The 487587-nt window shown below is 32.1% G+C and overlaps 14 protein-coding genes across 25 annotated transcripts; 9 read left to right on the top strand and 5 right to left on the bottom strand.

The window, feature by feature from the left end:
* The first annotated feature begins 875 nt into the window (after positions 1-875).
* Positions 876-160581, top strand: LOC124532289. The gene is made up of 7 exons (XM_047107115.1): positions 876-1109; positions 25216-25386; positions 133530-133607; positions 134030-134211; positions 155376-155574; positions 157889-157995; positions 159086-160581. The coding sequence occupies exons 2-7, from the start codon at positions 25341-25343 to the stop codon at positions 159206-159208; spliced, it is 735 nt and encodes a 244-aa protein (XP_046963071.1). The 5' UTR covers positions 876-1109; positions 25216-25340; the 3' UTR covers positions 159209-160581.
* LOC124532290 lies at positions 40755-46356 on the bottom strand. Of its 2 annotated transcripts, XM_047107117.1 has the most exons (4): positions 46101-46356; positions 45636-45857; positions 45381-45596; positions 40755-41089 (listed from the first exon to the last, which is right to left on the bottom strand). In XM_047107117.1, exons 2-4 carry the CDS (start codon positions 45855-45857, stop codon positions 41054-41056), a joined length of 474 nt encoding a protein of 157 aa, XP_046963073.1. In that variant the 5' UTR covers positions 46101-46356; the 3' UTR covers positions 40755-41053. The 2 variants fall into 2 exon arrangements, with proteins under 2 accessions (XP_046963073.1, XP_046963072.1); XM_047107116.1 differs by having other exon boundaries at positions 45381-45857; positions 46101-46349.
* Positions 49843-63512, bottom strand: LOC124532287. The gene is made up of 2 exons (XM_047107112.1): positions 63283-63512; positions 49843-51594 (listed from the first exon to the last, which is right to left on the bottom strand). The coding sequence occupies exon 2, from the start codon at positions 51592-51594 to the stop codon at positions 50605-50607; it is 990 nt and encodes a 329-aa protein (XP_046963068.1). The 5' UTR covers positions 63283-63512; the 3' UTR covers positions 49843-50604.
* Positions 83667-89177, bottom strand: LOC124532288. 2 transcript variants are annotated; one of them, XM_047107113.1, is made up of 3 exons: positions 88940-89177; positions 87155-87727; positions 83667-86385 (listed from the first exon to the last, which is right to left on the bottom strand). In XM_047107113.1, exons 2-3 carry the CDS (start codon positions 87725-87727, stop codon positions 86167-86169), a joined length of 792 nt encoding a protein of 263 aa, XP_046963069.1. In that variant the 5' UTR covers positions 88940-89177; the 3' UTR covers positions 83667-86166. The 2 variants fall into 2 exon arrangements, with proteins under 2 accessions (XP_046963069.1, XP_046963070.1); XM_047107114.1 differs by lacking the exon at positions 83667-86385 and adding an exon at positions 86546-86812.
* A 6055-nt stretch (positions 160582-166636) lies between the features above and the next one.
* Positions 166637-216347, top strand: LOC124532236. The gene is made up of 7 exons (XM_047107014.1): positions 166637-167273; positions 207635-207725; positions 207870-208047; positions 208256-208458; positions 208609-208812; positions 209260-211826; positions 214502-216347. Exons 1-7 carry the CDS (start codon positions 166985-166987, stop codon positions 215986-215988), a joined length of 5019 nt encoding a protein of 1672 aa, XP_046962970.1. The 5' UTR covers positions 166637-166984; the 3' UTR covers positions 215989-216347.
* A 3627-nt stretch (positions 216348-219974) lies between these two features.
* On the bottom strand, positions 219975-220767 carry LOC124532310 (U1 small nuclear ribonucleoprotein C). The gene has a single exon (XM_047107159.1). The coding sequence runs from the start codon at positions 220587-220589 to the stop codon at positions 220095-220097; it is 495 nt and encodes a 164-aa protein (XP_046963115.1). The 5' UTR covers positions 220590-220767; the 3' UTR covers positions 219975-220094.
* Positions 220768-222200: 1433 nt separating this feature from the next.
* LOC124532318 (CTP synthase) lies at positions 222201-228823 on the top strand. The gene is made up of 10 exons (XM_047107172.1): positions 222201-222558; positions 222645-222815; positions 223169-223386; positions 223831-223995; positions 224394-224515; positions 225347-225601; positions 226164-226456; positions 227736-227964; positions 228299-228387; positions 228642-228823. The coding sequence occupies exons 1-10, from the start codon at positions 222384-222386 to the stop codon at positions 228737-228739; spliced, it is 1815 nt and encodes a 604-aa protein (XP_046963128.1). The 5' UTR covers positions 222201-222383; the 3' UTR covers positions 228740-228823.
* A 9972-nt stretch (positions 228824-238795) lies between these two features.
* On the top strand, positions 238796-275083 carry LOC124532315 (vacuolar protein sorting-associated protein 13). Of its 2 annotated transcripts, XM_047107170.1 has the most exons (61): positions 238796-239140; positions 239221-239307; positions 240385-240582; positions 240662-240885; positions 241153-241291; positions 241378-241576; positions 242045-242330; positions 243194-243308; positions 243389-243623; positions 246113-246246; positions 246325-246448; positions 246536-246688; positions 247506-247680; positions 248047-248240; positions 248311-248380; positions 248881-249031; positions 249157-249431; positions 249689-249826; positions 249909-250011; positions 250274-250506; positions 250919-251074; positions 251589-251828; positions 252988-253203; positions 253510-253779; positions 254309-254478; positions 254646-254785; positions 255104-255267; positions 255722-255871; positions 256465-256684; positions 257095-257241; positions 257440-257633; positions 257745-257882; positions 258336-258488; positions 259029-259115; positions 259202-259335; positions 259428-259536; positions 260203-260406; positions 260788-260944; positions 261102-261220; positions 261532-261756; positions 262067-262282; positions 263182-263223; positions 264827-265030; positions 265271-265408; positions 265491-265637; positions 265721-265869; positions 266088-266219; positions 266599-266814; positions 267307-267472; positions 268108-268330; positions 268943-269118; positions 269216-269335; positions 269451-269560; positions 269640-269835; positions 270267-270416; positions 270567-270656; positions 270919-271088; positions 272399-272525; positions 272733-272858; positions 273141-273263; positions 273660-275083. In XM_047107170.1, the coding sequence occupies exons 1-61, from the start codon at positions 239041-239043 to the stop codon at positions 273732-273734; spliced, it is 9822 nt and encodes a 3273-aa protein (XP_046963126.1). In that variant the 5' UTR covers positions 238796-239040; the 3' UTR covers positions 273735-275083. The 2 variants fall into 2 exon arrangements, with proteins under 2 accessions (XP_046963126.1, XP_046963127.1); XM_047107171.1 differs by lacking the exon at positions 263182-263223 and having other exon boundaries at positions 238797-239140.
* Positions 275084-305637: 30554 nt separating this feature from the next.
* Positions 305638-338154, top strand: LOC124532410 (short neuropeptide F). Its single transcript, XM_047107312.1, has 6 exons — positions 305638-305718; positions 331799-331902; positions 334721-334899; positions 336603-336713; positions 337209-337295; positions 337617-338154. Exons 2-6 carry the CDS (start codon positions 331806-331808, stop codon positions 337674-337676), a joined length of 534 nt encoding a protein of 177 aa, XP_046963268.1. The 5' UTR covers positions 305638-305718; positions 331799-331805; the 3' UTR covers positions 337677-338154.
* A 6202-nt stretch (positions 338155-344356) lies between these two features.
* On the top strand, positions 344357-362096 carry LOC124532294 (extensin). Of its 7 annotated transcripts, XR_006966635.1 has the most exons (11): positions 344357-344485; positions 344800-344903; positions 347189-347329; positions 352114-352217; positions 352442-352606; positions 355905-355963; positions 356784-357146; positions 358803-358998; positions 360024-360142; positions 360594-360702; positions 361246-362096. XR_006966635.1 is itself a non-coding variant. In XM_047107127.1 (10 exons), the coding sequence occupies exons 3-10, from the start codon at positions 347208-347210 to the stop codon at positions 360639-360641; spliced, it is 1176 nt and encodes a 391-aa protein (XP_046963083.1). In that variant the 5' UTR covers positions 344357-344485; positions 344800-344903; positions 347189-347207; the 3' UTR covers positions 360642-360704. The 7 variants fall into 7 exon arrangements, 6 of the variants coding, with proteins under 6 accessions (XP_046963083.1, XP_046963088.1, XP_046963082.1 ...); XM_047107127.1 differs by lacking the exon at positions 361246-362096 and having other exon boundaries at positions 360594-360704; XM_047107126.1 differs by lacking the exon at positions 360594-360702 and having other exon boundaries at positions 344359-344485.
* A 666-nt stretch (positions 362097-362762) lies between these two features.
* On the bottom strand, positions 362763-380262 carry LOC124532293 (probable E3 ubiquitin-protein ligase HERC4). 3 transcript variants are annotated; one of them, XM_047107123.1, is made up of 21 exons: positions 379866-380262; positions 379597-379682; positions 379310-379481; positions 378268-378504; positions 377984-378140; positions 377369-377477; positions 377161-377292; positions 375958-376140; positions 374231-374305; positions 373107-373298; positions 372570-372749; positions 372360-372494; positions 371487-371648; positions 371016-371192; positions 370387-370653; positions 369607-369784; positions 368761-368939; positions 367800-367991; positions 367038-367180; positions 366688-366796; positions 362763-366271 (listed from the first exon to the last, which is right to left on the bottom strand). In XM_047107123.1, exons 2-21 carry the CDS (start codon positions 379660-379662, stop codon positions 366119-366121), a joined length of 3198 nt encoding a protein of 1065 aa, XP_046963079.1. In that variant the 5' UTR covers positions 379663-379682; positions 379866-380262; the 3' UTR covers positions 362763-366118. The 3 variants fall into 3 exon arrangements, with proteins under 3 accessions (XP_046963079.1, XP_046963080.1, XP_046963081.1); XM_047107124.1 differs by having other exon boundaries at positions 380078-380262; XM_047107125.1 differs by lacking the exon at positions 374231-374305 and having other exon boundaries at positions 379597-380261.
* Positions 380263-381476: 1214 nt separating this feature from the next.
* Positions 381477-405006, top strand: LOC124532460 (zinc finger SWIM domain-containing protein 8 homolog; the record flags this gene model as incomplete). The annotated part of the gene is made up of 28 exons (XM_047107364.1): positions 381477-381780; positions 382390-382638; positions 382996-383159; positions 383717-384027; positions 384115-384310; positions 384402-384518; positions 387020-387127; positions 387559-387819; positions 387898-388047; positions 388702-388789; positions 389105-389316; positions 389971-390145; positions 390799-390986; positions 391605-391822; positions 391888-391981; positions 392233-392424; positions 392552-392713; positions 393314-393453; positions 393831-393998; positions 394198-394310; positions 394404-394501; positions 394695-394872; positions 395435-395655; positions 395903-396067; positions 396480-396802; positions 397258-397491; positions 397911-398060; positions 398485-405006. Coding segments are annotated over 28 exons (5046 nt in total), but the record flags the coding sequence as incomplete, so codon positions are not given.
* Positions 405007-418493: 13487 nt separating this feature from the next.
* LOC124532379 (alanine--glyoxylate aminotransferase 2-like) lies at positions 418494-423130 on the top strand. Its single transcript, XM_047107275.1, has 10 exons — positions 418494-418617; positions 418787-418864; positions 419080-419198; positions 419487-419721; positions 420090-420183; positions 420766-420980; positions 421132-421351; positions 421971-422215; positions 422529-422700; positions 422911-423130. The coding sequence occupies exons 2-10, from the start codon at positions 418803-418805 to the stop codon at positions 422992-422994; spliced, it is 1446 nt and encodes a 481-aa protein (XP_046963231.1). The 5' UTR covers positions 418494-418617; positions 418787-418802; the 3' UTR covers positions 422995-423130.
* Positions 423131-458314: 35184 nt separating this feature from the next.
* Positions 458315-461574, top strand: LOC124532361 (retinol dehydrogenase 14-like). The gene has a single exon (XM_047107251.1). It carries the CDS (start codon positions 458608-458610, stop codon positions 459550-459552), a length of 945 nt encoding a protein of 314 aa, XP_046963207.1. The 5' UTR covers positions 458315-458607; the 3' UTR covers positions 459553-461574.
* The last annotated feature ends 26013 nt before the right edge of the window (positions 461575-487587 follow it).

Genomic DNA, 487587 nt, shown 5'->3' with positions numbered 1-487587 from the left:
TAATTTCGAAGATATTTATATATTATAATTAATTATAATTACTTGGTGGTAGGGCTTTGTGCAAGCCCGCCTGGGTAGGTACCACCCACTCATCAGTTATTCTACCGCCAAATAACAGTACTCAGTATTATTGTGTTCCGGTTTGAAGGGTGAGTGAGCCAGTGTAACTACAGGCACAAGGGACATAGCATCTTAGTTCCCAAGGTTGGTGGCGCATTGACAATGTAAGGAATAGTCAACATCTCTTACAGCGTCATTGTCTATGGGTGATAGTGACCACTTACCATCAGGTGGCCCATATGCTCGCCTCCCAACCTATAAAAAAAAATATAACAAATAACGTATTTAAACGTGTGAGAGGAATTGTTGATTCTTCAGGGCACCCTCAGGATGGTAGCTCAAGGTACGTTCTCGGGTGCCCCGTGTGCATGGTAAAGAGGGTAATGAGAGTGGTGCTCATCCTTAAATATGTTTCAGTGTGTGAGACAACTAATACCTCAGTACCTAAAGACAATAAAACATACAAATTAGTTTATATTTGTTAAGGTTGTGTTATTAATCAATCTAAAGAACGCCTTAGATAGAACTATTCACCCTGCACCTTGGATGGATGTTCTATAGTCATCTTTTGATAATAAGAGGAACTCTTTAGTTATTGACTAAAATTAATGTTTTAAAGTTACTGTTACTGCCATCTATACATAAGATCAACCATAACAACGCAATACTGAGCGTACTATTAACTACCACACTAAAAGTACAGATGGCGTTGAAAGATAATATAAAATTTCCACTGCAAGGGGTATGTAAATGCCCTATAGTTGGACGAAAATGAGAAAATCCACCCCGGATAAGGTTCAGTCGTTTCGGGACACTCACGGGGTGAACTTCCTTCGAAACTTAGCCAATTTCCCTTCTCCCTTTGTCTAACGCCTGATAAACAAGACATATCTAAGTACATGAATCCACATTAATAATTTTATTCATCGATTATTTGATTATTTATTTGAAATAACGATTAAATTTTTATTTGAATGTAAGTGAGCAAACTTTTCAAACTATTATATAACTGGTGATTTTACGAAGTCATTTGGCGGATAGAATGATTGGTAAGTAAAAACTTATGTTATATACCCAAGGTGAAGTATAAATTTTATATTTTGCTATTAATTTTTTTACGGCGGATTCAAATTTATTCATTTTATTTCGCTATGTTTACATTTACCTGCCGTGTCCGCTCCAATATTTACATATCGGACGCAAATATTTTATTGCTGTGAAAGCATTATGATTATTGTTTCAAAACATGAAATTCGTTAGAGTTACGACTCATACATTTCGAGTACCATGTAAAAACAATTCTCTATGAGATAATAGAATAATATTATGGCGCTAGAGTGGGAAATTTAAATATATATTTCACACGAATTTTTCGAACGGTCATCATATAATTTCCCGTAAATAGACTAACGATAAATTTGCTGATGCTTAAATTATTAATGGACAAGCCCGATTTGATTCCGGATCTCTTTTATTTGTCACAAATTAAATTCATATTACATATTATTAATATTTTATATTTAAATTATCTTTTATAAAAATACGTCTATTAAGTTGCATTCAGTTAATTAAATGGCACAAATAAATTAGGCGTCGAATTATTATAATTAAAAGCATTAATACTTTTTAATGATAATTATTGGCGTTGAATATCACGATCAATTTTTTGTAATATTTTAATTTTTTAATGTTTGATCTGGTATTGAATTACATTAATAACTTTTCTATCAACTTTATTATCTTTTAAGGAGTCCCCTAATTAGTGACGGTATGTTCGCAATTTTTCAATTCATCTCCCAAGAATTTGTTTTTCTTTTTAATATTTTTGTATGAGTAATCGTTTTTGTCACTTAACGAGCTTGATAACGTTTACGTTTTGCGTTAATAAGGGAAAAAAACTAATTCGTAAAATGATTATTTAATATAGAAGATTACATAAATTTGTTCTGTATAAAGATAATGTATTCTTTCCCTTTTGGGAATTGTGTTTTACCATACTTTGTAAAATAACTTTTTACATTTCAGAGAAGGATAGAGAAAACTTAAGAAAATAGCTTACTTGCAAAATTCAAATTACATTGGATTCAATGTAATTACCGTTTTTCTGGGCAGTTTCAGTCGATTATGGAGAAACTAAGAGTAATCTAAACTAAAATTATGAAGCGGATATTGTTTGTTTCAAATTGATGAACTTTGAAACTATTGAACCGATTTTAATTTCATAAAATCAAAGTTAATTTATCCTTTACATTTTATTTTAAGTAAAAATAATTAATCAAACTAAAATAAATAATACTCAAATATTCAAATGACCCGACGATAGATTTTAAAGGATCCGTGTCAATCTGAAAGCCGAAGCTTTTGTTAGTATCTCATATATCATAATCTTATCTCGTTCTATTTATAAATTGAAGCTCATTTAATATTTAACTCATTTGAGGTTCCTAATTGAATGTGTAAATAAATTATGAACTTTATTACGTATCTTTGAAACCATATAAAAGTTCGTATTGAATTTTCTGATCAGTCGAATCGTAAACAAGAGATTCAGTTGGTGCTACATTGAATGAATGATAATATGAATATTTCATGATTACTTTTTTTGTAAATCATCAGAAAGAACAAAAGCAATTTCTAAGGTTAAATTGTGAAGGGATGCGTTCATCAAAACGTACATAGCTGTACATTTACTTTGCAACCTGTAATTAAAGCTGGTACCTTTTTACGGGTAAATGTTATGGAATTACATTTACTTCTGTTTAGATAATATGAATTAAGGTCTGAAGGTCGCGCTCCCCAAGTTGAGATACGACGTTTGTTAGTCTTTTAATTATTAGACGAGTTGCTTTTGTTTTAAGTACTTAGCTAACGAGTTAATGTTTTAATGTATCATATTGGGAAGTTTTTTTGATTGTAAGTGGTTATGGAGTCCAAATACGAATACAGTCAGGGAAAATAAACTGCACTGAAGACCTTCGCCAAGCCGCCATGCCGGCACAAAAGGTTCTTCTGAAGCTTGGTTTGAAGGAACCCATGGTATAAGAGGAGGGCAACACGGTTGCTTGTAGAAAATTCCATTTTGTGGAGGAGTGACAAAGAAAGAGTTTCTAAATTCCTTCGTCTATCCTCAGTTTTTGCTCGTCCGGCTGCTGTGCATCTCTCGTGGTACTCCCATGCACTGTATATCATCTGTATAGCAATGTAAGTTACCAAGGGAGAGCATATCATTGGTATACAAAATCAAGCACACCATAGGAACCACAGCATTCACTGAATGGAATTTTGAATCAACTAAAACGCGTGGTCTTCCACCAACCCGCATTGGAACAGCGTGGTGTAATATGTTCCAAACATTCTCCTCAAAGAGAGAGGAGGCCTTTAGCCCAGCAGTGGGAATTTACAGGCTGTTGTTGTTGTTGTTGCGTGGTCCACGCTTAAGTAGGAAGCTGAAGTTAGAGCCAAGCTGATACACGATATGTCAACAGCTTGGAGAGATGATTTCTGTACCAGACTCAGTCGAAAGCCTTGGAGATATTGGAGCTGGCAGCTGACAATTTCCCAAGCTTGTCTAGTTGTGGTTGCATCCCGGAAGTGTGTTACGCAAATTAGAATATATCTAATCAGTAGACCGTTTTGGTCGAAACTCAAAGGTGAAGGTGTCTGCTTTTCCAATTAATAAACTTCAATCATATGTTTGGGATTAGAATACTATGTTTAATAAGGCATATTACCAGATAATTTATTATATACGTGATAAAAAAGGGCGGAGTTGTTATTTGTTGATTTCGGATTTAGGTGATTGTCGGAAAATAATAATGATTGAAATTCTTGGCGGATCTTTTTGGATGAAATTCGGTAGAACCGATAACTTTGTATCTAATTTAATCATGTAAATTCCAGATTCAAAATTCCTCGCAAGAGCCTACTCGAATAAAGTCTATATTGATTTGATTGATTTATTTTAATTCACTTTCGTATTTTATTTTACTTTTTTTTCTAATCAAACGTAAAATCATAAGTAAGTATAAATTTGCATTCTCATTTAGTCAAAAAAAAATTTACGTTTTATTTCGTTATGCCAACTAAGTGATACAAATGACAAATACATGTAAAATCCCAACTCTCTTCGCTATAAATTTCACTTTGCTGTAACCATCCTTATACGAGCAGGCTTAACGCGTGCCCGAGCTTAAAAGTTTAAATGACACATGCAATAAAGGAGAATCTCTTTAAAAGAATACCTTTGTAAATCCTTATTTTATCGTAACAGAAAAAGGACAGTTTTGTACCATAATCAAGTGTATGTGGTTCATTACTTAAGTTGTAAAACGGAGCTGATGTAACTTGTTGTTTTCTGTTTATTTGTTAGTATAAGATTAACAAGGTTTGTTACAGTTTAAGAATGTTTTTTGACTTTTAAAATTTTTAAGAGTTTAGCAACAAAACGAGTCTTATTATTAAACCATAATGAAATGAGGTCTAAATCAAACACAGTTTAATGTTTTTTTTTTTCTATTTTTGCGACCATGCATAAAAATATGTTATGGATCATGAGAAATTTTATTCGGACTTCATTGGCTTTTCGGTATTAAATGATTGGTTGAAAGAAAGAATGAGTGCAAGCGCTTGTCACAATGAATACGTTATATATTGAGGATTATTTACTTATTATTAATATAATTATATATATTAATAAAATTTAATATATTTAGAGTGACGATGTCCATATAAATTTATGCATAATAATGCTGAACTACTTGGTCATCTATATGTCTAGTTATATAGATGTCTGAGAACGTGTTCTAAAAAATATTGAACAATAGTTTGGCACTATTTACACGCAAACTAGTAAAGGAGTATGATGTTTGGCGAGTGTCAACCATTGCTATCACGCACACCAATATATTAAAGTGGGCTCGTTTGTTTTAGTTCTTTTGTTGTGCGAAACTCTATCTTATATTAAACATCAAATTGATTTATCGTACAATAAGTGAAAAAAGAATATAGAAACAATTTCTGGAAGATCCCATGAAAATTTTGCAATACATGAACGATTTTGTATGAAGTGTTTTTACTCTGATATAATATTCTCTGAATGCCTAGTAGATTTTGCTACTAGGTGTTTGAGCCAATTTATACATTCTACATATATTTTCAAGTCTTTAAAATAATTCCACCAAAAAATGAAGGATATCAACATTAGCTTCGTACATACGTTACGCCGTCGTAGGGGCAAAAGGGTTTTTCATGCCGTGTAGTTTTAACCATAAACATTTGCTAACAGATTGAATTCGCCCGTCTTGTGTCGGTCGATGACGAGGATCTAAAGGCCCTATGATTTTTTCACGCGTTTAATAATATTTCTTGTAATATATCTACCACAAATAGTAACTGTAAATATTAATTTACATAAAACGTGTAGAAGCATTGCCAGAAATTTTATTTTTTCAGTATATTTTTTTATGCAACAAAAGAACAACGGATTAATGTAATTTTTTTACTTAGATTTAGTTATATCCAGAGCGAAATTCAGATCTTGTACATTATGATATCTACAAAACACTCCAATGATTATACTTCTTCTTTTTTGAAAACGAGCAACTAAAGAGTTTCTTGTTGGTTTTTCTTGGTAGAATCTACATTCCGGACCGGTGGTAGCTCCACTTAAAATACTTATTAAATGACGATTCAAGTGTGCTTGTAAACGCCTACTTGAATAAAGTAGATTTATTTTGATTTTTATTGTACTACACACATGCGGTACCTCTTCTGAGTAAATAAATTGATACTTTTTTTAAACGAAGAAAGTTCAACTAATGATATTTATTTAAATACATCCATTACTAGAACTTTCGCCATTAAAAAACAATATAATGATAAACATATTTAATCATCATATATTACAAAAACAAAGAATGAGTTACGTTTGTAATACACATTTAGGGTCTTTTAAGAAGACTGACTTGTCTGTAGGACTTTGTAATTATACCTCAGGACATTTTTTGGGCAATAACTGTACTCAATATTGTTATGTGGGTGAGGGTGTGTGACCCAGTGTAACTACAAGCGCAAGAGATTTAACACTTTGTTGCGATAAATGTCCTCACATTTTACGCATTTAAGATCTTATCTTATTGAAGGTCTTAGCCAATTTGCCATCAGGCTCCCATATAACAGTACATATAACAACTAATATTAAAAAATATATAATAATAAATAAATAAATGTACAAGTAAATGTTTGATAGATGTTGAGGTATTCCACAATAGTACAATAACAAAAGCTTTTATATAAACCGAGATCGATTTCGCGTGCGTGTTAAAGCTAAAGGAAGCGCATGACAGGACAGGCAATTTGTGAAGTGATTGGGTTAATTGCCCTTCAACTTCAACGGCGCGACGTAACGTCGGATGTTAAGTATGGATTAAAGTAAATGAACGTTCGTTCTTATGTTTGAATATAAATTCATTTATTTTTTAAATATATTTCCACAAAGGTGTAATATTAAATGATAAGCTAAAAAGGCTTCAACCGTGAGTTTCCCTAAGATTACTTTGACTAAGAACGATGATGACCTGGTGGATAAAAGTAAATTAAAGTAACATTAGGATATGGCCTCCTCTTCTATTAAGGAGAGGGTTTGGAACAAATTCCACCCCACTGTTCCAATGCGATTTGGTGGAATGCACATGTGGCAGAATTTCGATGGAATTAGACACATGCAGGATTCCTCACGATGTTTTCCTTCACTGCCGAGCACGAAATGAATTATAACCACAAGTTAAGCACAAATATATAGTGGTGCTTGCCTGAATTTGAACCCGCAATCATCTCACTGGGCCATCTCAGCTGGTGGATAAATATTTAAAAAAGAATCACAGGATCTAAACTATGCTAGGTTTTTTCAAGACAGTTTCTGGAAATTAATTTCTGTCCGCGGTTGAAAGGAAAAAAAATACATATGTAGATTGTATAAAATTCGTAACATTTGACGGTGCTGAACTTTTGACTACACCGATTAAATGATTCCCACAAATTAGTACATCAAGAAACGTGCATATAATATTTATAATACTCTGATAATAATGAGAGATGATATAAGAGATTGATTGATGATGAGATGATTTAAATGTTTCAACATTTAAAATCTTGTTCATTGCATTTTTAATTTAAATGATTTTTATTACGAACATAGCTCTTGAATAAATAAATATTAAGTACTGTTATTCCAAAATTATAATCCATTATAAATTTATTACATAATAATAATATTACTCTTATAATCTATTCATAATTGTTGTATTGCTGTGAGGCTTAACTGCAATGGCTGCTCATGTTAAATTCTGGCTTTACAGTTTATTCCACTACTTTGAATCTGTATTATAATTTGCTGTAGAACATAATGTTAACAGTTTGTTTGGTTAGCAGATAATTCATAGCTATAGCGTTTCGTTATTTGGATTTATAAAACATACTAGTTTTCGCCCGCGGAATGGCTCGGGTGTCAGGTTTTAGGTATAAAAAATAACCTAGGAGTTAGGAGGAGGAGCTTACTTCATATCGAAATTTCATCAGATTCACCAAATCCACTTCACTAGTTTAGAGCAACAGATGTTTCATTTTGTTTTTATAATATTAGTAAATGAGTAATATTAACAGTAACAAATTTTAGATGTCATCTGGAAAAAAAACTACCTAGAAAACATAGAGGTTATTCCACGACGGTACTGCAATACGGGTTATTGCTCTATGTGAAGGAATTTCATACAAAATCAGCAGACTTACACAGGATGTTATTTTTCATCGCCGAATGTGAGAAGAATTTTAAATGAGTCCTATCCTTTGAAGCCATCTAGGCCCATCTGTAATATATATTCAGTTATCATACGGTAGGTAAGTAAATAAATGACATATGTAACATAGAAATTTCTACCATGGCCTAAATAAATGAAATTTTTATAGTGTATTTCAACTTTCATCAATTATATTACAACTTGTATCGCACCAATTATTTCTTTGAATCGTAATTGCTCACGCTACACATACGTAATGTACTGCGTCAGGTTCCAGCTAAGACTTTCAGATCCGTTTCTTATCATACATTTAAGCATGCATAAGCACTCACGAAAGTTTCATGCGGCTGATAATCGTATTACTGTAGTAATGTATTCAGCCAACTTATGAATATAATTAATAAATATGCATTTGTTTTGTATGAAAAATGTTCTATATTGCTATTTAGCCGCCTAATAGATTTCTATTTTATTTATTTAATCGTCTATTTTCGCTAGTTTTATTCTTCAGTGATTTTCTTTACAGTCGCCAAAAATAGAAAAGGGTATATTTGTTAGAATATTTTAATAATAAAAATCAGATTCAATAACGTTTTTGGTTTTTTGTTTTTTAAAGATTATCAGTTAACGCTCAAAACCCAAGCAACTTATGTACCTCACCTCGGTTAATCCTTTGTAAAAAATATATTCGAGGAAATCTATGCTTCGTTTTTTTTTTATTTTGAATAAATTTGGCTTTAAAATATTAATTAATTTTTAAATTACTATGTCCACATTAAAAATAGCGATAGTCTGTTCTAACAGTTTCCCGCAAACTCTAATAGAGACCGTGTCTGGCTCGTAATTGCACATTGCGAAACTGTCACAACAGTTTACCGCGTCGCTCTTTGTTTCTGCTCTACAGGCGTTGCTAGTCCTAGTTTCGTACACGGGTATGCCTACATAATACAACAGCTCATAGATAAGCACTACGCTAACAGAATTCGATTTAAATGCGAATGACATTCGTTTTTACAATTTGTTTTATGATATTGCCGAAAACGATATCTGAGTTTTAAGTTTTGCATCAATTATTCAAAGGTCTAAGAACTTGGTCTTATAGACATTTTATAATAGTTCAATTGCAGATTAATAATTTTATTGTACAATACGTAATACGCTCTGTTGATTGATGACTGTTTTTTGTATGGATTAAAGTTGTCTTATCGACTTTACCATAATAACATGAATTAAGCTAAAATATTCTAAATATCTCGAGCTTGATAAGTAAGTCATACATTATAGCATAATTTTTTTTTATTTAATATAACTGAAGCACATTCTCTTTTTAGGACCCACCATTGACTTTATTTCCACTAACACATAAAACGTACACATACCTATAAAACTAACTTTTTTCTATCCAACAATTTGGAAAGCGCTTCGTGCAGAAACTGAAAATGTTCCGTAAAACTGCTTGGTGTAACGAGCAGTAGGTATCTAAATGTTGATTGGAAATATAGAAACCTTGTGTCTCAACGATTCCCTAGAATAAAGTCGAATGCAGCTTCAGTTAAATATAAAATGCATCTACTGAGTGGAAAATGAGTCGTTTGCATTTTAATAACCCTAAATGCAATTTGCAGTCATTACCATTTGCAGCTGCTTTAACTTGTATTTTCTACGTAGTGTGGAATGTTTGCTTCATCGTTAAAAGAAGATGGGTAACTTTCACCCTTTCGCGAGTTAAAAATAACTTCCAATAAAATTTTCTTCTGACAATTTTCATCAAAATCGGTTCATACTTTAAACTTTTAGTGTCCAAGTATGACATATTTATTTAAGAAGCTAATAAGGTAGTATTCAAAGGTATGCTAATACTATGAAGAGGTGGTCCCTGAGACGGTTTAATTCTTTCTATGTACGTCTTTTCAATACCTCATTAAATAATTGTGTAAATTGTTATGCCATATAACATGCGCTGATTTTTTTTAATATTCTCGTATATTTCGTCCGTTCGTTCGTATCATTGAAGGGACAATTCGTCTCGAGTAGGTGATAGTTACAAAGTAGACAGTCCAAAAACATCTTTCAAATCCCATCTATTATCCATATTATCTATCATTTCAAGTCCAAAATCATCTTTTCTTCATAACAAATTCCATATGGATAGTATGGGCACAGATTATAAGGTGATCGTTCAAATAGTGTCAAAGTTCATTAACCTCACATAGATACCTACAAAGACTTTTACATAGTTGTTTAAAAGTTAATATAACTATGCTTAAATGTGACGTCATTAATCACACCTTCCTATTTTTATAAATAAACTGAATATTGAATTTCCAAAGTAAGCAGACTCGTAGATTACAGACTGCTTTGAGTCATATTATGAAAGACGTCTTAAAATAAAATATAAGACCTAAGAAAGGTCCTTTATCTTCAGATAATGGAAAAACCATTTATAAACTAAATAACTTTAAAGATACCTAATTAAATTATTCTCTCTCATGAAATTTGTCAATCATTTAGTATGAATAGATATATGATATGATGTTATTTTAGAGTAAGTAAATTGTTATTGTAGGATATGATACTCGAGAATTGTTGTCATGCAATTAATGGTTTGTATTATTACATTGCGTTATAATATCTGTTCCAAGCGGATACCATAAACAATTCTATTTTTTATTTTATAATCTGACTACGATAGACATTAAATCTAGTCGTTGCACACTCAACATTAATTTGATTAAATATTTAATGCTTTTTGTATTACATATTAAATTGGACTACCTCGTTGGTTGTAGTTTGATATAAAGCTGCAATCTTGAAGTCATGGATTCAAAACTTAAGTCAGCCGTTATAAGATGGTAGTGGTTCTAGTAAAAAGTTTTAATAACAGCCGGAGTCAGTCAGTTGAAAGTGTTTACTATGCCGTGCCTCGGAAATTATGGAAAACCGTTGGTCCTGCGCCTGAATTCTTGCCGATCGTACTAGATTTGCGGTTCCCTAGGATTATGAAAGTGAAGTAGTAGAGAGTGCATCTGTGTTTGTGCACATACTTATATGTATGAGTAAGTGTGTGCACTATAATATATATGAGATTAAACACCGTGGCCGAAATTCGTCAGGGCGATAACATTGCAATATTCAATATGTAGAAGCATTTTTAAATACGCTGCACATAATACATCACGCTTCAATAAATTTAGTGTCTCATAGTTCGTAGCGGATTAGTTTTGCTTAATTAACTTTATCATTAAATTACCTTATTTTCCCACTTTACAATAAAAGACCACCCTTATCATTATACTATTGTGGGAGGAAGTATTTTACCTTTTAAAATGTTTGTACCTGGATGGTGAAAATTGTATTATAATTTATTGTTTACTTTAAGAGTTAGTGAGCAGCCGGTCAAACTAGAAAAACATTGTGAAACTGAATAAATAAATTTAATCCTATTACTTTGGTTGCAGCAGTCCACAAATAACATGGAATACGTCAGTTGTGTATTTAGTAGAATTAGAAACTGGCATTATCAAGAGGTACATTGTTTGTAGTGCAAGCGAATGTAATCTACACGATCCAAGTAGAATACACTTAGCTAATACACGAATAGGTTCATACTTTATATCATTACTTATCTGTAGTTTAATCTTAGAGTAAAAATATGTAGTGATAAATTTAAGTCCTGGTACTGGATAATCATCGCTCGAAGAGAGAGTTATTATAAGTACTATTTCTAGTTTTTGGTTACATGACGTCACATGTGTCGGTTTCAATTGTTTTTTTTTCTCGCTTTGCATAAGATATAGATTATAAACAAAAATTTAGCACAGTCATCACGTATATAATCTTTATGACCTGAAACTAAACGGTAGAAAAATAGGATAAGTGAGGCAACGAATGTTTTAATCAAATTTTATGTTATCTTTTTATATAAGTTTAGTGACAGAATATAAGTTTAGTAAGATTTATATATATTACTTGGCACAACAAAGTGCGGATTTTTACTATACGAACATTAGCCCAAGTGGATTTATTACTTTGCGGAGTAGGAAACATGGTGTTAAGTTATTTACCCTCGTGTTTATTCAATTCTTGTAAGAAAAATTATTTAAGTAATCACATATTGACAATTTTCTTTGAAGTAAGAAAATATTTTTATAGATATATTGTGAAGCAACTGCAAGTTATTACACCGTTAAAAGCATCTCGAAGGGACATTTGTGCTTCACGATTATAAATAGCCCGGAAAGCTTTCGTTTAATTTGGAAACTGGTCGGAGTATGGGTAATTGCAGTAACAATTAAATTGTAACGAGGGTATGTTTACCTAGGCTTTCATTTGTTTTAATAATGAATCGTTACTTTTATTACTACTACATATTATGTGATTATTAAGATTGATTAGTTTTAAAGGTAATGTTTTTTTTTCCTACTTAATGAATATAATGACAATATGACAGGTGTATTTTATTTTGTTCGTGACTTGTGATATTTTTAGTTCCAAATTTATTATTTTTATTGTAAACTTATAGTAAACTATAAAGTGATATAACACTACATACTATAAAAAAGTCGCTTACCACTGTCTGTCCTTATGTAGGCTTATGTCTTTAAAATTGTCCAACTGATTTTGAGACGGTTGTTTTTTAATGGATAGAGTGATTCGTGAGGAAGGTTTTTGTATATAATACATAAATATAGTAAAGAAAAGCTAACCTTTTAGTAATTTCTAATGTGATTTCGTAAATAAAAAAAATCTGTAGTATTTTTAGTATCAGCAACGCACCGGTGCGAAGCCGGACGGACGGGTCGCTAGTATTTATTAAGACAGATGATGTAATTTTTAACAAACATATAATAAATACGTAATTATATTCTGTAACCAATTTGATAACATTTTATTCAAAGTAAAATAGTAACTTCCTTCGATTACATGATTTTGGTCATTCGAGTAAATTTTTTTAAAGTAAATTTGTTATAAAATATTTCAAATATATACGTATTTATAAATACAAAGTAATCAAAATGTGATTATTAATATAATTAAAATTTATAAATATAATATTCGCTACATCATATTATACCGACTAATGGTTACTATTTAATTTTATGCAACAGCGAATACAAACGTTAAAATTAAATATACATGAAACCTATTTCAAACGTCTAATGTAATTGAAATATAGTGCTGCAGGAAGCTCAGTTTATACTAATGACTATATTATATTACGTATTTCCAGATCATATGCGATTTGATTAAATTAACCAATAATTCGTATACCGCAGAGAAGTCTCGCTTATTACGTGTGAGTGTGAACACGCATAACATATACACATACGTATATACATAGGCATACGGTGATACGCACTCTATTTAATACGTATATAACTTATGACAAATAGATTCTGGTTTCCCGTTTATTATGTTTTCTTGTTTTAAATATAAAAGAGATTGTTATTATATAAGTTGGACATTCGTTGTTATAAGATTTTCTTGGATATTTTAAAGACAAATTTTGTATATATATATCTGAGTACAAAGCATGACAAGAATATTATGCTTTAATAAAAATTTACCTTGTTCAATAACAATGCTAAAGAGACTACATGTTGGTCTAGTTAATATTTGGAACCTCGTTTTCGAAGTTCGAATCCAGCTTAAAAAAAAGCAGCCACTTTGTATAGTCTTATGGTCTTATGGTGGCCTTCTAATATAACTATTGCTTTAATATTATTCGCTCAAGACAACTTAATTTTGCCATTTAATATATATATAGGTTAACAACCCCTCCTCAAATAAACATAATAAGCGATTTTACGCAATAAAAAAAAAGTTCATGCTTTTGCAAGTTTAATAATAGCTTAGGATTAATATACATACGTAAATATAAATAACTTAAATTTTGGCTCAAGGACAGATTGTAGAACAAACATCCTTTGTATCTGTTACTAAATGACTGAGGTCCTTAGCGGAGTATAACGTTATACGAACATTTGCTATGCGGCTTAAAATATGAAGTATTTATTTTATGTGAAGCGTTTAACTAAGCTTCGTGTATATTATGAAGACTACGTCTGCTAGAAAATGTGTTGATGTCAATTCACAAACCAATTTACAATTGTTAAAAGTATAATTTTATAAATATTTTAATAGTTCATAGACGTTCTATTTTAGTATTAGCTTATATACTTCGAATAAACAGGGGCAAACAGTTGACCACTAAGTGCGCCATACGTAAGTATGGCGTTTCGCGAAATTCAAGGGTAGCCAACTTTGTTATCTATGTGTGTGTGACTACAAACACATAGATAACAAAGTTGGCTCGTTTGTTTCATTTCTTTGTTTCCGACACTCCTAGTAATATAAACAATCTCAGCTTACATGTATATAATATTATTCTTATTATAACTATAAATCAAACTGGAATAAACAGAATATGGAGAAGAAAATATATTCTTGTCTTTCGCACGTGTATGAAATCCTGGCAAAGTGAGTTTGTGTGATAAGTCTGCCTAAAGAATCTTTAATGAGTAATTTTTTTGGATATACAACATTAAACTAACTAAATTATTACTTGTATTTTCTTCCAATCAATCCAATAGTGATCATAAAATGTCAAGTCCAAAAAAATGATGACAAAAAGAATATGAACTGACTTACTTAACCCTAGCATAGCCCTTTAATAAAGAAATACTGTTTTTTGGTATTTCATACTCAATGTTAGATTAAAACTAATCATAATTAAATGAATGGAATGAAATATATAAATGTAAAAAATAATAACAATTATAATTTATTTTTTGTTATAAATTTAGCTAAATAATTAATAAAGAGGGAAAACTTGTGACTTTAAAAATAATATCTTGTGATCATTTTCCACTATGGATATAAGAATAATTCAGTTATATTTGTATCGTGCATTGCGAAAAGCAAAGCGGGTAAGTTTTTAAATCTTCATGAATATAATCATCATTTAGTATGTATAAAAATAATCTTTTAAACTTTGCCTTGCATTCAGATTTAAATCAAAAGCTTTAAATTGAAAAACAATATTTTAATAATAAAACAGCCGACTCACTTGTTTTCAAAATCATCATTGATTCATTCAGTTAAAGAGATTTATTTGCTTTACGCTGACTGGGGCTTACATCACCTAGATATAATAACTATATTTAATAAAAAAGGAAAGTAAATTATTAGAATAAAAAAGTATTATCAACGTCAAAGTTCATCAACGTTAAGAAAAATAATAAATAGTATGGTATGGTCAAAACACAGAACCGAATTTGATAAAATTCAATAAGAACTAAGCTTGACCACTAAAACTTGACCAACCCCTAAAACACGAGCAAAGCCGCGTTCGCAGACTAGTTTGTAATAATTAAAATTCCGTTTTCTTAAAAGTTGTTGGAGTTAATTTGTCAACTTATAATAACGTCCTTATCTCGTTAGCGTGTAATTACCTCGCGAAGATTCAGTTAAATTAAATTTCTCGATTGCGGCCCATCTGCACAAGCTCGCTCCTTTCGCCTCCCTCGTTTCGGCAGTTCTCAACACTTGCAAATTATTTATTACTCACTTAAGATGTATTGCGAGAAAAGACCGTTGTTTGAGGAAGTAAAAAGAGTTGTCTGCTACAAGTGTTTACATTTACCCTTAACACCGTAGTATTAAAACCCGCCATTATATATCTTTGCTTTAATCTTTTCGTTGAATATATCGATTTTGATTATTTAATTGTATCATTACAAAGTATAAAAAAAATCGCTTACTACTTGCTGTCCCTATGTACGCTAAGATCTTTAAAATTACGCAAAGGATTTTGATGCGATTTATTATAAGAGTAGATAGAGTGATTAGAGAGGGAGGTTTTTGTATTTAATGCATGGTCATTATAGTAAAGAAACACTGAGCATTTTAGAAGTTTCTAATGTGAATTCCGTAGAAGATTGAGGGTCAGTGTTGGACCCGTGTGAAGCCGGGACGGGTCGCTAGTTTAAATATAAACCAAGAAATAGTACGATGTGTCTATATAGAACATACTCTCCAAATTTTAATATTCTTGAAGTTAATACAATTGTTATGTCTCAAAACAAAACAGCAATAAACAATTACATATTTGATAAAGAAAACAAGTCACTAACGAGGACTACGTGATGTTATTTATCATTCACCAAGACCTACGGACCGCGGTCACTGCCTTGACCGCGGTCATTTCGTTTAGTACTGCAGTATAAAATACACATCCAAAGTTAATTAATTTTACCTGCGAAATTACATACACCCTTTGTTTCACCCGAAATTAAGCAGAATTACATTTGAAAGATCGTGAGGAGGGTATTCTATTAACTATTGTAAACTAATGTTGTCTACTCATCTAAAACATTATTAGAATATAACACTTAAGTTTACTGTCGGTTTCCTCGTTCAAAATATCTTACATCGCCGGAAGACCTTTCTTTTAACCTTTTCATAGCTAAAGTAGTGACCTCTTTCCACAATAAAGCCGTTTTATAAGCGCACTAGTGACCCACCTCATCTTTATCGGACAAAACGTGATGCTGCTTAAACTTTAGACAACCATATATTTAAATATTAAGTGTACCAAACATGTAGAATTATATTATAAAACATTTAAATAGATATTCATATTTAAAGAAAATAAATAGGTATGATGGTACTCTTCAATTGATACTTTTTGGTTAGTTGTTATATACGTTTACTACAATATAATCAATACACACTGATTTATGATATTATGAAAGATTATAAGAGAGCCTGTCGCTTTATAAAGTCATAGAGAATTTGAAGTAATTTTAATATAATCAATTAATTATATGTAAGGGTAATGTATAAAAATGGCATTTTTTTATTGATAATAATTTTTTTTACATTCAATACGAATGTTTAATGTCGAGAGAGTCACTTTTTATTTGTAAAAAGCCATATTTCAAATTCTATAAGTCATAATTCGATTAAATAGAATAGCTTCACCTAACATGGTTAATTAAATGACGAACTAAACTTGTTTGTAACAGCCTTTGAATTAAAAATATTTTGATTATAATTATAAATGAAGCCAAAATCAGCATTCACAAAAAATTATAAATTTAATACATCACCACTGCCAAGAATCCGTGTTGTATCGATATATATGACGTTTATGTTTACAATAAATCCTGTTCCCCTCCCCATGAAACATGAAAACTGATAAAGAGCTGGCCACAATAAATGTCTCCCGTGAATATAGATAAAGCGATCGCTGTTCAATGAAGTTTGTTGCTATTTATTGCGACGGAAGTTTAACGTTTTAAAAAGAGCAACGATTTAATATTTTATTTTATTGAAGTAAAATAGCCTCCAAATGTCTCAACTGGGCTTTGAAGACTTTTCCTTTAAAGGAGTCATCGTGGAGCCCTTTCTACCAGACTTCACGTGCTAAATTATAAAGAGATATCGTCCAAATATTTTCTAATGTTTCCACATGTTATGAATTATACGATTGAGCCTAAGTTGGAACCCGCAATCTTAATATAAAAGTCATGTGTTCCACTGGGTTTTCTTGGCTCTCCGGATCATCTCAACTTTATTACTAGGCATTTAGTGTTTTAACTAAACGCCGAGGAATTTGTAGGAGTGTTTTGATATGTACCGCAGTTTGATATACGTATGAAAAAAAAAGAAGCCTGTCGGTCGATAACTGGCTTATAACATTCATGTATTTAATATGAACTAATTTTTCAATTAAATTAAAATATGAAAATACACTTAATTAAATAAATAATTTTTAATTAAAATTAAAAATAATAATTGTATAATGCATGACCGCGTGGAGTGGTAAGAAGCCTAACAGCATTTCCATGTTGAATCATAATTCCGATTTCTGAGCGAAAAATGAACAAAATATATTTCATTTAACAACTGAATTCTCCGTTGAATAATTTCTGAAATAATTAATTCATAAAAATAACAGGAAAGTATAATATTCAAGAGTATTAATGTAAATTCAATGGTACATTTATTAGTTTTATTAATCTATAGATTGTTTTTAGTATTAATCGAAATTATTAGGGTAAAGTCTGGTAAATGGTTGTAAAGTCGTTAGCAACGCCCATACACATTGCTCCAATAGGAAATATATAGCAAATCTTACATTGCTAAAGCGCCACTAACCTTAGGAACTAAAATATATCTCAGTCAGTAGTAAAATTAGGCGAAACAATGCTAAATATAGCTGTATGACGATAGAATATATTATGATGAATTAATGGTTTGAAGTGAGACGGGCTAACAATCATGATGTCAGAATAACTGCCAAATTCCTTTGCATGCATTATACATAAATTATAGTGTATAACCAGACAATTATAAAATATTAAGTACAAAATAATTGCCATTTTGTCATTGCCCGCAATTGTTATAAACGTTATTTATAATTAAACCAAATCTTTTATTGGTTGTTCTGAATTAAATACGTTTAATTAATACCTGTTATATGGTCTGAATTGCACTTTAATGATAATGTAATAGCCAGCAGCTGTTATTTGAAATTGAGGCTTAAGAGAGAAATGGCTCCAATTATATCGCTAAATCGAGTGTCATAGCGCACTAGACATTTAATTAATAACATCTTATCCCTTATAATGACGGTCAGTGACCCGATAACGCTTATCGTGGTCAAAATTCCCCTTATTGAAAATTCATTTATATTATCATTTAGTCGTATATATAACGGAAAAGTAATGTAATCAAAACTTCCTTTATGAAAGTGTGTAATAGATTTTAGATTAGACTGGGGTGTGTATAATCTACGCAACGATTATTTTTCATCGAAAGGTTTCTTTTGTTTATGTTCTGCTCAGTTAGTTTCAATATAAAGGGTGAATAAGAGTAACAAGGGTCTTAACAATGGCAACTTCACGGCTGGCAGCGCATTGGCAAAGCCTCTAATATAGCCACTATTAATTTCAATGTCTATGAGTCTTCTACTTTATTTAAACAATGATATGTGCAGTCGTAATAATTGCTGGCTTAAGATCCTTGATAAAAATGAAAGTTGAAAGAACTTATAACATTTTAAGAAAAATGTCTTCATTTCTAACTAAATTATTAATTGTTTTGGTAGCGTCTGTAGTATTTCTATGCTTACTGTTTTCTCTTAATATTGTATTCTTTCGTATTTCTTTCAAACATTTAATATTTTATTCAAAGATAACATTATTTTATATCTGAATCTTGATCACATCGCATGAATGTTAAACATAGACAGCGATGCGGTAGACATAGCAAATATTGTCATCTTTAAAGTTCATCTTCACGCGAGGCCTTTGTTTACTGTTAATAATCACAATTTGTTGGGTAGAGTGGCTTGGCCGGAGCTCCTGTCTGGATAAGATAACAATGATCGATGCTCAGCACTAAAGCTCTTGCAAACAATTTACTAGTAATGATTTTAGGAAAAGAAGAAATCTATACTTATAATAAATCTGTAGGGAGGTCAATTCTGTACATGAAATATTTTTCCAAAATAACTATCAGGGGGTGATCAGGGGTCGATACTGATGGCAAAAATGCAATCAGTAAAATTTTTGTCTGTCTGTCCATATAACCGTTATAGAAACAAAAACTACTCGACGGATTTTAACGAAACTTGGTACAATTATTTTTCATACTCCTGAGCTGGTTATAGTATACTTTTCATCATGCTACAGTCAAAAGGAGCAGAGCAGTGAAGGGAAATGTCGAAGAAGCGGGCGAAGTTATACCATATTTTAAGCTTCCGTCGCGTGTACAACCTTAATGGTTAAAGCTACATAGAAATTGTGTATTACGGAAATATTCTCCTTAAAATTATATAAAAAATATCCCTTGACAGCCTTTGTCTATCTTTTATGGTTGACTCACAATAACACGTGTCACTCCCAATAGCTTAGTAGTTCGAAGCTTTCTGATTATATTTGTCTATTCCGTTTATATATATATTACACTCTCAATCATCCCAAATTAAAAAAGTTAACAGTATTAACTATTCTATAAAAAGAAGCATAGAAATCGGTATAGAAACACCAAATTTGTACATGAAATACGCTAATAATAAAGCTATCGCACGTGAATACTAAATCTATACTACTATATAAATCTCTAGAGTCTGTCTGAACACTTATTTTTGTCGTAATTCGTCATAAGTATTCTTTTTATGATTGACTGATATAATTTTTACCATTTTTGACAATTTTATCTATCTGTATGTTCTGCTATAACTCGAGAACAGATGCACAGATCTTTATAACAAATCGTATAAAGGAAGAACATGTGCTTGCGCAAATGTGTTTCATGTGTTTGTATATGTGACATCGATAAACTCAGAAACTATTTGATCGATCATTAAGATTAAATGAATAAAGATTATGCTGTCCCCATAGATGTAACTCGCCACCAGGTAGCGCTGCGATATAAATATATCTCCAACGTTCAACCGATTGTCATGAAAATTAGTACGTACAAGTATTATTTCACGGACAAAGTGATTATTCCGTATCATTAAAAATGACCAACAGATACAACAGCCCTTACGAGTATTACGATGCATTTCTATGACGATGAACCGATTAGTATAAAATATGAAAGAAAAATGAAATTCGTTGATCATCATTGAATCAAATAATTTATATAAATAGAAACCACCATGCCATTGAAGGAAAAAGAAATCGGAACATCAGCAATAAATATAATAATATAAATAAATGCACAGCGTCATCCAAAAGAGCTACGGAAACAACACACCAAAAAGAAATACGTTTAGAAAAAACAAATAGAATCCGAATTTTACCTTGAGAGTTGCCAAAACAGTTAGTCAACCTAATGATCAAGTTCCAGATCTTCGAACAAGCATCTTCATCAAGAGATACTGAAAAACCTGACGACAACAACGACTGGATGATCAATGATTAAAATAGGCTAAGTCAAGAACTAGAACCAATCTCAATAAATCCCGATGTGATCATTGGTTCAATGAATATAGTATGCACATATTGTCACGCTATGATGTTTAAAATAAACTGCTGGTTTAATGCTACTCCACTGGCAAAATGTATTTACCACAACTGGTTGAACCACCAGAACCTCTTCTTATATACGTTACGGGAACTACTGAGGAGTCTGAATATTTCCTTAAGCATATTAGAAATTACAATTCTTGCTTTGAAATGACATCATTTGGAGCAACAAATATTGTACAATACAATAATTTCCCGTCTACGTTTAAAATGTATCATATGATTGGTTCAATTCTTTCAGTATCTAAATAAAATCTCCAGTTTCTGGACATTTATTCCATGGACAACGTAGTATTGATCTTCGATACATGTTCAGTACCACAACTAATCGAGGAATGATCGCTAAAATTAGGACTAAAATAAATGTTTAGTTCATTATTTTAACAGTTTTAAAAGGTGAAACTAGGTGCTTCAGAAGGTGAAACAACAAATGATTCAAAGTCACATGAAAGGCGTTTTAATGCTGCCATAGCTCCTGAAGTCACAGCTGTAGTTGTCGGTACAGAAATTACAAAACGAGGTATTGTTATCACCAAGCGACACAAAAACAATCAAGGTGTCGCTGAAACACATCAATCGTATGACAATTATTACGATTACCCAATTATATTTATTCGAGAAGAAGATGGATATAATCTCGGACTGTATCAAAATATTCTCACGTTTCATGATATTCATTGTTGACATGTACGCTATGGTCGAGAGCGAACGATTAAACTACATTCGATACAACCAATCAAAACTCTGGCTGCAAAATGTAGCTGCTGATATTAGACAAATATCTTCGTACAGTGGAAGTCCAAGACATATGCACGAATATGCTCAGGATGCTTTGACGTACGTTTGCAAGTATTGACAAGGTTATAGATGTGATAACATCGATATTCAATAGATCCGGATAAAAGAGGACGTGTTGGTTTGATGCAAACTTTTACAGACTATAGAAATTTAATTAAAAATTTCATGGTACTTATATATAACATCGTATAAGTTGATGGGTGTTATGACCAATCAGCAGCCTATCGAGAACATCATTGAAGAAGATGAAATAGATGACGAATATTAATTTTTTTTAAGAATTTGATTAGATCTGGCATGTTTTTTTTTTTTTATTTGTTTCTTTATTATTTGTACATTGTTGATGATCAGTAATTAAATACAAAAGGAAAAATTAAAAAAAGAAAAAACCTGCGACTAATGCCCAGCGAAGCGGGCGGGTATAGCTAGTCTTATAATAAGTTTATAGATTGCTTTTTTTGGAGAGAAGTCTGTGGTTTCATCTTTCGTCCATGAAACAGATACTAAAAAAATGTAGTCTAGTCTAGTAGATTATTTTTACTACTAGTAGTACCTAACTAGTATTATCATCTGTGGTATATCTAAGTATTATGATATATCTATATAATAGACACAATGCTCAAATGCTTGCACGGGTTGACTTGAATAATATATTATGTAGGTATAAATTATTCACGTAGAATATTTCCATTTTGAAACGCCGCGCAATATGTGTCATGTATCCCTCGAATGTCAAGGTTAAGGTATTGAGTATGGTATGAATCTATGCTTTCGAAGAAATGCAATGTCAAAATGTTCTTCGGTAACGTAATTATTTTTTTAAACATTTGATTCTTAATATATTAAGATATCACACAAAATATATAAGTTTGCAATTTACTCGTTCATCATTCGTTAAAGTACTTGCAATATATCAAGAGTTTCCAAGTTTTAAGTTTGTCTAGGTTCTGATTTAAAATATATGTGGATGCGCTCACCTTAAATGATCGTTACAAAGTTGAGATTTCTTGAATAATATGTGAAGCTAATGTTCAACGCTAATGATTAATAGCTAATCTCTAGGCATATGATTTTGCAATCCCAACATGATTTATTTTTATTAAAAAAGGCAGTATACATTATTAAAAAATATTCAAAATATAATATTTTATAAAATATATTAGAATTACGAATAATACTAGTTTAAAATAAATAAATGTTTGCATGACGTTAGATTTATGAAGAATTTTAGATTACCAAGAATTTATTTATTAATTTGACTTTATTTTTAGTGTACCTAAAACAATACAAGTTTTTTGCAAGACTAGATTAAGGGGGCTATGCAAACTCAAAGACTATCGATTTTAAAGTAATCCTCAGAATCCCTGTCTCCTGGATCAAAGCCAAGCTACCGTGGCAAGTTGCCTTTAAATGTCTACAAACCCTTTGGGATTTTAAGCAATAATATACTGACTTCACTTGCACTATTTGATTTTTAAAGATTAAAATAAATTAATATAAAATATCGAACCGTTTGTAATGTGTAAAATGTATGTTTTAAAATATTTATACGAGATGGAATTTAAAACAAAAACAACAACAGCAGCCTGTAAATTTCCCACTGCTGGGCTAAGACCTCCTCTCTCTCCCTTTGAGTAAAAGTTTGGAACGTATACCACTACGCTGTTCCAATGCGGGTTGGTTTAATACACATGTGGCAGAATTTCTATGAAATTAGACACATCTAGGTTTCTTCACGATGTTTTCTTTCAACGTCGAGCTCGAGATGAATTATAAAAACAAATGAAAGTTAATTGAAATAAAATCTTAGTATTTTGATAAAAGAATTTCGTTTGTACTGTCACGATTAATTTGTAATTTGGATAAGCTGGTGATATGGGAGCGCTGTACGTTTATCTCAATTCGGCAACAGCATCAGCGATTAGTCGGCCCTCGGCACAGCGACATCAACGTAATGGATTCTAAATTGCTTTGATCGTTTTTCCGGAAGGTTAATGAATTTTCTCGCTCCAATAAACATTCCGGTTCAACGATGTGACAAACTCTGCAACTTTTATGATTTAAGGTTACATTTTATAAGTGATGATGATTATTAATTTATTTTAATTTATTTAGTGAAAAGGGAACATAGATGTAAGGCTTTCGAGGGGATTCTTACGGTAATATAATCAACGAAGTAAAAGTCTTATCACACTCTCATCGCATTAAGTGTTTGTTTTCAAGTTAAAGTATAAAAGCTTTAGTAAAAGCTCATTTTACTTTCGTAGGTATATTAAGCAAATGGGTATACACATGCTTCATTGCCTTTTCGTACGTAAGCCCACGTGTGTGGGTATAAGGGATTAAATGAAACATGTTTATGGGATCCTTTTTTGTTTTCGCAAATAATAATACATTACGTATTAATTAAAGTAAACAGCTTTTTGGATTATGTAGTATACATGATATCGATCTTTACACTCACGAAGGCGTTCACTAAAAATAGAATCTAATTTGTGTTTTCATAACATAATAATAAAATTTTTTAGTAATTTTAAGGCATTAAGTAGTAAAATGAGTTGAAATTGTACTTAAACAAATACATTTACACTTTTGATTTTTCAAATGATGGCAGAACTTTTTGCAGAAAAAGTTATTCTACAGTCAAGAAGAAATACTTATTGTTCTGGCTAAAAGTGTGATGGAACTAGCGTAATTATAGGTCGAAAGGACATGACATACATATATGTAAGGTCCATACCTTATTAGTTTTTATAGCGCCAATTAATATTACGCGGTGATGACCGCTTAACATCAGGTTTATTTGCTCATCCACTTACTAGTATAATATTTAAAAAAAAGTTTTTCAGTTATTTAAATGATATGGTTACATAATTTTTAGGAAAATTTTTACTAGAGATGTAATTTGTTAAATAGTATTTATTTAAATTCGTTGAATTTTAAGTCACTTCAAATCACAGAAATATTTAGATTTCCTTTTGTAAAAACACGTCAGAAATAATGGAAATATCAATTACGATAATTACAATTCAATTAAATGCTTAGTTTTGTAAAGTAATCAAAAGAAAATTGATATTATAATAGTAATTTATCAACATTTTATTTTAAAGTACTTTAGTATTATACCTCCTAGGATAAGCTATCGGGATTACACCGTATTACAGCCCGATTACTTTTTTATTAGGAAGTTATCAAACTATAGTAATATTGAAATCCGCTTTTTATTATTAAAACTGGTCACTTTATTATAACGCTAAATTAATATTTTAATTTACGTTTATATTGTATATATATTAGATGGCTTAGTGAAGGCAAACATCGTGAGGTAGTCCGCATGTGTCTTATTGTGCCACATTTTAATCCACCAACCCGAGTTGAAGAAGCTTGGTGGTATTTTATGCCCCTAACCTTCTCCTCTAAGGGAGAAGAGACCTTAGCCCAGAAATGGGAAATTTACAGGCTGTACATATCATGTGTGTGTATAGTTTTGAAATAAGATTACTTTTCGATTTTTCTAGGTATCTGGCATAATCACGAGAACACAGTGGCAATGAGCGGAGGCTCTCGCCGTGGCCGATAGTACAGCGCTAGCCCGCGCCGGCTCCCGTCCCCGCACGCGCGTCCACACAATCCTTCATCAACCATGGTGCGCGACAAGAAATCTCCGCACAAGACTGACTCCCAAAAATGTAAGTTTACATAAAGAACATTATCATGATAAAATAATTATTATATTGTTAATAGAATATTTGAAAAAAAAATGTTAGTATATGTATTTAGACAAATAAATGTTACTGCATAATCAAAGTTAAACAATGTGATTGTACAGGGTGTCGCTCAACAAAAATATTTTTATGGATGAAAGGAGTCGTACGGTGATTTTAGTAGACTTTGTGTCATCTAAGAATTTCTTTATTGAGCAAACGGATTCACAGGGCCTATATATGACACTACATCTCTCGGGGTTCCGAGAAAGTATGAGGGTACCGTGAGCTTGTATTTTTGGCACATTTTTCTTTACTTATAAATACATATATTTTGGATGTTGACAAGCAGAAGATTGTCTTGTTTACTAAAAGAAGATATCAATATCCGACAGTGCGTGTAATACTCTCTATAATATACGACTCCTTATACAGACTTCTAATTACATTACATGATAATACTTTATATATATCTATGAACTTTTACTTAAATTCAAACTTTAAATAAATATAAATTGTTGACTTTCGCATTTAACATATACTATGATATTAATACAAGTGTAGCGTTAAGAACGTTAAAAAGTAGAGTTTGCTTTGCTTTTATTATGTAGGACAATGTAAATGTTTTACTGTACCCTGAAGGGCGCGTTTTTAAAATATTTCCTGTTGTATTACCGAACATTGAACTATAAAAAATATTTATACATACAAAAACAGAATATACGAAGAGATAAGCCCAATAAAATATATGGAATAATGTATGGGATAGCAAAACCGTAAGAAATAGAAAACACATCGAATTAGGCGATTGGGATGGATTGTGATCTGAAAGAAGGCTTCAAGGATATTTTGTTTAAGCGAAATCGAATAAAAAGGATTTTTTTCGTGCCCGTATATTGTGTGAAAATGTTTCTCATTTATGTTGTATCGAGGAATTTCCATAATAAAATGTAGCCGTCCAAAATAGTGTTATTTGTCACATTTCCTAAGAAATATATCAAAATATTTGTATATAAGTATTTTGAAACATAACAGCCCCGAACACCGGAGTAACGATGGGACATAATTCGTCCACCTACACGAATACTGGTATAAGTATGGTAGATTTTCATTGGATTCATAAGTATTATTTTCGTACGTAAGGTATTCTTACATTATTTTCTTTCACTTCCAAGGACGTGATGAATTATAAACACAAACTAAGTAAATTCAGACGTACTTGGCCGAGGTTGAATCCATGATCACGCATTTCAACCACTGGGCCATTTCAGCATCCAAAGTCGTTATCATAAAGTTATTTATATTATTTTAAATACTTATCCATGTAGTTTAATTTGTGAATGATTTTTCTATCCTTACGAATTGGTGTGGTTATATGTAAATATCAATTTTTGTTTTCAACATACCATAGTTCATAATTTTATACATTCTTATCAATATAGTGGCAATTACAAATAAAATAACTGTGTCATATGGACAGATGTAAAAATTAAACACAGACTGAAAGATGGTACGAAATTATAGGGATTTGATTTTAACCATTTGGTTACGGAACGTAAATATAATTATGTCTTTGTTTGTGTTAAGCGATTTTATGCAATTCAGGTGATTAAGTTAAAACTTTAACAGTTGTTGTAGACAATCTCATTTGAAGGGATTCTATTATGTATTAATGTACAATAATGGTTGGCACGCAATTCGTATCGCTTATCTGTTTGGAAAAACCTTTCAAGATATATTGCAACGTAACGGCTGGAGATTGCTGTTAAATTAAATTATTTTATATGGCTCTCTATATTTAATAAACATACAAGATGCGACGTTTCTAAAAATTCGTATCCATTGTTGAAAAATTTATGAAGGTGCCTAAAAGTATAAATTTATACTGAAGCAAAGCACTTGAGTATAAATTTACCGAAGTTCGTTCAATACAGTCTCAGTATCTTGATGGTATTTCATCAACGTCCTCATAGCTTTTGTAAAAGTCAACGAAGTCGTTTGAAAGCCGATAAGTTTTTCACATTGAAATCTTCGATATTTCCTGTATTGGCTTTCGGATAGAATGAAATAGTTTTAATACAAAAGACTATTTATAACCTGTATTCAGAGAACACTAATATCAATGTTTTATGTCGTGTGTACTTTTTTTAAATTAAAAATAATAGTATTATTACGCAACAGAAGAAAAACATATATATTTAAAAGACTTATTTTAAAAATTTGATTTAAATAAATCTGTATTTGTTATCCTTTAAAATAGTGTTCTTCACAAGTCTTCAAGGTATAAAAATTTCAAAATATTTAACAAAATGCTAGTTTATTTAATTATACTTACAGATTATTCCACAACATACAATTTATTAATGCCACTTTAAGATAGTGTATTTCTTCAGTTTCATATATCTTCTTAATATCGGTATATGATATTCTATTGATATACTTTAAAATTATATAGGTTTAATAGTAACACTGAAGAATATTAATTTCATAGAAATACACACATAAATGAAATATTGGTTCAATACACATTTCTATTTCAGAAATTTCCGTACTGTTTTGCGCGTTAGTAATTACGTGTTAGTAATTCCCACTTACGCCCGAATCCTCTAAGTTTGTTGAAATTGAGATGTCAGTCGATACAATTGACGCAATTTGGCTGGAGTAGCGTTGGGAATTGAGTCCGGTCGCCAAGTGCTGCAAGCAATATGCTTCAATATATCTTCCAAATGACACGTGTCCAGCTATATGTATATAAAACGAATTGTCGGATTCCTTTTCGAAGCATTTCTTTATAACACAAACAGATTACGTGTTTAATTTTTTTCGTTTCAGTATTCTGCAGCCATTATTTGTGTGGTTTATGATTATTTTGGGAGATTTATCATACTTGTTATTGTTTGTTAGCGACAAACTTCCCAAGTCCAATAAACTGTGATTTCTCGTCGACGCAAAATCTCATAACTTTGGAGTTTGGACTAACTTACCTCCGTCACGATTTACTGTTCAGATAAAGCAACAATTTACTTATATTTATACAAATAAATATTTTATTACTTACTTTTATTTGTGTTAATAAAATGTATTCAACTTCTGCAGGTCTGTTCTAAGTCTCTATCATAATTGATTTAATTTTAATAAGGTTTTTTGGCATGACTAATGAAATATGAAGTTTCTACTTTTTCGGTTAGTACATTTTATTGAGAAGGCAATGAACTGAATACTGAAAACTATTGTTAATGATTCATTTATTTAGACGAACAAAATAAAAACGTTACTTGTTATTTTCGATCTTGTTTAGTTTTAATTTGCTTTAAACTTAATTAACTGATGTCATATTGTTTTCCTTTAAAGATGGTGATTGTTCTTTTATTTAATAAAATTTTACTGGGGGGTTTTTATTCAACTAAAATAAAAGCTTAAGTTAAAACATTAATAAAATTCCGATATCGTCACGTTTGATGAAACTTTGAAACTGGCGTTAAAAGAGCAATAATTGACATACTTTATCTTGTAAACTGCAAGCGAACAGGAACATCAAAGCGGAGTTAATGGCGAGAAATACTCCATCACCGACTACAGATTGAACGCTTTCGCTGCCAGAGGTTTGGAGAATTGTTGAATATTGTTATTTCTACTTGGCTCCGTATAACGTATTCACGAAATTAATTTTATACGTACGCGGAGTATGTAACACTATATTCTGCTTTTTATCGTTTTGTTCAAGTGAACATATACAATAAAAAATCTATTTGACACTTGTACAAAATACAAATCAATCCCATTATTTAATGTGAATTTGCGCTTAACAGATAACAAAGTATTAATTATTTCTGACTTAATTACTTGAGTAGAAACCAGATTTACATTGCCTTGTAGAGGTCAATCGATACGTGACATATTATCATAGCTATATATACGTACGGAAACATATACGTATGTTCATATTTACGCTGCGCAAACAATTAAAGCGATACGATTGATGTTCGGTTTGCATTATATGATCGAGTGACATGACTAGACTTGTCTGTTTAGTGTTTATTACTAATGTCGTATATATGATGGTATGTTCGTAAATGGGTAAGGATTTTTCATAGAGATAGAGTATACTAGTGAATTTTGTCTTCAGGTTCAGAATAGAATAGGAAGTCTGGACCTACAATCGATCGTATTCCACAATTTATTACTTGTCATCGTTGTAGTTCCAGTGGGCGAGGTCGAGACTTATATGTAAACCTGTGACTGCGGGTAAACCTGCATTCTCTAAATTGCGTTCCAGAGGAAGTGTCTGAGCGTAGTCTACTTAAACTACCTACAAAACATAGAATTCAACATGAAGAATTCACCCTCCATTTATTCCCTCTTGTTACAAATTTGCTTAATTGGACTTTTTGGGCGTCATACGCAGCAGTGGAAGTTGAACAGTTGCGCTTCAATGGGCTACTCGTGTCCTATATGATACTGTTTACTGAAAATAATAGACAAAACCTCTGTTAGTATTGTAAATTATCCATCCTGTGCAAAATCAGAAATAATAAAAAATGCCAACTTATCACTTAGGTAACGATAGGGCTTGGCAACGTTAAATGTCATCATATCGAGGAAACTATTGGAGGGTCAGGTTATACTTATTACCTTCTCTCTTCTTCTTTATTTTGTTTGTTATGGAGATAAGACTTTTTTAAGATAAGCCTAATAGGCTTATAGGCATATTTTTTGGGTAAGTGCAAATGGTGACATTTGTATAGCTTTTACTACACAAATCGATTTTCTCTCATTCACGCACACTAGGACCAATGCTCGCAAGATCGTTCGTTTCGTTTTATCATCAAATATTGTTTTTATCAGACTACAAAAACCATTTGTAGTAAACAAAAAATGCCGCTTAAAGCTTTTTGTTATTTTTTTTAGTCCATATTAATGCTACTTTACAAGCCAATTATCTAATATAATTATGTAAGATTAGATATAGATTAACAATTTAAAGGAATATATCAGTGATGTTGATACCCTTTACGAAGTTTTTTAGTTAGTTATAAAAAGTTTTTATATTTAAAAAAATGATACTGCTAACAAGGTCAAATGAAAAGCATTACATGTATATATTCTTAAGAACGCGGTCTGTCAGGATACTTCTGACAAACATTGGTAGTGGTTAGAACATCTTAACCGATGTTTTTCAGAAATTATGTGGTGCTTTTCTGAGCTGGAACTCAGAAAAGCACTACTGTATTTTTATCTGTAGGAAAACATTGTGAGGAAACCTGTCACATTTGAATCCACCAACCAGTATTGGAGCAGCATGGTAAAATATGGTCTTAATCTTATCCTCAAAGGGAGAGGAGACCTTAGCCCAGATGTGTAACATTTACAAACTGTACATATGGTATCTTGTTTTGTGCTAGAGAGGGACACGGTAAACTAAAGCCTATTCCAAAGCAGGAGTAAAAATAAAAGAAATATATTTCACCGGTAATATCATATATCGTTTTTTTTTTGTATGAGTTGGCGGTCGAGCATATGGGCCACCTGATGGTAAATGGTCGCCATCACCCATAGACAATGACGCTGTAAGAAATATTAACTATTCCTTAATTTATATTACATCGTCAATGTGCTAAAAACCTTGGGAACAAAATATAATATAATATAATTGATCGAGTAAATAATCTATTGCATATTTTATTGAATGATGAAAAAAATATTAATCACGAAATTAGCGGTTTGAAGCTTCTAATGGTCAAGTTGTTATCTTAACCTTTAAAGACGATATAAGCAATGGAGTGGAATACTTCTGTATTAAAAATAAAAATACATTTACAAAATAAATATACCACATAAATGCCGTGCCATATTAGCACTAAACAATCACGATTTGTCGAAGCTTTATTGAAACATTCTCTGAATATTTTCTCAAGAATAGGTTTTTGCGCAGCAAGAAAATTAATGTAATGTTTCTTGTTCAGTTTTTATTACACGTTCATATTTTTATCGATAAAATTTTCATATGACATTTTATATGTTCTATAAAACCAAACCTTTGAAAAATAATAACAGAAAGTCAACATAAATGTATTATAGATATATTACCTCTATTTATTAACTTTTTGAACAACTTTAATTTTATATAACATTATAAAAATAATAAAATCCATAATATCCTCCTCCTTATTCTAATGCAAATAAACTGTATATAAAAAAAAAATTAACGCTGTGAACATAACAATTATAACATAATCATTAATAATAAGATATACCAATAATAATTCTAAGTCCCCCTTATTTTTACCAATTAAGTTGTTGGGCAGATTAGCTACACAATTATATACATAAACTAATTTGGACAGTAAATTAATCGTAGCCTGTAACGGTACGTCAGTAATTATTCTGGCGTGCTGTTAGGAAGTCTAGTTAGATAACAACCTATGTTCGTATCTATAACGAATTTGTCTCGTACCCACGTAGCCGTTGCGAACTGTATATTATCTTTGAAGCGCTTTGAACGTCTAGTTAGTAGCTCGGCACAGGATGTTGCGAGTTTCATTTCCGTGAATGTATTGTTAATCTGTAAGGAAACTATTTCTCCGTGAAAAAAATACTTGTTATGTTTTATCTATTATTAATGGTAGAGAATTCGCTATTTTGTCAAGGCATACGAAGAGCAAGCCCATGAAAATGTATATGTAATCATTTGTTTAAAAAATTATAATTGTAACGAGCATTTGAGATTTATCAACATGTCAAATATCACCATTAAGGTTAGCTCATGAAACGTTATTATACATAGAAATATATTTATTCATTATGTAGGTTATTATACGAGCCACTTTGACGAATCTAGCCGCTAGATGGCATCGTGGCACATAAACATTAAAGGGAACGCGATGATTATTATAATAATTATTGGTATAATTGTATTGGTATACTATTATACATATGGAACTATTGGTTTTTCCTATTAGTATGTGGTTATTTATGTTCGTGATCTATGTTTTCACATACCGTTCATTCAATAGTGTGAAAATATTTAAAGAGTAGGTACGAATTGTGTTGTAAAGATTTCTGATATACTCAGCCAGATTATCCATTAGGTAGTACATTTGCCTAGGGATTTATAAATGTAGAAAGATGTTTTTTTAAAGTTCATTGTTAATTAAATTGTTGTAGCTAAAAAAGATTTAATGTTAAAAGGGTAAATTAAAAATACACACATTTTGCCCTAAAAAAGAAAAACATTAATTTCGTAACATTTACATATTTATAGATATCAATAAAAAAAGTTAACAACATTTACCAACTTTTAACATGTAAATTAACTGTGAAACGTTGTAACATTGTTATACATAAGCGCCAATAGCGTAATGATTTACGGGTCGCCTAGCGATGTAAATAATCACAAGATCGATCCTGACCCCTTGGGCTATTGTTGTATCTCCTAACACAAGTGATAAGCTTAACAGGTAAATAGGAATATAAATAATTCCTTAATTAATTTGGGGCATTGCTTTTATTCTTTTTTTGAAATGTATAATTATTTTATACTGGAAAATCTACTATTTACAACGTTTATGATTATTTGCTGCTATAATCTTTATTTTTGTGCTTTAGTATTTTAGTAATAATGTATGTCGTCCTGACCAATTTCCGTCACGGAGAACTTTTGGTTACGAATTTCAAGTGCGCCAAATCTAACACGACCGAAAATAGTTTAGTCCCTGGACTTGAAAGGTTTTACGTGCTATTCGAGACACATAAAGTAGTGTTCATACTTTCAACTTCCAGACTAGTTTTCCAGATGTAGAACGCCATTTCTATATACCGTAATGCTTTGTAATTCGTAATTCAAGATTTGCCGCAAGAGATTTACCTATTTATTTTCTGACTATCAATCTGCATGTAACTTATGGAAGGGATAGAAAACTAATTCTGAATTTTCTGTAATTAATTTTAAATTCAGAATTTCCTTAGGTTCATCTTGTGACTGAAGTAGAAACCTAAGAAATTTCGAAACGATTTTAAGTCTTTTTTCAAATTAAATTATGTGTATTATGCAATATGCAAACAAGTAGATTGTTGGTTTATACTCAAACTGCAAGTGTGAAGTGGTTTATAATGACAAAAGGCTGGAGAGGGAGCCGCACTCATTAATGCAACGCCATTCCTGTACTCATTCGCTTACGTAACGACATATTAACATGTTCTGGATTTAAATCAAATTTATGATAAGTTTTTGAAAGATTTTAAATGACATTTTTTTTAAAATGTTACCTGCACTAAAATCATGTTTAATTTGAGTCGACTTTAATAGATAGCTCGGCTGATTGTAAATTTGATTTTAATGATATTTTTACTGCAGATAATTTCGAGGCATACTCATTACCAACTTTGTTATTTTATCTGAAACCCTTTAAGAAAAAGCGAGTCATATTAAACTAAATATATGTATTTACACGCAGATTGCAGGCCATGTGTTTAAATAGCTAATAAATGGATGCTTAAGGATGAGTTGACAACAAACGCGCAGTTGTAATAAAAAATATAAGTATATTAGAGACTACAAAATAACCCATTCTAGCAAGCACGACTTATCACGAGGTCCCGAATAAAAGTTACTGGGATATTCTGTCAATAAATTTTCACTAACAGCCCGCTGATAGAAAGTTGGCAATGATACACTCCTGAGTCTCGAAAAGCACGTACATCCGTTAGTCTTACGTTTAAACTCCCTCTGTTTCCAACAGAATCGCCTTCTCACAGGACTAGACCAGAATTAGAATATACAGAGTTCGCAACTTTGTGCATACATTTGTGTACTGTTTTATACATCCTACATATATTGTATCGAATGAATTTGAACTAAAATCTTTTATTAAAAATAGGATAAAATTAACTAGTAACTAGTATGTTGCAATGGCATACCATGATTGACTTTTATAAATTCGTATAGTGATCGATTTGATGAAATTGCCTATTTCATGAAATGTTAAAAACCGAATCTTAAAAACCACAAAAATTAATGGTATATATAATAATAATAAGGGTATTCATATATAATAATATATAAACAAATAACTTGTGTTTGGTTTATAACTAAATAAATATTAATAACCGCTCATAATGGTAGGTGTGGGTTACTTTTGTCTTTAATTTAATAATAATTAAATAAAATTTGTTTGAAAAACTGTGACATCAGAAAGAAAACAAAAGCTACAGATGTAAAAATTAAAGTCAAAATACTTGAACGGACATGGGCTGGACACTTGATAAGAGGACACGACAAATGGAGCAAAAAAGTGACATGGTGGTACCCCAGATGAGGCAAAAGGAAGGGAGGTAGACTGCAGAAAAGGTGGGATGACGACATCAGACAAGTGGCAGGAATCATGTGGAACAGAGCGGCTGACGAAAGGGAGGAGTGGAAAAGGTTGAAGGAGGCCTTTGCCGACTGGCAAACAGATCTAAAAATGATAAACAAGAAACAGATGTTAGTTTAACTACCTTATTTAATTCGGAGTTAGTGTTAGTTTTTTTAAGTTCAAATTTATTGTAACATATCAAGAGATCTGAATAAAAGGCTCTTGTTAAATTAAATAAAAAAATGCATTAATTCGTTTAAGATTAGGTCCACGACTTTTTTATTTATGAGTGGTTTTGTTATTATTACTTTGTTCTTTGTTAATGTTTCAATGCATGAGCAATTTCTTTCATATAGGTAGTTTATGATTCGTTTAATAACGATAAATGCATGTGAGCGGAGGCGCAAACAATAAGTTAGTTATAGTGATAAAATTGTGTTAGAAATCTGACAGTTTTGATTGATACGCTTTAATATTAAATAAGTTTAATTTCGTGTGGAACAAACGCCGGTCATGATGTAACAAAAGGCCCGCGGCGGCATCGTAATTGCTTTCTGTAAATATGGGTTAGCGAGTGAACATTGCATGGTGAATTTTTTATTAATAATTTAATTAAATTTTATTTTTCAACTATTTGATCGATTTTTAACATAATTCAAGAAATACGTATCCTATTTTGAGATTACACTTTGGTTATAAATAAGTATATAATGTCTTCTTTCATTAACAAGAAAAATACAAGGTAAATTAAAATGCAATACACATAAATAAAATCTAACATTTAGATTCTTAACTATAAAACAAAATAAAAAAAAAATCGTGTTTATTTCTGATTTGGACGATATAGCCGCCATTGTTTGGCAATGGCGTTACCAAAGCCGAAAATGGCGACGAATACACGCATTACATCTAGTTGGTCACACATTGTTTTGATAATCGATTTCAATGGACCTATAATTCTATTCACTCAAGGAGTCTTCTCACGCACACTAACACATCTTGTAAGCACGAGCGTCTCTTATACTAATGCACCCCGATAATTTAACTTGGAGGGACTTCGTGAATGAATAATACTATAAAGATATTCTTGAGCATCTTATCGCGAATAATTTAATTATTCTTGCCGACTGCCGTGTGCAAAATTTAAAAATTTCGTTGGATTAAATAAGAGACAACATCACATACATTACTCTGATCCCAATGTAAGTAGCCAAAGCACTTGTGTTATGGGAAATTAGATTGCGGTACATATTCGTATACTTATCAGTATACACTTCTTGATCACACTACATCCGAAGTCATGTTGTAATTTAGACAAAGCCCTTGGAATGAAAGGCCTACATAGTTAAAAAAGAAGGAGACATTGCAGCCCGTTTGCATTCCATTCAGCAGTTGTCTCCGTGGTCGTCCATTAAAATGTGATGAGAATTTTGTATGCCGTATAGGTTATCTGGTGGTAAGTAAAATGTAAATCATTTCTTATATAACCAAAACACTATCTTCAGAAATTATATCTTATTCATTATTTAGTTCCTCATTTCACCATTTCATAATTTCATTTTATTTTTCACTGTCATAACTTGTTCATATTTTTCTGTATAATTTTTTCTTTTCATTTATTGTAAACGTTTTTTTGTAATGTATATAATGTATTCTTAAGTGCTGATGTTATTTGATTTTTATAAGTGAAATATTTCGTATACAATCTGTATATTTCGTATACATAGTTGTTGGGTTATAACTTAGCTTGCTTATAATGTTTACTTATATATTAAATGTGTCTTTAGTTATAATCTGTTTTGTGGATCATAAACAAATAAATAAATAAGATACTGTATCCCTTGTGCTTGTAAACTACACTGACTCACTTATTCTTTAAACTGGAACAAAATCAAGAACTGCTTTTGATGGTAGATTAAGTTTAAGTCCAAATCCAAAAATATTTTTCAAAAATGTTTTTATTTCATACCTACACCTTCCATTAGGACTTAGTAAAACAGTGTTACAATAAAATATATAAACTTAAATAAAAGACTATTTACATTAATGCTAGAAACGTTTAACTATTTGTAAGGTTTTGGTAGATAATATAGGTAGGTCATATGAATTCCGAATTAATCCTGTAGGTTGGTACTCCTCCTACTAATTCCTATTAGATTTCCTTCACATTCTGAAGGAATAATTTATTGGTTGAATTACCCGAAAACCGAAGACTTTATTGGAGCTCCACGGTATTTGGTCATAAATTAATCAGGGGTTGTTCGTATATTTATATTGTAACGTCTGGCGGATATATTATTATTTATTTAGTACAGTTTACTCCCTTTTTAAAAATTAATGTTGTTGTTTAAATTATGTGAAAAATAGTAATAAACTATTTCAACATTTTCTTTGTTTGTCAACATAAAAAATATTAACATTAAGTCCTTAAATGTATACAAATATGAATCAAAAACTGTTACTGAATAATTATTTTAGTTAATAAGTACTTTTGTAAGCTTTAAGTACTTTTGTAGTATCAATTAAGAAAGAACATCGAATAAAATAAAATTGTTGCCGATTGATAATAATAAAAGTCTTTGTTATCAAAACCATCAGTCTACATAATATATCAGGAGGTTCCAAAGTAGGACTTCCGTATCGTTTAAGTTACATACATAGGTCTTTTCATAAAATCCAATGTAACTATTGGATATGAATAATCTATGATCACGTAACATCCCTTATTTATTAATGTTTTTAATTAATGACTTATTACTTTGATTAATAAATTTGACAATGTCATTTTTTCAATTTTAATTTTAGGACGGACATATTAAAAAAATATTACATATATTTTCTTTTTTCCGTTACTTAAAAATACTACAACAAGAGTTTAGTATCTGGACCTCCGTAAACTGTTAAGGTTTGAATATTTTGTAATTTAGGTATTGTGCGAAAACGTCAATAATATTTTGCGACTCAATTTAAACAAGGCGAATTGTTATAAGGCAATTTCTATGCGGGCAATATCGAGTATATTTCCTCGCCAATGAAAAACCCAAATGTAACGATGAACTTAAAAAAAAGCAATGAGTGTAGTACTTAAAAAAATTGCATAGTCTTTTTTATCTAAACACCCTCATCATTTATTTTAATAACAAAAAGAAGGAGAACCAAGTAATTAATATTCTTCGTGTATCCGTGTCTAAAAATATATATATACTTAAGTTAAGTTTTTTAAATTTTACTTTTTGTATGAAGTAGATTCGTGTATTGGCCACATGGGAAACTCGATGATAAGCTGTTACCAGGCTGTATTGCTATTTGGCAATATTATGATGTGGGACCTACGCAGGCAGTTTTGTACAAAGGCACATTCTAAGTAAATTTTCAGGGTTAAGCAAAATGAGGTTTTTCTTATGCACTAGTACTGAGGATACGAATGGGTGTTATATAATATTCTTAAAAATAAAAACATATCGCGCAAATATTTTAACACACGAACAAGCTACACAAAGATTATCTGGCGACCCCGACAATGTCTCATACGGCCGTTATTTAAAACAGCCATGAAGTCGCATTGCGAGCAGCCATGACCTATCAGGTAGCAGCCCTGCATATGCAATATTTCAAAACTTGTAGTGTATGTACATATAATACTTCTTATTTAACAGTTTTCTATTGGAATATCTAAAATCTGCTACAATAACCATCTCCTAATTTTTATGGACTCAAAAAATAAAGTATTGCATTGTTTTTAAGGGTATAGACATGTTTACTATTATATTTTTTTAAGAGGAGTACCTACCTATTGCAATTTCAATTCTCAGAAGCTGTTTACCATTATTATATGTAATTTTATATTTTTATTCTGTCACTTTGTATCTGTTTTATTATATTTTTGAATAGTATGAAAATAACTCAGATTTGAGTCACTTTTGGCTCTTTAAAAGGATATTACTTTCTTTCTAATTATTCTGCGAGTACCACAAAGAAAATTGTCATTTTTTCTATAAAAAAATCTTTCTTCTTAAATTTATTGTTAAATATTTTATAATAGGGTTATTATTCTAGAGATAACAAGAAAAATACATCTGGCAGCAAAAGGCCAAATAAGATCTCTTGATAATTTTGCTAAAAGGCAATGTCCGTATAAAGTGAACTTTGTTTTAAGTACTAATATTTGTTCACTTGTTGCCATGATCTGGCACTGAGCCAGATAGGCTTTCGCATTATTAACTCAAACTACACAGTATTACAGCTTCTCCTTCTTAAGAGTTATTATTTGTATTTATTTCTCTTATTCTATTGTATATAATGACGTTCCCTTCTCGTAGAAAAACAGCTTTTTAAATTTTAACTCATACAAAGGAGTGTTTTAAAAACAATAGTTGCGGTTGTAAATAAAAATAGATATCTATACTTAAAATACTTTATTGCTAACACTTATCATGTATTGCACGTGTGTACGACATTTAATATCACAAAAATTTAAGTTATATCGTCGAAAATACCCCTCAATTACCGTCGATGCTTTTCTTCATATTCAATATTTTCCTCGTTCGCTTTTATGAGGCTTTGGTAGTAAATATTCAAGCGTATTATTTGATATTTGTTAAGTAATTTATTTTTATTTGGACCGATTTAAAATCGTCATTCCTTTGAATTATTATCATGGCTTTTTATAAAGTGCTCAAAACATGAATGTTTTGAGCACTTTATAAAAAGGTCATGCAATATTTGAACTTATATTATAATTAATTACGTAATTAATTATAAGGGAACACAATTCATTTTTATCATTACTACATTATCTACAGCGAAAATGTATGGCTTGCAGTTTAGGGAGAAATATATAATAAGGACTGCCTAAACCGAATGCATTTCAAGATAACTCTGAGTACAATATCGAACTGAGACGTCACCCACAGTTTTAGCATACAATAAAAATACAGCTAATGTGACTTCTAAGTACGCACACATTAAAATTTCAAACATCACCTTAAATATATCAAATCTAAGCCATTACTCATATATAGTCTATCTCACTAAAAATAGCTCATATTTATACCTTATTCATTCGGTATATTTTCTTACAAAAACAATAAATTAGTTAAGAATTCCGATTTATACAAAGATGAATTTAAATAACGTGATCGATATATATTTTTACAAGAAAATGGTCGTTAAGTAATTATAGAATGATATAATAACACAGTGTATAAGTAAATAAATACAGTTAGGTATTCTAATATTATAAATACGAAAGTAACTTTGATGACTCTTTACGCTTAAACTGCTGAACTGATTAAGATCAAATTTGGTATGAACATAGTTTGAGTCCTCGAGAAAGACGGTAAGGTTTTATAAATTGCGCATGGGTAAAGCTAAAGGATCAGCTGATATGTATTTCTTACATTGACAATAATGAGATCGAGTGATTTATCGTCATTGTAATAAATTATAATAATATTTAACTTTTATACTGACAACGTGCTCTGGTATTAAATTAGCTAATAAACCAATGTTATTAAGAAAAAATGTCATGAGAGGAACCGGCCAAAGAAAATAAATTGTAATTAGATAGCTAAATCATAGAGTTGTTTAGAAAAGATGCTATTATCGAGGTGATTTTTTAATGAAATGTAACAACCGTCAGCAAAACCTGGTTCTTAAATTCAAATCTGTACTTTTATTCATCGCTTTGTTCACTGTTCGTAGTCTTCTTTAGTATGAATGTATATCCCTCCTTTCCTTCTGTCGTACATTGTTAGATCATTTCTTTGATTGAATCCTGGCATAATGTAGGATTGTATTTCTCTTTTCTTTCATTCCGCGTATTGTTCATGAACAGTTCCAATTAATATCCTGTCAGATGTTTACCTCGTAACTCCTTGAGGTTAGCCTCGGCAGATTTTCCCTGTTACCTTTCATTTTTTAACGATATTTCATTTTGAACCTTATTTATGCTGCTATACTGTTGAATTGTTCATAGAAAACTCGCGCTGCTTCCAAAGCTTCTATAATAAATTTGTCTTCGCAGGGATTGTCGTCAAAGAAATAGGATCCACACTTTAAGGATTCAGAGCAATATTCGTTCATTGTCTTGTTATTACAACATCCCAAAATCGCTCGAGCGCAAGGTGTTAAATGCTTCGGTCTTGCATTTTCCTCACCATGTCTGAATTTGAGGATGTACAGCAATTCCTCGTAGGTCATGTACGGTGTAGACTTGTTGTTGTTGTCTCCGACCTTGACAAGAGCCGATCCGATGTTTCGGGCGTCATTCACTTGCAAAGCAATCATCATCAAAGCTATCAAAACAAAATACCTCGCATAACATCTCGCCATTTCTGTAAAGAAAAAAATAACTAAGTTAATTACACAACCATTTGGGTTTTCCTTACTGGCGTTATTGCTTTTTAACCGACTTCTTAAAAAAGTAGGTTATGAGTTCGATATGTATGTATGTAACAATGATAGAATTTGATTATTTTCAAGTATGATGATACATTTAGGCTTCCAAGAACGTGTGCTTAGTTTTGTAAGTGTATGTTTGTATGTTTGTCCACGAATTTCTCGGAAACTAAAAGTCGTGTTGAGATTAATTTTAATCTAATTTAGGTACACTTTAACTTAGGGAACAGTGTAAGTTTCACTAAAATCGCTCTATTAGTAGTAAATTGCTCATGTTTAATTTCTTAAAATAAAATGATAAGGAGTATTCGCAACTTAATTTTTTTTTCATTAATTCAAGGTCAATTGCCCACTGAACTGAAATCGCCGGATAAATGTATGGGTCGTTAGTAGTAGTGTCATTATTGAATTTTAACCATTAGTTTTTAAAGAAAAATAATAACAAGTAGTTTATCTCTACTCTTTACTTTTTTTACATCCGAAGTGACCCAATGAATAGAATACGTAGATTTTAGGACATTACTGACAGTTCATGTGTTTAATTTAATTCGTGTTTAGTTGCAAGGACCGCATCGTGAGGAAACCTGCATGTATCGGATATATTCTGTCACATGCATTCGGGTTATTAAACCTATATATTCTCTAGAGCAGAGTAAAGCTTTGGTATATTTCCACAACATTACATATAGACTTAAGAACTAAATCGAAATATCATACACATTAAATAATTAACATACAAACGAACCTACTATTTTTTCATAGCTATAGTTAGACACTATAATTGTAGTACAATTTTAAGCTTTGAGATTATTAATTTTTTGCAACTAAGTTTTTGCTGTATCTAATTTTTGTAGTGGATTGGATGATTTAAAATAATCTTTGTCATATAACAATAAGTTATTCAAAATTATGCTGTGCCACATAGCTTTTAAAATTAATTTAACCTCTGCATGTTCTTTGCCACTCTGGTCAATCTAAATTTATTTTCCCCGTCGCCCTCGTATGTTCTCGTTAATCCCTTAATTTATAATAGGCCTATATCTTTAGAGAGTCCCAGGGTACCAATACGTCAAATTTTATTACGATTGGTCCAACGGCTTACTCATGATGAAGTAACAAAGTTTATTATATTAGTTTCATTAAGGAAGTTTTACGTCATTAAGACGAGGTCTCAGAAGTACTTGTAAATTTTGTAGTGTTATATTTATTTAGATTATTATATAATGCTCTCATATAACTATTTACTTATTGACAAAGGGTGTACGTTCATACTGACAATGCGTAGACGTATGAATATAAATTGTAACAGTGTACAAATACGAAGGCCATCAAGTCAACTTTGATCGAAGATTTTTTTGCTTGTTATGATATTGTAACTGAGTTAAATATATTACTTATCAAAATTACATGGTACAATATTGTATTTACTAATACTTTACTTATCAATTATATAGAATGGTTAAGACACGTTTTTCAAATAAAGCAATATCAACACTGACGGCTAAAGTCTGAGTCAGGGGTTATGTGATGTTGGGTTTTCCCAGATTGGATAAATTACACTAATATTTTGCATTGAATGACGCAAAGAGGACATTTTAAAATAAGTAAAAAATACAGTTATGTTATTTTAAGACTTATTTTAGTAGGTTTTAAATAAGTGTAAACACATAAATGCAGCATGTAACGGGCTCACCTACATAGTTAGTCGATTATATTATAAATTAAGAATTGACCTCAATTTGACGTCCGAAACAAAAATAATCTTCATTGCCACTAAATATATTAAACTACACTATCACCTGTACGATCTTCGTGTGTATTTGTATAATGGAAATTCACTACTCACTTTAATTCCTGTTCCGTAACGTAAATATTTATAAATTCAACAGAAATCTTGTTTACTCAAACGTCCGTTCTCTTATAAGTGCTAATAGTATCTGGTTGTTCTCGAGACTAAACGCCAATATAATAATAGCTTATCGTGGAATAAAACGCGTTCGGGTTTTTTTTATATCCCAATGTTTGTTACGCAGATGTTGATGTTATCACGTTATAGTAAGGACGCAGAATACGAAATGCAGAATATTAATGATTTAATTTAATTTAATTTATTACGTCGTTTTTAACTAAATAGAAAGTAATTTTCTCTTTTCATTGAGATTTTTTTTTCATAGTTACTACTTTTTAAAGTACGTTATACTTTTTATTTAGTCTAAATAATTTATTAACATAAGAATTAACAACATTAAATGCTTAAATACATATATACAAATATGAACTAAAACTAGTTACTGTATAAATCTTGACCGCGTGGAATGGTGGCAAGAATGCTAGCAGCATTTCCCCGTTGAATCGCAATTCCGATCCTCTGGGCAAAAAACGAACCAGCCCTCTTGTAACCAGTGGAGGCAATGAGGCGAGGTGTTATACTTTTGATGAAGCTTTTTGCACCACTACTCCAAGGGCCAAGCGTTTCAACAGCAAATGGAACAAAAAAGTAATTAGATATAATACACGAATATTTAGTTATTTTTTTGGCTTCAGCTTTTTCCGCAGCGGCACCGGCTCTTAACATTGTTTCCCGGATATGAGATGGGGCCAACGTGTCAACACATGTAGCGTCCCACACAAGGGCCCGACCTCGTTCCCAGGGAACCAATGTTAATCCATCAGGTCTCTTACCATCATCACGACTAATTCCACGAGGCTCAGTAAGAGCAGGAACGTCGATGGTGGCAAGAGCCCTTTTTATTATGTCATTAAGAGAACCGTGGCGGAAAAGCCTACCTGAACTCCTTGGGCAAGAGAGACCATGTAAACCGAAAGAGTCTACCTCCTTTCCACACGGGCTTTTTATTAGAATTATCATATAAGATGATTTATTTCCCAAAAAGTTTATGAGTGTTAATCTTTTTTAATACATAATTACAGACTCAGGTTTAATACCTATAGGTATTATTTAAATACTTTTGTTTGAGTTGAATCGATCTCTGCCGCCTCCTTTGTTGAGTATATTTTGGTAACGTCCCATATCAATTCTATAAATTTTGGTATTTTTTACCGTTGATGCACTGGTCTAGGCTTATTGGTATAGCTGATCTCAGCACTATACTTTTATGACTAACTTATATTATAAAAGAACAATAACAATGGAAGGCTTTTAGTGGTTTGACTGTTATATCCTTATATTAAATTTAAGCATTTAAAATACGTTAAGGATGAAAATCGAATCGTACAAAAGCACCTACTAAGGTCAGTAGTCGCTCAATTTTGTATAGAACGACAAATAAAGTTTCAAAGATTTAATTACTAATAAAATGTATACAATCGTTGAATGATTTGTTGTTAATTTATTCTAAAGTCAAGACGTCAGTAATTGTTGTATAATTGCTATATTTTTTTATCGTTATTTAAGGAATGAAAATGCTGAGTCGGTATCCTGTTCAAACAATCGAAGTGGAATGTAATTGTTGTCATTCGCAACACCATTCACAGTTTTTATTATACAGAGATGATAATTATGTTGATATAATTACATAACAATCATGCTTATTAAAAAATATCTGTACTTAAATTTGTAAATTTTAAAATTGAATAAAGCTCTATTTTTAGCGATAAGTTGATTTTATTTTATGCGACTCACGGTGACTCTTTAAGAATAAAAATAACTGTAAAATTATTAAGTATTTTATATTTTCCAACTAGTAATGAAAAATGGCAAGTGTCAATAAGGGTAAGAGTTTATTAATAATTCAATAAGTGTAAAGTTTTTTTTAATATAAATTAGTCAACACATGTTTTTTATATTAAACGTATTTATATTCTGTTACTGACTCGATGTATTCTTAATTATATGTATGACTAACTACAATAAATAATTATAGCGTAGAGTTAAATTACTTATTTTTAATTAAAGCTTAATATTTGTCAAATAATACTACATTCGAATAATTCGCAAAGACATTGCATAAGAGAAATTATAAGATTTAATTTTTCTCATTATCTAACATAACTGTCCTTAATTTTTCTTAAAAACGTCTGTATTTCTTTTATGTCGCAAATAGTTTCTGGTACGATTTTCTTATGACAGTTATTTGAAGTAAAACACTGTTCTAAATTATTATTTCCCATACAGCAAACAATACGTGCAACATCGCAGGGCGAAAGCTTAACTTGTTTTTTCTTTTTCAATTCCGATGTTAAGTTTAATTGAGATTTTTCACTTACTTCTGAATTGGAAGACGTTTGTGCTTCTGAAAATGGCGTTGCCTTTGATTCCACGTGCGCTGAGTCAATGGGTCGTTTCATAGGATTGTCTGTAGCTGGCATCGGTATGTTGATTGGTCTGCTGTATAGTTCTTCAGCTTCATCTTCAAAAGTCGATCCGTTTACTAATATTCCCCAATTTTGTCTCGCATCATCCATATGTGGAAACCTATTAAATAGCTTAACATTTTTGTTCGCAGTAAAAGCTTGAGTAATCTTGTTGTTTTCTTGCGTTCGTGGTTGTTGGTTATTTTTTGGTATTATGTTTGTCAGTTTTTGAACATCTTGCATTGGGTCCAGATTGCGAGGATTACTATCATCGGAAAATACAATATTCGAGTGACCAATTTCAAAAACATTCAATTTTCTTGGAGCGGTCCGTACACTCATTATACAAAATAAGAAGAATACAAAGTTAATACATTTGTACGACTCCATCTGAAACAAAATAGTTTTTTTTTGTTTATTAATGACCTTTAAAATATAATTACATATAGTTCAAATAATTTGGGGAATAGTGTGAGATAATCCAGGTATAGCACTCATTATAGCTTTATAGCCCACGATTAAACAAAATAAAACTTAAGAAGTCTTCTTAAGTATTCATTTTTAACATTTAATATGAGACTTCAATGAAAGCTCATAAAAAACTTTTTCATAAATAGTTAAGTTAAAACTTACGTCTTTCGTTTTTGTCCGTATAAGAATATATTCAGTTCACAATACTGTAAATAAGATTTCCAATTGAGCGCGACGTCCGATCAAAGCAAAGGTTTTTATATATATGAGTGACTACTCATGGTTGTATTACTGAAATAGGTAGATAGACTGTGCGTCATTATATGTACTTATACATATATTTATTGCCAGTGCCGATTAGTCGAACGAGTTGCTGGAAAAATATATTTCCCACTTCATATCACTTTAGCAGATACTGAGTTTGACACACCCACTAGTAGGTTTATATTAGGACAAACATCATTAATACATTGGGATAACGTTCCGATATTTACTGACGTCCTAATCGTGACGGAAATCGGTCAAGATTATTCGATATTGACTAATATTGACGTAAGAAGATAACTTCGAGGAATTGCGTATACGTGTTCCTTGAGATTTCGTTTCCATATTTATTTAATATTGTATATGACGTCATTACAAATAAAATATATGAAGTCAGAGTTTAATCAGTTAAATATTAAACTGTTTAATCATAATTGTAAAAAATATAAATAATATTAAATATGCCATTTAAAAGAAAAATAAATAATTGATATATTGCGTTATCTTTAAAAAATAATAATACTTGTTTTGTATGCATTCTGAAGTCTTAAGTTTTCATAAAATCAAACGTTACAAATCTAAGTTTAAAATAACAACCGTTTGCATATCGTCCTTGTCGAATATTCTGTTTTGGAATGCATGTTTTATTATATTAGTACAGTTTTGCCAAAATATACACCGGGATCCAAAAATGATTTGTATACTTTAAATGAAGTATTAACTTTAAAGTAAGTAATGAAGTAAGTCAGTACAATGACAGGCACAAGTGACAATTCTTCCCTCGCAAGGTTTATTAAGAAATTCCAAGGATAATTCTATATATATATTAGTGTCAATGTAAACAGGCGGTTACCACTTGTCGGGTCATTCATACTAAAAATTTTCCCGCTATGTTATTCTTACAAAACTTCGAATTTTACTTATTTTTTTCAACTGTATCGATTGATTGATTTATTTGTTTTTATTGGTGTATTCCAGATAACCAGCGTAGTTACTCGATGTCTTAAATTGTAATAATACGCTCTCTCTAAATGCTCACGTAACACATTATAGATGTACTCACATAAACAAAATCTTTCGCAATCTAAAATTCACTGTTCCAACCCTAAAACGTCTGAATTCGTTCGGAAATATGACTTAACAGTAACTTGAACTAAATTCATTAAAATTAAACAATTTGGAAGATACAATGTCTGCAATTCATAACTGTTATTAGTCATGTATTAAATTTATTGTTGTTCTGCATTATCATTTGTTTCAAATATTTATACACTGTGTATTCGTGATGTATACTTAGCGTACAGAAGTTCTTATCTAAGCTTTTGACTTAAATATGACCACGGACCGTCGTCTCGTCGTACTTGATGTACCGACTTAAGACTTATTTGGCTTCATTTGTCTTCCAATGTATGTAACTCATCCGAATTCCTCTGTTTAGTATCTGATAAAAATCGAATCCTGAGAGGTCGTGATCTGCAGTCGTAGTTACAACTACCAGCTAGTCATTTAACCCACAAAGGCAGTTAAATGCTATAATTATCTAGTAGTTCATCAGCACACGAGTGCTTTAAATGAAAACTATTCATTCTAGAATTTTAGATTTTACTTGGTGTTAGGGCTTTGTGAAAGCCCGTCTGGGTAGGTACCCCCCACTCATCAGTTATTCTACCGCCAAACAACAGTACTCGGTATTGTTGTGTTCCGGTTTGAAGAGTGAGTGAGCCAGTGTAACTACAGGCACAAGGGACATAATATCTTAGTTCCCAAGGTTGGTGGCGCATTGTCGATTTAAGGAATACTTAAAATTTCTTACAGCGTCATTGTCTATGGGTAATGGTGACCACTTACCATCAGGTGGCCCATATGCTCGTCCGTCAACCTATACCATAAAAAAGATATTGATAATTAAATAAATAATTACTAGATTTTAGTATCTTTTCATCGTTTTTTTCTAGACTGAGTCATTGAATAAAAGATTTTAAAATTCGTTGATTTAATCTATTTCGAAAATAGATTTATTTTTAAATTGCGAGATATTTATAATTATCGCTAATGCTGGCTTGAAAGAACGGATCAATAAAAATCAAAACAATATTCATTGAAGTAGGCTTTAGGTGGTAGCTTTACTTAATTGTAAAATGACGAGATAAAAGTGCTTTTAAAAGCCTACTTGAATAAAGTTTATTTTGATTTCATTTAATTTCATTTAACAAGTAAATGATTGAATTAAATCTAAAGTTTACATCTATTCGAAATTAAGATATCTCCGAAAAAAAAAGTAAACGTAACTTAAGAAACTTAGCCGTTACTCTTTTCCGTAATTTGAAATATAAAATCAAATGCAATTAAATTTATCATGTCTTAATCTCAATTAGTACTAAATCCATGCTTTTTATCTCAACTAATGTCCCATATTAATGATTAAAATTTTTAACTTGGAATAGTCCAAAATATTTGCGGAATTAAGTATTAAAGAAGCGAATAGATTGCTCTACGAAGAATTTAGTGACTACGGAATCGTAATCTTAGCGTGACAAGCTTAGCCTTGCTTCTCATGTTTTTATAACGATTATTTTAAACAATTACATGAAACAATCACCGTTAGTGTGATGCAATTACAAATATTCCTACTTTTTAAATACATCCTGAATGTACTGTAGGTCCAAAATTATAAATAGACCGAGCTCTCATTTTTATTAACAAAAGTTACTTCACTATCATGTGCAGTTCTGACGACGCAGTTCGTAAATTGCCTCAAATCATTTTGGCAGCCTTTGCGAACCATCCACGTGCCAGACGCCTATTCTTCTCGGGAATAATTTTGTTGGTATATTGCTCTCTGTCACTAAACGATTGGTGACGTATTAACAGTTTTTTTATTTGATGGTCACTTTGCAAACTCAAGGATCTCAATTGAAACGGACTTCGTTTTTCGTATATATATGCGAAAGTAAAAATGTTTGTTCATAAAATATAGATGGATATGGACAAAATGAAATATGTACATAACATAATACGAAATATGTACAGGCATGGCTGCATGCATGTTTTAAAATTGAAACGAATAGATACAAGTTTCTAGTCAATCTGGAAAACAGTTTATGTGCAAGTAAATAGTGCACATGGTAGTTTTGTAATACATTTACTGAACTGAAATGTAGTGGACTAAAATAATATAACGAAAAAATAATTTAATTTTTTATTTGTAATACAGTTTTTTACAAAATATGAAATAAACACTTATTGACATAACTATATTTTTTTACAACAGATCTGTCACAGGATTCGTTGTTTCGTTTAAACCTTAATATTAACATTATCATACAAATAAATAAATTAGAATATATTCAAATGAGTATTTAATAGCATTACTTGAGGTTAAGGGAGAACAAACATTAAAGGATACAGACGTTTTAAATAATCGAAAATAATACCTTTTCTTTTGTAAGATGTTTAAGTGAATTTTCACCTGAATACACAAAATATATATTGTTCAAGATAAAACTGGCGACAAAATTTGCTCGAGCTTAAAAATGATGTTATTTATAACGTTAAGGAAGAGTTACATAATATTATTATATGCCAAGGTATCCATCCCTACATTGGTATTTAAATGACAATAACTTTAATACATTATCTATGAAGAAAATATATTAAGATATTAATACATCATGTACACGTCTCGGTAGTAATATTATTTGTAGGTTTTTCTTTATTTTTGAAGCGGTCATTACTTTTATAAATGAAATTCTTTATTCAAAATTTAGGGTATCTGTTCCTGTATGAAAGTGTTAAAATTTTAATGTCAAGTATAGGTAAGTCTCCTAATCGCGCCAGTAGAATGAGGTAGCGTCGTTTAAAAGGCTTTGCTCATACGTGGCATTAATTTTATAAAATTACTTAATTATATAAAGTAACATGATATTATTAAATTGCTATAACATAATCGTGGCGGCGGAATTCGTAAAAATATAGGAACATATATGTATCACACCTATGTAGACATATCATTTTTTTTTTATTTATAGCTGCCTTGAAAGAATTTTTTTTATTTAGTTGAATAGTGTCACGTAGTTCGATTCGAAACTGTTATTTTCCAAGAAAATAAATATAAATTTAATTAACTAGTTAATTTGTTACTTGAGGTTTCGATAATCTTGTGTTTTTTTTAGACCGGACAACTAGATAACATTCATAGTAAACAATATAACGCAGTACTACCTCAAAGTATTTATTTATAAATTTTTCATCTTCATTTGAATAATACTTATTAAAGATAAGAATTACAGTATTCACATATAGTGTGGTATACTAATGCAACTAAAATACCTATATCATAATTGTATTATACAATTACATGTAATTAATATTAAACAGTTTAAAGAAATATTTAACATTTCCATTAACTGTTTTTTTGCTTCAGAAAATGTTCCAATTTTCTAACCACATTCAATACTACCTCAGGATCACACGGGTTACCATATCGAGAAGGATCTGGGCAGCCTTGAAGGGCAAAGCAACTAGGCGTAATCGGAGATCGTAAGCAGCAACTTATTACTGCTCCGTCACAAATGGTAGGGGTATTGTACGGTGTCCTGCTACTACCTTTAGCAGGTAAACTCGCAATCGGTCTAAAAGTGGTCGTCGGAATTTGTTGAGGCTCGGCTCCTGCTTGCACACTACCGTGTTCTACGGGAGGAACTGGTATATCGATCGGCGCTTGAGGAACTATAGGATCAAAGGAAATCGGCCTGTTTCCGTCCCCCTCAACGTTAACATTCGATTCATTACCGCTTACTATTCCCCAATTTTGTTGCGTATCTTCCAAATCGGGGAATCTATTAGGTAAAGCCGGTGTTGTCGTTTCTTGATTCGGTTGAGTATGATCATTTCCATTTACAGGGCGAGATGGAACTTGACCGTTAGTATCTTGACTGTTAGTGGTACAGCCACAACTGGGTTGCGGTATAAAAAGAACAGGAATAAATGCGGGAATACTCGCTTGCTGAGGCGGACGCTGTGTATGTTGTCTGACATCGCTAAGTATTCCTTGTAAACGATTAAAGATCAGCTGCAAGGCAGCTTCTGTACCGTAAACGCCTGTATTTTGACTTTCATCTCGTTTTGAGTATTGCGATTGTCCCAGATAAGGAAAATTTGGAGGTAATCCGAAGGGTGGATATCCAAATCCCGGATAATCATAAAATCTCTTTTGTCGTTGATTATTTTCACTTTCGTTTTCAACTGAACTTTGATCAGCGACTTCATTAGGCACGCCATCAAGTTTCGGGGCTTCTTCTGTATGTTCAGGAATTACTAAATTAACTTCACTCGGAGCAGCTTTGCAAGATATTTGAAGTGCAAAGAAGCAGAGCAGCAGAGTGTTCACCATCTGTAATTATAAAAGATGAGATGAGATACTGATTATACACAATAAAAAACAATGCATGAAAATTCAACTTTAAATTTGGATTTTCTATGTTTATTTACATTTTACAAGGTATCTATGTATAGAATATTTCTCTAATTTTCAGCCACAGGTACAGGTTGTACATACGTTTTGGTACATATTCAAATCACAACCAAAAGTGAAATAAAAACACCGGTAACAGTACATATCGAAGTTTTTAGTTTTTCTAGGCTTTCAGTGTCGCTTTTGTCTCCATACAATCGGAACAACAGAATCGCGGTGAAACTACTGTTTGGAATTCTAAAGAACTTTTAGATGATTAACTTAAATCTCAGTCGCGTAAAATATTTGTTTCATTGTAATTTGAAATTTTGTAATGTTAAGTAACGTATTTTCCTTTTATTCGGTTTTCTTAATATTTAGTATTGATTAAAGGGAAGAAAAACGAGAGACAAAAATACATTTATTTATGTAAGAATTATTGAAAATGAAGATTAATAGAAGCAAAAACAAATAAAAATAGCTAAATAAATAAATAGCTGATGATGCTAGTAGTATTTTAACTTTTTTCCAAGTCTAATTCCGATTCTCTAGGCGAAAAGATATTAAGAACATTATTGCACTATAACTCGAAGGGGCAAGCGAAATAAATATATACACATATATAATGTCTACATCATTTATCGCATTAGAGGCAAATATTTGTTTGTTTGTTGTTAGTTTTCAATTTATTTATAGAAATGCAGTGGGCATTTCTTGCTAAATCTTAATCTAATAAGAAAGAATTTGGCTAAGTATGGGGTATATCTCGTTAGGGCCCGTCCCAGGATGACAAGATCCTTTGGGGGAAAATGAATACAACAAATATGTAGGTAGTGCCAATATATTTTAATCATTATAAAAATACCTAATGTCAGGTCTAGTTTACTTGTAAATATAAATAATATTCAGTTCTTCCATCTCATAACCTTTAGCAAAACAAGGGTAAATATCAATGAACATGTAAAAATCGGAGGACTTCTATCAGTTTTTCAATTGAAACAATAATTTGCTTATATATTTTATTAATGTTTGAATATAGTCAGTCCAAAGGTCAAACATGTTTTTTATTTCTTTATATATTGATATATATTGATCATAATATAATTTTATATCTAGATGATTTGTTGATACGATAAAGTTCAAGGTAATAAATTTTACATTTTAATTAAGTTGACTGCCAACTCGACTTGGAATACCATTGCCCTCAATTTTATTGTAGATTTTTAAATCTATACATTACTATGGAGGAGGAAATGCCTCATTAATATTTTGAAAAATATAGGTCGAATGTGTATGTAAGATTAAGGAACTAAAAAGTCATACTGAATCAATGGGTTGATTCTCCATGCAGAGATCTGTAGTTATTGAAATTACATCAATTTATTTAACTTAGAAATAAGCTAAGGTTTATTCAGATCTATTTGAATTGGTGTTACGTACTTCAGCAACTAAACGAACAATCGTTTTTCTAATGTCTGAAGAATTTTCATAAGTTTACGACTAAATAATTATAAAAACTTGCAAGGAAATTTAATAGAAAATTTGAATTTAATAATTTTAGAGAAATAAATTATGACAAAACGAACTAAAAATAATAAGAAATGAGTATATAGCAATAACTTTTAAAAGAATATTTAATATCATATATCATACACAACATTTTAACTCTATGTGGTGCTCCGACGAGTAGTCATTACATTTTTGTGAAGCACAAAGTTTTATCCGTTTATTTATAAATATAAGCTTAAGATTTTCCTTTAGATTTTTCTGTCAACGTTAAGTGAAGATCGTATAAAAAAATATAACTGTTAAATCGACGTCACTCCTTTACTGTTTCGATTAAAAAGAAAATAATGATGTACTTAAACTTGAGCAAGTCGGTGACTGGTCATTCAACTCAAACTGGAATATCTGATACATCACTATCTATAGTCACAGCAATTACGCCTACGATTGGATGCATCATAAAAGTTTTGTTTAATTTATATATTAATGAGAATATCGTTCGAATTTGTTCATAAAACTGTAATGGGGAACTCCATTTAAGATTTGAATTGAGAATCACGTAAGTTATCGTCAAGGATAATTTCAAAGACACGCAGGGATAAAATATCTTGAAGAATTTTCAGTAGTATATAAATAAATTAATTTGAATATTTATAGTGTCATTTACGGAAAACAAAGGGGTATCGTCATGGATGGATATAGAAATCTCTATGAAATTCATGAAATTTATTTATATTTATATTTTAAACAGGAAAGAAGAACTAATATGACTAGTACCATAACACAGTATTTTTTCACTTTAGTCAAAACATTTGATATGCAAGGTATAAATAGTACTCAATTATCAAAAACGCCAGTTATGCAAAACGACAAAACTTTATTGTATTTATAAGAAGTCCATTCTCAGATTTCCTTCATTCGTGGCATACATTCCAAATTTAAACCATTCCTAACCATACGCCAAATGAAAAATTAATGGCATTTATATCAAAATAATAAATTTTAGTTATCACTTCTAAATAATTAAGTTTAGTATTGAATCAGCAAAAAATTTAATTGCACGTTTTGCACATTATGTGTGTTTTATTTTGCTATAAAAACGTTTACGTGTTAGTGCACTGGAATACCCACTAAAAACCAGCGGTATCCACTCCGCCTCTACGGGGAGTATCACGGCATCGCTTGAGCACGCTACCAAGACTTGTCGACGGATGTCCCAAATATGCAGCCTTTTAATAACTATGGGGATCCCCTGTTATGGAGAATCCTAGCCTATGTGACGTTTATAGCGCGGGCTTAAAGAAGCACATAGCCGACGCCTTCTCCTCAGTCTTTTTTGCTAAAGCAGATAAGCGGAGAAATTTCTCTCATGCTCTTACTCCGCGGTAAATATATCCTGAAATTTGTGAGGTACGTTTGTTTGTCATACTACCAATCAGGTTAAATTTGAAAGTGCAGAATAATTATAACGGCGTATACAACGGGCCGTTTCCAGGTAAATTATAAAAACACTAACCTAACCTTAAAAATTATAGGGTACATATTTATCGATTGTAAATTATGCGTTATATCTTACGAATTGATCGCTCCGTTCTCCGTTTATTTAGTTATAACACTAAACAGTTATTTCTTTTGTTATTGAAGGGCGATTGAGTTGTTATTTAAGGCACAAGTTTTTCATAGTTGTTGTATTATATATTTCTTATGTATATCTAATATTAGTATTTCTTATAGCGAATATTTATACACGGCACTGATTCCCCTACCCCTTACAATCAAGCTATTATTATTTTTCGTCAATTTACAGTGTCACAAAATTATATATAATGTCTCAACCATAATTATCTAAGTTTAAATTGATCCCTATAATTAGAATTGTAATGACTAAATGGCTTAATCATGTTTGGAGCATCTTAATCTAAGAGTAACAAGTTGTGCATTGTTGTTGTATGCAAATCATTAATTATTATGTATAAGTCCTAGCTGTCTGTTCCATCTCTGTCTAAATTAGTTTCCTCGAAATTACTATGGTTATTATTTCATTCGTAACATTTTTACAATGTGACTGAGTTCTAGGCAATGTCAACGGGAAAGGTGACACCCACTCGTAAGTCATTACTACCAAAATTTTTTCGTTTGAAAGGCGAGCGAGCCAGTTTAATTACAGGCAAAAAAAACATCTCAGATAACTTCTTTTGTTCGGGTATTAATGAAACCTTAATGTCGTTTAAACCTTAAATAAGAAATGTCTTTATTTCGTACTTTTATAATGTTTATGTTTGATGTAACTTCCCATCGTCGGGTGGTCTGTAAGCATAGTCCCTTCCTATTATAATAAAAAATAGCCCTCAATTTTCCACGCCTTGAAATATAGGTATTATTTAAGGAATAATATTTTCATTGGTCGTGTAAAATTTTTATATTAACTACAATTAATCCATATTGCCTGTTAGTTAACAAAATATGCGCTTAACACATTTGATTGTCCTTCTATATAACATGTAGAAGGCCGCTCCACAAACAGACGGTTATATTTTATTAATAAAAAAGTTCTTAATCTATAAAATCCAAAAAAAGCGCCATTGATTGAAACAATTATATCGAAGCATTAAAAATATCTCATTAACAAAAACAAATATACTTTTTTTAAATATATATTTACCTATAAATATATATCATGAAGTACATTTAGTTTTTTCTTTTAATATGAAAGTGCATTTATTTCTCTCTATAAATAAATGTTTTTGCTAAAAGTGGTTGTCCCGGTTTATTTTTTCTTAATTTTTGTTAACTTTAAACAGTAAATATGAAAATAAATTATTTCTTATACGATTTCTCTTTTTTTAAATATTATTTTTATACGTCGCATATAAAAACTTGAAATCTTAAACTTACCTTATTTTTAATTAACTTTACTGAAATATAATCTGAGTAAGACAAAAAAGGGGAAAAAGACAAGCACAACATAAAATTCCTGCTCCAGAAAAAAGCGAAAACCTAAATAACGTATCTAGCACAGTCGTTTTAAGAAATTAGTAATTAATTCAATTACATAAAAGTATTTCCTAATTAATATTATGATTAATTATTATGAATGTATATCTCAGTATAAGAAACGTATGCGCTTAGCGGTTATTAATAAACTATTTAAAGATTCGATCGTTTCACGATTATTATCTGAGAATTAAATCTACGCTTAATTTGTTCTAATTTGAAGTTTAATGCAGTTCTGAACCAACGTAATGACTGGCTCAATTATAAGAGTAATTTATCATACTGCTCCGTCATAAAAAAAACTGATATCCTTTCTATTATTCTTTAGTCCTTTATCTAAAAGAGTTGATATAAAAAATCGTTTTAAGATTGTTTTTGTAATGCGTTTTAGTCTTGGTAATTTTCGCTGTAAAATATTTAAAAAAATAAAGTAAGTTGAATAGTAGGTTTACATTATTTTAGTAGTTTTAGATATGTCATATATGTATATGTCAAAACTAGCTAACTACTAGTAAACTAGTGCTAATAGCAACTAATTGTTATTTACTCATACAATGTAGAATCAGTCGTTACCGTGTTCAAGGAAGATAATTTTTTGTGTAAATATTAAACCAAGAAAAATCCACTCGGTTTGTTTATTGTAATCAGGCTTGCCAGGCGTCCGGATAAAGCCGGACATAGTTAGGCTTTTTGATTGAGTGTCCGGCCGAATAAACGGTGCTCGGCTTGTCCGGCTTTTGTTAGGCGTTTTACATTTTATTTATTTATTGGCAAACTACATACATTCGATTTTATCTATATTTTATTGCAATTTAACAATAGTTACCGTAATAATTAGAAAAGCTTTATTTTACATACAAATTTTCTATCATGTCTATTAATATTGAAACAAAATATTCAATAATGTACCCGACATCATTTCCCTCCGGCCTTTATACTCAAATGTCCAGGCAAACTAACTGGCAGTCTGTCCAGTCTGTTAGGTTTGACGATTAATCCTAATTGTAATATTCTAGACCTTCATCCTAGCTTCGCAGGGATAGAGCAAGACATGATTATTACATAAAACGCTTTATCTTCACTATCGGCATGTTTCAGCCTATTTAATCAAATATATTATATATTTGAGTTAATAGACAGAAACTCGAACTGAAATAAGAATTAGTCACCCAAAAGTTTCTCAAAAATTACTTCGTCGACTGATGTATACTGTATGAAAATCCATGGTTATTTTTCGAGTTTGACAGATAGACACTGCATGCTGCATGCATGTATACTTTGATTGACTGCATATACCGATACCATTTTTTTTACATATAGATAAAATGCCTGTACTTTGTCGGTTTAATAATTTTGTCAACCTTTATTGATTGTTTTTCTTAAATCGCATATCATTTGATTGACACTCAAAAGCTTTTTGAGGCTTACTGTATCTTCAGTGCGCGTTAAAGACTAAGCTGTGAATACGAAGGGCATTGTAATTTTGAAAGTCATAAAATAACAGCCAGACCTTTTAGATTAAAAATGCCAGAATCGTGATTGTTTGAATTTTGTTTTATTTTTGATTGCTTTTAAAAATACATCTTTTTTAGGGTCCTACGGATATGGCTTTACGAAAAAAAAATTAAAAAGATACTCACTTATTTTAAGCTATTCCAATTTACATCAAGACTCATAAAGTTAAGCAATTAATGTAAATCTGCCTACTTATATTATACGGACTTATAGTAAATTAGTATTACTAAAACAAATTTTATAATGTTGGAATCATAAACGTACATCTATATTATTTTACAAACACACAAATTTTGCGTAAATAACATACATAAGTATAGTTATTTAACTCCTACATTGTTACTAATGACTTCTGCAAATATTAATAAATAACGGTATTATAGTACATTAATTTTTATTCATAATTTATACATATAGTAAAATTAGATTGTCTGTCTGTAACATTAAAATAACCGCTTTTTATTTAATTCAAATGTATCGTATAAACATATATGTATTTGTAGTACAACAACAACAAAACAACAACAGCCTGTAAATTCCCACTGCTGGGCTAAAGGCCTCCTCTCCCTTTGAGGTGAAGGTTTGGAACATATTCCACCACGCTGTTCCAATGCGGGTTGGTGGAATGCACATGTGGCAGAATTTCTATGAAATTTGTCAAATTTGAAAATGCAGTTTTCCTCACGATATTTTCCTTCACCGCCGAGCACGAGATGAATTATAAAGACAAATTAAGCATATGAAACAGCGGTGCTTGAATGGGTTTGACCCGCAATCATCGGTTGAGATGCGCGCGTTCTAACCACTGGGCCATCTATGGTACATATGGGTCATCTGTAGTACATATTATACCAAAATAATATATTATGTTGTCTTAAATTTTCGCGATTATTACACATTTAAATAAAACTAATTATAACGGATGAATCGCGTATATTAATTATTTTTAAAACATCCCGACGTTTCGAGCACTTTGCAGTCTACCCGTGACCACGAACACTGCAAAGTGCTCGAAACGTCGGGATGTTTTAAAAATAATTAATATACGCGATTCATCCGTTATAATTAGTTTTATTTAAAAATAATATATTTTTTAATTTTATATGTCTGTCTGTTTGTACCCGCAAATCTCTGGAACGCCTGGCCCGATTTCGCCGGGACTTTCACTGGTAGATAGCTGATGTAATAAGGAGTAACTTAGGTTACTAACAATAACTTTTCTCTAAATTTCAACTACACCTACGACTTCGTGGCCATATCTAGTGCTTATAATGAATATTTCCCGATCTATAATTGAACTATCCAATTGTTTGTCACTTATATAAAATTTGAAATCAATAATACATTTTCAGAATAATCTCTTATCTGATACAGGATATTAAGTGATACCAAGGACGTCGAGTCGTTTAGGTAAATAACCTTTATGACCGGTAAAATATAATTGGTTTTACCCACGATTTAACACGTTTTTTTTTCTATCAATATATATGTCCATAAATTCTTGTCTACATTACAATTCTAGTCTTGACTTGTATACAATGAATACAATTCCTTATTGCGTTTAATTATACCCAAATCTAAGACTATCTAATCACGATTTCGTATAAATATTCAATAAATGTAACTAAGATATAGTGTATTGTTATTGTAATTTAATTTTAACGTCAAAAGATTCGACACTGATTTTAGCTTAATTTGTGAATTGGAATATTGATAACTTTTTAAATAAGGTAATAGCTAGAAAGCTAAAAAAAGCAACTTCATAGCATACATTTTATTCAAACCTACTCTGTGGCATTGCAAGATTTTATCAGAGATGACAGACGTTTATTTCGAAACGCAGATACTACCGACTAACAAACTAATCTACCCACATGCAGTGTTTGATACGGTTAATGTATTTACAGAAACAATGGACGACTAGCAAGGTTATTGGCTTTGTCACTGGCAATATAGCTAATGTAATTGACTACGTTCACAGTTTTGATTAACAAATGTCATACGTACATACATGCTTATTATCTTTTCAATACAGTAACAAAAAATATACAACTTTTTTTATAAAGACAGATTTTTTAAACAAAAAAATTTATACGACAAGCATTAAGTAATAATAATTTTAGCACAGCAGTTCCTTATTCCTCTATAATGTATGTATGTATATAAAACTTGTTAGCAAATTCTTAAATCTTAAACTGCCAGTCGTCTTTATAAACAACTCGTACGCAAACCAGGAATCTCACGAATCTTGTTCTTCTTAATAAAATAAAGAAAATAAACGTTTTAGACTTTTTAGAAAGCCAGTTCATCCAGTTTTATTAATATGTATATTCGCTAAAAGTGCAATGAGCGAACATATATTAAAATACAAACTAAATAAATTTTATGTATATCTTTTGGAAGCTGTGTTTCTTCGCACACACGTCAAAATATTTTAACGTAACGGTGGGAGATGTTAGCCAATTATTTCTTTTTGTTAACAACATTCAAGGCGACTATGATTGGCAAATTTTTGTAAAATAGTATTTTGTAACACAAAGCAGATGAATGTCATTAGAACTAATTTACTATTCATCGGTTCTATAAATTATGCCTAATGAATTTAGTAAATCTTGACACAAATGCTTTAAACTTCTATGGGAATAGCGCTAATAAAAGATTACTTTTCGCTAATAAAAACTTTGAAAAACACGAGTTTTTTTTGCTAATATAAATATCCATAACACCTTAATTTATCCAGCGCGATAATTTTTTTGAACGAAGTTATTTTACGCGGCTTACATTAGAGTGAACTGGTAGCAATTACCACGTAAGAATAGTATTCCAGGAGAAATTACCCCCTCTCTTTCTCTTCCGATTGTATATGACTTTATAAAATCATTATCATTATATAGCATAAAAAAGTCGCTTACCGCTGTTTGTCCCTATGTATTTAAAAATAGGCAATGGATTTTGATGCGTTTTTTTATAGATAGAGTTATACCAGAGGAAGGTTTTTGTAAATAATACATGGACAATGTAGTAAAGAAACAAGAAAAAAGTCTGTAATATACTTAATATAAGCAATGCACCCGTGCGAAGCCGAGGCGGGTCGCTAGTTTTATTTAAACTATTTTTAGTATAATTTTAATTCATACGGAGTTTTCAATAACTATTAATTTTCTTATAATTGATTTATTCTTAAACGTTTTTAAGTTTTTTTCAACGTTATTGTCATTTAATGCGGTCCACTAAAGCCTAATCCCACCGAAAAAGGAATTAAGTTGAACAAGAGTAAAGTATTTCATGAGATTTGCTATACTATTCATATATCATATTTTAATCCAAATGTCATGAGTATTTATAATTAAAAATATATGCAATCGATATAATTACTTCCTTAGTCATAGCACTATAACTATCAAATTAGAACTGTCATTAAGAAAATAAAGAAATGGAAAAACCCTATTATGAGAATGAATTGGCTGACGTCAATCAGGCTGCTGTTTGAACGGTGCTCTCAAATGGAATGGCTGAACCGTTAATAAAAAAGTCTAATTGAGCTAATTGCCTGCGATAAATGCGGCATATGTATTTTAAAAATGTTTCGTAGTATAATTGAAACCTTATTTTAGGATTACATCTTAAGCTAAGACTTTTTGCCTTTTACCAGTAAGACATAAGGTAAAAGTACCATATACTGGCATTTTAAGAAATCTCAATTAAATATTTCTTATTATTTTTTTAAAGATTTTTTGAGTTTTATGTTTAATTAATAAAGTAATCAATTTTGTGGAACATTGCATACACCACGTAATTCTTTATACTCCGAGAATATTATACTTAAGCGAAAAATCGTAATAATGAATATTGAAATAAAAAATAATAATTATTTTAACTAAAAAAAAATTATTTTAACTTCAAAACGTATGGATTATCTATCTTCATCACGATAACGATCTAAAGCGATTCCTAATTCTTATCTATATTTCTTACTAAAAAAAACCTTTTAACATTTTAAACTTTTATATTTAAAACAAACGTTTCTATCACGCTTTTATCTATATATAACAAGTTAAGTCCGATAGAATTTAGAGAGTAAGGGATTGATAGTGCACTTGACCTGGCCTGACCGGAAATCGGTCAGTAGTACGAGTGTTATATTTATTGTATTTATTCGCATGTAAATGTTGCTCACTGTTAGGATCGAGTCTTCCCCTTTTTGAGGATAATATTTGGAACTGGGAATTCCACTAGGCAGCTCCAATTCAATATTTCTTTGAACTCGACTAAGTTTCCTAACAAAGTTTTCTTTCATCGCCGAGATGAATAAACACAAATTAGGGATATGAAAATTATGTTGTTTGGTAAGAATATTTGGTCGCCGTGGGTCTTGACTTGGAAATATAAAAAAATTATATATATACACTATAAAAATAAAAAAGATTAACATACACATATATATATATATATCTAATAAAATTAGAGTGTCTGTTTGTAATAATAAAATAACCACTATTTACTAAATGCATATGTATGTATACACGTTACATACACCAAAATATCATTTTTTACTATTGTTATCTGTCTGTCCGTCTGTTTATTCCGGTCAATCTGTGAAACGGCTGGACCGATTTTGACGTGACTTCGTCATAAGGAGTATACTTAGTCTACACCAGTAACTTTTTTGTTAAATTCAAACACGCACGAAATCGCGGGCTTAGTTAGTATGAAGTACGATTGAAGAATTGCCTCGAATGAAATTAGAGATGTTATATTATTTGCTAGTGTTTTTCTGTTTATGATTGACATCTAGTTTGTTATTAATTTATTTTTAAATAAAAAAAATATATTTTCTTTCTTTAGTATTTTATGATTAAATTTAAAAACTTCTGTCGTAGTATTAGTATGTTTCGAAGTGAATATTTTCCGGCACATTTCGGATTCATTTACCTTATTTGCTAATGTTTAGGATAAATACGTTACATATACGAGTATGTATGCGCAAATATGCCAACAGGTTTAATTCTTTTAATAATGTGTGATCTCCATATATTACTTTAGAACATGTCAATATGTATCTTAAGCTAAATCCTTTTCAAAGTACTTTAGTTATCATTTTATAAGTCGTGTTTTAATTTGATAATTAAAACTGAGAATGTTACTCTATTCAATTAAGAGTATGAGGAAATTGTTTATTTAAACTATGTGGCGATAAATATAACCTTAGTAAACCTTGATTATAAATGTTATATTTTAATCTTGCCGTGTTAATTAATAATCTCATATACATGTTACATGTAGCGAGTAAGTTAGATTTTAATTTATGTGAAATTGATGAATTTTATATTTTATTTCTGTACGTAAATATGTCAAAAATAATAGTCATAGTGATATCTCGATGACATTAGTCCTTATGATGTCTATTAACGTTATTAAATTGCAATCAAAATACCCAATAACGCCATTAGATGCGATTGATCATTACGCTTTTTCCTCATAATACACGTACGATAACATTTTACTAATTACGTACGATGATATCGAATCATCATAATCTTCATAAACAAAGCGCTACTATTGTAAATATTCCTAAAATATAAAAATATTTATCAAAATACTTTTAAGTATTACCTTGATTATTTGCGTGTAACCTCCAATGATACTAAATTTATAAAAATTTTAAACACGTTCACTCAATCTAACACTTTTTATTCTTGAAGTTGTTGTTATGTATTCGTCATGTTTATGTAAGGAAGAAGGCAGTACAAAACATTCGTTCGAACCAAGATTAGATACACAACTGACTGCGCGAGGCCGCGTGCATATCCAAACCAACCGACAACCGTTTATACGTATACTGATGATTTTCTTAGTGTTCATAGCACCACAGATATTACAACACACATTGATATGAGTGAATGTTCGTTCAAAAACATTCAACTTTAAAACATTTTGCCTATTGTTCAACTATTTATATATTTTAATTCATTATATTTAGCTAAATTAAAATACAATGTCGCTAATATAAATTGATTAAGAAAGTTATAAATTAATCAACAAAATTGTCGTTAATATTACTTTTGATCGATATGTTGCTTATATAATAGTTAAGGTAATAAATGATTTAAAAAATATATAATGAAAATTATAAAAAATACCTCGATAATTATTTTACTTGAAAACACTACACTGGATACTATCAACTGTAGAAAATTTGTGATTTATTCCTAAAGTCTACGTTTTCTTTTATCTTTTGTTCATAAAATTTTTAGAAAAATGATGTCACAAAATAATTTCGCCAATAGTATTCATATGCCTAACCTCATTTCGAACCATGTCATCGCGGCTTCACAAAGAACTGCATGAAGACGAGAAGTCCGCGTTCGCTCAAACTTTCGCCGATACCAGTTTCCCGTTAAAACTTTCTTTAGCCAAATTGCTTTAAGTTCGAGGATTTCTACAATTCTTATGCAAATGTAGAGCATTTAATTTTATTGACTAACAAAGTTCATTTACTTTCAATTAAAACATATTTTTTGTTCACATTAAGTCGCCGCCGAAGAAAGGAATTAATATAAAATGCAAATAATTAAAAAAAATCTACTTAATATTGAAAAAATATTATACATCGGTTTTCTTCTTAAGTCAATGTAAGTGGTAATAAGTATTACAATCATTATAAAATTGACTTTAAAATGTATCTTGTCTGTTAAGATAATTGCGTGAATTAGATCTAATTTAAACTGCCAATAACAACCGTACCTATTTGTTCTTAAAAATAACAACCCATAGAAATAAATTTAAATGACAGACATGTCTGAGTCTCGACTTTGAATTTTGAATATTTTCAATAAATAATATTTTTCGCAAATACTTGCACGTTATTGTACTGATATATAGTATTATGGTATGAAACTATTGAACCTATTCTAATAACTAATAATGGATAAGTACCATCCACTCATCCGATATTCTACCACCAAATAGCAATACTTAGTATTGCTGTGTTTATAGGACGAGTGAGCCATTGAGGACATCACATCTTAGCTCCTAAGGTTGGTGGCGCGTGGGCGTGATGTAACGAATTGTTATTATTTTTTAAAGTGTCAAAGTTTTTCGGCAGTGGTGGCCACTTAACATCTATTCACCCATTCATAACCCGTGACCAATCTTTATCATGAAACAGAATCTTATATAGATCGTTAATAGTAAAAAACACGCAACATCGAAACGTATTCTTATAGATCACATTGACCTGTGTTACCGTACCGGCCTTCGTTGTATTACATATTAGCAAATTTTTTTTTCAAACTCAATTTTAATGGCCATAAAGGCCATATTAAGAATATGTTAAACGATCTATGTAAATGATACTATGATAATAACTACGTTGAAGTTGTTGGTTAACAAAAAACAGTAGGTTAATTGGTGTGTCGAAATAAGAATCTTGCCATTTTTATGTACCAAACTTCCTGCTACCTTCTGTTAGATAAAGTATGTTATTTAAAAGAAAAAAGTTTTTATAAATTTTGAGAATCTAGATTAGGTAAACAAATTTAAACAGTGGTTCTGTATGGTTGAGTAATATCAACTCGTCAATTCTCTACCGCTTAAGAGGGATACTTGGATTTGTTGTTTTCCTGTTTGATTGGTAGTGAGTAAGGGAATTTACAGAGATAAGGGCCATAAACATTTTACCAGTAGCGACAACTATATATGGTTGAAGGCGATCACTTACGATCAGTTTAGCCGGTCTTTCTAAAATAAATACAGTAATCAAGTAAAGAATACAATACATTAAATTAAGCATTGAAAATCAGGTCTTATCGGAAGTCGTGATTTTTTTTTATATGGATGCTTCTCAGGATGATGTAAAGACTCTAAAGGTATACTAATATTAGTATACACATACATCCAAATCTGTTCTAGCATTTTAATTTTCAAGTATGTTCAAGATAGAATAAAACATTTCCGAAATGTGGTCCCGTAAATATAAACGTTTTTGGGCAATATAGTAAAAATGTTAAATAGTTACAATGTACAGAGAATTTGAAATACATACATATGTGAACTAGCGTCCCGACCTAACTTCGCACGGGTGCAATTTATTAATAAATATAAATAATGACGATTTGATTTGCACCAACGGATACATTACACACAAATGAACACTTTATAATATAAGTATCGACTTCGCTTAATTAATAAAACTACCACCCGCTCCGCAATATATAAGAAAAGTGATATATGCTATATGATATATTTTCCCATTAATTGAAATAACTACTAATATATGTATATGTATTAACCAAAGGATTTTCTTTTTTTCAGGTAAGTATATCTGTATAATAGGAAACAGCCATAAAAGTAAAAACGGATTCGCAAAGGTAAGGTAATAAAAATGATCTTCGTTTCTGTCTTGTACTTTATGTGTGGAATTTATTTAACAATGGTTTTCAAAGAGCCTCATAAATCTTTTGAGCCAAGATTTTAGAATGTAAAAAAACTCATTATTTTTCAATTTTGTTTTTTTTTTCATTAGTTAAGGCTTTGTGCAAACCCGTCCGGGTAGGTACCACCCACTCATCATATATTCTATCGCCGAGCAGAAATACTTAGTATTGTTGTTTTCCAGTTTAAAGGGCGAGTGAGTCGTGTAATTACGGATACAAGGGCCACAATAGCTTATTTTTTTTTATTTTATTTTATTTAGGTTCACCAACAGTTGTTTACACTGAATATAACACATAAAACATTTAAAATATATACATAGAATAGCGTAACAACTAATTATAGGTAAACACCGCTTGTACCAACACATAAAAAGTAAAAAGTAGCTACAGCAAATTCATTTAACACAAAATATAGATAAACTAAAACTTAATTACAAAAATAGACATGAAGAAGAAAAAAAAATGTTTAACAAAAATATGTATACATAAAAGTGTCTTATAAAAGTAGTTATTTTATTAATTAATGTAAGATAAGCCAGTACAAGTTGCTTTCAACTTAGGGATTCATAATGTAGGTCGATTTGATCACTGCAAGCATTTATCACTTTACATAATCTAGAACAGGGAGAGTTGGCACCTAACACAGTCTTTCTAAGAGGTGGACAGAGTGGTGTGATCGAGCTGCGAGGGAGCCTAGAGGGTACACGCAGCTTGAATAGGCCAAGAAGCTGGGGACAGTCAATTTTGTGGCAAAAAAATTTACCCGCAAACATTGCATCCAGTATATGCCTACGATTGGCTAGGGACTTCATGTCGAAGTGTTTAAGGCGACATTTATAAGCTTAGTTCTCATGATTTGAGCATTAAGAACAAAATAAGAACGGTTAAAATAATATGGAATGGTTAAAACTCTTTTGCCTGACTACAGACAAAATAAACAAACTTATAAGAGGTTCATTTTTAGTATCAACTATAAATGAACTAAAAATAATAGGCATCGTATAAGGAATACTTGAAAATATATAAGAAAAAATATTAGTTTTCGTTTATATATGTATGTGGGCGCAACAACCACCAGCGGCAATGTAAGTAAATCGAAAACTCTTGTATTAGCAGTACAGGAAGTAGATCGATAGTTTTTAACGAACATGAATAAGTTTCATACTTAGTGATAAACTTTATTTATTTAAATTATTCAGTAAGGAACTCCAACAGAAAACATATAAAAATATAAAAATATGATCTGCAAAATAAACCGCATGTAAAATGTTTAAATGTGCGGTTATTTTCGCACCAGAATAGTATCGAACACATAAATTAAAATTATTTAATAAAACTACATGATGTATACATTATCAAGAGCCGAGATTATGTTGTTACGGTTATCTTAGCGATTGACTCAGGTTTAAATCCTGAATTGAACCCTAAAAATACATATGCTGAATTTGTGTTTATAATTCATCTCATGCTCGGAAACGTCGTCGGAGTTTAATTTAAATTAAATTCTGCCACGTATGTATCCACCAACCCGCATTGGAGCAGCGTGGTGGAATTAGCTCAATTAATTTGCCCTCAAAGGGAGAGAAAGCCTTAGCACAGCAATGAGATAAATCTATACTAATTTTTTACTTTTTAACTCATTTTTATTTTTTGGTTTGATATCGAAATTATCAAAATTTTTTAATTGTTAAATATCTGAATGTATTTGACCAAAGTAGAATACGATAAATGGTGCATCATGTTTTAACTTAATACAAAGACTACGGTAAGATCTTGTGTGACAGATTAGATATTACGATCACAAAATTTGAGAGTATATAGATTAAGTGCTCATTTATGGGGTTTAAATTGAAACAAAATCACGTCACTTTATACTATTCATTCTAAAAATAAATAATTAAGCTTATACAATTTGTAGATTACCACAGATGCTCACAATAAGTAAAGGGTGTCTCGTAATAAATCAAGCACATTATTATACGGCAAAAATCACGCCTTTTCATTTTGTAATTCTCTCATGCACCAAACAATATAATAAAACGTAATTCCGTTAGTTACAGTTATTACCGTTGCTCGAGATGATGGTACGATGATTCTGATTTATCGAACACCACGATTATTGACAAATACTGTTGATACTCTTGCGAGTTGCTTAATCCTTGTAAGCAATTCTTGTAAATTACGAGAAATTGGTGTCATTGTTTTAGTAATACACTTGGTCAGCTTCTTAAAATAATTTGATAATGTATATGTTAATCTTTATTGCTTGCTAATTCTTTTGAAAGTTAAATGTAATTAATGCAAACTACACGACTAATGAAATTACATATATATTAATAAATTTGCTTGTAAAAAATAGATTGCGCACAAATTTCTTTTTTTATTATCTTTGGTTTAATTTCTTGGCATTAATATTCTCGTAAAAATCGTACAAAATAATAATAATGAAGCATAAAGTAAAAGTAAAGTTCCTTTAATATTTTTGTTTGTTCCGGCGCGTCAGGCCATGTATAAATTCCCTCAATGCCTACTCAGTAACGAAAGAAATATAATATATATTCATTATTTTCATACCATATATCTAGGTTTAAATCAGTGTAATGAAATAAAGCCTGTATTATCTATATGATAGCAAAAGCATTTATAATAATAAATAACAAATACGAGAAAAATATTAAAATGATATTGAAAAATCGACTTTGTCGTTTGCGCTCATATCGAAACTAGTAAATGATTTGTGTAACAAAGTTAGTAGATAAGTATGGCATTATCATGACATGAATGATTCATTTATTAATGTAAACTCCCATTACTTGTAAGTTTTACGACTTTTCTAAGCAATCATTGTAACATTTCGAAATAGTGACGTATTGTTTTTGAATGACTTAGAGTACGCGTAGAGCATATAATTAAAATTTATTTACTGTATAATATTCGTTACTGATTGTTTTTGAAATACGAGGAGTTACAGTTGCTTGTATATGTGACTAACGAGCCGCTACTATGCTGATACCAAATATACTGCAGAATTTTTTACAATGTTCACAGTTTTTCAGTCATTCTCTACTATATTATTAGTATTATACATATAAACTTTCCTCCGTTGTGTAATTTTAAATATATAAACATACATACATAGCTGTAAGCAACTTTGTTTTATACTTTGTATAAATACATAACTAATAATATAATGATGAAGTACACTTTGAAACTACAGACGATTTTTTAAATACTACCTACACAATACTTACTCAAAACACATTTTTTAAATTTGAATTCGTGAGAGCAATAGTAAATACGGTTTCCAAGCATTATATTCAAAGCACAAAGTATGTCATTGTTATTCATTTTCAATTCTTGGTACTTCATATTGCTCAATGTGTCAGTTGTCTGATATTGAAATGTAAATGTGATAACAAAAGTAAAAACGTCTCGATGATTTTACATTAAGTCGTTACATGTCATGGTTTAAAATTAGCAATATTGCATTTAGTATAATATTTACGCTTGTAAATATACGGTTGAATCTTTGATTAATCAAAGCAAAAATCCACATAATTATGGGTCAAACTACGAACCTCCTTTTTTTTCGTTTAAAGCACTAAAACCTCTTCCTGAATGTAACAAATACTATTCTGAAAACCGTATCCAAATAGCTTTAGCCAAACGCGAGATAAGCGGACAAACATAAATACATACAAACAATCGAACCGAGAACCTCCTTTTTTGAAGTCGGTTAAAAATAACTTCAATAGTTATTGAACATGAAACTCGATGTTCACAGTTGGCCGGCATCTGATGACGGTTACGTATTTCAAATTAATTAAAAATTAACACTCGAAGAACTGTCAAAATTGACTACTTTTGAGGAACAGAATTTTTGTGAAGAAAAGTCATAAAAAAGAGATAAAGTAACAGCCTGTATATTTCCCACTGCTAGGCTAAGGCCTCTTTTCCTATTAAGGAAAGGGTTTAAAAAATATTCCACCACGCTATTCCAATGTGGGTTGGTGGAATGCACATGTGGCAGAATTTCAATGAAATTAAACACATGCAGGTTTCATCACGATGTTTTCTTTCACCGCCGAGCACGAGATGAATTATAAACACAAATTAAGCACTTATATATAGTTCTTGCCTGGGTTTGAACCCGAAATCATCGGTTAAAGTGCACCCGTTCTAACCACTGGGCCATCTCTGCTAAAAATAAAGAGATAAGGAGATAAATTAGCTCACTTTTTAATAATGCGTAAATTTACTTGAAAAAAGGTTACTAGTTTAACATCTATACACTCTATAAAGAAATCCAAATGAAACATCATTAACTTTTAGTGTTGGTTAAAAAACTATACGACAATATGTAGAATAAGTCATCAATAATAAAAAGAAGCAATTGCTTTTTTTTTTTGAAGAGAAAATAATTCCACCTTCAAACATGTCTAAATTATTTATCTAAATTGCTGATGAACTATGACCCTATGTAATGTATAAATATATGAATGTATCTTCAGCTACATCTTCATAATGTGCCGAGGGCAGCGCATACGGCCTTCAGGGAGAACTTGTCAGATTATTTTAGAATAGAATATGCAAACTCAAATACATTATAGAAATATGGTATCCATATTAATTATAAAACGAATCTGCCCTGGAAAATTTGCATAATTTACCCACCTCTAGCTATCTCCTCCTGTCTTCGGATTTCTGATGATTCTACAAGTTTCCGGTCTCGTCTCTCATAATTGCTGCAGCTTCATCAAGTGTTTATTTTACTTGACCAAAAATTTATGTATGTAAGAACTATCCTTAACATATATTTTACCATCATACACCTATATTTAGTTCCGATCTGGTTTGAACGATCAGTGGTCTACAGATACAAAAGACATAACATCTTTGTTCCCAAGGCACATTGGTAATATAAGGGATTGTTAATATTTCGTAAGATTCAGCAACGATTTTCCCGTCTGCCTATTTAATGTAAAAAATATATAATTCAAGTTCATGTTGGTCGTTTGTGGTTTCCTTAGGTAATATTTTTTTAAGAGCGATCTTCCCATTGATCAGCTTCATTGAGCATGACGTCAGTAGCACTAGTAATGGCTTTTAAAAGGGTTAATTGTTTTCAAAATGAGTCAGACGTGTATCAGATACTTCGTGCACTCCTACATAGTGCTTGTCACGCACTAAAGGTTTTCCCGACATAGTAAGCTTCCTGATGTCACGCTTAGTAATATGCAATTTATAACAAAGTTGCGTTTATTTATTTTTAAATAGAATTATTTTATTGCCGAATTAAAATTGCGATTGCTAACTACATTCACTATTATTAAATTCATAAAACGGATTTAAATATCGTAGGATGTTATACGAAGATTTTACTTTAAGTCTCTATAAAACTTAAACTAGCCAAGATAAATCAAAATATAAATATTGAACAAATTAAATAAATGTATTTTACCTTAAAGAAATTTAACCAATCGCTAGATTGAAATATATCCTAGAAAACGTATCATATGTGATAATTGTTATTAAAATGCAAGAAGCCTTAGATTTAATATTTTGTATAGCGTCGCAGCCACACCGGCACCAGACCGCAAGTTTATATTACACTAGCAGGTCCGCACGGCTTCACTCGCGTTAAAAGTTATTTCTCCGCTTCCATGGGTTCTAGCGTAATGTTATCTATCATATAATCTTTCTGAATAAACAGGAAAATTTATAAATATGAAGATGCTAAGGTTTGCTTTATATTTAAAAAGTTTATTTATCAACAAATCTTATTATTCATATTTTTTTTAGAGTTTAAATATTGGCGAATCAGCAAAACGTTTTTGTAAAGATTGCTTGTATAAAATATATTTGATCTATTTAACAGAATGGACGACTAAAATCATTAAATTTCAAATTGACGGATTTGATGTTCGTTGACTATCAGACAGGATAATAAAATATTGGAAAAGAGCCATGAGTATGTTTCTCGCTGTTTCTTCTCAGTACAATCTATATCTCGTTCTATATTTACATTAACTAGTTTTGTAAAATGGAAACGTTTCAAAAATGCTTGTATAAGCCTACTACTTAAAGTATATTTTGATTTTGATCAAAATAAGATATTCTAAACTACTGTAATGGATTTTGGATCTCGTCCTTTAGCCATTTCTTTTAATTTTTTATTTATAAAAAATAGACTTCGACGCGTCAGGTGTGATTATACGTTAATGCACTGCGATCTCTGGGTTATACTTTTCCAGCTGGAATTTGCGATATGCAAGCGGCCAAGGTGCGGTTTTTATATGTACGAGTATATACAGTATTGCGGTTCGGCGTCAATGCGGGTGCGGCGCCATGGATACGAAGCCCTAATGTGTAAATTTAACATTCGTGGTATCAGTACAACGCTTTAAAATGTAAATAAATGACTATAGAAATAAACACCTCCGTTACTTTAAATATTCAGAGTCAAGTGATAAGAAATATATTGATTACAAATGAAGTCAAATGCTTCCTGTGTAAGTGCCTCTCTATAATAATATTATTGTAAATATGTTATGGTAGTTAAATCATCAATTGCATTATTACTTTATATATATATTATTTACCAATCAAGCCAAAACTATAATGCCCTAATTGTTCATGAAATATATCACGAACAAAGATTTTATATGTAAAAATTAATAAAAACTCTTTTTGTTTTTTAATAAATTAACGCTACTTCTGAAAAAAAGTAAAAACAAAACTGATTTATGTAAACAATCATCATATTAGGGAGTACGACATATGTCGATATAATTTTCGACGTTTGATTAAATAATCATTATTATTGTTATGATTAAACTCGGTCAAAAAGTATTGAAATGCATATTATTTTGAACGGTATGACGTAAAAAATTATAGTATAAAATGATATAATTATACAGACAAACTGACCAGTAAAGACATATTTATATAGGTATTACATTAAATTAAAATAATTTATTTTCTATTGAACAGGTGTTTTCTCATTCTTTAACATAACCGCAGAATACCATTTGCGTAATAACATCGTCATTAGGGGTGTGACTAAATAATGCGCTCGAATAGATTTTCAAGTGACTTCCATATTACTATGCCATTTTTTTATGTAACAAGGTTATCAAACTGTATTTTCGTCGTTGTTTATATTTTCTTTGATTGATTTTTTACTGTATGCTTTTAATATATATTATATTATGAAACCTTTTTAAATATGTGTTTATCCACAGTTTAATCCATGATTTTTTTAAATTAGAATACGTCTTTTATAAATTGTATGGCTTTTATGATAAAATAAGTGTGACCTTTATATATTGCGTCAGGGAATTGTTAATAAATTCGATTGTGTTATGGGATTAAGAGCAGGTTATTAGATGACATTTTTTCCTTTTATCTGTCTGTCAAAAGTAGGAGCATATTGTCATAAAACCACTTGACCTTTGAAATGATTAAGATTGTCCTTTTGATTTAAAAATCGTATATTGTAGATTAATGTAAGTTAAAGTCAAGGTTAAATTTAAATAAAATCAATTAAAAATGTCAAAAATAAAGCAATGCTTAATGGAATGGAACTCTGTAGTATTCTTTTAAAAATATTCGATAACAAATTTTATTACATTTAATTGTAGTTTGACGTTTCCTATCGTAAGCGGTTATTTTTAATCAGCTACTAACTGTCTCAGACTACTTGATGATTGCAGTTTGTTACTCAGACATCAATTAATTCAATACTATTAATTTATTATGCTAAGAATTGTTATATTTTTAATCATCACGTTTAACTCATATTTAATCACTTGGTTGGCATATTAATATGGAATATTGGAATACGAATCCTAACAGTCCATAATTTTTGTATTTAACAGCAACAGCAATAGTCTAAATTTTCCACTGCTGGGTTAAGGCCTCGTCTCCCTTTGAGAAAAGGTTTGAAACATATTCCACCACGCTGTTCCGTTCTGTTGGGTTGGTTGAATACACAAGTGGCGGAATTTCTATGAAATTAGACACATGCAGGCTTCCTCAAGTTGTTTTCCTTCACCGAGCAAGAAATGAATTATAAACACAAATTAAGTACATGTATATTCAGTGCTTGTCTGGGTTTGAACCTTCAATTATCGGTTAAGATGCACGCGTTCTAACCGCTGGGTCGCCTTGGCTCTTTAGTATCCGACTCACATTAAAAATTAAAATTAACATTTAGGTATTTTGGTATGAGAGTGTATTATTTCATATATGTGTGAAGTCACCGTATACGATTAACATTTGCTCTTTTATTTAACTAACAAATATTAATATCTGAGGGATTAAAGATAATCTTTAATAGAACTATAATGTGAATGTTCTTTTATTAATGTCATGGCCTGTAAAGCAACTATGCTATCTAATAAGAATTTTTATCACTAACTTTTTTTTTTAATATTCAATTAATTTAAAATTGGTTAAGTGTGTTTTGATCTTAGAGGCGAGTGGTACTCACTGTTGAAAAAGGTTAACCATAAAGCTTTGTGAATTATTTTCATATTAGGTCTCAGAAAGCTTCTTAAAGTACATTACAAAATACTAGATTAATTCTACCAACCTAGATTTATATTCTAAGCCAATCATTGCAAAACTCTGTCATTACTGTCTTAACAATAGTGATGTCTGCTAATTCGTGACTGAATCCACGTTGGCTGGTTTACAAAGCGCAAAGTGGCCTTCGTATTTGAAAGAAACTAAACGAAATATAGTCACTTTTGATTCTACTGATATTTTTAAAAATTAAGTCAGAGCTATATAAAACGATTTCGTTCGATTAACCAACGTGAGCTTAAAGCATATTAAAAAAATAATGTAATAACAATAACACATTAAAGCTTTAAATGGTTTAAATGTTCGCGGTATTTAAAATTAATTAGCATTATATCCGTGTAGGGATCACGATTACTTGACTTTATGTTGTAATTAGGCAAGAAAAAACTTTGGTGTTCTTAATAAGAATAACATTTTCGATACGTGAGATAAATCGAATGGAATGTCAATACACTTTTTTCACTGTGATTGACAGGCTTACAAAAGAAAGTAATGGGATGCGGTCTACTCTTTAGTTGTAAAACTCAGACCATGTAACCATAGTCACGTGTTTCGGAATTAAAATTAGTTGCCTGTTAGTACCTTTTAAACTTTATCTACTAAAGTTTTATTATTTTAATAATATAATGTATAATTTTAATAAATGCGAACTTTAATTTGAAAGATCCGTTAAACATTCGAAGATAATAACAGTTAACTGTTATTTTTAATACATGATATTCCTTTTATAGTGTTTATTAACGAGGAAATCACGTATTTCGAAAGGTCATTATATATATTTGTATATTTTTTAACAAAATATAATTTGTTTGACTTTTCATTGAATCAGCATTGAGAACTGTAAAAGAGCTAAAAAATAATTAAAGAATAGACATAACAAACATCGTTAAAGTCTGATTTATTAGTCTTAGTTTTCATAATTTAAGACATTTTTAAAATCTTACGTATCCAAAAATAAAAAAATATAAGTTTTTAAGTGGAGGTTGCAGTTTGATTCTTACGCTTCGGGCTATCGTGTTCCAACTCCTTTTTATTTATTTATTTAATTGAGCACGCTAACAATATATATATATTCAAAACACTTACATAATTTCAGTAGTAGACAATCATGTTCTTAATATATACATCAAAAACTAGCGTACATGACTTTCACAAAACAACTCGACACGGAACAATTATACATATACATATATTAAATTTATTGAATATAAAATTAGAAAAATTAAAACCTAATAGAAAATACCTAAATAGAAGTTTAACAAGCTAAAACTATTTAAATAAAATTTATGCTTAAGTGAAGGAAGAAAGGTTTATTGGTATCTGTCATATAGAGTGTTATAAATAACATTAAATACAAATATGCCATAAAACTAGTTACTGTATAAATCTTGACCGCGTGGAATGGTGGCAAGAATGCTAGCAGCACTTCCTCGTCGAATCGCAATTCCGATCCTCTGGGCAAAAAAAGTGGAGGCAACGATTCAATCGTACTACGCTTCAAGCTTCACTATATCATATTTAATAGCAATAACTGCCAAACGCAAAAAGCTAACTATCTGTTTAACTGACATGAATCAAGAAGAAAAAAGAAGGTGTCGTGTAAAACATTTTTGGTATATTTATAGGTATCGATTCAATAGTCGTTCTAAATTTATATTCACACTTAATAGATGGTAATCATGCTGAATTGACATAATTTTAGTTTATCAGATAATAATATAGCATATAATACTTGAAAAACACCTATTGTGTTTGTAATGGCAAAACTAAAAATCATCACCATCACTAACCATACCTTATTATATTATGTTTTAGTTCTACTACAACAACAACAACAGCCTGTAAATTCCCACTGCTGGGCTAAAGGCCTCCTCTCCGTTTGAGGAGAAGGTTTGGAACATATTCCACCACGCTGTTCCAATGCGGGTTGGTGGAATACACATGTGGCATAATTTCTATGAAATTTGTCACATGCAGGTTTCCTCACAATGTTTTCCTTCACCGATGAGCACGAGATGAATTATAAAGATAAATTAAGCTCATGAATCAGCGGTGCCTGCCTGGGTTTGAACCCGCAATCATCGGTTAAGATGCACGCGTTCTAACCACTGGGCCATCTCGACTCCCACTGGGCCATCTCGACTCGACTTTAGTACTACTAAAGATTATTTTATAACTAGTTATAGTATGTGTAGTTATAAAATCAAATATAAGTTCAAAATACGCTTACACACTTTTGACCATTATTTATGAGTAAATAACGAAATAACAAATACTAAACATGGAAAGCAACACAAACTTCAAGACAATACAATGAAAAAGCAGAAAGGGCACTAAATAAGGAATAAAACTGAATATATATAATATATAATGCCGCTATTTGAAGATAGTACTATCATTTTTACTTTTATATAAAAAGAAAATGGATTTAACTGATATTTAAATCTCTTAATTTTTATTTATTCCGTTGATGTTTAGGTAATCAAGTTGCGTTAGGGACAATGTAATTAATAATTATTGTTATTGAAATATTTTACATAATATACAAGGGGATTTCCCTTAGAAAAATATTTTTTATACTGGTTCGATTTAGATTTGAATCATACTGTTACGGCAAAATATCCCTATATAACCAATACCGCTGTGATGGACTTTTTGTGTAATACAAAAGTATACTGTAACTGTACGTAGCTTACCGCACTGTTGCCTTCCTGTTATGCCTGTTATGTAGATAGTAACGAGTTCGTTAACCTATTTTGTATAAAATTAAAGATTAACATTTTAATTATTACGTTTTCATTATAACAATTGACCTACATTTGTTTGGTAGTCTTATTAAAATTAGAATTTATTAATTTATGTGGAATTTAATTATGTGAGCCATTATACTGACTAGTGTTACCCTTAGTGTATGATAAAGCATATTTATAAAAAGTCCAGCGTAATTATGTACATTTCTCTTGCATTTATTCAGTGCTATCAACCCGCCCCGGCTTCGTATGGGTATAGTACGACATATAGGTACTACAGAATGTCATATTGTACAAAGTTCATAACTTTTGCATTAGACATTAACACACCGCTTTGTCTCTGCTTTTTAAATCTGTAATATCTTTGAACATATTCATTTAAACTACATGATTTAAATAGATTAATGCAGTATTGCTTAAAATCGCTTCCAAATTAGGCCATTCTTTGAGGTAAAAACTAAAGAATAAAAAATGGGTATTGTGAGTTATCCCTATAAGATAGACTTATATACTATCGTGGATTTTTAGATAATCTTTTTAAAATGTACAATTTTGATCTATCTCGTTAATTTCTGTTACATATTGAATTGCACGTACTCTACTTATTACCGTAAGCTGTACACATACACAATTTTTTATTTATATATCTTTCTCAATGACGTTTGAATTCTTGGTAGTAATTTGCCAATTTATATTGAGTACAGTTCTCATCTTCTTCATCTTTAGGCTGGTACCCCACAATACCAGCTCTCTCCTCTTGTCGCCGTCTATTTCTGTGCAGTTTGAATTATCGAAAACGACGATATAAGCTTTCGGACGTTGCCTCTCTTTGAATTCTATCGTGTTTACAACGATGGCAAGGAACTACTTGATATGATGCCACAGTCACATTTCCGCCGTTATACAGTAATTTTTTCAAAAATAAATGCTATTATTGATATTAAATAAAATAATTCTTTAGGTTTTTCGTTAAAGATTACCTACTAACGAAGGAGGTTTTAATGCAATTTACTTATAACCCTGAATTCTTCTGTTAAAGTCCTTTTCAAACTGGTTGTTCATACAAATATTGTTTTAATAATAAAAAAGAATATATTTTGATTCTGATCCCAAAAACGAGTTGACAATAAAGTTTTCAAACTGCGGAAGCAGTAACGAATTTGTCATCAACTGACTGTGACGGCAATAACAATAGCATACTTTAACTAATTTCGTTTTCCAAATTATGGCGAGTGGTAGGAATAAAAAATTAATTAGCAACATTTAAATTTTTTATGCAATATGTCAGTGCATTGTTTAATATTGCAAATTGAGGACCGCCTGCAAGTCGACCTAAAATGAATCAAATTATGAAAGTAGTGCATTCAATCATGCAATTAGTGATGACTCAAAGACAAAGGATGTGACCGAAACCTAAATGCATTTTGACTTTAGGTATTACAAGAGATTTATTTAATAATATAAATTAAGATAAATAAATATGAGACAACATCACAGACATTAGTCTGATCCCAGTGTTAGAAGCTAAAGCACTTGTGTTATGGAAAATCAGAAGTAACGACGCCACAAACACACTGATCCAAGACAACATAGGAAACTAATGTTAATCTTCATCGTCTCAGCTGGGAATCGATCTCGGGACCTCGGAGTGGCGTACCCATGAAAACCGGTAACACAACACTCGACGGAAGTCGTCGAAGTATTTTAATTTATATTTTTGGGTTGTTCTTAGCAAAAATAAGTATTGAAATAAATTTTGATTTATATTTTATATGCTTAATTCATGGTCCTTTGTCACGGTAACAATTTAACCATATAAGATCCGTTCAATATGTCAGAAACCATTAAAATTTTCATAAATAATAATAATTATTAATTTTTTTTTTGTTTTCATAACATAATATAGCCGGTATTTTTTTTCTTACTTTATGCAAACTCGACTAAGTAGGTACCATCCATTCACTAAACGTTCAGGTTTAAAGAATGAATGGGCTAGTGCAACTATAGGCACAAGGGAAATCAGATATCAGTTCCCGGTTCCCAAGGATGGTGGTTCAGGACATCAGAGGTGGTTTAATGTCTGGGAAGTGGTAACCACTTAACATGAGGTGGCCCTTTTGACGGCCCACTTACCAACAGTATAAAAAAGATAATTTTAATTTAGCATTTGACAGTTCGAGTTGTAACGATCTCTTGTCTACAATTTTCAACCAGAGACAAACTTTGTTTGTTTTAAATATGAAATCATATAACAATGTTTGTACGTCTTTCGTTAATACTACATATATAACGTTTATTTTATGATTAATGACAATAACAAATATAAATTAATTATAAATTATGACACATATTTGAATCGAATCGCTAATATCGATTGGTCTCTGGTTCAATGGTTAAAGTCCTAATGACTAATATTCATCATTTAAATGTTAAAAGCTAATGACTAGGCTATTTAATATAATTAAACTATTTATAATGATGATTCAAATAATATTAAAAAATACAATAGTCTTATCTCGTGGGCAATTTATGCATTTAATTGTGAAATTGTGGTTAATGCATATTGTGTCAATGTTAGCGATAGATTCGCTTTGTAAACAAGTAATTTGTATAAACATAATTATATTGTTATTTACATTAAGCCCTTAATTATAAACAAATAAAAAAAAAATTACTGTATAATTTATGTCCTCGTGGAATTATAAGTAAAATGCTAGTAGTATTTCATCACAAGTACACATCCGATCCTCAGGGCAAAAATGAACCAGCCCAGTGCAATTAGACCCTAAAAATTGATAAAGGTTTTGCGTAAACTATTTTTATTATCGTTTGATGTATTAAGATATTTCTAATAATAAAACATATATTTTACAAAAGTTGAATTAAGTTTAAGTAATTATTAATTTAAAGGATTTTACAAGGATTTATTGAAATAAATTATAAATATTAGTGAGATCTACGTGTAATAACGACTTTATTGGTTTAACCAAGGGCGTTGATGTACACAACAGACCTTCGATTATCATCGCTAAAATCTGATGGTAATTGCTGACATATAAAACTATGAATAATATAGTATGACGTGTTAGTACTTTGTTCTTGGCGGGTTATAGAGATCAAACAATAAATACTTTAAAAGGAAACTGATATAATCATCACTATATTATAAAAAAATAAAGACAGGCTTAATTTTCATTGATGTCTCGTGAACCGGCTCATGTTTTCTTCTTGAACGTAACAAGTATGCAGGAAAGCAAATGGCATACAGTTTAATTAGAAAATATGTCCACAGTGCGTCAGTTACTTGCTTATACCGTTACACTACACAAGCTACTGCTCCGTTTTACAAGCCTTTAGGACCGCCTATTTATTTACGTGAAGCTAGTAAAGTTCTCAGTCGGCATGATTTCTTCCAATATCACGAACATTCGTCATATTTCAGGTAATTTATACAAATCCTTCATCAATTATACTTGCCTAAATTTCTATGTAAATAAATATATCAAAAAATAACTTATTCACCTAGATGGGTTAGATGATTGAATTCGGCGTGACGGCGATTTGAAACCGTCATGGGCGCAGGCGATGACGATGTTTTCCCTGTCATAACACAGGAGGGGGAATGGATTTGTGCTTAAATGGCTATCGCAGCGGTTATGGGTAAAATTTTCTTATGTTTTAGGAAATACAACAGACTAATAATAAAAGTACAGTAACATAGATTATATAGAATATTATGTATTACTGTAAGTAAGTAACAGCCATTAAGGGGGTTTGGAACATATTCCACCGCGCTGTTCCAATGCGGGTTGGCGGAATGCACATGTGGCAGAATGCAGGTTTGCATGTATCTAATTTCATCGAAACGATGTTTTCCTTCAGCGCCGAGCACGAGATGAAATATAAACACAAATTAAGCACATATATATAGCGGTGCTTGCCTGGGTTTGAACCCGCAATCATCGGTTAAGATGCACGCATTCTAACCACTGGGCCATCTCAGCTCTTTATATAGCTATTACTGCAGTGTTATAGGTTAAAAAATTTAAACCAACTTTTTTATCGTCTTGTAAAAGATCCGAAGAAAGAATCTTCGGAGTCTGAATTGAAAGGAAAAAAATCAAAGCAGATTGCAACGAAACCTTATTTGTTTTTTTTTATTGTTTTGTTCGTTATGTCTAGATTAACGGCTCTGTCAATGTTGGAAATGCGAATTCCAGTTTAATTACAAGCCTTTATTTTCACAACGCTTGCTGCTTTACATAAGTCTTTTGATCTCGTTTAATGGCAGAATTTGTTGCGTTTTATCTCACTTTTTTCAACGTTTATTTATTTGAAAGTGAATTTAATAAATTAATTGATTTATTGATTATTACTTCCAATAAATATTACAGATATCGCTTCCGTAAAAAAATTTCATCTAGGTATTAGAGATATTAAGGCATTTCTAGTTCTCAATGATTCCAACAAGAAAAATAAATACTATTAGGGGAAAAGTAATCTCTGTGAAGTTGAATAAATAAAATTATAATACATTACACCCTTATTATATATTAACATCCTAGTCTGCGGTACAAATAAATATTCTAAATGGTCTAAGCGAAAAAATATTATTAAGGTTCCTCTTAAACATTTGCAAGCATACGATCCATAGGATAGCATTTGCTGACGGTACCCTGATCCTAGTGTAAAAAAACAAATTCTGCACAACTATTGTGTTTTCGGTGGAAGGGAGGTTAAAACCACGATACGTTCATCTTCCGTAACAAATGAGGTATATTTGCTATACACAACCTGTCGGCTAATTCAGCTACTACTCAAAGGTTTGTCTAGTCGATTATAAAATCATACTCGTATTATAAGTAAATCTGAAGTTACGTGTGAAAAAGATTTATAATTAAAATTAAAATACTTTTATATATTACTAAAAAGAAAACCACAATATCTTGGTCCAAAACGTCAATTTTGGTAATTTTTTAATATTCTTACATTTTTCAAGGCGAGGCTATGACATGGATTGCTTGCATTTTGTCCAGATAAGATAGGTACGATGTTTTTATTGACATTGTGTTTGACGCAAAAAGTTGTAGGAAATGACTATACTCAATTCGAAAAGATTACAATCAAATGTATTTACTTAACAAATTATCAATTATCAACGCTAAGATTCCTCCTCCTGCATCAACCGTGTGTGACGAACGGTTTGTGGGAAACTTGTTACCTTATACCCCTGATAACGCATATGTTAACTTAAATTGTACCTTTATGACAAATATTACATAATAATGTATTTTTATTACATAACATTCACAGAATATAAATTTCCTACTGCTGGACTAAGGCCTCCTCTCCCTTTGAGGAAAAAATTTGGAACATATTCCACCACGCTGTTCCATGCGCATGTAGGTTTCCTCATGATGTTTTCCTTCACCACTGACCACGGTGCATTATAAAAACAAATAAGCACATGAATATTCAGTGGTGCTTGCCTGGGTTAGAACTCGTAATTATCGGTTAAGATGCACGCACTCTAACCACTGGGCCACCTCGACCCTTTTAATTTTTCACAATAATTTTAATATTGCAGTTTGATAAGAGTTATTCGTTTTTTAATATTTCTGCATGATAGTGAAAACATCTTAAAGTAACGTATGTTTGTTTTTCTGGTATCTGACTAATGTTATAAATACGAAAGTTTAGATGGATGTTTTTTATGCAATCACATCAGAATCCTGAGTGGATTTGAATTTTGGCACTTATAAGTGCACATAGGCTACTTTTCATCCCAGCTAAGTATACCAAGCATCGGCATACTCTGCTAGACAAACAATGACACTTTCGCATTTACAGTGTTTATATTGAACTGTCAGTATTAGTATTTAAGTACATTTAGGTCTTATAAAATGCATTGCAATATTATTTTTATGACATAAAATAAATAATAAGTTACAAATTTTAGTAGAAATTGTGATTTAAAATGAAAAAAAAAATTAGCTTCTAGTCATTTATTATTTAATAAATTTTATAACGATGACATTCATTTGACTTCATGAATTATATGACCAAAATAATAATTTTCAATTGTTTGAATTGAACTAAACGTAAATTCAAACAATTGAAAATTATCGACACATAAAATTATACAATAGCAAAATTCTATAGACTAGAAACGTTAATAGCTGCCATTATGTATTTAATGTTAGGATTCTATTTAATTAAAACAAATTAAATGCTTTTTATGCGCTTTATAGTGGCCTCACTTGTACATAACTAACATTAAAAACAAAGCTAGAATGATATTATCCTTATCATATTTATCTGAAACTTTTACTTGTGTTAGTAGTTCCATCCGCAAACATCGAGCTGATCTGATGACGCCAGACATGGAAGGTGGATATCGGAAATCTTCTTAGTTGCTAGTTAATCCTCCAGCGTAGGTTTATTTAGATTATTTTGACAAGTTATATAAATGTATATTTCTAACAACAAAAAAACATACTCATCTCTTTACCAATTAACTTATTAATAAAATTCATTTTATTAATTTTCATTTTGACAAAGTTGTATTCTCAATATATTAAGTAAATAAAAATGACCAGACATGAAATGGTACCAACAGATTAATTTGAACAAATATAATTAAAACCTTGCCGTTATAAGATAAAAAGTTGTATAACATAACGGTTTATCCGGAGTAAACTAACATACATGATAAAGGATAATAAAAGATGATGTAGGTGCCAAGAATTAGTTCAAAAACTTAGATATAATTTAGTGATTATATAGTTTAACATTAATCTATAACTACATTTTTGTAAACAGAAATAAAATAAGGAACATTCATTTCAGGTATGGCATAAAATTCATGACTACGATGACAATAGACTCAATTTGATTTAAGTATTATAGTAAGGGTCTTATCGGATAGCCTTAATAGTACTAAAATGATAAACTAAATCATGTAAATTACTAATCTTACGAATTCCTTTATGTTCAAAAACAGAACGCAATTAATTAGTGTATACTAGTATAGTCATGAAATTCATCAACTTACAGTCCTAGCATAAATGAATCAAATATTTTTAATCTCTGCTTTAATTGATAAGAAGATTAAAAGTATAATAGATTCTTTTCCAGCGTTAAAAAACGTTAAAATCAGGTTTATTAATCTAAAATCTAAAGTGTTATCTAAATTACTTCCCTCTTTATATATGTTTAATATAAAATAGGACTAAATACTAATCGAAAAAATACTGATAAGTTACCTATTAGCTACTTTTTTTAATTTACGACTCAGTTACGCCATTTGCAAATAGCTAATATTGTAAGTGCCGCGTTGTATCTAGTAACTATGATTATATGAGTTAACGTTTTAATAATTCAAATTAGCTGCCATTTTTAAAGCATTACTCTTTTGTTTTGCTACCAGCGCGGCTAGTAGCTGTGATAAAAAAATATTTGGTTTCAACTGTCTATGAAAACACTGAAGCCTGAGTAAATCTGTCCAAAAATCAGCAACCTGTCTATTGGTTTTCAAAGTGTTAGCGTTTAAAACAACCTTGAGCCAATATTATAATTTTCAAAGCATGCCATTATCTATGAACTCACCGTTTGCATGCAGTCATATCGTTATGAATTTTTAAATATTTCATAAAGTTTTGTAATAAAGCGTATCCAATGTCCCCAAATGTTTATAACTCTATTTAGTTGAGTAACGAGTGTACAATAGGCGTAACAAATTTGTTTGTTCCTGGCATTAATTATGGTAGGTATCCATCTTAAATTTATAAGGAAATTTATATTTATTTCTATTACGGAAACACATGATGAAGCAGAAAATATCGTTAGGTCTTTGTTTTAATTCCCTAATGAAACTTGGGGAATTAGTAATAAATCTAAAATGTTTAAATAATACAACACTTAGTTTTTGACGAATTGAAATAATGTTAAACAAGTTAAGTAAAAAGGGATTTGCGATATTCAAATTACTAGCTGCCCGCTCTGACTCTGAAGGAATTAAATAAAAAAAAATTGTTAATAAAACTTGCAATCCGATCGCAGCGCCACTTACCGGTTGCAATCTGAGCCACCCAGAGACACACTCAAACACGCTCAAAATATTCATCTGTCCAATCATTTGGAAGGAGTAGAGTGACATACAAATTTTTGAACAACTTTTTGTATAAATATGTTATGGAGTAATGATTATTATTTATTTAACTATTAGTGTAGCTTTGACGTATGGGATTTTATCTCTACTTCGATGTAGGTATATAACACGATTTAATAACGATTAAATAAAAATTTAAGATGACTTTTTACCCGAATTATTGTCTCTTTCGGCTTGTATTTTCACCAACTTTAATATTAGCCAACTTGTTATTATAAGAACACATACTTTAACAAATTCTATGGATATTCTAACTATGTTAGATGAAATTTTCTACGGTTTATCTTTTCGTTCATATCTGTTTTATTGTTATTGCATGTTGTTTAAACGTATAATAATGTAAGGTTGTCTTAAACGTTAACGTAAACTATGTATATGGTTGCTATCGTGAGTAGGCATTACTTTAGTTGCATTTGCGAGTTACTATATAATTGTTTTTTTTTATTGTAAATCGTTTTCTACTTCCTAGTGTCACAATGTTACTTCTGTACGTTCTAAGGTTTTGTTTTATTATACTTACTAGCTGCGTGAAGAGATAAACCTCGGATTATAATCAACGACTCGTATTAGGTGCATATGCTTTTGCGAATTCTTCTAAAACTTGTTTTACTATTTTCGGTTTACATGAAAGCCCAGTCGAAAATGTCTTAGGGCAGCCATATTTCGTGAAGCAACTCTGTTGAATTTGTTTGGTTCCCGTATTGCAGCATATAATAATGGCAGCCTGGCAAATGCCGGGCCTAGCTATTGGTGCTTCAGTTGACGGTTCCATCTGTAACAAAAACGTTCTGATTGTAAATGAATGCGTACTGTACAAAAGCAATTTATAAAAGAAGCGAATACATCCTTATTATCAGGATAATTATTTTATTATTTTGTAAAACATATTCAAAGTTAAATAGCAGCTAATTTAAAAAATATATACTACCACATACTGTCCTAAAGAGAACAAACACTATCATTTTATCGTATTAAGTAGATTATCACTTCGATCTAATAAAACAGAGTACTTTACGATGCATATGTAGTAATAAAAATACGATTTCGGTAAAAGTTATTTATTAAATAACATTCATCCAAAAATAAATTCAAGATTCTGATTATTTATTGGTTTCATTTTCATACAATTTCTAGTGGAATATTCTTGATTGTATTTTACTTCTGCTTGATTTTTTATTCTTGCAAGTAGAGTTATTACACTGTTAAAATAATTATATACATATGTACATCAGACAGGCAAAGTATTTCCTAATCTATACTATTCCTTCTATTGTAATATAACTATTTTTCATTTTAACGGAGAATAATGTGGGTTTCAAAAGAGTTTTCATTTATTATATTACTTATTAAAATTCAACTTTATGTATTCCAATAAAATAAATATTATATATTTGCACAATGTACATACCCGATACACTTAATACTTTGTTTTTTTTTTTTTTTTTATTTTGTTTCATTGAAATGGTAACAAGATGCGAGCAAAAGATAAACAAAAGCGAATCGTCTTTTTAGAGAAAAATAAATTACATAAATTTTCTTACCCCTGCTTGCGAGCTACCGTGCTCAACAGGTGGTGGAACTGGTACAGACTCATTCGTTTCCATGGGTACAAACGACACAGGTCTAGCACCATCATTACCGTCATCTATATCTTCTACTTCATCAGGCACTAAACCCCAATTCATGTTAGCGTCATCCATATCTGGCCATCTATCGGTTAAATTTACTTTGTTTGGTTTTTCAGTGCAAGGTCGCGTGTGTGGCACCGGGTAAGGAACAGGGTACGGTACGTAAATAACTTGTGGTGGAGGTGGAGGTGTTGGCGGTCGCTTTACGTATAAGGAAATTTCATCCAACAGCCTCACTATCCGGTTCAGCATCTCATCTTGATGACGACCGTACTCTCGTCTATTATCGTAATAATAAGGAGAAAAGTCGTAATATGACTGTCTCGACTTCCGGCGATGTCTCATTTGATTACTATTCGAATCTCTAATGTTCTTTATTAAGTCGATGCTGTCGCTGATATCGGTGTCGCGATCCTCGTTGAAGTCGTGCAGGTTTCGTCCATTGGCAAAACATAACATCGGGATTAATAATATTAAGCACCTCATCTAAAAAAGAATAACAAATTATATGTATTACTTATCACGAAGTAAACGTAAATAATGAGAAAATATTTTATCGTTACGTTTTGATAAAAAGTAGTAATACTCATATACCTACCTAATAATTTATGTATTATGTCAGTCAGAAAATTAGTATATTATAAATATTTTTATTGGCATATTACAAAGTTTGAGTAATTATTAAATTATAACAAAAATAAAAGAAAATATTTATTAAATTTTCATTTCATAGAATACATCTAAAGATTCTTTCTAATTCCATAGATCTAATTGCATTTTTGATGGATCGATGAGATTCGGTGCCATAATTCTAATAGGCCTCTTTTTATGTACACTCCTATTCCCATTTTTAATATATCAATTTTATGTTAAAAATGAGTATCGGATGCAACCGGAAAAAGAAAGCGCCACATACAGGTTACTTTGACGTTTGCCGTTCGATTCTCTAAAACATGGAACGAGCGTATTATTTATTTGCAAAATAGCAACTTTTTTGTTTAAGTCAATATAAAGTGAAATCATTAAAACCGTGAAATGGCATACATTAGCAATGTATAATTTTACTAGCTAATAAATAGCTATTGTATAAAAAAAACATGTAAGTATAAACATATACAGTTCCATTTTGACCGATCTTTCAATACTGGTGAAATCGATAGAGAGTGTCAATAAAATATTGCCTCTCGGGTGTTACTACTAGTTTTTTTTTATATACTTGTCAAAGGGAAAATAAAAAACTATACTAATATTTTCCAATTCATCTTCTCGCAATGTTTACTCAGCTATAATTGGGTAAATAGTACTATTAGCTATATCTGGCCGACTTCGCCCGTAACATAAATACTGAACTTCATGTTAGATGAACTAAATTCCATTTAATACTTATCGGAACAGATGAGTAAGCGACGATAAACATTACTAATAACTATAGTACTAAATAATGTAGGTCATGATATTACTGACACTTTGTTTACAAACAAATAATTAAGGTAAATTAAGGTATTCACAGATATATTTTCTGACTGACATACGATAAGACAAAAATAATATATTTAAAAAATCTATATGTCTACCATATACAGCAACATATTATATCTTGAAATAAGATTGTCGCTTTTTAGCATATTTAAAATACAAGCTTGACTTCTTACAAATGTCATACATAATTAACCTTCAAATATGTATAATTATAGATACCTTGAAATGCTGCCTCAAACAAATGAAGGATAAATGTTCTCTATAACAGTAACTATGTTTAACTTAGTTTTTATTATTATCTGTTATTCGTTCGAATACACTTTAAATCGAGTAAAAATGAACGCGCACGAGTTTATGCTGTTACGTTGAACGACTGACTAAAAGGGGGAATCGGCACGCGTGCTAGCACAATCGTTCAACTACTCACTAAATCAGTCTGAGTCATTCGCTCACTCATTATATTATAATGTGCTACTCGATCTCTGGCGAGTCTCGTGTAAGAGGGCGCCAGTTATCTGTGACATGTCAGTGTGTTGCATCTGTGAAAAATGTGTATATATAGTGTGATATAATTTGTGATCGTGAGACTGTTTCGCATGCATTAGCATGTGTGACATAATATGAGGAACTAAAGGAACGAAAGATTACGATTTAGGTTGAATGCGTATATCGTAATTATTCGATCCTCAAATTCATTCAACTGCATTATTTATGTAATATATTTTTTGATTGTACTAAGTTACCGGTAGTTAATAATGAACTGATAACGTCTTTATTATGTTAAAGTATCATCTATAACAGAATAAGATTAAATTAAAATATTGTTAAAATCAAATCATCAGGCCATAAGTTACAATTCACAGTAATAACCTTGCTATAAGTTGTGCCTCCACAACGATAAAGGCTCAAAAAAATTAGCTGATTTTTTGTTTCAAAGGTGAATAAAGCAGTGTAAAGTCAGGTACAAGAGAAGTGACGTCTTCAAAGGCTCCTTCATATGATTTGGCATTGAGAAGCATGATCCTTTTTTCCGGCTATTCAAAAGTCATCTGTAGATAGTGCACTTCAAATTCATCATCACTATAATTTCAGCTGAAAACGTTCACTGCTCGAATGTGCCCTCTGAGGATATACAAGATGGCTGGTCTTGCGCTACCCGCATCCAACGACTTCACAGTTGAGTTCGGCAATTCTTCGGTCTATTGCTTTGGTTCGCCTGTGCATTTCGCTATTTCTGTACGTTAGTCTCTGTTTCATCATTTGATCTCGCAAGCAAACTCTGAACATAGCTCCTTGTGTGACCTTGAACTTTCTTGTGAGATTCACGATAGATCTCTATTCAGTAAGTGATGTTTTGGGACGAGAGGGAGTTACGTGGCTTCACGAATGCTGCCTAGCCGAGTTGGATTCGAATAGTTGGAAAATCAATCCTATTTCATTCTAAGAATTTTCAGTGCAATGATTTTTCTACCCATACCTTTGACTTTACGAACCTTGCCGCTAGATGAGATTCATTGTCATGACAATTGGAGATTATACTTACACTTCTGTCCGTCTGTCAACTTCTGGGTTTTGCTAGTATAATATTCATCTTCTTATAAACAGCGTTGTTTGTATAATGTTAACATCGGTCTTCTTGTTTTTGTTTAGTATAGAGACCGTATATTGAAACTGGTCGTAGTCATTGATTATGTGGTGTACCTGCTTAATGTAAAGTTTGTTACGTCACTATTAACGCGTCAGTATTTTATGTTTCCTTATTGGATACGTAGTTGTAACAATAAAACTAAATATATCACTATGTTCAAAACTTATAGATAAGCAACTGAGGTATTCAATGACGTAGTAACAAATCTTTGGATTTGGTCTTTAAAAAAACTATGTTATTGAAAATACCGATTACAGGTATGCCTGAAAGATACATTTTATTTCAAAATCATACATGTTTCATACATTCATTCACAAAGACTTGCCTCCACGTTAAATTAATTTACCTTATATACTATACTATATACTAACTGTTGTAATACCTTAATTTATTTGTTGAGGAAAAACATCACCAGTATGCAAAATATGCTATATGGGACATAATGAAGGCCTTTTGTCGTGTAATGCACAATACGATTCTTTCGAAGCTTCCTTCCTATTGCTTTTCCAGGAAATTATGTTCCTCAATAATCAAATTTTGGAAAATCAGAGCACGAAATTCGTCGTGACTCTGACAATACGATAACATCGGTATTCCATCACCTATTCTGTTTCTACATATCAATCACATGTTGCAAATCGCTTTATTTTGCTGATATGCAGTCGACCATCATAATGAGTTGCCAATTAGGTGCCACATATAAATGTTTTCTTGAGTATCCCAATACACTTCATAAACAATTTAATTGTAATGATTATTATTTAATAGTAGTGGGTGTCATTGCATATTTGTCGCATCGCTTGACCTACCACTGGACGAATTTATATAAAGTTGATGATAATATGAAAAAATACAATTACTTCATTATTATTTTATAAATTATATGAAAAATAAAATGTATAAATGATTACTCAGGCACAATTTACGTCCATTGAAGAGGCGGGTATTATTCTTATTTGCTTTTACAATTATTAATTACTTAAACATAATAATTTATTGGATTTATCCTCTTAAAATATAAGAGGAAATAATGTTGGAAAACATCTTCACGGGGACAATAGAATTATTTATGTTCCAAATTTTATATACCTAGTATATTATTGTTATGGAAAGTAACTCAACAAAAATGATATTTATAAGGATCCAAAGTGGTTTGGCCTTTGCCGTTTAGTGACATTTTCATTCTTGTTTATCATCATTTCGAATTCATTATCAAATTCTAAAAACGTCGAATAATAGTATCGAAATTTAATACTTAATTAATATGCTAAAGTATTATATAACATATTAATTGATTATCAGTTAGGTTACTGTTGAAATGCATGGTTTACTAGCTAATATCGTATTACAAGGAGCTTCCATGGATGACTTACTAACGACCTAGTAATATTAAAAAATATATTAAGGATGCTATTGTAAAATAAAAAAGTAACAAGTAATTATTCCATCCATCCATTCCATCTCAACTTAGAGCGTATACATTAAATAATTAAGATCCACTTCATTATTTATTTACCGTAACCAAAATCAATAATAACAAGCGTCAAATGAGCAAGAGAATTTGTACTGCAAAAATTACAAGCTCAAGAACAAAGGACTTAGGTATTTCCTCGAGACAATTGCAAGAGATTTGACGTACTTTTAAAGTCATACAAGAATAATAATATATTTTTATAATGCAACTATTGGCCAATATTTTTCTAATCTAAATGAATACAGAAACTCAAGATTAAGCCTTATAAATTAATAACTACGCCAACATGATACAAACAACTTGAAATGTAAATATTTATGTAGTTATAAATTATTTGTACACACACACAAAGCGGCTGACGAGAGTCCCGTTACTAAGAAGAATTATTGTAATGCTTTATACCTACACTTCATTCGGAGACAACAAAATAACAAAGAAAAACATTTATTCAAAATATTATTAAATTATTATTCTGCTGCTGGTTTTTCATTTCTTGATATAAACTCCCTACTGTACTGATCTACAACATCCTTGACTTGCCCACTATTACAGCGCAAATATAATATTATAGAATATTTCCAGCCATTCGAACGAGTACGTTATCTTACGGATATTTACATAACAGCATTAATAGTATTTGTAATAGTATCCAGACGACTGTTATTTATGAATAATAACGGCTAGAATTTACCGTACATCAAAACTTTATTAATGGATCTAGAATTAACTAGAAGCATCTACACATACGAGATGATTAATACAGGTGTTATTCTCAGAGCAACCAACCAGTGCTAGTCATTAATCTTTCGCTTGGACCACCCGAATGTAATGATTATAAGTAAATAATACATAATACACATATAATAGTACCTACAAATAATTTTGCCGTATTATATTGGTTTTGCTTTATTTCACTTTATTTAATAATATAGTTTTAGAAAAGGGTAACCCATAGAAATTTGCACCTTAAGAAATATTAACCATTCCTTACAACACCAAATTTATTTGTGGTATAAACCTTGAAACCCTGTGTTTATACTGGAACTCAACAATATCTTTGGCAGCAGAATGTGTGGTGAGTGGGTGACACCTACTCAGATGGATACAAAGCCATACTATCAAGTAAAATCACTACTATGCTAGGCTAACTTCCTTTACAGAAGAGAGTTTGAACCTTCATTCACACGCTACAATGCTTCAATACGGTAGAGAGATATATTGCCGATTCATCATTACATGCAAATTTCCCTAGCAATGTTTTTATTTAAGGCGAAGTATATGAATTTTAAGCTCATGAAAATTTAGTGCTACAATCTTCTTTTGAGATTCATGCTTTATTACTATTGGACTTCTCGGCTCAACGAGATCTGCTAAGACTAAATAAAAAAGGCTTATGTTGTTAAAACACCACCATAATACGTTTTCAATAATAGTTATAAATGAGTTTAATTGGGCTACTCGACAAGGGACATTCTTTTCAAGTCAAAGAAGGTTTAATGAACTGACACACCCACTTCTGTATTTCGAATTGAGAGATGTACAAGTCTCTCAACTTCCTCTGATACATGAAGATAATTTGTCGACATCCTCTTAACTAGCAGTCACAGTATTGAATTATAAACACAATAAATTACTAAGACAATTGCAATTTAAAGCTATGCCCGTCTACTCAATTTTATATGAACTCATAAATCTTTATCAAAACAAATTACGTATTTAAATAAAAAAATGGCGCCTTTCCATATTCATATCGTGTTCCGGGAACGATTAATTTGCGATGTTTTGATGATGTTATTCTACATGAAATTTCAGACACAAGGACAACACCTCTACGTGCTTTTAAATTTATGGGAGTATAACATAAGATTACAAGTTCATAACAGGTATTGAGTAAATCTTGGAAGCTCAGTATTTATTTTATATTTTTTAATGTCTTGTAGACTGAAGCTAAGGACTTACGATCTGCAGCCTTATAAACTTTTTACTAGACCAACAATATCAATTTACGATAATAAAAACATACGTGATTTGACAAATTGTATGTAAAATGTGTATTTTTTTTTACAAGAGAAGAAATAAGAACTGAAGTATCACTTAGCAAAGCAAATGAATTACCGTACCCTTTTCATGAAATTGAACGACTCTTTTCTGTGCTTACAAATTGCCGTGAATGTTTATAAAAAATATAAACAAGAAATTCTCCAGTCCTATTTCGCACTTTTAAATAGCCCCCATGGCTGGATGTTTAAGAGGGATTAATAGAGACTCCCACTCGTAAAACAATGGTACCGTTATAAAAAATATTGCGTCAGTGTGTGCTCGCATTTGCCTCGATAACTTGGCGTTTATTCACGATTGCTGGAACGCAAAACAATATGGAAAAAGCAACGCTTACATTTAAATAAGTATAATAAGCTATTATAATATTAAATGAAATCAGAAAAGTAGTGATTCGAAACGAGTATTTCCTATGCATATGGAGAAAAGATTCTATTCGTATAGAGGCCCATAAACTGATTGTGGTTTGAGCATAAATGTTTGATTTTCCGTTTAAGACGTGAAATTCGCGAGTTCGATCCTGTGTATCCCCTTAGATACTGTGGTATCCAAAAATATCAAAAACATGATCTTGACTTAAACATAAGCTTAAGGGAAATAGGAATTTATGAGTGATTCTTCATCAATTATAATTATTTAAAAACAACCGTAATTTCTATAATTTTAGAGTAAATTGCGGCACTATAAAAAGGACACTGAAAGTTGATATAAATAAAGCCTTTATTATCAACCAAGTGATTTTAAACATTATGCAGCTGTTACTGCTACTGATGGCAATCATTCTGATAAATAACATGCGACAGAAGTGAAAATGCTATCGTTACATTTGCGGTAAAACTAGTGCAGTAAGAGAGACAGCAAGTCAAAAGTCTGTCACCCTCTTTATTAACTACCTGTCGCCCGAGTTTAGTGTTTTGATCGTAACGTGTTCCGTAAAAAAAGTAAATGTCTTTCCTAAAGTTTAAGCTTACTTCATATGACATATCGACATTGAAATTGTTAAAGAGCAATAGATAGAAATAAATATTTATTTTCGCTTATTAGTTGGTATATTATTAAAATACTTAACAAAAAAACGCGTCATTCGTAATTGGTTTAGATTCTATTCGATTTCGTTACTACGCTAACATCTTTGACTCACCCCATCACCTTTTGTTTATAATCTAAGCAGTAAGCCAGTATTACAAGACACGAGGGTCATAACATAAGTCCTCAAGTTAAAAGTGTTTTGGAGATGTATGGCATGGATAATATTACTTACAAGGCGCATGTCTATACTCACTGGTCCCAACTTACCTTTACTTGGCCTATTTCTGGATCAAGTATTAAAATCAGTAAAAAATAAAAATTAACCGTAAACATTATATCTCATAATATGCTCTTTTATATCGGTTCGTTTATTGCTCTATTTAATATCATTTCTTTTCATATTCAATTACTTTACCGCGTTTAAGCAATCTTTAGGCATTATGATGTTTAATCTTCAATTTATCTACATTTACAGATAGTTTGAAACAGTTGCGTTTAATCATAATCGCTCAAAAACAGCATAAGACGTGCAGTCGGAGCACGACAACTTCTTACTTATCACTTAAGACTAAGTACTGAAATACACGAAGCAATCAATACTTGTATTTCTTAGCATTCAACGCAGTCACTGTAATTTTAATTAAATTATACATATAATAAAATTGGTGTGTATGTTTGTAATATTAAATAACTACTTTGCATGTTACTGAATGCAAATCTATGTATACACGCTACATGTACCAAAATATATTTTTTTTACAATTTTTGTGTATCTGCCTGTCAGTCTCTTGATTCCAGTAAATCTCTGGAACAATTAGATCGATTTTGACGGGACTTTCACTGGCAGATAGATGCTGAACAGAGATAACTAAGGGTCTTATATTTTAGAATTATACCGAGAGCAGCCTTCGCAAATGTCATCATTCCTGCGTGAAATCGATTGCCTCCCACCAACAACCTAAAGAAACTATAACTAGAACTAATAAGCAATAGTAAAATCTACGAATTAGGCAATAATTTAAAGTTGCGGGCATAGCTAGTTGTTAAATAAATTGTTAATATCTAGTACTTATAAAAGAATAATTTACAGTAAAGTATGATTTCAAAGTCACATTTGATTCGGTAATTTATTACACTAATAGATCATTTAAAACAGTTTCACGTAACATTTGTCCGTTTGTAAATTAAAACGGCGCCACACTATCGTAAATATGAATATTACTCGAAATATAATCATGCATACAGACATGTCATAAAAATTTACAACTTGAAAACATTTGCTCCAATTTTGTTATTTTGGTTCATCATGTATCATCTTGGTTAATAATATTACAAATAGTTAAGCAGTTTATGAGTATTAATTCTTAATTCTATAGTGCAATCCAAAACATACCTAAAAATTGGAACAGCGAACAAATAATATGAAATTCGTGTATATGCTTGCTTACACAGCGCTTTTCTTAAAAATAACCATAAGTAGGTTAATTGTAATATTTTCGATAATTCCATTAATGATTTTTTTAAAAACAATAACAAAAACCTATAAATATAAAAAATATATATATAATTTTCTACCAATTAACTTGAAATTTTTAACACTGCATCTTATGAAATAAAACCCACTCGGCTTTCTGTCTGTCTATCTGAAAGCATTAAAAAATGAGTACTAACATAAAAACCTTCGGAGAAACACAGCATTATAAAATATTACATTACCTCCTTGATCGATAAAACATAAATTAAACCTTTAAGTTTATTCAAACAGCGATACTCCTTCGTATTTTTTTTTTACGACGCAGGTTCTTTATTTAACTCAGAAACATTGGAAGACATGTGTTCTTATTATGGTTAGTCTGAGACTTATGAGTCAATGACATCATAGTCTCGACAAATTTAGGGTCATGCTTTAAAATTAAAAGGAACATCTGATTCCTTTACGTTTCTTTTAAAATTCTATTTTTTTTATTTGTCGTAGACACATGTGTTGGTATTATGGTACTCTGATTTTATTAGATTTAGTACAAGGACAACACAGTCGCGACATGATTAAGATCATCCTTTAAATATCAAAATAACTTTACAATTTTTAAAATAATTGTTTGTTTTATTTATTTAAAGGGTCCCATATACATAAATTCCTTACTACAATCCCTTAACTCAATTCTTAGTACCAGTCCAATTTCACACAAGCGCAATTTGCAAAATGTGCAATAAAACTGCATGAAAATATAATTGATATAGTAATAGTATAGACGTCAAAGATTGGATATAAAACCCAATCCCATAACCATTAAAATATCTAGCGGCTCTGAGAATTGTCAATAAAAAAGGGTACTAGCTAAGTACCTCTTTACGTGATGGTGTAATTTGTACCTGAACTTGTAACGAAGACTATAAGGAAGCCCTCAAAAAAATGTCTCATGTTAGACTTACACAACAATAATAAGTAAATTAGTGGCTATTGAAATCTCTTAATTCCGTAGGTACAGAAAACAATAGAACTACTGGATCATATTATAAATGCATTTCTCGAAACCCTTATAAGAATAAAAGAAACCAATAAGATCAGTCGTTCAAATCAACAACCGTTTGCTGACTAAGGTTGAGTTGTATCTAATTTATATGTATGAGCATATAACTACGATTGATGAATTTACGTTTTACGTTTGAATAATATTTGCCAAGAAGAACGTTTTAGCTATGAAATGAAAAACCGGCACTTCGGTTGCATAAAAACAAACCAACGCAACCTTTCGCTAAACCTAACGCAACAGCTCGCAACCTCGACAATAGATAAGATATAATCTAATGATATTTAGAATGTTATGGTAGGTCCACACGACACAGACTTGGCTCAGATTTCTATTGAATTTAGTCTGTGCAACTTAGGAGTGCAGACAAAAGTCGCCGAAATGGAAGTCTGAGTTTGGCATAAAAAAGTCGGAGCTATTCATTAAAGCTGGAAGTCTGTAGTCTGTGTGTATCTATCTCCGCATTATTTGGAACAAAATAATTGACCAGTCAATAATCATTAATTGATATCATTTTTTGTCAAAATAATTGAAAGAAGATACTTCTAAGAAAAATGTTTGAAAAGCTTTGCATACTCAAAACTAAAAGCCCATACAGACATTTTGTCGATATACTTTTTTATTCTGACTTACAGTAAGTCTTTTTTTTTTTTTTTTTTCTCGCTGGAAAAACGCGTTACGCGCTTCCCCCATGTGATGGAAAGTGGGGGGGTGTGTGGGACTCCCCGGAGCCCTGGAGGCCGAGTGCGCCCAAGTACGCCGGGTTTACCCACTAAAAACCAGCGGTACCCTCTCCGTCTTTCGATGGACGCCACGGGATCGCTTACGCATGCTACCGTGACGCTCTGACGGTCGGCCCACCTATGCGGGCCTCTAACACCTAGGGGTGATTCCCGGGGTACTGGGACCCCCCTAGTCCCTGCGGCGCCTATTGAGGCGGTGGGAGAAGGTGCGCGTAGCGCCTTTTCCTCCTCCCCGGTCGTCTTCTGCGGAGCGAGTCAGCGGCGGCACTCTCTTCCCGCTCCCGCTCCGCGGCTTCCTTCTGCGACATGACACTTTCGCAGAAGGAGCGCATCTCTGACCAGCACATCTCGCTACCGAGCATGGCGTTGATGATGCTCGGCAGCGAAAGGTCTCCGCCCATAGTCGCCGCAAGGGTGTGCCTCTGGGGCCCCCACGCAGCACACTCGTACAGGGTGTGGTACGCCGAATCCACTGGCGCACCACACTCGTGGCAGCAGGGTGACTCCTCCCGCCGCGCTATCCCGTGCAGGTACTTACCGAAGCATCCGTGTCCAGTAAGTACCTGCGTCATTCTGTACGACAGTGTGCCGTACTTCCTCTCGACCCAGCGACTCAAGTGGGGACGGATCGCCTCCACTGTCGCTAAGCCCGCCGTGGGTGACCCCAGATCTTCCTGCCATCGGACGATCAGGGCTCGCTGGGCTAGAGCCCTGATCCGCCCGATCGCCGACCCTGGACGTTCGCCGCGGTCCCTCGCCTCGACTCGGAACCGGTACACCTCCGCGAGCACCTCCGCCTGGAGCTCCCAGGGCGGATCGCCCGCGGGAAGTGTCGCCGCAGTCCACGACACCGTACGGTACCCTCTGATGCCTCTCACCGCCATGACCCTCTGCGGCTTGCGCAGCAGGGCCCGATTTTTAGTGGTGAGGACATCTATCCAGATCGGGGCACCGTAAAGCGCCATCGACCTCACTACGCCGGAATAGAGACGCCGGCATAGTGACCCCGGCCCCCCCACATTCGGAAGGAGGCGACCAAGAGCGGCGGCGGCGTTGATGAGCCTCGGGCCGAGTTGGATAAAATGCTGCCCGAAGCTCCATCGACCGTCCAGGATCAGGCCCAGATACTTCATCTGGGCCTGCACCTTGATCACCGTCCCGTGGACGGTGATACTCGCACCTCGTGGTGGAAAGGACCCCTTTCCGTGGACCGTGGAAGAGGAGGGCCTCCGTTTTGGATATGGAGACCCTCAAGCCCAGCATTTCCATGCGGTCCACGGTGAGAGCCGTTCCGACTTCGGCGAGGCGAGCCGCCTCCCGGAAGTCCCGCCCAATCGCCGTGACGAGGGTGTCGTCAGCTGACTTACAGTAAGTCTGTGCAGACGTATGTACGATAAAATTCTTGGCCAAGTCAGTGTCGTGTGAACCTACCATTACGGTGACATATAAGAAACAAATAGCGCTCCAGCACATTTTACCCCTATATGTATAAAGCGGTCACACGGAATCACAGATACACGACGAGTACTAAATTTATCATTACGTACTAAAACGATGCGCCCACATACCGGCAATTACATTGGCTTTATTCGCAGTAGCTTTCAAAAGAAATACTTATTACATGTCCCAAACTTAAAATGCAAATGTGAAAATATATGACTAAAACCTTACATCATCACAATATAGGAAACGCCCGTGACGGCAAATTATGTATCTGAAGTAAGACTAGTTAACTCTTATTCACTCGCAGGAGATATTATAATATTGTAATGTATCGGCACAGTCATGGATTATTTTACATAGCGATACTAATGCTTATTTTATAATAATATGAATAGCTATACATCTTTTGAATAAATTCTAGTAATACGCTATATGACGCTATTCGCTATTATTTCAACCTATCACAAATAAATGAGTAAAAGAAGAACATGACAATAATTGTATTCTGAGATAATACTCTTCGTGTAACTCCTATATTATATATATAATCTTGGGCGAAAACTGTACAAGACTGTTAATTTTGTCTTCATGGTATCAGCATTGTCTTCTGTGAGGTCACCTTATTCGTGATGGTGTTACGAAACCGATATCTTTCCCACTGTGGTACCCAGCTTAAACCAAAACGCACTCGATAGATTTTTTTGTAACAACGGATCGACGTGACTTTATTATAGAGATTATCTGATTTTATGCAATAAAAATGGACCGCGGAGCAAAAAATGCCTTACAACCTCTAATTTAAAGTTACATAAATTGAATCAGCTGGTAGGTTATTCCTATATGACTAGTAACAGCCTGTAAATTTTCCACAGCTGGGATAAGGCCTCCTCTTCATTAAGAAGGGTTTGGAACTTGAAATTTTAACCCGCAATCATCGGTTAAAATGGACACGTTCTAACCACTGGACCATCTTATCATATATGGCTATCACGTATAAAACTAAAATACGCAAGCAAAAATAAAACATTTATTCCAATCTATAAAACTATATGAATAACGGCAAAAGTATATAGTTTTGAATTGTGATTTCAAATTATGTGACAGTGAGATAGCAGATATTAATTAAGTTTCAGTCGTCGTTTGAACTAAACATTAATTGTTTAAACAATTATTTGCTTAGCGAATAGCTTGACAGCAGCTAGACGAAGGCCAAGAGGGCCGACAGATTTTTGCCAGTCATTAAAAGATCTTAATTTTCCTCAAATTTCGACTGAAATAAAAATCTATTTCTCTCCCTAATTTTCACAAATTAATAAATAAGAATACTGTGTTCCTTAGCAAGCAAGCCGGTTTATCAAAAGGTCCTTCGTCAAATGATTTGAATGTTGAATTGAATGCACTTCTTAGTCATGGGTATAATGCATTTCGAATCACGAAACAGTCTGAATGAGTAACATCGAATGTCCTTCGTGTATATGTAATATTGGAATATTTTTTTAATTCAAAGAAAATACTTCAATTCTGGATCTCGTCTAACAATGAGTCTTCCACGAGTTTACGTTTTAAGACCTTTTTTAATTTTGATGCACTCGATCTTCCTTTCCATGTTCAAGCGATTTATTATATAGTATGGTATAATAATGGTTTATCATATTTTTAAGTTAATTTTAAAAAAACAAGGTAATGAAGACGATAAGCCTTATTAGCTGATCTATTCATCTACGAACGACAAATTGAAAATAATTTACAATTGTGATTTCAAGTTAACTGATACTACAGTATTTTTGGGAATCATATTATTCTCGAAACAATAGTGGAATCGTTATTCGTCCTCACATCTCGTTGCGGGGACATTTCATGTGAAGCTCTTCACGTGGAATCCACACATCAAAAGGACTGGTCGGACTATTTATAATAGTGGAACTCGAAAATTCCTTCGGGATACTTATGGAAATAAGGTAAAATTACATATGCATATTTTTTTAAACATGTACACTACATACTTATTACATATATTTATTTGAATATCAGAGAGAATTATTTCAAATATAAGTATATGTATATTTCCGAATTCTCAATGAACACTCGGATATATAAGAATTTGAATATATCTATCATAATAATTTGAAGATATTGTTAACGTTTTCAATTAATAAACTTATATTGAATTTTAAAAAAATCATGAAAAAAAAGTAGAAATATTTACTTTTTTTGCTATAAAGTCCTATAGACTAAAGCTTTTATAACTTTAGCACTTACTTATATATATGATTATAGTTTTTAATTTATTTTATAGTTTATTTCAGTCAAATTATTCAGAAAAAGTGGGGAATTACAAATGCATATCCGGTGATAGGAAATCAGATATATGATTTGCTACGAGGAATATTAATACCCACAATTATTATCACACGTGCAACAATCCTACTTATCAGTTTTGCTGAATCATATATCTATTATAATATTTCGCAACGTATTTTCAAAGTGACGTATTGGTTTATTTTCTGACGTTACCAATTCAATAAACATCATAAATACATATTCAACCTATTATTATATACTAAGTCGTTACTGCAATATAGGATTATGTTTTCAATTTTGTATATTACAGAAACGAATTTTAGTATTTTTTATAATTTAAAGACAATTTAACAGTAGAATATGTTCCAAAATCTTCTCCTTAAAGGGAGAGGAAGCCTTTAGCCCAGCAGTGGGAATTTACAGGCTGTTGTTGTTGTTGTAACATTAGATGTGACATTCCACAATAAAGTTTTTTATTTTTTTAGTAATTGTATTTTTTCTTTACATTTGGAATATGTGTTATTATAATAAATAACAGTTCGATGGTATGCTATCTAGGACTAATGATATATTTAATAGGGCTTTCTCTGAGTGAGAACTCATACTTTCTGTATGAGAAATAAGCGAGGTTGTAAAGCCAGGATACATACAAAGCGCCCCGTGTTTCCTAGGCTTGCGATTACGGAGAATGAATTCCAATAAAAATTCCATTTACATTAGAGTATATTGCAATTTAAAATTTAACGAAAAAACTTTTTATTGAAATTGAAATATTCAACAGGTTTCTTTGAAAAACACTTTTATATACATATGAAAAAAATATTTTATTTTTTGCTCCAATGCTATTTTTTTCCATTTTAGATCAATACATGTTTTAAAACTGTTTTTTACACACTTTTAACTAATTATTGTTGTTTGGTCGCATTCTACACCAGTCACCAAGTCGTGCTTTTCATACAAGGGTTTTGTCCATACATGTAAAATCTCCTGAACAATATGTAAAATTACAGATTTGTAGGAAAAGCGAAAGTGGTTCTAATTCAGCTTGTAAGATTTAATCTAAAAAAATAAACAAACAAACAAAAATTGAAAGTTAAATAAGAGTTTTTAAAAATGCACTCAAAATTTACTCGCTATATCGCTGAGGTTTGTTAGAGGCCTTAATTAAAATCGCTGGTGCAGTTCACAGTTGTTTGACAAAATTGATGAAACATTTATAACTTCAAGCGACGTTAAAGAATTTTAATCAACAAATGCTTTCAAGCTAATATATAAGGATTTTTTAACGTGTATTCAACACTTTTTCAGTTTTTCCAAAACACACAAATGAAACCAAACAACAGACATTTAAATACTACATTATATACTATTTAAATACATATAAAATTTTCATTTTATAGTCTATGTTGAAAATCTTTGAATTTAATTCTTTAAAAATACTAAATACAGGGAATTGAACACTTGTCGCTGAAAGTAAATCAACTATCAGATCAACGACTGTTCGAGCCGAATAAAACTTCATTGCAGTGTACATTAATTACGGCAAGACGGCGTTTAGAAGAAAAAGAAGATTGCGCTTAGAGACTTGAACGTCAAATAATTATATAAATTATTATACATAAAATATTATATTAAACTGATTAAATTCATTACTCAAGAGCAAAATACTCTTCTCATTTCTCCGACTTCATACATTGGCGCGATCATCGACTTTGAAACAAATAGCGAGAACTTTCAAATCGTATACAGATAAAGTTCATTTAATGTTATACAAAAAAATTAACAGGCACTTAGAAAGGATGTAACAAATTAAAGTTATTAATAACAGATCTAATGGAAAATTAATTAAACTAATCCCGTAAATTAATGTGACCATGACGTAAATTTCCGCAGAATCCATTGCTAGCCTATAGAACGCATGACGCGTTACTCAGAACTTCCGTTGATTGCATTTAAATAGTTTAAATGCTGCTAAGAGCTCTGATCGGCAAGTATCTTGTTGTAGAACATTTATTGGAATTCGGTTTAACACTTTCCAACTCATGTAGAAGAGCATAATGCGCTTTTTGTGCTGAATACTAATATTGCCGGTTTTGAAAGTGATTACTTGAAACATATATAAATAAATATGTAATAATATAAATAAAACTAAGATTACATCCCCTAAAATATAAGCGTAAACTTGTTTTAAAAATAGTTGCTATAATAGGACTTGCGGTCAGGTTTAAACCTGCGATTATCACTTCCCTACATTATTATTCCGTTGAGCTATTGATATTTGACAATCTATTCATAGTATTATGAAGAAATTTAATATTAATAAATTAACTTCCAATATTAAAATAGAATTTTAATATCAATAAATATACAATCTAACTAGTACCTTTTTTAATTTCCACATTATTTTTTATAAAACAATATTCAGCTACAGCGCAACCGTTTAGAGATCCGGAAAATATTACGTCTCTTAATATTTCAATTTATTTATAAATTATTATTGTTTCCATTATACGAAAAGTAGCCTATGTCTCATGAAATCATGGGCTACTTTTCGTAAGTATACTTACCTGATACTTTATAGGAAAACAAAAAAGGGATTTTAAAATAATAACTTCTTATGGAAAGGGTGAACCGCTTCGTTACGTAACGCGTTACGGCGTCGGTCTGTCTGGCTTTCCGTCCTCGTACGCATTTGGCAGCGATTGATAGGCGCCTTCTGTCTCACTCTAACTCAAAGCGCTTTTAAAGACAGATGTTTTTTTAAAGTCATCACCTCTGTCAGGCGTCTCTGAATTAGTTTTTGAGTAGTGTGTAGCATGGACATTATGTGAAAAAATAATTTTATATTCAACGAAGGACAATAGTGACATTTCGACTGTCATTATTTTTAAGCGATTATATCATAAAATATGAACGTAACCTTTCTCTATTCCCGTACATTTCAAATCCCGACAAACAATTTCGTTCACCCAAAATATTCGCTGCGGCCTCAAATAATGACATCATTGAACCTTGAGAAAATTCTATTCAGTTAGTGTCAATCACCTTGCTATTGGTATGTTTACCAAACGACGTCGGTGTACCGACTGTCGTCTTATACTAACGAACTATATTAAGCAAATAACATTTTTATGACCATCTATAACGTACATCATAAATAGGTACTTGTGGTAAAACTGAGCATATTTATGTACGTTTTCTTGCAAGATTTAAATGTGAAGAAATTAACGGAAATAAATGAAGAGAAATGTAAAAAACCGCCTGAATAATAATTAATATGTCTCATTTTAAACTCCGTATGTATAAACACAAAACTGCAAACAAGATCGTGAAATGTCAAAAGAAGATATGTGACATTGACTGTTATAATTATATATTCAAAGGAAACACGTCTCAAAGTAGCGTGACGCCGTAGGTCGATTTTCAACATATCACGAGTCAGGAGCGAGTTCTCACAGAATTGCAGTATTGGTCCTCAATATCAATGTACGAGTATGCATTTCAAAAAGAAACATCTTAAAAGATTTTTACTTCTGATATTCTTTTGTTTTTTCCACAGCTATTTGTTAATTGAAATTATTTGTATTGCATAAAGGCGCTCTGAATTTTGGGACATTTTTTTTTGTTGATTCCATTTAAATGTTAAAGTTTTCTTAAAAAAACATATCTTGGCAAATTACGTAAACATCACTTTATAAAGCATACTTTTAAAATGCCACATATTTAAAAGATCTGATGAAAGAAAATGGTCACACTTACGCACTTTGTTAACCCTAATTCAGAGATTTTTAGCTTTATAAATTATGAATATATATAAAACGTTATGTGAGACTGTTTTATATGGACAGATTTACTGTGCCATGACCTACCATACCTCTGTGTTAATGACGTGCATTCGAATTTGACAAGCTTTATCAGCTTGTACTTGTAGGAACCTAAGCTCCAGGAATTTCTACAAGTGAGCGTAGGTCATTTTTATCTCGCGACTCACTCGATTTTTCCTCAATTATAAAGAAATAAGGTGATTAATATTGTGTAGAATGTCTTATCATAGGGTTATTGTAGCTTTATCATGTAACATACAATTAAAAAAAGTTTACAGAACAGAAAGAAAATGTGAGTATGTCTTGAACAATTGGGATTAATTCAGAATAACCAAACCAAACCAAATATTCACATACATTTTGAATATTGCAAATTAATGAATAAAACGAAAGTATGTAGACTATTTGTTTTAATATTTTAGTAGTAATAAAATTGTATGGATATATTTAATCATCTGTTTTGCAGGTGACGATTTACGACGACAATATAGGCAATATCATTTACACAAATCGTCGTATTCATTCCACATGACCCATTTTCAAGCGGCTGTTTTATTAAATCAGGACGTAACAGTATAGGAAAGACAATAACTCTATTTCCAAACACATTATTTTTATGCAGCCGAGCATTTGTGATGTACTTTTATCCTTCAACTTCATTTTTTAAACATAGTTTATATTTCACTAAGAAATTAAAGTAATTTAAAGTATTTTGAATTATATGTTCCACACTAAGAAGCTTATAAGTAATATTACGATCTAAAATGTTCAATATTGGGTAACAAACGGCATGTATTTTATACGATATGTTTTTGGTAAAATCGTGATTAATTTAACGCAAACTGATGTTAGGTTGTTAAGAATAATATATTATAAAAAAAAACATGCACTAAAAAGTAATAAAAATAATTGCGTGTTACACATATTTTTTAGAGTCCTCCTAAGTAAAATGAAATGAAAAATATTAGACTACTTAAGTCGATCTACGATTATATACTGTAGTTATAATTATTGCTATATTTGGAGCCGGTGTCAGCCATGGGCACGCGCCTCAACAATCAAAAGAAAGAAACTATACTTGCCCCTTGATTGAGCCCCAGTATACTATCCTATAAAAGGTAATTTGTAAAAAAACACATGTCTTAAAGTATATCGTATTGTTTTTTTGATAGATATACTATGAGGTTTTCTTGGCTGACACCGACTACAAATATAGCAAAAATTATAACTACATTATATAAATTGCTAATCATTGTTTAAATTATTCTAGGAATTTTATTACTGTTAAGTATCTTTACATTGATTTGACACGACAAACGGGTTTGTTCGACAAACAAAAATTTTTGTTTGTCGAACAAACCAAGTCGAACAAAACAAATCATGTCGGAGTGAAGAATATTTTGTTTTTGTTTTGTTTCTGATTTCTATTTTTAAATTTTCGCTAACCTACGCGCGACACATGATGGATATGTCACAGTAAAATTGTAAATACCGTTAAATTATAATGTATCTCGCGAGATTGTGAGTTGAAAAGAAAGATTAGGAACCATAACATACTGCCTACAAATAATGCATTATTTTTCAATAGATTTTAGTCTAATCGAAGCAAATTTCAGTTAAATTATAATAGTTCTAACCTGACCTGACCGGATCATCAAGTATCGAAAATGTGAGTGTGGTTTATGTTACATAGGCCAAACAAAGATAGGTATCGGTACTAAGGTCAAGGAACATATAGGAGATGTCAAAAATAGGCGTTCTTCAAAGTCTGCACTCTGTGAACATGCTCTGGATGAACCTAACCATTTTATTCGATTTGATAAACCACAGATCCTCGCTAGAGAACACAGATTAATTCCGAGAATGATACGCAAGGCTATTGAAATTCAAAAACATCCGACTTCAATAGAGAAGATGGTTGGAGACTTTCTAACACCTGGGATCCATTTATTAAAAAATTAAAATCCCAAATCCAACAGACTGCAAGACCTAAAGATACAGTTAGTGCTTTCTGCGTACAACCGAAACGTTACTCAAGATACCAATTAATAAATCGTTGGCGGTAGTTGTAAATAATATTCTTTTGTACTTCAAATAGACAAATGTCACCTCAGTCTACCCGTGACCACGAACGCTGCAAAATGCTCGAAACGTCGGGATGATAAAAATAAAAATAATTAATTTACGTGATTTAAATCTGTTAAAACTAGTTTTATTACAAATATTATATTTTTAAAATGTGGGTAGATGTATTTTACATTGAAGTACTAGCTTAACAAATTAAGAACCAACACAATGAGCGATGAGATGCGTCATATTGGACAGTTAATTTATTGATGTTTAGTTAATGGTTATGTCTTGTAAGGTATGATTATGTTTCATTGACATTGAGTGAGAATATTTTATTATAGTTGTTGGTTTAAATGTTTTAGTTATTAAGGCTATAATACATAAAAATGAATTCAAAGTATCGTCTGAATACGCGCATCTAACTTGCAAACGACTATAGATAATTCAACTAAACTAGGATTGATAGTTTGATTGTTTATTAAGAAACAAATATAAAACTTTAAGTAAGATGGTATATTGTCTTATCAAAATCGACGTCTACACAGATTTAACGGTCGTAATCGATATCACTTGTAAACCATAGTCCATATGTATGTCCGAAATTGTGTAGAAATTTAAAATTGGTCAAATTTATCTTTGGTCACGGAGGGAAAATTTCAGTAGGATGAAAAATATTTATGAAAAGATTTCGTGTGAGATTTTATGAACACAACTGATAACTTAGATTTTGAAGCACTTATAATTCAATTTGATGACAAAGCGGTTGTAGATTTTTTTTGTTACTTTCATTTGTTTCTCCTTTAATACTCAACCTGTGTGAAAAACACCATTTACATTATGCCGTATATCACGGCTTCAAGTAACAAAGGTTACAAGAATTTAATCATTATAAATATAGGAAAAATTAATTTAAAAAAAAAGACATTTCAAATAAGTAAGTCTTCAGACTGAATGACTCTAAAAAACTGTATGCTGAAAAATTTCTTCCTTAATAACGAAATCCTAATAAATAATGACGATAATTTTTAAAGGCAATTTATTTAAACGCATACTTTTAAATTTAGTATCTGACATATGAAAATGCTTCAAATTATTTTAAGCGATTACATCATGGCAGCAATACAGTTTTGTAAGTCGTTGTTTCACTGAAAGACACGATATTATCGAACTGAGCTCGTACACATATTTTATAATCCAATATTATACTTTTTACTTAAATATTTTAAGTGGATTTCGTATTATATAAAATAATGACAGACTGTCTACTTAGCACGGTTCATTCTCGTCAAACACATCTTTTCTGTACCTTACTCAATAAATAGGCTTTATAACGCAAAATGACTTCTTCGTCGTACTGATCCCGTAATAAGTGCATTTAAACCATTACATACACACTCTTCATGATTGTACAATAATAATGCTAACACCGGTCTAGTTTATAGTTAAAAAGTATTTTATTCATTTTAATCGTATCGGATACTGTAAAAATAATCTAGCGGACTACATCTATTGAACATCCATAAACTGCTATGAGCAACAATGTACAATTGAGACTGACATTTCATATACAGTTGATTTAACTGAATTGAAATCTGTACTGGTAATTCAGATATATTATAGAAATATTAAGAAGTTAATGACTTATGAAATCTCTAATTAAAATTGATGATGATAATTTGTAGAAGATTATTTATGTGAATTAACTGACAATGATTTTTCTATTTGTTTCTCTATCATAAATATATGAAAAATAGATCTCACATTACATTGATGTGATCAAGCCTGGACTTTAACGCCTACCACTCCCACTTGACACTCGTATTCACAGCATTCATCACCTTTATAAGACATTATTAAGACATTTTATTAAAATATAATCAAATGGTGAATCGACTACTAAGTGCTACAAGTATATTAGTATTTTATTTACTGTATGAAACAATATATTATAGTTATTATGTATGTATGTACCCGAACTTTAGTAATAACATTAATCTGTTGAACATTTCACACGGATACTTATAATCGAACAATGACGCGAACTCTAGGAACCTGAAAACTTAAAATTTTCTGACAATACACAGACAACTTTTCCGTAAAACGATAACAGCTGTAGATATAAATTATTATTTTTTTAGCTGTTTTTATGAAAGATAAATATAATACTATCGATTTAATATAATTCTTAATGTCTGACTGACATACAACTCGCATCTTACCAGTGGAGCTAACAAGACGAATTTTCCAAAGGAATTCCTTATGGAATTTATTTACGCAAGATAGGATTTTTTAAAATTCAACTCCTGAAAATGGTTATAGATAGAACAGTTTAGTTGTGTAATTGTTATGAATTACAGTATCTCTGATATTCGAATAAAAATGATTTTTTGAAAACTAATAAAAATACAAATACCATATCTGATGTCACTTGTTACAAATTACGTTTGTTTGTTTCGTCAAGCGAAATTATGATACAAAGGCTTATATTGTCAGTCATTATTAATCAATTAAGTTAACCTTTATTTAAAGGAAAATAACATTCCATTGTGTTCCTCGAAAACGCACTTTCAAAAGATATTAAGCCGATGTCGTTAACATATAGATAAACCGACGATAAGAGTTCAAACGTCAAAAAGCATACAAACGTAAAATAAACGAAGTATTTCGGTTGTAATTAATTTAGCTAATAAAACACTATTGCTTCATTAATAAAGTTAGCTTCTGTAGAATTGTGTGGCGACAATCAAATAAATTAATTAGAGAAGAGGGTCGGAACAACATTGTCTGCCCTTAATTTACGCAATTCAGTGACATTTAAGCATTATATTAAACATTCCATATTAAACTTTCAGAAAAGTCATTAATACAGAAATGATATGATATGATAGAAATATAATTTGAAAATGAAAGAACAATTTTTTAGAAAGAATAAGTAGAAAAATTACAACAACTGTTTAACGTACTGGCAATTGTACGTTTAATCCTATTAATATTATGTTTATTTTCTGAAAAAAATGTGCTTATATTTACAAAAAAAGATATGATATGTAAGCGGATGAGCCTGTAATAAAATATTAATATATTACGTGTTATAACTGGAATCTTATATTGTCGTGTGTTTCTTTACGATATTGGTGTACTCTCTAATATGATGGAAGATTCAACTAAAGAAGACGCGGTTTTCTAGTATAGATGATTAAAAAAATTACTTAAGAAAATAAATGGATCTAAATAAGTACAAAACAAATAATAAATATTTCTAAGTTAATCACCACTGTTTCTAAGTAGCTGAAATTAATTAATTAAATTAAAATTACCTAATTTAATTTAGTTAGTTCAGGAAAACTTAATATGTCTAGTGATATATTAAGTTTTCCTTGCAAAGATTAATACCCCGTTGAACCCCAAATGTGCGTGGGTTTGATGGAGGCCTATTCTTTATTTCTCTACAATTTAATAGAACCCTTCAGTTTTTCAGTACTTCATAACTTTAAGGAATAGAGTTTTCCTTACAATTCATACATTATTTATTCTATACAATTTTTGATCCGTTTTAGGGTGGAATGCAAAATAATATGACATACGAGTTTTTATATCGTAATAGATAACCAAAACGTCACTTTCCATGACCTTAATGTAAAACCAACAGTACTTGTATACAATAAACGGTTTGTATTAATGTAAGGGTTGAATTACAAAAACTGTCAATCTATGTGATTCTTTTTTTAAATAAGGAACCAAAACCAAATTGTCACGGCTCTTAACATCGTTACTAAGAGCACTGTGTAAACTTTGAAGTCCCATTTACAGTCCGAATATAAAATTCCGCAAACCTAACGGTAACGGTAATTTACTACGGTTTTTCCGTACTAACTTTCATTACTTTAGGTATTCCAATAATATATAGAGTATCTACTACAGTATATTTATTGTATACATTAATGTTTTTTCCTATCTCGCTATGAACGTGCAGACATTCAATTGTATTAAAACTTTGTACAGTCATCATTGGCTTTCACGTCAAAGTTTTTATCATAATTAGTATATTATATTCATGATTTATAGAATTTAATTTAACTGAATTGATTGCCTCATTGCCTCCACTGGAGTGACAGGAGGGCTGGTTCGTTTTTTGCCCAGAGAATCGGAATTGCGTGCGATTCAACGGGGAAATGCTGCTAGAATTCTTGCCACCATTCCACTCGGTCAAGATTTATACAGTAACTAGTTTTAGTTCATATTTGTTAATTCTTGTAAAGAATAAGATCAAATAAATTAAATTTATTAATAACATTTATAGAAGCAATAATAAATACATATATTGAGTATAGTCTGTTAAAAGGTTTTCAAGGCAAACAAAGGAACTTAGTAATAATTATATTCATGTAATGTATTATTAGTTATCATTGTAATACCCAATCGTATGCAAACCAATGTAACACACTAACAAGTTATTTAAATTTTAAGAGCGCTTTATGCAGTATCTGTTAAATAATAAATGAACTATGTATATATTTGAACTTATAACTCGCTGCAAAATATGATTAAATTTGTTTAACTAAATTTTATAATATTGAATGTGCATGTATTGTGCGTATATGTTCATTAATATTTTTATTAATTATCCCTTTAATAATTAATATTGATAAATAAAAACGTAAAACGTTCAAAGTGAGAAAATCTTTTTTATTCATTCGTAAGAACGATTTGTCATCGAGAGACCGGAGTCACGAATCTACAACGCGAGTCTTTTAGGGAAATGTGGACTGAATTTCATGAATTTTTCATAGTTAGTTGACAGTATTTCCATTTCGCTACGAGCCTACCCTTCATAGATGTTAATGTGTACTTTACACCAAAAAGTATCAATTGAAAAATATTAATACTTTGTATGGTATTATTAGCGTTATAAAGATGCGTATTTATTTCCGTTTCATGGATACCAAAAAAAATAACAACAATTCCAATTATTTGTCTTGAATATCGCATTTCTTAGAATTGGACCAGAATATTCAGAAATATTTGAATAACTGTATGAGAAAAAGATTCAAGGTATGAGGTAATATGCTAGCGTCGCCGCGCTGGGTAAATTTCCTAGCATTGCCGTCACACAACGCATGTTACAGTTAATAGTATCCACTATTTATTCCAAAAAATATTTAATATTAGTTATTCATGATTTCGGTCATTTAACATTAAACGGTACCAAAAAAATATTTTTTTATCATCTAAAGATGTCTGAAAATTCAACTTAAAAAAAAATCGAATATTATATTTGTAGATGCAGAACTCTATAACTACAAAATTGAATTCGTTGCTTTTAAAGTTTACAAGGAAAATTTCAAACAACCTTTTGTACGGAGAAATACAAAACTACATTTAAAACGTACACTTTTTCCAAATTGAACCATACGAAGTTTGGAGAGTAGATAGTCCTATATCCTGTATATATATAAACAAATAAACAAATAAACAAATCCATGGGAATACTGACTTCATACAGTCTTCTGAAAACTTCGATTAGAATTATAGTTAACTTTAAAAATCAATGAGTAATTTGTTACATATAAAAAAAATACTTAATTTTAACAACAGCCTAAACGTTCAGTCTTAAATGTCAAGCTTGCAATTTAACGAACCCTTAAGGGATAAAGTTATTGCTTTAATAATTCCGCCCTTCTTCAAGAGATAAATTATTTAGCAATTCTTTAGAAAATACTAGCCACTTTAATTATTTTAATGGGAACCTATGTGTCAAGGCTAAACAACGAATATTAGTTGTGTATTGTGTCCGATGAAATTGGATATATCTGATCAATTTAAGAAGCGTTCATAATAGAGGGACGTGTCTTATAATTTATGAAACAAGATTTTGTAGTTTTCAAAATGAAAATATATTTATGTATACATACTTAATAGGTATATAACTATAAGATGTTTTTAAGACAAATGAAGCTGCATATATACATTAATATTATATACAGTTTATTTGAACTAAAATTACCTTAAAAACATTTACTTCATAATAATGAAACTGCCAGGGCTATACATGAATAATTCACAGTACTTATGTCCTCATTAAGGTTTTTATTTAAGGTGATTATTTAATAACGATTATCTTAAAAACATATTTCATATAAATAAACAACCTAAAAAAGAATTCTGCGTAATTTAACGATATGAAATTCATTGAGTTACGATTATGAGAGAAATAGTCCATTAAAAAACATCAATCAAAATTGTCACGACCGCGCCTTTTACGGCCCTTCTCTATATGGTCGCATAAATTACTTTTTCAATACAAATAAATTGGAATTTTAATATAAATTATACGATAATACTAAAAATAATATATTTTATTTTAAATTAACTGTTAAAAGTTAAATAAGACTATATAAGGTACATTTTAACGATATTTTTTTAAAACTAAAAGAACTTTAAACAGTTATGAGATATTATACTAAAAAATTCTAGAAAACAAGATGTTTATTGACGGCAATATTGCAAAAAAGGTCTTACTTCTTCCCTAATTTCTATACAAGGTCCTTAAATCAAACTCTCGAGAAAATATTCTTGTGAAGTACTTAAATAAACGCTTCTGTATTGCTTAGCTTTGAATGTTTGAAATTGCAATATTACGATTTTCCTTAAATTAACCATAGTTAAGCATACATCTGACAAATGTCGCATATCGAAAAAGTAGGAAAGCAATTCAAGAAATTATTGTAGATAATTTGAAATCTTCGTCAGACAAAAAAGGAGCATTTGAATAAAAGCAGTGATGAAGTAACTTCCAACAGAAAAAAGGAAGCCCAACTATATGGGTCAACTGTATTCGATTACTGATGATAAACTTTATCTAAGAGTGGAATGATGTTGAAGATGATGAAGAACTGCTCTTCAATCGATGACAAAAATATTATTATCGGTATCCTTAATGCAGCTATTCTACGATCATAGAAAGGTCTTTCTGTATTAATCATTGGTCCAAAAAAATCTTGAAATATTATAGGACCAATTTAGAATCTTATAACTGTGTTTTTCGTTATCAGCAATTACTCCGTAATCTTGGACTTATTCTTGTTATCTACGTAATTTGATAAATCATTTGTACAAAATGTCACAAAAGTTTCATGAAGCTCACATTCGCTGATGCGACTTAAAATTTATATCAAATTAGGCTCGCTAAAACTGTTCCCTGCCTGTAATTCATCATCGTATTCAATTTTACTATTATTTTACATCTTATGTTCGACTGTTATAGAGTTAAGAAATAACATCGATGTTTTGTGCGTTTTTTTCATCATTTTTGTATTGACTTTATCTACTGCATAGAAAACACACAATACCTAGTAAATCTAAACGGGAAAACGCGGATGTAAATCTTTGCAAGCGCCAAGCACCACTGAGTTTTTATGTGCTTAACATTTTATGTATTAAACCCACTTTATGTATTAAATCTATCGGATGCTAATAAAATAAACTCTAGGAGTGAAACGAGGAGAACATTGTGCAACATTTACAGATTTTTGTTTTAAAGTTTAAAGGTTTTTTTAGTAAATCAGTAAAACATATAATTTGGAATTCATTTAGGAAAGTTTGACTTTTTTTAAATTATCTAGACTATATTATTTGGAATATTCACATAGAGTATAAAACAACGTAATTATTTTATTGGTCGTGCTTCATCTTCATCATGTATTGACATTTATATGTTTTAATAATCACTTTTATGAATTGTAACATAAAATAAACTCATAAAATTTACAAAATTGTGGCATGGCTGCAGCTCCCTAAGCGCCGACGTGGCTTAAACCCATATAATATAATAGTATATACCCGAACTGGTTCAGCTGCGGCGTCATGTAAACGATGTCTTTCTTTTTCGTTAAATGTAGATACTTGCTATTTTTAAAAATCTGAAAACTTGAAATCGAATTTTTAAATGATTATATCTTTAAAATTTCCATTAAGCAGGTTTGTAATAGGTGCGCAAAAGTTAGTTATCAAAGTACATAATTCAATAATAACCTTGTAGAATTTTATAATTAAGTGCTAAAACTCTTTTAACACGATTTAATATCACGAGTTTTTAAAATAATATATACCTAGTATCTGTGAATCTCTAGTACCGTATCTAATTCTTAGTATTTAATAAATATTGGAACTACTGGTTTTGGTAATCTAGTCCACACTATAAACATTTTCAATATTCTTTTTTTTGTATTATATTTCGTATTCTCATAAGAGCCTTCTTATTTTATAATGATTACTCGACCCTTATCAATGTCTTTCATTCTCATCTCATCATATTTACTTGTATCATTAAATTTTATAAAAAAAATCATTGCAAAAGGTATATTATACTCAAAATCACGTTATATTTTATATAAATCTGTACGAAAACCCTTCAATTGACCATAACTGTTCGCATAACATGCAGAAATCGCAATTGAATTTCGAGTACATTTAATAATTCTTCCATGCTTCCATCATGCAAGGCATGCAAAATGTCTACCCTTTTTCTCATTAAATAATAAACAATATTCAAGCTAAAATAGTAACTTCCATGTCTCTTGTTTGATAATTACGCTAACAATTCCTACTTGTTAGATGAAACCTATGTGAGATAGAATTATTTATTTGACTTTTTTCGTTTAATATTATTATTTTGAATTACGGTTGCCTGTCATTTATAATTAACATTATAATGAGCATTTGTATTTTTTTTCTCTATGTCATAAAAGGAACAAGCATGCTCTGCTCTGAGAGGGGACGACTACAGCCTAAGGAGTCAGGATCACACTTGGATGTATCACATCACGTAGCATTGCGACCCGTTCAGCGTTAAGTTAGCCTTACTTAACGATGATCGTATTTAAATTCTAATTTGTGATTCTATCCTCAATTGTAAAAATTGTAAAATAATATTCAATTGATTAAATGTAAAATAATATTCAAGGCGTAGGCAATAATGAAGTTAACACATTTTATTTTTAAAAAATATCATGGGCATACTACACTACTAAAGTACTACACTTATGTATTAAATTTGTTTATGTAGTTTCTATAAAATAGTAATCTAAACGTCATAATAAACATTAAAAAAGTCGAGTTATCTATTGGTAAGCTTTGGACTTCAAATAATATTCATATATTGGATTGGACTCTATAATCAAATCTGCAGACGATTTTATTTATATTTTATTAATGAATACAAATATATACTCATTTTGAGTATATATTATCTAAACGATATATATTTTTTTGAGAGCTGAGATGGCCCAGTGCTTAGAACGCGTGCATCTTAACCGATGATTGCGGGTTCAAACCCAGACAAGTACCACTGTACATAAATAGATATATGTGCTTAATTTGTGTTTATAAATCATCTCGTGCTCGGCGATGAAGGAAAACATACAAACAACGTAAGGAAACCTGCATGTGTCTTATTTAATCGCAATTATGCCACATGTGTATTCCACCAACTCGCATTGGAACAGCGTGGTGGAATATGTTCCATACCCTCTCCTTAATGGAAGAGGAGGCCTTATCTCAGCAGTGGGAAATTTACAGGCTTGTTACTTACTATATAGTTTTAATTAAATGTCCTAAAAAAATATTTTTATCAAAAATTATAATATACTATGTATGTATATATATGTATAAATATGTGTATATATATGTATATGTGTGTATGTGTATATGGTATGTATATAAATAAAAAAATATATATAATTAAATGAGACATTTGGGAACAGCCTGTATTGTTTAGTTTTAATAAATAGTATATGCGAATACTTTTCTTAGCCAATACAAACCAGAAAATGGTTTAATGGCTTGTAAAATATATTAATGTGTATGTTTTATTATAAAAAGAAATAAATAATAAAAAAAAAAAAATTATAATTTAATTCCTGTTATATATATGCTTCTAGTTACAAATGTAATTAATAGGTCTAGCATTTACTAATGCCGCGGTGGAACGTCGACATTTCCGTGTTAGAAATTCGACGCCGGCTCGCCGTAAAATAGTCGAAAATGGCTTTCTCAAACATACAAATCTTTTCCTCGACGGAGTAAGACGACCCTAACCAGTCTCCCTACGGAGTAAGTACTATTTAATTGTACGGAACGTTTAATTTAGAATATTCCCGACTCTTTATTATATTGTGAAAAGTTTAAAGCTAAGATTTTGATTTTTTCTAAGAATTGAAGAATCATGCAAATTTATTTTAAATTTATAAAATATTCAAATCGAAACTATATTCATAAAAGCAATGTTTGAATCATCTTTTCAGAAGATAGACATATTTATTTTAAAGCTATCACCGTTTCGGAATTTAGATTTTACCGACAGGGAATGGGAAAAACACTATAATTACTCTCTTTAATTGATCATACACAATATATACATGTAATAATCATATACCATTGAGTGGATACAATATAATTAAAAAACTACACCTCGTAATGAAATTAATCTCTAATGTAACCACTGTAAATATATTTTATACATCGTGTACTACTTGTATTACTTGGTGGTTGAACTTTGTGTAAGCCCGCTTGGAGTATATCCTATTATCATTCACTCATCATATATTGCACCACCAAACAGCAATGCCTTGTAGGTATTTTGTGTTCCGGTTTGAAGGATGAGTGAACCGGTGTAAATAGTACACTATACGGTTTATTATAATCAAAACAGTTTAGTTATTGAGTTTGGTAGCACATTGGCAATTTAAAAAGTGATTGAAATTTCGAGTCATTTACGAGTCAGTCTACATATTACATAATAAAAAAAGAAACATATATACTGATTTTTAGTAACGAATTTAAATACGATAAAATCTGGTAGAGTAGCTTTTGATACCAATGTTTCTTTTTTTGTAGTAGATGAAGCTTCAAATTCCTTAGATAGGTACAGATGCTTTGTCAAATATCCGTTACAATAAAGTAGGCTTCACATAAAACCGACTTACATTGCATATTTTCACCGGTAGAAATTACAATAATGAATGATTTTTTTTTTAAATATTAATGATAAAATATCGCAATCATTGAATGATAAATATTATATCAATTATCATTTAAGGCCGATTAAATCAGGAATATTTCGGTTGTAGTTTTTATTTCTTCATATTTATAACCATAGCAATAGGACCAAGCTCCTTAAATTAAAGAGAAAAAAAAACCATAGAAATAGAAATTAATTTAATACGAACGTTATCTCTTGATCTTATAAAGTTCATACCGAGTACATTTTGTGTAAGGGAAGAAACACGGAAGTAGTATTTCAACCGCGTAACAATTGCTGCAAAGGAATGAATAACAATGCATTTAAACTCGATGGCTATTTATGAACTTGCTTCAATGTTGCAGTTGATCGAAATATTTGCATTATAAAAGGATACATCCTTGATAGAATTGATAGAACCTGTAAATCTAATTGGAGATAAATTAATAAACCACAACTAATTTGTACTAATTATTTTTCCACTTTATTTCCCGTCATTAAACATTTAAATATTCTAAAAAGGTCTTTATCTAAGAAATAGCGTTTTATCGTGAAATGATAGGTAGGCACACAGAAATCCGTGTTTCAAAGAATTTAACGGTTTCCTTTTAAAGATTGATTAACAGTATTTTCCGTTTGAAGGCGGAGGTTTTTTAATTGAATCATAACTCAAACAGGAAGCAGATAGACAACAGCTTTTTAACACGCGGTATAAACCTATGAGGAATATTATAGTGACCGACGTATGTACAGATTTCTGGTAACCTACAACGAATGTCATTGTCATTTCTTTTTTCAACATTGCCATCAAATTGATACATAAAACAAAGTATATGTAAGCAGAGAAACACAACAAAACAATCTGGTGGATTATCAATCTTAAATCTTATTACAGCAATATAAAATATATTTTGACAGAACAAGAGTTGTCCGAATATGCAAGAACGCGGTTCCTATCGTAATTAACAAGATAGTTCATCTTCTCTAAGTTAAATGTTAAATTTGCCACGGACGTGAATAAGGTCTAGAGCTTCTTGATATTGATTATTCTAATAGATACAATCGAAAACGAACAATGTTATAAAGAAAAACATTTTCTTAGTGCGCGTATTACTATACTTTTTTGTGATTTTATTTGGAAGGTAATAGCCGTCGGTAGACCATCGTTGGCATGCAAATTAATGCAAATTCAAATCCTAATTTTCAGGAGTTGTTTGAACAATTCGCTATCCCGTTTGCATTCGCTCAGCTTAACTAGGAAACCAATTTTTGGTTTAATTTGTTTTATCAAATTTGTTCACGTTAAATATATTTAGTTCCTACGCAAATAAATTTAAAACGATTTCACTACTATATAGTTTTCACATCGTATGAGACTACACAACAGTTGAAATTTGGTCAAAAGTCAAATAAATTTCAGTTTTTATTCATATTTTAGAATTAAACATTTGTTAAAAACTAACACTGTGTTAAAATCACGATATGATGGTGACTAAATAATTGAAAGTCGAATACTTTGTAATAATATATTTAATTGTAAACTATAAATAGCGTATCTATTACTCTATAGTGTTACAAACATAATAGCAGTTCGACCAAAGTAATAATAAATCTTATGAAGCAGTGACTACGACGAAGCTGTCAATATTGCGGACCGCGATCCCGGCAAAACCAATTACGCGCTCCAACTCAAAGCAATTCGTTCAGTTCAGTTATCACAATTATACAAATGTCTTCGTTATACTTGAAACGAATGCTAAAGTAAAATACTCTCATTAAACCAAAGAACTATTCCAGATATTGGTGTATAAAATAAAACAAAGCACCATCTAGTCATCCACCTACCTAGACTGGCGTTCTGTGTAGCAACTGTTAGTCTTGTGGTCGGTGACGCCTTTGAAATGACATCAAAGAATATTTTATTCATTAATTTACATAGATACCTGATCTGAAGACAATACACAAGAGGCTGTTCTTAATAATTTATTTATTCATATTGTAATTTTAGTACTGACATTTACGTAGCTTTCATATAGTGAATATACGTTTTGCAAAAATTTTACCTTTAGAATATGAATCTCAATAATATTTTTAACATCTGTACATTGCAATGCATGATACCTATATATATTTTCAGCAACTAAAATGATATGAGATAAAGTTTTAGGTTTACGTTGCAGCAAAATTCAATATGCAGACGGCGTATTGATTCTATTGAGCACTCTTGACTGTGATATACAAGATCCGTATAGGACGGGCTTTCTCGCTGCGAGCCGCTTAACCTTTAAAACTACTATTTACATTTGTAGTTGCGACGACATTTTATTATGTGTTTGATACGTTTGCTGTTTTCATCTCCTTCTTATTATATAAAAATTCAATTTTGTTATTATATAATGTAATATCATTTGTATGTTTGTCCTCTATGCGTTCCTGAACAAGTCATCCGATTGTGATGAAACTTTAGTAAGGTGTTTGTTGAGATCAAATCTTGCAAGCTGAATTATAACCACTTTCTCTCATATAAATTATATCATGCAATGCATTTTTATGTAATCATGACCATATTCGACACCCGGGATTGGCACCAAACGAAGGAACTCTTTTACATTCAAAAGCATGAATAGAAAATTTTGTATGAACATGCTTACTTAAAAATATGTCTTTTAGTATTTTTTTTTTTCATTTAATTTTTGTCCTTCAATATTTAGTGTTTGTAAACGCGACCAATTTTATTTAAATTCCAACAGGTGGCCAGTTCTTAAAAAATACTGCATTCTTCATGTTTCTCCTTGTCCGTAGAATAAATCATCTCAGTTAAACGACTGTCATTCGCAAATAAATTATATAAATATAAATAAATATAAAAGTTTCAAAGTGTAATTAACATTTATCCTAAGTAAACCCGAACAAACATTTCTTAGGTAATTTGTGAAACAACAAACACTAATCAGGGGTGCGCTAAATGTAATTACAGCTAAGGTCACGTTTCGGTTCCGTAACTTTTAAGGCTAACTGCAAGATGTATCCCTAATAGAAACTCTATTTAACAGAACTCCGTTCGAACATTACGTGTATAGGTTTCGATTAAACCTTTGAATTACTCTCTGAATAATTATTTAATTTATAATGTAATTTATTTAGGTAAGCTATTCTTGCAAGCATTTTTGAACAGTGATTTTAAAAGTATGTTTCACTTAAAAGTGTATTTTTTTCTGAATATTCCGTATCAATTACAATACAAGCAATGTTTTGTTTGTACAGTATATCTGTATTTATTATCAGTGAAAAATGTATGAATCAGACGCCTATTTCGTCAATGGAATACATAGTCTGTGTAGAACAGAATATGTTTATCTTCATACATATCAAATTTTCTTCATTGAAATTCAGAACAGAGTGACACGTACATTTAGCATATGTTTTCAATGACTTTTTTGTATTATTTCGAAACAAAAGCGACATTTTTAGAGGTTATTACATTATACAAAATATTTTGAATGGTCATCTAGCTAATAACGTTGCTGAAATAATTATTTTCATCTATTCCTTTTGAATAAAATAATAACCTTTACAAGGTAAAGATAATTTTAAAAATATTCTAAATTTAAAAGAGGATACATTAAATGCAACAAAAACCTTTTTTCAGTATTTCACAACGAAAACTTTCACAAAGAAAGTCAAGTGTTCTCTTTAAATAGAAGTGAATTGTAAAAGAGTCTCGATCGCGAATGGCTCTCGCAGTATTCAACAGTGCGGGAACAGAACCGGTCATACAACATACCAGGCTACAATACTTTCTCATACCTAATACTTAATATGTGGAAGAAATAAACGACTCCTTAGCTTGGTTCGAATTGCCTCCTCTTCTTCGATACACTTACTACACATCCTAAAAACAATTATCTGTGAGATATTACTATTAAACAATATATTGTGTTAAAGTTACTAATCTGTACTTATTGCATCAAATGAAGGTCATTATTTCAAAGAGTTTATTCATAAAGTTTAGTCTCACGGATAAAGCGGATACAACTCGCAATAACATTTAGACCTTTGTTAGCCATTACAGAATAGAGATTAGATTTCGAGGTTAATGTTCATTGTCTCAACCCCATTCGCGTGAGACGGCCGAGATCGAAATAGACCTTGTTTGAGGCAATCGAGATCGACCGATGATACCTTTACATCATCTAGATGATCGTGGAAAGCGAATGGCAGGTAGGACAATAATCGAAAATATAAGATTACTATTAAGCTATGATTGAATTGATTGATTGAATTGTGAAAGAAAAAACTGTTCCCTAACATACAGTAACTCGGCTTCTATTTTATTCAGGTTTAAAAAAAGTCTGGTATTTTACGTAATTTCATCGCTCGCTCGACAAGCGTCCCCAAACGGATCAGGTAATTCGATTTTTGTGAATATATAAATAAAAGAAGATTATTTGTAAGTATTCCACGGGGAATCTAAAAACAAAATTGCTAACGAAAAGGATCCGTTCAACGTTGTGAAGTAGTATAAAAAAGCCAACTTTTAATGTAAATAAAATTCAATCAGAACAAAAAAAATTTCAAGTAACTTCATAAAAGCTACAATATTGAAATAAATATAAAGCTACCCACGGTGCACAAACTCAGTAGTGACAAGAAACTCGGTAACTCTTTTCCACCAATTTTAATTATACAGATTAACTGTCAATAAAACACAATTAAGTTTATTTATATTTAACCTCTGAATGAAAAAAAGAATAATTTCACGCTTCTTCTAAAACAATATACTTATATTTTTGACATGGGAGTTAAATTTATTAATAGTCCAATTTTAAAAAACTGTGTAAACTCATTATTAAAAACAAATATCGTGCACCAAAAAGGATTTACTAATTTTGTGAAGTCCGAAAGTAGATGTTTCTACAAGAAGATGTTTTTGTAAACATATTGTAAGTATACCCACTTTATTAACAGTATAAGGGGATCTCGGACTCCCAAGACTAAAAATAGATCGGACAGCTCTTTTTTGCAGAATTGTATTTTCATTGACCTTCACTGACATAACAAACAAGTTTTTGTGTACAAGTGGTAAAAAACGAGGAAGGTCTTATATGGAAAACAATAGCTGTTTATTCCATATATAGAGGATGCATTATTATCAAAAAATACTTACTATACTTTGTAGTTGTTCGCAACTTCTTTTTTATCTTTTAATTTACTCTTAAAGCTTTTGTACTTGCATTAAAAATTGCAGACTTATATTAAAACCAATGTTTTATGTAATCTATGCTTTACTACGTATATTAATATTGTCTATACTTAAATATAATTAACAGCAGAATATTAATTGTATCAAAATTAAAAAAAAAGTGGAGGTTTTTTGAAGAAGAAACTATTTTGTTGATTTCCGGACGGTGATGTCGACGAAATATGCAATTCTGACGCTATGTCTGATGGTAAAATTTTGCAGTCGGGATTCATCTAAACAACCACAAATGCAGATTGATTGAATATCTATGCAGAGCTAAAGCATCGGCTGGACGGAAAGATTGATCTTTATTGATCGCCATCGCTTTACCGGGATGAACTTTAACCTAAGCCTATATTATAATCTAAGATCTATTGTAAAATAATATTCAATTCAAATAAGCAAAAATATATCAGAGCTTGACAAATAAATATGACGTAACGAATCATCACAGAATTTGATATAAGATTTTATATTTGGTTGCGATATATGGTATTTGATACATTAATTTTTTTTCCTATATTTTTTGTCAAAATACAAATATTTTAAAAATAAAGCCAATTTCAATGTTACAACCATAACACTTATGATCTAGGAACGTCTAGATACTGTGGAAGCATGTTATTTCAGCACTTTACGCTCGCTCAGCAGACATGCAATTTCTTGCCTTTAGTGTTACGGCTTCGTCGTCCGAACACGTAGAAGGTTTTTTTTTTAATTTAAAATATCAATAAAATGCATCCAATTTTTTATTAAACGCCTATTATAAAGAGAGAAGAACTTACTCTTGTTATTATTTCTCACTTCCCGTATTACAAAACAGATTTAAAATTACGTACGTAGTCGAAGATACATAAATTGTTGGTCCAAAAGATAAATCTATTGTAAAATAGTATGAGTGGAATACAAATACCCCTTCTAAATATGGATGGTAATCTTGTCGCATAATATATACATATATTTCACTAAAACAAATAACTTACAGTTATAACATTGGAGCTGAGATGGCCCAGTGGTTAGAACGCGTGCATCTTAACCGATGATTGCGGGTTCAAACCCAGGCAAGCACCACTGTATATATGTGCTTAATTCGTATTTATAATTCATCTCGTGCTCGGCGGTGAAGGAAAACATCGTGAGGAAACCTCCATGTGTCTAATTTCTCGAAATTCTGCCACATGTGCATTCCACCGACCCGCATTGGAACAGCGTGGTGGAATATGTTCCTTAATGGAAGAGGAGGCCTTATCTCAGCAGTGGGAAATGTACAGGCTGTTTCAACAGAATTAAATCCTCAATTAAGCTGCGGGTTCATTCGGTCCCTAATATATTTAAATAAACGTTAATATTATACACTTTTTTTAATTGTTACCACAAAAAATATTTTTCCAGTTACCTAATCTTACAGGAACTGAACACTACCTAATAATCACAGGTACTCTTCACATTAGAAAAATAATGCTATCGATCGCTGCTATGAAATGTTTGATATACGCCCGACGCAACTCAATAAATAAACTCAATAAATAATCTATGAAATATATAATTAAACAGGAATACTTTCAGAATCTATTTTGTATTACAGACAGCGCACTAAGAGGCTCTTTGAGAGAATTTATTTAACTAGTTAAGTAACCGTCACAATGTTGAACAATGGGTTCTTCGTCTCTTAAAGAGAAAGTTTGAGGATTATCCCACCAACGTACTGTGGGTTGGCGGATTTACAAGTAGCAGAATTTTTGGCGGCAGATGCACACAACGATATCTCAACCTCAATTTATAAAAAAAAATAAGCATTGAAATAATAGCGCTTACTTCCATTATTGGCTTTGACTAACACCTAGTTTTAATATATTTTATAAGTAACAACACGAATTTCAGCAAATTTTGTGATCAATACAAAGCTGTGTTTACACGCTCCAACCGAAACTGCTTTTGTAGCCGCTCCAAATTTGCATAGAACTGGTGCATCGAGATCTTGAGGGAAAACATTTTGATAGATCTATAGGTGCGTCCCCAGTGTACCAATTATGCAAGATAAACTTTATTAGTAGCAGATAGAATAATTATTATTACATAATTGGTATACTATTCGTTGTAGACGTTAGTGTCAACATTAATTCATTGGTTTTTGTCGACATCTATTTAACACGATAGGATACTTTTATGAACATAATTCAAATGTTTATAGGTTATATTTTCAATAATTTTTAATTAAACAACATGTTTTTATTACTCCTTATATGTATTCAATACTAGTCGAACCGGCTTACCTACAATTTATATTTATATAGTGTCCTTCAACTGCTCCTTGCTGCCGAAGTTGAAACGATTTCAGCCTACAACATATACCGTGCTTCCTTCAGTACAACCCGTACTTTGTTTCGCTTCTACTGCTACTGAAAAATATACAGATTGTCTTCCAAATAGTACTGTAGGATATCTTCCATTGCATTGCAAATGAAAATAGATATGTGACATAGCGTCAGATCAGAAATATTTTGTACTTTGCATTTTTATAGCGGAAAGGACCATACTGTCGATCAAGTACATATTAGGATATACATACAACATTAAAGTGAGATTCAGAAACTTTATAGGCTAAAGTGTAATAATCCAATAATTGTCAAAAGGCGTACCATATCCATGCCATCTTTTATGGCATGTAAATAGACATTTAAAGCATAACAGATTTTAATAAACTACACGAATATAAACGTCACTTTCGTACTTTTAGTAACTGTAAACGCTATTAAGAGTGTGCTATAATAGTAAATGATGATTTATATATCATAAAAAATATTTTTACAATTTCTAATGTTCTTTTGAATCATGGCTTTTTTATATTAAACCACACAGTATATAAAAGCGAACACAAGAAATCTGTCAAGCCTTTGAATTTTTCAGCTTTGGTGGGACGAACGAAGAGCATTTGATTTTTGTATATATAGAGATACTACTTGATCTAGGTAACATTAATTGATGGCAGTATCTATTACTATCGACACATGACATACGCAACTGCAAATAGAAATTACCGCTACTTCATGTACCTTTCCCCCTGGGTAACTAGCCTTTTTATAGAAAAAAATGGAGCATGTGTGCTGTTATTGGACACACTCTATCAAAATTACCAACAATGGTTCCCAAAATAATAAACCGGTGATAAAAATTCCAATACCAACATCCATACAAAGAGTTGGATAGAGCTTGTTAATTAATTTAAGAAAAACCTTTTGCTCGAACAAGCCTAAAACATGCTACTTTTCTAACTACTCATACAAAAAATTTAACACTAGATAAGGTTATTTTTTTATTTTACTTAAAACATATCATTACTAATAATAATAAAAAGATCTAGTAGCTCATCATTGTAAGTGAGTAAAACGATTACACATTCTTAAACGTAACTTAATTATAAATTATTAATATGACGAACAAGATTTTCACAAAATTATTTTCACGACCTACGCTCAAATGATTCACGGTCGGTTACACACTAAAATAACTTAATGGTAACGTCAGTATGTCTGGCAGCTAAGTCATCTTTATCGCTATTCTTCGAAAAGTCAGCATGTCACATTTCTGAAACTTTATGCTCAAGTAGGTGAATATATTAGCACAGAATATAGAGTACGACACAATGACACAATGTAGCATCGGAAAATGCAATGGAATGAAAATAAAACCGATTACTGTCGATTTACACAACCAATAGAAAAAGCTCCCTATCGCGCCATTCGACGCTATTCGTCGCTATAGATTGAAAGCAAGTGCATGTAAATCGACGTGTCAAATTGACGAATATATTAGATCATATGATATTACAAGTTATTACATTTGTGCAAAGACCATATTCGCATGAGAAATAAATATTGATAATTTGGGATAGCGTACTTAATTCGGAGGTGATCGGTTTTACGAATTTTGCCGATGCCACATCTAAGTAGTGTCGTACGATACGTAAACACGGGTTTTTTACGGAGTATTCATAGATTGTTTTAAAATTTTTACAAATAATGTCTCAAAGGTCGAGAAAAAATGCATAAGTATGAAAGTGAGGACAAGTACTATCAGTGGGCCAGCGACAAATAAAATTGACATTTTGAAACCGCATTTTTCGGAGTAAGTTACAGTGTTTTAATTTTTTTAAAACTTGTGGTCTAATCTATATGGAGTCCATTAGGATAAACACAAAAATAAAAATATTGCATATTCTTTAAATTAAACATGTATTTACTGATAAGCACAAATTTTATTTGTAACACTTAAAAAACGTTAAAATACGCGTATGCACACGTTAACTCACCTAAAAAACAATATTAACTTAACCTTGAGATAATAATATTAATATTTAGTAGTACACACCCTTACGAAGTCATCGCCAATATAAATATCACTACATAAGTTTCCCGCTGCGTCTATCTGTTTATTTGAAATCTAAAACTCTAAAACTTCATCAATTTTCATACAATTTTCACCTCAATAGCTCATTAAGGTTTTGTAAATTGGCTGGATGTGAGTACCTATAATTGTTCAAGATACCAATGAAATTACGTATTGATGTTATGTAGAAAATGTAATATATTAAATTAATATACATACAACTTGACAGTTTATCTTATATATTTTTTAAATATTATAAAAGCAATGTAGTCTCGATAATCTATAATGTTTTAATACTTCACCGCATATCTTGCATTTCTGGCTACATATAAATTATATTATGACATAAAATAATATTATTTACAAGTCATATCAGAAAAACAGCAAATAATAATGTCAAAATAATACTAAAAATAACCACCATTTTTAACATTTCATTTCTATTTTAAAATCAATATACCAAAAAATTGTACTTAATACTTGTTTGTGATACAGATCTTTAAAAAACAGGGCCCTGGACAGAAACCCTGAATACCGAACCCTGTGATTATCATCCACGAAAGGGATCGGAAGGTCGCGAAATCGTTTTACAAAACACATCTGTTGCCCTTTCCGTGTCGTGCATCACCTGTCCTCTGTGGAGTGAATGGATTATTTGTTTTTTTTTAAAGTTGCAGGCTAAAATAAATTTAACTTGCATATGTATCTATTAATTGAGATAAAAATAATTTTCTTCATCCAGCTCTTCTACATGAGGAGCCATAGCTAGAGCACTCCACGGGAAGGCCATAGAAGCATTAGAAGGCAAGTCAGGGGTAAAATCAGTGGTTAAGATTCCCATATAATCCTTTATCCCCTCGTAAGGATTACCGTTCTGAAGGTTTCCCTTAAATGATAAATGTTATCCTATTGAACCCGTCAAAAACTCAATTTAACGACTAAAATCCCTATATATGATGGCGCCAAACTTTTTATTCCAATTTATTGGGATATTCTCAGTGTTGACAAATTGAGCAAGTCCACTTCAGGATTTTTAAAAAATATAATTAATTCTGATAACTGTTTTATCTCGAGGTTCCAATATACCAACTTTGAAATAATTTGTATTGTTCCTTTTTAAACATCGAACTTCAAGAGTACATTTCCATGCCAAGTCGGGCAGACATCCGAAAGTTCCCATAGGTCGAAGATAAGTGATAGAGAACACTTCCCAATAGGTAATTGATAAAGCGAAAAAATAATTGTAAATGTAACATAAAATGGATTTTAGAGACAAAAAAAAAATAAAAAAACCTTTTTAACAAAATAGGGACAAATTTCGAACATTCAGAGATTTCGAAGAAAACATTATATAGAGTGACTCAATTAATTTTCATTAGACTCTACTGCGACACCGTTGATGTTAGGACAAGGGTAATATTTCAACAAAATTTCTAACGAGAAGAAGTATTTTGTAACTTTATAGTCATATAATATTTGTTTAACTTTGAATACTTCTAACGATACGCGTTGTTAATAATAAATAATTAACTATTTTCGTAATAAATGAATTTATTTCATTACCAAATTACCCATGATACTTTATGTGATTGGAAGCTACAAAAGAAAAGGAAAAAATATTTTCAAAAATAATATAAATATAAATCAAATAATGATTCGATTCCATTTTTTAACCTCGCACGACTTTGCTTTGATGAATCGCTGATAGAAAAAAATCGTTGCTAAAAAATAAAAATATATACTTAACGAATAAAAGTCGTGTAAAATATTGGTCTAATAAATAATTAATATACTTATTGTTAAATGCGTGTCTGATGTTTAGTCACGACGATATTCACGTACCGATGCATAAGATAAGGGACCCCACGATTTAAAGTCATGGTCAAATGTCGATATATGATCAAATAAAAAGAATAACATACTATCAAGATATTTTTCTTTACTTGGACACATCTTATTTATTTTTTTTAATTTCATACAACATTGATGAGTTTTACAAACAGCGGACAATCTTTATAATGTTTTTTTTTTTTTTAATTACAATTATTTTCAAATTTTGTGTTCTAGAACTAGGTTTTGAGGTTCAGTCACACTGTAAAATGCGTTTATAAATATTAATATATCTCAAATGACTCACTGGCATTAACAAAAAAAAACAGCTTAAAACCTTTTTCTTTGGCTGTTTCATTTTTTATGTGATTAGTAAGCTTCATGTTCCGGGTACTACGAACGTTCTTTATACGTATATAAATAAACTGTTGATATATTTAAATCTTTATATTTTTAGTTTTCCCGTTTATATTAAAATCTTGAATCTTCGAAATCTTATATCGGCTATCTAAGTATGAAGTAACGACTATTTAAACTACTTAAAAAAATACATTTAAATACTATGTAAAGTACAGTAAAAAATATTTTATATATTTATTAAAGCAAAGTAAGCGAAATCAATGTTCAAATTTTTATTTGATCGAATAATTCGGATTCGTAAATGCCTAAATGGAAGTTGTTTCAACTTCATCTAATGGAAAAAGTTTGACGGCCTGTTCATTTCACATGGTTCGTTAGGCTTATGAAAATAATTGTTCATTTACAAGTGACGAGTTTCTTTAATGGATTCAATGGCTTTTTATGTATGATAAATTCAATTTGGAAATTTAATTCTGTGAATGTCTGGTGTCATTACAATGTTTGACACGATCAAAATCTACTCTTTCTTTTATTCACTTACTAGAGACCCGCCCCTGCATAACCGACACTAAATATACTACAGAATTTGTTTATTTACGACATCACATTAGAAACTTCAAAAATTATCAGTGTTTCTTATTAATATAATCGCCATATATGATATACAAAAACCTTCCTCTCGAATCACTCTATCTATTTAAAAAAAAGGCATCAAAATCCGTTGTGTAATTTAAAGGACCTAAGCATACATAGATGACAGAATAAAGTCGCTTACCGCAAACGACTTTATTTTACTCTATGTAATGATTTGAAAATTCTTGCTGAATACAGCGACGCCATAAAAATAATTGTTCTACAAAATTATGTAGTATTCACGAAAAAAAGATTATTAACCGCCATAACGTTAATGTGCTAAACAAGCTAATTAAATTATACAAAGTCAAAGTCTTTCATTATAGTACGTTATAAATTTCTCTAAGATGTCGGATAATAAATTCTATCATAAAATGCGAGCGTTGTTAAAAATATTAATTAAAATTACATATTTATAGCCTTTATAAAATATTATATGAGTAAGTTGCAAGTTACATAGTGGTCATAAAATAATATAAATATGAATCTTTTCTTTAAAATCGACCTTCGAACGTTAAAACTTAATATAAATGTAACATGTTTTTAAGAACTTGCTTAATTTTTAATTAAAGATTATTAGGATTGGTAGGTGAAGGAAAACATTGTAAGTACACGTACGTTTCAGATGTAACAAGTAACAATATTTAATGAGAATTTTAAAATAGACACTCACTAGTATGATACATACGAGTACCTTACATTCGATGGAGCCTTGTGGTAGAATACGCTTCAAGCCTTCTCTTAAGCAGAGACTGTCTTTATAGCCCAATAACGGAGCGTTAACAGGCTATTACTTTACTATATTTATCTATTTAATAACAGAAGCTATTCATATTATATGCCTATAAATTAAAAATTAAGGAACGATTGAATTCACCTGCTATACATATAAAAAGGAACTTCATTTAAAACTTGATTAAATTTTGCTTTTACCTGTGATGTGACTTAAAATAGCATGTTGTTGTTGTCCTCGAGGCAACAGTAAATCAGTAACGACATACTCAAATTAAATGACACCATTTGGAGCATTAATAACTCAACATAAAATCTATAATTACGTTTTGGACGTTAAAACATTGGTGCCGATCCGATTTATCGACGTCGAGCCGTCTCTTACTGTCACTTCCAAAATAAATTTGGTATATTCAATTATTGTGTTTAATGTTTTACTGGGAGTTTATTCTTTGTAGAAGTAACAATTGTCGTTAAGGAATCGTCGAATAATGAAAATTTTAAACGAGTTTTGTTATGTTATATGGAAATATTTTATCAAATACACTATATACACTGCCAATGGGGTGTTTTTAGTTTCCCCATAACAAACGCAAAATAAATCATATAAACTTTTTACACTTCATCGAATCCTTGATCTTTTTTATGATTCGAGATACGAATTAATATAAAAATAAAAATAAAAAAAAAAAACAAAAATATACTTATATCCTCTGGTTGGAGTGATCAAAATAATTGGTAAATATTTATTTGTAGTTTTCCAACATTCAATCCCAACCATCATGCAATCTTATTTTATCACCAAAAATATGTAAACTATCTGGTATTAATAGTATTTATATTCTTAAAATGAAAACATGGTTGAATATAAATTTTACACCCATTAAAAACATGTAATTACCGAAGTTTCACAAAATTTTCGATCTTGTGAAAGTTGCTGTTTTAAAAATTAATTGAAGCGAGACTTAGCGCATGTAGTATTAATAAAACTTACTCAGTGCTTTTTTATTACAAACTGGACATAGCCGGTATAATATTTTCATGCTCAGAGTTAAGCCTAATTTATTGGAAGGAGATCTTATCCAACTTTATACATTGAAAGCATGTAAAAAGGTAACTAAAATATTTATTAAATCGTTCTCTTTTAAACATTGAAATAATTTATGAATACAACATGCATATAACAGATATTCAATATAATGGAACAATGTTAAGCAAATTGCTCGATGAATGAGATCTAAGTCTCTTCATTCAACGCGCAATCGTTCTCAAATGACCGGCTTAGCCGAGCGTCTGAGTGCACATCCGTGTTGCAAACTTACAAGATGCCCAACAAACTTCGTTTTAACTATGTATGAGACGATATTCTTAAGCCCTAGCAAGAAACATACTTACTTAAAATGTTAAGCAATGCAAATAAAAGGACATAATCACTATATTATTGGAAGCTGTTACTGTTTAATACAGGACATTTTTTCTTTGTTACAGCCAGCACCAATTTAGTCGGTAAATTTACACAAAGCGTACGCCGGATCGTGCAAGATGTCAAAGACGAGGGCACTTCCAGTAAGTCAAAATCTATTATTAATTAACATTTTATTTATTCATATACACAAGCTAATAATTTATACTTTATTCTTGCCACTGTTTTCATATAAATGAATAATTAACTGAAAACAAAGTTAGACGAATGAAAACGGACGGACTATATATTTATCAGTTAATGAAAAATATATGTTTGTATTTCCGTCTGTACGTGAAAACTATTTTAAAATGTTAACGTTATTTTTAAAAAACAATGCGTATGCGAGGTAAATCTTTGATATTTTCTTTGAAGTAAAATTATCCGATTAAAATAAACACATAAGTAAAAACGTTCATAGTCTGTCATAATCTAAGATATTGCTTAAAACTTCGAGTAATAAAACCACATACTTTTTTTATAGTACACTTTTTAATTTTAATATATTTTATTTGTACGTGACTAGGCGGGCAGACTAAGGAAGAGGTAATCGAGACCAATGAAAGGCTCCGTGTAGTTCGCGTCCGTCTCGATGAAAACTACGACACTGCGAAGAAAGCTCTGATAACACTTATGACGCGCTACAATGAGTCCAAGGCTGAAAGGAACGTCTTCACGCGGTACGCTCTACTCAAGGCAATGATCAAGGTTGGTTTAAATTTATAAGTAAAATAATCAATTTTTATTTTAACGTGCATGTTTTTCAGTTCTATTTAAGATGTAAACGATTTTTGAAGGCTGTTTCACGATTAACCAGATGTTAAGTGTTAGTTAAAGAGTAGTCTATATAAAAATCGTGTATTTTTATATTAGGTATTTGTAAAAAGATAAAGATAAATTAATATTAACCTTTATTTAATGGCAGGCCTTGATAAAGTTATTACTATTATGGGATTTCCATGAAATACAAATTTTTATTTGCATGTCATTACTAATGTCATTAAATTAATATGTTAATGTATAAAATTACCTGTTTTATTGACGTGAGGTAAGGATAATAGATAAAAGTTAATACTTAACTACGTAACTATACGCAATCATGATAGTGTAAAATCATATTTAAATAGCTTATTTAAACAATATCTAACATTATCTTATATACGTATGATTCCTTATATCTAAAGATTTTGAACAATTAATTTGTAGATTGACAACATATATTGACTTAATAAATTAAAACTGTCTGAAAAAAAAAGTCTGACACGATAAAGATTCTGTAACGTGTAACAGAAACACGAGTTGTGTATAGATATCATTTAAAATCTCCTATCTTAAGTCCTCTAATATTATTATTTATTATTAGTGATAAGGTGGGTAAGGTTAGGTTAGGCATGCCAGTCTCTAATATTTTTTTCCGGGTGAGGATAGGAGCTTTAGCTACCAATGATACTGAACATTGGAAGCTAAACATAAAAAGAGAAAAAAAGATAGCTCAGGATAAATACGCGCTTGGGTGTTGCAGCGTTGACGTGCTCTTCCTTTGATAGCGAAATTTGTCTAAATAAGTTGAAGCTCGGCGTGCAAGTTGCGCAAACGCAAACGAACGCAGCTTGCGGTTGTAGTGGGGGGTATGACGAGCTAACAGTAAAGCGTAGTAAGAGCGGCAACGCCCGCCCAATATGAAAACCTGGTTCTTCACTTTATATATGCCATTGAAAAATGTTATTAGAATTTTCTCTGCTTTATATTTTAATTTTTCTCAAAAATCAATATTAAAGCCTAAAGGATGTATTTTTAAAATTTATCTCACCTTATTTGTTAGATAAAACAAATAAACTTTTTCCACTTTAACACTGAAACGAAATGGCGCGTTTTGAATTTTCAATGAAATATTTGTCGTATAAAATAAGGCGACGAACCGTATGCCACCGAATGGAGCCATATGAATTCATTGAAAATTTCTGACGACAAAGACTGTCGTGCTATGAATATGCCGAATGTATTCCCAAAAATCTATTGAGCTCCTTCCTAATCCGCCAACGGAGAAACCTTACGATCTTAAGATCACTATTTCTATATTCTATTTTATATGATCCAGGAGCCACGGGACACCTTAAATGTAAATTTAGCTTCTGGCGTGATCCCCTTAACGGCCACTGCTGTTATTTCATGTTCCACTTTATCGAACTGATTTGCTTTCTAAATCCTTTCACGCTAAGGCTATAATGCTCTGCTACCCACTTCGTACTGATGCAAGAAAAGCGATCATATTTAAGTACAATAGTAAAAGGCTTTTCTGTCATTGCAACGTTGTATGTAATCATATCTGTACGAGTCATAGTCATTTTCTTCCCTCGTGTAGTTTGACCCTTGAGGTGAATCATTTTTTTTTCTTTCTTTACGCTTATTATAATGAATATGAGTGTGCAACAATATTTGTTAAATTTGTATTTTTATTCATAATTTTATCGTTATTATTGCGTATTATATACATAGCTCTGGTAGTAATACTCCAAAAAATGTGCACTCGCTTACCTTTAAACAACTGTAGTCCACAGCAAGAAAATAATATTTATATTGTTATTTTAAACAATACAAGTATCTCGACTGAGGTGAATAATTGCATAAAAATTAAGAAAATCTAGTACAAAAATGAGTCACAATTGAAATACGTAACTCAGAGGAGGAATTAACACCAATTACTAAAAGGAACCACTAGTATCCAATAATGGAAACTTCCGTAAATTATACCATTCATTAACAGAAATGCAAAACAACAAGGCCGGGTAATGTGAAAATCGTGAATAAACAACTAGGTCGTGCATTTGCGTATTTTGCAAATGTGAAACCAAAAATTCGGGTATTCTAAGCTCGTTTAATTATTATTGCGTATGAATAATTAACGCTTTTAGGACATTAAATACCTTTAGAGTTTGAAATATTTAGGATGCACTTAAAAACGTCCACTATTTAGTTTCAAAGCCATAAATTACGAGGTAACCTGTTGCTACTTTAAGCTTACTATTTTATTCCTTTAATTATTTTATTTATTTAAGTCACGACTATTCCTTTTTTATTTCATATAATAAATTATTCCTGATATCATTATTGCTATCAAGATATTCTAAGTTTTTAATTCTGAGACCTCTTTAATATTCACGAAGAGTTTCTTCTTGCTGTTTTAATTAAAATAGACGAGTCTAGTGATTCTAATTTCAACATTAAATCGGAAAACGGAAGTGTTAAAGGTTAAATGCAAGCACTTATTATATATATAAGATATATATAATAAGTGCTTGCATTAAAAATATACCTGGTACAAAAGTAGCGACAGGCGGAGAGAAATTAACAAGAAACGGTAAAATTTGCTAGTTGGAAAAGAATACGCGCAGCTGTAGCTTTCGATATTTTCCGCCCTTGGGGACACATTTTCGTAGTGGAAGACTAAGTTTGGACTATTGTGCTAGTTCTATAAATATAGGCAGGATTTTTTTTTTCAAATTTAATTCCCATAGCGAATGTATGCAGTAATTAACGTGTTGCATTTCAAATTACTCTTCTTGAATTTCATCAAGCGTGTCAGAAATGCTAATGACGTTGATGGTGTTGATCAGTTTCGGAATACTTATATCGTCGCAGGGAAATAACTGCTCAATCAATTTATAAGATTTGTAAATGAATGTAATATTATTTTATTTAAAGATCTAACCGATCAAAGAGCGGTCTTTTGTCTCCGATTACTCTATTTAATACTTGGAACGAGTTAAGAAATCACTAATAAATATTAGGACAGTTGCTTTGCACTGTTCATTTTAAGTTCAAATTTCATAAAATTTATATGTAGCCTCTGAAGTATTTCGTATTCAAAAGATCTTATGTTATATAAACAAAAGAATATTTACCCGATTTCATAAACCCTCCTTCTTGTTAAAGATGGCTAAATCGTCTCTGAGAAGTGGATGCTCAACAATTTTTTATTTACATTTACAGTTACAATTATATTTTCTTATATTTATCCTTTTTTGCGCAATAGTCGTTTAAAAAAGCATTTAAATTGATGATTGCTGACTTTAATTTAACTATAATAAGAAGGCAATTTTTTGCACTCATGAAGACGATAATAAAGTGCGTATGAATAGTATATACCAGTATGTATTTTTTTACAACTCATGGTAGATATGAGCTTTGAACGATCGACCTCAACCGCAAAATAATTGATTAACCTTTTTTAAGCAAGAATGGATGGGAACGAGCCGTGGCATGTGCATAATAGGATGGCTTGAAAGGGGCCGAAATAAAATTAATTGTTTTAATTCATACCTGCTCCAATATCGATATAATAATGACTGTTATACACACATTCAAAATTTATGTGTTGAAATGACCTTGTGACGTACATGACATTTAGAATTTGATAGGGTTTTAAAAAAAGTTTGCCCACAGAGATTCTTTCTAGATACTAGCCAAATGCGTGAGAGATGTACTATCTCTTTGCAGATTGCACATTTGTATGTGCACACAAAGGCATGAGAATTAGTGAGTAGGTAATTCACTAATTCTCATCATCCAACCATTAAGAGTGCATTAACTTCTAAAGCGTTTCGTATGCTAGGATTTGTGCTGAGGATTTCCAGAGAGTTTAAGCGTGTTTCAACTTTTGCTCTTTTATATAAATCATTTGTGAGACCTATTCTAGAATACGCTTGCACTGTCTGGAATCCACAGTATAGTAAATATATAGAATTAATCGAAAATATTCAGGAAAAGTTTTTAAAATATTTAAAATTTTCGTCTATAAATAATTTGAATCAAATAGAAAAGATACCGACAACTGAACAGAGACGACTTGAACGTGATATGGTGTTTTTATATAAATTGATCCACAACATATTTGATTCCCCTTATCTCCTTTCTAAAATAAATATCAAGTGTCCTCGCCCTGGCAGTCGGAACAAATCTATTTTTGATTTTCCATTGACAAAAACTAAATATGCAGCAAATGCATTTGTTAATAGATCATCTAAACAGTACAATAAAACATTTACTGAATGTGATATTTTTCATCTCTCCCTTAAAAAATTCAAACTACAAGTAAAAGAAATATTATACTCTGAAGAGCCTTAATTTACTCATGCTTTTTTAATTAATTAATTATAATTTGATTATTTATTATTAAAATATGTTTTCTTGATTTAAAAATTAAATTTATATTAAATTAAATTATGTAAATGAATTATATAATTTCATGCACCTATTAAATATAAAAAATGTCTTGTTTTGTACTTACTTATGATTAATTTATAAATGGAAACTGTTTTGGTTTAAGAATTGTCTTATATTTTTTTTATTTTATTGTAATTATTTCACTGTTTGTTTCCTGTACACTAAATAAATAAATAAATAAATAAATATTAAGAACTGAGATGGCCCAGTGGTGCGCATGCATCTGATGATTTCGGGTTCGAACACAGGCAAGCACCACTATATATATATATATATATATATATATATATATATATATATATATATATATATATATATATATATTACTATATATATAATAATATATACTATATATATATAATATATTTGCTTAATTTGAGTTTATAATTCATCTCGTGCTCGGCAGTGAAAACATCGTGAGGAAACCTGCGTGTGTTTAATTTCATCGAAATTCTGCATTTCACCAACCCGCATTGGAACAGCGTGGCGGAATATGTTCAAAACCCTCTTCTTAATGGGAGAGGAGGCCTTAGCCCTTATTTTTACTACATCATCCGACACGACCAGAGAGACTTCGGGCACCAAACCAACGACTTTACTTATTTTCCCAGTCATTTCCGTAAACGCTTGCCACTGAACTACGGTTTTTTAAGTAATTTTACAAGTTTGATTTTGTATAAAATGTGTTGAAATACCATATTATAATCATTAAATAGGTTCGCAATTAACTTAATGATAGTCGTTTGTACCAAGACGAAAGGGCAAGAAACTCAGTACTTACCTATGTACCATAGAATAGATTATTGGAATTTTATTAAAGAATCGAATACCCGTATACTCAGGAAGGGTGAACTCCTTGAAGTCGTGAAGTTTGATTAGTACCAACTCCTAAATAGAAGTAAAGATAATTATTTACTTCTATTTAGAAGTTTTATAATTTTAGTTACAATTTTTTATCAAAGTCATTTAATTTATATAATCAATTTTATTATATAATACCTATATCCATATATATGATATTGTATCATGCAAAAACAGCAGCAGCAGTGTCTATTTTTAGGCTCACAAATAATCCGAAAAGCTCGTTTTTGACCAGTGAATATGGTTTTATTTGGAAAGCGTTACAAAATAATCTCTTTATATTCTATACGATTAGATCTTTAAAAGTCGAGTTCTCTGACCGGAAAAATCATCTTTTATGATTGCTCTTCAATTTAAACTTAGTGTAATTACAGGTCAAAGAGACATAGCATTTTATTGGCAGTGGTATTTCAATGTGAATATTAGCTTTTGGTGAACTATTGCATTATCACGCGTACTTCAAGGTCTAACTTCGAATGCCACTGTTACATTGTACAGTCAGAGTAAGGAAACCTTCGCCAGTTATCAAAATAATTCCTTTATCCAGTCTTAAACACTTAGTACCTTTCGAATCTAAACATCAAATGATTGCGATGAAATATGTCATTCTCAATCGGTAAAGCAGATTATCGCTCATACTCAGCACACGAAAATAGATCTTAAGGTGACGAACCTTATCTTACCCCGAATGTACTTAAGATTTATGGACAAATATTTCCTTTATCTGTTCAAGTTCAATGTAGCCAACACAAGCGGTGTGAGTTCACCAGGTATTTTGCCGGCGTCATAACTAACTTCAATTTTACATTGCAATGAAATTAGAATATAAATGGATCCAATAAAGCCTCACCATATCGAGTTTCATTTTAAATTCAAGTAATAAAAGCGTGAAAAATGTGCAGATAAAATACCAAAAAGCCTTTGTAAATGAATATTAGTAGACCAGTATTCATCTAACAAAGATTTTAGTATACGAATAGACAGCATATTTTCAAACTGATATGCAGGATCAGAATATTTATCTTAATGTTCTGAATAAAAAAAATGCACTTAAAGTATATTTATTTCTTATAATTAATAAAACAATGCAAATAAATAATTAAAGCTAACATACATTTAAACGATACAAGTATCATAAAGATGAAGCATCGCTAAGCTATGGACAACATTTCACGAGTAATATACAAATTAATTCTGACAGAATCACATGGCTGATATTCAATATTTAAAGGCTTTTCTCAACTACTGCGAAAAGGCTTTCTTAATTAGCGTTAATACACTCAGTCGCACCATGACATGTTAAATAAGTACTCTTTGTTATACTATTGTTATAATTAAAATATAAAGAAGTTTTTGAGAAGAGCGGAGAGATAACGTTCGATATCATTCTAGTTATAATATGCACTTGAACGGCTTGATCGGCTATTGAAGAGCTGATTTGTTAATTACGATAAAGCTTTTGACTCTATTGCCCACAAGAGTTTAGGGAAATCTTTAGAATCTTTAAGAGAATCTGTATTTAAACTAAGGTATATGCAAATTTATTATCACCCTCGCTCTACTTCACGTTTATATTCATAATAACCTTTTATATATTACGTGTAATTTGTATATATTATCAATTAATTAACAGTAAATATTAAAACGTAATAAGGGATAAAACGATTTATTTATTTGAGTAAATTTAATTGTAATATAATTAAAAGTGAATCAAAAAAACATATCATCGTACTCATTTCAAAGTCTGATAGAAAGTAGGAAAAGAGTATGAATCAATTTAATTTATACATGCATATATGTAACTTGGGGATATAACAAGTCAAGAGCAAATAATGTACATTATAGCTTATTGTGTTCAAAGTTTATCGAAACCTATTAAATTTTAATCAACTCAAATTACTTATAGTTAGCGTATTTGATTAAGATTCAAGTGCGGTAATTCATGCATGAATAAGCAATAAATATATTATATTATTAATAAACAATGTAGAATCTATATAAATTAAGTAACAAGCCACTTACTTACTAATCATATGAATTCAGACTTCATAAATAATCCATCGTAAATGTATAATATATAGGTATACCTATTTAGATCATCCTCAAGAATTGTAAAATATGTAAAATGTATTTATTTCATTTATGTACTATAATATGCGTAGACTTTTTATGGTGTCCTTACAATCTTTTAATTATTGTGAGATATAATTTATCTTTAGATCATCCTTACGATTAGCGAAGCCGACATTTAAGCAGCTCCACGAATACAATGGTTTGGCTATTATTAAAATAAATATTCAAGGTCACAATTCAAATTTTGAACAGTCTATCAATTGAGCAGGCAGTAATCAAAGACATTTTTCTACTAAATTTTCTTTTCCTTTTTTCGAAATATTACATCAACTGCTTTACCACTAATGTACTTATAAGTTCCTGGGCTTCGTGTACCTCTTGTACGTTCTAGTTCTTGGCCGGAGTATGCAAGAAGTATAATTAGCTATCTTCATGTTGTCTTAGATTTTCGCGATTATCACACATTGAAATAAAACTAGTTTTATCGAATTTAAATCGCGTATATTATTTTTATCATCCCGACGTTTTGAGCACTTTACAGCGTTCGTGGTCACGGGTAGACTACTACCCATTATCTTATTCTTAGGATAATTAATTATTACAAGTGCAATTTTAGCTTGTACTCCTATAATATATACCGTATCTATATTTATTATTTCTATTTTCTTTCCATCATTTAAATCCACTTATTTTTATGACAGATCGTAAATGTTTTTCTACGATTCCATAAGCAAACTTTTAATAGCTTGAATTAATTTAATTTCCTTATTAGTTTTACACGAAGCCGCCATCTGTGTCTGTCTACAGCAGGGCTGCTTAGAACTATAATAATTATCTAGTCAAAGATTTCACAGAATACGTATAACTATGGCTGATATGATAATCTCAAATAAAAGACAAAATCGAAGAGAAACCAGTGCACAACTCTGTCTCAAGTCGACTTAAGATGTTTATTTTAATTAATATATAAGTATTCTTTTTCTATGCATTTATTGACATTTTTACGCTAGTCTAGTGAATATAATAAGTATATGACATCAGGGGAAATATGACAACATTTCTGCAAAAGAACAACTGCCTCCCTCACCTTTTTTATATTCTTTCCATTCTAGACGGGAATTTATTTATGAAGTCAAACGCTAAAAGGTGTATACGAAAAAAATAAAACGAAGAGCTTCCTCCCGTCTTCCATTTCAATCGATCTCTGCCATTGAATATGAAGACGTGACTTGGCTTATTTTATTCAACTCTTTAACATGAAATTGAAGTATTATGTCACTTGCGTTTTCGATTTACCAAGGAAATAAGAATATGTATACTTTATTATTGATGCACGGAAAGCGTGCCATAAACAGATTTGAATATGGAATCAAATCCTTTTTACTCACATTCTGTCTGCTATCGTAAAATATGATACATATCTATCTATTAGGACTAACGAACAAATTAATTCACGCTCAGTTCAAAATGGGCCAAGAAATCAAAAATTATAGAAGCGTGTTTTATATTTGTTATCTATCACTCAGAAAAATCCTGACCACTTTGAACCGCGTCTATAATTTCCAACGGAAATTAGCCAATTATGTAAGACAAGAGCACGGCAAACACAGGTGCACTTACTCTTCCCTCAGTCTTCATATCCAATTGGAAGCACCAATGGACTTGCATAAGGGGAGTTTAGGAATTCAGATTCGAAGACTTTACGAGCTATTCGTGGGTATGGTATGGAAGTGTTTTCCAAGTTCCAAACTTCTAATGTCAATTCCTTAGCAGTAAAACCCTTATAAGCAAATCTTGCCCATACTGGGTTCTGCAGTCTTATAAGATAGCATCCATAGCAAAAAATCAATCATTAATAAAATTCCACCTCTAAAGGAAGAAAAATCTCTAAAATATGTTATAGAATTACTATTCATTTTATACTTAGTCTCAGTTATTAAATTTTGTGCTCAACGTTCTACATAAAGATACAGTCTTTCCAGGTTTTTGTAAATTAAATCCCCAAAGAGATAAAATGGAAGGGTTTGTTTAGTACATCATTAGTTTTAAAATTGGAGTCACGAAAATGGATATGTAGCCTCTTACAAGAAACAAGACTTTTTCAGAGTTTCCTAATTTCAATCCGGTCCAATCGCTCCAATTGGCTTAATGATACGTACCGTGACTTAATAAACTACCTTTCACTAATTTTCACCGAGGGAAAATCTTGTAATTTATAAATGTTTTTTGTGCTATCTTTTCTTCCAGACCTTAAGCCACGTTTTCAAAAGTTCATTACTTCTATAAAAACCGATGTTCTTCTATATGCTTTAAAACAGATGGGCAGTAAATAAAAGACACAAAACAATCACCATGACATAATAATTAATGAAAAACATGATAAATATAGATGCCATTCAAATTATAAATAAGACATTTTTCTATGAAACTGTGCCAACGCAACAAACACCGTGTCATGTAAACTTGGGAAAGCCATTTCTCTAAACCTATTTATAAATCAAACGTATTATCCTACATTGAGAATACAAAGTGTTTCAATGCTAAACGTAAGCCTTGAAAATGAATCAACATATGCAATTTACAACAAATAACTCAATTATGTTTAAACTGATCGAGTACCACCAGCTGAGGAATTGAATCCGATAAAGATCAATTTCTGCAAGGAAGACAATTCAACAAAGTCACGTTCCACATCAATGAAGAAATATTCGTCATAGAGTCTGAAAGTGTTGCCGTCTAAAATAACAAAAAAATATATAAATAAGATATAACAATGGCACGGAAAGCACAACACTAGAGAATAGGACTAATAATATTTTTATTTGTATATATCATTATTTAGGCGTCTTTTTGGTAAATAATACTTCTCACTGTCATGTAAAGATGTGACGATGATGAAAAATATCCGATAAAAACATTTAATTGTTAAAACATTTATGCAAATCAATCTTTAATCATTGTAACGATTAGAACGCAAGGTATTTAACTTTTTGATAAAGATAACGTCCAAACAAAACATATATATGATTAAATTAATTAATACTGAGTCGTGAAAGCGCAGTTTTCTTTTTCTAGATTATTCATAGAAAATAAAGTTCTAAAACCAAACAAGTAATTTCCCGAAGGAACGCAATTGTATTTTATCTGCTTACATAGTAGAGAGTTCTCAGTTCATAGCTACTTCGTTTAGTTGTGGAAATCTATTTTTTTATATTTTAAAAAAGCCATTGAAATGATTGTATTATTATTGTGCTTTGTTTGATTGTCACCGGTTTTCATGGGTACGCCACTCCGAGGTCCCGGGTTCGATTCCCGACCGAATCAATGTAGATTATCATTAGTTTATATCTTGGGTCTGGGTGTTTGTGGTGCCTTAGTTACTTCTGATTTTCCATAACACAAGTGCTTTAGCTACTTACATTGGGATCAGAGTAATGTATGTGATGTTGACTCATATATATATACTTTTTTTTTAATAAGAGATTATAGGAGAGGAGATAGGGTTTATTTTATTGTAATTAAACGACTTGACTTGAAATGATAGAACTGTGTATTTTTTCTGACTTTCTTGGAATCCTAATTCAGGGACATCCTGATGAATAAAGATTATTTTTACAACAAATAATGTAGAAAATTACTTTCATTTTAAGTACATAATATTTTTTTATGTATAGAGGTTCTACAAATTTCAATTTATTTTAGTTAAATTGTTCATGTACGTATGTAAGCTTAGGATAAATGTTTGTTTTTCACACCTTGATAACAGAAGACGAAACCAACTTCAAACATACTCCACCTGACGCGTAATAGCGTGATATTGAACACATGACTTATTTTAGTTAAATTATATCCAAATATGTAATATAGACTGATGAGATAAAAAAAAATAGCTTCAACGTCAACAATTATATAAAAATAAAGGTGTTAACAGAATGGCCCAATGCATATAATATTTGCGTTGGAATTGGCCCAAAACCACATCTTTAAAGGGAAAAGACGCCTAAACCAGTAGTGGAATATATACAGAATATTATTTTACTTAACTTTACTTCTGGCATAGATAGAGCTCCTCTTAAATTACTTAAGCTGAATATGAAAAAAATCGATCAAGTTGTAAATTTTACTAAAGCTAAGACTACTACAAATCAGCCCCTTGAAATGGTATTTCCTTCACGAGAGAAAATGACTAATCAGATCTAACAACTCAATTGGAGTAATAAAAGTGAAGTAATCTCTTCACCAAACAATGTTGTCATGACTTAATGGAATCAATTGATTCTCATTTTGAAAATTTTTTGGTCAGAGGATAATAACATATATACACTCTTGGGAAATTTAAAAATTTCAATTATCTTAGCGAACTGTTGAAGTTAGCTATTGGGAATTGCAATATCAATTTTGAATTTCACTCAAAAGTCGAGAAGTGCTCACTGGCCTAGACAACGCTACCACTTGATTGCTTACTGGATGTTTGTCCGACTTCTATCATACAAGACCTTTGCGATAAATAAAGTGATTTCACAGTACACGCAACGAAAGCACTCAAAAGAAATAATTTTCCCATGGTTTTGCAACGTTTTTCATTGACACTCCTATTGGTCGTAGCATTCGCCTATGGCCTTCCTTCAAAAAGGGCTATCAAAAATCCAATTATGATGTATGAGTTGTAAACAAACTTTATAGTTTTGGATTTGAACATTAACTCTTAAAAAAGTTTTATAGTGCTTCATAGAAATTGAGTATATCAAAATAAAATTATAATAATAATAATAAATAACTTTATTGCACACATAATACAATCAAAGAAAATCACACAGATACAGCAAGAAGCAAACTTAACACTAACATACAAAGCGTGCAAAGGGCGGTCTTATCACTGAACAGTGATCTCTACCAGACGACCCTAAAGAAAGAAGCTTGCAAACTCAACGGGCTAGTGCAAAATAATTCACAACAAAGCAATATAAATACACAATAAATATACATACATACATACATAACAACTATATATACATACACATATAAGATACATACATATATAAAATAAATAAATAAAGTAAATGATATTGATAATAATTATGATTAACAAGATATTACACACATAGTACCTACAATTAATCACATAATTCATGTACCTAATACCTCCAAAAATAAAATAAAAGTTATGTTAAGGACAAGTAGAAGTTTTTAACGCGAGTTTTAAAAATACATATTGATTGAGATTGTCTAATTTCAAATGGAAGAGAATTCCACAATCTAACTGCTTTTATTGTAAATGAATTGGAATACGATTGTGTTTTGCATAATGGCATGCTCAATTTATTATCATCTTGTGAACGTAGATTTATATTTGAGGAAAGATCAGCACGGATGGAGAAACGTTCTTTTAAATAAAGAGGAGAGTAAGGGTTGAATAGGGTAGAGTATAGGAGAGAAACAGTATGTAGGTTGCGACGAAGCCCTACTGGGAGCCATCCGAGTTCAGAACGGAACTGCGAGACATGGTCGAATTTCCTAAGTCCAAATATAAATCTAATGCACAGATTTTGAAGACGATCCAACTTACCAACTAATTCCTCCGACAAGTCTGGATAGCAAGCATCAGCGTGGTCCAAAACCGGCAGTAACAGACTATTGGCTAGTAGAATCTTTGTCTTAGTCGGCAGAAGGTTTTTAAATCTTTTAAGGAAATTTATACTAGCAAAGATTCTCCGACTAATTTCCGCTACATGAGACCGCCAGGATAGAGAGCTATCTACGATGATCCCCAAATTTTTAACAGTATTCGAAAAATTCAAAGTGGATCCGTTAAAAATAACTTTTGGAAGGTTGTTGGAATCGATTTTGGTAAGCTGTTTCGTCGTTCCTATAAGTATAAGCTGCGATTTGCTAGCATTGACCGACAATCCAAATGACTGACTCCAGTCGGTAATTATCTTGAGGTTACTATTCAGTTTATCGATAGCCGCTGTAATGTCTTGTACTGGAGTCGTCACATAGATTTGTAGGTCGTCCGCGTAAAGATGGAAGGGAAGAGTTAGAAGTTCAGTGACAGTATTGATATAAATGGAAAACAGAAGAGGGGAAAGGACACTTCCCTGAGGAACTCCAGCACTAAGACAGCAATACGAGGAATGACGGTCCCCAGCTCGAATACACTGTTGTCGACCAAACAAGTAAGAACGGAACCATTCTACAACATTTGGCGACAAGTTTATGGATTCTAATACGGCCAACAGGATGTCATGGTCAACCGTATTAAAAGCGTTACTAAAGTCCAATAAGGCTAATATAGTAACATGCTTTTGATCCATTGCGAACCGGACATCGTCAAAAACCTTCGCAAGTGCCGTCACAGTGCTGTGGCCAGGTCGGAAGCCGGATTGGAACGGACTTAGGATGCTGTGTCGTGTTAGAAAAAGGTTAAGTTGGGAATGAACAATACGTTCAAGGATTTTAGACAAGAAAGAGAGGATAGAGATAGGACGATAATGTGAAGGTAAAGTCGGGTGAGGAAGTTTGGAAATAGGGATAACGTGAGCAAAGCGCCAAACATTAGGAAAAGACATACAGGAAAGAGAGTAATTAAAAATGTGACAGATAATAGGTGCTATTTCGTCGAGGACAAGTATAATCATTTTGCGACTAATCCCATCGCTACCAGTGGCATCCGATGAGATAGAAGCTACATTCTTATAAATGTCATCGGTGGTTATAGGTTCAAAAGTGAAATTGGGATAGTTGGATTTGATCCGTGACTTAAGGAGGGAAATGGTTGACGCTTTATTGTAGTTTTGTGAGGCAATATTGGCAAAATGATTATTGAGGGAATTTAGATCAATGTCAGGAGAAATGGTTACCCTGGATCGACCAATACCCAATAAAATTAATACAGAAATAACAATAAATACGCCAAAAATATTTTTTTTAAAAGTAGTATCTTTCTGGGAATACGTAATTGTTTAAGAAAATTTTAACAATGTATTGTAATAACTTATTCATAGCTTGAACTGTACTACATAAGATTTTGTCTCCGAATTTAATATCTAAACTCATTCTTGTTCTAGAGCTTAACTCGCGTGAAGCCTCTAGCCCGTAAACGGAATTGTGATCTATAACGACAGCTGTAGTATGCCTAGCTTGCAAACTTAGACTATGTATTTTACCTAGTCAGCATCCATACATTATACAAACGATCGCCTCCCAGCTATTTCATTTCATTTAAATTGTTTATATAATACATGAGACAAAAAAAAAACCCGCTGAGTTTCTTTCGCCGGTTCTTCTCTACAACAACAACAACAACAACAACAGCCTGTAAATTCCCACTGCTGGGCTAAAGGCCTCTTTTCCCTTTTGAGGAGAAGATTTGGAACATATTCCACCACGCTGTTCCAATGCGGGCCGGTGGACTACATATGTGGCAGAATTTCTACGAAATTTGACACATGCAGGTTTCCTCGCTATGTTTTCCTTCACCGCTGAGCATGAAATGAATTATAGCGGTGCTTGCCTGGGTTTGAACCCGCAATCATCGGTTAAGACGCACCACTGGGCCATCTCGACTCTTCTCAGGTCAGGGTATTTTCTTTTCCGAACCGGTGGTACTGTTTCAATTGACCATCAATAAGAAAGTGTAATACTGAATAAAGCAATTTGAGTTTGAGTATGAGTTTGGCTAAACGAACGAACGAAACAACTAATACGTTTTAATCATAGTGACGCGTAGTTTTTGCCTAAAAATAAATATATCGACCATGAAACAAAACTTTGACGTGAAACACGTGTATGGATTTACATTCTTCGGATGAATGTTCACACATCTAGATAGTTTTTATTCTGGGTCCACATAATGTAGTATTATTTTATAACTTCACCAAAATAATGTTTATTATTTCTTAAATGTTTTCATATCAAATCAAATCAAATCAAAATAAACTTTATTCAAGTAGACTTTTACAAGCACTTTTGAATCGTCATTTTACAACCAAGTGAAGTGAAGCTACCACCGGTTCGGAAAGTAGATTCTACCGAGAAGAACCGACAAGAAACTCAGTAGTTACTCTTTTTTAAAATTTATAAATGCAATGTCGTGTTAGTTAAATACATTTTTTTAAATTAATATATCCTGCGTGGAAGTCAACAGGTATTAGCTCCACGCTTTTTTATCATCTATAAAATCTTGTATTGAATAATATGCTTTTTCTACCAATGTATTTTTTACAAACGATTTGAATTTACTAAACGGCAAAGTTAAAAATATCTGCGGAATTTTATTATAGAAGCGGATACCCTGCCCCAAGAAGGACTTATTGCCTTTGCGGAGTCGGAAACTTGGCGTTATAAGCTTATCCTTACTCCTAGTGCACATACAATGTTTATCGCTGATTTTAGCAAAGTGATCAATGTTATTGTGAATACACATGATATTGTTGTAAATATATTGCGTAAGAGGGTTCACGTACATTCAAAGTAATAAGCTATGATTAAATAAAGTCATATGAAGCAAATAATCCGAATATCAACACGAGTTACCTTCGCCTCAATCACAAGTGCCTCTTGTATTCGTTTAATTGATCTCATCCTGCTTATATTTGCGTGTTTAATATTCATACTGAAGTATGTGTTGACAATATTTTTGATTTTAATTTAAGGATACATAAATATATTCATTTAATTATCTTTCTTTATATCATATGGTTGCTACTATACTACGTACTATTATTTTATTACAAAAATTTGTAATACTATTTTATTACAAAAATCTCAACGAACTCATATCTGAAATAACAAGCTTAATTATTTATAACTAATATAATATTAGTTAAAAATTATTAAGTATACTTATATACTAGTATATACTAGAATCACTAGGCGATTTCAAGCGCCTACACCATAAATATAAGTATGACCTCAATCGATCAAGTCGTTCAGACGTTACACGATCACTAACAGAACAAACAATATTGTTATGAAATATAATAAGACTCGCAATTGAATGAATACTACTTGAAAAAGAAAAATTGGATGAGCCTAATAACTTATAAATATTGTTCATAAAACATTTAATATCTGGTCGCCCTAACTGCAAAGCATTTACGTACGTCTCGTATCCTTAAATAATAACGTTATAAATATATTTCTGTTCCATATTTAAGTACGGTAAAATATAAACTGGCTCTGTTGATAATACTAAAGTCATTTCAAACTGAATGAAATGACTAATACGAATAATGTATTTTATTGTATTCTGAGAGGGATGTGAGTCAGAGAATAACAGGCGGAAGGTTCAAACTTTACACACTGTCAGTAGGTATATGCAAAGGTGTTTGTCACTATCACTAGACGCTTAGGCTCGTCATCTTTTGAGAAATAAATAATAAAATGTATAACTTAAGAAAGGCGAGATGGCCCAGTCGCTAGAACGCGTGCATCTTAACCGATGATTGAGGGCTCAAACCCAGGCAAACACCACTGAGTACTCATGTGGTTAATTTGTGTTTATAATTCATCTCATTATTGGCGATGAAGGAAAGCATCGTGAGGTACCCCGCATGTATCAAATTTCTTAGAAATTCTGCCACATGACTATTCCAACCAACCCACATTGGAAGAGCGTAGTGGAATATTTTCCAAACCTTATCTTCAAAGGGAGGGTTAAGGCCTTTACAGACTTGATTTTTTGTATAACTTTAGTAGTTTACTTAATACTAGAAAATTGGTACAATATTATTTTACATGATGATAGCCGCTCGTTAACGTGTAAACACGTAAATACGAAACTGTAGTAATGATGCAAAAAGCATCCGATATCTCAAACAACATGAGTTCGTTGAAATGAATCCTGAACGTGTAGCTAAATAGGAACGAACCATCGATTTGTAGTTACAATTTAATCTACTTCATCATATTTTAAAAATTATAAAATACTTTTCATTCACACACACATTCTAACAAATTATATGCACTACGTATAAATTATTTAAAGGTGGTTAAAATATACGTAGGTATACGATTTTATCTTGAAATTCTGATTAAAATGTATATTCTTTAAATTATGCATACAGGTTCTAAAACAAATAATATTAATGCACACGACGTAGATAACATTAAAGCGCTTCCATAAATCAGTAAATATCAGTATGCTTACAACGAGAGTCGGTTAAGAATTCAATCGTGAGTACAATAGAATTCCTTTCGGAGCGGTTTATTTGTTCGTAGTTGGAAGCTGTCGCGAGCGGTAGGAAATTAAAATTCATTACGTTTCATTTATTCCAACGATAATTGCTATAGACGACGAACAGCAAACTTCCTAAGCCAAGTTTCACAATACTTACACGAACCCTTGCTTTGTTAGGTGGTTTGGTTCACTATTTTTTAATTAGTTGTTGATTGGATGTGAAATATGAATTATCGAAAAATAATATTTTCATAATAATTGAAATAAGAAGAACAATATTTTTAAAAGGGAAATAAACATATTTTTACTACATCATAATAAGCTATTTGACAATGCAAAAAATAAATTGTGAATTATTGTAATAAGTGTATATTTTGAGTTTAAAAATGGTTATTTACTAACGAAAGTTGAAAATAATACTTAATTTATTCAAAAATAAAAATGCATTTTTTCAAACGTTTGTCACGTGACACAAAACGCTCCTGATTGGCCGGGCTTATGATGAAGTCACTTTCTTGTTAACCTTGCTTTTCTACAATATGTACTACAGATTAAAATACAAGAAAGTGACGTCACCAACCCCTTTGCGTCGTCTAAGTAGCGTTTTTGAGCGCTATTTAAATATGGAATTTTTAATATCATATTTTTCGGTAAATATGTACTAGATATAAAAAACAACATTTACTGGGTTCCTTAACTTCTACTAAATAATATAAAATGGATTTTAAAAACCAATCAAATAGCCTATTCACGCGTTGTAATCGTATTCATATGTAAAAACAGTATTATTCAAAAAGGTATTATTAAAAATAATATAAGTTTCCGTTCAGTGTGAACGCCACAATTTTCAAACAGTTAATGTTGTGGTTACAAAGCAAGATTGTCTTTATCGGCTGAAGCTGGAAACGTTCCAGTGCAAACTTATCCACTTTAAGCCCTGATTGCACTCAGTCCAGTAATAGCCGTTCTTTTACAGTTACAAGGAAAATTCGCAAGATTTCTATCTTACAACTTTGAAACTATTGCACTTTTAGATTGTTCTTAAACAATTCCACGTTATTTCAACATTCTCGAACTATGTTATGGAATTGTATTTCAAGTTCAAAGGCTTTCACGCTCAGGTAAGTCAATTCAATTGATAATTCAGAAAAAAAAAGGATTAATTCAACATAAATAAAACAGTTATAGAACGGATAGCAGTTCTCACCACAAGCTCACCTTTAAACAACAAATAACAAGCAAGTTGGGACATGATGTCGCGTTCCCGACGAATTAACAATTGTTTGAAAGTTATCTTGTTAGTGAAGTGCTATTTATTATTATTATGAATTTTCCGAAAAAAAATTCTAAACAGCAATAACTTTGTCACTAGCCTGGTAACAAAAATTACGATGATACAAAGAGAGTACTTATCAAGAAAATGTTGCGGAAAAAATACTAAGTTACTCTGTACAGACTTAAGGTAAAACAGCACAGAGAGCTATAGTACCTGTATCCGGTGACCGCCTTTAAAGATTGCATGTTACTTGAATGACTTTTTACATTCATAAAACTATTTAGCATAAAATTAAATTACATTTATTTTATATTCCAATTACCTTTCTGTAAATTTATAAAAAAATATAAAACAATCCAATTAACAATTTTATTATACCTGCCTCTGTCGTTCACGTTACGGAAGCAAATTGAGGTTTACAAGAGATACAGGTATCTTACAACAGGATATTCGACGCTTCGTCGAAAAGTTGAATATTCGGTATCCAAACCATACAATCATTTATATATATATTTTTTCAATGTTTCTCGTTTTATAAACGAAGACTGGCATACTATAAATCGAAATTTAAAATAGGAATCATACTCATTATATCAGCGTTTGTTCTCCTGAAAATCTTCTGGTACAATAGAAAATATTTAGATCATTTTGTTTTAATATGAAATTTTATATTTAAAAAAACATAATTAATTCTTTCCTATGTAAACTTGGCTTGCGCACTGCGGTGTATCATAATTCTCTTGTAGCGTGGAAAATTGTATCGTATTCTTAATTAAAAGAAGCGCGTTAAATATTGTTCGTAATTATTACTTTCATAAAAAAAGAAAATTAATTATATGTATTTGTATAAGTTCCGTAATCGAATATTTATCACTTCATTGCGGTTTTACGGTTCGGATACACGGTGAGATCAGTGATTGGTACACGTGAATCTTAGCACAGAAATACACCTCCACGAAAATTGATCTTTTGCACGGCGGTAAAGGAAAATATCGTGGGGAAACTTGCATGTGTCGGATGAATGTCTGCCACATGTGTTATGATACCAACCCGCATTAGAGCAGTGTCGTGGAATAAACCTCGAATCTTTTGAGGAAAAGGCGATTTATCATATAATAATAAGCTTTATTGAACTTAATATGAAAATGGATTTAAAAAAATATTTACCAACGTTTATATATAATACGTAACTTTAATCGATTACATGAGCTGTTGATGTCATATTATTAAAAATATTAATTCATTCTTAAAGCATATTTTAGATAGAAGATAAAATTGGACTAAGTAACAATAAAGTTTATATAATAAGTGCAGTAAATTTCCTGCAAACAGCCTGTAAATTTCCCACAGCTAGACTAAGGCCTCCTCTCCTACTAAGGAGAGGGTTTTGGAATATATTCCACCATGATGTTCCAATGCGGGATGGTTGGCACATGTGGCAGAATTTCGATGAAATTAAACACATGCAGTTTTCATCACGATGTTTGCCTTCACTGTTGAGCATGAGATGAATTATAAACACAATGAAGCACATATATACACTGGTACTTGCCTGGGCTTGAACCCGCAATCATCGGTTAAGATGCACGCGTTCTAATCACTGGATCATCTTAGCTCTTGAAGTTACTATATAAATCAATTATTAAATTTAACTAATATTAATAGTTGTATAAGAGAGTCTTGTGAGGATCTGAAAATGCCGAGAGTGTGGGAAAGACGCTGCATGCTTTAAAAGTGCTCTAATTACACGTTTTAAATGAAGCATAAAGTATTCTTTCTTTGAGATTGCCATTTCCCGTTTGAGAAGGAATTTAAAATAAACAGTAAAAGTTCAAACGTATGTGCAATTTTTCTACTACCTTGACTATAGTAAAAACAAATGTGACAATTAAACGTATTTCTCATTATTGTTATAAGTCTATAACGCATAGTTTGTAAAAATTGTACAAATAATACCATCAAAATAAAAACAATATTACAACCTGTTTATTTTTATTTAAAGTTATATTTTATACTCATATAATCTTTCAATCGGTCAAAAGTACTGAGGGTAAAAAACTGAAATTTGGTATATCGCTTTATTTTATAGCGGAAGCATCCGCTATGAAGGGGCTTTTGAGAGTTTCAGCTTTAATTGGGGAAACGGAGTAACTTGATATGAATTTTTCATTACTAAAATAGAATAATCAACAAAGAATGGTCAATGAATACTTAAAAAACTTTTCAGGTCAATCGTAAACCCTGTTTTAAATATTTCAGGATGTAATTCGTCTAGAGACTCAGTACTGGTCTCTTGTTGAAATTCCGAAGCAAGAAAAGGCGGAAACTGTGCCAGCGTTCGTACTGCGAGCGTGCGCTATCATGGAAAAGACACAGAAGTCTGGGGAGGGTGTCAAGACGTCTTCCAAGCTAGCTGAAGAAGCTGCCGATAGAAGGGAGCGGATAGAACGACTGAATGGTAATATTATTTATACCTCTCAATTATTTATATCAAGTAATAAATAGGCAATGACAATAGTTCACATTTTCTCCCCTATTTGCTAACCGAATTTAGTTCTTTCTTTGTTTTGTAGATAATAATAAGGTTAATGATTAAAAATTTGGCAATAATAGTAGAAAAATATTCGAACATAGATAACGAATTCATATATATATATATATATACATAGTAATGACCATTTTGCCAATCTATTGTGCAACCACTGTGCGAACATTACTTTTTATTAATACGAATAAATTATATACAAAAAATACAATGTAACGATAAAATGAAATACTTTATTTACCTACAAAGCTTTTCAGCGGCTTTTTCTTTTAGTATGTAAACTAGAAAGAAGTCACATATATAAACAAATCCGTTATACCGGTTCGGTTTAAAGCGAACTGAGAGTAGCGACCATATCTATTTCCAATTTCCGACTGTTTGATAGTTTATTCTGCTTTTTCTAGTCGGAACCTATACACGAGAAAATAAAAACCTCTATATTATATGTATATTTTGAAAAAAAATTAAGTAATCTTGTAAATTTTTAATCTCAAAACATATTGGATTATTTATAAACTATTATAAGCAAAATATGCTTAATTGTTTTTTTTTTTTGCCATCAGCCAATAATTTATATTTCAATCCATTTTCATTCATCTAAACGTATGTGATCATCATTCAATTTTCCCAAGAACAGATCTTGTGAAAATTGAATGATGGTAATTTAAAAAGCCATTTATAAATTTAGCTGGCTGTTATCCAACTCATCCAGACGTATATTGACATAGGAATTCCCCAATCGCGCCTTGAATTAGCCGACAGATGTCTTTCTAATTATATTCCAAACTCGGCGAAACAATTCAAGGTTCTTTTATCCCTTGAGTGACAACCCTCCGAAGGCATTTTATGATTTAAAGACAAACCTTAAATAAGTTAGGTTAAACGCTTTATTAAAATAAAGAAGTTTAGCGATGGCGAGAGAGGGTGCGTCCAACAGTTGATGTCTTCTAAGAGGGAGATCCCATTTTAAGAAATACTTGGTGCTTAATCTGAAGATCCTCAAGACTTAAATTTATTTGAATAAATGCCAACAATCTGAGATCACGGTTGCTATGCTTAATATTATATGCTTTTGTGGCGCCACGTCTGTATCTGTTATGATGTCATTGCATACCGGTTAAAAATAAAATTAAAATTAAATCTTCAAACGTAATACTAGTACTCCTTGTCTGACTTGTGGCTAACTTATAAGGCCGCAAATCCTAACGTTCTAAATTCAAACCCTGAGTCAAGATAATAAAACAGTTATTGTTTTTTTTTCCTTTTCGTGAACTTGAAACTAGAATTGAAGGAGATTGTATACATTCTAGAAAAATGAAGCCTTCATCATAATCATCTTGGCCATTTTTATCCCTGTTTTTAGATGTTATTGGGTACTTTTGCAACCACTCAAAAATAGACGTACCATACGATAATTTACGTGAAAGAATGCCAATATTATTCCATTAATATATATAATTATGTAAATCAATAGGGCAAATCTTTACTTGATTAATAAATACGAGTTAGTACTTATTAGTACGAAACCTGTAAGTGTAAAATTCTAATAAGACTTCTTTACTCTAATAATAATCTAATATCTACTTTTAGCTCTAATACCTCTTCGGTCTAGTTGAATTGATTATAGATAAATCTAGACGGGTATAGACCTGGCCTAGATTTGTCAATTACTTGTTATAGAATAAGTAACCGAGCTTTCCATCGAACGTATAAATTGCAAGTGCAGATGTATTTTCCCACACATATTTACACTGTAGTTTTGCCAATTGTGACAAAAAACATTAGTTTCACAATATGTTTACGCTCAATATTATACATTAATGTGAAATTTATAATTATTACCGCTAGCACGGCAACAAAACATCAGATCAAACAACGTATGTTACAAAATTTATCGTTTTATGAGAGCTTATACAGCATTTTATTTTACAAACTATTATGTATAATAAATACATATTAACATTTTATTTTCAAAGAGAATATAAATCTTTTTGAATGTTTTTGTAATTTCTGTGCAAAATTTTATTCTACGTTCCTGGGATTTTAGCGGTCGAATATCATTCCTCACGCACTTGGCTCGAGCCTTGTTAAAGCTGACATAATAACTAAATTTCCCCTTCAGACGACGACAAAGCCGTGACCTGTGATTGAGAAGAGTCTCTAAATGTAAATGAATAGTTTTATTATGCCTATTGTCAATTAATTCGTATTTGGTGATCATTTTCAGACATGACGACATCTCAAATAGAGACTGAGAACACTCAAATGACAAATGATTTATATCGTTTGCTTAAGAAGTACACAGGCTTGAGGAATCTTATCAGAGAGCTTAAGGTAATATTTAAAACAGTAATATTAAATAGGAAGAACTAATACATGTTTTTTTTTTAATAGTCACATAAACATTTGTAATTTTAATTACTTGTATATACTTTACGTTATGATTAAACGACGTAAGCTTTATATACGATAATCAACTTTTTATTATACACCTATCATGTGTGTTCCTATATGTATATATAATATTTAATTGTGTGTAAAAAAAAATTACGAAAATTGATCCAATTATTTTGTACTGTAAAATATTTGAGCTAATATTAAAGAAGTCAATTTACTCTGATAAAACCTTTTAAGGAATAATAAAACTGAACAATGAATAAATTTAAATATTCTCTTCACATTGAATACGAATTAAAGAAGCTCATCTACATCATGTACTTATTTGCTTACACTTTGAACTCTTAACTTAATTACCTACCTAATTAAAAATTGCCTTACCGTTGATCTTGATATAAAATTCACAATTAACTTAAATTAGACTATTTATTTTAATATAACTTAAAAGTCTACTTCAAATGATACTTTGTTCATTGAATGCGTGCAGCTATAAGCTCTAAGCTAGTAAAATAGTATAATAAAATTTTCTAACAAATAAAGCCGACGACAAAAGCATGATTTAGCCGCAATTGCTGTTGAATCGCTGTCATTTATTAAAGAATTCCGTTGTCTGTCTCCGAAACTCATTATCAGATCTTTACAAAATTTAAATAAGATAATTTCAGCACAAACCGTTAGCAAACCTCTTAGAATATTGCAATCCAAATGTCTATAAAAAAAATGTAAATACATCGAAATTGAGAATATTTTTGTTGAGTTGTTGTTGGTTTCAGTGATTTAATTTGAACAATTTAATTAAATCGATGAACATACATGAATGATGTTGTCTTAAATTTTCACGATTATTACACATTTAAATAAAAGACTACCCGTAGTCTACCCGTGACCACAAACACTGCAAAGTGCTCAAAACGTCGGGATGTTTAAAAAATAAAAAATAATTAGTATACGCGATTCAAATCCGTTATAATTAGTTTTATTTAAATATACATGACATGAATTTCGTGAACGTATTTTAATATTTCAGTCGGAGTACGTCAGCTCGAAGATTTATCCGATGTTTCCGCGGTACACAATGCTGAAGGACATGATAAAGGACATAATGCACGACCCCGACTACATGGAGGTATGCCACGAGGTGGACCCTTAGCGCGGGGTGCGCAAATAAATGAGGGCCTCCTTCACCGACCGCTCGCGGTCGAGACGTCGCTAGCTGAGTTATCCTCGGAATCCCTCTGAGGATACAGGTTGAAATTCCTTTGCCACTTTCGGATTAAGCGGGCTATGTGTTTGTCAGCTTTATTACGGAATATTTCGTCATGTCTTTTTTTTCTCGTTAAATTTCAATATTTTAAAGTCTAAGCCCATTTTTACGTTTCGCAAACTTAATTTGCACAGCTTTTAAGAATTCGCCGAAACATAGCATCACGTTTATCTTGTTAATATATGGATATGTGGTTGATTTTGCATTACTTAACCTTTAACGCAAAATTGATATCCCAATTTGTCCATAATGGAATATATCAAACATCCATTTGTTTAAGTGACAGCAACAAGATTTGCGATACTTGTTATCAATATGAAGACGGAGTAATCCATTGTAACATTTCTGAGTTCAATATACGATTTATATTTTTTTTCTTTAATCCATTCCTTTCTGAACTTTCCTCTGCTCAAGCTGACTGTTTTGGATGACCATCGGATGAGGAAAAGTGGTGAAAGTTGGAAAATATTGTGTTGCTAGCGTCGTGTAGTGTGACGAGTACTCGTTTGTTTTGCGCTACTTTATTCATTGGACATTATTCGTTAATTATGTGATTAATGTAAGTTAGATAAAGTGTAGTATGTAAGTACTCGTCCTTCTTTTTGTTCCTTTTTTGTTTATGTACCTTCAAAATTTATTTGATTATAAAATGTCCAACTTCATAAGACAAGTATTTTAAAACAAGACACATATCCGACTGGGACAAACATAATTTAATTTTAGATTAAGCGTGAGCTAAGTGTTTACATGCTGTAGTGTAATTGTTTTAATACCATCCATTTATAAGATAAACACATACATATACTGAATAATTGTGTTCGGAATATTTATATCGCACATTCGTTTTACGTAACATGTACCGTAAGTAATACATATATAGTATTTTTTTAAAAGGAATCAGTAAGGAGTATGTATAAAATCATTCAAAGATTGTATTTCTTCTTCCTTTTTCGTTTCGTCAAAGTGTTACATTTAAAATTTTATTAATTAAAGAACAATAATACTTTTAAAACAATATCAGAATTTATTATATCAATACCATTCTTCTTATTACCTACATAACATATCATACTCAATACATGCAAAATAAGTCCATGGTTGCAGTTTTATATAATCGTTATTAGTAGGCGTTTTAATACCATTATTAATAAAGTAAACATAACATATACATTTCGTGTGGGCATATCGTAGTCGTAGTTTTTTTGATAAGTGTTTAGATCATTTAACTATTGAATAGTATAATGATACAATCATGATGACGGACAAAAAGAGACAAAAAGAGACATACACAAAAACTTAAATACCCTGTTCACCTTCAAGATTGGATATATCAACAATACGATTCGGAGAAAGAATGTCTTATCAATAAAAAACTTAAGTTTTCTTTTTTTGACAAAGTTATCCTAATAAATTATTGTTATGATAGTCTAAGTCATAACAATGTTTGTTTTTTTAGTATGAAAGAACATATCGTATTATAATATCTAATTATATTATTTTTAAAACTTTATTATCATTATTGTTATTTAGGTAAAATGTTTATTGTGAACAGTTGTTTAATAAATATTTACTAAATAACTGTAGACACATTAAATATTTTATTAAAAATCAGTAAAAGGTATTGTGATATATAAAATAAATTACATAAAATTATCGCTTATTATTTTACAAATAATATGAGTAAAAAAAAACTAATATATATAGTACCTATTATTGTCTTTATAGGCTTAGAATTATTAAATTTCTTTTTTTAATTAATTGGTTATTTAATCTTTAAAATATTGCGTCTTTCTTTTATTTAATAAATATTTATATTATATTTTGATAGTGAACACGGTATAGACGTTTCCTTGTAATTGTGAAAATGTTTATAATATTATTCCTCTTAGTGTTACTAGTCGTTAGATACATATCCTTAGACCATCCTATATCTCTATACCAATAATACCAGATTTTTCCAAACAGGCTTTCGCTTTGTCAGTGTCTTGTCAACGTGGGCCATGGTAGTTGCATTTTTAATATTCCTTAGACCAAAATGTACGTTATATGTGTATGTAAGGTGTAAGCTGCAATAATCGTACATGGATGATAACGCCATTATATATGTGTTCAATGTTTGAATAGTATGTAAAATAACATAAACCTATAATAATATTGTAACATTAACGCAGGTTTTAATAAAAAATACTGAATCTCACCTTGTACTTTTTTTAGTAGTTTTGCTTTAATATTATTATGTAGATGTATGTTTCAGAACTAATAGTTTTTGACTTTATACTTGTAGTATGTCGACATAAACATATGTTTTCGACTAATTAAGGTAAGTGTACCTTACTATAGGAGTTTTTGAAATTGTGAAATAAGTTACATAAAATATATGATGAACGAATATGGGCCACCAAACAAATATAAGTTTTTTGAAAGTCGTGTTAACTTCTGAAGATCGATTGGCGAACTTTGCCGATTTTTCTTCAATCACATGACTACGTGACCTACGTGAGCGATAGTGGTTTTCAATTTAAAATCTTATAATTAGGAAATACTGCGTTGTAAAATCTAGCGTAATTTAATTTTACTCTGTAACAATATTAAACAATTAATCATTCTCTGTTAACGGTATGCCATGTTTATAGTTCCCGGAATAAACTACATGGATTTTTATTTATGTTTCTAATTCGGCGAAGTGAAGTAAATTTTAGATGAAGAATTGCTTACTGTATTCAGAATTAAGAAAGGATATTTGTGGTATTAAAAAGAAATTATAAATAACGAAATCCGACGAGACCTTTAAAAATAATTGTTTATGAGAGGCTATATTATTTTAACTGTCATTTATTTTGATTATCCAGATAATGTATTAAATAAAAATATTACATATGTGACAATTGATTCTTATTTTAAAGCATATATCTCAGGAATTTGGCTTGGAATCATAGACTAATTTAAGATAATTAAGTTGAAATGAATATTATAGAAAATCTTAATTATTTATAGAATCAACTCTCCATAAGGTTTCTTAATTATTTTTAAATCAAACGGACATGCTAATTTGCCATTCCATCCTGTAATAAGGTACATTTACTTTTTTATTAATGTCTTTCTCTACTTTTATTATTATAGTCATATAAAACCAGTAATGTTTAATGGGCGTTAGTTTTAAGACTGTTTTAAATAAATATATCATAAGATTAAAAAATATGAAAGCAAATAGTGAGGCTAAAAATTAGTTGAGTGAATATTCTCAATAGTTGAATTTATTGTATTGAAATCAATACATAATTAATTCATACGCTATTTACAAACATGAAACATTTTTAAAACTATTATTAAACATATGTATCTTACTTAGAATATATACTTATATATTATTTTTTAGAAAAATATTCTAGTAATTCTAGTTGTAAGTCATGTAACTGCCACTAATTAAGACAAATTGTAATCCTATAAATAGCCCCGTTTGGAATTAGCTATAAGTTTTTTTTTTTTTTTTAAATAAATACTTTTTTAATACGCGTCGTTGTAACGTGTATTATAAATTGAAATAAATCATAATAATGTAATTGTAGGTAATTGTGCTAAAGATGTTCGATGTTATTATTCTCGAATCATCATCACTGACATCGGCTTCAACCTTTTATCACTTACCTTAACATTTGATTTTTTACAGTCGTGTGAAGTCTTGTGACCTTGTCATTAAACTTTGATTGTCTGTGTGTAGGTCATTTTGTGGTTAGATCGTATCGAAAATTTTGACTTTATACATTCAATTCACGTAAGATGTCCAAGTAGTGTCAGTTTCATGTCATGTCACTAACATATACCTATATTTCATACATTAAGTAACACAAAAAAAAAGAGAAATATCTCGCTGTATCTACTATTACATATCTTAGTAACCTCTAATACACAATACAAAACACCTTGTATATTTCAATTGTATTTTCATTCGAGCTATGAAAAGCCAATTAAATAAAATTAAACACTACATTAAATAAACTCAATAATTTTCTGTGCTTCGTGCCATTCATATCTCAACATAATACTACTCTAAGCGCAGCTTACTCTTTAAATCTCTGCATGCTGACTGCATCAAAGTTTTCTGATAAAAAATATATAGAAGAAATAGACAAATAAATAACAACATTTAATTTTAAATTTTACAGCATGATTTATAGATTGTAACGAGTATTTATTTATTAGTATTATTATTCATTTATTTTGTTAACCTACTCGTATAGATTAGTCGATAATTGTTAACCATGTCCTACTGCAATCGTACGCATTCCAATGCACTCTGTCTCACATAAATTATATCAATTCTCAACCATAACTTATTGATGTTATAGAAAATAATATGTAAGTGACTATAAATCATTAAAGTAGTTAATTTATTAGTAAATATTTAAAATATTTGTTGCTAATGAATGTTATACGCTAGACTATTGTTAGTAACAATAGAAAATTTAATAATTATGTAGCAATATTATAATTATATACGTAGTATGTTATCTATATATTGTGAAAAACGCTTTGTTATAAAATAAAATACATTATTTTTTGTGCTAAAGTATTTTTTTATTATTTCATAGTGTAGACAATAATTACAATGTTTACGTGTCTCGCATCCTGTGAGATATACAATTAGAAATAGCTCACCGAATTTTCTTAACTGTTAACGATTATTGGTAACCTGCATAACAGACAACCTAGCACAGTAGCTTATCTGTGCACCCGGCTAAAAAATAATTCCATTCAATGTCTGTAATATTCCATAAAACCTCTTTTGAGAACAAAACAAAATTAAAATAGAGGTATATATATATACGTACATATACTCTACCTGCCTACTTGAGAATCAGGCTATACCAGCTGTACCAAAGATCTTGTCTGCGTGAGTGCGAAACATACATTAATTAATAGCTACCATATTTAATGCTTGGTAATATTAACATTTCAAAATAATGTAGCAAATTAAATTAATCGGTTTCTAAAAATAAATAATATTTTTTAACTTACATCACTATTTTAAATAGAATAGCTTTAGAATTTACCTGTCTGAAAATAACTACACATTAATCTATTTAATTGACAGGTAATAAAATATTCAATAAAACGAATTTTCTCATTTCCTAAATGACGGACATCTATACAAAAGTTCGAACTCATGAAACCCTTTTATATAAGATTTTTTTTTAATATTGTATTTAATATACTTCACCTTAAACATAATTAACGCCGATTAATATTCATAACTTTTAAAGATGAACTTTTATACAAACTTGGTTGGTTTTTATTAGACGATGAAATTTCAAAAATCATCTCTTAATAGTCAATTACTTTAATTACTAAGTAATTCCTGGGCACATTTTATAATGTGAGACCCACCAATTTAGGCTTTGAGTTCATTTTATGACATTAAGTAAATACTCAGATTTTCACGTGACATTTGCAAATCATATGCGCCCTGTCGGTACAAATAAAAGCCATACGATCAATAGTAGGTGACTCTAATACCTACTTTAATCTCTACCCCTACAACTACTAACTAGCAAAAAACGATAACATACTCGGTTTGTTTTAGCTGATTAACCTTTCAATTAGAATTAATAGTAACTAAAAAAACTGAAGTCGTTATAAAGAGTCTTGTTTGTTTTTTTACGATTCACGCAAAACTTTGATAAATATGCATAATATATGACTTTATTTATAGCCTCAAGACGGAACTGGACTACATAATGTTTCAAAGAAATTATAATCTGAAAAATATAAAATTATTAACAAATATTTATTCAACGTGGTCCAATTTTCCAATACATCTACAACACAATTTATCAGATGATTAAAGTGTGTATTCTTATAAATAATAACTGCTGTTTATTTTTGCATTTTGAACCCAGAACTGAATTAATTCGGTACAATGTAAAAGTAAACACTTGAAAAAAGCTCATGAGTGGTAGCACTAGTAGAGTATTGTATTAAAAATATACTTATAGTTAATTATTTTAGAAAATTATGCAATCAGGTTCAATTTATGCAGCTACGTAAAATTGATACAGGTATATACTATTAGCTTATGGTACGTTATAAGAATTATATACCCTCATTTTTAATTGATGATAACAAAGATTATATTTTTACATTGGAAATAGGTAATAATTTCCCCATCCAAAACAGTGCTTAATATTGTTGAATAATATCAATTTAAATTGACTTTTAAGACAACGCATTACGCAGGGAATATTTGCTATTGATAAATAATAAGGAAATTGTTATTGATTAAAATCGAGTACGAGACTCAAAAAAATATAACTTGTGGAATTAGAAAAATGCAAGTATGAACAAGCAAACAGGTGTTATTAAAATTTATACGTAAAAAAGAGTGGGGTTTCTCTTTTAATAAAATTTTTACTCAGTATCGCATACTATATGTGTTACGTACTCCACTAATGATATAAAAAAACACATTGGAAATTACGTAGTCAATATTATACTTGTTAATAGTGACTTATAAATATATATCTTTATATTCAAAAACATCGTCGTAGTTAATTTTTAAAATGAAATATGATTTATCAAAGTATAATCTTAGCCTATACATTCGTATAATTCCTGATATTTAATTTTTTTTTTCAATACTAAGTAATTGTAGTTAATTAACATAGCAGTTGCATATGTTTTGTTTATTTTGTGCCATCTATTAGAAAATGACGAAACTTTTTAGTTATCTACAGTAGTGCCATCTGTTGTTTACCTTATAAACTATTTCTACAAAAAGTGTTTATTTATTTTGATCATGACTTAATTAATTAATATTTTTAAGACGTTTTATTCCCAAAAAAAACACCAAATTAAATAAAAATGTTGTTTTTTTTTTCATATAAATAATTATTGTCTAATAATGCCATCTAGTGGTGTCATGTACATAATGTGGTAAAATAATATTTTTCAACTTTTTCGCTAGATGGCACTTCTAGCAATTATAAATGTTACCATTATTTTACAAATTACCCAAAATGTGTAAAATCTATATAGATTAGATTTTATTAATTCTTTAATTACCTCAAAATAAAAAATGAAGTCCATTAATAATAAGATACTTTATCATGTAACTAGTACATTGTTTTGGGAAAATGTAAATCGTTATATTTAATAATTGTATAAATAGATATAAATACATTTCAATAATTTATTTCAAGATTTTGTATTCTCTTTCTAACGTAAAATATGTTTTCTTATTTTATTTTGAGTATTAAATGAATAAAAACAGTCGTCAGTTGCAAGAACGGAAACGATAGCAACACTCGCCTCCTTCATTCACTTATATTCATTGGACCGGCAGCTTCGGTCATAGCTTGATGTTATCGTGTGTTTATAAAAATGGCGGGATATCGTCGATATGAAAAGTTTGCAACAAACTTTTTTTATTTACTTTTATGAACAAAGTACTTTCTTTAATGACTACTTCTGCTAATAAAGTAATTTTAATCAACACAATAAAATAAAGTTAGTGAAAGTTTGTCGGTTAGGATGTCGGTTGATTCAAAGTGGCAGTTACCTGACATTTTTTGTGTGGTGTATTGAATGGATGACGGAATTACGTTGAATTCGCGGCGCGGGAATGGATAAGTAAGCTGTTTAAGTGTTTTGGGAACTTCTTTTGAGATGCCTTTCGTGCAACGCGTGGTAGAGCCGAAGTTTCTCTCACGAACGAGTTTGCGAGATGAGGACGGAAAGCCGAGGGTCACGGATGAGGAACTTCAAGCAGTGACCAACTGCACTTTGAGTAATGCGCTACGTCAACTTGCCTCTCTAGTTCTTCTGGCTGAAGATATCTTCAGTGAACTCACGTCACAGCTTGAAGGAATAACTGAGAGGTCGAAGGTTGCGCGAACGAAGATCGAAAAAATTCACGAGATTGTTGAAAAGTATGACCCCAAGATAGTACCAGTTCGTAAGTAATTTATAAATATACTTAATTGACTAGTATTAAACACTTACCGAAAATTGTAGATATTATTTAATAATATAATAATTCATTTAAATAGTTTAAAGCGACATCAACTTTATCATTAATAAACAAAATGATGTTTCTGAAACTTTTTTTAAATAGATTATTTTACACCGTTATTAACAAAACAATCGTTATTTAATCGTCTATTTATTGACTCCGGTTGTTTTCATATAAATTATTTATAATTAATAAATATATATAATTAAACTATAGTTCATATAAACGAAAAAAAAAAACTATAACTAAATCAAGATTGACATAGCGCTCGAAATATAATTGGAAGTCGAATTAAGTACAATAGCAGATATGTTCAGGCAATAATTGCGATGCGATATCAAATACCTATAATTTTTTGCGATTACATTTAAGTTGACTTTTACCTTTATTTATAAATGAAATAAAATGAACATTTGGAAATCTCATTACATCGCACTCCTTAAGCACGCCGCCTTTACAAAAAGTTCCAGCTTGATGCATTACTGAGCGCTATCTAAAAACCTGTTTGGGCGTTCGAGCGGCCCGCAATGGGAAAAAACATCCAGATTCCAATGCAGACCATAAAAACTTTTGAGATAATTTCAAGACCATTCAATGATGAAGCCGGCACCGCACACGATCTTAACCGCTCAACTATTTATACTATACTTCAAAGCAATGATTTGTGTGGATGATCGTGTCCGAGTTCATATCTGAACTTTTTTGCCTACTGCTGTATTACCAGACTGTATTTAATGAACAGGTAACCCTTTAGGCATACTTTGTTATTCTAAAACAGTATATTTATGCAGCGTAACGTTATATTAACTGTCACTATTTATAAATGCGTAGAGACAGGCAACATTGAACTTGAAAAAGAACAGATGAGGGAGCTCTTTATGAAAGATAAACAATATTCCTGAACACTTGAGACACGTACATAAATCCTCCAAATATTCATAAGTAATCCCATATATTATCTCAAAGCCCATGTGGAAATGATACACATCGAAAAATCTCAAAATGCTGACTTCACTGAAGCACGATGTGCTGTGAGATCAAAATTCTTTAATTGAGTTTCATAATAATCAGTAATCGTTTTTGCGAATCATAAAAATTTAAATAATCGTGCAGCCGAAATTATCATTAAGTAGGTAATTAAAATATTACAAACAAGGTAGAATAATATTAACTTTGTTAACGCATGAGTTCAATGTACGATAAAGCCTTTATCAACTTTCTTTGTAACTAGGAAACGAGTTCATAGCGTAAGAATTAATTAAGCGCTTGCGAAATCAGATATGCATAAATGGAATTTGAACAAAAAGTAAAAACACTGCAACCGACAAGATAATGTTATAGTCAGTATTTTAGTTTGCTTTAACATCATTCTCATTTTTTTTTCTTTATTATTTATTTCTTGTGCCGAAGTTATTCAAACATAAGAAATAGTGCGGGTTTACTTTGGATTTGCCGTTGTTGATCTATGTATCTTTGGTTCAATTAGGTCCATTCGCCTCAGAATGTTTGCATTTAATAAAATTAATAAAATTCTTATTTGGTAAAAATGACTTTTTAACAAATAATCTTAATACTATCGAACATCAAAGGAAGAAGTTAAATAAGGAAAAGGTAACAAATATTTTTAAATTTAACAATTAGATAACGTTACATGAGAGGATGTGACCGTGTCATATAAATTGTACATGTCTGTGATACTTTGCTTGTTGTAAATTATAGTTCCCGTGACCCGCATTTGAGATGTCATAAGACATAATCTTATAAATCGTATAAATAAAAATAAAATTTTATGTGAGACTATAAATTTTCTGAATTTGTCATTGTAATACAATAATTGTCTTCAGTAAATACTCCTCACGGCTATCGCGTCCCGAAGGGTAATTAAAAAAAAAAAAAATTTCATAAAATAAATTTAATTATGATTCAACCAATCGTTCAATCTAAGCTATCAACATCATCATTCTATGTCCTTATTCGATTAAAGTTTGGTGCAGTGTGTAAACTGCAGGGAAAGGCAAACTTTAGTCTCAGTGGGTTGGTTACCGGGCCTTATATTGATGGTTGATACGCTTACGTGGTCGATTGATGGATGCACTTAACAAATATTCCCATAGTTGGGTCTAACTACACCCACGGGTGAGATTTGATGCAGGTATCTATGCTACTCAGTCGGAACCACCTAGCAACCAAAATTGAAACTTCCGCTTTTATAAAATTAGTAGGTTTTTTTTAACAAAAAAGGAAAAATAATTAAACTATGATAAAAATTCTACTAAAATGTAAAGTGCAGTCATGCAATCCTTAATTAATATTAGAAATATCATAATGAGGACTTCGGTTATATTTAAGTTCCGAAATAGAACAAACTGTATAGTAATAAAATTTTATACTAGTTTGTTGAACAAAATTACTTCAAGATCTTTAAATCACATTTAATGTGACGTGACCTTAATTTTTATTATAATTTAATCTCAAAAACAGCATATATATATTCATGGAATTTTATTTTATAATACGTTCTGATTTTTATGCATAGCTATTCATTAAGATTCTTAGTCCATTTCAAGGTTGAAAATTTTAATTACTATTGCGTTATTATAATATGACCTTTCTTGAAGTAGGTACATATTTAATTGCAAGAATTAAACAATAATGAAACTTAATATAACATGATCATATTTTATATTTAAAGTCGACTCGGGTGACTTGAATTTATACTTCCACGTATCATTTCCAAAGTTAATTAGTTATTTTATTATGTTTGCGATCGAAACCAAATGACTGATCACCTAATGCCACAGTCAACGGTGTCACCTTACGCCCCCAATAGTACCTTTCCTCGTAGCGGTATAGTTTTGCAAGCTATTGAATGACTGCTGTCACTCCGTATTGAGCAAGTCTTCGTCGTGTAATCTGAACCCCAGCTTAAGTCTAACGGCTTTATACGTACCTAAAGACTTACATACCCAAGTAAGTTAAGTTTATTATTCCATCAGAAAAGCTCCGTAATTATTAAAGACACGAAAATTATATTATTGAAGAATAATTCATAGTATATCCAAATGTTTAATAATATAATTTAAAGGATTATAAATTTATATATGTATATATTTAACCTTTCATTTTACCATTGTTTTTAATCTTTAAATGTTTATAGAAATCGCCTGTAAAGTTACAACAAAAGGCCAAAAATCAACATGCTTATAGTACTCGCTCGTATCGATCGGAACAATTAAAAAAATCCTACCGAAAATTGTCGTAGCGAGCGATAAGATGTGTATTAGCAACGGGTCATAGATTGTCTGAGTACGTGAAAAAATCGCAATGCAAAATGTTTAGTATAATAATTATATTTTGCCGACCTATGTATTATTATAATTGTGCAACCAGATACATTATTAGCGTATTGTAATATAGCAACAACTACAAAATAAGTAAAACTATCACAGTTGACAATTTTAAGCTTAATTTTAAAAGTAACACGGAGTTTAATTTTACCGAGTCGTTTATTTCTGGGTTTTGTTATCGGGCACTAGAAATACAAGAGGCGGCAAAAACTACTCTTGAGATGTTCACCCCTCTCATCCGTCATTATGGGAACCACTAAAAGGGAAGAGTAGTTTTTGTTATTCAAAAATTCTAAGAATGGTGCCAGCCAGGTAGCCTTCACTATAATGTAAACTATTGTGTTACAAACCCAAAATTATTTTGCAATGACATTGTGTTAGACAAATAATCTTATTGATAAGTTCCCCACGATGAGAAACTTAACTCTAATAAAAGTCACACACTACTATGTTTATATTTTTATTATTAAAAGAAAAAATCATTGAATAGACACAACTGTCATGAATGTCGGCGTCGTTTAAACACTGTATACATTATCAGTAGCAGTTAACATGACTAATTGCTTCAATTAAGTTTGATTTATTTATAATTACACCCAGGTTCTATAAGGAGTATAGTGCTAGAACGATAAATTATTATCTAATAAATGCTAGCTTTTGCAATCGACCTCGGTTTTGTAAACATTTACTATTGGATTGGTAGTTTGTTTCTTATGGAGGACCAAAATATTGCCCAATGTTGTATCAAAACTGTAATCAAAACTAATAGTGCCACCCATGTTATTCGTTTAAATTTAATCATCAACAGTAATAAAAATTTAAATAAGTATTTAATATAATTATTATTAGTTCATAGTTGTGGTACAACATAACTATGAAGTAATAATTATGGTATTGTTGAACAAGTTAACAATAGGTCCACTGAGATGTAAAGAACAATAGACCGATTTTAATTCTGATCTGTCTATGCAGCGAGGCTGTGACAATGACCTTTAAAAACCCACGCTAATTATACACTCGCGCTGAAACGACGGGACTGACTGGTTACTGGTATGTCTCAACATGCCGAACTGATTCTTGAAATACATAAAAGTCAAGCTTCTTTCAGTGAACTTGAATATCAGTTTACGAGTTTTACTCCTTAAACCTGCTTACGATTTAAAAATAATTCAATTTACATGTGGAGAAATTGCTAAATACATTCTATAAATTTATAAAATTAAAGGAGCATTCCGTAAAAATAAAAATAGAGAATGCAAGTATTGTAATCAACTTAATCTGAAAAGAGTTGAAAAGAATGTGATCGTTATGACTATCACACAATTTGATTAAAAAATTGTATACACCAACTTGCATGGACCAAAGGTTTTGAAAAAATCGTTATTAAAAGTTCGCCAAGGCGTTAAGAATCCATTTAAGTGTGCAACAGGGCTTATGATGCAATTTTTCGGCGATTCGCTGGCAATAAATTTAGCGTACCCTCCTGTTTACACCATATGGTGCAGACGCTAATCTACTTACGTCGTTCTTCGTAGCATATTTTTATTTACAATACGACTAATCATAACGAAAATACAAAATATTGTTATCAATTAGTACTTAACTTAATATTTTTTATGACATTATATACACATAATATCTTATTTTATTCCTACACGAGAGCAGAGAGAAAATGTGCCACCGTCGATAAGTGATCAACTTATATAAATTATTAGTGTAAGAAATTTTAATCACTTCAATTACCACCAATGCGCTAACAACAATAGGTATCCCTTGTGCCTGTAATTACACTGGCCCACCCTTTAAACCTGAACAACGGAATACATTGCTTTTTGGCAGTAGTACGAATGTTGGGTAGGCTTTACCTGCCCAGACAGGTATGATAAAATTCTTTATTAATACATTGATTACAATCAAAAAACAACTAACGCTTATTACTTCTCTTATTTTCAATTATTCTTAAATAATTCAAAGTTCGAGCGTTTTTTATTCCATATATAATTTTTCATTTAAATCAATCAATGACGCACCTTAGCGTTTCCTTAGTGATATTGTGACTAACAAACTTGTAAATGTTAGATGAAGCCACATAAAAAATGGGGTGCGTGGCAGCTGATCGGAAGTCCTGCCTTTTGTTCAGTGTCTAACCACACCTTACCGTTATGGAAGGAAGTAGAGCGATGGGGTGTTACTTAAATAATCTTGAATAGTGACATGTAGATTTATCACCAGATCTACACAATTGTTGCTCATCGGTTAACCTTTGTTCATCTCATGGTATGCTCTCTCCGCAAAGTATTATTAATCATTGTCTAACCAATTTTTACAGTGACTTAAAAGGTTTGCACTGTACAGGTTTCCGCTTCCACATACTGCGATTTTATGTATTACACAACGTTGTCACGAAATATTATCACGCTCCATTGTCCCTTACGAAATTTTCGTATTTTTATTGGAACAAAAGCAGGAAAGCTCCATTATTCAGATTTTTAGGTACATTGGTCAGTTTTAGAGTGTAATAAATTAAGTAACAAAAAATCTAAGTTGAACAATGAATATTGGTCTTTTTCGTATATTATATATAGTACAGGTATTGAATAAGCTTACATACAACTCCAACTACGTACGTTATATTATTAATAAGAACATCATAAGGATTTGCAATAATAGTAACAATAGCTCACTAATGAAAAAGCATTCCTTTGTACAATACAGAGATGAAACGAATTGGAATTAGATTATTCACTAACGAACTTTATTACATATCGTGACTTGACTGTCTATGTTGAATATATGACCTTGAGCATGTGCCGTGTATAAAATAATAGTATAGCATGTCTGTCCTCATTCCGTTAGCCACGAATGTATTATCTTATCTCACATCACTTAAAGCCAAATAAATAATAATTGTAAAAGTACAAAAACGCTAACACGTTAAAATATTATTGCATGCGCCGTGAAAGATAAGTGATAGCATTGCTAGCATGTTGCACATCATATTTCACTTAATTTTTTATACGATAATAATACCCTTCGTTTATCGTGAATCATTGTAAGCCCGCTAACAGCGACATAAAGGTGAAAATTCCGATTGCAATGTATGTTCTAGATAACAGTCGATGCACGTCGCAGTAATGGCGCTCGTAAATAGCGAAATAAGTTTCGTTGTTCTTAGTGCTGAGAATTCGAGTTGTCAGATCTTACAAGGTCGCACTAAGCATCTATAAGTATACATATCGTTTCTAATACGAGATATACTTGTTGAGGCACATTATGCTTATCAAATATATTGTCCTTCACACACATAAATCGAGAATAGTAAATAGAAATACACTTCATTTCAACTTTACCTAGCGATTAAGTATATGTATATGTCTTTTTTATACATTTGATTACTAGTGATATTATGAGGGCTTATTTATAACGAACTTGTTACGGAATTACACTTTCTACATAAAAAGTCGGTTAATCAGTCAAATTATTAAAAGTCGCACCTGCCGTTTAACAATTTGTGTAAATTTGAAATCAAATTTCGAAAATATTTCAATATAACTGTAACTGTAAATGTATTAGAAAGATATTGTACGTGATATTTTGTTTACAATAACTTTTAATTAATATAAAATTATGCTCGTATGATATCTTTTATACGTAAGTATGCTATTTGTCTTCGGCAATTAAGTTACATCAGCATTTCCCAGTTCAGGTAACATGATTTATTCGTTGTAGTCGCCTGACTACTGCGGTGAACGAACCCTGTCACTTGCAAGTTGCCGTTACTGGTTTCGGCAGACGATTTAAGTCTCTGCGTATTATTGGCCATGTATGGGCGTGAAACTTACCATTTCATTAAGAAAAGTAAAACATTTGGACACGGTAGTAAATGTTAAATTATTTTATGAGCGTAACATATTATGTGCTCTTTTTATACGAAGTCGAATACGAAATACTTCATGAGTTTGACGCTGTAAAAAAGTTATATCTCAGTTTGATAGGCTTATGATCGTCACTCACTCACGCTGTCGAAATTTTATCTTAAATGCAAGTATACCTTTATAAACCATAAAAAAACTGTTTTATTGTCGTTAATCTTTATGCAAGCAGCTGCGAGCCAACAATCAGTGCAGCTTACACCAAATTATTAAAAGCCGTAAAACGAGTCCCGCACAGAAGGGTGAGCCACCCTATTATCAACCTCATGTCTATTATCCGCTCGCATGATATTTTTAATTTTATAGACAAACGATAGTAATAGATTTTTATAAATGTAGTCTAACATTAAATGCAGCACTCGTATGAGCTACCTACGTACATTATACACAAAACCTGTGCTCGGATATACTTACATATGCTTAGTAGTCGTGCTTTGTAACGAAATAATATGCCAAGTTAAATTACCAGTCATGACTTTTCGTGATTTGATATAATCTTAACTTCTCTAAACTTGTGATCACGTGCAAAGTAAGGAAATAAAACGCAATTATGAGACGACTTCTAAAATTGAAGCATAAGCATAATAATGTAATTTTGGAAAAGACATCTCAAGTTCTTTGAATCTTATAGATAAAGTAATCAATTCGTAAGAAATCATTTTTAATGTTTACATAATGTCCAACTCCTGTGTAAAAGCTTCATCTCTTGTTAACGTTCCTCTTTCTTCATTCTGCTAAAGTGTGTTTTTGGACAAATCTGACAACACCTCCCGATATCAAATCAGAGTTGCTGCCTCGGATTTGGATCCACGTTTTATAACCAGTGACATTTTTAAAAAAAGTTTGCTTTACCTGCACAGTAAAAACTATTTAAAATCCATGACCGCTTGCTAATCATGCATATTTATTCATTCATACGTCCGTATTGTATGTATTTAAGCCCATTTCCCTAGCGTAATACAAGATGCCATAAGACCGTTAAGACGGCAGTCGCAAATGTCCCTGTCCCCTGGCCGCAAGCAACCGGCTTCATTGTGAACCGAGGACCGACCGTTAGCCCGCCACCTGCGCTATGCCACTGCCCACTGAACCGAAAGCGACGCGAGTCCAGACACGCGTGCTCTATAGTTTTTGCGAAGTCCTATAATCCTTACTATGACAGTATCTCGTTACAGTATTAAAAGAATTAAACTTACTGAATAGCGCAAAATATTTACTGATCAACAAACTAAAATTCTTTTGGAAATGACCATTTTCATTATTAATACGCAATGAAACGGTACAATAAACATCCCGCCATTCGTTTCCTGTCCTGTCTTACAATCTAAGTCAATAAATTCTATCTTTTCAATTAAATAAAATCAATAAAAAAACCGAGTTTTATCCGAAATAATTCTAATTAGCTACAACTTGTTGATAATAAACTACATTGTCAGTACATAATATCGGCAAATCAAGTTACCGGCTATTTCGTTCGATTTTATTTTTAATGTTTTTCATTCATTTCAAATAATAAAGACGAGATAAAAAACTTGTTCTTCATTATTTTATTTTCTTTGAGTAATCAAAGAAAAAAAGACTTGGTAAAAAACTTAGTAAAAAAATAATATATTCATCGTATATATATTTAATATTCGTTGTGTTTTATTAACATTCCGTCAGTTTAGTAAAATTTTAAATGACATCAAGATTTTCGTAAGTCGTTAAACAGGTATATTTATTAAAATCACCATACTCTCCTTATCAGCGCAAGCTGTTCAAAGACTATCTAATGTGGTATTATAATTGATAACATCTACTTATCACAAACCTAAACAAGTAACCGGAAGCAAATACTACTCAATAACCGAAAGTTGAAAATAGAAATATTCCACTGTCATAATAAAATATCGATATGTTGTGTAACATTGATAGTGTAATTAAATATATGATATGCACGCGAATGCATATGGACGTCGGATCATTTATCGTAAGACAAACAGCTAGCAAGATAACTGATATCGATTCGTGTCGAGCAATCGCATTGCGACATCCGATACTCGATACTTTGTAAACCTTATTTATAATTTGATTGTTGTCGATTTTTGTTTGCCTTTCATATAATAGAGCTCTAAATAAAAATTATATATCGAATAAATTTTTAGTAAAAAAATGCACAGAAATAGTGGCAGTACACAGCACATATTTAATGTTAATATTTATTAGTCATATCATATAAATAACATTCAAAATAATTACTCATGTAATGATAATGATCAAGTTATACTTTATGCAGATAAGTCTTAAGAATCATATGAATAAATGCTATTAAGATTCAACAATTGTAATTAAACTAAATATTAACACATGTAATTTATATGCGAATGCATTTTGCCTTTCAAGTGTTAATTTTACACAACTACATAATTCCTATAGGAATTTACTCGAAACTAAATTTACTAACAAAATAGTATAATTAGTTCGTAGTTAACCACATTCTTGGCTACAATGTTATATAATTCGAATAGTATAATTATTTGTTTCATAATACATTATACTGTTTCTTGCAAATAATATTTCCGTCATTAGACTTCGTTTCATACGCTTAATTTAGCGCCGTACACAGCACAGCAACCGGGGAGGAAATCTTTATGATGGATTACTTTCAATGATGCACGGCAAGTGTAACGACCCCCGAATATTAATATTCTTAGTATTTTTTAAGTTTTGACATCCAGTTACAATATTACGTAAGTATTATGATAAAATGTATGTTCAAAAATGAAGCTTGTGATTGATCACTTAAATTTATATTACATAAAAACATCTGTAACTACGGCCAATAAAAATACATGGATATCTGAAGTATTAACGAAAAAGAGTAACTTTTTAATAAGTAATAAAAAGTCACTTTGCTTTAAATATAAAAGCATTATCTTTATTAGTTCTTCCTTCATTGGTATTTTATTCATTAAGACCAATTTAACTGTTTATAATCCTCAATGCTCGCACTTACGAAACTGTTGAATTTAATTATTTAATGTTAATGAGACCCTCGTTAAACATCTATAAAATCATAAAAGATTTTTTATTGAACTAGTTTCAATCGAAATATTTTTGTTTGACTTTTGTTGAACTTGTTTGACTTCAATGCTGTCAATGTAATTTAATCCAATTAAAGTTTGTGGCAATATCTCTGCCGATTGCAAAAGTTAGTATGGATGAAGGTTGAATTTTTCATCAAGCGCATACGTATCATCTAGTGATGGCCAAGTTGCAACATGCAATATTCTTTCGGAAGTAGGAATTGATAGAGCTCTTAAAAGTACTTTTGGTAAAATATCGAGGGCATGGCGCTAAGCCAAACCGACTATTGTGATGGAAATAAGGTTTGATCACGTACAATGGAACGTAGGAAGGAGGGAGTGGGCAGGGCGCTTACTACAATATAAACATCCCCGACTCTACCACACGCATTGACTTGTTGATGTGAGGTACGAAAGTGTATGTATATATTTGCGAAGTTACGGACAGGAATACTTTTTTGGTAACAGCGTATACGAATATTCTCAGATTTATGTATTACAACTACTTTCCTCCTCTTTTATCGTGTTATAAATCAAACACAATCGCACTCGTTTCTTGGCGGAGACCTAAATAAAATGCATTAAGCCCTGAACGCTACATTTGTTTTTATTTCCCATCGTATGCAATCGACCTAATTCATCGCATGTTTATCCCGGCCACAGACGTGGGTGTAATGTTTCGAACATTCACACACATAAGCAGTGAAAGCAAACAGTCAGCGTTCCATATAATGCTTTGTATGGACCGCCACTTGACACCTCAGCCTTCGATACGACTCTCGTACATCACATTCTTACGATATTCACCCGCGGTAAAATACTAATGTTACTTACAATGAAAAAAAGACAATAAAACTCTAGTGTTTATACCAATGTTTATACATTTTTTTTTCTGTTGGATTTAACCTGAAAACAACTCGAGTTACCTGTTTTTCCAAGTCATTGATCAAGGTCCAGCGGAATCGCTATGATCTATCTTGAAAGTAAAAATAACATCCAGTCAATCAAGTTGATGATCACTGAGAACCGATTACGATATTGAAAGGTATTAAATTGAAGAACTGAAATACAAAAGGAACATTGTTGTTAGTACATCGTTCATCTTTAAATCAATATACAAGAATATCAATCAATGAACCCCGACTCGTCTGCATCATAACACGCACAAGTCAATACCCAGACGAAAGCGATTGAAGATTCGCTTTTTTTTTATTTAATCTTCAATGGCACGTTCTTAGTAGTTTGTGTGTTTACTGAACGTTATAAAAATATAGGTGAACATAAGTATATCTTATCAAAACGTATCGTCCTACGTTACATAAATGATTAGATAATTTTCTTTCTACATTGAAAGGAATTTGTCACATACAGCTATTCAACGTTATATAATAGAAAAGTATTATTCTATGTTTACGTTAAATGAAAACTCTTTTACTTATTATTATTAAATTTAACGTGTACATTTTTTTTAAATAGTTTTGTATGTCAAAAGAACATGAGCACACATTTTATTGTTATGATTACATAGTTTTATCTTTTTGCAAGTTAAAAGAAATGAGTGTAATATGACTAAAATAGTAGGGAGTTTTCGTTTTAATAGCTGATGAGGACCACTTCTTTACAACAGTCACGTTCCTAACGAAGCGTAAGCTTGCCGCCAAAAACGTTAACTGTATATTATGTCATGTACGTACACTGGCTACGTTCAAATTATGCATAATTTAAAAAGCCTTTTCACATATTCACACAAAATAACATGACTATCCTTTTGCATTCGTATTCAAAAATTAACCTCAAAATAATCCCAGTTAATTCTGACTTTTATACTGACCACTTAGTATTCTCTTCATAGGATGGTACAAATTAAAGTATATTTATCGCTTTTTCATTTTATACTCAAATAAGTTTAACTTCATTCACTAAATAGTGCTTGATAGAAGATGAAATAAATTATAATGATAACAACTTTCTTATATATTTAGACATTAAAACCACAAAAGTAAAGCATTATTTTTAATAAATAAAGAAAGAACTGCATTATATATTTCAAATATTCTGTTTAGATGTAATTATTAATTTTTTCTATCTCCACAGACATGCACTCCGAGCATTTTGTGTATCTTTTTTTTTATTTTGTCTGCTTGTTTTAATTGTAATTAACATCATAAATTATGTGTATAAATATCATAACCATATTTTATATGGTTCTAAATTTTGTTTCATTTAACAATTAAAAATGAAATAGTCATCGATGGCATCGTTTAAAATACTCGTAATATAAACATGAAAATACAATTCATTTACGACAAGTAAATATGTAATTGTAAAATATAATTAATTAATAGTGTACCTAACTTTTATTACAACATCATTCTATATCTCATACCATACCACTTATGAACAGTCTCATCAAAATTTGTTCATATGATATTACCATAATAGTATTTCATTTCATAAACAAATATTGTTACTGTATTTCCTCTCGATTCATTTTCATTATATCACCTATGTAAGTTATTAGTATGAACTTTCTTCAATGAAGTACAGAACCAGTCACATTCTTTAAAATTTCGTAACGTTCGCTAGGTAGATTACAGTTAGACGAGTGGGCGATTTCCGAGGCATTCATTCATTAAAACGTCTTGACACCACTTCAAAGTTTTTAACTCCTATAAAATGTAGCAATTTAACTTAGTATATCGAGAATCTAAAATATCGTTTTTTAAATCTTTATAAATATAACACAAATTAATATTTTATTGCTATAAACAGACCAATATTTGCTATGCAATGTCTATACAACCATGATGAACTGTACTACTGCCAATGGTTAAAGTTATGAAATTGGTTGTTAGAGTTTTTAATCAATACCTAGAAGCGAAGCGACGCAGTAATTTTTGATATTTTTTTATTCGTATTTTATGACAGATCGACGATTGGTGAATCCGACCGTCACTAAAATATGAACTATTACATATAACCGTTTTAATATCATTCTTTTAATCAATTTTAATTTAAACTATTGGAAAATTGGCACACTATATTTGCTCAATAAGCAATATATATAGATAAGATTTTTTTATATCAATTTTTATTTCAAATATTGAATGTAATTATAAATATTAAAACGGTTTACGGTTTTTTTAATATATTTTCCAAATCGTTTTTTTTTTTTTTTTTTATTTAAAACACGCTGTTCGATCTTGTGTAGGCAGGAGAGAAGAATGTACAGAAACTGATTTTGTAAACAACATACACCCTCCGTTAACAAAAATAGGCATCTTCACGTCATGTTGTTAAAGGTAATCAAACTACATGACATTACGCGTGCGAGGTGCGAAGTGAAGAGAGACACACTTCTCGCCCTTCATTATTTTATTTCACGCTGTAACCTATAAACGTAACAACAAATACGTCTACACTTACTAATGATGTGTCCTAAACATGAATACGAGGCATGCGGTCTACCTTGCTAATACATATTCACACTTGATTTTACGTAACATATAAACCAATTATGTATTATTATTAGCTATCGGTGTAATCTGCGTACAAGATTATATATTGCAATGTAATGTGCCTTTCAATATTCACCTGGTTTATGTCGTTATATCGGAGTTTTATACAATCTCTTTGACTTGGGATTTTATAGCGCGAAAGGTATGGGATAATTGCGTACAAGAAATCATCTAATGTATATTAAATGAGGATTGAGTTGTTCTTTTATACAGAATCTGAACAACCAGCTAGAAAAAACACTAAAGTAAATATTGACGCAGACTGACCTAATATACCATTATAAGCCCACTTTGCTATCAGTTTCATCAGTTATCTATTTGATTGCCGAAATATCGCCGATATATGATCATTTAAATGAACGATAAAGTCGATCTCGTTTCATCAATAAATGGCCAATCACTGCTATAGGGAGAGAAAATTACATCTTGTATCGGTTTTACTTGTTATTAAAGAATTAAATATTTATTTTACGGCATTTTTAAAATATACTTAACTATAATGAATATAACAGTCAACACAATTTTTTTTCATATTTTAGTAAAACTTTTGATATTTAACTTGACATGTACCTACGGTATATTTTTGAAAAATAAAAACGCTTTTGATATATCTATCATTAAAGATCATAATTATCGATCATTAAAATGAAATTATATTTGGATTAGTACTCATTGCTTACTCTTTGATAAGAGATTAGGTATACAAAGAACTTGTATGTATTTGTTGAAATATGTTGCTACTTAATATATCTAAAAACTAGTAAGTACGTACTTATAGTAAATCAAAAAAAAAATTCAAACTATAGACCATCCGTTACTAATGATAATTGTATTGTATACTTGCTTAGATTAGAATTTAGGATTGTTGTTTCACAACCTCTACCTTTTGTGATATATGATACGCTTTCAGAAGGATGCTTTTCGTTTATAAGAACAATACTACCGGATTTAAGAAACTGGAATCTTTTTAGGTTTTACGACTACCATTACTGATTTATATTCTTGTCAGTAGAATATTAAATCTTCAGAGACATTTATTTAAATTGTTATGATATTTTAAACGTGTAATAATTGGTGCTTGATATAATTTAACAAGGTAATAATTATGTAGCAATATAATTTTAAGTTTTAACGGAGATATAAACCAGTTAATTGCATTTTGCCTTTTAATTTCGCTTAAAATTTAGGCGTTATATATTTCCAGTATAAATTAGTGGCGTATTATTAGCCATACCTATTGTGGTAACATTTTGTTAATAAATAACTTCACTGGCGTCGAATTTCAACCAGTGCAGCTGGCCAACCGCCATGTATGTAGCTATCTTAGCACGGTCGTCAACCTCGCGAATCCTAGAATAAACAGCACATTACGATATTACACCCCTATAACTCTTCCGCACTTCCTCCCACTTCGGTAGGACTACTAAAATAATGACTTATGGAGACTAATAACACGACTATATTCAATCTCTCTTGAAGTGGATACTTATATATAAATTTATTTGTTTTTCTTACACAGTGATGGCTTTTATATTTTCATGATAGATTTTGACACCATTGTTTGATTGATTTGTTTTTAATCGTGTAAGATTATGTGTACGTTGTGTAAAATAGCAATTCGAAATTGGAGACTAACAATTACTACAACAAAATTATTTTTCAAAAAATTTGTTCAATTACATTTTTAATTGATTCGCACATATCACACTTGTTTCAGAACTATTTTGATTGTTTTGTATACCTGAAACATTAATTTGTACCTATATGCACAAATAGATCTCTGTTATACTTACTCTACAACAGTATGCAAACTATCTTGATGCTATAAAGTAATGAGAGTAAAATAGAAAAATAGTTCGCGAAATGGATCGAAAAACTTCTTCTTCTTCTTTATATGTAGTCATTGCTTCATATGCAGTCGTGCATAAACCGTATAAGCCGAAATAATTTTAAGTTAACTTTAATCCGTAAATATTTAGTAAGTTCAGTGCAAAGTACCTATCTAAATATAACCTCGGAGGGTAACCAAGCGGAAAATAAACATGCGTTAAGAATTGAGGGTCGCGACGTTTTATCGAATTGCGAAGATTTGATGCCGCCAGCTAAAACATTCCAAATAAGCTATTTCATATTTATGTTTCACTGAATTCATATTCATATATCTATTCTCACGAAAGCACTCTCTATCATTAATGCTAAAACTGCAGTATTGACAAGAAACCAAAAGCGACTCCAATGTGTATGAATAAATATGGCTAAGTGCAGTCAGTATTGTGAATAACTGACAGATGCATTATTTTTTGACTTATCAAAACAACCATACCACATGCTGTTATGTCAATTGAGATTCATTCATGCGCAACGCACACACATGCCTTCCAATTCGTGTACAATTATTATCTCGAGCTCATATTTTCAGATAACGGCTTGTTTACGGGATTGTTGAAAAATATTTGCAATTAGACAAGTAACGCTTTATCGTGTGTGTTCCAATTATTGACGTCTCTTGTCAGAATTATCAAACATTACTGAGCCTTCTTGACCTTTTAATTCATTTAATAATTACGGCAATATTTTGGATGAAGTATGTTACAAGATATCTATATTTATTTAAAAAAACTCGTTTAAAATAACAGCTTACCTACTTACCGAAAACTGTAAAAAACAGTATTCATCACCATAATTGATTGTATACTTTCAGAAACTACTACTACTACTACTTAAAATAACTTTTTTTTAAATACTTTCTAATACTTTACTATATTTTCTGCTCTTTAAGCGTCATCCAAAAACTAATCGTCACATATGAACGGACAAAAGTATGCTTACAATAAAAAGGGCCATGTGTTCGAGCGGACAGTGCTCACAACCTCTATAGAAAGTAAATAATAGATGATAGAATATGTGCATGAATAATAATAGGCGTATCTGCCGCCACAGTATCGTCTGTATCAGTCGTTTTTTACCGCAACAGCTGGGCGGGCACGTGTCTCGACTATAAAAGCTTTGCAGACGAATTATATTATTTAATTGAATTAATATAAATACCTCATCTGTTAATTTTAAACGACACGTATCAATAAAAATAACCGTTATGTTAATTAAACTTACTAAATTTTCCGGATGGACGGCCTTTTAAATAAAACGTAATACATTTATAATGCGCTTACTCATCATCGTTCTACATCGATGGTCAAGATCAGTGGACAATTAGGTCCCTAAATTTACCATTTACAATGCCTTTAAACGTTGAGGAATGTGCATCTTTAAATTGATCGACTTTTAGGGATCCTTGATTCTGTACTATCATATTTAAAATATGCAATGACTTTATTTTCAAACTTCACTTCGTTTATGTAAAACCTAAATTACATAGAATTTATCTTTTTTAACTTTAAATTTTTCTTATAACGTAGAAATTTTATTGCTAGCTTTATTGACCGCGTACACCAACACATACGGGTTGTTCAGGGCAATAACGACCATTATATTGTTAAAACGGGACTTTATCGCGATAGGAACGACTTTTTTCTGCAGCACATGACCGTATAAAAGCCAACTCTTAAGTGATGTTGATAATTTGCTTCCTCTGATCGCAATTAAATCGCGTTCTTTTATTAACGTGTTTTGCTTTGAACACGTGCCGCCTCTAACCGTACAAAAGACCTGTCAAGATTTAATGATTATTTTATAGAACGGCCCCCTCCCGTTGAAAATAGTAATGAATGTATGCAGTCATCGTAATCTCAATATAATGACTTCAATGTAATTTAATATACTGGGCGGTGCATTAGTGGGCATTCAAATTATCACGCTTATCAATTTGGAAGAGCGTAGTGATATATGCCAGATGTTAGTATTATATCGTAAAGTTAAAAGGGCTATTATTTTAGAATTTTTACCTTTAGTTATTTTAGGTTATATTTTAAAATACAACAAATAAAAACAGGAGAAAAAAATGTAATACACAACGCTAAGCTTGAACTAAGGGGTAATTGTTTCTCAACGTCTAATTTTTCCATATACCGATATTCGATATATTTTAATGAATATTGATCAAATCTTCAGAACTTATCTTCTAAGTATATAACACTTTATTCCATTTTTCACTAAGCCATAATTATAGAATACTTCTAGGTTCATAGCTACATTATCCTAAGATAATGTGGCTCTTTTGTTACATGGATAATTGCACATCCTTTGCACTCTTTCAAATTGGCAGTCCCCATGAATGACGACATCATCAATTTAGCATGACCTATTCTCTATTTCATATAATATTACATAGACGCGTATTTAAAATTGTGTGCTTTAACTTGATGTTAAAGTGACATTTATAAACATCATACTTTTTTTTAATATCTCAATTTTGTCAGGTATTTCCGTAATAAAGTTCTCTAGTGGGTATTTTTTCGTGACTCTAAAACATAATATATAATAGTGCAACAATTTCAGGTGTATTTCTGATTCATTCGGAAGCGATATAGTAGCTAAAAATAAAATTGATAAATTAAAAGAAAAAAATATTAAATCAAACCAATTATATCAATTTACAAATTTGCACGCATCTGCCTGCAACATGTGTATGAACATCTGTGAGTCAACAATTCGAGTGCGCCAGAGTCGTGACTGATACAGTTTATCTATCCCCTCGGATTTTAATTAGACTCTATTCAGTTATCGCTACATTCCTATTACAATCATTTAACATTTTACGGTCGAATACACAGGCGCCGACAACACCACAATGATCCATTGAACGATGATTAAAACTTTCATTGTGCATTGTACTTTCATGAGTTGATCATTTACCTAATTTCTTATCATCTACCTACACGTCCTAACTTTCAAACAATGATCGGCGTAAAGTGAACAGATTGTATATTTAAGAAATCTCATTTACTCACCGATAAGCAATGCAACGAAATATGTTCTTACGCAAATTTATTTGTTGATCGTAAAATTTGTATTTGCGATTACGAGGCCCGCATCGTTTACCCTTTCGAGAATAAACGGAAAAGGTGATATTTTACTTTCTGTATCAGCCCAACGTGCTATGGTATTTTAACCTCGGGCTTTCATAAATCATTCAAAGCATTCTCGCTTTGCTCAACAATTGAATTTGTGAGAATTTTTCAATTATGCGTTATTGACCACAATGACCGATGTTATTGGTCTTTTCATAGCCGTAAACATTTTTGAACGGAAATTCGTTGATTCTATCCGATGTTATCAAGGGTTACGAAATAAAGACGTAGAAAAATATACACACGTGGATTATTTTATAAATGTAGAATTATGATTGTCTGTTAATTATGTTACTTTTCTTTTACAGGTAAGTACCTTCATCTACATTATATGAATAATAAAAAAAACATAAGGTAACGGTATATCTCGTTGTAAAATGTATCCATGCATAGTGCATAGTAGTTCATTTTGTTATTTTAAATATTATTCTTAAGAATTATTTGTTAAACAATAAAAAAAAAGTTTTTACCTTCAGCTATAACTCTATTCTTTTAAATTGCCGGTACACTTGGTGTTGTAGCCAATTCAATGAAGCTATTGACCACTCATTTCACATACCTCCGACAGCAATTAAGTATTTTCATTAGAATTGTGATCCTGTTTAAGACTAAACCTTGAGTAAGTTATTAGCTTATGAACTATTTAATAAAGAGTTAATATTTCTAACGATACCAATGTCTACGACGGTGATCGGTTTATTTTAAATAAAAATAAAACTCAGAATATTTGTAGATCAATATACATTATATTACATATTATTATGTCAAATATTACAGAGAAAAATACTTTCTGCTTCGTACACTCTTGTATGCTGTACCGTAGTAATTTTATGGAGTTTTACTATTTTTTTTCAAATGAGAAATGCAATAACAAATTTGAAGGATTTTTTTTTTTCACATTAACCATAATCGAACACCGAGCCGTTATTTTAAGATTAAATTATATTGTTCATACAACATAAATAAAACTCCTTTGAGATTTATTACTGTACAAAGATAAGCAAGTAGAGCAGAAAACAATGTCTTAACATTTAAGAACTTTCTTTAACGATGTTGTTGTAATGTCATTACCTCAAAAGAAAGGGACGACTTGCAAAAAATGCTTCAATTATGTATACACGCTGTGGGAACTTCTTCTATTATATAACAGAAAGTTAGGAACCTATTTCCGTAGCGGTCAGTGTAACTTTCTTGAACACTAACATTGTGAACGTTTGGACGGTTGAATTTTTTTAAGACAAATATTTGTTCTTGTATAGCTGGGTAGATATTGATACGGAAATGTTTGAAGCGTAGTCTAATGAAAATGAAAATAAAAATGTTTTGTTTCTTGATTTAAGGCAATGGCCAATGTCGATCAAAATATAGAATTAAATGTTGGTTTAAACGAGGTTTTCACCACAGCCAAAGGAAATGAAACAGTTGAAATAGTCAGTTCTCCCTGAATCAATCTAAACATTGATAAATTCGTTAACCTTGTCAAGCCCAGTGCAAGTCATTTTGTTAGTCAAGGGCCCATTTGATAAGTGTATACCCGTGTATATAAAACAAACGTTTACTGTACTAGTAGTTGACTTGTCATGTATATAATTATGTATTGGTAACCTGACGAGTAAGTACGTTTAGTTACCAGTCCACCGATAAGTATCCAATAAAGTCCCTTAATGTATCTCTTCTTTATAGAATAAGTTCGACAAGATAACGAATTTTTCGGGTTTAATTAAGGTCTATCAACTGCCCCTTCATTTGTGTCGATGGAGCACGACGACCCTATTGCGAAACAAATTGCTCTCAGCCGCTTCCTAGCTGTCGAAAATAAAAGGTTTTTTAAATAATTATTTTATCCCGACACCTGGTCGGAAAAACGGCATAGAGAAACAAGTGGCTTAATGGAAAGATAAAAAATTTTAAAAAATGATCGTACAAATTTACATAGAAAAAGAATGTTAAATTCAGCAAAACTAGCTTAATTGAGCTTAATTTTCAATACGCAGTAGCAACCGTTGCGTCTATGAATGAAATAATTTTGATAACCCTCGATGTGGCTGTTATACTTATCCTATTGAATTATCAGTTAAAGCTACAGACAATGCAAACTATAAATCAACAATATCTCCCGTGCCGTCTGACGAGAGCTTTTTCTTTTTACCATTTATTTGACCGGTCAAAGAATAACGATTCAACGTGTAAATAATATCGCTGGCTTATCTTGAAGCTACATCGATGTTAGTCACGAGTGGCGGCGAGACAGAAAGGGCACAGAGGAAGCGTTCGTTTGTCTGTTTGTATGCATAAAAGTGCCACGTAAATAACAACTTTCTTGCCAGTCTAAACAGGGAGATATGAATCGATTGCAATTTATTTACTAGATAAATCTTAATGCTCTAATGGGTACTTGAATATTTTACTTTCTTGCATGATCATTTCATACAGGAAGACCGTTACAAAGTTAACACTTTCTATTTTAATAAAATGTCTACCATATTATCTAATTTAAATGTGATTTAATCTCAAATTAATGCTAAATCTATCATTTATCATGATATTTTAAAATTTCTCTTAATAAAAAAAAGCTTACAGAAAATGCGAAGAAAGCTGAGTAGCATTATACCCACATCTTGTAATTCGTTCTCGAGACTCCGATAATCATATTTCAATTGTTAGTTTATTTCCGCTTGTTATAATAAATTACTGTATCACATTCATATAAACTTAAGAACCGTTCCAAATCTTTTTTTATGTCTTACAATACAGGTTTTAGAACAATTATGTGACCTAAATAGGTATAATACGATTGTGTACAGCTGCTGGACAAGCCCTTCCTCACGTGTATACTTTTCTGACGAGTTTATCATTAAAAATGTAGTTCTATATCATTAGACATGTAGAGGGTTCTTGGTGAAGTTTCCTAACCTTCCTCAAATGACTCAAATGTAAGCACAATTTATAATGTAAGAAATCAGTTACGCTTGTCCGGATTCGAACTCGTTCAACAATTAAATTTCTTATTTGCTGCTTGATGGGATTACGGCTTTAAATTGAAAACTATAATATTTTAATATTAATAGATAATGTGATATAATCGAAGCGGGTCACACTAGATATATAATTATAAATAACATAGAACAGGATACGGTTACTCTACACTCTCATTTTTAACTTCCGTTTAAGAAATCAACACTCAAGAGGTCACGTTTATTTCTAGAGCTACGTTTAACCGTACTTGTTTATTCTATTTATATTCTTTGAATACTACCAGATACAGTCAGTATAATATTATTTTTTATATATTATGGCAGAGGCAAAAAATGTTATAATATTAAATAAATACTGTACATATAATCAAAGATAAGAAGTACCACTTCCGAAACGATCGCTATTACGTAATTAGATTAGTACGTAATTTAATCAACTTTAATACCATTATGTTAATTGGCGCATGTAAATAGTTACAGATTTCAGAAAATTAAAAATTACCGTCAAATTCTTATATATTCTACGACTTTCAATAAAATAGAAAAAATTACAAGAATTTGACATTAAATGATAAAGGTTGATTTCAATTTTAAGATTTTTATAATTAAAAGATATTTTATTAACAATCTAATCTCGAGGTCAACTTCTTATACTGTCTATGCCGTGCTCAATCCTTGCATATATTAACGGTTCGCGAAGTTTTACATTAAGGTAATGAAGTAAATAAAGATTCAAACCTGTACATAAACAAGTAATAACATCAGAAACAACGCTTCACACCATACATTCTGAGTTCATATAGATTTCAAATGAATGTTGTACAAGAAATATTATCCCTCGCATAACATTCGCTTATTTATGTAAGCGCTAAACAAACATAGTCCTATGTTTGCACGTGGAATCATGAAGAACGTGACTCGTAGTAAAACCATAAGCAAAATCTGGGAAATAATTTCAACAGGTGAGCTTCTACGTTTTTGGATTGCGATTTTTGTGGCGTAATTAATTATGTAGTAGGTAGTGTAGCACATATCTGTAGTCCCTTTGGTATGGTATACCTATAAGGGCCTTAATCGGGCCCCTAAAGTTAATGGGTATTTCGATCAAAGAAATTCACGTTACCAGACGTAAGGAAGTTAGTAATTTTATTGCGTTCCCTCGGTAAGCACACAATTCCGCTTGTACTGCACCTAAACTCTTTTCTAATAGGTATAGGACACATAGCTGGTGTCGGATTACAATTCACTCGGATTATGAGAGTGACGTAATTGAGAGTGCTGCTGTTTTTACGAAGACTTGTATATTATAATATTACTTGTGCCGCTGGTAAATTACCGTTAATGAATAGCCGCCGTAGAAATCGATCACTAGAACATCGTGATTAGTAACGATCTGAACACAAATTTATATAAATAACCCAGCATTGAATAAATAACGTTTGATTAATTATAATATATTTAACTCAAAATAGATAACGGTTAGCGTTACAACACTATGTAATTAAATAAAGACAGCTCTTTCCCTGTAAGTTTTTCACAGAGTTATCGTTCTATTGTCTAAGTACTCGACTGAAACGTCAGTAACGTCGTCATGTCTATCTAGCTGGGTGTTGCGCTCCGCAGTTATCACAAATCACTGTCTCATACAAAGTTAATTGCCGGCTGGAAACATGCCGCTTCTTGTATGGTCATAAAATTCTACATCTATAATCAGGAAATTTAAAATTATGTATACCTAATTTTAATTTTTAACAACCTTTATCAAAGTGACTGTTTATTTGTTCCGCATTTGTCATAACTTCCTAACGCGTAGCGATACAACGCTAAACTTTATACAAACAATTGCACTGCGTTCTATATTCCTTAATAAAGTATGATTATTTTAAACATTACAAATTTTGTCTGTATTTTCATTTATCCAAATTGTCCACCGAGAACTAACATTTATGCAAATGTAAAAAGGTCGAAAGGCTTTCAGCAGGATTTGGTAATTTAAACCTTCTACAATTTGCATAAACTTACTAATGTCTCCCCTTTTCCACATTCAATTGGTCGTATGATTTACATTGAAATCTTCCACGAATTAAATTTCATTTTCGCTACTGTGAGCTTAATAATTTATCACAAGATTCTGTCCTTAATAAAACTTGATTTATATCTATGTAAATTTGTTTCCGGAAATCATAAAATATAGTCAATACTATAATTATATTTCGGATGCGAAAATCTTTAAGAAACTAGTCGAGTACCTAATAACAGAAATATCAATTAAACGATTTTTAGGACAACATGACATTTAAAGGAACAAAATTGCTGTTAAAACTTAAATAGAATAGCGTTTTAATTACGTAATTTATAAATAACAATATAACAAAAAATGACTATCATGTCGCGAAGGAAATGAGATCTAATTTAAAGCGGAGCTAAATCAGGTTTCCTTGTAGGCGCTTTAGTGGATTGACCTTGCTATAACTACGCCAAATGTTGCTGGAGTGGCCTTGTTTCGAGCTGTTATGGGTTTAGTCATGCTACTTGTACGATCAGACATGCTGGCCATTATCATGTAATATAATTTATGTAAATTTAATATTTTTTTACGACACTACAAGGCACGTGATGGTTAGAGGATGGATGGCTTATATTTTTATACTTTGTTTATTCTTGTCGGTTTATTAGACGTTGATATCATTAGCTTTTATACATATTGTAATAAATCTAGTTACGGTAAAGTAAAGTATGTTTCACTATAATCATACCAAATATTTTAATTCGACTTACAGTGCTACAAGTAAGTCAAATTTTATGATATACCTACTATGTTTATAATATGATAAATTAGAAATATTTATTCGATAAAAAAGCAATGATAGTCTCGAAATTATCTTTAATACAAATATTTTCATACTTAGACATGTCAACGCAAATCAGTTACGTTACGTTAAAATTTCGTTGCCCTTTTATTATAATTAAATAGTCGTTATTACATGCTTTTACATCTGATACGGTAATGAACTGTCTGAGTTTTTAGTTTTAATGCGTTTATTTTATTTGTGCGGGAAAGTGGCATTCTTATTTTAATGAAATATTGTGACTTTCATTTCCACAAAAAGAACGCGGTAACTTAATTTGGGCTGAAAGTATAAGAGAGAATTTCATGCCAAAAATGGACCTACCCTTTTTTTATTTATAAGTCGGAAAGAAGCACTGAAAGAAGTTGATCGGATGTGAGTAAACAAAATTATTTTTATTAGTTATGTCTGCCACAAAAGTGCCGAGAAAATAATAAAAGTTCTTACATATTTTTTCCTATATCCAATTTTTGTTTTTTCACTAATTTTTGTATTGAAACATAAAAGTATACAATTCTGATAATCACAATACAGTTATAAATTGTGTTACAGTCAATGTGTGAAGTCTATAAAGATGTCAAATTTTTCGTTATGCTTTCTCTCCACTACTCCTACTCTTAAAGCAATTTACTCAAGAGAATCACTGTAATCATAAACCTTCGCAGTAGGCAAGCTCACGATATTAAACCGCCGCGCCCGTTGCCGTGGCAAAGATTTGCCGCGCTTTGAATTTATCAAAGAAAATGTGCAAGAACCCTCTATGATATCCGATTCCAACATTATTACACGGAAGGTACATCTAACTGAAACTTCCTTAAAGCATATTTATATGAGGCACTTAAAGCAACACCATGTTTTTGTAGCTTAGCTATTGTGTCTATGATATTAATCACACCACTCATAAGAAGGTTGAATGAATTATAAATTGAAGAGATCAAAATAGGTTGGAACATGGAATATAATTATGTATTTAAAACGTTTGTGCGCGGGCGTGCGCTTGTTACGCCCACGTGCATGACTCACTCTCACGTGTCACAGACGCCTGGCAGACAAACAAACAAGAAGACTTCACTCGTGGTAATGACATTGCCCAGATACCTACTTAGGAATCATTAGAAAATAGAATTTCTTCAATAAACATATCAATGTTACTTACTTTAGAGATCCTAAATCTTGAAATAGATAAAAGAAAAATTTATTTTTTTATAAAAAAGTCATCAATTATAATAGTTTTTTCATAATCAAATCATATGATGAAGCCTTCTAATTAAATAAGGTACTTTGAAATGGTTATAAAATTAATAATGATGCATGTATCCGTTTTCTCTCTCGCAATATAATTTCAAACGTGCCACAATTATGCAACCAACCGTCTTCCCGCACGCTAAATGTTACAGCCTCACCTTTGCAATCTAAGATCGGAGAACTTCCGCGATTAAGAAACAATTAAAATGCCTTGGGAACCCAAACCGGATTTTAAAATTTATTTCATATTTAATGCTTTACAAAAACATTTACAAAGAACAAGCATTTATATGTAACATGATTCATAAAACATTTTTTAGTGTATTGATAAAAAGATAAAAGAATGAGCAGAGTTGTCAATTGTCATAAACAGGGCATGCGGTAGATTGCCCCACTTGCGTAACGCTTTTAATTTCCTGCTCAAACAATTATCTCCTTGACTTTTGACCGCTTTCACTGTGCAAGAACTCGAAAGATGAATTGGTTGCTTGATACGACAATTTCAGTGTGTCCTTCATCAGAGTACCTTTAAAACACTTTTAGTATGTTTATTTATTTGTGTAATGGAATTAAATGGAAGTCATATTCGTAACGCCGACTTCCGACCTACCAGACCAATATACATGAGGATGTAGATGATAAAATAACTAATATATTTGTACATATAAACTAATCCTATGCTTTCTACTAATTAAATGTCACACGCGATAAATATTTTTGCACTAGTTGCAAAAGTTTAATAATTATATTTAAATGAATGAACCCGAACATAACCCACCATTATTAGTTTATTGTACTTATAGGATTTTAATAACAAATGTGAACCATTGCATTTTGCAAAGCACAGAAATGTATGGGAATAAAATCACTTATAGAGCAGAACTGTTGGCTTTGTTAATAGTCGCTGCCATACGATTGCATTGAATTTCTCGATTAAAGGAGGTGCAAAAAGCGTACTGCCACACTGCCTTATGCTGTTCCTTTGTACATGCGTCCAAGCAGGAACAATGCTGCTTTCGTATCGACAGTTCTTGACATGAAAAAGCTTTTTCTTTCACGTTAAAGAATAAGCGAAACGACCGTAAGATTTTGATCGTGAAAGCATTCGCTTGCCATTTGTCACCGTGCAAGCTCTTTCTTACTAGCTGAAGTTCCTTGCAAGTTCAGACTTGATATCCATCGCTACTTTAAAAAAAATGGTGGGAGTCCTTCCCTATATCAAATGTTTTTTTAACAATAGAAAAGAATACGCCAAAACTAATAATTATAAAGCAAATAATTCACATCGATATAGTCGCTTCATGTATCACTGAACTATAATTATAATACCTATCACTACGAAATACTATCATCCAAAATGTTGGCTATGGTAGAGATAGTTTCGACTACAATTGATGCTTATTAATTTAAAAGAAAATAACAAATCTTGGTGTATTTCTATTTTTACAATAAGTAAATTTGAAAAATGAAGTTTTAAAAAGACTCGTGTGATAGTCACTCGTCTCTCGCTTCATTGGTACAGCGCCGTAATTACTCGAGCTCAGGTCAAGAGATCTCAACTCTTTTTAGGTTGAACAAAGTTTTGAAGCAATTAAATCTAACTCGCTTACCTCTTTTGTCATTTCAACAATTTACTTTAAAGTGATACTGAAAAAGAAGTTTTCGAAGTTATTTCATTTTGAGAGAAATTAATGTAACTGCTTTTGTTACTTTAATAAATATGTAATCTATTATCTATCTAATACAAATACACCGGACCCCACAGAGGATTCCCGGTGCCTAAAGCTAGTCGTGAACTATAAGTCGTCGACCGGCCCGCCTCAATTAAGACGGTTTGCAAGAAACCAATCTTATATGAAGCCATAAAATCATTTTGTTTCTATTTTGCTTCTATTGTTTATTTAAAACTATTAAAGTCACTAACAATAAATCACTGGGGAAATTATGAAAAAAACGCAACATAAACTTGACCATACTTCAACAAATAGTATTGTAAAATATTATTACTACTTACTAAAAATAAAATAAAACATATATCATTTATTGCAAATTAAAATATTTAATTTGAATGGTTAGTTTGATTGCTTTAATATATTATTTGCTACCTTGCAGCTATTCAACGGTTGATAAATATATTTCAGACATTCCAATCTATTACTGTCTAACTGTTGAATGCCATAAGACTAGCGACCTTCGTGACTTGGCATGAGACAGACAATCCTCAAGGGTTCATCGGGAATCTCGACAACACCACAATTCGAAAGTCACTCCCCAGTGAATTATCACTCGTATTGCTTCACGTTTCGTTATTGAAGCATGTTGTGGACCTTTTCAACAAATAGAAAATTGAAGGAACGTTATTTTTAATCTTATCATACCTACTAAAAGATTTGTAATTTTTTATATTACATCTAGAATAATAACAAGACATTAAATGCAAATTACAGGCTTATGCGTTTTTTGCTTATCGGCGGTGTAATGAAAAGTTTAATGAAGCGGTCCAAAGTTTTATTGTCCCATATAAACTTAAACCTGAAAGTGAGTTTTTAGTCATAAAAATGAAATGAACGATACTCACATCGTAATATAGATTTTTTATGCCGTTAATAATATTATTAATATAGTTAAATGTGTTCATCCAGCCCTTAGCAGGAGACTACCTTTTAAATACACGATTACTTGAAAAGTGAAGTGCAACAAAATCATAAAAGTAGTTATATTTGCTAATAAAAAACCAATGATCCCATGTTAGCCATGCGCAAAGCAACCACAACACGAATCGACTCTTAGCGAAGGTTCTCTAAAACGTCCATAAATTTCACGAAACACTGGCAAGGATGTATAGTATCATCGCGGTGAAAAATAATAGCTTGTTACTTCTCACACAAATAGCACTGAACAAAACACATAAGACGTAATGATAATTTATAATAATCCTGTTCCATTTCGTTTATTGCGTACATGGGAACGGGAGCTTTGCGATGTCTTCCAAAGAAATAAATCGCTCCTCATTCCTCTATCCCGATTTGGTGAAACGACTTCTGTACCTCTGCGTACTGATTTATTTAACACCATACTTGGAACTATCGACCGTAAGAATGTGAGCTACCGTTGTAGAGCCTATCTATTCTGGCGTAACAGAATACCCATTCCGTCCCTTTTTTGTAAAGTGTAAATGTAATAAAACGTTATTTATTTATTAATGCATAATAAGTCTGAAACTGGCAGACAAGCCTCCTTTTGATTCATAATACTTTTTACACATAAAACTTTATGGATGTCGATTTGGAAATTACTTTTAATTCAATAAAGTACAAAAACAAAAAACTTATTGTTAAAAACTTATGATATGGTAGTTAAATATTTATTTTGAACTTTGTGACTATTTTGATTTTCAAATAAAATAAAGGAACGTTGATCTAATCATAATTTTACATTACGTGGAATTCCCTCCCTTTATAAGTGTCGGTATACTTATTCAAGTACACCATACTTAGTGTAACTATAACAAAAGTATCCATTTGTATTTTGATTTTACAACCAGCAATTTATATTTATAAGACTTACTTTCTGTACGCCGCTTTTAATCATCACGATCCGCATTTAATAAAAAATAAATATTCAAATTTAATATTTTACTCTAGGACTTGATTTAAAATGACGGTTTGGTAATATTAAACTAAAAACACGTTTTATGTCCATTTCATTTCTTTGTACGACCCATAACTCTTTGTCGCTAGCATCTATTATTCCTATTGGGCAACGTTTTAGCGCAACGAATATTTCCCACAACGGTTGCAAATTACTAAAATACGAATAACAGAACGGTGTCCAACGGAATTGGTATCAGACCGTAACCGTAAAACGAATGGGTTAATAACCTTGATTCCTCATTTATGATGATTCGTTATAGTAAAATAAAAATTAGATAATTGTAATCGTTTTAAACGTATGACAAGCGTGAACTTCTGCTACAGGTATCAGTTATTGCGATAAAAGAATTCATGATAAATTATTGTAACTCTATGTTCTATAGATAAATAAGGATGAGCAAAATCTATACTAATATATGTTACCATTTAGGGCTAAACCACTGAATCGCAAAACAAAAAGTGGTATGAATAAACCTAGAAAAGGATATTTATACCTGAAACTTAGGACTTCTTATACCTGACACGCGATCTAAAGCTTGTGTAATGCTGTGTTTCAAACAATTCAATCGGAGAAGCAAAAACCGATAGTAATATCAATTTTATAATTATACATTAATAATAAATATAATATGAGCTACATACAATACTTCAAAGCGATAAAACACGAACTTCAGAACAATAGCTGTCATTTAAATTATTTTAAAATATTTCTAATTAATAAAAATAATGTTGAGGTTTAATTTAGGTATATATAAAATATACCCAGGATGGTTTATTCAATAGTTTGTAAAAGGAATTTTTAATTATCCCACAATATAAACCATTTGACGTGATTAGGTCAATGGTGTCGATTGGACATTATTCATGTGGTTTATTTTAAGACTTCCTTATAGATTTTGTGTAATCTTACACCTGCCGTTCCAAAGAAACCCTGCGATATCGTTGTGTACAAAAAAGGTTGACTGATATTTAATGAAAATTGAACGATATTAAGATAAATATGATTACATAATTTTTGGCATTAAATATTAAAATTCGATTTATTAAATAAATCTATTCAAATTATATATCTCGACCTGCATAAATATTAATGACATTCTAATTATAATCAGATGGTAATTATGCGGCCAACGATGACCGAAGGCTTTTTGATAAAATTTAAAGCTTACTATCTATAGTAAAACAAGTTCTGATAAAACACTAATATAAGTATAGATAGCGACATTCCTTAAAATACATCTGACCTACAAAATTTGTCTAACCCGTAAGTACCTAAGATATTATCTATGATCATTTTTAAAATGAATAAGATATATTCAATGATAGTGAAATTACATCGTTCAGCTAGAACATATATTTCCACGCGAGAAACAAACCAGACACCGCGAAAGATGTTAAAAAGCGAAGGTGTTGAGTGGATGAAGGCCTATTGTATGAACCAAAGTCAAATAACCACGGTCATCGGCACTTCAAAGCGTCTGTTTGAACCGTGTTTAAACACTGAATACCGCTAATGCAGCGCTCTGGCCCTGTTTCGTTTCCTGCACTATTTACTACAAGCAAGTGAAACATTCGAGAATACTCTCGAGACGCTTACTCTTAACAACAACCCCTTATATACATTAGTATTACAAGTTTGCCTTTGAAATTAAACAACTGTGAGAATGTTAAACAATTAAAATTAATGATATTAATCAAAATTGTATTTCCTCTATTACGGTCCTACAAGCACTTTTAAATTGTCATTTTAAAATTTTAATATCAACCTACCTCCGAAACAGAATGTTGATTCCTCGAAGAAGAACTGACAAGAAACTAGTGAATTGTTTTCAATCGAAAACGTTAATTAAAAATAAGTAATAATAAACGATATGTGATATTTCTTCATTTATTATTCATTCACTTATAATTTATGTATATTGTTTATTACTATGCCGAGCATGCAAAGCTCATTTATGAATCATAGCGGTAAATATGATTCAAAAGACAAACAAACGCTGATCGTGATGAGAGTATTGCCCGTGTGAAATCATTCAACAGGAAAGAATATTAAAGACCCTTTATTAAAATGAATGAAAAATTCAATTATAAATGAAAATGCGTTGTAATGTTTCTATTTCAAACAGGTAGAGTGCAAACATGTAATAGTACGAAAGGACCGACTAGAACGTGTAACTAAGCTTGTGAAATTTTGAAATTGTTCGCACATTGTAAAGTTTACCATTAAACCTCGATGTTAGTTGAACAACAAACTGTATGCAGTACGGCCTATACGTTACTTAAATAAGACATGGACGCAAAACTTACCATAACTGCAAAATGTTTTAAATTTATTTATAAATTTTATGTATATTTTAAAACGTCGTAAGTCCACTGAGATATTAGTAAGTACATAATATAGCAGTTGGCGTGATAACTGTTGATTTTCTTCAACTTGTATTTTTTAAAGCCCGTGCTTGCATGATAGCAGGTACTTTGCATGATTTATGTCGAACAAAAACCTCCTAAAATTTGCTTACCCTTCCAACTGGCTATGCCTTTATCTTTATCGATTCTATTTACCAATTTACGGAGGTATTTCGTAGAAACTCACCTGGGGTTCTTTACGCGCTGTTACCAAAGGAACAGTATATTATCTGTACCAAATACCGGACTTTTGAGTTTGTCAAACATCTTAGCCGGATGCTATTGCCATAAATATCATAAAAATATAAACGAAATACAGAATAGTCTTATATTTAGTAGTAATTATACGATATACTTTTATATGTGTTCACTTGCAGCTGGTTGTCAGCGACAGCCATTATTCTTCGACAGGTGAGTTGTGAATTAATAACAGAAATGTCAGGTTACCCGTTTTTATTCCGTTCAGATGACCTTTTAACAATAAATAGGTATTTTATCTAGTACATCGAAAACATAGAAATGGTCTACTTAGTCACTACTTTCACCGTTAACTGTGTAAATTAATCATCTAATTCAATCCAAACAAAATGTACCAAATCAAATTGACACTGTCAAAATTTTGCCTTAAATTATACTGCTTTATAACTTTCTGTTGAATGGATTTACGGTACATATTTAATGCGATATAGTTACATTTTGATTAGGATGAACGTAGCAAGAAAGCGTTTTGTCACTTGTTTATACCCGAGCTCTATATCCAACCACTCACTAGAATAAAGACTACTCTAGGCGCTACATTATTCAAAAAATCAATTAATTACGTGAAAATATAGTTCATTGAAATCCACTACATGCAATAAATAGTCCAATAGTATTGGACGTGAATAAAATGCGAATTGAGGGCACGTCACCCGAAACCCTACCGCGGCCGAAGCAATGTAGCGTAAAACCTTTTTAGATTAAGGAATTGTATTTTGTACAGAAACTCTTAATGTCCTTAAAATAAATGTTACGAATACTACAGGTCTTTAATAGGTTTCTATATACGCACTAATTCTGTCGCGCACTAATCAACAGAAAATAATTATTATAATATATACGCTTTATTTAAACAATTTCTTCTATTATATATCAAATAAGACAACATTCCTTGTAGTGAGAAGCTGCTCAATTACGTCCATACTCTATGGTTACCACGCCTACCCATTGTGTCTGCGCTAAAATTTATAAGTTAGGCGTTAACGAGCCTTCGATATTATCAGTCGATGCTTCCGACCAGCTTACCAATAACAATCTTTTAAACAGACGCAATCTAGTATGTGATTATATATTTTACCACAGAATCAAGTTAGTACGGTGGTCGATAAATTTTAATGGGAAAATTAAGTTACATTATTTGTATAGTTTATGAAATATTCATAAAAGATTGCCTTTCACTTAAGAATTCACTCGCATAGCTATTTCTCCGCAAGAACAACTGTTATTGACCGATATAAAAGTTTCCTGTGCCCATCTTCGTATCAGAATTAACGTTTATTGCTAAGAAGATAGTGTAAATTGTTATATAAATAAACACTTCACTCACTTGAGTTCATATATTTGTAACTGTCTGTAGCTGAATTTTTAAACCAATATTAACCACTGTGAAAGCACTTTAATTGCAAATTTAAAAAATATTTTTTTGTCATTCTTCCTTTATAAAATAGGTATTTACAAGCATATCATTATTATGCGCTTATAAAGAATTTATAGTAGCAAAACAATAAAAACAAACATAACCTAAAAGTAGGCAATTTGCATGTAGGTACTATTCTGTTTTTTTTTTCTAGTTAAATGTTTACAATCATATATTATTATATTTTCGGTAAAGTTACATTAAATTTTATAGCTTTTTATCTCAAACAAGTAACGGTCGTCGAAATAGCTCAAATGAAAAACAGTCGTTTAAAATACAATCTGCCACCTTTAATGGTGCATTTTATTTTTATTTAATATTCGAATAAGAAAACAACTCAACTGGACAAATATTTTATAAAAGCAAATGTAACGTTGTTTTGTTAAAGTTGTCGAATTACATTACCTGTAATAAGTATTTATATTTTTGATTGTAATTTATACTTTGTTAATGTTCCGCTGTAGTCATTAGGGTGACGGGTCTTTTCCTGGGGCATAATTGTAATTTATAACGTTATTTTATACGAGCTACGATAAATTATAAGTATCTTCTGTATACACAAGGAAAATCTAGGATACTAAATGAAAGGAATATGAAAAACAGTATTTGTAAATGAATATAGTGCTATAAAAAAACAATTCCAAGCCTTCAAGTAAAAAAAGTTTAAAAAGTTACCATAAATAACCTTCCAAAAAACTTGACTAACTATAATAAAATGATAAGGAAGAATCGTGATTCGTGACCAATTCGAATCTTGTTAGTCGTTTCGTTGAAATATTTCTATGCAAACCGCAAATTTTATTTTATGGAAGCTATTCTGGAATCCGCTCCTTTGTTTCACAGAATTTTATTACTATTCGTAAAACTGTCGGCTTAATGTGATGCGGGCTCACAGTGTCATCATTCATAGGTGCAAATAGGTGTACCTCTTTACGCATACTTTCTATAAGAAGAAAACCGTTAAAAAAATAAAGATATTTCAATTCAAAAGGGACACAATATTAATGTTCGTATAAAATTAAAATTAAGAGAACTTGTTTCCAGCTACTACTTTCTATACCTATGTAAAATACTTTACAAATTAGGGACTATTATGACACAAATTATTTGTAGACAACTGACAATTTCCGTTCTAAAAATCTAAATACCAATCAAATGCACAGCTTTACATGAAACTATCCAACTTAAGAAAAACCTCAAATACGTAAATTAAAAAAGAACTATTTATAATAGTTCCGCAGACGGTATATTATTCCTTTTTTGAAAGTGCAGTTAATAGGTCGTCATTACTTTTTTTTTTTACTAAACTACATTCTACTCTGAAACGTTATGTTAGAACCTGTTGGAACGCTTCCTGCTGTTATCCTTAAACGGAAGTATACATGACTCGTTGCGGATAATTTTCTCTGTACTACTTTTTATTACATATCGTATATGGCGTAGTAAAGACTGATTGCTATGACCTGAACATCTTTGGTCATTGAACCTACATAATAAAGTTCTAGCAGCCCGTATGTACTACGAATCTATTTTTTATATATAAATCCTTTTTGCACAAAACCAATAAAATAATAATATAAAACAATTGATGTTCAGAGACCTTCAATGTGTAATATGTGTAAAATCTATGTACCGGACATGATATCTTACTGCTAATACAGCTATGACTATTTTGTCTAATATGCGTTGTAATTGTAAATGTTTAAGCAAGAAATTTTTCTTTTCTTATACTAAGAATCTTTCCTGTATCTTAGATACAGGAAATAATTTATGTGTTTCGATTATTACATGGTCATGAGTAGCCTTAAATAATAGAAGTTCTCATTAAATGAGATGTTTATTAGACAGCTAGTGAATATATTAAGGTATATTTTAAATTATTGGTCTATTCAAGAGATGAGGCAGCTTTGTTCAGAATTCAGCGGGCGAGCGTCAACTGTCCCGTGATTTATGTTTGGGACGCTCCTATAAGCCATTTGAGCTACCTCGTTGTATGTATATGACTTTTGATTCTAGTTAAATGTTATAAAATACGTCTTCACATCACAGGTTTTTGTCAGAAACTAATTGTTTTGTTTATATTAATAAATACGACTACTTAATAATTAGACTACACTTAAATTGATCTAAAATTCATTACATTCGTCGACAAACTCAGCTACTAAGTCATTTATATTTTTTATTTATTATACAAAAAGTACCATGAACACAGAAAATGATGATGAAATTCTAATATTTCTTTAAAAAAATCACATAATTCTAATACCAATAAAAATATAAATATTTTATTGTATGTGCAGTAACATATTTCCTATAAATCTTTACTATGGCTTATTTACACGAGGGCAATATAATCTGTAATAACGACATAACAGTAAATTTCTATAAAGTCTCGTCTTGATACCTGTTAACTTGACCAGTTAACGATTTCATTTCTTCGCATTAAGTGATATACACAATTACAAGGTAACGGTACCTCAGTTTTAGATTGTGTGAAAATTAATAGTTTCGTTATGGAGACACAAAAATATGGACGAATTTCGCTTAAAAGCGACTATAACAAAAACATTTTTAAAGTATGGCAATTTATACTTAGTAACAATAATTAAAACATAAATGAATACGAGTATTGCTAAGTACACCGCGAAGCTTAAAACGGATACTGCCACCGCGGTTGGAAATTCTAACCATTACATATAGTTAAGATAATAATCTTTACGAGTATTAATCTCCTTTGATTGCGAAAGTTAACTAGTAAATCTCTACTTTCAGCTTCGTTACATCGTTCTTGAAGCATAAAATATAAGTTGTCAAGAATATCCGCGTGTTCACACATCATGTAGACCTCACAGGACCACAATTAACATTGTGTGGAAAGTTTCATTCTAGATTTATAATTTTATTCTATCCAAAGCAGGTAGAGTATAGTGTAAACACTATACTATGCTAGACATAATTGGTTCATGATTTTAAGGTAGGTTTGTTCCAAAAGCTTCAAAAATACTCTTATAAAACAAGGTGTATCTACCAGAAAATGGGGTTGATTCAGAACAATATCTTGTGTTGTTTTTCATAACTAGAACACGAAGCAAAGCTTACTTCATATTATGCTTTGTTAAAGTTGCAGTAGTTGAAACGTGGCCAAGGAGAAAGATTTCTTTCTTTTTAAAATATTACGAAATAGGCTTGGAACTTTTCTTTCATTAACAGCTAGCTTTAAGAAATAACATTTAATGAATCTATGTTTGTGTTACCTTCTATTTTTAATTTTCTTCTCTGCTGCAAACACTCAACGATTTAATGTTTCCAAACGTGCCGATGGTATGTCCCTTACTAAATCGCTTTAGCAATAAATAAGACACTTTTATGACCACGATTTATATACATTACAAGCGCCATTGTTGATTCAATAGAAAATTTAACTCGTACGTACATGTAATTTATAATATAACTTTAAAATTATCCGTGACACTGCTTATCTTATGTACGATAAACCTTTCGATTTACTGACACTAAACAACGAAGATCCTCTTCGACGTCATAAAACCCAGAGCTAATAGAAATATACTGTTAATATATTCAAACTAAACGCATAACTAGCCTCTTGACCTAAATCTCAAATTGCTATAAACCGCAGAACATTTATGAAAAACACCAAAGTCTTTTTTCTATAAAACAGATTGTTTAGTCAGTATATTTCATATTCTAGTACAAACAGCTAATATTATCATTTTTATCAAATTCTCTGAACATATAGTAAGGAGAATATCAAATTAGATAATGTATCAATTTGCAGCCAAACGTTCACTTCAAAATTCAAATTAGCATAATTTTATACATATTGCGAGTGATTGAAAAACATCGGCCACAGGCTCCTCTCCGCTTAGGGTATCAATTATATTTTATAAATGTACCTATCATTCAGACACTGAATTTTGAAGGATAAAAATTTAAAGCAAATTGATGAAATTTTGGATGGACATTTTCGAAAAGCTTAGTTTAAAAAGAGACCGGTAAATTGTATAGTTTTACATCGTTGCGGAATATATACGTATTTTTAACATAGAAGTGTTTCTTTTCTTTTGACGACCTCCACGGTCGAGTGGTGTGTACACCGGTTTTCATGGGTACGCCACTCTGAGGTCCCGGGTTCGATTCCCGGCCGAGTCGATGTAGATTACCATTAGTTTTCTATGTTGTCTTGGGTCTGGGTGTTTGTGGTACCGTCGTTACTTCTGATTTCCATAACACAAGTGCTTCAGCTACTTACATTGGGATCAGAGTAATGTATGTGATGTTGTCTCATATTTCAAAAAAAAAAAAAAAAAATTCTTAAATCAGACAGAATTTTTTCAACAGAATTTTCACTTTAATGATGCACAGTCCCCGATATATATGAAGGCCGAATGACTCATTTCTAGGTAATGTTGGTAGATATGTCCTTTTGCAAACTGTATGTCAATCCGAGATAGTAGCATTATTGCTGAATTCAATATAGTTTTATTTATAAATTAATTTGTTTGTTAGGTCTTAATATCTTAAAATAAATATTTTTATATTAGACATTTTTATATTTTATAGTAGAACAATCTACTTATAAAAAAGATTTTTTTTTATTTTATTCTAATATTTAAATAAATAAATGTAACATAATTCTCTTGTTGAATACTTGGCCTACCTTACCTAAAGTATCTGTGATATAGGATATTCTGTACCGGCTTCTGTCTGTTACATTGAGCAACAAGATTCACGCTTACTGGAGAAGCCTTCCAGATGGTAGTGGTTTAATCCGATATGCCTTAAAGTCTGTGGTTAAGATTCAAGCCTTGGAACTGCTTAGTAATTTTGCATTGGAACAAAACACGTTAAATATTGTTTTCGATTGAATAGTTTATTAATGTGACTAATAGAATTAGCAACTTAAAAATATATATATTTTTATATTTTTGTTTTCTCTTGAAATTTGGTATAATACCAACTTATTATCGTTATCAATCATACTCATAAATTCATTACAGTATTATAGGGAAAATTTGGATATGAGTTTATTGAACAAAAAATATTATATATAAAGACTCAGAGAAATCTTAAAAATCTACACATACGCATATCGTAAATGGTATAAGTATAAGATACAACGTTTTGTTTATATTCCCTCAGGAACCGGTTCAAATAGTAAATACTAATTTATAAGGGCTGCGCCCTTGGAAGACCTTCTCAAAGTCGTGACCACATGAACCTAGCCTATGGCTACGAATATTATCTGCCATCTGCACATTATAAGAATAGAATCATTTGAGAACAGCAGTACTTGTTACCACTATTTTTAGTTATTTATTTATTTCGCCGTTACATTTAAACATAAGTATCACATAAGTGAAAAACGTACATAATAATTTATAGAATTTATTTAAAAATAACTAAAATATAATTCATTATAAGTAATCTTAATAACACGTGAACCTGCTTTTAAAAGCCGCTCAATGCGTTTTATTGCATTCCATACATACTTGGGAATTTCTACTATTCTGCATTCAATCTACATTCCTTTCCGTTTTACTACCACAGAATTTCAATGGATCGTCCACCCTATAATTATAACGTACTACCATGCCAAACGTACCTGCTATTTATAAAGAAAATAAAATTGTCTATTCTCATTCGTATTCGATTTTTCTACCATTTTTCGGACAACTATCACAGAATGTGTGTAAATTTTTATTTACCTGTTTTCTTATTACCGTTGCCGTAAGTTGGTATGATCCACCACCCACGAAGCGACGTGTATCGTCCTGGACCGATGGGAGCCAAGGCCGTCTGACAATGGGTTTCACTTGTGCATTTCTTATTGCGATCCAATATTATTCAATCTCACGATCCGTTTATATGGAACTAGTTTCCTGCGACTAGACTGTGATTCAAGCTCCGTGCGCTAGAGAATTGAATACTCGATTTTATAGGCCCTCCTCACTGCGCTGGGGCTGTTTAATAAATTCTAACCAATATAAAAAAATATTTAGTGTAATACAAACATAAAGAAGAAAACAATTGCTCTACTCTGGTTTAAAAATTAAGTAGGCTATGAATAGTTTTCAGAAGCCTATATGCACGAATAGTTACTACCGAACAGCAATGATGTTATATTGCGTTTGTAAATGTGATTGAGCCCTAATTATTTTGGCTAGCTCTCTCTTACAAAACATCTAAACCTCGTTACTTTTTCGTAGAAGTGCCCAAGCCCTATGCCCAAGCATGAGGGTGGATTTATTTTTCTACTTTCCTTAAATAGATTATTTTAGATGTAAGACATAAAAGTAGTTAATTAGTATTAAGGCCGAGTGTATACTCACCTTGATATGTACGACAAACGTATCAATTATTTTACCGACAAATCGCTATGCTTCGTTTTACTGTTTTCCTGCTTAAATGTTTGTAACAACTTATTATACCCGATTCTGATAGCAAATTGGCGTTGTAAGAAATGTATATGACTTTTTTGTAGGGATTGTTCAATTTTTAAATTAGTAAATTGCATATTGCCAATGTGCAGCATGTAAGGTACATAAAATATTTTTTTTCTTTTAATGTAATCAATTTATTTACTTGTTTCAGCTGAGGGCAGCCTGTCTGATTTTGCAGCGCGCAAAGTTCATTTCACGGCCAGTAATCCCCTCAAAAAGGAACTATTCACTGCAGAAACAAGGTAATTAAATGCGTCTAACGTTAAATCGTGTATATTTTATTCAATTAAGTGCTTAGATTTATAGATGGATTTTAAGTTCCAATTTAATTTTATTATAGGAAACATACTAAAGTCGATGTATTATATCTTTTAACCACATTCTAGGCCCTCAAGCTTGCGAAAATTGTATGAAAAGGCTACGACGGACCGTCTTTCCGCTTCTATTCTTGATCAGCTAAGAAGAGACTCGCAACATTCCCCGTATCTTCTTTGCACGCCCGTTTTAAATTCGAAGAGAAGAAAAATATTTAGAAAAGTAGATGTTGACATTGAAACTCACATTGTAAGTCGTCATTATTCTATACAAATAATTATATCATCAAAAAAACTAGAGTCACCGAAATCTACAAATATAAGATAATCATGTTTGTAAACTAATAATTTTGTTTCACAAATTGTATCTACATATATGATAACGAATGGGTGTCCCTCATAAATTATTTTATAAATTCTTTTATAAAATATAAATACTATTTCCTAATTTTATACAGCCATCAGTAGTAGAACACTTAAGAAAATGGACGTCCAGAGAAGCTATGGGCGACGTGACAGCACTGCCAGACTCCTCAATGCGAATAGTCAGCAGTGTCACTCTTACGCCCGACGAGCTTTCAGAATGCGGTTCCGGGGACGACGAACCCATCGACCACCGATTACCTAGCCCAGAAGAGCAGTTACGAATTATTGCTTCTAAGTAAGTTTATTATCTCATATGTATATTATATTTTACCTGTATTACTTTTTATCCGTCCCATAGATTTAAGTGCTGCATTTTAAAAAATCAGTAAACCTTAGAGTTATGACTGAATACCATTAACAGATTTAAATGATAATTTGTCCCTAGGTTCCCTCCAGAAGTTGTGGCAATTGACACGTCAGGCAAATTCTTCGATAGAATGTGCAGTTCACGGAAATCGCTCCACGTGGAGATAAACGTCGGTGAGACAGACACAGTGAAGCGGCGGACGCGAGCGAGGAAACCCCGGGGTAAAAGACGAAACACCATTTCGGGCACTGATCAGAAAGAGCTTAGAGAGGCTATAGCTGGGTAAGCTTTATAGAATGCACTGTATACTTCAGATTACATTAATAAAAAAATGCTGTTATATCTATAATTATTTTAAGTTAATGTAATCTTTAGTACATAAATTAACTTTAGTAACCTAAAGCACAGTATCGTGTGGAAGCTTTAAAATTGTTTAAATTCTGGCACATTTAACCTGTCGATGACATCTTGTGCTTCTGTGAATAAATTTATTTTTTTGTTACTGGTTGTCGTTATTCACTTTATGCTTCCTAATATTTAACGAAGTAAAGATACAACAATAAACATTTTGCACCTAAACACTAATAGAGTCATTCTCTCATTAGCTTTAAAATTAATTTTATCTTTGAAAAATTTCGCTGATACAAGACCAAGCGAAATAGTTCAAAGATTTTTATTCATAGGCATCTAGCGTGTGACTAATGCTTTGCTTGGTTTGTTTTATCATAGTGATACTCCAAATGCTGTGGCTTCTGAAGAAATGGAAGATAGCACTGTTATCAGATCTCGATCAAGCGACTTACTTAAGAAGAGTCCGACGGATCCAAATAATAAGAAAAGTCACTTCAATAGCTTGAAACAATGGGGCAAAAACAGATTAAAAATGATTGGCAGATCACCGAGTGCTAGTAGAGATAGTTTCAAAGACTCTAAACCCGATAAATGTAAAGATTTTAAATCACCTGTGAGAAATGAAGAAAATGATATCTCTGAGAATGTAACTTTGCGTATAAAGCGACCTGACGAGGAGGAAAGACGAACAAATCTGAGATGTGCCTCATACTCATCCTCGGAAAAAAGTATTGGAGTACCGACCAATATTCAAACAACAGCAACTGTTAACAGTGGAGTAAGATTAAGAGGGACATCGACACAAAGAAGATCTAGACGATCAGGCATTGGGAAAGATGAACCACATTCATCTAGTGGGAATTGGTCGGCAAGTTCCGAATCTGGAAGAACGAGCATAGGTTCTGAAATCACTACGACAACTGTACCACCAAAAAGCACATCCGCTACAACATCTAACAATTCTCTTAACTACCATAACTTTCCACCCAGTTCCATAATAAGTAGAAGGAAATTTCTTAACACTTCTGGTTCAGGAAGTGTCACAAGTGAAGGTACCCTTACACCTGATATTATTCATGACTTACACGAGGATTTAGAAACAAGTTCTGAATTTTCTTGTGATACAGAGGGTTATTATACTTCTTTTCATATGGACTCAGGTCTCAAAACATTAAAAGAAGAAGAAATATCTCCGAGCACCCCTCTTCATACAACAACTGCTCTTTCAAACTCTTCTAATAGTCAAAACTTAACAGCTGAAAATGAATACGAACTCTTTGGCAAAGGCTCAACAAGTACAACAACAAGTTCAGCTGGCACTGTATGCACAACATTGATGGCAGCTGAAAGTGATAAATCTTTAATAATAGGACCTACCGTACCTGAAAGAAAAAGCTCTTTAACAAAAATTAATCGCAATCGAGGAAATAATAATATCAGTGCAAGCTTGGACCGGAGCACGGCATCTGTCTTTTCTAAAACTCCATTTAACAACTTAAGATACAACACAATGCGTTCGTACACTGAAAAGTCATTGTCTAATCATTCTACACCAGAATTACAGTCACCCCCATCTTCAACTGTAACGATTACAAAAAATATTGGTATTCAAAGAGAAATCACAGCAGTTGCAGAGGTACATACTGAAACAGATATTGAAAGTACAAAGAAAAGTACCGGTACAAGTTCACCAGATTCGGGCCATAATACTTCTAGTTCACCAATAGAAGATTCCGTTTCAAGTGCGCAGGGAAAAAACAGCCTCTCTGAACAAGACTACTCTGAATCATCTGATCTTGAAGGAACAGATAGAATTGAAAGGATAAGATTCAAAACTACCATAAACAGTTCAAGAATTCCATCTATGTGTGTTATAACACCAAATAACTCAGATGATGAAAGTGAAACTAGCAGTAAATGTCGAGATAAGAACGGAAGACAAAATGAAAATCATCACAATCTGGCAAAATCTTCCAGTCGACCGAAACTAGACTTACCCAACGAAGAGAAACAAAAAGATATAAGATCCATTGATGCAGGAAAATCATGTAAACCCCAAAATCAATTAAAATCTCTACATCATTTTAATAACTTTATGTGCCGATTAAAGGGAGTTTTACCAAATAAATTATCGAACAAAATCACAAAATCACCTGTCGCTAAAGATGAAACACATGAAGTGTTGGAAGATTTTTACGACTCTGGCGATTATGTAACAATTGCAGATGTTAAAAACAATAATCAAAAAGTTAGTTTAAATCGAGGTCCATATGCGAATAACGATATTGTAAAAAAAAATTTACAAGCCGTTTTATCTGGAAGATTACCCGAAACGGAGTATGTTTCCTTAAATGAACTCCCGAATTGTTTGAGTGAAACTAAAGATTACTTAGAACATAGCATAGAAGATAAACAATCGCAAGTATTAAATGAAATACATAAGAAAGGCGCAAAAGTAACCCTTGATTCTCAAGGTCAAGTAATCTACTCTTCAGATACTTTGAAGCGAAGAAATGGAGCTCACACGACATTCGAACCAGGTCCATTCGTTCAAGAAATATGCCCTACAACTACGATTATTCAACGAGAAAGTGCAGATGTAGTAAAAATCGCAGATGAGACAGATTTTCCGTATCAACCTCCGCCACCATTAAGCAAACCAACTTCACCACAACTAGGAAAAACGATTATTAAGGCACCGATAGACCCTCATGGTCCCGTAACTACGGAATTTGTGACATTACCACCCCCTAAGCCAAGTACAATAATTGCCGCTACTCCTGTCACTTCTTCACAAGTTGTGACTACCAATAAATTAAATATGGGTAATAAGAATAGTAAGAATTTACCACGAATAGTTGAAGCTATAACAAGAACAGGTGCATATATAAATATACATGATGCGGAGGGTGTCAGCTTATCTCCAACGAAAGATGATACCACAGGTAAGACTCAAATTTCCTCATCACCCGCGATTGATGTCAATCATTCAAATTTAGAATACACTGATAAATTTTTTGACAATGAAGAAATAACTCCTTTTGTGCCTAATTTCCAAACATCAGTTATTTTAAAAAATGAATGCGTTAATGATTTTAATAAAACAGGCAGTAAAAAGGTAGCCGAAGTAATGAAAATGTTTATAAGTAGAAATAATGTTGGCGAAAATGTAAATTCAAGCGTAACTAATAATGAAAGTTATGACAAGACTCTGTGTAATAAAATAAAACGGAGTGATAGCTATAAACTTGCCAATTCGCCATTGATGCCCATAAAAAAGTTACTTAAACTTGATAGTTTCAGTAGCAATGCCAAAAAGGTAAACTCGTTTGAAATGATTCAAGCTGAAATTGCAGCTGATTTACTTCGTGAACAAATAAACTACCCATCAACGGTATCTCCTAAATTAAATCCTAAAAATGGTAAACGTAGTAATTGTGAATGCGTTAACAGTAATCCCAATAATTTCGATGACAAATTTGAAGCAGAACTATCAGCTTTAGCATTGAGTCCATTAAACACACCTCTACCTAAGAGACATACTATTGCCTCAGTCCCGGATAGCAGGGATAAGGCTATGGATATGTTAAGTGCCATATTAGATTCCGACCCTGACAATGTATGTTTATTACATTCGCCACCAGCTTGCCCACTTACCCCTAGTAAAGTTACTGTTCCTTATGACGGATCAATGCATAGAGCTCGAATTTTATCAATTTCGGAATCCGATTATGGAACTGAAATTTGGTAAGAATAAAACACAATTCATTAAATATTTTACCGATATCCTTTTTGGCTGTTACCTGTTTTTTTACGCTTAAATCTAATTCCTTATTAAATATATTATAAAAATGAGAATCTATTTAGATTTTTTAAATTAAATTGTTTATGTTTTAAATTTATAAAGTTAAATAATTTTAAGGAATGTTAATAATTAGAATGTAATTATAATATAAATAGATACACTGAATTAGTAGTAATATCCGTCCATTACGATTCTATTCGTCTTCCTTGCCTAACTTAGTAATTTATTTCTGTGATAGATTATATTTTAATAATTTAAAATCTTTTATCGTAGATATTTTAATATGCAAAAATTTGTTTGTCATTATGTTTTTAATTTTAAATACAATTTTGTACAATTAAATGCATGGTGGCTTCCTTCACCCGTGTGTGCACAGCTTACGAATAGTTAATAATTTTTGTATGAAGTGCATGGTGTGATATTCTTTTTTGTCAATATGTGTTATTGTAAATAATATTATACAATTATTGTGAATTAACGCACTTATTTCATTTAATTTCACTCCTATTGCTCTCATCCGCACTTCACCCCATCTCATTTACAATTGCCGCACTGTTAACAATGAATAATAATAAGAATTGAATTCTGTTATATGATGTTATTTTACTCCATCTTAGTAACTATTAAGATAGCAATTTAAAACACAAAACTGAGAAACATCACGCAATAGAATTGAATTCGTATTTAAATGACAAATGGGAATAATGTACACAAAAACTGCGGCCGATCACTCTGCACAAAACAAATACGAAAAAGGAACTTGAGAACTGAATAATAATATTAACACAATCTTATTGTAACCATGTATTAACTGATTTAAGGGTCAAAAATACACTTTAAATTTTCACTAAGTAATTTAGAATATTTAAAGGATAAATTAAATTGATAAAATTATCCAAAGAAAAGAGGTATTTTCATTAATATTACTGATCATAACATCGCTTTTCACAACGAACGAGATTGCTTCCAATGGTTGCAACTTTGTTAAGACCAAGTTCTTCGAAGGTAAAGTTATTATTGCTTTTAGCATGGTTTTTTCTTTGCATGTGTGTACATATGTACTAATGAGACTGACAATCAAAATGCTTCCAAAAACTTGTCACTTTTGCACTTTAAAATGCAATTTATTGAAATATTAATTTTTTACTATATTGCACCATCTTAATAAATTATGATCGTTAATTAACGTTGCGAAGTGTAAACAAACGAGTTATTGGGGCTTTTTATTTACTAATATAAATTTTAATAACCAATTTTATGATTATATAGCTAATAATAGTTTATACTATATCTTGTGTAATATTATATGAAAATATGATTGCAACATTGGAAGTTCAATTATGTTTTAATAATTGTAATAGTTACTATAGTAATATTATAAACATAAACCTAATACTTTAGAAAATACAATACCATGCACTTTTACATACATATAAATAAAATATATTTCAACCGTTTTAAGGAATTAACATTAGCTTATAATTCAATTAGTTATGGGCACTGGGTCTTCATTTTGCATGTAAATCTTCTAACTTAAATTTAAGTAAAAGTATTTTTTAAATACAGTTATTATTGGATTAATTTATAAGTTTACAATTAAACATTTAGACGAATATGTATTTACAATTTAATTTATGAGAAATTAATGGGTAACGGATATTAATTTAACAAATTTTCAAAGTGACAAGATATTATAACAGCTTGCATTACTGTAAAAATATTACGTATGCTGCCTACGTTATTATGTAATTCAGAGTATAGTATACAAATGATCAAAACACCCTGTATAATTTTAACATATCATTTTTATTTCAGACTATCGAAAATCTAATGCTGACACACCGTCGAAATATCAATCTCCAGACCAAGATATTCTTCCTGCTGTCGACTTAAACCCTTTCTATCCAACCATGCATCGGTACCATTCGGCACATCTTCGCGGCAAACATGGTGTCGTAAATTATGAAAATGAAAACACAAATAACGTACAAATGAAATTTTGGACATTACCAAAAAGTTCATCTATTATGCCCGCTGAAAGGCCAGTAGCTGTGGATCAAAAGTCATTACATAGCCCAAAGAATGCATCCGTAGATTTACAATCACATCAACAATCAATAAAAATATCACCAATAGATCCTCGAACATCAGCAACGTTTAAATCATCTACTCCAACAAATAAAGAAAATGTTGTTAACTTAAGCTCCAAACTTCTTTCTCCTGTTAAATCGACAATGACGAATGAAGAGCTTTATGCGGTTATACATAAAAGTAAGAAGAAGCTCAACATTAAAGAAACATCAGATATTACCAATTCACCAGCACTAAATATAAGAAATTTATCTCCAGTAAGTTCTGAAGCATCATTCTTTCACAAAGGCAGTCAACGCTATCCAGAAACAGGTTACATAGGAGACAATAAAACCAGGTCTAGTACAAATTTAGATAAACAAAACATAGGCCCGTACCCTGTAGGAACCTTTAATACACACAAACAAGAAACTTGTGCAGATAGATATGGACCAATACAACAAACATCTAGATTAGATTTTAAAAAATTACTTTTACAGCACAGTGTAAAATTGAATACACTAAATGTTCAAACTAAATCAAATAAGCTTTCCGCTGTTGAGCAACTAAAACTTTCTAAAGAAAAAACACAAACTCCCATGACACCGCCAGGTAATAGGTCGCAAATTAATATTCTTGATCTAAGCGGTTCTCCAAAAACTTATAGCCATAGAAAGATTATAAAATCTAATAACCAACCACTATCACCAGGTAGGACAAATAGCTTGTTAAAAGACCACAAAAATACAGCAAAAATACTTTTATCACCAAAATCCCAGTGGCGATTCGCTAGTCCGAGATCGGATGTCCTTTCCACACCTATACCCGAGGCAAACAATGAAGATGAAAATTCTAATAGCTCAGGAGAAAAATCTGAAACGTCTTCAATAAACCCACCGTCAAAAACAGTTCCTATATTAACTAACCAACATTTTGGAGCTCGGAGATCCTTAATACCGATAAGTGAACATAAATTAAATGAAGAACATAACTTAAACATTTCTATAAACCAAGGCGTCTTTCCAATCGACAGTGATTATTCCAATTCGCATACTTTATCTAGATCGGAAATCATGCAAGCCAAACGTGCGGAGTTCTTTAAAAGTTCTCCCGAATTACCTTCACCAAAATTGTCATCTTTCAAAAGTGTGAGTTCCGGGACGGTTGTAAGAAACAATACTTCCCCTGATAGGGAAAAAACGTCGCCTTCAACGCTAGAGACAGCCTTATGATAATTATAAGTAACTGTATGAAGAGGTGCTTATTGCCATTTTTCCATTTGTAAATATGATGATGAATGAAATTAAAGAAGCTTTAATCTAGTCTTTTCTTGCTTAGTGTGCCATTGATTTGGCATTATTGATGTACATCCAGTGTTCAATCTACTTATCTACAATATTTTGTTTTCTACCTATTTTTATTTTTTCAACGCTCTATTGGGGCCAATCTTAGTTTATAAAATTAAGATATTATTGTAAGCATAATTACAAAATATTCTGTAAGTATTTATTGTGTAAACATAAATTGTAATTAATTTTGAGTTTTGGGTTTTTAAGTTATTAAAAAATTTAATTAAACGTTTTGAACAATTTGAAGGCATTTTATTGAATTAATTAAAGTTATTAATGAAAATTATAAATTTAAGTTATATTGATTTCAAAATTTAAGAATTACCATATAACACATTATACTTTACCTATTTAGATAAAGATCATTACATTTGTATCAATGATGAGAACACGTGAATTTTGTCCTAAAATTAGGAGTTGAACCAGGCAAGCTCGTCTGAAATTACATTTGCTTTATTTGTGTTACAGCAATTACACGTATATATTCGTATTTAGTTAGAGGTTAATTCATTTTAACTGGGCATTACTGGGTATATTGCATAAGCAAGATATTCTAGGATATTCGAAAAAAAATACATGTAACCTTTTCCTCGCCTCTGGTGAATGTGCCCAATATTGTAGATACAGCAACGGCCTGTAAAATTCCAACTGCTGGGCTTACTCTACCACGCTGCTCCAATGTGTATTGGTGGAAACATATGTGGGAGAATTTCGATAAACGTAGACACATACAGGTTACCTCACGTTGTTTTCCTTCACTTCCAAGCACGAAATGTATTATAAACACAAATGAAACACATGAATGGTTTAAACCTGGAATCATTTGTTAAGATGCACACGATGTAACCACTGGGCCATCTCGGCTCATTTTGTACTGTTTCTTAAAAGTGACATATATCTTTTTTTGATAGTAACAAGGGTTTAATCTGCAAATACACGTCTGGTTAACCATTTACCAGACATGCAAGAACAAAGGCGTCATCGAACGTAGACGTTTACCTACGTATATTTTTATTTTCGAAATTTATTAGGTATCTCCGGAATGGTGCGTCATAAAATAAAAAGTGATGAAAATGTGATCCATTTTAGTATACAATTACATTATTTATGATTTTTGTCCACCCTTTTTTATGATAGCTCACGTGATGATCAGATGATCAGATCTCCTCAACAGTTAGTCTTGCGTTACCCGTATCCAGTGACACTCACCAGATCTTCCGTCTGTATTGCATGGACTGCCCCGCTGTGGTTTATGTTTTCTTTGTATCGCTATAGCTAGTATAATCCAAGATCACTCTCGGTTCCGCCTTGGTCACATCCTCATTTCTTCCAATCAGTATATTTTAGTTTTAGGAAACCCAATCGAAACTAGTTTTAACTACTTAGTTAAAAAAGGGTTTTAACTTTTAAGTAGAACATGAATATATTTTGTATCGTGCTCGTCGGTGAAGAAAAAGATCCATTTATTAAATTCTATCATATGTATGTCCACTTAGGAGGACTTTTTTCTAAACAGAATTAGCTTGAATGACATTTAACTTTAAGTGCATTGACGTTTTTCTATGATAAACCGTCAATTCAGTAAAAGTATGTTAGAATTGGAATCAAAGAAAGTGGTTTTAATTTAATTTAAATTATTCTATTATAAAATTAAATAACCATTCAAGAGGCCATTATAATATTTCAATAAAACACATTGATAGAATCCATGAAGTGTGAGTCAAGTGTAAGTGCAAGCAGTTCAATGAGCGCAGAAGGCTGTTCAATAAAACTACGGTTTTTTATTTTGGTAGTTAATACCGCTAACCTGATTAATGAAAGAGCAACACCAACTTTAGGAATAACCCATGCATTAACTGCTCCCACAGCTCTGTTTACTACATTCTTATTTATAGGGATTTTTGTATTTGGAGCAGTACACAAACGTTATGCTTCTTCGTTTTTACAGATATATGCTCTTGTAGCATGCTGTAGCATACATATAACGTTATCTTTCATCGTTTTCAAGGAGTTAAAAGAAAGCTCGATCAGTAAGCAACATGCTGCACTTGTACTAGATGGAGTATTGCCGATGATAAGTGCTGTGTTATTATTGGTTGATTTGACAGGAATCATATTTTCTATTAGGCAAGAAATAACGCCTCCTTCATCATTACCAGCTACCAGCACGTCTTCACGCTCAGAAATACCACAATGAATTTGATAAAATACCTATGCAATGAATATATTACAAAATTTAAGCGTATGATACTTTTATTCCACAATTATGTCCTTTTTAAGTTTTAGCGATTGTATTATAAAGTGAAGAGTAATTTCAATAATTTTAATAATATGTACCTAAATATACTTACCAATTAGATTTTATCCATTATATGTATTTAATTAGCTGTCTTCTGAAAGAGATGCAGAAAGTACTTGCATATACTATATTGAGTATATAACTATACCTAAAGCCAATGTTTGGAGGAATTATGTGGTTCGACTTCACCTTAGCAATAACATTTTGAATGACCTAGAGGCTTAGCATTTCTATTTAGCATTAAAATCAAGAGACGCGAATACCAGATACTAGAACTTGGATATTGATCATAAGCCAAAAATTATTTTCCACTAGTTAGGAAACAAACAGCCTTAAATGCTTTACCATTTTGAATTTGTTTGAATCACTTTATTTATTTTTATTATATTAAAATTAAATTTTATTCAAACCGGAACACAACAATACTGAGTACTGCTATTTGGCGGTAGAATAACTGATGAGTGGGTGGTACCTACCCAGACGGGCTTGCACAAAGCCCTACCACTAAGTATGCAGTATTTTTCAAAAAATTGTTATTATTCTGTTGGGATACAAATATATCTAAAGATATATTTCAATTATTATACATGTAATAAGTACCTATACTTAGTTAATAAGATAATGCTTAATTTTTTTACACAAGACAAATTTTAATTAAAAAAATTATTAGTTTAAATGTTAATTAATAGAAAGTTTTAGTCATTTTTGCAACTCCAGTTAGACAGTGTAGTAAGGAGTAACATAGGCTATAACAATAACTTTTTTGTTAAATTCAAACATCCACTAGTTGCAAACACTATTATAAAAAAACTTGGGATAGTGGCAAGATATGTTAGACCTAAAATTTTTAACACAAAAAAAAATCTATCGCCTACTATTCAAATTCTTATTATATAATCCAAGAATAATCACCCTCATAAAATAATAGGGAATTTCTTCTCGTTAATCTGATTCCACATATGTATGTTTCCCATATAATGAGGATTATGAAATTACTGATGACTTCTCTAAATCATATAGTTGCTTTCACAAAGCTATACAGACTTGATAAAAAGTAAATAACAATTTATATTTATTTACTTTATACTATATTACACTTATTTTTTAAATTAAATTTAAATGTTAAGCTGTTTTACTTTGGCATATTTGATTCGATCGAGATGGCCCTGTGGTTAGAACGCGTGCATCTTAACTGATGATTGCGGGTTCAAACCCAGGCAAGCACCGCTGTTCCATGTGCTTAATTTGTCTTTATAATTCATCTCGTGCTCAATGGTGAAGGAAAACATAGTGAGGAAACCTGCATGTGACAAATTTCATAGAAATTCTGCCACATGTGTATTCCACCAACCGGCATTGGAACAGCGTGGTGGAATATGTTCCAAACCATCTCCTCGAAGGGAAAGGAGGCCTTTAGCCCAGCAGTGGGAATTTACAGGCTGTTGTTGTTGGTGGTGTTGTTGTATATATCCATTATCACAACATTTCTGTTACAACTTTTACTGAACCTCCGAAGTAAAAAATAAAATATTATATTTCACTTTTCGAATCATTGAAAATAAAAAATTGCTCATCTTTTATAGTTATTTAATTATTTGATACAAGTATATGAAAACTTACAAACAAATTATATTTTATCTATTATCAGTCCTTTCTTGCACTTATTCGCTGAAAGCTTTTTCACCTTTTGTTACTTATTCATAGGAGGTCCATTCATTAAAGGTGGTCTCATCTGTCCCATGGGGCCCATTGGGCCCATTGGACCCATAAGTGGACCCATCATTGGTGGTCTCATGCCCATCATAGGAGGCATAGGACCATGAGGACCCATCATCATAGGTGGAGCCATTGGCCCGCCCGGCCCCATAGATGGAGGTGGTATCATACCAGGTGGCCCACCAGGTGTTGGTACTGGTGGCCTAGGTCCTCCTGGACCCATAACAGAAGGATCCCACGGAGGTGGAATAGCTGCACCTTTATTTCCAAATGGATTCTGTGCAATTTTACCAGCTTTAAATGCAGCTGTCGTAGCGTCAATAAGGTGTTGAGCTTGTTCTTCCATCCATTTCTGATAGTAAAATTTTACATTATCCTTGTGTTTTCTTCCAGTACAATGAGTTTTTCTCACACTTGGCGAATCATGGGTTAAGTATGTATCACAATAGTCACAGTAATACTTAGGCATGTTTGTTTAATAACTATTTCTAAAGTTTAAGTGTGCGTGTGTCCTTAATTATGTGACTACTATATATTATGAGAATTCAAAGCGCAATAATAATTATTAAATAAAACTTCAGCTTTGTTGATCACAAATTGACAAAACGATCAAAACTAAATGTCACATGTCATTTATGTTTTATAATGCTGGTTGCTGTCTAAATAGCGGCACATGTAATCTTAATCATTGCCAGCTTAAATGAATTTTAAATTATATTTCATACTTCATTTTACATTATAAAATACTTCCAATAGAAATAATTGGAAATATGGTGGGTAAATTATTCATGTTCAAATGATACTTATATATAACGACAAAAAGATGTTATATAAGGCAGAAATGAGAAATGCATCCGAGTGTCGATGCTAGGAGAGCCTAGCATCGACACTCGGATGCAAATACGTGCATGCCACTGAATGAAACCAACGCTCTCTCAGTATCTGACAACTATCAAGGAATGAATAACAGTCAGAAACAGAAGTCCATGCGTATTTGTAAAACGGCCAGTGTCGTGTTGTTGTGTTGAGAATATGTTCCAAACCTTCTCCTCAAAGGGAGAGGAAGCCTTAGCACAGCAGTGGGAAATAAAAGCTGTTGTTGTTGTTGCAGTATCGTGTAAACACGACTTTTGCGGATTTTTAAGTATATACAGATAGTTATTTTTATTCAATTTATTGTTATTATAAACTGCAATACAAGGACATATTTTCTATTTCTGGAGAAATTTTCTTACTTGAAAGTAGGTATATTATGTTTTGTGAAATTTTAATTTAGATTTTATGTTATCAACTTACTAATTGCAAAGACATTAAATACCCATTAATAATCTAATGTCTGTATAATTTAATAGCGGTAGTCTATATTATTGCCATATATTTCCTATAATTATTGCATTCGTAATATCCGGGATCGGAGACGCGAACAGCGGTGCAAACGGCGAATCGACAATTCGCGCGGCACCGTTCGCCGCCGCGACCAGTAAGGATTTTCCACGGCAAAATTTCTTTATCGACATTTTCTTGATATTGCTTAGAAAGTAATCGTTTTTTGTTACAAGACTTAATATTCGGAAGAGATTGTGGAGTGAATTTTGAATAATAATCGGTATATAGACGGAAATTATTTTATTCTTTCTTCCTGCAATCTCTTTAATATATGCTTAAATATATGCCGTAGATGACCAGACTAGTATTTTAACAATAAAAGTCTCTGTGTTCATTTTTCGCCGCGAAAACCACTAAACTCGTTTGATCACGGCACCAATTCGCCGCGACTACCGCCGATTCCATGGCGTGCGCCATACAGATTCATAGCTTTGTTTAGCTCGCCGGTCACGCCGCAAGTCGCGCGCTATTCGCTCGCTTCACTGGTCGCCGTTGCGGACATTTTAATTTTCATGTAATTTTTATTCATTTTCCAGTGCCTTTTCCTAGGTGAACAATTTAAACAAAGTAGTCATCGTATTTTAACTTAATGCATATTTGAAAAAATAAATTACGAGAAAAAACCATCTTTATTAAAACTGGTAACATTCGATTCATCCATATGTCAAATCAATTCGATGAAATAGGTAATCAAAATCAATTCGCAATTGTCAATTTATATCAACCGCGCGGTTCGCAATTTATGTATTGTGTTTTGCGCGTGTTAATTTGTGGTTATAACGTTAGTGTGGTTATAGACTAATATACGCGATACTGTTTTGTCTTATTTTAACTTGATTAATTTTCTTTAATATAAAAAATATATTTGTATATCAAGATGCCGGATATGAAGTACATTTTAGTCACTGGTGGAGTTATTAGTGGTGTAGGAAAAGGTGTCATTGCAAGCTCATTTGGCACGATTCTAAAGAGCTGTGGAATTGATGTGACTTCAATTAAAATTGATCCATACATTAACATCGACGCGGGAACATTCTCTCCATATGAACATGGTTAGTTTCAACATAGTATCACTATGTTTTGAATATTTACGCGCGTCGATCCCGTTTTTAATAATTTGTCTATTTTTATTTCCTAGGTGAAGTTTACGTACTCGATGACGGTGGGGAAGTTGATCTTGATCTTGGCAACTATGAGCGCTTTTTAGATATAACTTTACATAGGGATAATAATATTACAACTGGCAAAATATACCAGCAAGTTATAGAACGTGAACGACGAGGAGACTACCTAGGAAAGACAGTTCAAGGTATTGATATAACAAAAATATTTTATCACTTAAAGTTTGAATATAAAACTTTGAAATATATTAAAAACCTATCAGTGTTGGCAGTAAGACAGGTATAAAAATAAAACTGTTTATAATTTACATATTAATGAATATTACAACCCTATTTTTGGGCTAGAGATTATAGGCTTAAATTGCAATCACACTAATTAAGGAAATTATGGTAAATTTTTAATGTGATGATATCACATGAAATCAGATTTCGAGTTTAATAAAGTTAATTAAAAATCCTTTTCAGATCAGTTAAAAGTGTATGAAATTTACCAGTACCCCTTATGCCTTTGAATGTAACTGAAAAAATTGTTTTCTTTCAGTTATACCACACATAACTGATTCAATACAAGAATGGGTGCAAAGAGTGGCGCATATTCCTGTTACACCTGAAAACACACCACCAAAAGTGTGCATTGTAGAACTGGGTGGCACAATTGGTGATATAGAAGGAATGTCATTTGTGGAAGCATTTAGGCAGTTTCAATTTCGAGTTAAAAGGGAGAATTTTTGCTGTGCTCATGTCTCTCTAATACCAATGGTACGCTAAAAAATTATGTTAATAGTAACTTTGCAAATATTAAATTTTGTTTATTCAGTTTATTTGTAAAGGTCATGTATGTTCAATAATGTGTTTAAAGTAAATTTTTGTAACCCTTAAATCTTAAATAAATTAATGTTTTTTGATACCTCACGTAACATTGTTTTTAGATGGTTATATTTAAATTTCTATTAAAATATAACTGAAACTTTTTTACTAAATATTATATTATAATGTTAGTGCTATAAAAATGCCATTGCTACCGCAAAAAGGATTCACTTCATGGCCAAGTTGCATTAACATTTTTATTTTTAATGTAGTACTGTCATTTCACAAAAATCTGAACATAAACATTACCTTTACTTAATAATAAGAGAGATGTGAAAATTATGCTGTGTTAATTTTTTAATAACAATTACCATGATGTATTTACATAATTTTTAGCCAAGGTCAACAGGTGAACCGAAAACTAAACCAACACAATCATCAGTGCGTGAATTACGTGGTCTTGGATTGTCACCTGATTTGATTTTATGTCGCTCAGAAAAACCTATTAACCATAATGTCAAAGAAAAAATATCTAACTTCTGTCATGTTGCACCAGAACAGGTAAATATTGTTGTTACAATAAAAAAAATTACTTTAAAAAAACAAGCACTTTGTATATTCAACTTCAACTTTAACCCACATTCTGTCAAGTTTATTTTTTTTAAATTGTTTTTAGTTATGAGATTAATATCATATAGGTGGTTTGTTAAAACTCATTTTTTAGATTTACCAGTCAGTCCTAATTGAGACATTATTTTTGCTTTACATAGACAAACTATTGAGCTAGATCACACTCTATAACATTAAACTTATACCTAAGAAAGCAGTATAGTCATGTTTAATATGGGAATACAGTTCAGAGCAGATAGATAATGAAAGACAAGCTTGATGTAGACATATAAAGATAAGCATTATGAATATATTTTATTAATTCTATTGAACTCTTTTTATATTTCAAGGTTATATGCATCCATGATCTTTCTTCAGTATACCATGTCCCACTCCTAATGGAAGCGCAGGGTGTTGTCCAATATTTAAATGAAAGACTACAGTTGAATATTGCCTTACCAAGACCATCAAGGTATGTTATAAGTACTATTATAATAATGTATTTACTTTTTTATTATAAATAAAACAGTAAATGTACATCTCGGGACGTTCAAGGGATAACTATAACTAATCCATAATAAGGAAAACTTTATATATATAATAACTTGAAAAAACAAGTAAAAGTTAAGAAGCCAGACAGACTGGCGCCGCTGTATCACGTTGCGTAACGAAGTGGCTTGCCCTCCCATAAGTGGTTATCACTTCAGTATTGTTTCAGAAGTATTTAAATCAATATTTATTGTATTAATTATCTAAAAACCTAGAATTACATAAAATGATATTATGTTTTCGATGTTTATTGTTCGAAATCTTAATCGGTTTTAATACCAATCAAATAAATTAAGTCGGGTGTAATAATAAAGAATAAAAAAAACCAAAGTTTTATAGTGAGGGTAATCATGATCCCTGTAACCACCTTCCTGAGACTACATCTGATCTCAACGGCTTGCAGCGAGATCCGCTATGTTGATCGTAAATTAGTAAACTATTTACCAACATCACTCCAATCAATGGCGTTTAGAATATCTTATAAATAAGCTTATCACTTCAATAGGTTGATTAGATCCATAAACACATACAATTTTCATGTCTTTTTCTATTAGGGTAGCTAAAATCCATTTTGGAAAATACTATTTGTTGCAATTTTTTTTACTATATATCTAAAGGTTGTAATTATTAGAAATTCACCATTTTGAAAATTACAGTTGTGTCTATTACATGCTATACCGATAATAACATACTGAGAATTTGTCATTCGCCATTTTTATAGTTTACATATCAGTAATATATTATTTTTGAATAGATTTATGCAAAAATGGCGTAACCTCGCAAAGCGGGTTGATAATTTGCGGAAAGAAGTAAACATTGCTCTCGTTGGAAAGTATACAAAGCTAGAAGACAGCTACGCAAGTGTTACTAAAGCTTTACAGCACGCTTCTATCGCGGCCTGCTGTAAACTTAACTTGACATACATTGAAGCTGTCAATTTGGAAAAGCAAACAAAAATCGACGACCCTGTAGTATATCACAAGGCCTGGCAGGACCTTTGTAAGAGCGAGTAAGTTAACTTTGAGGAGCTTTTATTTAACTTTTTAGATCATTTTAATTATTGCATATTTTTTAATTATAGAGTCGAGATGGCCCAGTGGTTAGAACGCGTGCATCTTAACCGATGATTGCGGGTTCAAACCCAGGCAAGCACCGCTGATTCATGTGCTTAATTTGTCTTTATAATTCATCTCGTGCTCAGCGGTGAAGGAAATCATCGTGAGGAAACCTGCATGTGACGAATTTCATAGAAATTCTGCCAAATGTGTATTCCACCAACCCGCATTGGAACAGCGTGGTGGAATATGTTCCAAACATTCTCCTCAAAGGGAGAGGAGGCCTTTAGCCCAGCAGCGGGAATTTACAGGCTGTTGTTGTTGTTGTTTTAATTATTAATTATTGAAATGGGTTTTTGATCAACATCATCATGAATTAATCATTTGATTTACAAAAAACCAATGCATTGTTGAAAAACCTATGTGTCCACAAAGTAAAATAGTTATAGTAAGTAGTTACAACTAAATTTAAATCTGTGTATTATGACTTAATAAACGATTACGTGTACATTCTAGCGGAGTAATAGTTCCCGGTGGATTTGGACAGCGAGGTATTGAAGGCAAGATAGAAGCATGCCAGTGGTGCAGAGAGACACAAAAGCCCATGCTGGGGATATGCCTCGGCTTGCAAGCATCTGTGATTGAGTTCGCCAGAAACGTGCTAGGATTGAAGGGTGCTAATAGTACGGAAGTAAACCCGGATTGTGAGGACAAACTAGTTATCGACATGCCAGAACACCATCCGGGTAACCTCGGCGGCACCATGAGGCTTGGAAAGAGGAAGACTTATCTGGAACCTAGTATTGTGTGTAAGTATGAATATATTGTAACATAAATGTGGCATATGTTGTCGGGTTACTTTAGACGATGATGACATGACAACAGATCATGCCAATAGGTTTGATTAAGTTTTATCAAACGGCTTGTTTTGATTCGTCGTAGTATGATTTTTAATTTTATAACATCCCATTAATGATTGATTGGATAGGCAAATTGGGGCACCAGATTATCACTATTAGACACTGGCGCCGTAAGATATGTTTAACCATTTTTTATATTTACGTGACCTTGAACTGAGATGCTCGAAGCAAGAAAACAAGAACTAAATATTGTTGCTTGGCGGTGGGATATATGATGAGTGGGTGGTATTTAATAAGATGTGCTTGTACAAAGCTCTACTACCAATTCCAGCTTGTACAACTAAAGATATTATCTGATCATTATTTTTTATTTATATTACATTGTTTAATTATAAGACAAGGACCGTTAATTGTAATCGACAAACGTGTCTGGCGTGCTTAGGTTATTTATCTTTATTGATTAATTAGTACCCGTACATACAATGGAACATCTCGAATTGAATTACTTTTCGTACTTATTTAATAATTTATATTTACAATTTCTTGAAAGACGATATGAAAATTTGAATTTTATTACGATCATAGTCAATGCAATGCAGTAAATAACAACATTTTTAAATCAAACCATTTAATTATTACTTATAAATAAACATTCTTGGCATTGCTATAATTGTTTATCTACAAGACTTGACAAACAGAATGTTGTTCCTAGTAATATATGCGTAGAAACAAGTGTATGTTTCTGTTATTTTATTAAATGCGCGACTTGATTTGTTTATAATTTAACTCTTTGCTCATGAATAATTAACTTATTAAGTGACAGTATTTAATCGCATTCTCTTATAACTTTTGATTTAAAATGTATAATTCTTCTATTATAGCTTTATAAATCCAAACTCAGCTCGATTAGATATAAATACATTTATTTAACAAAATAGGTTCAACCGGCATAATTCCAAGTTGTACAATCAATCTCCCTTAATTTTCATGATAACCCCGTTCAAAACCCCGATTCTGACCACCGACCGCTCTCTTCTGTTTTTCCTTCTTTTATTTTTTCTGTCAATCTGTCCAGTCATCCAATTGGTCAGCCGATCAAAGTCGGCTTTCTTTACCAGCCAGCCACGACGAAACAGTGTTACCATCTCTAAATCAGAATAACACAATTAAAATCATCACAATAGTATAGGAACAGAGAAATAAACTTACCATGCGAAAACTTTTACAGCGAAGTTATATAAAAAGGACGTGATCGAAGAGCGTCACAGACACCGCTACGAAGTGAACCCGGAGTACATCGAGCGCCTGCAGGCGGCCGGGCTGCGCTTCGTGGGGCGCGACTCGACGCGCACGCGGATGGAGGTGGCATTGGTTGAGTCGCACCCCTACTACGTGTCCGTGCAGTTCCACCCGGAGTACCTGTCGCGCCCGCTATCACCAAGCCCGCCTTTCTTGGGGTAAGAAATTTTACTCAATTTAAAAATTATTATTTTTTTTTATTTGTTTTCATTCATATATAGTTACATTTTTAAATATAAAATACGAACATAAAAAATATAAGATACAGAGGCCAACCAGTGGTCAACAGGGTCCAAGCCACCGGTGGTCAGGGCTCCAGGAACTTCCTCACAATACGCGCCGTGCCGAGAAGTACTGCCTTCTGCATCAGGCCCTTGATCCTATTGAAAATTATTATTATTATTATACTTTTCAAGATTTTATTCAATTTCTTTGGTCTTATCATTCTTGTTGTTAAAGTGTATAATAACAATTATATGTATTTTCTTGCAGACTAATTCTGGCATCTCTTGGAAAATTAAAGAATTACTTATCTAAAGGTTGTCGTTTGAGCCCCAGAAATCAATCAGATGTCAGCTCAGGTTTGTATGCTATTCATTTTCTTAAACAACAAAGATAAGATAAGAGAATTTTTTTTAATTAAAAAATGTCCTCGATATACAAACTAAATGATTTATAATGATTACAACATGTGAAACGATTAAGTTAAACAGTTTCCACTTTCCATGAAACAGAATTTCAGCAGAAAATATATATTTTTTAAATAAACAAAAAATATAAAGTCTTTAATTAAATAAAATATAAGCAATTTGATACTACAATATTTAATTTTCAGATGAGGATGAAATATCTGAAGAAATATCATCCCTTACATTAATAGATGAAAAGAAGGCGGTTGAAAATGGAACAGATTTACTAAATGGCGTGCATTAAATTTTTTTAGCATACATAAATTAGCTGCTTGTTATCAAAAGATAAATGACTTAAAACATAGAAGAAATAATTTACTAACTGTTACTTATCTGTTAAAATATAAAAAAAGTAATGTGAAAGTAAATTTAATTTAATCTCAAATGCAAAGGCAAGATTATATTTCAATAATTAATCACATATAACTAATATAACCTTTACCATTTAAATACATATATTTACGATTACGAAATATAATGAATAAATGAGTGGAATGTTATTTTAATAAATAAAATTCTTTATTTGCTAAAAAGAAAATAATATCTATCTAGTGTTTCAGCATTTTCAATGTGTGTAAAGTTATAATTGTTAAGTTAATAAAGTGTAATTATCATTGATAGTTAGTAACTTACATTTTTTATATATAACTTATAGTATACCTATGATAAAGTGTTCTTTTATATTATTCTTGTTTTTAGGTTTATATATGTAGTTATAAAATTGATATTGATTTAACGTGACAATTGGTGATTAATTACATTGCCTCAAAGACTTCGCTTGAGACTTGATTAACTGCCTTTTTTTTAGTATCTAATATGAAATTGGAGCATAATATTCAGCTTTTGTTTCTATAAGGATAATAGTTGCATAGAATGTTTAGTGATTTTTTCTACATTCTCTCAACACTTATAAAACTCACTGCACATAGTTCTAAGATTTAAGATTTCCATATGTTGTGTATATATAATTGAGTGTGTGAATTTTATCTGTAAGATATCTTACCTTGTGTAACAACAAAAACTGGAATGAAAGTGTCCTTATAGTTTGTAACTTAATTTTGTGTATAAAATTAGACACTGCTTTGTTTATCTGAGCTTAGTAACTAATATTTTCATATTAATACTTATTCAAGTGAGTAATCATTGTTATTATTTTTAAATTCTTATTTTGTAATGTTATATCTAATTATTTGTTAAGAATCTCTTTTAAGTTTATTTTTAAGTAATTTTGGAATGAAACTGTGCCAATTAGATAAGTATTTTCATTTTAATATAAAATTACAAAACCAGTAGCTCAAAATATTATGTTTGAATGAACATGGGGCGGATCTCATTAGTGTCTGGATATAATTTTCATAATGCAAAGCATATTTTTAAATCAATCAATAAATAGAACAAAATAATATTATTTACGGTAAAATATGTTACAGGCTGCTATACTACTGTACACTTAAATTAACTACATATATCATGAATTAATAAAGCTTATATAAATTAGAGTCATTCCAATATCATATTTAATGCATATGCGAAAGTAATGTGTTTTGATAGGCTTGTGAGTAATGGTCATTGTTGTGTAACACATGTCATAATAAATTATAATCTATGTTAATTAGTTTTTATTTTATAACTATTCGTCAAGGCCTTGCATGGATACATAAAATGTTAAATAGAAACATTCAGAGATTTTTATTTTGTTTAAGCATGGTTGAATATAAGTAAATCATAAAGACCAAGATCTAGACATTATCAGTGTCGGTCAACATAAGTGATTTATTGCCACTGTACAGTAGCGTAGCTATTGTAGGGCAGGTGGTGAAGTGAACCAGGGCCCCGGAATTTAGGGGGCCTTCTACCTAACCTATCTAACCATAAGCTAATAAACCTACGAAAACACAAGATTTCTTATTTGGTATCTATAGTTTTAAAGAATTGGGAAAGGGTTGGGAGGGGGAGAGGGCACGATTATTTTTCTATGCACCGGGGCCCCTCCTCATCTAGCTACGCCACTGCCACTGTACATAAAATTCAACAATTCCCATAGCTTAGTCACTCACACATGTTAAGTTTTCGAAATATATAAGACTATTGTGCGAAATCATTATTATTATTTTATTATATATTATAATTAAACATTGGATTATGTGCATTTGCATATGCATATAATACTATTTTTATAGCGTTATTGCATATTTGGGTACTTTTACATTAACAGTGCTTAATTCCGTAGTAAGACTTATAAGGCGTGTAATATAATAAACCACGGTCTAGACGGAATAAAGTAAAATTTACGCCTTTGTCAACGCCACCGGACAGACTCTTCATGGAGATATCTGCAGGAATGGCTCCAAATTTCAAGTTGTGTCCGGTAACTTAATTTCATTTCTTAGATTGTCTTCTGGGTCTTATAAATTTTAATTAATTAAAACTATTACTATTAAGTTATTTATTTATTTATTTGTAACAAAATCCACAGCTTATACAAAAGTAATTAATAAAAGAAAAATACATTGTCCAAACAGAAGCCAATTTCGGATTTACATTTTTTATGCTTATCAGTTATGGTAAACTAAGGACAGTAAGTAAGTTCCTGAAGAAAAAAAAATACAAAGCAAAAATACAGTAGGTATTTTTGACGAAGCAAGACTGATATGAATTTTACATTTACAAACTTGTTCGTTATTAAACAAAATTTTGAACATAAGTATAAGATTGCAAGTGGTAGTGCCACACTGCATACCTCTCGGTTGCAGTCGAATGGGCCGGCACGCCCGGGGAAGTACCACTCTCTCACTTAAAATCGGCGTGAAGTGGTAGCTATGCTACCGCGTTTCGTCCGGTAAGTGAGAGTTCCGGAGGCCCGATCCCTCTCCCCCCAAAACATGGTTGTGCAGAATTTGGTGACATTACCCCAGGAGGGTACCATCAGCGACTGCGATGGAGAATCCCTCTCTGGGCATCCATGCTCAGGACGTACACCGCCTGAGCAGGGATGCCCAGGTTGCCCTCCGAATTCTGGGGGGGGCAATTTTGCGCTCGCCACTGTTCGGGGCAAGCGGAGCAGGCATCATAAGGCAACCCCTACCACACTCGCTGTGGACTTCTGCAACATAAGGGGACTCAACTCCAACTTGAATGCCGTTCACTTTCACCTTGAGACGGCGAAGCCGGCCTTGCTCTTTCTTACCGAGACCCAGATATCTTCTCCTGCCGATACGTCTTTTCTCTCTTACCCCGGGTACAAATTGGAGCATACTTTTGTGCCACGAGCTGGGGTGTGCGTTTACGTCAGAGATGATATCTGCTCTCGACGCCTCGGCAGCCTTGAAGGGCAGGACCTATCAATTATCTGGCTGCGCGTAGACTGCGACGACCATCCGCGAATCTACGCGTGCCTTTATAGGTCCCATAGCGGTAATGCCGAAACCGACCGACTGGTTGAGCACGTCCAATTGGCTACAGATTCCGTGCTGCAGCAGACTCCATCCGCAGAGATCATTATTCTGGGCGATTTCAATGCTCATCATACAGAGTGGCTTGGATCACGCACCACTGATCATGCGGGTAGATCTGTTCTCGACTTCGCTTTGGCTTATGATTTGACACAACTGGTCACCTCGCCAACGCGAATACCGGACGTGGAGGATCATACACCTTCCCTGTTGGACCTTCTGCTGACTTCGCATCCGGACGGCTATAAGATTGTCGTCGATCCCCCTCTGGGCTCGTCGGACCACTGTCTCGTCCGGAGTACAGTGCCAGTTGCACGGTACTCACGACCTCGTTTCGCGGGCTGTCGTCGCGTGTGGCACTACAAGTCAGCAGATTGGGATGGGATGCGGTCCTTCTTTGCATCTTACCCATGGGGGCGAGTTTGTTTCTCGATGGATGATCCGAGCGTTGTTGCTGACTCTGTCGCCGATGTGGTGCTTCAGGGTATGGAACTTTTCATTCCATATTCTGCGGTGCCCATTGGTGGCAAGTCCCAGCCCTGGTTTGGTCGCCTCTGTAAGACGGCTTCACGCCGAAAATGGGAACGCTACCAAGACTGGGCTAACGCATCGGCGTCTCGTGATACAAACACCAGCACATTCAGAAAGGAATATAACTCTGCCTCCAGGTCCTTCAAAAACGTGATAGCTGAGGCGAAGTCGAAGTACATTGGCAGAATTGGCGAGAGACTGGTGCGCTTCCCATCAGGAACACGTGCGTTCTGGTCTCTCGCTAAGGCTGTCCTAGGGAACTTCTGTCAGCCTTCTTTTCCGTCTTTGCACAGGGACGGTGAGTCATTGGCCCATACCGCGAAGGAGAAGGCCGATCTTTTAGGGTCTCTCTTCGCGTCGAACTCGACTCTGGATGACCAAGGAAAGTCACCTCCATCAATCCCGCGATGTGATACGACGATGCCGGAGGTTAAATTTCGGCAAAGTGCAGTTCGGAAAGCACTTCTTTCCTTGGACATTCACAAGTCGAGTGGACCCGATGGCATCCCTCCAATCGTGCTACGGACATGTGCTCCCGAGTTGGCACCGGTCTTAACGCGTCTTTTCCGGCAATCCTACGCATTAGGCGTCGTCCCGAACTCCTGGAAGACTGCTTTGGTGCATCCGATCCCTAAAAAAGGCAACCGCTCAGATCCGTCCAATTATAGGCCTATAGCCATCACCTCCTTGCTCTCCAAGATAATGGAGTCCCTTATTAACTGCCAGCTCCTGCGGTACCTAGAGGAGAATCAGCTGATTAGTGACCGCCAGTACGGTTTCCGTCGGGGTCGCTCAGCCGGTGATCTTCTAGTTTACCTTACTCACAGGTGGGCTGAAGCAGTTGAGAGCAAGGGGGAGGCATTAGCAGCCAGCTTGGACATAGCGAAGGCCTTCGATCGCGTATGGCACAAAGCGCTTCTTTCGAAGCTTCCTTCTTATGGGCTTCCCGGGAAATTATGCAATTGGATTACCAGCTTTTTGGCAGATCGGAGCATCAAGGTCGTTGTCGACGGTGCATGCTCTGACTTAAAATTCGTCAATGCTGGTGTTCCACAAGGCTGCGTCCTATCACCCACTCTGTTTCTTCTGCATATCAATGATTTGTTGCAAATCGGGAACATTCATTGCTATGCAGACGACAGTACCGTTGACACCTTATACACCGGCCGCGCTAATATTTCTCGGGAAAACGTCGAAGAAAACCGGAACAAACTTGTGTCTGAAATCGAGTCTTCGTTAAACGAAGTCTCGAACTGGGGCCGGCTAAATTTAGTCCATTTCAACCCCAAAAAGACGCAAGTTTGCGCGTTAACCGCTAAAAAAACACCATTTGTCGTATCTCCACGATTTGAGAACATCCCGATAGCCGCTACAGGTAGTATCGGAATACTTGGCGTTGATATTTCGAGCCTCGTTCAGTTCCGCGGTCAATTGGAAGGCAAAGCCAAATTGGCTTCAAAGAAGCTCGGTGTGCTCAGCAAGGCGAGACAGTACTTCACGTCGGCCCATCGCCTAAAACTTTACAAGGCGCAAATTCGGCCTCACATGGAGTACTGCTCTCACCTCTGGGCGGGTGCTCCCCAGTACCAGCTCCTTCCATTTGACCGCATCCAACGTAGAGCGGCTCGAATTATCGACGATCAAGCCCTTTCCGATCTCCTTGATCCTTTGGCTTTGCGTAGAGATGTTGGATCACTCTGCATCTTCTACCGAATTTTTCACGGGGAATGTTCCGAGGAATTGTTCGGATTAATCCCGGCTGCTGAATTTCACCTTCGGACATCTCGTCAAAATTCTAAGTTTCACCCGCACCATCTTGATATCCGAAAATCCACAACAGCGCGATTTCTTAGACATTTTCTGCCTCGCACAACCACTCTGTGGAACCAGCTGTCGCCGGCGGTTTTTCCGAACCGATACGACATGGGAACCTTCAAGAAAAGAGCCTACTCCTTTCTCAAAGGCCGGCAACGCACCTGCAAGCCCCCTGGTGTTGCAGATGTCCATGGGCGGTGGTAGTCACTTTCCATCAGGTGAGCCTCCTGCTCGTTTGCCACCTATTCCATAAAAAAAAAAAAAAAAAAAAAAAAAAAAAAAAGATGTTATAATCAATTTAAAAGAATAATCGTAGTGCTGAAAAAGCCCATGGTTGCTATAAAAGTATGTGTGTGTATGTGTGTGTGTGTGTTTGTGTGAGTGTGTGTGTGTGTGTGTGTGTGTGTGTGTGTGTGTGTGTGTGTCTGTGTCTGTGTCTGTGTGTCTGTGTGTGTGTGTGTTGTGTTTAAGTACTGAGCTCCTGTATCACAGTCTTTCTAAAGGATTGTCTGGAGATTAAAAAAGGATCAATATTTTCAAAACGTTTGTTGTATTGCCGAGGCAATCGAGATGCTACTGACTTCTTACTATAATTCGAGTGAGAGATAGGAACATGAAACAAATTTGTATGCCTGGTACGTTTGTTAGGAACATATAACTGCAGTATTTCTGTTGTTAAATTTGGACAATTAAGAGAATTGGTACAAATGTCATATAATAGCATTATATCGGCAAGAATGCGACGATTTTCTAGTGTTAAGAGATTATGGCGAGCACATGAGTTAAGTTAATCTGTATGAGTAAATTGTCTAGTGCGCAAATTTAGATAGTGAACAAATTTCTGTTGTATCTTCTCCAACATGTGAACATATGTAAAGTATTGAGGGTTCCATACTGGGCAAGAATATTCCAAAATACTTCGAACGTAACAGAAGTATAGTAATTTTATGGTATTTATATTATTGAAATCTTTCGCGACTCGTAGTACAAATCCTAAAGCCTTGTAACCTTTATTTCTAATAAGCTCGAAATGTTCTCTAAAAGTCATTTTACAATCCAATGTGATACCTAGATCAGTAACAGAATTTACTCGCTTGATTGGGACATTTTCAAAATTATATGTATTACTAATAGTGATATTTTTACGTGAGAAAGAAATTTGAACACACTTATTGATGTTTACTGTTATTCGATTATCACTATAATATTTACTTAATCTGTTCAGATCGTCTTGAAGTAAGACGCAGACCTCAATCGTCCTTACAGTTTTATAAATTTTCATGTCATCAGCGTATGAGAGAAATTTAGAGTTCCGAATGCAATTACCTAGGTCATAAATATACAAGGAGTATAACAGAGGTCCCAATAGTGACCCCTGAGGCACCCCTGTAATAATTTTAACGAAATTCGATTTACTGCTGCCCACTACAACGGCTTGAGATCTAATAATTATGTAAGATTTTAACCAGCGGTGGAGATCACCACATATACCTAAAGTAATAAGTTTTTGAAGAAGTATGATGTGGTCTACACGACCGAAAGCTTTTTCAAGTCCGTATAGACCACATCAACTTGGGTATGGTAATTCATACTTTGTAATATACTATTAGTAAAAGTTGATAAGTTAGTTAGAATAGAACGGCCCCGTGTAAACCCGTGTTGCTCTTGAGGAATGAATTTTGACACAACAGGATATACATTCTTATAGACATTTTTTTCCTGAATCTTACTAAATGTGTTCAGGATAGAAATTGGCCTATAGTTTTCAATCTTAGTTTTTAAACTTTTTTTGTGTATAGGTACAATATGTGCTTCCTTCCATATGGATGGTACAAACCCTTATTTAAATGATCTGTTATAAAGTATACTTAAGGGGTGGGCTAGAACATCAGCACAATGTACGATAAAAAGTGGTGGAATGTTATCAGAGCCAGCTCCCTTTGTGACGTCTAAACTTGCCAGATATTTGAACACTGTTTCGCTGTTAACTGATATATTGCAAATTGTATCTGTGGACTCAACGGAATCAGAAGAAATTTTATTATATGTTGTTAAAGGTTCTTGAAACATTCTTACGAAAAACTTACTAAACGCTAAACTTATGTCCTCTTCACTCGTTAGGTTGTCGTTTTCATAAAACATGATTTTTGGATAGTTATTTTTAATTTTACGCTTACTTTTAACATAGTTGAAATCATGTTTAGGGTTGCGTTTGATTAAATTTTCTATGTTCTTTATGTACCTTTCAAATAGGTCATTCTCCAAATCTTTAGACCTTTTTCGCAGAAGGGAAAAAATATCGTAATCTATGGGATTGCGGTATTTCTTCCATTGAGCATGTATTTTATTCTTTTCGTTAATAATACGTATAAGAGATTTATTGTACCATATGGGGTACATACTTTGACCGCGTGATATAACCTTCGGAGTATGCTTATCAATAGTCCTATACAAAATTTTGTAAAATTTTTGTGTGGCTTCATCTATTGAGGTATTGTGTAAAATATTAGGCCAATCAATAGTTTGTAAATCATCGCATATCATTTCATAGTTAGCTTTTTTAAATAGATACTTAAAAGTAGCTTTTGTACCAAGTGGTGGCACGATAATATCCGTCAAATCTACAGATAATGAAGGATGATAAGCATCTTCCTCCACCATATTATTTAAGGACCTTGTAACGTCGATGTTAAAGTTACTGAAAATTAAATCTAGTGTATTACCACACGAGTTTAACTCTTTATTGTGTTGCTGAAAGCCAAGTAAATTTGTTACATTTAATAAATTTCTAGCAGAGTCTTGTAGCAGAGTTACTCCTCTTTTAATTATGACTGGGCCTTCGGAGGTCCAACGGATGCAAGGTAGGTTAAAATCGCCACAGATTATAAATAAATCGTCTACCCGTGACCACGAACACTGCAAAGTGCTCGAAACGTCGGGATGTTTAAAAATAATTAATATACGCGATTCATCCGTTATAATTAGTTTTATTTAAATGTGTAATAATCGCGAAAATTTAAGACAACATTGCATGGGATTCTTAACCACTAAAAGCGTATAATTCCTCAGTTATTCCTATCCTTGAAAAAGATGGCAAGGATAGGAGTGACTGAGGATTCCTCAGTGAGGAATCGTATTCATTTACGCATCCGCGAGTCCGCCCGTGTGGTGTTATGTATCAGTTTTGCTTATAAGATTGTTTTTATAATTCGATATAGTAAACATTCGAATGTAATGTATATTTTGCAAAAACAAAACGAAAGATTTCCCTAAGTTGTTCGACTGACCGCTTGAGGTTTATAAAGATAAAAAAAAACTATAATTATAATATTAATTAGCCAAAGAGACGAAAAAAAATATTTATTTAATATAAATTAATAAATTATTTCTCAAGAGCTTTGTTTGTAAAATATGTTTTGGCTGTGTACAGGGCCGTATTTAGGGGAGGGCAACCGGGGCAACTGCCCTGGGGCCTCCACATGGGAGGGGGCCACAGTTTTCAGCAAGTTAACAAATACTGAGATATAGTCAAATTATAATAATGTTACTATTTAATAATTTAAAAGTTACCGATACAAATACGAAACAATTCATAGCTTACTGATTGAAATAAAGAAACTAATTAATTCATAATAATATAATTATTAGGGTGTTCACGCTTCTGTTTGTCTAGGGCCCTCACTGCTTTGTGGCCCCGGGGCCTCCACACCTTGCTGTGTATTATTTCAATGGCACATTGTGGTGCGTGGTAAGACAAATATATTTCTAATGAATAGCAATTTTTATTCTCAGGGCGAAAAAATTAACCTCATTAAACACGTACGGCTTTACCACACGAAATTTAAAAAAACTTTACCTCTAGTACACAAACGGAAGAATTCAAAAAATAGTTTTCCCCGGTACTCAAACCGGTTCAGCAGTTTAAGTGCGAAGAGGTAACCCACGGCGGCTACTATTGTAGTTATAATATTAATATACATAAGTACCAAATTTTAATATAGGTAGTGTAAATGTTTACACTATTTTTTTAAGGAGTAACACTCAGCTTACAATACTGGATAGTAATGCGCAGTTGTTGAAGAGTACCTAATAAGTGGTTTTTATTATACTGTAAACTCTTTAGAAAATTGTGTATAAAATAACAAAAGATAAAGTATATACCTATTCAGTTAAATATATTAAATCGGCAGTTATATTAATTGTAATTTTTTAATGTATAATGTGTTATCTGTATTACGGATTACTGTCACAATTATTAAAAATCGATTTTGAGAACATCGATATCGTTCAAATGCTTTTATAAATAATAAATATGAATATAATATATTTAATGTTAAAAACAAAATATTATGTCTATGATAATATTTAGAGACCTAAATTTGATTGTTCGATTGACATTTCTCATATTTAAATACGAGTAATATCCTTGAACCAATATATCGATTTAAAAATCGATTGTAACATCGGTTTACATTTAGAGTTCTACACATCCCTATATCTTGATTGGTTTTGCTCAAAGTAAAAATTATTTTAAAATCACTGTACATACATATTGTGCGACTTGCTTATTATTTTTTTAACGTAAATATTCTGTTAATATAAACGTTAACTACGTTATTTTAAATAATTAATACTTAATATTCTTCTGTTTTAAAATAATGTTTTACTCTATCAGTGACACAAGTTTTCAAAATAATATATATTCAAAATAATGGTCATCATCGCTGGTATTTAAAAAAACGCCAAAATGGTATTTGAATCAATCGTAGTAGATGTGCTTAATAGGTTTCTTGGCGATTATGTAGAAAACTTAAATAGGTCGCAGTTGAAACTTGGAATATGGGGCGGTAAGTTTGAGTTCAAAGCATGATGTCAGCAGGTCTTGAAAAATAGATGTATTATTTACAATCCAATATTTTGTTTTCAGGCGATGTAGTACTTGAAAATTTAATACTTAAGCAAAATGCCTTGGAAGAACTCAACATCCCTGTTCAAACTGTTTATGGACACTTAGGTTTGATATTTATATACTTAGTAAGATATGATAGTTAAAAAATATATTATTTAACTCTCATTTAATACACCTGCACAAGTAGGCAAAAGTATTTCCTTCTTATTTTCATCCGACACAACATTACATAAGATATAATACAATTTATGAAGAAATGCAGTACAAAAATCAGTATTATTGCTCACTATCATTATCTTTTAGCTTTAACATTTAGAATATTTCAAAACTGAAATTTGAGTGGTGGTGTCAGTATTTTATCATATCCATAATAATAAATAAAAAAGATATAATAAAAAATAAAGATATAGTTACTTCATTTTTATTACATATAATCAGTAATTGAACTTTTATTTTAAGTTTTTTATCTTGATCACTGAAAATCATCTATCTCTTGAAGTAAAAAAAAATAAAGTTGTTATCAATTATATATAATGCACTATTCTAGAACATTAAGGTGCTGTTTTTCTTCATATTCTTAGGAGCTTATCAATAACAATAATGCAAGGTTATAATATTTAGCATGCAACATAGGCTCTCAACTAATTATTATGAGGTAACGTAGTTCGAACAACATTATGACCTCGAAGTAGTCTTTGGTTATGGTAATGACTCATATAGCTGATTTTGGAGGTCAATTTGTAGATTGTGCTCAATATATGTGATAATTAAGTTTTGGCTGCTTAATTGTATTCATATTTTGACCTTTTGTGTTTGACCTATTTTTTATTAGTTAACATTTATTTATTCTCCCAATACTAGCTATGTATGTACTTATCTATTTTAAATTTACTTTTTATTCATGTTTCAAATTATTTAATTTAAGTAATTTCTACAGATATTTTTTATCCATAATTGTTTTTGTCAACATATGGACAGGATCGCTTTAATAAACGAGTTTCTTTGAACAGGAGGGAGACATTTATTGTCTTTTTTTACTTGAAAAGCTGTATAAAGCTTAGATATAATGTATAATGAAATGAGAAATCAAAATGAGAATAAAAATATTCACAACCCCATATTAATTAAACTGTTATTTTCAAATACTTAAGAGTTTTTATTCATATAATATATTTTATACAGGAAAACTTGTACTCAAAATACCATGGAAAAATTTATACGGTGCATCAGTAGAAGCAACTATTGAAAGGTTATTCCTTATTGTAAATCCTACTGCTGAAATTAAATATGACCCCGAAAAGGAAGAAAAAATGGTACTGGCGGCCAAGCAAGCCGAACTTGCTAGAGTCGAAGAGGCCAAGAAGAAAGAAGCAGAAAAAGGTTTTTGTTATTCTTTTAATTTAAACCTATATGTATTTAAAAATATATATGTCACTATTGTATGTTATTAAAATTGCAGATCAAAATAAGTTGGATGAAACATTTGTTGAAAAACTAGTGACTCAGATTATCAAGAATGTGCAGCTAAAAATAACTGATATACATGTCAGATATGAAGATAGCATCACTAATCCCAAAGCTCCTTTCTCCTTTGGTTTTACACTTCATAATCTCTCCGTCCATACCACTGATGAAAATTGGAAACAAACAGTAATACAGGAAGCTGTAACTAAAATTTTCAAAGTATGTACCGAAAGGACTATTCGATTAAATATTTTATCTTTGATATGAAATGAAAAACTTTGTATTGTATGCAATAAATTTGCAAGCATAAAAAATATTGTGTTGAATATTTAGTAATTATTTTTTGATAAGAATTTCATTAAAAACATTCAGAATACAAATAATTTGAACCTTTTTCCTCCCATACATTAGGTTAATATTGTTACTACATGAGAAACTGTATTTTGTAGTAGTATTTTATGTAACAACAAATGTATAACATTTCAGATTCTTGATTTAGAAGGATTAGCAATTTATTGGAATCCAGCAACAGAACTATACTCAAAATCGAATGCTGAAAATATTAAATCAAGACTACAAACTGAAATTGCGACAAAGACGTCTAAACCATCTTTTTATAAATATGGTAATGTCAATTTCCTCTATCGATATAAGAATTAGATATTTATTACTCAATAAATTTTACATACTAATATATTTTTTGTGTTACAGCTTTGGGTCCAATAAATGCTACTGCTAAATTGAAACTAAATCCTAAGCCAGAAGGAGACGTACCAAAGTTTAGCATACCAAAGGTTATACTTAGTTTGCATATGGAGCAGTTATCAGTCAGCTTAACTAAATTGCAATATCAGGATATGATGCTGTTAGCAGATTCTATGGACAGGATGAGTAAAGGAGCTCCTTACAGGTAATTAAAAATTATTTATCCAAAAATATTCGACGACCTCCATGGTCGAGTGGTGCGTACACCGGTTTTCATGGGTACACCACTTTGAGGCCCCGGGTTCGATTCCCGGCCGAGTCGATGTAGATTAGCATTAGTTTTCTATGTTGTCTTGGGTCTGGGTGTTTGTGGTACCGTTGTTACTTCTGATTTCCATAACACAAATGCTCCAGCTACTTACATTGGGATCAGAGTAATGTATGTGATGTTGTCTCATATTTATTTATTTATTATATATTTGTAAGAACTTGGTATACCAAAAGTAGGTTATTCAATTAAAAGTTCAATGACTTATGTATGGTTGCCAAAAGCAGTTACGCTTTATACATAAATGTCATATTACCCTAATTTGATTGAAAAGAATGGACTATGGCAAAGCCATAATGTTTTATGCTTATAGTGAATTGAATTAATATTATAATTTTTTTTTAGAAAATATCGACCTGACCTAAAATTGTATAAGGGACATTATAAAGAATGGTGGCATTTTGCCTACAAATGTATTCTAGAAGATGATGTGAGGAGACGTAAAAAGAATTGGGATTGGAACCACATGGTGGCCCATCGGCAACTTTGTAAAGATTACGCCTCTGCGTACCAGAACAAATTGACTTGTAAAGGCAAAGTAGCCTCTGAGCATCAATGTGTGCTAGATCAAGCTGAGAAAACATTGGACCTGTTTAATTTGGTTGTGATAAGACAACGCATAGAAATGGAGGTAAGTCGTAAGACTGCATTATAATCATAAGCTATTCACTATTCAGCAACATAATAGGAAAAACCGGCACACCATTATTATATATTGTACTAAATTATATGCTGTACTAAATTGTGTATTTTAAAATGAAACCATCTACGAAATTATATAACATGGTAGTAATTATACAACATAGTATAACAAGGTAAAGGAGTTGCAAGCTGTTAAGTCAATATTTGAGTTTTCTTGGATCAATGTTTGATTTATATCAAACTTATAGTACGACACAACTTAGATATCGCATGGGCTAAATTCGTAAAACCGATAACATCCGAATTAAGTACACTATCCCAAATTTAAATAAAACTAATTATAACGGATGAATCGCGTATATTAATTATTTTTAAATATCCCGACGTTTCGAGCACTTTGCAGTGTTCGTGGTCACGGGTAGACCACGAACACTGCAAAGTGCTCGAAACGTCGGGATATTTAAAAATAATTAATATACGCGATTCATCCGTTATAATTAGTTTTATTTAAATGTGTAATAATCGCGAAAATTTAAGACAACACTATCCCAAATTATCAATATTTATTTTTCACGCGAATATGATCTTTGCACAAACGTAATAACTTGTTATATCATATGACCTAATATATTCGTCAATTTGACGCGTCGATTTACATGCACTTGCTTTCTCTGACGCGTGAATCTATAAGCGACGAATAGCGTCGAATGGCGCGATAGGGAGCTATTCCTATTGGTTGTATAAATCGGCAGTAATCGTTTTTATTTTCATTCCATTGCATTTTCCGATGCTACATCTAATTTGTGTCGTACTATACGTGTGTTAAAAAAAATAAAATCAACTGTGTCATAGGTGGAGAGATTAGGTAAATTAGAGGCAGAAGCGAAAAAATCCCGCGGCTGGTTCGGCGGATGGTGGAACGGTAGTTCCTCAAAAGACGAAGAATTGACAGAGGGCGTTGCTATCAGTAAGTCGAAAAATTCGACGAAGATTAGTTCGAAGATGTCTGTCTCGCCGTAGAAAAAATATAAACATATTGTTTTCCAGTGAAACAGTTCGAGAAAGCGATGACGGCAGACGAGAAGGAGAAACTGTTCCGCGCCATCGACTACCAGGAGAACACGGCGCCGCTGCACCTGCCCGCTGAGTACGTGGCGGTGGAGGGGCACTTCCGCCTCGACCGCCTGCAGCTGGCCGTCAACGACGCGGCCGAGGTGCTGCGCGCCTGCCTCGAGACCGTGGCCGTGGACCTGCAGCAGCGGCCCAGCGCCAACGCGCTCAGGTGAGCTACACCGCTGCACACTCGCTGGCCCTAGTAGCTTGCTAGTACTGCAATGTATATACAACATCGAACTCGACTCTGGATGACCAAGGAAAATCTCCACCAACAATTCCGCGGTGCGATACCACGATGCCGGAGGTTAAATTCCGGCAAAGTGCAGTTCGTAAAGCACTTCTTTCCTTGGACATTCATAAGTCGAGCGGACCCGATGGTATCCCTCCAATCGTGCTACGGACATGTGCTCCCGAGTTGGCACCGGTCTTAACGCGTCTTTTCCGGCAATCCTACACATTAGGCGTCGTCCCGAATTCCTGAAAGACAGCTTTGGTGCATCCGATCCCTAAAAAAGGCAACCGCTCAGACCCGTTCAATTATAGGCCTATAGCCATCACCTCCTTGCTCTCCAAGATAATGGAGTCCCTTATTAACTGCCAGCTCCTGCGGTACCTAGAGGAGAATCAGCTGATTAGTGACCGCCAGTACGGTTTCCGTCGGGGTCGCTCAGCCGGTGATCTTCTAGTTTACCTTACTCACAGGTGGGCTGAAGCAGTTGAGAGCAAGGGGGAGGCATTAGCAGCCAGTTTGGACATAGCGAAGGCCTTCGATCGCGTATGGCACAAAGCGCTTCTCTCGAAGCTTCCTTCCTATGGGCTTCCCGGGAAATTATGCAATTGGATTACCAACTTTTTGGCAGATCGGAGCATCAAGGTCGTTGTCGACGGTGCATGCTCTGACTTAAAATTCGTCAATGCTGGTGTTCCACAAGGCTGCGTTCTATCACCCACTCTGTTTCTTCTGCATATCAATGATTTGTTGCAAATCGGGAACATTCATTGCTATGCAGACGAACTGTCGTCTGCATAGCAATGAATAGCAATAAAACGGTACTGACCGTTGACACCTTATACACCGGCCGCGCTAATATTTCTCAGGAAAACGTCGAAGAGAACCGGAACAAACTTGTGTCTGAAATCGAGTCTTCATTAAACGAAGTCTCGAATTGGGGCCGGCTAAATCTAGTCCATTTCAACCCCAAAAAGACGCAAGTTTGCGCGTTAACCGCTAAAAAAACACCATTTATCGTATCTCCACGATTTGAGAACATTCCGATAGCCGCTACAGGTAGTATCGGAATACTTGGCGTTGATATTTCGAGCCTCGTTCAGTTCCGCGGTCAATTGGAAGGCAAAGCCAAATTGGCTTCAAAAAAGCTGGGCGTGCTCAGCAAGGCGAGACAGTATTACACGTCGGCCCATCGCCTTAAACTTTACAAGGCGCAAATTCGACCTCACATGGAGTACTGCTCTCACCTCTGGGCGGGTGCTCCCCAGTACCAGCTCCTTCCATTTGACCGCATCCAACGTAGAGCGGCTCGAGTTATCGACGATCAAGCCCTTTCCGATCTCCTTGATCCTTTGGCTTTGCGTAGAGATGTCGGATCACTCTGCATCTTCTACCGAATTTTTCACGGGGAATGTTCCGAGGAATTGTTCGGATTAATCCCGGCTGCTGAATTTCACCTTCGGACATCTCGCCAAAATTCTAAGTTTCACCCGCACCACCTTGATGTCCGAAAATCCACAACAGCGCGATTTCTCAGACATTTTCTGCCTCGCACAACCACTTTGTGGAACCAGCTTTCGCCGGCGGTTTTTCCGAACCGATACGACATTGGAATCTTCAAGAAAAGAGCGTACTCCTTTTTGAAAGGCCGGCAACGCACCTGCAAGCCCCCTGGTGTTGCAGATGTCCATGGGCGGTGGTAGTCACTTTCCATCAGGTGAGCCTCCTGCTCGTTTGCCACCTATGACATAAAAAAAAAAACAACAACAGCCTGTAAATTCCCACTGCTGGGCTAAAGGCCTCATCTCCCTTTGAGGAGAAGGCTTGGAACATATTCCACCACGCTGTTCCAATGCGGGTTGGTGGAATACACATGTGGCAGAATTTCTATGAAATTTGTCACATGCAACCTCACGATGTTTTCCTTCACCGCTGAGCACGAGATGAATTATAAAGACAGATTAAGCACATGAATCAGCGGTGCTTGCCTGGGTTCGAACCCGCAATCATCGGTTAAGATACACGCATTCTAACAACTGGGCCATCTCGATTTACACAACAATAACAATGTACATTGCATATTGCAATGTATATTGTTACAGCAGAAACTGCTCGAAAGTATTTCAGAATTTGGTTTTTCGTATGCTACGGTGGCCGCACTAGAAAGCTAAAGCTATGCCTAAAGTGGGATAATAGAGTTAGGATAAATGTCTTCTTTTAGTCGATAAAATTTAATAGCGTTCAATAACTTCGTCAAAATGCACTCATGATTGGCAATACAGGAAAAGTAGGAGGTATAATTGTAGTTTCGAATTAATTTTAAAACTATTAAACAGTACAATTCAAAAACGTAAGTTCTATATATTTAAAAACGCCTATGGACTGCTATATATATATATATTTTTTATTTCTGGATTCCTTTTTAGAGTCGATGTTCAGATGCGGGCATTCACTGTCACGGGCAAATATCAAGATGACTTTGAACCTCAACTGGTGACCTCGAAAGAAGTCGCAAAAGGCGTTAATCTGTTAAATGTTATTTTTGAAACCAACCCACTGGGTAAGCTTATAATTATTTAATTTGCAACGTATAATAAGAGGTGCAATATTGTTTTATAATTACATTTGAATTTATTAGATGGCACATGTGATCAACGAGTGAAGGTGCAGGCTCGCCCGCTTCAAATAATTTACGACGCACAAACCGTCATCGAGATAGTCAACGTATTCAAACCTCCCACTGAGTCGACGGCTCTGACCACGTACGTGAATTCAAATTCATAAAGTGAAAATATTATAAGTATTACAAATTCAATTAAAAACATAGTATATAAATATTTTTATTACAGTTTACAAGCGGCCGCCGAAAATAAATTGTCCGATCTGAAGGAGAAGTCGGCCCTGGGAATGCAGTACGCAGTACACCATCACACATTTATCGATCTGGATATCGATATCGCTGCATCCTTCATCATTATTCCGCAAACAGGAATTTACACCGGGTGAGACGGAGGAACGAATTCGTGGGGAGTTTTCATTAAATATAAGCGTGCAGAGTCTGTCATCGACAACGGTCGACTGTAACTGTAAGATCGGGATGGCAGGTGAAGCCGGAGGTCAATTTTAAACACAAAATTAAATATCGAGGATAAGGATAAATTTAAATCGATTGTATAATAAATAATAATAAATAAATATGAGACAACATCACATACATTACTCTGATCCCAATGTAAGTAGCTGAAGCACTTGTGTTATGGAAATCAGAAGTAACGACGGTCCCACAAACACCCAGACCCAAGACAACATAGAAAACTAATGGTAAACTACATCGACTCGGCCGGGAATCGAACCCGGGACCTCAGAGTGGCGTACCCATGAAAACCGGTGTACACACCACTCGACCACGGAGGTTGTTATAATTACTAAGTTTTCTTACTAAGCTTCTATCACCCATGGCTGTCAGTGTGAGATCGCACCATTTTGTAATCACTCATATGTTGTGCAATAAAGCATTTAAATAAATAAAATGTGGGAACTGTTTAAGTTGTGCCCTTTTTTGTTTATAAATAATTAAAAAATCAAAATGTTTACAATGATTAACAAAAGTTGTCAGTTAAATAAGTTATAATTATTCATCTTTGATTGTTTACAAATATAATGATCAGTAAGCGATTATTAATTGCCTTTTACGTAAACAATCGTATGATCGTTCTAGCCTGTCTGCACGTTTGATTAATGACACCAATCGACCACGGCGGTCGTCAAAGGTATAAAAATGTGAACGATTAGTAACGTGCCACTGCGGTCGGGCGGCAGGTCGGAGGCGTGCGCGGTGGTGAAGCTGGGCGCCATCAGCGTGAAGTCGGAGCCGCGCGCCGCGCCGCTCGACGTGCACGCGCTGCACCGCGCCGGCCTGCCCGAGCCCGCCATCCTGCGCGAGATCGCGCGCCACAGCTACGACCGCATGGCGCTGCGCCTCACCGAGATGCAGGTCTCCTACCACCCGTGTCTAAATTGTGCCTCGGAATTATATTATAGCTATTTTTCTGTTTCCCGTATAATATATATTTTTAGAACCAGAAGTAGGAAGTAGGTTAACCTCTAAAAACAATTATCTTTAATTTATAATAACAATCAATCTACCACAAAAGAAAAACATTTAGTCTACAACACAAATAACCATCAATAATCACATTACACCGTAATAATTATAATTGCAATTCTCAATGTGTCAACTACAAATCTCCCGCCCTTTTTTTTTTTTAAATAGGGAAGTTGTATGACTTGACGCTGATGTTGCTTGTTTATTCCAATAATATTGTATTTAATAAATATTAAGTAACTGTTTTCATTATAGATTGTCGTTGCATCTCCGACTGAAGATTGGCATTCGGCTATAGCCTCCAATAAAGCGACGCACCTGCACTTGCTCCAGCCCACTAACCTCCTCATCCAGATCCACAAATGTTTGATAACAGATGACCCCAGGCTGCCAAAAATTAAAGTTATGGGTGAATTGGAAAAAATTGCGATTAGTGTATCGGAAGATAGGTGAATCTTTGTTTTATATTCATATGAGTATGTTTAGTGATATTATTTAAATTAAATAATTCATTTTCAGATTGCTAACTTTATGCGAAATATTAGTCAGCATGCCCCTCCCACAGTCCGAAGAAGCGACACAACTTAAGGTAAAATGTTAATTAATATTTTATATATATATTTTTTTAATGTTTACACAATGTTCGTTAAAAGATGTTTATTTCTTTGATTTATTGTTGTTACTTTAAAGATATTTTGCCACAAATTTGCGTTCACCATATCTGGTCGTGTCCTTGAAAGTACTCTTATAATACAAGAAGGCGGTGGTGCGGTAATTTTATATTATTTTTAAAAATTTAGACAGTTTTTAACATCACTTAATGTGTTTTATATTAGTTAAATAAATAGGCGTGTAGTATTATGTGGTTGATATTTGATAATAGTTTGTGTAACTTACAAAAGATCTAGATACTATTACTACTTATTGTGGGTAATGTCAATAATCAGGCAGTTTTAATATAGTTTGTAGTAATGTACACTAAGTAGTATATGATTTGTTAAATACTTTAGTTCTACAATTTACATTTGCGTTTTATGTAAATCATTAAGACGAAATAGTATGGTATTTTGAAAATAATAAATCTTTCAGGCTAGCGACTCCAAAGCATCAAGTCTGTCGCTGTTGAGATATCTTGATCCAGTAGAAAAACAAAAAAGAGATTCAGCGCGTTCAAAACAACGAAAAGGAGACGAACAAACTGTTCAACTAACAGAAGTTGAGGCTTTCTTTATTATGAAAGGTAATTTTATGTATCAATTATGCTAGTAGAGTATGTTAAATTTTATCTGTATTACACCGTAAACTAAATTTATATAAGAATTCGTTCTTATATAAATTTAATATGCTTAAAATGTTTTTTCCCAGAATTAATAGTAAGTGTTAATCGAAAGAGCAAATTACAAGCTACCGAGAACTATGAGAAATTTTTGGTGTTTTCCTTGAACTTGCTCGAACTGAAGGCGACCCAAAAGACATTCACACTCGAAGCGACAGTTCGCCTCGGTTCCGTTAATATGCAACACCACAGAGCCGGACATAGCACTATCAGTATGATAGAGACTCCAGAAGTGTTGAGTACAGGGGACGAAACCGACCAAGCGAATGCCAATCAGTATTTATTCACTGTTACTTATAACAATGTGAGTTTTCATAATGTTGTCTTAAATTTTCGCGATTATTACACATTTAAATAAAACTAGTTTTAACGGATTTTAATCGCGTATATTAATTATTAGTCACCTTAGTCTACGTCGGGATGTCCACAATAATTAATATACGCGATTAAAATCCGTTATAACTAGTTTTATTTAAAAAATGTGAGTTTTATTCGTTTATTAAGATTATAATTTTATGTAGTTATCGTAATACGAAAAATAATGATTTAATTATTTTCTAGGTGGACAAGAAATGTCCGGAATTCAGAAGTCACTATGGTTCTGTTGAGCAAATGATTGAGCTCGATTTTACAACTTTAAAAGTTTTACTACACCTTCAAGGTCTTCAGGAGATCTTGGTAATCGTGAACGAGTATCAGGTAATTTTTTATTGGATATAATATATCAAAAGTATTCTTATTTATTATGATAATAGATTTTTAATGTTTTAATGATTTGCAGACTCGATTACAAGCAATTCAAAGCTCTGTAGACAGATACGCTTATGCTGGACCATTAGAAACAATCATGGAGGATGAGGAATTATCAGTTGCAAAGTTGAAAGGTAAATTCTTTTATGTACGTAATTTTGGTTAAAAATCTCTGGTATATTTTATATTTATGAAAGTGTCTTATTTTTATCAAAAATAAATTTTATGTATTTTTATAAAAAGTATTATAATTAATACTCATATATTTTATAGTTTTTTGCGTTTTGTCATTTTGATATTGTATCTCCATTTCAGAACGAATAATGCTTTATAATAGAATCATTAAGAGATTTATCGTATTTGATTTATTTATGTAATATTTTATTGTGTTTTCAGTAAACGTAGCAAAACCGTCGCGTCGCAAGCAAGTGGAGAGTATTCAATTGAAAGTGAATGTTAAAATTGGAGCCGTAGAGATTGGTTTCGCGACAGACACTCGACCGCTGTCTATAATGAAGCTTCAAGGAGCCGCCGCCGGCCTCATACTGAAGAGTTCGTACACGCAAGTTGATTGTGCAATTGCGTCCATCAAAGTCGAAGACTTGAACCCTGCAACTATACACAAGGAGGTAATGGATTATGAGAATAATACTTATTGATCTTTTATTAATAACATACACGTTAATAGGCAAAATCAATGATGTTCTAGTAAACAGATATGTCATTAACGCGCAAAAAGTGAAGACTAGAAAACGTCCTAATTGGGACGTTTGCCTTTAGTCGTTTTCATCATAATTATGCCAGTAATACGTTATAATACATCATAATTATGTATTAATATGTTTTGCGTAATTAAAACATCTAGTTATCCCTTTTACTTATTGTTTTTATCAAGCTATCCTTTTTAATTGTAACGAAATGTAAAATAAACGGTCCCCGGGGCGGCACACTTTTTTCTGTTGTTTAGTATGGGTATAACATATCTGTTTATTAAAATATCATTGGGCAAAAGATTAATTATAATTTTAAATATAATTTCAGATACTAAAAGTACTCGGCGGTGACGTCATTAACGTACAAATCGTAATATACAATATCGATCAACACCCGAGCGTCAGCGACGTTAACATGTCGATCGACGCACAGATTAACTGTCTTCGCATCGTGTTCCTCAACTGGTTCGTCTCTTCGATGCTGGTGAGTGCGAGCCCTCGGTAGTACCAAAGAATTTAAAATAATAAAAGAATTAGAAATATAAATCTCTCACAACAAGCATTAAATAAGTTGAAGTTTCACTCAAAATATTGTATTTTAATAAAAAAATACTATATGGTATAGTACGACACAACTTAGATGTCGCATCGGCAAATTTCGTAAATCCGATCACAACCGAATTAAATACGCTATCCCAAATTATCAATAATTATTTCTCACGCGAATATGATCTTTGCACAAACATAATAACTTTTAATATCATATGACCTAATATGTTCGTCAATTTGACGCGTCAATGTACACGCACTTGCTTTCTCTGACGTGTGAATCTATAGCGACGAATAGCGTCGAATGGCGCGATAGGGAGTTATTTCTATTGGTTGTGTAAATCGGCAGTAATCGGTTTTATTTTCATTCCATTGCATTTTCCGATGCTACATCTAATTTGTGTCTTACTATACATGGTATACTACATGCGGCGGGTGCGCGTGCGCAGGAGTTCCTGAACAACTTCCAAGCGGCGCAAGAGGCGCTGCTGTCGGCGTCGTCGCAGGCGGCGGACGCGGCGCGCGCCAACGTGCAGAGCGCGTACGTCAACTCGACGAAACTGGCGCTGCGCGTGCGCCTGGCCGCGCCGCTCATCCTCGTGCCCGAGAACTCGGCCAGCCGCAGCGCGCTGCTGCTCGACCTGGGCCGCATGAACCTCAGCAACCAGTTCGTCGACCTGCCCGTCGCGGTCAGTACAAACGCACTATTGGATCGTTATATCCGCAGGAGAACCGCGATAGAACGTCTGAACGCAATTGAATTAATTCGACTTTTATCCCTGACTTCTGTAATAGTTATTAATCCCTCTAATAGTTATTAATCTATATTAATTATAGGGCTATTAAAACCTTATAAAAACCTAATTAAAACCTCACAATTGTTTGAATTATTATTAACTACAACTATTAGTAAAATACATCAAAGATATTTACGTACTATGTGCATGCTAAATACAAAATAATCAGGAATTGGCCTAACCATAAATATATGTATAGTCCTTTCCAATGACAAAAGGAAACATTCAAAACATACCGTATTTTTCAATATTACAAGTGTTTTGTTGATAATTCCACTATAAGATTAACTACAAACAGTTCTTGATTAATATATCTTCATTTGTAATACAACAATATTTCACTAAACTACATAGATCTACTTTAATTTCACTTCCAAAGTAACGAAAACAGTTTTGTCGACATTCAAGACGCCATTTCTCGATGACGAACATTAAAAATAGAGGCCTCAACTAGGCATGTCGCTAAACGAATGTAGACGAATGAATTTATACAGATAAAAAATATATTATTTTAGTTTTAAAATTCATTATAGATATTTTTTTTAATATATTTATTTAATTGGTTGTAATATATAATATGAATTATTTATTAGAAACGTAAAAAGTTACCTAACGATAGATAAAAAAGTTATTTTTATACAGTAAGGTTTTTACATAAAAATAATATTTTACCAAAAATGTTAAAAGAATTATTTTAGTTAAAAATAATCTCTTATCTCGAAATGTAGATCAGTTTTGTGCATAGCAATTTTATAGTTTTGAAATAGTCTCTCATCTTTCGTATCATGTGCACGGATGCATATTCGGAATTCTCTGAAGTTTTTTATTACGACCTGACTTTGTTTAAACGGAACATTACTTTTAAAATCAAAAAAAATATATCGTTCTTTAGCATTAATTACCCATTCATTCAATTATTTTCACCTCACTAGTCGAACGCAAATGACATATCAATTCAAGGTCAAAGCTGTTTATTTACCTTTTCTCCTCTTCCCATTGGAATAGACTATATATGTAATACATCATACTAATAAATATTTACTTTAAACAGGACGTTAGCAATAAAGTTACAGTAGACGAACTGATGCTCGACTTGGAAGATATGAAAGTGTCATGTGTGACGTTAAAAGAAGACTATCAAGAAATATTGTACGAGCGTAAGCTTTTGCGACCGACTAGCTTCAAACTTTTCGTGAAGAGAAGTCTCTCCTCGTGGTATGAGGCGCTTCCTGATTTAGACATATCGGGGAGAATGAAAACTATTGCTGTAAGTATATTTATATGAAAAACTTCTGTATAATCGAAATAAATATTTTATTTGCAGGTCACTATAATGGTGGCAGTTTCTTAGTTTAAGGAAGGCAGATTCTTGAGTTCGATCCACGGATCCAATCGGGTCAGGAAGGCAATCTTAGGTCCTGCGCCTGTACTGTTTGCGTCAGATATAGATACAGTTACAAACTTTCGTACTTTATTTACTAAAAACGACTGTATTATATAATAATTTCGTTATTGTGATAAAAAATGGTAATCAATAAAATATTTTAATAATGCTTAAAATCTTCTTTTTTAGATAACAGTAGGCCATAGCGATTACAAGAGCATCATGAAAATTCTTAATCAAAACCTTCAAGAAGGTCAAGTCAAAACCGAAGAAATAAAACCACAGCCGTCTGTTTCGAAAACGATTTCTAAAACCACATTTAAGAGTCAAACGAGTAAAGTCCAAATGAAGTCGACTACGGCAGTAGTCACCCCAACTGAGACAAAAATGCCAAGGACTACGATAAAGTTCTCATTCACCATGGACAGTTTTGTCATCGATCTCATGAATACACATGGCGTAAGTTGTATTGATTTAATAGGCTATTTGACAATGCGAAAAATAAATTGTGAATTATTGTAATCAGTGCATATTTTGAGTTTAAAAATGGTTATTTACTAACGAAAGTTGCAAGTAATACTTAATTTATTCAAAATTCCATAAATAAAAATGCATTTTTTCAAACGTTTGTCACGTGACACAAAACGCTTCTGGTTGGCCGGGCTTATGATGAAGTCACTTTCTTGTAAACTTTGCTTTTCTACTATATGTACCACAGATTAAAATACAGGAAAGTGACGTCACCGTCCCCATTGTACCGCCATATTGTCCAAGTAGCGTTTTGGCGCGCTATTTAAATATGGAATTTTTAATATGATATTTTTCGGCAAATATGTGCTAGAAATAAAAAAGCACAAATTTTACTGGGTTCCTTAACTTCTACTAAATAATATAAAATGGAATTTAAAAACCAGTCAAATAGCCTATTAGTGCGTTGTTTACTCGCCAAAGGCACATTAATAACTAAATATTTGTTTTTCAATTGTAGTCGTCCGAAGATTCGATGTTTGTTAAGGATGTGGAGTTAGCCCGCTTTTGTTTGGCCTTACTCTCGGTCAAGGGTCGAATGTTCTCTGACAGCTCGATGCACACATCTGTTCTACTAGTTGACTGCACTTTAGATGACACGAGGCCCGGAAGAGGAGCTAAAATAACAAGGTAATGCTTATCGGCTCTAGATACATGGGACTTTTCCATTAGCCTACTAGATTCCAATTTAGTACCAAAATGTTTTTAATATTCATTTTATATTTAAAATAAAATATGTAATAAAATACCTTTAATATTCCTTGTCAATATTAACATGAGCCTTTTTCTATAACTAGATATTTAGAAAGGCGTCGCGACAAACAAGAGACCAAACTCAGTCAGTCTGACGAAAATTCAGTTGCAATTATGGAAACTCACGACAAAATACGCAGCATGATTGACATTACCTACACCCTGAAGAATGGCGACACATTCAGTTAGTTAATCATTTATTTAAATAAAACGAGATTATTTTAAATTTTTGATAGCACTTTCAGCATCAGTCGAAAATTATAAAAATATTTTACGAAACTAATTATTATGAAAGTTTGCTATAAAGATTAAATATATATTTTTAATTTTACATTCTTTAGTATTAACATCTTAGTAATGAAAACGATAGAAACATCCTCGCTGGATGCAATTGTGAGGTTGAAGGAGAGCTGAGTGGAACTTAAGGATATTACTATACTTCTTTTTTGAAAAATAGAACTGATTTTCATTATATTTAAAAATATCATTATTTATGTTTCAGTCGATATGAGGATATTCAGCTTCAATCTAATCTTAGCTGTTGATTTCCTAAACAAAATCGCTGAATTTATGACAACCGGATTGAGTGAAGATACTCCAGATAAAACTAAGGAGGAAATAAAAGTTGTTAAGTCGCAAACTGAAAAATCCGCAGAAGCTTTAACAGTGAGTAAATGATAATAATATGTATAAAAGTTGGACGGTAAGTTTTGCTCTTTTTGTCATAATTGATTTCGCATAACATAGAAATAGAGAGAGAGATTTATTTAATTTATAAATTCCTCATAACATCTAAAGGTAAACATTTAACGAATAATCATTCGAAAAATATAGTTTAAAATGATAATTTAGTTATACATCAAATATATTGTCTATAAAAAAGTGCGTGTCATGAACGATGAAAAAATAATTCATTTCAATGTAATAATTATTTAAATTTGCAATAAAATAAACATATAAAAAAATGATAAAATTTGAATTTAACACTAACACCTCATTGGCTTAAATAACTTCATGATGTAGCTTTAAGTTATCTTGTAGACACATCATAAAGAAACATAACTCTCATTATCACAATGCGCCAAAAGAAATATAACTTCGATATTTATTAAATCTTCAGAAGAAAAAAGTGTCCGTGGTGTCAGCGCCGTCTTTAACAGAGCAGCCTCAGAAGCTATCCATGATGACTGTCAACATTAAGATCGAACAACCGGATATCATTTTGGTCGAGTCTCTGGAGCAGAAGGAGTGTGATGCTTTGGTGTTGAACGTTAGTATATGCTTCGAAATATTACTTATGCATTTATAAAGTTTACCAGTTTACATTAAAAACAAACAAAACAACAAACAACAGCCTGTAAATTTCCACTGCTGGGCTAAAGGCCTCCTCTCCGTTTGAGGAGAAGGTTTGGAACATATTCCACCACGTTGTTCCAATGCAGGTTGGTGGAATGCACATGTGGCAGAATTTCTATGAAATTTGTCATATGCAGGTTTCCTCACGATGTTTTCCTTCACCGCTGAGCACGAGATGAATTATAAAGATAAATTAAGCACATGAATCAGCGGTGCCTGCCTGGGTTTGAACCCGTAACCATCGGTTAAGATGCACGCGTTCTAACCACTTTGCCATCTCGACTCAGTTCAGTTTACATTAATTATATACCCGAAACTAATTAGCGGCAGTCCCATCGATAATAACACAATAGAAACAATAACTTCCAAAACGTACTTACTTAAGAACGGTAAGGTAAAAAAAAAATTAAGTACGTGTTAAGTTTTATATGCTCGAATACACACACTCAAATGCGATGGTACCGAGTAGCAGCCGCGCATTGCTCTCCATTCTGTGGCATTCGGCAGATGGAGGCGCGCTTCAAGCTGCGCAAGACGGAGGAGCGCATGGTGGCGGAGGGCGGCGTGTCGGGCCTGCAGGTGGTGGCGCGGCGCCTGGGAGCGCCGCCCGCCGCGCCGCGCTGGCTGCTGGCGCCCGCCACGCTGTCGCTGGCGCTGGCGCAGCCGCCCGGCCAGGGCATGCATCTCGACATCGCGCTCACCGACATCAAGATCACCGTCTCGCCAGGTAGCATAATATCATGTCACTTGTTAACGGTTATTATTGATGTTTTATATGGAGCGGCGCCACTTGTTTAGTATTCTGTTGTAATGTTAAAACATTACATTGGTTACATTTTTCATTTAGAAGCTAAGGTATGTAATTGTAATTTTTGAAGTATTTGCCTCGCATACACCTGGCCCAATCTGGTTACTCCAGTGACAAGATTGACATAAAAGCCTCTAAAAATATGCAACTTCTTGCCTTCACCAAAAAAACTTAATATGAAAGGCACTTTCACATTGATCCGATCAATAGTGTTATTGTGAAAGAAAAATAAGCAACTCAGTTAAACTTGAGTCTTTAATATTGCTTTGATATGCTAGTAATTTTAAAATTGCGACAATGTGCTTTAATGTTATTTATTTTCTAAACAGAGATCATAGCTTTGCTGAACCGTGCCCTGGCGACGGTTACTAGTCGTGAAGAAGATAACGTCGAATTGGAAAACAAGCCAATATTCTATGACAAACTTTGGGACATTCAACCATTTAAACCCAGTTCATATTGGTTCCTAAAAACAGGTACGAAAAACAGATGTATAGACTTATTTCATTATTGTTACTTAATAATTTAATCAAAATACTTATTATGGTATGATTTATTTTCTATATGAAGACAAAATGCTTAAATTACTTCAAATAACAGCTAAGCGTTGATCAGTACTTAAAAACGGAACTCTTGTGATGTATTGTGTGATGTTGATTGCTTTTTTCATATAGAGGAAGGTATAGAAGCTATTGATGTGGAAGAAGACGCAGAAGAAGTGGTAACAAAAGCACCGGTTGGCGAAATATGCCTCATGTCTAGTCCGTCTATCGTCGTGGCCTTGGAAATGGAGATCGGCAATGAGACCATCCCCGTTCTAGTATTGCAAGCCTCACTTACTGGTCAAGTTAAGGACTGGAGCTCTGATGTAAGTACTCATAATTAATAATATAAGTGAAGAAACATGTGCCATTACAAGTGTTACAAGTACTTAAGCTGACTTTATTTTCAAAATAACTTAACTAAATGTTATACTCAGTTCTACATGGAGTCGACGTGGGCGATGCAAGTGTCGTACTACAACATCGGACGCGCAATGTGGGAACCGCTCATAGAGCCCGTGGAAATACTGAAAGACTCGCAATACAAACACGTTCCCTGGGAGCTCAAAATGGAGGTGATTATTTTATATCAATTTTATCAACGAATATAACTCTCCTGATACTGATACACTCAACAACAACAGCTTGAAAATTTCCACTGCTGGGCTAAAGGCATCCTCTCCCTTTGATGAGAAGGTTTGGAACATATTCCACCACGCTGTTCCAATGCGAGTTGGTGGAATGCACATGTGGCAGAATTTCTATGAAATTTGTCACATGCAGGTTTCCTCACGATGTTTTCCTTCGCCGCTGAGCACGTGATGAATTATAAAGACAAATTAAGCACATGAAACAGCGGTGCTTGCCTGGGTTTGAACCCGCAATCATCGGTTAAGATGCACGCGTTCTAACCACTGGGCCATCTCGACTCAACTCTGATACACTCGCAAGAATATTATAATCATAACAGAAATATATTTTAAACAAATAATTCTAATGTTTTGTTAATCAAATACTCCGCTCTGCAGGTGGTGATGCGCCCGCAAGAGATTTCGCAGGCCATCGACACGACGGACGAGGCCGCCAACATCCAGGCCGTAGCGCAGCGCCAAGCCAGCAAGACCGTCACCGTGTCAAGCAGCGAACCGCTGGAAATCACCATCACCAGGAGCGGCATGGAGGTATAGTACGACACAAATTAGATGTAGCATCGGAAAATGAAATGGAATGAAAATAAAACCGATTACTGCCGATTTACACAACCAATAGAAATAGCTCCCTATCGCCCCATTCGACGCTATTCGTCGCTATAGATTCACGCGTCAGAGAAAGCAAGTGCATGTAAATCGACGTGTCAAATACGAATATATTAGGTCATATGATATTACAAGTTATTACGTTTGTGCAAAGATCATATCCGCACGAGAAATAAATTTTGATAATTTGGGATAGCGTACTCAATTCGGATGTGATCGGTTTTACGAATTTTGCCGATGCTACATCTAAGTTGTGTCGTACTATACGGCCTTCCCGTTATGTTACAAGTTGAGAGTAAACTGAGTGAATATTATCTATGTAATATCAATGACTTATAGCATTACAAACTAAACTCCCCGAAATCACCCTTGTTCCTCGTTCCAATTTATTACATCGATTGTTAGTAGCAGCTGTATACAATAAAATTTAGCATGTAATTCGATATAGTCATATTTCTTTTTCAGGTGCTTACACAATTGGGTAACTCTTTCTCTGCTGCCGTGGGAGACACTGACACATCGATTATTGCTAAGGCTAAGGTTGGAGAAAATGTAAGTTTTTTTTTCTTTAACTACTAATAAGTATAACTGATTTATATATAAACATTATGTTAATATTACGTTTTTTGTTTTAACAGGAGTCAAGTAAAAAGTATTTGGGTGCTCCTTACGTGTTACACAACTGTACGGGACTAACAGCTAAACTGTCACTACAAAACAACGAAGATTTCTCAGTTTTTCTAACTGAAGAATATACTGTCTCCGATTACAGGTATCTCACCGGATAGTCTATCTCATGGTCTTGGTATATAGTGATATACTAATTATATAAAATATGTTTATTCGCATTTTTATCGCCAACAGAGAAGTCGTATTGGAGCCCGGTGCATGTGTTCCTCTTCAACTTAAACACGGCGGGCTTAATGTTATGAAGCTGAATGAACCACCTCCGCCCCTTAAACTTAACGTTAAGGTTAGTCATACAGAATAAAAGGGACAATTATCACGGGACATATATATATATATCTCGTCTCTCGTATCGACATACCTGTCTCTTTCTCTAAAGATAGCATTTAATCTATCATAAATCGTTTGACCATAATGGGCTATTTGATTGGTTTTTAAAATCCATTGTATATTATTTAGTACAAGTTAGGTTCCTTAACTAAAATATGTTTTTTATTTGTAGTACATATTTGCCGAAAAATATCATATTAAAAATTCCATATTTAAATAGCGCGCAAAAACGCTATTTGGACAATATGGCGCTGCAATGGGGTCGGTGACGTCACTTTGCTGTATTTTAATCTGTGGTACATACAGTAAAAAACAAAGTTTACAAGAAAGTGACTTTATCATAAGCCCGGCCAATCAGGAGGGTTTTGTGTCACGTGACAAACGTTGAAAAATTGCGTTTGTATTTATAGATTTTTGAATAAATTACGTTTTATTTTCAACTTTCGTTAGTAAATAACCATATTTAAACTCATAATATACACTGATTACAATAATTCACAATTTATTTTTCGTATTGTCAAATAGCCTATTTACTGTTCTACACATTTTGATAATATTAAAAAAAATAACATTTACTGTCATGAAAAAAATGTCAGCCGCAAATACTCATGATTGCGAACAGATCGTGGAGATGAGCGAGGAGATCGTGATCCCCGTGGAGCGCGCCGACAAGCGCTACTTCGCGCTGGGCCGGCGCCACACGGGCGAGCGCACGCCCGCGTCGCCCGCCGCGCCGCACGCCGCCGCCGTCGAGCCGCGCGGGCTCATCTCCGACGTCGTCATGCACGACGCCGCGCTGCACATCTACTTGCGAAGCATCGTGCAGGTCCGCACTATTCCCGCGCAATATCGATATACCTGGCTCACTTGGCTGTAATGTGGTATAGCTCATTTGGGTTATTTTAAATGAAATTTAATCTATACGTGTGGCCATTAAAGTAATACACAACGTACATTCCTTATTGTCTTAGATTTGGCCGTCTAAACCCATTTCACTCAGTCGTATAGGTAAACTTTTGTCTTCGCGTCTTGAATTTGCTGAAACAGATTATTTGCTACTATTATTACTATAGTTCCTAATTCCAATGAATGCCCACGTTTTTTCATACATACTGTTGATTGTATATCATAAATACAACAGGCATATTTTGTTTCGTTGCCTTAAAACGATACCATAAATTTATACAAGTGTCGGTATACGTGACAGGTAACGAACACGCTGTCCGTGAACGTGTCGGTGTACTACATGACGCTGAGCGGCAACGAGGTGCGGCTGCTGGGCGACGTGTGCCCCGGCGACACGCTGCGCCTGCCGCTGCAGGCCGTGCACACGCCCACCGCTGAGATCTTCTTCTCCGTCGAAGGTGAGCTCGTGTCACTGTCATCTATATGATCAACTAAATCACATCTTGTTTCAATATTAGTCAGATGACGAACAGATCGTGAATAACGAATTGGCAAATATTAAATTAATAATTTGTTGAATGTCTTTATGAGCTATAATTGAAACTTATTTTTCAGGCTTCACGGTTTCGGTGTCGCCGTTTATATGGCGAGAACTACAGCAGGAAGTTAAATTATCGAAATTGTTACAGTGTGATTCTAAAGATAAAAACAGTGGAGAAAAATTCTACTTACGGGTATTTTTTTTATTATTTTTAGTATTAAAATATTTATGTATTAAAATGTTCATATGAATAAATTAACTGATCATATTTTAATATTAATTTAAGAAAAACAAATGTGTTGTTAAATTCTGTATACATAAGATAAATTTTAAATTGCATTAAATGCTAAACAAAAACTGATTTCATAATAATAATTATAATTTATTGAGCTTTTTTTCAATAGTGAATGTGTATGTTAATTAATTTATATAGGCTTTGCATTGATTTACGTATGCAGTCGTGTTTGTAATTTCATTGTTGCTCATATGATTTTATGCTTGAAGGCTGTGGGAACTATGGAGCAAGTATTCTTCGAGCACTCCAACCGACACACTTTCGCATCTTCATGTTACGACATCGTCCTCAAACCAGCTGTCAAGTTGCAAAACTGTCTGCCAGTGCCAGTGTTGGTGTCGCAACTGGGCCTGCGACGGACGCAGCTCTTCAGTCCCGGGGAGATGTTCCACTTGTCACATCTGGCACCCAATCGGGCTTCGGTTGTCATTATGGTCAGTTCATTATATAATGTTGTCTTAAATTTTCGCGATTATTACACATTTAAATAAAACTAATTATAACCACGGTGGTCACCCGTGACCACGAACACTGCTCTACAAGTGCTCGAAACGTCGGGATGTTTAAAAATAAAAATAATTAATATACGCGATTCATCCGTTATAATTAGTTTCAGTTCATTATATTTAGAAAAGGGACTGTTACAGTCTACTTGAAATAAGCACGGCCTAAAATGCCTGTGCCTTTGAGAGGAAATGTAATGCTTAATATAGACCGAATCGTGTTACGTATCTACGCCAACAGATTCAAAGCTACCTGGACAAGTGTTGGGTATGCACCAAGAACCTGCCCGACGAGGACACGGAGCTGTCCGTGTGGTCGTTCGAGTCGCACGACAGCCCGTCGGTCATGACGCTGGAGCTGGGCGTGCACAGCGCCGACCTGGAGGGCACGCAGATGCTCTCGCTCTACTGCCCCTTCTGGATGCTCAACAAAACCGGCTTCACTCTCTGCTACAGAGTACGTAAATACAAATATCTCTACACTTAGTACAAAACTTACGTAACATTAGCGGTACTAATCTGTCCTGTCCGTATTAGGGCTAAACGTATTGCTAGTGCAGTAGTTAATGATCTAATAAAAAAATTAATATGAATTTTATACTTTATAATCTACGATTTTCAGTTTTTTCTTATTTCTCACCTACGGGTCAAAAAGTATGAGCATGATTATTATTATTATTCTAGAATAATTGTGAAGATCAAAGCATTTTTATTGATTATTATAATTGTTTTACTTATAAGGATAGTTAGCTACATAATGAAAGCAACTTGCAATTATCATGTAAAATTTGGCTGTATTGATATAGAAATCAGATCTCATTGGGCGCAAAGTAGAATGCGCATAACTTTGATGGAATCATACATATGTTTAAGGTATTCGATAAAGGCATTATGAATAAACGGATTAATTTATCTATAATGTTACATTAACATATAGGTATAGTCAAACATTCGTGAGTATAACGAAAGTCTATATTTTAAATTATATTACTAAGCACTATAAAACACACATAGAAGTATATATAGTTATTTAACTTTTTACTGCAGCTGTTACGGTTATAACCAGAAATTAAAATAGCTGACCGAAAAATATTAAGTTTTTACTACATGGGAAGTTTTAATTTGAACTTTTTACATTATTGTAATGGGCAATAATCATATATATTTCAAGGGATAAATGGGAACAAAACCATAGAATTGTATATATGTAGTTTAAAGTATACACTGAATATTTACGACAAAAAAAAATACAATTACCAGAAACAGTGGTTTTCTAAAGATATGAGTTAAACGCATACTTACATAATTTTTGGTTGGGATCGATAATACAAGGGCCATATAAATTAATGCTTGCAGAAATCAAAGAAACCAGACAAAGATTCCAGCACACCCAACAAGGTACCTTTAGACATGGTTTGAAATAATCTGCAATTAGTATTTTATTTGTAACATGCTTTGACTTTATAATTAATTATACTATATTTTGCTTGTAATAATTGATGAAACGTATCAATTATTTTAAAATAAGACGTTTTACGGTTTCGATTTTTTGTAAAGCATCATTCTAACTTTTTTAATCTTCATCGTTTAGTTGATATAATTAGTAAACAACTTCTAATATATGTAGAATATTTCTTATGTGCATGGTTAGTAGGGTCATACTTCATTTATAACTTCAGTATTGTGTACTGTAAACTTTTGTAGTCCCCGATGTATTCGTAATGTGTTTCAGCTTATTTGTAGAACATGTACATGTCTAAATTACAGATAAAACATTCTCGTTGCAGTAGATTTATTAGACGCGCTTCATGTTTGCCGGTGAGTGCAAACAAAATTGAGCTTATTACTAGATTATTTAGAAATATACCTCATATGTTTGGTATTTGTTTTAAAACGAACACCTTACACTATGAAAAACTACTTCATTTATGTACAAAACGTGGACATCGCACTAAATGTTAAGTAATCCCTTTAGAAGTTATGACCTTACTTTAAAAATATATGTAATTATATTATTTAAATGTTTATTTAATTTATATGAAATTATGTAACAGCATGTTTTGCATGTATCATATTTTTTTATAATTTCGCACACAATTTTTAAACATACATATTTTAATCTTAACACACATTAGTGATGGTAGCAAGGAGGCTTCTCCGGGTGGTATTAATTACTCATTGTTTCTTCCACCGATAGACGTCAATAGTTTAGTTTTATTGTAAAGTGGCTTAGTGTAAACAGGCACAAGGGACATAACATTTAAATTGGTTGGTCGCGAATTGGTAAGGTAAATATTGGTTTATATTTAATATATTGTCAATATCTATGCGGGACAGCAAGCAAACTGCTTTGCTTTTATAAGTTGGACCTACCCGTCTGGTGATGTGCGTATCTGCTTTCCTAGAATAAACAAATTAAAAAAAAACATATTATATGTATAAACTATACTATATAAAACTAAGAAATTAAAAAATAAATAAATTGAAAGATATTAATATATTTTACATTTGATTAAAATAAATGATTTTAAAAATAACTCTATTTATATTGATATATATGCACTTATTACTTCTCAGTTTATATGACTACCAATATAAAAGACCGACACTAAATATATTTAAAGGTTCAATTTTATATTTATTATTTATTCGTTTTGAAGTTCCCTAAAATGCTTAATCTACAAAATTTGTAGTTCAGAAGATAGGAAAAAATCAATTGATACATATCCGCGAACCCTGTTTTATAATATATTTGTAGAATAATGTAATTATTTTACATCGGGATTTTTTTTATGATTTCTTGTAGCAATTAAAGCGTCACCACGGCAAATTTCATATATTTTCTGTCTCCTCTCTGTCTGTCTGTCGGCCTAATGAATGGAGTTCCTTCTGCACAATAATCAACTCAAATTACAACTTTATGATAAAAACGGTTATGGTATATTTATTATACATCTTAAATATTTATAAATTTTCACCGTTAATTATTTTTATATTTTAGAACGTCGATGAAACGGGAAACGTTATCTTTCACCCGAAAGACTACAAGGAACCTATATTGTTTTCGTTCCGAGCCAAAAACTTTTTTGGGAAAAAGAAGGCCGCAATACGAGTGGAGTTTGGCGAATGGTCCGATAAATTTTCACTAGATGTGCCTGGAAGTTCTGGTGTCGTAACGTGCAAAAACGAAGGAAGAACATACGAGGTTTGCAAAATAGTTTTTTTTAGCTCAATCTATATTGATATAATTAGAGAAGTATTATTGTATACAATTAAATTTTTTTTTTCTACAGCGAGCGATATTATTCGTAACTTTCTCTGTCTAGGGTATTATTATATGTATGTCATAGAATTTTCTTTTTAAATTATTAAATTAAACCCGTGGGAAACGGCATGGCTTTAATGTTGGATTCAGAAAACAATTTTAATTCTATTATTTTTGTAGGTGGCAGTAACTAATCAGCTGACGTTCAACAGCTTGACAAAAATGGTTATATTTACGCCATTCTTCCTAATTATTAACGAATGTCCGTTTCCTATACAATATCAAGAACTGCATAGGTCAGGGGATCCTTGGCAAGAGGTAAACCAATTTTATAATTTGTTTTTTCAATGTCATAATATATGATTAAATAAATTTTTACTAAACAAATTGTATTCCTTAGGTGGAACAAAACTCTAGTTCACCTCTCTGGCCTGTGATAGAAAGAGAGGATAAATTGCTTTTGCTGCGAGTGTCGGGCTCCACGGAGCACGCCGCACCGTTCCTGTACACGGAGCAACTCAGTGTTTGTCTGAAGCTTAACAATGAGGTGAACCTTTATTATTCACATTGTATTTACAACTCGAATTGGTATTATTGATGTAGTAGAATAACGTATGATCTCATTGTCAGTACGGCGGGCTGCATGTGGAGGTGCAGCTGACGGAGGGCGGCACGTACGTGACGGTGCGCCAGTACCGCGCCGGACACGCGCCCGCGCTGCTCGTCAACTACTCGCCCTACGCCATCGACGTGCTCGAGAAGGAGAACGTCAACGTGCGGTGAGCGCCCCCCCCCCTCCCCCCGCTGCATACTGGGAGACTGTGCGTAGGCTTGACCGCGGAGTGAGCCGGGAAAGAGTTGCAGGGGACATATTTTAATAGAAGCAGTGGTTTTTTGCTAGAAGCCGATGTGGATCGTTGCCCTTCGCTCAATCAATTCAAAATACATAACATCGTAATCGTTTAAATGTATTATTAATTTAATTTAATTTTTTCAGAAAAATACCTTCAATGCATCAAATGCTGTACACTTGGGACAATCCAGCCGGTCCGCGTATACTAATATTCGAAGCGCATAAAAAGAAGGAAATCGAAAACGATTTGAGAAAAGATGGAATTGGTGATTTCATGTAAGTGAAATTGACTTACTAGAAAGGCTTATACAACTAGTACAGTACGTTGATGAAAATAGTAATACATTCAAAATCAAAATCAAAAATCAAAATCAAAGTATACTTTATTCAAGTTGGCTTTTACAAGCACTTTTGAATCGTCATTTAACAATTAAGTAATGCTACCACCGGTTCGGAAAGTAGATTCTACCGAGAAGAACGGGCAAGAAACTCAGTAGTTACTCTTTTTCAACATTTAAAAAAATACAGTCATGTTAATTAATACAATTATTTAAATTAATATCAATCAAATCCTGCCTGGAAGTAATATCAAAATAAAATACTATATCAATGTCAGATAAAGTGCTGTAATGATATGATATGTAATGTCGTTCAGGATTAACGAAAGCCAGCACGTGTGGTGGGTGTCGTTCCTCGACGGGCTGCAGCGCGTGGTGCTGTTCACGCAGGACCCCATCCTGGCGAGCGGCGCGCACACCATCGGCGAGGCCGAGCCCGTGCACACCGAGCTCGTGCTCGCCATACACGGCTTCGGCCTGTCGCTCGTCAACGACCCGGAGCTCACCGAGATCCTCTATGTCAGCATATCCAAGTATGTTGATGAATAAGCAACGCTTGACGGTTAACATTACTCGCTTGTTAAATTTGTAATTCATATAATATTTTTCGAGTCGAGATGGCCCAGTGGTTAGAACGCGTGCATCTTAACCGATGATTGTGGGTTTAAACCCAGGCAAGCACCGCTGATTCATGTGCTTAATTTGTCTTTATAATTCATCTCGTGCTCAGCGGTGAAGGAAAACATCGTGAGGAAACCTGCATGTGACAAATTTCATAGAAATTCTGCCACATGTGTATTCCACCAACCCGCATTGGAACAGCGTGGTGGAATAGGTTTCATACCTTCTCCTCAAAAAGGGAGAGGAGGCATTTAGCCCAGCAGTGGGAACTTACAGGCTGTTGTTATTGTTGTTTGTTATATAATATTTTTATATCCTATTCATCCATAAACTGATAATGTTCCGACTTCTATAATAATTTACTGTACCAATTAATTAATATTTTATCGGACGTAATTTTATAGTTCAGGCATAATATGGGAGCAGTGTAAAATTGGGGCACGACGTTACAAAAAAATCGAAGGACCTAAAGCTACACAATTCGAAGAGGCTTATCAACGTTACCACGCCGAGAAGTCGGTCAGTGACACGCTAGTGTCGCCACGAGTCAAGATTGATGATAAAACTGAGGTACGTGAAATATTACTATAGTTTGTTCGCGTTAAGAATGCAGTGAGTTGTCATTCTTTACCGGCCTGACTCCGCCCCTTTTGACCAATCAAATCTTTTCAAATTACAAAGTCAAGTTCACATTTAATTAATTATTAACTGATATTTTTATTTTTATAATTTAAATTTTGTTTATTTATAAATTTATATTTAATTTATTCAAGCTGTACACGTAATAATTAATGTAACCTATAGCTACAAGATAACTTTATGTCAAAATTTGTACATTTCTACATCGCGATGGCAAGATTCGCAAACGATTGCATATAGTGTTAAGAATTTTGTTGATTAATACCCCGATTCGATTTTTTATTTTAATGTGTATTTTTTAAATTCATTATACTTAGTCTTTAAAACAAATATAATTTGTTGGAATTTTAACACAAATATGCATACACCTTCACCCTGCTGTTAAAAAAGATTTGATTGGTCAGGGGGCGGAGTAAAGCCGGTAAACAATGACAACTCACTGCATTCTTAACGCGAACAAACTATAGGTGGCAGGTTAGGAAGTAAATATTATTCTTAGGCAAGACGACTTTTTAATGAATTAGTGAAATAGAAATAGAACTATGAATAGTTGCGGCGACTCACAGATCGATTTCGAGGAGATGCGACTGGTGCGTCCCAACGCGCGGCTGGTGCGGCGCACGCAGGAGCCGGGCGTGTGGGCGGCCGTGGGGCTGACGCCGCACTCGCGCCGCGTGCACGCGCGCCTGCACCGCCTGCAGGTGGACCAGCAGCTGCCGCTGCCCACCTTCCCCGTCGTGCTGGCGCCTGTGCCGCCGCCCAAGTCCGTCGCCAACGACGACCCCTCCGGTACTCAGCTCGATTATACATCAGTTGACTGAAATGATCATGCAATTCCAAATGAAAAATATGCGATTTAAATAAAACTAGTTATAACGGATTTTAACGATTTTATCGATTAAAAAAATCGTTGGCGGTAATATTTTTTTATAAATAATATTTTCTTTTGTTCTTCAAATAGACAAATGCCACCTTAGTCTACCCGTGACCACGAACGCTGTAAAGTGCTCGAAACGTCGGGATGTCCAAAATAATTAATATACGCGATAAAAATCCGTTATAACTAGTTTTATTTAAATTTGTAATAATCGCGAAAATTTAAGACAACATTATGAAAAATATGCGAGTTCGGTAATAATGGAGTACATCCTTGCGTATATGTGCAAGTGCACTCTCAACTCTTGTGAAGTCTAATAGATTCGCTGCGGTTAAATGGCCGTCGGTCTAGCTTGTTTTCGTCCAGTAGAATTTCATCAGATAATTGTATATAATTGGCATGGCACAACCAATTATCTTGCTTGATTCAATGAATGAAAATATCGTCAAATTCATGCAGGTTACAAGTACATCGACTTTATTATTTTAATCAAATTAAATTTAATGAATATATTATCTTGGTAGGTACGAAGCCGTTTATTGAAGTGTCGATAGTGGAGCGTATAATGGAGCACACCAGCGTGCGGCAGTACAAGTACTATAAAGTGCTGATACAGGAATTCCACGTGAAAGTGGACATGGGCCTTATCAACGCTCTCATGGGAATGTTCCCGCAACGATTGCTCACGGAACAGGAAGCTGTAAGTTTCTTGTATGCTTTAATGATCTTTCGTAGCAATTAATTTTTTTATTATACATGGGTTTATGTACAACATATTAAAAGAGTCTGTTTTGCAGTTGGATGCCTTCCAATTAGATATTGAAAAAGCAAGACAACCGCTAGAGGCCCTGGCGGCGATAGGTGCTGCTTCGGATCTGAAGAATTTCTATGATAATTTACATTTATCTCCACTTAAGGTGAGATTAAAAAGAGCATCTAAAGAAGAGTATAGAGTAATAGGGTTTAACATAATTTATTTTATTTGTGTATGATTATATTGTTATTTTTGTTAATAATCGTTTTGTAATGTAGGTGCACGTATCGTTTTCATTGGGTGGAGCGACTCAACTACCTACATTCGTTGGAACACTTCTGCAGAGTATAGGCGTTACTCTGACGGATATGAATGACGTTGTGTTCAAGTAAGCTTTTGTGTATTTTCTTAATGTTGATGTGAAACATAATTTATGAGAAATAAAAACATGTAATCTTTTTTTTTAGATTGTCATATTATGAAAGAAACTATGAATTTTTGTCGCAAAAGGAGTTGATCGGTCAAGTTCAGAGCCACTACACGGGACAAGCTTTGAAACAACTTTACGTCCTCGTGCTCGGATTAGATGTCATCGGAAATCCGTACGGGCTAGTCATCGGACTTAAGAAGGGCGTCGAAGATTTGTTCTACGAACCTTTCCAGGTTTGTGACCATTTTCATAAGCTCAAGATTCCAAAAACATTACGATGTTTTATATAAATTACGAATATTATTATTTATCCCTCCAAATAATCATACAATTTGTATAAGAATGGAGCAACCGTAGTATTATTTAATAATATGTGTTACTGGCTGACAACTTCCATGATCGAGTGGTGTGTACACCGGTTTTCATGGGTACGCCACTCTGAGGTCCCGGGTTCGATTTCTGGCCGAGTCGATGTAGATTACCATTAGTTTTCTATGTTGTCTTGGGTCTGGGTGTTTGTGGTACCGTCGTTACTTCTGATTTCCATAACACAAGTGCTTCAGCTACTTACATTGGGATCAAAGTAATGTATGTGATGTTGTCTCATATTTATTTATTTATTTATATATACTGGTGGCGTAGTAAAGTGCGTTGGTCTCGGCAGGGGGCGATCCAGGGCCCGGGCGAGTTCGCGGAGGGGCTGATGCTGGGCGTGCGCTCGCTGGTGGGCCACACCGTGGGCGGCGCGGCGGGCGCCGTGTCGCGCATCACGGGCGCCATGGGCCACGGGCTCGCCGCGCTCTCGCTCGACAAGGTACGGCGTTTGAGATTAAAACTGTTTGAGATCGTCGATTGATTCTCTAATTGGTCGAAGGATCCAACAAAAAATATCGTAAATGAACCAAGTATGACAATGTTGCGATATTTAAAATAAATCAAATTTTCTTACTTTCTAAATTTACAGGATTATCAGCGACGACGCAGAGACAATATCAATAAACCACCCGCTAACTTACAAGAGGGGCTCGCTAGAAGCGGAAAAGGACTTGTCATGGTATGAACAGAAAAACTTCTTGAATTGTTGATTCAACGTCGCAAGGAATTACTTTTTATTTTTAATAAATTATCATAGAATCTACTATTACTATTAGTAAAAAAAATTTTTCTATGACGATTTGAATGATACAAAGATGATAAATTACCGGCATCGATATCGAATTAAAAACGGAATGTGATTGATTTAAAGTTTTATACTTGTTTGCGTGTCCCCGCCCGGAGGCCGCATACCATGTACACGAACATATGACCAAAAACAGGGTGTCGTGGACGGCGTGACAGGAGTGTTCACGAAACCTTTCGAGGGCGCCCGCGATCATGGTGTGGAAGGGTTCTTTAAGGGCCTGGGGGTTGGAGCCGTTGGGCTTGTGGCCCGCCCGACTGCAGGCGTCGTCGATTTCGCTTCAGGCTCCTTCGATGCCGTCAAGAGGTGATCCAATCGTCCACCTCGATCTATGCATGCTTTGTCTCCGCATGATGCCTCGGCTTCGCTGTTTGGTGTTATTTATTGGATTGTGTTTAGTTTATTCTGTTTCTGGGAGAGGAGCTTATTTTGTGTTGACGCAAATTCCCGGTGGCATAGTCTAGATTTTATGATGGTCCTAGTCCTAAAATACGGTATGACAAAAATCATCTGCTATTTGGTGATGACAAAGTATCTTAGATACTAATTATTTGCTTTGATAAATCGCAAACGCGTTATCTAGCTAGTTGTTGGCGGAAATCGAGCATTAGTCGAGTATTACTCGAGATAATAGACAGGAATATAATTCAAGTATGTACGCTTTTAAAATAAAAATAAAGTAAACATTGATCGCGCGCTTAAAACTCGCGGCACCCGGTAACCGGAGGAGACGCGGTAGGTAGAGCGCGGTAGGTAGGGCGCGGTAGGTAGGGCGCGGTAGGTAGGGCGCGGTAGGTAGGGCGCGGTAGGTAGGGCGCGGTAGGTAGGGCGCGGTAGGTAGGGCGCGGTAGGTAGGGCGCGGTAGGTAGGGCGCGCAGGCGGGCGTGCAGTAGTGGCTGCGGCAGGGCGTGGTGGAGGGCGTGCGCGGCGTGGTGTCGCGGCCGCTGGCGGGCGCGCAGGCGGGCGGCGCGGGCGGCTTCGTGCGCGGCCTGGGCCACGGCGCCGTGGGCCTGTTCGTGCGGCCCGTCGGCGGCTTCGTGGACTTCACCTCCGGCCTGCTCACCTCCGTTAGAAGGTTGCCGCGACCACCGGTAGATGTCGGCTTAGAACGTGGAGATTTTGCTCCCGTATAAGAAGTAGTTAGAAAATTATTCGAGTCTACGTTGTATTCGAGTTGCTAGATTAGATATGTGGAGTATATTTTTTAGTATTACTGGAGTAGATTTTTGCTGTGGAATACGGTATAGAGTAGACGATAAATATTTGATATTAGATGTTTTGTTGGTAGAACCTTGGCTTTTCATTCTTTGCGCTATTTAACTAATAACTAATCCATAATCATCTAATCAATGTACCTCAGTCACACATAACCATTGGTTTGTTTAATGTTATACTAAATTTAAGGTGTAAATACTAACCTTAATAAATGTTTGTCTAAACGTAATTCGTATTTTGCCAGCTGCATATTTACATAATATAATTCATATGTTAATTTTATTAAATTGTTTTTGTGATATGCGTATATTGTGATTTTTAATTATTTATTTATATACTAATATGACTTTCGTAGCTGATCGCATAACTAATAATTAATATTAAATTATGAATAATATCAGAGCGGCGGATTTGTCTGAGGAAGTGACGAAGCGCAGAGCAGCACGGTACTTAGCGACTGACGCCGGCGTCAGGCCTTATTCTAGACTTCAGGCTGAAGGGTACAAAATGCTGTCTGAACTTGAAAAGGTAACTTTTCTATTAACAAATGTATTCGAATTTAGTAATTATTTATTTTCAATAATATATATTTATATGTGTTATAAGTGATTTGATTATAAGGCATGTCAATCTCCTATCTCATAAAATTGAAGACTTGTAGTTTTTGGGTTTTATCAATAAACATTTAACGTAGATGATTAATAGAAAAAGTGAATAATTTATGATCTATTTTAGGGTAAATTTGTGAGCACGGACACATACGAAGCGCACGTGTGGGTGATTCCTGCCAAAGAAGTGGTAATGTGCACTGATAAGCGACTGCTCTATTTGGAGAAGAACAACGTCTTCGGCGGTTGGCAGGTAATATAAGAAACTAATTGCGTGAAGTATCCAATTGTAGAGATTAAGATAATATATAAAACAGCTTAAAAAAAAATTAACAAAAATGTTATTCGAATCTTTTTCTTTAATTTCAAATTTTTATATCGTAATATATATAATGCTTGATTGCCGCTGATTGTTACATAATGTATATAATGTTTTTGGATATTATTTTGGTCAAAAAAATATTCTGCAAGTAGATCGCAGTAATATTAAAAAAATTTGATGCCGTATAACGCTCATCTTGTGTCCTTGTTGTAGATCGTGTGGACGTACCTGTGGGCGGAGATACCGGACGTGCCGACTGCGGTGGCCAAGGGCGTGTACGTGCCCACCGCCAAGAGGAAGGTGCTGGGCATGTTTCCCAGCTCCGGCTCGGGAAAGGTGACAGACCTTTGGATATATAGACTTTTGCTGTTTTTATAATACTACGATAAAAGTATTTGCGCTTACAAAAAGATAATGTGTTTCATAGCAAATTGAGTAATGTTTTCTACCTCTAATTTGTGTTTATAATTCATCTCGTGTTCGGCGGTGAAGGAAAACATCGTGAGGAAACCTGCATGTGTCGTAATTTCATCGAAATTCTGCCACATGTGCATTCCACCAACCCGCATTGGAACAGCGTGGTGGAATATGTTCCAAACCCTCTCCTTAATGGAAGAGGAGGCCTTATCTCAGCAGTGGGAAATTTACAGGCTGTTACTTTACTTTTTTTCTACCTCTAAAGTATTTCAATAGGTAACAAGCCTTATATTTATTATAATAATTCCTCAACAGGTCATCTTCCTGTACGACGAGCAGCAGAAGAAATTTCTACTCGCACAATGCCAGCGCCTCATGCGGGCTCGTTGACATGAGATAGTAGAAAGAACGACTCCGGCCGAATGGCTCGGAGAATTCTTTCTACTTATATTCGATTACCGCACCGCGCTGCTTACTCTCGCCTATCACTTTAATCTGCACCACTTCAGTCCTAAAGGTTTCCGCTGAGCCGATGAAGTGTCCAGTATTTCGATTCACTCTTAAATGTGTTTGTGTTGACGCAACAGTGTTAGTTTATGTTTTTGCATCGTAGATGTGTAGTCGAAAGTTGCTTATCAAATGTTCAAGAAAAACATATTTATGACAAATAAATAGATTCTTTGTATTATTATATGTTCAAATATATTATGTCGAAATTTAACGAGAAGTCTAGAAAGAAATAATTGATAATGTTATGTTCTTGGTTTCTTGTTTGATTACCCCGCCGTCCCCTCGTGTTAATATTTGATTGTATTATATGTTATACCGAAAAAGTTGAATTTGTACATATTACTTTGACTTTAATCATAAAAATGCCCAAATATGTTCGATCCATCGTACGTCGTTATAATATTTTTATCCATTTAAATGTTACATGTATATTTCGCTAAACCGCGTTTAATTCATGACTACATCGCATTTAGTTGTAATTAAGAGAAAATGCTATAAATATTAACATAATAAACAATATAGTTTGTAATTATTGAACATTGTCATTTCAAATAGTTTCTATATTTATGGAAAGTTAAAGATAAATTATATGAAATATGTTTATAATGCTATCGTTGGTATGACATTGTTTTTTGATAAAGTCGAGTAAATTTTATGTTAAATAATCTAGTTGAGAGTTTAAAGTAAGTTAAAAGGACACCAAATTTGTTAAACTCATTCATTAGCTATGTACCAGTATCAGTGCCTTATAACAAGTGCGTACAAGTCTTGTTTAATATGAATGTGTTTGTTGATGACTATAAACGTTTAATGGGTTTTCTGTTTTACTCTTTTTTTTTGTATCAATGTTTGTTATTTGAATATTCTATATTACGTTACTTGTATAGTTAGCGGACATATAATATTATGAGCAATTCGCTTTGCTGTATTTGCTAAACTTGAATAGGATTGTGAAGTTCGAGACGTTTAAGTTTTGTAATACTTATATTTTTTGAGATATTTACGTGCTAGAAAAGTGAACTCGGGAAGTTGGACGATGGTGCGTTTTCTTTCATTTCAGGTACAATTCCATCGGTGTTTGCCTAAATGTTCCCTGAGGACGTTCAGATATCTACTTAATCTGAAATTTTATACTATTTGCTTAAAGCATTATACTTTTTTCTAATATTTTTGTCTTACTCAAGCTTATGTATAACCCTTTTGATTGATAATAAATGATTTAAAATAAATGTTTTTTTTTTTATATCCTTTTTTGAGTTATGTAATTATTATAGTTTAAAATATGATTATATTTTGAAAAAAAAATAATGTAATATAATAAATAGTATGATGTCCCTTTGACCAATTTTGGCCACTCAGAAAGTCTATTATAGTCCGATACGAATGCAATCCAATACGGGCCATGCTTGATCCGGTCTAGGACAACATCTTTACGCGCTTTTCGGGTAATATCAGGAACATTATCTAACTCCAAGTGTAATCTAATTATAATGTATTATATATACACTTATTATTTATATGGCCACCTTTGTGAATAATTAAATATTGATTGAAATCTGAATTCAAAAAAGCAAACCGATTCATATATAGCAGATAAGCCAATAAAATGAATATCTATACATCAAGATTGAATGAGAATGTCTACACATTAAGATTCGGAATCGGTGTTATACGAGCATAACAATACAGCTATTTCAGCAAAAATGTTCAAAACAGAAATGACTGTTAAAAATATAATAATCGGGCCGAGAAAATGATTTTAGTTTATAATTTAACAGAAAACACATTAAGCGTACAGAAGTGAAATATATTAAAAAAGACAAGAATATAAATTGCTTTAAAGAATTTATTAACAAACCAAAAATATTTCAAACTTCGAATTTAACTTAACATAAATAAATCAACAAATTATACATTTTGAAGTAAATTACTTATTCAGTTGAGCTTACAAATCCAAATAAAACATAAATAACACTATTAACAAATTACAAGTCTTGACATTGACAATATTGACCTTACAGTCCACGCTCAAAAAGTCAAACTAATGGCGGTTAAATTCAGTTTCGCACTCTTTTGCTGTTTTTTTTTTAATTTGTTATAGCCAGTTGTAAGAATAAAGAAATTTCCTGAATGTACATTATTATACTTATATTATTGTTTATTTACATTTCATTTTAGTCAAAGTCAAAATCATTATTTATATATTTAAAACATATGTGCAATTTAAGTGTATTAAAATAATAGCAATGTCAGTTATTATCGTTCACATCTTGTTTTTGTTCAATATGATGCTTAAACAAATATTTTTTTATTATTATCATTATCATAAACAAGAATGATTCTCTGGAATGCACTAATAGTTCAAATAGCTATCACTTTTTATGTGTTAATATATCGCAAAAAACTTCTGCAAAGCTAACATCTGAGTTTAAATGCAATTGGTCATAACCAATTACATATACATTTACATATACAGCTTGGACATATCCAAGCTGTATATGTAAGCAATCTAAACGTGACAATACCAATACTCCAGTACGTCCGGTGTTAGATTCTCGAGATCTTCGAAAGCTTGATAAACCATGAACATGTCACGCAAAGATTTAAAAACCGTTTGGACGACATATCCAGCCATAGTGAACAGTGTCATTGCATATTGGAAGATAATTTACGTGATATAATTAAAACCGAAGTCCGCGAAACAATAGTTCGTAGCCACGATGAAATACTGAACTCGAAGCTTAGTTTTCAGTTGAAAAATATACATGAAGAAATATCTATTTTCTAGGAATCAATGAATTTTATTAACGAAAAATTTGAAGATCTTAAGGTACAACATATAACTCAGTCAGATAATATTAACAGCCTACTTAAGGAAAATGGAATGTTGCGCACAACTGTTAACAACTTAAGTTCTAGAATAAGCCAGTTGGATCATTTGGTGCGGGCTAATAACCTCGAAATTCAGTGTGTCCCCGATCACAAATCCGAGAACCTGCTCAACATCGTGGCCCAATAGGGTAATGTTATCAAATGCTCTATCGATACCAAGGATATTGATTACTGTGCGCGCACCATGAAATACGACTCCTCAAACTCCAGGCCTCGTTCCATATTGGTCAAATTTCGTTCTCCACGTATACGGGATAATGTACTTGCTGGCGTGATACAATTCAACAAAAATAACCCTTTAGATAAAATAAACTCCAACCACCTAGGGATTGGTGGGGACAAAAAGCCCATATATGTAGTCGAGCACCTGTCTCCAGAGTTGAAATCCCTTTATATGAAAGCCATACTTAAGGCAAAGGAGCTGCAATATAAATTTGTGAGGGTTCGCGGCGGAAAAATATTTATACCTAAGACCGAAATTTCAAAAGTTATTTTTGTTAATAGTATTGATATCCTAAGTATCAAAAATAATTTGAGATAAGTCCTTTTTTCTCAAGGATTTTCCTCTTTTTGTGTATTGATTTGGTTTAAATATTTTTTCTTCTAATTCACATCGTTTAATTGCTACTTCCAAAACGTTCGAGAATTAAATACAAAAACTTTGGAATTTTATAACAATGTTATATGTACTAATTACGATATTATTATCTGGTTTGAAACTTGGCTTCACAATGGTGTTTCGGATTCGGAACAATTTTACGACAGATACACTGTCTACAGGAGGGATAGGCAATCCAGTCCTATTTGTAATAAAAAAACTCAAAATTAATAAATTCGAAAAGAATTAAATCCTTCGAAAGTGATTGCGAGGACTTATGGATTTCTGTTGATATTGATAATGGCGGCCGCTCATCTCATTTTTTTATTTGTGCAGTATATCTACCCCTACCTATTCAGAGACATATATTAGAACACTTTATTGCTAATACTAATAGTGTGTTACGAGAGTAACCTTAGCCTTCAATACGGTTTTATGACATTTGATTCTATATCATAATTTATATCACATTATTATTGCATATTATTAATATAGCAGGAGATATTGAATTTACTTTATTATATTTAATTACAATTATTATTGTAATTAATTGATCAATAATTTGTAAAACTATAATTAATATTATTTTATATGGCATAGCATTTAATACTGGCATGTAACACTATTTCTTATTTTAAATATTATTGAGCTGTCATTATAAAACAATTGGACTGTAACGTGGGGCATTCTAACGAAGCATAGAGACATTGAAGCATCATTGTAAAACGATAATTTTATTTTGGCCATCCCGAACTACTGAAATTACATTTCAGAAGTGGGATGACCATCACGGTCACAATCACTATGTCCAATTTTAATTACCTCTACGGCCGACGAAACAGAAAAAAAAATTTGAGGTGCCCCTGCTGAAAAGAAAACGCATTGCGGCTATAGATGATGAAGTCACAAGGAAGTTTCGACCAGAAAAAAAAAATTGCAATACAAACTGCTTTTCCCCGGTCTACCGACTTCGTTGAACAATTGAAATGTATGTTAGATGTCATGTTAATAAAACGGCTGGCGAAAATTCTTCAGCAACGCGGCAACCGATCCTGCTTAAAGTTTGCTGCTCTTATCGGCGCCTTGGAGATGAAGCGTGTGACTGCAAAACGAATCTTCGATGCGAGAACTGCCAACGACTGGGCTACGTGACCTCAAGCGGCTGGTTTGCATCTTCCTCGTCGTAACAACAAATAAAAAAAAGCTGAGAGGCGTATTATAAGTTACTCACAATGTATTCCGAGATATATATAAAAAATATATATCAGTGATCTGTCTAAAAAAAGTATGTGTGACAAAAAAAAATTGGACTGTGTGACAAAAAAAAAATAGTCTGTGTGACAAAAAAAAATGGTCTGTGTGACAAAAACAAAAAAAGGGTCTGTGTGACAAAAAAAAAAAAAAGGGTCTGTGTGACAAAATAATTAATATACGCGATTCAAATCCTTTATAGCTAGTTTTATTTTAGGGATTCCAGTACTACAGGGTTTTTGTAGCAATATTTTGTTGTTGTTGAGTCTGTGTGACAAAAATGAAAAAGAGTCTGTGTGACAAAAACAAAAAAAAGAGTCTGTGTGACAAAAATAAAAAAGAATCTGTGTGGCAAAAAAAATAACATGATAAATCTTAAGGGATTCTAATTAAAAGACATAATACTGCTTTTATTTTTTTTGTTTGACAGAGTTGGGTGGCTATTGAAAAGAAAATGAGCGTCGCGGGACGCGGACGCAGTTGCATGATGGCCGAATGTTACGAGAGTAACCTTAGCCTTCAATACGGTTTTATGACATTTGATTCTATATCACAATTTATATCACATTATTATTGCATATTATTAATATAGCAGGAGATATTGAATTTACTTTATTATATTTAATTACAATTATTATTGTAATTAATTGATCAATAATTTGTAAAACTGTAATTAATATTATTTTATATGGCATAGCATTTAATACTGGCATGTAACACTATTTCTTATTTTAAATATTATTGAGCTGTCATTATAAAACAATTGGACTGTAGCGTGGGGCATTCTAACGAAGCATAGAGACATTGAAGCATCATTGTAAAACGATAATATTATTTTGGCCATCCCGAACTACTGAGGTTACAAGTGTTATGGAAACTGGTAATAAAATGTTAGTCGTAGGCGACTTTAATATGAGTAATATTGAGTGGTCACATACAGTAGATTTACCGTATACAAATTTTAATCCTACCTCAAATTGTACATATAGTTCATTTGCAAGCTTATTTATAGATTTCATTGTACTTAATGATTTAAAACAATACAATTTCGTGACAAATAAGAACAATAAAATTTTAGATCTTATCTTGAGCAATGTTTCTGTCGTCAACTTAGCACCGAGCTATGATATTTTAAGTGTAATTGACGGTCCTTTACAATTTTCAATAAATTTTAGTAATGGTAAGTCACTAGAATCTAAAGTCATGTTAAGAAATATTTTTTTTAAGGCTTATTACTGTAAAATTCAGGAGGCTTTACAAAAAGAATTTGAATAAAAATCGTTATCCCGTATGGTTTTCAAAAAATATAATTAGTTTTTGCGAGAAAAAAATAAATACAGAATCAGGGCAGGGAAGTATGAAAATCCTCTCGACGTTTCGTCTTTTAAGTTGTTAAGATCTAGATGTGAACATCTTCAAACCGAATGTTACAATAATTATTTAGAACTACTTGAATCTTCTCTATCCAAGAACGCCAAGCTTTTTTACACCTACATACAGTCTAAAAGGAAAAAAAAACCGAGTTTCCTTCCCAAATGTATCTTGATAATCAAGTTGCTAATAGTGGTAACGAAATATGTAATCTCTTTGCTACTAACTTCTTATCCTATTATAGTACAAATACTTCAAATTTAAATACAACTACTCATGCTGCTCATGAAGCTTAATCTGGGACTATCAGTTCTATAATTTTGTCTCATAAAAAAATACATAAAGCGTTAAAAAGTCTCAATCCATCTAAAGGAGCAGGTTTCAATGGTATTCCATCTTACTTTATTGTCAATTGTGCTGATGCATTGACGGCTCCGCTTTACCATATATTTATTACATCACTTTCCACGGCTATTTTTCCTACATATTGGAGAACATCCTTAGTAATACCTATTTTTAAATCCGGAGACCCCAATCAAATAAATAATTATAGACCGATATCCTTCTTATCAATTCTTGGTAAAGTACTGGAATCCCTAAAATAAAACTAGCTATAAAGGATTTGAATCGCGTATATTAATTATTTTTAACATCCCGACGTTTCGAGCACTTTACAGCGTTCGTGGTCACGGGTAGACTAAGGTGACATTTGTCTATTTGTTTACGTGCTTACCCAAACAAGACTGCATCGAAATTGTCAAGAGTAAGCTACAGACACACAACATGCCTAGTAAATATGCAGAGCTGTTACATCACTGCCTCACATCTGGTTATTTATTGTGGAATGATGAATTCTATGTACAAGTTGACGGGGTAGCCATGGGTTCTCCAGTATCCCCCGTGGTCGCCGATTTATTCATGGAAGACCTGGAAGAGAGGGCTCTTCGCTCCGGACCAATAACACCTAGGTTTTATAAACGGTACGTAGATGACACTTTCACAATATTACCTAGTGATCTGACATCTCGATACCTCCAACGCATTAGGTTGTATGGCAAAATTTGTGATTTTTCAAGAGAGCGATTTTTAACTTTCATCTTTGCATTGCTCAGCCACCAAACACAATTTGTGATTAATTTTTGTACACAGCAAAGATTGTATGTTAGAGAATTTAATAAGGCCTATTTATTGAATTAAAAATTCGTATTTTATTAAAAATCGGGAAAAAATAAAACCTTACGACTTTATTCGTCTTGTCCAAAAGTCTTTACTTCAATACGAAACGATGCATATAATCGTAAGTTATAGTTACGACGTATAATCCACAAACGTCGACCACGCATAAAGTCGCAACTTCTATGTTGCAACGTTTTGCGTCGGACATTTGTAGCAATATTTTGTTCTTTTTACATTATACGACGTCGGAACTGAGGCATGGTTCACTTGTGCGCTCTCTAATGGTTCAAAGCATATCGTCGCAAGCGAGGATACGACTATATGCGCGGTAGTTAAAATATGATAAGACTATTAGCGAGTTAAAATCTCGGTATTTAAAGAAAATATGAAAATATGGTTTTCACGGATGTGTAGTTTTTTTTTTTTTTTTTTTTTTTTTTTTTTTATTTTTTTTTTTTATGGTATAGATTGGCGGACGAGCATATGGGCCACCTGATGGAAAGTGGTCACCATCGCCCATAGACATTAACGCTGTAAGAATTATTAACTATTCCTTACATCGTCAATGTGCCACCAACCTTGGGAACTAAGATGTTATGTCCCTTGTGCCTGTAGTTACACTGGCTCACTCACCCTTCAGACCGGAACACAACAATACTGAGTACTGTTGTTTGGCGGTAGAATAACTGATGAGTGGGTGGTACCTACCCAGACGGGCTTGCACAAAGCCCTACCACCAAGTAAATTAGAAGTAGTATTTATATTTTAATACATTACAGTACCGAAATCTCATTTTTGCAAAAAAACATGTTACGACCTAATGCGTGGGAGGTGTCGATCTGCATTTTTAGTACATCTTAATTCTATCAATAAAAACATTCGATTTACTATGGAATTAGAGGCAAATAATTCTTTAGCTTTCCTTGACATCCTTATTATCCAGAATCCTGACAATACATTAAGTCACACAGTTTATAGGAAACCCACACACACCAACAAATACCTCAATGGTGACTCGCACCACCACCCTAGTCAGTTAGCTACCGTTGGCAAATCTTTGTTTCAGAGAGCCCACCATCTCTGCGATGCTGAACACCTAGAGGACGAGCTACGTCAGGTCAAGCTTGCACTCCACCAGAACAAGCTGCCCATACCTCGCCAGCATCGCAGAAGCCGTATCAAACCACCCACAGTTGAGCGACAACCTGCATTTCTACCATATGTGAAGGGAGTTACAGACAGGATTGGCAACATCTTGAAGCGAGCTTCGATTAAAACCGTTTACAAGCCTCATAAGAAAGTGAGCCAGTTCTTGAGACCTATCAAGAGTAATATTCCTTTACAAACTGCGGGAGTATATAAACTCGAATGTGAGTGTGGTTTATCTTACATAGGCCAAACAAAGAGGAGTATCGGTACCAGGGTCAAGGAACATATAGGAGATGTCAAAAATAGGCGTTCTTCAAAGTCTGCATTCTGTGAACATGCTCTGGATAAACCTAACCATTTTATTCAATTCGATAAACCACAGATCCTCGCTAAAGAACACAGATTCATTCCTAGAATATATATAATGATACGCGAGGCTATTGAAATTCAAAAACATCCGAACTTCAATAGAGAAGATGGTTGGAGACTTTCTAACACCTGAGATCCACTTATTAAAAATTTAAAATCCCAAATCCAACAGACTGCAAGACCTAAAGATACAGTCAGTGCCTTCTGCGTGCAACCGGAACGTTACTCAAGATACCAATTGAGAAATCGTTGGCGGCAGTTGTAAATAATATTTCCTTTGTTCTTCAAATAGACAAATGTCACCTTAGTCTACCCGTTACCACGAACGCTGTAAAGTGCTCGAAATCGAAACGTCGGGATGTTAAAAATGATTAATATACGCGATTCAAATCCGTTTTAGCTAGTTTTATTTCAATGTGTAATCGGGAAAATTTAAGACAACATTACTGGAATCCCTGTTATATCCTTATATTGCATGGCATGTAAAACAACTTATTTCACCGCATCAACATGCTTTTTATAGATCTCGTTCCACAAATACTAACTTGATTTCCTACGTCGAGGATTTATGTGACTCGATCGATACTAAAGTGTCAGTCCACGTCATATATACCGACGTCAGCAAGGCGTTTGATCGAGTTGACCATAAGATACTGCTCTCAAAGCTTTTAGGACACGGTATTTGTGGACGCATTTTAGAATGGTGTGCTTCATATTTAAGTGAACGAAGGTCAATTGTAACTGTTAAAGGATACTTCTCTGAATCATTTAGTGTTTTATCTGGAGTTCCACAGGGTTCCCACCTTGGGCCATTATTTTTTAACATTTTTATTAACGATCTTACATTGTGTTTTAACCATTCTCGTTACTATTTATTTGTCGATGATCTTAAACTTATGAAATCTATTCACAGTCTTAATGACGCTTAATTGCTGGATGAAGACTTGGGCAAACTTAGCGACTGGTGCGACTATAACAACATGTCTATGAACATCGATAAATGTCATTTTATTAGATTTTCACGAAACAAATCAGACTAAGTGTACTATTATATTTTTAAAAACAAAAAGTTAACGGATAACTTCCTTTAACTTTTTGTTTTTAAGTGTTTTCCCAGTGTTCGGGACTTAGGAGTAATCTTCGACTCAAAGTTCCGCTTTAATCTGCATATTGATCACATAGTAAATAAAAGCTTTAAAACACTAGGATTCATATTACGTAATGGTAGGAATTTTAAAAAAGTGTCAAGTAAAATTAATCTTTATAATAATTTAGTACGCAGTACGCTAGAATATTGTAGCAATGTTTGGAATCCACATTATGAAGTATATATAAAAAGAATAGAACGGGTTCAAAAGTTTTTGTGGCACCTGTCTTACAGCTGTAATATAAGTAAAACACACCCTCATTACATTGACCGATTAAAATACTTTAACCTTGATTCTCTACAAAATAGAAGAGAAATACTTGACCATACATCTCTGTTCAAAATTGTAAATAAAGATATAGACAGCCCGCAATTACTCTCAAAACTATACTTTAATGCACCAGTTAAACTCCCATGAAGGCTCGTGTATACTCCATTCAATACAAAAAAATGCAAAAGTAATCTCGCTCATTATTCACTTTTGAATAGAATGACATTAAAGTTTAACTCTCTTTTTAAAAATAATAATATTGATATATTCTCGGGAAGGCCTTTTGAATTCAAAAAAACAATTAAAAAATGTTTAATTAATTAATTAAGCTTAGATTTTACTTTCTAGTTGTTGGTTCTTCGTGCACTCTGTATTTAAACTAAAATGTATTTAAACCAAAATGTTAACTTAGTGATTACATGCACTCTGTTACTATTTCAGCATGAAGTGGTTGCCTGTAATTGAGGTAGTACATAGCATCTTAATTGTATTAATTTAAATGGTTGTATTTGTGTATACTTTGTTGGCGATCCAATAAATAAATAAATAAATCTTTATTCAATATAAAAAATTGTTACTCTTACTTATTGAACGTCAAAAATCACTAGACAAAGAAACTTAACGAGATCTTATCTTAATAATAATATTTGTTTCATTACAATAGCTAAAATTATTATTTTTTAAATAGGAAATAGCCTGGCGCCGATCGTTAAATTCCCAAGAATTGTCTAAAATAATTTGCTGTCCATTATTTTAAATTTCATACTTGAATATTTTTTCCGTTATCGATCAGTTTTAAGTGTTTACAAAAGAGCTATTAACCCTGTGTAATCGGCAAATAGTAGTGACAAGGTTCAGCCTATTCCTAGTATTAATAGTATGAACGTTAATTTGTGTAATAAATAATAAATGTGTATATCTTTTATATTTTTGTGTATATGCATATCGACATCAAACCGGGGACCGTTTATTTTAGTTTATTTTTACATTTCGTTAAAAGTAAAAAGAATAGCTTGATAAAAACAATAACTAAAAGGGATAAATAGATGTTTTAATTACGCAAAACGTATTACTACGTAATTATGATGTATTATAACGTATTACTACGTAAAACAACTAAAGGCAAACGTCCCAATTAGGACGTTTTCTAGTCTTCACTTTTTGCGCGTTAATAACATGTCTGTTTACTACAACATCATTGGAGGGCAAGAAATAATGTTTTAAAACATCTAAAACTCATTTTTTTATAAAACTTACCTTGAGAAAAATATGTTTAAAATATTTTTTCTTTTTACTGTTAAGCAGTAAGTTCCTAAGATCAATGTAATAACCTGTAAATTTCCCACTACTGGACCAAAGCCTCCTTTCTTAAGAAGAAGGTTTGGAGTATATTCAATGAGGGTTGGTGGTTACGTATGTGGCAAACTTTCGTCGAAATTAGAAACATGCAGGTTACGTCACTATGTTTTTCTACACCGCTGTGCACGAGATGAATGGTAATCACAAATGAGCAACATGAAAATTCAGTGGTGCTTGTCTAGGCTTGAATTCACGATCATCGCCTAAGATGCACGTGTTTAACCACTATGCCATCACCACTTTTATTAAAATTAAACCAATTTATTAAAAAGAGAGCATTGGTCACATCCTCATATATTTAAAGACGTTTTTTTTTAAAAGATGTATCATCAGACAACAGTACTTGTCTTGTGTTTATTTTAACGTAATAAAAATATTTTTAGTATATGCTGTTCACTACACGTACACACACATATTTACACAAAAGAGTTAAAAATATATAAAAACCGGCCAAGAACGTGTCGGACACGCACAGGAAAGGGTTCCGTAGCCATAAGATGGAAATTTAGCAATTTCTATTTCTATCCTGGCCCACTTCTGTATGTAGATATGTAACATTCATTCTTATTTTCATAGTTTGTAGGTAGTTATTTCCATTATACATTACCATTTAGTTAGGGCAACTGCACGTCATAACTTGGTCGAGTTATATAAAAAAACTATGTATGATACAGAGTCCGCTATAGTTTTCGTTGAAAGTACTTACTTGGAGGTATACATCACATTTTTTTCAGAATTATTCTAATAGTAAATAGTATTTCAAAAATTAAGGGGGAGGGGGACGCTCTAATTTTAACTTTGTATTAGTATCTCTCGATACTGGGGGGTTTGATCCTCATGGTTTCAAGGCAATTTTTGTATTTAAATATACCTTTTTGACGATACTCCACTCGATGGGGTAAGTCGAATTTTTTTTTCGAATTTACTTTTCGCTGTATTTGTTGGGGTTTAAAATATAATTATTTTTCGATAATTTTAGAAACCAATTTTTGCATTATCAGTATACATCTCTCTACCAATTTTGGTGGCAAGAGGTGCAGAAGCGGCGGAGAACGAGCTAGGACAGACAGACGGACGGACATGACGAAACTATAAGGGTTCCTAGTAGACTACGGAACCCTAAAAAATAAAAAATGAAATTACAGACGTAAAATGGGAATTGGGAAGTTGATATTGAGGGCTGATCGAATTACTATCAGAATAATTTTAACGACAAATTGTATTATTACCTTTTTTTGGTATTAGTATCGATGAGCGTCAAAAAAAATTATATAAGTTTATAAAAATAAAATATGAAATCAATTGATCATAAATATAAAATTGTCGAATTTTCTATTACTGCAGAAGAATAAATATGTTTTAATACTGTTATTTAATTAAGCATGCTCTATTTAAGATATTAATGACTTTATAGCTCGATATCGACGTATGGAGTTTGATATTGGCTGTATAGTTTAATTAAGAACTACTTAATTTGTTGTTATATTTAATAGACTTCAATTTATTGTAGACGGTTCTGTGTCTAAATTCAAACAATTTACATTAAAATTAGTTTTTAGATAAACACTTTTGATTTGTATTCATCGTGTAGAACATGACATTACAATAAATAGATAACGACATACACCAAATTCGTATAAACTTGTCAGTGTAACAATCAAAGAGAGCTGTAAAGGGCTTTATATCCAAACAATAAAATGGATATTCTGAATGATGGCCTACGTCTTCACTGTTACGATTATTTTAAGGACGTTAAAATTTAAGAGATACTCATTAAACGTTTTGAATCAAAACCAAATCGTGAGAAATACGTTAGAATTATATGAAATAATAATCGAAATTGTGTCTTAAATAGAAACTGTTTGTTAGTTTAAATTTATAGTTATTATTATTTTATGACATAGAACATTATGATTGTAATTGGGTAGCTTATTAAAAGTAATTACGAATTACGTGATTTTTTTAAAAGTAGCTGTTTCTAATATGGTTATAATTACAATATTTTTTTTCTTTAATTTAGGTAAAGTTTATAAAAATGTAATGTAATATTGTATACTTTGCCACTTATTTAAGGTAAGAATAACATGCTATTATAAAAAATATGTTTTATCGTGTTAGTATCATACTTATAAATTAAAGAAAATGCGCGATAATAATTTAATTGAAAAAATGTACTCATCTATTTTTCCAAACCTACTGATATAGTTCATTGTTTCAAACTGCACACCAGCTCACGCTCTTATATGTATATCTATATCGAAGCGTTTTCCAGAAGGTCTAATAAATAACTACAATAAAAAAAATATAAATAGCAAATAACGATGCAAATGCTTTTTTTCAGACGTCAGTTGACTTCATACCATCTTACCATTCCAAAAGGTCCTATGCTAGGTTATAATCTATTATCAAAAATATTTACACATATTTTAATGTCTATATCGTGTAATAGTAAATATATATACTTGAAAGAGTTATTCAAGCATAATTAATAATTTGAATTGAATTATAAGCAAATGTACCTACCTATATCCTTGAATTATTTTTCACAGACTAAGCATCGGACTCGGCAATTTGATTTTTACATAATACATTTTCGGTTTATATTTTTAAACTCAATAACGTTGAAGAAATGAATTCATTGATTTGAAAAGAACTTCGCAATGAATCAAGTTAACGAGCTTAAGGCATTTACGACATCTGCGTTCTTATCTAATAAAAAGCGTTGACTTAACATCGCGATCGAGAGGTGTTCGTTATTGTGTGCGAGTAGCGTAGGCGTAAGAATGTCAGACATCATTCAGTGAAATATTTACATAAAATAATAAATAACCCGTTTGCGCTATATCATTGACACTTATAAGTATACAGTTAGGACCAGTTGTAACTATACAAAGTAATAAATTCACGAAGTAATTATTCGAAATTTAAGTACAATCAGGGTTCAACATTGGTCTAAAGATGAACTGTGTTCAGTTGAGGTATTCGTATAGTCTTACACCACTGAAATACTTTTTTTAGATTAAATGACCCCCGCTTTAAATCGTGTATTGTATTCGTTATACTTACTCTTCTCTTAAAAAATATTTTTAACTGATTTTATTCAAGTAATTATATAAGCTAATTTAGTAGTTTGTGGTAAAATAATTTTCGAGATTTTATTAAGAATTGATTTAATTAATTACCTAGATTGGTTCTTATTCCACTCCTCCGTATATGAATATACATTACACACCCACTCATTTTATATTCTACTACCAAGCAGCAATTCTTCGTATTATGTTTCGGTTGATAGGGTGAGTGAGCTTGTGTAGCTTAAGGACATAATATCTCAGTTATCAAGGTTGGTGGCGCATTGTCGATATAGATACGGTTCAAATTTTATAAAACATCAATGTGTAAGGGCCACTTATCAACAGGTGGTCATTTTGCCGGTTCGTTTAATAAAAAAAGAAATCAAAGAATTGTTTTTGGCAATTCAAAAAAGAAAAAAAAGTTAGATAATTATACATCTCTCCACCAATTTTGGTAGCAAGCGGTGCAGAAACGAGAGACGGAGAACGAGCCAGGACAGACAGAAATTATAAAAGGTTCCTAGTAGACTACGGAACCATAAAAAGTAAAAAAATGAAATTACAGACGTAAAATGGGATGAGGGTTATGAGGATAGGCCAACGGCAGGCAGGGGGAAATCGGACACCTCAGTTAGTAAATGTTTTACTGCTTGGCATTGCAAACTCTTCTTTTATATAAGCGACTAAGCAGATTTTGAACCATCGGGAACGTATTCTAAAAGAAAGTTAAGGAATGTGACTAACTGCTAGATTAGGCCTTCTCTCTTTTTGAATTGAACTAAAATCGAGCACATAAATATTCAGAGGACTTTGTTCGGGTTTGAATTCGCAATATTTTATTATGTTCTGTTTCTTATAGTATCCGTTTTTACAATCCATATTCATGTATGACATCTGTTCCCCTCGAGTCGTAACTAGATACAAAGTGAAAATAGTCTATAAAATTCCTTGAATATCTACTTACTCAAAATATGCAAGAAATATCTTTATCATATAAGAATGATTAATAAAAGACTCTCGTCGTTTATTTGGCTAGCTTATGAGATTGCAGATATCTGAAGTCCAGGGTTAAATTCCTAGGTTGGGACGACAAAAACTTATTAACTCTCAATGATTTCTAAACAGCAGCCCGACGATTTTAGAGGGTGGCTTTGTGATGAAATTTCGCCTGTAAAATTATTATACTGAAGGAATAAAGAGTGCATCTTCGTTTATACTTTATACTATACAATATATAGAAAAATACACATTGTTATAGCACAATGTTCAGTTATTATTGCATAAACAATATACGATAAGGTAAACAAGAAACCACCTTGAATGTGTACCGCATCATTGACGTTGAAAATAGCGTGAAAACTATCATATCTGTAGTTATGTAAACACATATTGGAAAGTGCTTCTGGCGCAATGCTGTCATACGTCATATGCATTATGCAAAATCTTCTATAACACAATTTCACGAAGAGTAATATTTGTTTATGGAACAAATTTGTAAAAGTGTATGATAGCTACATTTATTAGTTTTTAAAGTCTTTATTCAATACATATACTACACTTAGAATTCAACTGTATGTTCGCATGTGTTGTACCTTAAATCTATATAGTAGGGATGGTCGATGTATTACATGAACGAGCTGTCAATATTACAATTTTGTACGAATAATAAGCACCTTAACACTAAGATAAGCCTTTGAAGAATCATTATTGATCAAATTTTCTTAGGTCCTAGGTACTTTAAATTGTGTGTCATCGAAATATGTGAAGTTATAGAGTAATCAACTGCACTTATTTTGTTAAAATCTCAGAGCGAAAAGATTTAAAGTTATAGTTTCAAATTAGATGTGAATCTCTTAATTGCTGCAGTCTTGGATTTATTAAAGAAATGAGATGAAGGAGAAATAAATGAAGCGTTTTTAACAGGTTCTTGATTTCAAAACAAAATGGATAATAATAGACTAACTTAATATTCGTAAAACAAAGATCTCTCTATCAAACATATGGAGTTAATTGACTTTAGAAAACATTTTTAAACATTTACTACTGATTTACTACCATTCTACCTATGTAACAAGTAGTTCTCTATATAATGTAATCTGCACTCATTTCAATAATACAAAGAAGACTTAATTGGATTTTATATTTTACGGTCGTGTTACGGGTAGGCGTTACCGTTAATTTATTTTGATCTTAAAGAACGTCGTCTCCTTTGGCGAGAGAGGAACTGAGATTAACATTATCTAATTAAAATCATGTTTAATTTGAATCCATTGGCTTTGTTGGCTATTTAAACTAATAATCTACAAGTAATTCAGAGTAACATGATTTATTTTTACTAAAAATTTATTGTACTAAGTATGGGTTTTAATATAAATATTTCTCCGCTAGAATAAAATAGAGCTATCCCATATCAATCTATGGGTGTCGTAACACCTTTATTCGGCACGAAGATAAATCTATAAATCGAGCTAACGTGACAGTTTCAACCGCCTTTATGGCGGCGGGAAACTAATCCACTAGTCGTTGCAAGAAGGGTCGGATAGGCGGAAAGGGCGAAAGTTGAAAATAAAATACTTAAGTTTTTATTTATAGACATATCAGGGTATCAGGATCCAAAAATAATTATTAAAGCGTAAAGGCATCATACAAACGCCCTTGCCTTGCCAAGGGAAATACATCAATATACATTTAGGTTCAGAAATGAAAATAAAGAAAAAAATAAAAAAAAATATATGACTACCCTACGTAATTACATTTATTTATTCTTACTTGAAACCAAAATAGCTTACTCTTATAAATTATTACTTAATTTACACTAAAAATCACATATAGGTATAGAGACTAATTACAACAATAAAGCACTTTTACGAACAATGAATCAACGCACTTCCTACTTGCCGTAACGACAACCGAAATCACAATGAATCAATGGCGGTAGTGCAGCTCATTTTATAGTCAATCAAAACATATATCTTATACGGCCTCTCCTGACGTGGAGTCGTCCTCGACGACGTTTGATGAACACCCTTCCGAGTTGTCTTGTGGCATATCAACATCCTCACAGTCAAGTTGTGGCATTGACAAACCTTGGCTTGTTCCAGGCGTTGAATTGTCCTGTTCTCCCACATCATCATCGTCATCTGCGGATTAAATCGTATAAAAATCTTTTATGTTACATGAATATTTTAGTGACATATACCGTCCCGATACCCGCACGACACACAAGGCGCCATTGTGTGCCATACAAATATCGCGACCGTATACTTTATATCCGTTGTATGAGTTAACTCGGAAGTCATTATGCTTTACATATGTTCCGAGTTACACATACATAAAAACATGTCTTCCGAATTAAACATTAATTCAGGTATCAGAAACGTAATACATGTCATCCGAATTACATCGTAATTCAGGTATCACACAAATTATATACATCATCCGAATTACATCGTAATTCAGGTATCACACAAATTATATACATCATCCGAATTACATCGTAATTCAGGTATCACACAAATTATATACGTCATCCGAATTACATCGTAATTCAGGTATCACACAAATTATATACGTCATCCGAATTACATCGTAATTCAGGTATCACAAAAATTATATACGTCATCCGAATTACATCGCAATTCAGGTATCACACAAATTATACATGTCATCCGAATTACATCGTAATTCAGGTATCACACAAATTATACATGTCATCCGAATTACATCGTAATTCAGGTATCACACAAATTATACACGTCATCCGAATAACATCGTAATTCAGGTATACACACACCATAATTATAAGCTCGACCAAAGTCAACATAAAGAATTCGTATTAGCACTTACGACTGAAGAACGACGCACAAGACTCAGGAGGTCATTCGCCCTTCCACGGCACCATATATTGTGCCGCAGCTTGGGTAGTTTTACCACGACCTCCGCTCAGAAGTTTGAGCTCGTAGCGATCACTTGCTAACACTTTAACAACGCGGCTCATACCCCTCACGGCTCGATAGAGGTCTATGCGGACTTACATGAGACATAACTTTGCATGTGTGAATCGTTACCCATAAAAGCATGTTTCAATCCAAACTAACAACAATAAAAACACGGACGTGTATGTCTCGCAGACATAACATACCACACCAACCACGACTCGTCAGAGGCCAACATGTGGCATGACCCTGCGTGTACACCAAGACCACATGTCTGAGCAGCTACAAGACAGTGTCCGAGCACAAACACAAATCAGAACAACTCGCATATAAAAATTTACATAAAGAAGAAGAAAAAAAAAATCTTTCACAAAAAAAATACACTTTAAATGTAGCAAAAGACAGAGACCCCGGCATAGGCATGTTCACAAAAACTCAATTACAGATGAATTAACTAAATGCCGAAATAAATGAATTAATTCACCATTAGACATAGCGGAGCTCACATTGGAAGTCCACTCTCCTTGCCACGGAATCATGTATTCCGCAGCCTCTTGCGTTGATTTCCCGTACGAACCAGCAACAATCTGAAGCTCGTAGCGACTGTGGGGAAGAACTCTCACCAGATGGTAGCGCCCTCGCTTCCCAGTCGATCGTGCCTGTTTTCATTCTGCTTCACATTCTGCGGTTCAGGTGTGTCAACCAAAGCCCTAACTTTTTAGTGATTCGGCCTAACCTGACTTTCGCTAATTATACGCCGTAACAATCGTGTACGCTGGCTTCGCGATGGCGATCTCAGAGAAGGCCGGCGGCCGGCCTGACGAGGTCGGCGTGCGCATCAGCGATGAGTCTGCACGCGCGCTTACGCAGCGTGGCCTGCCGCCTCTCCTTCGCCTTTCAGGGGCTGAGTGGTGCGTCCCGCTCGCACGCTCCTTCAGCTCATCGTGACGCAACCGCAGCTGCTGCACTCGCGTCACCGGAAATGTCAACACTGGAAGGCTGGATAACGCTAGGCCTTATTGACTCCTCGTCCTCTGCACAGAATAAAATAACCACACAGAACAAATTCACAAAAGGAGATTATCCGTTATCATTCAATTTGGTACACTCGTAAGCTAAAGTCACAAAAATAGAACAGCCTAAAAAGAGCGGCTATAAAACAAACAGATATGAGTAACAACCACCCGGGTAGTTCCCGTCGGAGGAGTGAACGCTCATGACTTAGATCTTTCACGCGTTATCATCATGTTTATTACGCGAGCAATTTCTTCTATGCCATGACCGTGAACGCGAATGTGAACGATTTCTTCTATACCGTGACCGTGAACGAGTTCTATCGTTACTTGAACGCGAGTGAGTACTATCACAGCGCGAGTACAAGATAGTTTTACTATGACGTGAACGTGAACGGGATCTATCATGGCATGAACGTATTCCGTCATGAGGCGATCGTAAAATATGCCTACGTTCTTGCCGTGATTCACTGCGGCGGCTACGCCTAGCCTCAGAGCAAGGCGGCGACTCAATAAGAAGTTTACGTGGCATTCTAAATTAAAATTAACGGTTGTTTGAGAGGTATCAAGGCTATTAATTGTGGGCAAATAAGTTGAATCCCACTTCTGAATTTAGGTTCAGAAATGAAAATAAAGAAAAAAATAAAAAAAAATATATGACTACCCTACGTAATTACATTTATTTATTCTTACTTGAAACCAAAATAGCTTACTCTTATAAATTATTACTTAATTTACACTAAAAATCACATATAGGTATAGAGACTAATTACAACAATAAAGCACTTTTACGAACAATGAATCAACGCACTTCCTACTTGCCGTAACGACAACCGAAATCACAATGAATCAATGGCGGTAGTGCAGCTCATTTTATAGTCAATCAAAACATATATCTTATAATACAATATTGTAAGATATCAAAATATATGTCGCACTGACTTCAGTTAAGATTATTACGTCAAAGTTTCTTTTTTTTATATTAATTCAAATTATTTTAATTTGCATAATATATGCTTAATAATTTATATTAGGTCTCTTAGAAGTATTTACCTTAAATATTAATTTTAGATACTTTACATTCCTCCATAAGCTTTCAAATAATGAGGAAAAAGTTGTAAATTTAATTAACTATTCATTCATTTAATATTAATAATAAGAAGAGACTGTTCTTAATAAAAGTCTCGTACATAAACGATATTTCAAGTGAAGTTGGCACGGGAGGTCAGGTGGTGGGCACTCCTGTTTAGTAGAAGACTCACGCGATACAATTTTTCAAGACGTCAACGTTCACTACGATATTATAACGTTAAGGTAACACAAGTGAGATGATGCGTATATTATAAAATTAGACATCGCTTCCTAGAAAGTAACTTAGTAAAATTTAATTTAAAACTTATTTTTGAGAAACTTTATTTAAATATTTTATAATCGATATTATACAACGTAAATATTGTGACTTATTAATTAAATATGTAGAAGTTACGCTTACAGAGGCTACAAACATAAATATTAGAATATATTCGTATATAATATGTTTGTACATTTACAGTAAGCTATACAATAATGACTGTTCAATTAAACAAAAGTTAAACGTTATTATTAAACGTAACGTTAAGTATCTAATGCCATCAAACTATATTTAAAAACTGTCTCCAAAATGTAATTAATAATAAACTAATTTTAACTATTTATACCATTGCTATAAGTAAATTATTACCGTTGGTTTTAAATTGACAACTTCAGATGCAGCGATTTGCTGTGAAGTTAATTGCCTTCTAAAATAATAATCTAAAGGCGAGGTGGTTGAGATAGCTGCCTCTACCGGCGTGTCCACGTCAGATCGATGCAGGAGTCGCCGCTTCAATGAACATGCTCTATAAATAGGAAAGAGCCGTCAAGTAAACGATACTTACTGTGTCATATTAAAAATTGAAATTTGAACTTACCTTTGGGGATTCATGTAAAAATTATAAAAAACATCTAAAGTGGTTTACTTTGAAGTATACATTTTTCTAAGTGTACGACATAAGATTTAATATTATCTCTATAAATATATTCAGTTTCCAAAAAAAAGATATATCTATCAAACATTTTGTTTAAAGTTCGAAAGAAATATCGTATTTTTTACGTATAAGTACTGAAAGTTAAAATAATAACTAGAGGTTAGTATATATTAGTAGTAAAACATAAAAAGTATTGACATTTCGAGTCAAAAAAGACGTCTTCGTGATCTACGAAATTTTTAGAGGACAACTTTTTTGATTAACATAAATATGACTTAACATGTTTATTTTGCATACGAATACAAAATTACGATCAAAAAACGTCCTGTGGCTTATATTACAATGTAGCTTATCTATTATTAAAATATGGGCGCACAATAAAATAACAAATACAAATTCATAATAATATACACCCAACACGGATAACATGACGAATACAAAATTAAAAGAGTATACAATTTTATGTTCATATTTTTTTAGTTATTTTCGTTCTAATTATTTCTATTGTTTTCAAAATTTTATAATATAAATAATAAGTGTAATTTTGCTTAGTGTTTTGACAGCAAATTATTTATGTGCTAAAAATATTACGAGAACAAACAAATGAAAATTTAAATACACAACATGGCCATTGATTTCTCTATTGTGTATTAAGTTGTGGATTGTAAAAGTGTCAAGTACCTACCTATATAATGTAAAAACCATTTTTAGTTACGGAAAAGTTCGGTATACATTACGTAAAGCATCTTAATTTAGACGTTACTATTACGCTGATTCGCCGGCAAGCACACAGAACACCTACCGATGATGCTCGAACTGCAACATGAAATGTTAACCGATACCAGGATGTAGCCATCCGATATTAAGCCCAGGGTATAATATGAAGGATAACACGAAGGAGCATTTGTTAAGAGGATTCATAAATGGAAAATCATTCCTAAAATAAAAGTATGTCAAAGGGGAATGAGCCTACGAGAAAGAAACTTTCTGAAGGAAGGTTGGAAACTGACAAGAGTTTTGCTGTAAAAATCTGCCAAATCATCCTTTTCGTGCAACTTACACATTGCGCCGACCCAAAATAAGTAACCCGGAATAAGAGCCGCATACTCTTATATGTGTATTTTGGTATTATAAATGTATTTTAGTTACATAATGAGCTGCACCGCATAAAATATGCAAGTATAATTATATGACAACAACTATTAATAATTTAATTGATAGATTAGTTCAGTATTAAGATACATAAAATTGCGGATCTTTACCGCAGATTGCAAGTTCTCATCCTCATAAGCTGAAACAATGGTTTCTCAACCTAGAGCTCAGTAGAGCAGCATAATTGATAGGCTGCAAACCTTCTTGTAGTCCTCTCAGAATACTTTACAAAAGGCCCAGCTGAGGCACATTTACGGGTTGTTAGTTGTCACTACATCTGTAAATATATTCATAATATAGATATTTATAAGAATCACAATAAATATTTATTTATTTAATTGGAGAACATACAGCCGTTGACAAACAAAATAACAAATACCAATGATGTTTTAGTAAACAGATATGTCATTAACGCGCAAAAAGTGAAGACTAGAAAACGTCCTAATTGGGACGCTTGCCTTTAGTCGTTTTCATCATAATTATGTAGTAATACGTTTTGCGTAATTAAAACATCTAGTTATCCCTTTTACTTATTGTTTTTACCAAGCTATCCTTTTTACTTGTAACGAAATGTAAAATTAACGGTCCCCGGCGCGGCACACTTTTTTCTGATGTTTTGTATGGTTATAACATATCTGTTTATTAGAATATCATTGACAAATACTTAATAACTGTTAGGCCAATAACAGTTCTCACATATAGCATTAAAGAGTCTGACAATGGAAAATAATCCAAAAATAATTACATTAAAACTAAGTATCATTATAAAAAAAAGCCGCCAATGAGACCACATGTTAAAAATTAAAAAAGAGAAAAAAAAAAAATTAAAAATAATAAAAATAAAAAATAACTATGTCTTTGCAAACATTTCTGTCATGATAACATGAGTAATAATAATACTTGTAACTAGAAATTAATACTTTATGTCTTTAACGGACCTATTAGCCCGTACATTATGTCTAAGCCCCATAACGATTCCATAACGTCAATTTATTGCTCTATATTTTTTTGGTTTCAGTTCCATGCTGAGAATATGATGATGTTCTCATTAGGGGTTAGTGTCGAAAAACAATCTTCGAAATATAATACCTGTCGCACGTGGGTTTACCACGATACATTAACTGTTGGTAATAAATATAATTCCATCGTTATTGAATCAGAAAAGTAATGGAATGTTTGTTTACTGAAATCATGTAGTTTATGTTTTAATGGGCTTGGTCCATAACAATATTAATTTTATGTCATTAGTTACGAAGCTGGTCTTAAATTTTCTAAATGTTCAAATAATAGAATAATAACAATTATACTTTTTATTCATACTTGTTATTTTTTTTATTTAATGGTTATGTTGGGAATAATTTATTCTTTAACGCAACATATTACGCTATTTAACCACATTCACAATTATTCACACGTATGTATGGAATTGGTGGCGATGAGTGTGGCGCAAGTTCCTTTAAAAAACCAGTCTGTTGGGATCGCTTGCGCATACTATCTTGATGCGGTAGCGGTTGACCTACCTATACGGACTTCAAGATACTCTTATGGCTGTGAGAGAAAACGCAATATCGTTCCCACTGCATATAAATACGGATATCTGAATCATTTTTTTTACGTTACGGATACAGATATAATATTTACACCATTTCGCGCCAAAATGATGAAATATTTCTTAAATGGATTTTTTTAATATCCAATAGTATACATTAGTTCAGTTAGAATTGGAGTTTATCGATAAAAAATTAACCTATTTTAATCTTGTTATTTTACAGCCCTAGGAGCACTGCTTTCGAACCAGTCAATGACATTTTTCTGCCGCCTAAAATTAATTATTTGTTCAATCGTAATAATTTAATAAAGCGTAATCAAGAATCCTCTTTATTTTACGGTTCGAGACAATTTAGAATCACTGGGACAAAAAAATGCTACTCAAATCCAATCTTATATGCTATTAACATATAAGATTAGATGAATGAAATGTGATGAAAGTTGCAGAATATCAATTAGTTTTAGTTGCAAAAAGCGTCGCCGTTCGAATTACTCGTAGCGGCCGCTACGAAACGTTAGAAAATAGTTCTGGAGATTGAAAATAAAAATCAGATAGCATAATGTAATCACGTCGATAATTATCTGTTGACGAAATCCATATGACTGTTCAGCGTGTAATGCGACAATCTATTATTCCGACATTTCCTTTAAGTGAAAATGAATGTACAATTATATGGATCGTAATTGATTTTTTTATTTATTTAATATAGGGCAAATTGTGATGAAATTAATTGATTAATATAAGGTGAAATATATAAAGTATATGGAACTTATTATAATTCCGGTTCACTGCGGGTTGGTAGAAAGATATATGACATATTTTGATGGGATACGCGTAGGTTTCCCCAATCTAGTTCCACCCACGAGCATGAAACGAATTATAAATACAAATGAAGTCCTTAAAAAGTCAGGGGTATTTTACACGAATTTAAACTCGCTGTTTGAGGCTTAGACTCACCGTTATGTACACATGGTCCGTATTGATTCGAAAATAAAGCGTTATTTAATGCCATTAATATTAAGTTGCAATTTAATTACATCAATGTAAAAATGAATTACATGCTAACTAGGTATATTGCAGATACTATTTTAGTTCGGGATTTTTTTGTTTTAATTATTAAAAACATAATGAACTGATACGAAGCTACTTCACACATATTTGCTTTACACGATACAAAATGTGTGATTCTTACGTAGCTTGCTCATGATCAGGTGCATTCGTCTGTTAACAGAGATAAAATTTAACTTTATGTTTGCGAAAGTATACTCTAAGTCTTTAAATATAAAGGCTCATTTAGAATAAAGTTAAATGGGTGGGAAAAGTAATTTTAAAGCGATAAAAAAGGTACTGTGAAACAGAGTAGATATCGTCTAGAAAATGATTCTGTACATTTGAATTCAAAAGATTTAACTATTATGCTATGTCTGGCGGTTCTATGTTAGTCTACGTGTTTTTAACTGTGCTGCGTAGTCTAGCATGTGTGTAGTTGTTCAAATAAAGTTAATTTAGAACTATCATATTGTTTGCAATCAATTATTTAGGAATCGAAATATATATGAACATAACATTAGTGACATTAGTGACAGTAATTTGAGTCTTGGGAGATACAGTAAAGTTCAGTAGGTTTTATTCTGTTTAGAGATAAAATATGTACATATATTTAAAATTCATCTAGCGTAAGATGGTTCTTTATAGGTGAAACGGAGATAAATATAATTATATTTATCTGCACTTATATTATATTATATATAATTACACAATGTAGTGGCTGGTAAGTTATACTTGGGTGTTGGAAGGATATCATCTCGACTTGTCATCTTACACACGATGTCATAACAAATGTATGTTGCTGTAACTGAAAAAAACATTCTTTACGTTTCATATTTGTTATATTTTTCCGACGTGATATTTTCTGATTTTATTATTAACGCGAGAAAGATAAATGTATCACTCATTTTCTTCTATTCGATAGATCATTGTAACGTATAAAATATATACACAGAGATAAATGTTTCAATAGTAGATATTCATGATATTTTATTGAATCGATTTATTTTTCTTAAACTCTTTATTACTTGGACATAAGGTTAAATTTATAACTTTTCTTAAAATAATTTAATTCGTCCAGTAGAAACTGATCGTTGACTAGAGTATGTCTCATGAGAGGTAGGTGGTTCAATTAAGATGCCTACGTTGTACATGGTATATGTAGGAAATGACTCTGAATTTTTGAAACACATCGCACGACATATCTGACGACGACCAAATATACATCCATCTAAACTTTGCCTTCTTACAGGTGTTGTTACATTTTAAGCTGATGACGATTATATATCAACAGCGTTTAGCGTAATTTAAATCGACATCGATGTCACACGAGGTTTCTAAGATACATAAATTGCCTGTTGTGATATTTATGGTGCCCTTGTTTTCCATTAGAGATATTAGGAAATACCCTAATTCATATTTCAAAGTAAAAATGTCAGTATCATTTTTATACATAATACTTTATTTTCAATATTACTGTTAAGAATATTGAAATTTCAAACCATTAGTTATTTAGTTTACTCACCGTAATATCCGTCACTGTTTAGAATTATTTACTGGATGTTATTTAAGAACTATTTGAGTACTGAGGCTTCATGTCTAATTTTAGGCAGAATGATTATAAGCCCCATCCATATATGCATATACATAAAACACACAATAATGTGTAAACTCACACATTCAACTTTCGATACACATCAGGATAAGGAACTTATAACACCCTTCAGCCGGACATAAATCTTTTACTGTAAATACCGTCAAACTTTGGAATGCACTAAACATTATGTAGTTTATAATTATGTCTTATAGTAGAACGAAAACTGAGTGATGTGGTCAAGCCTGTTACGTCAACCCTCAGATGTAGAAAATAAAAGGACATTCATCTTGGGTTGTCACGGTGGTACCAAATTTGAATTGTCAGTTGCATTCTTTAAGAATTTTATATTTATAATATTTTGTTGGTATATAACTAAAAATTAATTAATTAGTGTCCAATAACAATTATTTTAAACGTATTAGTTAATGGTTGGTTATAATACATTTATATGTATATGTGTATAATTATATTATGTGGGTATTGTTGGAATATATTATAATGTTATTTATTTATTTTTTATATGAGACAACATCACATACATTACTCTGATCCCAATGTAAGTAGGTGAAACACTTGTGTTATGGAAATCAGAAGTAACAACGGTACCACAAACACGCAGACCCAATACAACATAGAAAACTAATGATAATCTACATCGACTCGGCCGGGAATCGAACCCGGGACCTCAGAGTGGCGTACCCATGAAAACTGGTATACACACCACTCGACCATGGAGGTTGTTATAATTATCTTCTCTCATATCTACCAACACCTGTTTTCTTACTAAGTTTCTATCACCCATTGCTGTCAGTGTGAGATCGCTATAAGCGGTAAGACCGCCTTACGCACCATTTTGTAATCACTCATATGTTGTACAATAAAGCATTTAAATAAATAAATCAATGTGGGAACTGTTTAAGGTGTGTCCTTTTATGTTTATAAATAATTAATAAATCAAAATGTATACGATGAATAACAAAAGTTTTCAGTTAAATAAGTTATAATTATTCATCTTTGATTGTTTACAAATATAATGATCAGTAAGCGATTATTAATTGCCTTTTACGTAAACAATCGTATGATCGTTCTAGCCTGTCTGCACGTTTGATTAATGAGCATTTATGACTCATTGTCCCACTTACAAATCTGACAAAGTTATTTAAATTTATTCATACTTTTCATGGTTTCTGGTTACGTACCAGCATATGTCTATTATATACTTTATTTTTTCGTCTTATTTTAAAATAAAACACAGGCATAATACTCATTCAAATTATTCGTATTTATAATTCTAGATGGAAACAAAACGGATAGAAGAGATACTTACAGCAAAATTAACTTGAAAATGTAAGCCATTGCGTTAACCACAGTTTTTTTTAACGCTTTGTTCTCAAACAAACGGGCGCTTAAATAACCACTTTGTGGTTAAATTATTCGTTGCGGACGCGCTACGAAATTACATGAAACGGCATCGAAAGCTATTTCTATTATCAAAATAACAAAAGAACATACCTATGTAGATTTATCTAAATCAGTAGATATTCAAAAAAGGCGTTATGTGACGGTACTTTGAAATATAAGAAAATGTCCTGCGAAGATCTTAATTATAAAAGAGTAACATTTGAAGGATTCCTAGTCATTTTCGACCTTAAATAACGTTACGGGATAAGACTTGCTATTATCTCAATACTCAAGTACGCAATTGCAGACACAATGCAAGTGATCAATTGATGACGAATACAGCTAAAAAACGCGCGTCCGAACATTTGAGTAGGTACTAATCGCCTATGTTGAAAGTATGTTGTATAGTGCGCTTTGAACTCGGCGCATAAAGCACCTGGGTTTGGTAAAATGCTAAGGTTTTATAATAAAATGCTAAGGGTACAAATATAAGCAGGAAAAGCCATAAAGCTAACTTTAAAAATAACATCAGGTAGAACAATGAAAAACGCTCGTGTGTACAGCGCTGTACGCTTATAGCTCTCTAAATACAATTATAGGATAAATTGAAGAAGAGAGATTAATGACAGCGTTAAAATGACTCTTTCTTTAATGACAAACGATATCAAAGTTTTGAAAAGACCATAATTAGTTTACTCCGCAATATTTGAAATTGCCTTTACCTGAGATTCGAAGTTTAATTGTTTTAATGACACAATACTGGTTGAAATTAAAATCAGAACATTTTGATTTTCCCTTTTTTCAAGCCAATTTCAACATTTTCTATGAAAATTAAACAATATTAATATAGATTTAAGATTAAATTATTGATCTTTCTGTATGCAAAGACATATTAAAAAATATTTTTTGTGTATATAAACAAATAACCAAAAATTGTCTGTCTATCTTCTGATGATTTGAATTGATTTTTTTTTAAATATATACAATATACATACATACTTTAACTCAAGCATCATAACTCAGTGTCTTACTGGTGATCTCTAGGACAATTTCGCAATATAATTTCGTAAATTTAGAGAAGAGGCACTTTGAATTTCGAACATACTGAAAATTTCTTATGACTTAAATATAGTACTTGTTAAAGATATCAATTCATTTCAATTATCTGATCTTGGTTAGGAACGATCATTGCCTTTAAGAGAAATAATAAACTATAAACTATTGATTTTTTTTAATCTAAAAAAATAATATTTCTAATAGAAATTGATATCTCTGATACGATATAAGCCCTGAAAAATATATTTAAGAAACAAGACACTTCCTTTCTTCTTAGAATTTCGTTTTACATTATCGATGAAAATGCGATAATGATATTGTATTAATTTCATATAATCTATTTTTCTTTTCTTGCTGATATCAGTATTTAAAAAAGCGTATTTGAATATTATTTGGCCAAAAAATTCCGCCTTTAATTTAGCTTCAATAAGAATTAATTTTAAGGAAACAAGAGTACTGAGTATCGTTACTCAATTGGTATTTGATAATGTAATGTATAGTCGTAAAAATATAAATTATATTCCAGAAATGTGTGTGCACGTTGTTGATGTAAAAGAAACATATTTGTCAACTACAATTAGGGTTATTTTGTAGATTAATATCATGTCCTTTTGCGACGAAACAGAACGAAAGAAAATTTAATACGTAGTTGTTAACAATCTGGTTAGAGACGTTTATATATGTACATTGATCTTTAATTTAATAATTTTATAAATGATAGTACGCATTAGGAATAAAACAGTCGCTTTTTATTTCAAAATCAATCATTTATAAACTATACAATTTTACAGTTCTAATAAAAATACCTTCAAAATGCCCGTGAAAAGATTGCTAGTTCTTTTCAGGTCTGTTATTTCTTGTCTTGTTATTTCTTTCCGAATCGGTGTGAGATTTTTTACAATCATCAAGTATGTGTAATACTGCTACGTTGGGCAAACTATTTGAGTTTGAAATGAAACAGCAAAGCTCATATTTTTGTACATTGAGGGCTTTCAACGAGGACGAATTCGTTTCAGTTATTCAGTTTGAACTTTGAAAATACAAACCTTTGACTCATTGGCTTTTGGAATCATTCAACATTCGATCAGATACGTCGCTTAGAAATACATCAGATCGATGTACTGCATATTTATTTTAGAACATATTTTTTTATTTGCACTTGATAACAAAAATATTCTCGAATGTATTTTCAAGAAATATTATTCGAATTTTATTTTAAAAGTAAATTTAAGTTATGGATGTGACTGCATTACCACAAATACATTCATATATAAGATCGAACTCAGAATATTCTTATTCAAGTAAGCTCTTAAAATGATTAAATTTATTGTAAATCTTCCGCTGGTTCAGAACGTACATTTTGTCAAGAATTACCGGTAAGAAACTCAGAAGACACTTTCTCCATCAAATTCTATAGAAAGTATGATAATCATAATGTATTTAATATATTTATTCGTATAAATAAAAATAAATTGTTTATAAGTTACCCGTTATAGCGTAATATTTTTATATTACGTACTTGTTAAATTAAAAGAACACTTAATTTTTGATAGCGTTTAAAAAATATTTTCTAAAACCTATAATATGATTTGTTTCCCAAATAAATCAATTTATTAGGTTTTGCGTAATATTGTGGGTACACCTTCATCAAAGCTTGGATTTTACTTACTAGTTGTTTGTTCTTCATGCACTGTATTTAAACTAAAATGTATTTAAACCAAAATGTTAAATTTGTGATTATGCTCTGTAAATAAATAAATAAACAAATAAATAAATAAATATAATATAATGTAACTAAAAATAAACTTTTATTACTTGACGTATAAGTTGGCAATGGCTTACCTCTATTTCTATGCTATAATAGACGTACTATTATTATTTTGAGTTAAAACCACAATTGTGGATGGTACTTATGAGGTCAGATCGGATATATATCTCACCATCTCATATCATACAAATCCTTTCGAATCATGCAAATTCTCTTGCAATGTTTTCTTACTCCGTCGAACGTGAGATGAATCATAAACACAAACTTACTACTTGGATAACCGAGCAACTTTCTAGATATTTAGACGCCACATTGAGGTATTTTTTTACCCAACTACACTAACTGCACTATTTCTCACAAAATAGTGTGATGATATACTTTTGAATTAATACACATAATTCTAGAGTGAGATCGTTTATAGGAGGAGAAGTTTGTAACATAAATAATATTAATAATAATATAACTCATATAAGTAACATAAAAAGTACAACGATATTAAGTTTTTAGGAAAACTATGAGCACGTTAAGTTAACACAGGACCGCCCCGAGGCGGGAATGGGCGGGGCGCTGTCCTATATAAGCCGTGCAAGCCTGAAAAGTTTGTTATTGAAAGCGTGCGATCATATCGGCCGAGTAACACTGCTACAACCCCAGTGACATTTCCCGCGTTCCACAACTACACGCAGGTAAGTTCCCAGCTGATAAAAGTTTTGTTACACGGTGCGGAAAAAATATTCATGAAAAAGCATCGGAGGTTGATACCGAGAAAATTACAAGGATAGTAATACAAAACCGCACTATTACGTAAATAACGAGTTTATTTTTTCGAAAAATTAGAAACAATTATAGGCTATATGTTATCATAAAGCAGTTGTCCCTTTTTTCATAGATTAACCCTATAATTCACATCGCTATGATATTAGAATCTATTGACAAAAAAAATCGAACAGATATGTCTATCATGTACAATGGTTAACGTTGTTAAACGAATATTGATTTTAAAATAACTTAATATATATTAAGTTTATATTATGTTCATTACGCATACATATATTGCGCAATTATCTAATTTTTATTTTCTTTTACCAGTCACGTTTCTCGCTGGTCACGAGATTTTTTACAAAAGTTATTAGAAAAACAGAAAATAACCATTAGTAAAATCAGAATCTAGTGCATAATGTGAGGTCCGTATATTGAAATCACTTTAAACTTTCCTTTCGAAAGTTTTTGTAAACGGTCCAATTGTTTGCTCTCATGTCGCGATTTTTTGAAATAACGTTACTTCTGTGTACTTGTATGAGCTTATACAAGTATGTAAAGTTACCTTTCGTCTCATTAACCTTTTGTACAAAATACGATATGATTCGTTACTAATTTTATCTGACATACACTTACATATCGAAACTGATTCAGACATAAAATTCACATACACTTGCGTATAGTTATTACACTTAAATACTTTTGAAACGAAATATTAAGTTATTGTTGTTTATTCAATTTAGTCAGGCCGTGTACTATAATTAACTATATCACTTTTATCAACGAAATAAATGCTCGCTTCACCATACTCATGTTGACTATTTCTACTCAGTGATTATAAATCAGGCTTAACTATGAACTATTACAGATATGCAAATAAAGTATTATAGCATATCCGAAACTATTACATTTGCCATATAAGTTCAGAGAGATGTGCTAAGTCACTCACCACGCTTGTTTCCGTGTGGTTTCCGAACTCTCGCTTTATTCCGGGAAGCGCTGAGCAAATAGTGAAGTGGTACCTAAATTCACTATTATGAGACTTTATCAACCTCGATTTAGGTTAAATATAAAACAACGATCATATGAATACGTGATCTGGCCGAAATAAAAAAAAACTATTTAAATAAATTAAATATCTTAAACGCTTTTCAATACTTATAAAACTAAATAAAGATAGGAACTTTGATCTTTTAAAGCGCGCAACAAACGCAAACGATCATATTACATCAACCGTCTATTCTCGTCGAGTCTAGGCAAAGTTAAGACATTGATATTATTTTCCATCCTTACAATGGTTTTTTCTGAGTTTAAATTATTACTTTTTTTTTCGTCATAATAAAATCAATAACTTAAAGAGCGTGTCAACACTTTCATGACATCCAGCACTATATAATTACCATAGATAATATATTTATTTTAAACAATATTGCATAGTTAGGTTTTTAAGACAAAATCGGTAACAGTAAATGAAATGGCCTTTATGAAAATCTCATCAATCATATCCTCGGCCATTTTTATAACATAAGCAACATATAACAAGAAGGCTTAGTTTATTCATTCAAAAATAATCCGTTTCTTTTTATTATTGAAACATTGAAAATACTTTTAAATTGTTCACATAATTAGAAGTTATTTAGTTATATTAAAAATAAATTAAATAAAAACTTATTTATAAATGTAGTTTTATGTTGAACACTCCAAATGCCGACTTAACGACAAATTTTACATCACACTATACCATTCTTCCAGCCTTTAATTTGAATTTCGAACGAATTTATTAATTAAAAGTCCATTTTTAATTTATCGTAAAAGCAATGTATTAAATGGATCGTCTATTTAGCTAATTTTTACTTAAGTCTTATTTCTTTTGATCTTACATTTATTTCACTTGCTAATTCATACTTAATTAACCTCGATCATTTGCTCTCTCAAATATGAAGCTTAGTATCCTATGTTGCCGACCTTTATTCTTTCACTCTACCGCGTAGAGTGCCTAATGCCTTGTCTACATTTTATATTACCAAATATACATTCGCGTACTTGGATTGTTTTATATTACGAATATATTTTAAGGTGTGTGTTTTATGCCACTGTTGTTACTTTTCGTTTTAGTCCCATATGTGAGGGAATATGAGGCATTTAAACAATTCATAACATTCTAGTAACTACAGAGTAAATAATAGTTGCAACTGAGTTTCGGCGTAATCCACGCTTAGTTTAATAAATTTGTAAAATAGCATTTGACAATATATTTCTTTTTTTTTTCAAATTCCTAGCCAATAAAAAATGTTTATTTAATATAATGTTGCCAGCTGCAATTGAATGCCAGTCGCAATATATAACATTAAATAACAGTTAAGCAATTAAATTATCATTTCGCCGGGAAATATGAACTTGTCACTTAGTCTATCGTGCAACAATATTAACCGCTTTGTATGTATGTATGCACAAACGTAACTTAGTTTAAACAATCTCCGCTTTACAAATTAAATTTGACCCAAAACTAATCCCTGATGCGAGTCCCTTAAGCCGCTTGTCTGGATTTGCTGTTATTAAGACATACTTGTCTTAATTCTGCTATCAAAAAATCGTAAATTCTTAGAATATTTTCCCTATTTTGACATCCCATTCTTTTTTTATTGTACTTCTTTATATTGGTCAATGTTATTACAAAAAAGGTGGATTTATTTGTTCTAACATATTGACAAGTGCCATGAGATACATATATATGAAACTATATAAATAAAAAATAATGTTTGAGTTCTGTCTTATATGCATTTCTAAGATCCAATCTGATTACAATTTGCTGTACTGATAATGTTTCTTGCCTAAAAATCTTTTGCCGGTTCAATGTAAAAGATTCTCCTACCTCTCCAAAGACTATGCCGTCTTGGCTAGTCTGAAATAAAAGTAATATTTTAAGAAAAGTAAAATAGCTCTTTCCTAAATGAAACTAATGCATTATTATATACGTTATAGTAAATATGCTTTAAATATTTTGGCCGGATGATATTTTAAATAATTGAAAATGTACATTTACAAAAATTTTATTGTACTATTAGAACCTATTAATTATTTTTAATACTGTTACTACAAATAGTATATTTTTGAATTCAAAATCGAATATTTCAGACAAATATTTTGTTGTATTATTTTCCGAAACAGTTGTTCTTTAATATGTTTTAGTAAGCTGTTTCTTATTAGCGTTCGCTAATTGTTACAGATTTTTTATCAAATATTTATAAAAAATGCATATTACGGATTTTTTTTAAATTTTTTAGGAAGCGAAAGAACTAAATGCTTGAAATACCCTACGAACAGCTCCGCAAATAATTATTAAAAAATTAAAATATGTGTTAATGTTTCTAAAGTTACTAATTATAACACATTTGTTTCAATCTTCAAATTAAAATGTAGGTACATAAAACTTTTAACAGAATCGAAATATTCCCCATATTACATTTAAAATATATTCTGTTCAAATTTGTGTTAGTTTGGTTCAACTAATTAGATCCCTCTGGATCTAAAGTTATTTAAGCTGAATACTGCGGATGTATTAAATAATTATCAAAGTTCTTACTACAACATTAATATTAATAATCGAAATATATGTATTATTATGATAAAATATTTACAAGTGTTCTTCTTTTAATGTTTATTTATTTATGAGAATACATCAATATATATAACAATGTTAATTTCTTTATTTTCATTTTACACATCATCTTAACTGTTCCAAGTGACTTTCATTAATTAAAATAGTATTATATTGTTATCGAATACAAATTTGCAGCTACATTGAAAGTCGAGCGCTACGAGCCTACGGCGTAGCATTAACGCACGTTAAACGGACTTATGTTTATCCATTTCTCAATGAAGGGATTTTATGAATTAAAGGTTTAGAGAGTCTCGTATTTTATTTATTGTATTATTTATTGATTTAGTGGAAATTAATAATAGTAAAAATATAAAACTTCGGGACAAGTATAAGAATTATTAAAACAAAATTAAAATAAAATTATTCTTATGGTTATAAAATGTTAGTCTATGTAACATTCATTCATTTTAATTGTAGTATTCGTAGATAGACAATGACAGTAAAAGAGATATGAACCCTTCCTTATATCGCCAATACGCTATCAACATTGAGAACTGAGATGTTTTTGCCCGTTGTTACACTGGCTCACTATCTAGAAGGATTTCCAACTAAAACAAAGCATGAATACTGTTGTTTAGTAAAATATAATATGTCTGATGAGTGGGTAGTACCTACCCAGATGGGCTTGCATGAAGCCCTACCATCAATTTACGGGTACTATAAATATACTATTAAAATAGTGTTTTATATAAATGTATATTATATTAATATATTTTAAAATATGCAAAATGATAAATAGTAATAAATAATAAATAGGACACATATTTTATGGACAAAATACTCGGTTCCCGACAACACGACTAACGATGAAAATTTGATTTCTCATAACAGATTTCATTTAAGGCTAAGCGCGTTATCTCGCAGGTTGTGGCTCTTTCACGAATCAAATAAGGGACGTGCAAAATTTTAAGTAATCAAATAAGATCTAATTACATGTTTAATAATTTAAGATGTGCATTTTTATCTAAAATTTTATTTAAAAAATGCCATTGAGTGTTTTACTCAATTAAATAAGCTCAAATTGAGGTTTAATTCAGGCATTATGATGCACACTATAATAATGTACCCGGAAGCTTAAGCAAAGCTTGTTTCCTTATCGTAACACTTCACTCCTGTAAGGCTAAGCTGGACTTATTTAATTCTAAGTTCTCATATATTAACATTATTGTAACTCGTATGCTTTAAATTTAACACTATTTTGAAGTTTAAGTTTGTATGTTTAATATAGATGAATTAACATAGTTTACCTTCCCATTATTTTCGTTCACGGTCTAATAAGCTAAATGGATCTTAATTGACCTTTTACGTTCTAGAAAGACTATGTAAAGATCGCGTCACATTAAAAATAATAATGTGAAGTTCATTTTTTTACTATATTATAGTATATGAATATGACAAATTATTAAACATATGATTGAGTCAAAAACGCTGTTCCAAAAATACAATGTAATATTTTAAGTATTACCTCAAAAAATATGAACGTCTGTTGGAAGAAAGATGGAGTTACATAAATAATTTTTTGAACACAATATTAAGTTTTTACTGGTAGAAGATTTTACAGTGAAGTAAATGTTTTTATTAGTTAGGAGCTGGCGTAGACTAACATTAAATAATATAATTTAAAATCAAGACTGAAATCTGGTATTTACTTAAGTAAAGGGACCTTGTTATTGATAATAAACGGCAGTTTTATGAGTAAATTATGCGTTTTGTCTCCAACTGGACGGTCATAAACTTATTTTACTGTTTCAGTGACGTACATGGTCCCACTGCATCAGAATATGCACTTAGAAACCTACTTTAGAATAAATATCAATATTAAAGGTTTTTTGTTATTCAAATGTTATTGGAAGAAGGGTTCGTACCGTTCAAGTGTATTAAATTATATATAATTCTCTGAATCAGAGCGACGCTATATTTCCTATATAAAATATAATATCGGGAAAATACTATTCGTTTCAATTATATGTATTAAAATCATATTCCGAAAATAAAAAAAACTGGCTGCAATTCTAACTTTTCCAATTACTGTATTGAACTATGATTTATTAAAATAAATTATTTTTAAAACTATTTTTACATGTCAATCGTATTTGATTGAAATTAATTCAATTCTTAGCATTAATTGTTCATTCCATTGCGTTGATTTTTGTTAGTTGTTCAGCGTATGTATATTAGTGATGTGTCCGGCATAAAAAGAATATTTATTTGTATGTTCGTAATTAAATTTTAACATTTTATGCAGACCGTTAAGCTTACCGTGCGAAGCTAGGACAATATTATATGTATTTCTCATCTGATTGTCAAGTGACAATATGATATATGAAAAAAACTTTTTTGTCATTACATGTTAATAATATTATATAAATTTCTCTATTGATGGTAATTTTTAGTGTTACGCTCATGAAATTTCATTCTATATATATTTTGGATGTAGATTATTCACAAATATGTACGATATTTTAGTGTAACTTTTATAATGAACCGTCCTTAATTTTCTTTAAGAAATAAAGTTTTAATTTATTTACTCGTTTGAAAAGTTTAATCATTCAAAATGTTGGCCTCTTTTTAATATCATTATTTTTAATTGATCGGAGTTGGAGATTTTGAATAACATTTTTTATTCGTATCATAAACCATATAATCCGATTACTTGGAATTTTTTACTTTCCACATTGCAAAATCGAAATGTGACAGAAGCCTCTGTAGCCACACATTGTGAATATATGATGAACGTGTAAAATTTTTGTAATAAAACTCAGTTGTGACACTGACAAAATAAAAAAAAATGGTTTAATAGGATTCCTTTTTTGAGTACTACGAAAAGATGGAACATGTACAGGGATACAGATGGACTATAAGAATAAAATAATTATAAGAGTACCTGTTTTTGTGTACACGTTTGAGCTACATACATAATATATTCTGCGCAGTTGTCATGCTCCGTCGCGTATGACCATTGTGTCCGAAGTTCAGTTAGGACAGTATTTATTGTTGAATGTGTCGCCTTGTTTAGGCATTGTTTATTCAACACTATTATATTTTAATTTCAAGTATTTTCATTTAAAAAAATGAATAATCAAGTGAAATAAATATATGTATATAGAAAATGGATTTTTAGATGAGGAGCCATTTAAAATTAGGTTTTTATACGTCTGCAAAATTTTTGCAAGCCAGTGCAATAAAATAATTTGTAAACTTATTTTGAATGATCCGCATTAATACTACTATGAAAAAGCTAAACCAAGTAAATTATTTACATGACAATTATGATCACAAGCTTTTACTAGAAAGATGATTAAGACAAAAAAAAATTGATCAGGAATAATAATTGTAGTGAAATAAAAATGACCGGATGAAATAGGCGTAGTAAAGACGAAGCAAAGAATTATAACCATATTAAACGTAATTTAAGTTACATCTGTAGAACGTCGTTGTGAGGCGAGCCAGTGATCGATTTGTGGTGGTTCTGAATGGATTGCATGTCAGCCATGCGGCTTTCATCTGCTGTCATTGTATGATGTGTATCTTATATTCAAGGCACTAATCATGTTTTCATTCGTAATGATATAATATATTGTAATAAATTCGATAAATTAAATGTCGACAACAGTATGATTATCCATTGAGCAGATTTTTATTAATTTGGACATGCTCTTTCGAATAAATCCGAAAGCCTAATTAGTCGTTTGTATTAAAATACCTTTATATTAAAATTTGTTAAGTACGGCACCTATAAATAATTTATACGCGACCATTCATAATTCCTTGTTATCTGCATAACTTTCTCCAGTCAACTTTGTGACGATGCTGACTTATTAGACAACAGTCTCTGTTTATTCAATATCATCAAGGATGTATTATAAAAGGTCGTAACGTGACTTGCGGGAAATTTAAAGGCCTAACTTTTCTGACCGAGTTTCCTTTATCAACAAAAACAATTTAATTCAAATTGGATCTCTATTTGTGAATTTTCGTGCTTTGTGAATTAATTGGTTCATGAACAAAATATAGCAAATAGAAATGTTAATGCTTTCATACAGTCGCAATTCAATTTACTAAAATTGACGCGTCCTTAGCATTAACGTTAAGTAAACCTGGTCAATTAAAGGATAATCAATTATCACGTGTTCTTTATTATTTTTAATTTTATTTATGTCTTCCCAAAATATATTTTCTCAAAAGGTTCAGATATATATAATTACGCCCACTTTGGCAAGAAAATAGAGGTAGATTTTCGTATGACTTAATAATTGCACTTTGTTCTTAAAAGAATGGCACTGACGTACGTGCGCCGCTCATTAGTAATGTTGGATAATAAATGAGAAAAATGCAAGATGACTGCAAAATAAAGTTCCACTTAAAAAAGCGTTTCGAAAACCAAATGTTCTATTTTTGTATGTAATATAACCAATAAATTGTGAAAGCTATGAAGGTAAAATATTGCCAAGCACAGATGAGTATGTCGAAATATATTGAAACAAATGAGAGTAGATAAAACCGGCGACTGACCATTATTGTAATGTCACATTCATTTATTTTATTCATAATATGACACGATATGACTCGGTATTTTGTCATATAAAAAATATAAACTGTTATTGCTATTTAGGTGGATTCCTGAAGCTAGAATAAATTACGTTATTTAGTGAGGTAACCGTTCTATTTTATTACTTAAAGACACGATTTTCAAGAAGTGTGATAAAACCCTATTGAAAAACTATTGACCCATAGTGAGTGAGTCGTGAGTCACATATTAAAGCTGTTGTTAAGGGTTACCACGAAAAGTTTCAGGCTATAGTACTGTCGTCTAAATCCATGCTGTTTGATAGATTGCAAAAATCTACTGCTCTACGGCTGTATGTAATGCTTACGATTCCGAGAATCCTTTCGATAATTTCGGAACCTGGATTACTCGAGGCACTGTAGATATGTCTTATTAATATGAAAATATATCGACATTCTGCGATGTCCATATAACGCCGCTACATGACCGACTAAATCCAGGACCGTCTGCATCTTGTTGAGATGTTACTTTCCCGAAATTGTAAATCTTCTCGTTGGAAGAATTTTCAATACACTGGATTGGATTAGATATTTTAAAACATACTTTAGATTTGCCATTGGTATCGTTATCATTATAAAGTCACAGCAGGATCTTGCCAAAATTCTGCGTCCCCTTAACGAGTCTTGACGGCGTATCAGACAGTGAACTTGCACAACACATTACATGAAGCATCGGCACTTACGTTGAAGAGAAAGCTCTCGATGTTGTTGGTCTATAATATATCTCGGATAAATATAACAGCTCGGTAAGAACAACTTCGAGGCAGTTTACATCCAATGCTTCTCATCTATGATAGTATACGGAGTCCAAACGAGGACAAAGTTTCTTTAAAAAATAAGAAAAAAAATGGAATAATTCGGAAGAGAATCGAATTTGTAGACATATCTAGCTAATCTAAGAATGTAGGTCGAATATTTTGATGGACTATTGGCTGTTGGCGAAGATTTTCCCTAACCTGGAAACCACGGATCGTAAAACAAAATATCTGTTTAGTTATCTTCTTCTTCTAGTTCTTCCAACCAAGCGAACCAATGATCTATAAAATTGTGGGACCCAACTGGATGTAGAAGACGGAGAAGGATCTTTGTTGCACTTTGAGGAAGACCTAGCGTTTGGTGACGATTATCTTATGATTATTTATTAATTAATTGTTATTTATCACATTGCTCAAAAAACAAATAATTACATATCAGATAAAAAAAAGAAAACATGACATAAATAAAACGAAGAGTTACACGCTGTACAAAACACTCTTACCTCAAAGTTGCGTTAATAAATGTTTCACGTCAAAAGTATGATAGGTGTCGAATAAAATCAAATAAAAAAATGTTAATATTCAAATCAAATCAAAATACTCTTTAGTGTACACCTACTGGTGAAAATAAATCACATATACACGGTTAGATGAAATATGTACAAGAGGCGGCCTTATCGCTAACACAGCGATCTTTTCCAGGCAACATTAAGGTAGAGGAAAACAGATATAGAAAGAGGTAGGGATGTACAGAGCAGATATAAACATAATAAATAAATACAGTGTAATATTAATATATTTAAAAAAATAAAATAAAATAATGTAGAGTACCTAATATCTAAAATGCATACATATATGTGTACCTATCTAATTAAATTAAATTTATAATATACAAAAATTAAATGTCTCGCGAAAGAATAATAAAATAAATAAATAATTCTATTAAGTACAGCAATTAAAGCGCAATATAGTATTGTCTCAAGGTATTTAGCCCAGCAGTGGGAATTTACAGGCTGTTGTTGTTGTTGTTGCATACAAGTGGTCGAGAGATGTAATATAAGAGGAGATAGAATTAATAAATATTGAAAACAAGAGAGGAGATGACACGCCACCCTGCGGCACGCCAACAGTAATAGGAGACTAGTTGGAGAAATAACCGTTAACTCCTACACGCTGCCGACGCCCACGCAGACAAGAATGAAACCAATCAATTACTTGTGAAGATATGTTAAAAGAACCAAGAATAGCAAGAAGTATATCAAAGTCCACGGTGTTGAAGGCATTACTAAAATCTAGTAATGTACACCGTAACTTGTTGATTATCCATTCCTAGCCTAATATCATCAGAAACCTTGATCAAAGCAGTAGTCGTACTGTAACCAGATCGGAAACCAGCTTGTAGAGAATTCGGAAAGATATTTTTTGAAAGGAAATAATTTAATTGAGTATGGATGAGACGTTCAAGGACTTTCGAAAGAAAGGGAAGGATAGGAATGGGACGGTAATCAGAAAAAGAAGAAGGATTTGCTTTTTTGGAAATGGTATAATTTGCGCGTCCTTCCAGACATCAGGATATTCACCCTTATTAAAGGAAAGGTTAAAAAATGGAAGTGATAATTGGAGAAATAATGTCCAGGATAGGAATGACCATTTTACGACTAATACAATTCGATCCAATGGCGTCAGAATCAATGTTAATATTCCTTTGTAAAAATAATTAACTGATAAATGAAGACATCAAAAATATAGCTCTCTTAACTTTATTGTATGAGCTCGGTGTGTAAAATTAAAAAGGGTAAAATATTCGGTACCAATTAAAATGTGTATGTATTAAATTTTCACTAGCTGTTTCATTTCATACCAATTTGGCTGAAAAGGACAATTTAATAATACACTTTCCGTAACAAGGCAAGCTTCATTTAACCGATATATTTTGGACTTATTTAATTCTGTATATCTTTATATAAATATTTTTTTTACGTGTAAGGCACTGAACTCTACCTAAGCAGCCACGTTTCTTTTGATAATATTTTATGTGTTTATAAGTTGACACTAAAATCGGGTTAATTTTTTTAATAATAAATAAAATTTGTCACTGCTGCGAATTCGGTTCCGGTAAGTTTTGTACCTATAAATGTCAAAATTTAAGATAAATAACCATAACTCATATCTCACGAAAAAAATCAACACTATGTCTTTTATTGTATTAAAGCATATTGACATGAGACACGTTTTTTTTATGAAATTGGGAATGTAACCAAGCTGTACTGACTTTGGACATATCTATTTTAAAGATAGTAAATTTTTAAATTTCACATTTCGTATTATACTCCCCCGTTACATGAACAAATATTTAAAAAAGCTATTAACCTCACAATCAGGTTCTATGACCGCGTAATGAAATCTCCTCAGAACTATGTACATACAAAACAAAGATAGTCGGAACAATAAAACGCACGTACCCATAAAACGTTGCTATTTCGATAAATTGGCTGTAGAGCTAGTCTAGGAGTTCACACGTAACTCGTTCGGTTAATTAAGTATAGACATTGAATGGTAAAAGGGAATGTTCTATTTTGTTTTAATTTCTTTTTCACAATCAAATGTCAGTATGCGAATACTAATTTATTTTAAACTTAGAACTTCCAATTACGTGCCAGCATCAAAAATAACAATAATAAATTAAATGGAAAAAATGTCTATTGATCTAAGCGAGGAAAGACGAAACCCAATTTGTTTTCGATTTATTTCATCTTAACGCCCACAGTAGGTATGTATCTCAAAAATATCTATTTTTTTCTTTTCATTCTTTTTTTAATTACACCGAGAAATGTAATATGATACCATTGAAATATATATCTGTAGAACAAATCTAATATTATTTAAATTTGTCGAACATTTTAAATGAGACGTTAAAGTTGCGTCCCTTTCGAAGTCAAGGCTCTGATTACTAAACAAATACTTTCGACTGAAAATTTAAATTTAGTTGGAAAACTCTTTAAGACAGCATTATATAGGGCGAAATTTTGAACTTCTTTGTGTATAAAATTAATTTTAATAAAAACTTAAATTGGCTTGCATGTATACCATTTATAGTGGTAAATTAAGTATTATTTTTATACTGACTAATCAATTATAGCGAAGATGTACATATTACACGTGACAAATATAATGATAATTGATTATTATTTATTCGTAAATGTACGTTATTTTCCAATTTAACAAGGAACTAATTCTATTATACATAACTGATCGAAAAATAAATTAGTTATAAAAATCTGTGACACTGTACCCAATGTAATTTGTTTAATTTATACTTATTGTTATTACAAATTATTATTTGATTTGAAAATGTGTTCTATAAAACAGTAGAACGGTATTAAATTGTTGTGTGTATTAAATTTAAAATACTTGACAAAACTAATTTCTTTAGAATCTGTTCATCAAAGAAGACGTAATTACAGTGTTTCTTTAAAAATGCAAATAAATTCGTTGCAGTATGAAAAGCATTTAAAAAGGATATTTAAAATTGATATTTAAATATTATGTTAATGTGCTATGAAATATGGTTATGATATAGCATTGCATATTGTACGTAAAGATTTTATATAATTTAAAAAATATATTAAATGAAACATATTGTAAAAGCGGTATAATTTATGAACTATACCTATATTCAAAAAATTTGAAATATACTCACGAACACGAACCAGCCTCTAAATATATAGAAAATATTTATAACATATGTCATAATATAATTATCGCTTGTTAAAATTATCTTTTTGATGCAGTGTTTTTTTAAAATATCATAAATAAAAAGGAAAAGACTAAAATGACCATAACTGTTAGTAATAACTTTAAACTTTATCAATGTTGTAAATATGATCAGAAAAATAATGTTTATTTTTTCATAAAAATCTTATATTATGTAAATATGCAAGTGTCTTAATAGAGTTAAAAACTTGCTATATAAATTGTCTAACTTTGAACGGTAAAAAGTTTTAGTAGAAGAAAAAGGTGTACGATTTTTTTTCTATTATTATTTTTTTTATAAAGAGAATGTTCTTGAAAGTTATAGACAAACTTAAAAAAAATTAAAATAGAAGTTAATATGACGTACGTATTATGACTTTTATTTAGGCGGTGATATATGTATAAATGTTGGTAATGGAGCATAGTAATGGTATGTACATATTAATTAGAACATCTTAATTTTTTTAGCTTTATATTCATGGCATAGATATAATAACTATACTTAAAATAGTATTAAATTTATGTAGTAATAATATTGAAATAGTAGTTTGAAAATAAAACAAACTATGTTAGCTGAGCTGATGGACGAGGCACTTTAATAGCAAATACATAAAGGAAAGGATTGATAATAAGTAAAAGCTGAAGGACTTAGTTGGTTGGAAAAAAGGAATTAATACCAAGTTTTTTTCTACGAAATGGAAGACTTAAGAGAAAAGATTGTTTAAAAATGTAGGTCATCTAGGAGTCCATTGAAAGTAATTCCTTGGTAATTCCTTGCTATGAGCCATCAAAGCCTTTTTTATTAAAGTTATAAAGTCAAATACTTCACCATCACAATTTCTTCGTAAAAACCTAAGTATTTTCGAATTGTGGTCATATTGTAAGGTTCGTTTGCAATGGGGCAAAAGAGAACAATGGCGTGGAAAGAAAGTTGAAGTGTGCTATTATGAATGTTTAGCTAAGGCCCGCTCAGTAAACACTTGTGCGGAGCGCACAATGGCTCTATTCACTGTTGTGAGAGCACTATGTATATGCTGTTAAGACCTATCTATTACATGCCGTACCGTTGGTGACTTTTCTTTAACGTCAAGTCTTCAAAATCTAAAAAAAAGCAATTTCAAACGTATTAGAGTTAAAATTATGTATTTTTTTTTAGTATACAGCACTAATGGAAATAAAATAAATGTATAGTAATAATTTAACGATTATGAGTTTACCTAAAATATCAAAACCATTATGACGTCAATACCTGTGGAGTGTACATATGTATGTAGATGTATCTACGTGAATCTTATTAATGCTGTAATCTCTTTAAGATGCTGTACCTATAAATTGATTTTGCTATAATGATATTAAGAAGGTATTCCACTGACCCAAATAATACGATTTACGCGTTGTGTAATTAATTTGAAATTGTAATGTTTAACATATGATTGGGGTTTGCAAGTTGCGAATGATATTATTTTTCATATCGTGGATTGATTAAGTAAACGATTTAAAAAATAAATAAATATATTTCTACTGTAATTAGGTATTCTCATTTTTAATTTAGTGAATATTTTTGATTACAGGGGAAGTTATTTTATTTTGAGCGTGTCTATTTATTACAAACTATTCGATACATCAATTATTTATATGTAACGTAAATAAGGATTTGATGTTAAAACGATTTACTTTTCCACGCGTACATTATACATATTTATCCCATAATATCTTTATCTATTATTTTATTTATGTATTATTGGTAGCTACGTTTAAATTTTTATATTTAATATTAGTTACACGTTTATCAATTTAACTAAAGCTTTATTTTAATAGAACGATTTACGCCTTCAGTAAAAAGACCACTGTATTATTACCGTTTTATTCATCGTAATACTCATATGTGATCTATTCTTTGAACGTAGTGTCATAGGAAAATAGATTACTATATTCATTACCCTTTCAACATTTAGTGTTCATACTTGAGATATAATTAAATCAGTAATTCCGTTCAAGTATGCACGGTCTTGCATCAAGTCTTTAACTTTCGATTGACATGGCGTCTCACATATTCACTTGTGATATCGTGTAAAGTTTGAAGCGTATCTACGTGTCATACGAGATTATATAACATTATTAAGAATATTTGAAAAGTTTTAGGTTTAAAATTAAATAAGCTCAAATACCTTCTCGTACAAATTATGTAAAAGTTAAGAAACATTCTGTATGTTAATATATAGTTCTCTGAGCTTATTATATCATGCTGATCATATAAAAGTGGTAAAAGTAGTGGTGCATAAAAAATCTGGCATTCATCTGACTTACAGGTTACCTCACGAGGATAACAGTTAACTACCATGTACAAGATGTAATTAAAACATATATCAGGGTTTTGAAAATTTCGTAACACTTGCTCAGGCAGTAGGGCTTACACGCAATCTTAGGATAAGATTATGGTTACTTTAACTGCAATGCAACAATCATATTAGTTATTATGTTAAATAATTTTATTTTAAAATTAATAAATAAGCTTTTTTTATTTTATGAATCAAATGTAACGTTCACGTATTTATTTTATGGACCCTATACAAGAAAATATAGGTTATAATGTTGTTACAAATGTAACATACTGTACCGTACTGTTGATATGAACATGTTTATGTCGGCCACGGAGAGATCAAGCTACGGAAGCGAATTCAACCGCAAACATTCGTAGCCTGGCTCTTACTAGCCTCACAACAATTTATGCGGCCCCACATTTCTGCTTCAATCTGCGGTTATCGCCTAAGGTTTAATCAGACTCTTTACTAGCAGATATGTTCTCGTATTGTTTATTAAAATAGTCGAAATAAAAAATAAATGTGTCTCACAGACTAAGTGTCCTCTTCTAATTCTCTCTCTCCTTAAAACTTCACAATCGCTTTTACTCTCTCCCAGCCAATATCTTCATTGATGCTGGTGACGTCAACTAGCGCACGCCATTGAAATAAGCAAGCACATAAAAATAAACACATAAATTGAATGAAACACAGAAATGCCAAAACAAATTGTCTTTGGATATAAGAAAGGTCTTGTAGCGGAATGTGCTGTCAAAGCTACTTCGTTGTATTTATTCCCTTTACGTTGAGCATATTTCGATCTAAGGATGAGCCTCAAACAAGGAGGACAAAGTATTTGACAAACTAATCATTGTGTTCAATGTTATAAGAAATTTGGCTTTTAAGCCATTTCAGTTTTGAACTTAAGTCCTTAACAACTTACCAATTTGTAATTTTAAATAAAGTTGGTACTTATTTCAGATCAGGAAAGGACGTAGACGCAAAAACTGTTGATTTTATTAATATAATCATTATAATTTAAGAAGCCCTTCTAATATATAATATTGGTCCCTTTAACACAATTATCAAAATTGAGTGTTAGTGTAGCTACACTAGGTACTCGTAGGGTGTTTGTAATTTTATTGAGAGCGATAGTGGACACCGAAAAACTTTTTTGAAATATTCATAATACCTTTCAGTTATCTGTTTTTTTAATATAGCGCAAATGTAACGGAATAAATATTCCGTTATTATTTATATTTAAAAGGATATTCTCACATATTTTCTTCATGCAGTTATAACAATATTTCTGTTTAAAAATAAATTAAACTTTAAAGAAAAAAAAAGAAATCAATCAAAATATTTATAACTTTCATTCCAAGGCTCGTTAGTAAATCATATGTAAACATAAGTTTTTTAATAATGTATTTACAATAATATATTTTATGTACTGTATTATTTACAATTATATCATATTCATACAATTAAGTTTGAATATTCTATTCACGCTTCTGTTAACGTTTTGTTTTAAAAACAACTTGCAGCAAACACAAAGAAATATGATAAAAACAAACAATTTAACTTGTTACAAAGTTAAACAACTATGCACTTTTTTATTTTAAAAAAGTATGGTGACAGGATATCTCGTTAATGAAAGGCGTCGGAAAAAAATTCAGAAATGCAACTAACAAAGTTTAACAACGTAATTAACTTTAGACAAATTGCAGAATCCCAAATTTCGAATATTACGTTTACGGTTTTGAAGAATTTTTTTGAAAATTCGTTACATAATTTCGCGTGTATTTACATAGGACAGGCTTATTACTGAAAGGCTGAATTAGTTTAAAGTATAGATGAGTGAAAGTTAAAAAAGGGCATAATAAAAAAAAAATTCTTTGTATATGGATTATTCATAAGTCGTAACAAGCGGTCTGCCGGATGCGAACAGGAAACGAGTCCAATTTTAATGAGCCTGTGAATTTTATTTCTATACCTTTTCTGAAAATTAAGTTTGATGTTTTATAAATTATGTTATTTATTATTTTTGTATCAAGACTAGTAGGTTGTGAGTTCCAAATATTGTAACTTGCTTCTAAATTATCAAGTGTTACAGTTGTAACAGTACAATAAGGGGTTACTGATTCCGTTTGATTTTGTTGCTTTTTCTTCACATTTTTTACTATTTTAGCATGTCAGTATACCCACAGTGCATTGGTTAGTTTTTTGGTAAACTTTTTATATAATACAATAATTATACATATAATGAAAGGCAACGAAGTGAGTGTAAACCTCCGAGTATCTATCGAACAAGAGGTAAGGCCATTAGCCTTTATCAACAGACTGTTAATAATCTATATCAAAAACACAAAAAGAGATAAAGCAGTATCAAAGCTTTAAAAAAATATTTAAATTAATACACGAACTAAGTTATATTAGGAACAAGTAAATTTAATTTGTTAGAATTTAACGTCAAAAACTTATTGGCAATGTCGAAAACGTTTAATGAAATGAACTAAACGAGCCCATAAATTACATTAACGAAACCCTCATTTGAATTACTATACCCAAAATCACTCCTAAGAGGACTAGCGTATCCCCTGAGATTTTAATCAAAGAATATTGTGGATTTGAATATGTTAAGCTAAATTAAAAATATTTTCGACGTCATGGTAACATTTTATTATTATAGATTTCACTCGGTAATTAAATCTCTCATCTTAATTTCAAATAATTAATTAATCTCAATAAGACTTCATATAAAAAATACGCGATATCCCACTTTAAAAAATTTGTAAGATTTTAAATATTGTTATAAATAAAAATCATAACTGTCAAATAAAAATAGTTACAAGGCACGTCCTTTCTATCTCAACGTTGCATTTGATTTTCGTTCAAGTACACGCCAATAAGATTTGTTGTAAGGTTGTTACGTAAATTTCATCTAGTTGGTTTCTAAATTGCAACAGCTTAAACGTGACGGAAGAACAATTGTGCTTGAGATAAGTTATAAGACGTAAACCTCTGTTTAAAACCTTTCAATATAGATATTAAATATTTAATTACTTTTAGATAATTTAGACAAATCTTAATATATTAATATATCCATCATAATTTTCTTCAAAAATATTGTTAATTATAACGTCAGCAGAAAGTGATCAATCGAAGCCGCATATCTTTGACATTTGATTAATAACATACTTTTAAAAAATTATTCTGCATTGATAATTTGTTGCACGTGAAATTAAAAATAAATGTTTTATGAACACACGTTGTCTTCCCACGAAAAGATTATTATTTGAAGGTATCTTTTGTCATTCGTAAGAAGATTTCCGACGAAGATATTCTTTAAAATGACAATCCTATTAAGATCCATCTCACAATGTGTGACAATTTTCTTTTCGCATAGGCAATTAAAAAATATAACTCAATTTTAATCGTGTTTAGTGCGATTCTACACTCTTATTGCCTTTAATAAATACGAAATTAATAAAATATATAATAACGCTTTGTCTAAATCTGAAATAAAATCTGTTTTAGCAGTTCATAACCATCGCTTAAAAGTTATTTGAATCAATCAAAAAGTTTTGTGATATTTCATAATTAATCTTCATCATTTTATTTTACCGAAACGTTCATTTCAAAAACTTTACCTTTAAATAGTAAAAGCAATGTAATCACGACTCATAGCTACAGAAACGTTAATAATACTTAATATAAAAATCAATAAAATAAATAGAACAAAAACAAAGTTATATTTCTTACATTTAAACATATTTACTTTTTTAAATCTCTTTATTAAAAAAAAGTTACTTGTTGTGTATACGTTAGTAAACAAATGTGATTTCGTTGAAAAATATGAATGATAGTGTGAAAACAATTCAGCTATTTTATTTATTTCGAGAAAGAACACAAGTAAAAAATTTTAGTACCAAGGTCTTATATTATACCTTTTATCTGTTATTACACTTTAACAAAAAAACCTAAAACTATAATATAGCAAAATAATGATGACCTTATATGAACTTGTTTTCTTACGATTACGAATTCATGCAAATGAACAGCTCATTTTCAATTCAGATATAACCATTCTTTTTCTAGACAATTTCCATTTCGGAATTGAATATGGACTTGAAGCGAATGTGCAATATTACGATGTGCCTTACATCCGTTTTTCGATCGATTGCTTGTTTTTTTTTTGTTACTTCTTAAGCTGTTCGATACAGAATGTTGTACGTTCTTGTTGAAGTGTTGTTCTGTTGATTACTATTTTAATGTGTGATGGTGTCTGAAGTAAGCGATGTAGTTTTGTATATATTTGACATAATGCTTTCTAAGACTTTGTTTATTGATGTTATAATCATTACTTAGTTATTGTGACTAATCTAAATTATATGAAAAATTTAAAGTAACTATTATTACAACTAGTCTCCTAAATATTAACTCCAGAAATAATTTAAGTATTAATAATATTTTAAAACGTATTTTATTCAGAAATTATTAAAAAGCAAATTAATATAAATTTTAATATTCACATTAAATACACTCAACAAACTCTTTGAAAGGGATTTAACAAAATTTTATTTTCATATGTGGTATCCATAACGTTCAATAACTTATAATGACACAACTTTTCAATGTAGTAATGTAACTGTCATTATCATAACTGATTTTCAAACAAAAACGTGTCTGAAGTTAGCTACGGAGAAATGAAATTCGTTCTAACTATTAAGTCCGCCAAAACCTGACGGTTTGAAATCAATTAAAGTTAACTGAGCCACGCTTCGAACTCAGTGGCAGACACTTCGAACAGGGATGGAACCAATTGATAAGACTCCAAGAGAAGGCCATAGCTTTGACTCTAAACCAACTTCAATAGGTCACTATTCAAATGTTTAATGGAAGTCCTGTACAAGCGACCTAAAATTATTTGCAATTTGATGCATTTGTATATCAGATAAAATCTCATCTTTAAGGAGTAATCGAATGCTTTATTAAGTTATTTTAATAATTATGTATAAAAGTTGATTACTCTTAAGTGATTATTCTTAATCAAAGATTGCCATCACTTAGATTTCTTGAACATATTTGTGTTTACTGTCTGTTGAATGAATCTCGTGTTCGACAGTTAAGGAAAACATCATGAGGAAACGTGTGATGAAACTCTGCCACATGTGTATCGTGTAACCAGCAAACAAGCGTTGGAGTAGAATAGAGATATAAGCACCTTATCTTTTTGTCATCAATTTTAATTATAAAATGGAGATAGTAATGCTGTCTGGCAATACAAAAAGAAAATATGTAGGCAGTAAATAAAGAGGTGAGTAAGTAAGGTAACAACAAAGGGATACGTCACGTCTTAGGAGATTAATCATTAATTTATTTAAAAAAAGGAATATAGAGGTAGTCCAGAAGAAACTCTAAATTCGCTGCAGAACAAGAGCGTGAAAAGTTTGAATGTAATATACGACATTTACTATAATAATTATAAATTTTATAGGATCACACATATCAAAATGGAATAATTGTTTAAGTCGGTTGTCAAAATTTCACGAGAGATATACGGAGTGACTCCTTATATAATCACAATGCTGATCATTGCTACTTTACTTCTATGTTTTGTGATATTTTTTAATAATTATGTCTATGACATATATTGAAATATCAGATATATAAGTTTCCTGAAAATACGGCCATCGTTACAATGGTAGCGATTTTAGAGTATGTTAATCATTTATATGCAATCATAAATATACATATATCAGATTATAATCAAAATAATATTATAGTTTCTGCAATAACACATCGGGCTATTGTAATATCATTTACTAACTATAATCCATGTACCGCATAAAAAACTTTAGGATAAAATGGTAAAATAACAAGGCCTATGTAATCATAACGTCATGTAAATATGTACAAGATTCTCGCTAATATATTTTACCGTCGAGGGTGCCCTTAGACTGACAGCAATTTATATTTCTTATTTAACTTAGTAACATTTTGTAGACGCAGGAAAATCATATGTTATCAAAATAACTTATAAAAGATGTCTAGTATTACGAAGCGTATTAAACACGCTGATAGGCTGATATGTTAGTATAATACGATAGATTTTATGAAAACTATCTTGGCTTGTTATTTAAGCAAAGAAAACTAAAGACATGTTATTTATTTAATAATTGTGGTATAGGTCACGTTAAGTTACCGTGTGTCAAATATACAATTAGTAAGAAAACATTTAGAATAATAAAAATTACTAATAAAAAAATCTACACACAGTATTTGATTTCAATAATGTTTAATAAAATATAACTCAACTAAATTGCAGGTACGTAACTGTTAAATTAAAATTGGTCTAGACAAACGCGTCTTTCGTTTATACCATTTTATCATATGCTCATATATACATTTGTGTTTGTACCTGTACGTGTGTACCTGTGTATCTGTGTATCATTGTATTGTAATGCTTTTTTCTAATTCAACTGTAATTAATGTTCGCAATGAGTCGTGTACTATTTGTCGATGAAAAAATATTCAAAACATTATTATCTTTAAATGTTTTTCAATTCGATATACAGTTTACACCTCGTATTATCAGAACAAATTAAATATATACAACTTAATTGTATTAACCTAATATAAATAGCTCAACCTTAACATTCAATATATCACAGACATTAATAAACATTATTTTTATTGTATTCATGCAATATTAACTCGCGTGATTCATGCATATAAAATTACACACCTACCCTGCATGGTACATTTTAGTAGCAGTAACTGCTACGCTAAATCATATAGTAGGTATCTTCTTTTCTTATATTTTTGTCTGTATGTTATTTGTTTAATACTTTATCAAAATAATTAGTAAATATCTTACTCTATCTTAGTTTTTAAGGGTTAAGGGTATTCGTAATTTATGAAACAAGTATTAAAAACAAATTAATACTCTTTTGAAATTTCAATGTGTAGCAGTTGTCAATTACATTAAATCGATCAATTAATCAAATAATGTCACTGGTTTTGTTAATTACAACTGTACTAAATTTGAGGCGTGTAATATTTATTTACAAAGCTATAATCGTTTACAATGAGTAGGTATATTTATATACCTGCTATTAAAATTTCTTAAAATGATAAATTGAGCTCTTAAACTGTCAACGAGTCTCATTTATTTATAATTTGAATTTTGGCCAATGTTTTAAGTATACAATTTAGTGTTAAGCATAGTGTATACAGGTGGCGCTGAGTCGCGTGGCCAACCAATTAACCGGTTGGCGGATCAAAGACGCGTCCCAGTTCACCCCGTGTTTATGACCGTCCATTCATATAGATTTCATAACAACGCTACGCGAATTATACTCTTTCCAGAATATCGATAGTATACATTTTAAGTAACTTATTAAAAGTTAATATAACTTATTAAATGTTACTAAAAATATTATGTATCCTATACAATCATATCTCTTTCGATGTCATAAATTTACGGAGATAATGTTTTACTTATTTATTTATTTTTCTATGGTATAGGTTGGCGGACGAGCATATGGGCCACCTGATGGTAAGTGGTCACCATCACCCATAGACAACGACGCTGTAAGAAATAATAACTATTCCTTACATCGTCAATGTGCCACAAACCTTGGGAACTAAGATGTTATGTCCCTTGTGCCTGTAGTTACACTGGCTCACTCACGCTTCAAACCGGAACACAACAATATTGTATACTGTTATTTGGCGGTAGAATAACTGATGAGTGGGTGGTACCTACCCAGACGGGCTTGCACAAAGCCCTACCACCAAGTAAATTTCAAACGTTAGGCAAATTGGAATTAAAATAGCAGAAGACGTCGAACAGCTTATTTTGATAGCAATTAATTACAATTAAATTCTTACGCTTAAATAAACACAGAGAACAAGAAGTAAAGAGTTATTTAATTACAAAGTTATTCAGATAAATATAAAGTTGAGAGTTGCTTCTATTGAACGCCTAACTACCTTCGTATGTTTGAATATTTCGTGAGAGTGAGTAATTTATTTGAAAACATAAAACAAAAACGAATTTATATTTACCACCCACATATATTGTTTTATAAGCTAAGGTAAGCAAATAACAATGAATAATCATTAGAAAATAAATATTGTATCCTGTTGTCCTTAAGTCTTAATATACGTGACATTTATACGTAATGTCTGAATATAAACATGTATCATTTGACGATTGAAGGTAATTTACTCTTACGCTCCCGGAAATATCTCTCAAGAGAGATTGATTTAACAAACGAACTTCCGGGAAATGTTTTCTTTTGTATCTATAAACAGTGAAAACAATCATATGAAAATCAATCTTCGAGCAAATACTAAGATGTTTGTGCTCTTTGATGGCATTGCGATGGCTTTTAGCAGGGTCGGAAAGGTCAACATCGTCTAGCTCTCCGATTTTGTTTGAGTATGTCTGGAGTAAGCTATTTTATTTACGAAATAATTCGATGAAAATAGCTGCGGTATTTTTGTAACGCTCTTGCTAATTTAAAAGAAAGCATGGTAATTAAAGCTCTGCTTAACGTATGCGAAAATATTATACTTAAAAGTGAAAACCATATATCTCTTTATATTATTATCTGCAGCCACGCAATGTTGTCATATCATATAAAGTCATCATTTATGTCGTCTATTCATAGTGACACGTCAAAAGACCGCTATCGGACGCTAAATGAAACATAATATCATTAATTTATCGATATGACATTCGTAATAAAGTACTATTTTTATCTGACGTGGTTACGTATATTTTATTTATTTGTTAAGCCGATGAGTAAGCAAAATATAAAATTAACGTATTATCTAGTTCTCCAAATTTAAATCCATGAACTTTGTTTAAGATAAAGGTATTTTATCAACAAGATCATATAAGCGTTGTTTATTGTATTTCAAACAAACATTGTGTAACACAGTACTGAAATATATAATGAAAAATATAGAGATAATTGTTCCTACTAAACCTTTCATCTTATACAAGAACGTTATCTAGATACTAACAAAACATGTATGGAATTACAAATGACATTGCTAGATGCCAAGCATTCAGCAACAAACTACGGAGTAATTTAAGTACAGGATTCTCAGTATGTAGGACTGGATATAATTAGTCTCTCTGTCGATGTTCTATTCAACTGCAACACACACACTACACAGTATCATTAGTCGGGAAAGTTATGCTTGGATCAAGCGCTTAGTAATAGGTAGCATATGGTGCAAGGCATTCTATTAATAGTAGGGGTTACCTACACGAGAATTACGGTAAATTTGAATTCGCTAATATTTTACCGATTAAACTAATTAGAGCACTTTATGTTTATCGAAATAATAATAAATTAAGTATATTCGTAAATTGTTAATTAAATATTTCCTTGCTACCTCCGTTTTGTGTGTATTTATATTTCAAAGTTAATTGATACTAAAACTTTTAGAGTTTAAGCATGAACTTTAAGACGTTTCAATGACATAGTAAAAAAATAGCCATAAGCTTTTTTGAAAAATGTCTTAAGATCAACAATCATTTATTCTTTTCCTACATATTACTTAACTATAGCTATACCAAACCATAGATAGCTCCAATAAAATTAAAACATATGTCATTCCACTTAATAAATTACCTCTATATTACTCTAAGATTTATTCTGTAAGGTGAAACTGTAATTCTCCGCAAAACACGAATATGAAATGTCAGGATGTGACATGTGATATTAACTATAATAATTAAAAACATTATACGATACGTGTATCAAAATGTCACGTCACCGTATGTAGGTTGCTAGCATTTTACGAGTGAGATACAAAGTGATTCTTACAGAATCGCACTGCTGAAACCGATATTCGTTGCGAGAATAGTAAAATGTCGTGCAATCCAATAAATAAGCAGTGGAGCGTGTAGGAGCGTGTGAATAATACGCAAAAAAGCTGCGTGTGTAATACGGGCATGACACTGAATGTGATAAGCGTGATTGATGACGTCACAAACGCTGCGTCTGCACGAAGGGCCGTTATGACTGCCGCACATTGCCCTACTTGTTGATCGCGGGTTATATGATATTTTAGCACATTCAAATCACAAATTTTATTTTTTGCCTTGCGGTTATTTTGACATATTTTTTTAAAAATCACATATTTTCTCGTTCTTTAAGAACTGGTACCTATCAATGATATTTGTTTATGAATTTTGTTTGAGCATTAGTTTGTTATAATTAAGTTAAATGATAAAAGTAGCTTTAATTCTCTTAAGATTGGAAATATATAATAAGTTATAATGTATACCGTAGAATATTTTTATCAAATTGAATTTATATTTAACAATTCTTACTAGAAAAAATATGCCCATGATTTATCAAGTCGTTAAAAAAATTGTGATAGTCTATGAAATAACCTTAGGATAATACTACAAAAATACTTTTCCATACAGAATGTAAGCACTTAAGAATAAAATAAAGACGTATAAAATTACTGTTCACGTACTTTAAATATTGTTGTAATGCTGAAAGTTCAAATAAAATAAAACAGTCATGTGAGTAACAGAAAATTTCCCCAGTACCAGTTCGATACATGAATCTAACATTGATATTTACCATTAATTTATCATAGTTTTAAATTAGATCTCGTGTATAGTGTAATAATATTTTCAAAAAAAATTAAATTATTTACTATTTATACTAAATTTTATACTTAATCTAAAATACATTTAGTCGTTGTCGAAGAGAATGATTATGGTAAATGATAAATGAATGTAATGATGGTGATAAATTAAGCAATTTAAATGAGGATTTCTCAAAACTTTCGGAATTGTGTTATTGATGTTTTTGTTTGGATGAATGATTACAATAATCTACTAATAATGTAATCAAAACGGATGTAGTTTTCATTTTACTAATAAATACTAAGTATTTTTACAGTATCTCAACCAATTTATTAATTTCAGATCAAACATGACTTGGAACACAATTTTTGCTCTGGCAATTTACGGCCTCACAGCGGTCTGTATGTTGCCTGCATCTTCCGCTCAGGATCTCTCGCAATACGACAGTAAGTACAACTCGGCATGATACGTTTGTTTATGATGACTATAGACGCAAACAATTCATTTTTATGACAGTCATTAATTTCACTCCACTTCCGCTACCAACCACTACAGACTTACATTTGTATCAGGGAATAAATTAATTACAACTTCTGAAAACATACTAATAACATAAAGATGAAAGTTTTTTTGTTTATTTTCGGTTTCACGCAAAAACTAGTAATCATTTTGATATGTAACTTTATGTATTTATTTTTTAAAGAAAGAACATGTTGTTTTAGAAATATTTATTACAGCTAAAAGTACTTAAGTAAATCACGTGTAATCAGTAAATCTCGTTGAACAATACAGTGGCACATTGATTACATTATCATTATTGGTTAAATATAGCCTAAAATAAAATTCTTTTTTTATATCTGCCCTATGAAGTCAGGTCAAGTCAGATGGAAGATAGCTTGAATATATTTATGATATTAAAATAATTATTCAATTCAAAAGCAAAAATTAAATCACCATTATATATTAATATAATAATTCCTATTATTATTAAGCCGTCGCGTTTGATTTTCGAACCAATCACATTCGATGCGACAGCGGAAAATACTAATGTTTATTGATGCTCCTACAAATCAAAGCGGTAAAATACAGTGAATTTCATTTTATACTGAAACAACTTTAATCATCGCACACGCTAAAATAATACAGACGAAGTTACATGTCAATTTGATAAAGTGCAGAATGTCGATGCAATACGCACTAATTTCGAACAGCGTTGGTTTGACCGTAGCTCGTAATGAATGTGACAACAGCGAGTCTACAGCAGCCCATCCTAAACTGACACAACCATTATTCTACAAACGCTCCACAAACAATTCAAATTATCCATGTCAAACGCGAAAGCGTTTGTCTAGCTTCCCATTACATAGGGTGAGAGTATTCGCGTAAATCTTTACTATGGGCTCGAGTCACGTATACTATTAAGGATTGAATTAAATTGTATGTGTAAGCATACACTAACGATTATAAATGTAAGGTACAACTCATTTGAGTTTATATGATATTTTTAATAATATTTTAATTGCTTCGTAATAAAACAATACGAAGCTTGAAAGTAGCGAGTTACCTATTTAATATTGGAATATTACTACAATAATAAACATTATTCATCAGGTCTTATAAAAAAATAGTGTCGTAATTTTACTACATTAAAATATAATTACTTGTATAATATGCTTTGAATGTAATCCTGTCAAAAGAAAGTGGAATAGGTACTTATCCTTTTTTTCAAGTCATATATGAGTATCTATATCGGCTATGTATTTATATATCCAGTCTATATGATGATACATGAAAATCATTATACATACTTAGTTTTGTGAAGTCGGCAACAATGATTACTTCAAGGTGTTATGTATTCATGACATATTGGACAAAACATTCAACAAAAATCTTGTGATTTCTAACAAATTTTGAACCCAATTGTCGAACCCAAAATAAGTTTCTCAGCTTCAATTGATCTGTTCATATCTGTACAGTGCTTGTAATAGGTTTAGATAGATTTCTTTGAAAATTCGTATCTTAACTTAGTACTACCCGATGGTAGGGCTTGTTGTAGTCTCTGAAAGGTAGATGACTGTATTGAGGGAGTATGAGTAGCTTACAGTACCAATGTCGTATGTGATCACTAAAACCTATAATAATCTAATCAAAAAAACCACTAGGCAAATTTAGCTAAATGATGGGACGTTAATATTACACAAACATTTACGTAATCACAAATCATATTTCAATTCCTACTAAAATCTTACATCGGTAAAATCAGCGTTTGGCTTTACATTGCTTAATTAAATCAGGTGGTTTAACGAAGTATTTGCATAATTCATTGTGATGACATAATGTTAACGAATAACACGCTTAGTATTTGCAATTGGAAATTATATGGAACGTTCTTGTCATTTCATTATCATTTACATTTATTTCCAATTATACTTTAAGGAAATTTGCTAAAGATAAAAAAATCGAAAAGTTTAATATGAAAAATAAGTTAAATGATATAACACATCGAAGAAAAACGTGTCACAATATTGTCCGATCGACAATAGATTTTTCTTTATTCGAAGAAACCGGGACGGCGGATGTACAAATTGGGCATCTTTAGACGTAACATTTTTACACTGTGAGCAAGTTGTTTGCAATATTCCTGTAATATGATCCCGTTTTCATTTAAATATAAATCCCGATGGAATCGAGATAATTACTTCAAATCAAAGTCGAAGGAGATACAAATCATAACTTGGATAGAAGCCTTACTTAACAGTTAAGTTTTGCATGAATATACTAACGCATTATGATTCGCTACTAATACAAATGTTATTATACCGAAACCAAACGATAATTTTAGCACAAATTAATTAAATGGTAAGATTTAATAATTATGGCTATTAAGTAATTCTGAATATGTATTTTATAGTTTTTGTTATTTGTAGGTATCATTATTTTTGATTTCTAGTCACAACATATTTATTATAAATACATTAATTTGATCATATCGGAGCCGACGAGTTCACTTACTCTATAATAGTTACTGATTGAACCAAGTTATGCTATGAATAGAAATGATGAAATGTCGAAATACATTAAGATTCACAAACTTATATCATAAATGTTGATGTTTTTTTTATTTTATTCCTACAGTCATAACCACAATAACCCTCATACTATCACATCAACTATCACAAAGAATATAATGTTAAAAATTAAAATACCACCATTAATAATTTCTTGCCATAGACGTTGTACTTATTTTATATCTATTTATAATAGGTGCTTCAGCAGTGTCCGATAGTCAAGGTGGTTGGGACGCCCTCGGCGGACTATATGCGTTGCTCGCTCAACACGACGCCTTAGGCGGCCACGCACTTGCTCGCAAATCTGTGCGCTCGCCTTCCCGTCGCCTGCGCTTCGGACGCCGCTCAGACCCTGACATGCCCCCTCAAGCGCCCGTAAGAAACAATTTTAATGTATTAGCTATATATATAATGTCAAATGATGCATGTTTTTACTTTTTCCGTTTTATAAGACTATGTGAAAAGTATATTAATTTTAATGTAAAGTAAAACAAGTTACTGAAATCAAATACAAATAGTGAACATTAACATTCCTAGACGAGATCATTTTAAGGGTTAGCTCTGCGGTTTTACGATCTTTGTTGCGTACAGAGCAAAGAGAAGGACTTCTTACAAAGTGTTATCAAACTAAACAGTAAGTTAACGCGTTTATGAGTCGAGCACAAAATCCTTTAAAGGAATTCTCTCGTGGATAATTCACGATAAAGCTCGAAACAAAAGTGGATAATGTTACCCTCAGTGTAACTACCAGTTGTTTAAAACGATCCCTTTTCTACATATATCAAAAGTATAATAGAAATAATCAGGACTTTCCTTTTTGGCCAAATAAGATTTTAAGATTTTTATACGGATTTGTTGGATGTTTCAAATATTAATTTTGTAATGGTTAAAGTTAAATTTCCTGGGTGTCGTACTCAACGTCCTTAATAAAGTATAATTCGCTAACGAACACATATTAAATGTAACAGTAAACTTAAAATAATAATATTACGAAAATAAAACACGCTTTAGTCAATATATGACTAATGTAATTATCCCAAACTGGAGGACTTTGCGAATTGCCGCGTAGAGTTCCTGTGTTGAACAACTAGCTCAGTCGTTCAGTACGTTTCGTCAATGGTTCCTGATTATTCGTTTATTATCATTCAAAACACATTTACTCGTATTTGCAAAGTTTCAAAGCGATAGGATAATTCGAAGTATATTTCTAAAATTGTTTCACACGTACGTAACTCACAATGTAACTTGTAATATAAAGCTTGTTATAACAATCTTATGTTGATTGAAATACAATAGCAAGTACTAATATTACTTACATGTATATTATCCATGAAAATATTAAAACAAAACAACTACCCCAAAATGTTATTATAGTTCGAAAAACAATAATATATTTTTAAAAACGTATTCCGATGTTTACTTAATTAGCGTAGTCTAAATATAAATATTATTAAAAATGAAACTTAATTAATAAAATACTTGAGATATCCGATTTACATAACATGGTAAATTCAAATTATTTCTACTTAATTTGAGATATTCATGAGTGACTGATCTCGATAATTTAATATTTATTACAAATTATCAAGATTCTACTAATATAATAAACACCAAAATTATTATTACAAAAATATGTAACAGTATCATAATGAAGTTAGTATTAATTAATAGTAAAATATTCCATATAATTTCATATGAATTCAATAATAAACTTAAGCCTTGATGTTAAAATTACCTAACTCAGTCCTGATTTGCTTTGAATTTGGCCAAATTAAGGTTTATGAATATATTAAGTCGTATATCAATTTGTAATTAATTATATATAATATATAATCTTCTTACTCTACTTTATTAACTCTTTACAAATATAGCTAAGTGAAAACAAAATAAAGAGCACTAATCACCAACAAAAAAAGAAAACATTTTTTTATCCATCAGATTCTTTACTATCTTCTTAACATGTTCGTAGTACGTAGTTTCTAAACAAGCGATAGCATCACGTACTTAAAAGCACCTACAGGCATCAAAGTTTTATTCATATATTTTTCGATGTACCCGATAAAATAATAATGTTACAGCTTGATGAAATGGACGAACTTCTGTCCCTGCGTGACGTGCGTACGCCTGTACGCCTCCGCTTCGGACGCCGATCCGACGAACGTGCCGTGCCTCACATCTTCCCTCAGGAGGTTCATTTTCAGTTATTTAACAGATTAACAGATATCTTTTTTTGAGTCCAACTTTAAGCAATATATTATAATATATAATCAATTTAATATATAATTAATAATATACAATTCCCCAGCGTAAAGTTTTCATTTAGGTAATGTTATTGATCAAAACAGCATAAAATCTCTAACACGGTGGAAAGCCGTGAAATGAACCCATTCACCCTAACAAACCAGCATTCGTTGTTGCGACAATGGCGCTATTTTATGACGAATAGTTCCAATTTTACACCTCCGAGAACAGAATAACAACCTAGATACCTTATCTAGAGATTATACCGGAAAAATACTTAAATTAACTTTTCTATAAATGTGTTTAGATGCTCCAAGTTCGACGCTATGTCGTTAAAGTATTTCCACTATAGGTGAAACGTGCAGAGCAATTTCATTACCTCGTTAGTATTATGAGGAGTATTATTCATTTTTATTGGTGTTTTCATAACTTTCTCTACACAGGAGCAAGACCGGGCCGTGCGAGCTCCCTCGATGCGTCTCCGCTTCGGACGTCGCTCCGATAACAATATGTTCTTGTTGCCTTACGAGGTACAATTTTTATTTTATATATTTGCTCTTCTTATTTTAGAATATTTAATACACATCTTAAAATGATAGAAAAAATTAATGAGATGCTATTTGCATCACCTTTGTTACTTTTAAAATAAATAACATTTGATATTTAATAATTCTTTATTGAACTTAATTTATATGAATACCAATTCCAACTGCTTGATTTTATACATTTAAAGTTTGATATGGTTTTAAAATTTGGTTAGAACTTATTCAATACGAATTACCAAAAATATGATTCTATATTTAATTATGTTTTATGATACTTATTTGATCTTTAATACAATAATTTCTTAGTCGGCACTACCTAAAGAGGTGAAGGCGAGCAGCTCGGAAGACGACAGACAACAGAACTAAACCACGAATACTCACGCACGCACTAGGTAAATTAATATTTCTCCGCTCCATATAACTAATATTCAGCAAGTCTAAATTTAATGACGACTGCTTACTATCTTTTAAGTGTCAAATTTTAAATATCAACATTAGATGTTATTTAATTTAAACGATTATAAGCTATGTGTACATAATCAGATACTATTATATTGTATAATGTTAAATGTTATTCTAAAACTAAATTTAACTCTCTACTTCTGATATATTATATAGTTTCATAATTTTTTTCTGTGTTTTTAATTTCGTATCAATATGGTTTTATAGCGAATAATTATACATTTTAAGAGCTGGGTAAATGTAAAATTACTTCGCTATTCGTATTCAGACTTGTAGAATGTAGTTGTCATTTTATAAAACTTATAGAATACTAAATAAATGTTTATTTTTATGTTCATATTATAGTGCAATTAATAAGTTGAAATATAAAAGCTAACGACTATTTCGAAGTTTCATTTGACCCTATTGCTCTAATCGCTTACTTCAATATATAGCTATCTTAATTTGTTGTTTTTATTCATTTGGAGGTCCAGAATATTCCTTTAGATATATAGGAGGAAGGATTAGTAATCGAAATTATTCATTCTTATTCATTTGAATATTTATTCAAATGAATAACAATAAATAATAATGAAACATTGTAAAAAAAATTAGGTCTTAAAGAAAAACAAACAGTTTACGTTATTAAATAATACTAAGGATTGAGCTGAAAAGATCTGTCATCTAGGAAGGTTTGCTGATTACCAAAATTATAATAAGCCTACACAGCTTTCTGGAGTTCGGAGATAAGCGCGTTTTACGCGAAGTACACTAATATAAGATGATGCCACACTTAATATTTGCTAGAGCTGTTTTTATTTCTTTAATTCTATAAAATAATTTGATTAGGGTTTGAAAAGCATGGTTATTTAAAGAACATGATTTAATTATTTTATAATTACGTTTTATTTTATCGATAGAACAAAGAGCCGAGATGGCCCAGTGGTTAGAGCGCGTGCATCTTAACCAATGATAGCGGGTACAAACGCAGGCAAGTATCGCGGAATTTTAAAGTAATTTGTGAAAAAAAATCATCGTATGGAAACCTGCATGTGTCTAATTTCAACGAAATTCTACCATTTGTGTATTCACCTACCCAAATTGGAGCACCGCAGTGGCATATGTTACAAATGTTCTTCTCAAAAGGTCTAGGAATTTCAGCCAGCAGAAGAAAATTTACAGTCTATTATTGTGCGTATACATATGTGTAATGGAACAAAACGAGACTTATCAATTATTTAAACGTTGCAGTACTGATCTGTGTAGATATAAATTATATTCTCGACTATAGACGTATCTTTGTTTTTTTTACATTTAAAACGTGTAAATCATATTTATATTAACACCAGTATATACAGTAAACGATCGTGTACCCAATATTACTCAAAAATTGTTTTAAACCACTATGGGAGTAATATTAAGCTTTCAATCAACTAAGTCACGTGTACAACTTTTGATCCCTGAAATATTTGATATTAGTTTTAAATTGTTGATGAGTTCGGATTAAGGTGTCCGACGTATTTCAACATTTAGATTTTCATTTCAGTGTAATCACACACACACGCACACATTTTCAAATAATATTATATTTTTGTTTCAGTATGAGTGATTTAAATAACTAAGATGTTAAACAAAAAGATCTGTCAAGTTTATCGAAATTGTATTTGCTCAGAATGAAAATATAGTACAGAAATACAAAGATATAGTAATGTTTTTCTCAGATATACATATTCCTTATTTCACCGTGAAGGAAAAACGATGTATAAAAAAATAAAGCTAAGCATATGGTATATTTTAACTTGCTTTGTTTTATAATTATTGTACATTGATTTTATTTTATATTATTACTATGAAATGTGAAGTATTATTTTAAGAAAAAAAGCTAAAACATATACTTCTACAATATTTAGATTATTATAAGCCCGACTGGAAAGGTCAAATCTATGATAATTTAGTCCACCATCAAACGACAATACTTTATATTGCATTGATCCAATTCGAGTGGTGAGTTTATAATTATGTTCTTCTGCAGTCGTCGTCTGTGGAAATTAACGAACTATACACTAGATAGGTGCCTCTAGATATACTCAGCCTCATAATGGTATGTGTGAAGCATAAATTATGTCAAGATATTTGATCAAAAGACTATAAGAAATAGTTCGTATCTCTAACTTATTTTGAAAGCATTTAGTTGGCTAATAACTATGTATCTGGCACATTAGACAGTCAATCATCCTACAAAAAAAATTGAAACACAATTTACCCACGTAAAGTTAGTTTTATATTTATTATGCACATTTATACGTAGTTTCGTATTTGAAGTCATATTAATAGTTCGAATTAGAAATCTGACATAATACCGATAACAACTCTATCTATAATTTTGACATTCGTAAACAGCGGGAAGCGTTTACTATACGTGCGTCGTCTGCAGGTTATAGTTTCGCTGGAAGAAATTGTGGATGTCAATCTGTCATAAACATGAGCCTTCTTATATTCCATATTTATAAAACTAAAGACTTTTGCTAGTCGCTTTGGTTATTTATCATATAATCCTTACTAAATTTAGCGCAGAAACAGCGTATCGTTAAGGTGTTATATGTAGTTGAAATATATAGACATTTATTTACTAAAGATAATAAAGTAATTCGTGTTTTTGTTTATACAATTTATACTTATATAAAAATGTTATACAGATATAAGGACCATTTATTAACATAAGATTTAATAACATTAATTGCTTAAATATAAACAAATATGAATTAAAACTAGTTGCTGTAAATCTTGACCGCGTGAATCGCAATTCCGATCCTCTGGGCAAAAAACGAACTAGCCCTTATTATATTATTATGTTAGGTATATAATGTTGCTGTCGAAACGCTTTGCCCTTGGAGTAGTGGTGCAAGAAGCTTCATCAAAAGTATACAGATATTGATATTATATTCCGAGACTTGGTGCTTGAAAAGCCTACTTAAATAAAGTATATTTTGATTTGGATTTTGAAAATAATCAAAACGTCTTAAGGAACGTCCTTGTTGCGGTGGATAAAATTCTGACACATTGTAGCGAGATCGATCAGTAAGTTCGAGTTTGCTCCACATCTTCTTCTCTAATGGTGGGCCTCAAACATTTATATACTGTTACAGATTTTAGTATGTAACATATAAAAGACAAGCATTAAGTAACTAAGAGACTTTATTTTAACTTATTAATATTATTATATTTTCACTTTCCATTTATAAATCTGAATAATTTATATAAAAAAGGGTTACAGTTCTTCTTTTACCTGAATGTTAAGAAAAAATACCTTCATATCTCGTTGAAATTCAAAACATAAAGTTTTTATAATTTGCGCCCATCACACATGTGACCCAGCTAATTTTTGTTGGATTAACCTTGCCATGTGTAGCGTTGGGGTTAAGATACTCGCGATTTATTTCTATAACGAAGATTGTAAATATAAACAGGTGTGGCATATAATATGCACGAGCTGAAGCAGATTTATATTTTATTTAAAACGTATGTATACATTCATTAAATTATATGATGTTACTATTATGTAATGCAACTGTTATTCTAATTCTGATAATTATTTTAAACAAGTCAAAACTACGAAAGTGCAAGCTTCAAAACAAAATGTATAGCTGATACAGACTGAAACAGGTGAAAACGAATGTAAATCAGGAATAATTACGAAAGCAATTCATATTGTTGAAATCATGTTTGGTCTATAATTATTAATAAACTTTTAAATTATAATTGTGTCTTTTTTTTTTCAAATCAAATTGTACCCAAAAACTTTCTTGGTACATTTTGTCATATAGTTGTACCTAAATCAGTAAATTGAAAAAACGTTTTAATTCATGGGATAGCTACTATATTACTTTTGATGATTAAATAGTTATTTATTTATGTACGGAATTCGTTAATATATAGTTACTATGGAGTGTTCTATAGGGCGTTGAATATTATATGTACATTTATTTTTATTAATTCTCTATATCCTCAGCTTATTATGTGCATTTTTTCCACATTTTTCGACTTAATTTATATTTATAAATAATATAACACTAAGAAATTATTAAGCATGTTTGTATTTGTTCGTTTTTATTATATTAACATATAATAAATAATATAAGGACACAAATGTCAAACGAAAGTCAAGAGCATAGATGACCTGTCGACAAGACTACATACTCGTTTCTGGCAAAAGTACGAGTTTTTTTATGAGTAAACTACAATGGTGCTGAGGGTATTGAGTGCTATAGAAATCATCTGAAGTAGGGATCAATATATGTATATCTGTTTATCGCATATATAATATATTTATCAGTCAACTTTAATCTATTAAAGATCTATTTTTACTTTGATTCTCATTATTTTTAATATACCTACCAATTGTTTTTGTTTGCTTCTATCAATTATTTCAAAATGTTTGTAAAAGCTATGTGAATATTCTAGAAAGAATACCGTTATATATCAAATAACATTACGAACTTAAAATATAAATTTATTACATTTTACCGATGGTAGGGGTTTGTTCCGGTTACCATTTACCAGTTATTCTACTATACCAATCAAAACTTTGCATGGCTGTTCCTGTTATTAAGTATTGAGTGTGTGAGACACTATAATTATACGCACAAGGGACATAACATCATAGACACAGTATTTGCGGTACATCGACAATGTAAGAAGTAGTTTATATTACTTACGGTGAAGTGCTAATGCAAAGATGAACACTATCAGTAGCCCACTTGCTTGATTTTTGTAACATTTTTATAATGATTGATGCCCGCGGGTTTGCTCGCGTTTTCAGGTGTTTATATTGTATTTGTCATTTGTCAGGCAACAAACAACAACAACAACATCCTGTAAATTCTCACTGCTGGGCCAAAGGCCTCCTCTCCCTTTGAGGAGAAGGTTTGGAACATATTCCACCACACTGTTCCAATGCGGGTTGGTGGAATTCACATGTGGCAGAATTTCTATGAAATTTGTCACATACAGGCTTCCTCACGATGTTTTCCTTCACCGCTGAGCTCGAGATGAATTATAAAGACAAATTAAGCACATGAATCAGCGATGCTTGCCTGGGTTTGAAGCCGCAATCATCGGTTAAGATGCATGCGTTCTAACCACTGGGCCATCTCGACTCATGTGCTAGGCAAAAAAGCCCTTTTCCTTTCTCGGCGTTCATGTTTGCTTCATACAAAATTTCATGAAATTCGGTTCAGCGGTTTGGTCGTTTACGTTCACATTTATAATGTTATCATAAACTAGTATCGATAATGTTTAAAGTATACGAGTCCAAAGCATCGATTTGTAATACGTATGTGTTTACAAACTTTAAAACACTATATCTGTACATGTTATATGTATACTCTATAAGTTGGAATATAATGGATTATAGCGGTCTTGACCATGGATTCTCGTTACCAACATTTCATGCAACATTGCCAGCGACTTTGCATACGATCAGTACCTATTTGAATCGCGTTACCTTCACATCACACCTGTTTGTCTATTTTTATCTTACTATAAATAAAAAACAATATTTCATACTTTGACTTAGTCACTGAACAAAGCTTGTGTTTGTATTGAACATGTTTTTATGCGATATCATTTCAATAAAAACAAAAGCTTTACGTGAAAATCCTTAGTGTCGTCTGTATTCGCACAATTTCTTTCTTCATTCAAATAGTTAACGTTTTATCAGTATCAGATGAGTTGAAAAACTAAAGCAATATCTCATCATATCAAGTATAGACTTGGGAGCCAAACTGCCGCTAATAATTAATAGAAGAACCCAATTACTGTTTTCAAATTCTGTTTATGTAATAAATTATTACTATGAGCAAATATTTGTAATATTCTATTAAAATTCCAATGTTTTCCATTCACAATGTAGAAAATATTTCTACAAACATTCCTATTAAAAAAACTAAAATTAGTTTTTTTTAATAATTAATTATAATATAGAAAAGTTTAGTCTGTAGTGTTAGAGTTTAAATTAAATTAACTTAGTTAGTGTTAAAATCATTTGGTCGATAACAAAATAATTTTCTCTTCTTCACTACGAAAAATATTGCTATGGGATTCTATTTACTTTTCCTTCCTTTTTTTTTTGGTACACTTCTCGATTGATTGATTTTGAAAAATATCAAGCTTTTCACATGTTCCTTTATTTTTCAACACATTAACTTTTATCTATATGTTTATACTTATATCTGTATATTATAACTAATATATACTTTTATCTGTATATTAAATTCTTATCAAAAGTCATATTATTATTAAGATTTATTCATTATTATTTCAAAACTTGATTTACTTATTGGAACTATTTTATACATTTGTAGGCAATAACTACTCGCAATTTAATGAAACGTCTTTAGAATAAAAAGTTATGAATATATATACACGTTGTTTAGTATCCAAGCTAATTATTTCTTTGTGTTGAACCGGAAACAAAAAGAGAGCAATAACCCTCTTGTTTATTAGAATGTTATTGAAATAGTTTAAAACTACGTTTCGTTTTCATATACTTGGCTTGGTTAAAAATAGCAAATAAAATTGTCGCATATTTTGTGATAGAAGGTGCTAGTTCATTCGCAGGCCAGAAGCCGTCCTTACCAGAGACGCTTGTCTGTCACAGCTCATTACAGTCATTAGTGCACGACAGTTGAAGTTCAAGGAAAGCATTGTGAAACACGACGCTTTGTTTTTCGCAGGTAAGAGAAATTCTTCCACTTCAACCGAAACTTTGTGAAAATTTAACGACTGTAGATTATATTTAAATACAAAATAATATACTTTAAACGAATTATATATATAATAATTAAACTATTTCATTGTTTTAAAATTATAAAATTATGAGATCCCAGTTATTTAAAGTTGTTTTTATACGGTATAAATTGAAATATTTCACTAGATTATTTTAAAATAATACTTTTACAAAATTTAATTAGGTATATTTTATACGATATTTAAATGAAACAATGTAGATTGTAGTCGTACGTGTTATGAATTTCATGAAACATTACAGGTGAGGACGCAAGCTCTCGCGCCGCAGTGTGGGCGCGCCGCTCACCCGAGCTCAGTTAGAGTCCGGCCCCGCCGTCGCTCGCACGAACCTCTCCGCCGCACAAGGTATTATTGACTCATAAAGCTCAACGCTTCATGTAACATTTGCACTAATAAATGCTTTAGACGTATGTGATTTTTTCATTCGTTTGTCACCTGACGACGTCCGAATCCATGACTAACTCTGCGCTCGAATATTCTGTTACAAAAATAATCAACATTACTTCATGATACTGAAAATAGCGCGTCTCATTTTCACGAATAGGTAGAATGCGCTCCGTCAGCGTGGAGAAAACTTTAGCGTGCATGTTGTAATTTCCTTTAATAACTTTAACGATAGACGTATTAGAGGAACACATTAATTATTACTACATTGTAGCATGTAGTACATTAAAAAATAAGATGTATTTTAAAATATTATAAAACTATTCTTGTACATGTGATTGTCCGGATGATACGACAGAAATATTTTCAACCTTGATGACGGTATTGTTAACCTTGTCTCAACCAACAGCTGTATTGGCATTTAAGCTATTCCAGTCATACATTTTTCAAACTTTATATAATATTTGAAAGATCCTTGACTTTGTTTACTTTTCGTAGCCTTCTTATATTACGCAGAAATGATGCATATATATTTCCGATATATGTAACATACATCTTAATAATGGCATTTAAATTTGTTTGGGTACATGTGTTCAACAAATCACTATATTGATAAAATTGAAAAGGGTTTGTCTTAAATATTTCGTTATCTTTTCTTAATCATTCTCACAAATACAACGAAGAATAAAAATGTGTTGATTAAAAAGATATATTTAGCTTTCACATCATGATAGCTCATAGTTTTAAGAATGCAATAGGACATGCCAAATTAATTATACATGTAAGTAATGCAATCCAAGAACTGCTTTCAAATAAATTACAAATTGATGAAGTTTAATGAGATCATGACAATTTCGATGCGTTTGATTGTTTACCAAAAATAGAAAAAAAAATGGATACGCTAAACAAAGTAAAAATTTAAATAAGGAACTTAGCTGTCATTATGAAAACAACATTTTTAGGAATATGAACAGATGGTGAAAAAAAATCGCGAAATGAAATGCGTTAAAAGCAATGGAGATAGAAAAGATAGAGACATAGCTTGATAATCTTAATTGTGTAGCGAAAACATGTTGGTGTATTATATTTAAAAATCGAATCGTCTGTTGGCGTATTCTTTAAATAACGTATCTTTCAGCAGTAAACGCGAACTTTTTTAGTCGCGCCCACACATTTTCCGCAACACTCGTTGAATTATTATCTGAATAGACGTGCAAGTACGAAACATTTATGATAACAAAATTTCTTTACATTAGTTTGAGTATCTATGTGTATAATGGAGTATAAATTGTATTGCAATAAAAACCGAAGATCTTATTAGAATTATCCTAATTATAAAAATTAATTATATAAATATCAAGCCAAGGAATCCCAAACAAGTAAAAATTTAAGATAGATAACAGCGGCGTTAGTTCCATGAAATCGTTATCAGCAATATAATAAATTGGACGGATTTCAAATCATTTAGATCTAAATATCGTTATATTCCAAAATTAATTTTCGTCAATGTCTGTATTGATAATTAGATTATATTTTAAGACATAATCTTCACTAAATGAAAAAAAAACCCATCATCATCAAACATCAAGGCAACTAATCCAAAACGTCATTTCGAATATTTAACTTTTACTCGAAAATTTTTAAAACCTAATCCTACCAAAAATTCCTACAATTACACATTGATTCTTATTTAAACTGTGTTTTCTATTTATCAAATTAATCGATTTGTAATAAGCAAATAATATTCCACTCCTACGTAAAAATATGCTTGTATCGGTAAGTTATTTTCTCAAAGCTACCTGTCTCGCACGTGTTTCGGAAAAAATATTATAGCCATCGTCGTTGGTGCCAGGGCTAATAAAATCGTAATAAGACGGCGAGCTTCGTCTCTAACCCGAGGCATGAATCTTACGAGAGCGTAATAAAATTACCTCATGAGGAGGATAAAAATTGACAATCCAATTTTTCTTATGTCTAACACGTAAAAACATCTTTCCAATTAATGAGGATAATATTGACAGAATTTTGTTCTTATATATATCAGATTATTTCTAAATAATATGATAAAAACACCATATCATAATTTTCGTTTGTGTTTTTATTCTTTTATTATGAGTACATTTCATCTAATGTTACGTTACTCCGACTTTTCTTTATTTTTCAAAGATGATTTTACAGTTTATCTTAAAAAATATTTATTTAGAAACTTGAAAGAAACACATATTTATGACACGTTTATTTTTCAGCGCAACGAACGACTTCAAAATGGCCACAGGTCCGAAGATAGTGCACAAGCAATTCAACTCGCCCATCGGCTTGTACTCCCAACAAAATATCAAGGAGACACTTAACAAGCACCTACAGAACCTCGACAACGGCACTGTTGGGTTTGTAATACAAACAATACCTGGTCTCTCACCTAAAGGAGAGTTAGCGTCCGACTAAGCCTAAACAAATAGCCTTTGAAGGGCGAACACAAATGCAAAACTTTAAATATTACGAACATTGCAAAGTCCACACAAGATAAAATATAGTGTAGTTAAATACTAGAGCATTGCCAGCCTGCGTTACATATTCATTTCTGTTTTGAAACTTTATTTCAAAACTAACCGTGTACCCGATGTCAAATATGATCGGTAACGTTACACAAAAACCCACCGTTTTTCTTAATTAATTAATAGATATTGTTCGTTGTCATGCCTTTACATTCGTTTTTCGTATTTGGAATTTCATAAATTTCATTTTTTTTTTAGTTTCAATCCTTTTTCGTCTAAACAATGAATTGTCAAAATCAATACATTTTTTTTATTTTAAAATGTTATTAAGTAGAAGGAAAGCTTACTTCTAATAAATAAATAAAACTAACTCTGTTAACTCTCTAAACTGTTATAAGCTATATAAACTCTTATTAATTACTACTCTTACAATCTACGTTGTACCTAAGGATTAACATTTACAACAGTTACATGAATGCAACAGGCGACAATTCTCAATTCTTTATGAGAAGAAAAGTAGGGTACTTGTTATGTTTTACAAACAACATATTGGTTCGTTACTCACAATAAAATTTCAACATGTATTTGCCTATATATGATTAAATCATGCAAATAAATAAATTATCAGCGTATATAAAATTTATCAACAGTGTCTAATTAATCTATATAGTTTCGCATATTCAAATTGGAATAAGTAAATCTTACAATATATCAAAGTATGTGTTTAAGTTAATTGTACGCTTAGTTGTTTATTAGCAGTATTGTACATAGAATAACGCCAATTTAAACATATCACTTTTTAAAAGCAAGAAAAAAGATCAGTTATCATAAGTGTACTCATTTGCTTAAGACCATTTTTTATTTGCGTTTCAATAGTTAAGACTGCATATCTGATTTCATTCAATAAAGCGATACAATTAGGAAGCTATTTTTGAGACAAAAACACGTGTTCAACGGTTTCTGTTTTAACAGTCAAGGACATTGTGTCCTTGTCTTGCAAACGTTATTTTCAATTAACTATTAGTTAGAAATGCATATAATTTAAATATTTTATTACTAGTTTAATAATTAAATCACTATTTATTAATTTCATGCAATTAATTCATATACTGCCATATCTGTTATTTCAACATATATATACTTTAAAAGATATCATTTGTTAAAATTCCGTTTAAAAAAAGTATTTTTCTTTAAGCGGTTCAAAAGCAGACGAATGGGTCTTAAAGAAACCGAGCGCCTTTCCCCATAGACAGTGCTTATATTATACGAAGTTCTAATAATTCTGAAGCGCTGCCAATGTTATTTAAGCTTTTTGACTCTCACTGTAACTATTCACTGGCCCCATTTTTGCATAACAAAGTAACGTTGCTCTGCAGACGAAGAAAAGTAAAAAAGTTAATAAAAAATACTTCACAAATAATGATTCTCTTGAAGAAAATATAAAGGTGATATAAATATAAAATGCATAATGACGCAGTCTTTGATCATAATGACGCATTGGAATTTTATTTGGCACATTTAATGTATTGCGATCAAGACAATATACTTTAAATAGTAATCAACATAAAATGTGACGAACATTGCATTGCTCAATATACAGGCGAGGTAATATAAGCTGCAGACTACTTTTTACTTTAAAATAATCGAATAAAATATTTCATAAGCTAGTTTTTATTTTCGCTGGCAACAATACATTTCGTAAAATCTCAAGCAATTGGCTAAAAATTAAGTAACAAGCTGACATTTAGATACATGTAAAGTTATATAAAACCATACAAATATTATAAATGTGAAAGTTTGTTATTGTTTGGATATTTATTACCCAATTATGCAAAAACGATTTGACAGGTCTTCATGAAAGTTGAAGTACAGCTTATCATACTATAAATGTACTTAATATATATGTACATATACATAACTATTTCACGGATGCATAGTTAGAATTATATAGATGCTTCAATAGGCATTTTGGCGTCACGCGCGTTTTCACTCGACAGTGTCAGGTCACTGACATTTGTGTCGACGAAATTTAACTTCCCGTTTGCATTACATACATTCCCATATTGCTTTATGAGACGATAAATTAATTTATCTAAATCTATGCTAATATTGCGAATATTTTATGTAAATCTGGCCTTACTAATCTTTATAGAGCTAACTAAAGTAATTTTAACGAAATCCTTAGTTGAAAATGAATTATTATGAAGTAAATACATTGAATCTATTTAATTAGTAATAAAAAGTTTCTATATATATAACATTAAAGTCTGATTACTTTTTGTTTTTAACTTCACACCAGCGAGCCGCCTGGTGATATTGAATTGTAATCAGGAATAATAATATAATTAAATGGTTGCAATTGTTTATATAACATTATAATATGTATGCAGAATTTGTCATTATAGTTTATTATAACCGTTGATACAATTTTCACCGGGGTATTACAAAAGATTTGTGTGTAGACATCAGTCATATAGTAAACACTAGACATCGAAGCGGCCGGCGGCGTGTGCGCCTGCGCAGTACGGTACGGCCTGTCGACGCATAGTAATGCGTTTACGCGAAAAATTATAAACTAACTTTTAAATAAAAATCTAATAATTTAAATCGTAATTATATTGTGGTTTTAAAGTATGTGTCATAAATTATTGCGCTAGAAATGTATTTCCAATTTATAAATATTAAATTGTTTTCTAGTATGCAACAAAACCAATAAAAAAAATATTATTACAGTTATTTTAATACATTAAATTTTATAATAAGACCTAGTTAAGAAAAATCCTTGCGGGTGCTTTTACGGCAATAATATATAAATTATTAATTATTAAAGAATTATTTAATAAAATTATTTGGTAACGCAATATGGCCGTGGTTATTGAAAGGAATACGTAAGTATTTTATAACATAATATATATAAGATCAATATAATTAATCGTAGCATGATATTTTAGAAATAATATTATGCACTATTGAAAGTTTATGATATTTGCTCTAGAGAAAGAATGGGGTGAAAACTCGGTGATGGGTAAACTCCCGACATTAAAGTGTTTTTTTCTTAAATATCTATAAATGGTATTAAAAGATGCTTTCTGTTTTTATCTCCGTACATTGTACATTTATGTAATGTTTTGGAAAATGGCTGAAAACTTACCCGGCCAACGCTGTCAAAACTTTATGTATACATCAAAAAAATGTACTAAAATTTGTAGGTCTATAGACAAACAATTTTTTTTTATGGTGCAATAAATCTTTTCCAAATTAAATGCAAGGATATGTTACCCAAGAGATATAAGGTGGCTTCTTAATAAAATTAGTATTCATATTTGCCAATTATGTAATACGTTGATTATTTTATAAATGATAAATAAAAATAAAAAAAATACATTTTAAACATTTTTAAATATAACACCCTACCATGCGATTATTTATTGTTTTAATATTTATTTATAATAATAGTGTATTTGTTTATATTGTGTCATCGCAAATGATTTATATGACACTGACACACGATCTCGTTACCAATAAAGGTACTGAGAGGTGAACGCAAACCTGATTCCATATATGACCTCAATTGTAAATATTGTGAGAACAAGACCACTGGAAAATATATAAATAATAAAATATATATAAAACTCAATTAATGTCATAATCATATTTTGCAATACGCATAAAGTTACTGAGAAGTTAAATTACATTTTTTGTAGAGTACGAGAACAAATATAGTGAATTCATATAATTTTGGTCTCAGTAATATAATAAATTAATCAAAGTATCCAGGCGACAGCTAATGTTCTCTGAAACAAACGAACATGTCTGTGTTCGGTATATTCTTTTTGCAATGATTTATGGAAGCTTTAGTAAATAATTATACCCGTATTTTTGGATATGCTATTACCGTACTGCAGATATGTGGAACCGAGACGAAACAGTTTTCTCTTGTTACTGATGTATCTTATATTAAATGTTTTTTTAACTTCAATTACCAAAAAATAATTCTCTAGTCAAACTTAAACGTCAACTTTTTACACAAATATTTATAATATAGAGGAATATCTTTTTAATGTTATGACACCTATTTTGTTTTTCTTGTTAATAAATTAGTTTAAGAATGTTAAATTTCCAACCTGAAAACGTAATTAAGGACAATGGAATTAATTAAAGGCTCTGATTAGAATTTGTTTTAATCGTCCATTCGTATAGATTGATAGAATTCGAAACTGCGAAATACAATCAACACTTTGTTACAAGTTCTTGCGCCGATTTCCCACGACAAGTTTCCTGTATCGCTCTATAAAGTTACCTTTTTGTAATCGACTTTCTGAATACCATTGGAAATTTATTCATTGGATACAGAGAAAATTTCTATTACACGTTTTATTACATCTTTTGTATCCAAGGTTTTCATTTTTATACATTCAATAAATCTGCCTTAGTAACAGCGTAACTACAGTTACTAAAGAGATAGCATCTTAGGTTGGTGGTTAATTAACGATGTAGTGGTTTTTCTAATATAGGCTAGTGGCATCAACTTAGCCCATCCGTCAATTTATTAAATTATTTGAAATAGTAATAATGATAAAAAAATAAATTTTTGGTCGAAAAATCGAACGATCTTGTCAATAATTTGTAATGATATCTAGTAATAAAGAAAAAATAAAACTGCTGTTCTTTTGCAGTATTGACTTTAACAACCCTGTAACCGACAAGCCGGCAAATCTCGCTAACTCAGCCGTTCTGCGTATGCTAGAGGAAGAAGAACGAAACCGAAAAGGCTTACCAAGTAAGTGCACTAATATCATACAGCACATAAACTTGTTCTATATACAATGCCATTTTATAATCGAAACAAAAATGAAATGGTTCAATTATACCATGCTCAATATAATGGTTCAATAATATGTAGGGCTAAAGTAAACATTTAATACTTTAGACGTATGTTTTGGTTATTAAGTGGCATTGAGGTTCAAAGTCCCTACTAACGTTTTCAAATCAATGCTTTGTCAGAATTAGACCCCACCCAAATCCAGGCGATATTGGAGAATCTCGTTTTCACCAAGCGAAGATTTGACCAGGTGTGGCCGCCTAAAAAGACGAAATCCGACCGTTGTTGGAACGGCCAAGTCAACTCTACGTCATATATTTATTCAGAGCTAATGAAGGCTTCTAAAGGTACCCTTGGTGGTGGAGAATCAAATTAATATACCACTCGCACATAGCACATGTAACAAATGAAAAATTAATGTATTTAATTTAATTCGAATAGATACATCGAGTCCATGTAGTCTAGCACACATTTAACGTCTCTGAGTCACAAGTATGTTGCTTGCGAAGTGCAATAAGATGTAAAAATAAACATGATATCCGCGAGATAAACCTTGATGTTTTAATACGACACTGCAGACTGAAACAATTTGAACCTTGTAATTTCAATGTAAATAATAGAACATAACAACAGTTTGTTTTTAATCTATTTCAGCCTAAAAGTTAATGCCCTAATATTCTAATAATAAATACGACTGACTCAAAAGCTACTGTCATTATAACACGTCATTTTTTGACTACTTGTTGTGAAAATTGATCATTGCCGTAAGAAAGGCTTGGCAAGAATTTTAAAATATTTTGTACGTGGACTTCCTGCGTTACTTTGTTATTGTTAGTAGATATCTAAGTGCGAACGAAACTCAACGAAAATGTTTGACACAGTAGTGATCGGTAAAGTGTTTTTTTTTTTTAATTTTAATACCGTTTTAAATTTTTGTCCCTTTACATTCCTTACTAATTTTATTCTTATTGAAACATCATTTTAACTATTAAATATTTTTAAGATCTTATTTTATTGTGGATAATATTGGTATATACGATAATTGAGTTAATTATTTCGTATATGACATTATTGATATGATGATAATATTTCTGTAATAAACGTTCTGGAAAGTCAAATAAGTCGAAAATATTTATGATTTAGAAATGATATAAACTTTTTTTAGTAGTGTTGTAGTACTAAACTTAATAAGACGGCCATTTGGTTATTACGCTAAGGTAAGATATGTAATATAACAAATAAAATGTGATAATATTTTTTTCTAAATTATATCAATTACACTTGTCTATAATAAGTTTCCTATGACGTAACGCATAACTATTTTTGATAACCCTCGCGATAACTTTTGCGAGCGTTCTATGAATCAATGGCTAATATTAAACGCACTGAAAAGTTGCAAGCGAATACCTGTTGCCTTCAATACGTGAACACTTACACCGCTAATACATTTACAAATCTAATATATATTTAAAATGATTTCCTCTTTATCTGTTGATATTGAAATCACAGTAAATATATATCGAGATTCAAGACTTCCAGTTGGTAACAAATCCAGTGATTTTAAAGACTAATTCTACGTTAAATGTCAATTTATCTATGGATATTAAAATGTATTATTAAGTAAAATATACAATCTCTAATAAAGCTAACCAAATATCAACCCCAAAATAGATTAAAAATAATTTTATAATCTCAAATAATTACGCTGACATAATTAATGTTATTATAAATATTGCATGACATGATGTGGTTGCCAATTAACCTTGTAATTACAGTTACTTTTATACCTATACAGTCATAATTAGGACAAAATAAAACTGAAAAAATATATTACAGAAAACATTTTGGAATATACTATATACATTTCGTTAACATTCAATTTAGATCTAGGTATTTTTTGCTTCAAAAATCAATTTATTTTTTTGAAAAGAATTAATACACAATAGGTACGTAAATTACAATTTAAATAAGTGCAATATGTGAACAATCACTATTTCAGTCGAATGATGATTCAACGTCGCGTGTCATTTGTTTTTATGCCAAATATAATGACAATGAGTCAATGAGCTAAGTAGGTACTAAAAAAAAACATCTGTCACAGAATAGTGTCTCGATCCTCATAAATACTCCTTAGAAGATACTCGAGAGAAGTTTACCCTAATAGTTATGACTGATAGTGTCAGCATTAACTATGTTGTATATAATTTATGTGCATTTGGAGGTTCAATGGGCTAGATAATTAAGAATGATGACCATGTATCATAATAATCTAAGGACAACAAAGCCGCCAATTTGAATCAAGGTTTACGGTTCCGAGCCATCCAAAATTACATATAGCTGAATCATGTAGAAATTTATAAGTAGACTATTGCAAAAAATAAGATCATACATACAACATACTTTACAGTTACCTATGTGTATCAACTGTAATATTTCAATGAGTTTGTTCTATCCTGAAATAAAGAAATGCCAATTATATTAAGGTAAGTATTTATTTATATAAAAGATAAGCGCGAAAGAGACAAGAACTGTATCATAGAGGTGTGGTGTCTCGAAATAGGTGTATGTATTGGATATTTCCGCGCCTACACACCTGGCAAGAATCGAGAACTCATACGTAGTCCTGACCTGCCAGCGGCAAGACTGACGTGCCTCTTAATACCGTGAGTCTCGCATATTCGAAATTGCTTTGATATACCATCGGTATTATTTACTTACAGTGTGCAATACGGTCGTACGGTTATTCATATTAGAGGAAAAATGTTGATAATAATAAATAATATTTATCAAAATTCTTTGAGATGCACTGCACTTTTTTTGTTACACGACTTTATTTTAGTTTACGGTATGAACATACACAAAGAAAAATAAATAAATGGAAATTTTAATGTGATTAAAAGTTCCATTGCCACAAGAATCCCCTGTATGCACGCGGGTGCCTTCCGTCGCTGATATTGAACGGAATTCATAGCTTAGTCTCATTAAATGTTAACAAAAACACAATACACTTTTAAAAGCTTTCGTTTCTATTCTATTTAGGGTGAATTTTAATTTTATTTTAATCGTCTGAGCAAATTTACAATGTAGAAAAATATATCACTTTCTTTACAAGATATCAATTACATTGACATGTAAGCCTGGCGATACAACGGAAAGAACAAAATTAATATGAACTAAAGAGTGGATTCGAATGAAATACAAAAACAAATTGCTGCTGATTTATTCGTATTAGAGAAATATATCTACATGCATTTTGCTTGCTATTTTTCATGTTAAATCATATTTCAAAGACCCGCATCCTCTATTAAATTCACTTTGCACATATATAAATGTTCGTCACAAATGAAAAACTGTTATTTTTTCTTCGATCCTCTGGCGCAAATCCAAAAACACTTTGGGCCAAGCTAATTTAAAGCAGAATGTGTCATAATAAGTAACTCAGCATTGTACACTGAATGTGTGATCTCCAGATAACATCGCAAGCAGCCAGATTGTACGTGCTGATAGATACAATTATCATTTTACATCGACTATTTCAATAGTTATGAAAATAAATGTTCATTTTCTGGGTTTTTTTGTCCTAGAACAACAAAATAGCCGTGAGTCAGTTGTTATATTTATTAACACTATTTAACATTGTTGCAGGCCAAAAGAAAGTAGTGTGGCCGCCAGCGCCTGAAACAAACGGATATCATCAGCAGCAGGTAACTATTGATATCTATTACATACTTTTTGTAAATACGGATAAAAAGTTATAGAAGACAGCTGCACATAATTAGCTTACACGTAGATTGCACAATAATAGCATGAAAGATTAAAACAAACCATTAAGTAGATATAATGTACAAAAATATATTAATACCGATTGATATTAAAACTATTATTTAAAAATATTTTCTACACATTGATGAAATATAATAAAAATTTTGTTAATATTCCACAAACACTTTAGACGAATATTGGTTGTAATATTTTTTTAAATACAAATATGCGGACAGGCAAATGGGCCCCCTGATGGTAGGTGGTTGCCACCACCCATAGACATTGGCGCTGTTCATAAACATTACATACATCCCCAGTGCCCAATCAAACTAAGAGCTGGAAGAATCAGACGCGGTCCCTTATGCCTGTAGATATAAATAGTGAATCTTCCACCTTTATAACCGAAACACAACAACACTAACTGTTGCAGTTTGGCGGTAGAATATCTGATGGATCCCAAAGCCCATTGTGCAAAAAATTTACCACATAAATTAAAAATACTTAACACGATAAAATTATAAAACATAAAAAAATAAATAAATACTTATATTACGATTTAATAAATATATTTTAAAGTTTAAAATACTCATAAGGTTTACTAATTTTTATTTTTATTTTTATTAAAAAAAGTGTCAAGTTTTCATTAGTTAAGTGTATGTTATTTTTATTTTTACGGCTGATATTTTAAAATATGTTATTATTTTATTACTCTATATGTAAATAAAAAAGGATAGTCCACATTGTTACATTTATGCCCTACAGCAGAGTCCTGCAAACTACAACAACGCACAGCATTCTCCGTCCCAGCAACAATTTTCCCCACAGCAACAGTATTCTCCACAACCTCGGCAACAACCTCAATACCACGCTCAATATCAACCTCCCCAAGTCCAACCCCAAAACCAGTATCCCCAGTCTTACGAAGCGGCTCAGTCGCAACCTGCTCACTGTGAGGGACGGCGTCAAGAACCCACAGGGCTAAGTAAGCTGATCCCTGTTGGGCCAGGTGTAACCGCCTCCCCGGTCGCCCCGTCTTATCGCCAGGGCCCACTATCGCCTAGCGCGCAACCTTACCGCCAACAACAGAGCCGCTGGGCACCCGTTCCGGCCCCCACTTCCCCCCAGGTAGAGTGTTCGTCTCAGATTCTTCGCGGAAGATGCACGCATGACCTCATGACAACGTTATTTACCTTTTCATATTTTTGTAGCTCTATGCAAAATGTTTATATTAATATTTTTCTCAACGATAATCTCTGAATGTTTTTCATTAGGCCGCATATTACAGCTTAAATGAAAATTGTAAAAGCATGCCAACAACGTCTTGTATATAAAGTAACTTGTGTCGTTTTATATAATAACATCTACAGTAGCTTACAGTGAACAAGTGAATGGCTTCGCATCAGGTACAATTGTGCTCACTACTGTGTAGTAAGTACAATTGAATACTGTTGATTTGACAAGCAATGTTCGTAGACTATTCACATTGTATCGACGGTATTCACTTCGTCGATTAGAAGACTTCATTGTCTTGTTCTACTTTCTAGATGAAACACTTGATAATTTTTTACTCACAGTAATTTATGTGCAATCGTTATTAACAATGCGAGGTATTACTTTGAAAAATATATGGTAATACCCATTAAACAGTTTCTCTACTTACATTTGTACTATTTATTTATTTAACACTCATGATAGGCGACAGAAAAGCAGAAACGAACTAAGTATACAAGATATATTTACCTATGGAAGAGTTTTTTCAGTACACTTAAAACCACACCTTTAAGTGCCAGTAATCTAAATGGTAAACACGACACATAAATTACAAGATTGCCCAGTGATTGGAACATGTGAATCATAACCAAAGAATGCAAAATCAAGTTCCGAAGGGTTTCTATGTTTTTAAATCGAGCTAATTATTAATTTTACTACTGTTTGTGAATTCAAAAAATCGCGAGGAAACCCAGCGGTATGACATTTCCACGCTGTGATACCAAATAGAAACATATATACATAATGTATCTTAAGTATTAATTAAATATATTTATGATAATGTAATATAACCTAGATATATTCCCAGTATCGATTTTGTGATTTTTGACACATTTAACACATTGGTATACACATCGTAACTTAAGATTTAATTTAAGTTTCCATCGATTCATAATGTAAATTCTACCAAGAATACCGAGAATTAAATTACTGTATATTTCACTAATAGATTTTATTGGTCGATATTCCTACACAAAAATCTACCAACACTAACTGCACGCATTTTTATCATCTATATATATATATATATATATATATATATATATATATAATTTTATTGAGTGGTACATCTTATTAAAAAATGACTTATTAATATGAGATTATATGTATTAATCAAAACTAAAAATATGAACAGAATTACAATTACAGGACCGAATAAGTTACTTTACATTGTGGACTGATATTTGGTGTATAATTTTTCCTTTCATTCTCATATTTGTCACACACAATATTCTTGTAAATATAGTCACGATCAAACAAATCGGGTAAATGATCTGATTGTACCCATATTTATTAAGAAACTAATCTTCAGTACAAAAAGGGCAGGCAGAGGCGTTAAAAATAGTAACAGTAATCATAAATATTGGGCCATTACATTTTACAAGTTTATTACTGAGCCCTAATTTTGTATCTATCCTTCATTTTTTGGTAGATCTACAGTAACATATCCGGCTTCCAAGTAACACAGTAAATTTACAATTTCATATCGAACTTGTTATTCACAATTTACAGCCTCAATACAATCAACCACAGTATTCGCCGCAAGCGCAATACTCACCACAGCCGCAGTACTCAGAGCCTGCGTACCAACCACAACAGAAACCCTTTGAACCACCACCGACAACCATAACATTGCGCCCGCAACCTCCCGTACACCAGCAACCTTCGCCGGTATTTGCTAGCCAACCCGCTACAGCTTCGTTCAAAGGTATAATAGAACTTATTTATCATCATAATATAGTTAGCCAATAGCAACAACTTTCTTTATAACATGGGACCAAAGCCAGATTGTCCTTACTTCCGGGTATTTTTACCATGAAATGATTTAGCTATGAAAAAAACAGTTGCATTCTCTCGTGACATTGGCGAAATAATATGTACCCTCTCGGCACAAATTAAAATACAAACAAAAAAAACGAAAACAGTTAACAATACAATGTATACGTATATGTAACAAATGTCTTGTAGACTGAATATTATGATATGAAATAATCCTGACGGATTTGAAATATTATATCAAATAGAAATAGGGATACGGAGGTGGCATTAAAATAACCACATTTGTTTTCTCAACCGACATTAATTTTTTTAATTTGATTTTCTAGAATTTTTTTTAAACTTGTCAACCATAAAGTGTATAGTTGAATTTGCGTAGTAACATATTATTAAAAATCTTGTATATTTTATTGGTGCCTTTGAAGCTGCAAGTAATAAAGCTTACAATAACAGTATAAAAGCATGTAATTTTCTTCGAAACAACTTCGCACACAGCACTTCGTCGATGCAGGTATATTGTTTTTAAAACTGCTTTTTTATATGTCTCCGCAAAGCTTTTCAAAAGTGACTCGTAACACGTAAAAGCTTTCATATTACACCAGAAAAATATCGTTCTTTGACTTTATGGAATACTAAAACAAACATCAAAATGTTTTTCGTAAGCGCACCGGTAACTACAATGCTTGCTATAAATCGATTTTACAAAATAAGTCACTAATTATAGAATTTATTATACTTAACTTTTTAATTGAAAAAATCTGTCAACATATATTACGTAGGATTTTTGTGAGGATGTGGTGATGTTTAGATTAAAAATATAAGTTTTGACAAACATTTATAGTTTAAAGGAAAAAGTGATATTACAAGTCACCAGGACAATAAAAATTATTAGGATTTTAGTGTTTTCGATTAAGTTTTTATCTTTTAAAATATACAATATTTATTTATTTTGAACAGGAGGCATAAACATGCGTGGGGACCAGAAGTGGCCGCCACAATCTGTAAAGGAGGCAGTGGCTGCAGAAAATGAGGCGAGGAGGCAACTCGCAAAAGGACCTGCTTGCAGGCCACGCAAGGTTAATTCGTTATTCAATTAAAATAGTTTTGAAATGTTAAGCAAGGCATTTTTTTCAATTGTCATAATATATCATGAATGCTTTTTATACGACAATCTAAGTGTTGAAATAATATTAATATGTTAGAGTTTCTTGATATTCTTCATGTAATTAAGAATGCAGTAAGTATAGCCTAGCTTCTGGCTCCGATTTTAATGTTCACCACTAAAATCAGTACATGACAAATCCTTTGTAATTTAGACTGTAATGACTATATTTTTTTAAACAAGAAAATGACAACCTTTGTACATATTGAGTGCTTAACCCGAAGCTTTCTTGTACCCAATACTAACAAAATAATGAAAACATAAAAAATAATCAAACGATTGATTAATTAAAAGAAATTATGTATCGAGAGTTAGGGAGAAGTAATGATTCTTAAATTTTTGAACGAAACCGTTATCTGTTTTAGCTGCGGCAGTTTTCGCTTGCCGAATTACTTGCCATGAACGAGGTCTAAGCTTCCGTCGCGTTTCGACTCGATTGCTAGTCGGTAAATGCCGGCCTTTAATATCCCATTAGTAAGTGATGCTACGGACATGTGTGACTGTTTTGTCAAAATACTTCTATTAACTCAAGCACTTTCTTAAAAAAAATCGGTAGACGTAACAAGCTAACGCGTTTAGATATTATAGAAAAATTAAAATTTAGAATCACATACCTAATTGGCTATACACATTCGAATCGTATAAACATTAATTAAATCTCTCTCTTATTTTAATTAGGCTTGACATTACAGAAGCTTACCAACTCGGATCAGTCACTTGCATGTCGCTAAATGTAGTCATTGGATATTATTATCAACGTTAAATATATTTTTTCCTCGTCTTACTAGCTCAATGATGCTCGCAAGTATGTAGGCTATAAAGCATGTAAACTGGCTATATTTGTGAAAGTGTTTCACAGATTTTATCCTGGCCTCATACGCTATCGCTGTGCCTGCTGGCACTATAATTAAGCGTTAAACTTGTACTACATAACTAGTTTAACGGCTAATTGAAGAAAATAATCAGAACATTTTTAATAATAATAATAATGTTCTAATGTTAAACTCGATGTTACAGGTGAAAAAGGATTACACTTCCTTCTTCTCGCAACATGCCTTAAACCACAGTTACACCAGCTACCGCGTCCCACCAGGTACACAACACTTCGACTACCAGTCAGGACAATCATCTTATTAAAGTAGAATGTATAGGGATATCTCCATTTATTGTCACAGAAAAGCTCACTAACACCGTTCCTATGGTATGGTGCTAATGTTAGTTCTCTCTAATCATGATTCGAATTTCATTTGTCTATAATCAAATTAAACTAAAATAAAAAAATACAGTCAATAGAAATTCGAATGTCATCATCAGTGTCATCTTCATGTTTAAAATTGGCTGTCCTAACACGGACATCAAGTTTAAGTACTTGTAAAGGCTTTTGTGTATTAAAGTCTTCGTGCATGTGCTTGATTGGATAAAACCACAATCAGTACATAATATAGGTATTATTTATTTTATATACATATTAATCATTATGTAGCTTGTAAGGTAATTGTAAAAAAATACCATATCGCGCTTAAATATCATTATCTCACTCTAATTTTATATTAATAATGTAACGATCAATGTGAATGTACACATCATGCATGTGCGGCTTTAAAAATGCGAACATTTGCGAATTTAAGCTTTTTAACAAATCTAAAATTTTCTGTAACAATGATTTAAAAAATTGCCTCGGAATTATTTCTAAATTGTTATTAAGACAATCAAAGTTGACTCAAGGTTTTTGTGTTTGGCTAAGCTTTATGTGTATGTACCTAGTCAACATGAAATCTGAATTTATGTGTAAATAAATAGGTCAATTTAATGTATTTTTAATTCAAAGTGTCATTTATATTTTATTTAATAAACATTATTAAAGCCAATGTGTTTTTATTTTTTAATATGAATTGTATTCATTTGTCGATGAAAGCATATTTAGTTATTATTACATTTAAAGCTACATAAGAGGCATCAGACGCCTGTATCGTTAATTAAGCTGTTTCGTCTTTAGAACTTTCACAGCAAAGTACTAAAATAATTTGCAGTCAAGAATCGTTATGAGAGTCACTAATCAGAATACGTAACAAATAACATTCGCTAATCGCACTTAGGACTCAATCTTTGAAGCCGTAGGTTTAAAACCCATAACAAATTTAGTTCAGATTTGCTAAAAGTATTCATAGAGTTTTTTCTTTATTTTATGAGGACTACATATAATAAGATACAATAAACGACTTACCGACATGGTTAAAACCTCCTTGCAAAAAGTCAAAAATTATAACAGGTAATGCTGTAGGAAGTGTAGCTTAACTAATTAACAAAGGGAAAATCAGTATAAAATAGTATAAAACTAGACTAGCTCATAAACTCTTTCTAAGCTTTGGTCAATTAAAGTCACATTTAAAAAAAAATGATAAATGAAAAATATAAATGCCGACCATATAATCATAAATAGTATTCGTTTTAAACAATTTAAATATTATAAAATCGATTATTTTCACTTTTCCTCGAAATATTTCATAGCAGATTTCTTAAATAAAACACAAATAATTATAAAAAATATTTTATTTTACATACACTCAGTACAAACCGGACCGTTACACCGTAATATAATGAGGTGCTTTAATAAATGCTTCCAAATTATAACAAAAAAGAAAGCTTTCTAATTAAGCCTTATACAGTCAGAACGCTTTGTACAATATATACAGTTAATAACAAATTATGTTAAAAATTTAGTATTGTCACCAAAGTAATACAATATAGTAAAATATCACAAGGGGTAAAGATTTAGAAGTAATCTATAGCAAATTATGTTAAAAATGCATACTGTAATGCAGTTACATGACTTTACTTATGAAGTTTCGTCTGCGTAAAAGTAAAAAAATTTGCTTACTTGTCAATACAGTGTTAAACAAGTCTATTTAATAACTTTCAAGTTTTCAACAAAAAATTACACAATGTTTAATAATTGTTTGACTTTTTAAAGAACAAAAAAAGGTTTTAAACTTGTAAAAACTAAATCAATAGAAACCTCATAGCTTTTTTTAACACTACAAACATTCTAAATTATTTTCATTCATAAATTGTTTATATGGATCTCTTTTCAAATTACCGTAACATCGAATTTTTGGTCCTTAAAACTCGTGATTGAAAATATTTTTCATAGCATATAACCGTACCTCTTATAAAAACAGGAAACCTTTAAAAGAGGATTATTTAAAAATTATAGGTACACAGTAAAAATACAGATTAAAAAAATATATTTTGTTTATTATTGATTTTACAACACTTTTTATATTGCTAGATTTGCAAATGGAAAAATAAACAACAAACTTTTATTCATATTTTTTTACGATATATATTTTTACTTTTAATTAAAATATGAATCAAGATAGTTTCAGTTACACACAAATAAATAATATTAAATATATGTACTTACTTGCACTTCAGTACAAATGATGGAACAAAAATTATTACTGCTATAAGACTCGGAGAGTTATTAATATAGGCTATATTCATATCACTATGAGGACAGTTGGATTAATAAATAAGTTACCCCAAACAATTATTTAATATCTAACATGTTTCTTAACAAGACATTAAATGCAAATGCTATATTTTAAAATAAACAACAATTGTTCATGGTTTTATAATAATTATGAAAATTAAATAATAAAAAAAAGTTTTAAGCGAACAAAAAAACAAATGACTATTTTCATAAAAAGAAATGTTTCATTCTTTTATTGAATAAGTGTATTAAGATACTGTACGTGGTACATTTTGGATCCATTATATTATATTACCATCTTCAGTAATTCATAAAAAAATATTCCCCATTTAAGTATGTACATAATTTTGCCTTGAGTTATTCAATGCAATATTAAGGACACATTTATATCGATTTTACAATTATAAAATACGATTATTTATATTACATTATGGTCAAAACATTAATTACATTTATTTGAAATGGAATAAATTACAATAGTAATGAGGATGGAAAAAACTCTGAAAATCAACAAATATAATGTTTCATTTTCAAATGTACTAAGAATATATATTTTATATAACAATTACTCAGTTCTTTTACTAGAAACCAGAAAATTCGCTTAACTTAGCTTTATAGAAGGTTATATCCTCTACCAGTTATTCAGTACTAAATATTAAACAATGAAAAAAAAAAGAAACAAATATTTCTTTAAACTACCATTTCAAACAACAACAATTTAATCACAATATTAATTTATATTATTCTATTATGTATTCGTTTTATAAACATATTTAATGTTTTTTATCACGGTAACACTTATATTTACTTTTAAAACATGCATTACTGCGAATCGGGCTAAGAATCAATATAATATATAATTCCAGATTGAAGAATTATCACATTAAACCCTGTGATTTGGAGCAATTTAGAACAAACCAAAACAAAAACTATAAGGATTTTGTTTATATGACTTTAGGAAATAAATATCATTTACATGATGAAACTAAGTCCGACATTATTTTAGGTTTATTTTTTGGCTTTAATTTTCATTTAATCATTAAATCGCTGTATCCAATATGTAATAGAGCTTAATGGTGATTTTATTCATTTTTAATATTTTCTTTTACAAAAATTCACAGTATCTACGTCGAAGATATTCACTGAAATAATGAGTAGGACGGAGACAAAGGTTATTTAAAAAAATATTTGAAACGATGTGCAATGTTAATATAAACAATCGTTATAATATCACCCTCAATCATTTATTGTCTCCATAGGTAATGTGTAACTATCAAATAATTAGTAAAATAAAAGCAGCAGAGAGAGCTGATATAGCCTATTGGATAACATGTAAATCTTAACCGAAATAGTCTTTATGTAGTACTTTTGCCCGGGAGTAAGAAACTAACAAGCTTGTACTGATTTAATGAGCTAAAAATTGTTGTTATAATTTTATTTATAGAATATTCCTACAATTTTCATTGAAAGATTCAAAGGTTTGTAAAAGGCTTTCTCTTATTTTTATTTTTATAACCCCTGTTCCAACTGTATTTATTGAAGCACGCGTCTTTGCAAGCAAATGCTTTAACGGAAAGCTGTGATTCATTCGACACGCTATCAGTGCATATATTTTTGATTGCTTGATTAAATTTCGATTTTTTGCGACGATAACATTTTAACTTCAAATTCTCACAAAAAAATATTATGCATATTACTTATGAAAATACATTGATATATTATAACCAATATTTTTATTAAATTAAGCAAAAAATTAAACGAATCATTCACATGAAATAAAAATGATTTCAGAAACATTTTTCATATTACCAAAAGATTAGATCAAAGAAAGTAACAATCAAAACGGTTATAAATTTAAAACACAATATATTAAGGCTGTTGTATTATTAATTACAGTAAAAAATCATCAGTCTAGTTTTATGAGCACTCTCATAACAGATTGAGTTAGTCACGAAGTATAATTAAATAATATAGTCAAGTATCAAAAACAAGAATTTTACTACACGCGATGATGTGGAAGAAAACGTATAATACGACACAAGTTAGATATAGCATCGGCAAAATTCGTAAAACCGATCACATCCGAATTGAGTACGCTAACTCAAATTATCAAAATTTATTTCTTATGTGAATATGATCTTTACACAAACGTAATAACGTGTAATATAATTTGACCTAATATATTCGTCAATTTAACACGTCGATTTACATGCACTCGCTTTATCGGGTTGAACTGACGCGAGAATCTATAGCGACGAATAGCGTCGAATGGCGCGATAGGGAGCTGCTTCTATTGGTTGTGTGAATCGGCAGTAATCGGTTTGATTACATTTTCCGATGCTACATCTTATTTGTGTCGTACTATAATTAGTGTAAAATCGTGCAAAATACCATTATTTAAACAAGCGAGAAACCCTGTGTTTGCTGTATGGCTTGCACGAGATGATACTTCAATCTCTCTTTAGTCTTATAACGAGGAAGATCTAGAAGATTAAAACACGTGTGAGCTACGGGGAAGAATCTATCATCTGCTACTGGTTGTATTTTTATCTGAAAAAATAAAATAAAAGTCAAATTCCTTCTCTCAATTCATCATATGATTTCATCAAACATCTTTATTATTCATCCATTTTTTTATTTAACTTGTATTGTAAGTATATAATATACGGGTGAAATCTGGCAATTCAATTTAGAAACAGATATCTTTAACCGATTGAGCTGAAATATGGCGTCATACACAAGTTGGCAGATCAATTTTATGTTTAATGCATTTCTACATGACTATTAAATAAAAAGGCTTATTTATTATTATAAAAATTATACACATTATTATTATATTTGTCCGTCTATGCAATGATGCTTATTATTACTTAATAAAAAACCGAGAAAGCAATCTTTTTAAAATAAAAATAAACTATGTTTTTTATTATTTTGTTAAATAATACTTAAAAGTAAACAAATCTCACCTTTATGTCTCTCATTCCTTGTATAGGAACGCGGTCGCTACCCGTAAGGAACAGTAGGAACTTTTTCTTATCTTCAATTGACAGTTCGTGAAATACTTCCCAGAACCATCTGCGACAAGTGAAACAGTGAGAAAAACCCTTTTAAGATTGAATAACAAACATAAATCATCAAACATTAAAAAACAAAATAGAATAATTCGCTAAAATTAATTTAAACTTTACTTTTTTTATTAGTATCATAAATAAAATGTATTATGTATTATAACAAAGCTATAAATTAACTAAGGAATCATAGCTCTGAAATTATAAAACTCAAAAGTAGAATTAATACAATATTAAGCACATATTACCTGATTTGTTGATCGGTCGACGAATACCCGTTTTCGTATTCACAATTGCTTTCAAATAATTCCCAGTTGTAATCTTCATTACCTATTACAACCGACATGAGCTCATGCGATCTAAATAATTTAATTATTCGACCACCGCATACCTGCAAATAATAATTTATTAAATATAATAATATTCACACAATATTGAAATGTTAAAAAAGAGTAACTACTGATTTTCTTGCTCTTCTCGGTAGAATCTACTTTCCGAACCAGTGGTAGCTTCACTTGGTTGTAAAATGACTATTCAAAAGTGCTTGTAAAAGCCTACTTGAATAAAGTTTATTTTGATTTTGATTTTTGATTTCGTTTTGAGAAATCAAAAGTCGTTTTGTTCTTTGTTGAGACAAAGAACAAATGTAACAACGTAGTGGTTAACAGATTTATAGGGCATTCACATATATTTAGGAAATAAGCTTTTATGGTCTTGAAGGCGATGCCATCTCACCGATTTAAGACTTTGTGGATAGGTTTAAATTTCTAGTAATTTTTGAAAAAGTTAGTGAGTTTTACTGTCACGAACATAAAAGCAGCAACTTTAGTTTGCTTACTTTTCTATTGCTATTGATTAAAATTGGCACCTTATTGTCATTTTGATTTTGTCCAAAAATTATGATGTCTAAATTGATAAGTATAAATATGAAATTGAGTTATAATTTAATTATAGCCAACAATATGAGTGTTGGTTGGCAATAAATTGATATAAAAATATATTAAAATTACCTTTTGAAATCCTTGATTAAATGCTTTAAACTGTTTTTCTACCGATTTGTTGAGAAGAAAATCGACATACAAATCAACATATTCAGACTTGTTTTCGTGTGTCACGGGCAAATTTTCACCGTTCTCTTTTAGAGGATGCACTTGAATTTGGTCGAATACCTCCGTATTGACGGCGAAACATAAACTGAATACCTGCGAAATCATATATATTTATAATAATATTGCCTAATATTGAGAAATTACATTCATTATTTTAACGGCACATTCAGTTAGGTTGAAATTATACTGTTGATAAAAGATTTTAGGTAGATTCTATTTCTAGATAATAATATTTTAGATTAATTATATATTTTTTCTATATAGCCCATCAAACGCCATCAAAATATAAATATTCCATATTTTCCATATATTTAATCATATAATTTTACTTGGTGGTAGGGCTTTGTACTAGCCCGTCTGGGTAGGTACCACCCACTCATCAATTATTCTTCCGCCAAATAACAGTACTCAGTATTGTTGTGTTCCGGTCTGAAGGGTGAGTGAGCCAGTGTAACTACAGGCACAAGGGACATAACATCTTAGTTCCCAAGGTTGGTGGCACATTGACGACGTAAAAAATAGTTAATATATCTTACAGCGTCATTGTCTATGGGTGATGGTGACCACTTACCATCAGGTGGCCCATATGCTCGTCAGCCAACCTATACCAAAAAAAAAAATTCCACATTAATCAATTTCAATCAAAAGGTGTTGTTTCAACACCACGCGAAATATAAACAAGTATGATCTTCTTAATTTTTAGGCAGTTAATTAGATTAAGAGGAGCTTGTTTTCTTTGTTACAATGCATTGTTGTTCCTCATGCAACTAATATGTAACGAAAATGTTATTTTTTAGTTTTAGAATTGGGTGCAATAAAGAATAAATAAATAAATAATAAATAAATTATTATAAAAACTCACCTCCTCGACGTCGTCCTCAGCGTAGTCCAGCAAGTGCTTCAGACTGTGGGCTAACGTGGGATACAAGTCGGACAAGTCGTCCAGCATCACCGACTCGCCCAGTATCTTCTTATACAGCACAAGAGGGAACGGCACGTAGATAATGATCGAGTTGTATATAGCAAGACCGTATATAGCACCTACATGTCACAACTTGTTTTTAGAATGTATTTACTATTCATTTTTAGGTTGTTTGAAGTCACACTCGCCAAGTGATATAATTTTTTTTCTATTTTAATTATAGAGATAAAGTCGATGAAGTAGTTTTGTAAAAAAATTTGTGAACTCATAAAGATATAGAGAGATATAGACATTAAGAAGAGTCGAGATGGCCCAGTGGTTAGAACGCGTGCATCTTAACCGATGATTGCGGGTTCAAGCCCAGGAAAGCACCGCTGATTCATGTGCTTAATTTGTCTTTATAATTTATCTCGTGCTCAGCGTTGAAGGAAAACATCGTGAGGAAACCTGCATGTGACAAATTTCATAGAAATTCTGCCACATGTGTATTCCACCAACCCGCATTGTAACAGCGTGGTGGAATATGTTCCAAACCTTCTCCTCAAAAGGAGAGGAGGCTTTTAGCCCAGCAGTGGGAATTTACAGGCTGTTGTTGTAGACATTAAGAAAGCAAAAATTTAGTGATGCTATACTTGCTTTTGCTCAGCATTAAGACATAAGAGTGGTTACTTTACTAACTCTTCATTATTAATTATTATTACACTTTAATTTGAAATTTAAAAAATAATTTCAATCGTTTTAAACTTTGAACTTCAATGAAGTCGATTGAAAAGAAAAGAAAGTTACCTATCAAATAGTACATAACTTCCTCTTCGAAAGGGTTATTTGAAAACCAAATCATATTCGTCTCCTCTGATTGTTTGAACATGCCGTAGACAGGATCGAAAATTTCTTTAAGGAGTAACATGAAAAACTCTTTCTTCACTCCGCCCGCATCCTCTGCTTCTTCGCCTACAAACTCAACCTGCAATAAATAAGTTTAAATAGAATACAAATCAAATGGATAATTGACATATAATAGCTCGCAACTGAATAAAACTTATTTAAAACAGTCAATTAACCCAAATAGATACTAAAACCAATTTTAATTATTTAGGTCATTTTTGAATAATCCAAAGAAATGAATAAGAGCAATATGAGATATTATTCGAAAACAATATATACATATCTAATAAAAAATAAATATGAGACAACATCACATACATTACTCTGATCCCAATGTAAGTAGCTGAAGCACTTGTGTTATGGAAATCAGAAGTAACGACGGTACCACAACACCCAGACCCAAGACAACATAGAAAACTAATGGTAATCTATATCGACTCGGCCGGGAATCGAACCCGGGACCTCAGAGTGGCGTACCCATGAAAACCGGTGTACACACCACTCGACCATGGAGGTCGTCTATATCATTACATTGTAATAATTATATACTTTTGTATTTATTTCAACTGAGACTGATGAATTAAAAATTTAAGTAACTGACACAACAATGAAATATATGTGTCCCAAAGCTTATGCGTTCATGATCCTTCATATTACCTTATAAATTTAAGTACGACTTACTCTGAGGGGTTTTTTCAATTGCGACGTGTCATGATTACTAATCTGCAGCATCGTGTCCCTCACTATGTGGTTCCTCGACACGGTCAGTATGAGGAACTGGTCTCTGTGATACTCGTACGAGGGGTCTATGATGAGCCGTGTGAATATCTCCGTCGCGGCTCGGTTGACGGCCATTTGCATTTGAAGCTGTTGGTCTATCTTCAATAGTAGCGACTTACATTGAACGTCGAATAGAAACGCGTAGTTACATAGGTGAGGATGAGTTAACTGTGAATAAACGGAAATACGTTTTTTTTTTAAAATATTATTACACTCAGCCTTAATCAGTCAACAATTAATCGTTAATTTACAGCTTAGCATCTATATTTTATATTGATACGTGCGTTGAATACTTTTAATTTTTAGTGAGCCAAAACTAAATCATACAAACTTAATACATACATAAGAAATTGTTCAAAGAATGACAACACTGAGGAAATGACTGTTTACACTTATTCACCTCTTCTCTAGTCCAGAGAATACATTTTAATGAGAATTATTTCTAGACGAAAATGCGAATTAATAAAGATTTCATTACGATTATAAAAGGCAGCCAATGCATTACCAAAAACCTATAGTCGATTACTTACATCTTGATCTGAAAGCCAATTTATATAATCCGAAGCAATATCGACATGACTCGATAGATCTTCTATGTAGAAACATTCTGCGGGTATTTTAGGTTTCTTCGGATTTGTAAAGTTGATTTTATTAAGCGTCGTCAGCGTGTTCAAAATTTGGACTATACTTCGAGTGAAGGTTATTTTCTGTAATTAAAATAACTTTATTAAGAAAAATTTATTTAGATTATTTCTAAAGTTACACTTTTAGACAGATAAATAACTGAAAATACTACAAAATACGTGCGCGTGCGTCCCACGTGACTAATATTTTGAATAAAGCACATTATATATTTCTAAAGTAAAACTTATAGACAGATAAATAACTGAAAATACTACAAAATACGTGCGCGTGCGTCCCACGTGACTAAGATTTTGAATAAAGAGAACTTGATTTATATTGTAGGCTTAACATGAAGATTTGATAAAAAAAGGTTTTACTTTATTCGCTCGTACGCTGGGCTGCATCATCTCGTACACGAAGACACTTTTGAATATGTCGACGAGCATTTCGAAGTACTCGGGCGACTGCGCCTCCCACCACAGCTGTACGATGCGCTGCGGCGGACTCGACAGCTTGTTGTACGCCTCCGCGAACGGGCCCTGCGGAGCGTGACATAAACTATGTGTTTATTTTAATAACACACATATTTCATTCCCAAATATATTTAATCACATATAAAATTGAATGGGGAATACTTTGGCGTACAATATTCTGAATGATGATCTGTATAATAACACACATATTTCATTCGCAACTATATTTAATTACATGTAAAATTGAACGGAATACTTTGGGGATGGCGTACAATATTCTGAATGATGCTCTGTAGCGATCAAAAGAGTATTCCGTTTAATTCCAACACATACACATGTAGCAGCAACTTTAAAACTATTATTGAATCCAAGTATAGGACACAACTTAGATGTCGCATCGGCAAAATTCGTAAAACCGATCACACCCGAATTAAGTACGCGCAAATTATCAATATTTATTTCTCACACGAATATGATCTTTGCACAAACGTAATAACTTGTAATATCATATGGCCTAATATATTCGTCAATTTGACGCGTCGATTTACATGCACTTGCTTTCTCTGACGCGTGAATCTATAGCGACGAATAGCGTCGAATGGCGCGATAGGGAGCTATTTCTATTGGTTGTGTAAATCGGCAGTAATCGGTTTTATTTTCACTCCATTGCATTTTCCGATGCTACATCTAATTTGTGTCTTACTGTACTACGACACTATTATGTAAGCCTGGTTACCAAAACTAAGATAAAATCTATGAATTACATAATATAATCACCTGCAATTCCGGATGGCGTCGTGGGTTCCTCATTTCATGATACAGCGGTAAAATTAAGAAAACTCTCAATGCTTCAGCGTCGGGCGGAGATACCTTCACTTTTTTTATAATGTGTTCGGTTAAGTAACTAAATATCTGTATAAGAAACAAACAAGTTATTATAACAATATATAATTAATTAGCTTTAAGTTTTGTATTGTTTAGACTTACAAGTTCCTGTATTGTTTTATTTTCAAATCGACTAATTAAAGTGAACGCTTCTTCTGCTTTCTTTAAATTGACCCCCGGGACCTTAGTATTGCAGCCAAAGTGGGCGTTATCATCCGCCAAAAATGAAGCATTCATACAAGCCAGCGAGCCGAACACAGTCTCCAAATAAGCCATTAAATCCTAAAAATTCAATGAACGTTTAAATTTATTATTTTACCAGTTTTCAAGGGTACGCCACTCCGACGTTCCGGGTTCGATTCCCGGCCGAGTCGATATAGATTATCATTAGTTTGTATGTAGTCTTGGGTCTGGGTGTTTGTGGTACCTTCGTTACTTCTGATTTTCCATAACACAAGTGCTTTAGCTACTTACATTGGGATCAGAGTAGTGTATGTGATGTTGTCTCATATTTTTTTTTTTTTTTTATTATTGCCAAGAAAGACATTTTTTTACTAAGAGAATAATTAATTCCAATATTTAAAAAAAAAATGGGCAAGATATATTTAAATATTTCTTCTAGTACGTAATAATTCATACCTGGCTCACGACGTCGCTGTCTTTAACAACGTTACAAGCTGTAAGTTTAGCAAAGTTAAGCGTCAGTATCTGCTTCGTAGGATCGGGGATCCTAAAATCAACCGTTTCATTTCTGTCGCTGCTTACGGTCAAGAAGCTGTGATCTCCTCCCGCGAACACTTTTACGGGACCACTGAATCCATCCTTTGAGTACTGAAAACAAAACAATTGTATAGAATGGATTGACTAATGAATTATTATTTTGTCTGAAAATTAATTAAATAAATATATCGTGTCAAAGCAAAGGTTTTCTTCAGGCTTCTTTCATGATTATTCATTGAATACCTAGTAGTTTAATAGTCCAGATAATTAATTAAACAATAGTACAGTATATAAACAACTAAAAACAGTATACAATATATTGATCAAAATCAATTCTTATTTCTTAGATGTAAATTGAACACAGACACATGAATCATTTATTAATCATTGCTTGTTTGTTGATATTTAATACAGTTTGCACATTTAATCGTTCACACAATCCATCCACCTTCTTTTTTATCTGATCCGATGTATATCTCACAATCATCTTGCAATAACACATTCATCCCTTACAAAACATTTCCAAATCGTTACCGTTCATTTCAGTAATCTAGAGCTACGTTAAAATTTTCACTTAGCTACTCATTTCGTATTTCTATCTCGTCACTCCACACACACTCGAATTAATATTCTCACCTTATTTGAATGTATATTTATTTATTTTATTTTGTTCTTCAACAATGTGTACACTGATTATAATAACAAAAATAATATTATATGGTCAAATAAGTGTCACAATTACTTAAAGAAGAACACAGCATGCACATGCAATGTTACACTCAGACACGAAAACAGTCACAATTCAAAGGAACCTCGAATTTTACAACCCTACGCTAGTTTCCTAACCTAGATTTTCCTTCTTTTTTCTTTCATTCATCAATCTCGTCATATCGGTTTTACTTTTTTCCCTTACTTTCATGCTATGTGCTATGAGTAATGTAATAATAAATTACATATATATAATTATATAAACAAAATGTTTAAAGTGGATTCATATAACAAATTTAATAAATAATAATTGTCTAATAAGGGGATAACTCAACATTAGGTTTGGATGGGCCGGCGCCAGGGTGTTTACGGAATGTCGTGGAACTCTCCACCTTGGATTTCTTCCTTGGCTAAGAAAATAATCGACTATTAATAAGCCTTTTGTAACTGTTTTACTAAATGCTAATATTAAAAATATTTTATATTATATATATTAATAGATGTAAAACAGCATCCAGACAATAAAATTACTTTTAAAATAAAACAATGAAAAATAAACAAAATACTAAATGAGAAGTTGAAAGAAATGCTCATACAAGTAGGCACAATTTTTTGACATATTAGAACAAAATCAGTAGAAATAATACTTGAAATACAAAGGTCCAGTACGACACAGACAGCTATACTCTTATAAGTGATCAAACTAAGTGTAGTAATAATAAATAAATCGATTTTTCTGCTTAATGTATGAATATTTTATGGATAAGGTTAAAGATCCTTATCCATAGAATATTCGTACTTGTCAGCTGATTTAAAAATACTTACAATATTAATATGTTGATTGAAAATAAATGAAGCTTAAGTTATCATTTGTTTTTATAAATTGATAAAGAAAAATATACTATTTTTTTATCAAGCCCGAGGCTTTGGCATGATATGATCATATGTGTGGTTTTTGTTTTTACAAATAAAAATATTCTATAGCGATGGTCATATTTAAAACAAAACAAATTAAAAGGAACAAAAATTATAAACATATAATAAAAATATATATAGAAAAAACTTCAAAACGCATTTTTGTCATTTCATTACTTTTCTTGTCTACATTTCAAAACAATAAGCCAATGTTACACGTGATCAATCGAATACTATATAAACGTTTACACACTTTGACATTTTCTACAAATGAAATCCAAACTCTATACGCTATACTTTGACTAGCCCTCTTCTTTCTTCGCCTCAGCGCTCCAGCCGCCGCAATGACTCATCTCGACGACTGTACCATAGTATGTATGACTGTACACTTACAGGTGTAATTATATACATATGTGTGTATGTATAATACATTACTAGCGATTGATAAGGAATTGCAATTTCTTGTCATACATTAACTATATTATATATATACAATAAATGCTGAAGAGTATTGTAATCGGTTAAGCAATAGGTAGTTTTTGAAAAGTTTACAATCTGTATTACGAATAAAAAAATATTAATTTATAAGCAGGAGCGGATTAGTATCTAATTATATCATAAAGTGAATATTATAGTATTTTTGTGTGTTTAAGTATAGATCATACATGTATTTTAACAATGGGAATTTTAAACTATAATGTATATAAATAAAAATGTGATATTAAAGTTTAATTATATTACCGAACTGGTGTGAATCAGCAACAGAACACTGGATGGGAATCCTCTTGTGTAGTTCCAACTGATTTTGTTTACGAATTACTGGCCTTATAAATTATTCGACTACGCGGAGATATCACAGTAAACATGTCGATGCACACTTTAATCCCTAATTCTTACCATTCGATGGACGTAATAAAACATGACCGGAGAAAGATTAAACGTAGATCGAACGACTTTATATGCTCTCCGAAGGTACAGACGTGAGGAAATTTACTTGAGCTTACTTTGTAATCACCCAATGAATAAGGTTCTAGGACGTCGGGATATGGCACCGAGAACGAGAACGGAACCAATAGAGCGAGTCTGTAAATAGACCCGGCTAAGGGGTCGACTATCGCCGGTCGGCGGAGTAAGCATGCGCAATTACCGGTTCGTCGTCGCGCGGCGCGAAGGGCACGGGCGTGGGCACGAGCGCCACGGCCGCGTGCGGGCAGCCCAGCTGGCCGCGCGCGCCGTGCCCGCACGCCAGCACGCGCTCGCCCACGCGGCACAGCACGTGGCGCCGCCCGCACGCCACCTGCGTCACCGTGCTGCCCATCAGCTCCATCACCTGCAAGCGCCCGCCTCCAGTACTACGCGTTGTGATGCTTGCTTTCTTGTTATGGTTAGGTTAGGTTAGCTTAGTTGCCGCAGTAAGTGACGGGGCACGCCTGACTCTTTACATCAGGCGAGCCAACGCCCGTCGGAGGAGTGCGACGAATGCTTCGGCGATACCCGCCCTTCCGACACATGGGCAATTGGAGGACACGGGTTGGGTTTTAGTCAGTAGGAGTCAGACAGTACCCCTCGCTCTTCCCCCAGAGCGGAGGGTCTCCATGATGGATTTCCCAACCATAATAAAAAAAAAAAAAAAGTTAGCTTAGTTGCTTGCTATGTGGCCGTTTGGGCCGTATGATGTTGAGTGGTCACCATCGCAGACGGACAATGACGCCGTAAGAAATATTAACCGCTCCTGAGATGTTATCTCCCTGGTGCCCTTACTTACACGGGCTCAATTCAAATCAGAACAAAATAATACTGCTGTTTAGAATATTTGAATTCTGGCAGACGGCTCATCAGTTTATTAAAACCTTCTTGATACAGTTTCGGAATCGGCTGAGTAATGAGGTTAAGTAAAAGATGTATATTTTTATTTATCTTCCAGGTGAGCACTAAACTTTTTATGATGGCGTAAATATTTACGCACGATTTACACATTTTTCTTGGTGATTACATTTGTCAAGATTAAAATAATTTTATTTTATCGTAAACTTTCTGCAGTGATTAATACCCTTATGTGTAGTTAGTTATAATCCGTCTGCAATTCCAATGGCAGCAGAAAAAATAAATCATTCATTTCTATGAATATTTCTATATTCCATATGATTTGCGCTTTATATTACATACCACAAACAATTGTTAAGTGTTATCTTTATTTTCATTTCCACTCTCCTGATAAGAAATTTACAAATTACAGATACAATTTTATCTCGTAACTCGCCATTGTGACTGATCCATTTTTTATCGTTTCTTAATAAAATAATCTGATGTAACTTCAACTTAACTTATTGCAAATTAAATGGTATATTACCTTTTTCGGAACTAGTTCATCTTTCGTAGTTCCATGACCAGTCTGTCCATATTCTCCAGTTCCACACGAAAACACGCCTCCATCGAGAGTAAGAAATGTTGTAAATTCTTCACCACATGATATGTGACATACCTATAAAATCATTAAATAATTTTAAATAAATTGCCAAGTGGAACATGACTATCCCATTTCAAAATTTATAACCTACCTTTACATTTCTTAAAGTTTTTAAATGAGTTGGATAACATCTGTTTTCTCTGTCCTGCAATCCTAACTGTCCATACATGTTCTTGCCCCAGCCAAATACAGCACCCGACCTAAAGATTTAAAAAAAGACATATTTAAATATCATGGTACTCTTTACTCTTTTTTTATTATAATCCAATCCAATCCATCAGCCCATTTCCGTCCACTGCTGGACATAGACCTCTCCAATTACACTCCACTGAGATCGTTCTTGGGCTACTCGCATCCAGCTCCTGTCAGCCGTCTTGCGTAAGTCGTCACTCCACCGTGCCCGAGGATGTCCTACACTACGTTTGCCGAGACGAGGTCTCCACTCTTTTATTATAAGTTTATTTTTAATACATTTATTACAGCAATCAAATCTTGTGCTGATATTAATGTAATACTGAGTTACAGTAATAATGTTGGTGCAATAGTAATGTGCTTTATAAGAATACTAAAATTTAATAAAACTGGCTATGTCTTTGCTGGATGACATAAAATGTTTATAACATAAGGGCTTACATAAAATGTTTATTTTTCCTAGCATATAGGACATACCAAAACATATTTTTATTTACATGATATTCACACTTACTTTGATAAGGCAAAAGTGTGGTTCCCACCACAAGCAATCATCGCTATGGGTATGCCAACTAGGGAACTAATTTGTTGTGGTGTGGTTTCCTTGTTTGATTTGGTGCCTAAACCACACTGACCATATGTATTTGCACCCCAGGCATAAAGTTCACCATCTAAAATACAATATTGCTTTAAATATTTATTGTATTACACCATAAATTAATATTAAATTCACTTTTAACATTTATTTTTTTGTATCTTGAAAGAAATTGAATATTTTTCACTTAAACATATACTCACTATTTGTTAAAGCAATTGAATGATAAAATCCACAAGCAATTTGGATAACATTTTTGGTTGCTAGGAACTTAATTATTTTAGGTTGATCTTGAGTATAAGCCCCAAGATTGCTTCCGAGCTGTCCAAAATTATCAGAGCCCCAACTAAAAACTTGGCCCCATTCGTCTAATGCCATTGAATGTTGTGAACCACAGGCTATGGCTGATATTGTACTTGATTTTAAAATTATTTCGATGTCTGAAATTACATTTTTTGTTAATTTTTTACAAAGGTTTATAATGGCAACAGTGCCAATTGATGGTAACTGCTGTAAGAAATATAAACAAGTCCCAACATTGCCAATATGCCACCAACTTTGGTAGCTTATAATTATAATGGTTCACTCACCCTTCAAACCACAACACAACAATAACAAGCATTACTAGTTGGTAATAAAATATCAAATGAGTTAGTATCTATGCAAACAAGCTTGAATGGGTACCCAGTCATCAGATCAGAGAAGTTTAAATCAATACAAAAGGTAAGCAAGTACAAGTAAAGTACAAGTAGATTACCAATGATATAGGTAACTATGTCAGATAACAAATAAATGTTTGTCTTAATAAATGTTTAAATTTCTTTTACAATATTGTCACAACAGTAACATAGAGTATAAATTTTAAATGGATAGATTAAACTCTAAATAATTATTTATATGATAATATTTTTTTATTCTATATATATTTTTTAAATAGTTTGTTGATTAAACATTTATTATTGATTGTGTCTAATAAGTTACACACAAGAAATTATATATATTATATAATTATAATATATAATATATATAATTTCTTGTGTGTAATATTTAGCAATTGTGGTGCAATTGCATAAAAATAACAATCTTAAATTTGGATTTGACACTATGTCAATAGAAACATTTGAAATCCATCAACATTTGTTAAATTATTAAAGTTTCATTTCTACTAAGTACATAGTCTAAGTCAAATCTAAAATAACCAGATGTATGTGTGTATCTAAGATTATTATGCAAGATAAAACATACCTGGAGGTTTGTCTTTGTTATTTTCAATTTGCCTACCAAGTTGTCCAAGCTCATTACAGCCACAAGAATATAGATGGCCGAGTTTTGTTAAGTAAAGGGTATGGAAGTCACCAGCTGCTACACATTTTATATGTTTACTCTCCTTCCATTTAGAAAGTGTTGGCCTAATGACCTGTTTGTTATTTTTATGAAAAAGAATATAAATATTTCAATATATAATGACAATTACAAACATTTCGATTTATTTTTTGTATATTTATTTCTACGAAAAGTTCAAAAAGTCTTACCATGCCCATGCTATCTGAATTCTCAAGGTACAATTCATGATGAGTTGCATTTCCCCAACAAAACATTTTGTCTTTCTTCCAGTTTGCTATTTATTTAAAAAATAAGCAGTTGGTATGTTTATTTCTAGAGTAAATTATGCTTTTTTTGATATCCATGTAAAAATTGAGGTGAACGAGTTACAATTATGTGCCACTTTATAAAAATTAAAAAATATATTTTTCGTTTTATTATTATGTTCTGGTTATAAAGTCAATAGCTCGCATGTTACCTGTATGTATACTTTCTTGTTTCCCCGGGTCAACGATTTTCGATACAATAGCGTACTAAGCATTAAGCAATTGACATAATTTTACTGGCATAGTATAAATGATAATCGAGAGATTTTTGAACACGCATGTATATTCTAGAATTATTAGGTTTCGATGATTTATTAATTTTGTTAATGGGTACTATTTTTATTAAAAACTTCTTTAGTTTCACCTGGTAAAATTTCTAGGAAACGCGAATAACACACCCTTGAGCAGGCTTCATAAACTATTAATTTACTACGACATTGTACCTAAATAAAATAAATTTAAAATGATTTGGTAAATCCAGAACCTCCAGAACAATCTTCGTTTTTACTTTTAAGCCACAGTATATATAAGTATTTAGAGAGTACCGTTTTAACTTGTCAACTGTCATTTTCATAGTTGCCATTAGTATTTGCTATGTAATAATTATTTAATATTCACAGTCTATAAATCGTAGAAGATAATCCAATGTTTTACGATGAACTTAGAAAAATATTACTATTATTTCAAAATAAACATGATACCATTGGCTAATTCAAAATTGCACACCTTCATCACCTTTTTTAATATCATAGAATAGAAAGGCATTAAGGCAAATGAATAAGCTATTGATAAGTTGTCACCTTCATCTATAGACAGTAGCACTGAAAGAGACTACAATTCATTAATGTAGTTTGATATATAATATATTGTATTATAGATTGTATTATAGCCTAAGTATAAGCTATCTGTAAGTACACTGGTTCACCTCTTCAATTGCAAGAATATAAAGATTTGACGACGAACAGTATAAGAATTCGTAAAGATATGATTGAATTAATTAAAAATAACTATTTCATATGTTATCATAGAATAAAAAAAGATAAATGGACAAAGTTAATCAAACAGAAATTATTTATAACAGGTTTTTTTCGATTGCTCCAGATCGAAATCCTTGATTAAGCCAATTTACAAATAATAATCATATACAGTGTACTCTTTAAATTAATATTTTGGATATCATTTTAAAATTTTCAACGTGTAGCGTCAAGTACCCTCAAAATTATCATGATTACGATGTCGTTATGTTTGGTAACATATTTATAATAATAATAAAATTTATATTGTAAAGTGTCTCTTACATCTTCCTGATACATTCATAAAAATATGTTAGGGTAATTTATTTAAAAATAATAATATTTTATTATCTTTAAAATATCCTAAAGTCTTTAATTTACCATTTATATTTTCATAACTATATCCGCTTAAAATGAGAAATATATTATTTTGCAAGAAGGTCATCTAGTAGTGATTAGTTGCATTATCCCAAAAAGCTCCATTTTAAGCTTTTAAATGACCATCAGCTCTACGTGAAAACTATGATCTATGGTCGGGACGGGACATTGAACGGCCATATTTGTTATTGTGCTCCATAGGAATTTATTTAGATCACTGGAATTCTGACTAGGAAGTGATAATATTTTCTAAGTTTGTGATGTATTTAATTTCTGTGCATACTGATAGTACGAAATTTGCCCAGTCGCATAAAATCTTTAGTGTATAGGGGAGCATGCATATTTAGCATTGTGGATACCCCCTAGAAGTAATTCGCTGAATTTCTACAGCGAATCTGTTCTTCTAATTTTGTACTAAACAGCAGTAAAGTGGCGGGGGCTTCAAATAATAATGGGAAAGGGGGACGATCAGCCGCCCCAGTCGACGTGGGATCTCCTTTACTCGACTGGGAGGAAGGAGATCATTTCAGTTTTGAAGATTCAGAACGTTTTGAAGAAGATTCATTGTGCAGCTGGACCTCAGAACCTGAGAGTCTTTGCAACAATTGGCGAGGATGGAGAAGACCAAATCTTCAAAACACTTTCGGTATTCGCACCACAAAAAAAACAATTCAAGGTAACTATGCAGCTGATCCTTTGTTTCGAAGTATAGAAACAAAAACATTTCTTTTTATTTTATTCAATAAATTATTAATATATTAATGTTACACGAAATATCAGAAAATTAGTTGATTAAACATATTTATTTAAGTGTAATATTTGCTAGGTTGAAGTTTTCTTTGTGTGTGTTAACATGGAGACAGGTGCTAAAAAGTCATTTACCTTTTGCTTAACCAAGCAAATGGTAGTAAGAACTAAATTAAAATTGTTGCATGTGTATGAAATGTAGTTTCTTTGTTCTTTTTTTATATAATATTTTTAGTATTAGTATGAAATTTTAGTAAAAATTTGTTGGAATGACCATTATTGCTAACTTTCACAAACTTTCACTGATGATGTATAAAACACAATTCACTTATCTACTGACTTAAAGTTACAATAAAATTATGCTTACACCTCTCTTATTAGCTTTTGATAAGAAAATTTAATATTTTTATATATACAAAAAAAAAACAATTACTGATATAGAAATCTTAATATTAATATGTGATCTATCTCATACAACTATGAATATAAATAGACATGGACATGCATTGTATTTAACAACATTATATTTTTGTTGTAGAAAAAACTGTATCAAGCCTAAGTGAACTAGCAGCAAAGTGTGTCGCTTGTCATATTCCCTTTGAATTGGTTGAAAATGTTTATCCACCTGTGCCTGAACAACTTCAGTTACAAATTGCCTTCTGGAGTTTTCCTGATAGCGAGGATGATATTCGTCTTTATTCTTGTCTTGCAAATGGATCAGCTGATGAGTTTCAGAAAGGTGAACATTTGTTCAGGGACAGAGCTGTAAAAGATGTTTTACAGATTGGTAAGTTTATTTTTTAAATATTTATTTGGTTAATAATAATGAATAATGATTTCAATGTTTTATAAAATATCATATGTTTTGTTATTTACAACATATACATAGAATTAAATTACTTTGTATGTTGTATTAAGCCAAAAAGGACATATTTAAGGGAATTTTAACATAAAGTTGTCTTTGTATTTACATGTTTATAAATGTAATTGAAACGATATTGTGTGTCACAAAAGAAATACTATATTGTATTTTTGTGTAGTATTTTCCTACTATAGTATTTAAGCAAGGCGAAAATATAATAATGTAATCTTGTGTACTGCGACCACTATACATGTCATAACATTTTATTTAATTTGTCATTAGGCTTCCATTTATCTGCAACTGTTACACTAAGTATGACAAGAGCTCAATACAATGTAGCAGTCACATTTGACAGACAAAAGATTTCTTCCTGCAATTGCACCTGCTCTTCGTCAGCCCACTGGTGTTCTCATATTGTTGCTGTATGCCTTTACAGAATACATTTAGTAAGTAAAATAAAATGTGTGCATTTTTAATACATTTACATAAATTTTTAATTGTTTTTATTTTTTTGGTCTGTTATTCTGTTATGAAGGATAATATTATGAGGAAACTTATATGTGGCATAAATGGCTGCATATACTATGCATACTTAATGCATAGTATATAAGGAAAGATCCACACATTATTTTTAAGAAGAGTCTAGGCCACTCAGCTATGCATAATTTTAGGACTTACTTTACTCAATTTACTAACAGAAGTCTGATAAGTGATAGCAGACTAATTATTTTCTTATAGAATTTTAAACTATAGTTGCCCATTTATGGGAAATGGAATTGTTATTTAACACTTTTAGAAGTTAATTAATAGTTTTTGCTATGTTTATTATTTTTATGAAACCAAATGAAAGTAATTGTGTTGATGTAGTCTTCTGAAATAAAAGTTGATTAATTTTATAATTTTATACTGCATTGAATCTCTCTTATTAGATATTATATGATTCAATACGAATTACTATATGAATAAGTTTTTTTTTTTAATTTCACTTATTTTTTTTATTTAGCCAACACAAGTCTGCTTAAGAGCACCAGTGTCTGAATCACTACAGAGATTACGAAGAGATCAGCTACAGAAATTTGCACAATACCTTATATCAGAGTTACCACGTCAAGTTTTGCCCACGGCACAGAGAATATTAGATGAATTATTGTCAGCTCAACCGAATCAGATAAACACAACTTGTGGAGCGCCAGATCCTACCGCTGGCGCATCAGCTTATGAGTTCACTTCTTGGTTTCTGGATGAAAAAACATTGCATAATAACATTAACAAAATATTAGTGAAGTTCTGTGTTCCAGCTCCAATAGTATTTAGGTAAACTTTTATTTATAAACTTTTTAATTATTTGGTACATTATACAAAAAGTGTGTTACAAATAATCATGCCTATTTTATCTTATAGTGATGTGAACTACCTGAGTACTAGCGCCCCTCCAGCTGCTGCCGAATGGTCGTCACTACTGCGACCACTCAGAGGGAGAGAACCCGAGGGAATGTGGAATTTGTTGTCTATTGTACGAGAAATGTTTAAACGAAGTGATCGAAATGCAATTCCTTTGCTTGAAATTATCACCGAGGAAGTGATGGCTTGCGAACAGGTATTTTTATGACTGATATATTTTTAATTAAATTTAAAAAAATATAGCAGAATTATTATTGAATGATGATAACTAAAATAATACTTGGCAGATTATAGTGTGGTGGTACAGTACCAAGGCAGCTCTGGTGGCGTGGGGCGGCGGCGGGAAGCACGGCGCCGCGGGGAACTCGGCCGCGCAGCACGCCTGCTCCTCGCTCTGCGACGAGGTCAGTGACATTGCCAAACCGATGCCTCTATATAAGTGATTTGTGCACCATGAGAATTAAACAATTGACAGTTCAAATAAAAAAAAAAAAATGATCGCCGTGAATGTCACAATTTATTTCTAAAGTTGAGATAGGTGTGTTCGTTTCCGAATCAGTTGTAGATTTTAGAGATTCAATATGTGTTTTCTATATTGTAGGTATAATGATTTTGACTTTGATAAATTTGCGCTTTGTAAATTCGTTAAAAAACTGCTATTGTTTACCAAATAACTACGAGTTCTGTATTTTTGTACATAGTTAATATATGGTGAATATTTTTTATAAAATTATTGAAGTACCGCGTGTATCCACAAATTTCTCAATAATTAATAAAATTTGATTACGTTTATGATTATAAAACAAACCACTTGGTGGTAGGGCTTTGTGCAAGCCCGTCTGGGTAGGTACCACCCACTCATCAGTTATTCTACCGCCAAATAACAGTACTCAGTATTGCGTTCCGGTCTGAAGGGTGAGTGAGCCAGTGTAACTACAGGCACAAGGGACATAACATCTTAGTACCCAAGGTTGGTGGCACATTGACGATGTAAGGAATAGTTAATATTTCTTACAGTCATTGTCTATGGGCGATGGTGACCACTTACCATCAGGTGGGCCATATGCTCGTCCGCCAACCTATACCATAAAAAAAAGAAAACCAATATAGAACATACACAGGGACGATATAAGTGTTAAAGTTATTTATCAAATATTTAAGTTCGTTTTCGTTAAATAATTAATATGATGTATCTCTAGGAACATGTTGGCAGCTGAATATATTGATTTGAATTATTCCCAATTGTAGTATTGTTATTACTATATTTTCAACTTGACTAATCAGTTTTTAATTGCGTAAACATGCGTCGAATACATAACAGACATGTTAATGTTTGGGTCATTAACACTATTGTTATATTTGTATTGGCCTCATAACCCCTCTTACCTTGCTTTCGTACGGGTGTAATATATACGGTATGTGTGTACACTATACCTTATTATATACACCAGTGTTTTATTTCCGAATTTGGTTATTAGTGCCGGAGATTACTAATTTTACCTTACCGTACCTACAACAACAACAACAGCCTGTAAATTCCCACTGCTGGGCTAAAGGCTTCCTCTCCCTTGGAGGAGAAGGTTTGGAACATATTCCACCACGCTGTTCCAATGCAGCTTGGTGGAATACATATGTGGCAGATTTTTTTATGAAATTTGTCACATGCAGGTTTCCTCACGATGTTTTCCTTCACCGCTGAGCACGAGATGAATTATAATGACAAATTAAACACATGAATCAGCGGTGCTTGCCGGGGTTTGAACCCGCAATCATCGGTTAAGACGCGTGCATGTTTCTAACCACTGGGCCATCTCGACTCTTACCGTACCTATTGCATAATATTTGTATAAAATGCCCGATTGCTATTATTTTTGTTAGCATATTATTTACACATCTCCATCGAAATATATGCATTAAATGATCGTGAACAAAGTTACTACTTTAAAAAAAGTGACATAAAACAACGTAAATATTAAAATCGCTTATCAAAAATGAAATGTAAATCATTTATATTTACAGCATCTCTTTAAGTTCTTTCTTCTTTCTTACTTCTTTTAAGTCTTTTGAAAGTATATAATGATCTAATATTTTTCTTGGTGATTTATTTTTGTTATTTACTAGTTTGACTCTTATATTGACTTAAACATTATTTCTAAAACAAACATATTGATGTATGACTTTGATAAATATACATTATATCCTTAGGGAGAAAAAAAATAACACGGCGGTCACGGGACGTTTGCCAAATTTGAAAAGACGAAATTGATGGTAGTTGAAATAATTGATAATAAAATAAATCCAATAAATAAATATGCAAGTCAAATAAATAATAAGTATGGTAGGGTTTCGTTAGGAAGTCTAATATTATTATTTTTTATGATTTTAATAATAAATAGTAACGAATAAATAGGTACCTTAGCTGAGAGCAGAGATGGCCCAGTGGTTAGAACGCGTGTATCTTGACCGACGATCGCGGGTTCAAACCCAGGCAGGCACCACCGAATATTCATGTGCTTTATTTGTGTTTATAATTCATCTCATGCTCGCCGACGAATGAAAACATCAGGAGGAAACCGGCATGTGCCTGATTTCATGAAATTTTGTCACATGTGTATTCCACCAACCCGCATTGGAACAGCGTGGTGGAATACGTTCCGAACATTCTCCTCAAAGGGAGAGGAGGCCTTAACCCAGCAGTGGGAAATTTACTGGCTACTGTTGTTGTAAATAGCTCAAGATGTTTTGACTACTACAAGTACAGTAAAAGCATGTAGTTACAAACACACATGTAACGGAGTAAAAACGTCATGAATCTGTGAGAGTAATTGTGTGTAGTATGAATGTTTTAAATCCATAACTTGTTGGGTATTCAATATTTCTTCTAATCGAAGTTGAATTTCCCTAGGTGGTTGTACTCTGGCGTTTGGCTGCTCTGAACCCGGGCCTGGCGCCACACGAACGAGACACACTGCACGAACAGTTTGCCCAGTGGCATACGAAAGTCCTAGAGAAGGTAGAAAGTATAAAATACAGTAAATTAAACCGAAAACTTATCTAATGATTTTAATGTATAAAACATAATACAAATTAAATTCTTATGTTGTTAAAGTTGCTATATTGCTTCGTTATGGTTTATTTGAGACTTAAATTTACTCGGGTCTTCAATTATAAATTATGATCATTGCTATATAAAAATAGGTGCTTAAAAGTGATTAGAAAAGAATAATGCTATACTGGTATGTCATGATTTTAATGTATAAAACACAATACAAATTAAATTCTTATGTTGTAAAAGTTTTTGCTATATTGCTTCGTTATGGTTTATTAGAGACTTAAATTTACTCGTGTCTTCAATTATAAATTATGATCATTTCTATATAAAAAAAAGGTGCTGAAAAGTGATTAAAGTGAGGATAATACTATAATGGTTTATTGTCCACACAGGTGGCTAAGAATCGCAACAACCACATCAACACGTCGTCGTCGCACCCGCGCCATTCGCGCGCGCACTCGCACCCGCCCTACATCAACGGCATCAGTGAGAACGAAGTGTTTCCCGGTTTCCATCCCGCGATGGAAGCCTGCTTCCTCGAGTGGGACGACTATCAGATCCCCGGCGTCACTTATACTAAGGATCTCAATCCGCTCTACCACAGTCCATTCACCATTTTCCGACACACGGATAAGAACGACAGCGTGCACCAGGTTTGAGTTTTTTTTTTAATCGAATTTAAAATGTATAGGTATTTCTTTTTTATTTCTAATAAGGTAAATTAATTTCAGGTCAACTCTTCCAAGGCAGTGTTGAATAATGAGATGTCTCTGAGTTATCGTCTCACAAATCCGGATCCCTCACTTATTGGTCATCGCAAGTTACTCCATAGAAACAATCGTGTAACAGTCGATATGGCCATCCCCGGACCTTCCAGTCAGGTATAAAAATAGTAATAGGGTATTCTATCAATAAATAGTACTTCAAAATGTTGTATATCCTCATAAAAAGCCACAAAAAATTATTTAGGCAAAATAAACACCCTTTCTTGCCCGAAAATGAAATTAAAATTTAAGCCTTTTTATTTCCGTAAAAAACGGTATCAGTCATATTGGTGACGTCACACCTGTATAAATAATAGTCCATATTCATATATAGGAACGGAATTCTACTTTCACAAATCTGTTAGCATTTTAATAAATAAATACGTACAAATAAAATTCACTTTGATTTTTTTTTTAATTTGATGTAAAATTAAATCCATTATGTTAAAGTTGATAGATATAGTTAAGCTGTTAATAACTTAACGCTGAACTGACCGAATTTGCCGCTCACGTCACACCATGGCGGCTCGTGTTTAAGGTCACGTGACATGTAGATTAAAAATTACGACTTTTTAATTTAGTATAATAAACTAATAATGTGTAATAATTATATGACTCAATATCAGAATTTTTAAGTATATTTCTATATCATTTTTAAGTTTTATCAACTTTCATAATTTATTTTTCACCACCGAAAGTACCCTATTGTGTAATAAAAATATATTTATACGATATGTATATTTAATAAAGAGGAATGACTTTTTATCTCAGGCTCGTGGTTCGGGTGAAGGGCCGAGCGATGTATTAGTACGTGATTCGGGCCCAAGTGACGGAAATCATTCCAGCGTCTCATCTGAAGGTAACAGTAAACTTGAAATATATTTTTTTACTTCAGTTTCTTTGCTTTAACACAAGTTTTGATATCGTATTGTATCAATAAAAATTAAAATCGATACCATGAAGGTAATTAATGGAACAGGGGGCCTAAGTCCAGCAGTGGGCAATTTACAGGCCTTACTTTATTTTAAAGTAAACGTTACGTTACTTTACCATGAAAATATAATTGTATACTACAAATCAAAATGTTTAAATGAGGAATGAATTTGACGAATTTACCTTTGTTTAGTCATATATTAACTATAAACGTTATAAAATTGTTTTAACGTTGCAATAGGCTTTTGCGAGAACGAAGAGGAAATACTGCAACAGAGCGGTGGCGATACGGACTCGCAGGAGTCGAGCTCGGCCGGCGCGTCGTCGGACGACGCCGTGCGGCGCGTGTCGCACGACGACTCCGTGTCCGACGACGACTGCAACCTCTACTACTACGACGCCACAGCCGCCAGACGAGTCGCCATCGACAGCGCCAACTCCAATCAAACTCACGTATGTTATTGTATTCAGTTAATTGCATCGTCCAAAAAATCTAGATTTAAGAATAAAGAAATAATTAATAACATTATTTGTTCTGGTATCAAATTTAATATATTATTATTAATATAATATATTTACAACAATATTATGTATATACACAGTGACATTGATCACTTTGATAAAATTAGTGATAATCACTGTATATGCACTAGGAGTAAGGATAAGCTTATAACCCCAAGTTTCCGACTCCGCAAAGTCAATAAATCTTTCTTGGGGCAAGGTATCCGTTTTTATAATAAAATTCCGCAGACATTTTTAACTTTGCCGTCTCGTCAATTCAAATCGTTTGTAAAAAATACATTGGTAAAAAAGGCCTATTACTCGATACAAGATTTTGTAGATGATAAAAAAGCGTGGAATTAATACCTGTCGACTTCCACGCAGGATATGTTAATTTTACTAATTATATTAACTAACATGACTTTGTATTTTTTTAATTTTGAAAAAGAGTAACTACTGAGTTTCTTGCCGGTTCTTCTCGGTAGAATCTACTTTCCGACCCGGTGGTAGCTTTACTTAATTGTTAATTGACGATTTAAATGTGTTTGTAAAAACCCACTTGAATAAAGATTATTTTGATTTTGAATACAGTTCCTTTTTTACCAGAATTCAAGCGGTAGTCGTAACGGCGGAGGTTCGAGCTCGTTCGCCAACTGGGGCTGCGGCTGGGAGGTGTCGTTTGCGCGCGCTGAGGGCTTGCACGCACACGGACACGCAAGGGAGGCCTGCGCGCTCGGTGCCTGTCTGGCTGCCGAACTACTCGCGAGCCCGCCCGCTCTCGGTGAGTTTTGATAAAAATAAAATAAAATAATAATAATAAATAATAAATATGAGACAACATCACATACATTACTCTGATCCCAATGTAAGTAGCTTAAGCACTTGTGTTATGGAAATCAGAAGTAACGACGGTACCACAAACACCCAGACCCAAGACAACGTAGAAAACTAATGGTAATCTACATCGACTCGACCGGGAATCGAACCCGGGACCTCAGAGTGGCGTACCCATGAAAACCGGTGTACACACCACTCGACCATGGAGGTCGTCAAATAGAAAAATAGAGATAAATAAAGTGTATTTTACAAACATAAAACAAAAAATATATATATAACGAAGGGAACGTTGGAGATTGTGGGCGATCTTCTTCCTCAACCACCTCAGTGTTGTCCACCATTGTGTCCGAATACGCCCAATTCGATTAGGATCTGACGTTCCGTTTTCCAATCTCCGACATATATATAATCGTAAACTGTATATAAAATAAAAACGAATCAAAGATTCTTAAACTGAATTGTATGAAATCAACTCTTGCAAAAACTCGAGTGAATTGCATCTTTGTCTATATGGGATGTAGCACATTTCCATGTAAAGATGTATCAGTAGTTACATTCGATAGTATCGAGGACAGATTAAAAATAACCTCAAAATAGTGTCTCGCTCGGTGGGCTCGGGCGCGGGTGCCAGCGTGGGCGCCAGCGTGGGCTCGGTACTGAGCGCGGCGGCGGAGGCGCGACGCGCGCGGCGCCGACACGCGCCGTCGCCGCGCCTGTGCGCCGCCAGCCACCGCCTGTCGTGTCTCGCGTCCGCCACGCTCGCCAAGTGCGCTTTCCTTTGCACGGTTAGTTGGACTGCAACATTTACTTGGTGGTAGGGCTTTGTGCAAGCCCGTCTGGGTAGGTACCACCCACTCATCAGTTATTCTACCGCCAAATAACAGTACTCAATATTGTTGTGTTCCGGTTTGAAGGGTGAGTGAGCCAGTGTAACTACAGGCACAAGGGACATAACATCTTAGTTCCCAAGGTTGGTGGCCCATTGACGATGTAAGGTAATATATCTTACAGTGTCATTGTCTATGGGTGATGGTGACCACTTTCCATCAGGTGGCCCATATGCTCGTCCGCCAACCTATAACATAAAAAAAAACATTGTAAATATTATAATACCGCCGTTTTGGAAATAATAATTCTAAATTTATGTTCAATACCAATAAAATGTTGTCTCATTTATTAACATGAGGCTGCTCTTTAACATGAGATTTAAAGGACGATGCCAAAGCATACTTATTTTGGAAGTTCCAATTCCACTTTTAAAATAAATATGTCATGCTGTATAAGCTGCTTAAATATTTTTATAATAGTACTTGCTTGATAAAAAAATAAAAAAACTTTAAAAATATCTTATAGTCCTATAAGCTTATGTTTATATTTTAATAATGGCAAACATTATTTACCAGGTGTTAGCAGAGTTTAATGAACATCATGAATTGGCATTCCGAGTTGGTCTATACGCCCTGGAAATGGCTCGTCCGCCTGCTAGTACGAAAGCACTAGAAGTAAAGCTTAATAATCAGGAGACAGAACTGGTGGCGTTGTTGAAAAAACTCCCCACTGGAGTAGAACAGCTACTGTTAGCTAGAGAAAAAGCGGAACAGTTAAGAGATGGAACTCTCAGGTAATTTTTTACAACTTTTGTAGTTATAATGTTACTCGTGATGCATAACTGTTTTCTGTTTTCAGAAATCGTGGCCCAGCCCTACTCCCCATAGCGTTGGCGAGCTTCCTTTTCGACGTCCTCGTTCTATCGGCTACCGATAAAGAGAATAAACACCCAGTATGTTTGCATTTATATTTTTTGTTTTGCATATTATAACTAATATTAAAAATTTATTATAACTGTCTTTATTCATACATGAGATATATATTATATATAAATATACTAAGATATAGTAAGCACAAATGGCAGTAAAAAGACCTAAGCTTTTGCTTAAAATGTTATCTATTCCTAAGAAAAAACCGGTTCATTGAAGTAATGTTAAGATTGATTTTTGTGTTTCTAATTTCCCGCTCTATTCTTATTATCAGGCAAGATTACCATCGGACGAGATGTTAGGTTTCGAATCTGCTGTAGCGGCTTTAGGCCTAAAAGCGAATGTGTCGGAAGCTGACCATCCATTGCTTTGCGAGGGAACACGAAGACAACGAGGCGAACTGGCTATTACTCTTTTATCATTTTATAAGGACGATCCTGTTAAACTAGCTAGGATCATGAACAAGGTAATTAGAAAAGTTATTATAATATTCAAGAAGTGAAAATAAAGTGATTATTTTTTTTTAAACTAGACATTAAATTATATTTATATTGCTAATATATCAGTTCTAAACTATTTATTACTATTTTCAGCTACTGGACCGTGAAATCCATCAACTAACGAAGAATCCAATGGTTAGCATGTATTACACAAACAACCCGCGCCTAGCCGCCTACCGCACTGACACAGCACTGTACAACCATCAAGTTCATTCTGTGCACGCGCAGCATTCTGCACCTGTCTTGCAACAATCAGTAAGAATAAAGTTATTTTAAGTTTTACTTTTATATTAACTTTGAATTTCTTTTTAATTATGTCCGAATAGAAAAAAGGTTTTCCATAACTTGAGGTGTAGTGGGTTCAACCCAGTTAAGCGAATGAAACCCGTGAATTTTTCGTGTGTTGATAAAAAATAATCTGGTGATTAACGATGAATGAAAATATAGTAAAGACAACAACACATACTTTGTGTAATTTGTTCCATGATTTTCTCCATATCCATGAAGCAGCATTGTGGAATAAGCCATAAAACTTGTACAAATTGAGCAAACCTTTGAGAAATATCAGTCAGAAATTTCACCTCACACATTATTTTATTTTATTGCAACAACTAATTTTTGATTAATCGTATTTTACTAATTATTTTATTAAAAGAAATAATATTGATTGATATGATAAGCATAATATTACATTACAAAGTGTCAGATATGTTATTTAACGAACACTGTTTTATAAAACAGTTGTTTGCACACACATGAATTGTTTGTCAAATTTTATGAAATAATAATAGAAGCAGTAGTTTTGTTTTGTTTGTAAAATGAAAACGTGTTTTCTATAATGCTTTGTTGCTCCAGGCGTCGGCGTGCCCGCTGGTGGGCGACATGGAGCGGCTGTCGGTGTCGGAGGGCGGCCCGTCGCCGCCGGCCGCGCCGCACGCGTCGCACCAGACGCACGCGCCGCCGCACCAGACGCTGCCCCGGCTCAAGGACTCGAGGTTTATGTTCGATTTTGTAGCGTAATTCATGGATTCATTTAAGTTATTATGTTTATTAAATACAAGTAAATAGTGCAGTGGTATATCTTTACTATAATATTATAAATGAGAAAATAACTTGTCTGTTATCTGATCACGTTGAAACCGCTAAATTAAATTGAAGTTTGCTATAGAGTTAGTTTGAGTCCTGCGACAAGATATAGGTTATTTTATTTATTCTTCTTACGAGGGGTAACTTGATCGGGGACGCTTTGTATGCATTGGTATAATTTTGTAAATATCATGGGGCTGAAGACTGGTTCAGCTAGTATTACCAATAGGCAGCAAAAATTGACTAATTTAATAAATAGCTTTATATAATACTCCTCATATTACAGATATAAGGGTAAACGACTGTATCCATCGGTACCCAATCAGCCTTCAGAAGCTTCAGCACATTTCATGTTCGAATTGGCTAAATCTGTACTATTCAAAGCTGGTGGCTCCTCCAGTACAAGCCTTTTCACAGAAACATCTTGTGCTAGAGAACATCATGGTCCACATAGGTAAGTTTAATTTGTTTGAAAATATTTGCTCTATAATTTATTAGTTTTTTTTAAAGACAAGAATGTTATCATTATTTATTGTTTTTTTGTTATTTATCTCTTTAGTTAGTTAAAATATATACGTTCCTAAATTATTATTCGCAAAATATCTAACAATCAACAAACAAACTTTTTAAAATTGTATTTTCCATTTGTTTAGAGGATTACATATGGCGGCATTCCAGTTGGGTTTATACGCCTTAGGGCTACACAATTGTGTAAGCGCAAATTGGCTAAGTCGTACTTATTCTTCACACGTAAGCTGGATTACAGGTTCGTTTAACATTTTTTTTACTAACTTGTAAACAATTTTAAATTGATATGAATGTATCGTGTAATGAGTGTTATGGATTGGTTTCGTTTTAGGGCAAGCTATGGATATTGGAGCACCGGCAATTTTGTTCCTCATAGATGCCTGGGAGGGTCATCTCACTCCACCAGAAGCTGCGGGAATAGCAGATAAAGTAATTGATTAAATGGTTCAGCTTAAACAGTTAACGGCCTACTCTAAAAGTATTTTATTATACCGAGTCAGATATATATCTGTATATTGTGAAGAAAAAATGTTTAAAAAAAATTGAAAAAAGAATTTCTCAGGATTGAGTCGCAAAATTTTTGTCAATGAAATGTAATATTGAGTGATCGTTACCTGCGCAGGCGTCGTCGGGCTGCGACGTGCACTTAGTGCGCGCAGCGGCAGAGCTGGCGCTGTCGGTGCTGCCGCACGCGCATGCGCTCAACTACAACGAGATCCAGCGCGCCGTGCTGCAGTGCAAGGAACAGGGCGACGCCATGCTCGAGCGCGCCTGTCTCACCGTCGAGGCGGCCGCCAAGGGTAACGTGATCATTTGGATTTATTGAGAGCAATGGGATAGGTACCTATATAAAACTTTTGTACATGTGTGTGTGACTCCTAAACGCTTGGACCGATTCCGATGATATTTTTACTCTGTATTTTTGAGTGGCTCCCTGATTTGGTAGGCGTCGTTGCGATCGGGAAATATATCGCTAAGAGAGCGATCATTTACATACCATTAATTTTATTGTGTGTTTACAACCCTTATTTAGATATCTAAAATACAATCCCTTTCCAAAAACAAAACATATCAGCACGCACGTCTGGCCATGAGCCTCATTCAACAAAGGAACATATGTATAAATATTGAAAAATTAAATGTGTTTTCGCTTTCTGACTACTGATAAAAAAGGTGTTTGTTATATACCGAAAAAACTACAAAGGCTACTAAAGGCTCATGTGAATTATAATTTCAGATAGTTTATTCCAATATTTAAAGCACAGAATCTCACTCAATGGTCAAGAGATTTTTTTAATTATAAAAGGACGTAACATGCCTTATTGCCGAGAGTCATCAATATAATAATATTATTCTGTGCAGGAGGTGGTGTGTACCCGGAAGTACTATACACAGTGGCGCGCTACTGGCACGAGCTGTACATGCGCCAGGCCAGCGAGGAGGGAGACTGCGTACTCGACGAGCCGGCCTATCGTGCGCCACCTCCCCTGGCCGTCCCTCTGCCTTACCCGCTGCCCTACCCTTTCGCCTACCACCCTTATCCTCCCCCGATCTACCAGCTGCAAGTAACTCACCCTCCACAGGTGAGTAAATTTGGATTTAAATTCAGCCAGCAGTTAAAATATGCTCTAATTATTATCTCCTGAATAATGGACCTGCATAGCTATGTAACAATTTAGTTAGGCTCGACTTTTTAAATTCATATTCTCTCTTTGTTAGTGTACTTGTTAAACTTTTTTTACATACCGAAATTAAAATATGATACTCTTGTTAATGCAATGCAAAAAAATTGAATTAGCATTTGATGGTAATCATATAAATTTGCTGCAGTTCGGAGGCACAGCAACAGCGCACCCGGGTGCACAGTTCGCCCTGCAGCCATACTTCGTGCGCGGCATCGTGGCCCAGACGCACGCGCACCCGCAGCACGCAGCGCACCCGCAGCACGTGCCGCACGCGCAACACTCGGCGCACCCGCCGTCCATCACGGTTAACGTGAGTACAAGTCGAAGCTGCTTCAATTGCCTCCCATTGTTACGGGGCTTCGAGTGGCCCGATATATTCCCTTATGTTATAATTATTATAGAGGCTATTATTTATTAAACTATTTATTTTAAGACATTTAAAAGTATGGGGACTCGTAAAAATACATCCGTGATTTTCACTGGCATTGGTATATCTTTGATCAGTTTGTTTACTACTTACAGGACCCCATATTCTTGTGGGCCCTAAAATGGGCTAAGACGGCCTTAGTACTATGCCGAAAATAATAAGTAACATATGGATAACTTCGATGGGTCTTGTTCTATCTGATTTTTGCCAGCAGTGCCAACTGATTATCGCATTTTATTTATAAAACCTTACAATGATATGGAATATTTCATTTAAGATTTATGGGGTTTTACAGGAAAACGTAGTTTATCAGCAGCATCCCGCACCCATTCCGGTTTCGATGCCAGCCGGACACGTCCAAATGCCCACACCTGGGGTCAGTACCGTCGGTGGCGTGGGCGCTGGAGTGAACGCTGTGGGCACAGTGACAACCGTCAGTGGAGTGAGTGCTGTGAGCGGAGTCAGCGGAACTATTGGTACAGCCAATGGCGTAGGGCCACCGGCCCTGCCGCCAGCGCAGCTGCGTCGCTTGTTAGCCGCTTATCGAGTTGGAATGTTAGCGCTGGAGACTCAGGCCCGTCGAGTTCACGATGACCGCCCACAAAATAAATTTGGAAGGTTCGTTTCAGAGTTTGTATTATTTTTGAATGTTTAACGCTGTTCTCGGCTTATTCACTGGCGATAAATTTAAATTATAAATATTACCTATAAAACGAAACAGACAGAACAGAAAAAGGCTTTATTTTTTTGTTAAATATAGTATATCTGCACTAAAAATAAGGAACCCACATCGATACATCGCACCTATTATCTTTCCGAACTTGCCTACGGCTAACTTAATTAGAAAATGATTTTTTACTGCTTCGTTCCTCGGGGCAGATAGTTCGATACTCATAATCTCAATTCAAAATACAATATTCGGTTTTGCTATCGTATAGAATGTAGATATGAACAGTTATGTATATATTTAGTATGAAGGTATGTTGTAACAATACGGCTACATTGGTGACGGCGATGAAGTACATTTTAAGCTTCCAGGGCTCAGTAAAACGATAAGTCCACCCGATGTACAGAAACCCGCCGTACGGCGAGCACGTGAAGTGGCTGCTGCGCATATCGAAGCGCCTGGGCGCGCAGTACCTGCACCAGTTCTGCGTGTGCGCAGTCAACTCGGTGGTGTCGCCCTTCGTGCTGTACGAGCTGTGCGTGGAGTCCGCGCACTGGCTGGCGCGCGGCGGCCCGCACCACCTCGTCATGCAGCACCTGCGCGGCACGCTGGCGCCGCTCGTGCACAAGTGCCAGCAGATGTGAGTGCACCTCCGAGCACCTCCGAGCAGGCTTGGGGGATTGACTTTCTTACCGACTAAAGACTAACTAGTTAGTCGTTTACTTGGTGGTAGGGCTTTGTACGAGCCCGTCTGGGTAGGTACCACCCACTCATCAGTTATTCTACCGCCAAATAACAGTAGTCAGTATTGTTGTGTTCCGGTTTGAAGGGTGAGTGAGCCAGTGTAACTACAGGCACAAGGGACATAACATCTTAGTTCCCAAGGTTAGTGGCGCAGTGACGATGTAAGGAATAGTTAATATTTCTCACAGCGTCATTGTCTATGGGTGATGGTGACCACTTACTATCAGGTGGCCCATATGCTCGTCCGCCAACCTATACCATAAAAAAAAAAAAAAAAAAGATTTAGTTTAACGAGACAACTTTTATGCCTACCAGGTACATACAATGCATACACCAGAAGCTGTACCATCTGACGGCGGTGGAGTATGAGGAGTTCGTCGGCATCGTGCTGTCGGCGCGCACGGCCTTCCAGCTGACGCCCGAGGGCAACACGCAGTTCAAGGAGTGGCTCTCCACTCTGCGCCGGTAGCTCCCTCTTACATTCTCTAGGTTTATACGTAGCGTGAGAAAATATAAATCCTTAGTACTTTTCACTAGTGCAAGGATCCGAGGCAACCGAAATATGAAAACTCATAGATGAGGTAACTCGTTTCCAGCTATTCTGTATTGTTGTTTCAGTATGAGAGCTAACTGATCCAGCATACTAGCAAATACAAGTGACATGAGATATATGAGTCACATAGCATAGGTAGGGGCTTGTCAGTCACGATTTGTATATTTGTATATGTATAGATGTGACCGCTTACCGTTAGAGAGATTTGCTTACTGTTCATTTTTTAAATTTATTTTGACATTCGTTTTTCTCTCGGATCGATATTACATGTCTAAACATATCGAAAGTGACCCTCGAAGCACAGACATCGAGTTAATCTAAAGGTTACCGTCGCAGATCCAAGTCGTGCAAGAAGGACCTGTGGACGCAGCTGAATGTGGCGCTTCAGACGAACGGCAAATGACGCCGGCAGCCGATAGTTTGTAGGATGCGGTGCGCCGCGCGCAAACTGTCACACTCCCGCCGCTGGCCGCGCTGCCGGCTCGTCTACCAGCTGCACACCCTCTAACCGACTCGCACACGACGCTTCGTAATCCGTCACGCAACATGTTGATGCCGGCTCGATTTCACTCCCACCCTTACGCTACGTACATTCGATATTCGAACAGCTTTGCCGATTCTAAAATCGAATGATTGCAATCTGAGGGAATGAATGTAACTGTTCCAGATGTCTTTTGTAAACGTTGTAGTGAAATCGATCTTCGCAATTGTGAAATTTTTCGAAAGAATTATTACGATGTTAAGCAAAATTATAGAGTATTATAGCCGATAAAAATATTTACTATCGAGACGATCCGTTCGTGTGGTCAGACTTGGATTATGAATATAGTGAGCGGCAATCCTTAAAATTTATTTTTGATGCAACGATACGTGTTTCTGTCGATACGAAATCGATATAAAAATATCTGAGATTATTGTCTGGAGCGATTTAAAAAAAATATTTTGAATATAGACTTATAATCGTAGATATTTCCTTACATTGAGATTACGTTGACACGATAAAGAAAAAAAAAAGAAAAAAAGAATTGAAAACTAGTCTCGTGTCGATTCGTATATAAACTTCGAGTCCGAACGTATCGGTGTGTCGCAAGGTTTGGCGATAAATATCTACCTGGGCAAGAGTATCGCCTTTGTATCGTTATCGGTTGCATCCACTATTTAAATACCTCTTTTAGTTTAATTTGAATTAAAACTCGATAAGAGAATCGATCTCAGTTTAAGCAATTGAAAATATAGGACTCATTGAAAATAAAATGTTGCTAGCTCCGGGAGGTATCAGAAGGGCAAGTTACATTTAAAAAAATATTTTATGATGTGATTTTACGATTTCATTCATGATATTCCTCAATAAAATAATACGTTCATATATAACAGTTCGCGCGGAGTATTGTCATTAAGCTATTAATTGTTTTAAAACAATTTAATCTATAATTCAAATCAATTTTCTTCCCTTAATTAAATGTTTTAAGTACTTGATGAAGTCTGCATTAGTTATATGAAATAAGTTACTTAAAGTTTTTAATATAATCCATTTTATTCTCCAACATGTTCGACTAAAATAAAGTAAAGCTCATTTAAAGGTTGTGTCTAAAGTAGTTTGACATTTCGTTGTAATTCGAATACTTTTTAAAAAGACTGGTTATGCGAATTAATTATTGTTTGAAAAAGGAGCTCGCAACATTTCTCGTATTTGCTTAATTCGTTCATTATTTCACTGAATCTATTACTGTTATCCGAAGCCAGTTATTAGACATTAAGTTTTATGTTTGCGTGTGTTGTGTTCTATAGTCAGAAATAGCACAAAATGTTTTCATATGTTTTTCTCGCTTCAATATTCGTCCGTATGTTTTAATACACTTTACTAGTCAACTTTTAAGGGCATCGGTTAACCTGTAAAGTGGCTTTTTAGTTAATTTTTTTTATGACAAATTATTTCGATACCTCCTTAAAAGATCTCTTAATACTGTTTTTTACTTTACGAGAGGTATTGAAATAAAATATAAGTGATTATACTGTCCATCTGAATCATTTAAGGTTATGCCGTAGCACAATTTTAGGCGAATTATATTTTTTTTTATATTGTCGATATTGGTGTCACTTTGATAAACATTGAAATTTCTTAAATTAATTTTATTTAATTTAATTGCTCAATATATATTTTTTTAATATAACAAAATATGACGCGAGCCCCATTGATTACGATTTCAATTTGTCCACTTATTTCTAAATAAACTCTATAATAGCTTATTAGATTAAATGTCTTGAGATACATGAGAAGCGTTTTAAATCGCTGATTGTGTTCGCATTGTAATCTTTATTATTTAATATTGATCTGACTGAAGATGATGTGAAAATATGTATTATGAGGGATAATGTGACTCGTACGTGTTTAATGTAGAAAAAGTCAAAATATGAACATGGCGATAAAATAGTTAGCATCCAGTAACTGTTTAACATTATTGTATACTCCACGTATGTCTGATATGTTGTCGTGTGCCACGGTTGGGAATCGTTATATGACCTTGTTTGGAGAACAGGCAGGATGAAAAATTCAAAATTTACCATAGTCCATTTTATATCGAAAATTGGCTAAGACGTTTCAAGTGACCTAAAATAGTCGTTAGACTACAGATTTATTAGGCAGATTGTAGATGACAACCGTCGATTCACTATTTTTGATATAATCTTGTCGAAATTTGCAGTTTGATGGACGTTTAATATGTAAGGAGTTGCGTTAATACACGTAACGCGAGTTCGTTTAGCTAGAGTAACTTTATTTACAAGTTTATATTATATGTATTATTATATTATGTCGTAAAGCAACGTAGCATCTTGAGAGCCTTTTGAAATATAACTATATTACGAGTTAGGTGGAGAAGTCGACGACTAAACTCGTCATTCCGATGTCTTGTATAATATTTCAGCCGCTTTCGTAACGGTTTAGCATTCGGTGTCGCTAGTTTCGTATTTGAATGTACAATATAATACGACCATAGGAGATACATTGAGATCTTCCACTTTCGAAAGCAATATTATGTAATATCATCTTAGTGGGTACAGTAAAACTTATAATACTATTTTATAAAATTACCTTTTAAGAGTTATATCAATTTATGATGATGATGATGTCCTAAGGATCGGAAGTTCCTGTTTAAAACTAACATGGCATATTCGTGGATCTAGATTATATCTATACTTAGTGAAAAGTATTTTTAAATTGACGCTAGATGAAATGTAATTTTGAATATTATTAATCAGGTCAGGAAGCTTGTATTTGAGGAAGGTATTTTTATTGTGTAGTCTAAGCTAGTATTGATCGCGGAATTGTGTGTTCTTCAAATGATTTGTTTAATAACGATACTGTTCACTTAAAATATAGATCGAGGTAGCAGAAAATATATGTGATTAAAGAAAAAAACAATATATAGAGTTTTTTAAATAATTCTTACATTTGATTCAAACCATCCTTTAAGCTTAGCATCTCGCCGAACACAACTATTAAATAAAATAATTTGATTTTACATCATCAAAGAAAAGACCAACGTGGTTGTGTGCATGCAAAAGGTATCAAGAATATGTCCAATGCATTATATATCAAGAAGAATAACATGGCTACATTTTAAAGTATTTAAGAAATTAATTAAATTCATTTTTTTCCTTAAGTTTATTTTGGACTGCCAATTTAGATCGTACCTAGTCTGGTAAATAGCTAAAGGGCTCTAGTGCATGTTGGTTTAGTGCCCAGAAAGTTCGCGCTAGTGGCACAATATAACTATTGAACAGAGTATAATTTTTTAAGTGAGCGTGCAAAGGGCTTAGAAATTGCGAACTTTTCTAGTGTGTGTCACGCTCTCCTTCCGATTAAATTTATAGACTTTTTGTACTGTGAATTCGTGCAAGACGTCTCCGGTTGATTTAATGGGCACTTAAAGAAAATTATAGTTGTAATAATTTTTGGTACAGTATTTATATTTGTGTTTGTTTTTTCTCTTAAAATTACAAAAATAATTTAAAAAAAGAAAACCAATCTCAAAACTTAACTTCTTAAAATAAATATTGAAAATTATAATAAAAAAATATTTACCGAAAATATTGTTGTTAATAAATTTATCTAAGTCTATGTGTGAAGTATTCTCTAAGTAAAACATCATAACCCATAAGTGTCTAACGTTACGGCTACTAACTTCGTCACTCGTGTATCGAGAGAGTGGTATTTTTTATCAGACATTGGAATGGCACGGTTTGTCGCCGGCCTCAGCGTCGAATAGAATTAGTTCAATATTTTTTATTAATTAGGTGTTTGTGCATTCATACGCGTGGATGTTCTTTGCATTCAGTAGGTAGTAAATTTTAGAATGCTAGTTAGTATAAATTCACTTTCGTCACCGTTGGACGGATTTCTATCATGATCCTCTAAATCGGCCTTCGCATCGGACAAATGTTCGATGATGTCTTATATAATTTCCAATTAACCTGTAGCTCTCTAGCTGCATTAAAGTACTTATTGATCCCACATACGTCTCCGTTACCGACTCGTTAATAATGCACTTTGAGATTTATGTAAATTGAATAATAACCGTAACGAATAATTCAGTAAAGTCAAGTAAGATAAGAAATTTTAGTAATATAGAACAAATGGAAAGATCTCTTGAATATAGTGTTAGTTGCTATTTGAAATTAAACACTTTAAAAATACTTCATAGTAACTTGCCGTCCATGATTATTTTGCAGCCTTTTCTCAAGATACATGTAAGATTACATAAGATAATTTGCCATATATTTACATTTGCATATTTCTGAATTGTATTTCACGGATGAACTTCGGGGGAAGTTTTGTGTGTGTATTAAGGCTTTTGTGCAAAGTTAGTATGGATTTATGACATGACTTTAGATTGTTAACAACAATCCGGCCATGTTAGAATAGCTGCAGTCTGATCAGTTTTGAGAATCCTTTGAATTTCAGCGTCAGTTGAACGAAGAGTTGGTCTCATGATAATTATCGATCTTGCAGTCTCGTAAGCCATTGAATATTGTTCTTCATCTTTATAAACTTTGCACAGGAGTGATTAATGTCTCGGTATTGCCGTTACTGCACCCTTCAGAGTTCGTAAGTAAAATATAAGTGACTATGCTCGATGGGCATTATTAACATTTTCTGGTATTTTTAAGATCATTAAAACATATTTCAAATCTTCAGAATAAAAAGTGTTTGAAGTAAATTCGTCTCAAAAAACTATTTTTACACTATATTAATCATATTATATAATATTGAAAAAAAAAAGATGAGAGGTATATCGTAGTTTCATAATTATAAGACGTTAGTACGGAGCATATTTTAATTAGATGTTTAATGCATGTCATAGTTGTAATCAGCCCAGTGTCGGGCAAAATTGCAAAAATTTCATAAGCGTTGTGGTACTTTTATTTGCAGAATATTGATATTTTACATATCACTCGAACTTCTGCGAGTTTATGTGCAATTCATTGGTTTCTTAAATTCTCATGCAGTTATCTTCCAGTGTTCGAAAGTATAAGTTTACTATCTCAATGTAGTAATATTAGAAACCTAGAAAAATAACTAATCATAAGCATGAACGACAATGGATATGACATACAGTAATTGAACAAATTAATTGAATTGATCATGTAACACGCAGATGAATGAAATGAATGCTTCCTTTTGCAGCCTATATTACTTGTATGTCTGTTCAACAACTTGTCTTTCTATGTATACACATGGGCCTCTCGATTTATCATATTATAATTTAGATACATTAAAACACTACTTCTCTGGTTACATAGTCATACCCAGATGTATAAAATATCTAGTCGACTGAGGAATCAACTCGAAGCGTTTGATATTCAGTAATTTACCTACGTCACATCACAGTCGGAGTCGAATAATAACAGTAGGGACGCGCATACTTGATCTCGATTAAGTATAATTTTATACATCTGGATTGTAGTTTTATTATACACTTTGTAAGTGTGTTGTCCGCCTATTAAAAATGTAACCATTACGATTGGAATGGCTACTTATTAGTGTACGTAATACGTTTATAATATATATAGTATTGTATCGTCCATATCGCATGTTTTCATTTGCAATCGTGACAGAGGTACAGCGGCTACAAAACTATATCTCTGATTTTTTAATATTCTTGTTCGAATATATGAATAATTTGCATTAAACTTATCTTTTCCTCTAAATATATTGGTAATACTGGCCTCCATGTCACTCTTGCTGGAATAAAGACTGACAAGAACACTCGGCGAAATAGTCAAACGAAGTCTTAATTAATATCATCGGGATGTCTGTAAACAGTAGTTTTGCTCGTATTTAAATAACGCAATATTAATTTGGAGTCATGATGAACCATCCGTTACTTGTTTTCTGACATCCTGCTTAAGTATAGGAGTGCCCATACATTTTATATGATTATTAAATTATAAGCACTAGTGCTCCGTTGTCGCAAATGGTTGTAATAATAAAGTTATTATTATTAGTGAATTGATAGACTGTTATGCACTATTTCTGGTTTAACAGCGTCGACTCCTCCCCGCATGTTGTCGCTTTATATGCAAACAATGTTTTCTCGTTCTGAACACTTTGTGATGACAGGTTCGTGTTGAATGGCTTGCGGTTGCATGTGGAACCACAACGTGTGAATTACAAACAATTGGTATATTTCCTATTTGCAATATCTAACGTTTACTGTATGTTTTTACTCAAACTAAAATATTTTGACCTCTAGATAATTTTAATGATTACTTTTACGGATACATCTAAGTCTTTTTTGGCAAAATATTTGAAGTAACATTATTTAATTATTCAATATACTTATTCTATATTTAAGAGTAATGTGTTTTATTTCCTGACTTTTAATTTTAAGGTGATATTCAGTCTAAATAATATTTAGTAGGTAAATTATTTTTGTAAATACAGTTTTGTCTGTTTTTGTAACATTACATTTCATTCTTAATAATCGACGTCACAATTCAACATTTGTAAAAAAGAAGCTAACAAAACCATACCCGATGTTTAAATAATCCAGCAGCGTGGCTTCTTCAGATTGGAACAAATAAACGTTATAGGAGTTACGTACAAAAATAGTCAAGTAGGTCTAATAGGTGGTATATCTTCTATTACTTAAAAATATTTGTTAAAAAGCCATGGCCAATTATGGCTTACAATATTTGCTAAATATACATTAAGTAACATAACATTTCTGATTATGGTATTGAGTAGGAGGAGATATATATTCAAGAGAGAAGGCCGAAAAAAGCGAACATTTTGTAGGCTGGTCATTACAAGCTGTGCTTTTGGTCTGGCTTTAGTAATTGTATATTTTACTTGATGTAATTAAATCTTCATACACAGGAAATAAAGCTATATTAAATAAAATTTCTAAATACAAATTGTAATATGAAAACCTGGTGGTTATATGATAAGAATCTAAGTAAAAAAAATCATAAATGGTTCTAATAATTAGCTAATGACTGAATGAGAATGAGTTTTATCCAAACAAGACGCGACTCTTGAATCCGCATTAGGCACAAATTTATAAAAAATAACTTTCCATTCAGAGACTCCTTCGTGAGGATAATAGTAAGGATAGAATCCTCCATTATTTACTGTAGAAGATACTGTGCTCTGTTATAGAGAGTTTCTCGCTTATTAATACTTTATTTAGGCTATATTACTAAATGTCTTATTAACATAGCTATTAAATAGAACTGTTTCTGTTTTTAAATTTTATTTTAAATTTGTATTAAATAAGTCAGTGTAGCAAGTAAGTTTTTTTCATTGGATGTTATTTTTAGTTAGTTTTGTGGGAATTTTAAAGAGTGACCTTTAGTACGACGTTGTTCATGTTCGAATACGAATTTCCACCAGCGACCTTTCTGGTCATTTTATTTTGATGGATTTGAAATAATTTCCTTCTTTTTATATATTTTTGGAAAGCTAAGAAAAGGGTTATGTTTTTAAAATAATCTGCAGGCCAAGTTTCGTAATGATTTTGTAGTTTTTAAAGGATTTTTGAGGAAAACAAATCAAAATAATTTCGTTTTCCGACTCGCATATTTAAAATTGGGAAAGATTATTATTGTTTAAAATTAAGAAATACCCAGTATTAATCGTTTTTAAAAATTAAAAAAAAAAATAGTTTAATTGATACTGTTTTTTAAAAACATTTTTGAAGTTGCATTTTGACAAATTTTCAAAAACGCTTAAAAACGTAATAACTCAAAAATGGTTCATTTTTGCACCATACATATGGTGGTTAAAATTATTGCAAATAGTCACCCCTATCACCACCTAACGTCGAATTAACAATAACCCTGTATATAGAAATAAGAGTTCTTCGAGACTGGACTTGTTGGGCCGAAATATGTGGAAAAGGAGCGCTCGGCTCGTAGCCTTGGTTATTTTTCGATTCCACCATATCGCTGCATTATTTCATTTCTTCCATACAACCAGCGTTGTTCAAAATCAACGTTTTTAAATAGATATTTGTATTTAGAGTTCATACCTCATTCAGTCATTCAGTCATCAGTTTATTTTACCAAACCAACCAATTGTAGAGTTGGCCGGCAATGCGATTTTGTAAGAATCGCAAATCAATTCGTAATCTCACTCGTGTAATTTTAGCAACTAACTTATTATTATGAGTTTTACGTCATTTTGACTCGTGTGTCCTATACATTTTATAATTATCTGACATTTCAAGCTCCTGTTCAGCGGTAAGCTTTTAGTTTCTTGTTAAAGAATAGTCGACAAGATCACTGCTTTTATTGAACAGTTTAATAATAATTTGACAAATTATAGTCTGGAATGTGTTCTAAATAAATTAAATTAAACTTTAAGACAATGGAAGAAGACTCCTCAAATATTATTTTACTTAATTCTAATTTATTTTTCGATAAATTTTGAATATAAATGTATTCTTAAATATCGTGAATGAACATAAAAAATACATATACCTACAACTTTAAACCTGATGCATAAACATTCAAACAATGCTTGGCAAATATATCAACCATTTGATTTAAAATTATCAGTTCCATTGTAATAAGTAGTTAAGACATGATATCTACTCACATTAATACAGATCCATAATACAAAGGAATTTAAAGAGAATCTTACGTATTTTATGAGTTACGAGCCGATAATCATGATTTCAAACCGTTTGGCAATATCGATGCAAATGGCTAAACAATTATTCCATTGACTTTATGTTGATACTCTACTCTCTTCTTACCAGTTTGAAAAGGTTCACTGAGGTTAAGCGACAATGTTTATTAGTACTTATCTTAATACTCAGATTAAAATATTGTAGTCGGTACATACTAGTAATAAAAAGGTTACATACGCAACAGTCAACAAATAAATGATACAATGAAGATATTTACTATCTAATACTTCAAGTATTTACTCAAATTCAGCTTTTAAACTTATAAGTTCCTACTACACTTTTATGTTTTTGAGACTGTCGATTTAGCCTATTATTTCCGAATAGATATAATGAACAGAAAGAAATATTTTTGCAAATCGTACTGCTTCATCCGGAGATACAGAAGTAAAAGAAAGAATTACCAACTACTGGGCCTCACAAAAAAGCTAACAGTTAATCCTAGTGAAATTAACACAGGATTCTCAAATTTGCGATCTTGCAAGTCAATAGTGGGTACCCTACGAAGAAGGGAGGAAAGTGCCTTCGCTGACTCGCTCCGCCGAAGTCCAGGGAAGATGACGGCTTTATACGTGCCTTTTACTCCCGCTGTAAACGTTGCCTAGCTGGGGGTTCTATGCATCCCGGGAACAATTCTAGACTTGGTAGGCAAACCGCGGTAGCATCCGCACGTGACCCAGTGATGAACCCCAAAAAAACGGAAGGTCTTGGTGGAAATAGCTGTTTTAATTATTAAATATATTAGATTAACCACTGAGTTTTAATAAAAAGGTTGTTCTGTTACACGTGTCAGCTTTATTAGACATTATACTTATAAAATGTATTACATACAATGTAACCCTTACCTAACGATCAGTCAAAGTGGCCTAATATGTCTATATGGGTATGTACTCAGAGGCGTAAACATTTTCGGGAGTCACTAAAAGTTAATACAGTGCAATAACCGACAAAACAGTTTGTGCTGGTCAAATCTTCCAACCGAGTTCTAAATCAGTTCCAACCCTACGATTAAGCTGAAATTTTGTTCCTGTAATTATACCAGCTCAGTCCCCTTTCGAACTGGAATGCAGTTCAACAAAGTATAGAAGTATAGCTATCAGTACTATAGTAGTTATCTACCTAGTTCGGTATTAAAGAATACGGGCTATAGTGGTGGTGTTTTTAAGGGATTAACTAAATGTTATAATCGACTCTAATTATAATTATATTAAAACAATAACAATAAATAAGTGCAAAATACCTTGTTTATTTTACAAATTGTTATTATCACAGTCCAAGGATAACATTTGGCCTACTGACGTCTTAATGTTGATATTTATAAAAGGGTACATAATTATATTCATAGTTACCTGATTATGAGTTCATACACGGGCTTAAATATGGATAATGTATACGATTTACATTACGCTTAATTGTAAATAGTCACGCAAATTGATAAATTTATATAAAACTTTTCTTTTCTTCCTAGACTAGAAGCGTACTAGATTTCGTTAACACTGGCGAATGCTATAACATAAATGCTATTTCGTCGCTTTTGCGGCGCCATTTTGGTATATTTTTTATAATATCGTAAAAACAAATGAACCGAAGTAGATGAAGATCTGCCTAAGGGCGTCATTATCACAGGAATTATTACGCACGATCGGTCTACGATAGTCTCATCGATTTGCAGTCGCTTTTACTAAAGACTTCTAAAGATGACGTCGATATTTTGATTGGTATATAGAGATATTTTTTATTTATTGTCGTTCCAATTATTCAAAAGTATTTAGTTAAATTTTCATTTGGAAGTCACTATTATAAATAGAAATTTTTAAAATCTGTCCTTTTTGAGGTTTATTGAGTTAAATTTATTCGGTTTTCTGGTAGCAGTATAGCCTGAACCCCGAAAAGCACGTTCGTTTTTGTGCCTGTACTCTTTCTATTCATGTCGAATTTGAGAACGCATCAATCTTATGCACTAATATATACCCCGCAATTGGCTGGTTTCCTTGGTAATGGCCACTGAAGAACATAATTACCATGTAGGTTTATGTTCATCTCTCAATGTTTTCGAAAAAAAAATATGGCATCTGTTATCGTCTTTTTCATTATATAAACTGTATCAAAAGTACGATAATTAATCATTGTCTATAACGACGTCAAACGCTTATAGCTTGGGCACAAAAAAGGCATAAAACTTTTTTAATCGGAGAACACTTAGCGCGAAACATTGTATGTTCTGGTTTGATAAGAGTTAGTGAGCTAGTGGATTTGAGGGAAACGAATCATTTGGGCTTTTTTTTAAAGTGTATTAAAACAAATTGGAAGAATATACTTTTTTTCTTCCTTACGTAGCGTCAGAAAACAGTATTTATTCTGTCCAATATTGTTATGGAATAGTACTTAGCGTAACTTTATTATCATATTATTAGAACAGATAAAGTTCTATATTAGAATTGTAAACAAGATGCTAGCTAAATTAAACATCGAAACTGATAACTTGATTAAAGGTTACGTCTATTGCTTATCATCTTAATCAATTAAAAACTAGAAAAATGCAGATATTGTTTATGAAATTACATTAAACGCTATTCTATCTTTCACTATATTTAATTATTTAATCTATGAATCAAAACGGGGTCGACCATGAACAACGTCCTTGTCAAAGTAACCATAAATTAAATATTTATATTAGATCATAATAAACTTAAATAATAAACCCGACGTTAAAATACTATAATATAATTCGGTTGTCAAATTACGACATACCAAGTGGTTTCTAAAGCGCTTCCGTACGGAATTACGAAGTGCCTTGTAGCCCGCTGAAACATTCATATTTCTGAAGATTCCCAGTTCTACGGCTAGTCACGTACGAGAGGGTCGCCAGCCGCGGATGTGTCATTAGGTATGCGGAGTTGCGGACTAACCGACAACCGCCGCACATCCGCCACCGCATTTTCGTTTCTTTGTCTGTAATAAATAAAAAAATCTACTTATTTAGTCCTATTTAGTAGGTATATAGGAATAATTATTATAGTGATCTTCATTTTTTTACTCATAAGTCATAGTTATTTTTGCATAATGTAACTATGGAAAAACTAGTAGAACGTTTTATAATGGCAGTATGTAGTATTTAAGTAGCTACTACGCTTGATACAGTCAAATTAATTAAACTTTATTTATGACTAGCTATACCCGCCCGCTTCGCTTGGCATTAGTCGTAGAAAAATAAATTTTTCATTTTGTAATGAATTACTGATACAATGTATAAATAATCAAGAAACATGCGAGATCTAATGAAATACTTAAAAATTATTTCATTTAATATTCGTCAATGATGTTCTCGATAGGCTACAGATTGGTCATAACACCCATAAATTTATTTGTCAAGATCACATCTTTTTTTTGAATCCGGAAACAGATATGATTTATGAGAGTGTTTTTGTTGGTGTAATCTCGATGTAAAGTAGGTACGATGACAATTTTAATTAAATTTCTATAGTCTGTAAAAGTTTGTATCACACCAAAACGGTTGGTTCGAAGTTTTGATTGGTTGCATCGAATGTAGTTTAATCGTTCGTTCTCGACCATGCGTACATGTCAACAATGAATTATTAAAACAGTTGACGATACTTCAGACTATGATTAGATTAATTATCTCTAATCATTATACGATACGCATAAAAATCCTTACAACTAACTCTTCGATGTCACAGAGCCTGTCGTGAGAATATTTTGATACAGTCCGAGATGATATCCATCTTCTACTCGCATGAACATAATTGGATAATCGTAATAATTGTCATACGATTGATATGTTTCAGCGACACCTTGATTGTTTTTGTGTCGCTTAGTGATAACAATACCTCGTTTTGTAATTTCTGTACCGACGTACAGATAATTAATATTGTTGTGATTATTTTATGTTTATTGTCATATGACGGAAATTAAGTTAGTTGTTATGCTTTTGGAATAGATTTTCATATTTTATTATTATCGGTGGATCGGTATAGAAGTTCGTCGTGATACACGTAAGGGCCATCTGTTGGTTATTTTAATGATACGGATGAAAAAAATACTTTCTCCATAAAAAAATGGATAAACATACCAATTTTCATAATGATCGATCAAATAGTTTATGAGTTTATCGATGACACACATACAAACACATCCTTTTGGCAATCTATTTATACTTTTGTATGTATAGGTAGCCTATGATTTGCGCTAGTACATGTTTTTCCTGTATACCAATTTTTATAAAGATACAGACAGACAAAAATTTCAAAAATGGTAAAAATTATGTCAGTCAATCGTAAAAAGAACACTTACGACAAATTACGACAAAAAATTAGTGTACAGACAGACTCTAGAGATTTATATAATAGTATAGCTTTAGTACTTACGTGCGATATTTTTATTATTAGCGTATTTTACGAATAACTTTGGTGTTTATCTACCGATTTTTATGATTCTTCTTTATGGAATAGTTAATGCTATTAACTTTTTTAATTTGGGATGATTGAGAGTATTATAAACGTAGGAATAGACAAATATTATCAGAAAGCTTCGAACTACTAAGCTAATTGGGAGTTACACGTGTTATTGTGAGTCAACCATAAAAGATAGACATAGGCTGTCATGGGATATTTTTTATATAATTTTAAGGAGAACATTTCCGTAATACATGATATCTGTGTAGATTTAACCATTAAGGCTAAACACGCGACAGAAGCTTAAAATATGGAGTAACTTATCCCGTTTTCCCGACATTTTCCCTCGTTGCTCTGCTCATATTGATTGTAGCGTGATTAAAAGTATACTATGAGCAGCTCAGGAGTATGAAAAATAATTGTACCAAGTTTCGTTAAAATCCGTCGAGTAGTTTTTGTTTCTATAGCGGTTATATGGACAGACAGACAGACAGACAAAAATTTTACTGATTGCATTTTTGTCATCAGTATCGACCCCTCTTCAACCTCTGATAGTTATTTTGGAAAAATATTTCATGTACAGAATTGACCTCCCTACAGATTTATTATAAGTATAGATTTTATATTTTAGACTACTTTGCTGTGACTTGGATTTGAACCCATCGTTAGTTGCACTGCTTTACTCACGAACATCTAAATGGACAAGTTTTTGCATTTATCAATCAGAGGGAAGATAATAATAGAATATTTGGTAAACACATACAAATAACAAAGGTAAAGATAAGGAAAATTCCGTAAAACAAGTTTGCCAAACAAATATATTTGCTCTATAGTTGAATATAACTATACGCGTATTTATCGCTGTAGATTGTTGAAAAACAAAGATGATCTGATACATCTATGTATTTCGAAACTTGTTTGCATGGATAATGAGAAAATATACATTGTGATTATACTTTGCGGATTAAGTATGGGAACCTGAGAATATGCTTAATTTATGTTTATAATTCGTCTTATGTTTAGTTAAATAGGAAAGCATTAGGAGGAAATTTGTATGTTTCGTTTAATTTATTTGCCTAGACCTCAAATCCACATAGGAGCAGCGTGTTGGAGCTCGGAATTTTATAAAATTCAGATGGGTCCTCATATGCTTATAACTTCACTTACTTTAAATACATCAATTTAAAAGAACTATGTTTTATTTTGAGAGTCGATATGGGCCAGAAAAAGCGTACATCTTCACCGATGATTTTGGGCCAGGCCAGCACCACTGAATTTTCATGTGCTTAATTTGTGTTTATAATTCATCTCGTGCTCGGCGGTGAAGGAAAATATCATGAGGAAACCTGTATGTGTCAAATTTCGACAAATTTCTGCCACATGTGTATCCAATCCGCATTGTAGTAGCGCGGTGGAATGCTCCAAGTATCCTCCTCAAAGGGACTAGAGGCCTTCGCCCAGCTGTGGAAAATTTACAGGCTACTAGGCATGCCTTTTAAGTTCTGTCGTTTCCATATTTCCCAGCAATTTTGAATTTGGAACTGTTCTATATTCGAATGTGTATATATGTTTAATGTCAAAACTGTTCAAAGTATTAGGATTAATGCTATTGTTCAGTCACAGCGTCGATTGGAATCTGTCAGCTTACGTACAAAAATGAATCTATATACTAATACGTAAAATGATTCTTTTTCCTTACAAACTGTCCGTACTTAAAATTGTTCGTGCAATAATTTTTACAAGTTTAGAAGAGCCTGACTAAGCTAACATCTGTGTTCAATAATGAAGCCCCATATCTGTGGACTGTTGAGCGCTGGTATTTAGAATTTCAGCTTAGACATACTAGTGTCAGTGACAAATCTCGCGAAGGACGCCCAAAAACCGCCTTCGATGAAGATAACATAATTGCTGTGAGACAATGAATACTCGAAGATCAACATGTAATATAGCGAGAAATAGAGGCTCTATTGGGCATCTCAGGAGAACTATTCATATGATCTTGCATGAAGAGAAAGCTAGTTTGCCGTTGGATACCGCATCTGCTTTCCGTCGATCAGAAAGCGGTCCGCGTCATTTGGGGTAAGAAAACTCTACAAAGGTTTAATCGAGGAGAGTCAAATTACGTCTACGACATCATCAGTGGTGACGAATCTTGGATCTATGTCTACCATCCGGTTTTAAAAAACAATCTACAATCTCGGTCTTTCAAGCAGAGCCAAAGCCGACTGAAGTTGTTCGTTTTCTAAGCATTTCAAAGAAGATGGTGGCCACGTTCGTTAGAAAAACCGGCCGTGTTGCGACTATTGTACTTGAAAATCGTAGAATAATTAACACAGAGTGGTATCTTTATATCAATTAACCATCCTTTGTTTACTAAAAATCATCGCCGAACTTCGAATATCTAACTCAAAGCGACTTATCATCCTGCACCACGACAAGGCAAGCTGACACAGCGCTAGTCAAACGATTGAATATTTGAAGCCGAAAAAGTCAGAAATACTTGAAAATCCTCCATACAATCTTGACCTAGGCCCTAAAGATTTTTTTACATTTCCTAAAATGAAGAAAAGCATTTGTGGTCAAAGGTTAAGGCCAGGTGAAGCAGTCGACGCTTTCAAGTTAGCCATTTTGAACTCCACTTTAGAGTGGAATAAATGTTATAATGACTGGTTTTAGTAAATAGCGTTCTAGTTGTTTTTTTCTTCAAACGACAAAACTTAAAAGGTATCCTACGTATTAGTTTGATTTTATACATAAATTATTAAATATAACATTTTTTTTTGTAGGTCTTTTGAATTGTAAATTTCTGGTTTGAGATTAATCTCATATCATAATTAAAGAAAATCATTGATAAAAAATATTGTGTCCATATAATATATAACGAACGTCATGGTTAATGGAAATATCAGCAATGTTTATATGTACGTTTAGCAGTTTATGAAACTTAAGCTTCACTGAGAAAATCAAGTGATGAACAAACAGATACTATTTTTTTTATATCAAACCGGCGAAGACACACGCGTCAATTAGTTATCGATAACAGTTTTATTTTAGTTTAATATCTTATCGAGGGACACGAGTGTACATGTGATAATATGTGATGATGTATGTACTTGATATGTATCTGAATTGTAAATTGATACAGTTACGAACTGTCTTAGAGACATTTGCTTATCAACATTTAATTAATATTAAGTACGTTTAGTAAACATCGCTGACTGTGTCTGTATATTTACACTAAAAATGACATAAGATCAGATATACCTATGATTATTATAAATAAATTTGTATATTGGTATATTTCGAAGAAAATATGCCCAGGTATTGAAGATCTATCTAAATATAAACATGCTACTGAATAAAAACTTCAATGTTATTGAATTTCTTATTGATATAACATGAGTATCTAAATATCGGAATTCTTTATATATAAGTTATTCCCCCTTTTTCTTTAAGATTAGTTTTCTAGTAATTTTGTTAGCATTTCATAATGGATATATTTATATTATTATACATAAATTTATATATATAATAATTTAACTCTGCATGGATTATTTTGTAAGATTGACGTAGCAATTTGTATTGGAGTGCAATAAAGTGTGTATTAGCATGTTTTCGCTAATTTTTGTAAAAAACTTACAGTGTGCCACTTATGGTATGATAACGATAATTATAGCGCTAGAAACATTTAAGTGTCTTATATGAAAAGTGCGTGAATTGGACATTGAAAATGCATATACACAATGTTTTTTTCTACTTCTATAAATATATTTAAATTGTTATAATAATGTATCTAATAATATACGTATAAACAAGGATATTTGTATATAGGAGCAAAAATAAATAAAAATAAGGACTAAAAGAGTTGGGAATGGATATATTCAAAAATCAAAAATATCATCGTCGTTCTAGCTTTGGACCCCAGCCAAATATGCTTTGAACAACATACCTTGGTAGTACAAAGCGTGAATCATGTAGAATGACCACAGTTCTGGAACACTACACGCAATGAACATTTTTTAACACGTGTTGCCAGCAATATCATGGGCAGCCATACCAATATATATCATCTACATAACGATTCTCGATCGCGTAAATAAAACAATTATCAATATTGCTTTCTAAAATATGGATAATAAACTTGATAAATACTAGCTCTTAGTAGTAAGTTTGGCTTAGTGGATTTTGAAATAAAATATGTTTTATTGAAGAGACTGCCACTCCGTCCCTATCAGTGAATAAGGTTACCGGAGCGAGTTATATTAATAAGGCGAATATAATTCGTCAAAAGAATTAATTAACACTATCATGTAGTTCTCGATAAAAAATATATAGTTTTTAAATCCATGGTCGTTGTGTTCATAAAATTAATAAAAGGCACTCTTGTTGTGTGTTGTGTGCAAGTTATATTGTTTAATGAGTATACAGTATAACACTTCCGTTTCTGACTGTCCTATATTAAATACGAGAAAACTTATAAATAAAGATTACGGACATCTACGATTCGGTGTTGCGAAAAATGAGGAAATATTCGGTTAATTAATATTCGCGTTTTCCTTCTATGGGGCTATATTACGAATAAAGATCTTCTATTGCAGGATTTGTTTGCAATAACATACTTGTAATTGTAAATAATAAATGAAATGACGTCTTCTCGTTCGAATATGTATTCCAAGCAGGTGGCGGTTGCACGTTTAATTGACATGATAGCCTAGGAATGTTGATTTAAAATATTTATCATGACTTCAATGTAATAATTTTGCATTGATTTGATTTGCATGCGATCACGCGACCAACCTATTTTACGAATTATCAAATAAAAATAATTTTTAATGAACTGTATAAATATTATATAATATTTCTTTAGCTCCAATACTCAACTGTGCCACATTTTATATCAATAAAGATTATTGTTATTGATATAATCGAATGTGTACCATACATGTAAATGTATGTATCCAGTATATACAACGAAAATTAGGAATATAGGTTTTTTTTTGCCTAATGATATTATGCAACGTTAGTTTTGTTAAGCCATTTATCTCCTTGGATAACTTAACAAAATATAAAGCAGTATTTGTGAAATAAAATAGAAGTAATTGGTTCTGCTTGTGGGCGTGCTATGCGTATAATAATAATATAATTTATTTTCTCCTGCCTAATACACATGCATTATAAAAGACAGGAAAGACACGAGCCTATAGAAAGTCAAAAATGTTAGATGGCTATATGTTGTGTTGTAGTATTTAACGTTTTTAAAACGGTTATAATATTCTTATAATTAATCATATATAAACTCTAAGATAAACTTGATTCATTTAATTAAACCAAAATACTGTTATCCTTGTTTCATGTGTTCAGGTTAAAAAGGATAGCAAGTTTTGTAGCGGCGTAAAATTAGGTTAGTTCAGTGTGCCTGACATGAATGTTTTCATTTAGAAAAAGTAAAAGGCATTGTAACATTTAAAAAAAAGCTAGTAGCTGAATGTCGGTAGGTACAATTGTTTCAATTATCTGCCAACCAAGGTCATTCGTTACAATCAGTTAAGATCCCCTCAGTTAATTAAAGGATGTTCTGTGGAAGTTTATAACACAGATCCGGAAGACAATCATTGAATTGACTAGTGATATAATTTGCGATTATAAATAGGTATACATGTAGGGTAGGTCGTGCGCTGACTTTTAAGATAAAGTCGTTTATTGTCATCTCTTTCGAATAGGATCAAAAACCTATTATACATATACTAAATAGAACAATTTACTGTCCCCTTATCACGCTTATGGGTTTATTAAAAATCTAAATTAAATATATATAAAACAGACGATGAATAGATATCAAGATTTAAATATTTTTTAATGTAATAAATATAATAAACCTACTATAATCCCGATCTTTTTATGATTTAAAACGTCGTAATAAAACATGTAATTCTATAACATTATTATGATAAATAATTATTTCTAACTGCGTTCATTGCAACATATAACTAAGTAAATAAAGGCGAAGACAAACACATTATTACGTATCATTTTGTTTGTGCAGTTTAAATTGATTCTCTTGATGCTCATTGTTTGCATGTTATATTTAGTTAATAGTGTTTTATTGTACTCTAAAGATCCATAAAAACGTAAAATGTAACGACCAATGTATGTTATAGATATTTATGATAAGAAATAATTTAACACACATTTGAAATCGCTGGTCACAGTTCATAAATGACACGCATTAAGGAGTATTTTCCACTCGATTTTCAAGGCTACTATTATAATTAACTTTGACATAAATTTGTAATAACACTGTTATAACTATAAGATCAGAAAAAGTTATACGTTTATCTACTTCATTTATTTTCTTTGTCAAATGTGCATTACACGTGAATAACAATAAAAATATTTATCGAATAACCTGTCTATAAATAGTGACTGAGAAATTGTTTTTACGACTTATTTTTAATATAGTATGAAAACAAGTGATGACTTCTAGTTCACATGATAAAATAAATGCCTAAGTGGGAAATATATTATGATAATAATGACGTCAATGCTCGTGAGCTTCCCCTTAACAAGCATGCGTCCCAGTCATGGCGGTGCGGCATCACTCGCGTGGCTGGTGACTTCTTACAGCATGTGCGCTTATCAAGTACGTTATTGCACTGATAGTATGTATTCTTTTGTTTTCATTGGCCGCAACGAAGGCGTGCGCGCCTCCGCCTGCGTCTATAAAATAAGATGTCTTGAAATATATTTTAGCATTACTTGCTCAGGCGCCGCACGTGACGCTTTATTACATATTCGTTTTAAGATATCATTAAGTTCACGACCTTTTTTATCTTCATTCATATTTCTAATAATAGTTTTTAAAGGTAAGAGACCGATTTATTTTAAGAATTACTAGATATTTTGAAGGCAAGGTGAACTTTTCACCTTACATTATTAATAAGTTAAGGGTCGTAACTCTTGACTTTCATCTTATTTGTATACATAAAATTAAAATACTTACTTTTTAATATATAATTTTATACTATTTTTTAGATATTTCTGTACAAAAATGGCTTTCCTACAATCGATGCCTAAATCAGAAACAATCAAGCTGCGTGAAAAACATATTGGGTAAGTAAATCGGAAAATTTGTTTTGTTACTATATCATCATTTTACAGATGTTCATAGAAATAACTTGAATAACTTTTTCCAAAAGTCATAAATAATCTACTTCCTAATATTTTTTATCTACGTCGTTCTATCAGTATTAATTGCTAGCGACGAGCAGGCAGAGGTAGACTACAGAAACGGGGAGGAGATTTAAAACAGTAAATTTGTTTCACAGAGCCGCCTGCCAGTTGTTTTTCCGTTCATCTCCATTAAAAATAGTACGAGGTATCGCCCAATTTATGTATGACGAGACTGGAGAGAGGTTTTTAGACTGTATCAACAATGTTGCTCATGGTAAGTTAGGTTTTAATATATAAACTTTTTATAACATTTTCATTGTGTATTAAAAATGGAAAATGATAAATAAAATAATTTGCAAACGAATTATAAGATTATTTGATATAAAAATAAAACATTTAATTAAAAATAAATTATTTTATCGATTTATTTGTGCAGAAACGTGCTTTTTATACACTTCTTACTTTAGTTTTACTACTAAAGATTTTTTAAAATATATTCATGAATATTTACATAGTTATATGACTTAGACCTATTTGTGTGTAAATGATTATTGTTTTTTAGTTGGACATTGTCACCCCCATGTTGTGGAAGCTGGCCGTAATCAAATGTCATTGATATCGACCAATAACCGTTACCTCCACGATGAGCTTGTAATTCTTGCCGAAAGGCTCGTGAAGACGATGCCCAAATCACTATCTGTATGCTTCTTTGTCAACTCGGGTTCCGAAGCCAATGACCTTGCCCTAAGGTTGGCTCAAATTCACACTAAGAAGAAGGACGTGATTACGCTTGACCAGTAAGTATTTAATGAGTTTTTGGTATGAGTCCATAAGGAAAGCTTTAAATATGTATGTAGGATAGGTGTATATACGAATTGAGCAACAATTATATCTATTTTACGTCAGAAAAATACTTCGCTTAACTTAAATACACGTAGAACATTAAAATGTATTTATATTGTGTTCGAAATTAATAATTATTCGATTAGTTATATATATAACAATACGAAGGAAAAAAATAACACTATAAAAACAAATAAATATATATGTACTTATATTTATATCGTATTGAAAACGAAAAAGAAGAAAAGCGCGAGCGTGAAGAATGAATGTTTTCGAGTAAGTAGGAGTGTTTTAGGGTGCTACTAGCGCCTGTTTGTTGCAGCGCTTATCATGGACACCTAACGTCTATGATTGATGTGTCTCCCTACAAACTAAACCTACCAGGAGGGCCAGAGAAGCCAGAGTGGGTTCACGTGGTGAGTTCGCCATGTACCTAGTCAAGTTGGGACATTCAAGAGAGTTTTCACCCAGATGCAAACTGAGTTTGTCTCTTATAATTGCCATTAGTAAAAATAGCGTACTTTAACGTAGTCAATCGATTGGATATTTTTTATAAATAGAATAAAAAAAAAAACGCTGTTCTAGTGTATGTATAGATGTAACGTAAGTATTGGTAGGTATAATATACTATAATCAAGCGTAATCAAGAGTTAACGAAATCCTAAGACGAAAATTGTGCTTTATTTATGATATTAGTTTTGGTTGATATTACGAAATAAAGGAGAAATACGAATTTATGTCTCGGTTTATTACAAATGAAATTTTATATTCTCATACATAAGAAAAATATATTTGATAAGAATTTATTTGCTACGCACGCGTTATATCCAACTCCTAATATCATATTTTTTTGTCATATTCTAAAAATTTCTTGCGTCTCGTTCAACGACTAATTGATTTTGAGGAACGGGACTTCTCTTATATATTATTAGTAATTTTTCTCATAAAATATTTGAAGCGTCAGTAGCAAATTAATTATTTATTATTTTTACATTTAGGCCCCAGTTCCTGATACATATAGAGGAAAATACACCTACCCGAGGGATTCACAGTCGGAAGAAGAATTAGGATGCTTATATGCGAATGAAATCGGAGACATTTGTAGAGAACTTAAACGAAGAAAGGGTGGCGTTTGCGCTTTCATAGCCGAGAGTCTGCAAAGTTGCGGTGGACAAATTATTCCTCCTAAGAATTACATGAAAAGAGTATATGAGTAAGCGATTTTTGTGTTTATATAGATCATGCTTAAATAACGCAATTTTCTTAATTATATCTGTGACATAATAAAGTAATCTGCTTTATTTAATCTTGATCATTTATTATTATTTTTTTGTATATGTTTATATATATGTGACTCATTCCAGATTCGTCCGAGAAGCAAATGGTGTTTGTATTGCTGATGAAGTGCAGGTCGGCTTTGGTCGTGTGGGCACGCACATGTGGGCATTTGAAACACAAGACGTAGTTCCGGATATCGTGACGATGGGCAAACCGATGGGCAACGGCCACCCGGTCGCTGCGGTAATCACCACACCAGAAATTGCGAAAAGTTTTGCGGATACCGGCGTAGAATATTTTAATACGGTAATAATATTTCAACCCTCTCAATTTTCCTTTTGAACATCATTTGAATGTTATATTTTGACATAGGGCATTTTCCTACAGTAAATACATATTTATATTATAGGGTATCAATATTATTTTATACAAATAAGATTGTACAAGTTAGTTTCAATTATTACTTTACCAAATTATCATACGCATATAAATGAATCCTGCGAGTTGTAATGTAAATTTTATCGCTGATAACCAGCAACAAGCTGACAAAAATATGTCTAATATTAAGATATCCTGTTCATACATAATATTGGAAGTATTGAAGCTCAGTTTCAATTTCAAATTCTAGTATTCTCTCTACATTCAAGTAGCTTGACAAAACTTTTTTAATATATTGCACAAGTTTAACAAAAGGTTTAGTAGGTATTCGCTTTATTTGAGAATGCTAACGGAAATGTAACTTTTAAATTTAATTAATTTTTATTACCTAAAAAACTAGTACAAAGGCTTTTACTTTAAAGAAAAAGGTAGCGTAGGTGGTTTGCAAGAATTTAAAATATGTACACTTCAATCTTAATTCGTTTTAAAATTTATATAACTTTTTTTAATTAAATCCTTTTTATTCAATTTACTTTAACTTTTGTAGTACGGTGGTAATCCAGTTTCCTGTGCTATCGCAAATGCCGTTTTGGACGTTATCGAGGAGGAACGACTTATGGAACGCGCTGCTCGTGTGGGGAATCACCTTTTGACGCGTTGCGAAAGTCTCAAGCACAAACATCGATTAATCGGCGATGTTCGGGGTAGGGGACTCTTTGTCGGTGTCGAACTTGTCACCGATAGAGACACGCGGACACCCGCTACGGTGGAAGCTAAACACGTTGTCGACAGGTAAGAGCTGACCATTACTCCGTGGTGGGAATTTAATGTTAACCGAAGTTCGTAGGTTCACATCCATACGGGCCCCAATGATTTTCATTGCTGAAGTACTCATAAAAAAAAGTTTTATCAGATAATTCTGAGAGGAAAAGGCCTTATTTTGCCTTATTTTATATGTTTGAATAATGCAACACAAGTTTATTAATTATTATGTCATTAAAAAAAAAACTCTAGATCGAATTCATATATATATATGACATGTTCACATATATGCAATAAAATGTACCTGAATTACATATATGGGATAAAAATGTTTTTTTTTTAGGATGAGGGAGGAGAAGATCTTAATAAGCAGAGATGGACCAGACTGCAATGTATTGAAGTTTAAACCACCAATGGTATTTACAACACAAGATGCAGACAGACTTGTTGACATATTAGACAGAGTGCTTTCTGAATTAGATGAAAACACAAAACCAGTTCAAGTAAAATTAGAGGTAATTTATCTAAATTATATAAACAACATACATATATCAATATTTTTTGTTATAGAAAACAAGAATATCATATAAAAAGTCTTGTGAAGAATTTGTTTAATATATTTTTTTTAAATAATTATACAAGTTAACAGATTAAAGTAACATTCCAAAAAGGTCTGTGGTTCTTTGTGGTTGTGATAGTTAAATTAGTTTTTTTTATATTTTCAGGTCCTGGTCTCACCCATTAGAGGCGTAGAAAGTAATGACATGCAGTTAAAAACCAATATTCAACAATGTGTAAAAGCTGTGTGAATGTTTAAAAGAAATCTCTTAAGTATTATATCGAATATGTTAAGTTTGTACATATAGTTAAATAATTATATTAATTAAAAAAAATATATTATATTTTAAATGTATAAAATAAATTAAAAACTAAGATTTACACTTATAAAAAGTTTTATTTTGTACCAAAATACTGTTAAATTATCACAAGATGTAATTTTCATTTACATTTAGAGGTAAGTCATTAGATGACAGGTAACATTGTGGCAAATAATATAAACGGATGACTTTGGAGATCAAATACAACTTCTAGTAATAATTTATATCAATTTTTATACAACTTATCACAATTTTCTAACGTTACTAAAACAGTTCTTCTATAAAGTACTTGCATTCTGGTCAATTTTTGACTTAGGCTAAGTTTGTGTTCTGCTGAATCTGGACAACAAGGGCACTGTCTATAGTTGGCGGTGTGCTCACTACCACAGTTAGCACATTTTGGTGGCTCTTTGATTGGATCTCTTTCACATTTCTTAGATAAATGTTCACCAGCACACTTTACACATTTGACCTGGCCGTGACAGTACCTTTGAGAATGTCCCCACATTTGACATCTATGACATTGCTTAGTTTTAGGTTTCGGTGGCTCCATCTTAATATCATACCCTAAGAGCTTCTGAACTCTCAATATTTTCTTACCTTCATCACTATGAGGCACTACTGCTAATACTAAGGAGGTATTGTCTTTAATATTTTCACACTTCTGCATTAGATGTAGTCGAAGAATAGGTATAGATACTGCTTTTAACTCAAATTTTATTTTGTTCAAGTCTATATCTTTAGGCAGACCCCTGATAACTACTTTCATCTTACGTTTTGTTGGATTTCCAAATGTATGATAAGGTAGTTTCTTTTTTTCGAAATATTGTATTAAAGCCTTATGGTCATTGAAAGTAGGGCAAGTTATTTTGGTATAATATCTGCTTAGATAGGGTTGATTGAACTTTATGCCCATTGAAATTAGCTTACGAACATGTTGTGCAAAATTGACAGGTTTGTGTAAAAATATGTCGGGTACTTTGATTTTTAGTTTTGGCCACTTTGAGCAAAGTTCGACATTATCAACATCAGTAATAATCGTACCTGTAGTGGCACTAGCTTCTATAGAAGATGAGATATGGCATTCGCTAATGGCTTCGGTTATATTCGTTACATCCATTTTGTAGTTAGATGTCGTATTTTCGGTCTGCGAAATAAAACATAAGTAGTGTTTGATAAACTATTCATAGCAAACTATTATTATATATAACTAAAACTATTATTTATATAAATGTGTATAGATACTAGAAGTACACGAATACGTTATTAAAATTAATGATATATTATTAGTTATTCCTTAAACGTATCAAAGTAAATTAAATATTTAATAATAACAGCAGTCGTTGCGATACTTAAAACTTAAATATTAAGAAGTAGTACTTACCTAATAATTTAATTTATACCATTAATTAAATTACTTTAAAGGTCATAACAGTTTAATTATTTATTAAAAGAAATATTATTAAACTTCTAAATCCCAATCGAGAACCGCGGCAGGCGGCAATGACAGTTTTCAAATAAATTAAAAAAAAATAATAATTTGTAGTATTGCCCTATAACTAAATTACTAATCGTTGTGTAGGAAATTAATTACATAAAACAGTAGTATATCTTATGATGCATATGATTTTTATATTTTACTTTATTAACGTGTAAAAAATCATTGGAGGATTTTCATAATTTCTATATGAATACAATATTTGGATAATATACTTTGGAGGTGTACTTTTGTTTGTAACCTGGTAATTTTATGTAATGTAATAGGCTATTTGACTGGTTTTTAAAATCCATTTTATATTATTTAGTAGAAATTAAGGAACCCAGTAATAGTTGTGTTTTTTATTTCTAGTAAGTACATATTTGCCGAAAAATATCATATTAGAAATTCCATATTTAAATAGCGCGCGAAAACGCTGCTTGGACACTACGGCGCTGCAATGACGTCACTTTCCTTTATTTTAATCTGAGATACATATCGTAGAAAAGCAAGGTCTACATGAAAGTGACTTCATCATAAGCCGGCCAATCAGGAGCGTTTTGTGCCACGTGACAAATGTTTGAAAAAGTGCATTTTTATTTATGGATTTTTGTATAAATAAATTAAGTATTATTTTCAACTTTCGTTAGTAAATAGCCATTTTTAATTTCACTGATTACAAAAATTTACAACTTATTTTTCGAATTGTCAAATAGCCTATTAAATATAATCCTAACACACAGTGTGATTACTGTTTTTATTTACTTCTGTTAATTATATAGTCGCACAGTTACAATTTCTCATAACAATATTTTTTTAAGATATTAATGTAATTTACTATAGTTCCTTAAATGTTTTCACAATGTTGATTCACAATTTAGAATTATTTATCTAATTTAAAATTATCTTAAAATGTTATATGCCGCCTTAAAAAAAGCTTTAATATTTTTGTTACATATTCCATGTAGATACCGACCCGGCTGATTCTGTACAACGTGAGTCGTATTGGAATATTAAATGCATTTTCGAGTAAGGTATATAAAAATATTTTTGGAATTCAGGGTCATACTTCTAAATGCGTTTTCCTGTGGAAAAAACAGTAGAACCTCGCTACCCCATTTAAAGATTTTCACCAGTATATTGAAGTCCATTTACATTCTAAATATAGGTGGTAGGAATAAATTATTAATTGAGCCGAGTACGATGCTTACTTGCTGATGTTTGTATTTCCCATATTTACTTACTGTATAGTTCTCGTAGATTATAAGCCAAATACAAGAAGTAATATAGAAGATGATTGTTTATTATTAAAAAAAAAAAAAAAATTTACCAACACGATGCAATTTTATTCTCTATTTTATTTTTCAAATAAAATTATTAAATATTATGTAAACTTGGTGTTTTCCTCGAGGTTTAGTAAAAAAGGACATTGGGTTATTTAAACGTGTCAAATAAAGTTGAACATTAATGTTGCGACTGCGGTGTTCTTATATTACTGCTTACTTTTATTCACAGGTAATTTATATTTAGCATACAAAAGTGAAATTTAAAAAAAGATTTTAAAAAGGGCAAGAATATAAATTACTTTAAACAATTTGCTCATAAATCAAAAATAGTTCTAACTTATTTATCTTCACATAAATAAATCACCAAAGCATATATATTGAAGTAAAAGACCTACTCGGTTGAGCTTACCAATCCAAATAAAACACAAATAACAATTTTAACACATTACAAGTCGCGCCAATAATAACCTTAGTCCGCGATCAAAAAGAAAAAAATTGGCGGTTTAATTCAGTTTCGCGGGCTTTTGTTTTTTTATTTGTTCTAGCCAGTTGCATGGATATATATACTTGATAAAAAAAGATTTATAATATATTTACTCGATAAGTTTCTTTTAATATTGTAATATTATAAACTAGCTTGTCAAGACTTCGTCTGCCTGGTTTTCACAATTAGTTACAATGCCTCCTAATATTTTTTTTATATTTTCTATCAATATAATTGAGTATAACTTTAGTCCGTCAAAATAACTAATTTCAAGCGGGCTAAGTCGCAGGTTTAGCTAGTAGATATATAAATCTTTATAGCGTGAGTCTAACTGTCATTTACTTTTTTTTAATTAAACTTGACTATGTACGCAGTTTAAAAGTAAAACAGAACCGGTGAACGCTGGGCAATGAATAAATTAAATATGCATGTTCTGTATAAATAATAGGAATCGTTATTTTTTTTCTTTGTTCTCGTTTCTCCTGTATATATTAAACTAATAAAAACGATTTTTATAAATGTATGTATTTAAGTTTGTGATCTGTTTAGGATCACGATATTTTTAAAAATAAAATATTGTCATTTTAATTCGAGATTTAAAGTTATTTAAAAGATATACCAATGAATAGGTCGATATTTTATCTGCATATTTAAATTATCACATAGTATAATACTATAGATTCTGTCAATCCTTTTAGTCGGCTGCAAGATCAAGGAGGTTATGATTATATCGACCTTATTTTTAGTAAACATTCCATCTTTCTATTCCATCGGTTGTACCTCTTCGGTTTATAAAAAATTGGTGCTACATCTTTTGTCAGCCCAGACGGGTCAGTACCATCCAATCTTCAAATATTGTACCATTAAATATCACTACCTATCCAGTGACCCAGCGTAACTATAGGTATGAGGAAAATATAATCTTAGATCCTAAGATTGAGGGCATTGACGAAATAAGGCTTAATAACTCTCTATAAAAAAAAAAAAATTAATATGATAATAATAGCAAGTATAATCATATTAATATTTTTTATATTCAAAAAATCGTATCTACCTGATGTGTTATATTTATAAAAACATATCAACATCAGGTAGGTCAGATCTTAACCTAGCGACGCGCCCTGGTTTCGCAGGGGTGCAATACTGATACTAAATATACTATAGAATTTGTTTTTTACAGCATTACATAAAAAATTCTAGAAAGTTCTAAAATCATTAGTGTTTCTTTACTATATTAGCAGTAAGCGTTTTATACTATGTAATCTACTACAATCATAGAAAATATTTCGAAATTTCACTTGATATATAAACTACGTACTGATTCGAATGGTATTATTAATTATTAATGTAGCTCTAGCAATATGTTAGTTTATATAGTTTTAGTTCAGACTAAACTACACAATCGTTGTAAATTTTTGACAAGAACACTGTCGTAACAATAAAGAATTTTCATTACTGAAAAATTAGTTATGAAATTTGATAAAAGTTAAAACATATGCAGAAACAAACTATTAAATACTTTGATATTGAGTCATAAAAGCGCTTTATTATTTTATTATATTAAAATTAAAAGCCGTAATTTATAGTCTGTATATCAGGTGACCCAAAGCACGAGCCGCCATGGTGTGGCGTCAGATAGGCAAAAACTGTCATATCAATGCCACTTTGTTAACCCAATTTTCTGTAATTTTAATTGTAGTATTTGTACATTACACACAAACGATAGCTGTTGTAATTCATTATTTCCTCAAAAACACCAAATATTTATAGCTCTTAACGTGGAAAGAGTGCCAGTCCTATATACACAATTACTGTTGTCTTTACCAATGTGACGTCACCAACATGACTGACAATATTTTTGCGGGAATAAAAAAATGTTTTAAGTTTAATTGAATTTTATGGCAAGAAAACGTGGTTTTGTGCCGATATATTTTTTGTGGCTTTTTATTAGAAAAATCAACTAAGCATAGTAATATATATATATATTTATTAATCAAATATAGTACATTTTAAAAAAAAATATGTGTATGATGATCTCTAGTCGAACTTTTAAACATGGTTTCATAAATATCACATTAATTTTTAGTATTTTGTTGTTATAAACTGTATGGTCATGCTACATCGCGGGAAGAATACGCCATTTTTTAGGAATACGTAAATAATAAATAACGTAGATTAATAAATATTTAAATGATCGATGATATCTTAGAATATAAAACAAAAGGCAGACGTAGCGCGGAACTTTGTAAAAAATAGCCATCGAATACAGGCGAATTCGAATTTCCGTGAAACGACACGTCTTTTTGTTAATACGTCAATAATTAATAAATAATTAAAGTGACATCACTTGACGTATTCACGAAAAGGGAAACGAGACCGCTATACCGGGAATTTGCATATGCTTTTGATTTTGTATTCCCTTTTATTGCTTCATTACAATGTTTAGCGTACTTTTGTTGTATAAAAAGAGTATTATATTATATCGGGATACCGTTAATTCTATATTGTGTATTTATACCTACTGGCATTTCATTGGCAAACTTCTAAATAAAGAAACGAGTACTCAACAAAAACATGACCTAATTCTTACATATCTACATATATACCAATTGCTTATTACCTACCATCTAAATACGTATAATTTATATCTAGTGTCAATGTCAATACCCTAATCTTTTTTTGCTTTGGCCATGGATACCTTTGATTCGTATATAAAATGTTTGAGCGTTAAAGTTGTATGTATTAAATTTTGTAAAGTTTTTTTTATGTCCACTAATACCGTACAAGTCGCGCAGCCGGTCTTAGCACGTGCGCGGACTTGCCCACGACCGTTACATCAATCTTGTCTACCTTTAACAATTTTGTTTAGCCTTACAATTTCGTTTTGCTATTCAATATTACGTCTTATGCTAATTACAATACAGTCAAAAGTAGAGTCTCTACAAAATTTCTTAAGTCGTATAATTATAGAATACTTGACTGTCTCCTGTAGACAATGAAGGCATTCAATGTCTGTACAATGCGAGGATCCCAGTAGTGCGATTAGCTGGATTTATTTAACGGTTCCGATTTCGAGCAAGACGCAGACATCGTGTTTTAAGAAAGTACGAGTACCAGGCAAAGAGTGGTTTGCTTTATCTTGAACAACATTTTTAAATGAACTCATTTTTTAAGTATCATGTACGATCAATTGTAGTTACAACATTTTTTCGGATATTGATTGTTATAATTAATCGTTTTATAACGAGCGGAGATGATCCAAGAAATGAAAGGAGCAAAGCATAGGGAGGAACCGTGGATTCATTATATCGATCACGAGCTATTCTGATTCATGTTGAAAACGGCGATCGCAGTGGTTTTAGTGGTTATGATTCCCACATAGCCCGGTTCCTCGTCCAGGATACCTTTCTAAAGGTTTTGGCTGCTGAACAGAAAATAATGACAAGATCGTCGGCTTCAAACCTTCTCCTAAAAAGGAGATTCCGAAGACAGTTACAGACGGCTATTTCCTTAAATACCTTGTCCATATAATGTCATGCGATAATATAAAAATGAAACGACTATTGTTATTGTCGCCTTGCTTTTATTTCTATATTATACATTTTATATAGGGGAGTCACAAATGTTTGTAAAGTTATTATCGGTGTTTTGGCACATGGCACCCGCATAAAGATACTTCGCTTGTTAGATAGCATTGATGTACGCGATGAGAATTTACGTAAACTATTTAAAATATTGTTGGTACACGTTATATAAGTACGTACTCATCGTTTAGTGTTCGTTTATTTTATTTGGTATCTGTTTTGAATTTGATAATATAAATGAATATATATATTATAAAGCGTTATAATGTGACTAACTGGTGCCAATGCATTGAAAATAAATTACAAATATATTTATTAATAGACAAAAATATGAAACTGTATTAATCCAATTCGAGGTAAATAAAGATTAATCTTGCATTGGTGGATACTGATTAGAGCCGTATATACTTGCTATTGTGAAATCGCTGTGGGTATGTACTTTTGCAGTATGCGGGCGGCACGCGACATAGCGAATTTAGTACATTTGCCCCTATTAGTGGATTAATGTAAATTTGTGGGGCTATAGTGCTATCATTAAATATTACAGACAAAACCGTGGGATTATCTAACCCTTATTAATGAACAAACGTTGAAATTAGCTCATATTTTATTCTAGCAGATACAACTTCTATTGTCGTATTATTAACCCGCAATGTTTATTATATACTATCAATTAAATGCTTAGTAATTATGACTACAAATCGTACTATGTATATTAGATAATAGATTGAAATGTGGAATACAAGATAGATTTAAAGTTTATTTTACTATTATGTACTAACTAAATTAAATATAATCACATAATGTATATACACAATGTAAAGATATAAGATATAAGATTTATCGATTTTTTTCAAATACCGTACCTTCAATAAATTTTTAAAGCAAATCTTTGCGTTAATGAGTAATAAGGATCTCGTTGTTCCAAGAAGAAGCATTATACTTTCGTAATGATAATAAAAAAGCTAACACTGGTTGGTTTTAAAGAAAATTATAAGTTCCATTGCAAGAAACTTGGTTAGTAGTTTTTTATTACTTTCTAACTTGAGCGATCATTTGATTTCCAAAGAATTCAATCCTCTTTAAACTCAATTATAAATCTTCGATTTGCATATTTAATTGTTTTGATACTGGAGCACTACGGACGTTACAAGGGATTCTGTTGTTTTACAATCGTATCTACCGTTTACAAAGTCTGATGAAAGACTTATTGTGTCTAACGTAACCTATACTTTATTAAATAAAATTGGTTCAAATTATTATCGAATAAATCGAACGTCAAACATAATCCATTTAATTGAAAAATCGAATATCTTGTGCATTGTTTTAATCGATATAATATAGATAAAAACTAGTAGGTAAGTACATTATTGAAATCATCTGCCAAATTGTTTTCTTAAAAACGCTTCGTAGATGTACATGTATGTATCAGTTTAAATATACATCCAAAGAAGACACAGAGTCTAATCTAAGCCAAATCAAAGTAATTATTTCTCAATGTTCCGCAGCTAGTTATATATGTCGACAGTTAAGACGGTCGCAAAGGAGGAACCATCCGTCGTTTGACATATTGCTCTAAGCGGCCGTCCCACGCGCCGACATTTATATTCCGGATCCGAAGAACAGATTTGAGATAATTCTTTTACAATAACTCTCAAGATGACGTCGAATTCGATTTCTATTATTCGAGATCAGCTCTATTATGGAAATAGATAAAATGATTTGAATAAAGATTTTTTTGTTATACAGTATAAATATTATGTATCTCAATATCTTAGCAATGATCTGTGTATTTTCAATTATCGAATATGTAACAGTAGGTAAAAAGTGGGACAGGGATGGTAAAATATTATAAAATAAATACTTAAATGTATATTTTACCCTGTTTAATATCATACACGCACATAAAATTTTATGTAATAATTTTGAGTCACTTTTATTTGTAATTTATTAAAATATCATTTCTACACGATTAAATAAAATTACATACATGAGTTATAGTATCCTTATTTATTAAATTCAAGTTGTAGAATCTTATTTAATTTTCACTTAAGTAATTTTATTCGTGGCGAACAACATAAAGCAAAAATTACTTAAAGATTTTAAGTTTAATTTTCCACAAAGTGCATTTTTATTATAATTTACAGTTTTAATAGTGTTAAGGAGAAAACAAAACTAAAAGCACTTTCTCAGAGAAGCAATCTTTATCCGCATTATAAAGGAGAAACTTTTTTCTCGGTTACAATGAAGTACCAAAATCATGCAATTGCACTGTCTGGCGCCAGCAGATGGTGAATAAAGGCAAATTGCAAGCTCACCTTGCGCCTTCGTTCCCACGATATCAGCCAAGCCGGGTGCTAGTCGCTGTAAAATTCTAGATTCATTGTAAATGCGGCCAAAGAATCGTCTTCACGAACACTTTATTATATTCTAAAGATGTATTTTTTATTTCGTTTTTTCACTTTATTTAATCGAAATATCAAAATCGAAATATGAAGTATTCCGCGATTAAAAATATTCGCGCTATTTTATGTATGCTTTCTTTGTATGGCTCATATCGTAGCTTCCTTAGTTACTTTGAAGATATTGCCTCGATAATAATGGAATCAGAGAAAATTGGATTGAAAATGCTTTAAAGCTTATCCGTCGCTATTTTATATTACGGTTTGGATAATATATCACAAAAATAGTACGTCTCAATATGCAATAAAACTGGAAAACGTATGCGACCTCAGATATGAGAGGATTTTCGGGAACACCTGAACTAGATTACTGTATCCGAACTCTAAAAATCTACATTCAATCGTAGCCGTAGGATAAAAGAATTTGGAAGGGACCCCATTCGCTTCGCCATTGTATACCAGATGTAGGTGATAACAAGATTCGAACGTAATATGCATGAATATTTTCCCACTGTAACACATATAGTGAAATGTGACATTAGTGTAAATGCTTTCAATTGTACCTACAAAAATAAAATCTATGTGCAAAGTGTATGCAATTTGACTATATATATATAGGTAATGTTTACCTCAATATATTTGTTATGACTTTAATAATAAGAAAGATATTGAGGTAAACTTTACCTATACATTATACAGTTTACTTATACTGTATCTTATTTTAATAACGGTAATGTAACAGTAAAGTACTGTCCCACTCTTGGGCTAAGACCACCTCTTGGGTTGAAGGTTTGAAGCTTATTCCACCACACTGCTCCAATGCGGTTTAGTGGATGTTATCATGTAACACAATTTTATTAAAATTAAACACACTCAGTTTTTTAAAACATCATGTGTTTTCCTTCATTGCTAAACATGACAATTCAGTGGTACTTGACTTTGCCTTAGCGTTACCGGTTTAAACTTGTATTCATTGGTTAAGATTCAACTGTTCATCGATTGCGTTATATTGCTTTATAACTAAAGAAAGCGATATAACAAAGAGAAAAATAATTTTATAGTCTCAATTAATTGTCAAAGGCTGTATAAATGTATATTCAAAATACTTTAGGTAAATCCTATTTAAGCACAGGATTTGTAGGTAAGTTGAGCAGCTGTTTCGAAAATGTCACTATGATTCCCTCGGGCAATACCAGAGGCGGCTTAAGCCTCCCGCCAACTCTTATCTGCCTTCTTAATGCCGACCGTCTTCTTAGATGTAGTATTTTGTAAATATTAGGCCTAGCCTAAAATGTTTAGTTGAATTTTAAACTGTATCAGCTCAACTTAGCCTCGAAACATTGTAATATACCTACATACAAATATTGTAAGTATATTAGTGCTGTCGTTCAAATACTAAAGCAAAAATTAATTACAGCTACCTAACCTAATTATTAACGAAAATAAGGCGGTTTGATGATTGATGTTTGTAAATAATATTTTTTTTTATTAAAAAGGTTATTTTTAGTAATATCTATGCATGTTTTACTATAAATACCTAAATTTATAAACATGAATGGTTTAAATGTTTATCTAGTATGTAGTATTTATTAAACATAATATTTATTAAGGGAAATTATAACAAATAATTGACACTAAAGTGATTTTACATAAATATTTGGAGGCAATTTGTTTTAGCAATAAAAGAATATTTGTTTATATTTGTAGTAAGCTTGTAAGATTTTCTTTTTATGGCTTTCTTAATATTACCGGTGGCGTGACGTGATGTCAGCGCCATTTATAAAATATAAACTTGTTCAACGTTTGCATGTGACGGTATCGCGTAATAAAGTTGCCCCGGCCTCGTTCTGGGCGCTTAATATTAAAAGCTCACCTCATATCCTTACCTACACATAACGTACGTCCTTTGCAATTTTTCCGTTGTTACCGCGACCTGAATCTGCTTTTGTCCCTTATGAAAAGATCCGGGGGAAGTAAGCGAATGTGTGCGTTAATAATTGAGGAGCGGCGTTCCGTCTTAGAGTAAAATCTTAACGAAAGACTTATTGAAAGAGCGCCGACTTCGGTGCGCTCGTTTTTGTATTGCTTCCATAAGTTGTATAGTTTCGAGTTTATACCGTGCCTGAATCGATACTTTTGACGCCGATACGAGGTTACCATTTCAGAATATTTTATAACTTAATATGAATTTTAAATAAAAATAGAAATCTAATATGCAATACGTATGGTAAAATATTACACTTTTTGTCATTTAAAAACTATATTTGCGTGATTGTTCTAAAACATTTTTGATAAATGTAAACAAAACCAGAAATATATCAACAATATATTTGAAAATAAATCATCTATGTCGGTTATTCGCATCGTGAGAAAACCGCACGATGAATTTTAATATAATTCGGTTTGGTGGAAGCTTCCACCCTAGATACTTTTTATCCCTTGTAAAGAACGAAGGGTTGCTAAGGGTATAAGTAAGAACCGGACAAGGATATATATCATCACGACTGATGTTACGTCACTTTCCGTTATAAGATGTTCGATACACAATTAATAAATACATATTTTTGTAGCAATCTATATATATAAAAGACAGAAAAAAAATCAGTTTGTTTTTTTTCTTTCTCCTTTGTTTGGTAGGAAAAGAATAGAAAAAGAATGTCCGTAAAATTCGATCTTAATATAATACGCTTTCCTCAAATTTTCAATTATGACAAATTTGACAGTTGACGAACACTTGTAATATTAATAATGTCGCTTGACTGAATTTTGGTTACGCTGGTCGTACACAAAGACGACAGAAGATAATACACTGCAGAACTAATGATACACGCATTCATAGCGTGTATGTCAGATGTACTTTGTATTACCTACCTCACTCTTATAATCCTATGGAAAGGCAATCCGACATGACCGTCAAATAAAGGCGCAAGATCTAATCCTGCTATATGTACTTTTCCAAGCTATTTCGAAAACCTACAAACTTCTTAAATCGGTGCTAATACTGATTCGAACCCAAGACCTCGATATTACCAGTCTTTTAAGCAAGCCATTATATTCTTAAATGGGAAAAAAAAGTAATATTCATTTTTTAGATCTAGAATAAGTAGTTCCAGTTAAAAATATTTAAATTATGTACGCTTATTTAAGCTGGTTTGCTTAGAATTAACTTTATAATTGAAACGTGAAAGAAACAGTTTGCTTTCAAAATCCTTTTAATTTGAAATTGTAATTATTAAGGCATCTCAAATATAATGGTTATGAGGAGGTATATACCGCATATCACGTTTCGGATTGTTGTGTTTGAACGTGATATACCTACATTGTTTATTCATCGACGATTGATATTTGAACGCTTAGATACACCTATTACATAAGAACCACTTCGCTGTTGTCGGGTTTAATATCAATTCATATCGTAACCTATAAAATAATTTAAAGGGACGTTAATTACACTAAATATATTTTTTTTAATTTCTTAGTAAATTTAAATATTTGACATTCATATCCAAAATAAATTCACTCATCATTTGTATTCATACAATTTCATCCTTTAAATTATAGGAGTATTTTTTGACCAAATATATACAAGTATCTCATCTATTCAAAATTTTACGTTTCTTTTACGAACTATAAATTTTCAAAATAAAATTGTAGTAACTAACGCTTTTAATACATTTTATAAAAATGACCGAAAATGTAGTTATGTGCATAAATTGTGTGAATAAATGTAGAAGTTATAAATAACATCATTTATTATTTTGTCATGAAAAATAAAGTAATGTCTAATATAAATAAGCTAATAGTGACTTTAGTATGAACGAAAGTTTTTTTAAAGAAAGAATTGTGGATTAAAGTGAAATTGAGGTAAAAAGAACGTATTGCTCATAAACATGTAATAAAAGCTATACAAATATAATTATTAATCGATACTTTGTATAAAAAAATGCACTTGCAAATATGTGGATAAATGATTTAAGCAATACAAAAATTTAATGCAAATATCTGAAAGCACATATAAATTGTTTCGAACTAGGCCGAGCAGTACACATCTATTCAGAGCTGTCGTGATCAAAAGGATTCACGTTTTCGACGAAAACCTCATAACTAAAATGCTTGCATTGCATTTGACTTAGTAGAATTACACTGGTATCTTCTATCCAGTCTTCGGTTCTGTATTGGATACGAGTGAATGTCGAATTCGAAATGTACTCATATGCAGAATGCTCGACGTTTAATACGGTTTCAACCTAAATAGTATGTACAGTCGTATATCCTTTGGGGATGATGTGAAAGCGTTCGATTTGGAGCAAATACAACATATAACGTGAGATATGTATATAGGAATTCCGACATAACGCAGTAGGCATTTCATATTATTGCCGTACAATGTAATATTAAAAATATTTACAAGGTAATATTTTATCAATCTGAGTAGCTTTTATTTAAAAATGGTTTTTATCTGCCATCGGAAACCTAATAGTTTACATACTTTTGAACTTTGATTTCAATAAGTGTTTTTTGTTATATATTTTTTTTTCACTATTATAAAGTACTATATTGTGATAGTTGTCATATAATACATTCTGTTCTTATATAATATATTCTGATCACATGAAAACGTTAACGACTTGTAACTTTATTTATTAAGTAATAATAAAATAAATCTAAATAAAATATACATATAATTAGATAAATGGCAAAGTAACTCCTATTTGTGTTCTTATTTCTCGGCCTACCCACTGAATCGCATTTGAAGTTTGGAATAGAGCTGAGATGGCCCAGTGGTTAGAACGCGTGCATCTTCACCGATGATTGCGGGTTCAAACCCAGGCAAGCACCACTATATATATGTGCTTAATTTGTGTTTATAATTCATCACGTGCTCGGCGGTGAAGGAAAACATCGTGAGGAAACCTGCATGTGTCTAATTTCATAAAAATTCTGCCACATGTGCATTCCACTAACCCGCATTGGAACAGCGTTGTGGAATATGTTCCAAACCCTCTCCTTAATGGAAGAGGAGGCCTTAACTCAGCAGTGGGAAATGTACAGGCTGTTAAATTACTTTACTTTACTTTATGTTTTAAAGTCATGGCAGGATATGATACTTTTCAGAATAACATCTGACCGTCAGCCCCAAAATGTGAGCGAAGCCGCTGGCGATAAATTATGTAAAAAAATTTTAAATTTATTTTATTACCTGATACCACTTCCACTCTAGTACTTAATTTGAAGTAAATATATAGTCGTCATATTTGCTTACAATGTTTGCATTAATTATTTATTTATTATTAACCAATTAACAAAGTACACCAACAAATGAATAAATCACAAACAAGAACCTTAGAACTGTAATATTTTAGATTTTTTTCAGTAATATACGAAAAACATTTTGTCCATTAACAGAATGGATTTCAGAAATGGAGGTTGAATTAAATAGCTTCACATACAAAGAATACGATTCCTTTGACATATGTATCGTTAGCAACATAATTTCACGTATCTTTGAAAGAAGAAATGGCTCGATAATAATTTGTATTGAAATCGAGTCAGAGACGTGGGTGCATAGCCGCAATGCAATAGCTTAGGTATTGGGTTATCGATAAAGCATTCATTATTCGCGAGATATATTATATCTAACACTAAACAGAAAAAAAATTCAAATATTTGCTTGAATGTGACACTAATACAAAAATTAATTTTATAAATATTTTGATAAAGCTTTTCATTTTATTTATATCTTAATATTGAATTTTAATATTTTGTATTGATAGAATTAATTGATAAATCCAAACGGCTTTAAAATACATCAATAATTGGATGAAGAAGTATCTAAGTACTTGTTATTCAAGCAAACATATGGTTAATCCGTCTAAAATGTAAATATCCTTTCGGTAAAATTTGAAGGAAGAATGTAAATCCCTTCGTAATCGAATTCATGCTACACGTAGAGAACATACACTTCGCTCTGAAGTATTTAATATATCCTCAGCGAATGCTGCATTTATTTTTAAATTTGTTTACTTTACGACTTTTTTTCTGACAAACTTTGCTAGATTTCGGAGGATATAAATTTAAATTTGATAAAGGATTGAAAAAAGTCGAGATGGCCCAGTGGTTAGAACGCGTGCATCTTAACCGATGATTGCGGGTTCAGGCCCAGGTCTGGGTTTGAACTGGCAGTTATCGGTTAATATACACGCATTATTACCACTGGGCTAGCTTAGCTCAATCATCTAAATAGAAACTAAACAAATTATTTTCTTATAATATTAAATTTAAAGCGTATTTAGTATTAATTGATATCGCATATACCACACCACATGTTGTACCCAACCCAAGTATGTTATCGAAGGGTCAAAACAATACGTACTGGCTTTTTGACTTAGTAAATTAAAGGCCTCATTATTTTAAGCAAAGCACGTTCTCTCGTATCGCTGAAAGGATCTTTTGTTGCTGCAAAACACTTGGGTAAGTCAATCGAGTTCCGTTAAGCTTTGAACGCTCGCAAATTAATGAGAGAACGCGGAGGTAGTGTTATGTTTCAGGTTCCTTTTTAGTTGTTTGACTTCTGTATTAAACGTGTGCTCGTAAGCATACTGAACTAAAAAACAATAACAACATACGATCGATTGCTATAAGGATTGATGTCGGTGATATTGTTTCTATTAGTAAATTAGTACAGTGCACTCGAAGAGATGTAAAGATGAGATGATATCCTTCGCTTTAAATCTATTCTTATATAATAAATGTGAAACTCTGTTTGTCCGTTGTTCTAGCATGGTCATATTACTAAACCGTATTTTATGAAATTTGGTATGAAGTGAACTTGTAATTCAAGGCAATAGGTGTAGAAGGGCTCTTAAGGTGTATTATATTATATATTAGTTTTTAAAGAAGTTTAAGTTCCTTAAAATTATAGAATTACCATTTTGTCAATTTGAGGAATTTGCATTAGAACCTAACTCCCTGTACTTAATCGTCGATAAAATTAATGTAATGTACAAAATATATATAATTGTGAGTAACGATTATGCGTCACTCCGCCGGTAAATTTTATTTAATAATAATTATTAACATCACATATCGTGTGAAATTCGTAGAGCTACTAACCCTCTTAGAATAATTTATTACAAATGCTTACAAACATAAAATTTCAGTTACGATTACGTACTTTCCCACCGGGCGAGATTTCTCCCCTTGCACAAGTACAGGTAAATCGGATAGGTAAGACGCCCAAGGGTTCGAAATCAATGGGACAAAGAAAAGGGAGCCATTGTATGCGTTTACGCAAGGAGCACACGTGCGCGGGCGCTCCCACGGTCTCGCGGGGAGGGTATTTGAGACTTATATATAAGGGTGTAAACTATTCGGAAACATTACTACTGATTTTGGAGTGCAACAGTAAACTACACCGGGGACCCAATGGGTCCCCGGGGTATCTGAATGCAAAACACGAGCGTCTTCTCTGAAGTTGTTATCACTAGTTTGTCAATTAAAACTTGGAGTTGAAGTGAAGTTAATTAATGTTTAAGTAACTGAAAAGCGTCCGTTCTATGAAAAACATTTTCGAGAAGTTTACGTCGCGATTGTGCCGAGAACGCTGTCGAATATACTTTGGTAAGTGTATTTTTATTACTTCCTAGTCCTTTTTTACGACTTTTAGTTTTGAAACAGATGCAAAATATTTCGCTGATACCAATTAAGTATCAGTAAAATAAATTGATCAGTTTGGCGAGTAATAATAATAATAATTTAATATCTTTCTTGTCTTCCTTTTCTGTTTTCTTTATCGGTAGACGCATTTTGTTTACACTTTTTCTTTTTGTTGCAGATATAATATGGTCAAAGTCTTAAAACAACAGCCAACACTGAAAAAGCAGCTAGCCATTTACGATTCAGTGAGAGTTAAACTAAACCAAGCAGAATGCGGCCAAAACCCGGACAAGGTATTATACATATATTACCAGTCCTTATTTTGAAGTCCAAAGATAGATTATGATTAAGTGAAAAAAAAAATCGCATTTTATCAAGCTATCATATAGCCAAAATGCATTTCGTTGTAAAAATAATAACTGATATCGACAGTAAATAAGTAATTGTGTATATATTGTTTGGAAAAAAAAATGATTAGGTATTAAGCTCTCGATTACTTCGAATTCAGCCTTAATGTGCGGTTTTGTTTTTAAAGTTCAGTTTAAGTTTCTGTTTTGGTCTCTTACGTTTTCTGTTCCTTGTTATTGTTTCTTCAACGTTAGCTGTTATGTTTAAATAAGTAATTGTTGATTTCAATCTTTGCTAAAAACCTTCTGCACACGTTAAAAAGGCAAGTCTTCAATAGATTTTCGTCACATGTTACGTCTTTCTTTAATTCGGCATTTTTAAGTTTCATTATAAATAGTTTTCGTTGATAATGTTTGTAAATATTGTTTTTGTTGATCAAAAATATTCGTTTCAGTTTGTAAATAATTGTTTTGTTTAATTTTGTTTCAACTCGTTACCAGTTATCGATTCGTTTGAAATTGTTAAGTTTTACATTACAAGTTTCATTAAACCAGCCGGTCTGGGAATCTGTCTCTTTAAAATGTTTCTGTTTAAAGCTGTTGAATTTCTGTTTTGTTATTTAATTCGAAAGATTCAAGAATTTGTTGCCTTTTGTTTCAAATTATTTCCCGTCTTAGATTTCCGGTTACTGTTAGAATGTTTCGTTGAATTTCTTGTTACCGTTAATGTTATTAATTCTGTTGAATTTGATGTTTTAGTTGTTATAAACTGTTAAGTTTATGTTTTCATTGCAAAAAAAATCAAAAATCAACGTTGTACCACCGTTTATATACTTTTCTTGAAATTTCAGCAACTTTTTAACAAAATAAACTAAGAAGTGCCTTAGTACCTAAAAGTGCCTACTGAGTTATTGTTATATACGCTTGTAAATATGTTATATAGTATAAGTATGTTTCGTTAAATTTTATAAGTCTTCAAAATTGACATGTCTAAAACTATAATGTTCGCGCAGTATTTCATGATGGAGTTTGCTAAACAAACGTTTTTGACGTGGTAATTTAAATTGTTATTTTATTTGTCTAGTGATTATTTTTTCCCCGATTTTACCGACTGTAGAGATTAACAAAAATGCATTGAATATTAATATTGCAATTAAAATTTGTTGTGAAAATCATCACATCGGAACATTATCGCTGATTTTAAATACACACTGTTTTAATATTTATCAAATAAAGTATATTAATACGCCGCCCAAGGGGATAAAATACTCATTACGCATCCATTGTTGCGCGTTCCGCAACTCGTTGGTTATTCAATTTTGTTCATGTTAAGTAATTTTAAGCGTTGAATTGTTGTTAAGTTTACTATTATTACGTTGTTGTTCATTGAAAAGGCTGTGTTTGTTAGTTTTATGTTAAGTTTACGTTTTAACTTTTTGAATTGTTTGTTTGTTGCCGACATTAAGGCCCGTCGATATACGATTGATATTCATTATCTATATTTCATGTGTGTATTATCAAATAAGGTATTATTTAAGTATTTCTGTAAGAGTTTTAAGGTTAAAACAGAAGCTTGTGTAAAATTAACAAATAGGTTTAATTATTTATTAGGGATGTAAGAAAGAAACCGTGTGCGTGTTGTGTGAAATAAATTTATAATGACATATAATTTGTTTTTCATTTTATAACGTTATAATTCATTTAAGATTAAAGGTTGTCGGTTTAAATAAAAAGTTAATCTGTTCGCTAACGCTTGGAAATTGTCCAACTGCATTGCTACCAACTCGTAACAAATGTGGTGATTGTTGCTGAAGTGGCCTTATACTGATATAATCAATTTATTCCGAAGCTCTTCTTTTATGTCAGTGATTAATTGTAACAATAATTCAAGAACTCATCTACTTTATAAAATCCATGGATCGAATGCAGTAAATTGAACTCCTTTTCTTTAAATAGAAATAAGACTATCAAATACCGTCGACAATTATATTACGTAAATGTAATAATTATAACTTGTACTGACTATTTTTTATATCGTTGCAGCTATTCAGATTTTTACATGCAATTAGTTGTAATTTAAATATGGAATCTCATAATTTTGAGGAGAAGAACAGTTAAAAGGCCATGCAATACTCTATTCGCTGGTAGAAGGTGCAAGGTTTATGCGTGTGGTTAAGAGATGTTACTTACCCCAGCACTCGGTGTACACAGTAGTTGTAATGAAGATAGTTTTAGGAACGGAAAACATAAGTTCGCTTCATGCAATCTCGCCGCTAAAACTCTTCTTAATTGCTTAACTTTAACCAGTGCCTCTTCCTGCTGTCCCAGGATTCGTTAAACTTCACGCATACTTTAGTCAACAACGGAATTACACGCTATTTACTAGCTAGTTTTAATACAGTTTTTAACAAAGTTGCAACAGTGGAATGTGTCTGTAATAATTTAACAGATTAATAATAATTAAAAGATTTATAATATGAAACGAGGAAGAGTTATTTTAGATAGAAGGAGCCAAGGTGAGCTAGAGAATAGTATTCGTGAATCTATCGGAAGGTTAATTCTGCCAAGTCTATCTAATATCTCATCTATTTATTCATTTGTCAGTACAAAACAGCTTGCAAAGAAAGGAACCCTTTAATCAGCAATGAGACTTAAAAACTACACATTAAAAGAATCATGTTTGATTGTCAAACAAGGTAAAAAATTATACACCAAATGTAAATATGAGAGTAAATAATATATGTTCAGTTTGGACTTAGTATATGAATATGTACTAGGTTATCTTTCAATAAAATATTGAAATTTTAAATTCATTTTTATATTTTAAATTATATTCATTTTAAATATCGTATATTTCGATACTTTTATGTTTAAATTTAGATGCTTATAGTATCTACTACTCAATAGAAAATATATTGGGTGAATAATAAGACAATTTTTATAATTATTATTGTTCGTGTAATAATAATATTTTATGTTTATTAAAAATCATTTGCAAATAAAGTAAAATAACAGAGAAAAAAAAGAAAGATTGTTACAAATATGATAACTCGCCGTTTTGAGCAGTTTTTTCCATTCCATCATTTTTGTCTTCATTTGTTTCTAGTAACTGTCTTCTATCAGAATTATCAATTAGAGCTCGACGAAGCTCAGTTACAATGTGTTTACATTCTTCACTTCTTTGCAACTGTTTCTGAGTTCTTTCTTTCGTGCTCACCAATTTCTTTTGGTTCAGCTGAACGTATCTCAACTTCTTTTTTATATAGTCTATATGGTAGTAAAATTTATGCTGCACTTGATCCAAAGACCAGTAAAATTTTAAATCAGCTATTATCATTAAAATGAACGCAGTATATAAGCAAGTTAGCACAATAGCAAAGTAAATTAGTTTGGGATCGGTGGTCGAAAAATAAGGACAGTCTTCATCAAACGTGATGCAACTCCAGAAATAGGAAGGCGATAAATCACAGTAATTTGTTGATTTCATGGTGTAATCTACTGGTTTTTGGACACAAAACGGAAATATTTATTTATGACATGTAATTTTAAACTGACAGTTAAATGTCACATAAATGTGTAAAATAAAATGTCGATGACACATTTATAGATTAAGAACGACTAATATGTTAGCAACCATCGTTGCAAAATTTCGCCTTTAAAATAGTAAACAGCCTTTTTAGTAGTATCAAAAGCTAATAGTATTTCGTTCAGTTACCAAAAATCTAATTAGAATTCTTAGTTGAGATGTTAAAAACAAATTACACAAATAGAGTCGTAAGAAAGTTAAAACAAAAAACAATTTTAAATAAGTGATTTCTGAAGAAACGACACCACAATTATCTGTGCACAACGAAGTGGTATCTCGTCCAACAATAGCAAAAATAGGTCGCGCCTCAAGAGGGTTTTTGTGTCATAACTCGTATTATAGAGACGTAAGAACCAAAGTCGTTTAAACGTATTTTGCGGCAGAAAGTCTGTATAAAAGTGCACAATGCTGCAACGCTTCACTTGAGGCAATATCAAATTCCCGGAGACCGCGCCGCATCGCCTTCCATCCGACATATAGGTGTGCTATACAAACCTGTCTTATAACCAAAATGCTCAGCATTTTAAGCTGCTATAAATATTCTAGCAGAAAACCCTTTTAACTTTAGAATTTAACTTTTAAATGGTCAACCTATGAATAAACCCTATGAATGTTTTTTACCGCTCATGCAGAGGAGAGAGGATTTATTTAAAATTAGTAAAAAGTAACTCCAAACCTTTTTTCAGTACATTTTCGGTATCATTAATTCGTTGTATCATAATTCGTTTCTGAAATAAAATTATAGTAAAAGATATGAAATTATTGTAATACTATTATAAATTTAGTAAATAAATATTATATGATCCTAAGACCACTGGCTTTTCAATTAAACGTAGCGTTCTCGATGGTAACAGAATTCACCTATCGTTCTTTTATATCGTATTGTCTGTCTTAATCTCATTGTTAGTTTGTTCGATCAACTAATCTAATCATATCAATAGTTATCAGGGGAGTTGGTCTAATTATCCGAATGTCATTATGTCGAATTTTAAAGCTCATTACATAATGAAAAAAATAAGGTATAAGGGATAGGGAATAAGTAAATTTCTTTAATCTATATATAATAAATTTTTAGTGGGTATTCCGGTGTTCCTGGGAGCATTTAGCGTCCAGGCCATCGGGGAGTCCCACATACCACCCTGCTTCCATCACGTTGGGGAAGCGCGTAACGCGTTTCCAGCGAGAAAAAAAGGGGAACACCGTCTTTACCGAATTCTATACGGACGGATGGTATATCAGTGTCATACATTTGAGTTCTTCGGAAGCAGGGTCATATAATTTCAGTAATATACCCAATGGCACCATTCGTCAGACATTTACATACATCTACATTGTAACGCAACATGATCTTGGCCTCAACAAGTATTTCTAGCTCTAGACAACCTCTTTCATTTGACATCCAAATTGCAGAAGAGCTTTAAAATAACTATTCTGCCATCTCGAATGTTCCACCAGGTTGGACTTATAATGACGTCATATTATTTTTCGAATTACTCCCAACAAGCCCTATCATTTGATACCTATATTGCACAAGTGCATTAAAATAACTATTCTGCCATCTCGAATGTTCCACCAGGTTGGACTTATAATGACGTCATATTACCCATATTGTAGGAATGCACAAAAAATTACTTTTCCGCCACCCCTGATGTTCCGCCATATTGGATTTAGAATGACATCACATTACTTTTCAAATCACTCTCAACAAATCCTTTCATTTGATACCCATATTGTAGAAATACATTAAAAATGACTGTTCCGCCATCTTGGATCGTCCGCCATATTTAATTTAGAATGACGTCATACATCTAATCGTGTATTGTCATCAAATTTAAACGTGCATACTAAATTTCAGCTTAATCGGTTCGGAGAGTATCTGCTTCAAAATCGAGTCGCAAGATTCTACCCGAACATTCTTACATACATACATACATTGCAAGTTAAATAACAGCTTTTAAAATGTATTAATTTTTGGCGGGAGGCAGTCCAAAATATGGTCAGGCGTCACTGTTATACTGTTTTGTAACGGATGCATCGCACGCCAGAAATTGATAAAAGTATTTTGTTACTAAGTAGTGTAATATTGTAAATAAAGTTTAAATATTTATTTGATTTTTAACGCTAGAGGGCTGTGTAAGAGTAAATTCTATACCGAATAACTCTGCTATAAAAATAATAATTACGGGTATATAATATATATAACAAAGGTTGAGTAAGAAAGCTTCGTGAGGGAAACTGCATGTGTCCGGTAAAATTCTGCGAAATTCGACCTGCGGTGAGACAGTGTGGAGAAATTAAATGACTGTGATTTGTTCTGTTATTTTAACGACACAAATAATGTGAATATTTATAAGCTTTGTTTTTATCAGTTAATATCGCTTAATCGTACATTAAACGATATTTATGATTTTTTTCTTTTTCCGGACATGACTAATTATTTATATAATATCCAGAACGAAGTTTAAGTAAATCGAAATCCAAATAATAAGAAAATAAAACCTACACTAACCTACAATAAAACCGAAATATAAACCATTGTTAGTTGAAATTCAAACTACATATATGTATTTTTACGTCATTAATTATATCGTCATTATTAATAATACATTACACTTTTAATTTTAAATTAGTTTATTTATCTAAAACTATTAACCAATAAATTACAATACAGTTTATGTAAGCATCTACTCACAGGATTCTCAAATTTAATTTTTACTTGATATCTAAACACAAACAAACAATTAAAATAAATGAAAAAAATAAATTATATGAAGATATGATGTAACCAAAACTTGCTGAAGTAATACTCTGAAGTGTTCAGATAATATACAAAAAACACATTTTATATACCTATTCAAGTCAAATAATTATATCTGAGTGTTTCCGAGGACAACATAATGTTTGGTTTAATGTAACATATATTCGTAGCCGTTTATTTTGTTAAAAAAATATATTAATTTATAATTAAATATTAAATTAAGTAAAGCTAGCAAATGACGAAATATTCGTCTCCTATTTCAAATGATGTTTCTGTTAAATTAACAATTGAGTATCTAGGATTCACTATTTACAAATCAAAATCAAAATATACTTTAGTTAAGTATGCTTTTACAAGCACTTTTGAATCGTTATTTGACAACGATATTAAGTGAAGCTATATAACTTGCACTAAAGCCTGGTGACAAAATGTTAGTTCATTTTTCATTCAGAGAATTAAGAATTGTGCAGTATATTTGCCGTAATATATTTGTAGAGTGAAACTTTAAATACATCACGTTACACAGACATTGAAAATACTTTTTATTGATGTTACTAGATAAATGTTAAAAAGCCTATGATTTTGCCAAATTATTACTTTTTCTGCCAAAAATAATTCGTTAAACTAAAAAAACTAAGAAGTAAGAAATGGGGTCGACGTTTGGATAAATAAAACAATCTGCTTAAGATGATAGGCTCGTAACAACAATTTATATATACTTACTGATTAAATGTTATATATAGCTACATGTGAAACATTTCATTAATGATAACGGTAGTAATTAAAACTTTGTTTTTGGTTTATGACCTACAAAACATTGATTAACAGTTTACATAAATATATGTACATAACATACGTACATATATGTACATAAATATATATACATAAACACAGTGTTTGTCTGTAATAAACAATATGAAGATTTACTTACTTACTTTTAATATTAAAAACTTACTTATTATCCGTTTTTAACTTATTTTAATTTTACAAGTTTTTCCGAAAATTCCCACAACTTTTGTGCCACGACTAAATCTTGCGCTTTGGATTTCATATTTGCTATACGACAATCTTTGAAATAACATCCGCTCACCTTTTCAACATCAGGAGATACACTTAGATGTATAGTTGTTTGAGCACCTTCCCAGGAGGTTTTAAAGAACGACTTAAATATTTTTAAAATTATTTTAATACATAAAATATTTACGGAGTCAATCATTTTCGTATTAACTATTCCAGGATGTAGACAATTTATTGTTACTCCTGTAACTTGAAGTTGGCGATGTAATTCAACAGTCATAAGTATTATGCATAGTTTTGCATTACAGTATGTTGAAAAGTTAGTCAAACTCCGGGTGTTTTCAAAATCGTCAAAATTAATTTGGCCGTATTGATACAGCATTGAAGAAACATTAACGATACGACTCGGAGCGGACTTCTTTAATATGGGTAGAAGAAGTGAAGTTAAGAGAAATGGTCCCAAATAATTGACTTGCATTCCAGTAGAGAAGCCGTCTTCTGTCTTTTCTTCACTTGTCGTATATGCTCCAGCATTGTTAATAAGAATATCGACTCTCGAAACTGACTGAAATATTTCATCGGCAAACTTTTTGATTGACGCAAATGACGCGAGATCCAGTTGTTTAAAGTAAACATCTTTATTATAAGATACATCGATGATTCTGTTCACAGCGTTTGATCCCTTTTCTACATTTCTGCAAGCTGCAATAACAAAAGCACCTCTTTGTGCTAAGTCTTTCGCTGTTTCAAATCCAATTCCTGAGTTAGCACCAGTTACTACAACCACTTTTCCAACTAAATGTCCACTAAATTTGCATATTCTCATAGATAATTTGCAATAAATCCATAACATGACGACAAGGTTGAAAAGTAGTAAAATGATTGTCAAAGTAAGCATTGCAACCGAACGTACACGCTTGTCTAAAGAAATAAAAGTAAATGACAGTGATTTTGCTCCACACGTTAACCGCTCCAGCCGTAGATATAATTTATACTCGTATTATAACTAGCGACCCCCTTCAGCTTCACATGGGTACAACTTATTTATACAAAAATAGTTGGTGGGTGAAGAAAGAACATATTAATTAGGTATATTCCATCCATAAAATTCATGAAGTGGTTGTAACAAGTAAGCGAAAATACAGATGGAGGCAAAAAATATTTTGTTTTTTAGTACTTAGTTTATGTAAGTGTGGCTGTAATTTGAAATATGAATAAAAAGTGCTCACCGCTAGTTTGAAATTTGGATAATTTTAACTGCCAAGGTCAAAATATTATTGTCCGTAGCTATCCGGCCAACCGTTTCGCAGCGAACGATTGTTTTCGATGTCCATAATTTAGAAACGGAGATATCTTCTAAAGCATTCATGCGATTGTTATACCGCAAATGATAATTTTAATCTATATAAATGTTCAAAGTAACAAACATATTTGTCTCTATAAGGATAAATAATGAGTTGGAGATAATTGTTTGGCCATGGCCGTAGGCAGGCGGGGGTTTTGGGGGTTCAAACCCCCCCCGAAATTTTTTCACTAACTGCTATCGTTTTATCAAAAAAAAAAAAAAAAATTGCGCTAATTAAACAAACAAAACGTAAGTATTTATTGATTTCTTCAGAAAATTAAGCCTTTTGTCTAGATACGACAATAAATCTAAACAAAATGAATCATTTTACGCAAAGACTAGAGGCAATAAATATCATACCCTTATTTACATTTTATTAAGATACTAATTTTTCATGTCATAATATCACGTTAGTAATTTTAGATACTAAAGAAGATAAACCTTTTACAGAGTGCCATTACATTTTGAAATGTGTAAGACAGATTTTAAAATTTCTGATACATGTACATATGTACAGGGTTATTGGTAATTCGACGTATATCCGTTATATAATTTTAACCCCCATATGCATAATCCAAAAGTGAACCATTTTTGAGTTATCACGTTTTTGAGCTTTTTTCAATTCATTTAAAAAAAGTATCAATTAAAATCTATTTTTTTTTGTTTTATAAAAACTATTAAACACTTGATATTTGTCAATATTTAAACAATAATTATCGGTCCAAATTAAAAAATGAGAGACGGAAAACGAAATTTATTCAATATTTTTCCTCAAAAACGCCTTAAAAACTAAAAAAATCATTATAATAAATCTTGGCCTGCAGATTATTTTAAAAACATAACCGTTTTCTTAGCTTTCCAATAATTAAATTTAAAAAGAAGGAAATTATTTCAAAACAATCAAAATAAAATGATCAGAAAGGACGCTGGTGGAAATTCGTAGTCGAACATGAACGAATTCGTACTAATGGTCACTCTTTAAAATTCCCTCAAAATTAACTAAAAATAACAACCAATGAAAAAAAACTTACTTAATACAAATTTAATATAAAATTTAGGAACAGAAACATTTCAATAGCTAAGTTATAAATAAGACATTTTGTAATGTAGCTTAAATAAAGTGTTAATAATCGAATCCGAGAAACTCTCTATAAAAGAGCACAGCACACACAGCATGTTCTACAGTGTATAATGCAGAATTCTATCCTTACTATGCTCACGAAGAAGGAAGGAAAGGAAATTTATTATTTATAAATTTGAGCTTAACGCGTATTCAGGAGTCGCGTCTTATTTGGAAATAACTCTGAACCATTAGAAGCTACATTTGATCAAAATGGGGTTACTAAATATCATAATGGCATGTTCATTGGAGTGAAAAAGTGTACAAAAATATCCTCATGTGAAATCCTCCTCAATAGTCCAAATAGTCACCCCTTATCACCTCCTAACGGATATACGTCAAATTACCAATAACCCTGTATGTTTTATTGAGAATATTCATACGTTATTATTAAAAAACAGATAGTCGGCGCTCTTTACGAATAGTCGCGGACTACGAAAGCAGCCGAACTCCTGGAAGACTACTTTGGTGCATCCTATCCCAAAAAAGAGCAACCGCCCAGACCCGTCCAATTATAGGCCAATAGCCATCACCTCCTTGTTTCGATTCCATCGGGGTCGTTCAGCCAGTGATCTTCTAGATTACCTTAGTCATAGATGGGCGGAAGCAGTTGAGAGCAAGTAGGAGCATTGGCGGCCAGTCTGGACATAGTGAAGGCCTTCGATAGCGTATGGCACAAAGCGCTTCTTTCGAAGCTCCCTTCCTACGGGCTTACCGGCAAATTATGCAATTGGATCACCAGCTTTTTGGCAGATCGGAACTTTAAAGTCATTATATGGAGCATGCTCTGATTTAAAATTCGTTAATGCCTGTGTTGCACAGTTGCTGAGTTCTATCACCCACTCTGTTTCTTTTGCATATAAGTGACTTGTTGTAAATCTGTAACATTCACTGCTATGCATATGACAGTACTGTAGACACCTTATACACAGGGCTAATATTTCTCGGGAAAACTTCGGAGAAAACTGGAACAAACTTGTGTCTGAAATCGAGTCTTCATTAAACAAAGTCTCTAACTGGGGCCGGCTAAACTTAGACCATATATAATTGCTATTTTGCTATTAAAATATCTGATGGGGAAGTACTCTCCCTTAGTAGTCTCTAAGGCTCACTTAGTAATTTCGGACACCGTGGCTAAAATTAGTCAATTGTTGATTAGTCAATTGAACGCAAAGCCAAATTGGCATCAAAAAAGCTCGGTGTGCTCAGCAAGCCATGACAGTATTTCACGCCGGCCCATCGCCTAATACACCGCCTACAAGGCGCAAATTGAACCCCACATGGAATATTGTTCATAACTCTGGGCGGGTGCTCCCCAATACCAGCTTCTTCCATTTGTCCGTATCTAACGCAGAGCGGCTCGAATTATTGACGATCAAGCCCTTTTTGACCTGCTTGATTCTTTAGCTTTGCGTAGAGATGATAGATCACTCTGAATCTTCTACTTTCGAATATTTCGCGGAAAATGTTCGGACGCATTGTTTGGATTAATCCCGGCTGCGGAATTTCACCTTCGGACAACTCGTCAAAATTCTAAGTTTCAAACGCACCACCTTAATGTTCGAAAAACCACAAGATCATGATTTTTAAGACATTTCTACCTTGCACAACCACTCTGTTGCACCAGCATTCGCCGACGTTTTTTCCGAACCGATACGACTTCGGAACCTTAAAAAAAAGAGCGTACTCCTTCTTTAAAGGCCGGTAACGCACCTGCAAGCCCCACAGATGTCCATGGGCGATGGTAATCACTTTCCATCAGGTGAGCCTCATGCTCGTTTGCCCCCTATAACATAAAATAAGCCATCGGTTGTCTTTTAAAATATAAATGTGTATAAATTATGTCTAATTTTAATATATCTACTTATGCTTATTTTAAAAAAAACCTGTTGTTTTTTTTCTTAGAGCACGAACCTCCCCCGAAATGAAATCCTGGCTACGGCCCTGTGTTTGGCTAATAATATTTAGTTGTGAAGTCATTTGTAATAGATAAAAATATTTATTCTGATAAGAATAGAAGAAGTTGGAAATATGATGGGTAGGTTCTTGCTTTTTTTTATATTCATGATAATCAAATGCCTCTTGCTGGTAAGCGGTCGTCACCGCTCATAGACATTGACGCTGTGAGAAATATTTACAATTCCTTACATTGCCAATGCGCCAATCCTGGGCACTCAGATGTTAGGTCCCTTGTGCCTGTAGCTACACTGGCACTATTATTTGGTGGCAGAATATCCGATGAGTGGGGTGGTACATACTCAGACGGGCTTGTACAAAGATTTTCATAATTGTTCAAAGATTGGTACATCTTAGTATAAGTCTAAGTGAATATTATAAGTCTGTGTGATTTCAAAAATATTAAAAACCTTAAGGAAATCTATAACTTGTAGAACTATCATGTTGCATCAAAATTATAAGTATAAATATGTACCTAAAAGTTATGTACCGAACGAAGCCATCAAAGCCGTTATACAAGAACTCACCGAATTCACTTCGTTAATAGCGATTTTTTGTAATTTGCACACCACATCCCCCTATTTCTCAAGGTATTTCTTTTTAATTCGTACATACATATTATATCAGTTAACTGAAGTTGTAAGTACCTCTTTTTGGATTTAAATCGAGATTTTTTTTTTGTAAAACATCTCATCCTTTGCAATTCTCATAGTTAGATAAAAAACATAATTGCTATAAATAAAACACGCTGCGGATGACAATTGTTGACTCATATTATTCTATACTAGCTGTGCCTGCGGATTTAACCGCAGTCATTTCAGTTTATAACTTAATGTTACTAAAATGCTATTCCTGGATTTTAGCTATTAAAATAAATATATCTTTTTTATAAATTTATTTGTTCGATTGGGTTTCGACATGTTTGTAAAAAAAAAACATCATCAATCAAAATCACATCAATTCTAACATATTAGATAATATGTTATAATTGATGTGATCGGCAACAGTGTATAAATTTTAATGATAATAATAATCTTTATTTTTTTATTGTTATTTTCTTTGTGGAATTGCACAAAGTATTCTTACGTTTGCTATTAACTATTTTTGTTCACACTATCTCACCTCTAAATATTAAGCGTCTTCATGCGGATAATTAACAGCACCGTACGTAGCGACAACAATCAATAATGATCTTATAGATTATATCTTCATATCATCGACTTCAGAACTTAATAATTTGATAGCGATAGTTAATGCTAATACCGAATTCCATAAAATGTTATCATTTAATGATTTTTTAATATGCCCAAATACCTAATTTCTATAACCCCACCGAAAAGCAAACAATCTGAGACTCTATTCCTAGCGATACAGACTACCTAGGCTTGGTGAAGTTTACAGCAGGGGGAAATGTAACCTATAGCAACGAAGTTTCCTTCCCGGTCTTATTTGGGGAAGCTGAGGTACTCTCCTCGCAGTTACAGCTCTGCTGCTTCCTTCTGCGATGTTACGTCACACAATGCGAATGGTTTACATTTTCTCTGGTTTACATTCTCATACCAGCATCTCTGACTACCGAATACGGCATCTATCACATTCAGCAGAACGAGGTCTTCGTTTACCATGGCAACAAGTGAATCGCACTCAGGTCCCCATGCGGCACACCCAATCAGAGTGTAACGATCCGGCTATTAAGTGTTACCTACAGTTAATACTTACAGAAGCTAGTTAAGTAAAGTTACTCCGAGTGGTTACTCGGAGTGTGAATGTAAATTAAACATATCTATATTTGAAGCGGTCTGCAGGCATTTGTGTCTTTCTCAAGGTGTTCCATCATCTAAAAAATATTTGTATATCTTTGATACACAAACAATATTTAAGATTTTTTAAATAAACAATTAATAACTGTTTTATGGGATCCAGCTGCAACTATGTAAGTTATCCTTGTTCTTGGTATTAGTTTCAACGATGCCGTCTGTGTCTATTTAGGTATATCTTACTGAGGACTAAGCCGGACCAGCTAAATAAACGGGAACGCATGCAGAACATATGTATTTGCTTCATATCTGGACTACGTAAATATGATCAAGAATCCCAGCATCATATAATGTTATAGTTGCCAATAAGTCTGCGTAGATATATGCATTTATTTTTCTTATTTTACGAGTATACCATACTCCATCACCCTAAAACAGAACGCCAGACTACTTAAAAACTAGCTAGTATAAATACTTCTCTAAGTTTGCTCTTTCAGAGTAGATAATTAATTGTCTGACACCTTTATGTTGGCCTCGTTACTGCCATTCCTAGCATATATTATTATTATAAGTAATTAGGATAATTATTTTTATTTCAGACATTAGGTATGTATTTATTGTATTCTTATATTCATGTATATGGATAAATGTTATAAATGATGTATTTTAAGTAAATTGTAGATACACTAGGTCTGATTTTACCTTAAGTCTTAAAGGAGGGGTTACCTGGAAGTAGTATTTTATACAATTAGTGGTAGCGTAGCTTAGTGGTATTTTTTATACAATACAATATATACTATAAACTGAGTAAGTATATAAATATAAATATAGATAACACACTTTACAGTGTAGTAGTGTAGTGTTAGTTTATAATTTAAGGTAAGGCTTGTATATCAATTATATTTACAATTTATTATTGTTATTTATTTGTTAACATATAATGAGCTTCAATAACCTTTTTTAACATTTGAGCAAGATTAATAGCAATAGCATAATTATATTAAATATCTAAACATATTATTATAGTAGTGACAAGAGAGAAATTATCCCGATACATTTAATATATTGAATAGTTAGATAATATTATTAAGAGACCTACATACTAGACAACCATTGTTGTACAGATTATTTTAAAATTATAGTGTCATATTATATGTACAATAATTATTATGTAAACTATTTTCTTAGAATATTTAAAATTTCTTTAACATTCAAAAAAGAAATGCGCCTAAAATAAAATATATTATAACATCAATATCATGATATTGCTAATAGTTTTTGTGAAGGAGTTTACAAATAGTTAAATATAAAAATGAAAAGAAAACTGTTTTAATTATATACAGACGTATAACAGACTCTTATAACTAATCTATTTGCAAGATATTTAGCTCAAATTATAATGATATTAAGTATAGACGGAAATCTAGAGTTTCTTCTTAGATAGTTAAAATTAATTCCTTCGTAAAGGTGATTATAAACTATACTGTTGTGACATTTTAGAGAATAGCATATGATCTTGTAAAGCTTAGAACCTTATTTTTTTAATGTTTCATATTTTTGTAGTAATAACGTGTTCATTAAAATATTACTAGTTTTTGAACAGATCACTTGAAGTCGTTCTTTGGCCTTGAGATTAAGATTAACTACCTAATCAATGTCTAAATTTTAATAATAATATTTGTCAAATTAGGTTAAATATCTTAAATATATATTACCATTAATTAAATTATGACCAATTAGAAATACTTAGAAATATTTTATGAACATTTTCAGTTATCACTAAATAATTATAAGCTTACAGCTTAAATTAAAGGATTAATAGGCAAAAAGCATTAAAACGATCTAATATTTAGCTTAACGAAAGATTCCCGTAACTCATTAATTGTTAGACGCTAAATCCACGAGCGCGAAGTTCAACAATTATAAGACTTAACAAGCTCGTAAAACAGGGTTCTTTCATTAGCAATTTAGTGTTGGCTTATTACTTATGTGACAAAATATACTTTGTGAATTTCTGTTACGTTTATAAAACGATTAAACATATGCATTTTCCGAAGTACGTTCACATCAGCTCGTTTAATTTTTAATGAAATAGTAACACGCGAAATTTTATTAATTTAATTTTAAGACAATATCAGTGTGTAGGTACTACTATTAGGAAATAATAATCATATGAATCTGCGTTCATAGATGCATTTTAAAAATGAATAACAAGTAATTGGCTAATAATTGCTTTTTGAAGGAATAGTGTCGATTGTGTCAATACGTATTGGACCTTTTTGTTATTGAAATAAAATTTTGAATTCGGTATTAATTATTAATCCGCCTTTAATAATTAGAAAGAAAGTAATGCGAAATTTAAACAAAGATCACTTTGTTTTGATGAACATAGCTGTTACATAAATTATAAGTGAAATAGATCAGTGTAAAAGGAATTTTTTATACTGTTCTCATAGAACGCGATAAATAAATTTACTCACTATTTTTGACAATAGTGAATGATACGATTGTTGATAAAATTGTTTTTTTTTTTTTAAGTCTTAATCTATACGATATATATGTGTCCATAAAATAAATGAATACAGCTTAACTTTTTTTGTCTTCTTCTTTAAATATGAAACTAAATAATATGATATATAAATGGATAGTCATATTTCACTTTAAATTTAAAATGTATTTGATAAATTATAATGTTTTTTTTTCCTCAAAATAAGAAATACACTTTACCTTTATATAACTATTATAGAAGTCTATAAAAGCTTATAAAACGTTAGGATTTGATCACGAGCAGCGTTTTCGAAAATTACTTACAAAGAATTCACTCCCAGAGACGTTGAAAACCTGTGTTAATTTACTTTTAACACTTATTATACATTGATTGAAGTAAAAAGTAACAGGTTATAATGACCCAATAATGGACTCCTTTTTTTCTTTTACGTGACAATTCATCGATGACAATAGTTAATTCACATTGATTATTTAAAAAATAATTATTACTTTTTTATTTTATACATATATGTAACTAAAGTTATGTTAAGGTCACAAGTACTGATAGGAATAGCAGTTTCGTTAGAAGTCTACGTTAGCCAGAGATGTATTCATAACAACTTAATTAAATTAACATCTTTATCTTGACTTATTTGTAATAAATTGTTAATCCTTATCAATTCTCAGATAAAAATTGCCCTTTGAACAGGAGTTTCACGATTTATAATAATAGTTTAAGATAAAATATTTTGAAAATAAAATATTGTGTTTTGGTAAAAATTATAAAAAGATATAATAACGATTATAAACGCTTAAGATGCATTACCTTTCAGAGTAGGTATATCTTATGTTTCGTTCGTAAAACACTAGTTTCAGTCCTGGCTTTTCAAAATTACTGTTCTTATCCCATGTTATTTAATATAATATAAATATAAATAAATATAAATATATAATGATAAATAAACATTTGTTAACCCGTTCTTCTTCAAATTGTAAAGTTTAAAAAGCAATAATTATCGGCATAAAACCTTTAAATTCAATGTTATATTTATTTCGTGTAGGCTTCGTTCGTTCATCCTTTTAGAATATGTGCATTACTACATAGGAATTTTTCAACTTGGCGTAGGTGACTATATCCGAAATTAACTACGAAAAATTCTCAACCAGACTCGACTTAGATTATTATTTTCATAAATTAAAAAGTATCGTCAAATCATTGTCAATTTAATATCATAGATAGTAATCGAATGCGTTTATTTTGAAGTTATTGAAATTTGATTGAAGTAAATATTTTTATAATAGCTTCTGTATGAATAGTTTAAAAAAATATACAATATTGCGTTTGAAAACATTGTAATATACTTATATCTAATGGTGATTTAAAAGCGATGTTATTTCAGTAATTATTTTATAATAGACATATGTATATTTAAATACATTTGCCTCTTCTTATTCCGACTATGTACCTATGTTTATTAGCTACCTTAATTTCGTTTCACCAGGCATGCTGATTAAGCGTTCCACAAACATAATTCTACTCTTAGTCTTAATTATATTCCACGCTCTGATTTTATTATTGAATTTGTGATTATTTTTTATATATGTATAAATGTAGTATAAATATAGTGTTTCGCTTCATACTGTATAATTCAAACTATTCATTTTTATTTTAATATCTTAGCCCTTTTAGTCCAATCAACTTTAAGCAACCCAACAATAATGTACTTCTATAAATTACAATGGCTACAATGTTCAAAGGTTAATTAACTTATAATTGACATGTGATAATTGAAATTTGACTGTGAAAAAACAAAGTCAACATTTTGAGTTATTTATAAAGTCTATTTTACACTTTGTCATTCAATCTTGTTTGAATTGGTTTGATGTTTTAAAATTATATTCAAGGCTACTTCTATGTAGAACGGTAAACAATTCGAACACACGTTACACAACAGATGACAGCGACGCGTACGCACGCTCACCGCTTCATTTAGTATCATAAATAAAGCGGACACGAGACGTTTGGTCACTTTCATATCGATGAGTAGGCATTCTTACATTGTATCTATTAGTATATCCGATTTATTTTATCAACTATCACGTTCATTCGTTCATATCGATCATGTATAGATACACGTCTACATATCTTTTTTATAGCCTGCGTTAACGTGACCTCATACTTGATAACGATAATTTTATTATAGTATGATTGTAGTTTCTGTATCAGTGTTAAGTGGACCGTGATTTACCGTTACAAAAAAATAAAATAATTATCGTAAGAAATGTTTTTGTTGTTAATTCTTTCGGCTATAGTTATTTTTTTCATAACTGTGAAAATATATCAGAAGTTTACATGTCGTGTGTGTCAGTCGAGTGTTCATATGGTTGGAAAAGTGGTGATAATAACTGGTGGTAATAGTGGAATAGGTTTGGAGACGGCGAAGAATCTAGCGGACCGTGGAGCACGTATTATTATAGCATGTCGTAGTCTCAAGCGGGCTCAGGAGGCTAAAGAAGAGATAATCAGGACAACAGGGAATAAAGACATCGAATACCGACGCCTCGACTTGGCATCATTTCGTTCTATTCGGGAATTCTGTGACAATATATTAAAGACAGAAAAACGTTTAGATGTTCTTATAAATAATGCAGCTGCAGGAGGTCTTGGGAACTATAAGACTGAAGACGGTAACCATGTGGGTATGCAAGTGAATTATTTTGGACCTTTCCTGTTAACAAATCTCCTGTTGCCACTTTTGAAATTGTCAGCACCGAGTCGTATAGTAAACGTATCCTCGGTCATTCATAAATATGGCGAAATGGACTTTGAAAATTTAAATATGGAAAAGTACTGGAGCGATTATTTGGTTTACGCTAATAGTAAATTATATTTAAATTTAATGACGCTGGAGCTCAGCCGCAGATTAAAAGGAACAAATGTTACCGTGAATGCTTTGCATCCAGGTGTTGCAGCCACAAATATTTTCAGAAATATAAAGAGTGATATTATACGGAACGTAGTATTAGTTATGTTAAATTCCTTATATAAAAGCGTTTGGGAAGCAGCACAGACATCGATATATCTCGCTGTTTCGCCAGATGTGCAAAATGTGAGTGGACGATACTTTAGCAACTGTCGTGAGAAAACACCGTCTAAATTATCTAGAGATTCAGAAATTGCAAAGAAACTTTGGGAAGAGTCAGAAAAAATTGTAAAATTCACGTGAAATCTTAGCAATAACGCTATTTAAAATTGTAGACGACAATAAATATGCACTTAATTAGTTTTCCTAGTTCCTTTCGTTTATCTTTGTAAAGAGATTCCTTAGTTTATTCAAAGTCAGGGAATCGTTTTGCTCATATCATTAATTTATTTGCATGGAGATTGGATATCGTATGTTAATATTTTAATAGTCGTATTAATATTTGTGTGTTAATATTAGGTCCATTATTTTCTCGCTAAGATAAATCCTTGTACCTCTTCTTACATGTGCTAAGCGTTTATGAATAATGTAAAATTACTAGACAAGGAATAGTAAATTGGTTTAAGTAATATAGTGTTAAATTTTTCACTATTTTTATTCATCAAAGATTGGTAATGATAGTGTGATTCAACACGAAAAATTATTATATTATAAATTCTTAATTTTTTTGTATTATATTCATATCATAAAAATGGGAATTTTTAATCCAAGGCTAAATTACGTATTTTTAAAACTGGTTCTTTAAATTAATTGAATTGTGCGAAAACCTTCAAGATCAAACTTTGAACTGTGTCTATAGTCCATAATTATTTTATAAATAGGAAAATTGTTGTATTAATTATATCCATTTGTTAAGTGCGTGTTATATATCTACAGTTTAATTGAATGTTTTTTTAGAGAAATACTTTATTTTATACTATTTATTTCTTTATGATAATGTTGTATGTTTTAAAAAATATGCTAGAAATATTTGTTGTATATTTAACAATGGTAAATGTTAAATTAGTTAATATCATCATTAATCGTATTTAAAAATGAAAGAATAAAAGGTTTATCGTTAAAATTATAATTATTACATCGCATCGTTAACACATACGAAGAATCTTAATGTGTTTTTCTAGAACGGTTACCTAATTTTTGAGCCACACAGTCAAAATTCTACTTAGTCTACTTTCTAGTTTAGTAGAATGCTCGGGTGCGTTTGTTGAGGTTGTATTCGCTATGCATTTTCTGTTAAGCAATGTAAGCGATCGGTTCGCCCGTTTTGTCTCAAGTGTACGACTGGGGATCTCAGAAACCGCAAACAACCGTTCATGTGCGAGGCTCGTATAGGAGACACTGCTCATAATATAGCATGTATAGTAATAAACTTTTAAATAAATAAATTATTATTGATCGTCTATCGATACTATCTAAATGACAATTAAATTATTTTTCTTTTAAGGTAATTGAGTGTCCCTAATCTTCGACATACCTCATCAATAATTTACTTATCAAAATTTCAATCATGCGGCATATACCTACATTTTTAATTTATTTATCTTACCAGCAGTTTTCATTGTATTCGTAATGTTAATTAAACCTACATAAGAAAGCTACCTAATGCTAAATACGTAATGTAATTATTTTCTTTTTGACGCTCAGCAAATTATTAAAGAGTGAGATTTTTTTGTACATCATCTTTATATAGACTGAGGTTCAACTCGATATTATTATATTAATAATTCATGAATATACCAATCTTATTTAAATATTTCATAAAATACTAAATGTACATTTAATAGTTATCATTTAAAAATATGATTATAAGGCTGCGAGTTCCGACTTATGGTTGGGGAAATAAAAGTTATTGGGTTTCACGGTTGAAAAAATGTTTATAGCAACCCAGAGTATTTAAATTGGCAGTGCTTACATTACCTTGCTCTTAAAAAGCACGTGAAGTCGTTAGTTGGTCCTGAGGATGCGTTCCTAAAAAAATTATGAAATTTATTATTGTTGATTGTACCTTACTGTACTAAAACCACGCGGCAAATGTATATCTAATATAATTTTTATATGTTTGTATATTGTACAATTGTATACTCGCTTACTTCAAAACAATGGTTGTGATGTTCAGCAATAATAGGCACTATTTCGTTATCGTATTAGATATTAAGTATATAAGTAGCTATAAGCCTTAATAATTCCCTACCATAATATCAGATAAACTGTTTCATTATGTGATTGGGTCTTAATTGATGACGTCACTGACGGATCCATAATGTTCTGTAATAAACTATAGAGCTGACAAATTAGCAGAGTCAGTAAAATCGTTCTCGACTATTATTGTAAATGACCACATCTTTGTTTGCTAAGATTAGCTAATATAGCTATAATACTATATGGTATTCTCATGTATACTCATCATTTTAGAGCTGTAAAGACTTTATTTAGAAGTATATTTTTTCCGGGATATATATTGTCACACATTACAAAAATGCTTCGAGATTTTGAAAATTTTTGAGAATTTTTAATTACTGTTCAATAAATTATATGAAACACAAATTGCTTTCATTTCTGTCACCTCATTATATTGTGAAGAAATAGTTATATTCATTTTACGATGTTGTCTTTTCAGTCCACGATTTATTTACACTCGGTATAAATTATACATATCCACTATTTGATGAATTATTTATAAGTAGTTTGTAAAGAGAGCTATCTACATAATCTTCGTTGTTGTCATCAAGAATTAATGTGGGAGATCAACATTTTCAGTGAGGTAGCGAATTTACGTTCAAAATGCTCTCAACTTAATCCACACAATCCAATCATATTAAATAAGTTTTCACTTCCGGCTAGGACTTTACACTAAAATTGTTATCTATCATAACTTTACTTTGTTCACAAACACATCTACAAACTTTTAATGGGTATTAATTATAAAAGAACAATAATTATAGTTAATAGTTGTATGTATGACATGTAAAGTAATCATTTCTTGCAATTAAACGAGTAATATTTCCATGCAAAAAAAAACACGTGGACAAGAACATTCAGATCAATCAAATTGGGCTACGAATCATTTTATACATTTAAATATTTTTTTAGTTATATTCGATGCTAGCTTCTAATAGAGTCTTTTGATCTTGGGATAATTTCATTAGCAATATAAGTCACGATTAAGTAGGCCTGTTCGTATATCACAGGAGAACAATGGTACCTATACTTATTTTTTTGTATTTAATATAAAAAAATAACCAATAAAAGAATAAAACCAATAATCATAATATTAAAATATGGTAACAAAATATAGTAACAACAATCATAATATAATGTAGTTTCGCAGGATCTATAATGTAATAGGATAAATGCTTATTTCATCTTTCTGAGAGATGTGTGAGAGAATTTCATATGATGGAGTTCTTACAATTTTATTTGTCACCATCTAACATGAAATGATACGTCATATGCAACACAAAATCTGGTAATGCAAATATATATAATTAATATAATTGTTAAATAATAATAATTAACATAATTTCCCCGGAAATTATGCAATTGAATTACCAGCTTTTTGGCAGATCGGAGGCTCAAGGTCGTTGTCGACGGTGCATATTCTGACTTAAAATCCGACAGTGCTGGTGTTGCACAAGGCTGCGTTCTATCACCCACTCTGTTTCTTCTACATATCAATGATTTGTTACAAATCGGGAACATTCACTGCTATGCAGACGACAGTACCGTTGATACCTTATACATATATTTTCTCGTAAAACGTAGAAGAAAACCGGAAAAAACTTATGTCTGAAATCAAGTCTTCATTAAACGAAGTCTCGAACTGGGGCCGGCTAAATCTAGTCCATTTCAACCCCAAAAAAACACCATTTGTCGTATCTCCACGATTTGAGAATATCCCGATACACGGAGAATCGGAATACGTGGCGTTGATATGCGTGGTCAATTGGAAGGCAAAGCCAATTTGGCTTCAAAAAAGCTCGGTGTGCTCAGCAAGGCGAGATAGTATTTCACGTTGGCCCATCGCCTAAAATGTTACAAGGCGCAAATTTGGCCTTTCATGGAGTACTGCTCTCACCTCTGGGCTCCCCAGTACCAGCTTCTTCCATTAGACCGTATCCAACGTAGAGCGGCTCGAGTTATCGACGATCAAGCCCTTTCCGATCTCCTCGATCCTTTGGCTTTGCGTAGAGATGTTGGATCACCCGCATCTTCCACCGATTTTTTCAAGGGGAATGTCCGAGGAATTGTTCGGATTAATCCCGGCTGCTGAATTTCATCTTCGGAAAACTCGTCAAAATTCGAAGTCGCAGTACCTTGATGTCCGAAAATCCACAACAGCGCAATTTCTTAGACATTTTCTGTCTCGCACAACCACTTTGTGGAACCTGTTTTCGCCGGCGATTTTTCCGCACCAATACGACATGGGAACCTTAAGAAAAGAGCGTACTTCTTCCTTAAAGGCCGGCAACGCACCTGTAACAATAAATATCATATTGAAGTAATAGTTCAGGTAACCGTAACCATAGAATATAAAAAGAAGCAGTTGCAAGGTATTGACACCAGAAACAAAAACACTTTGAATTTACTGTCGCGTGGAATTGATAGTAGATTTTAGCTTTAAATAGTATTTCCTCTCAATTATCATTAGTACAATAGAAAGTAAATACACACATACGTATATATATACACATATGTATTTCATATATAAAAATATAGTAAAATTGTACTAGACATCATTGTACTAGACGTTTTGATTTATAGTCCAATAGGGCATAGATATTGGTTCATTATATTAGATGTTGCAAGACACAAAACGTCACAGACAACAGACCGTATCATACATACATCAGATAGATTCGTCTTTTGACGAGTATAAAGGAATAAGCCTCATTGGTTCTTGATCTGCTGTAAATACCTATGTTATGTTTCTAAGTCAACTGTTTATTCTGAAACAAGCAACTTATGATGCGTGCGTATTGGTATCCCCAAGAACATGTTTCGAACTTGAAATAAATTATACTTAGAAAAGACAATCTAAGATCGTTATATTTTTATGGTTATACGCAAATACGCAATAATTCCACTTTAATTTCTGTTTTCATTCAAACGCCTACAAGCTTCGCTTCTCATTCCCGAGCGTTCTTGTTATTTCTTAGGAGAGATTATACCATTAAAGATATATTTAATTTTTTAAACAATCCATTTCAGAAAATTTCAAGTGTATATTTCATGGTTAATTATTTTCATTATTTATGCGTTAAGTTCGTGCTAGTACTGGGACAATAATCCAGAATCGATACTCTAGTTACCATATGACTAGTCGTCTAGTCCATTGACTGTCGGGCTCTCGGGAATTAAGATAAGAACACAGGAATATTATGCAACTAGTAGACCATCAAAGTAATTGTTAGTTGGATTGACAATGTACTTGTTTCTATTGTAGTGATGTTGTTGATATACCTATCAAGTAAGTCTAGAAAAGACATTTATCATGAATATGTATTATTGTGGTTCATTACTTAGTACCGTATTGGATACAAAGAACCAGTGAGCTTGTGATGTTTCACACAGTAAAACCGCACAAGCCGAAAATCGTTAAGCGAAAATCATTGCAATGTAACTTTGACAGAAACAAGGCTTTTCGGTTGGTGCTTGGTGTTGTCAAGCTACAGTTTCATTGTTCATAGGCATTGTACACGTACCTACTTATCGCCGCAAACTAATTAGTAACAACAGCGCTAAGTTATAAGCGTGTGTATTTGGTAATGTCATTTGTTTGACTGTGTATATCTAACAAGAATAGGAAGATATAATCTGATATTCCTAATGATAAACTGAAATATCGCACCAATAAGCATTAATCTTAGAGAATGTGTTATCACTATGACAAATATTAATGATAGCAATGTACAGATACGATCCCTTTATTATTTAATAAAGGGCTTTTATCTTTAGGATTTAAGGGTATCATTTTCGACTCTTATCAGGTGCCCTTAGTTGAGATGATAGGTCTCCGGAGCTTTACAGTCACTATAACTCAAATTATAATTTAACATAGATGAAAATGATTACTAATAGATAACGGCTTATTTAATACTAGTAGTCGCCGGCGGCTTCGCTTGCCTTACACATGACAAATAACACTCTAACGAGTTTTATTTGTCATGTGTCAGGAATTTGTCATGTATCAGGCAAAAAAAGTAGCCAATGTGCTTAAATTCGGTTCCGCGTTCGGTTTGGTTTGGTCTTGAAAGATCGACAGACAAACAGACAAAGTTTCGCGTTTATAATATAATCTAGATCTATATTTGAACTTTTACCAATATATTAAATATTTTACTCAAGCAAAAAATGTTTTATAGTTTTACTTTGTAAAATCTAACGTGTCTATTTCATTGGTTAATTGTAAGTTAAGAGGTAAATTTTCCTGGTAAAATATTGCAACTAAAAATTTCAACAATTTCAGAGTAGAATGCTCAAAGTTGAGGCTGTTTGTAAATTCGTTGGAGTTATTGCATCGGTTGAGGTAATTGAACTTTGAATGAGCAGTTAATTAGCGAACACTAACGAGGTAATCGTTCATATATGCTGGATTTGTGTTAATTTATAGTGTACATGCGTACGTAGCGTTAAATTGAAATAACTTTGCGGGATGACCAGCGAAGCGCTGTGGTCATTTTATTTGCCCATAAATCTAGCAAGCTGATTTACAGGACTGCTCTTTCCTTTCAACTCGCAGTGCGGAGCTTTACACTTATAAATCCCACTATTTTATTTCGACTCTCTTTCAGACCATTAATAACACAGACGCGACACACTATAAGGGTGTTTCATATTTGATACGATTTTATAAATGCCACTAGTCGCAGATTATTTTTTAAGTTTACGTTTGTTAATATTTCTGTTTGTCTGTTACAATATCTTATATATACGATAATTGTTATCTTATATAGTTTTATCAGACAAAGGAGAGGTCGAACACGAGGATATAATTTCATGTATGAGGTTTATGACAGATACATAAGTATATAGTTTTTGATTGAATCGATTGTATGAAGTCGTAAAAATTGAACGTGGACTCGATGTCAATGTCGCTTTCTAGAGGAATTTTTAGTCAGTTTTTTTTACCAAATAAACAAGTTTTAACGTTCGGGACTTCGAAATTTAAAGATTTATGAATATTTTGACTTTTTTTTGTTGTAAATTTTCCTCACCTACGAAGTTTACAGTAAAATTTTCTAAAAAAGTATTTGTAGGTATTGATTTTATTAATAAAAAGTACTGCATAAGTTGAACTTTTTTTTATATAACGACTATAAGTTACCTAGGTTGGTAGTTGTAATATGCCTCTTTTATTTGTATAGATAGAACATTGTATAAAATATATATTTTAGTCAAGTAACGTCACCGATGTAATAATTTGAGATATATTTGTTACTAGTTGGGGACATGGTTCCCTAAAGCAAGCAATAACGTTTCCGTTGCGGGGGTTCCAGGTGTACAATATTTGCCTAGCACGACATGGTACGGGTCTCATGGGTCCCTATTCAGAACCTATTCCTCCTCTCCCTCCCCATCATTCCCTCATAAGGTTCTCGGATATTTCCTTTTCCAGGTGACGCTAAACAGCCATCAGCTCTTCTTTCAAGTCCGCGTCGAGACGTCTGCTGTTGCCGGAGCAACGAGGTCTCTAAGCCCGATTGCACCCGAAGCTCTGTGATCTCGGGCGACCACGCGTGATTGTATCTGGTGACACTTGCCCTGTGCCAGGCCCTAAGTGCCGGGAGCTAAGTGAAATAACCTAGGGAATTACCTAACCAATAGAATACGTATTCATGAATGAATAAATATTTTTTGAAAAAACACAAAATTCGCGATACTTCGCGACACACCTCGTACACTTTAAATCTTTCTAACTGAGGAATCCGTCTCCGTTAAAAAACTTACACACATACTTATACCTCTCTGATATCTAGACCTTAGCTTTTTCCTTTCATTACAGGGTTTTCACAATTAATACTTGTTATATATATTTTTACGAGGTGATTTTTGGGATAAATTAACGTACCAGCAAAACATTCTTGAGTCCGATTATATCTATCTGATATCTTATTTTCTCGGAATATGCAAAGTCTGAATCGACTATCGCTTAGGACTGTGGTTTATGTTTATATAGTTTAGCTTAAATATAAGCATGGATTGATGACAATGGCTATGTTTTATTATGATAACAAATGAATTCGTATGGTTATTTTTAATTTACTAGTTAGGAATAAAATGTTTTTCAAGATCATTTTAACATACGTTCAAACTTCAAACTAAGTGAAAGGACTTTCTTATGTCAAATAAAAAATATTTTTAAAAACTGAAAACTGTTAAAGTTTGTTTGTTTCGCAGTTCTGACTTTTGCATTATATAAAGAAGTAATTTAATTTAATATTCGTTTGATTTTTGTGGTGAATAATATTAACATTTTACTTTTAGTTACTTATAGTTATCAAATAGTTGCAATAGTTGACCGTGACTTTTGGATGTTTTTTTACAAAAAAACATTCACATGTCAGTTCACAGAATGATATGGTATGTTGTTCAATATGTTTTGAAACTATCCTATAGTAAATAAACAGTCTCACCATATTCGTTTTTCAGACATTGGCGACATGGACAGCCCGAAGCGAAGATCACCTCCCAAACTCTCTTGTTAACGTTTAAATACTTGAATGTAATTTTGACACATAAAATTAAATTAGTTATGAAATGCTCCATCAGAAGCATATAAATAGAAATATAAAGAGCTTGTTATAAAGTTTAAAGTAGCCCTAATTACTGGAAACACAACACGCACCAGAATAATGTTGATAATATTAGTTAAAATTAATTAATAATAAAACAAAATGAACATTAAATACGGAACTGTATTTCATAGGAATGATAACAATGATGCTGGACAACATTAAATAAACACAATATTTTTGCTAAAACCTAATTCTTGAAAAATGTTTGTATTAATAACACAAATACAAAAATATTTTAACATGTTAAAATAAAGTCAAGTCTGTTTCAAAAAAACTTTTCCAGTTTTCCTCAATTTAGAAGTGGCTACTGTCACTTTATTATTTATAATTAAAAAATATGTCATCGAATATTATACAGATAGAAATAATAAAAAATCAATAACAGTTTAAAAATACGCTTCTGACATAAAAGTATGTAATAACCTAATTACTTTGCCTTAAATTTGTAATCGTCCTTTCAACTTGAGCATTTATAATCGCAATACACATTATTCTTTTATTAATTAGGGTATCCTCCGAGTTTATTTAGTTATTTTAAGATCGGCATTCAAGATATAAAATGTAAATTTACGCGTGAAGTTTTTTTTTTATGTTATAAAGGGGGACAAACGAGCAGGAGGCTCACCTGATGGAAAGCGATCACCACCGCCCATGGACATCTGCAACAACGGGGGGCTTCCAGGTGCGTTGCCGGCCTTTAAGGAAGGAGTACGCTTTTTTTCGGAAAAACTGCTGGCAAAAGCTGGACCCATAGAGTGGATGTGCGAGGTAGAAAATGTCTTAAAAATATTGCTGTTGTGGATTTTCGGACATCAAGGTGGTGGGGGTAGAATTTCGAATTTTAACGAGATGTCCTAGGGTGAAATTCAGCAGCCGGGATTAATCCAAACAATTCCTCGAAACATTCTCTGTGAAAAATTCGGTAGAAGATGAGGAGTGATCCAACATCTCTACGCAAAGCCAAGGGATCAAGCTGATCGGAAAGCGCTTGATCGTCTATAATTCGAGCCGCTCTGCGTTGGATACGGTCAAATGGAAGCACCTGGTACTGGGGAGCACCCGCCCAGAGGTGAGAGCAGTATTCCATGTGGGATCGAATTTGAGCCTAGTATAGTATTAGGCGATGGGCCGACATGAAATACTGTCTTGCCTTGCTGAGCACACCGAGCTTTTTTATGCCAATTTGGCTTTGCCTTCCAATTGACCGCGGAACTGAACGAGGGTCGAAACATCGACGCCAAGTATTCCGATACGAGCTGTGGCGGTTATCGGAATGTTGACGCCACTTTTACCTTTTTTTATTTTACCTTTAAAATAAGATTAAAATAGTAAGTAATAATATGATAATTATCTACATAATTAACTTTTAACATAAAAGTTACTTTATTTCTACGATTACTTCGATTTACAATTGTTTTCCATTTGTGATAACTATTTCCGCATTGTTATTACGGCAAAATTAAAAATAAAATCAAAAAAATTGTAGTACTTACTCAATATTATGATTGCTTGTCATTAGTTTACTGGTTAAAACAGTGACGGTAAAGATTAGATAAGAACACTCATCTACGATAATTTTGCTTACTAATTTTCATTTGAATGTCAACACTCAAGAAAACAAAAAAGGGTAATATTATGCATTATTTACATTTTACAAAAAAGTTCAAAGCGTTTTATAAACGAATACAATCCGGTCCCTTTAAAATGCTGGTCCCACTTCTAACTAACATTTAATTTATATACTGAGTAAGTCTAGCCGCCATATTGTCTGTCCTGTGTAAACAGCGCCGCCCGTTGCTGACAGAATGCAATTTCTCGCCACTCGCGCTAGTTCCAAGTTAACATTTACATTTTAAAGCATTTTATTTCATTTGCAATTCCCTCGATTTCTTTCCCATGCAATGTAATTGTAGCTGATTATGTTACTTGTTCGGATTGCATTCAGTGTATCTTTTTTGTTTCAGTGGTTTGGACATAATTGTGTTTTAAAATCAAATCCCGGAAAATACTTTTATTATATTAAAATTAAAAAATTCTTACTTTTTCAATAATTGATAAATATAGTCTAATTTTAAGTTGATCAGTTACATATTGAACGCTCAGAACAATAAGTGATGTTCTATTTTAAATGTTGTTTTAAAATATGTATAAAAGCGCTAAAATAGAAGTAAATGGAAAAGTAAATTTTATAAACCAAGTTTAAGCGTAGGGTGCACCTTTGTCGACTTTGTCGCTCAGCCGTGGTGTGATTCGGTTTACAACAATGAAACTGCTGTCAGCGCAAATTTGCGTTATGATAGTTGAGTTTATATTTTACAAGCAAACAATGCTTTACCTGGAAGTTAAATCATAAGTCGTAATCTGAATTTACTTATTATCTATCACTATATGTATAAAGATATTTATCTACATTGTGCAACCTTCGGTGATCTTTGAAGGATCTCTCTGTTTGAGAAGAGTTTATAAATTATAAGTCATAGATTAAATAAAAAATAAGCAATAAAATTCGATGCGAAATTATAGTTAACACATTTTATTTATAAAACTTATATTATATAACTAGCGTGCCCACGACCCCGTTTCATTGAATTTAAGCCTCAAACCTAGGGGTATAGGTATATATGGGCGCAAGTGGCCATCCATCTATATGTGATTTACACATCCGTGTATCTTTGCGTCTGTCGTGTTTCAGTAGTTCCCAAATCAATGGACGTATGATGATTGATTTTTTTTAAAAAGTTTTTATTAAAAAAAAAAAATTTAATAAGTTTTAATTTTTCCTTTTTAAGAAAAGCGAATTGATTTTAATCCAATTTTTTATGACCTTATTGTTTTAATGACATATTATTCATTTTCCATTAAGTTCAAAGTGGTTGTTGTAAAAACAACTTCGCAAAAACTACGTACTTGAAATTACTCTCACTCAATTAAATGGGAAGTTGATAGTATGGGCAGGCCAAACCGCAGTCAGATAGATTTTCCCATATTGAAATGAAATAACCATTTTGTATAGGGGTCATGTTATAAGCGCAATCATTGTAGGTATATCTTATAAAATTACAGCCAGTACATTTAAATTTAATAATTCTGAAAATACGATTTTAACATAAGAATTCAATTAATAGATTAGTTTTAGATTGTTCGTATTTTGTATTTGAAAGGAATTCATTGTGAATGAGATTGCTCTTTATTAAAAATTGATGTCTCATAATTAACAGTTTCTGTGTATACATTTTTACGCTATGCGATGAAAATGGGATGCAAAATAAGGTCATTGCTTTTTGATATGAGACATCTAAATTTTCGCGGATAATATCGACTAAGCCGTGATTTCTTACGACATGATATACATACTTATGCCGCCATGCTCACTCTACCGCTACTCAATTAGTACATTTAAACTTCGTTGTTCCTTCCTACGAATGCGGGATACATACATCAATTATTATATATGTATCTCGCGTGTATATATTATTATAATGATGAATGAATAGAATGAATGAATATATTTACTTTTCTAAGGAAAAAATTCTTTCATATTTTCTTTGAATTCTTAATTATCCGTCAATTTCAATTGCCGGGCATTAAGTGACGTCTATTTTTTTTATTTACGTATATATAGCGAATGCGTTTCCATATCTTCTTCTTTATATTTTCAATCATAATTTGATACAAATTCGTCGTGAATATTTGTACGTTGACTCTTCATGCTAGAAACTTCTTACAGTTATACATGGACAGAGAAAAGCAGATGCACTTTATATTACGTATAGTAATCAAGCTATTATTCCGCGTACTTTGTTAATATAAATCGAAAAAAAAAAACATCTTTTCATACACATCTTTGCCACATTAGTTTGCCTCATCACAAACCAACGTTGACGTAGTATAACTTCTCCAACTAATTATAATTATATTACTTAACTTATAAGGTATGCGTAATACAACTTTTGAAATTTGAAAGTATTTAAAACAAAACTTAAGCGATTAAATTTCGTCAAATGATTCATTTCGGTGAACAACGAGAGCAATTTTAATTGACGTTGAAAGATGTATGGTCTTTATGCAATCCTTTTATAAAACGAATGTACAAGTTTCGAATGCTTTTTAGTTAGTTCAGTAATTCTTCGGGTGTATTTAAACAGAAATAATTGGCTTAGATGCGATAAAGAAACGAAAAGAGCAAATTAAAAATAATTACAGTGCAAAGCGAGAAGAAAATTTTGCAATTGGTACAGATTATAAATTAGGAAGCGAAAATTTATGAGCAGCTTACATAAATCTTAAATTATTAGGAATATTTCATAACGTTTAAGACAATTTATACGTGTATTTACCATTATTTCGTTACATTAATGTTGAATGTTTGTTTGCAGCGTAATTATTGTACATTAATCTAAACATTTAACCAATATATTTAATATGACCTATTAATCAATTTAAATCATCATCATCATCATAAAAAAGGTAAATAAGGCTAATATTACTAAATACATGACTATACCAGCTTGTACTCGCGACTCTTATCGCGTGATTTTAAGCCTTAAATGCAGGAGTATGACTTATTTGTGCGTCTTGGAGACTGTCGTGACGTTGTAGTCCCCAATAAGTATATGTTTGACTACGTAATGTACATATATTATAGGTAGTGCCGTCGAGGATTAAAGCATAGATTTTTTTGCAATTGCGAGCACGCGACAAAGCCACATATAGCTAGCCGAATGCACTGAAAACTGGACTTGCTTAAAAGTAAACTTTCAAATGGGATTTTTTTTTGAGAAAGAACGTCATAATCATAACGTCATCTGTGCCGTACTCAATAGAATATTTAGTTTTAAATGCAATGGGATGATGTAACACCACTGGAACTCTATAAAAAGATTTTAACCTTATCATCCTTGTTTTCATAACATATCGATTTTAATAAAACAAACGCTATATGTTTATCTCAAGGTTACTACAGCATAAATTAGTGAAAACCACATCCAAATCGGTTAAGCCGTTTTCGAAATTAGCGGTAACAAACGTATGGATAAACAGTCAAATTTCTAAAAATCGTATGAATAAAAAAAAAACAACAACAACAACAGCCTGTGAATTCCCACAGCTGGGCTAAAGGCCTCCTCTCCCTTTGAGGAGTAGGATTGGAACATATTCCACCACGCTGTACCAATGCGGGTTGTTGGAATACACATGTGGCAGAATTTCTATGAAATTTGTCACATGCAGGTTTCCTCACGATGTTTTCCTTCACCGCTGAGCACGAGATGAATTATAAAGACAAATTAAGCACATGAATCAGCGGTGCTTGCCTGGGTTTGAACCCGCAATCATCGTTTTAGATGCACGCGCTCTAACCACTGGGCCATCTCGACTTCTGGAACAAAATGTATATTAATATAATTGTACATTATTGTTATACACTCTTTTATTAAATTTGTCGAAAAGAGTAACTACTAAGTTTCTTGTCGAATCTTCTCGGTAGAATCTAGTTTTCAAAATGGTTTCTGGTAGTATTAAAATTAATCCAACGTAGGATCAAGAAGCCATTTTGAAAAAGTGCATTTTGAGCTTACTTTAATAATGAATAGTTTGATTCGATTTATAAAAATAGGTGTCGTTCGTTGTATTTGTTTAAAATTAAAATATGTCGATATTGTTTGTTCAATTACCATGCATGTTACACATGTATGCATTTTATCATGGGAGGCTTTTTAAAATGTCTATTTTATTTTTCAACTTGCCACTCAAAGTCACTACGGTACATTCAATTTTATTTACTAATCGATAATCGATATACAATATATGAACGGGCAGGACGTCTGCAGGGTTTCAACAAACAACAACGACAACAACAGCCCGTAAAATTTCCAACTCCCAGCAGCTGGAACTAAGGCCCACTCTCCCCTTGAAGAGAAGATTTGGAACATATTCCAACACGCTATTCCAACACGGGTTGGTTGAATGCTTATGTGGCAGAATTTCTATGAAATTAAACACATGCAGGTTTCCTCGATATGTTTTCCTTAACTGCCGAGCACAAGATGAATTATAAACACAAATTAAGTACACGAATATTCAGTGGTACTGCGTACCTGGGTTTGATCCCGCAATCATCGGTTAAGATGCACGCGTTCTAACCACTGGGCTATCTCGGCTCTGCAAGGTTTCACTATTTTAATATATTAAATTTATAAGATATCATTTGTTATAGAAAAGAATTCCGGAAAATTTATTGACATAATATGTAAAACGTCAAGATAGCAGATAGTACTTAGACCAGGTGGTCTCGGAAGTGACAAAAAATTTATATGTACGATATTTTGGGTGTCCAGTTCTTGTCGGTAATACGTAAATAATTCTTGTGATGCCATTTTTAATGTCTGTAGAGCAAAACCATGTTGTGGAGTTAGCTTAAAAATGTTTTGCTCATCTATACAATAAAGAACTGTTCGATATCATTAAAGTCGATATCATTAAAAGACAAGAAAAGTTGAAAAAAGGCTAACTGACAAAAGTAAAAATGACTCATAACATTGCTAACACTAAGTAATAAGTATAAATTAATTTATCAAAGAAACTATACATTGCAAAGTAAAAAAACAGGATGCTAGCTTTAATCTAAAAAGGAAATATCTAGAAAGAAAAGGAAGCTACACATTCTCAATCACATAAATAATAAAACAACTTTTAAATTTTTAGATGCTGCGGTGTTTGAGCTGAACTTAAAATAAGCGTTTTAAATTTTAACTCGGTCTTCTTTAGTCTTTATTAAGGATGTAAGCGAGTCTAAACCTATTTATGTAACTACATTTGTTTTTTAACTCGCTGGAGAAACGTTTAAGGTACGCGTTTCTCCACTTGGAAGTGGGTGGGTGGCTTTCTTGCCGGTGTCTAGGACGTCGATTGCGTCCCCGTAAATCGAAATACCCACTAAAAACCAACGGTATCATTACGTCTCTTCGGTTAGCACCACGGGATCACTGTTCCCGTGACCTCTTGACGGTCCTCGATAGTACTTGCGCCTATCATCAAAAGGGTATAAAACGTGTATATTATAATAAATTTAACTGTTTTGGGCTATGCGGCTAGTAAAGCTGGCATTAATAAGACAGCATTCAATAGTTCTGGTCATATTTCAATCAATTTACAGAATCAAAATATCCTTTTTTTAAGTAATTAAGTCTGCTCAGTTGTGTTTAAATTTGTCGCGATCAGACGGTATTAGAGACGCGTCGAATTATTTGTTTTATAACATTAAGGGATTATTTATTAAAATTGATAATTATATTAAGTATTATTAATGTTAAGCTGCAAGAACTGTCGTCACACGTGTTAAATAAGGATCGTATACCGTGTGTGAATGTGTCGTATAACACGTCCCGCTTTTTTTTAAAGATCTCGTAACATTTCTAAAAGTACTGGTTTGAATTACAGTACCATAAAGAGAATTTCACTGTCAGTAACCGTCGCAGCAAATAGATGGCCGCTGACTCTTCTGTTGACATTTTGAAGTCATAAATAACCTAGACAACTTGGCCCAACAATTTTCTTTCCAACTGCGACAGCATATTGGGACAGATCTCAAACAAATTGCAACATATTAACGTGGTATATAGCTTATGTTCGGTGAAATTATAAATAAAAATAATGTATAAGTAAGTTCGATATCAATCGGATTAGTTGTTTTGTTGTGTACATTCTTAGCTCTTTATTTTATTGTTATTATTATGGGTAAGAATAAACAATAAATGTAAAGGAGCCACAAAAATTTTATCATTTGAGACAAGTTTCCCGGTATGTAAACAGCCAAAAAAAGTTATAAAAATGTATAGTATGATAGTTATGATATTAAATGTTAGTATTCAGGGATGTGAGAGCGCCGTTTATTTATTTTTATATTTGACATAAGAATATCCTGAAAGTATAATACATTTCTTAAAAGTAGACGCATTAAAATCATCAAATTTAAATCTTTAAATTCTATTTTTAGTGGTGATATTTCCTTTGAATTTATCTGAAAATATATTCAAACTATTTATAATCATTCAGTGAAAAAAAAATCGTTAAATGGGTTTTGCATCAGCTATGATATGGAGTAATATTAAAAAAAATACTACATTGATTTCTTTTATAAGAGAGTTTTTTTTTCAATTATTTTGAGACCACCAGACTGAATAAAATATAAAAAAGAATTATCAATATTGGTTTGAAATCGTCGAAGCTGTCGAGGAGCATAAATGCAATGAAAAAATGAAGACCGAATTATAGTATACTTCGTTAAGCCGGCTAAAAACCAACATATATTCGTAATACAAAAAGGGATGCTATGAAAGGATTTTATTATACTTTTTATTTTTATATATGTATTGAAAAAGTGGTTTTTGTGCTTGTACTATAGACGATAAGAACATTAAATATATATCTTCTTTTAAATTGCAGACTCAATAATTTTTGAGATAATAAGTGCGATGGTAACGATCGATTTTTTTACACATTCTTTGATATGATAAGCAGTTTGAGTGATCTTGGATGGGGCTCGATTTTTATCAGATATTCTAAAACCTAATTTATCCCTTTAATAAACATAAAGTAAACACGAAATCTTTATGTACATAGTTACTTATTGACTTCCGAGCAGAATATATTTTATTTGTTATGTTGAAAAAGATTAATGTAATTACTATGTTTCTTTCCGGTTCTTCTCGGTAGAATCTACAATCTGAACTGATGGTAGCTTCACTTTAAACAATTTGTAAAATTATTCAATAGGGCATTTATAAACAGACTTTAATTAATTAATTGATTTGATTAGATTAAACTCGATAATAAGGTTTAAAACTTAAACTACATTTGAGTGACACCATTTGCATGATCTTGATGCCAAACGCCTTGATACTAAGTTTAGTTCCAAACATACCACTTGCTACACATACAAGAGTATAGTTCAGTTGCACTGTCATGCAAATTGTCTTTAAAACCTAATTTCGGTTTCCAAGTCACTTTCGCTGGCAATACTATCTAGGTTCTACATAGATCACATGTTATTATTATCGATATTACATTACATAATCGAAAGAATCCATTAAAATATGATACTTAAACAAAACACGTAGGAAAGAAAAGTCAAAAGCTTAGTCATTTTTTTTTAAAAGAATAATCTCTTATTGCCAAAATAGTAATAATTTATTATAAATTATGGCAGATAATATTCGCGATAAGAGTAGGCACCAGTTACCTTTTTACGCTCAAGTAAATTGTTGGAAGCTAGTTATAAGATCATTATTAATTAAAGAAGAGAATGAATAAAAATAATGTGTTGAGGAAATTTATGTTGTAATGGGTAGATTGTAACTTAAGAAATATTAAACAGGCCTATTGATTGAAGTATGTATTAAAGGCGTTTTCTGTATACCGTTAACTTACCTAGATTGAAGGCTCGCAAAGGTGGGCCAAGCGTTAGGACGTTACGGCAGCTACGCAAGCGACACTTTATGTCCCTCCTGAATAGACGGTGTGAATCGCTATTTTCTTTTTGTGCGTATTTCGATGAGCTGAAATAAACACAATTTATATACTATAATATATAATATATATATAATAATAATAATTACACAATCCCACTTTACGCGTCGTAAAAGCGGAAAACATGTATCGAAAAAATGCATCAAAGGCGCGTTTACCATGGCATAATCTTGTAATACATATAAATACGTACGTGAAGCAATATGTGATTATCTGCGAATTTCATTTCGTTCATATTTTGTTGTGTACTAAGAGATAGTTTTAATAGGCATAGTTTAGTTTTGAGATGTTTCTACGTTTACATGAAGCGGCAGACGAGAATCAGATGCACTCGAGTGACAACGCCGAGAGGCAGACACGAACAAGCGGCCGTGAGCGGCGACATAATCGCAACCCTGTCGCACAAATCCTATGAAATGTAGAACACGAAAATTAAATCACTGGCTTAATATAATAAGGATTAAAAAAAGAACCATTCCATTCTATTAACCTGTTTGTTTGTTTACTGTTATTAATGTCACTCTCATTTAAAAAATCTTTTTGCGTTAGATATACCATTTATTAAATGAGAGGGGTGGGAGTTGAAGACGGTATAAAACCACGTAGCTTTTCTAATATAATTATTATTATAGAGAGTAGAAATAGGCAAAAGCCTTGACCATGTTTATTATGTCACAGCAGATTATGGTAAAATAAATGTTATTCATTTAGTTTTTATTCATAATGTAAATATTATTTCATAATTAGTTTACTTTTCTTGATACAATATTTTCTTGATGTTTTGCAATCTCGAAGCTTTATTTGCGTGTACTTTGCAATTTATAAATCTTTTTATTTTCAGGTTACAGGCAGCGAATGCTAACAATTGCGAGACTAATTAATTGAAGGAAAAAAATGAACTTGCTGTTTTTTCGAGATAACGGTTGTTTTGTTATTCAGTAGGATCATTTAATAACCAATAAAAACAAGTTATTTTCACAAGTTGTTTTTACAACAATGTAAATTTAAGAACGCTTAATTGTGAAATAATAATTATTGCAACAAAAATTAAATTGATTACAATTAAGATTTCTTTTGATCCAGATGTTTTAAATGATTCGGCTACTTAGCGGCTTGGAGAGCGGCTTTAGGCTGGTAAATAGGCGGTTAGCGAGAGGAAGTGCGGACAATATTAATGTTGTCCATAACTCACAGACCGCCGACGTATTTTTCTCGAGCCGGCTAAGGACGGCAGACACTAATTAACAGGATTAGCATATTCCCCTAAAATACAATTTTAGAAGGAAATATTTTTTGCCGTATAAATTAATTTTTATATTTTTTTTTACATTAATCTCATATCAGATATTCCAGCGTCTATGTGTCTATTTACAGTATAATATTTTATCATCATTCGTAGAAAAAATATCAGTTGTTATTTATATAATAATGGTTGTTTTAAAAAAAAATATGAATATGCATTGTGACATAGTTAGTACGAAATATTTGCCATACAAACTACTAGCACTAATATTTATAAGCAAAAGCAAATGATATATTGTTACTAGTTTTAATATTCTTGAAACAAATTCGATCTAGTATTCATAAAGAAAGGATTTTCAGTAGCTTTTTCACATGAATAATATCTGACTATGGCTAGAATATAATATTTTTACGATACTAATATGAGCTTTGTTATACTTAATATATGAAAGGAAGTGGTTAAATTGTTCTATTCAAACTATTACAGGAGGTCCTTCGTTGTCCGCTGTAGGCGGTCGACCGCTTGGCGGTTGACCAGATTTCTAAAGCATGCCACCGACATTTGCCTCAAGCATTCATATTAAAATCATACCATAAACTTTATTAACATAAGAATTAACAACATTAAATGCTTAAATATATATATACAAATATGAACTAAAACTAGTTACTGTATAAATCTTGACCGCGTGGAAAATACCATAAACTGATTTATAATTAGACTATATAAAACTGTTTAAAAATCTTTTTATTAAAGAGTACATATTAGATGTAATTAATAAATATTAGTATAATAAACTCAATTGTGCAACATGTGAATCCCCTAACCCGCGTTGGAACTGCTTGGTGAAAATATGTTCCAAGCCTTCTCAAAGGGAGAGGAGTCCTTAGCCCAGCAGTGGGAAATTTACAGTCTTTTTATTTTATTATTATAATAATATATTTTTTTATAATACGATATGTAATATGTGTGGTCACCACCGCTTATTGACATTTGTACTGTTCAAATTGGAAAATCAAACATTTCTCACATCATCAGAGTCTCATAGCGTAAACCACGGGAACCGTGATTACATTGACTTACTCACACTTTAAACCTGAACACACCAATAATAAATTTTGCGGTAAAAAATGGACTGGTACCTAGACGGGCTTGCAAAACTACACTTTTTATGGTGTAAGTAGCAAACGAGCAGGAGGTTCATCTGATGGACAGTGACTACCACCGCTCAATGACATCTGCAACACCGGGGGACTTGCAGGTGCGTTGCCGGCCTTTCAGGAAGGTGTGCGCTCTTTTCTTGAAGGTTCCCTCTGAAGGCGGAAGCTGGTCCAAATGGTAATCAGTTTTTACTTTCTCGTTGCTGTTTTTTTTCACTTCACTGCTTTTTTTGGACGTTCTATTTCTGTATTCAATCCAATGACCAATATGTTCTTTCTCAGACACAGTAGACACTGCTAATTTGCAGATTGCAGACTGGAATGAGAATTTATAGTGAGAAAAACCTTAAACAACGGAACAACAACGGATTAAAAAATCCTTTTAAAAGTTTCTTAATGGATTTATTATTTCCTCAACATTTCCGAGTTATCGATATTATTTGGAACTGTCAATTTACAAAACCAAAATCTACAATTTCACTGTTTATTCTCAAAGATACAGAACTTATCTTCGTCACTTCTTAAGAGGAAATGCGGTTGGTGTTTAGTGCATACTTTACTATTCTTGTACTTTTTTCTTTAATAGGTACATCTATCCACAGCCATATCTATGTTTCATATAGTGTTGTCTTAAATTTTCGCGATTATTACACATTTAAATAAAACTAGTTATACCGGATTTGAATCGCGTATATTAATTATTTTTGGCATCCCGACGTTTCGAGCACTTTACAGCGTTCGTGGTCACGGGTAGACTAAGGTGGCATTTGTCTATTTGAGGTATACATGTGCATAGATATACATGTGCAAAGCCGCCAAAACTGTATGGGTTACCTAAGATCCATAAAACTGGTGCTCCGCTGCGTCCTATTGTAAGCCAAATCGATACATCAACATATAGATTGGCTCAACACATAGCAAGGACATTATCACCCCTCCGAGGACACACTGCGGCGTATGTCAAGGATTCTTACCAGTTTGTTGATGAAATCAAAGACCTTAAATTAACCAACAACGAGACAATGGTTAGTTTTGATGTCCAGTCATTGTTTACGTGCTTACCCATACAAGACTGCATCGAAATTGTCAAGAGGAAGCTACAGACACACAAAATGCCTATTGAATATGCAGAGCTGTTACATCACTGCCTCACATCCGGTTATTTGTTGTGGAATGATGAATTCTATGTACAAGTTGACGGGGTAGCCATGGGTTCTCCAGTATCCCCCGTGGTCGCCGATTTATTCATGGAAGACCTGGAGGAGAGGGCTCTTCGCTCCGGACCAATAACACCTAGGTTTTATAAACGGTACGTAGATGACACTTTCACAATATTACCTAGTGATCTAACATCTGCATTTTTAGTACATCTTAATTCTATAAATAAAAACATTCAATTTACTATGGAATTAGAGGCAAATAATTCTTTAGCTTTCCTTGACATCCTTATTATCAAGAATCCTGACAATACATTAAGTCACGCAGTTTATAGGAAACCCACACACACCAACAAATACCTCAATGGTGACTCGCACCACCACCCTAGTCAGTTAGCTACCGTTGGCAAATCTTTGTTTCAGAGAGCCCACCATCTCTGCGATGTTGAACACGTAGAGGACGAGCTACGTCAGGTCAAGCTTGTACTCCACCAGAACAAGCTGCCCGTGCCTCGCCAGCATCGCAGAAGCCGTATCAAGCCACCCACAGTTGAGCGACAACCTGCATTTCTACCATATGTGAAGGGAGTTACAGACAGGAATGGCAACATCTTGAAGCGAGCTTCGATTAAAACCGTTTACAAGCCTCATAAGAAAGTGAGCCAGTTCTTGAGACCTATCAAGAGTAACATTCCTTTACAAACTGCGGGAGTATATAAACTCGAATGTGAGTGTGGTTTATCTTACATAGGCCAAACAAAGAGGAGTATCGGTACCAGGGTCAAGGAACATATAGGAGATGTCAAAAATAGGCGTTCTTCAAAGTCTGCAGTCTGTGAACATGCTCTGGATAAACCCAACCATTTTATTCGATTTGATAAGCCACAGATCCTCGCTAGAGAACACAGATTCATTCCTAGAATGATACGCGAGGCTATTGAAATTCAAAAACATCCGAACTTCAATAGAGAAGATGGTTGGAGACTTTCTAACACCTGGGAACCACTTATTAAAAATTTAAAATCCCAAATCCAACAGACTGCAAGACCTAAAGATACAGTCAGTGCCTTCTGCGTGCAACCGGAACGTTACTCAAGATACCAATTGAGAAATCGTTGGCGGTAGTTGTAAATAATATTTCTTTGTTCCTCAAATAGACAAATGCCACCTTAGTCTACCCGTGACCACGAACGCTGTAAAGTGCTCGAAACGTCGGGATGCCAAAAATAATTAATATACGCGATTCAAATCCGGTATAACTAGTTTTATTTCTATGTTTCATTTTATAAGATTTTATTTAACTCGCAATTTATCTGAATGGATAAAATGGGTGAATTCTTGCAACTTCATTTTCGAAGCGGTTATCTTTAATCGATTGAGCTGAAATTTTGTTTATACGTTCAGTTTGTATGACAATGCATGGTTAACTTTGTGAAGTCATTCTTAATGCTGCCTAGCGGATCACCCAAGATGCCGATTTTATTATTCATTCATACACTGTGGGCGTTAAATAATGATACGGTTTACTGAGAATACACAATTTTTTATCTATACGTATAATAAAATTGGAGTGTCTGTTTGTAATATTAAAATTGCCCTTTTTCTAGTCAATGCATTTTTATGTTATACACGGCACAAATACTAAATAAATTGTTTTTACAATTTTTGTCTGCTTGTCTGTCTGTCTGTTTGCTTCGACTAATCTCTGGAACGGCTGGACCGATTTTGACGGGAAATTCACTGGTAGGGAACTGATATAATAAAAAAAATAACCTACATTAACATTTTTTTTTGTTAAAAAAGGTCATGGGCATATAAATCGTAAGAAATGTGACACATTTCTTACGATTTATATGCCCATGACATGAATTTGAAATGCAGTTATGTGTTAAACGCAAAGGTTTTAGTGTAAAAGCGCATTTAAATGAAAGCTTGTTTTTCAGTGGTTTTTTAATTTTAATTTAATTTCTATAATATAATTATAATAAATTCATTTTATATTACTATAATTGCTTAAGTGTCAGAGGCAAGTAATAGGATTTAATGAACGATGATAAATAAGAAAGCAAACAAGATTAAGAAGTCAAACACTTCGAATATCCGTATTTATACCGAATATTTTTTTTAAAATAACAACTCTTGAAGTTTTCGGCAAATAAAGTACAAATTGATGATTTAATCTTATTTACATAGGTGTAATCAGTTCAAGCTGCAATTATCCTTCTCATGCCCTATACCCCCCTGGGATTGAGGGAGGAGAGGGCCAGACAGGTGCTCACAGCTACACACAGTACACAGTCGAAGTGGTGAAGCGCTATTGCCGATAATTATATCGATATTCTAGGGTCAAATCAAATCAATTCAAAATACTCTTTATTGTACACCAGTAAATAAATTACATATAAACGGTTAGATGAAAGATGTACAAGAGGCGGCTTTATCGCTAACACAGCGATCTCTTCCAGGCAACCTTAAGGTAGAGGAAAACAGATATAGAAAGAGGGAGGAGTGTACAGAGCAGATATAAACATAATAAATAAATACAGTGTAATATTAATATATTTAAAAAATAATAATAATGTACAGTACCTGATATCTAAAATGCATGTAATCATTGTATCTATGTATATCTATCATGCAATGTATCTATCTAATTAAATTAAATTTAGAATATACAAAAATGAAATTAATATCTCGCGAAAAAAAACAATAAAATAAATAAATAATTCTATTAAGTTTGTAAGTGGTAGTGCCACGCTGTATACCTTCGGGTTACAGCCGAATGGGCCGGCACGCCCGGGGAAGTACCACTCTCTCACTTAAAATCGGCGTAAAGTGGTAGCTATGCTACCGCGTTTCGCCCGGTAAGTGAGAGTTCCGGAGGCCCAATCCCCCTCCCCCCCAAAACTGGATGGTTGTGCAGAATATGGTTAAATTACCCCAGGAGGGTACCACCAGCGACAGCGGTGGAGAATCCCTCTCTGGGCATCCATGCTCAGGACATACACCACCTGAGCAGGGATGCCCAGGCTGCCCTCCGAATTCTGGGGGGGGGGCAATTTTGCGCTCGCCACTGTTCGAGGCAAGCGGAGCAGGCATCATAAGGCAACCCCTACCACCCTCGCTGTGGACTTCTGCAACATAAGGGGACTCAACTCTAACCTCAACGCCGTTCACTACCATCTGGAAACGGCGAAGCCGGCCTTGCTCTTTCTAACCGAGACCCAGATATCTTCTCCTGCCGATACGACTTTTCTTTCGTACCCTGGGTACAAATTGGAACATTCCTTTGTGCCACGAGCTGGGGTATGCGTTTACGTCAGAGATGATATCTGTTCTCGACGCCTCGGCAGCCTTGAAGGACAGGACCTATCGATTATCTGGCTGCGTGTAGACTGCGATGACCATCCGCGAATCTATGCGTGCCTTTATAGGTCCCATAGCGGTAATGCCGAAACCGACCGACTGGTTGAGCACGTCCAATTGGCTACAGATTCCGTGCTGCAGCAGATTCCATCCGCAGAGATCATTATTCTGGGCGACTTTAATGCCCATCACGCTGAATGGCTCGGCTCACGCACCACCGATCGTGCGGGTAGATCTGTTCTGGACTTCGCTCTAGCATATGATCTGACACAACTGGTCAACTCGCCAACGCGAATACCGGATGTGGAGGATCATACACCTTCCCTGTTGGACCTTCTGCTGACTTCGCATCCGGATGGCTATCAGGTTACCGTCGATCCCCCTCTGGGCTCGTCGGACCACTGTCTCGTCCGGAGTACAGTGCCGGTTATGCGGTACTCAAGGCCTCGCTTTGTTGGGTGCCGCCGAGTATGGCACTACAAGTCAGCAGATTGGGATGGGATGCGGTCTTTTTTTGCATCTTACCCATGGGGGCAGATTTGTTTCTCGCCGGATGATCCGAACGCTGCTGCTGACTCTGTTGCCGATGTGGTGCTTCAGGGTATGGAACTATTCATTCCTTACTCTGCAGTACCCATCGGTGGCAAGTCCCAGCCTTGGTTTGGTCGCTTCTGCAAAAGGGCATCACGCCGAAAGTGGGAACGCTATCAAACCTGGGCTAATGCATCTGCGTCTCGTAATGTAAATACCAGCGCATTCAAAAAGGAATATAACTCTGCTTCTAGGTCCCTCAAAAACGTGATTGCTAGGGCGAAGACGGAGTACATTGGCAGAATTGGCGAAAGACTGGTGCGCCTCCCTTCAGGAACACGTGCGTTCTGGTCTCTCGCTAAGGCTGTCTTAGGGAATTTCTGTCAGCCTTCGTTTCCATCTCTGCACAGGGACGGTGAGTCATTGGCCCATACCGCGAAAGAGAAAGCTGATCTTTTAGGCTCTCTCTTCGCGTCGAACTCGACTCTGGATGACCAAGGAAAGTCTCCACCGACAATTCCGCGGTGTGATACCACGATGCCGGAGGTTAAATTCCGGCAAAGTGCAGTTCGCAAAGCACTTCTTTCCTTGGATATTCATAAGTCGAGTGGACCTGATGGCATCCCTCCAATCGTGCTACGGACATGTGCTCCCGAGTTGGCACCGGTCTTAACGCGTCTTTTCCGGCAATCCTACACATTAGGCGTCGTCCCGAACTCATGGAAGACAGCTTTGGTGCACCCGATCCCTAAAAAAGGCAACCGCTCAGATCCGTCCAATTATAGGCCTATAGCCATCACCTCCTTGCTCTCCAAGGTAATGGAGTCCCTTATTAACTGCCAGCTCCTGCGGTACCTAGAGGAGAATCAGCTGATTAGTGAGTCACCGACTCCAAATATACCAATAATTATAACTACATGATATAATCGTTAATCGACTTTTAAGTAGTCTAAAATTTTTCATTTCATTTAACTTAGGAAGACTCTAAAAAATATGTTGAACACGCAATTATTTTTATTACTTTTTCGTGCATATTCATTTGTTTTAAAATAGTGTTTTGTTTGAAGTCGGTTTTTCTTTTTGTTAAAATTTTTATTTATTTTTTGATTTTAAGTGAAGCTGATGTTGACTAACTCATTTTTTTTAATATGGATAGATTAAGCGTTCCGTTTATATGAGTCAGAAACTACTTCGAGGACAATTTCAAAGGAAACTTGCGAATAAAGCAAAAATAGACTTTCGAAAATGCGGATTTAATACGTCACGCGGCGTAAACTACAAGGATCCCTCGAAAGAGCTGTAATCGAACTCAGCAAAAAAAATTTGAAAAAGACCAACTATATTTCGTACATCATATGACATCACATCACATACACAAAATTTGATTAAAGATAGTAAGAAATTCTGCCCCATATCGCACCCTAACTGCGAGCCGTATAGGAGTTCCATCACTACATACTATAAAACAAAGTCGCTTTCTTTGTCCCTATATCTTTAAATCTACGCAACGGATTTTGATGCGGTTTTTTTAAAAGATAGTGTGATTTAAGGTGAAGGTTTTTGTATATAATATATGAACAAAATAGTTAAGAAACACTGATAATTTTAGAAGTTTGCGATGTGATGTTGTAAATAAACAAATTCTGTAGTATACTTAGTATCAGTATTGCACCCGTGCGAAGCCGGGGTGGGTAGCTAGTTGATTATAATATTCGACTATGATAATTACATAAACATAACCACATTACGGAAGGTGACTCAAATATCCAAATAACCTATAAATATAAAAGATTCGACTGAGTATCGCTAACGTGCTCCTCAGAATTGTTCCGTTCCCTTCCGTTCCGTTACTTTGTCATAGATCCTGTGCTCAGAACCTTACCAAACTTTCACCAAATTACCCTTGAAGTATATATTTTATAATAAAAAAAGAATTATCAAAATTGGTTAACGTGATTTTCAGTTATTCACCTATTTGTCGCGCATATACATAATGCAAATTTAAGACTTATGTCGTTTTCATATGGATACCATCATCGGAAAAAAAAAAAAAAAAATGGGACCTCACGGGAAGCACTACCTTTCAAACAAAAAAAAATGATCAAAATCGGTGAAAACCCAGTGAAAAGTTATGAGGTAACAAACATAAAAAAAAAAAATAATACAGACGAATTGATAACCTCCTCCTTTTGGAAGTCGGTTGAAAAACAACCATTATTTTTTTATTATATGCAATTTTAGTAAGCTATTGTTCTTTTACAAAACAACGAAAGTCGATTTATTTAATTTGAAACCTCGACTATAGGTATATATTTTATATAAATAAAGTATTGGTAAAAAAAACGAATCTTTAATAATAAATAATATTCTATATATATGATTCTCTAAAATTGGCTTTTTCTCTGAATTTCTTCGAAGTTACTGGATATGGGAACTTACTGGAATTATAATTAAAATTGAATTACATAATGAATTACAAAGGATTATTATAATAATAAAGG

This window comes from Vanessa cardui, chromosome 9 (assembly GCF_905220365.1).
Source record: "Vanessa cardui chromosome 9, ilVanCard2.1, whole genome shotgun sequence".
NCBI classification, from domain to species: Eukaryota; Metazoa; Arthropoda; class Insecta; order Lepidoptera; family Nymphalidae; genus Vanessa; species Vanessa cardui.
Note: the sequence above shows the minus strand (reverse complement) of the source record. Positions and strands in the feature narration are given on the sequence as shown.

Excerpts from the sequence above, each read along its gene's own strand:
- LOC124532289 (XM_047107115.1), top strand. The coding sequence starts at position 25,341 with ATGGTGCGCGACAAGAAATCTCCGCACAAGACTGACTCCCAAAAAT. Across the intron at positions 133,608-134,029 it reads CAAAGACGAGGGCACTTCCA|GCGGGCAGACTAAGGAAGAG; the intron begins GTAAGTCAAAAT and ends GTACGTGACTAG. Across the intron at positions 134,212-155,375 it reads TACTCAAGGCAATGATCAAG|GATGTAATTCGTCTAGAGAC; the intron begins GTTGGTTTAAAT and ends TAAATATTTCAG.
- LOC124532290 (XM_047107116.1), bottom strand. The coding sequence starts at position 45,857 with ATGGAGTCGTACAAATGTATTAACTTTGTATTCTTCTTATTTTGTATA. Across the intron at positions 41,090-45,380 it reads AAACGTCTTCCAATTCAGAA|AAATGGCGAGATGTTATGCG; the intron begins GTAAGTGAAAAA and ends TTTTCTTTACAG.
- LOC124532287 (XM_047107112.1), bottom strand. The coding sequence starts at position 51,594 with ATGGTGAACACTCTGCTGCTCTGCTTCTTTGCACTTCAAATATCTTGC.
- LOC124532288 (XM_047107113.1), bottom strand. The coding sequence starts at position 87,727 with ATGAGGTGCTTAATATTATTAATCCCGATGTTATGTTTTGCCAATGGA. Across the intron at positions 86,386-87,154 it reads ACGGTAGCTCGCAAGCAGGG|ATGGAACCGTCAACTGAAGC; the intron begins GTAAGAAAATTT and ends TTTTTGTTACAG.
- LOC124532236 (XM_047107014.1), top strand. The coding sequence starts at position 166,985 with ATGCCTTTCGTGCAACGCGTGGTAGAGCCGAAGTTTCTCTCACGAACG. Across the intron at positions 207,726-207,869 it reads CTATTCACTGCAGAAACAAG|GCCCTCAAGCTTGCGAAAAT; the intron begins GTAATTAAATGC and ends ACCACATTCTAG. Across the intron at positions 208,048-208,255 it reads TTGACATTGAAACTCACATT|CCATCAGTAGTAGAACACTT; the intron begins GTAAGTCGTCAT and ends AATTTTATACAG.
- LOC124532310 (XM_047107159.1), bottom strand. The coding sequence starts at position 220,589 with ATGCCTAAGTATTACTGTGACTATTGTGATACATACTTAACCCATGAT.
- LOC124532318 (XM_047107172.1), top strand. The coding sequence starts at position 222,384 with ATGCCGGATATGAAGTACATTTTAGTCACTGGTGGAGTTATTAGTGGT. Across the intron at positions 223,387-223,830 it reads ATGTCTCTCTAATACCAATG|CCAAGGTCAACAGGTGAACC; the intron begins GTACGCTAAAAA and ends CATAATTTTTAG. Across the intron at positions 227,965-228,298 it reads CCAAGCCCGCCTTTCTTGGG|ACTAATTCTGGCATCTCTTG; the intron begins GTAAGAAATTTT and ends ATTTTCTTGCAG.
- LOC124532315 (XM_047107170.1), top strand. The coding sequence starts at position 239,041 with ATGGTATTTGAATCAATCGTAGTAGATGTGCTTAATAGGTTTCTTGGC. Across the intron at positions 267,473-268,107 it reads AGATTGATGATAAAACTGAG|ATCGATTTCGAGGAGATGCG; the intron begins GTACGTGAAATA and ends GGCGACTCACAG. Across the intron at positions 268,331-268,942 it reads CGCCAACGACGACCCCTCCG|GTACGAAGCCGTTTATTGAA; the intron begins GTACTCAGCTCG and ends TTATCTTGGTAG.
- LOC124532410 (XM_047107312.1), top strand. The coding sequence starts at position 331,806 with ATGACTTGGAACACAATTTTTGCTCTGGCAATTTACGGCCTCACAGCG. Across the intron at positions 331,903-334,720 it reads GGATCTCTCGCAATACGACA|GTGCTTCAGCAGTGTCCGAT; the intron begins GTAAGTACAACT and ends TATTTATAATAG. Across the intron at positions 334,900-336,602 it reads ACATGCCCCCTCAAGCGCCC|CTTGATGAAATGGACGAACT; the intron begins GTAAGAAACAAT and ends ATAATGTTACAG.
- LOC124532294 (XM_047107126.1), top strand. The coding sequence starts at position 347,208 with ATGGCCACAGGTCCGAAGATAGTGCACAAGCAATTCAACTCGCCCATC. Across the intron at positions 347,330-352,113 it reads CTCGACAACGGCACTGTTGG|TATTGACTTTAACAACCCTG; the intron begins GTTTGTAATACA and ends GTTCTTTTGCAG. Across the intron at positions 358,999-360,023 it reads CGCTACAGCTTCGTTCAAAG|GAGGCATAAACATGCGTGGG; the intron begins GTATAATAGAAC and ends TATTTTGAACAG.
- LOC124532293 (XM_047107123.1), bottom strand. The coding sequence starts at position 379,662 with ATGTTTTGTTGGGGAAATGCAACTCATCATGAATTGTACCTTGAGAAT. Across the intron at positions 378,141-378,267 it reads TTCAATTGCTTTAACAAATA|ATGGTGAACTTTATGCCTGG; the intron begins GTGAGTATATGT and ends ATTGTATTTTAG. Across the intron at positions 370,654-371,015 it reads ATTGGCTTTCAGATCAAGAT|TTAACTCATCCTCACCTATG; the intron begins GTAAGTAATCGA and ends GTTTATTCACAG.
- LOC124532379 (XM_047107275.1), top strand. The coding sequence starts at position 418,803 with ATGGCTTTCCTACAATCGATGCCTAAATCAGAAACAATCAAGCTGCGT. Across the intron at positions 418,865-419,079 it reads CTGCGTGAAAAACATATTGG|AGCCGCCTGCCAGTTGTTTT; the intron begins GTAAGTAAATCG and ends TTTGTTTCACAG. Across the intron at positions 419,199-419,486 it reads TATCAACAATGTTGCTCATG|TTGGACATTGTCACCCCCAT; the intron begins GTAAGTTAGGTT and ends ATTGTTTTTTAG.
- LOC124532361 (XM_047107251.1), top strand. The coding sequence starts at position 458,608 with ATGTTTTTGTTGTTAATTCTTTCGGCTATAGTTATTTTTTTCATAACT.